Source organism: Molossus molossus, unplaced genomic scaffold (assembly GCF_014108415.1).
Source record: "Molossus molossus isolate mMolMol1 unplaced genomic scaffold, mMolMol1.p scaffold_m16_p_2, whole genome shotgun sequence".
NCBI lineage: Eukaryota > Metazoa > Chordata > Mammalia > Chiroptera > Molossidae > Molossus > Molossus molossus.
The window spans coordinates 39,022,719-39,588,988 of NW_023425355.1; the positions used below are offsets into that span (position 1 = coordinate 39,022,719).

At 38.3% G+C, this 566,270-nt stretch overlaps 2 protein-coding genes and 2 pseudogenes across 6 annotated transcripts; 2 read left to right on the top strand and 2 right to left on the bottom strand.

Annotated features, from left to right (window-relative positions):
- The first annotated feature begins 27,193 nt into the window (after positions 1 to 27,193).
- Positions 27,194 to 28,691, top strand: LOC118635272 (annotated as a pseudogene).
- A 24,825-nt stretch (positions 28,692 to 53,516) lies between these two features.
- Positions 53,517 to 473,533, top strand: PAK3 (p21 (RAC1) activated kinase 3). Of its 5 annotated transcripts, XM_036270651.1 has the most exons (16): positions 339,608 to 339,782; positions 357,995 to 358,095; positions 360,940 to 361,002; positions 362,593 to 362,637; positions 363,797 to 363,950; positions 366,564 to 366,601; positions 404,081 to 404,212; positions 405,037 to 405,202; positions 414,472 to 414,535; positions 434,344 to 434,392; positions 441,754 to 441,866; positions 443,161 to 443,278; positions 444,712 to 444,811; positions 446,344 to 446,540; positions 469,559 to 469,696; positions 473,206 to 473,295. In XM_036270651.1, exons 1-16 carry the CDS (start codon positions 339,608 to 339,610, stop codon positions 473,293 to 473,295), a joined length of 1,743 nt encoding a protein of 580 aa, XP_036126544.1. The 5 variants fall into 5 exon arrangements, with proteins under 5 accessions (XP_036126549.1, XP_036126548.1, XP_036126544.1 ...); XM_036270656.1 differs by lacking the exons at positions 360,940 to 361,002; positions 362,593 to 362,637 and adding an exon at positions 53,517 to 53,917 and having other exon boundaries at positions 339,581 to 339,782; positions 473,206 to 473,533; XM_036270655.1 differs by lacking the exons at positions 360,940 to 361,002; positions 362,593 to 362,637 and adding an exon at positions 315,506 to 315,571 and having other exon boundaries at positions 339,581 to 339,782; positions 473,206 to 473,394.
- A 41,629-nt stretch (positions 473,534 to 515,162) lies between these two features.
- On the bottom strand, positions 515,163 to 538,970 carry CAPN6 (calpain 6). The gene is made up of 13 exons (XM_036271298.1): positions 538,844 to 538,970; positions 533,182 to 533,361; positions 523,481 to 523,612; positions 522,085 to 522,293; positions 521,393 to 521,585; positions 520,618 to 520,811; positions 520,283 to 520,360; positions 519,990 to 520,176; positions 518,005 to 518,127; positions 517,624 to 517,826; positions 516,869 to 516,990; positions 516,375 to 516,511; positions 515,163 to 515,775 (listed from the first exon to the last, which is right to left on the bottom strand). The coding sequence occupies exons 2-13, from the start codon at positions 533,344 to 533,346 to the stop codon at positions 515,593 to 515,595; spliced, it is 1,926 nt and encodes a 641-aa protein (XP_036127191.1). The 5' UTR covers positions 533,347 to 533,361; positions 538,844 to 538,970; the 3' UTR covers positions 515,163 to 515,592.
- Positions 538,971 to 545,974: 7,004 nt separating this feature from the next.
- LOC118636875 lies at positions 545,975 to 546,165 on the bottom strand (annotated as a pseudogene).
- Positions 546,166 to 566,270: the final 20,105 nt, after the last annotated feature.

Below are 566,270 nucleotides of genomic sequence, written 5' to 3' on the forward strand. Positions count from 1 at the left end.
TTAGCCACAGCAATTAGACATGATTGAAAAAAAAAAGGGGGGGGGATCAAAATTGGAAAGGAGGAAGTGAAACTGTCATTATTTGCAGAGGTCACGATACTGGACATCCAAAACCCAAAAACTCCGTCAAGATTCTACTAGATTTAATAAATGTATTTGGCAAAGTAGCAGGATACAAAATTAACATCAGGAAATTGACGGCATTCTCATACACCAACAATGAACTCATAGAAAATAAACTTAAAAAGCAATCCCATTGCCTTAGCCAGTTTTTCTCAGTGGTTAGAGCATCGGCCTGAGGTCCAGAGAGACCTGAGTTTGATTCCTGCTAAGGGCATATACCTTGGTTGCAGTTTGTCCCCGGCCCTGGTTGGGTTGTATGAGTGGGAACCACTCAATGTGTCTCTTTCACGTAGACGTTTCTCTCTCTCGTTCTCTCTTCTTCTCTCTCCCTCCCACTCTATCTGAAGAAAAAAATGTCCTCGTGTGAGGATGAAAAAAACAATCCCATTTACCATTGTAAAAAAAAAAAAATAATAGATATCTAGGAATAAACTTGACCAAATAAGTAAAGGACCTATTCGCAGAAAACTACAGGTCATTGAAAAAAGAAATAGAAGAAAATATAAAAAAGTGGCAGCATATGCCCTGTTTATTGATTGTAAAAATTAACATCAGTAAAATGTTTGTACTACCAAAAGCAATTTATAAATTTCATGCAATCCCCATCAAAACACCAATGACATATTTCACAGAACAAATACTCCAAAACTTTATAAAGAACCAAAAAATACCCCCAAATAACCACAGCAATCTAGAAAAAGAAGAATAAAGTAGGACGAATCACAACACCAGATATCAGATTATACTACAAAGGCACTATAATCAAAAGAGACAGGATGGATTCCAAAATGGCGGTGGAGTGAATGGAAGCTACACAGACCATCTCCCAGGACTAAACTGAAATTAAAACTAAAATAAAGACAAATAATCAGAAAAAAAGCAACAGAAAAGCAGCTTGTGAGGACCATATAACCAAGGACACTGACTTTATCCTGGTAGAATTGTGGAGGTGCGAGAGGGTGGCTGGGAGCCCACAGGCAGCAGCAGCCTTAGCTGGGAGCAGTGCCCTCAGGGTTAAATTCCGTAGCCGGCTCCACAGTACGGAGAGCCAGGACAGAGCACTGAAATAGCCATATCCACTCTCCTTGTGCTCCAGCACAGGGAGGGCAGACTGGACTGGAACTGTGTGGTTACACTCAGGATTTGGAGGGTGCTCAGAGCTATGGCTGAGTTGCAGCCATGCAGAGCGGTGGTCATCTGACTCCTTTCCAGGACTCTGGGGAAAGATGGCAGCCCCGCCCTCGAATATTCAACCTGTCAGGCCATTGAAATGCAAATTGAGGCTCATTAACAACCAACATCTGCCCAATCCGCAGGAAATCCCCTTATGCTGAACACCTGACAGAGTTTTTTATTCAACTAAGAACCCAAGGCTCTTCAAGTAACCATTACTAATAGCCTCCAGGCAAAAAGTAAGAGAATGAGTGAACCACTCCTGGGCTTGAAACACTACCCAGGAAAGTAAGACTTGAATGCTGTTTAACGTGGGTCCTCCCATGCTCATTCAAACCCAGTAGAGGGAGCCACAAACAGCAGAACACAAACACCCACAGAGAAAATTTGACAGGCTTCAAAGCCCACTGAGATAGTTAAAACAAGGAAACAAAGAAACAAATGCTAAATGAAGAACCAAGAGACTTTTACTGAAGATGAGATAAATGAGGTGCAGTTAAGCAAGTTAACAGAGCTAGATTTCAGAGCCATGATATTGAGGAAGCTCAACAGCGTGAGTAAGGACATCAACACCATGAGTAAAAACATAAAAACATTGAGGATCCCAATTGAAAATTAAAAACCACCAAGAAGAAATAAAAAATGACATAGCAGAAATAAAGAACACATTGAAAGATCTAAACAGCACAGTAAAGGAAGCTGAGGATTGGATCAGTGAATTAGAAGACAGGGTAAAAAAATTCAACCAATCAGAAAACTAACAAAAGAAAAAAAAATTAAAAAAAAACAAAACAGGAAGACAGCTTAAGAGATTGTGAGACAACTGGAAATATAATCATATTCTCATTATAGGAGTCCCCAAAGAAGAAAAAAATGAGCAAGGATTAGAGAATATATTTGAAGAAATAGTGACAGAAAACTTTCCAACCTTGGTGAAGGAAGAAGGCATTCAAGTTCAAGAAGCACAGAGAGCCCTGGCCGGTTTGGCTCAGCGGTTGGAGTGTAGGCCTGCAGTACAGAGAGACCCGGGTTCGGTTCCCGCTAAGGGCATGTATCTCGGTTGCAGTTTGTACCCGGCCCTGGTTGGTCATGCAGGTGGCAGCCACTCGATGTGTCCCTTCACATCGATGTTTCTCTCTTGCTCTCTTCCTCTCTCTCTCTCCTGCTCTATCTGAACAAAAAATGGAAAAATGTCCTCAGGTGAGGATAAAAAAATAAATAAATAAATAAATAAACAAACAAATAAATAAATAAATAAAAAAGAAGCACAGAGAGCCCCAAGTAAAAAGAACCAAATCAGGCCCACACCAAGACACATAGTAATTAAATTGCCAAAAATTAAAGACAAAGAGAGAATCCTAAAGGCAGCAAGAGATAAGCAACAAGTTACCTACAAAAAAATAAATAAATAAAACCCATAAGGCTCTCAGCTGACTTCTCAACAGAAACACTACAGGCCAAAAGGTAGTGGCATGAAGTAATCAAGGTCATGAAAAACAAAAATCTGAATCCAAGACCGCTCTACCCAGCAAGGCTATCAATTAAAATAGAAGGTCAAATAAAGAGCTTCCCAGACAAAAAAAAAAAGGCTAAGGGAATACATTAGCACCAAACCAGCACTGCAGGAAATGTTAAAAGGCCTACTTCAAGAAGCAAGAAAAAATTTCTAATGGACTATGTAACCTCACAACTTAAAGAACTAGAGAGCAAACAAAAAGAAAACCTCAGAGCAAGTAAAAGGAAGGAAATGGTTAAGATCAGAGCAGAAATAAATGACATGGAGACCAAAAAAAAAAAACAATACAAAGGATGAATGAAACAAAGAGCTGGTTCTTTAAAAAGACAAACAAGATTGATGGATCCTTAGCTAGACTCACCAAGAAACAAAGAGAGAGGACCCAAATACACAAAATCAATAATGAAAGAGGAGAAATAATACCTGATACCACAGAAATGCAAAAGATTGTTATCAAATATTATGAACAATTACATGGCAACAAATTCGACAATCTAAGCAAAATGGACAAATTTCTATAAACACATAGTCTCCCAAAACTGAACATGGAAGAGATAGAAAACTTAAACAAACCAATAACAACAAAAGAAATTGAAGATGTATTCAAGACTCTCTTCACTTTCAACTTATGTGAGTTTTTTGTTGTGAGATGGGTCTCTTGTAAACAACATATATGAGTCATGCTTTCTTATCCAGTCAGCTACTCTGTGTCTTTTTATTGGAGCATTCAAACCATTGACATTTAAGGTGATAATTGGTATGTACTCATTTTATTGCCATTTTTGTTTAGTGTCGTTATATTTTTCCTACCATTTCTTCTACTAAGTACAGCAGTCATTTGAACATTTCTTGCAGGGCTGGTTTATGGCTAATGTATTGTCTTAGCCTTTTTTTTGTCTGGGAGTCTCTTTATTTGACCTTCTATTTTGAACGATAGCCTTGCTGCATAGAGGAGTTCGGGATTCAGATCATTGACCTTGATTACTTCATGCCACTCCCTTCTGGCCTGTAGTGTTTCTGTTGAGAAGTCAGCTGAGAGCCTTTTGGGGTTTTCTTTGTAGGTAACCTGTTGCTTATCACTTGTGGCCTCTAGGATTCTCTCTTTGTCTTTAATTTTTTGCATTTTATTACTATGTGTCTTGGTGTGGGCCTGTTTGGGTTCTTCTTACTTGGGCTCTCTGTGCTTCTTGAATTTGAATGCTTCTTTCTTCACCAAGTTAGAAAAGTTTTTTGTCACTATTTCTTCAAATATATTCTCTAACTCTTGCCCATTTTCTTCCTCTTCAGGGACTCCTATGATGCGAATGTGATTACATTTCTAGTTGGCCCACAGTTCTCTTAAGCTGTCTTCCTGTTTTTTTAATTTTTTTTTTCTTTTGGTTTTCTGATTGGTTGATTTTTTTCTACCCTGTCTTCTAATTCACTGATCCGGTCCTCAGCTTCCTCTACTCTGCTGGCTAGTCCTTCCAATATGTTCTTAATTTCTGCTATGTCATTTTTCATTTCCACTTGGTTGGTTTTCAATGGTTCTGTATGTTTACTCACGGTGTTGATGTCCTTACTCATGCTGTTGAGCTTCCTCAAGATCATGGCTCTGAGCTCTACCTCTGGTAATTTGCTTAGTTGCATTTCATTGATCTCATCTTCAATAGAGTTCTCTTGTTCTTTCATTTAGGATTTGGTTGTTTCACCATTTTGGTTATCTAAGTGGGTTTCAGAGCCTGCCAAATTTTTCCTGTGGGTGTTGGTGTTCTGCTGTTTGTGGCTCTTTCTACTGGGTTTGTATGAGCCTGGGTGGTCCCCCGTTAAATACCACTGTCGACTCTTACTTTCCTGGGTAGATTTGCAAGTCCAGGAAAGGTTCAGTTATTCTGTAGCTTCTTCCTGGTAACTAGTAGTCTCAGTTACTCAGTGCTTTGGTATGTAGCCCTGGTGTTCTGCATAAAAGGATTTCCAGAGCATGGGATAGATGATTGTTATTAATGAGCCTCAATTTGCATTTTTTTGCCTCACCTGGGAAAGGCTGAATCTCCAATGGAGAGGGGCTGCTGCTTTTCCTCACAGCTCTGGGAAGGGTCACACTTGCTACCATCCTTTATGGCCACAACTCAGCAAACACACTGAGAGCCCTTCAAATTCTGGGTATCCCCACAGAGTTTCAGCCCAGTCTGCTCTCCCTCTGCCTTAGCTCCCAGGTAAGTGTCTGTGGCTATTTTAGTGCTATTTCCTTTCTGCACTGTGGAGCGGGCTTAGTCTTTTTCCCAAAGGGCACTGCTCACAGCTAAGACTGCTGCTGTCTGTGGGCTGCCAGCTCACCACACTCTTGCCCCTTCACAGATTCTACCAGTATCCCTCGTTATATGGTCTTGTCCTGCTGCTTTTCTGTTGCTTTTTTCCAAGGATTTGTCTTTATGTTAGTTGTCATTCTCTTCTGGTCCTGGGAGATCATCTGTGTTGCTTCCATTCACTCTGCCTCCATTTTCACATTCTCCAATCTTATCTTGTACACAGCTGGATCGCACAGGCCTCTCTGGTGCTTCAGCACCCCACAGGTCCTGTGGGAAGAATGTATATTCTGCAGCTTTGGGGTGAAATGTTTGGTAAATATCAATTACTTTAATCTGATCCAGTGTGTCATTTAGGGTCTCTGTTTCCTTGTTAAGTTTTTTGTCTAAAATATCTACCCAGTGGTGTCAGTGCAGTTTTAAAGTCCCCTACTATGATTGTATTGCTGTTGATCTCTCCTTTGAACTCCTCCATATTTTTAAAATATATTTTGGTGCTCCTGTATTTGGTACATATATGTTTGGTACAAAGTTATATCCTCTTGTTGAATTGATCCTTTTAAAATTATGTCATAATCTTCTTTGTCTCTTGTCATGGCCTTCATTTTGAAGTATATCTTATCAGATATGATTATTAATACATGAGCTTTTATTTCATTTCCATTTGAATTAATTTTTTTATCCCTTCACTTTCATCTTGTGTGAGTTTTTTCTGAGGTGCATCTCTTGTAGGCTGCATATATATGTGTCATGTTTTCTTATCCAATCAGCTCCCCTATATCTTATTATTATTTTTTTTTTGGTCAGAATTAAATACCATCTCTCTCTCCTTTTTAAATGTTTATTTATATGTGTTATAGATGTCTTTTGATTGGAGCATTTAAGCCATTTACATTTAAGTTTATTATTGATAGGTACTTATTTGTTTCCATTTTTATTGTTTATGCCTGTGTTCTCTCTATTTATTATTTTTCTTATAAAAGTCACTTTAGCATTTCTTACAGGGCTGGTTTGGTAATAATAAATTCTTTTAGCCTTTTTTTTTTTTCCAAGTTCTTTATTTCACCTTTAACTTTGAATGATCGCCTTGCTGGATAGAGTAGTCTTGTATTCAGAGACTTGCTTTTTATTACTTTGTATACTTCATGTCACTCCTTTCTGGCTTGTAGTTTTTCTATTGAGAAAGCAGCTGACAGTCTAATAGGAGATCCCTTGTAGATATCTTTCTGACTGTGTTTTGCTGCCTTTAAGATTCATTATTTGTCTTTAACATTTGCAATTTTAATTATGATATGTCTGGTTGTGGGTCTTTTTAGATTCATTTTGATTGGAACGCTCTGTGTTTTCTGCACTTATGTGATTTGTTTTTTATTCAACAGGTTAGGGAAGTTTTCTGTCATTATTTCTTAAAACAGGTTCTCCATTCCTTTTCCCGATCATTCTCCTTCTGTTACTCCTATGCTGATAATGTTGATTCACTTCACATCATCCCAAAGCTCCTTTAAACACTCCTCCTGCTTTTACATATTATTTTATTTGAAACTTTAATGGGTATTTTTTTTCTTCCCATCTTTTCTTCTCACTCTCTGATTTAGTCTTCAGCTTCTTCTAATCTACTTTTGAATCCTTCCAAATATTTTTCATATCAGCTATGTATGTCATTCTTCATTTCCACTTGATATTTATTCCTAACTTCTATCTCCTATTTTATGCTGGTGAGTTCTCATTAAGTTGCTTGTAGTTCTCACTCAGTTGTTTGAGCACCCTTCCAATCATTGTTTTGATTTCTTTATCCATCAAACTGCTTGCCTCCATTTCATTTTCCTCTTCTGGTGATTTCCCTTTTTCTTTCATTTGGGGTTGTTTCTTTGTCACCATTTTAGCAGTCTGGTTGTTCAGAGCCAGGTGAGGCATGTTGGACTGTGTAGGAAAGCTGTTATGTATCAGGTAAGACTTCTATGTCTTCCAGTCTTGATGTGTTGGTCGTCTTGTGGTCTCTTTGATCTTCTGAGATGGGTACTCTAATGACCCCTGTTTGGGTTATGTGGGCTCTCCTGTTGAATTTGTGACTTGATTGATGTTGTCCGTTTATGGGTGGGCTCAATCCTTGGGGTTCTTAAATAGGAGTGTCAAACCTTAACCTGTTGACCCTGTCATGCCAACAGTTATACAGGCTTTGATAGAAAAAACTGAAGCAAAACCAAAAAGAACACTCCCCAAAATATCAGCTTCACCAATAATAAAAGCAACCATCTCAACAACAAAATTAAAAGACACAAAAACAGTCCACTAGCGTGGCTCAGTGGTTGAGCATTGACCCATGTATCAAGAGGTCACTGGTTTGATTCCTGGTCAAGACACATGCCCAGGTTGTGGCCCCAATCCCCAGTTGGTGGCATGCAGAAGGCAGCCAATCAATGTTCTCTCTCATTGATGTTTCTATCTCTCTCTCCCTTTCACTTTCTCTCTCTCTAAAATCAATAAAGGGAAAAAAAGACACACAGACAAGCAAAACACACACACTCAAACACACAAAAAATACTAGGAGGCATGATAACAAAAGAATTACAAGAGGGAGAAAAAAATTGAAAATAAAGAAGGCAAGGCACAAGCACACCAAATAAATAAGAACATAAAAAAATAATCAGTATCAACAATGATAAAATTCCCAGCCTTACCACAAAAATTAAAATACAAACTGAAAACACACACAGTCACACATATACACACACAAAAAAAAAGAGTGCTAGAAGGCATGAGACCAAAATGGTTAGGAGTCAGAGAAAAAAAAAAAAAAAGAATATGAAAGCAAAGAATGTAGAGACCAGAAATAGGGTAAGTATAAAAAATAAGAGGTAGAAAATAATGACTGTAATAATAATAATGATAATTTTAGGAAGTAATAATGCCAAATTGAATAAAATATAGAATAAGAAAGTAAAAAATGTGAAAAGAAAAGAAAAAAAATGAATTAAACACACCCACCAAAACAATCATGACAATAATATCAATAAACCTTGGATCTGCTATTTATGGAGCTCACTGAATTTTGCTTCATTGTTGTTGAGGCTGGCCCCTTGGGTGTGGATCCCTATCCTCTTGGGCAGTTCTCTGGTGTAGGCAAATGTGAATCACTGTTCCTGCCTGGCCCTTGGCCTCCTGGCTGAAGCTCTAGAAGATGGGGTCCTAGGTAGTCCTATTGGTGGTGTTTTCCTACACTAGAGTCTGAGTTGCCTTCAGGGCTCTCCAGTTATATGTATTTGTTTTAGACTGCTTCCCCTTCCTCCATGGCTCTGGGCTCTATGGGTTATCAGGTCCAGTCAGGGTGGTTTAAACAGATTTACGTTGGGGGTGGTGCTTATAGCTTATAAGAGGGGGGCATAGCCTCTCCTTGTCATTCCAATGCCTCAGTTCTGCTTGGGTTATTGGCATCTTGGTTGCTACCAGAAACAAGGCAGAATAGAATAAAAAAAAAAGAGGGGAAATAAACAAAAAAAACTGCAATACTTGACTCTTTAATCTTTTAATACGGCTGGCTCACGCTGGTGTGGCTTCTGCCCATGTTCCCTCTGGGCCATATGTGTGCTGTCAGGACTTGATGCTGGGGTGCCAATTTTCAGTCCAGTGTTGTTCCACAGGGCGGGGTTTCTGCCCAGCTTACCTCTTGGCCAGACATAGAATACCCAGTGCCATTAGGCCCAGTTGCTGGGATGCCGATTTCCAACCCTGCCCTGTTCCACAGCTGAAGGGAGGGCTGCCTCCTCTTTGCTCAAGGTGGGAGGAACATGCCTCTCTCCCTGGGCACTCTGGATAACCTCCATCAAAATTGTTTCAGTGAATACCCTGTCACTCAGTTTCACTGCTGTGAGATTCACCAAGACCCCATTCACAGGCTTGCTGTTCTGCTTTTTGTGTTCTCTGGCTCCCACAATCAGGGGAGCTTTACAGACTGGTGCCACAACCACACATGGGCTTTTAACTCTGGATAGTGCTGAATCTCTCTGGTGTGCCAAATCACCTCTGATTCCCATTCTCTGATGTTATGGGGGCTCCCCATCCCTTCTCTGTTGCTCTCATTTGGGGTCTCTGTGTGGTGTTGAGTTCCCCATTTTCCGGGGGCAGGGGCTGCACTGCCACACCTTCCCTTAATTTTCCCAGTCATGCTACACAGCTGTGTGAGTTTATTCACCTCCTTCATGTCTTCTCCTGTCTCTTCTCCATGCTCTTTGCTCACAATATCTCCAGTCAGCTATTCTCAGGTGGGTTTTCCAGCTGAATGCTTTGATATTTAGCCCTCAGGTCTGGTCCTGTGCTTGGAGCAAGTGGATGGAACTTTCTCAGGCTTCAGTAATCTTGCCTCTTCCTTTAAGCTATATATTTTAATAACAGTTTTACTGAGGTATAGTTCACATAAAATACAATTCACACAATTCAAATGTGCAATTCAATTATTTTTGGTGTATTCCACCACAATTTTCAAACATTATTATCATCTCAAAAAAAATCCTCTCTATGCACTAGCAGTCACTCCCCACATCCCTGCAACCATATTGTCATACCTAGCTCTAGATGAAGACTTTCTCAGTGGGTTTTGTTATTTTGGACATTTCATATAAATGGAATCATAAAATATGTGATTTTTTCACTTAGCATGTTTTGATGGTTCATCCATGTATCATTATGTCATTTTATTTTATTGGTGAATAATATCCCATTGTATGGATACACCACTTTTTGTTTATCCATTCATCAGTTGATAGGCATTTGGGTTGTTTTCACTTTTTAGTTATCATAAATAATGTCCCAAATAACAAAACCCATTGAGAAATTGAACATATACTAATAATTCTATATATGTATTATTGCATGCAAGTCTATAAATAGGGACTATTATTAACTGCACTTTGCAGATGAGGAAACTAGGCTTAGCAGGTGAGTTGCTCATTCAAGAATGCAGCTAATAAAGGAGAGACCAGTGAGTCAATAACTACTGTCTGGCTCCAAAGCTAATTCCCCTAATAACTATGTAACAAAGACAACTGTGATAGTCTTCTGATAAGGGTAACCACTATAGCCAAGATAGTATTATGATCATGAAACAACGAGTAGGTTCATAAAAAATGGGGAAATATTAAGTATTGTAAATATACTGTTTAAAATGACTGCTCAATTCAGCAGCTTAAAATAAACATGATTTTCTGCTAATGGAATTGGCATGTCAGGAATTGAGAAATATCACAATGGAGAGAGCTTTCTCTGCTCCATAGTGTCTGGCACCTCTGCTGGAAAAGTTGAACGCTAGAGTGGCTTGACAGCCAGGAGCTGGAATCATCTAAAGTCTTGTTCACTCGCACGCTTAATGCCTGGGATGGGAAAACTCAAAGACTAGAAGTGCCAACCAAAGTGCCTACATATGCACTATCCACACAAATGGCTTCCTCATGTCCAATGTCATCAGGGTGGTCAAAATTTTTACAAGGTGGTTTGGGGCCCCAAGAGTAAGTGTTTCAGTCAGCAAAATGGAAATGGAAATCACCTTTTCTGATACATCTTCAGAATTCACACAGCATCACTCTCACAACATGCTATTGGGTATAAGGTAGTTTTTAAGGTTCCACAAAAAATTCTAAAATTTGTATGAAACCACAAGAGACTTGGAAACATCACCTGTCCTAATTTCCCCAAACTATACTACAAAGCTATAATAATCAAAACAGTATAACATTGGCAAAAAAAAAAAAAAAAACCCAGACAAATAGACTAATGCAACAGAATAGACAAATGCAACAGAACAATAAACCCATGCATATAAAGTTGACTAATCTTTGACAAAAGCACCAAAAACACATAATAGAGATACAAAGTCTCTTCATTAAGTAATATTGGGAAAACTGGATATACACATCCAAAAGGATAAAACTGGAACCCTATCTTACACCACTCACAAAAAGTAACTCCAAATAAATTAAAGACTTAAGTGTAAGACCTGAAAACATAAAATTTTTGGAGGAAAACATAAGGAAAAAGCTCCTGAACAATGGTTTTGGGAATGCTTTTTATTGATATGACATTCAAAGCAGAGGCAACAAAAGCAAAAATAGACAAGTGGGATCATATCAAACTGAAAAGCTTTTACACAGCAAAGGAAATAATAGAGTGAAGAGGAAACCTATGGAATGAGAGAAAACATTTGCAAACAATATATCTGATAATTGTTAATATGCAAAATATAGAAGGAAGTCATACAACTCAAATGGCAAAAACAAACAAACAAAAACACAACCAAATAATCTGATTTAAAAATGGGAAAAGGACCTGAATACACATTTTCCAAAAGAAGACATAGCCAATGAGTGCAGGAAAAGATTTTAACAACACAAATCATAAGAGAAATGAAAATCAAAACCACATTAAAATATCACATGATACCTGTTAGAATGACTATTATTAAGAAACAACTACAGAGATTCCAAAATGGTGGTGGAGTGAATGGAAGCTACACAGACCATCTCCGAGGACCAAACTGGTATTACAACTAAAATGAAGACAAATAACCAGAAAACAACAACAGAAAAGCAACTGGAGAGGAACCATATAACCATGATCAGAAAAAGGACATAAAATCAAACCTGGTAGAAACTGCAGAGGCATGAGAGGGAGGGCTGAGAGAATACAGACATCAACTATTTTAACTGTGAGCAGCTCCCTTTGGGTTAAAATCCCAAGCCGGCTCCACAACGCAGAGGGCAAGGACAGAGCACTAAATTAGCTACAGCCACTGATCTTGTGGTCTGTCAGAGGCAGGGCAGACTGGACTGGAACTCAGAGGACAGATTTGGGAGCTTGGAGATCTGGGGCAACAGTGGGAGTTTTTGCTGAATCATTCCCTCACAGAATAGTAGCCATCTTGCTCAAAGAGTCCCTTTTCAGAGCCCCAGGGAGAAGCAAAAGACCCTCCCTCAGGATTTTAACATCACCAAGCAGGTGAGAGAAGTGAAAATTGAGGCTCCTTAACAGACAGCAAGCATCTGCCCCACTCACTGGAAATCTTCTTATCCCCAACACCTGAGGGATTTTTTTTTTTCGTTCAGTTGAGGGCTATGACCCAAGGATCATCAAGTAACTGAGACAAATAGCCTCCAGGCAAAAAGCTAGACGATAACTAAATCTTTCCAGGGCTTGCAAATCTACCTAGGAAAGTAAGACTAAACAGTGGTGTTTAACGTAAGTTCTCCCAAACCCAGTAGAGGGAGCCACAACCAGTGGAACACCAACACCCGCAAGGAAAATTAGGCAGGCTCCAAAACGCACTGAGATAGCCAAAATGGTGAAACAAAGAAACACATCCCAAATTAAAGAACAAGATTATTTGACAGAAGATGAAATAAATGAAAGGGAATCGAGCAAGATATCAGAAGAAGAGTTCAGAGTAATAATCTTGAGGAAGCTCAACAGCATGAGTAAAGATATGGAAGCATTGAAAACCAACCAAAAGGAAATTCAGAATGACATAGCAGAAATAAAGAACACATTGGAATAAATAACCAGTAGAGTAGAGGAGGCCTAGAATTAGATCAGTGAATCAGAAGACAAGGTAGAAAAAACTTGTCCAATTAGAGAACTGAAAAGAAAAAAACAATGAAAAAACAGGAGGATATCCTGAGAACTGTGGGACAAAATAAAATGTAACAATAGCACATCATAGAAATTCCCAAAGAAGAAGAAAATAAGCAAGGGTTAGAGAATATATTTGAAGAAATAATGACAGAAAACTTCCCTAACTTAGTGAAGAAAAAAGGCATACAAATTCAATAAGCACAGAGAGCCCCAAGTAGGAAGAACCCAAACAGGCCCACACCAAGATACAAAATAAATGAAATGCCAAAAATTAAAAACAAAAAGAGAATCCTAAAGGCAGCAAGAGATAAGCAACAGGTTACCTACAAAGAAAACCCCATAAGGCTCTCAGCTGACTTCTCAACAGAAACACTACAGGCCAGAAGGGAATGGCATGAAGTAATCAAGGTCATGAAAAACAAGAATCTGAATCCAAGACTACTTTATCCAGCAAGGCTATCATTCAAATAGAAGGTGAAATAAAGAGCTTCCCAGACCCCCCCCCCCTTCAAAAAAAAATGCTAAGGGAATATATTAACACCAAACCAGCACTGCAAGAAATGTTAAAAGGACTGCTGTAATTAGTAGAAAATATAAAAATAAAAATGTAACGATAATAAAGAAAATGGCAAGAGCCCTGGCTGGTTTGGCTCAGTGGTTAGAGCATTGATCAGTGGTCCAGAGGGGCCCGGGTTTGGTTCCTGCTAAGGGTACATACCTAGGTTGCAGCTTGTCCCTGGCCCTGGTAGGGTTGTGCGGGTGGCAACCACTCAATGTGTCCCTTTCACATTGATGTTTCTCCCTCTCTCTCTCCCTCCCAGTCTATCTGAACAAAATATCAAAAAATGTCCTCGGGTGAGGATAAAAGAAATGGCAAGAAATAAGTATATATTAATAATAACTTAAATGTAAATGGATTGAATGTTCTGATCAAAAGACACAGAGTAGCTGATTGGATAAAAAATATGACTCTATATATGCTGTTTACAAGAGACCCACCTCCCAACAAAAAAATAACATAGGTTGAAAGTGAAGGGATGAAAAAATATTCCAAGCAAATGGAAAGGAAAAAAGAGCTGGGGTAGCAATACTCATATCTGATAAAATAGACTTTGAAATGAAGACTGTAACTAAGACAAAGAAGGCTGCTACATAATATTGAAAGGATCTATCCAACAGGAAGGTATAACCTTGGAAAACATATATGCACCCAACATAGACGCACCAAAATATATTTAAGAACTTCTGGAGGACTTCAAAAGACAAATCAATAGCGAAACAATCATAGCAGGAGACTTCAACATTCCACTGACCTCACTGGTTAGATCATCTAGACAAAAAATTAACAATTATACAGAAATGCTAAATGATGTACTAGATCAAATAGATTTAATAGATATCTACAGAGAATTATACCCCAAAATTGCAGAATTCACATTTTTTTCAAGTGCACATAGAACATTCTCAAAGATAGACCACATGTTAGGACACAAAATAAGTCTCTACAAGTTCAAGAAGATTGAAATCATATCAAACTTCTCCTCAGATCACAATGGCATGAAACTAGAAATCAATTACAACAAAAACATGTAATCATTTCATGTTCTTAAACAATGAATGAGATACCAAGGTGATCAAAGAAAAAATAAAAACTCCCTGGAAACTAATGAAAATGAACACACAACAACACAAAATCTATGGCACACAGCAAAAGCAGTCCTGTGAAGGAAGTTCATAGCATTACAGGCCTACCTCAAAAAAGACAAAAAAATTTAATTGACGATCTAACAGCACAACTTAAAGAACTAGAAAGCAAACAAAAAGAAAATTCAAAAGCAAGTAGTAGGAAAGACATAGTAAATATCAGAGCAGAAATAAACAACATAGAGACAATTTTTTTTTTTTTCAAAGGACCAATGAAACAAAGAGCTGGTATTTCAAAAGGATAAACAAGATTGATGGACCCTTAGCTAGACTCACCAAGAAATAAAGAGAGAAGACCCAAATAAACAAAATCAGAAATGAAAGAGGAGAAGTAACAACTGACACTACAAAAATACAAAGGATCATTAACAAATACCATGAACAATTATATGCCAACAAATTGAAAAAATATAGGCAAAATGTTCAAATTTCCAGAAATGCATAGTCTCCCGAAACTGAACCTGGAGGGAGGAAACAGAAAACTTTAACAGACCACTAACAACTATGGAAATTGAAGATGTAACCAAGACTCTCCCAGCAAATAAAAGCCCTGGCCCAGACAGCTTCATGAGGGAGTTTTACTGAACATTCAAAGAACTAACACCCATTATCCTCAAATTATTTCAAGTAATTCAAGAAGGAAGACTTGCAAACTCATTTTATGAGGCCAGCATAATTTTAATTCCAAAATGAGATATACACATTGCAAAGAAAGAAAACCACAGGCGAATATAACAAATGAACATAGATGCCAAAATTCTTAACAAAATATTAGCAAATTGAATCCTGAAATACATTAAAAAAAGTATTCACCATGTCCAAGTGGGATTCATCTCAAGGATGCAAAGCTGGTACAATATTCACAAATCAACAAATGTAATACACCACATAAACAAAATGAAAGATAAAAACCGTATGATGATATCGATAAATGCTGTAAAAGATTCTGACAAAATCCAGCACTCATTTCTGATAAAAATGCTCAGCAATGTTGGAATAGAGGGATCATATCTCAACATAATAAAGGCCATATATGAAAAATCTGCAGCCAACATCATACTCAATGGGCAAAACTAAAAGCATTTTCCTTAAGATCAGCAACAGGACAGGCATGCTCACTCATTCCACTCTTATTTAACATAGTACTGGAAGTCTTAGCCACAGCAATTAGACAAGGAGAAAAAATAAAAGAATCCAAACTGGAAAGGAGGAAGGAAAACTGTCATTATTTGCAGATGACATGATACTGTACAGAGAAAACCCTAAAGACTCTATCAAAAATCTACTAGATTTAATAAACAAATTTGGCAAAGTAGCAGGATACAAAATTCACATCAAGAAATCGATGGCATTCTTGTACACCAATAATTAACTCACAGAAAGAAAAACTGAAAAAAAAATCCCATTTACCATTCTGGCAAAAAAAAAGTTAAGATACCTAGGAACAAACTTAACCAAAGAAGTAAAGGACATGTTCATAGAACACTTCAGAACATTGACTAAAGAAATAGAGGAAGATATAAAAAAGTGGAAGCATATACCTTGTTTGTGGATTGGAAGAATTAAAATCTTTAAAACGTTCATACTACTGAAAGTAATCTATATATTCAATGCAACCCCTTTAAAATACCAGACATATTTCGCAGAACCAGAACAAATACTGCAAAAGTTTATATGGAACCAAAAAAGACCCCGAATAGCCATAGCAATAATCTTGAAAAAGAAAAAAAAAAGTAGGAAGGCTCACAATATCGGATATCAGGTTATAATACAAAGCCATAGTAATCAAAACAGCCTGGTACTGGCACAAGAACAGGCATATAGATCAATAGAATAAAACAGAGAACCCATAAGTTGATCAAAGACATTATGCTTTATTAATATTTGACAAAAATGCCAAGAGCATACAATGGTGTAAAGACAGCTCCTTTATTAAATGGTGTTGGGAAAACTGGAGAGCTAAATGCAAAAAAAAAAAAAAAAAAATGAAACTAGATGACCAAGTTACACCATACACAAGAATAAACTCAAAATAGATAAAAGACGTAAACATGACTCATGAATTTATAAAACTCCTCGAAGAAAATGTAGGCAACAAAATTTAGCCATCACATGCAGCAGCATTTTTACTGATACAACACCAAAGGCAAGACAAACAAAGGAAAAAAATCATACATGAGACTACACCAATCTAAAAAGCTTATTCACAGCAAAAGAAAGACCCATGACAATGGAAAGGGAACTCACTGTATGGGAGAGCATATTTGCCAACAATACATAAGATAAGGGGTTAATTTCCACAATGTATAGAGTACTCATACAACTCAACAAAAGGAACAGAAAGAACCCAAATGAAAATTGGACAGAGGACCTAAATAGACACCTCTCCAAACAGGACATACAAATTACCAAAAGACATATGAAAAAATGATCAACATTACTAATCATCAAAGAGATGCAAATAAAAACAACACCTTCCAAAATGGCTGCCCTCATCAGAGGACAAATCAAACTACAAGTGCTGGCAAATGTGTGGGAAAATGATGCTCTAGTAGACTGCTGGTGGAAATGCAGACTGGTGCAGCCACTATGGAAAACAATATGGTGTTTCCTCAAAAAATTAAACTGCCATTGGACCCTGTGATCCCACTTCTAGGAATATGTTCTAAGAAGCCTGAAACACCAATCAGAAAGAGTATATGTACCCCGATGTTCATAGCAGCACTATTTACAATCGTCAAGATCTGAAAACAGTCCAAGTGTCCATCAATAGATGAGTGGATAAAAAAGCTGTGGTACATATGCACAATAGAATACTATGCAGCTGTAAGAAATAATGATGCTGTGTCCTTTGAGATGACATGGAGCGACCTGGAGGTTATTATGCTAAGTAAAATAAGCCAATCAGAGAAAAACAAATACCACATGATTTCACTTATTTGTGGAATATAATGAACAGTAAAAGCTGATGAACAAAACAGACCCAGAGACATAGAAAGGAGTATGGTTCATACTGACAAACCTCAGAGGAGCGGGGCACAGAGGAGGGATGAGATAAATCCAAGAACTTATATACATGTATGTGTAACCAATGGACATAGACAACAATGCTTAGTGGGGAGTGGGATAGAGAGGAGGGCATGTACAAGAAAAAAAGAGAAACAACTGTAACAAAAATAATAAAAAAATGAATTTTAAAAAAAGAAGCACTGAAATATATAAACAACTATGCACAGAACTAAAGGGAGAAACATGCAAAAACAGTCGCAGTTGGAGACTTCAATGCTGCATTGACAGCTGTAGACTGGTTGTCCAAAGAGAAAAACAGCCAAGAAATATCAGCCTTGCCCTGGCTGGTTTGGCTCAGTGGTTAGAGTGTCGGACTGTGGTCCAGAAAGACCTGGGTTCGGTTCCTGCTAAGGACACGTACCTCTGTTGCAGTTTGTCCCCGGCCCTTGTTGGGTCTCATGGGTCGCGACCACTCAATGTGTTCCTTTCATGTCGATGTTTCTCTCTCTCTTTCTCCCTTCCACTCTATCAGAACAAAATTTGGAAAAATGTCCTCGGGTGAGGATAAAAAAAAAAAAAATTAAAGAAATATCAAGTTTATATGGAACAAAAAAGACCTCGAATAGCCAAAACAATCTTGAAAAAGAAGAACAAAGTTGGAGGGATTACATTACCAGATTTCAGGATATACTACAAAGCCTCTGTAATCAAAACAGCCTGGTACTGGCACAAGAACAGGAATATAGACCAGTGGAACAGAACAGAGAACCCAGAAATTGACCCAAGGCAATATGCTCAATTAATATTTGACAAAGGTGGCAAGAGTATACAGTAGAGTGAAGATAACCTCTTTAATCAATGGTGTTGGAAAAATTGGACAGCTACATGCAAAAAAAAAATTAAACTAGACCATCAACTTACACCATACACAAGAATAAACTCAAAATGGATAAAAGACTTAAATGTGACTCATGAATCCATAAAAATTCTAGAAGAAAATGTAGGCAATAAAATTTCAGATATTATATACAGCTGAATTTTCACTGATATATCACCTAAGGAAACAGAAATAAAGGAGAAAATGAACACACGGGACTACATCAAACTCAAAAGCTTCTGCACAGCAAAACATACAATCATGAAAATGGAAAAGCTACCCACTGTATTGGAGACCATAACTGCCAATGATATATCAGATAACGGGTTAATTTCCAATATATAAAGAGTGCTCATACAACTCAACAAAAGGAAGACAAAGAACCCAATTAAAAAATGGGCAGAGGAACTAAATAGACACCTCTCCAAACAGGACATGCAAATGGCTAATAGACATATGAAGAAATGCTCAACATCACTAATCATCAGAGAGATGCAAATTAAAACAACAATGAGGCATCACCTCACACCTGTCAGAATGGCCGCCATCAACAACTCATCAAACAACAAGTGTTGGCGAGGGTGTGGAGAGAAGGGTACAGTAGTACACTTCTGGTGAAAATGCAGACTGGTGTAGCCACTATGGAAAACAATACGGTATTATCTCAAAAAATTAAAAATTGAACTGCCATTTGAATCAGTGATCCCACTTCTAGGAATATACTCTAAGAAGACTGAAACACCAGTCAGAAAGAATATATGTAGCACCATGTTTGTAGCAGCACTTTTTACAATAGCTAAGATCTGAAAACAGCCCAAATGTCCATCAGTAGATGAGTGGATAAAAAGCTGTGATACACAGTAGAAAGTCAGAAGGTCACCGAGCTAGCAAGAGCCGGGGACCAACCACAACTGAGGTGATTTAAGTGGTATAAGTAAAACACTGCATTTTAAAAACTGAATTTGGGACCGAAAAATGGCGGCGGAGTGAACGGAGCTACACAGACCGTCTCCCAGAACCAAACTGGAATTACAACTATAACACAGACAAATCAACCGGTAAAACCAACAGAAAAGCAGGTTGCGAGGAGCAGACAACGAGGGAAACTGACTCCATCCCTGTAGGCTTGCGAAGGCGCAAGACGGGGCTGGGAGCCCACGGTCGGCCTCAGCTGGGAGCAGCGCCCTCGGGTCACACTCCCAGGTGGCTCCACAGCGCAGCCGAGACAGAGGCTGAAACAGCCACAGCCACTCACCTTGGGCTCCGGCAGAGGGAGGGCAGACTGGACTGGAGCTGTGTGGGGACACTTGGGGTTTGGAGGGCGCTCAGAGCTTTGGCTGAGTGCAGCCACTCAGGACGGTGGCCATATTGCTCCTTCCCAGGGCTCTGAGGAGAGGCAGCAGCCCCTCCCTCAGAGATCCAACCCCACCCTGTGGGCCATTGAAGTGTTAATTGAGGCTCACTAACAACCAGCATCTGCCCCACCCTCGTGAAAGCCCCTTGGCTGAGCACCAGAGGGAATTTTTCAATCAACTGACAACCCAAAACTCATCAATTAACCTAGACTGCTAGCCTCCAGGCAAAAAGCTAGAGGATAACAGTACGTTTCCTGGGCTGGCAACTTTAACCAGGAAAGTAAGACTTGACAGTGGTGTTCAACGTGGGTCCTCCCTCGCTCATCTAAACACAGGAGAGGGAGCCACAAACAGCAGAACACCAACACCCACAGGGAGAACTTGACAGGCTCCAAAGCCCACAGTGATAGCCAAAATGGTGAAACACAGGAACAGAAGCCAAATGAAAGAGCAAGAAACCTCCACCGAAGATGAGATCAATGTGGAGCAATTAGGCATGTTAACAGAGCTAGAATTCAGAGCCATGATCTTGAGGAAGCTGAACAACATGAGTAAGGACATAGAGACACTGAAAATAAGCCAATTGGAAATTAAAAACCAACAAGAAGAGATAAAAAATGACATATCCGAAATGAAAAACACATTGGAAGGTTTAAAAAGCAGAGTAGGGGAAGCTGAGGACCGGATCAGTGAATTAGAAGACAGGGTAGAAAAAAATCAACCAATCAGAAAAACAAAAGGAAAAAACTATTAAAAAACAGGAAGACAGCTTAAGAGAACTATGGGAAAATTGGAAACGTAATAATATTCGCATCATAGGAGTCCCCGAAGAAGAAGAAAATGAGCAAGGGATAGAGAATATATTCAAAAAAATAGTGAGAGAAAACTTCCCTAATTTGGTGAAGGAAGAAGGCATTCAAGTTCAAGAAGCACAGAGAGTCCCAAGTAAGAAGAACCCAAACAGGCCCACACCAAGACACATAGTTATTAAAATGCCACAAATTAAAGACAAAGAGAGAATCCTAAAAGCAGCAAGAGATAAGCAACAGGTTACCTACAAAGGGAACCCCATAAGGCTCTCAGCTGACTTCTCACAAGAAACACTACAGGCCAGAAGAGAATGGCATGAAGTAATCAAAGTCATGAAAAAAATAATCTGAATCCAAGACTACTCTACCCAGCAAGGCTATCATTCAAAATAGAAGATCAAATAAAGAGCTTCCCAGACAAAAAAAAACTAAGGGAATACATTAGCACCAAACCAGCACTGAAAGAAATGTTAAAAGGACTGCTGTAATTAGCAGTAGAAATGGGAAGAAAAATAGAACCACACTAAACAAATATGGCAATAAATAAGTACCTATCAATAATCACCTTAAACATAAATGGATTGATTTCTCCCATAAAGAGACACAGAGTAGCTGATTGGATAAGAAAGCATGACTCATCTATATGTTGTTTACAAGAGACCCACCTCTCAACAAAACAGTCACATAGGTTGAAAGTGAAGGGATGGAAAAAAATTTTCCAAGCAAATGGAAAGCAAAAAAAAGCTGGGGTAGCAATTCTCATATCTGATAAAATAGATTTCAAAATGAAGACCATAACTAGAGACAAAGACGGCCACTACATAATATTGAAAGGATCTATCCAACAGGAAGATATAACCTTGATAAACATATATGCACCCAATATGGGAGTACCAAAATATATTAAAAATCTTCTGGAGGACTTCCAAGGAGAAATCGACAACAATACAATCATAGCAGGGGACTTCAACACCCCAATGACAGCACTGGATAGATCCTCTAGGCAAAAAATTAGCAAGGAAACTGAGACTCTAAATGAAGCACTAGACCAAATGGATTTAATAGATATCTACAGAGAATTACACCCCAAAACTACAGAATACACATTCTTCTCAAGTGCACATGGGACATTCTCAAAGATAGACCACATGATAGGACACAAACTAAATCTCTACAAATTCAAGAAGATTGAAATCATATCAAGCATCTTCTCAGATCACAATGGCATGAAACTAGAAATCAATTGCAACAAGAACATGCAAAGGCATTTCAACACATGGAGGCTAAATAGCATGTTATTAAACAATGAATGGGTCACCGAGGAGATCAAGGAAGAAATTAAAAACTTCCTGGAAACCAATGAAAATGAACACACAACAACACAAAATCTATGGGATGCAGCGAAAGCAGTTCTGAGAGGGAAGTTCATAGCACTACAGGCCTACCTCAAGAAACAAGAAAAATTTCTAATTGACTGTCTAACCTCACAACTTCAAGAATTAGAAAGCAAACAAAAAGAAAACCCCAGAGCAAGTAGAAGGAAGGAAATAGTAAAGATCAGAGAAGAAATAAATGACATAGAGACCAAAAAAACAATTCAAAGGATCAATGAAACAAAGAGCTGATTTTTCAAAAAGATAAACAAGATTGATGGACCCTTAGCTAGACTCACCAAGAAACAAAGAGAGAGAACCCAAATACACAAAATCAGAAATGAAAGAGGAGAAGTAACAACCAACACCACGGAAATACAAAAGATCGTTAACAACTACTATAAACAACTATATGGCAACAAATTCGACAATCTAAGCGAAATGGACAAATTTCTAGAAACACACAGTCTCCCAAAACTATTCCCGGAAGAGATAGAAAACTTGAAGAGACCAATAACAACTAAGGAAATTGAAGAGGTAATCAAGACTCTCCCAGCAAACAAAAGCCCAGGCCCAGATGGTTTCACGGGGGAGTTTTACCGAACATTCAAAAAAGAACTAACACCCATTCTCCTCAAACTATTTCAAAAAATTCAAGAAAAAGGAAGACTTTCAAACACGTTCTATGAGGCCAGCATAATTCTAATTCCAAAACCAGAAAAATACACTACGAAGAAAGAAAACTACAGGCCAATATCCCTGATGAACATAGACGCCAAAATCCTGAACAAAATATTAGCAAATTGGATCCAGAAATACATCAAAAAAATTATTCACCATGACCAAGTGGGATTCATTCCAGGGATGCAAGGCTGGTACAATATTCGCAAATCAATAAACGTGATACACCACATAAACAAAATGAAGAACATGATCATATCAATAGATGCTGAAAAAGCATTCGACAAAATCCAGCATCCATTTCCGATAAAAACGCTCAGCAATGTAGGAATAGAGGGATCATATCTCGACATAATAAAGGCCATATATGAAAGACCTACAGCCAACATCATACTCAATGGATAGAAACTAAAAACATTTCCATTAAGAACAGGAACAAGACAGGGATGTCCACTTTCGCCACTCTTATTTAACATTGTACTGGAAGTCTTAGCCACAGCAATCAGACATGAAGAAAAAATAAAAGGGATCCAAATTGGAAAGGAGGAAGTGAAACTGTCATTATTTGCAGATGACATGATATTGTACATAGAAAATCCTAAAGACTCCATCAAAAATCTATTAGACTTAATAAATGAATTTGGCAAAGTAGCAGGATACAAAATTAACGTCAAGAAATCGACGGCATTCTTGTACATCAATGATGAACTCACAGAAAGAGAAACTGAAAAAACAATCCCATTTACCATCGCTCCAAAACAATTACGATACCTAGGAATAAACTTAACCAAAGAAGTAAAGGACCTATTTGCAGAAAACTACAGGTCATTGAAAAAAGAAATAGAGGAAGATATAAAAAAGTGGAAGCACATACCCTGTTCATGGATTGGAAGAATTAACATAATTAAAATGTCCATACTACCCAAAGCAAACTATACTATAGATTCAATGCAATCCCCATCAAAATACCAACGACATATTTCATAGAACTAGAACAAATACTTCAAAGTTCATATGGAAACAAAAAAGACCCCGAATAGCCACAGCAATCTTGAAAAAGAAGAACAAAGTAGGTGGGATCACAATACCAGATATCAGGTTATACTACAAAGCGACTGTAACCAAAACAGCCTGGTACTGGCACAAGAACAGGCATATAGACCAGTGGAACAGAACTGAAAACCCAGGAGTGGACCCAAGGCAATACCCTCAATTAATATTTGACAAATGTGGCAAGAGCATACAGTGGAGTAAAGGCAGCCTCTTTAATAAATGGTGTTGGGAAAATCGGACAGCTACATGCAAAAAAATGAAACTAGACCATCAACTTACACCAAACACAAAAACAAACTCAAAATGGATAAAAGACTTAAATGTGACCCGTGAATCCATAAAAATTCTAGAAGAAAATGTAGGCAACAAAATTTCGGACATGATATGCAGCAGAATTTTCACTGATACATCACCTAAGGCAACAGAAACGAAGGAGAAAATGAACACATGGCACTACATCAAATTCAAAAGCTTCTGCACAGCAAAAGAAACAATCATCAAAATGGAAAGGCAACCCACTGTATGGGAGAACATCATTACCAATGATGTATCAGATAAGGGTTTAATTTCCAATATATATAGAGTGCTCATACAACTCCACAAAAGGAAGACAAAGAACCCAATTAAAAAATGGGCAGAGGAGCTGAATAGACACCTCTCCAAACAGGATATACAAAGGGCCAAGAGACATATGAAGAAATGCTCAACATCACTAATCATAAGAGAGATGCAAATTAAAACAACAATGAGGTATCACCTCACACCTGTCAGAATGGCTGCCATCAACAAATCATCAAACAACAAGTGTTCGCGAGGGTGTTTAGAAAAGGGGACTCTAATACACTGCTGGTGGGAATGCAGACTGGTGCAGCCGCTATGGAAAACAATATGGTGCTACCTCCAAAAATTAAAAATTGAACTTCCATTTGACCCAGTGATCCCACTGCTGGGAATATACCCTAAGAAGCCTGAAACACCAATCAGGAAGAATATATGTACCCCCATGTTCATAGCAGCACTATTTACAATAGCTAAGATCTGGAAACAGCCCAAGTGTCCACCAGTAGACGAATGGATAAAAAAGCTGTGGTACATATACACAATGGAGTACTATGCAGCGGTAAGGAAGATCTCTTATCCTTTGAGACGACATGGAGGGACCTGGAAAGTATTATCCTAAGTGAAATAAGCCAAGCAGAAAGAGACAAATACCACATGATCTCACTTATATACGGAATATAATGAACATAACAGTCTGAGGAATACAGTAGACCCAGACACATGGAAGTAGGGCACAGACTGACATCCCTCAGAAGAGGGGATGGGGGGTGGGGGGGTGGGAAGAGATAAACCACAGAACTTATATGCATGTATGCATGACCAACGGACATGGACAACTAAGTCGGGGACAGGGTGGAGGGGGTTGGGGTGGGGTGTGCCAATGGGGTAAAAAGGTAAAATATCTGTAACAAAAAAATAAATAAAAATTCATAAAAAAAATAAATAAAAAAAATAAAAAAAAGCTGTGATACATATACACAATGGAGTACTATGCAGCTGTATGAAAGAAAGATCTCTTATCCTTTGAGGTGACATGGAGGGACCTAGAATTTATTATCCTAAATGAAACAAGCCAAGCAGAAAGACAAATATCAGATGATCTCACTTATTTGTGGAATATAATGAACATTACAGTCTGAGGAACAGGGTAGTCCTAAAGATGTGGAAATGGGGTACAGACTGACAATCTCCTGTAGAGGGTGTTGGGGGGGAGAGATAAACAATAGAACTTATATGCATTTATGTATGAACAATGGACATGGACAACAAAGGTGGGGACAGAGTTGGGAGGGAGGGAGAGGGGGGAGTCAGTGGGTGAAAAAGGGAAAACATCTGTAACAAAAATAAATTAATTAATTTAAAAAAATATATCAGCCTTAAATGACAAATTAGACCAAATGGACATGTGATATTTGCAAAACATTTCAACCCAGAACATCAGATTATACATTCTTCTTTGATGCACATGGAACATTCTCAAAGATAGACTATTTTGGTCACAAAACTAACCTCAAAAAATTCAATAAGACTGAAAATATATCAAGCATATTCTCTGACCACAATGCTTTGAAATTAGAAATAAACTGCCAAAAAGAAGTAAATAAAAAACATATATATGTGGAGATTACATAACATACTACTTAAAAATGACTGTGTCAAAGGAGAAATAAAAGTTGAAATCAAGAGAAATATAGTGACAAATGAGAATAATAATGACATATCAAAACTTGTGTGATGCAGTAAAAGCAGTAATAAGAGGGAAGTTTATATCATTACAGGCCTATCTCAAGACACATGAGAAATCCCACGTAAACCATCTAACATTACATCTTAAAGAATTAGAAAAGTAAAAAGCAACCCAAAGTCAACAGAAGAAAGAAAATATTAAATTAGAGCAGAATTGAATGAAATAAAGGAAAAACAGAATATAAAGAATTGATACAACAAATAATCATTTTCTAAAAAGATTAATGCAGTTGACAAACTCCTGGCTAGACTCATTAAGAAAAAAAGAGAAAGAGCCATACAAACAAAATCAGAAATGAAAGAGGAGAAGTTACCACAGACATCACAAATATATAAAGGATCATACTACAATAATATGAAAGACTATACGCCACCAAATTCCATAATCTAGAAGAAATGGATAAGTTCCTAGAAATATATATCCTTTCTAAACTGAATCATGAATAATTGGAAAATCTAAATATACCAATTAACAGTGAGAAAATTGAAACAACTATCAAAAACCTCTCCAAATATAAAACACCAGGAACAGATGGCTTCATTAATGAATTCTATGAAACATTCTAAGAAGATTTGATAGTTAATTTCTCATAAACAAAAGAACTTATATGCATGTATGCGTAACCAATGGACATAGACAACAGTGCTGGGAGGAGGGTCGGGAGGAAGGTATCTGGGGGAAAATGGAGAAACACCTGTAACAAAAATAAATTAATTAATGTAAAAAATAATAAAGAAACAACAACAAACAGAAAACAAAACATAACAAATGTTGGTCACAATGTGGAGAAATAGAAGCCCTGTACACTGTTGGTAGGAATGTAAGTTGCGCGGCTGCTGTGGAAAACAGTATGAAATTTTCTCAAAAAATACAGGAGTCTCAGGCAGTTCCTCCTAAAGGGCCTGTACATGTACTTACTCAAACTCACTCTTTTCAGGCTCCATCATGGGGGAGCCTGAGACATATAGGGAAGAACTGAACTGTTTGGCATTGCGGTGAGAGCTGGAGATACAGCTTTGTCCTGGGCAGATTTGCTGATGGAGACCATTGTTCCATTGATGAGCTTTTTACCAACTGGGCTGGCAGAGAGGTACCATAGATGAAACTCCAGCAACTTGGCTCACTCTTTGCCCCACCCTGGTAATCCCCTAAGGCCCTGGCTCAGGCAACTTTCAGGCCCTCCCAAGCTGTTTCCAGTGGCTTTACCATAAGATTGGCTGTCTGGCTCATGCTTCAGACTTTTCTAAATTCTCTCAAATAAGCAGCATCTGGACTCAGAAAGCCCATACCTTTCACTAAGTGGCCCAGGCATGACACTAGAAGAAGCCAGCCACAGTTCACAGGTTGGCTTTGCCAGGGCACCTCCAAGCCCAGTAAAAGAAGCAGTGGCTGAACTTGCCCCAGAGCCAGCACACCCAGTGGACAGCTTCAGACCACTTTGAAGCACCACCACCCAACCACCACCACAAGCAACACATTCAAGGAGTGGATTCAGTGGGTACCAGAATCCTGCTGAGGAAAGTCTTGCTCTGTGTGTTGGGCCCCTGCCCAGCTGATCCTCCAAGGTAGTCAGAGGTCAGTGGTTGGTGGGCACAGCTAGTCTTTGCAGTTGATCAGCCAGAATAAATCCCTCCTATTGATGTGCCAACAGCAATCAAAACTCAATTACAACAGAAAGGTGTAGAGTCAACATGAGGGGTGCACCTTAAGGGCCCAGCTTGGGTGATCAAAGAGGCTGTGCCATTGGATCCTACAGGACACCTCCTAGAATAGGTCACCCTAGGAAGCCCCAGAGACATAGCAACTGGACCTAATGGAAATAAACACAGGGGTTGGTCCACCAGCCTGGGTCTGTAGATCGCAGCAGTCATCCGCCACCTCGTGCTCTGCAACGGCGCCAAGATGCCCATGGTGGGGCTGGGCACTTGGAAGTCCCCTCCGGGCAAAGCGATGGAGGCTGTGAAGCTGGTAATTGACCTTGGGTACCGCCACATTGACTGTGCCCACGTGTACCAGAATGAGAATGAGGTGGGGGTTGCCATCCAGGAGAAGATCAAGAAGCAGATGGTGAAGAGTGAGGACCTCTTCATCATCAACAAGCTGTGGTCCACGTACCATGAGAAGAACCTGGTGAAAGTCGCCTGCAAGAAGACGCTCGGCGACCTGAAGCTGGACGACGTGGACCTCTACCTTATCCACTGGTCAATCGGTTTTAAACCCGGGAACGAGTTCTTCCCATTGGACAAGAAGGGCAACGTGATCGCCTCCGACACAAGCTTTCTGGACACGTGGGAGGTCCTGGAAGAACTGGTGGATGAAGGGCTGGTGAAAGCTATTTGAATCTCCAACTTCATCTCCAAATTGAGAGGCTCCTAACAAACCTGGCTTAAACACAAGCCAGCGGTTAACCAGATCGAGGTCCACCCGTACCTCACGCAGAAGTTAACCCAGTATTGCCAATCTAAAGGCATTGTGGTGACAGCATGCAGCCCCTTTGGCTCTCCTAATAGGCCCTGGGCCAAGCCTGAGGACCCTTCCCTGCCGGAGGATCGAAGAATCAAAGCCATAGCTGACAAGTACAATAAAACCACAGCACAGGTTCTGATCCTGTTCCCCATACAGAGGTACTTGGTAGTGATCCCCAAGTCCGTGAACCCGGAACGCATTGCTGAGAACTTCCAGGTCTTTGACTTTGAGCTGAGCAGCGAGGATATGACCACCTTACTCAGCTACAACAGGAACTGGAGGGTCTGTGCCTTGGTGAGCTGTATCACCCACAGCGATTACCTGTTCAAGGAAGAGTTTTGAGGCGGTGGTGCCGGCTCTTCCCCAGGCCCTACCTCCACCTCCCTGCTTCGTTCCTCCTGTGCATAGTGTGTGTGGCTGTGTCCCTCAGGTGCAGGGAAGCACCCTGCGGAGACCCAGTGGGGCGGGGCCAGCCTGGCCTTGGGTCCGATGGGCAGTCTCCCTAGATTAGAAGTCTCTTCCAGTTTTCCTTGCTTTTCTTGTTCAGCTTCTGGGAAAATATAACCTCAATACCCTTTTCTAATTAAATTGACTCTACAAAGTGAAAATTAGTGCCACTAACGATCGGGTTTTGGCTGCTCGGAACTGTGATCCTTTCAGCCGGACTTCTCCTTTCCTCAAATAAAAAGTACTTCTGTGAGCTCGGAAAGAAAAAAAGGAAAAGAAAGAAACAAACACAGGAGGAGAATGAAATGAGCAGAACTAAACTCCAGGAAAAGAACTAAACGAAATGCAGATAAGCAATCTATCAGATGCAGAGTTCAAAACACTGATTATAAGGAAGCTAAAGAAATGTAGTGAAAATTTCAAGAAACTTAGAGAGATCTTCAAAACTTAGTGAGGACCTCAAGAGCATAAAAAATTTCCAGTCAGGAATGAAGCATAAACTAACTGAGATAAAGAATAATTTACAGGGAATCAATAGTAGAGTAAGGTAAGCCAAGAAGTAAACCATCGATTTGGAAATTAAGGAAGCAAAAACATGCAATCAGAACAGCAAAAATAAAAAAAAAATAATCCAAAAAAATTAGGATACATAAGGAGCAAGCATACCAACATTTGCATCACGGGGGTGCCAGGAGGAGAAGAGAGAGCAACAAATTGAAAACTTATTGGAAAAAATAATGTCAGAAAATTTCCTCAACTTGAAGAAAACAGTCATACATGTCCAGAAAGTACAGACAGTCCCAAACAAGATCAACCCAAAAAGGCTCACACAAAGACACATCATCATCAAAATGCAAAAGGTTAAAGACAAAGAGATAATCTTTATTATTATTATTGTTGTTGAAGGTATTACAGACGTTCTTTGTTCCCCACGGACTGCCTCTTTCCTGCTCCCACCACCCTCCTGCCTTTCCCAGACTAGTGTCCCTGTCAACTGGTTGAGCATATATGCATATAAGTTCTTTGACTTTTCTCTTCCCTCCTCTAGCACCCCCATCCCTCTGGGGTTTGTCAGTTTGTTACCAACTTCCATGATTCTGGAACTGTTTGGATTGACAGCTTATTTTGTTCATTATGATCTACAAATAAGTGAGATCATGTGGCACTTGTCTTTCTCTGACTGGCTTATTTCACTCAGCATAATACTCTCCAGGTCCCTCCATGTCATCTCAAAGGGAAAAAGGTCTCTTTTTCTCACAACTACCTAGTATTGCATTGTGTAAATGTACCACAGCTTTTTTATCCACTCATCTCACCTATTGATGGACATTTTAGCTGTTTCCAGATCTTAGCTATTGTAAATTGTATGGCTATGAACATAGGGGTACATGTATTCTTTCTGATTGGTGTTTCAGGCTTCTTAGGATATATTCCAAGAGGTGGGATCACTAGGTCAAATGGCAGTTAAATTTTAATTTTTAGATGAAACACCATATTGTTTTCCATAGTGGCTGCACCAGTCTGCATTTCCACCAGCAGTGTGCTCAAGTTTCCTTTTCTCCACACCCTCGCTTGCACTTGTTGTTTGAGGATTTGTTGATGGGCACCATTATGGCAGGTCTGAGGTGATATAGTCATAGTCATAGTCATTTTAATTTGCACATCTCTGATGATTAGTTATGTTGAGCATTTTTCCATATGTCTTCTGCCCATTTGTATGTCCTGTTTGGAGAAGTGTCTATTCAGGTCCTCTGCCCATTTTTATTTTTTTATAGTTTATATTATATTATATTATTTTTTATTAATTAATTTATTTTTGTTACAGAGGTTTCTTCCCCCCCCCACTGATTCTCACCTCTCCCTCCCCACCCTGTCCCCAGCTTTGTTGTCCATATCCATTGTTCATACATACATAAATATAAGTTCTGTGGTTTATCTCACCCCCACCACTCCCTCTTCTGAGGATTGTCAGTCTGTACCCCATTTCCACATCTCTGAAACTACCACATTCCTCAGACTGTTATGTTCATTATGTTTCACAAATAAGTGAGATCATATAATAATTGTCTTTCTATGTTTGGCTTGTTTCGCTTAGGATAATACTTTCCAGGTCCCTCCATGTTGTCTCCAAGGATAAGAGATCTTTCTTTCTTACAGCTGCATAGTATTCCATCATGTATATGTACCACAGTTTTTTTATGCATTTATCTACTTATAGACATTTGTGCTGTTTCCAGATCTTAGCTATTGTAAATAGTGCTACTACGAACATGGGGGTACATATATTCTTTCTGATTGGTGTTTCAGGCTTCTTAGGGTATATTCCTAGAAGTGGGATCACAAAGTCAAATTGAACTGCCCATTTATAATTGGATTGTCTTTCTTGTGTTGAGTTTTATGAGTACTCTATATTCTATACATATTTATACTAACACCTTATGTTATGTATCTATGGCAAATATTTTCTCCCAGAGAGTGGGTTCCCTTTTCATTTTGATGCCAGTTGCTTTTGCCATGCAGAAGATTTTAAGTTTGATGTAGTCCCATTTATTAATATTTCATTTTGTTTCTCTTGCCCTAGGTGATGTATCAGTGAAAATTCCAGTATAAATAATGTCTGAGATTTCTTGTCTACATTTTCTTCTCTAATTTTTATGGTTTCACGAGTTACATTTAAGTCTTTTATCCATTTTGAGTTTATTTTTATGTATGGTGTAAGTTGGTGGTCTAGTTTTACTTTTATGCATATAGCTGTCCAATTTCCCCAGCACTATCATTGAAGAAACTTTCTTTTCTACATTGTATGCTCTTGTTATCTTTGTTTGAATGTTTTTGAATTTTTTTATTGTTATTAATTTCTAGTTCCATGCCATTGTGATATAAGAAGTCACTTGATATTATTTCAATCTTCTTGAATGTGTGGAGCATTAGTGTCCTAACATGTGATCGATTTTTGAGAATGTTCCATGTGCATTTGAGAAGAATGTGAATTCTGCAATTTAGGAGTATTGTTCTCTGTAGATATCAATTAAATACACTTCACCTAGTGCATTATTTAGAGCCTCTGTTTTCTTGTTAATTTTTTGTTTAGAGGATCTATCCAGTGATGTTAGTGGGGTTTTGAAGTCTCCTGCTATGATTGTATTGTTGCTGAATTCTCCTTTGAAGTCCTCCTGAAGTTTTAAAATATATTTTGGTGCTCCTATATTGGCTGCATATATGTTCACCAAAGTTATATCCTCCTGTTGGATACATCTTTCAATATTATGTAGTCGCCTTCATTGTCTTTAGTCATGGTCTTCATTTTAAAACCTATTTTATCAAGGAAGATGGAGGCAGGCAGGACTGGAGGGAGGTTGAGTGTGTGAGTGAGTGAGCTAGTGTGTGAGAGAGTGTGAGTGGATGTGAAGGTGGATGACCAAACTCATGCAGTGCAGAGACATGGAGCAGAAGGTTCCTGTGATGTGAACAGGTGGAGCCAGCTACCACAGTAAGCAACCGTTCAGGGTGCTTCTCTCTGCACCGCAGGGAGGTCCCACAATTTTGGAAGATCCTGGGTCTAGGGCCCAGCAACCTGAGCCCGCCAGCGCACCTGGCATCTTCAGAACAGTGGACACCCTGTGTCAACACAGACGAGTGCACAGTAGTGGAGCTCCCATGGTGCCGGTTGTGAAGTCGTGGATAGCCAGATGCCCAGCATTATCCCCCACGGCAGCAGCCCAATCAGAGTTGAGATATACCCCCAGCAACAAATGTGTGGAGCAGACACGCATCACTAGGCAACAGAAGCACAGACCAACTGCTGAGACCCATCCCCAAAAACTACAGTAAAAGCTGAGCAGGAGTTGAGCCCCACAGGGCAGCAGCACACCCCAGCCACCAGTGGCGGGACTTGGGGCTCCACAGAGACCTTTGTGGTCCAGCAGCTCACAAGAGCAGTGGGAAGCTGGAGCCCAAGAGGGACTGGTGCAATCCAGGTGCCCATGAGTCCCGCAGGGTGCTGGGGCACTAGAGAAGCCTGTTCGACCCAGCAGCCCACAACAGTGGGGGAAAGCTGGAGCCAGAGAGGGACTGTTGCTAACTAGCTGCCTGCCCACAGCTCCTGCAGGGTGCGGGGCAAAAGAGAGGCCTGTGCGACCCAGCAGGGACTATGTCATCCAGTTACTTTGGGACATGTGGGGTGTGGAGGCACCACAGAGGCCTGTGTTATCCAGAATCCCATAATATAGGCATAGAGCCAGGTCCCCAAAGGGATTGTGCCATCTAGTTATCCATGGGACCTGCAGGGTGTTGGGGCACCAGAGAGGCCTGTGCAACCCAGCTGCACACAAGATAGGTGTATAAGATGTGAAAATAGAGGCAGAGTGAATGGAAGCTACACAGATGATTTCCCAGGATGAAACGGGAATTACAACAAAAACAAAGACAAATCCTCGGAAAAAAGCAACAGTAAAGCAGGAGGACAGGACATATAATGAAGGACACTGGTAGGGTCTTCGGAGGCATGGGCTTGGAGCCCAGAGACAGCACCCTTGGGGAATAAAGACCAAGCACATTCCACAGCACAGAGAGCCAGGACAGAGCGCTAAAATAGCCACAGCCAATCGCCTGGGGGAAGTGGCAGAAGAAGGGCAGATGGGGCTGGAACTCTGTGAAGACACCCGGGATTTGTAGGGCACTCAGAGATTTTTCTGTGTTGTGGCCACAAAGGACAGTGGCGAGTGTGCTCCTTCCCAGAGCTGTGGGGGAAAGCAGCAGCCCACCCTAAAAGAATTAGCCTTTCTCAGGTGAGGCAAAAAAAAAATGCAAATTGAGGCTCATTAACAACCAGCATCTATCCCATGTTCTGGAATTCCTCTTATGCAGAACACCAGGGCTACATTTGAAGGCACTGAGTAACTGAGACTACTAGACTCCAGGAAAAAATCTTGAGGATAACTGAACCTTTCATGGGATTGCAAATCTATCCAGGAAAATAAGACTTGAAAGTGGTGTTTAACGTGGGCCTACACAGGCTCATCCAAACCCAGTAGGGGGATCCACAAACAGCAGAACACCAACACCCACAGGGAAAAGTTGGCAGGCTACAAAACCTACTGAGATAGCTGAAATGGTGAAACAAAGAAACAAATCCCAAAGGAAAGAACAAGGGAATTCTATCGAAGATGAGATCAATGAAATACAGCTAAGCAAATTATCAGAGGTAGGGTTCAGAGCCATGATATTGAGGAAGCTCAATAGCATGAGTAAGGACATCAGCACCATGAGTAACGATATAGAATCATTGAAAACCAACAAAATAAAAATTAAGAATGACAGCAGAAATTAAGAATGCATTGGAAGGACTAACCAACACAGTACAGGAAGCTGAGGACAGGATCAGTGAATTAGAAGACAAGGTAGAAAAAATCAACCAATCATAAAACCAAAAGGAAAAAATAATTAAAAACAGGAAGACAGCTTAAGAGAACTATGGGACAACTGGAAACATAATAATATTTGCATCATAAGATTCCCTGAAGAGGAAGAAAAATGGTAAGGATTAAAGAATATATTTAAAGAAACAGTGAGAGAAAACTTTCCTACATGGTGGAGGAAGAAGGCATTCAAGTTTAAGAAACACAGAGAGCCCCAAGTAAGAAGAAACAAAACAGGCCCACACTAAAACACATAGTAATTAAAATGCCAAAAATTAAAGACAAAGATAGAACTTTAAAGGCATAAGCAAGACATAAGCAACAGATTACCTACAAATGAAACCCCATAAGGCTCTCAGATGACTTCTCAACAGAAATACTACAGGCCAGAAGGGATTGGTATGAAGTAATCAATATCATGAAAAACAAGAATCTGAACCCAAGACTACTCTATCCAGCAAGGTTATCATTCAATCTAGAAGGTCAAATAAAGAGCTTTCCAGCGCTGGCCGGTTTGGCTCAGCGGTTAGAGCATTGGCCTGTGGCCCGGAGAGACGCGGGTTCAGTTCCCTCTAAGGGCACGTACCTCAGTTGCAGTTTTTCCCCGGCCCTGGTTGGTTCTGTGGGTGGCGACCACTCGATGTGTCCCTTTCACATCGATGTTTCTCTCTCTCTCTTCCTCTCTCTCCCTCCCACTCTACCTAAACAAAAAATGGAAAAATGTCCTTGGGTGAGGATGATAAAAAATAAATAAATAAATAAATAAATAAATAAATAAAAAAGAGCTTTCCAGACGAAAAAAAAAAAAGTCTAAGGTAATATATTAACAGCAAACCAGCACTACAAAATACGCTAAAATGACTGCTTTAATTAGTAGAAGAAATAGGAAGAATAGTAGAACCACAATAAACAAAAATGGCAATAAATAAGTACATATCAATTATCACCTTAAATATGAATGGTTTGAATGTTCCAATAAAAAGACACAGAGTAGCTGACTGGATAAGAACACATGACTCATATATATGTTGCTTACAAGAGACCCACCACACAACAAAAGACTCACGTATGTTTAAATTATAGGGATGAAAAAAAAATATTTCAAGCTAATGAAAAGGAAAAAAAATTGCTGGGTAGCAATACTCATATCTTATTAAGTAGATTTCCAAATAAAGACAATAACTAGAGGCCAAAAAGTCCGCTACATAATATTAAAAGGATCTATCCAGCAGGAAGATATAACCTTGGTAAACATATATACACCCAATAAAAGTGCACCAACGTATAATAAAAGTCTTCTGGAGGACTGCAAAGGGAAAATCAACAGCAATACAATCATACCAGGAAACTTCAACAACCCACTGACATCACTAAATAGATCTTCTAGACAAAAAATTAACAAGAAAACACAAACTCTAAATGAAGCACTAGACCAAATGGATTTAATAGATATCTAGGGAGAATTACACCCCAGAACTGTAGAATTCACATTCTTCTCAAGTGCACATAGGACATTCTAAAAGAAGACCACATGTTAGGGCACAAACTAAGTCGCTGCAAGGTCAACATGATTGAAATCATATCAAGCATCTTCTCAGATCACAATGACATGCAACTAGAAATCAATTGCAACAAGAACATGCAAAGGCATTTGAAAACATGGATGCTAAATAGCATGTTTTTGAACAATGAATGGGTTACCATGGAGATCAAGGAAGAAATTAAGAACTTCCTGGAAAGAAGTGAAAATGAACACACAACACAAAATCTATGGGATTCAGTGAAAGCAATTCAGAGAGGGAAGTTCATAGCACTACAGGCCTACCTCAAGAAGCAAGAAAAATTTCTAATAGACTGTCTAACCTCACAACTTAAAGAACTAGAAAGCAAACAAAAAGAAATCCCCAGAGCAAGTAGACGAAAGAAAATAGTAAAGATCAGAGCAGAAATAAATGTTATGGAGACCAAAAAAAAACTATTTAAAGTATCAATAAAGCAAAGATCTGGTTCTTTGAAAAGGTAAACGAGATTGATGGACCCTTAGTTACACTCACCAAGAAACAAAGACAGAGAACCCAAATACACAAAATCAGAAATTAAAGAGGAGAAAAATAGCTGACATTACAGAAATACAAAGAATCATTAACCAATACTATTAACAATTATATGGCAACAAATTGGACAATCTAAGCAAAATGGACAAATTTCCAGAAACACAAAGTCTCCCAAAACTGGACTGTGAAGAGATAGAAAACATGAACAGACCAATCACACCAAAAGTAACTGAAGATGTAATCAAGACTCTCTCAGCAAACAAAAGTCCAGGCTCCAACAGCTTCATGGGGCAATTTTACCAAACATTTAAAGAAGAACTAATACCCATTCTCCTCAATCTATATCAAAAAATTCAAGAAGGAAGACCTAAAAACAAGTTTTATAAGGCCAGCATAATTCTAATTCCAAAACTAGAAAAAGACAGTACAAAGAAATAAAACTAAAGGTCAATATCCCTGATGAGCATAGATGCCAAAATCCTGAACAAAATACTAGCAAATCGAACCCAGCAATACATCAAAAAAATTATTCACCATGACCAATTGACATTCATCACAGGGATGCAAAGCTGGTACAATATTCACAAATAAATAAATGTGATACACCACATAAACAAAATGAATGATAAAAATCATATGATCATATCAATAGACGTTGATAAAGCATTTGACAAAATCCAGCACCCATTTCTAATAAAAACACGTCACAATGTAAGAATAGAGGGATCGAAGAAAATGGCAGTGGAGTGAATGGAAGCTACACAGACCATCTCCCAGGACCAAACTGGATTTACAACGAAAATAAAGACAAATCATCAGGAAGGGGCAAACGAAAGGCAGCTTGGAGGACCACATAACCAGGGAAACTGACTCAATCCTGGTAGGCTCGGGAGGATGCGAGAGGGGGCCAGGAGCCCAAGGTCCTCAGTGGCCTGGGCTGGGACCAGGGAACTCGGCAGGGACCAGGGGACTGGGCTGGAAGCTGCACCCTCAGCTGGGTCCTGTGACCTCAGCTGGGTGCTACGCCCTCGGCTGGGTCCAGCTGCCTGGGCTAGAAGCTTCTGCCTCCTCAGCTGCATCCAGCGACCGTGCCTGGGTCCTGTGGCCTCGGCTGGGTGCTAAGCCCTTTACTGGGTCCTGCGAACTCGGCTGGATGCTACACCCTCAGCTGGTGCCACAGCCTTGGCCGCCCTTGGATAGGAGCAGCGCCCTCAGGTTAAAAGTCCCAGGCAGCTCCACAGATGCAGAGTCCAAACAGAGGCTAAATTGGCAGCAGCTACTCAACTAGGACTCCAGCAGAGGGAAGGCAGACTGGACTGGAACTGTGTGGGGACACTCGGGATTTGGAGGGTACTCAGAGCTTTTGCTGAATGCAGCCACACAGGACTGTGGTCACCTTACTCCTTCCCAGGGCCCTGGGGAGAGATGGTGACCCCTCCCTCGGAGATTCAACCCCACCTGGTGGCCATTGAAATGCTAATTGAGACCCATTAACAACCAGCATCTGCCCCACCCTCAGGAAATCTTCTTACACTGAGCACCTGAGGGAGTTTTTCAGGCAACTCAGAAACCAAGGTTCTTCCAGTGACCTCTACTAATAGCTTCCAGGCAAAAAAAGCAAGAGGATAACTACCATTCCCGTGGCTAGCAACTCTAACCAGGAAAGTTAAGACTTGACAGTGGTGTTTAAAGTGGGTCCTCCCTGCCTCAGCCAAACCCAGGAGAGGGAGCCACAAACAGCAGAAAACCAACACCCACAGGGAAAATTTGGCAGACTCCAAAGCCCACTGTGATAGCCAAAATGGTGAAAAAACAGAAACAAAGCCAAATGAAAGAAAAGAGACCTCTACCGAAGATGAGATAAATGAGGTGCAGTTAAGCAAGTTAACAGAACTAGAATTCAGAGCCATGATCTTGAGGAAGTTCAATAGCATGTGTAAGGACATAGAGATGCTGACAATAAGCCAATTGGAAATTAAAAACCACCAAGAAGAGAAAAAAATGACATATCAGAAATGAAAAACACATTGGAAGGAGTAACAAGCAGAGTAGAGGAAGCTGAGGACCAGATCAGTGAGTCAGAAGACTGGGTAGAAAAAAATCAACCAATCAGAAAACGAAAAGGAAAAACAATTAAAAAACAGGAAGACAGCTTAAGAGAAATGTGGGAAAACTGGAAACATAATATTATTCGCATCATAGGAGTCCCCGAAGAAGAAGAAAATGATCAAGGGTTGGAGAATATATTCAAAGAAATAGTGACAGAAAACTTCCCAAATTTGGTGAAGGAAGAAGGCATTCAAGTTCAAGAAGCACAGAGAGCCCCAAGTAAGAAGAACCCAAACAAGTCCACACCAAGAAACATAGTAATCAAACTGTCAAAAATTAAAGACAAAGAGAGAATCCTAAAAGCACAAGAGATAAGCAACAGGTTAACTACAAAGGAAACCCCATAAGGCTCTCAGCTGACTTCTCACAAGAAACACTACAGGCCAGAAGGGAATGGCATGAAGTAATCAATGTCATGAAAAACAAGGATCTAAATCCAAGACTACTCTACCCAGCAAGGCTATCATTAAAAATAGAAGGTCAAATATAGAGCTTCCCAGACAAAAAAAAAAAAAAAAAAAAAAGGCTAAGGGAATACATTGGCACCAAACCAGCACTGCAAGAAATGTTAAAAGGACTGCTGTAATTAGCAGGAGAAATGGGAAGAAAAATAGAACCACACTAAACAAAAAAGGCCATAAATAAGTACATATGACTAGTCACCTTAAAGGTAAATGGATTGAATGCTCCCATTAAAAGACACAGAGTGGCTGATTGGATAAGAAAGCATGAATCATCTATATGTTGTTTACAAGAGACCCTCCTCACAACAAAAGACTCACAGAGATTGAAAGTGAAGCGATGGGAAAAAATCTTACAACCAAAGGGAAAGAAAAAAATAGCTGGGGTAGCGATACTCATCTCTGATAAAATAGATTTCAAAATGAAGGCCATAACTAGAAACAAAGATGGCCACTACATAATATTGAAAGGATCTATCCAACAGGAAGATGTAATCTTGATAAACAAATATGCAACCAATATAGGAGCATCAAAATATATTAAAAATCTTCTGGAGGACTTCAAAGGAGAAATGGATATCAGTACAATCATAGCAGGGGATTTCAACGCTGACATCACTGGATAGATACTCTAGTCAAAAAATTAGCAAGGAAATAGAGACTCTAAATGAAGCACTAGAGCAAATGGATTTAATAGGTATCTACACCCCAAAAGTACAAAATTCACATTTTTCTCAAGTCCACATGGGACATTCTCAAAGACAGACCACATGCTAGGGCACTACAAGTTCAAGAAGACAGAAATCATATCGAGCATCTTCTCAGATCACAATGGCATGAAACTGGAAATCAATTGCAAGAAGAACATACTAAGACATTGGAACAATTGGAAGCCAAATAGCATGTTATTAAATAATGAATGGGTCACTGAGGAGATCAGGGAAGACAAAAAAACTGCATGGAAACCCATGAAAATGAAGACACAACAACACAAAATCTATGGGATGCAGCAAAAGCAGTTTTGAGAGGGAAGTTCAAAGCACTACAGGCCTACCTCAAAAAACAAGAAAAATCTCTAATAGACTATCTAACCTCGCAACTTAAAGAACTAGACAGCAAACAAAAAGAAAACCCCAGAGCAAGTAGAAGGAAAGAAATAGTAAAGATCAGAGCAGAAATAAACAACATAGAGACCAAAACAACAATTCAAAGGATCAATGAAACAAAGAGCTGGTTCTTTGAAAAGATATACAAGACTGATGGACCCTTAGCTAGACTCACCAAGAAACAAAGAGAGAGAACCCAAATACACAAAATCAGAAATGAGAGGAGAAGTAACAACCGATAGCACAGAAATACAAAAGATCATTAACAACTACTATGAACAATTATATGGCAACAAATTCAACAGTCTGAGCAAAATGGACAAATTTCTAGAACCACATAGTCTCCCATAACTGGATCAGGAAGAGATAGAAAACTTGAAAAGACCAATAACAGAAGAAATTGAAGATGTAATCAAGACTCTCCCCGCAAAAAAAAAGCCCAGCCCTGGATGGCTTCATGGGTGAGTTTTACCAAACATTCAAAGTAGAACTATCATGCATTCTCCTCAAATTCTTTCAAAAATTTCAAGGAGAAGGAAGACTTCCAAACTTGTTTTATGAAGCCAGCATAATTCTAATTCCAAAACCAGAAAAAGATACTACAAAGAAAGAAAACTACAGGCTAATATCCCTGATGAACATAGATGCCAAAATTCTGAACAAAATACTAGCAAATTAAATCTAGCATTACTTCAATAAAAGTATCCAGCATGACCAAGTAACATTCATCCCAGGGATGCAAGGCTAGTACAATATTTTCAAATCAATAAACGTGATACACCACATAAATAAAATGAAGAATAAAAACCAAATGATCTTATCAATAGATGCCGAAAACACCTTCAACAAAATCCAGCATCCATTTCTGATAAAAACGCTCAGCAATGTGGGAATAGAGGGATCAAACTAGACAAAATAAAGGCCATATATGAAATACCTACAGCCAACATCATAGTCAATAGGCAAAAACTAAAAGCATTTCCCTTAAGAACAGGTACAAGGCAAAAATGCCCACTTTCGCCACTCTTATTTAACATAGTATTGGGAGCCTTAGCCACAGCAATCAGACAGGAAGAAAAAATAAAAGGGATCCAAATTGGAAAGGAGGAAGTGAAACTGTCATTATTTGCAGATGACATGATACTATATATAGAAAACCCCAAAGACACCATCAGAAATTTACTAGACTTAATAAATGAATTTGGCAAAGTAGCAGAATACAAAATTAACATCACAGAATCGATGACATTCTTATACACCAATGATGAACTCACAGAAAGAGAAACTAAGAAAACAATCCCATTTACCTTTGCAGCAAAAATATTAAGATACCCAGGACTAAACTTAACCAAAGAAATAAAGGACCTATTCACAGAAAACTACAGGTCATTGAAAAAAGAAATAGAGGAAGATATAAAAAAGTGGAAGCAAATACCCTCTTCATGGATTGGAAGAATTAACATTATTAAAATGTCCATATTACCCAAAGCAATCTATAGATTCAATGCAATCCCCATGAAAATACTAAGGGCACACTTCACAGAATTAGAACAAGTTCTTCAAAAGTTCATATGGATCCAAAAATTACCTCAAATAGCAACAGCAATCTTGAAAAGGAAGAACAAAGCTGGAGGGATCACATTACCAGATTTCAGGTTATACTACAAAGCCACTGTACTCAAAACAGCCTGGTACTGGCACAAGAACAGGAATATAGACGAGTGGAATAGAACAGAAAACCCAGAAATGGACCCAAGACAATATGCTCAATTAATATTTGACATAGTTGGCAAGAGCATACAGTGGACTAAGGACAGCCTCTTTAATAAATGGTGCTGGGAAAATTGGACAGCTACATGCAGAAAAATGAAGCTAGACCATTAACTTACACCCTACACAAGAATAAACTCAAAATGGATAAAAGACTTAAATGTGACTCATGAATTGATAAAAATCCTAAAAGAAACTATAGGCAACAAAATTTCAGACATCATACGCAGCAGAATTTTCACTGATACATCACCTAAGGCATTAGAAACAAAGGAGAAAATGAACACATGGGACTACATCAAACTCAAAAGCTTCTGCACAGCGAAAGATACAATCATCAAAACGAAACGGCTACCCACTGTATGGGAGATCATAATTGCCAATGATATATCAGATAAAGGGTTAATTTCCAGTATATAGACAGTGCTCATACAACTCCACAAAAGGAAGAAAAGGATCCAATTAAAAAATGGGCAGAGGAACTAAATAGACACCTCTTCAAACAGGACATACAAATCGCTAATAGGCATATGAAGAAATGCTCAACATCACTAATCATCAGAGAGATGCAAATTAAAATAACAATGAGGTATCACCTCACACCTGTCAGAATGGCCGCCATCAACAACTCATCAAACAACAAGTGTTGGTGAGGGTGTGGAGAAAAGGGGACTCTAGTATACTGTTCGTGGGAATGCAGACTGGTGCAGCCACTATGGAAAACAATGTGGTGTTACCTCAAAAAATTAAAAATTGAACTTCCATTTGACCCAGTGATCCCACTTCTAGGAATATACCCTAAGAAGCCTGAAACACTAATCAGAAAGAATATAGGTACCCCGATGTTTGTAGCAGCACTATTTACAATAGCTAATATCTGGAAACAGCTCAAGTGTCCATCAGTAGACGAATGGATCAAAAAGCTGTGGTACATATACACAATGGAGTACTATACAGCTGTAAGAAAGAAAGATCTCTTATCCTTTGAGACTACATGGAGGGGCTTGGAAAGTATCATCCTATGCAAAACAAGCCAAACAGGGAAAGATAAGTTTCATATGATCTCACTTATTTGTGGAATATAATGAACATAACAGTCTGAGGAAGAGGGTAGTCCCAGAGACGTTAGTGGGGTACAGACTGACAATCCCCAGAAGAGGGGGTGGTGGAGGAGAGATAAACCACAGAACTACTATGCATGTATGCATGTACAGTGGACATGGACAACAAACTGGGGACAGGGCAGGGAGGGAGCTGAGCGGGGTATGAGTGGGAGATAAAGACCAAACATCTGTAACAAAAATTAATTAATAAAAAAAAGAATAGAGTGATCATATCTCAACATAATAAAGGCCATATATGAAAATTCTACAGCCAACATCATTCTCAATGGGCAATTATTAAAAGCATTTTTCTTAAGAATCGGAACAAGACAGGTATGCCCAGTTTGGCCCCTTTATTTAGCATAGAACTCAAAGTCTTAGCCACAGCAATCTGACAGAAAGAAAAAAATAAAAGGGATCCAAATTGGAAAGGAGAAAATAAAACTGTTATTATTCACAGATGACCTGATGCTATATGTAGATATCCCCAAAGACTCCATCAAAATTTATTGGACTTAATAAATGAATTTGCAAAGTAGCAGAATACAAAATTAATGTCGAAAAATTGATGGCATTCTTATACACCAATGATGAACTCACAGAAAGATAAACTTAAAAAAAAAAAAAAAGTGTCATTTATCATCACAGCAAAAAAAATAAAATAAAATTAAGATACCTAGGAATAAACTTAACCAAAGAAAGAAAGGCCCTATTCACAGAACTACAGGACATTGAGAAAACAAATAGAGGAAGACATTAAAAAGTGGAAGCACATACCTTGTTTATGATTTGGAAGAGTTAACATCATTAAAATGTCCATACTACCCAAAGAAATTTATAGATTCAATGCAATCTTCATCAAAATACCAATGACGTACTTCATAGAACTAGAACAAATGCTTCAAATGTTTTTATGGAACCAAAAAAAGACCCCGAATTGCCACAGAAATCTTTTTTTTTAATCCTCACCTGAGGACATTTTTCTATTTTTTGTTCAGGTAGAGTGGGAGGGGGAGAGAGGAAGAGAGAGAGAAACATCGATGTGAAAGGGACACATCGAGTGGCTGCCACCCGCACGACCAACCAGGGCCGGGGACAAACTGCAACTGAGGTACATGCCCTTAGCGGGAACCGAACCCGGGTCTCTCGGGACCGAAGGCCGATGCTCTAACCGCTGAGCCAAACCGGCCAGGGCTGCCACAGAAATCTTGATAAAGAAGAACAAAGTTGGAGGAATCACATTATCAAATTTCAGCTTATACTGCAAAGCCACTGTAATCAAAACAGCCTGGGACTGCACAAAACAGGCAGATAGATAAATGGAACAGAGTAGAGAACTCAGATATGGACCCAAGACAATATGCTCAATTAATATTTGACAAATGTGGCAAGAGCATACATTGGATTATAGAGAGCCTCTTAAATGAATGGTGTTGAATAAATTGGATAGATACATGCAAAAAAATAAAATAAAATAAAATGAAGCTAGACTATCACCTTACACCACAACAAGAATAAATTCAATATGGATAAAATACTTAAATGTGATTCATGAATCCATAGAAATTCTAGAAGAAAATGTAGGCAACAAAATTTCAGACATTATGTGCAGCAGAATTTTCACTGATACATCACCAAGGAAACAGAAAGAAAGGAGAAAATGACCACATGAAACTACATCAAACTAAAAATCTTCTGCACTGCAAAAGATAAAATCATCTAAATGGAAAGGCAACCCACTGTGTGAAAGATTATAATTGCCAATGATATATCAGATCAAAGGTTAATTTCCAATATATATAGAGTGCTCATACAACTCAATAAAAGGAAGACAAAGAACCTAATTTAAAAATGGGCAGAGGAACTAAATAGACACCTCTCCAAACAGGACATACAAATGGCCAAGAGACATATGAAGAAGTTCTCAATATCACAAATCATTACAGAAATGCAAATTAAAACAACAAGCTATCACGTAACACCTGTCAGAATGGCCACCATCAACAAATCATCAAACAAAAAATGTTGGTGAGGGTGTGTAGAAAAGGGGACTTTAGTACCCTGCTTGTGGGAATGCAGACTGGTGCATCCACTATTGAAAACAATATGGTGTGGCCCTGGCCGGTTTGGCTCAGCGGTTAGAGCGTCGGCCTGCGGTCCGGAGAGACCCGGGTTCGGTTCCCGCTAAGGGCACGTACCTTGGTTGCAGTTTGTCCCCAGCCCTGGTTGGGTTGTTTGGGTGACAACCACTCGATGTGTCGCTTTCACGTCGATGTTTCTCTCTCTCTCTCTCCCTCTCACTCTATCTGAACAAAATATCAAAAAATGTCCTCGGGTGAGGATAAAAAAAAAAAAGAAAACAATATGGTGTTACCTCAAAAAAATAAAAATTGAACTGCCATTTGACCCAGTAATTCCACTTCTAAGAATATACCCTAAGAAGCCTGAAAGGCCAATCAGAAAGAATATATGTACCCCCATTTTTATAGCAGCACTATTTACAATAGCTAAGATCTGGAATCAGCCCAAATGTCTATCATTAGACGAAAGGACAAAAAAGCTGTAGTACATATACACAATGGAGTACTATGCAGCTGTAAGAAGGAAAGATCTCTTATACTTTAAGATGACCTTGAGGGACCTGGAAAGTATTATCCTAAGTGAAACAAGCCCAAAAGGGAAAGACAAGTATCATATCATATCACTTATTTGTGGAATATAATGAACTGGAACATAGTCTGAAGAATGGGTTAGTCCCAGAGACGTGGATGTGTGGTACAGACTGCCAATCCACAGAAGAGGGAGAGATAAACCACAGAACTTATATGTGTGTATGCATGAACAATGGGCATGGAGAACAAAGCTATGGACAGGGCCAGAAGAGAGGGGGAAGGTGAATCAGTGGGGAAATATGAGAAACGTCTGTAACAAAAATAAATAAATTAATTAAAAAAAGAATAGAAAGAAGAAAGAATTATGTAAACAGTACTCAGTGGCTTTTGTTTCAGTTATCTGGAAAAAGCAAAATAATTAGGGTAGAGTACATATACTAGATGTTTTTCTGCTTTTTAAAAATTGACTTTTATTCTCTCTTGGGGGAGGTAGTTGAAGGAAACTCTATTGTGCTATTTCCACTTTAGGTACCAAATAAATGTGTATATAAATGCAAAACAAACAAACAAAGAAATAAATAAATAAAACCTATTTTATTGGGTATAAGTATTGCTAACTGAGCTTATTTTCCATTCCATTTGCTTGGAAAATTTTTTTCCATCCCTTCACTTTCAACCTATGTGAGTCTTTTGTTGTGAGATGGGTCTCTTGTAAACAACATATATATGAGTCATGCTTTTTTATCTAATAATCTATTCTGCATCTTTTGAGCAGAACATTTAATTCATTTACATTTAATGTCATTATTGATATGTACTTATTTATTGCCATTTTAATTTATTACGGTTATTTTTCTATATATATTTCTTCTGCTTATTATAGCAGTTCTTTTAACATTTCTTGTAATGCCAGTTTGGTGCTAATATATTCCCTTAGACTTTTTTTTTTTTTTTTTTTTTTTTTGGTCTGGAAGCTCTTTATTTTACCTTCTATTTTGAATGATAGCCTTGCTGGATAGAATAGTGTTGAATTCAGATCCTTGTTGTTCATGACCTTGATTACTTCATGACATTCCCTTCTGGCCCGTAGTATTTCTGTTGAGAAGTCAGCTGATAGCCTTATGGGGTTTCCTTTGTAGGTAACCTGTTGCTTATCTCTTGCTGCCTTTAGGAGTCTCTCTTTGTCTGTTAGCATTTTAATTACTATGTGTCTTGGTGTGGACCTGTTTGGATTCTTCTTACTTGAGGCTCTGTGTGGTATGCCTTTTTTCTTTACCAAGTTAGGAAAGTTTTCTGTCACTATTTCTTCAAATATATTCTCTAACCCTTGCTCATTTTCTTTTTCTTTTTTAACTTATATGATGCAGATGTTACCTTTCATGTTGTCTCACAGTTTTCTTTAGCTGTCCTCTTGTATTTTTTTATTGATTTTCTTTTTGGTTTTCTGATTGGGTGATTTTTTTTTTTTTTTACCTTGTCTTCTAATTTACTGATGCTATCCTTGGCTTCCTCTACTCTGCTGGTTATTCCTTCCAGTGTGTTATTTATTTCTGCTATATCATTATTCACTTTTGCTTGGTGGTTTTTCATTTTCAGTTGGTTGATTTTCAATGTTTCTATATCTTTACTCATGCTGTTGAGTTCTTTACTCATGTTGTTGCACTTTCTCATAATTATTACTGTCAACTCTACCTCTGATATGTTGATTAATTCTATGTCATTTATCCCTTCTTCTGTAGAATTCTCTTGTGCTTTCATTTGGGATTTGTTTTTTTATTTCACTATTTTGTCTGCCTCAGTTGGTTTTGGAGCCTGCCAAATTGTCCCTGTTGGTGTTCCACTGCACTTGGCTTCCTCTATTGAGTTTGGATGAGTGTGGGAGGGCCCACATTAAACACCAATGTGAAGTGTTACTTTTCTGGGTAGATTTGCAGGTCAAGAAAGATTCAGTTATCCTACAGCTGTGCCTGCAGGCTATTTGTCTCAGTTACATGATAAACCTTGGATTTTAGCCCCCAGCCAAATGGGAAATCCCTCAGGTGGACAAGGTTAGAGGATTTTCAGTGAGTGAGGCAATTGCTTTCCCCTGGGTTAAAGTTGCTTTGATAAGAGAGTGATTTATGCATTCTGGATTATTGGCTCATTAGGGCTTCTTAGACTCTGACTTCGCAGCTCAGTCTCCAGGGTCACAGGGTGGTGGCAAATCCCTGATGGAGGGGCAGTTTATTCTCCCCCAGTCTAAAACACAGGGCTGTTTGATAGAGATGGCTACTGAAGCCATTGGGGGAAGAGCTCAGCATAGGAACTCAGCCCTCAGCCTTCACAGGTCAGTCCTCAGAGCCAGGTCAGCCAACACTGAGATCCTGGTCTAAATTTCAAGGGGCTTCCTTTTTTTCCCTGGTCCTTGCTTGTTGGTAGACTCTTGTTAATGAGCCTCAATTTGCATTCCTCCAGCTGGGTGGTGTTAAATTCCCAAGGTAGGGGCTTTTGCTTCTCCCCAGGGCTCTGGGAAGAGGGTGTTTGAGTAAAATGTCTACTGTCCTATGAAGTTGTAATTCATTATAAAACTCCCAGTGTCCTCCTTCCCAACTCTCTCCCTAGTACCATGAACCTCTGACTCTCTTCACACAATTCCAGTTCACCCTCCCACTGCCAGAGGCCAAGGTGAGTGGCTGTTGCTTATTTAGTGCTCTGGCCCTTTCTTCAGGGAATTTCCAGTATTCCCAGTGCCTCAGCTCTTGTGAATTCCACAATCAGGTGTTATGTGGGAGCCTTTCCTTGATCCACTTCTCTGTTCTGGGGACCTGCCACTTTGTGCTATGGAGCTGGCTTGGGGATATAGTCCATGACTTGTCACAGTGAACTGCTCACAGCTAAGACAGTCCTCAACTGCTGCCCGTGGGTACCCAGCCAGCCCTCTTGTGCCTCTGCAGCTCCTACCAGGCTTGATTTGGTGTCCTCTCTCCATCCCTGCTTTTAAGGGTCCTCTATAGTTGCTCTTCAGTTGTTTTTTTCTGTTGACTTGTCTTTATTTTAGTTGTAATTCCAGTTTTATCCTGAGAGATGGTCTGTGAAGCTTGCTTTCACTCCTCCACCATTTTTCCTCCCTCAAAACCAAATCCAAAGAGAATCTTAGAAGCAGCAAGAGAAAAGCAGGTAGTTACTTACAATGGTGCTCCCATAAGGCTGTCAGCTGATTTCTCAAAAGAAACTTTGCAGGCCAGAAGAGAGAGTCAAGAGATATTCAAAGTGACGAAAATCAAGGACCTACAACCAAGATTACTCTATCCTGCAAAGTTATCATTTAGAATTGATGGACATATAAAGAGTTTCCTAGACAAAAAAAAAAGCTAAAAAAGTTCATCACCACCAAACCAGTATTATATGAAATTTTGACAGGTCTTCTTGAGGAAGAAGATGAACAAAAATATGAACAATAAAATGGCAATAAATACATATCTATCAACAATTGAATCACAAACAAGGTGAACAAGCAGTACAGAAACAGACTCAGGGAGAGAACTTTTTTTTTGGTTGACTGATGGGAGGAGGTTAGGGGGATGGTCAAAAAAGGTGAAGGGATTAAGAAGTACAAATTGGTTGTTAAACTAAGTAACCTCAAAGGGAAGGGGAAGGGGAACAGGAAGAAATTAATGGAAGAATTTATATGCATATATGTGTAACCAATAGACACAGACAGTAGTGTGGGAAAGGCAGGGGGTGGTGGGGGTGGGTAGGAGGAGGTAAAAAGGGGGCAATGGAGGAACATCTGTAAAGAAAAAAGAGATATCTGCATTGCTGTTTTCATTGCAATATTATTCAAATTAGCAAACTGTGGGAAAATCACTGAATGTTTAGTGATGGATAAATGGAATCTACACACATTCAGCCTTTAAAAAAGGAGGTAATCCTGCTATATGCAACATGGATTAATCTTGAGGACATCATGCTAAGTGAAATAAGCCAGTCATATAAGGACAAATACTGAATGATCCCACTTACATAATTATCTAAAACAGTGAAATGCTTAGAATCAGATAGTAAAATGCTTGTTGCCAGGGATTAGGGAACTGTGAGAGGTGCTATTCAATGGGTATAAAGTTTAAGTTATACAAGATTACTAAATTCCAGAGATAGTCTGTAGAACATTTTGCCTATAGTTAACCATGCAGTATTGTACACTTAAAATTTTGTTAAGTGGTTAAGTATCTACGTTGAATGTTCTTACCACAATAATAAAAATAATTCAGGGAATGACCTGGACTCGGTCCAATCTAAGCAAGCCTCATACCTCTAATATTATTTCCAGTTTAGGTGTTTAGAACTATATTAAACATTCTATATGAGTCTTATTTGAAATACTACTAGGAAAAAAGGTGACTTGTGAGGAGAAAGCTAAGGGACACAAGAAAAATAACAACCTTCATTTCTTGTCTCTATTATTGTTTTCATGCCATCGCTACATACCCTGAAAAAAAATCTTAAATATCAGTTCTAAGTATACCCTTCTAGGTTCCTCTACTGACTGGTCTAGTAATTAAATTGACATGAGACAGATTAGGACAAAAATCAAATTTAACTACATATGTATGGAGATCTCAGATATGTGACCCCCAAATGAACAAAAGAGGTTGTTTATATACCATTTTTGGACAAAAAAAATTATTGGTGAAGCCCTGGCCGGTTTGGCTCAGCAGTTAGAGCGTCGGCCTGCGGTCCTGAGAGATCTGGGTTTGGTTCCCGCTAGGGGCGCGTACCTCGGTTGCAGTTTGTCCCCGGCCCTGGTTGGTGGTGCGGGTGGCAGCCACTCGATGTGTTCCTTTCGCATCGATGTTTCTCTCTCTCTCTCTTTTCCTCTCTCTCCCTCCCACTCTACCTGAACAAAAAAATGGAAAAATGTCCTCGGGTGAGGATAAAAAAAATAAATAAATACAAATAAATAAATAAAAAATAAAAAATAAAATTATTGGTGAATATTGGACAAAAAAAAAACAAGTTTGTGTTTGGGGTAGCAATCTAATGAAAAAGTAACAAAGTTTATTTATATAACTATTCCAGCCTTGAATTCCCTAACTTGGGTAATGTGGATGTCTGCTAGAATCCTAATATAGGGAAGGAGGATACTTTTACATGGGGTTTTTATTTTCTGCTTTCTTTGGGGAAGGAAGCCAGAGTCAATGTATTTTTATTTCTTTTATTTTTTATTTTATTTGGTACTGGCTATTTCTCAAGTCACTTTAATAAAAAATAATCAATATGCCACTTTCACATATTTTGGGACAGCCTGCCCTGTGCCCCCAAATAAACAGTTGCTCCTGGTTTTCTTGGCTCATGGAGTAGCACAGTATTGTAGAAAGAGCTTTGTACCTGGAATTAATGTTATGGCTTTCATTCTTGAGAGCTATATGGTCTTGGGGGATTCATTTAAACTTTTTGAGCCTTGGTTTAATCACACGTGAAACAAAGGGTTTTGACTGAAGATAATAACCAATGCCTCTTGTTGTTCTGGGTTTCTGTTATGATGGTAATTAAAATTTCCATGTTCCAATCTTATTCATGGGAGGTCTCATACCTACATGATTTGAGGGCACTCAAGGTATTTTTACCACTCAGAATGCCTGCATCTCTACCATTAGTGCCCCATTTCATTGGGTTTAGCATTGTCTCCTCCTGTTAGTCTTCCATTTGAGAAAAGAAATACCTAACAGCACTTCATTGTATATAAATTAATTAGGTAACTTTTTTTCTGGATGGCAAAGGAAGGAATTTTGATATTCAGCGATTGGAAGTGGAAAGGAAAGGGTGCAGTACAGGAAGACTTGAAGGGTATCAGAGACAGAATTCACTTCCCTCACAATTGTTTTGCAGCTTGGCTGTGAGCATTGCTATGACTCAACCTCTCTGTGCTTGGCAAGGCTGAAACAAGAATAGTTTGTGTTTGGTATCAAATCAGAACAGGGAGTACCTAGCTGAATGTCAGATTCAGGTATTTCTGATAGATTTTGAATGGAGTTATTTATTAAGCAAGAGCTTTATTAGAAATGCCAAAAACAGTCCTTTGAGTAAACCATGTACTTTGCTACAAAACTGTTTATAGTCATACACATCTATCACAATAACCATGAGTATCAAGAATTTGGGTCAAATTTCCTGCCCAGTCCTAAATGCCCTTTTCATCATCCTTTTCTGATCCTGTTCTCTTTGCAGTTCCATGCTGGTTTTCAGTAGTTGCAGAGAATACTTAATTTCTCTCTCTCTTTATTTATTTATTTTATCATGCCAATCTCCTATCAGCAGCACTTGATCTCTTCTATCTTGGGGAGAAATCAGTCTCTTCCTCTGCATTCCCTCAATGTTGAGGTATTACTAGTAATACATAATTTCTGCCTTTAATGGAGAAAGACCTATAAATGAAGTTGTCCCTTTTCTTTTCTGTAATAATAATACCTATCATTTATTGAATCTTGCTATGTCTCAGACACTTCTATCATTTCATTATATTCTCACACTTCTATACTTATTTCATGGGTGGATCACTGATATTGAGTCATTCCCCAAGATTTTCCAGCTGTGGTTGTCTGGCTCCAGAGTGAAGCTTTGGCCTCCTGCACTAGTCTGCCTCTTTTGCTTGATATCCATCTGCATACCCTTGGGATTATTCAAGCTGCTGTGTGGCAGACAGTTTTCCTCCCTTGGTGGCAAACAATGATTCATTCTCATGATTTAGAGAACAAAGATCTAGTTTATGGAGGAAACATTCACAAGATTATCAGCCCAGGAATTTCAATAGACCATCTTCCTATTTTCCTTTCTATACCTTCATTTCAAATTATTCTTACAATAGCTGCCACCAGAATCAAAGGAATAATTATGTCTCCAAATTGGGGACTGAAGCCTAAAAGTCTTTAACTCTTCAACCTGCTAACTTGTGAGCTGCACCTGAATACATCAACCTAACTGAAATTCATTTTAAAATCTTGTCTTAAGTTAACAATTTCAACTTAGTAAAGACACTAAACCATTTAACGTCAACATGGAGATCAATAGATACATTTGTAATTTCTTTTCAAGATGTAATTTAAAAAGAAGCTTTGGCCTGGAAATCTGAAGACCTGTGTCCCAAGTTTTGATCTGCCACTTATTAGCCTGTAAGGTTAGGCAAATCCACTAAATCTGTTTTTCTTATCTATAGAATACAAATAATTATATTTTCTTAACCTAACTCACAAAGGTGATATGGTAGGGATCCCATTATTAGGGAGTGCTTTGTAAATCCCAAAGTGCTCTACAAGTGTAAGCCATTAGGCAAGATAAAGTGAAATGCTCAATAGGTTATCAGGGAAAAGATGACTTTCAGCGGGAATCTAAGCAAGGGGATCACCAAAATTGACTCACAGGGAAAATTGTGCCTCTCAAAGTTGCTTTCCCTTATCTTAGTTTAAGGGGTGCAGATCTAAACTGGGTTTCCCCCTGGATCCATGATGATCTTCAACTCTCTGACTTTTAGGAAACCAGTCTTATTCTTATCTAAACTGAGTACCTCACTCCTAGAGAGAGAGTGGCATGTCCATTAAATGACCCCTTGACACCAGTAAAGCTGGGGATGTGGATAATGATGACTGTGTAAGCAGATTAAAAAGTAGAGCATTGGTTTTATGCCACTTTGGTTACAAGCACCAAGGTACTGCAGTGGGGTGAGAGACAGGAGAAAAGGCAGGATGTAATCCTGCATGAAGTTATGGGTACCTCAACTCGTGAAGGTCAATCCCAACTTAGAACAGAAATTTCCTTCTGGGTAGCTCAGGCAGCACTCAGCACAGTGTGAGCGCTTACACAATACTGTGTGATAGTGATAGTGCCTGTCCTTGGTCTCTTTCTATTATCCTTGGCTATGGGCTTTCTAGAGATATGTTCAGATGCAAGCTATCACAGCCCAGAAAGAAGACTGGAGGGAAGGGTGTGGACATTAATGGCAGGCCTAGAGCTTTGGTACTGAAGCCTTTCTCCCCGCCCTGGTTCCGTCACCCACAACCCCCATCCCCATGCAGGCAGTCAAGCTTGAGAGACTGAAAGGGTTTCACTTCCGCCTGGCTGCGGAACCACAAGTTACAGTCTAGGTAGGAACTGGGATAATCATAGTCAAAATATACCCAGATGCTCTCACACACCCAGACGCGCGCGCATCCCTGGACCTTGGGGCGCACGCCAGCCCACGCCCAGCCCACCCAGCCCTGCCTCACGCCAGAGCATCCTCAGCAGCTGCCACTGAAGCAGCCTCCTCCTCCTTCCTCTCCTCTTCCTCCTCCTCCTACTGCCGCTGCGCCGCCGCAGCAGCCGCCTCTGCTGCTGTGTCTCCTATCCCTTCTCGTCCTCCTTCTTCCCCCAGTTTCTGCTACACCTCCCAACCCCGGCGCCTTCTGCTTGGCGGCTTAGGGCAGAACCCTCAGCAGCAGCTTCCCCTCGCTCTCGCAGAGAAAAGGCTGGAACAGGTCTGTGTGGGGACGCTTTGTTGCGGGCTGTTGGAGCGCTAAGAGCCGCTGGGAGGGCAAGGGGCGACGGGAGGGTAGATTATTTTATCAGTTTTTGGTCTTTTTTCTATGAAAAGATGGAGTGCGATGGGGTGAAAAGGCGCTGGATCCCTTTTCCAGTTCGCTGTTCCTCTTGCTTCGAGGCGAGAGAACAGAGAACACCTAAGATGCCCAGACTCCTGCTCTCCGCCCACCCCTAAAGCTCTCTTTCTTTGCCTCCCCCGCCCCCCAGCTCCTTTCATCCACTGCTCAGAGCTGAGCTTTCTCTTGTTCTTGGAGCTTATGACCGGGGCGGGAGGGGTGGATGGAGTCATTCAGCGGGGCACCTGGGTGCATGGGGCTTTGTTACATATAACAAAAACCAGTCCTCACTAGCTTCCAGTTCCAGGCTAGGCTGCAGTCTGCGGGGGGTGTGGGGTGTGGGCTGGGCAGACTAGGGAGGTGAGAGAATGTGAGGGGGCACTCCCTGTTTGAGACAGGGCACACACGAATGCAGTGGTGTGTGCCACGGAGATAGTGCAGGTTTTGTGTGGGATTCAGTGAACGTAAGTGGTGTGTGTGTGTGTGTGTGTGTGTGTGTGTGTGTTCGCGCTCACCACGGGGCTGGGCTACTCTTGGCATTACATGTCCTTGGGTATCATCCCATGCCAAGACAGATTGCAGTAATATGCAGGTGGATCAAGTCCAACATATTCTGCCCACATCGGAAGGGTAATGATGGTTTCAAAGTGGTGGAAATCCCCCCAGCTGGGGCTCTTGTTTAGGATATTATGAATGTGGAAAATTTTAGCCAGGTTGACCAAATCTTAATGGACATAGTTATTGTTCCCTTAAAAATGCCCAACTTTCTTAGCGGGTTTCCCTCTCTCAACCAATGAGCATCCAAAGCTCTTACAGTGATCTCTGCAGTAACCACTCCACCTTTAATCAGTGGATCTGCATTTCTTTTTAAATATGTTTTTATTGATTTTAGAGAGAGAGGGGAAAGGGGAGGGAGAGAGAGAGACATCAATGAGAGCCATGCACCGGCTGCCTTCCACAACTCAGGCATGTGCCCTGACCAGGAATCGAACTTGAGACCTCTTGGGGCATAGGATGACATTCAACCAACCTAGCCACACGGGCCAGGGCCCTCATTTCTTCTTCACTGTAGCGATGTCAGTGGTGGGCTAGGATGTAGAGATGTATGTTTGGAGAAAAAGGAACACCCTAAATGAAGTTTTGTATTAGTTGTGAATTTGTATTAGAAGGTTTTTTTGGTTTGTTTGTTTGTTTGTTTTATTTTATTCTTGAACCATAAGGTATGACTTGGTATGGCCATTATTTTTTAACTCAAAGAAAGAAGAGATTGCCTGGCTGGTGTGGCTCAGTGGATTGAGCATCAGTTCCATGGACTCAGAGGACCTGGTTTTATTCCTGATCAGGGCACATGCCCCTGTTGTGGGCTTGATCCCCAGTAGGGGGCGTGCAGGAGGCAGCTGATGGATGTTTCTATCTCACATCAATGTTGATCTCCCTCTCCCTTCCTCTCTCTCTAAAACAAATAAATAAAAACATGTTTTAAAAAGAAGAGATCAATAAAAATGAACAAAATTGCTAAACCTTTTCTTTTACATTTTTTTGTGGTTTTAATAAAGGATTGCTTTTACAAGGTCCAAAAAATACAGTTAAGGATAGTGATCATTTAAACAACCAACATTTATTAAAGACCTGTTATGTGCCTGTAGTAAAGTTTTGGAAGTATGGAAATGAATAAAACATTTCAGCTCTTAGAGAGTGCACAGTCTGATAGGCAAGATAGAGTGTATAAACAGACAATTATAGTAGAGTTTGACAAGGGACAGGCAGGATACTATGAGAGAGCACAGAGGAGGGATGCCTGCCTGGGGGCAGAGGGTATGATCAAGAAAGCCTTCACTCTGGAAAAGACACTTGAGTGACTCTTGAATAATTAATTCACCAGGTGGCGAAGTTGAAGGAATGCGTCTAAAGGCAGAGGAGTCATCCTTAAATAAGACTGCAAGGGGTCTTCATAGCGTTACTGTCACATTCTCAACAAATTCAGAATGAACCTCCCTAGACTGGGATGGTGATTAATGGTGAATCCAAAAGGAGCTATTATTGGGTGGGGGGAGGTAGAAGAGGATATAGGTGGAAAATGGTAATGGAAGGAGACTTGACTTGGAGTGGTGAACACACAATGCAATATACAGATAATGTGTTCTAAAATTGTACACCTGAAACCTATATAATTTTATAAACCAATGTCACCACAATAAATTTAGTTTAAAATTTAGTTAAATTAAAAAAAAAAAAAAAGGAGCCAATATTGCAGATTGATAAGGACTGAAATACATCTCCATCTTAAGAAATGTCTAGGTCATTTATTAATACTGGAGTGTCTTGATTTAAGTAAATATGGTATATATAAATATGTATTTAAAAGGCAAATGAACTAGATGGATAGTATTCACATTGCAGTTTGTTGTTTTACAAAAGGATTCATAATCAGGTCATCTTAAATAACAGTGCCCATCATACCTTTGCAGTTAATTTTTTACCCAAAATATATTTACACAGAATTTTTTACATAGCCAATGGATGGTATACCAGAGAAAGGTATACCTGTATCGCATATTGCACAGATGTAACCAATTTCAACAGAGGCATTTTCCCTCATGGAGTCGATGTTTAATAAGTACTGTAATGAAACATGAACATAGCAGTAGTAAATATTAAATCCATTGTGTGTTCCTTTATCACTTGAATTGTATATAAAATACAAATGAACCAGCATAGGGTCTTTAGAGATATTTACATTTTAGGTACTTTTAGTGTCACTAGTAATTAATAATAGTACAATATTCTGTGTTGTATGTGAGTTTTGAAATGGATATATGATGAGTACTATAATACTCATGTGATTAAGCCAGAACAGGTACACATTCTGAGTCATCCTCTTTTGTGGGTTTGGTGCTGATTCCATGGGCTGATGAGAGGCACTGGAAATGAACTTAAGAGACAAATGTAAGAGCATAAGCTCTGAGGGCTTAGACCAATATCCTAAGCACTTCCTCCCATAAATGAAGACCAAAAATATCCCTGAGTTCTATTTGAAAGAAATTTCAGCAGAATTAGGTGAACTTGAATTGACTTCCTCCCTAGTCTGGCCAGTGCCCTATTGCAGATGAAATGATGGCTTGGGGTCCTTTGGGCACACCAAGGTCCTTTGTTTACTGGCTGTCAGTGCTACAAGGTATTAGGCAATATTTCTTTTTAAAAATATTATTTTTATTGATTTTAGAGAGAGAGGAAGGGAGAGAGAGAGAGAAACATCAATGAGAGAGAATATGGATTGGCTGCTTCCTACATGCCCCCTGCACTGGGAATTGGACCCACAACCTAGGCCTATGCCCTGACCGGGAAAGGAACCTGTGACCTCTTGGTACATGAGTCAATGCTCAACCACTGAGCCACATCAGCCGGGCTAAGCAATATTTCTAAGAAATCCCCATGGCTTGGGCTGGAATAGAATTGATCTGTCTGCTACAACAATACTCAGATTATTAGTTTAATGGACAGACTAGTGCTTTTCATTGTGGGTTCCAAAGAAGACTAGTTTCATGGGATAATAGTAGGTGTCACACACACACACACACACACACACACACACACACACACAGAGTTTTGTGGTCAAGTTTAATTTAGGAGATTTCTTACTTAAACAGAAACAGGTTTATTTAATGCAGGGCTTCTAAAAGCTTTTACTAGGCTAATATATATAGTGACTGTCCAGGCGAATAGGATATGCAATATTACCCAGATGCATTTGCCCACAGAACTTGGTGTTCCAACAAACATTTGGTTGGACTGATGTTGAGAAGAACATTCTTTGGGCAATGACTGTTAAGAAAATTTCCTGCTGAGTTCAGAGGTTGTTGGTATCTTACTAAGTAAACTTGATGACTCGCTTCACCCCTCTAGGCTTCCCTTCCCCCATGTGTTAAACAGGCTGATAATAATCATTGCTCTCACAGACTGTAATGGCATGATGACAATTAAGATAGTATCTCTGCAAGTATTTTGAGCTCTTTAGAAGAATGGCTCGATATAAATTCAAATTTATTATGAAAGTGAAGTGAAGAATTAAGGCCATTATCCTAACAATTCAGGCACAAATCTTGTTTTTCTGTTGAGTTCTTGGGCAGATTGCCTCAGTTCTCTGTTCTGCTTTGATGGGAAAGAACTACCCTCATTGAACTTTGGGTGACTCAGTTATCTGGGCTTATTTCCTTACATATCCTGAAAATTTTAGTGTGGCCTTTATTTTCCTGGTCCAGAGGTATCATCAGTACAGCCTCAAGAAAAATTCCATCAATCAGAACACCCCATGATAACCAAAGAACCCTAGAGATGGGAATTAAGTTTAGTTGGAAAGTTGCTTTTATCTTTCAGACTCATTTTTTTGCAGAAACATTTCTAAAATGCCATCTTGGAAGCTAGCTGCTGCAAGGTTCATCTCCAGTGACCCCAATGCCCTATTTGCATTGGAGCCTGGTTTGCAGAAAAGGTTTCTTAAGCACAGTTTTGGAGTTCATTTTGCCAGTAGGAAGGTGTGGCCATCTTTAAGGAAATTTAAAGACAAAAGAAAAAACACTCATGTAACTAATGACCCTTCCTGTTTCCCTTGATTCTTCATTAATTCCCTCAACCTTTATTCTTTACAAGGTGCCTTCACAAAAGAATGGAGTTCTTGAGAATAATCATTGCAAGCTGGGTTTGGGGTAGAGACTGATATACAGGCCTTAGAGTTACTAGTTCTACAGTGCTCTGTTCATGGGCCAGCCATTCTCTGCATGAAAGCAGCAAGCTTCATTTGCAGTAGGAAAGATTTAGGTTAGCCACAGAAAAAAAACTGTATGGCTTGAAGATTGTGACACTAAAAAATGAGAGTAAAGTCATTCTCTGTTATGGAAAGTTTAGTGGAAATTATTGTCCAGTAGAGGAGATTAACAGAATGGTAGAGCTAAAAGTGTCTTTTGAAGTTTATCTGGTGCAAACCCTTTGCTTGAATGAGGAAAATGAGGAAGTGAAGTGAGTTGCCTAAGGTCACACAAGCTACTTCATGACCAAACAGAAGTCAGTCTAAAGCTTAAAACTGATACCTGCTATTATCTGTTGTCTCCTAGTGCTCTTTATACTAGACTTAACTATTTTCTTGTGTAGTTCAGGAGAAGGTGGATTGGCTCGTTAGGTGGACTTGGAGGGCATGTCCAGGCCTGAGTCGTGTGGGGTCTATGTGGCAGCTTTATCAGATGGATAGGTTTCTAGTGAAGCCCTAAAAGGCCATGCTTTCTCTCCCCCCTTCTTCTTGAGTATATGGTTGTCTGAGTTACCAAGACAAGCAGCAGGCTGGGAACTTGAGGTCTGGATGTTCTGCCTAGATACTACGTGGGTAAATTAATCATCCCAGTCCCTGTACTTTAGTGGTTATTATGTTTTTTGTGTATGAAAGACGTCCTTGATAATTTGATGAAAGCTACTGATATACTTCCCAAAGAAGGGCTCACATCCACTAACATGTGCATGCAATTTCAGGGTCAACTAGGGCTCATACTCTGCTGACTCTTGGTGGTGTTAAACACCCTAAAGTCACTTATAGATGCTTTCTAAGATTCTCAGAGCTGGGGTTGTCAACCTTAACTTGGAGGGAAATGGAAATACAGGGATGAGCCTTTCACCAAATAGACTGGGGGAGTAAGAGTTAGGATGGGATTTTTTTTGTTTTAAACTTATCTTTATTGTTGAATGTATTACAAATATACCCCCCTTCTCCCCCATTGACTCCCACCCCCCTCCTGTCTTCCACACATTATGGTCTCTGTCCCTTGGTTATGCATATATGCATATAAATTCTTTGGTTTATCTCTTTCTTCTCTCCTCCTCCTTCCATTTGAGGTTCCTCAGTTTACCAACCAATTTGTATTTAGTTCCTTCACCTTTTTCACCCATCTCCCCCAACCCCCCTCCCATCTGACAAAAAAACAAAAATTCTGTATCTATGAGTCTGTTTCTGTTCTGCTCCCTCATTTTGTTTGTAGATTCAGTTGTTGATAGATATGTATTTATTGCTATTTTGTTGTTCAAATTTTTGTTCTTCAAGAAGACCCATCAACATTTCATATAATACTGGTTTGGTGGTGATGAACTCCTTTAGGTTTTTCTTGTCTAATAAACTCTTTATATGTCCATTGATTCTAAATGATAGCTTCTTGGTGTGGACCTTTTTGGATTCATCTTGTTTGGGACTCTCTGTGCTTCCTAGACTTGTATGTCTGTTTCCTTCACCAGGCTAAGGAAGTTTCCTGTCATTATGTTTTGAAATATGTTTCCAATTTCTTGCTGTGTCTTCTCCTTCTGGCATGCCCATGATGTGAATGTTGATATGCTTGAAGTTGTCCCAGAGGCTCCTTGCACTATACTCATTTTTTTTTTTTTTTTTGATTCTTTGTTCTGATTGGGTGTTTTTTGTTTCCTTATATTCCAAATTGATGGTTTGCTTCTTAGCTTCACCTGCTCTACTATTGATTCCCTGTAAATTATTCCTTATTACAGTTAGTGCATCCTTCATTTCTGACTGGTCCTTTTTTATGCTCTTGAGGTCCTCTCTAAATTCCTTGACATTTTCAGTAAGTTCCTTGAAATGTTCACTAAGTTCCTTAAGCATGCTTATAAACAGTATTTTGAACTTTACATCTGTTAAATTGCTTATCTCAATTTTGTTTAGTTCTTTTCTTGGAATTTTGTTCTGTTCTTTCATTTGGGACATGTTTCTTTGTCTCCTCATTTTGGCTGCCTCCCTGTGTTTGTTTCTATGTATTAGGTAGAGTTGCTATGTATTCTAGGCTTCCTAGGATGTCCTGTTGTAGTAGGTGTCATGTAGGGTCCAGTGGGACAGCCTCCCTGGTCACCCCAACTCAGCCCTCAAGGTGTACTCCTCATGTGGACTGTCCACCCTTCTATTGTAATTGAGTCTTGATTGCTGTTGGCACATCAATGGGAGGGATTTAATTAGTTGCAAGGGCTGGCTGTGCCTATTGACCACTGACCTCTGACTACCTTGGAGGATCAGCAGGGCAGGGCCCTACCACACAGAGCAAGACTTACTTCAGCAGATCTCTGGTATCCACTGAGTCCACTCCTTGAGTGTGTCATTTGTGGAGGTGGTTGGATGGTGGTGCTTCAAAGTGGTCTGAAGCTGTCCACTGGGTGTACTGGCTCTGGGGCAAGGTCAGCCACTGCCTGTGTTCTACCTGGGGCCACCAGGCATAAGCTACAAAGTGATCTACAGATGGCTGCTTTTTTTTGCTGGTCTTGGAGTTGCCCAGGCAAACCCAAGCTGTGAACCAAGGCTGGCTGCTCCTAGTGCCAGGTTTGGGACCATTTAGCGAGAGGTATGGGGCTTTCTGAGGCCAGATGCTGCTTGTTTGAAAGATTTTAGAAAAGTATGAAGCATGAGCCAGACAGGCCAATCCTATGGTAAAGCCACTGGGGCAGTTTGGGTGCGCTTGAAAGTTGGGTGGAGCAGGGCCTCAGGGAATCACCAGGGTGGGGCTAACTGTATGAGCCAGGTTACTGAAGTTACAGATATGGTGCTTGTCTGCTGCCCCTTTGGAGGAAGGGCTCTCCAAAGGAACAATGGTCTCTATCAGCAGGTCTATTCAGGAGAAAGATGCCTCTCCAGTTCTTGCCCCAGTGCCAAACAACTCAATTATTTCCTGTATGTATCTGGTGCCTTTCAAGCTGCCTCCCCTATGCTGGATCCTGGAGGGAGGGAGTTCGAGTAAGTCCAAGTGTGGGCCCTTTAAGAGGAACTGCCTGGGGCTCCAGAACCTCAGTCTCCCTCAGCCTCAGTTCCCACCAGTTTTTATAGCCAGAAGTTTGGGGACTTCTCTTCTTGGCACTGGAACCCTGAGCTGGGGAGCCTGGTGTGGGATGAGGACTCCTTGCTCCTCAGGGAGGACCTTCCCAGCCAAGGTATTCCTCCTGATTTTTATCCTCCACACATGGGTGTGGGACCAATCCATCTGCACCTCCGCCCATCCTACCAGTCTCCATGTGGCTTCTTTAATTTTGTAGTTGTAGGAATTCCCTTCAGCTCAATTTCAGACAGTTCTGAATGATGGTTGTTCTTTAGTTTAGTTTTAATTTTGATGTGGTTGTGGGAGGAGGTGAGTACTGCATTTACCTACACCACCATCTTGACTGGAAGTCCTGGAATTTCTTTAGGCTAAAAGGTGGGATTGAATCCTGGCCTATGGGTGAAAACAGAAAAGGAATTGAACTGAATAGCATTTCCCCTTCTCACAAATTTATGAAAAAGAAGAGGGTAAATGAGGTATGGCTGGAAGACTGATGGGATATTTGGATGGATGGGAAAGAAAGGTCATTCTAGAAAGGGTATTGATCACACCACAATTGCATGAAATGAAACTCTTCTAAAAGAAAGTGACAACCTTTTTATTTCTTTCCAGCATTTCTTCCCCTAGTTCAAATTCTAAATAGCAATAGCTCATGGCTTTGGGTATTAGAAATTTTCTTAGATGGTAGAACACCATGTCCTTTAAGAGGACATTTTCAGAGGCTGGGAGTGGGAGCTGGACATTGTAGGGGAATGGCACAGTTTGTCTCACTTCTTGATTAAAATAAGTATTTTTATCAAAATAATGTATGCTTATGCTTGTAGAAATAAAAATATGAAGTAGAATGTTCCTAGACTCTCTGCCACTGATCTCCCACTATGTTCACAGTTTTATATGTATCATTTTGTGCATTTTTATGAATACTCATATATTCATATTGATAAAATAATCAAAGGAGTGAACAATGCTCCACATACAGTTCTACAATATGCTTTTCATTTAATGATGTCAGGAGGGCTTTTCCTGCCAGTATAATGTTGTTGTTTCATTTGAAAAACATAGTACTCTTATCTGATTGTGACATAATTTCTTTAGTTCAACTTTTATTGATGAATTTTTAGATTATTTATAATTATTACAATTATTAAATATTGGTGCAACATACTTTCTTTTATATGTGTCTCTGCATATTATTGCAAGTGTTTGTGTAGTATAAATTCACAGTAGTAAAATTGGTAGTTTAGAATTTGGCTTGCCCATCTTTGATTTTTATAGAGCCCACCAAGAAGACTACAGCAACTTACATTCCCTCCAACAATGGCCATTTCTCCATGATCTTCCTCACCAATTTCAGATATTATTGATCTTTGTAATCTTTGACAATGTGATAGCTGAATAAAATCTTTTTATTTGCATTTTTGAATACTAGTGAGGATGAACATATTTTTATGTGTTTATTGGCCATCTGTATTTCTTCTGTGCTGCCACTTAATACTATTTGCTTGTTTTTCTATTGAGTTGTTCTTTCTTGTTTTGAGAACTGGTATTACTTTATATATTTCAGTAGTAACTACTTAACTGTTATCTATATTGCAAAAATATTAAGCAGTCTATTGTCTATCATTTAACTTTTGTTTCAGTGTCTTTCTTTTTTTAATTTATTTTTTATTTTTTTATTAATTAATTTATTTTTGTTACAGATGTTTCTCCTTTTCCCCCCACTGAATCCCCCTCCTCCTCCCTCCTCGCCCTGTCCCCAGCCCTGTTGTCCATGTCCATTGTTCATGCATACATGCATATAAGTTCTGTGGTTTATCTCTCCCCCTCACCCCCTCTTCTGGAGATAGTCAGTCTGTACCCCACTTCCATGTCTCTGGGACTACCCCATTCCTCAGACTGTTATGTTCATTATCCACAAACAAGTGAGATCATATGATACTTGTCTTTCTGTGTTTGGCTAGATTCGCTTAGGATGACACTTTCCAGGTCCTTCCATGTTGTCTCAAAGGATAAGAGATCTTTCTTTCCTACAGCTGCATAGTTCTCCATTGTGTATGTGTACCACAGCTTTTTTATCCATTAGTCTACTGATGGGCATTTGGTCTGTTTCCAGATCTTAGCTACTGTAAATAGTGTTGCTACAAACACGGGGGTACATATATTCTTTCTGATTGGTGTTTCAGGCTCCTTAGGGTATATTCCTAGAAGTGGGATCACTGGGTCAAATGGAAGTTCAATTTTTTTAATTTTTTGAGGTAACACCATATTGTTTTCCATAGTGGCTGCACCAGTCTGCATTCCCACCAGCAGTGTACTAGAGTCCCCTGTCTTTCAATATACAGAAATGTTTCAACATTGTAAAAATCATAGTTGTCACTCTGTGCCTTCATGAGCACTCAATGCCACAGTGGACATCCTTGGACTATATAATACACATTTGGCTAGTTATTTTATTAACCAATTCCTAGGATTGGATTTGCTCAGTTATATTTTTCTAGATTTTGCAAAATTGCTCTTTGACATGTTTTTACTAATTATACTCCAACCACAGTATATAAAAGTACATTCTGCTCCCCCTCTTGATATCTTCTGATAGTTCAGATTTTGCTTCTTTAATCAAGTGTTAGGCCTGAGTTCATATTTGGCACCACAAAAAGCTTGGAACAGAAATTCTTAACTGCATATAAAGCACATGTAATGCATGTTTCCCCTTCAATTATTTAAGCAAACATGCTTTTTAATTCATTTCCCACGAGAACTGTGTTGAATGCATTTTCCAACATCAAGTTCCTCTAAATTTTCTGTGAAATGAATGACCATTTAGGGTAATTTCTGCTGGCAGCAGCCACAGCAGCAGACAATGGCAAACTAACTTTAGAGATGTACCATGTAAGACGCTTGAGATAAAGCTGCTGCTGCATCTTCACTGACCTCTGAGATTGGCTAGATTTTTCCTGAATTTTCACAATCTGAGTGCTGAGTAGGAGCCAGGTTCTATCCAACTTGGCTTCCTGCAAAGAGGATGTGTTGGAGGCTCTCCCATGAGAAGTTATTGTAACACATATAAACAGTGATGTCACCCACTGCAAAGGGAATAGTACCAAACAGGTACAGGTGTAGCTTTCCCCCTCACTCTGCCTGGGCTTCTTTTATCTCTTTTCTGCCAACATCCAGATAAGTCAAAGGGAATTTGGTGTTTGCTTTAGGCCAAGGATAGGGTCTATAGTTTATGAGAAGATCAAAATCAGTGTGGTTGTTTGTGTGGCTTAAGAACTAATTTTGTCTGAAGAGAGTCAGTAGCAACCTTAAAATCCCCTGGGGTTTCAGAGCAGTGGAGGGAGCATGAAAGTGTGGTGATAGTTGTTATCCACTTTACAGGTGGAAAAGACTCCTCTGGAAAGGAGAAATGCTCTGAGTTGGACACTTCTAGAAAATACTCCTGACAAAGCCCCCAGCCCCAATACTTGCTAGATAAAAATTTGTCACCTTCTCTTCCCTATAGATGGATATAGCTGCTTTTAAGTGTAATGTCCTCATTTGATAGATTTTAGAATGTCCTTTGTACTTACCCATCCATCAATTTACCTAGTGTGGTACTTAACACAGCCCACCCCTGGGATGCCTATAAGCTATCAGAAAATGGGTGGGTAATTGTCCCCAAAGGAATAATTTGGATTATTTGAACTATTAACAATTATGATTTGTGGTTTTCCACTTACCTCAAAATCTTGGAATTTGGCAAATGGCTTTAGAGTCTACCTAATATTTATTTCTTTGTTTTCTTTTAAATGTTTGGACTAAAATGAGGGTATTTCACAGAGCAAGTGATGGCCAGATAATATAATTACTAATATTTGCTGCCTTAGGGGGAAAATAAGACATTGGTTGTTAAGCTAATAAATGTCCAATCTTAAAGTTAGGGCGTCTCTTCCTCAATGCTGAATAATTTAAAACTGAAACATTATAGCAGCAAATATGGTTGCTACACATAAATCATGTGATACATTTCTTCTTTTGCATGCTCAAAAAAGAAAGACCATATTTTGTTTTATTTTAAAAACTATGCTTGCTGCTTTCAGTACAACTGGGGGTTGTCATATTTGGTTTTCTAATGAATTATTCTATAAACATTGCATTGTTTTTATTTTATTTCATTTTATTTTTTCTTGAATCTGTTTTTATTAATTTATTTATTTTTGTTACAGATGTTTCTCATTTTTCCCCCACTGATTCCTCCCTCTCTTCTCCCCCAGCCCTGTCCCCAGCTTTGTTGTCCATGTCCATTGTTCATGCATACATGCATATAATTTCTGTGGTTTATCTCTCCCCCACCACCCCATCTTCAGAGGAATGTCAGTCTGTACCCCACTTCCATGTCTCTGGGACTACCCATTCCTCAGACTGTTATGTTCCTTATATTCTGCAAATAAGCGAGATCATGTGATATTTGTCTTTCTCTGCTTGGCTTGTTTCGCTTATTTCATTTAGCATAATACTCTCCAGGTCCCTCCATGTTGTCTCAAAGGATAAGATATCTTTCTTTCTTACAGTTGCATAGTACTCCATTGTGTATATATACCACAGCTTTTTTATCCATTTGTCTACTGATAGACATTTGGGCTGTTTCCAGATCTTAACTATTATATATAGTGCTGCTATGAACATGGGGGTACATATATATTCTTTCTGATGGGTGTTTCAGGCTTCTTAGGGTATATTCCTAGAAGTGGGATCACTGGGTCAAATGGCAATTCAATTTTTAATATTTTGAGGTAATACCATATTGTTTTCCATAGTGGCTGCACCAGTCTACATTCCCACCAGTAGTGTACTAGGGTCCCCTTTTCTCCACACCCTCGCCACCACTTGTTGTTTGATGATTTGTTGATGGTGGCCATTCTGACAGGTGTCAGGTGATACCTCATTCTTGTTTAAATTTGCATCTCTCTGATGATTAGTGATGTTGAGAATTTATTCATAAGTCTCTTAGCCATTTGTATGTCCTGTTTGGAGAGGTGTCTATTTAGTTCCTCTGCCCATTTTTTAATTGTTTTTTTTTTTTTTTTTTTTTTTGGTCTTCCCTTTGTGGAATTGTATGAGCCCTCTACATATATTGGAAATTAACCCCTTATCTGATATATCACTAGCAATTATGCTCTCCCATATAGTGGGTTGTCTTTCCATTTTGATGATTGTATCTTTTGCTGTGCAGAAGCTCTATTAATTACTTTTTCTTTTTCTTTTTTTTATGATATTTTTTTCAGATAGAGTGGGAGAGAGAGAGAGAGAAACATCGACGTGAAAGGGACACATTGAGTGGTTGCCACCCTCACAACCCAACCAGGGCCGGGGACAAACTGCAACCGAGGTACATGCCGTTAGCGGGAATTGACCCAGGTCTCTCTGGACCGCAGGCTAATGCTCGAACCACTGGCCAGGGCACTGTACAGATGCTCTTGAGTGTGATGTAGTCCCATGTGTTCCATTTCTCCTTTGTTTCTGTTGCCTTAGGTGATGTATCAGTGAAAATTCTGCTGTGTGTGATGTCTGAAATATTGTTGCCTACAGTTTCTTCTAGGTTTTTTATGGATTCATGAGTGACATTTATGTCTTTTACCCATTTTGATTTTATTCTTGTATATGGTGTAAGTTGATGGTCTAGTTTCATTTTTTTTTTTTTTTTTTTGCATGTAGCTGTCCAATTTTCCAACACTATATATTAAAGAGGCTATCTTTACTCCATTGTATTCTCTTGCCACCTTTGTCAAATATTAACTGAGCATAATGTCTTGGGTCCATTTCTGGGTTCTCTGTTCTGTTCCACTGGTCAATATGCCTGTTCTTGTGCCAGTAGCAGGCTGTTTTGATTACAGTGGCTTTGTAGTATAACCTGAAATCTAGTAATGCGATCCCTCCAACTTTGTTTCTTTTTCAAGATTGCTGTGGCTATTCGAAGTCTTTTTTGGTTCCATCTGAACTTTTGTAGTATTTGTTCTAGTTCTGTGAAGTATGTTGTTGGTATTTTGATGGGGATTGCATTGAATATATAATTTGCTTTGAGTTGTATGTACAGTTTAATGAGGTTAATTCTTCCAATCCATAAACAAGGTATGTACTTCCACTTTTTTATATCTTTCTCTATTTCTTTTTTTTCAAATAACCTGTAGTTTTCTGTGAATAGCTCCTTTATTTCTTTGGTTAATTTTATTCCTAGGTATCTTAATTATTTTGCGCCATGGTAAATGGGATTGTATGTTTAGTTTTTCTTTATGTGAGTTCATCATAGGTGTATAAGAATACCATTGATTTCTTGACATTAGTTTTGTATTCTGCTACTTTGCCAAATTCATTTATTAAGTCTAGTAATTTTTTCATGGAGTTTTGGGATTTTCTACGTATAGTATCATGTCATCTGTGAATAACGACAGTTTCACTTCCTCCTTTCCAATTTAGATCCCTTTTATTTTTTCTTCCTGTGTGATTGCTGTTGCTAATACTTCCAGGACTATTTGAAATAATAGTGCCGAAAGTGGGCATCCTTGTCTTGTTCCTGTTCTTAATGGAAATGCATTTTTTTTTTTGCCCATTGTGTATGATGTTGGCTGTAGATCTTTCATATATGTCTTTTATTATGTCGAGATATGATCCCTCTATTCCCATATTGCTGAGCGTTTTTTATCAGAAATGGCTGCTGAATTTTGTTGAATGCTGTTTCAGGATCTATTAATATGATCATATGATTTTTATCTTTCATTTTGTTTATGTGGTGTATCACGTTTATTGATTTGAGAATATTGTACCAGCCTTGCATCCCTGGGATGAATCCCACTTGGTCATGGTGGATAATTTTTTTGGTGTATTGCTGGATCTGATTTGCTAGTATTTTGGCATTTAAGTTCATCCTGGTCATTGGCCTTTAGTTTTCTTTCTTTGTAGTGTCTTTGTCTGGTTTTGGAATTAGAATTATGTGGCCTCATAAAATGAGTTTGTAAGTCTTTCTTGTTCTTGAATGTTTTGAAATAATTTGAGGAGAATGGGTATTAGTTCTTCTTCAAATGTTTGGTAAAATTCCCCCATGAAGCCGTCGGGGCCTGGGCTTTTGTTTGCTGGGAGAGTCTTGATTACATCTTCAATTTCTTTTGTTTTTATTGGTCTGTTCAAGTTTTCTATCTCTTCCCGGTTCAGTTTTTGGAGACTATGTGTTTCTAGAAATTGGTCCATTTCGCTTAGATTGTTGAATTTGTCGCCATATAATTGTTCATAGTATTTGTTAACGATTCTTTGTATTTCTGTGGTGTCAGTTATTGTATCTCCTCTTTCATTTCTGATTTTGTGTATTTGGGTTCTCTCTCTTTGTTTCTTGTTGAGTCAAGTTAAGGGTCCATCAGTCTTGTTTATCTTTTCAAAGAACCAGCTGTTCATTTAATTGATCCTTTGAATTTTTTTTTTTTTTTTTTTGGTCTCCATGTCATTTCTGCTCTGATGTTTACTAGTTCCTTCCTTCTACTTGCTCTGGGGATTTCTTTTGTTTGCTTTCTAGTTCTTTAAGTGTTGAGGTTAGATGGTTTATTAGAAATTTTTCTTGCTTCTTGAGGTAGTCGTGTAGTGCTATGAAATTCTCTCTCAGAACTGCTTTCGCTTCATCCCATAGCTTTTGTGTTGTTGTGTGTTCATTTTCATTGGTTTCCAGGAAGTTTTTAATTTCTTCCTTGATCTCCATGGTAACCCATTCATTATTCAATAACATGCTATTTAGCCTTCATGTTTTCAAATATCTTTGCTTGTTCTTGTTGCAATTGATTTCTAGGTGCATGCCATTGTGATTTGAAAAGATGCTTGATATGATTTCAATCTTCTTGAACTTGTAGAGACTTAGCTGGTGTCCTAAGGTGGTCTATCTTTGAGAATGTCCCATGTGCACTTGAGAAGAATGTGAATTCTGCAGTTTTGGGGTGTAATTCTCTGTAGATGTCTATGAAATCCATTTGTTCTAGCGCTTCATTTAGAGTCTGTGTTTCCTTGTTAATTTTTTTGTCTAGAAGATCTATCCAGTGATGTCAGGGGGGTGTTGAAGTCCCCTGCTATGATTATATTGCTGTCGATTTTTCTTTTGAGTTCTCCCAGAAGATGTTTAATATATCTTGGTGCTCCTATATTGGGTGCATATATGTTTGCCTTCCTGTTGGACAGATCCTTTCAATATTATTAAGTGGCCTTTTTTGTCTTTATTTATGGCCTTCATTTTGAAATGTACTTAATCAGATACGTGTTTTGCTACCCCAGCTTTTTTTTTTTTTTTCCTTTCCATTTGCTTCAAAATTTATTTTCCATCCCTTCACTTTCAACCTATGTGAGTCTTTTGTTGTGTGGTGGGTCTCTTGAAAACAACAGATATGTGAATCATGCTTTCTTATCAGGTAAGCTACTCTGTGTCTTTTTATGAGAGCATTCAATCCATTTACATTTAAGGTGATTATTGATATGTACTTATTTATTGCCATTTTTGTTTAGTTAGGATATTTTTCTTCCTACTTCTTCTACTAATTATAGCAGTCCTTTTAGCATATCTTGCAGTGCTGATTTGGTGTTAATATATTCTCTTATTTATTTATTTATTTATTTATTTTTTGTATGTGAAGCTCTTTATTTGACCTTTTATTTGAATGATAGCTTTGCTGGATAGAGTAGTTTTGGATTCTGATCCTTGTTTTGCATGACCTTGATTACTTCATACCTCTCCCTTTTGGCCTATAGTATTTTTGTTGAGAAGTCTGCTGAAAGCCTTATGGGGTTGCCTTTGTAGATAACCTACTGCTTTTCTCTTGCTGCCTTTAGAATTCTTTCTTTGTTTTTAATTTTTGGCATTTTAATTACTATGTGTCTTAATGTGGGCATTTTTGCGTTCTTCTTACTTGTGGCTCTCAGTGCTTTTTGAATTTGAATGCCTTCTTCCTTCACCAAGTTAGGAAAGGTCTGTCACTATTTCTTGAAATATATTCTCTAACCCTTGCCCTTATTCTTTCTGTTCATGGACTCCTATGATGCGAATGTTATTAGGTTTCCAGTTGTCCCACAGTTCTCTTAAGCTATCTTCCTGTTTTTTTAATAATTTTTTTCCTTTTGGTTTTCTGAGTGGTTGATTTTTATACCCTGTTTCTAATTCATTGATTCGGTCCTCAACTTCATCTACTCTGCTGTTTATTTCTTCCAATGTGTTCCTAATTTCTGCTATTTTATTCTTCATTCCCACTTGGTTGGTTTTCAGGGTTTCTATATCTTTACTCATGGTGCTTATGTCCTTACTCATGCTGTTCAGCTTCCTCAAGATCATGGCTCTGAACTCTACCTCTGATTATTTGCTTAGTTGAATTTCATTTATCTCATCTTTGATAGAGTTCTCTTGTTTTTTTTTTATTTGGGATTTGTTTCTTTGTTTCACCATTTTGGCTAACTCAATGGGTTTTGGAGCCTGCCAAGTATTTCCTGTGGCTGTTGGTGTTCTGCCATTTGTGGCTCCCCCTACCGGGTTTGGAAGAGCCTGGGTGGGCCCACGTTAAACACAACTGCCATGTATTACTTTCCTGGGTAGATTTGCAAGCCCTGGAAAGGTTCAGTTATCCTCTAGCTTTTTCCTGGTAGTTAGTAGTCTCATTTACTCAGTGCCTTGGAATGTAGCCCTGGTGTTTTGCATAAGAGGATTTCCAGAGTGTGAGATAGATGCTTGTTATTAATGAGCCTCAGTTTGCATATTTTTGTTTCACATGGGAATGGCTGAATCTCTGATGGAGGGGCGCTACTGCTTTTTCCCACAGCTTGGGAAGGAGCACACTGGCCCCCATCCTTTGTGGCCACAACTCAGCAAACACACTGAATACCCTCTAAATCCTGGGTATCCCCACAGAGTTTCAGCCAGTCTTCTCTCCCTCTGTTGTATAGCCCCCAGGTAAGTGACTGTGACTATTTTAGTGCTCTGTCCTGGCTCTGTGCTCTGTGGTGCTGTCTTGGTCTTTATTCACCAACGCCCTGCTCACAGCTAAGACTGCTGCTGTCCTTGGGCTCCCAGCCTGCCACCCTCTCGTGACTTCGCATATCCTACCAGTATCCCTGGTTATACGGTCTTGTCCTGCTGCTTTTCTGTTGATTTTTTCTGAGGATTTGTCTTTATTTTAGTTGTAATACTCATTTTGTCCTGGGAGATCGTCTGTGTAGCTTCCATTCACTCCACCTCCATTTCCATATCCTCCAAGCTTATCTTGTGTGCAGCTGGGTCATACAAGCCTCTCTGATGCCCCGGACCCTGCAAGTCCCACAGGTAACTGCATGGCACAGTCCCTTTGGAGACCTGGCTATGCCTATATGACTGGCTGCTGGGTCGCACAGGCCTCTCTGGTGGCTCAGCACCCCGCAGGTCCCCTAGGTAACTAGATCACACAGTCCCTGCTGGGTTGCACAGGCCTCTCTGGTGCCCCCATACCCTGCAGTTCCCATGGGTGGGCAGCTGGATTGCACCAGTCTCTCTGGGGCTCAAGTTTCCCACTGTTTTTGTGAGCTATTGGACCACACAGACTTTTGTGGAGCCCTAGGTCTTGCCACTGGTGGCTAGGGAATATTGCTGCCCCATGGGCTCAAGTCCTGCTCAGCTTTTGCTGTAGTTTTTGGGGATGGGTCTCAGCTGCTGGTCTGTGCTTCTGTTACCTGGTGATGGATATCTGCTCCCCAGCCTCTGTTGCTGGGAATATATCTCAACTCTGATCGGGCTGCTACTATGGCAGATGGTGCTTGGCTCCGGGCTGTCTGTGGCTTCCACAGCTGGCACCTTGGGAGCTCCACTACTGTGCACCTGTCTGTGTTCACTCAGAGTGTACAGTGGTCTGATGGTGTCAGGTGTGCTGGTGGGCTCAACTTGCTGGGCCCTGGCCACTCCCACTGCCTCTTCCCAGGAAACACCCAGCATCTTCCAAAATTGTGGGACCTCCCCATGGCACAGGGAGAAGCACCGTGAGGGGCTGCTTACTATGGTAGCTGGTTGCTCCCATCCACAGCACAGGAACTTTCTGCTGAGAGGCTCTGCACTGCTTGGGTTTGGTCATCCACTTTCACATCCACTCATACTCTCTCACACACTGGCTCATTCTCTCACACACTCACCCTCCCTCTTGTCCTGCCCACCACCATCCTCTCTGCAGGTTGCATTGTTTTTAAACTGGGATTAGAAGCAGTTGGGGATACCTACCTCCATACTTAACTAGACAGGAAAATCTTATTTGAGTCAAACAGCTTTTGCAAATGGAGTTTACAGTGAATTGAGAGGCAGACAACCTGGGTTACAGTTCTGGTTTTGTTACTAATTAGCTGTGTGATGTTGAACAAGTGCTTACATGTCTCTGAGCCCAAGACTCCTCATATATACAATGAGGACAGAGTTAGGAATAGATTATACTGTAGTGCTTTTCACTTCAACAAAGCGTACTTGTCTCCAAATTTAAAGCTTGCTTTGTGACAGAATCACTTGAGATCACTTTAAAAAATATGTTTAAGTACTCACCTCATCCAACTGAATCTGAGACTGCAAGAGTGGATCCAAGAAATCTATGTGTTGACCAGCTCACTAGATGATTCACAGAAGGTCATAACTCTCTCCTGTGGTAACTTATATGAGGCAAGATCCCCTGGGCTTTCAGGCCTGAGGGAATGAAACCATTTTTCAAAGTGGTAAAGTAGCTCTGGCTTAGAAACCTATGATATGAGACTATATTTGGGAGGCGGGATTTTGACCTAGTTCCCTGGGGCTGGTTTCTGCAGAGGTCATTGGAGAGCAGAATGTTTGTTTAGTAACAGCAGGTCTGTATGAACAAACTGACCAGTTATTTAATAATAAGCATATTTTAAGCCCTTTAGCATGTACTCTTCAGTAGAAGCATTTCTGAGAAAGGACAAAGTGGTGTCCAGAACTCTCACCCTTTCTGCCAAAGCTCTCCTTTGAATCCTTCTTGAAGTTTCTATGCCTCCTTTGACTTTGTAAACTTTACTCTGTTTCTCTTCTCTTTATTAAATACACCGTGTTCCATTGGCTTTACTTGTTTCATGGGATTTCAACACCCAACTTTTTATGCCCTAACCTCTCCCTACCACCACTATACTTTAAAGAGCTTCTCCCCACCTATCAGCCCCTCCCTTTGTCACATCACTGATTTGTTGTTATTCAGCTATAGGTACTTTCTAAATAGTATCCTGTCCCCTAAATGCCAAATGTAAAGGAGTCAGCATCACTGTTCACTTTGCCCTACTTATTTTCTTATGTCTCAGCCCTCAGTTAATCACTTTAATACAGGAGAAATTGAAGCTAGAGAAATGCTTTTCCAAAGCAAACTTTCAGAGACAGCAAGTCTTTCTTTTTATATATAGCTGCCATTTATTGAGTTGTATGCCAGGTGTTGCACCACTCTCTTGGCGTGCATTATTTAATTTAATCCCTTTCACAACTCTATTAGGTAGGTACAAGTAGTATTCTCATTTTACAGAAGAGGAATCTGAGACTAAGGATAGCTAGTGACTTGCACATGCTCATTCAGCAGGTGAGTAGCAAAGTGGGTTTGTCTGTCTGGTCCTGGATCCTGAATGGTTAAATACAGTATCCTGCTGTTATAGGTTGCCTATGGTGATAAGGCTGGGTTATACCAAAGGTGAATATATAAAACAACAGATTTTCTTTGGTGTGAAGTCTGAACCTTGAAGAGTAGGAGTAACTTCAAACACCAGGACTTTGTTTTAATGACAGAATATTGCCAGGGCTAGTATTTATCATTGTAGGGGTGAAGCTAAGAGACTGGTTTGGATTTCTGAAAATTGATAACTGAGTAAACCTGTAACATTGGCATTGAGAAGCAAATTCCTGATACCCCTGTAACTATTGCTAGCTTTGTAAATCATGGGGATATGAAGCATACATGCTATTTTTCTCCTTTCACTCCCATCAGGAAACTGGTACCAAAGTTTTAGATGACCAGAGGTTGGGAATGATCTCCTGAATGCTCTCAGCAAAAGGGGAATTGCATGGGGGGAGTAGCAAGGGGGAGATCCCAGAATAGGGTGAAAAACAGTCTTGTTTGCTTGGATTCACTGGTTTCCAGCTCACCCAAGTCCTTCTTGTCTGGGTCTCATTAACAAGCTTGCAGCATGTAGCAAGGGATATTTGGCATCCTTCAATATAGACTAATTGAACAAGGATTGATATGACTCAAACTTCTGAGCGCAACAAATTTACAGAGAGTTCCAAATTATACCCATGGGACCGAATCTATCATCAAGCCCTAACCTAATACCCCATTTGAAGGATCCCAACTTCTCACTTTGACTGTAGTACATGGATTGATCTAATATTGGTGCATAAAAACTTTTTTTTTCTTTTTCTTGGCTCTTTCCTGGAAAGAACTTATGTTGGAAATACTTTGTCTAAAAACCTCCTTTGAGTTGGAGTCCTCAGATGAAGACTTCCACCCATTTTCTGAAGTGTCTGTCTTCTTTAGTGTCAGTTCCAGTCATGAGAGTCTATCAGCAACAAGGTATTATAAGGCCTTTGTCACTTGCTCTATGTCTAATGTTATACAGATCACTTCATCTCTCTAAGCCTCAGCTCTCCCATCTGTAATGATCCTGATTCATTCTTTTCTATGGCAATATTAGAGCAACCAGATCATTGAAAACAAATGGTTCAGGATATATGATTGTGGCTGTCCTCAGGTTTTACCTGGCAAAAGAGCTGTGTTAGAGAGGAAAAAAAAAAAAAGTAGTGTAAGGGCAAAGGGCTAGGAGCTGGAATAATTTGCTTACATTCAAATCCCTGTTCTATCTCCTACTAAGTGATCATGGAAAGTTTCTTAACCACATAACAGCCTTAGCTCTGTAACATGGAAAGAGTAATAACTTTACCTATTTAATATAGTTATGGAACAGAATCAAAGAGAATACTTTTCAAAGTTCTGCTCCATAGTTGGTGATCAATAAATGGCAGTTATTTATGTATTTTTATTCTGAGCATATGAAACTCTGTGGAGAGGTGTGAGTGCCCAGGCATTTAGGACAAGTCACTTAGTTTATTTAAACTTCAGTGTCTTTACCTGTATAATGGTGATTAGTAATAGTAACTATCTCTTAAAATTTTTGATGAATAAATAAGATAATTTATGCAAAATTCTCAGCATACTACCTGGTACATCAAAAGTCTCAAAGAGGTATTGTTATTGTCAGTCAGTTTCCAACCACAGTAACACTGCAGACTCTTTGGTCCCCGGCTTCTTAGTGTCTGGGCCAACTTTGAGCCTAGCTCCCACCCTAGCAGAAGTTTCTGATGTCTGTGAGGTAAACATTTTTTAGGCATAAGAAGAGGAGATGGCCTTTTGCATGGGGACCTCCTGAAACTGAGAAGGCTTCCTTCAAAAGCTCTGCACAGTGTCACATGAGCTACTTCTAGACAACAGCTGATTCTTAGGCACAAAAATGGTTCATGGAGTAACAAGAATGGAGACAAAGTAGACCCTGCTTGGCAACTCCTATGGGAAGGAGCCTGGCCCCATTAAGCACAAAGTTATTTTAGTTGTCCCTCTCACATCTCGTCTGGCAGCCCTGCAAGCAATGTTTTCCCTTCTGTCATTCCTCCACGACAACAGGTTGGAGAAGCTTTCCTCTCCTCTCCAAGTAATATGAAAGATAAGGCAACTATATGTTACCATAGTGACAACTCCTACCAGATCAACAGAGCTAGGAATTGAATCCTGGTGACAGGGCCTGCCTTGAGGGGGCTACCTTCCAAGGCATCACCTACCTCAGCCTGGTGATCAAGCAACCTAGCCTGCCTACTACTGGCTCAGGGCCTTTCTATATACATTAATCTCTATCTCTGGGGTTCCAGAGTGACAATTTCAGGCATATGCTGCCCTCATTGCATTTTCCAATTTCTCTGCCTTAGTTCAACCCTCATTATTTCTTCCTTGAACTACTCAATATTATTGTTGCTGCTGCTGTTGATGCTATCAATAATAGTAATTGGCTAACATTTGAGTGCTAATTATGTGCTAAGTACTTTGCTAAGCATTTATGTGTATTATCTCATTTAGTAGTCACAACAGCCCTGGGAAGTAGGCACTATTAGTATTCCCATTTTACAGAGGAAGAGTAATAATTAACATTTATTGAGTGCTTGCCATGTGCTAGGCACTATGCTAAGTACCTTATATGTACTTTCTCATTTAATCCTCATAATAACCTTATGAGGTAGGCACTATTATTATTACTAGAGATATCTGCCTTAAGTAGTAAGGGTCAAATGGGGACCTGGACACCTATGGAATATTCAGAAGGGGTTGCAAGACTCAAGAGGATTTTGATGCATTTTGACAACTAGTCCTTCCTCACGCTTCCTCTAACTTTCCTACCAGCTGCTTGGGTATGGTAGACATTGCTTATTCTGAATCCTGCTGGTGCCCTGGACCTGGCTGGAGATATGAGGGCCATGCTAACTGTAACTGTTTGTAGTGGAAGAAGAGTGGTGCATCCTTCCTACTCTCGGTTGTTTTGGATTAGTTGGGTTCATGCTAGGGTAGCAGCATAGTGCAAGTTACCAAATAAAGATTACTCTTCTTAGCCTGGAATTTTAGGCTTTTTAGTAGATAACTATAAATAACTATAACATACATTTCTAATACTGTCTATTAAACACAGACCCAATCTTTCAGCCATACCTACCCCCATCCCAAGAATACAGTTTGCACACAAATATCCATTTTCATGCCTTGGCTTATGGTGTTCTCCTACTAGTTATTCTCCAATAATCCTTCTCATACCATATCACTTCTTTATCCCTTTATTATTTCATCCCAAGGACACATATTGAGCATCTATTATACACTAGGTGCTGTGATAGGCACTTAGAACATGATTACAAGCAAAGCAGATATAGGCCCTGCCCTGATGGAGGTCATGGTATAGTGCAGGATGCAGACATTAAACAAATAAATCCAAACATATATAAGTTGTAATAAATGATTTGAAGGAAAATTGCAGGGTGGTATAAGACACAATAACAAGGGAGACTTAATTTAGAAGGGAAGGGAATCAAGAAAGGCCTTTCTGGGGGAAGCAACATTTAAGCTGAGACCTGAAAGATGAATAAATATTAACAAAGAGCATTCCATGAAGAGGGAAAAACTTGTGCAGACACCCTGAAATAGATGCTTGGCATATTCAAGCAACTAAAAGATGCAGTGAACCAGGAGAAGGTGGTACTCAGTGAGGTTGGAGAAAATGCAGCGCCTTGCATGCCACAGTAATGAGTTCTTTCTTTATGCTGAGTGCAATGGGAAGTCACTGATGTATTTAACTGAAGGATGAAACTAATTTAATTCATATTTCAAAACTAGTACTTTCATTGATATAGAAAATTGGTCTCGAGAGTGGCAAGGAGAGAGAGAGAGACAAGATAGGGGGCCAAAACAGTAGTTCAGAAGAAAGATGTTGGTGGCCTCAGCTAGGGGTTGGCAGTGGCCATGGAGAGAAGCAAGCAGATCTAGAGAGATTTTAGAGCTATAGCCAAAAAGGATTTGCTAATGGACTGAATATGGGTCTGAGGAGTGGGAGCAATCAAAGAATACTTCCATGTTTCAGGCTTGAGCAAGGTAGATGGGCAGTACCACTGACAGGCATGGGGAATATATCCTAAAGCAGATTTGGAGTTTAGCTTTCCTGTGCCACATTTGATCTATAATGCTCATTTAGCATATATCCTATACTACTTTGTTTTGGTGAGAGTTAAAAGGATTGTATTTGTTTTCTACCTAGGTAGATTTTTATTTTATTATATTTTTGCATTTTAAATAAAAATTTATTTATTTTTGCAATAGTTATTTATTTATATTTGTTACAGATGTTTTTCCTTTTATCCCCATTGACACTCTCCTCCTGATCCCGCCCTCTCCCAAGCATTGTTGTCTATGTCCATTGGTTATGCATACATCCATGTAAGTTCTGTTTTATCTCTTCCCTCCCCCCACCCCCTTATTCTGAAGTTTGTCATTCTATACCCTACTTCTATGTCTCTGGGTCTATTTTGTTCATCAGCTTGTATTGTTCATTATATTCCACAAATGAGTGAGATCATGGAATATTTGTCTTTCTCTGATTGGCTTATTTCACTTAGCATAATACTCTCCAGGTCTCTCCATGTTGTCTCAAAGGATAAGAGATCTCTCTTTCTTATAGCTGCATAGTACTCCATTGTGTATATGTACCACGGCTTTTTTATCCACTCATCTATTGATGGACACTTAGTCAGAGGACCTAATAAACACCTCTCCAAACAGGACATACAAATGGCCAAGAGACATGTGAAAAAATGCTCAACATCACTAATCATCAAAGATGCCAATTAAAATGACTATGAGATACCTAGGTAGATTTTAAATTGGGGAAAAAGGGGGACATCTGTAATACTTTCAACAATAAAAAAAATAACTACAAAAATATTATTTGAAAACACTGACTACGTCTTACTCATGGCTGTATTCCCCAAAGCACCCAAGACATTATGTACTGAAGAATGACTGATCAAGTAAGGGAAGGAACTCCTTTCTCTTTCAACTCTACTCTTCTCACTAAGGCATCATACATGACTCTGGGTTAAGCATTTTTTTTTAAAAAATCACAGACTCTTGAAGACATATGTGCTTTGATACCAGCTTTGAACTGCATTCAAACATTAATCATCTTTGAACAATTGCTGCCATGTCAGCATCAATGATACACAGGGCACACCTAACCTTGATCCTTTAGCAATACAGTAAGGGCTATATGTTCACAGAACAGTGGCTTCATGGGAGTGTGTAAGTTAGCTCAGACTGGGCAGAGCAGACTAGAATTAGTCTAAGGGCCTCAGTTGTTCAGGCAGGTGTGGGACTTTATGGCCATGAGTTTTAGCATGTGACATCTCAAAGCACATACCATGAATAGTATACTGAATCTTAGATTTAGTTACAAAATATAGCCTGATTACCATGTCCAAACAAGACAAAACTAAAGGAGGTACCCCACTGCAGTTTTTAGAAAATCCTTACCTGAGGGTATGTTTAGGAAGAGGGAGGTAGGAAGGGAGAGGGAGAGAGAGGATACAGGGAGAGAGAGAGAGAGATAGAGAGAGAGAGAGAGAGAGAGAGAGAGAGAGAGAGAGAAAGAGAGAGAAACATCCATGTGATAGAGAACAATTGAACAGTTGCCTCCTGTGTGTGCCTTGATTGGAAATCGCACCCACAACCTATTTTTTTGGTGTATGGAATGACGGTCCACCCAACTGAGCCATGTTGCCAGGGCTCTGTTGCAGTTTCTATGCAATTCTTATAGAAGTTATACAGAGACTTGTCTGATCCTGCAGTTCTGAAGTAGGAGCCCACAAATCCATATTTGTACAAGCATTCCAAAAAATTATCATGCTGGTAACCCATGTGTAACACTTTGAGATGTCTTGGCTTCAAAGATCAACCCTGGAACTAAAAGCAGGTACAGTTAGCTGCTTGGGTACAACTCAGCCCTTCCCTGATCCCTCCTTAGGAGACAGTTCGGTTATTCTCATGAGCCCGAGGAACTTTACACACAGTTGTAGATATACATGGACATCCAGATGAATCACTAAAAAAAGAGATGTTACAATACTGACTACCGGAATGTGAAGGGTCAGGAGGCTAGAATCCATAGCATTTCAGCTGCACCTAGAACTGACTTGCACTACAGCTCTATTTTAGTGAAGGCCTCAAGGGTCAATGTTTTATGTGTTACTCAACAGAGACAGAACACCCCAGTTCCCAGAAACTTCTGAGGTTGCTTTTCAAAGAAGAGCTGAATTGGTCCTTGCCCTGTACTATAGCAATTAGTCAGGGATATTGGAGGGGTTGGGTATATATTTAACATCTCTGTGGGATTAAGTGTACCTGGAGTAGTTCCCTGTCTCCAGATTCACACTGTAGGGGACCTGATCCTGGTCTAGCCAGCCCAGTTCTCTACCTAACCAAAACTTGCTCTATATCTACCCCCAATAGTCTGGATAGCATGGAAATACCCTTCCTCCAAGTGTCCAGGGGTTTATCTCTAAGAGCTCCATCATAATTGCTCCCCATTTCTCTTCTTTTCCACTTCTCCTATTGGAGATCTGAGACTAATCTGGTCATCACTTGTAGAACACACAGCCTGTACAAATGAACATCAAGGGGCCCATTTTGCTTCCTGTTTTCCAAGGCCACCAAAAGAAACCCACAGGCAATAATCTCTTCCCCACCACCAACCCATTGACCGAGCTGTACCTTCTGAATCCCCCAAATCTGGAACTGGCCCTTGGTGGTAACCAGCACCTCCCCAGTTGGTTGCAACTCTGGAACAACTTCACCCCCCAATGATTGTTTCTAAAGTGAGTCTAGCCCTGGCCAGTTTGGCTCAGTGGTTAGAGCGTCCGCCTGCGGTCCAGAGAGACCCGGGTTCGGTTCCCGCTAAGGGCATGTACCTTGGTTGCAGTTTGTCCCCGGCTCTGGTTGGTCGTGCGGGTGGCAACCGCTCGATGTGTCCCTTTCACATCGATGTTTCCCTCTCTCTCTCTCTCTTCCTCTCTTTCCCTCCCACTCTATCTGTACAAAAAATGGAAAAATGTCCTCGGGTGAGGATAAAAAATAAATAAATAAAGTGAGTCTACTCAGAACTTTAAGACCTTTTAATTCCTCTTAATGCATTTCCATTCGTGCTATCCTCTACTACTACCCTAAATATAAGCTCCTTTCCTTTTCTGGGGGCATTTCATCCCAGTACATGTTTGTGCTTTTTTCTTATGCTCTGTTCTCTTTCGAAGGCTTCTTGTCTGTGCCTTTTGAGAAGCATGTTACACTTCAAAGAACTCCTCTGGCCCTTGCCCTCTTGCAGTGTCATCTGTCTACAGCTCTGGCTACACAATAGCATCACCTGGGAAACTTTCTTAGAAGGCCTGAAGCCTGGACCCCATCACCAGAGATTCTGATTCAACTGACCTGAAATGGAGCCTAGGATTCTGCACTTTTGAAGAGTCAGCCCAGGTGATGCTAATGTGCAGCTAGGTTTGCAAACCACTGATACCTACTTGCCTTAACTGACACATCAATTATCTCACAGTTTTATCAAGTGTAGACTTGCTTATTATCCTGGACTGCATGTGCATACCACAGAGCTGAGGGGTGATATCCACACAGTCCTATTTCCTGACACAATTTTCAGACCTTTTGTGTCCATCCTAAAAAAACAAAAAGTAAAGAATAAAAGAACAGATAAAAAATTAAATACAAATGAAATATATTTATTGTTTAAAAAATGAAATGAAATAAAATTAAGTAAGTGTTCCTTTGAGGCACATGCCATTTATACCATCCACTATGTTTTTATCAGCTCTTATTATCCTCATTCACTCATAATTTTTCTGGACTTATAATTCCTGATTTATCTTCTTGTCCAATCTGAGTCTTGTTCTTATCCTGGATGACTGTAGTGCCCTATATTTAATCCATCCAACACCCTATACTCATAATTCTATCATTCCTTTAACAAATATTTATGGAGTACAGTATCTGCTATGTACAAGGCGCTGTTATAATGGTGATTCAAGGGTCATACGAGTGAACAAATGAACAAAAATCCCCACCCTCAAGAAGCTTATAATCAGGAGTGCAAGAATGAGGGAGATAACCAATCAGCAAACAAACAAATATGAATAATACATAGAATTTCATGTGATAATAAACATACAAAAAATTAAATAGCAGACAAGACAGAGAATTCTGGGAGAAAAGAATAAACTTTATATGAGAGAAGGAATTTCAACAAGGGTAGCCGTCATTGAGCAGATGATATTTGAGCACAGACCTGGAGGAAATAAGGGAGATAACGTGTAACTATCTTGTGGGAAAGCATAGGCAGCTATTACAACAAGTGCAAATGTCCTGAGATTGGAGTATACCTGGATGGGAGGAGGCAAGTATGTGTGAAGCTGAATTAGTGACAGGAGAGTAGTAGATGCGATCCTTGTAGGAAATTGTAAGGATTCTGGCTCTTACTCTGAATGAAATGGTGAGCCATTGAAGGGGAGGGTTCTGGCTAGAGAATGAGATAGAATCTGACTTATATTCAAGGTTTCTTTGACCTTGTTTATCTCCACTTAACTTCATCTTTATTCCACTTTGATCACCTGTCTCCATTGTCAACTCATGTATTTTGTCGTTGTCCCAAAACACTGAAAACATAAACGCAAGTATTGTGATCATAAGAGATTACATATACAGTTTCTTCATTCTAATTATACTTTCTCTCTCACCTTATCTAAATCTTGTCTCTTGATTCTACTCCAGTTTTCATGGATATCAGTTCTCCTGAATTCTTTCTGTCTGCCTCCTAAACTCCACAGTGTATTTTTTTCAGCAATTCTCATGCATCAATTTTCATTTCTCATTATTCTTATACTACAGTGGTTCAGCAAAGTCTAAACCATAGTTTGTTCCATTGGATCTTGATCTTAGCTGCACATGAGAATCACCTGGTACACTATAAAATATATTGGTAACTGATTTTATTGATATAGGATGGGGCCCAGATGTAGGTATTTTTAAAGTTTATAATGAGCATAATGATCAACCAGAATGAGCCCTCCTGAATTAATCCAGTACAGTCCTTTCTCGCCACTTCGCACTTTGACTTTTGCGGCTTCACTCTATCGTGGTTTGTTCAAATACATATATTCATTAAAATGTTGATTAAGAGGATTCCAAAATGGTGGTGGAGTGAATGGAAGCTACACAGACCATCTCCAAGGACCAAACAGAAATTACAACTAAAATAAAGACAAATCATCAGGAAAAAGCAACAGAAAATCAGCTTGCGAGGACCATATAAACAAGGATACAGAATTAATCCTAGTGGGATTGCAGAGGTGCAAGAGTGGGGATGGGAGCCCATGGAGAGCAGCGGTCTTAGCTGTGAGCAACATCCATGGGTTAAATTCCCAAGCTCGCTCCACAGCTCAGAGAGCCGGGACAGAGAACTAAAATAGCCACAGCCACTCAATTTGGGCTCTGTCAGAGGGAGGGTGGACTGGACTGGAACTGTGTGGAGACACTTGTGATTTGGAGGGCGCTCAGAGCTTTTGCTGAGTTGTGGCCATGCAGGATGGTGGCCATCTTACTATTTTCCAGGGCTCTGGAGAGAGGCAGCCCCAACTTCAGAGATTCAACCACACCTAGGTGGGCCATTGAAATGCAAATTGAGGCTCTATAACAACCAGCATCTGCCCCACCCTTGGGAAATTCCCTTACTATGAAAATCTGAGGGAGGTTTTCATTCACCTGAAAACCCAAGGCTCTTTAAGTAATCACGACTAATAGCCTCCAGGCAAAAAGCTAGAGGATAACTGAACCATTCCTGGGCTTGCAACTCTACCCAGGAAAAACTTGACAGTGGTTTTTAATGTGAGTCTTGCCACACTCATCCAAACCCAGTAGAGGAAGCTACAAACAGCAGAACACCAACACCCACAGGGAAAATTTGGCAGGCTCCAAAACCAAACGAGATAGCCAAAATGGTGAAACAAAGAAACAAATCCTAAATGAAAGAACAAGAGAACTCTATCAAAGATGAGATGAATGAAATGCAGTTAAGCAAGTTAACAGAGCTAGAATTCAGAGCCATGATCTTGAAGAAGCTCAACAGGATGAGTAAGGACAGCAACACCATAAGAAAGACATACAAATATTGAAAATCAATCAATTGGAAATGAAAAATCACCAAGAAAAAATGAAGAATGAAATAGCAGAAATAATGAACACATTGGAAGGACTAACCAGCACACTACAGGAAGCTGAGGACGGGATCAGTAAATTAGAATACAAGGTAGAAAAAATTAACCAATCAGAAAACCGAAATGAAAAAAACAATTGAGAAGCAGAAAGAAAGCTTAAGAGAACTGTGGGACCACTGGAAATGTAATAATATTCACATCATAGAAGTCCCTGAAGAAGAAGAAAACGAGCAAGGGTTAGAGAATATCTTTGAAGAAATAGTGACAGAAATCTTCCCTAATTGGTTGAAGGAAGAAGGCATTCAAGTGCAAGAAGTATAGAGAGCCCCAAGTAAGAAGAACCCAAACAGGCACACACCAAGACACATAGTATTTAAAATGCCAGAAGCTAAAGATAAAGAATCCTAAAGGCAGCAAGAGATAAGCAACAGGCTAACTAGAAAGGAACCCCCATAACGCTATCAGCTGACTTCTCAACATAAACACTAGAGGCCAGAAGGGAATGTCATGAAGTAATCTAGCTCATGAAAAACAAAGATCTGAATCCAAAACTACTTTATCCAGCAAGGATAAAATGGATTGAATGCTCGGATAAAAAGACACAGAGTAGCTGATAGGATAAGAAAGCATGACTCATACATATGTTGTTTACAAGAGACCCACCTCACAAAAAAAGACTCACATAGGTAGAAAATGAAAGGATGAAAAAGAACCTTCCAAGCAAACGTGAAGGAACAAAAAAAAAAGCTGGGGTAGTAATACGCATATCTGATAAAATAGATTTCAAAATAAAGGCCATAATTAGAGACAAAGAAAGCCACTGACAATATTGACAGAATCTATCCAACAGGAAGTTATAACGTTGGTAAACATATATGTACCCAATATAGGAGCACCAAAATGTATTAAAAATCTTCTGGAGGACTTCAAAGGAGAAACTGACAGCAATACAATCATAGCAGAGCATTTTACACAGCACTGACATCACTGGATAGATCAACTAGAAAAAAAAGTAGCAAGGAAACAGACACTCTAAATGAAGCACGAGACCAAATGGATTTAATAGATACCTATAGGGAATTACACCTCAAAACTACAGAACTCGCATTCTTCTCAAGTGCACATGGGACATTCTCAAAGACAGACCACATGTTAGGACACAGACTAAGTCTTTACAAGTTCAAGAAGATTGAAATCATATCAAGCATCTTCTCAGATCACAATGGGATGAAAATAGAAATAAACTGCCACAACAACACGAAAAGATATTTGAACACACAGAGGTTAAATAGCATGATATTAAATAATGAATGGGTTACTGAGGAAATCAAGGAAGAAATTAAAAACATCCTGGAAACCAATGAAAATGAACACACAACAACACAATATCTATAGGATGCAGTGAAAGCAGTTTTGAGAAGGAAGTTCATAGCACTACAGGCCTGCCTTAAGAAACAAGAAAAATTTCTAAGAAACCATCTAACCTCAACACTTAAAGAACTAGAAAGCAAACAAAAACAAAACGCCAGAGCAAGTAGAAGAAAGGAAATAGTAAAGATCAGAGCAAAAATAAATGACATAGAGACCAAAAAACAATTCAAAGGCTAAAGGAAACAAAGAGCTGTTTTTTGAAAAGATAAACAAGATTAATGGACCCTTAGCTAGACTCACCAAGAAACAAAGAGAGTGAACCCAAATGCACAAAATCAGAAATGAAAGAGGAGAAGTAACAACTGACACCACAGAAATACAAAGGATTGTTTACAAATACTATGAACAATTATATCACAACAAATCCGACAATATAAGCAAAACAGACAGATTTCTAGAAACACATCATCTCCCAAAACTGGACTGGGAAGACATAGAAAGTTGGAACAGACCAATAACAATTAAGGAAACTGAGGTAATTAAGACTCTCCCAGCAAACAAACGCCCATGCCAGAATGGCTTTACAGGGGAATTTTACCGAACTTTCAAAGAGGAACCGGCACCCATTCTCCTCAAACTATTTTTAAAAATTCAAGAAGAAGGAAGACTTCCAAAATTGTTTTATGAGGCCAGCATAATTCTAATTTCAAAACTAGAAAAAGACACCACAAAGAAAGAAAACTAGAGGCCAAAATCCCTGATGAACATAGATGCCAAAATCCTGAACAAAATACTAGCAAATCGGATCCAGCAATACATCAAAAAAAATTATTCACCATGACCGAGTGTGATTCATCCCAGGGATGCAAGGCTGGTAAAATATTTGCAAATCAATAAATGTAATATACCACATAAATAAATTGAAAGATAAAAACCACACGATCATATAAATAGATGCTGAAAAAGCATTTGACAAAATCCAGCACCCATTTTTGATAAAAAGTCTGAGCAATGTGGAAATGGAAGGATCATATCTTGACATAATAAAGGCCATATGTGAAAGAACTACAGCCAACATTATACTCAAAGGATAGAAACTAAAAGCATTTCCTTTAAAAACAGGAACAAATGAGGGATGCCCACTTTTGTCACTCTTACTTAACATAGTACTGAAAGTATTAGCCACAGCAATTGACAGGAAGAAAAAATAAATGGGATCTAAATGGGAAAGTAAGGAGTGAAACTGTCATTATTCACAGATGACAGGATATTATACATAGGAAATCCTAAAGACTCCATGAAAAATCTACTAGACTTAATAAATGAATTTGGCAATGTAGCAGGATACAAAATTAACGTAAAGAAATTGACAGCATTCATATAAATCAATAATGAAGTCACCGAAACAGAAACTAAAAAAACAGTTCCATTCACCTTTAAGGCAAAAAAATTAAGGTACCTAGGAATAAACTTAACCAAAGAAGTAAAGGGCCTATTTGCAACAAACTACAGCACATTGAAAAAAGAAATGGAGGAAGATACAAAAAAGTGGAAGTATATACCTTCTTTATGAATGGGAAGAATTAACATCATTAAAAGTTTCATATTACCCAAAGCAATTTATAGATTCAATGCAATCCCCCATCAAAATACCAATGACATATTTTACAGAAGTAGAACAAATACTTCAAAATGTCATGTGGAACCAAAAAAGACCCCCCAATAGCCACAGCAATCTTGATAAAGAATGACAAACTATGTGGTATCACAATACCAGATATCAGGTTATACTACAAAGCTACTGTACTCAAAACAGCCTAGTAATGGCACAAGAACAGGCATATAGACCAGTGGAACAGAACAGAGACTCCAGAAATGGACCCAAGACATTATGCTCAATTAGTATTCAACAAAGGTAACAAGAGCATAAAATAGAGTAAAAACAGCTTCTTTAATCAATCGTGTTGGAACAATTGGACAGCTACATGTGAAAAAAAACCAAAAAACTAGACAATCAACTTACACCATACACAAGAATAAACTCAAAATGGATACAAGACTTATATGTGACTCATGAATCACAAAAATATTAGAAGAAAATGTAAGAAACAAAATTTCAGACATCATATGCAGCAGAATTTTCACTGATACATAACCTAAGGCAACAGAAACAAAAGATAAAATGAACACATGCGACTACATCAAACTAAAAGGCTTCTGCACAGCAAAACAAAAACAAAAACAAAAACAACCATCAAAATAAAAAGTCAACCTACTGTATGGGAAAGCATAATTGACAATGATACATCAGATAAGGGGTTAATTTACAAAATATATAGAGTTTACATACAACTCAACAAAGGGATGACAAAGAACCCAATTAAAAAATGGCAGAGAAACTAAATAGACACCTCTCCAAACAGGACATACAAATGGCCAAGAGACATATAAAGAAATGCTCAACATCACTAATCATCAGAGAGATGCAAATGAAAACAACAATGAGGTATCACCTCACACCTGTCAGAATGGCTTCCATCAACAAATCTTCGAACAAGTGTTAGCGAAGGTGTGGAGAAAAGGGGTTTCTAGTACACTGCCGGTGGGAAGAGAGACTGGTGCAGTGTATGGAAAACACTATAGTGTTACCTCAAAAAACTAGAAATTAAATTGCCATTTGACCCAGCAATCTCTCTTCTAGGAATACACCCTAAGAAGTCTGAAACACCCATCAGAAAGAATATATGTACCCCCATGTTCATAGTAGCACTATTTACCATAGCTAAGATCTAGAAACAGCCCAACTGTCCATCAGTAGACGCAAGGATAAAAAAGCTGTGGTACATATACACAATGTAATACTATGCAGTAAGAAAGAAAGATCTCTTATCCTTTGAGATGACATGGATGGACCTGGAGAATATTATCCTAAGTGAAACAAGGTAAGCAGAGAAAAACAGATATCACATGATCTCACTTATTTGTGGAATATAATGAATTTAACAGTCTGTGGAACGGTAGACCCAGAGATGTGGAAGTAGGATACAGAGTAACAATCCTCTGAAGAGGGGGTGGGGGATAGGGAAGAAATTAACCACAGAACTTATATGCATGTATGCATAACTGGTTAACAACAAAGCTGGGGATGGGGTAGGGGGAATGGGGAGGAGGGTGTCAATGGGGAAAAAAAGAAGCAATATATGTAACAAAAATAAATTAATAATAAAAAAACAAAGTGAGAGAATAAAAAAGTTGATCGAGACAGTGAAAATGATACAGCATGCACTCGGTTGTCTGAGTCAATTATAGACCCCTGTATTACAATTAAAATTAAAATTACTGTACGTATGGTCTGTAGGCCTATGTATTCGAGCACCCCAGAAATCCTTCAATGTCAGGTGCAACAGCTAGTGTCTGTAAAGGGTTAACCACTATAAAAGAGGGAGGACTGTATCTGCCTTTTCCCTTTCTATACCTTGAAACCTGGCAAGAAAACAATCTAATTTTTTCCCTTTAAACCACTTGAAAATTTTAAAAAGTGACCTTAATTTGCTACATTTCACATTCCTCTCAGTGCTTAATTCACACTTCACCACCCTCAACCAGCCTCCAATCCTACTTCTGTCCCTGTCTCCCTTAGAATATGGCTTTATTTTCCATTTCATAGAGAAAATAGAGGCTTTCCACAGCCTCAACTTCCTGCCCTACTGCCTCAAACCTAGATGAATCTGTGTTCATTTTTGTACTATTCTGTGCCTCTTCCAAAACTTCCCCATATTTTGTGGACCTTCAGCAACTTACTTACCACTGGCTCCATCTTAACTATCTGTTATTTTTGTTTCAATTTTTATTTATTTGTGTTACAGATATTTCTCCTCCCCCCCCCTAGTCTCCCCTTCCCCATCCTGCCTCCAACCCCCTAGCATTGTTTTCTATGCCCATTGGTTATGAATACATGCATATACGTTCTGTGGTTCATCTCATCCATCGCCCCGAGCCCCTTCTCTGAGGTTTGTCAGTCTGAACCAACTCCTTTTTAAGTCTCTCAGTTTATTTTGTTCATCAGCCCACCTTGTTCATTATATTACACAAATAAGTGAGATCATGTCATATTTGTCTTTCTCTGAGTGGCTTATTTCGCTTAGTGGAATACTCTCGAGGTACCTCCATGTTGTCTGAAAGAATAAGAGATCTTTCTTTCTTATAGCTGCATAGTATTCTATTGTATATATGTACTACTCCTTTTTTATCCACTCATTTATTGATGAACACTTGGTCTCTTTCCAGATCTTAGCGATTATTAATAGTGCTGCTATGAACATAGGGGTACAAATATTCTATCTGATAGGTGTTTCAGGCTTCTTTTGATATATTCCTAGAAGTGCGATCACTGGGTCAAATGGCAATTCAAATTTGAATTTTTGAGGAAACACCATAGTGTTTTCCATAGTGGCTGCAGGAGTCTGCATTCCCACCAGCAGTGTCCTAGAGGCCCCTTTTCTCCACACCCTCACCTGCACTTCTTGTTTGATTATTTGTTGATGGCAGGCATTTTGGCAGGTGTCAGGTGATACCTCATTGTTGTTTTAATTTGCATCTCTCTCTGATGATTAGTGACATTCAGCATTTCTTTATATGTGTCTTAGCCATTTGTATGTCCTGTTTGGGGAGGTGTCTATTTAGCTTCTCTGGCCATTTTTTAATTGGATTCTTTGTCTTCCTTTTGTTGAGCTGTATGAGCACTCTCTATATATTGGAAATTAACCCCTTATCTGATGTATCATTGGCAATTATGCTCTCCCATACAGTGGGTTCCCTTTTTATTTTGATGGTTGTATCTTTTGCTGTGCAGAAGCTTTTGAGTTTGATGTAGTCCCATGTGTTCATTTTATCTTTTGTTTCTGTTGCCTTAGGTGATATATCAGTGAAAATTCTGCTGCCTATGTATGATGTCTGAAATTTTGTTTCCTAGATTTTCTTCTGGATTTTTATGGGTTCATGTGTCGCATTTAAGTGTTGTATTTATTTTGAGTATGTTCTTGTGTATGGTGTAAGTTGATGGTCTAGTTTCATATTTTGGCATATAGCTGTCTAATTATTCCAACACCATTTATTAAAGAGGCTGTCTTTACTTCATTGTATGTTCTTGCCACCTTTGTCAAATATTAATTGAAAATCATGTTTTTGGTCAATTTCTTGGTTCTCTGTTCCATTCCGTTGCTCTATATGCCTGTTCTTGTGCTATTACCAGGCTCTTTTGTTTATAATACCTTTGTAGTATAACCTGATATCTCGTATTGTGACACCACATACTTTGTGGTTCTTTTTCAAGATTGCAGTGGCTATTCAAGTTGGTTTTTTTTTTTTTTTTTGTTCCATATGAACTTTCAAAGTATTTATTCTAGTTCTGTGAATTATGATGTTGGTATTTTGATGAGAATTGTATTGAATCTAAAAATTGCTTTGGGTAGTATGGATGTTTTAATGATGCTAATTCTTTCAATCCATGAGAAGGTATGTGCTTTCACTTTTTTGTATCTTCCTAATTTTTTTTCAATGTCCTGTCATTTTCCACAAAAAGGTCTTCTACATCTTCAGTTAAGCTTATTCCTAGGTATCTTAATTTTTTTTTGCCAAAATAGTAAATGGGATTATTTTAGTTTCTCATTCTGTGAGTTCATCATTGGTGTATAGGAATGCCATCAATTTCTTTACTTTTCTTTGTCTTCTTTTTTTTTTGGTACGTGACCCTGGTGGGAATTAAACCCAGGACTCTCTGGTCTACAGGCTGATGCTCCAACTGCTCAGCCAAACTGGCCAGGGCAATGTCATCAATTTCTTGAGGTAAATATTGTATCCTGCCACTTCGCTAAATTTGTATATTAAATCTAGTAGATTTTTGATGGAGTCTTTAGGGATTTTTATGTATGCTATCATGTCATCTGTAAATAATAGAAGTCTCACTTTCTCCTTTCCAATTTTGATCTTTTTTATTTTTTTTTCATGTCTGATTGCTGTAGCTAAGACTTCCAGTACTATGTTAAATAAGAGTGGTGAAAGTGGGCACCACTGTCTTGTTCCTTTTCTTAAGGGAATTGCTTTTAGTTTTTGCCCATTGAGTATTATGTTGGCTGTAGGTCTTTCACATATGGCCTTTATTATGTCAAGATGTGGATCCCTCAATTTCCACATTGCTTAGCGTTTTTATCAGAAATAGGTGCTGGATTTTGTCAAATGCTTTTTCAGCATCTATTGATATGATCATGTGGTTTTTATTTCTCATTTTGTTTATGTGGTGTATCACATGTATTGATTTGCGAATAATGTACCAGCCTTGCATCCCTGGGATGAGTCCTACTTGGTCATAGTGAATATTTTTTTAATATATTGCTGGATCCGATTTGCTAGTACTTTGTTCAGGATTTTGGCATCTATGTTCACCAGGGATATTGTCCTGCAGTTTTCTTTCTTTGTATTGTCTTTATCTGGTTTGGGAATTAGAATTATGGTGGCCTCATAAAACGAGTTTGGAAGTCTTCCTCTTGAATTTTTTGATATAGTTTGAGAAGAATGTGTGTTGGTTCTTCTTTGAATGTTCGGTAAAACTTTCCCATGAAGCCATCTAGGCCTGACCTTTTGTATGCTAGGAGAATCTTGATTACATCTTCCATTTTTTTAGTTGTTATTGGTCTGTTCAAGGTTTCTATTTCTTCCCGATCCAGTTTTGGGAGACTGTGTTTCTAGAAATTTGTCCATTACGTTTGTATTGTCTGATTTGTTGCTGTATAATTATTCATAGTATTTGTTAAAGATTCTTTGTATTTCTGTGGTGTCAGTTGTTACTTATCCTCTTTTATTATGATTTTGTATACTTGGGTTTCCTCTCTTTGTTTCTTAATGAGGCTAGCTAAGAGTCCATCAATCTTATTTTGCGAAATACCAGCTCCTTGTTTCATTGATCCTTTAAATAGTTTTTTTTTGGTCTCTATGTCATTTATTTCTGCTCTGATCAATATTATTTCCTTCCTTCTACTTGCTCTGGGGTTTTCTTTTTGTTTGCTTTCTAGTTCTTTAAGTGTTGAGGTTAGATAGTAAATTAGAAATTTTTCTTGTTTCTTGAGGCAGGCCTGTAGTGCTATGAACTTCCCTCTCAGAACTGCTTTTGCTACATCTTATAGATTTTATTGTTGTGTGTTCATTTTTTCTTGGTTTCCAGGAAGTTTCTAATTTCTATTTTGATTTTATTGGTGACCCATTCATTGTTTAATAACATGCTATTTAGCCTCCAGTTGTTCAAATGATTTTGTCGCAATTAATTTTTAGTTTCATGCCATTGTGATCTGAGAAAATGCTTGATATAATTTCAATCTTTTTGAACTTGTAGAGACTTAGTTTGTGCCCTAACATATGGTCTATTATTGAGAATGTTTTATGTGTATTTGAGAAGAATTTGAATTCTACAGTTAAGGGGTGTAATTTTCTGTAGATATCTATTAAATTTATTTGGTCTAGTGCTTCATTTAGAGTCTCTGTTTCCTTGTTAATTTTTTTTTTCTAGAGAATTTACTCAGTGATGTGAGTGTGGTGTTGACGTTTTCTGCTATGATTGTATTGCTGTTGATTTCTCCTTTGTAATCCTCCAGAAGATTTTCAGTACATTTTGATGTTCCTATATCGGGTACATATATGTTTACCAAGGTTGTATCTTCCTTTTGGATATATTCTTTCAATATTATGTAGTAGCCTTTCTTGTCTCTAGTTTGGGACTTCATTTTGAAATCTATTTTATCAGATATGAATATTGCTACCCCAGCATTTTATTCCTTTTTATTTGCTTGGAAGATTTTTTTTCATCCCTTCATTTTCAACCTTTATGTGTATTTTGTTGTGAGGTGGGTCTCTTGTAAGCAACATATATATGAATCATGCTTTCTTATCCAATCAGCTACTCTGTGTCTTTTTATGGGAGCATTTAATCCATTTACATTTAAGGTGATTATTGATATGTACTTATTTATTGCCATATTTGTTTATTGTGGTTATATTTTCCTTCTAATTACAGCAGTCTTTTTAACATTTCTTGCAGTTCTGGTTTGGTGTTAATATATTCCTTTAACCTTTTTTTTTTTTTTTTTCCTTTTGTCTGGGAAGCTTTTTTGTTTTTTATCCTCATCCAAGGACATTTTTCCATTTTTTACTCAGATAGAGCGGGAAGGAGAGAGAGGAAGAGAGAGAAACATCAATGTGAAAGGGACACATCGAGTGGCCGCCACCCACACGACCCAACCAGGGCCAGGGACAAACTGCAGCCAAGGTACATGCCCTTAGCAGGAACCGAACCCGGGTCTCTGTGGACCGCAGGCTGACGCTCTAACCGCTGAGCCAAACTGGCCAGGGCTGGGAAGCTTTTTATTTGACCTTCTCCTTCAAATGTTAGCCTTGCTGGGTAGAGTAGTTTTGGATTCAGATCCTTGTTTTTCATGACCTTGACTACTTCGTGCCATTTCCTTCTGACCTGAGTGTTTCTGTTGAGAAGTCAGCTGAGAGCCTTATGGGGTTCCTTTGTAGGTAACCTGTTGCTTATCTCTTGCTACCTTTAGGATTCTCTCTTTGTCTTTAATTTTTGGCATTGGAATTACTATGTGTCTTGGTGTGGGCCTGTTTGGGTTCTTCTTACTTGGGGCTCTCTATGCTTCTTGAACTTGCATACTTTCTTCCTTCACCATGTTAGGGAAGTTTTCTGTCACAATTTTTCAAATATATTCTCTAATCCTTGCTCATTTTTTTCTTTGGGGACTCCTATCATATTAATGTTGTTCCAGTGGTCCCACAGTTCTCTTAAGCTGTCTTTCTGTTTTTTAATTGTTTTTTCCTTTTCATTTTCTGATTGTTTGATTTTTTTCTACCCTGTCTTCTAATTCCCTGATCTGGTCCTCAGCTTCATCTACTCTGATGGTTATTTCTTCCAATGTCTTCTTTATTTCTGCTATGTCATTATTCACTTCCACTTGGTTGGTTTTCGCTGTTTCTATATATTTTGTTATGGTGTTGAGGTTCTTTCTCACGTTGTTGAGCTTCATCAAGATCATGACTCTGATCTCTACCTCAGGTGACTCTCATAACTGCATTTCTTGGATCTCATCTTCAGTAGAGTTCTCTTGTTCTTTCATTTGGGATTTGTTTCTTTGTTTTACCATTTTGGCTAAGTGGGTTTTGGAGCCTGACAATTTTTTCCTATGGGTGTTGGTGTTCTGCTGTTTGTGGTTCCTTCTACTGGGTTTGGATGAGTGTGGGAGGACACACTTTAAACACCACCGTCAAGTCTTACTTTCCTGATAGATTTGCAAGCTCAGGAAAGGTTCAGTATCCCTCTAGCTTTTTGACTGGAGGCTGTCTCATTTACTTGATGAGCCTTGTGTTGTAGCCCTCATCTGAATAAAAAACTCTCTCAGGTGTTCAGGGTAAGCAGTTTTCCAGATGGTGGGGCACATGCTGTTATTAATGAGTCTCAATTTGCATTTCTTTGACCCAGCTGGGTGGGGTTAAATCTTAAAGGGAGGGGCTGATGCTTTTCTCCAGAGCTCTGGGAAGGAGCAAGATGGCTACTGTTCTGTGTGGCCGCAACTCAGCAATAACTCTGAGTGCCCTCTAAATGCCAAGTGTCCCCACACAGTTTTAGTCCCGTCTTCCCTACCTCTGCTGGAGGCCAAAGTGAGTTGCTGTAGCTATTTTAGTGCTCTGTTCTGGCTCTCTGTGCCATGGAGTCTGCTAGGGATTTAAACCCTAAGGGAACTGCTCACAGCTAAAACTTCTGCTCTCTGTGGGTTCCCAGCCCACTGTCTTGTGCTTTTGCAGACTTACCAGGATTGATTCAGTGTCCTTGGTTATATGGTCCTCTCCAGCTACTATTCTGTTGCTTTTCCCAACAATTTGTCCTTATTTTAATTATAATTCCAGTTTTGTCCTGGGAGATTTATCTGAGTAGCTCCCATTCACTCTGCCACCATTTTGGAATTCTTGTCTGTTTAATATTTTAAAATCTTTTCTTCAACTCTATATCCTCCCTTTTTATCTACTGCCCTATGTCTCTCTTCTTCCTTTCACAGCCAAGCTTCTTGAAAAATGAATCTACTTGGTTTGTCTTTATTCCCTGCCCTTCTACTTTCTTCCACAGTCAACTGGAATCTGGTTTCTGCTTTCATTGCTCTCCTGAAACATATTTTGCTGTGGACACCAGTGATTTCCCAAGTGTCAAATTTAATGAACCCTTCTTGGTCTTTTACCTTATCTGGTGTTTCTGAGTCATGAATTTATACTGCTTGCCTTTCTCAAAATTTGCTCCTGGTGGATTTCATGATACTGTTCTTTCTTGATTCACCTCCTATTTCTCTGGCTGCTTCTTGAGCTTTACTTGTTTTTCCAAGACCTGAAATATAAGTATTCCCAGGAATCTCTCTCTCTCTCTCTCCTACTGTGGCTTTAGCTATCACCTACATGTTTATGACTTCCAGATATATACTTCACCACAGATCTATTTCCCGAGTCCTAGATCTGTTTATAAAATTTTCCATGGGCTGTCTCTGCCTAGAAATTCCACTCATGTCCAAAATCGAACTTGACCTTATGTATACTCTGATTCAACTAAACTAGAAACATAAGTAATCAAGATTCCTCCTTCATCTCTGTCACTTTCCACTTTTGCTAGTCCTTCCCATGGGTATCTCCAAAATGCCTATCTATTTGTTCCTTTGCATTTTGACTGCTACTTCTCTAGATTGTCTTCATCTCTCATCTGGACCATTACAATTTCTGCCTAACTGGAGTGCCTGGCTCTATATCAACCTCCTTTAACTGTCTTCTCGTTCTGAATAATATTTCTACCATGAAAAAAACTTATGTTATTTCCCTGCACATATGTAATTAGTGACCCCCAGGGAGTTACAGCAATAGTTTTAAAATTATACTTCATGGATCCCTGTGTGTATTCTGTAGTGAAGGTTAGAGACAGTGGGTTGAGTAGATTATACACCGGGACTAAATTCCTAATTTAACTAAGGCAACTGTGCTTTATGTCCGTTTATTATCCTGGGCATCTTAGAACATTTTTCCATTAGAGTAAAAATTCTATAGCATGAAGAAAAAATCGAATACCATTGACTTTGATTTTCACTGCAAACTCTGAGTTCATTGTTTATCGGGAATAGAAGAGGATTTCTTATACCAAAGTGTGAAAACTTCACAGAGATGTGTCCAGGAACAATGTTCCATCCAAATATGCATTGCCAAGGTCCAGACTGAAGGCCCTCGCAGCTTGATATGACTTCATGTGAGTGTTCTAAGATCCTCCCTTTTCCCTTCAGGGTTGCTAGTACCTCTCATAGACATGAAATATAAAGAACTCTATCCAAAGAACACCCATAGTCTTTATGCATGCATCATTCCTGGTCAACCTCACATAGAAAATTACAAACTCTTCCATAACAAGCATTTTTTTTCTATATGACGTGTCACTAATATCTTTCAAAGTGATTAATGATCATGGTTAGAGCTGCAGAACAGTTCAATGAATCAAATATTAGTATATATTTACTTTGTGAAATAAAATTTTGTTCTTTTTATCAGAACTGGGGGAATCTTATGATGCCCTGTTTAGCCCCTATGCCATGACCTTAGTGGGAACTGATTCCCAGGGAGCTTAGTTCTCAGAAAAGCTTATGGACAGTGGCCTTTATTCGATTTTTCAAACTGTGATTGAGTTCAGGTTGTAGGCTTTTCATCTGCATTCAGGAAAGGGAAAAATGTATGCCCTCTCTTATAAAATGGAATTTTGGCTTTGACAAATCTGGATGTTCCCAGTCCCATGCTATAAAAATTATCTTAATTTGTCCAGTTCAGAGAATGTTTGTGGGTAAGTCATCTGTAGCTATGCCCTGGCTTGACCTGAGCTTCTTGTGACATTTCTCCCCAAGCAAACATTTTTGTCAAAATTGTTATTAAGTAAAAGCACTGGGCTGGGAATCATGTTTTAATGCTATCTATATCACCCAGTTTACCATATGTCCTTGGGCAAGTCACTCAACAATCCTCATCTGAATAAGAAGGGTGTTGAACTGCATGATCTTTGGGCTCTCCTTCAGCACTGATACCCTGAGTCTTTCACACTAGGAGATAATCAATGTGGAAATGCTTAGAATATTCTAAGGTGCTACATCAATGTGAGATGTTATTTATGAAACCTACTGCTTTAAGTTCCCATAGCAGCAGAATGAGAAGTAAAGGGGCCTTCCTGATTAATAAATGACCAGAGAAGACAACATGCTAATCATCTGAAGTTGGCAGTATAGTGTTCTTTACTGGCAAGCAACTTAATGATAGGAGCTATTATTTATTGAGACATGACTTTATCCCAGCAGTATGCTAGTTAATTTCATATACAGTTTTGTTATTCATCTGCAAAGTAAACCTATCATTATCATTATTTTTGCCTTTTTCAAATAAGAAACTGAGTCTCCAGGAGATTGACTTGGCTGAGTTCTGACACCTAACAATTGATGGAACTAAGAATTAAACCATTTTTCTGATTCAAGTATGTGAAAATTTGAGTCAGGCCTTGTTTTCTAGCTCAGTACTTCTCAGACTTTACTGTGCACATGAGTCGCCATCTCTTTCAAAAATAAGATTGCTGATTTATAGTTCTAGGATAGGGCCTGAGCTTCTGAACTTAGAACAAGCTCTCAGAGGCTGTTGAGGTAGCAGGTTCATGGACCACATACTTTGAGAAGCAAGGCATTAGAAGCATTTCCATAGAAATTTCCTAGCCTACATTTGCTCCTGTAGCAGGGTCACACAGGCTGTGCCCTGCACAATTCCAGAGGGCACCATTTACATTCTAGTCTCTGTGTAGTGTGCTTCCTGGTGCTGTGTACTTGTGGGTACCACAACCCTGGAGTGAAAACATGGTAAATAGTAAGAATATCTACAGACTCTTCTCTACCTGGGCCAAATCTGAATAAAGAAAAGTACTTTTTCTCCCCAAAATAAAAAAATGATCAGTACAATTGAGAAAATACAAGCAAAGCCAGTCTGCTCACAATGAGGGTGGCCCGTTTGGTGTTCCAGGCAAGATGGGGAGGAGGGAGTAAAGGAAGCTTGCTGGCTGGCTCTATTCTTATGTTCACAAAGCCCTGATTTCAGACTACAGCTGCTGCCCTGGCAGGAGCTTGGCCCATTCATGGCAGCTTGCTTTAGAGTGCCAGACACCCAGAACAGGTGTGGCTCCACTTGTTATTTTGTGCAGGCCAGACTGTCCAGATAGGGATCTGATTATTACTGTGAATCAGGGATTACTACCGATTTATCAGCTTCTCATAAACAAAGGGCAAGCCTCAAGATGGGACAGAGGAAAATCAGACCCAGATAGTAGTTATTCTAGGACAGGTCAAAGTATTTGAGAGTCAGAGCCCTGGGAGCTTAAGCTCACAGTCCCCAGGCAGCAGATCAACACTTATTGAGTTATCTGTCAGAGCTCCTTCTCTGGTTAGGGGCTGTTGCCTGAAGCAGCCCCATCTTTGTATGAGGTTATCTGCAGTGGCAAGAATGCAGGATGGCCAACTGGCTATCACTGTCTCCTTCCTCCTCTGCTCAGCCTCAGCACTAGGATTCTGTAACAAGAAAATCAGCTTCTATTCACAGAAAGGCAGAAGAACTATAGCACCTGGTTAAGAAGACCAGCTCCAGAGTGAGGCAGCTTGGATCGATATCTTAACTTGATTACTTACTAGCTGCATGAGTTTAGGCAATCATTTGATTTCTTCAAGACTTAGTTTTGATACCTCCCATAGAAATATAATAATAGTACCTCTGTTATGGGTCTACTGTGAGGATTTGCTATTAATATTAATTAATTATTTTTTTTTATTTTTAAATTAATTAATTTATTTTTGTTATAGATGTTTCTCCTTTTTCCCCCACTGATGCCCCACTCCCCCTCCCTCTCCACCCTGTCCCCAGCTTTGTTGTCCATGACTTTTGTTCATGCATACATGCATATAAGTTCTGTGGTTTATCTCTCCCCCACCACCCCCTGTTCTGGGGATTGTCAGTCTGTACCACACTTCCACGTCTCTGGGACTACCCCATTCCCCTGACTGTTATGTTCATTATATTCCACAAATAAGTGAGATCATATGATACTTGTCTTTCTCTGTTTGGCTTGTTTCGCTTAGGATAATACTTTCCAGGTCCCTCCATGTCATCTCAAAGGATAAGAGATCTTTCTTTCTTATAGCTGCATAGTACCCCATTTTGTATATGTACCACAGCTTTTTTATCCATTTGTCAACTGATGGACATATTAATAATAATGATAGCTAACACCAAGAAGCACCTACTGTGAACTAGGCACTCTTCTAAGCATGTTACATGATGCAATTCACTAAATCTTCAATATAACCCTATGAAATAGGTATTCTTATTACTCCCATTTTATAGATGTGGAACTGAGGATGAAAAGGTTAAGTAACTTGCCCAAGGTAACAAGGCTACTAAGCAGCAGAACGGAGCATTAGGCCCACTCAGTTTGCTCCAGAGGCTACCTCTTAAGCACCATGCTTTACTATACTGTACAAAGTCATGTAAGTAAAGTGGTGAGCACAGTGCCCAGTATATGTAGAACCTGATGTAGACTCACTGTTTTAATGAATGGCTAAATATGTGTCACATAAAAATGGAATATGTCTTTTAATATAAAAAATGGGTTTCCACATCTGGAGTCTCCATAATGGAAAGAATGGTGGTCTTTGTTGGCCTCAGGGCTCCAGCTCCAATCACTCACACAGAAAGAAAGGAAGGACAATTCATTTTGCCACTTAGCTTAGTAGACCATATTTGATCCTCAGAGAGTTTTTCATCTCTACCCACCAAACTTCTTTCTCTTCATTCTACAGCTTCTTTAGGCTCACTGCTTCTCTCCAAACTTTCATCTGTATAAATTTGATTCACTTAGTATGTTAGCAATTGGGAGGAAGAGTAGCAAGGACGGAGGGAAGGAGGAATATAAAGAGAAAGAGAGGCAAGGGTGGAGAGAGAGAGAGAAAAGAGAAAGTCCCTCTTAAAAAATGAGAAAGAGAAATAATTAGGACCGATAGTCCCATTCAAATTTAATCTTAAATAATAGATTGTGACAATTGTTTTATAAGAATGTTTACTGACAAGGAAACATGTCCATAATATGTGATTTAGTGAGAAAAACAGGCTACGAAATATATTGTGTGACACCATTTGGGAGTATGTGTGTCAGTATACAAATATATAAAAAAGACTAGAAGGAAATATGCCAAAATGTTAAGAGTAATTATCTGTAGTTTGTGATGTTACAGATTATTTTTCTCCTTTAAACTTTTCTGTAATTTCACCAGAATTCTAAATGAATATAAATGACTTATATAATTAAATAAATTTCTAAGGCAAAGAAAAATGCCGGAACAAAATATGTCTGTACAGTCTATATCAGGGTTGGATCCTGACCCCAAGAATGCCCTGTCCTAGAGAGCAGTGTTTGTGTCCTATGCCAAATAGCCCTGCTTGTGTGCAAGGGAATGCTAGGCTACTCATCAGGTCCTCAGAGAGCTTCCAATGGCATGGTTCGCTCTTTGTCAGCTCTGAGAGTATCTAATCTTCCTGCCCAGACAGATAGATAGGAATGGAGAAACCTGACCTATGATGTGCCCACTCGGTACACTGTGTTCATGACTGGATCAGGAAATCGATGGTACAGTTAACATCGCAAAGGCTTGCCATATAGGGCAACAAAGGCTCACCAGCCAGAATAGGGCTATGGGGGCAAAAGCTAACAGATCAAGAACTAATGAGTGAGGAGGATCAAAACTGACAGCAGAAAGGTGAGGCCTAGAAGTGTCTTCCCTAAGCTGGAGGTTTGTAAAGTAGGGTTCCTATTTTGGGTATGGCTATGTTGAAAATGGGTAAAATATTTCAGGCAAGGTACAACCAGAGGCCAAAAAATCAAATGCCATTGGGGACCAAGCTGAAAGGATAAATGACTACAGGGACATGAGTGAGGACTATGATGGCTAGAGGGAGCATTTCCCATATAAAAGAGCAGTGGAAAGTCTGAGAATGTGAGCTCAGGGATTCCCTGTTTTAGGACTCTTCAGGAGAAGATAAAATTCCAGGTATTTACATGAAAAATTTCAAGACATTTTTTTTTGTCAAGATACTACATGCCAAGAAAATTAATATGTGGGCCACAATATTTTAAACTTTTTATTTTAAATATAAATTCATTGGAATTTATAAAGATATTACTAAAAGGTCTTGTGTACCTTTCACCTAATTTCCCACAATGATTACACCTTACATAATCACCGTAAAATATGAAACCAGGAAATAGACTTAGGTAACATGTCTTTGTATACTTCTATGTCAATTAATCACTTGTGGATTTACTTATTTTTTATTTTTTTATTTTTTTTCTTTCTTAATTTTTTTTTAAATTTTAAATCTTTATTGTTGAATGTAGAATGTATTACAGATGTTCCTCATTTCTCCCCCATTGACGCCCTCCTCCCCACTCCCTCCCCCCTCCCACCTTTTCCCACACTATTGTCTGTGTCCATTGGTTATGCATATAAGTTCTTTGGTTTATTTCTTCCCACCCCCCCAACCCCTTTCCCTTTGAGGTTTGTCAGTCTAGCAATGAATTTGTGCTTCTTAATCCCTTCACCTTTTTCACCCATTCCCCCAACCCCCTTCCCAACTGGCAACCAACAAAATGTTCTCTGTATCTATGAGAATGTTTCTGTTCTGTCTGTTCATTTTGTTTGTAGATTCCATTGTTGATAGATACGTATTCATTGCCATTTTGTTTGTTCATACATTTTATCTTTTTCTTCAAAAAGACCCTTCATCATTTCATATAATAATGGTTTGGTAGTGATGAACTCCTTTAACTTTTTCTTGTCTGGGAAAGTTTTTATATGTCCATCGATTCTAAATGACAGCTTTGCAGGATAGAGTAATCTTGGTTGTAGGTCCTTGGTTTTCATCACTCTGAATATTTCTTGCCAATCCCTTCTAGCCTGCAAAGATTCTTTTGAGAAATCAGCTGACAGCCTTATGGGAACTCCCTTGTAGGTAACTAGCTGCCTTTCTCTTGCTGCTTTTAAGATTCTCTCTTTGTCTTGAACGTTTTGCATTTTGATGATGATGTGTCTTGGTGTGGGCCTCTTGGGGTTCATCTTGTTTGGCACTCTCTGTGGTTTCTGGACTTATATGTCTGTTTCCTTCACCAAGATAGGAAAATTTTCTGCCATTATGGTTTCAAACAGGTTTTCCATTTCTTGTTCTCTCTCTTCTCCTTCTGGCAACCCTAAGACGCGAATGTTGGCACGCTTGAAGTTGTCCCAGAGGCACCTTATACTATCTTCATTTTTTTAGATTCTTTTTGCTGTTCTGATTGAGCTTCCTTATATTCCAAATCGATGGTTTGCTTCTTGGATTTACGTATGCTACTATTGAATCTGTGTAAAATTTCTTTATATCAGATAATGCCTCCTTCATTTCTGACTGTGCATCCATCATTACTCACTGGTCCTTTTTTATGCTCTTGAGGCCCTCACTAAGTTCACTGAGGTCCTCACTAAGTTCATTGAGCATCCTTAAAAGCAGTATTTTGAACTCAGCATCTGTTAGGTTGCTCATCTCCATTTCGCTTAGTTCTTTTCCTGGGGTTTTGTTCTGTTCTTTCATTCGGGACCTGTTTCTTTGTCTCCTCATTTTGGCTGCCTCCCTGTGTTTGTTTCTGTGTATTACTTAACGAGCAGTATGGGGCTAACTGAGACCAGATACTGCTTGTTTGAAAGAATTTAGGAAAAACCTGAAGCAGGATCCAATACAGGCCAATCCTAAGGTTAAGCAAGTGGCAACAGCTTGGGTGGGTCTGAAAGTTGGGTGGGGTGGGGCCTCAGGGAGTCACCAGGGCAGGACTACCAGTGTGAGCCAGGTTGCTGGAGTCCCAGATATGGTGGGTGTCTGCCACCCCAGGGAAGGGCTCAGCAAAGGAACAAAGGCCTCTGACAGCACATTTGTCCCAGAGAAAGCCCCCTCTCCAGCCCTAGCTCCAGTGCCAAACAGCTCAGTTCTTCCCTGTGTGTCTCTGCTGCCCCTCAAGATGCCTCCCCTGTAAGCCTAGAGGGAGAGAGTATGATAAGTCCATGCACGGGCCCTTTAAGGAGCTGCCTGGGGCTCCAGCCGCATCATCTTCCCTGAGCCTCAGTTCCTGCTCATTTTTTCAGCCAGAAGTTATGGGGACTTCTCTTCCTGGCACTGGGAGCCTGAGCGGGGCACCTGGTGTGGGACGGGGACCCCTCAGTCCTCAGGGAGGACCTTCCCAGCCGAGGTGTCCTCCTGATTTTTTTTTTTTTTTTTTTTTTTTTTTATCCTCACCTGAGGATATTTTTCCATTTATTGTACAGATAGAGTGGGAGGGAGAGAGAGGAAGGGAGAGAGAGAGAAACATCGATGCGAAGGGACACATCGAGTGGCTGCCACCCGCACGACCAACCAGGGCCGGGGACAAACTGCAACCGAGGTACGCGCCCTTAGCGGGAACCGAACCCGGGTCTCTCAGGACCGCAGGCCGACGCTCTAACCGCTGAGCCAAACCGGCCAGGGCTTTTTTTTTTTTTTTTTTCCTCCTGATTTTTATCTGCCACATGTGTGTGGGACCAGCCCCTTGCGCCTCTGCCCCTCCTACCAGTATGGATGTGGCTGCTGCTTTAATTCCATAGTTGTAAGACTTTCATTCAGCATGAATTCAGGTGGTTTTGAATGATGGTTGTTCTGTAGTTTAGTTGTAACTTTGATGTCGTCGTGGTAGGAAGCGATACCACGTTTACCTACGCCACCATCTTGACCAGAAGTTCTCTTTCTTAATTTTTAAAAATTTTTTAAATTAATTAATTTATTTTGGTAACAGAAGTTTCTCCTTTGTCCCCCACAGATTCCTCCCTCCCCCACCTTCCCCACCCTGTCCCAAGTTTGTTGTCCATGACCATTCTTGATACATACATGCATATAAGTTCCATGGTTTATCTCTCCCCTACACCCCCTCTATTGGGGATAGTCAGTCTGTACCCCATTTCCAAGTCTCTGGGACTACCCCGTTCCTCAGACTGTTATGTTAATTAATTTCCACAAATGAGTGAGTCATGTGATATTATCTTTCCCTGCTTGGCTTGTTTCACGTAGGATAATACTTTCCAGGTCCCTCCATGTCCTCTCAAAGGATAAGAGATCTTTCTTTCTTACAGCTGCATAATACTCCATTGTGTTTATATACAACAGCTTTTTTATCCATTTCTTTACTTATGGACATTTGGGCTGTTTTCAGATCTTACCTATTGTAAATAGTGCTGCTACAAACATGGGGGTACACATATTCTTTCTGATTGGTGTTTCAGGCTTCTTAGGTTATAATCCTAGAAGTGGGACCACTGGGTCAAATGGCAGTTCAATTTTTAATTTTTTGAGGTAACACCATATTGTTTTCCATAGTGGCTGCACCAGTCTGCATTCCCACCAGCAGTGTACTACAGTCCCCTTTTCTGAACACCCTCGCCAGCACTTATTGTGTGATGATTTGTTGATGGCAGCCATTTTGACAGGTGTGAGGTGATACCTCATTGTTTTTATAATTTGCAGCTCTCTGATGATTAGTGATGTTGACATTTCTTCATATGTTTCTTAGCGATTTGTATGTCCTGTTTGAGGAGATGTCTATTTAATTCCTCTGCCCATTTTTTGATTGGGTTCTTTGTCTTCATTTTGTTGAGTTGTATGAGCACTCTCTATATATTGGAAATTAACCCTTCAACTGATATGTCATTGGCAATTATGGTCTCTCATACAGTGGCTAGACTTTCCATTTTTATGATTGTATCTTTTGCTGTGCAGAAGCTTTTGAGTTTGATGTAGTCCCATGTGTTCATTTTCTTCTTTGTTTCTGTTGCTTTACATGATGTATCAGTGAAAAATCTGCTGTGTATGATGTCTGAAATTTTGTTGCCTACATTTTTTTCTAGAATTTTTATGGATTCTTGAGTCACATTTAAGTCTTTTATCCATTTTGAGTTTATTCTTGTGTATGGTGTAAGTTGATGGTCTAGTTTCATTTCTTTTTTTTTTTTTTTTTGTATGTAGCTGTCCAATTTTCCCAAACCATTTATTAAAGAGTCTGTCTTTACTCAGCTGTATGCTCTTTCCTTCTTTGTCAAATATTAAGTGAGTATATTGCCTTGGGTCCATATCCAGGTTCTATGTTCTGTTCCAGTGGTCTATATGCCAGTTTTTGTGCCAGTACCAGGCTGTTTTGATTACAGTGGCTTTGTAGTATAACCTGAAATCAGGTACTCTGATCCCTCCAACTTTGTTCTTCTTTTTCAAAATTTCTGTGTCCAATTCAGGTCTTTTATGGTTCCATATGAACTTTTGAAGTATTTGTTCTAGTTCTGTTGTAGTATGTTGTTGGTATTTTGATGGGGATTGCATTGAATCTATAGATTGCTTTGGGTAGTATGGACATTTTAATGATGTTGAATCTTCCGATCTATTAACAAGGTATGTGCTTTCACTTTTTTATATCTTTATTTCTTTTTTCAATGACCTGTAGTTTTATGCGAATAAGTCCTTTATTTCTTTGGTTAAGTTTATTCCTAGGTATCTTAATTTTTTTTTTACTGCGACGGTAAATGGAATTGTTTTTTAGTTTCTCTTTCTGTGAGTTTATCATTGGTGTATAACCCTGCCATAGATTTTTTTACGTTAATTTTCTATTCTGATACTTTGCCAAATTAATTTATTAAGTCTAGTAAATTTTTGATGGCGTCTTTGTGGTTTTCTATGTATAGTATCATGTCATCTATGAATAATGACAGTTTCACTTCCTCTTTTGCATTTGGATCCCATTTTTTTTCTTCCTGTCTGATTGCTGCGGCTAAGACTTCCAAAACTATGTTAAATAAGAGTGGCAAAGGTGAGCATTCTTGCCTTGTTCCTGTTCTTAAGGAAAATGCTTGTAATTTTTGTCCATTGAGGATGATGTTGGCTGCAGGTCTTTCATATATGGCCTTTATTATGTTGAAATATGATCCCTCTATTCCTAGATTGTTGAGCATTTTTATCACGAATGGGTGCTGTATTCTGTTGAATGCTATTTCAGCACCTATTGATATGATTATATAATTTTTATCTTTATTTTTGTTTATGTGATGTATAACATTAATTGATTTGCAAATATTGTACCAGCCTTGCAACACTGGGATGAATCCCACATGGTCATGGTGAATAATTTTTTGATGAATTCCTGGATTGAATTTGTTACTATTTTGTTTAGAATTTTGGCATCTATGTTCATCAGGGATATTGGTCTGTAGTTTTCTATATTTGTAGTGTCTTTTTCTGGTTTTGGAATTAGAATTATGTGGACTCATAAAACGAGTTTGAAAGTTTTCCTTCTTCTTGAATTTTTTGAAAGAGTTTGAGGAGAACGGGTATTAGTTTTGCTTTGGATGTTTGGTTAAATTCCCCCGTGAAGTTGTCCAGGCCTGGGCTTATGTTTGCTGGGATAGTCTTGATTACATCTTCAATTTCTTTTGTTGATATTGGGTTGTTCAAGTTTTCTATCTTTTTCTGGTTCAGTTTTGGGAGACTTTGTGTCCTAGAAATTTGTCCATTTCACTTAGATTTTTGAATTTGGTGCAGTATAATTGGTCATAATGTTTGTTAACAATCCGTTGTACTTCTGTGGTGTCAGTTATTATTTCTCCTCTTTCATTTCTGATTTTGTGTATTTGGGTTTTCTCTCTTTGTTTCTTGTTGAGTCTAGGTAAGGGTCCATCAATCTTTTTTTTTATCTTTTTAAAGAACCAGCTCTATGTTTCATTGATGCTTTCAAATTTTTTTTTTTTTTTGTCTCCATGTCATTTATTTCTGCTCTGATCTTTACTATTTTTTTCCTTCTACTTGCTTTGGGGTTTTCTTTTTGTTTGCTTTCTAGGACTTCAAGTTTTGAGGCTAGATATTTTGTTAGAAATTTTTCTTGCTTCTTGAGGTGGGCCTGTAGTGCTATGAACTTCCTCTCAGAACTGCTTTCGCTGCATCCCATAGATTTTGTGTTGTTGTGTGTTCATTTTCATTGGTTTCCAGGAAGTTCTTAATTTTTCCTTGATCTCCATGGTAACCCATTCATTGTTCAATAACATGCTATTTAGCCTCCATGTTGTCAAATGTATTTTGAATGTTCTTGTTGCAGTTGATTTCTAATTGCATACCATTGTGACATAAGAGGATGCTTGATATGATTTCAATCTTCTTGAACTTCCAGAGACTTAATTTGTGTCCTTACATGTGGTCTATCTTTGAGAATATCCCATGTGCACTTGAGAAGAATGTGAATCCTGCAGTTTTGGGGTGTAATTGTCTGTAGATATCTATTAAATCCATTTTACCTAGCGCTTCCTTTAGAGTCTGTGTTTCCTTGTTAATTTTTTTGTAGAAGATCTGTCCAGTGATGTCAGCGGGGTGTTGAAGTCTCTTGATATAAATATATTGCTGTCAATTTCTCCTTTGAAGTCCTTTAAAAGATTTTTAATATATTTCGATGCTGCTATATTGGGTGCATATATGTTTACCAAGATTATATCTTCCTGTTGCATAGATCCTTTCAATATTATGTAGTGGCTTTCTTTGTTTCTAGTTATGGCCTTCATTTTTAAATGTACTTTTTCAGATATGAGTATTGCTACCTCAGCTTTTTTGTTTTGCTTTTTGTTTGCTTCACTTTCAACCTATGTGTGTGAATCTCTTGTAAATAACATATATGTGAGTCATGCTTTCTTATCCAGTCACCTACTTTGTGTCTTTTTATTGCAGTATTCAAACCATTCACATTTAATGTTGGATTTGATAGGTACTTATTTATTGCCATTTCTGTTTAGTGTGGCTCCTTTTTTCATCCTATTTCTTCTACTAATTATAGCAGTCCTTTTAGCATATCTTGTGGTGCTGGTTTTGTATTAATATATCCCTTTAGCCCCCACCCCCCCCTTTTTTTTTGGTCTGGAAAGGTCTTTATGTGACCTTCTATTTTGAGTAAGAGCCTTGCTGGATTGAGTAATCTTGGATTCAGATCCGTGTTTTTCATGACCTTGATCACTTCATGCCTTTCCCTTCTGGCCTGTAGTGTTTCTGTTGAGAAGTCAGCTCAGAGCCTTATGGGGTTTTCTTTGTAGGTATCGTGTTGCTTTTCTCTTGCTGCCTTTAGAATTCTTTCTTTGTCTTTAATTTTTGGCATTTGAATTACTATGTGCTTGCTATGTGTCTTGGTGTGGGCCTGTTTGGGTTCTTCTTACTTGTGGCTCTCTGTGTTTCTTGAACTTGAATGCCTTCTTCCTTTACCAAGTTAGGAACGTTTTGTGTAATTATTTCTTCAAATATATTCTCTATCCCTTGCCGATTTTCTTCCACTTCAGGGATTCCTATGATTCAAATGTTATTACGTTTCAAGTTGTCCCAAAGTTCTCTTAAGCTGTCTTCCTGATTTTTAATCATTTTTTCCTTTTGGTTTTCTGATTGGTTGATTTTTTTCTACCATTTTCTAATTCACGTTTTCGGTCCTCAAATTCCTACACTCTGCTGTTTAGTCTTTCCAATGTGTTCTTAATTTCTGCTATATCATTCTTCATTTCAACTTGGTTGGTTTTCAGTGTTTCTATATCTTAACTCATGGTGCTGATGTCCTTGCTCATGCTGTTGAGCTTCCTCAAGATCATGGTTTTGAGCTCTACCTCTGATCATTTGTTTAGCTGCATTTCATTGATCTCATTTTTGATAGTGTTCTCTTGTTGTTTCTTTGTTTCACCATTTTGGTATCTCAGTGGGTTTTGTAGCCTGCCAAATTTTCCCTGTGGGTGTTGGTGTTCTGCTGTTTGTGGCTCCCTCTACTGGGTTTGGATGAGCCTGTTTGGGCCCATGTGAAACACCACTGTCAAGTCTTATTTTCATGGGTAGATTTGCAAGCCCAGGAAATGTTCAGTTATCCTCTAGCTTTTTCCTGGTAGCTAGTAGTCTCAGTTTCTTAGTGCTTTGGAATGTAGTCCTGGTGTTTTGCCTAAGAGGATTTCCAGATGGTGGGATAGATGCTGGTTGTTAATGAGCCTCAGTTTTTATTTCTTTGCCTCACCTGGAAAGGCTGAATCTTTGAGAGGGGGGGGCTGCTGCTTTTCTCCACAGCTAGGGGATGGAGCACACTGGCCACTGTCCTTTGTGGCTTCAACTCAGCAAAAACACTGAGTGCCCTCCAAATCCTGTGTGTCCCCACAGAGTTCATGCCTAATCTGCCCTCCCTCTGCCACAGCCCCCAGTTGAGTGGCTGTGGCTATTTTAGTGCTCTGTCCTGGCTCTCTGGGCTGTGGAGCAGGCTTGGTCTTTCTTCCCAAGGGTGCTGCTCACAGCTAAGCCTGCTACTGTCCGTGGCCTCTCAGCCTGCCACCTTCTTGCACCTCCGCAAATTCTACCAGTCTCCCTGGTTATATGGTCCTGTCGTGCTGCTTTTCTGTTGCTTTTTTTCTGAGGATTTGTCCCTATTTTAGTTTTAATTCCCGTTTCATTTTGGGAGATCCTCTGCATGGCTTCTATTTACTTTGCCTACTGTTTCACATCCTCTAAGCCTATCTTGTGTGTAGCTGGGTCGCACAGGCCTTTCTTGTACCCCTGCTCACTGCAGGTCCTCCTGGTAACTGGATGGCACAGTCCTTCTGGGGACCCAACTTTTTCCCTCAGTTATGGGCTGCTGGGTGGCACAGGCCTCTCTGGTGCTTTAGCATCCCTCAGGTCCCAAGGGAAACTGGATGACACAGTCCCTGCTGGGTCACGCAGGCCTCTCTGGTGCTTCAACATTCCACAGGTCCCGTGGGTTATTGGATGGCACAGTCCCTGCTGTGTCACATGTGTAATTGGATGGCATGGTCCCTTCTGGGTTGCAAGGGCCTCTCTGGTGCTTTAGCACTTAGCAGGACCCATGGGTAACTGGATTTCACAGTCCCTGCTAGGTGGCACAAGCCTCTCTGGTGCCCCTGCACCCTGCAGTTTCCACGGGTGGGCAGTTGGATAGCACCAGTCTCTCTGGGGCTCAGGCTTCTCATTTCACCTGTGAGCTCCTGGACAGCACAAGCCTCTGTGGAGCCCAAGGTCCTGTTGCTTGTGGCTGGGGAATGCTTCTGCCCCTTGGGGCTCAACTCCTGCTCAGCTTTTGCTGAAGAATTTGGGGATGGGTCCATCTGCTTGTCTGTGCTTCTGTTGCCTGGGGATGGATTTCCGCTCCCCAGCCTCTGTTGCTGGGGATATATGTGGACTCTGATCGGGCTGCTGCTATGGGGGATGATGCTGGACTCCCGACTGTTTGCAGCTTCCACAACTGGCACCTTGGGAGCTCCAGTACTGTGCACAGGTCTGTGTTGACACAGAGTGTTCCCTGCTCCGATGGTGCCAGGTGTGCTGGTGGGCTCAGGTTGCTGGGCCCTAACTGCTCCCACTGCCTCCTCCCAGGGAAGACCCTGGATCTTCCAAAATGGTGGGACCTCCCCATGGTGCAGGGAGAAGGGCCCTGAAGGGCTACTTACAGAGGTAGCTGGCTGCTCTGTCCACAGCACAGGAACCTTCTCCTGCAAGTCTCTGCACTGCAGGGGTTTGGTGATCCACTCACACTCTCTCACACACTCGCTTACTCTCTCACACACTCACCTCACTTGTGGATATATATATCCAATGCCAGTCAAAAGACAGAGCTAGTCATCCTTTTATATCTGTGGTTTCTGCACCTGCAGATTCAATGAACTGCGGATCAAAATTATTTTTCTTTAAAGTTACATTGTACCATGTAGTTAAGTTTACAATGGTTGTATCTGTACTTATTTTTTCAATATTAATTATGAAAGATTTCAAACAGCAAAATGGAAAGAATTTTATAGTGACTACTCATATCTTGATCACTTAAATTCTATCATTAACTTTTATCATATATTTATCCATTTAAGCCATTCCTCTATCCATGTTTCAATTTATCTTTTTTTAAACTACAGACTTAAATTTTTTTCCTTTATTTATTTAAAAAAATGTTAAATTTATTTTATGTTATAGATGTTTCTCCTTTTTCCCCCATTGACATCCTCCTCCCAATCCCAACTCTCCTTCACAGTATTGTTGTCTAAGTCCATTGCTTATCCATATATTCATAAAAGTTCTTTGGTTTATCTCTTCCTGCCCCCTCCCCCACTCTGAGGTTTTTCATTCTGTTATCCACTTCTATGTCTCTGGGTCTGTTTTGTTCATCAGTTCATTTTGTACATTATGTTCCACAAATAAGTGAGATCATTTGATATTTGTCTTCTCTGGCTTATTTCACTTACCATAATACTCTCTAGGTCCCTCCATGTTATCTCAAAGGGTAAGAGATCTTTCTTTCTTATAGCTACATATTATTCCATTGTGTATAAGTACCACAGCTTTTTTACCCACTCATCTACTGATGGACACTTGGACTGTTTCCAGATCTTAGCAATTATAAACAGTGCTGCTATGAACATAGGGGTACATAAATTCTTTCAGGTTGATGTTTCAGGCTTCTAAGGATATATTCTTAGAAGGGAGATCACTGGGTCAAATGCCAGTTCTATTTTTAATTTCTGAGGAAACACCATATTGTTCTCTATAGTGGCTGCACCAGTCTGCATTCTCACCAGCAGTGTATTAGAGTCCTCTTTTCTCCACACCCTCACCAGCACTTGTTTGATGATTTGTTAATGGCAGCCATTCTGGCAAGTGTGTAGTGACACCTCTTGGTCGTTTTAATTTGTAACTCTCTGATGATTAGTGACATTGAGCATTTTTTCATATGTCTCTTGGCCATTTGTATGTCCTGTTTAGAGAGGTGTTTATTTAGGTCCTCTGCCCGTTTTTTTAATATCCTCACCCGAGGACATTTATGCCATGTTTTGTCCAGATAGAGTGGGAAGGAGAGAGAGGAAAAGAGAGAGAAAAACAACGATGTGAAAGGGACACATCTTGTGGCTGCTACTCGCACAACCCAACCAGGGCTGGGGACAAACTGCAACCGAGGCACATGCTCTTAGCGGGAACCAAACCCGGGTCTCTTTGGACCAGAGGCCGATGCTCTAACCATTGAGCAAACCAGCCAGGGCCTCTGCCCATTTTTTAATTGGATTGTTTGTCTTCCTTTTCTTTAGTTGTATGAGTACTCTATATATTTTGGAAATTAACCCCTTATCTGATGTATCATTTGCAGTTATGTTCTCCCATACAGTGGGTTCACTTTCCATTCTGATGGTTGTTTCTTTTGCTGTGCATAAGCTTTTTAAATTGATGTAGTCCTGTTTATTAGTTTTTTACTTTGTTTCTCTTGCCTTAGGCATTGCAACAGTAAAAACTGCTGTGTGTGATGTCTTTCACCCTGTGTGATGCTTTTGTTGTGAGCTGGGTCTCTTGTAGACAGGATATATATGGGTTGTGTTTTTTTTATCCAATCAGCTACCCTATGTCTTTTGATTGGAGCATTTAAGCCATTTACATTTAAGGTTATTACTGATAAGTACTTATTAGTTACCATTTTTATTTTATGTCTGTGTTTCTCTCTATATATATGTCTTCTTACAACAGTTACTTTAGCATTTCTTGCAGTGCTGGTTTGGTGGTAGTAAATTCCTTCAGCTTTTTTCTTTGTTGTTGTTGTCTGTAAAGCTCTTTATTTTACCTTCAATTTTGAATGATAGCCTTGATGGATAGAGTAGTCTTGGATTCAGACCCTTGCCTTTCATTACTTTGTATATTTCATGCCACTCCCTTGTGGCCTACAGTGTTTCTCTTGAGAAAGCAGCTGACAATCTAATGGGGGCTCCCTTGTAGGTAACTTTCTGTCTCTCTCTTGCTTCCTTTAAGATCATTTCTTTGTCTTTAATGCTGCCATTTTAATTATGATGTGTCTAGCTGTGGGTCTTTTGGGGTTCATCTTGCCTTGGACTCTCTGTGTTTCATTACTTGTGTGACTTTGTCCTTCATCAGATTAGGGAAGTTTTGTGTCATTATTTCTTCAAACAGGTGCTCTATTCCTTTCTCTGATTCTTCTCCTTCTGGTACCCCTGTGATGTGAATGTTGCTTTCTTTCATAATGTCCTAAACTTTCCTTAAATTCTCCTGCTTTTTATTTTTCTTCCACTTGCTGCTCTATTTGTTTTTTTTTTTTTTTTTCGACCTTATCTTCTAACTCACTGTTTTGGTCTTCAGCTTCTTGTAATCTACTATTGACCCCTTCCAAGGTATTATTATTATTATTATTATTATTATTATTATTTTTAATCCTTACCCATGGACGTTTCTCTATTTTTTGTTCAGATAGTGTGGGAGGGACAAAGAGAAAGAGATATAGAGAGAGAAACATTGATGTGAAGGGGACACATCGAGTGGCTGCCACCCACATGACCTACCAGGGCAAGGGACAAACCACTACCAAGGTACACGCCCCTAGCGGGAACCAAATCCGGGTCTCCCTGAACTGCAGTCCGATGCTCTAATCACTGAGCAAAACTGGCCAGGGCCCAAGGTATTATTTATATCAACTATGTCATACTTTATTTCCACTTGATTTTTATTCATACTTATACCTCTTTTTTTACGCTGATGTAGTTCCCCTGAGCTCTTTATAATTCCCATTAAGTTCCTTGTAGTTCTCACTAAGTTTGTTTAGCACCCTTAAAACCATTGCTTTGAATTCTTTATCTGACAAATTGCTTATTTCCACTTTATGTAGTTCCTTTTCTCGTTATCCCCCCTATTATTTAATTTGGGGGTTGTTTCTTGTCTCACCATTTTAGCAGTCTGGTAGTTTCAGGCCAGGTCAGGCATGTTGGGATGTGTAGGTAGGTTTGTGTGTATCAGATGAGACTGCTATGCCTCCCAGAATGTTCTAGTGCATGGCACCTCTTCTCTGCTGTGGGTCCTGGAGAATTGACAGTTGGTGGTTAGTGTTGGTCTGTTGTGGTAAGTGCTACTGGGGTGTGTGTGTCCATCTGGTGCACTGTTGGGGTACACGGGTCCTCAGATATCACTGCTGCTTGGTGGAGCTCAGCTCCTGATCTGTTGCTGCTGATGCTTCTAGGGATGAGTCTCAGCTCCCAGTTTGCACTGCTACTGCTGCTGCTGTTGCCAGGGTGTGCTCTTAGCTCCCAATCCTCTGCTGCCATTGGGGGCTAAGGATGCTCAGCTCCCCAGACTTTGCTGCTGCTGGGGAAGGGTCTCCACTCCCAATCTACTGCTCCAGTTGTCATTGGAGGATCTTGGCTGCTGGAGCCTTGCTGCAGCTTGGGCTGGAACAGAGGTACTGATCAGCCATTGCTGATGCTGCTGGGGGAAGGTCTCGGCTGCTGATTTGGAGCCTCTGCTGTTGGGGGTGTGTCTAGGCTCTGGAGCCTCAGCTGCTTTTGGGGGTGGAGCTCCACTCAGAGCCAGTCACTGCTGCTCTAGGGCTTGTTGCTAGACTCCCAAGCTGGGGCTACTGCTGCTGTGAGTGATGCTAATCTCCTGATGGGGCTGCTACTGTGGGGGATGGTGCTGGGCTCCTGGCCAGCTGTTGCTTCTGAGAGCAGGTACCTTGACAGTGTTGGCTGCTGCTGTTCGCTAGTCCACGTTGGCACTGCAGGTTCCACTGGTCTGATGGTGTAAGGCACACTGGTGGCCTCAGGTCACTTGGCTCTAGCTGCTCCCTACTGCCCTCTCCCAGGGAAGACACAGTGGATCTTCCAAAATGGTGTGGACATCCATCCTCAATCAGGGAGAAGTGCCCTGACAAGCCATGCATAGCAGTAGCCAGATGCTCCCCAGTCCACAGCACCAGAAACCTCTGCCCTAAGTTTCCACATCACTGCGTGGTTGCTTGTCCACACTCACATCCACTCACACTTTCTCTTGAACTCACTCACACTCTCACACACTCACACTTTCTCCAGTACTTCCCGCCTTTATCTTCCTTGAGAAAAATGTTCTTTTCCAGACTTTTTAAAAATCACACAAAAGAAAACGGGAGAACACAAAGAGTCCAGAAATCTCACCTCTTCAGCCACTTTCTTTTATAAATTAAGGCACTGAAGGAAGCAGCTTGCCCATCAGAGCCATTAGTTCAGGGCAGATCCAGAGCCAGAACGTAACTCTCCACCTCCCAGCTCACTGCTTTCTTCATCTGCAGCTGTACTTAATATGTATAGATTTTTTTTTTCTTGTCATTATTCCCTAAATAACACAGTATAACAACAATTTACATTGTATTAGGTATTATAAGTAATCTAGAGGTGATTTAAAATGTATGGGAAGGTGTGTAGGTTATATGCAAATATTACACCATTTTATATAAGGGATTTGAGCATCTGTGGATTTTGGTAGTCTTGGAACCAATCCCCAGCATATACAGAGGGGCAACTCTATTTCATTACCACCAAGATCTCCCTACTACAACCACTAAATAGTCATAGCGACTTTCCTCTCCCCACCATTCCTAACTCCTGGCAGCTACTGATCTATTTTCCATCTGTATAATTTTATCATTTCAAATATGTTATATAAATAGAGTAATATAATATGTAACCTTTTGAGATTGACTTTTTTTTTTTTACTCAAAATAATGCCCTGGAGAACCATCTAAGTTTTAGCATACATTAATAATTCATTTGTTTTTAATGCTGAGTAATATTCATGGTATGGATAGACCAGAGTTTGTTTAACCATTGATTAATTAAAGGACAATTTTGTTGTTTCCAGTTTGAAGCTATTACAAATAAATCTGCTATAAAAATTGAGTGGGTAAACAAGTGGTATATATATTCATACTTTTTATAGACAGAAATTTTCATCTCTAGGATAACATTCCAGGAATGTGATTGCTGGGTCATAAGATAAGTACATGTTTGTTTTATAAGAAACTGCAAAACTGTTTTCTGTAGTGGCTGTACCAGTTTTCATTTTCACAAGCAGCATATGAGTGATTCAGTTTCTCTGAATCCTTGTGAATATTTGGCATTGTCACTATTTTTTTTTTTTTAACTTTAGCCAATCTCGCATGTTTGTAGTGATATCTTGTAGTTATAATTTGTATTTTCCTAATGACTGATGATATTGATCAAGATTTCATGTGCTTATTTTTTATCTAAATATCCTTTTCAACAAAATGTATATTCATGTCTTAGGCCCATTTTCTATTGAATTTTGAATTTTTTACTGTCAAATAGTGAAAATCCCTTATATATTGTAGATACTAGTTCTTCGTCAGATACATGGTTTGTAAATACTTTTTCTCAGTATTAACTTGTCTTTTCTTTCTTTCTTTCTTTCTTTCTTTCTTTCTTTCTTTCTTTCTTTCTTTCTTTCTTTCTTTCTTATCCTCACCCGAGGACATTTTTCCAATTTTTGTACAGATAGAGTGGGAGGGAGAGAGAGAGAGAGAAACATCGATGTGAAAGGGACACACTGAGTGGCTGCCACCCGCACGACCAACCAGGGCCGGGGACAAACTGCAACCGAAGTACGTGCCCTTAGCGGGAACCGAACCCGGGTCTCGCCAGACCACAGGCCGACGCTCTAACCGCTGAGCCAAACCGGCCAGGGCTCTTTTCTTTCTTTTAATAGCATCCTCACAAAGCAAAGTTTTTAATTTTTATGAAGTCCAATTATTGATTTTTCTCTCATTTTTTTTATGTCATACTTAATAATTCCTCTCTAAGCCCTGGGTTCCTAAAATTTTCTCTTACGTTTTCCCCAACATCTTCTATACCTCAACATAGTTTATTAAACTATATATGTATAGTTTTATATTGAAATTCATAATCTGTTTTGAGTTAATTTTTGTATAAGGTATGAGGTTTAGTTCAAAATAGTTTTGTCTTGCCTGTGGATGTCAAATTCTCCATTATAATTTCATGAACAAGCTATGTTTCTTTCATTTAATAGTTTTTGCTCCTTTGTCAAAAATTACTTGGACATATTTGTGTGGGTCTATTTCTGGGCTATCTATTCTGTTTCAATCCCTCTTCTAACATGATGCTGTCTGATTACTGTCAAAATGTCAATGATAACTTTCAAAGAACTAGAAAAAATAACCCCAACTTTATGTGGTACCACAAAATACCCCACGTGGCCATAGTAATCTTGCAAAATAAGAATGAAGTTGGAGGAATCATGCTACTTGATATGTAACTATATTAAAAGGCCATAATAATCAAAACAGCATAGTACTGGCAAACAAACACACAAACACATAGAGTAATGGAACAGAATAAAAAGCCCATATATAAACCCACATAATATATTGCCAATTAATATTTGACAAAATAAGCAAGAACATACAATGGGATAAAGGAAGGCTACTATGTATGGTGCCATTTGGGTACTGGAAATACCAGGGGGAACACTTTGTAAAGTATATCATTGTCTAATCACTATGCTGTGCACCTGAAACTAATACAAAATAATATTTTTTACTGAATTTATTGCAGTGACATTTGTTAAAATTATATATGTCTCAGGTGTACAATTCTATAATACATCATCTGTATACTGCATTGTGTGTTCACCACCCCAACTCAACTCTCCTTCCATCACCATTTATCCCCCTATCCTCTTCAACCTCCCTCCACCCAAGATAATATTAAATGCAAACTGTATTTGAAAAATAAAATTAAAAAAACACATTCTACTAAAAAATGGTGTTGAGAAAATTTGACAGATACATGTAAAAAATGAAAGTAGACCACCTTCTTACATCATATACAAGAATGAAACCAAAAATGGATTAAAGACTTAAATGAAGACTCAAAACCCTAAAAATTCTAGAAGAAAACAGAAGCAGTAAAATCTCTGACATATATCTTAGCAACATATTTTCTGATATATCTCCTTGGGCAAGGTAAAAAAAGTAAAAAAATAAACAAATGGGACTACATTAAAATAAAAAGTTTTTTCATAGCAAAGGAATCCATCAACATAATGAACTGAATGGGAGAACATATTTGCCAATGATACATCTGATAAGGGGTTAATATCCAAAATTTATAAAGAACTCATACAATTGAACAACAATAAAAAATCCTCACAATCCATGCCCTGGCCAGTTTGGTTCAGCGGTTAGAGCGTCGGCCTGTGGTCCTGAGAGACCCAGGTTCGGTTCCTGCTAAGGGCATGTACCTCGGTTGCAGTTTGTCCCCGGTCCTGGTCGGTCGTGCGGGTGGCAGCCACTCGATGTGTTCCTTTCACATCGATGTTTCTCTCTCTCTCTCTGTTCTTCTCTCTCCCTCCCACTCTACCTGAACAACAAAAAAAAAAAAATGGAAAAAGGTCCTCAGGTGAGGATAAAAAAAAAAAAAATCCTCACAATCCAGTTAATAAATGGGTAGAGTACCTGAATAGATACTTTTTCAAAAAAGACATTTCACTGGCTAATAGCCATATGAAAAATGCTCAACATCACAAATCATCACAAATGCAAATTAATACTACAATGATATATCACCTTATACCTATCAGAATGGCTGTCATTAATAAATCAACAAACAAGTGCTGGTGAGGATGTGGAGGAAAAAAAAATCCTTGTGCACTGTTAGTGGGAATGCAGATTTCTCAGTTACTATGAAAAACAGTAGGGAACTTCCTAAAAAAAATAAAAATGGAACTGCCTTATGATCCAATGATTCCACTTCTGGGTATATATCCAAAGAACCTGAAACACTAATTTGAAAGAATATATGCACCCCCATGTTCACTGTAGCATTATTTGCAATAGCCAAAATATGGAAGTAATCCAAGTGCCTATCAATGGACAAGTGGATAAACAAGTAGTACATATATTCAATGGAATAACAATCGACCATGAAAAAGAATGAAATCTTAACATTTGCGACAGCATGGATGGACCTAGAAAGTATTATGCTAAGTGACATAAGTCAGAAAGAAGAGTAAGACAAATACCATGTGATTTCACTTATATGTGGAATCTAAAGAAGAAAATAAATAAAAATAAAAACAGTTTCATAGAAGAAAAAGTGAAAATTGCCAGATGGAAGGGGGTTTTGGGACTGGGTTAGAAAGGTGAAGGAACTGAATACAAATTTGTAGTTACAAAAAGTCATTAGGATATAAGGTACAGCATAGGGAATATAGTCAATATTTTCATAACTATGTATGATGCCAGGTAGGTACCAGAAATATCAGGATGAACATTTTGTACAGTATGATTGTCCAACCACTATGCTGTACACCTAAAACCAATACAATACAAAACAATATTGAATGTAATTGCAATTAAAAAGTGAAAAACAAGCCCTGGTTGGTTAGGGCATCAGTTAGAGTGTCAGACTGTGACAGAAGAGTCTCCAGTGCAATTCCTGGTCAAGGGCATGTGCCTCTGTTACAAGTCTGATTGCAGACCTGGTCAGGGTCATGCAGTAGGCAACCAATCAATGTGTCTCTCTCACATTGATGTTTCTCTCTGCCACCCTTCCCTCCCTCCCTCCCACTCAATCTAAAAAAAATCAATAGAAAAATATTCTTGGGTGAGAATTAAAAACAAAAAGTGAAAAAGGAATCCTGGCCAAGTGGCTCAGTTGGTTGAAGCATTCTCCCATGCGCTGAAAAGGTTGTGGTTTCAATTCCAAGTCAGTTCACATACCTAGATTGTCACATTGATATTTTTCCCTCTCTCTCCCTTCCTCTCTCTCTATTTTTTATTATTTATTTATTTTTATTTTTAATTTAATTAATTTATTTATTTTTGTTACAGATGTTTCTCTTTTTCCCCCTATTGATTCCTCCTCACCCTTCCTCCTCGCCTTTTACCCTGCTTTGTTGTCCATGTCGATTGTTCATGAACACATGCATATAAGTTCTGTGGTTCATCCCTCCCCCACCACATCCTCTTCTGGGGATTGTCAGTCTTACCCTACTTCCATGTCTCTAGGACTACCCCATTCCTAAGACTGTTATGTACATTATATTCCACAAACAAGTGAGATCATATGATACTTGTCTTTCTCTGTTTGGCATGTTTCGCTTAGGATGATACTTTCCAAGTCCCTCCATGTCATCTCAAAGGATAAGACATCTTTCTTTCTTACAGCTGCATAGTACTCCATTGTGTATATATACCACAGCTTTTTTATCCATTTCTCTACTGATGGACATTTGGGCTGTTTCCAGATCTTACCTATTGTAAATAGTGCTGCTGCAAACATGGGGGTACACATATTCTTTCTGATTGGTTTTTCAGACTTCTAAGGTTATAATCCTACAAGTGGGATCACTGGGTCAAATGGCAGTTCAATTTTTAATTTTTTGAGGTAACACCATATTGTTTTCCATAGTGGCTGCACCAGTCTGCATTCCCACCAGCAGTGTACTAGAGCACCCTTTTCTCCACACCCTCGCCAACACTTATTGTTTGATGATTTGTTGATGGCGGCTATTCTGACAGGTGTGAGGTAATACCTCATTGTTGTTTTAATTTGCATTTCTCTGATGATTAGTGATGTTGAGCACTTCTTCATGTGTCTCTTAGCCATTTGTATGTCCTGTTTGGAGAGGTGTCTATTTAGTTCCTCTGCCCATTTTTTAATTGTGTTCTTTGTCTTCCTTTTGTTCAGTTGTATGAGCACTCTCTATATATTGGAAATTAACCCCTTATCTGATATTTCATAGGCAATTATGCCCTCACATATAGTGGGTACCTCTCCATTTTGATGAATGTATCTGAATGTATCTTTAGCTGTGCAGAAGCTTTTGAGTTGATGTAGTCCCATGTATTCATTTTCTCCTTTGTTTTTGTTGCCTTACGTGATATATCAGTGATAATTTTGCTGCATAAGATGTCTAAAATTTTGTTGCCTACGGTTTCTTCTAGGATTTTTATGGATTCATGAGTCACATGTAAGTCTTTTATCCTTTTTGAGTTTATTCTTGTGTAGGGTGTAAGTTAATGGTCTAGTTTCATTTTTTTGCCTATACCTGTTCAATTTTCCCAACACCATTTATTAAAGAGGCTGTCCTTACTCCATTGTATGCTCTTGCCCCCTTTGTCAAATATTAATTGAGCATATTGCCTTGGGTCCATTTCTGGGTTCTTTGTTCTGTTCCATTGGTCTATATGCCTGTTCTTGTGCCAGTGCCAGGCTATTTTGATTACAGTGGCTTTGTAGTGTAACCTGAAATCTGGTAATGTGATCCCTCCAACTTTGTTCTTTTTTTCTTAAGATTTCTGTGGCTATTCGAGGTCTTTTTTGGTTCCATATGAACTTTTGAAGTACTTGTTCTAATTTTGTGAAGTATGCCGTTGGTATTTTGATGGGGATTGCATTGAATCTATAGATTGCTTTGGGTAGTATGACATTTTAATGATGTTGATTCTTCCAATCCATGAACAAGGTATTTGCTTCCACTTTTTTATATCTTCTTCTATTTCTTTTTTCAATGACCTGTAGTTTTCTGCAAATAGGTTTTTTATATCTTAGGTTAAGTTTATTCCTAGGTATCTTAATTTTTTTTTTTGCTGCTTCCTTGGTAAATGGGATTGTTTCTTAGTTTCTTTTTCTGTGAGTTTATCATTGGTGTATAAGAATGCCATTGATTTCTTCACATTAATTTTCTATTCTTTCACTTTGCCAAATTCATTTAAGTGTAGTAATTTTTTTATTCAATTTTTTGTTACAGATGTATCTCCTTTTTTTTTATCCTCACCCGAGGACATTTTTCCACCCTTTGTTCAGGTAGAGTGGGAGGGAGAGAGAGGAACAGAGAGAGAGAGAGAGAGAGAGAAACATCGATGTGAAAGAAACACATCGAGTGGCTGCCACCCGCACAACTGATCAGAGCCGGGGACAAACTGCAACCGAGGTACATGCCCCTAGCGGGAACCGAACCCGGGTCTCTCAGGACCGCAGGCCGACGCTCTAACCGCTGAGCCAAACCGGCCCGGGCTGTTTCTCCATTTTATCCCCATTGACACTCTTGTCCCCATTCCCTCCCCACCCCGTCCCCGGCTTTGTTGTCCATGTCCATTGGTTATGCATACATGCATAAAAATCTGGAAACAGCCCAAGTGTCCATCAGTAGACGAATGGACAAAAAAGCTGTGGTACATATACACAATGGCATACGATGCAGCTGTAAGAAAGAAAGATCTCTTATCCTTTGAGATGACATGGAGGGACCTGGGAAGTGTTATTCTAAGTGAAATAAGCCAAGCAGAAAAAGACAAATACCACATGATCTCACTTACATATGGAATATAAGTCTGGTAAATTTTTTTATAGAGTCTATGGGGTTTTCTATGTATAATATCATGTAATTGTGAATAATGACAGTTTCAAATGCTCCTTTCCCATGTGGATCTGTTTTTTTTCCTCCTATCAGATTGCTGTGGCTAAGACTTCCAATACTATGTTAAATTAGAGTATCGAAAGTGGGCATCCTTGCCTTGTTTCTGTTCTTAAGGGAAATGCTTTTAATTTTTGCCCATTGAGTATGATGTTGGCTGTAAGTCTTTTGTATATGGTCTTTATTATGTCGTGATATGATCCCTCTATTCTTACATTGCAAAGTGCTTTTATTAGAAATGGGTGCTGGATTTTGCCAAATGCTTTATCAGTGACTATTGATATGATCATATGATTTTTATCTTTCATTTTGTTTATGTGGTGTATCTCGTTTATTGATTTGCAAATATTGTACCAGCCTTGCATCCCTGGGATGAATTCCACTTGGTCACGGTAAATAATTTTTTTGATGCATTGCTGGCTTTGATTTGCTGGTATTTTGTTCAGGATTTTGGCATCTATGTTCATCAGGGATATTGGTCTGTAGTTTTCTTTCTTTGAAGAGTTTTTTTCTGGTTTTGGAATTGAAATGATGCTGGCCTCATAAAAAGAGTTTGGAGGTCATCCTTCCTTTTGAATTTTTTGAAATAGTTTGAGGAGAATGGGTATTAGTTCTTCTTTGAATGTTCGGTAATATTCCCCCATAAAGCCATCCGGGCCTGAGCTTTTGTTTGCTGGGAGAGTTGATTACATCTTCAATTTCTTCTGTTGTTATTGGTCTGTTCAAGTTTTCTATCTCTTCCTGGTCCAGTTTTGGGAGACTATGTGTTTCTAGAAATTTGTCCATTTGGCTTAGATTGTCGAGTTTGTTGCCATATAATTGTTCATAGTAGTTGTTAATGATCTTTTGTATTCCTGCGGTGTCAGTTGTTACTTCTCCTCTTTCATTTCTGATTTTCTGTATTTGAGTTCTCTCTCTTTATTTTTTGGTGAGTCTAGCTAAGGGTCCATCAATCTTGTTTATCTTTACAAAGAACCACCTGTTCGTTTCATTGATCCTTTGAATTGCGTTTTTGGTCTCCATGTCATTTATTTCTGCTCTGATCTATATCCTTTCTTCTACTTGCTCTGAGGTTTTCTTTTTGTTTGCTTTCTAGTTCTTTAAGTTTTGAGGATAGGTGTTCTGTTAGAAATTGTTATTGTTTCTTGAGGTAAGCCTGTAGTGCTATAAACTTCCCTCTCAGAACTGCTTTCAGTGCATCCCATAGATTTTGTGTTGTTGTGTGTTTATTTTCATTGTTTTCCAGGAAGTTTTTAATTTCTTCCTTGATCTCCATGGTGACCCATTCATTGTTTAATAACATGCCATTTAGCCTTCATTTGTTCAAATGTCTTTATATCTTCTTGTTGCAATTGACTTCTAGTTTCATACCATTGTGATCTGAGAAAATGCATGATATGATTTCAGTCTTCTTGAACTTGTAGAGACTTAGTTTGTGTCCTAACATGTGGTCTATCTTTGAGAATGTCCCATATGCACTTGAGAAAAATGTGAATTCTGTAGTTTTGGGGTGTACTTCCCTGTAGATATCTATTAAATTCATTTGATCTAGTGCTTCATTTAGAGTTTCTATTTCCTTGTTCATTTTTTGTCTAGAAGATCTATCCCGTAATGTCAGCAGGGTGTTGAAGTCCCCTTGCTATGATTGTATGGCTGTCAATTTATTCTTTGAAGTTTTCCAGAAGACATTTAATACATGTTGGTGCTCTTATATTGGGTACATATATGTTGACCAAGGTTATATCTTCCTGTTGGATAGATTCTTTCAATATTATGTAGTGGCCTTCTTTGTCTCTACTTGTGGCCTTCATTTTGAAATCAATTTTATCAGGTATGAGTATTGCTACCTCAGCTTCTTCTTTTTTTTTTTTTTTTTTTTGCTTTCCATTTGCTTGAAAGGTTTTTTTTCCATCCCTTTGCTTTCAACCTATGTGTGTGTTTTGTTGTGAGGTGAGTCTCTTGTAAACAACATATATGTGAGTCTTGCTTTCTTATCTAGTCACCTACTCTGTGTCTTTTTATTGCAGCATTCAAACCATTCACATTTAAGGTGATCATTGATTTATACTTATTTTTTTCCATTTCTGTTTAGTGTGGTTCTTTTTTTTTTTTTCCTATTTCTGCTACTAATTACAGCAGCCTTTATAGCATATCTTGCAGTGCTGGTTTAGTGTCAATATATTCTCTTAGCTTTTTTTTTTTCTGGAGAGGTCTTTATTTGACCTTCAATTTTGAATGATAGCCTTGCTGGGAAGAGTATTCTTGGTTTCAGATCCTTGTTTTTCATGACCTTGATTACTTCATGCCACTCCCTTCTGGCCTGTAGTGTTTCTGTTGAGAAGTCAGCTGAGAGCCTTATAGGGTTTCGTTTGTAGGTAACCTGTTACTTCTCTCTTGCTGCCTTTAGGATTCTCTCTTTGTCTTTAATTTTTGGCATTTTAAATACTATGTGTCTTGATCTGTGCCTGTTTGGGTTCTTCTTCCTTGGGGCTCTCTGTGCTTCTTGAACTTGAATGCCTTCTTTCTTCACCAAGTTAAGAAAGTATTCTGTCACTATTTCTTCAATATATTTTCTAACTCTTGCCCATTTTCTTCCACTTCAGGGACTCCTATGATCTTAATGTTATTACATTTCCAGTTGTCCCAAAGTTCTCTTAAGGTGTCTTCCTGTTCTTTAATTATATTTTTAATTTTGGTTTTCTGATTGGTTGATTTTATTCTATCTTGTCTTCTAATTCACTGATTTGGTCCATAGCTTCCTTTACTCTGCTCCTTAGTCCTTCCAATGTATTATTAATTTCTGCTGTGTCATTCTTTATTTCCACTTGGTTGGTTTTCAGTGTTTCTATATCTTTACTCATGGTGCTGATGTCCTTACTCATGCTGTTGAACTTCCTCAAGATCATGGCTCTGAACTCTACCTCTGATCATTTGCTTAGCTGCATTTCATTGATCTCATCTTCGATACAGTTCTCTTGTTCTTTCATTTGGGATTTGTTTCTTTGTTTCATCATTTTGGCTATCTCAGTGGGTTTTGTAGCTTGCCAAAATTTTCCTGTGGGTGTTGGTGTTCTGCTGTTTGTGGCTCCCTCTACTTGGTTTGGATGAGCCTGTTTGGTCCCATATGAAACAACTACTTTCAAGTCGTACTTTACTGGGTAGATTTGCAGGCCCAGGAAAAGTTTAGTTTTCCTCTACCTGTTTCTTCATGGCTGGTAGTCTCAATTATTCAGTGCCTTGGAATGTAGCCCTGGTGTTCTGCATAAGAGGATTTCCAGAGGGTGGGATAGATGCTGGTTGTTAATGAGCCTCAATTTTTATTTCTTTGCCTCACCATAGAAAGGTTGAATCTCTGAGGGGGAGGTGGGCTGCTGCTTTTCCCCACTCCTTGGAAAGGGGCACACTGGCCACTTTCATTTGTGGCCACAACTCAGCAAAAACTCTGAGTGCCCTCCAAATCCCGGGTGTCCCCACAGAGTTCCAACCCAGTCTGCTCTTCCTCTGCCATTGCCCCCAGGTGAGTGGCTGTGGCTATTTTAGCACTCTGTCCTGGCTCTCTGGGCTGTGGAACAGGCTTGGTCTTTATTTCCCAAAGGTGCTGCTCACAGCTAAGACTGCTGCTGTCTTTGGGCTTTCATCTTGCTACCCTCTTGCACCTCTGCAGATCCTACCAGTGTCCCTGGTTATATGGTCCTGTCCTTTTGCTTTTCTGTTGCTTTTTTCCAAGGATTTGTCTCTATTTTAGTTGTAATTCCCATCTGGTCCTGACAGATACTCTGTGTAGCTTCTATTCACTCCTCCTCCTTTTACACATCCTCTAAGCCTATCTTGTGCTCAGCTGAGTTGCCCAGGCCTTTCTGGTGCCCCTACACCCTGCAGGTGCCACAGGTGATGGGATTGCAGAGTCATTTTGGGGGCCTGGCTTTATGCCCAAGTTATGGGCTGCTGGGTCGCACAGGCCTCTCTGGTGCTTCAGCACCCTCACAGGCCCTGTGGGTAACTAGATCGCACAGTCCCTAATGGGTCTCACAGTCCTTTCTGGTGCTTCAGTTCTCCACAGACCCCCTGGTTAACTAGATCCTGCAGTCCCTGCTGGGTGGCAGAGGCCTCTCTGGTGCTTCAGCACCTCCTAGATCCCATGGGTAAGTGGATGGCACAGTTCCTGCTGGGTCTCACAGTCCTCTCTGGTGCTTCAGCACCCCACAGGCCCCTTGGGTAACTAGATCGTTTGGTGCCAGCTGGGTTTCACAGGCCTGTCTGGTGCTTTTGAACTCCACAGGTCCCACGGGTAACTGGATTGCACAGTCCCTGCTGGGTCGCAGAGGCCTCTCTGGTGCCCCTGCACCCTGCAGTTCCCATGGGCGGGCAGCTGGATCACACCAGTCTCTCTAGGGCTTGGGTTTCCCACTGCACTTGTGAGGTACTAGATGTCACAGGCCTCTGTGGAGCCCCAGGTCCTGCTGCTGGCAGCTGGGAAGTGCTGTTGCCCCATGGGGCTCAACCCCTGCTCTACTTTTGCTGTAGATTTCGGGGATGGGTCTCATCTGCTGGTCTGTGCTTCTGTTTTCTGGGGATGGATGTCTGCTCCACAGCCTCTGTTGTTGGGGGTATATCTGGACTCTTATCGGTCTGCTACTATGGGTGTTGGTGCTGGGCTCCGGGCTGTCTGCAGCTTCCGCGACTGGCACCTGGGGAGCTCCACTACTGTTCAATGGTCTATGTTGACACAGTTTGTCCACGGTCCAATGATGCCAGGTGTGCTGGTGGGCTCAGGTTGCTGGGCCCTAGCCACTCCCATTGCCTCCTCACAGGGAAGACCCGGGATATTCCAAAATGGTGGGACCTCCTGGAGGTGCAGGGAGAAGTGCCCTGAAGGGCTGCTTAATGAGGTAGCCAGCTGCTCCTTTCCATGGCACAGGAACCTTCTGCTCCACGTTTCTGCACTGCTCAGGTTTGGTCGTCCACCTTCATGTCCACTCACATTCTCTCACACACTCGCTCACGGTGTCACACACTCCCCCTCCCTCCAGTCCTGCCCGCTGCCATCTTCTTATGCCTGACATTTTAGAAACATCTAAAAAACACATGTGTAGGAGGAATGGAGTGAACAAGGAAAAGGGTAATAAGATAGGAGGTCAGATAAGTCATAACGCAGTTAGTTTGGGATTTTTGTAGACCATTGTGATGACTTTCATTTATAGGGAGTGAGATTGAAATCCACTAGAGGATTTTACCCGCAGGGCACATCATATGACATAGCTATTTGGTCCTGCTATAATTAATGGGTTTCCCCCATAGACTTTGTACAATAATAAACAAGGGCCAAAGTGCTAGCTGTTCTTGCAGAGCTGTCCTTACAACTCTGTAGACTGCAGAGACAGGGATCTGTTCCAGAGGAAGCACCAAAGTGGAATTGATGGCACAAAGAATATAAAAAAAAGATGCAATATTTTAGAGCTGAAAAAAAACAACAAAACAAAAAAAAACAGTGAATGTAATTCTACCACTGGGTATCTATCTGTTCATCCACCCTTGACTTAAAACATCCACTGCCTCACCAGCCTGCTCAGGCTCTTGCAGGACCCTCTCAAGGTCAGAAAGCCTTTTGATAAGTTTACTGAAGATCTGCCTCCTTGCCACCACTGGGCAGCAGTAGCCCAAGTTCTGTCACCTGGGCAACCCAGAGTAAGTGTATACATTCCAAAGTAAAACACTTTTGAGATTGGAAAGCAGGTGGGTATCTTATATGTCCCCTGATGATTCTCTTTTTCAGGGCACATGTTTCTGGTGCCTTCCAGAGGCAGTCCTGTTATGGGATGTTTTGCATCCCTTTGTCAATCTTGTGGCCCTCCTCTGGAGGTGTTCCTTTCTCAGTGACTCTCTTAAAATGTGGTGAATAAGAAACTCCAGAAGGGAACAGCACATATTGAGGTTGGAATAATTTTATTCTGGAATCTAGAAACCATAGTTTGATTAATATAACAGAAAATTGTATTCTGTTTTCAGTAGCTGAATAATTCAGCTACATTAAACTTTTGACTCAAGTTATGCCTTTGGGTCATCTCAAACCCCTAGATAATTTTTGGTTTGTTTGTTTGTTACTATATGAGCTGCCACCAAGCCATGCTTACCTTATTCTGGCCTTATAATATAGACTTTTAAATTTTTAATTGAGGTTGTGTTTTCTATATCTTATAAATTTTACCTTATTTTTTAAAATTTTAGCCTGGTATTCCAGCCCATCTGAATTTCAATATATCTGATATCCCTTCCAGCTTTGAATTATCTTCAGACGTGGTAAGTACATTTTATGTGTCATCTAAGTTATTAATTAAAGTGGAAAGCCCTGTGACCTTTCTCTGGATAACTGTATGCTGGTTATCGCCTATGCTTTGAATAAATTCTTTAATCAAATCCATTTGACTTGTGCTATAATCTGGTTAGTATGTTGCTGTCTTAATTTAGTTTACTCATGAGAAAGTTATAGGAAACAATTTCAGATGCACTACTGAATCCAAGATATGTTACAGTTATAAATTACAGAATAGATAATGGATACTCTAAAATGGAGCCTTTGTTTTGCAAAATGGAAACTATTGCAGTTTTTTCAATTACAGAAGTATATTGGCTTGTTTTAAAGGTCAACAGCATGCAAAAGTATACAAATGAGGAAGCAAAAGTCCCTGTGTAGTTCTGTGCTAATACACTACCAGATAACTGTGGTTAACAATGTTGTGCATACATAAATAAGAGTCTGTAGTTTAAATGGAATCATACTATACAGATTGTTTTTACGACCTGCATTTATCACTTACAATCTTTTGGAAACATCTTTCCTTGTCAAAACATATAGTTTTACCTCATACTTTTAAACTACAACATAGTACTCTTTTCTGTGGTTGTTCTCTAAATTATCTCATTAATCCCATGTTGATGGACATTTAGATCACTGGCAAATTTGGATTGGTACAAGCAGTGTTTTATGATGACCTTTCTTTGTTGGCTTGATGAGATGTTGTGCTGGGTGCTGGCTTCTCTGGGGTCCTTTTTCTTTTCAAGTCTTGTCAATGTTCTAAATGTTCAAGGACTGCTTCCACTGAAGAAAGAACTAAAAAGGGGACTTCCTATTCCCTACTCGTCATGGTTTGAGTTAAAAAACAATCTGTACCTTGTTATCCCTTGGAGTGCAATTAAGGCTGTAGGAGCTTCTTGGGCCCTCAGTGACAGAAAATCTTGATGATAGGTTCGGCCCCTGGTTGGCACAGGTGAGGTGATCAGGAGCAATAAAGGAAAGGATAACTACCTTGTCGTTTACCTTCATACAGCCTCAGCTCTGACAAGTGAAGCCACTTGATAGGCCTTGAATAAGCCCCTCCTTCCTCATGTTTACTTCCCCCTTTACTGCTTTTTTGTGGCTTTGTCCCTGCACACATGCCCCTCCTAGATCAAGGTAGGACCTGAATTCCCAGAACACTTTAAGACCCTGGGCTTTAGAGTCAAACCTGAATATCAGAGCTCTACCTGCCCAGCTCTGTGATCTTAGATCAGTCACCTGTCCTTTCTGGGCCTAATTATTCTCATCTGTAGACTGAAGATTTACCTATATAAGATATTTTGAAACACATAACCCAATGCTTGGCTGATATGAAGCACTTAAATGTTAGCTACTATTATCACCATCATTGTCATGACCATCATGGGGGATCATATTACCTACTCAATAAAAGTTTGAAGATTAAATGAGAACATATGTCAAACACACAACACAATGCTCCACATAAATTGAGTGATAAATGATAGCAATTGTTGATTGTATTTATATCTCCTTTTGTATACTTACCTCATTCTCTATTATGTTATTTATATTTGTGTTCATGTCTTGGTCTCTTCCTCTAATTTATAAACTCCCTCTCTCTCTCTTTCTCACTCCCCCCTCTCTCCACTAGTAAACATAAAAGACCTAGTGCTGGGAATTAGTTAGGTTCTTTAAAATTTAGATGAATGAATATTGATCTCACTATTTGTAAGCCCTTCCATCATTGTCTTGTTTTCTAGTTAGTAATTTTAAAGTGTAGCCAAGGTTGACAGCCTCTGTTATCAGCTTTTTTATTTCCTTCTTACTATTTATCACAGCTTCATTTATTTTGCTTATTTCATTCATTTGTTCAATAAATAATTGTTGAACCTCTACCATGTGTCAGGCACTGCTTGAAACATAAACACAGGGATTAAAATAGTGCACATAATAAACACAAATACTAAACTTTATGAAACCTCCATTCTAGTGGGGAAGACAGACAATAAATATCAGTATCTATCTATCTATCTATCTATCTATCTATCTATCTATCTATCTATCGTATGAACTGAAGTTTGTGCCCCCTCCCCACTGAATTCCTATTTTAAAACCCTAACCTCTAAGACGATGATACTTAGAGATGGAGCCTTTGGGAGGTAATTAGGATTAGATGAGGGCATGAGGGTAGGGTTCTGGTCTGAGGGGATTAATGAGTGTCCTTATAAGAAGAGATACCAGAGAGCCTATCCCCCCCATTTTATTCTTTTCATTACCACACTCAAGAAAAGTTATATGAGCATACATAAGAAAGGTACCCACCTGTAAAGCAAGAGAAGAGGCCTTATAATGAAATCTACCTTGCTAGCACCTTGATCTTGGACTTCCTAAGATCTTAAGACATATGGAATGTTAGATTATGATAAGTGCTAAGGAGGAAAATAAAATGGAGATATGATTTTTTTGGTGGGGAGAGAAACCAGTTTTAGAGTTGTCTGGGAAGGTGAACCTTGAGTAAAGATATGAAGGAAATAAGAGATGTTGATCTGCAACCATCCAAATGTACAGTATTTAAGGCAGAGAAGAGTCAGTGCAAAGGTCCTGAAGCTGAATCATACCTGTTTTGTTTGAGGAACAGCAAGGGGACTAATGTGGGCAGGGGAGTTGAGAACAAAAGGAAATGTGGTAGGAGATAAATTCAGACAAGTAATGGGGTGCCAGGCAATGTGGATCTTTAAAGATTATTTTTAGAGCTTTGGCTTTTATTCTGAGTAAAAAGATATATCACTGAAGAATTTCTAGCAGAGAATAACATATTCTGACTTAGATTTTAATAGGCTCAATCTATATCCATCGTGTGGGAATAAACTGAAGGGGGGAATGGTGGAAACAGCAGAACCAGCTATGAGGCTATTTCAGTAATCCAGGTAAGAGATAATGGTGGCTTGGAGAAGAGTGGTAGAAATGGCATTGATATGAGAACCAGTGAGGAATGGTCAGAATCTGTATGTATTTTGAGAGATGGAGTATATATGATTTGTTGACAGACTATATGCTGGGCATGAGACAAATTGCAGTTAAGGTGATACCATGATTTTTTAGCATGAGCATCTAGAAAAATGGAGTTGCCGTTTAACTTAGATGGAAAGGACTATGGGAAGAGTAGATTTTAGGGAGAATTATCAAGAGCTTAGCTTTGAACTTGATAAATTTGAAATGCTATTAGACATTCAAATGGAAATGTCAAGTAGAGAGGTGGATATACAAACCTGAATTTTATAGGAGAGGTCTGGCCTGGAGGTAGAACTTTGGGAGCCATGAGACTGGCTGAAACACCTAGAGTGTAAATTCAAGTGAAAAAAAGTAGGGGTCCATGGACTGAGTCCTAAAGCACTCTAAAGTTAGAGATTGATTTGACAAGCAACAAGCAAAGCAGACTGAGAAACAGAAACCAGAGTAGAAGAAAGAAAACCAATGGAATGTGGGTTTTTGAAAGTCAAGAGAAGAAAGTGATTAAAGGAAGAGAGAGTGGTTACTTAGGTCAAATACTGTGGAGAACTCAGGTAAGATGAGGACAGAGAAAGGACCACTGGCTTTTTAAACATGTAGGTCACTGGTGATCTTGATCACCACAGTGATTAGAGTGAGTTCAAGAGTGAAAAGGAGATAATTTGAAGACAATGAGTATAAACAATTGTGTCAAGAATTTAGTACAAAGTGGAGAAGAGAGATGGGAGAGAAATAATATCTGGAGGGGTAATTAGGGTTGAGAGATAATTATATTAAATTTTTGGATGGGAGAAATAATATTCTAATGAGAGTGATTTGGTCTCCCACATTGAAACTTAAGCCCCTTGAGGGAAAGGATTGTCTCTCACACAGAGTAGGCACTCAATAAATATTGTTGAATAAGTGAATGATCAAATGAAAGAAGGAATAAATGAAAGTATATGTCAAAGTGTTGAGGAAGAAATAATAACAGATAAAGTGGCAAGTGAATTGGGTAGCATAACCCTGGCTTTAGTTCCAGTTATTCCTGCCACATACCTGGCACATAAAACTTAGACCAGGGCCAGACACCTAAGCATGAATTGGCATGGCACAATTCTCTTTGCCAAGAGGGCATGCTATATCTCTCTAGTCATCCATTCTAGGGAGCAGACAGATTTGGGGTCTGTAAGAACTGGATGCAGCCAGAAAAGACTGCAGAGCTTAGGAGTGTACCAGTAGAGAAACCTTTTTTGTGTTATCACCATCCTCTGGGTATGGTCTGTCTTCAGCACAGAGCATATGTGAGACATGTGCCATAGTGGCTTACCAGCCTACCCCTGCATATTGGAGGATAATTGATAAGCTTACATAGCTCAGACCAGGAAGCCCATGCCCAAGAAGTGACTTTGGCACTTGCCTCATCCCAATTGCTGTGTTGCACAATCCCCACAGTGTGAGGTGCTGGGTTTGCCCAGTGGGGTTCCCCCATTATGCCTATGACTCAGCAACTGCTGGAAAGATGGCATGGACCAGCACTGGGCTAGCACACAGGAGACACTCAGGACCTTTTGAATGAATAAACCCTTTGAGACTTAAGAAGTGACACAAAGGGTGAGGAAAGAAAATTCAATTTTAGATGCTTCTCCTGTCATCCTACTCTAAGTCCAGGCACAACTCTGTGCAGGGACACAGTCAGTGGCAAGAGCATGTCCTGGGCTTGGAAGAAGGGACAGGAAAACCCCCAAAGTTAGTTGGCAGCGACCTCAGACAGACCTTTTTCTTCTCCTTACCTTGCACCCAGAGACTCCCCCATTGTGTCAGGTCTTAGAAGTCCAAAAAGATTACCTCAACCAGCATTGAACTAATACCTGATCTAGACCATTACCTGTGTATTTTCTCAAAGGTGTGACTATAATACTAAATACTACAACTATTGCTACTATGATGACTACTACTACTAACAATAATAATTGCAGATTAAAAAGTACTGAGCACCTAATATGGGCCAGGCATTAGGCTAAACTCTTTACACATATTGTCTGTTGTACTCCTCACAGCAACCCTGTGAGGTGAATACTGTTATTGTCTTCACTGAACAGAAAACATTCAAGCTATAAAGGAAAGGAGTTGAGATTAAATCCCAGTTCTGTTTCACTACAGAATCATACTCTACATGGTTTCTTATTATAGCATCAATGTGTTCTTTTAAAAATGTAAATCAAATAATATTATTTCTTGGCTTAAAAGCCTCCAGTGTCTTCTCATCACACTTAGAATAAAATTCAACTTTTTCTATAGGGCGTCAAGGCTTGGCAGAATCCAGCCTTGCCTGCCCCCTCAGCCTTTGTCATACCCTGTAAAACCTGTGGACTAGTTTCTGTGGCTCTAACAGCTCCTTGCTCTGCTCTCAGTATATTTGGTAGGCTGACTTGGGTGCTTACCCCTGCTTACAGTGATGTTTCCCTTGAAAAATGACTTCTACTATCAACACAACTGTCCCAGAAGCCCTTTTTGTATAAGGTGTAAGCTGCCTGTGATTGTCAGCTATACCCACTGTTCCACGGGTACTTGTTTAGCTATCTTAGAATTCTCTTCTCACACATGAATTGTAACATTATAGGTTGATAGTATCCCAGATCCTATATAGCACCAAGAAGTACCTGATGCTAAAAGGTAAATCTAAACCCATATTCTTATTCTGTGACTATTGGTATGTGGCTAAGATAGTACTGATCTAGGAAACATATGACCTATATCTTAATTTGTCTCTCTCACTCATTAGCTAGGAGAGTTTTTCTAAGCCTAATAGTCTCTGCCCCTAAGGGATTACTTTGAATATCTAAGAAGATGATCTATCGAAGCTTGTTCTGAAAAGTACATACATTTGCATAATTATAGTGCCTACTCCAGTGCCACTGGATCATAACTATGTCAGTGGCAAAGAATTGAAAACAGACTAGAAAAGATAGTGGCAGGAAGGACTGGAGAGAGGGTGACTGTGTGAGAGAGTGAGCTAGTGTGTGAGAGTGTGAGTGGACATGAAAGTGAACGACCAAACTCATGCAGTGCAGAGACACGGAACAGAAGGTTCTTGTGCTGTGGACAGGAGTAGCTGGCTACTGTAGAAAGCAACTCTTCAGGGCACTTCTCCCTGCTCTGTGGAAAAGTGGCACCATTTTGGAAGATCCCGGGTCTTCCCTGGGAGGAGGCAGTGGGTGCGGCTAGGACCCAGCAACCTGAGCCCACCAGCACACCTGGCACTATTGGACCAGTGGACACTCTGTGTCAACATAGACAAGTGCACAGAAGTGGAGCTCCCAAAATGCTGGTAACGGAAGCTGTGGACAGCCAAAACTCCAGCACCATCCCCGACAGTAACAGCACAATCAGAGTCGAGATATACCCCCAGCAACAGAGGCTGGGGAGAAGACATCTATCCCCAGGCAACAGAAGCACAGGCCAGCAGGTGAGACCCATCCCCAAAAGCTACAGCAAAAGTGGAGCAGGAGATGAGCCCCACCTGGCAACAGTACTCCCCAGCCACCAGCAGCGGGACCTGGGGCTCCACAGAGGCCTGTGCAGTCCAGCTGTTCACAAGAGCAGTGGGAATCTGGAGCCCAAGAGGAACGGGTACCATCCAGCTGCTCGCCCTATGGAATAGCAGGGTATGGGGGCACCAGAGATGCAGGTGCAACCCAGCAGGGACTGTGCAATCCAACGACCTGTGGGACCTGCAGGGTGCAGGGGCACCCTGTGCGACCCAGCTAGGCATAGAGGATGTGAAAATGGAGGTGGAGTGAATAGAAGCTACACAGATGATCTCCCAGGAACAAATGGGAATTGAAACTAAAATAAAGACAAATCCTCGGAAGAAAGCAACAGAATAGCAGCAGGACAGGATCATATAACAGGGACAAAGGTAGTATCTGTGGAGGCACGAGAGGGTGGTGGGCTGCGAGCCCAAGGACAGCAACAGTTTTAGCTGTAAGCCACACCCTTGGGGAATAAAGACCAAGCCTGATCCACAGCACAGAGAGCTGGGACAGAGCACGAAAATAGCAACAGCCACTCACCTGGGGCATACAGCAGAGGTAGAGCAGACTGGGGTGAAACTCTGTGGGGACACCTGGGATTTGAAGGGCACTCAGAGTTTTTGCTGAGTTGCGGCCACAAAGGACAGTAGCCAGTGTGCTCCTTCTCAGAGCAGTGGGGAAAAGCAGCAGCCCTCCCACTCGGACATTCAGCCTTTCCCAGGTGAGTCAAAGAAATAAAAATTGAGGCTCATTAAAAACCAGCATCTATCCCACACTCGAGAAATCCTCTTAGGCAGAACACCATGGCTACATTCCAAGGCACTGAGTAACTGAGACTACTAGCCTCCAGGAAGAAAGTAGAGGATAACTGAACCTTTCCTGGGCCTACAAATCTACCCAAGAAAGTAAGACTTGAGAGTGGTGTTTAATGTGGGCCCACCGAGGCCCATCCAAACCCAGGAGAGGGAGCCACAAACAGCAGAACACCAACACCCAGAGGGAAAATTTGGCAGGCTCTAAAACCCACTGAGATAGCCAAAATGGTGAAACAAAGAAACAAATCCCAAATGAAAGAACAAGAGAACTCTATCGAAGATGAGATTGATAAAATGCAGTTAAGCAAATTATCAGAGGCAGAGTTCAGAGCCATGATCTTGAGGAAGTTCAACAGCATGAGTAATGACATCAGCACAATGAGTAAATAGAAACATTGAAAACCAACCAAGTGGAAATGAAGAATGACATAGCAGAAATTAAGTACACATTGGAAGGACTAACCAGCAGAGTAGACCAAGCTGAGGATTGGATCAGTGAATTAGAAGACAGGGTAGAAAAAAATCAACCAATCAGAAATTGGAAAGGAAAAATAAATTTAAAAACAAGAAGACAGCTTAAGAGATCTGTGGGACAACTGAAAATGTAATAATATTTGCATCATAGGAATCCCCGAATAGGAAGAAAATGGGCAAGGGTTAGAGAATATATTTGAAGAAATAGTGACAGAAGTATTTCCTAACTTGGTGAAGAAAGAAGGCATTCAAGTTCAAGAAGCACAGAGAGCCCCAAGTAAGAAGAACCCAAACAGGCCCACACTGAGACATATAGTAAATAAAATGCCAAAAATTAAAGATAGAAAAAGAGAATGCTAAAGGCAGCAAGAGATAAGGAACTGGTTACCTACAATGGAAACCCCATAAGGCTCTCAACTGACTTCATAACAGAAACACTAAAGGCCAGAAGGGAGTGGCATGAAGTAATCAAGATCATGAAAAGTAAGGATCTGAATCCAATACTACTTTATGCAGCAAGGCTATCATTCAAAATAGGTCAAATAAAGAGGTTCATAGACACACACACAGAAAAAAAAAAGGTTAAGGGAATATATTAACATGTAACAAGCACTGCAAGATAAATGCTAAAGGACTGCTGTAATTAGTAGAAGAAATGGGAAGAAAAATGGAACCACACTAACACTAATCAAAAATGGCAATAAATAAGTACATATCAATTATCAACTTAAATGTGAATGGTTTGAATGCTCCAATAAATAGACACGGAACAGCTGACTGGATAACAAAGCATGACTCACATATATGTTATTTTCAAGAGACCCACCTCACAACAAAGCACTCACATAGAAAGAAAGTGAAGGGATGGAAAAAAAAAAACACTTTTTAAGCAAATGCAATGGAATAAGAAGTGGGGGTAGCGATACTCATATCTGATTAAGTAGATTTTAAAATGAAGACCATAACTATAGACAAAGAACGCCAATACATAATATTGAAAGGATCTATCCAACAGAAAGATATAACATTGGTAAAAGTATATGCACCCAATTTAGGAGCAACAGCATATATTAAACGTCTTCTGGAGGACTTCAAAGAGAAATCAACAGCAATACAATCTTATTAGGGAAATTCAATACCCCGCTGACATCACTGGATAGATCATCTAGACAAAAAATTAACAAGGAAACACAGACTCTAAATGAAGTGCTAGATCAAATGGATTTAACAGATATCCACAGAGAGTTATACCCCAAAACTGCTGAATTCACATTCTTCTCAAGTGCTCATGGGACATTAGTAAAGATAGACCACATGTTAGGGCTCAAAGCAAGTCTCTACAATTTTAAGAAGATTGAAATCATATCAAGTATCTTCTCAGATCATAATGGCATGCAACTAGAAATCAATCGCAACAAGAACATACAAAGACATTTGAACAAATGGAGGCTAAATAGAATGTTATTGAACAATAAGTGTGTTACCATGAAGATTAAGGAAGAAATTAAAAACTTTCTGGAAACCAATGAAAATGAACACACAACAACACAAAACGTATGGGATGCAGCAAAAGCAGTTCTGAGAGGGAAGTTGATAGCACTAAAGGGCTACTTCAAGAATCAAGAAAAATTTCTAATACACTATCTAACCTCACAACTTAAAGTACCAGAAAGCAAACCAAAAATCCCCAGAGCAAGTAGAAGGAAGGAAATAGAAAAGATCAGAGCAGAAATGACATGGAGACCAAAATAACTCTTCAAAAGATCAATGAAACAAAGAGCTGGTTCTTTGAAAAGATAAATAAGCTTGATGGACCCTTAGCTAGACTCACCAAGAAACATAGAGACAGCAATCAAATACACAAACTCAGAAATGAAAGAAGAGAAATAATAACTGACACCACAGAAATACAACGGATTGTTAACAAATATTATGAACAATTATAGGGCAACAAATTCGACAATCTAAGCAAAATGGACAAATTTCTAAAAATGCGTAGTTTCTCCAAACTGAACTGGGAAGAGACAGAAAACTTGAACAGACCAATAACAACAAAATAAATTGAATATGTAATCAAGACTCTCCCAGCAAACAAAAGTCCAGGCCCAAAAGGCTTTATGGGGGAATTTTACCGAAGGTTCAAGGAAGAACTAATACCCATTCTCCTCAAACTATTTCAATAAAGTCAAGAAGAAAGACTTCCAACTCGTTTTATGAGGCCAGCATAATTTTAATTCCAAATCCAGAAAAAGCCACTACAAAGAAAGGAAACTACAGGCCAATATCCCTGATGAGCATAGATGCAAAAATCTTGAACAAAATATTGGCAAATCAAATCAAGCAATACATTAAAAAATTATTCACCATGACCAAGTGGGATTTATTCCAGGGATGCAGGGCTGGTACAATATTCACAAATCAATAAATGTGATACACCACTTAAACAAAATGAAAGCTAAAAATTATATGATTATATCAATAGTCACTGTAATAGCATTTGACCGAATCCATCACCCATTTGCGATGAAAATGCTCAGTAATCTGGGAATAGAGGGATCATATCTCAACATAATAAGGACCATATATGAAAGACCTACGGCCAACATCATACTCAATGGGCAAAAACTAAAAGCATTTCCCTTAAGAACAGGATCAAGGATGCCCACTTTCACCATTCTTATTTAACATAGTACTTTAAGTCTTAGCCACAGCAATCAGAGAGGAAGAAAAAATAAAACGGATCCAAATTGGAAAGGAGGAAGTGAAACTCTCATTATTCGCAGATGACATTATACTATATGTAGAAAACCCCAAAGACTTTATGAAAAATTTACTAGACTTAATAAATGAATTTGGCAAAGTAGCAGGATACAAAACTAACATAAAGATATTGATGACATTCTTATACACCAATGATTAACTCACAGAAAGAGAAACTAAAAAAACAATCCCATTTACAACTGCGGCAAAGAAATTAAGATTCCCAGGAATACACTTAACCAAAGAAATAAAGGACCTATTCGTAGAAAACTACAGGTCATTTAAAAAAGAAGGAGAGGAAGATATAAAGAAGTGGATGCACATATCTTGTTCATGGATTGGAAGAATTAACATTAAAATGTCCATATTACCCAAAGCAATCTATAGATTAAATGCAATCCCCATCAAAATATCAATGGCATACTTCACAGAATTAGAAGAAATACTTCAAAAGTTCATATGGAACAAACAAACTAACAAACAAACAAAAAAATCCTGAATAGCCACAGCAATCTTGAAAAAGAAGAACAAAGTTGGAGGGATGACATTACCAGATTTCAGGTTATACTACAAAGCCATTGTAATCAAAACAGCCTGCTACTGACAGAAGAACAGGTGGAAAGATCAATGGAACAGAATGGAGAACCCAGAAATGGACCCAAGGCAATATGCTCAATTAATATTTGACAAAGGGGGCAAGAGCATACAGTGGAGTAAAGACAGCCTCTTTAATAAATAGTGTTGGGAAAATTGGACAGCTACATGCAATAAAAAATGAAACTACACCATTGACTTACACCATACACAAGAATAAACTCAAAATGGATAAAAGACTTAAATGTCACTCACGAATCCATAAAAATCCTAGAAGAAACTGTAGGCAACAAAATTTCGGACATCATGCACAGCAGAATTTTCACTGATATATCAACTAAGGCAACAGAAACGAAGGAGAAAATGAACCCATGGGACTACATCAAACTCAAAAGCTTTTGCACAGCAAAAGAAACAACCACCAAAATGGAAAGGCAATCCACTCTAAGTTAGAGCATAATTGCCTATGATACATGAAATATGGGGTTACTTTCAAATATATATAGAGTGCGCATACTGCTCAACAAAAGGAAGACAAGGAACCCAATTAAAAGATGGGCAGAGGAACTAAATAAACACCTGTCAAAACAGGACATATAAATGTCTAAGAGACATATGAAGAAATGCTCAACATCATTAATTATCAGAGAGATGCAAATTAAAACCACAATGTGCTATCTCTTCACACCTGTCGGAATGGCCGCCATCAACAAATCATCAAACAACAAGTGTTGGCGAGGGTGTGGAGAAAAGGGGACTCTAGTACACTGCTGGTGGGAATGCAGACTGGTGCAGCCACTATGGAAAAGCCACTATGGTGTTACCTCAAAAAATTAAAAATTGAACTTCCATTTGACCCATTGATCCCAATTCTAGGAATATACCCTAAGAAGCCTGAAACACCCATCAGAAAGAATATATGTACCCCCATGTTCATAGTAGCACTATTTACAATAGCTAAAATCTGGAAACATCTCACATGTCCATATACAAATAGATAAAAAAGCTTTGGTACATATACACAATGGAGTAGTATGCAGCTGTAAGAAAGAAAGGTCTCTTATCCTTTGAGACAACATGGAGGGACCTGGAGAGTATTATCCTAAGTGAAACAAGCCAAGAAAAGAAAGACAAATATCACACGATCTCACTTATTTGCGGAATATAATGAACATAACAATTTGAGGAATGGGGTAGTCCCAGAGATGTGGAAGTGGGGTACAGACTGGCAATCCCAGAAGAGGGGGTGGTTTGGAGAGATAAACCACAGAACTTATATGCATGTGTGCATGAACAATGGACATGGACAACAAAACTGGGGATAGTGTAGGAGGGTGGGGGAAAGGGGAATCAGTGGGGAAGAAGGAGAAACATCTGTAACAAAAATAAATTAATTAATTAAATAAAAAATAAAGAAATATATAAAAAATAGTTATAATATTGTGATAACTATGTATGGTTCCAGGTGGGTACTGGAAATATCAGGGGGAACACTCTGTAAATAAATTGATTGTCTAACCACTATGCTGTACACCTGAAACTATAAAGAATATTAGTGAATGCATACTGTAATTGAAAAATAAAATTTTATATAAAAAATAAAAAGAACAGAAAGTGATGTAAGAAGAATTAGGGCCATAGCAGGAATACGTGAGGTAGTGTATGTCTGAACTCCATTAGTACATTTAAACCCAAGTTTAGATTAACAGTGTGTGTGTCCATGTGTGTATGCAATATTAAATATGTATATGTATTTTAAAAGTGTAAAATTTATGTATATATGTTATATTTAATGTATTAAATAATTAGTGAATTAAAATTAATGGTTGGAGTAAATATTAGCCAATATTTTATAGTTCTGATGTGAAAGACAGCCCCTTTATTAGCTTGAATTAAGTTATGGGACGTACTTTATTCTATGAAAACATTTTTCAAAGCTAGCCTTTTGTAAGAAAACTTGAGATATATACAATTCACAAGTACTTGATAAATTTAAGCATGCATTCTATCTTACTGACAGGGACCAAAATCCGTAATAAGACAAGGAGTCCTCTGATGAGACATGATTAGATGTGGCAATGGCAGTGCACACTGGCTCCTAATTAAGGAATTTTTAAATGTTCATCTAGGAATACAAGTGCCCTCTTTTGAACTTTGGTAATAACTAGAGTATTTAATCAGGATGAACAAAATTCAAAATGTTCTCGAGTCCTAGGCCAGAAGGAATGATCTCATTTGGTGCATTACTGAGTTCCTGTGAAGGCGCAAAACACTAACCGCTCACAAATATTTTGTCATTGTCTAACTGCAAACATGCTCTGTTAAAGCAATCTATCTCAGTGTGCTAGTTCTCTCAAAAAAAATTTTTTTAAATCCTCACTCGAGTATATTTTTCCATTTATTAGAAAACAGAGTAGGAGGGAGGGAGAGAGAGAGAGAGAGAGAGAGAGAGAGAGAGAGAGAGAGAGAGAGACATCAATGTGAGAGAGACACATCTACTGGTTGTCTCCTGCATGATCCCAGCCAGGGCCAGGGACCAAAACACAACCGAGGTACATGCCCTTGACCAGAATCAAATCCATGACTCTTTGGTCTGCGGGCTGATGCTCTAACCACTGATCAAATAGTATCTTAAGTATTAAGAAATATTAATACGTAATAAAAGCAAGTTGATTTGTCAGCATTTACAAAGTAGCTTTGAAGTCCAATGATCCCCTTTCTACTTTCACCTTTCTTCCAGAATATAGTCACAACACATACAAGCATACAATTCTAGACTCAGCCTCCTCTGTTAGAGCCTTTCAAATACAACTGACTTTTTTGGCTTCAGTGAAACAGATGTTTGGGTAGAAAAGGTTGAAAGGTTGTCAGGGGCGGGGGTAGGGGTGATGGCTGCTGTATTGCTGGGGAAACATTTCTGCACCCAATGGATTAAATATCAGAATCTCTTGGTTAGCTCCCTCTCAGACATACCAGGCTTCCCTTTCATCTGGTACTTGATGGAAACAGAGTTGATTCATTAAAGTGGTTAAACTGACCAGTTAGAGTGACCCAAATACTTTCAGGAAATGTAAAAGCCTGCTGGCTTGTGGAATTAGCTTTTTCAGTTGCTCCCCATCAGCACATTACCTTCTTGTCCACCACAGCCCAGATTGCTACATTTGCTTACCTTAGCAGCTTGCCTTCCAAGCCAAGAGAATTTGAGAAAAGTGTAGTTATGAGAATGCAATTGTTGAAATCTAGAAAAACTTTATGTCCAGCCCCCTCCCCAAAATTTAGCCCTCGCCTTAATTGATTTGCTGTATCCCTGGTGTTCTTGTTCCACTATCTGCCCTTTTATTCTGTAATTCAGGGAGATGTGGCAAATTTGTTAAATGTAGCATTGTGGAGAACACAGCATGGATCATATACAATTCAATGCTTTATTATTATTATTTTTAACAAAAGAAGGGTTACTGTGCTGACCAGCTATAGCAGGATGGAAAAATGAGTGTTTTGTTTCCATTCGAGAGGTGGCATCAGAAGGCAGTGAGGAAAGGCCTAGGGAACCTCATAAGCAATTCATGATGTCAGAACTTAGATTAAAGGAGACATGGGCCCTAGACAGATTATACTCAGGGCTTACCCTGCTGAAGAGAGTTTCTAAATCTATGATACCCAGTGTTCACAGAAAAACCCATAGCACAGAGATTGCTAGCTTTGGATGCACATTAGAATCTCCTGGAGAGCCTAAAAATGTATACGCATAGACCTCTCTCTCAGAGAGGCTGTCTCAATTGGTGTGGGGTTAGGGTCACAGCATTGTCACTTTTTAATAACTCTCCAGATGAAAAACAAAATTTCCATAAAGGACATCATTGAGACAATTGGCTGTATTTGAGTATGCACTATATATAAGATAATATTATTGTATCGATGTCAAATTCAGAGCTTGATACGTGTACTGTGATTATGTAGGAGAATGATCTTGTTCTTAGTAAAGACATGCTAAAATATTTAGTGGTGTAGGACATGATGCCTACAACTTACTCAAATGGACTATGAGAAAAACAAACAAACAGAAAGTTAGAGAGTCAGGAAGAAAGCAAATACGGCAAAATGCTAACATTTGGTGAATCTGGGCGAGGGCTTACCCTACTGACAAGAGTTCTTTGTGTTGTTTTTAGAACTTTTATATTAGTTTAAAATTATTTGCAAATACAAATATTCCTAAAAAAGAAGCAGAGCCCTGTTCTGAAAATGAAATAAAGTCCAATCAAATTTGGTAATCACTGGATTCAGAAAAACAGAAGGAATGGGGATCGACTATAAGTAGGTAACAATGAAAGCCTTTCTGAGCCACTGTCCTGCACCAGTGCTTCTCCAACTTTAATGCTCATACAAATCTCCTGGAATTCTGGTTAAAACCAGTTTCTGATTCAGGAAGTCTGCAGTGGGGCCTGAGAATTGCCATTTTTAATAGATTCCCCAGTGATGCCAAAGTCACTGGTCCACAGGCCACACTGGGAGTAGCAAAGTTCTAGGACTGACTTACCTCACCATAAATTTGTCAATTAATCAACAAATATTTTGGAATTACCTATTCTGGGCTTAGCAATGTAGTATAAAAGTTCTAAGTGAAGTAGGGTGGGCATGTGGAGCTCCATGGATTGACAACCCATCACCTTGACCCCTTGACTGGCAACACCCTGTGAGCCACATTATCTGGCCCTGTGAAAGTTACTCTTAACCACAGAACAGAACACTCAAAAAAGGAAAGAAAAAGAAAAGAAAAACAAGCATAAAGAAAGGCTTACAGCAAATGGAAGGGGGTATGAAGTGGCAGTTTTTTGTTTTCATTTTTTTAAAGCAAACCCATGATATAGGTCACAGGAAAAGTTCAGCTCTTCCTGGTGGGTGGCAATTGGCGCTGAACTGAGGCTTTTGCAGAGAACAACATAATTCTTCCTGATTTGGTCTGCCCTCCCTAGATTGGGGACATTTTTATTAAAAACAGATTTCCAAAGAAAATTCCCATTTTGTGCTGGTTGTGGCATGCTTTCACCTTGTTTCTGCTGTAAGAGGAGCCAGTATGTCTCTCTCCTGGTGGGAGCATATGGAGAACAGGTCATGCCTCCATCAGAATTTCCCAACCCTCTCCCACCCCCTCCTCCCCATGGTAGCTCTCTTTCCCTCTTCCTATATGCTGTGATCATGTTTTATATGCATTAAATCAGAGGATAGCCTGTTATTTTTATCTCTATTGTTTATAGTCCAAATCAAGGCCAACAGATTCACAGGAGGCAGCTGAGTTTTAATGAGCATGCAGCCCCAGAGAAGCTGGGAGTTGGCAAATCTGATCTCTCTCTCTAGAAGCAATAATAATAATAATCATAGTTTTGCTACTTAATAACTGTGTGAATTTGGGCAAATTACTTAGCATCTCTGAGAATTATGTTCCTCATCTGTAAAATGGGGCCAATAACAACACTAAATTCATAGGGTTCTGAGCCTTAGGAAATCGAGTGCATAGCAAGTCCTCAATAAGTGGAAGATAGTCATTCATTTGATGGGTATTTATTGCGATTCTTCTATGCATAGATAAATCATAGGTAAAATCCAGTCTACCTCTACTTGCTAATTGTACAACCTTGGACAAGTTATTTTGTTTTTATTTCTTTGAGCCTCTTAAATGAGGCTGGTACTAGTACATAAACTACAGGATTAATGTAAGGAATAAATAATTTCAGGCATGTTAAGCCTGCATTAGGCATATAGAACAGTGCTCAGCCAATGTGAATTATTATAATTGTTGTGATTACTATTACTATCAGTTCTTCTCGGAGCTCCTTCTTATGAATATATTTACTCAGCAGTCAAGCATTCTTTAAAATGGTCCTCCTCACTCTCCTCCAGTAGGACCTCCCTGATCTGCATTATTATTCCTTTGAGGACCCTATCCTTTATACCATTCTGACATCCCCATGGAACTTTGCAGAGAGTATGTGTTTGGTGCCTGAAGCAGAGATCACTATGCAGCAAGCACAGACATCAGCTGGTTTCACTTCCTAGGTTTGAGTTTTAACATGTCCACTTTACTTCCTGAGTGACTTTGTAGTAATTCCTGGAACTTGAGTCTCCATTCTCTCATCTGTAATATAGGTATGATAATTCTTACCTCTGGGGCTTGTTTTGAGAATTAAAACTGAGCACATAGTAGGAGATTAATAAGGAGTATTGTTGTTATTATTATTTGAGAAAATTCACATAGTCAAGGATCACAGGAGCAACTCTGAGAAAGCTCTCTCTCTCCTCTCTCTCTCTCTCTCTCTCTCTCTCTCTCTCTCTCTCTCTCTCGCACACACACACACACACACACACACATACAGAGATAACCATCACCAGCACACCACTGGGCATCAAGAGGATAGGTGACAGAAGAGACATAGCAGGCATTCATCGCCCATGAGGGACTCTTTGAACCCCAAGGCAGGGCAGTGTCAGCATAAAATTTTCTCTGGCTCTGTGGTGCTCTAACCCCTTGAGTTCTTTTTAATATTGAGGTTAACATACAATTAACCACTTTAAAGTAAACAATTCAATGGCGTTTAATCCGATCACAATGTTGTGCTATCACTATTCCCTGTATTCCTTACAATTGACTACTCCTATAAGCTGGCTATATCCAGAGGAAGCAGAATTCATTTGCTTCTGTCACTACTCTGGTCACTGTTCTGTATCTATTCCCATCCCTATTTTGTTCTTTCCTCTCCATTTTCCCATTGCACCATCTCTCTCCACCATCCTGCTCAATGGGTCAGTGGGATAAGTATGTCTGATTGACTTATATGTTTAGAAAGAGTGAGGATGTTGATCCACTGGAAAGATTGTGGACCCCAAGAGTGCCACTGGCAGAGTGTGGGTTGAGGCTGGCAAAGCAACTTCTCGCCACAGCTAAAAGCAGGCACAGCACAACTGCAGCAGACCATGTTGCTTTGCCTTCTGGTGGCCCCAGAGATTATTACCAGTTATAGCCTCACAGAGTTTTAGTCCCCTTTGTTATCATATTTTCCATCTTTGGGCTTCTCATGGTTATGAATAAATTTGCTCTTTATCAAAGCATCTATTACAAAATGACATTAGCAGTCTCCACAGCCTCATAAAATATCTACTTTCTATTTGTACTTGTGAAGCAAGAGCCACATCTTGAATATTTTAAAATATAAGAATAGTTTTTAGAGGTAGCAAATTCTTCCTGTGTGCCAAGCAATTCACAAAATGCTCTATATGAATTATCTCATAGGAGAGTTCTTGCAATGACTCTAGGAGGTAAGATTGTTATTATTTAATGTTATATATGAAGAAAGTGAGGCAAGGCCATATTGTGGCCTTGTCCAAGGCCACATAGTGAGTAAGTAACAAAACCCGTGTTTTATACTACTAAGGAATACTTTGTCTCTCATAATCCCATCACGAGTGTTAATTAATTAATTGAACAGGAAAAAAAACATGTGTAGTAACCATATACACTAGCTGGATTTATGGATTTTATGAACTTCCAAGTTTTATGACTTTGGACAAGTCATCTAAACCCTCTAAATATAGATGTTTTCCATATATATATATATTTTATGTATATACTTGGGATAATTTTTTAGTCTTATCTCCCTCAGATTTGTGAGTATAAGGTATAAAACCATACAAGGAAAGGTTTTGCAAAATGTGAAGTGCTATGCCAATATCAGGAGTCGATATAATGAAGAATGGCTTCCTGGCATTGTGTTTCATTTTGGGGAAATAGAGCTCTTTGGGTGCTCTGTAATAACCCAGGTAAGAGGCACTTTTCTCTGGCTAAGTCAAATCCTGAACAAGCCATTATCATTTCTACTCTTCATGGCTATGTGAACTTTTAAGCTCTAGCCACCTCTGTGAACTCCATATCTGTGTCTTTCACCAAGTGTAGTTGGAATAACACTGGGAAAGTCTTCAGTCTTTGGTGCATCAAGGGATTAAATAAACCCAGTGAAAGCCTTCTAAGATGTCTCTATCCTATTCCGTTTTTTGCAAAATCTAAAACTACCTATTACAGAGGTGTGGTGCAAATTAACTTGAGATGAAATGTCTGCCAATGCCTTGCACAGTGCCAGTGCCTGCCTCATAGTGGGCGCTTAAAAGATGGTGACCCTTTTTGTAATTTTGGTTGTTATTCTCGGCGAGAAGGCAGAATGCAAAAGCAGAGGGAGGCAGCAGCAAGTGGCAGGCAGTTTGGGCAGTTTGGACTCCTCCACCAGAGGGCTTGCCAATTTCTCATTTCCTTGAAATGAAGGTGTGATTTTGAAACACAGCTGACTCTTGTTCAGAAAGGAGCAGTTTGTACACACAGCTATGTCTGATTCTTATGTAGGTTCTTTATTTTTTCCAAAAATGCTGAGAAGTGGGGAGGAGATGAAGCATAGTTAAAGGCCTGCCTGTTCTACCACCCTTCACCCTTTACCCCCCTGGCATGCAAGCATTTTAGCAGCAAAGTAAGCAAGAGTCTCTGAGGAAGAACTAATTTTTATTATTCCTCAATGCAGACGTGAAGGACAGGGGAACAGAAAAGCCAGGGAAGCAGTGGAGAATAGCAGTCTTCTAAGTTCCAAGTAAAGCTATATTAGATAATTGGTAAACATTTTCAGAAATTATAAATATTGCACATGCTAAGCATCATCAGTGAAATAATGCATGGGTAATGCACTCCTCTATCCTTTCCTTCTCTGAAGTGTAAGCAAAAGTAATAGCCTGGGTTGGAATCCTCCCACAATCTTCCTGTGCACATGCAAATATGTGCAGGCATGGAGCTATAGGGTATTTTGCTGTCTGTACTAGAATGGAATCTTGATATATACATTTCCTTGAAGCTTGGCTTATGCACTTAAGAGTGCATCACAGCCCTGGCCAGTATGGCTTAGTTAGTTGGAGCATCATCCCATGCACCAGAAGTTCACAGGTTCAATTCCCCATCAGCTCATGCCTAGGTGTTTATGGGAGGCAACTGATCTCTCTCTCTCTCTCTCTCTCTCTCTCTCTCTCTCTCTCAATTCCTCCCTCTCTAAAAGCAATAATAATAATAATAATAATAATAATAGCACATCACAGACTTCTCAGCATATCAGTAGTTACAGATCTGGATAATTTTTCCAAATTACTGTGTAATATGAATATACCAGAATTTATTCAGTCATTTATCTATTGATGAGCACTCAGGTTTTGTACAACTTTGTGTTTATTACCCTGAAGTAAGGCAGCATCCTGATTCATCTGAGAATATTTACCAGTGTTTGTGGAAATGTGGCTGGGTTAAAGGTTTTAATTTACCTAAGGCAAGATTGCTTGGCTGGTATTCATAATTAGCATTATGAATTCCTCCCTTTATTATCAAAAAGTTTATTGTTCATCTGTTAAGCAGATTTCATGTGCCTTTTCAATAATTAATGTATTGCCCCATAGTAAAGGGTATACATTGAAACAGACTTTTGTAAAGAGTGGGCATACAAATATATGATCCCAGAAAGAAGTGAATTGTTATTTATCAAACTGGACCAAATTCTTTTGATATCTTCCTTCAGTGATTGAGTCCAATAATTCTCCTGCCTTTTCTAGCCATGATAACCATAGGCTCAACCTTGAGAAGCACAGAGAAAATAAATTTTGTTAGCAGCAAACATCTTCTGGTTTCTTCCTCAGATAAAGACTCCTTTGCAAGACAATAAAAGGGACTAGCGAAACTGGAATAAGAAGATAAGCACAAATTACAGAAAATGAGGAGTATCAATCAGCTTTACTAATATATTCTGCAAAAGTATTGCTAAATAGTGCCTTTGTATATCAAGGACATGGTGAGGACACGGATATTCACTGTAAAGTTCTTTCAAACTTGTATATGTTAAGATGAAAATATGTGCTTGATTTATAGAAATTTCTGTCACATACCATTTTCTAGGCATGTAAGATCTATATCAAGATACTTTGCCTTATATATTATATTTTATGCCTTTTAAAGCACATTCACAGTCTAATTCTACTCTTTAGCAGCCTTGTATAACAGGAATCACTCTCCCATTTGACAACACAGAAAATTAGGTCTCGAGAGGTAAACGACTTGTCCAAAGTCACATACATAATTGGCAACAGGGTTAAGCCTTGAACTTCGGATAACCTATTCTATGTTCATTTGACTAAAGGAAAAGGGGTATTATAAGAGATCTTAATTCCATTTCTCATTAGGCCTCTGCTTGAGTCTCATTTGGTCTAACCCAATTTGTCTTTTGCTTTAAGCATACAGATCTATGCTTCTTTCCATGGTTGATTTAACTCCGATTGAGCACCAGTAATGTTCTAGGTGCTCTAGAGACCATTGAATTAAATCTGGTTGTTTCCTTGTAGATCCCAATCTCAATTTGTTATAGCCCAATCTAAAATAGTTATTGCTCTGTGTAGACAGTACAGGTTTATATAAACATTTCTCCTCTCTAAGATTATTTCTTACCATTTTTTTTTTCTTAGGATCTGTAAGGAATATTCTTGTTGTCAGACTGGAATATCTATTAACTGGCCTCTGAGTAGTCCTGAGAAATAGCTCCTTATTTTGCCCAACTCAGGTGAAGATGAATGTGTCAATTTCATTTCCCTTTCACAAAGAGAGGCCACCTTTCCCTTCTGAGGAGTCAGAAGTGCTGCTCACCCAACATGGAATAGTTTGAGGCGCGTTGAAATGGGCTCTCTGATGCCAGATATTTTCCTTATCATATGAAAGGTCATTCTTAGAGATGTAAGCCCTTGAATCCTTCCTGACCCTCACATCCTGTCAGTTATCTTAGTGTATTGACTATGTTCTATGTACAACTTTGGGACTATTTTGACTGTCTATCCTTTTTCTAATACTTTCTGCTGCCACTGACCTGGTCACCTTAAACATTTACAAAAAGGTCCCAGCAGACCTCCCTACTTATTATCATCTCCTTTGCTTCACCCTACGTTCTACTGGCAGAATTACATTTCTGAAACACCATTACGGTTATATCATACCCCTGGTTAAAAACTATAGCTAGATTTCTATTTCCTAGTGTAGTAGTTATCAAAGTTGTTCATTTGTTTGTTTGTTCTTTGGTTTCCAATTAGAAGGGAAACACTTTTATAAAGCAAAATATTAGGTAGTTAAAACCTCCAAATGAAATGCAGATAATGGTAGACATGCTCTAAAAAATGTAGATATGCTTTAGTTGAAGTGAGGACAGAGGACCCAGAGCCTGTTTTCTTTCAAGGGCCTCAGGGAACAACATGCAAAGACCTCTGGCCTACTTATGAGGTTCCAATCTCTTAGCTTGTCATTCAAGACTACACTAACCTGGACATAACATGCTCTTTGTGTCACATAGTCAACTCCCCTTTGGGAAAGGGAACCCTTTGCTCCAGTAATTTGGTTTGCTTTCTGCCTTCTCCATACAACTGGGATGTTCTCCACAATTTACCTTTGCATATGTCATGTCCCTGAGACTGAAATGCCCACTGCTGTTTTTTCTTCCTGTCTGAGTTGCATTCATCCTTCCAGGGCCAGCTCTAGTCCTATTTACTTCAAGGAACCTTCACTGGGTATTCTGTTTGATAAGAGCTCTCTTCCTGAGGCTGTGAAAACTTTATCTTTAAAACAAAGAAATGGAGACAGAAGCTATTCAGTGAAGAAATTTTTGTAGAGTGTGATTTTATGTACTCCTTCTAGATAATGAAGACTATAGTGTGATCATTAAATGTGAGTCCAAAATTCCCTATGTTTTTTTTCTGTGACTTTACTTACCATGCCTCAAGTCCCTCATCTGTAAAATGGGAACAAAAATAGTATTCATCTCAAAGGATTATGTGAGGATTACATTGTGTCAGGCAGCACATGGTCTGTCAGGAAGAGGAGTATCTGTGGAAACAGACATAGCACAAAATCTCTACAAATGTTAACTAGTATTATTAAAACTGCACTAGTTGCTTGGGACAGGGAGAGGTAGTGCCAGGGAAACTAAATGGAGACATGGAAAAGCCAAAAGAGAAATGTTGATAGTTTGCCTATTAAAAGTGTGTGTGTGCAATGGAATGCTATGCAGCTGTAAGAAAGAAAGATCTTTTATCCTTTGAGATGGCATGGAAGTACCTGGAGAGTATTATCCTAAGTGAAACAAGCCAATCAGAGAAAGATAAATATCATTTATTTGTGGAATATTATGAACTAAACAAACTGCTGAACAAAATTAGTCCAGAGACACAGAAGTGGGGTAGAGACTGACAAGCCTCAGAAGAGGAGGGGTTGGGGAGGGAAGCGATAAACCACAGAACTTACATGCATGTATGCATGACCAATGAACGTAAACAACAAAGCTTGGAATGGGGCAGGGGGGGAAGGGCAGGAGGGTGTCAATGAAGGATAAATGAGAAACATCTGTAACAAAAACAAATTAATAAATAAAAAATTGTTAAATAAATTAAAATAAATAAATAAAAACTGATCAAATAATCAATACAAAAATAATCAATTAAAAGATTCTGTTTTATCATGTCTGCATTTCTCCAGAAAGGATTTATCATATGGCCAGAGAGCCAGATTCAGTCTGTGACCTATTTTCTGCAAAGTTTTATTGGAACACACACACACACACACACACAACAGTGTGTGTGTGTGTGTATGCATGCACGCGCGTGCTTGAGTACAAAGAGAGCAGTCACAAGATCCAAACCAGTTTTGTTACTGGGGAGATAATTAGCTGTTTGAATTATATTTAATTATTTATTTTTGTTACAGATGTTTCTCATTTTCCTCCCACTGATTCCCCCAACCCACTCCCTCCCTGTCCTGTCCCAAGCTTTGTTGTCCATGTCCATTGTTCTTGTATACATGCATATAAGTTCTGTGGTTTATCTCTCCCCCTTCTGGGGATTGCCAATCTGTACCCCACTTCCACATCTCGGTGACTACCCCATTCCTCAAACTGTTATGTTCATTATATTCTGCAAATAAATGAGATCATGTGATATTTGTCTTTCTCTGCTTGGCTTGTTTTGCTTAGGATAATACTCTCTAGGTCCCTCCAAGTTGTCTCAAAGGATAAGAGATCTTTCTTTCATACAGTTGCATAGTACTTCATTGTATATATGTACCACAGCTTTTTGTCCATTTGTCTACTGATGGACATTTGGGCTGTTTCCAGATCTTAGCTATTGTAAATAGTCTTGCTACAAACATGGGAGTAGATATATTCTTTCTGATGGGTGTTTCAGGCTTCTTAGGGTATATCCCTGGAAGTGGGATCAAATGGCAGTTCAAGTTTTAATTTTTTGAGGTAACACCATATTGTTATTCATAGTGGCTGCACCAGTCTGCATTCCCATCAACAGTGTACTAGAGTCCCCTTTTCTCCACACCTTTGCCAACACTTGTTGTTTGATGATTTGTTGATGGTGACCATTCTTACAGGTGTGAGGTGATGCCTCATTGTTATTTTAATTTGCATCTCTCTGATAATTAGTGATGATGAGCATTTCTTCATATGTCTCTTAGCCATTTGCATGTCCTGTTTGGAGAGGTGTCTATTTAGTTCCTCTGCCCATTTTTTAATTGGGTTCTTTGTCTTCTTTTCCTTGAGTTGTATGAGCACTCTCTCTAAATCTGAAATCAACCTCTTATCTGATATATCATTGGCAATTATGCTCTCCCAAATAGTGGGTTGCCTTTCCATTTTGATGATTATATCTTTTACTGTGCAGAAGCTTTATAGTTTGATGTAGTCCCATATGTTCATTTTCTCCTTTGTTTCTGTTGCCTTAGGTGATGTATCCGTGAAAATTCTGCTGCGTATGATGTCTGATATTTTGTTGCCTACATTTTCTTCTAGGTATTTTATGGATTCATGAGTCACATTTAAGTCATTTATCCATTTTGAGTTTATTCTTGTGTATGGTGTAAGTTGATGGTCTAGTTTCTTTTTTTTCTTTTTTTTTTTTTTGCATGTAGCTGTCCAATTTTCCCAACACCATTTATTAAAGAGACTGTCTTTACTCCATTGTATGCTGTTGCCTCCTTTGTCAAATATTAATTGAGCATAATGCCTTGGATCCATTTCTGGGTTTTCTGTTCTGTTCCACTGGTCTATATGCCTGTTCTTGTGCCAGTACCAGGCTTTTTTGATTACAGTGCCTTTGTAGTATAGCCTGATATCTGGTATTGTGATCCCAACTACTTTGTAATTCTTTTTCAAGAGTGCTGTGGTCATTCGGTGAATTTTTGGTTCCATATAAACTTTTAAATTATCTGTTCTAGTCATGTGAAGTATGTCATTGGTATTTTGATGGGGATTGCATTGAATATATAGATTTCTTTGGGTAGTATGGACATTTTAATGATGTTGGTTCTTCCAATCCATCAACAAGGAATGTGCTTCTACTTTTATATATCTCCTTCTCTATATTTTTAAAATGACCTGTAATTTTCTGTGAATAGGTCCCTTATTTCTTTTTAATCCTCACCCAAGGACATTTTGCCATTTTTTGTACAGATAGAGTGGAAGAGAGAGAGGGAGAGAGAGAGAGAGAGAAACATCGATGTGAAAGGGGCATATCAAGTGGCTGCCACCCGCACGACCAACCTGGGCCGGGGACAAACTGCAAACGAAGTACATGCCCTTAGCGGGAACCGAACCCGGGTCTCTCCAGACTGCAGGCCGACACTCTAACCACTGAGCCAAACCGGCCAGGGCAATAGGTCCCTTATTTCTTTGATTAAGTTTATTCCTAGGTATCTTAATTTTTTTCCATGATGGTATATGGGATTGTTTTTTTAGTTTCTCTGTCTGTAAGTTCATCATTGGTGTATAAGAATGCCATCGATTTCTTGACATTAATTATGTATCCTACTGCTTTGCCAAATTCATTTATGAAGTCTAGTAAATTTCTGATGGGGTGTTTGGGGTTTTCTACATATAGTATCATGTCACCTGCAAATAATGACAGTTTCACTACCTCCTTTCCAATTTGGATACCTTTTATTTTTTCGTCCTGTCTGATTGCTGTGGCTAAGACTTCCAGTACTATGTTAAGTAAGCGTGGTGAAGTGGGCATCATTGTCTTGTTCCTGTTCTTAATGGAAATGCTTTTACTGTAGTTTTTCCCATTGAGTATGATGTAGGCTGTAGGTATTTCATATATAGCCTTTATTATGTTGAGATATGATCCCTCTATTCCCAAATTGCTGTGCGTTTTTATCAGAAATGGGTGCTGGATTTTATCGAATGCTGTTTTGGCATCTATTGATATGGTCATATGATTTTTATATTTCATTTTATTTATCTGGTGTATCACCAGATTTATTGATTTGCGAATATTGTACCAGCCTTGCATCCCTGTGAGGAATCCCACTTGGTCATGGTGAATAATTTTTTTGATGTTTTGCTGGATTCAATTTCCTAGTATTTTGATCAAGATTTTGGCATCTATGTTCATCAGGGATATTGGCCTGTAGTTTTCTTTCCTTGTAATGTACTTTTCTGGTTTTGGAATTACAATTATGCTGGCCTCATAAAACAAGTTTGGAAGTCTTCCTTCTTCTTGAATTTTTTGAAATATTTTGAGAAGAATGAGTATTAGTTCTTCTTTGAATGTTTGGTAAAGTTCCCCAGTGAAGCTGTCCGGGCCTGGGCTTCCGTGTGCTGGGAGAGTCTTGATTACATATTCAATTTCTTTTGTTGTTATTGGTCTGTTCAAGTTTTCTATCCATTCCCAGTTCAGTTTCGGGACACTATGTGTTTGTAGAAATTGGTCCATTTCGCTTAGATTGTCAAACTTGTTGCCGTATTTTTGTTCATAGTATTTGAGAGCAATCCTTTGTATTTCTGTGGTGTCAGTTATTATTTCTCCTCTTTCATTTCTGAGTTTGTGTATTTGGGTTCTCTCTCTGTTTCTTGGTGAGTCTAGCTAAGGGTCCATCAATCTTGTTTATCTTTTTAAAGAACCAGCACTTTGTTTCATTGGTCCTTTGAATTGTTATTTTGGTCTCCATGTCATTTATTTCTGCTCTGATCTTTACTAATTCCTTCCTTCTGCTTGCTCTGGGTTTTTTGTTTGTTTGTTTCCTTGCTTGCTTTCTAGTTCCTTAAGTTGTGAGGTTAGATAGTCTATTAGAAAATTTTCTTGCTTCTTGAGGTAGGCTTGTAGTGCTATGAACTTCCCTCTCAGAACTGCTTTCGCTTCATCCCATAGATTTTGTTTTGTTGTGTGTTCATTTTCATTGGTTTCCAGGAAGTTCTTAATTTCTTCCTTGATCTCCATTGTTACCCATTCATTGTGCAATAACATGCTATTTAGCCTCCATATTTTCAAATGTCTTTGCATGTTCTTGTTGCAGTTGATTTCTAGTTGCATACCATTGTGATCTGAGAAGATGCTTGATATGATTTCAATCTTCTTGAACTTGTAGAGACTTGCTTTCTGCTCTAACATGTGGTATACCTTTGAGAATGTTTCACGTGCATTTTATAAGAATGTGAATTCTGCAGTTTTGGGGTGTAATTCTCTGTAGATATTTATTAAATCCATTTGATCTAGTGCTTTATTTAGAGTCTTTGTTTCCTTGTTAATTTTTTTGTCTAGAATATCGTTCCGGTGATATCAGTGGGGTGCTGAAGTCCCCTGCTATGATTATATTGCTGTTGATTTCTCCATTGAAGTCCTCCAAAATATTTTTAATATATGTTGGTGCTCCTATATTCGGTGCATATATGTTTACCAAGGTTTTCCTGTTGGATAGATCCTTTCAATATTATGCACTGGCCTTCTTTGTCTCTAGTTATGGTCTTCATTTTAAAATCTATTTTATCTGATATGAGTATTGCTACCCCAGCGTCTTTTTCCTTTATGTTTTCTTGAAAGATTTTTTCCCACATCTTTACTTTCAACCTATGTGAGTGTTTTGTTGTGGGGTGGGTCTCTTGTAAACAACATATATAAGAGTCATGCTTTCTTATCCAGTCAGCCACTCTGTGTGTTTTTATCTGAGCATTTAAACCATTCACATTTAAGGTTTTAATTGATATATACTTATTTTTTGCAATTTTTCTTTATTGTGGTTATATTTTTCTTCCTATTTTTTCTACTAATTACAGCAGTCCTTTTAGCATAACTTACAGTGCTGGTTTGGTGTTAATATATTCCCTTAGACTTTTTTTTTGCCTTGGAAGCTCTTCATTTGAACTTCTAGTTTGAATGATAGCCTTGCTCAATAGAGTAGTATTGGATTCAGATCCTTGTTTTTCATGACTTTAATTACTTTATGCCACTCCCTTCTGGCCTGTAGTGTTTCTGTTGAGAAGTCAGTTGAGAGTCTTATAGGGTTCCCTTTGTAGTTAACCTGTTGCTTATCTCTTGTTGCTTTTAGGTTTCTCTATTTGTCTTTAATTTTTGTCATTTTAATTACTGTGTCTTGGTTTGTGCCTGTTTGGGTTCTTCTTCCTTCGGACTCTCTGTGCTTCTTGAACTTGAATGCCTTCTTCCTTCATCAAGTTAGGAAACTTTTCTGTCATTATTTCTTCAAATATATTCTCTAACCCTTGGTCATTTTCTTCCTCTTCGGGGACTCCTATGATGCGAATGTTATTACGTTTTCAGTTGCCCCACAGTTCTCTTAAGCTGTCTTCCTGCTTTTTAATTCTTTTTCCTATTGGTTGTCTAAGTCGTTGATTTTTTTCTACCCTGTTTTCTAATTCACTGATCCAGTCCTCAGCTTCCTCTACTCTGCTTGTTTGTCCTTCCAATGTGTTCTTAATTTCTGCTATGTCATTCTTCATTTCCACTTGGTTGGTTTTCAATGTTTCTATATCTTTACTTATGGTGCTGATGTCCTTACTTATGCTGTTGAGCTTCCTCAAGATCATGGCTCTAAATACTACCTCTGATCATTTGCTTAGCTGCATTTTATTGATCTCATCTTCGATATAGTTCTCTTGTTCTTTCATTTGGGATTTGTTTCTTTGTTTCACCATTTTGGCTATTTCAGTGGGTTTTATAGCCTGCCAAATTTTCCCTGTGGGTGTTGGTGTTCTGCTGTTTTTGGCTCCCTCTACTTGGTTTGGATGAGCCTGTGTGGGCCCACGTTAAACACTACTGTCAAGTCTTACTTTCCTGAGTAGATTTGCAAGTCCAGGAAAGGTTCAGTTATCCTCTTGCTTATTCCTGGTGGCTAGCAGTCTCAGTTCCTCAGTGACTTGCATGTAGCTCTGGTGTTCTGCATAAGAGGATTTCCAGAGGGTGGGATAGAGGCTGGTCCTTGATGAGCCTCAATTTGCATTTATTTTTCTCACCTTGGAAATGCTGAATCTCCGAGCGTGGGGGTGCTGCTGCTTTTCTCCTCAGTTTTGGGAAGGAGCACACTGGCCACAGTTCTTTGTGGCCACAACTCAGGAAAAACTCTGAGAGCCCTCAGAATCAGGTTGTCCCCATAGAATTCCAGCCCAGTCTGCCCTCCCTCTGCTGTAGCCCCCAGGTGAGTTGGTGTGGCTCTTTTAGTGCTGTGTCCTGCCTCTCTGTGCTGTGGAGCAGATCGGTCTTTATTCCTCAAGGTCGCTTTTCACAGCTAAGCCTGTTGCTATCCTTGGGCTCCCAGCCTGCCACCCTCTGTCACCTCTACATATTCTACCAGTGTCCCTGGTTATATGATCCTGTCCTGCTGCTTTTCTGTTGCTTTTTTCCGAGGATTTGTCTTTATTTTAGCTGTAATTTCCATTTGGTCCTGGGAGATTGTCTGCATAGCTTCTATTCACTTTGCCTCCATTTTCACATCCTCTATGCCTAGCTTGTGTGCAGGTGGGTCACACAGGCCTTTCTGGTTCTTCTGCACCCTGCAGGTCCCGCAGCTTACTGGATCCAGCTGTTTGAATTTCTTTGAATAATAACCATTATTTCAGTTAGATTTGTGAATCACAGATATGAATACAATTTAGTGAATTATTTGGGGGCAAGTTCCATGTCTTACACATCTTGTGTGCACACTATCAGTTCTTGTTCAGTAGTGGTCATCAATATACAAGGAAGGAAAAAGAAAAGATGGAAGGAAAGAAGGAAGGAAGGAAGGAAGGAAGGAAGGAAGGAAGGAAGGAAGGAAGGAAGGGAGGGAGGAAGGAAAGAAAGAAGGAAGGAAAATGGATTATGAGAATGATTAAAGCATCGGCCTCAGAGATTTTTGGAGATACGTGGGGGATTCTGATCTATTCCTTTTATTCTAACATTGGTATTTCCTGTAGCACTCACAATGATAAATAGTAAGCATTTCACAAGGATAGTAGTCACTGCTTTTGGTTGGAAATTAATATGAGTTTGGCATGAGGAAGAGTATAAGCTGGACCTGGATTTACTTTTACACACCGAGAGTGAGATGAGAGCAAAGTATGGTTCCAATCCATTCATTTTATATACCATCTAATGAGATCCAAGTTTGCTGTTCATTCTGGGTAAAGGAAAAGCAAGGATAAGAGCTAAAAGCTAATTCAGTTATAAAAAGTCATCTATTTGTTTATTTATTTATTTTTCTTTATTGATTTTGAGATAGAGATGAAGGAAGAGGGAGAGAGAGAGAGAGAAACATCGATGAAAAAGAACATTGTTTGTCTGCCTTTTGCATGCCCCCCACTGAGAATTGGGTCCACAACCTGGGCATGTGCCCTGACCAGGATTGAACTAGCGACCTCTTGCTGCATGAGTCAATGCTCAACCACTGAACTACACCAGCTGGGCTAAAATAATTAATACTCATTAAACACCTGCTTTGAATAAAGTAAGCAAACATTGAGTACCTACTCTATGTAAACACAGCAGAAGTTTTAATGGCCTTCTACCCTAGGGAATTTACAATCTAGGTGAGGATTCAAGTTTAATATACCTGAATCAATAATAAATAACGCAAGTCAGATCAAAATTCAATTTAGCAAACATTTGTTAAGCACATGCTATGTGCTGTGCATTGTAGATTCAATGATTAATAATCAGAGCAAATGGAGGTTATCAGCAAGATGGTAGAATATGAAGCTCCAGGCCCTCGTGGAAACATCAAATCAACAACTAAAGACCGTTAAAATAACTTTTTAGAACTCTGGAAACCAGTCAGAAATCAATAGCAACCAAGCAAATGCCTAGTTAAGAAAAAGCTACATTCAATACTAGGAAATTTAATGGCATTTTACTCACCTTTGCCTCACCCCTCCCCTGTGTGCTGCCTTATGATTTGTAGGAATCAGCTCAATCCCCAGTTCCCTCCTTGTAAACAGAAGGAGCAGAGTGGAATTAGTTTGCAACATTCTGGCCTGTGTGTGGCTACCCAAGGAACTGGTTTTTGTCTGGCCTGACTCAGAGCTCAGCTAGGGAAAGTTAGCATAGTTTGGAACTCAGGCTGAAAGCCATGGAAATAATGGCAGGTGCTGCAACATATAAAAATTGTAAGAGAACTGCAGACCTCAGGATGCCTGCAAGGAAGAGATTATGGGCAAAGGAATACAATAGAACATCTAAGGACCCATGAAGAAGCAGGATTGAGACCCTGACAAACTAAGACATTTAAAAGCAGCTGGAGGAACAAGTGCCACAAAAAGAGCGCAATAAATTACAGAGTAAGTAATTAAAAAAACACACAAAGAAATTCAACTGAAGATGGACTTGAATATTTAAATGGAAAGTTCCCACCACATTGCTGAATAAGAATATTAAAAGTAAATACACATATAAATAATTTCTTGTCAAAATTCTATAAAGAGAAGAATCCTAGAAGAAACAAAATGGATACCTAAATAAGAAAGAGATTCAAGCTAACATCAGATTTTTTAACTGTAATTGTAAGTACTGAGAAAAACAATTTTGACAGAGTACTGGAGAAAAATGTGTCTACAAATATATAGACTTAATATATGCTTCTGTGCTCTCACATAATATTTTTAGTAAAATAACTCTCTTATATTTATGTAAAATGTTATCCAGTTGCCTCCTATCCTATAAACATATTAAAATGAGTTAAGAAAACTATTCTTAAAAATAAAAAAATAAAAGCAGCTGGAGGAAATAAAAAGAAAAAATATATACACAAGCCAAGACAGAACATATGCCCCCCAAAAGACCTGAAAATAATTTAAAAGTTTTTACCCTGGACTGATTCCAAGGCTTAGTGGCCTGCTAATTATTAAAGGTCTCCCACACTAGTCTGCAGAGACTGGAAGAAGTGACTGGTTTTTCAAAGGCCCACTTTTGGGGGAAAAAATCACAAGATATAAAAACAAAGAAAAATTGGCCCAATACAAGAAACAAAATACATCTCTAGAAACTGTCCATGAAGAAATGATACAGATCAGGCTTACTAGACAACTTTAAAACAGCTGTCTTACATATGCTTAAAGAGCTAAAGGAAAATATAACGAACTAACGAAAATACGTGCTATAGACTTAATTCCCACCCCCCCCCATTCATATATTGAATCCTAACCACCCCAATGTGATGATATTTGGAAATTCGTCCCTTGGGAGGTAATTGAGTCTAAATGAGGTCATATGAGTGGGGCTCTCTCAATGGGATAAGTGCCTTCATGAGAAGAGTTACAAGAGAGCTTGCTCATTCTTTCTTTCTATATATTATGTATGAACACAGCAAGAAGGTGGCCATCTGCAAGCCAAGAAGACAGTTCTCACTAGAACCAACCATGTGGGCACCATGATCTTGGATTTCCAACCTCCAGAAGTATGAGAAAATAAGGTTCTGTTTTTTAATCCACTGAGTCTATGGTATTTTATTATGGTAGCATGAGCATACTAAAACATCATAAAAACAATATATGAACAAAATGAGAATATCAACAAAGATACAGAAATTATTAAAAAGAACAAAACAGAAAATCTGAAGCTGAAAAATAAAATAAATGAATTGAAAACTTCAGTAAAGAATTTCAAGGGCAATTTCAAATAAACAGAAGAAAGAATCAGCAAAATTGAAGACAGGTTATTTGAAGTTATAGAGTATGAAAAGCAAAAAGAAAAGAATGAATAAAAGTGACCAAAGCCTAATGGACTTACGGGTTACCATCACACACAGCAGTATGCATATTCTAGGAATCCCAGAAGGAGAAGAGAGAAAGGGGCAAAGAGATTATTTAAAGAAATAATGGCTAAAATTTTTCCAAATTTGAGGAAAGTCATAGATATACAAATATAAGAGGCTAGATTGAGAGCTAGATTAACTATAGAGTTCATTTCTTTAAGATTCCAAAAAGATAAAATTTTCTGTTATGTTGCTGAATAGATGGGTGGGTGAATGGATGAAGGTATGTTGTATGTATAGATAGATGTGTGAACAGATGTATTGATGTTGGATATATATTTGAAGGGATGTTGGTTGGATGGAGGGATGGATGGATGGATGGATGGATGGATGGATGGAATGATGGTTGATTGGATGGAGAATTGGACTGAGACAAAGCAAAAACTTCAAGTTGATCTGCTTGGTTCCTGATTTTTTGTTGTTGTTGTTGTTCAAGACATCATAATACTTCCTGCTCATTTCCCACTACTTTCATTAGGTTTTAAATTTTCAATACCTTTGCATGACATTCTCACTCTGAAAATTTAAGCTACAAGTCAGTTTGTAGTCAGCTGAACTATCTCCACTGTTATTTTGGTAACTGGTAAATAACTAACTACAAGAAACCCACCCTCATCCTTGTCCCAACCAAATTACAAAGTGAACTGGTGATACAGTCAAAGCCAGTTGTTTGAAATTTTTCATAGATTGGAAGCAAGACATTTCAGTCATTGGCATATACATGCAAATTGATACCTACTGTGTACTGTGAGACAAATAAAGCATAGCATTTGTCTTTGGGGAGTTCACAGTCTAGTGGGAGAAATAGATATGTGAAACAGGAAACTAAGATACAGTAGTGAGTACTAGATTGGAATTAGATAGAAAGGGCTTGGGGAGTACAGAACAAGAGGTGATTAACTACTTGAGATGGCTTCTTATAGAAGGTCAGTACTAGTAATCCCTGGAGGCCAACCCAAGAAGATTTAGGGTTCTTCCCACAGAGAGAAGGGAAATCAATGAAGGGCTTCTTTGAACAAAGAACAGAGTAGCAAAATATATTTCAACCCTTTCTGGTTGACACTGGCCCATCATCATGCTCAGTTACTAGTGACTGTAAATGTCTATGGCTGAATCAGTTCTGATTTCTAAACATTTGGTGAACCAAATCAGGGGATGGAGCAGCTTTTACTTTGTTATGGCTTGTTTCATTGTGTATTTGTTATTGTTTCTTTTTGCCTGTAATATAATCAGTGTCTTCATCACTCTCATCCTTCTTTAACTTCTTAGCAGTGGTCAGAATATACTTTCATTTAGGGATTACTATCACAATCTAATTTTCAGCTTTGACTCGCTCTCTCTCCTTCCTTTCCCTCTCTCATTTAACCATTTAGACATCTGTAGATAGAATTCAGGGGGTCTATGAACTTGGATGGGAAAAAAAATGTACATTTCTGTTTTTACTAATCTGTAACTGAAATTTAACCTTTCCTTCCATTACAAATGTAGGGAATAAACCACAGTAGTATTAGCAGTACTTATGACTTTGTCACCAATAGAAATCACAGATTTTTTGTTATACCACTACAACTATAACATTAAAACTGTTACCAATATCTTGAAATACCATTTTTGCTGATCAATATTTTGAAATTACATTAGTTATGAGACCCGCTGCTAAAACTTGTTAGACATGTTAATAAAGAACTTCATACATGAATATATTACAAAATTTTAAATAATTGAGTTATTTCAATATAGTTGGTTTCCTTGCTAATTCTATATATTTAATTTTATACATTTATAAGCATTGTTCTGAAAGAGATTCATAGGTTTCATCATATTGTTATGAGGAGTGGGAGTTCATAGCTCAAAATGGTTAAGAGGCCCAATATTGCATTTCCTATAAGTGCTTGCTCTAGAAAGTAAGGAATAACACATTTCTTTTTGGCCACTATGTTGTTATTTTTCATCCAGAAACTTTTCCAAGATTGTAAACATTTGGATCAGGCTCTTGAAGACCATTAAAATGGGGTTGTATTTGTATAACTATAGGCAAAGAAGAAACATTATGTGAGAAACTCTGGTTTTCAGCTAAATTTGATTCTTTAGGGCCCCAGATCTGGGTGCAAGATAATCCATTTATAGAAACAGTCAGAAGTGAGATTCAGATATCTTACTGTACTGCATTTAACTATTTTTCTTCCCTGATATCTCTGTGAATGTACTTCTGTAGATCAAATAAAGATAATGAAAAGCAAAAGTAAGACTGCCCAATGCTGAACCCAGGCTAGGCAGGTACTGAAATATACTTTTTAGAAAAGAAAGAGTCATGGAGGACTTGTACATTTTATCTGGGAGCGGGAAATTTCGCTCCATTTTCCTGATTACTAAAGTAGAGGAAGAAGGAGATGGGTGTCTTGGCACAATTGTCAGGAAAATGAAGAAGTTTGTTTCCGCTCCCTGGCAAGTCAGGGCCTAATGATGTAGGTAGTTAATGAGCCATATCTTTTTCCAGTCCTTTTCTTAAAGGGCTCTTCATGGGCTCACTGTCAGTTCCTGTCTCTCATGCTCATGTACTTGTTTTCTTTTCCCTCCTTACTAAGAGGCAGGAAGGTAAACTTGTGAACATACACACATGTCAGAGAATGACACATTGAGAATTTGAGATGTACTATACATACATACATACATACATACATAATCCTATTGTGACTTGTTTTATGATCACCAAATTTAGGTATGATGACCCTGAAACATCCTAGTTTTGTATAGTGAGAGCTGGGTAGAGCTCTTATATTCACAACCCCCATCTGCACTCACAAAGACCACACACACACACACACTCTTCATGACCACAGCCCCCTAAACATGCATGTCACTTGTAGCTGTGAGAACTCAAATTTTATAACCATCACTTATGTCTATAAGAGATGATACTTGTTCAACCATACATATCTTTAAGGAGTACATATTCCCAAATGTGCCGTGCAACTCTTCTTTCTCCTCCCCTATCCCTGCAGACCCACACACACACACACACACACACACACACACACACACACACACACACACACACACAGAGGCATTCATGACACACAGTCTTAAGGGTTGGGAGCCAAAGACCCTAACCTCATAGGCCCCACACTGATCTGCAAAGGCCCCATATTGGCCTGTATTCACCTTACTGTTTCTGCTAACATGGTAAAAACAAACAAACAAAAATTCACCCTGGCTTTCTTCTAATTTTGGTAGACACCTGAGCTGGCAAAGAAAGCACTCAGGTGGACCCTTGATAAGACTTTTCTCAACATGCAGTAATGCAACTCCCTTGGCTAAGATATCTATCTAAAGAGTTACAGGATATGCTGGGATGTCTACCACTCACACCTTTTAAAAAAGATTCCCCGACACCAAATTAGCTGCTTGAAAATTGAGTGTAAGTGATTCCCATTTGGCTAATTGCTTTTAGGAAGTCTATCAAAACCCTTCACTTACTCCAGCCCACACTCATTTAGAAATTCCAAAAGAATATTGTGGTTGGGGCACCGGCTGGGAGCAGCTACAGTTGCTACAATGAAGACAGCATGGTATTGTGGCTTGGGCCCAGGGTGAACTCCTAAACGGGGATTAATAGTGTTTCTCAAACTGATAGTGAGGAGAAGCTGACCAGATGTTGCCAACCACTTGGTCTGAACACAAGCTGAGCACTGAAAAATGCTGGGCTCAGTGATCAGTAGAGTATGAGAAGCCCTAGATCTATCTACAAAATCTTAGACAAAGGCTATCGGAACATCAGGGCAAAGGAGACATTGAAGCAGACCAAGAGGTGATCCTGAGATTCTCACCCCTCCCCTAGAGTTACAGACTTGCCTAGATATATATTTTTTTCTCAACCTTCTCAAGATCAATGCCATGGATTTGTTTTGCTGTGAATAAGCAGATTAATGAAGCTACTGTCTGGAATCATATTGTGTTAGTTATCTATTGCTATGTAACAGATTATTCCAAAACATAGTGGCTTCACACAAATACATCAGTATCTTCATTTTTGTGGGTCAGAAGTCCAGGTACAACTTAGCAGGGTCTCTAACAAGGCTGCAGTAAATGTGTGGGCTAGGGCTGTAGTCATCTCACAGCTCAACTAGAGAAGAGTTCATTTTTTGTTGTTAATTTTCACCCAAGGATATATTTTCCCATTAATTTTTAGAGAGATTGGAAGGGAGGGAAGAGAGAGAGAGAGAGAGAGAGAGAGAGAGAGAGAGAGAGGCATCAATGTGAAAGAGACACATCAATGGGTTGCCTCCTGAATGCTCCCCAATCAGGACCAGCAGTGGAACCTGCAACCCAGGTACATGCCGTTGACCAGGAATCAAACCCATGACCCTTTGAATCCTGATCCACACCTGCTAGGGCAAGGATCCTTTTTCTTTTTTTTTTTTTTTTGGTCAATCCTCACTGGAGGATATTTTTTCTATTGATTTTAGAGAGAGTAGAAGGGAGGGAAGGAGGTGGAGAGAGAGAGAAAGAGAAATATTGATGTGAGAGAGACTCACAGATTGGTTGCCTCCTGTACATGCCCTGACCAACCGGGGCCTGGGATCGAACCCACAACCCAGGTACGTTCCCTTGACCAGGAATCAATTCCACAACTCTCCAGTTCCTAGGCTGATTCTCCAACCACTGAGCCACATCAGCCAGGGCACAGGGGTACATTTTTTATATTCTTTTTTTTTTATTCTCACCCGTGGATAGGTATTTTTTTATATTTATCTTCAGACAGAGTGGGAGGGAGAGAGAGAAAGAGAAACATCGATGTGAGAAAAACATGTTGATTGTTTGCCACCCACATGACCCCAACTGGGACTGGGGATGAACTACAACCAAGTAAGTGCCCTTGGCCGGAATCAAACCCGGGACTCCTTGGTCCTCAGGCCGACACTCTAACCGCTGAGGAAAACTGGCCAGGGCCATAGAGGTACATGTTTTGCTTACTCATGTGGTTGTTGGAAGGATTAAGTTCCATGTGGGTGGTTAGACTGAGGGCCTCAGCTCATTGCTGGCTTCTGGCCAGAGGTTGCCCTCAGTACCTTGCCACGTAGCCTTTCCATTTTGGTAGTTTACTTTATCAATGTGTCCAAGCTGAAAAGGCAATAGAGAAAATGTGCCAGCAAGACGTATTAACAGTCTTTGGTAACTTAATTGCTGTAGTGACATTCCATCACTTTTGCTCTATTCTGTTCCTTAGAAGCAAGACACTAGGTACTGCTCATGCTCCATGGCTGTGGATACCAGAGGAGGGAGCACTGGAATCCCTGTCAGAATCTGTTGGACTGGGAGTCAGGAATTTTGTCTTCTTTAAAAAATATATTTTCTGGTTTTATTCAGATATAATTGACATATAACATTGTCTAAAATATATAACATATAGACTTGATATATTTATATATTGCAATATGAGGAATACAGTCTTCTAATTTTACCTCTGTTGTTGGTTAGCTGGGGAACCTTGAACAATTTTCCTTACTTCTCTTTCCTAACTTTTCATTGCTATAGGATGGGGACATATAATACCTATCACAAGGATGAAAAAAATAAAAAAAATATATACAGATACTCTGAGGAGCTTTTAGTAAATTTTTTTTTCAGGGGCATTTTAGGGGTCTATCTACCTGCAGCCATTCAGGGAATGAAGTGTAATGCTTAAGTTGTAGTTGTTGAGCTAGTTGTTTGGTTTCCGTCTGAGCTGTGTCATTAATTCTGTGACTTTGGTCTAGTTACTTAATCACTCTAGGCATCCATTTATCCATCTGTAAAATGGGGATAATAATAATAACTATCTCACAGAGGTGTAAGGTATAAATAAAATAATGTGTATAAAGCATTTAGCAGGGTAATTGGCACATTGTAAGATCTCAGTAAATGTCACTTAACTTTGTTGTTATTGCTGCTGTTATTTTGAAATCATGTTAGATGGGAATAATCTCATATACTCTTGAGAATTCCATAATCTCATCCCTTAGGCCATTCTAGTGTCATCATTCCAGCAGAACTGGGTACTCCTTCTCTTAATATAAAATTTTCATTTCTCTTCCCCACACACTCACACGCAAACACCCATACAAGTGCATAAACATACTTCTATTCTAAATTTCCCCTTCTATACTTTATTTATGTCTATATTTTCTCCTGAAAAATGACAGCTAGAGAGCAGAATTGAAGAATACCCTATTTCCTGGGAGAGGGCCACAGTAACCTACTCAGGGGGCTAAAATATTCACAGAGAAGAATAGATAGGTGATAGATAGATGATAGATAGATGGATAGATGATAGATAGATGATGATAGATAGATAGATAGATAGATAGATAGATAGATAGATAGATAGATAGATGATAGATGATAGATAGATAGATAGATAGATAGATAGATATAGATAGATAGATGATAGATAGATTTAAAAGCACAGAGATTAAAAAAAAAATAATCCAGCCCTGGCCGGTTTGTCTCAGTGGTTAGAGCATCAGCCTGTGGAACAAAGAGTCATGGGTTTGATTCCAGTCAAGGCCATATACCTCCGTTGCAGTTCAGTCCCCAGCCCTGATTGGGGTCATGGAGGGGGCAATCAGTAGATGTGTCTCTTGCAATGATGTTTCTCTCTCTCTCTCTCTCTCTCTCTCTCTCTCTCTCTCTCTCTCCTTTTCACTCTATCTGAGGATACATGAAAAAATATCCTCAGGGGAGGATTAAAAAAAAAATGATCCTGAGAGCCAAAAACGGAGGTCATCTTCCATAAGCATGAGATTGTGGCCAAATACTTCAGTGATCACACGGTCATTACTTCTCCCCTCTCCCATTTCCAGCAATGTATGAAATGCAATTTTACATAAGCTTCTTTGTCTGATCTTATAGAAAACCTCTTTATTCCTCCATGGATGCTGCTATTTTAATCTTTTGGTAATTTTCCATGTCAGGTGAAGTACATTACAGTGAAGCCAAAAGGGTGTGCTTCCTATCACCAGTCATCTACTGTTTTTCCCAGGACATCCTCTGCATCCTGTCTGAGGTACTGCACTTCTTTTAAATTGACCTTAACAGCTCTGGCCAGTTTGCCAGTTTGGCTCAGTGGTAGAGCGTCGGCCTGCGGACAAGAGAGTTCTGGGTTCAGTTCCCGCTAGGGGCACGTACCACAAAAATAAATAAATGAATAAATAAATAAATAAATAAATAAATAAATAAATAAATTGACCTTGACAGATGTGCAAGACCTGTAGTATAGTGGAAAGAACTCTAGACTACCAGAGAAGAACTTAGGTTCTCCTTTCACCTCTGCTGTTAACTAATCATATGACCTTAGGTGAGGCTATCCTCCTCTCAGCTTTACTTCCTTATATTTTTAAAAAATTTTTTTTTTATCCTCACCCGAGGAAATTTTTGCATTTATCTTCACATAGAGTGGAGGGAGACAGGGAGGAAGAGAGAGAGAGAAACATCGATGTAAGAGAGATACATCAATTGGCTGCCACCCACAAAACCCCAACCAGGGATGGGGAAAAACTGCATCAGTGGTATGTTCCCTTAGCGGGGAACCAAGCCCAGGTCCCTCTGGTCCATGGGCCAACACTCTAACCACTGAGCCAAACTGGCCAGGGCTACTTTCTTATATTTTCAATGACAATGGAAATATATGCCCTGCTGACATCAGAGCCTTGTTGGGAGGCTCAACTGAGATGTCAGGAAAGCATCCTGAAACACTTGTTGTTCTTCACTGTGGATAACTGAGGCCATGCTGCGGACTGAATGACAACCGGCATTTGAGCAGGTTGGAAGTGATGTGGTATGCCAGCAGGCAGAGGTTGTGGTCATGGCTATGAGACATTATGAGCTAGATGTTTTCAGGCTTTCTTAGAGAGACAAAGAAAAAAAAATAGAATATAATTTTAAAAAAGAATTTTAAATGTTGTGCCACTATAAGATACTACGTTTTAGCCTCTCTCATTTGTTATTATTCTTACTCTGTGTTGAGCACAGTGCTAAATTCTTTATAAGCAGTATCTCATTCTATCTTCACTTCAACCCTATGAAGAAAGTATTAAATACATGCGCAAATTGAAGTTCTGAGAGAGGTTAAGTAGCTTTCTCAAGATCAAACAGCCTCTCTCCCAAGTTATCTTAAGAGATTAATGAAACCAGCCCCAAATTACAGGCCAGAGGTAAATAAATAAACAGAGAGGTAGATAAACTCCTCAAAGTCAAATGCCTAGTCAGTGGAAGAACCTGACCAAAGTCCATGCTTATTATCTGGATTATATATTTCTATTTCCATCAGCTCATTGATCTCTAAGCATCCATTCCTTGAAAGTGTACTCAGTCCAGGGGCCTTGCTGAAGGAGGTGTCACTGAACATAGACCAGAGTCCAGTTGAGAACCAAGAGACACAAGGCTAAGTAAGATTGCCTGTCCAAGGCAGTGTGCTGAGTGTCTATTGAGAAAGTAATTAGGCCTGTGGTCCAGACCATCACTGCTTCCTTGTACAAGCCCAAAGCAAACCATTACATGTCGAGTTGTCTAAACATACAGGTTTAATATACTTATTACCAAATTTATTTACAGAAAGCTCATCCAGTTTATACTAGCCAGGTACAAGAGTGCCAATAGTACATTATTTGCATTAATTCCTGTAATTTTTAAAAATATTATTTATTTAATGGGCAAAAATGTATCTGATTTGCATCATTTTTATATATTTCATTACGAGGTGAGGTTTAGTAGTTTTTATATATTTTTTAGCCATTTTTAGTTTCTCCTTTAAAAATGGTATCTTTTGCCCTTTTGACCATTAGAGCCTTAGTGAACTTTTTGTATATGAAAGCTATCAACCCTTTGTCATATTTGTGGTGATTACTTTAAGCCATTTAATTTCCTGCAGGTGTGTTAAAATTGAGAGGATTTCTAATAGGGGTTTGTGTTGGGGCGAATGGCTTTTTAAATCTTCCCACATCTCTTGTTAGTTCAAAAACTAGTCTTTCTTTTCTTGGTATTTTGGTTTTTACTTCTCAAGGAAAAGTATTTCAGTTTTGGTCAGAAATAGAGTAAATATTGTTTTTCTCTTAATCATATAGACTCAGCATAACCCTGTCAAGAAACAAATTGAGCCCATCAAGTAGCAGACAGGACAGGTCTACTGTATTCATAGTGCAGTGTACGATATATAATAAGCATTGAGAAAAATTGTTGTAAAATTAAAGCAGGCATGAATCTTCCCAAAGAAGTATGTATAGTCAGTTATAGTCTCATGTCTTATCACCTGAGTTGTGAGGCAAACTACCTTCTTTTTCTCTTTCTCTCAAATTCTTTTTTCTCAATTAAAAAAAAAAGGATTACATCAGAAACAAGATATCTATAGGGATTGATAGGATAGGTCTTTAATAGTAATAATCTCCCTTTCGACAAGAAATTCCCAAGGTGGCCCCTGTTTCTTATGAATATTATGGAGAGGCTTGCAACATAGTTATTAAAATCCCAGATTCTGGTGACAGAAAGATCTGAGATTAAATTCAACTTAACTAGCTATTGGCAAATTATTTGACTTCCCTATGCCTTCACTTCCATCTCTGTAAAATAAAGATAATAGTAGTCCCTTCTCACAGGGTAGAACTCATTATGACGATTAAGTGAGATATTGTATGCAGAGCATCACAGATAGAATAGGTAAACACTCACTGAAGGGTACCTACAATTATATCAACAATAATGATGTATGTGTTGGGGGCAGGTGGCAAGGATGGAAGTAGTATCAGGGACTGTATCATAAAGGACATAGATATTAATTCCATATACATAGATTAAAGTTTAAACTCTGTCATCAACTCACTCTCTGATATTGGAGGAGTTCCTTTCCTTCTGTGGGCCTGGTACTTTGACAGTAAAGTGCCTTGTTCTCTATCCTGGGCTGGCATACTAGCCCCATCATTGTTACAGCAATGGCACCAGGATCCTAATGTGCCTTGTGCTTAGAAAAAGGACTTTCTGAGTTTAAATTTAATGTGGCCTATGGGACTCCAGAAAGAGTAAGTATTAGGATGAATAGTGTGCAAATTACAAGAAGTGAAACAGGTTTCAGCCCATTAAAAAAGCTTTTCATAGTTCAGTGATTCAGCACATTAAGTAAAAAACACATTGCCTGGATCAGAATCCTGACTCTGACACTTACTAGCTGTCTGACTTTGAATATTTTAGCCTTCCTAACATTCAGCTTCCTCACCTATAGGGATAATGACAGTACCTACATAATAGAGTTGCTATAGAACTTAAATAGTTTAATATTTGTGTTTTGTTTAGTTCAGTATCTGATATATATGAAGCACAATATAAGTGCTTGTTAAATAGCAAAACAGATAAAATTGAGAGCTCGCTAAGTATTACAGAAAATTCTCGAGTAGCAAATTTCCTGTTGCTCCAAGGATGTCAGTAGAGGCTGGTGGTATTAAATGTATTTAAGCACCAAAAGAGGATTAAACAAGATGGACTTTTAAAAAATATATGTTTTTATTCATTTTTTTTTTTTTAAGAGAGAAAGGAAGGGAGAGAGAGATAGAAACATTGATGCGAGAGAGAAACATTGATCACCTGCCTCCTGCACACCCTCTACTGGAGATCCAGCCCACAACCTGGGCATTTGCCCTAACCAGGAATCAAACTGGGACCTCTCAGTCCATGGGATGATGCTCAGTCCACTGAGCCACACCAGCCAGGCCAAGATAGACTTCTTACCATTACTTCTTTGATTAAAATTTCTATGATTTGCCTCCCAAGGTCACTGACCTAGTCAGTAAGGAAGACCCATGATAAACCCAGGTTAAGCCAGAACTTAGAGTTTTCTTTCCTCTATGCTACTTTTGTTGTTGTTGTTGTTGTTAATTCTCACCTGAGGATATTTTTCCATTGATTTTTAGATAGAGTAGAAGGGAGAGAGGGGCAGAAAGAGAGAAAGAAAGAGAAACATTGATGTGAGAGAGACACATAGATTGGTTGCCTCATGCACGAACCTGACTGGGGCTGGGGGTTGAACCTGCAACCCAGGTACATGCCCTTGACTAGGAATCAAACCCATGACACTTTGATCCACAGGCCAATGCTCTAACCACTGAACCAAATCAGCCAAGGCCTCTATGTCATTTTCACTTAAGCTTCTGTTTCCTTGGATGACATTTCTAAAAATTGAATTTATTGGGGTGACACTGGTTAATAAAATTATATAAGTTTCAGGTATATAATTCTATAACACATCATCTGTATATTGTATTGCGTGTTCACTACCCAAAGTTAAGTCTCCTTACATCACCATTTACCTCCCCTTTACCTTCTACCTCCTCTCATCCCCCATTCTCTCTGGTAATCACCATACTGTGATCCATGAAATTCAGTGGTATGAAAGGCAGGCTCAACCAGCCACCCTTCCCATGCTCACAAAACAGCTATGACTCTGAAAGCCAGTTTTACTTTCTGCCCCCTTGTCAGATCCTGGACCACATTGATTGAGAAAAATGTTTCTGGTGAAATTGTTTTATTCATGTGCTGGGTGTTGCTCGCTGATTTATAATTTTTCCATTTGTAAGGTTCCTGTTGCCAATAAATGAAAGAAATTAGCATCTTATAAAGCTGATACCATCAACTTGTCTGTTTTATATCTGACCTAGCTGTACCTATATCTGCTATACCTACAGTTGTACCTATTTGACTTTAGTCTCTTATTTAGGCACAAAATAGCATCCATTTATCCACACTCCACCACCTGGCACTCACTAAAGACCAGAAGAATATGCCTCCAGTTAAGGTTGTTCAGTGATGAACTGAGACAGAAAGTGCTGGTGTTACTCTAAGCTCAGCAGAGTGGATTGATGCAGATGATGCAGACAAAGGGGCAGTAGAAGAACTGGGGCAGAGATAATTTATTACTTGGAGAACCAGGCTAGACTGCAGCCCACACAGATGTGGCTTCTAGAATGACTGGAGATGGAGTGTTAGTGTACCTAGCCCTGAACTAGGCTAAAACTGAAACTGAGAAGGCAAGGCAAGGTGTGAGCACATAAATAAATATATTTCCCTGAAGTAGTCAGGCCAATGGGGTTCCCTGTGGCTAAGAAGGAGTCCTGTGAGGCACATAATTCCTGAAGTCCTGTGAGGCACCATCTGATGCTGAGACTCCAGTGGACATTTTGCATATTAGAGAAGGGCTGGGCCCCTGGAAATTCTTAACCACTCCAGGAAAAGTGAGTATAGAAAAAAAAATGTCTCCAAGATGCCATTAGTGTAGTGGAGGTTGAAGGTTTGCATGCACTAGAAGACCCAGCCTCGGTCCATAGAGAATGCCATTTGGCAATTGCAAATGGCAGTATGGCCTGAGAATCAGAGAGACCTGGATTTGTGTCTCTGATTTCTGAAATTCCATTAGATTAGTTACTTAACCTCTCCAAGACTCAATTTTCTCTTCCCTAAAATAGAGATGATAATAAAAGTCCTTGATTTATTGGGCTGCTGTGGGTATTACATAAGGTAGAATGTAGGTAAAGCACTTAGCACTCTTCTTGGCAAAAACGAAGTACCTAGTAAATGTGAACTCTTATCTTCTTCATCATCATTATGGATCAGTTACTAGAAGTAGATAAATAGAGCTATTTAAGAAAATACATATACATTTCCATATACTTTTTTATTGATTTTTAGAGAGAGAGGTAGAGACATCAGTGTAAGAGATACATCAGGCAGCTGCCTCCTGCATGCCCCCTACTGGGGATCAAGCCCCCAACCTGGGCATGTGCCCTGACCAGGAATGGAACTGGGCCCTCACAGTCCATGGGATGATGCTCAATCCACTCAGCCACAATAGCCTAGCTCCGTATTACTTTTAATATATACTATATTTCACAATAAAACCATTATTAAAGAAAAGTGGTGTGATAGAGTTGTTAAAATGTACTACAGGCTTATGTCCTTTTGTTCGAATCATTCTTTTAGTATAATGTAGTGACCTTCTTTGTCACTAGTTATGGCCTTTGCTTTAACATCTATTTTGTCAGATATAAGTATTGTTACCCCTGCTTTTTTTTTTTTTTTTTTTTTCATGTTCATTTGCATGGAAAATTTTTTCTACCCCTTTCACTTTCATCCTGTGTGAGTCTTTTGTTCTGAGGTGGGTCTCTTGTAAACAGCATATATGTATGGGTCATGTTTTCTTATCCATTCAGCTACCCTATGTCTTTTTAAAAATTGTATTTTTATTGTTGAAAGTATTACAGATGTCCCTCCTTTTTCACCATTGACACCCTCTTCCCTGCTTGCACCTCCCCTGCCTTTACTGCACTGTTGTCTATGTCCATTGGTTGTGCACATATGCATATAAGTTCTTTGGTTCATCTCTTCCCATCCTTCATCCCTCTTCTTTCTGAGGCTTATCAGTCTGTTCCCTACTTCCATGTCTCTGGATCTATATTGTTCATTAGCTTATTTTGTTCATAATATTCCACAAATAAATGAGATCATGTGATACTTGTCTTTCTCCGACTGGCTTATTTCGCTTAGCATAATACTCTCCAGTTTCCTCCATGCCGTCTCAAAGGGTAAGAGATTGTTCTTTCTTACAGCTGCATAGTACTCCATTGTATACATGTACCACAGCTTTTTTATCCACTCATATACTGATGGGAATTTGGGCTGTTTCTAAATCTTAGCTATTGTAAATAGTGCCGCTATGAACAAATCATTAAACAAGTGCTTGAATATGTAGAAAAGGGTACTCTAGTATACTGCTGATGGGAATGCAGACTGGTGCAGCCACTATGGAAAACAATATTGTTTCCTCAAAAAATTAAAAATGGAACTGCCATTTGACCCAGTAATCCCACTTCTAGGAATATATCCTAAAAAGCCTGAAACACCAATCAGAGAGAATATACGTGTTCCTCTGTTCATATCCTATGTCTTTTGATTGGGGGATTTAATCCATTTTTATTTAAGGTTATTATTGATAGGTACTTATTTATTGCCTTTGTATTATTTATGCCTATGTTTCTCTCTATATATATTTCTTCTGCTTATTACAAAGCAGACCTTTTAACATTTATTGCAATTCTGGCTTGGTGGTAATAAACTCCTTTGGCCATTTTGTGTGTGTGTATGTATGTCTAGGAAACTCCTTACTTCACTTTCTATTTTGAATTATAGCTTTGCTGGATAGAGTGGTCTTGGTTTCAGATCCTTGCTTTTCATTACCTTGAATACTTCATGCCATTCCCTTTTGACCTATAGTGATTCTGATGAGAAACCAGATGACAGCCTTATGGGAGTTGCATTGTAGGTAACAAATCATGGTTAACATCCCCAGCTCTATGACCTATTCCTTGTGAGTGTCAGGGTAAATCATTTAGCCACTTGAGGCTCATAGAACCAACTTCTAAGATCATTGTGAGAATTAAATGAGGAGACCCCCATAAAGTGCTTAGTACAGTGCCTTGTGCAGAATAAAGTAATATTTATTTCTGGTTATTATCAATACAGATGTTTTCCCCTCTGCAACTCTCACCTCTGTTGTGTTTCATGTTATTCTACCAGCCTTCACCCATTAACCCAAACTGTAACATAGGAGAGTCCAGAGTTTCACTGGTGTTCTCCTGATGAAGATGAGTGGGATTGACACTACCAGGCCATAGGAAATAATCCAGTGACAGTAAAAAAAAAAAAAAAAAAAAGGAACCCAGCATATTAACTAAAGGCACTGTGGCTTTAAAAGTAATTGTTTTCGCCCTGGCCAGTTTGGCTCAGCGGTTAGAGTGTCAGCCTGTGGTTCAGAGAGACCCAGGTTCGGTTCCCGCTAAGGGCGTGTACCTCAGTTGCAGTTTGTCCCCCAGATTTGGTTGTGCGTGTGGCAGCCACTCGATGTGTCCTTTTCACGTCGATGTTTCTCTCTCTCTTTCTCTTCCTCTCTCTCCCTCCCACTCTATCTGAACAAAAAATGTCCTCAGGTGAGGATTAAAAAAAAAAGGTAATTGTTTTCCAGTGGCCCTTCAGCTGAGTGGGTTCTCCAGTGGACTCTGTACATGATATAGTCCCGTCCTTCCAGCCTCCTACCCCACCCAGCAGAGCTACATGAAATGCTGGCTGGTGCATTTGCTGCTTTTTTCAAATATTTGCAGAAAGCTTCCCAGAGGAGAAAGACTCACAGCTGCAGAACACTCCATGAGAAAGATGAAGCAGTGGTTTCTATGGCAACACTTTGGCACTTATTAGTGTTTGCATAGGCACTAAAGCAAGATCTGGGATTGAGACAGACACGTGCTGAAAAGGGATGAGGAGAAGAGCGAGTACAGGGGGTACAGAATTGCTCTTTTTGTCCTCTTGGGTGGTAACCTTTAGGGACAGACCTGGGGGAATGTTGAGGGCACCATTTGGCCAGATGGCCTTATAGAAAGTTTTAACTCTCTCCTGGAAGCTCCAGAACCACTCACCTCACCCAATACCCCTGTCTTTGCAACTAGGTTTAGCCTCCCCAAAATCCATTTATCCTGCCACTCCTCTCCTGCCCAAAATCAATGCTGCTTTCCCCCACTATCTGTTGATCAAGTCTAAATCATGGCATTTGAGGCCTTCCACATCTTCTTTCCAGAAGCTCTGGCCACTTCACTCACCCTACCCTATGCACCATCTATTTCAACAAGATTGTTCAAACTTAATCCTACCTCTATTCCAGTCACACTGAGAGGGTGTCTACTTCCCCTGTCACTCCCATACCAGTCTCCTTGCTCAGAATTCCTGAAATCCTCACTCTTGTGTCCAGGACTTACATTTACTTCAAGGCCCATCTTAAGTCTTAGTTTCTTCAAAAAATGTTCTCTGACCACACCAACTCAATGGACTTCCCTTCTCTGATCTCCAATTGCATTACTGCTGTGACCTGTCATGCATTTGATACTTAAACATGTGCTGCCCCTTCAGTTCTCTTACTACTGCTTATATGTCTCCATCAACTAGACAATAAGTTCCTCCATGAAAGGGAATTTAAAGAAGAATTTCTGGTTTTCCCACAGCAGCTGGTATAGCACACTGCTCAAAATTAGGAATTAATTTGACAATATGTGCAAAGGGCTTACCCAGTGCATTGTATATAGTGAGTGATAAATAGATGTGTGGGTTATAAAAATAGCCCTCAAATTATTGATGATAGATGACATGGTACCTCAGTCACCACTTCCATTGAACACATCTTGAGCTGCATTGTGGCACCACTTGACATCCATTTAGCCTTTGGCTTGCAGCCTTCATGAGCCATTAGGTTGGCAAAACTCAGTGAGTGGCCATTGGTCTTACCCTTACCTTCTGCTGCTGCCTACTTACAACTCTCTCTCGGAACTAGCTATACAATTCGCAGGGTCCAGTGAAAAATAGAAATGTGAGGTCTCTTGTTAAAAACTAAGAATTTAAAGACACTGTGAGCAGAGCCTTAAACTACACATGGCATTCTTCTGAGTGTGGGGCCCTAGTAACTACACAGTTTGCACACCCATGAAACAAGCCCTGCTAGCCATCTCCATCCCCATGTGCTGCTCCCCAAGTACTTTGAACAAGAGACAAGGGAAATCCACATGTAGCAAATACATATCAAATGGTTCCAGATTAATATACTAAAAGCCAGTGCTATAAAAATGAAGACAGTGGACATCAAATCACTGAATGACAAGTGTCTATACAACCCACTTGTCACATTTGTAGTAATTTTTATTTTGACCTGTGTTTGCCCATACTCAGGCTCTGCCAAGTCTCCTGACTGTGTCTGTATCCATACACTCATCTTCTTATCAAATTGGACTAAAAAGAAAAGACCGCAATTACATTATGTCCTTTTTGTCCCTATGTTCTAATTTTTTTAGAATCAACCATGGTTTCTTTTGGGGCTCAGGTGAACACCCACTCCATCACCCCATACCCACATTCACAAGAAAACCAGGCAGTAGAAATCAATGGACATTCAAGAATTAAAAGCTGAAAACAATAGGACACTTCTGTGCTTACTGCTATTAAGATTTTCCAATCACAAGAATCTCTTGCATTGTTAAACATTGTCCATTTTTCCCTACCCCTTCCAGCTACATTATCCAATATGATTATCTACCAACTTATGTTGTGCATCCTACTTTTGCTTCTTTTCTTTTTATTTCCTCCCTTGCCATTTTTTGGCATTGATTTTAATTTTCATCATTTTATATCTCCTCTTTACGAATTTGGAAGATGAGCACTATTAATGTTCATTGAGTTTTCAACTAACTTAGCAGAGCATGTGCAATTAACTTATTATATAGTTTCTAATCATAATTTTTAAAAATTTACCTTTATTGTTGAAAGTATTACAGATGTCCCTCCTATTTTCCCCCATTGACACTCTCCTCCCTGTTCCTGCCTCCCCCTGCCTTTAACACACTGTTGTCTGTGTCTATTGGTTATGCATATATGCATGTAAGTTCTTTGGTTATCGCTTCCTGATTCTCATCCCCTTTCCCTCCAAAGATTTCCTGTCTGCTCCCTATTTCCATTGTTCTGGATCTATTTTGTTTGTCAGCTTATTTTGTTCATTATATTCTACAAATAAGTAAGATCACGTGATATTTGTCTTTCTCTGACTGGCTTATTTCGCTTAGCATAATACTCTCCAGGTCTCTTCATGTTGTCTCAAAGGATAAGAGATCTCCCTTTCTTGCAGCTGAATACTATTCCATTGTGTATATGTACCACTACTTTTTTATCCACTTATCTATTGATGGACACATAGGTTGTTTCTAGATCTTAGCTATTATAATTAGGATGTATTCCTAGAAGTGGAATCACTGGGTCAAATGGCAGTTCCATTTTTAGTTTTTTGAGGAAGCACCATATTGTTTTCCACAGTGGCTGTACCAGTCTGCATTCCCACCAGCAGTGTACTAGACTCCCTTTTCTATACATCCTTGCCAGCACTTGTTGTTTGATAATTTGTTGATGTTTTCTATTCTGGCAGGTGTGAGGTGATACTTCATAGTTGTTTTAATTTGCTTCTCTGTGATGACTAGTGATGTTGAGGACCTGTTCATGTCTCTTGGCTGTTAGTATGTCCTCTTTGGAAAAGGGGCTATTCTGGTTTTCGGACCATTTATATATTTATTTTTATTATTGATTTTTTTTAATAGAGAGAGGAAAGTAGAGAGAAATAGAAACATTGATGTGAGAGAGAACTATCAATCAACTGCCTCCTGTATGCCCCCTACTGGGGATCCAGCCAGCAACTCAGGCATATGCCCTGACCAGGAATTGAACTGAGACCTCTCAGTACGTGGGATGATGCTGAATCCTCTGAGCTACACTGGCCAGCCATCTGCCCAGTTTTCAAATTGGATTTTTTGTTTTCTTTTGTTCAGTTGTATAATTAATTTATATATTTTGGAAATTAACTTATCCTGTGTATTATTGCCAAATATGTTCTCCTGTAGAGTAAGTCCCCCCCCCCTTTTTAAATTGATTTTAGAGAGAAAAGCAGGGAGAGGGGGAGAGTGATAGAAACATTGATTAGAGTGAACACCCATAGGCTGCCTACTGCATGCCCCCGCACTGGGCATTGAGACCACAACCAGGGCATGTGCCCTGACCAGGAATCAAACTGGCGACCTCTTGGTGCATGGGTCAACGCTCAATCACTGAGCCACACCAGCCAGGAGAGTGTGTTCCCTTTTTATTGTGATGTTGGTTTCTTTTGCTGTGCAGAGATTTTTAATTTGATGTAGTCCCATTTATTAATTTTTCCTTTGTTTCTCTTGCTCTCGGCAAGAGATTTTTCTGCCTATATTTTCTTCTAGAATTTTTATGATTTCATGACTTACATTTAAGTATTTTATTCATTTTGAGTTTATTCTTCTGTATGGTGTAAGTTGGTGGTACAGTTGCATTTCTTACATGTATCTGTCCAATTTTCCCAACATCATTTATTAAAGAGGCTTCTTTACTCCATTGTATGCTCTAGCCATCTTTGTCAAATATTAATTGAGCATAATATCTTGGGTTGAATTCTGGGTTATCTGCTTTGTTCCACTGGTTTATATGCCTGTTCTTGTGCCAGTACCAGACTGGTTTGATTACAATGGCTTTATAGTATAACCTGATATTGGGAATTGTGATTCCCTCCAACTTTATTCTTCTTTCTCTAGATCACTCTGGCTATTCAGGGTCTTTTTTGATTCCATATAAAATTTAGAGTATTTGTTCTAGATCTGTGAAATATGCCCATCATATTTTAATAGGGATTGCATTGAATCTATCGATTGCTTTGGGTACTATAGACGTTTAGATGATGTTGATTCTTCCAATCCATGAACATGGTATATGCTTTCACATAAAAAATGTTTTTATTGATTTTTTAGAGATAGTGGAAGGGAGAGAGAGAGATAGAAATATTGATGTGAGAGAGAAACATTAGTTGGCTGCCTCCTACATGCCTCCTACTGAGGATTGATCCCAGAACGCAGGCATGCACCCTGAATCAAACTGGGACTTATTCAGTCCATGGAGTGATGCTCAAGTCACTGAGCCACACCGGCTTGGTGCTTCCACATTTTTATATCTTAGTTTCTTTTTTTCAATGTCCTGTAGTTTTCTGTGAACAGGTCTGATACCTCCTCAGTTAAGTTTATTCCTAGGTGTCTTAATTTTTTTGTTGCAATGGTAAATGGGATTTTTTAAACTTAACCCAAGGACATTTTTGCATTTATCTTCAGATAGAGCTGGAGGGAGAGAGGGGGTAAGAGAGAGAGAGAGAGAGAGAGAGAGAGAGAGAGAGAGAGAGAGAGAGAGAGAAACATCCATGTAAGAGAGACAAATTGACTGGTTGCCACTCACATGACCCCAAATGGGGCTGGGGACAAACTGCAACTGAAGTACGTGCCCTTAGCGGGAACCGAACCCAGGACTCTCTGTTCCATGGGCCAACACTCTTAAGCACTGAGCCAAACTGGCCAGGGTTTTTTTTGTTTGTTTGTTTTTCTTTTTCTGAGTGTTCATTATTTGTGTAAAAAATACCATCAATTTCTGGTTGTTAATTTTGTATCCTGCTACAGGGTCTTTTCATTTATTAAATCTGGTAGTTTTTTGGTAGAGTCTTTAGGGTTTTTTCTGTACAATATCATATCATCTGTGAATAATGACAGTTTCATTTCCTCCTTTCAAATTTGGGCGCTTTTTATTTTTTTCTTCTTGTCTGTTCACTGTGGCTAAGACTTCCAGTACTATGTTAAATAAGAGTGGCGAAAGTGGACATCTCTGACTTGTTCCTGTTCTTAACAGAAATGCTTTTAGTTTTTGAACATTGAGTATGAGGTTGGCTGTGGTTTTTTCTTATATGGCCTTTATTATATTGAAGTATGATCCCTTTATTCTCACTTTGCTCAGAATTTTTATAAAAAAATGTGTGCTGGATTTTGTCAAGTGCTTTTGGGCATCTATTGATATGAGTACATGATTTTTATCTTTCAATTTGTTTGTGTGCTGTATCACATTTATTGATTTGCAAATATTGTACTAGCCTTACATTCCTAGAATGAATCCCACTTGGTCATGGTGCATAATTGTTTTTAATACATTGCTGGATCCAATTTGCTAATATTTTGTAGGGGATATTGGTGCCTATGTTCATCAGGGATATTGGCGTATAATTTTCTTTCATTGTAGTGTCCTTATTTGGTTTTTGGATTAGAATTATGCTGGCCTCATGAAAAGAGCTTGAAAATCTTCCTTCCTTTTGAATTTTTTTGAATAGTTGGAGGAGAATAGTTGTTAGTGCTTCTTTAATGTTTGGTAAAACTCCCCTGTGACACCGTCTAGACCAGGGCATTTGTTTGCTGGGAGTTTATTGATTACATCTTCAATTTCATTAATTGTTATTAGTATGTTCGGTTTTCCTGACTATTCTCCCTTGAGTTTTGGAAGAATATATGATTCTAGGAATTTATCCATTTGAACTAGAGTGTCCAGTGTGTTGGTACATAATTGTTAACAGTATTTTCTTAATATCCTTTGTATTTCTGTGGTGTCTGTTGTTACTTCACCTCTTTGTTTTCTGATTTTATTACTTTGGGTCCTCTCTCTTTGTTTCCTGGTGAGTGTGGCTACAGGTTGATCAATCTTGTTTATCTTTTCAAATAATCAGTTGTTTTTATTGACCTATTGTGATATTTATTTATTTATTTATTCATTTATTTATTTTTACTCTCTATGTCATTTGTTTCTGCTCTGATCTTTATTATTTCCTTCCTTCTACATGCTCTGGGGTTTTCTTTCTAATTCTATATGTTGTAGAAATATATATTTTATTATAAATTTTTCTTGTTTCTTGAGATACGCTTGTAATTCTATGATCTTCCCTATCAGGAATGCTTTCTCTGTATCCCATACATTTTGTGTTGTTGTGTGTTCATTTTTATTAGTTTCCAAGAAGTCTTTTATTTATTTCTTTATCTCATTGGTAACTCTTTCATTGTTTAATAACATGCTATTTTTTGTTTGTTTTTGGATGTTTTTATTGTAATTGATTTCTAGTTTCATGCCATTGTTATCCGAGAAGATGCTTGATATGATTTTTCTCTTCTTGAACTTGTAGAGACTTAGTTTGTGTCCTAGAATGTGGTCTGTCTTGAAAATGTCCAGTGTGCACTTGAGAAGAATGTATATTCTGCAGCTTTGGAGTGAACTATTCCATAAATATCAAGCCCATCTGATCTAGTGCATCGTTTTGGGTCTCTGTTTCTTTGTTATTTTTTTCTCTAGAAGATCACTCCATTGATTTCAATGGGATGTTAAATCCCCCCCCCCCCACCGATAATTGTATTGGTGTCTCTCTCTCCTTGAAGTCCTCATGATTTTAATATAGTTTGGTGATTCTGTATTCAGTGCATATATATTCACTCAGGTTATATCCTCTTGTTGGATCAATCCTTTTAATATTATATAGTGACTTTCTTTGTCTCTTATTATGGCCTTCAACTTAAAATCTATTTAATCATGTATGAGTATTGCTACCCAGATTTTTATTCATTTTAATGCAATTTTATTTTCATCCCTTAACCTTCATCCTATGTGAGTCTTTTGTTCTGAAGTGGGTCTTTTTAGATAGCATATATATGAGTCATGTTTCCTTATCCATTCAGCTATCCTATGCCTTTCTTTTTTTATATAAGTTTTTTATTTATATTTTATTTATTTTTTTGTTACAGATATTTCTCCTTTTTCACCCCATTAGCACCACCCTCCCCACCACACTCCTGCCCCATCCCCGGCTTAGTTGTCCATGTCCGTTGGTCATGCATACATGAATGTAAGTTCTGTGGTTTATCTCTTCCCATCCCCTCTTCTGAGGGATGTCAGTCTGTGCCCTACTTCCATGTTTCTGGGTCTACTGTATTCCTCAGACTGTTATGTTCATTATATTCCGTATATAAGTGAGATCATGTGGTATTTGTCTTTTTCTGCTTGGCTTATTTCACTTAGGATAATACTTTCCAGGCCCCTCCATGTCGTCTCAAAAGATAAGAGATCTTTCTTTCTTACCGCGGCATAGTACTCCGTTGTGTGCATGTACCACTGCTTTTTTATCCATTAATCTACTTATGGACACTTGGGCTGTTTCTAGATCTTAGCTATTGTAAATAGTGGTGCTATGAACATGAGGGCACATATATTCTTCCTGATTGGTGTTTCAGGCTTCTTAGGGTATATTCCTAGAAGCGGGATCACTGGGTCAAATGGAAGTTCAATTTTTAATTTTTTGAGGTAACACCATATCGTTTTCCATAGTGCTGCACCAGTCTGCATTCCCACCAGCAGTGTATTAGAGTTCCCTTTTCTCCACACCCTCGTCAACACTTGTTGTTTGATGATTTGTTGATGGCGGTCATTCTGACAAGCGTGAGGTGATACCTCATGGTTGTTTCAATTTGCATCTCTCTGATGATTAGTGATGTTGAGCATTTCTTCATATGTCTCTTGGCCATTTGTATGTCCTGTTTGGAAAGGTGTCTATTCAAGTCCTCTGCCCATTTTTTAATTGGGTTCTTTGTCTTCCTTTTGTTGAGTTGTATGAGCACTCTATATATATTGGAAATTAACCCCTTATCTGATACATCATTGGCAATGATGTTCTCCCATACAGTGGGTTGCCTTTCCATTTTGATGATTGTTTCTTTTGCTGTGCAGAAGCTTTTCAGTTTGATGTAGTCCCATGTGTTTATATTTTCCTTTGTTTATGTTGCCTTAGATGATGTATCAGTGAAAATTCTGCTCCGTATGATGTCCGAAATTTTATTGCCTACATTTTCTTCTAGAATTTTTATGGATTCACGGGTCACATTTAAGTCTTTTATCCATTTTGAGTTTATTTTTGTGTATGGTGTAAGTTATTGGTCTAGTTTCATTTTTTTGCATGTAGCTGTCCAATTTTTCCAACACCATTTATTAAAGAGGCTGTCTTTACTCCACTGTATGCTCTTGCCACCTTTGTCAAATATTAATTGAGCGTATTGCCTTGGGTCCATTTCTGGGTTTTCAGTTCTGTTCCACTGGTCTATCTGCCTGTTCTTGTGCCAGTACCAGGCTGTTTTGATTACAGTGGCTTTGTAGTATAACCTGAAATCTGGTATTGTGATCCCACCTACTTTGTCCTTCTTTTTCAAGATTGCTGTGGCTATTCGGGGTCTTTTTTGGTTTCATATGAACGTTTGAAGTATTTGTTCTAGTTCTGTGAAATATGTCGTTGGTATTTTGATGGGGATTGCATTGAATCTATAGATTGCTTTGGGTAGTATGAACATTTTAATGATGTTAATTCTTCCAATCCATGAACAGGGTATATGCTTCCACTTTTTTATATCTTCCTCTATTTCTTTTTTCAATGTCCTGTAGTTTTCTGCAAATAGGTCCTTTACTTCTCTGTTTAAGTTTATTCCTAGGTATCTTAATTTTTTTGGCATGATGGTAAATGGGATTTTTTCAGTTTCTCTTTCTGTGAGTTCATCATTGGTGTACAAGAATGCCGTAGATTTCCTGACGTTAATTTTGTATCCATCTACTTTGCCAAATTCATTTATTAAGTTTAGTAGATTTTTGATGGAGTCTGTAGGGTTTTCTATGTATAATTTCATGTCATATTCAAATAATGACAGTTTCACTTCCTCTTTTCCAATTTCGTTCCCTTTTATTTTTTCCTCCTGTCTGATTGCTGTGGCTAAGACTTCCATACTATGTTAAATAAGAGTGGCAAAAGTGGACATCCCTGTCTTGTTCCTGTTCTTAATGGAAATGTTTTTAGTTTCTGTCCATTGAGTATGATGTTAGCTGTAGGTCTTTCATATATGGCCTTTATTATGTCGAGATATGATCCCTCTATTCCCACATTGCTGAGCGTTTTTATCAGAAATGGATGCTGGCCCTGGCCGGTTTGGCTCAGCGGTTAGCGCGTCCGCCTGCGGTCCGGAGAGACCCGGGTTCGGTTCCCGCTAAGGGCATGTACCTTGGTTGCAGTTTGTCCCCGGCCCTGGTTGGTCGTGCGGGTGGCGGCCACTCGATGTGTCCCTTTCACATCGATGTTTCCCTCTCTCTCTCTTCCTCTCTCTCCCTCCCACTCTGTCTGTACAAAAATGGAAAAATGTCCTCGGGTGAGGATAAAAAAAAAAAAAGAAAGAAAGAAATGGATGCTGGATTTTGGCGAATGCTTTTTCAGCATCTATTGATATGATCATGTTGTTTTTATTTTTCATTTTGTTTATGTGGTGTATCACATTTATTGATTTGCAAATATTGTACCAGCCTTGCATCCCTGGAATGAATCCCACTTGGTCATGGTGAATAATTTTTTTGATGTATTGCTGGATCCGATTTCCTAATATTTTGTTCAGGATTTTGGCATTTATGTTCATCAGGGATATTGGCCTGTGGTTTTCTTTCTTTGTAGTGTCTTTTTCTGGTTTTGGAATTAGAATTATGCTGGCCTCTTAGAACGAGTTTGGAAGTCTTCCTTCTTCTTGAATTTTTTGAAATAGTTTGAGGAGAATGGGTGTTAGTTCTTGTTTGAATGTTCGTTAAAACTCCCCTGTGAAGACTCTTTAATTTCCTTATTCGTTATTGGTCTGTTCAAGTTTTCTATCTCTTCCTGGTCCAGTTTTGGGAGACTGTGCATTACTAGAAATTTGTCCATTTCGCTTAGATTGTCAAATTTGTTGCCATATAGTTGTTCATAGTAGCTGTTAACAATCTTTTATATTTCTGTGGTGTTCGTTGTAACTTCTCCTCTTTCATTTCTGATTTTGCATATTTGGGTTCTCCCTCTTTGTTTCTTGGTGAGTCTAGCTAAGGGTCCATCGTTCTTGTTTATCTTTTTGAAAAACCAGGTCTTTGTTTCATTGATCCTTTGAATTGTTGTTTTGGTCTCTATGTCATTTATTTCTGCTCTGATTTTTACTATTTCCTTCCTTCTACTTGCTCTGGGGTTTTCTTTTTGTTTGCTTTCTAATTCTTTAAGTTGTGAGGTTAGACACTCAATTAGAATTTTTTCTTGTTTCTTGAGGTAGTCCTATAGTGCTATGAACTTCCCTCTCATAACTGCTTTTGCTGCATCCCATAGATTTTGTGTTGTGTGTTTGTTTTCATTGGTTTCCCGGAAGTTTTTAATTTCTTCCTTGATCTCCTCGGTGACCCATTCATTGTTTAATAACATGCTATTTAGCCTCCATGTGTTGAAATGTCTTTCCATGTTCTTGTTGCAATTGATTTCTAGTTTCATGCCATTGTGATCTGACAAGATGCTTGATATGATTTCAATCTTCTTGAACTTGTAGAGATTTAGCTTGTGTCCTATCATGTGGTCTATCTTAGCGAATGTTCCATGTGCACTTGAGAAGAATGTGTTTTCTGTAGTTTTGTGGTGAAATTCTCTGTAGATATCTATTAAATCCATTTGGTCTAGTGCTTCATTTAGAGTCTCTGTTTTCTTGCTAATTTTTTGTCTAGAGGATCTATCTAGTGCTGTCAACAGGGTGTTGAAGTCCCCTGCTATGATTGTATTGCTGTCGATTTCTCCTTGGAAGTCCTCTAGAAGATTTTTCATATATTTTTGTGCTCCTATATTGGGTGCATATATGTTTATCAAGGTTATATCTTCCTGTTGGGTAGATCCTTTCAATGTTATGTAGTGGTCTCCTTTGTCTCTTGTTATGGCCTTCATTTTGAAATCTATTTTATCTGATATGAGTATTGCTACCCCAGCTTTTTTTTTTTGCTTTCTATTTGCTTGGAAAATTTTTTTCCATCCCTTCACTTTCAACCTATGTGAGTCTTTCGTTGTGAGGTGGGTCTCTTGTAAACAACATATAGATGGGTCATGCTTTCTTGTCCAATTAGCTACTCTGTGTCTTTTTATGGGAGCATTCAATCTATTTACATTTAAGGTGATTATTGATATGTACTTATTTATTGCCATTTTTGTTTAGTGTGGTTCTATTTTTCTTCCCATTTCTACTGCTAATTATAGTAGTCCTTTTAACATTTCTTGCATTGCTGGTTTGGTGCTAATGTATTCCCTTAGCCTTTTTTTTGTCTGGGAAGCTCTTTATTTGACCTTCCATTTTGAATGATAGCCTTGCTGGGTAGAGTAATCTTGGATTCAGATTCTTGTTTTTCATGACCTTGATTGCTTCATGCCATTCCCTTCTGGCCTGTAGTGTTTCTTGCGGGAAGTCAAGTGAGAGCCTCATGGGGTTTCCCTTGTAGGTAACCTGTTGCTTATCTCTTGTTGCTTTTAGGATTCTCTCTTCTTTAATTTGTGGTATTTTAATTACTATGTGTCTTGGTGTAGGCCTGTTTGGGTTCTTCTTACTTGGAACTCTCTGTGCTTCTTGAACTTGAATGCCTTCTTCCTTCACCAAATTAGGGAAGTTTTCTGTCACTATTTTTTGAATATATTCTCTATCCCTTGGTCATTTTCTTCTTCTTCGGAGACTCCAATGATGCGAATATTATTACGTTTCCAGTTGTCCCACAGTTCTCTTAAGCTGTCTTCCTGTTTTTTAATAGTTTTTTTTCCTTTTGTTTTTCTGATTGGTTCATTTTTTCTACCTGTTTTCTAATTCACTGATCCTGTCCTCAGCTTCCTCTACTCTGCTTTTTAAACCTTCCAATGTGTTGTTCATTTCTGATATGTCATTTTTTATCTCTTCTTGATGGTTTTTAATTTTCAATTGGCTTATTTTCAGTGTCTCTATGTCCTTACTCATGGTGTTCAGCTTCCTCAAGATCATGGCTCTGAATTCTAGCTCTGTTAACATGCCTAATTGCTCCACATTAATCTCAATTTCAGTGGAGGTCTCTTGCTCTTTCACTTGGCTTCTGTTTCTGTGTTTCACCGTTTTGGCTATCACTGTGGGCTTTGGAGCCTGTCAAGTTCTCCCTGTGGGTGTTGGTGTTTTGCTGTTTGTGGCTCCCTCTCCTGGGTTTAGATGAGCGTGGGAGGACCCACGTTAAACACCACTGTCATGTCTTATTTTCCTAGTTAAAGTTGGAGACCCAGGAAATGTACTCTTATCCTCTAGCTTTTTGCCTGGAGGCTAGCAGTGGAGGTTACTTGTTGAGTTTTGGGTTGTCAGTTGATTGAAAAACTCCCTCAGGTGCTCAGCACAAGGGGCTTTCACGAGGGTGGGGCAGATGCTGGTTGTTAATGAGCCTCAATTAGCACTTCAATGGCCCACAGGATGGGGTTGGATCTCCGAGGGAGTGGCTGCTGCCTCTCCCCAGTGCCCTGGGAAGGAGCAATGTGGCCACCGTCCTGCGTGGCTGGCACTCAGCAAACGCTCTGGGTGCCCTACAAATTCTGAGTGTCCCGACACAGTTCCAGTCCAGTCTGCCCTCCCTCTGCCAGAGCCCAAGGTGAGTGGCTGTGGCTTTTTTAGCCTCTGTCCGGCTCTGCGCTGTGGAGCCGCCTGGGAGTGTAATCCGAGGGCGCTGCTCCCAGCTAAGGCCACTGCCGAGCTGCAAACCTTGTGCTCCCAGCCCTCGTCTCGCGCCTTCGCAAGCCTACTGGGATGGAGTCAGCGTCCCTCATTATATGGTCCTCGCAAGCTGCTTTTCTGTTGCTTTTTCCCATCAATTTGTCTGTCTTATAGTTGTAATTCCAGTTTGGTTCTGGGAAACGGTCTGTGTAGCTTCCGTTCACTCGGCCGCCATTTTTCGATCCTCTATTCGGGGTCTTTTTTGATTCCATATAATCTTTTGGAGTACTTTTTCTAGATCTGTGAATTATGCCATTGTACTTTAATAGGGGTTGCATTTAATCTGTAGATTACTTTGGGTCATTTGGACATTTTAATAATGTTGATTTTTCCAATCCATACATGGTATACTCTTCCATTTTTTTATATTGTCCTCAATTTTTTTTTTTCAATGTTCTGTAGTTTTCTGAGAACAGGTGTTTTTACCTTCTTGGTTAAGTGTATTTCCAGGTACTTTATGTTTTTGTTGCAATAGTAAGTGAGATTGTTATTTTAGATTCCCTTTCTGAGTGTTCATTATTGATGTATAAGAATGCCATTGAGCCCTGGCCGGTTTGGCTCAGCGGTTAGAGCGTCCGCCTGCGGTCCGGAGAGACCCGGGTTCGGTTCCCGCTAAGGGCATGTACCTCGGTTGCAGTTTGTCCCTGGCCCTGGTTGGTCGTGCGGGTGGCAGCCACTCGATGTGTCCCTTTCACATCGATGTTTCCCTCTCTCTCTCTCTTCATCTCTCTCCCTCCCACTCTGTCTGTACAAAAAATGGAAAAATGTCCTCGGGTGAGGATAAAAAAATAAATAAATAAATAAATAAATAAATAAAAGAATGCCATTGATTTCTGGATGTTAATTTTATATCCTGCTACTTTACCAAATTCATTCATTAAACCTAGTAGTTCTTTGGTGGAGTCTTCAAGGTTTTCTATGTACAATATTGTCATCTGCAAATAATGACAGTTTCACTTCCTCCTTTCCACTTTGGATCCCTTTTATTTTTTCTTCTTGTCTGATTGCTGTGGCTAAGACTTCCACTACTATAGTAAATAAGAGTGGCGAAAGTGGATATCCTTGTCTTGTTCTTGTTCTTAAGGAAAATACTTTTAGTTTGTGCCCATTGTGTATGATGTTGCCTATAGGTTTTTCATATATTGCCTTTATTACATTGAGGTATGATCCCTCTATTCCCACAGTGCTGAGCATTTTTATCAGAAATATGTGCTAAATTTTTATCAAATGCTTATTCAGCCTCTACTGATATGATCATATGATTTTTATCTTTCATTTTTTTTATGTGGTGTATAACATTTATTGATTTGCAATATTGTACCAGCCTTGCATCCCTGGGGTGAATTCCATTTGGTTGTGGTGAATAATTTTTTTTAATATATTGCTGGATCTGATTTGCTCTGACCCTTCTTTCTAATTCATCAGCATGTTTTATTTTCTTCATACTATTTATCTCTATCTAATTATCTTATTATGTAAGTGTTTAGTAACATCCTCCTCAACTGGAATGTAAGCACCCTGAGAACAGCAACCTTTTCTGTCCCATTTTCCACTGTATCCCCAATGCCTGGAACAGTATCTGGCATATAGTAGATACAAGAAATATGCATTGAATGAATGTTAAATAAAGTAACTGGCAGCAGAGTGGTGACTGCAGTAATACTAGCAACAGGCATTGAGCCTTCAATTAGATTGGTGGCAGTAAGAAGCAAAATGGAGAGGAAAAAATATTAGACCAAACCCACCCATATTTTATCTAAGGGTATTTAATGCTGGAAACAGTGAAAGACTCTTCCTAGGTCACTGTTTCTATTATAGAATATCAAAACAGGGATCACAAATCAATTAAGCATTAAGTAATTATCCACCCATTACTCATAAAACGAAAGAGGAAATGAAAGAATGTATCAGTAGAATTATTATCTGAAAGTTACAGGATTGGAAGGAAGAGATAAATGGTGATTCTATAAGTTCTTACCATTAAAACAAAGCGGGAAGTTTGGGAGAACTGCTGATGGGTGGGAGGGAGGATGACAGGTTTGTTTTGTAACATTTTGATTTTTACCCATCCTCTGAGATTTCATGCAGATACTTTCAATGTGGGTCTATTTTTTCTCAGAAAGGATGGAGGAGAAGATAGAGACTGAGGCTCACATCAGCAAGAAGATTAGCATTTTAAGTAATTGGAGTGAGATCCTTGAGGAGTACAAAGCAATGGAAGGATGTAGAAAGTCCTCACTTTAAGAGATCTGTTTATTATATCCCATAGCTCCCAGGAATTACAACTAGAAATTATCGATTATAATAATCTCCAATTTCTCTAGCCTCTTCCCCAGAGTTCATCCCCTCTTTTGAATAATCCTGTGTATTCTTTCCTAGGAAGGGGCCCCAAGCATGGACTGTGAATAGGTATTTTTATCCTCCCTGATATCAGCTTCATCACATATGATCCTCACTACTCACAGGGACTCAAAATAAAAAGTGCAGAATGACTGAGATCTGTTGGGGGAAAGCCTGGCTGTAAACTAACTACCACTACTTTGCCTTCCCAATACAAGTGCATACTTTGATTTATTAAAATCCAGACACAATGCACTTAGCAGCAACAGTCTCACCCAGGCACATAAAGTATTATATTAATCTGGCTAATTATCGTCAGTTATTTTTTAAATTTTATTCAATGCCAATGTATGGCTTGGCAAAAGGAAAGAGCTCATCTGAGTATCAGAGTTAGTATGAGTTCATTAGACCACTATGCCTACCTCCTCAGCTCAGAATGAGCTGCTGGCAACAATCTCAAACTATTATTCTAACTTCTCCCTTTGCCAGTAAGCAAGGTTTCATCCTCCATGCTGGGCTTCATCCTGAACCTCAGATGGCAGCCAAGAGTCTATAAGAGACTGATTGTTCTGCTTCCCTTGGCATATTAGCACCAGCTAGTGTCAGAGTTTGTGCAAAGAGTACATAATAAGGTTCCTAATGAGGACATGACAATGAAGGTTTTGTTTCAACTGAAGAGCTTATTTGTCCTGTGTCTGTCTCAAGACCCAAAAAGGCAAACCTAGTGACAGGAGTATGGGAGGAAGAAAGCTATAAAATAGACTCAGAGGGCATGGCTCTCAGCTGCTGCAAAAAAACAAACTTTAGCCTTGGGCTTTGGACTTGAACACAAAGAGAGGGGTGGGTTTAAGTGGTTAGAGTGGGCTATTGTCTTCTGAATAATACAAGACAGTCTGAACTTAGATTATAGAAAGTATTCTAGTCCTATTGGGGAAAAAAAGAAGGAAGAGCCATTGAACATTAAAGCAGTAACTTTCTGTGTTTCTGTGTTATTCACCTTCGTATCCTGAGAGCCTAGAAGTGTACTTGGCACAGAGTAGATTCACAATAAATATTTACTGAATATATAAGTAAATAAAAATATTTTAATATGAATCCCAAATTTTAGAATTTTATTGATAAACTCAACTGTCCAGTAGAAACCTCTCCCTAGCTTTCACTAGAAGAATTAAAGTTGTTACTAACAAACCAAATCCAGCAATACATTAAAAATAATATACACGCTGAATAAGTGAGATTAATCTTGCAAAGCCAGGTTGGTACAAAATCTGTGAATCAATTAACATGATACACTAAATAAACAAAATGAAAGAAAAAAACATTTTATCATATCAATATACACAGAAAAAGCATTTGATAAATCTAGCATCCATTGATGATACAAACTCTCAGCAAAGTGGAAATAGGGGGTACATACCTCAATATAATAAAGGCTATATATGGCAAACCCACACCTAATATCATACTTCATGGGGAAAAACTAAAAAACGTTTCCCTTAAGAACAGGAACAAAACAGAAATGTCCACTTTCACCACTCTTATTCAACATAGTGCTGGAAGTACTAGCCACGGTAATCAGACAATGAAAAGAAGTAAAAGACATCCAAATTGGAAACGAAGAAATAAAACTGTCATTATTTACAGTTGGCATAATACTGTCATATCCCTAAAGATTCCACCAAAAAACTACTAAAATTGATAAATGGATTCAATAAAATAGCAGGATAAAAAAAAATAAATATCCAGAAATCAATTGCATTTTTTGTTAAGCCTCACCCAAGCATATTTTTCCATTGATTTTTAGAGAGTGTGGAAGAGAAGAGGGAGGGAGGGTGAAAGGGAAAGAGAGAGACAGAGAGAGAGAGAAACGTTGATGTGAGAGAGACACATCAATTGGTTGCCTCCTGCACCTGTACCAACTGGGGCTGGAGATTGAACCTGCAACCCAGGTACATACCCTTGACTGGGAATTGAACATGCATTGCTTCAGTCCACAGGCTGATGCACTAACCACAGAACAACACTGACCAGTACTCACTTGCATTTTTATATACCAATAATGAACTCAGAAAGGATAACTAAGAAAACAATCCCATTTATACTTGCATCAAAAAACAAATACCTTGGAATAAATTTAACCAAGAATGTAAAAGGCCTGTACTCAGAACATTATAAGATGCTGAAGAAAGAAATTGGAATAAGATACAAATAAGTGGAAGCATATACTGTGTTCATGGGTAGGAAGAATTAACATCATTGAAATGTCCATACTACTCAAAGCAATCTATAGATTCAATACAATTCCTATTAAAATGTCAATGCTATATTTTACAGAACTAGAACAAATAATCAAAACATTTATATGGAACCACAAAAGACCTCAAATAGCCACAACAATCTCAAGAAAGAAGAACAAAGTCAGAGGTATAACACAACTTGATATCAACTATACTATAAGACTATAGTAATCAAAACAGCATGAAAATGGCATGAAAACAGGCACAAAGATCAATGGAACATAATCACGAGCCCAGAAATAAATCCAGGTATGTATGGTCAATTAATAGGAGGAAAAAATATATAATATGGTAAAGACAGTCTATTCAATAAATATTGTTGAGAAAATTGGAAATATGTATAAGAAAAGTGAAAGTAGTCCAACTTCTTACACCACGTACTAGAAAAAAAGTCAACAGACTGACAAACCTCAAAGGGAAAGAGGGTGGGGGGATGGGAACAGATAAAGCAAAGAACTTATATGCATATATGCATAACCAATGAACACAGATAACAATGCAGTGAAGTCGGGGGTGGGGGAGCAAGAAGGGGAGGAAAGGAGGGACATCTGTAATACTTTCAACAATAAAGATAATAAATAAAATTATGCATAAAAATAATAAAAAGAAAAATATCAAAATGTATTGAAGAATTAAATATAAGACTCAAAACCATAAAATTCTTAGAAGAAAATATAAGCAGTAAAATGTCTGACCTTTTTTTAGCAATATTTGTTTTCTGATATATCCTCCCGGTCAACAGAAACAACAGAAAAAATAAACAAATGAGACTACATCAAACTAAAATGTTTTTGTGCAGAAAAGGAAACCATCAACAAAATGAAAAGACAATCCACTGCAAAGAAGATATTCACCAATGATAAATCTGATAAGGGATTGATTTCCAAAATATAAAAAGAACTAATACTACTCAACAACAGTACAGTCATCCCTGGTTTATCACAGCTAATCTGTTCCAGACTCTAGCGGTTGCACCTGGCATTGAAGGATTCCTGGGGTACTCGAATACATAGGCCTACAGTCCATAAGTACAGTAATTTTAATTGTACTTGTATAATTGACTCAGACAACCAAGTGCACATTGTATCATTTTCACTGTCTCAATCAACTCTTTAATGAATATATTTGAAAGAAAACACAATAGAGTGAAACTGCGAAAGTCGAAGCATGAAGTGGCGAGGAATGACTGTAAAGCAATCAATCAAATTAGAATATGGGCAAAGCCCTGGTAGGTGTGACTCAGTTGCTTGAGAAACATCCAATACATCAAAAGGTTACCCGTTTGATTCCCAGTAAGGGCACATACCCAAGTTGCAGGTTCCATCCCCAGTCAGGGTGTATACCGGAGGCAACCAATCGATGTTTCTTTCTCTCCCTCTCCCTTCCTTTCTCTCTAAAAAAAATCAATGAAAACATCTTTTTTTTAAAAAAATAGGCAGAGAACCTGAATAGACACTACTCTAAAGATAATATAGTTGGCCAATAGACATGTGAAATAATACTTAATATCACTAATCATCAGAGAAATGCAAATTAATACCACAATCAACTCACACCTGTCAGAATGATTATCATCAATAAATCCACAAAAGCAAGTGTTGATGAGGATGTAGAGTAGAGGGAGCCCTCATACACTGTTGATGGGAATGCAGATTGGTGCAGCCACTATGTAAGCAACGCTTACAAGTGCCGATCAATAAGACCAGTGGATAAAAAAGCAGTGGTATATATATAGAATGGATTATTACTCCAACATAAAAATGAATGAAATCTTATGTTTTGAAACATCATGGATAGTCCTAGAGGGTATTATGCTCAGTGAAATAAGTCAGAGACAGACAAGTACCATATAATTTCACTTGTACATGGAATCTAAAAACAAAATAAATAAACAAAAATTGAAACATACTCAAACACAGATAGGGGACTAGTGGTTGCCAAAGAGGAGGGGGCTTGGGGACTGGGTGAAAAAGGTGAAGGGATTAAGAAGTACAAATTGGTAGTCACAATGTGATCATGGTGATGTAAAGTACAGCATAAGGAATATACTCAATACTATTGTGATAACTATGTATGGTGCCAGGAGAGTACTGGAAATATCAAGGGGAATGTTTGTAAAGTATATGATTGTCTAACCACTATGCTGTACACCTGAAGCCAATACTAGATAATAATGAAAGTAAACTGTAATTGAAAATTAAAAATAAAAATGCAAAAAATAATTTAATTAGTGTAACATTCGATGCAATAAGCCAAAACCCCATAGAGATTGCTTTTTTTTTTTAAATGGTCTTGTGCCTACCTACTTTTTTTTTTTCTCTAGATCTAGTCTTTATTTTGTGATTATTTTGTGAATATTTTGTGATTTTTTTTTCCTCCTAAACTAATACTTTTTATAAGCTACCATTTTTCCTCCAGGTGCCACTGGGTTGGTGCCCCATTCTTAGCCTTAGATAACTTGGATTTCTGTTTTTATGCTGATCTCTGCTTAGTGTGACATTAGTAGGTGTAGTCCTTATGGAAAATGTGTGTGTTCATGGTGTGTGTGTGCAATTTTAACTACCTATAAAATGCAAAAAACCTAAAGAAGTAAATGGAGAGTGATAATTTTCACATGGAAGTGAAATAATTAGGCAAGTCTCAGCCTGTCACTAGAGCCATTATGAGTACTTAGGTAAGAGACCAGGTCTCACTGAGACTAAGCCCCAAATTGGCCCTAAGGAGGAGTCCTCGGTTCAAGACAGTGGCTGACCTTCTAAAAACATACAGATGGTGGAAGATTGCTGCAGGCAGGATTGGAGGGAGGGTGAGAGTGTGAAAGAGTGAGTGTGTGAGTGGACGCTAAGGTGGGCGACCAAACCCCAGCAGTGCAGAGACATGGAGCAGAAAGTTCCTGTGCTGTGGACTGGAGCAGCCAGCTACCTCAGCAAGCTGCCCTTCAGGATGCTTCTCCCTGTGCCACAGGGAGGTCCCACCATTTTGGAAGATGCTGGGTCTTCCCTGGGAGGAGGCACTTGGAGTGGATAGCCAGCAACCTGAGCCGAACAGCTCACCTAGCACCATCACACAAGAGGACACTCTGTGTCAACACAGACCTGTGCACAGTAGTGGAGTTCCCAAGGTGCTGGTCATGGAAGCTTCGGACAGCCAGGAACCCAGCACCATCCCACATAGTAGCAGCCCTATAAGAGTCCAGATTAACCCCCAGCAACAGAGGCTGGGAAGCAGAAATTCATCTGCAGGCAACAGAAGCACAGACCAGCAGCTGAGACCCACCTCCAAAATCTATATCAAAAGCTGAGCATGTGATGAGGCCCACTGGGCAGCAGCACTCCCCAGCCGACAGCAGCAGGACCTGGGGCTCCACAGAGGCCTGTGCAGTCCCGTAGCTCACAAGTGCAGTGGAAACTCAAGCCCCAGAGAGACTGGTGAAATCTAGCTGCACGGCCGCAGGAACTGCAGGGTGCAGGGGCACCAGAAAGGCCTGTGCCACCCAGCAGGGACTGTGCCATCCAGTTACTCACAAGACCTGTGGGGAGGTGAAGCACCAGAGAAGCCTGTGCGACCCATCAGAGACTGTGCAAATAGTTGCCCACGAGTCCTGCAGTGTGCCGAAGTACCAGAGAGGCCCCTGCAACCCACCAGGGAATGTGCCATCCAATAACCCACGGGACCTGCTGCAGGATGAAGCACCAAAGAGGCCCTTGTGACCCAGCAGGGACAGTGCCATTCAGTTACCCATGGGACCTGCAGGGTGCTGGAGCACCAGAAAGGACTGTGAGACCCAGCAGGGACTGCGCAATATAGATACCCACAGGACTGGGGGTTGCTGAAGCACGAGAGAGGCCTGTGCGAAACAGCAGGGACTATGCCATCCAGTATGCAGCAGGGCCTGTGGTGTGCTGAAACACCAGAGAGAACTGCACGACTCAGCAGGGACTGTGCCACCCAGTTTCCCATGGGACCTGCGGGGTGCTGAAGCACCAGAGAGGCCTGTGCAACCCGCAGCCCATAACATGGGCATAGATCCTGGTCCCAAGAGGGACAGTGTGATCTAGTTACCCACAAAACCTGCAGGATGCAGGGGCACAGAAAAACCTGTGCCACCAAGCTGCAAACAAGATAGGCTTAGAGGATGTGAAAAAAAAGGCGGAATGAATAGAAGCCATTCAGACAATCTCCCAGGACCAAATGGGAATTACAACTAAAGTAAAGACAAATCCTTAGAAAAAAGCAACAGAAAAGAAGCAGGACAGAACCATATTACCAGGGACACTGGTAGGATCTGTGAAGGTATAAGAGAGAGGCAGGCTGGGAGCCCATGGATAGCAGCAGTCTTAGCTGTGAGCAGCGCAATTGGGGAATAAAGACCAAGACCGATCCCAAACCTGAGAGCCAGGTCAGAGCACTAAAATAGCCACAGCCACTCACCTGGTGGCTACGGCAGAGGAAGGTAAGACTGGGCTGGAAATCTGTGTGGACACCCAAGATTTGGAGGGCACTCAGAGTTTTTGCTGAGTTGTGGCCACAGGGGACGGTGGCCAGTGTGCTCCTTCCCAGAGCTGTGGGGAAGAGTAACGGGCTACCCCCTCAGAGATTCAGCCTTTCCAGGTGAAACAAAGAAATAAAAATTGAGGCTCATTAACAACCAGCATCTATCCCACCCTCTGGAAATTCTCTTAGGCAGAACACCAGTGCTACATTCCAAGGCACTGAGTAACTGAGATTACTAGCTATCAGGAAAAAGCTAGAGGATAACTGAACCTTTCCTGGGCTTGCAAACTTACTCAGGAAAGTAAGACTTGACAGTGGTGTTTGACGTTGGCCCACCCAGGCTCATCCGAACACAGTACAGGGATCCACAAACAGCAGAACACCAATGCCCACAGGGAAAATTTGACAGGCTACAAAACCCACTGAAAGAGCCAAAATGGTAGAATAAAGGAACAAATACCAAATGAAAGAATAAGAAAACTCTATTGAAGATGAGATCAATGAAATGCAGTTAAGCAAAATAACAAAGATAGAGTTCAGAGCCATGATTTTGAGGAAGATCAACAGCATGAGTAAGGACATCAACACCATGAGTAAAGATATAGAAATATTGAAAACCAACCAAGTTGAAATGAAGAATGACATAGCAGAAATTAAGAACACATTGGAAGGACAAAACAGTAGATTACAGGAAGCTGAGGACTGGATCAATGAGTTAGAAGATGGTAGAAAAAAATCATTCAATCAGAAAAAAAAAAGGTAAAAATAATTAAAAAACAGGAAGACAGCTTAAGACAACTGTGGGACAACTGGAAACATAATAACATTCACATCATAGGAGTCCCCAATGACAAAGAAAATGGGCAAGGGTTAGATAATATATTTGAAAAAAATATGACAAAAATATTTCCTAACTTGGTGAAGGAAAGAGGCATTCAAGTTCAAGAAGCACAGAGAGCCCCAAAGAAGAAGAACCCAAACAGGACCACACCAAGACACATAGTAATTAAATTGCCAAAAATTAAAGACAAAGAGAGAATTTTAAAGACAGCAAGAGAGAAGCAACAGGTTACCTAGAAAGAAAACCCCATAAAGCTCTCAGCTGACTTCTCAACAGAAACACTACAAGCCAGAAGGGAGTGGCAATGAAGTAATCAAGTTCAAGAAAAACAAGGATCTGACTCCAAGACTGCTCTTTCCAGCAAGGCTATCACTCAAAACAGAAGGTCAAATAAAGAATTTTCCAGACCAAAAAAAAAAAAAAAAAAAAAGGCTAAAAGTATAAACACCAAACCAGCACTGCAAGAAATGCTTAAAGGACTGCTGTAATAAGTAGAAGAAATATGAAAAATACAACCACACTAAACAAAAATGGCAATAAATAAGTACATATCAGTGATCACCTTAAATGTGAATGGTTTCAATGCTCCGATAAAAAGACACAGAGTAGCTAACTGGATAAGAAAGCACGACTCACATATATGTTGTTTACAAGAAACCTACCTCACAACAAAAGACTCAAATAGGTGGAAAATGAAGGGATGGAAAATAATCTTTCAAGCAAAAGAAAAGCACAAAAATCTGGGGTAGCAATACTCATATCTGATAAAGTAAATTTCAAAATGAAAACCATAACCAGACACAAAAGAGGCCACTACATAATATTGAAAGGATTTTTTGAACAGGAAGATATATCCGTGGTAAACATGTATGCACCCAATATAGGAACACCTATATATTAAAAATCTTTTGGAGGACTTCAAAGGAGAAATTTACAGCAATACAATCATGGTAGGGGACTTCAACACCACACTGACATCAGTGGATAAATCTTCTAGACAAAAATTAACAAGGAAAGACAGACTCTAAGTGAGGCACTAGATCAAATGGATTTAAGAGATATCTACAGAGAATTGTACCCCAAAACTGCAGAATTCACATTCTTCTCAAGTGCCCATGGGACATTCTCAAAAATCTACCACATGTTAGGAAACAAATTAAGTCTCTGCAAGTTCACGAAGATTGAAATCATATCAAGCATCCTTTGAGATCACAATGGCACACAAGTAGAAATCAACTGCAACAAGAACATGCAAAGATATTTGAAAATATGGAGGCTAAATAGCATGTTATTGAACAATGAATGGGTTACCAAGGAGATCCAGGAAGAAATTAAAAACTTCCTGGAAACCAATGAAAATGTACACACGACAACACAAAAAATCTATGGAATGTAGGAAAAGCAGTTCTGAGAGGGAATTTCATAGCACTACAGGCCTACCTCAAGAAGCATGAAAAATTTCTAATAGGCTATCTAACCTCACAACTTAAAGAACTAGAAAACAAACAAAGAGAATACCCCAGAGCAAGTAGAAGGAAGGAAATAAATAGTAAAGGTCAGAGCAGAAATAAATGGCATGAAGACCAAAATAATAATTCAAAGGATCAATGAAACAAAGAGCTGGTTTTTTGAAAAGATAAACAAGATTGATGGACCCTTAGCTAGACTCACCAAGAAACAAAGAGAGAGAACCCAAATACACAAAATCTGAAATGAAAGAGGAGAAATAATAACTGACACCACAGAAATACAAGGGATTGTAAACAAATGTTATGAACAATTCTACAGCAACAAATTCGACATTCTAAGCAAAATGGACCAATTTCTAGAAAAACATAGTATCCCAAAAGTGAGCCGGGAAGAGATAGAAAACTTGAACAGACCAATAACAACAAAAGAAACTGAAGATGTAATCAAGACTCTCCCAGCAAACAAAAGCCCAGGCCTTGACAGCTTCACCGGGGAATTTTACCGAACATTCAAAGAAGAACTAATACCCATTCTACTCAAACTATTTCAAAAATTTCAAGAAGAAGGAAGACTTCCAAACTAGTTTTATGAGGCCAGCAGTATTGTAAATCCAAAACCAGAAAAAGACACTACAAAAAAAGAAAACTACAGACCAATATCCCTGATGAACATAGATGCCAAAATCCTGAACAAAATACTAGCTAATCGAATCTAGCAATACACCAAAAATTTATTCACCATGACCAAGTGGGATTCATCTCAGGGATGCAAGGCTGGTACAATATTTGCAAATCAATAAATGTGATACACCACATAAACAAAATGAAAGATAAAAATCATATAATCATATCAATAGATGCTGAAAAAGCATTTGACAAAATCCAACACCCATTTCTGATAAAAACACTCAGCAATCTGGAAATAGAGGAATCCTTTCTCAACATAATAAAGGCCATATATAAAAAACCTACAGCCAACATCATATTCAATGGGTACAAATTTAAAAGCATTTCCCATAATAACAGGAACAAGGCAAGGATGCTCACCTTCTTCACTTATATTTAACATACTACTGGAAGTCTAAGCCACAACAATCAGACAGGAGGAAAAAATAAAAGGGATTCAAATGGGAAAGGAGGAAGGGAAACTGTCATTATTTTCAGATGACATGATACTATACGTAGAAAACCCCAAGGACTCTATCAAAAATTTCCTAGACTTAATAAATGAATTAGGCAAAGTAACAGGATACAAAATTAACGTCAAGAAATTGATGCATTCTTATACACCAATGATGAACTCACAGAAAGAGAAACAAAGAACAATCCCATTTACCATCCCAACAAAAAAAATTAAGATACCTAGGAATAAATCTAACCAAAGAAATAAAGGACCTATTCGCAGATAAGTGCAAGCCATTGGAAAAAGAAATAAAGGCAGATATAAAAATGTGGAAGCATATTCCTTGTTCATGGATTAGAAGAATCAACATCATTAAAATGTTCATACTACCCAAAGCAATCTATAGATTCAATGCAATACCATCAAGATACCAACGACATACTTCTCAGAACTAGAACAAATACTTCAAAAATTTATATGGAACTAAAAACTACCTTGAATAGACACAACAATCTTGAAAAAGAAGAACAAAGTTGGAGGGATCACATTACCAGTTTTCAGATTATACTACAAACCCACTGTAATCAAAACAGCCTGGAACCAGCACAAGACCAGACATATAGACCAGAGGATCAGAACAGAGACCGGGAAATGGGGGATTCCAAAATGACGGTGGAGTGAATGGAAGCTACACAGACCATCTCCAAGGACAAAATTGGAATTACAATGAAAATAAAGAATAATCATCAGGAAAAAGCAACTGCCCTGGCCGGTTTGGCTCAGCAGTTAGAGTGTAGGCCTGCGGTCCAGAGAGACCCGGGTTCGGTCCCTGCTAAGGGCATGTACCTCGGTTGCAGTCTGTCCCTGGCCCTGGTTGGGTCATGTGGGTGGCAGCCACTCAATGTGTCCCTTTCACGTCGATGTTTCTCTCTCTCTCTCCCTCCCACTTGATCTGAACAAAATATCAAAAAATGTCCTCGGGTGAGGATTAAAAAAAAAAAGGAAAAAGCAACAAAAAAGCAGCTTGGAGAACCACATAACCAGGGACATTGACTCAATCCTGGTAGGACTGCTGAGGCACAATAGGGGGGCTGGGACCCCACAATCTGCAGCTACCTTAGATGTGAGCAGCTGCCTTACATGTTAGAAGTAGCCTTAGATGTGAGCAGGGCCTTTGGGTTAATCTGCTAAGCGGCTCCACAGCACAGAACTGAGACAGAGGCTAAAATAGCCAGAGCCACTCATCTTGGGCTCTGGCAGAGGGAGGGTGGACTGGACTAGAACTGTGTGGGGACAATCTGGATTTGGAGGGTGCTCAGAGCTTTTGCTGAGTTGTGGTCACTCAGGATGGTGGTCATCTTATTCCTCCCCAGGGCTCTGGGGAGAGGCAGTGTCACCTCCCTTGGAGTTTCAACCCCACCTGGTGTCCATTGAAATGCAAATTGATGCCATTAACAAGCAGCATCTGCCCCACCCTCTGGAATTCCCTTAGGTTGAACACCTGAGGGAGTTTTCATTCAACTGACAAACCAAGGCCCCTTAGGTAACCACTTCTCATAGCTTCCAGGCAAAAAGCTAGAGGATAACTGTACCATTCCTGGGCTAGAAACTCTAACCAGGAAAGTAAGACTTGACAGTGGTGTTTAACGTGGGTCCTCCCTGGCTCATCCAAACCTAGGAGAGGGAGCCACAAACAGCAGAACACCAACACCCACAGGGAAAATTTGGCAGGCTCCAAAGCGCACTGTGATAGCCAAAATGGTGAAACACAGAAAAGAAAGTCAAATAAAAGAACAAGAAACCGCTACCAAAAAGGAGATAAATGAGGTGCTGTTAAGCAAGTTAACAGAACTAGAATTCAGAGCCATGATCTTGAGGAAGCTCAACAACATGTGTAAGGACATGAGCACCTTGAGTAAAGAGATAGAAATGTTGAAAATCAACCAGTTGGAAATTAAAAACCACCAACAAGAAATGAAGAATGACATATCAGAAATAAAGAACACTTGGAAGGTCTAAACAGCAGAGTAGAGGAAGCCAAGGACCAGATCAGTGAATTAGAAGATAGGGTAGAAAAAAATCAACCAACCAGAAAAACAAAAGGAAAAAAAAAAAAAAACAATTAAAAAACATGAAGATAGCTTAAGAGAACTGTGGGACAACTGAAAACGTAATGACATTTGCATCATAAGAGTCCCCGAAGAAGACGAATAGGAGCAAGGCTTAGAGAATATATTTGAAGAAATAGTGAGAGAAAACATCCTTAATTTGGCCATGATAGAAGGTATTCAAATTCAAGAAGCACAGAGAACCCCAAGGAAGAAGAACCCACACCAAGACACATAGTAATCAAAATGCCAAAAATTAAAGAAAAAGAGACAATCCTAAAAGCAGAAAGAGAGAAGCAACAGGTTACCTACAAAGGAAACCCATAAGGGTCTCAGCTGACTTCTCAAAAGAAACACTACAGGCCAGAAGTGAGTGGCCATGAAGTAATCAAGGTCATGAAAAACAAGGACCTGAATCCAAGACGACTCTACCCAGCAAGGCTTTCATTCAAAATAGAAGGTCAAATAAAGAGCTTCCTAGACAAAGAAAAAAAGTCTAAGGGAATAGATTAGCACCAAACCAGCACTGCAAGAAATGTTAAAAGGACTGCTGTAATTAGCAGAAGAAATAGGAAGAAAAATATAACCACGTTAAACAAAAATGGCAATAAATAAATGCATATTAATAATCACCTTAAATGTAACTGGATTGAATGCTCTGATAAAAAGACACAGAGTAGCTGATTGAATACGAAAGCATGATTCATCTATATGTTGTTTACAAGAGACCCACCTCACAACAAAAGTTTCACATAGTGTGAAAATGAAGGGATGGAAAAAAATTTTCCAAGCAAACGGAAAGGAAAAAAAAAAAACCTGGGGTAGCAATATTTACATCTGATAAAATAGATTTCTAAATGAAGGCCATAACTAGAGACAAAGAAGGCTACTATATATTATTGAAAGGATCTATGCAACAGAAAATATAACCTTTATAAACGTACATGCACCCAATATAGGAGCACCAAAATATATGAAAAATCTTCTGGAAGACTTTAAAGGAGAAATCGATAGCAATACAATCATAGCAGGGGACTTCAACACCCTGCTGACATCACTGGATAGATCCTCTAGACAAAAAATCAGCAAGGAAACAGAGACTCTAAATGAAGCACTAGACCAAATGGATTTAATAGATATCTACAGAGAATTACACCCAAAAACTACAGAATTCACATTCTTCTCATGTGCTTATGGATCATTCTCAAAGATAGACCACATGTTAGGACACAAACTAAGTCTCTTCACGTTCAAGAAGATTGAAATCATATCAAGCATCTTCTTAGATCACAATGTCATGAAACTAGAAATCAACTGCAACAAGAACATGCAAAGGAATTTGAAAACATGGAAGCTACATAGCATGTTATTAAACAATGAATGGGTTACCAAGGAGATCAAGGAAGAAATAAAAAATTTCCAGGAAACCAATGAGAATGAACACACAACAGAAATTCTATGGGATGCAGCAAAGGCAGTTCTGACAGGGAAGTCCATAGCACTACCGGCCTACCTCAAGAAACAAGAAAAATCTCTAATAGACCATCTAACCTCACAACTTAAAGAACGAGAGAGCAAACAAAAAGAAAACCCAGAGCAAGTAGTAGGAAGGAAATAGAAAGAACAGAGCAGAAATAAATGACGTAGAGTCCAAAAGAAAAAACCCAACAATTCAAAGGATCAATGAAACAAAGAGCTGTTTTTTGGTAAAGATAAACAAGATTGATAGACCCTTACCTAGACTCACCAAGAAAAAAAGAGAGAGAACCCGAATACACAAAATCAGAAATGAAAGAGGAGAAGTAACAACTGACACCACAGAAATACAAAAGATTGTTAACAACTACTATGAAAAATTATATGGGCAAGAAGTTTGACAATCTAAGTGAAATGGACACATTTCTAGAAACACATAGTCTCCAAAACTGGACCCGGAAGAGATAGAAAACTTGAGCAGACAATACCAACTAAGGAAATTGAAGATGTAATCAAGCCTCTCCCAGCAAACAAAAGCCCAGGCCTGGATGGCTTCACGGGGGAGTTTTACTGAACATTCAAAAAAGAACACCCATTCTCCTCAAACTATTTCAAAAAATTTAAGAAGAAGGAAGACTTCCAAACTCGTTTTTCTGAAGCCAGAATAATTCTAATTCCAAATCCATAAAAAGACATTACAAAGATAGAAAACTACAGTGGAGCAAAGACAGCCTCTTTAATAAATGGTCTTGGGAAAATTGGACCATCAACTTACACCATACACAAGAATAAACTCAAAATGTACAAAAATCTTAAGTGTGACACATGAATCTATAAAAATCCTAGAAGAAAATGTAGGCAACAAAATTTCATACTTCACACGCAGCAGAATTTTCACTGATACATCACCCAAGGCAACAGAAAAAAAAGGAGAAAATGAACACAGGGGTCTACATGAAACCCTAAAGCTTCTGCACAGGAAAAGAAACAATCACCAAAATGGAAAGGCAACCCCTTCTATGGGAGAGCATAATTGCCAATGATACATCAGATAAGGGGTTAATTTCCAAAATATATAGAGTGCTCATACAGCTCAACAAAAGGATCACAAAGAACCCAGGACATACAAATGGCTAAGAGACATGTGAAGAAATGCTCAACATCACTAATCATCAGAGAGATGCAAATTAAAACAACGATGAGCCTGAAACAACATGGAGGGACCTGGAAAGTGCCATCCTTTGCGAAACAAGCCAGACAGAGAAACACAAGTATCTTATGATCTCACTTATTTGTGGAATATAATGAACATAACAGTCTGAGGAATGGGGTAGTCCCAGAGACGTGGAAGTGAGGTATACACTGACAATCCCCAGGAGAGAGGGTGGTGGGGGAGAGATAAACCACAGAACTTATATGCATATATGTATGAACAATGTACATGGACAGCAAAGCTGAGGACTGGACTGGAAGGGAGGAGAAGGGGGGAATCAGTGGCGGAAAAAGGAGAACCATCTGTAACAAAATTAATTCATTAATTAATTAAAGAAGTTAAAACATAAAAAAAAAAAAAAAGAGCGACAACCCAGAGATGGACTGAAGGCAATATGCTCAATTAATATTTGACAAAGGTGGCAAGAGCATACAGTGGAGTAAAGACAGCCTCTTTAATAAATGCTGTTGGGAAAATTGGACAGCTATATGCAATAAAAAATGAAACTAGACCATCAACTTACACCATACACAAGCATAAACTTCAAATGGATAAAAGACTTAAATGTCGCTCATGAATCCATGAAAATCCTAGAAGAAACTATAGGCAACAAAATTTCAGATATTATACGCAGCAGAATTTTCACTGATGCATCACCAAAGGCAACAGAAACAAAGGATAAAATGAACACATGGGACTACATTAAACTCAAAAGCTTCTGCACAGCAAAAGATACAATCATCAAAATGGAAAGGCAACCCACTGTATGGGAGAGCATAATTGCCAATGATATATCAGATAAGGGGTTAATTTCCAATATATATAGAGTGCTCATACAACTCAACAAAAGGAAGAACCCAATTAAAAAATGGGCAGAGGTACTAAATAGACACCTCTGTAAACAAGACATACACATGGCTAAGAAACATATAAAGAAATGCTGAATATCACTAATCATCAGAAAGATGCAAGTTAAAACAAAAATGAGCTATCACTTCACACCTGTCAGAATGGCTGCCATCAACAAATCATCAAACAATAAGTGTGGGCCAGTGTGTGGAGGAAAGAGGACTCTGGTACACTGCTGGTGGGAATGCAGACTGGTGCAGACATTATGGAAAACAATATGGTGTTACCTCAAAAAATTAAAAATTGAGCTGCCATTTGACCCAGTGATCCCACGTCTAAGAATATACCCTAATCAGCCTGAAACACCCATCAGAAAGAATATATTTACCCCCACGTTTGTAGCAGCACTATTTACAATAGCTAAGATCTGGAAGCAGCCCAAATGTCCAACAGTAGACGAATGGATAAAAAAGCAGTGGTACATATACATAATGGAGTACTATGCAGCTGTAAGAAAGAATGATGTCTTATCCTTTGAGACAACATGGAGAGACCTGGAAAGTATTATCCTAAGCGAAACAAGCCAAGCACAGAAAGACAAATGTCACATGATCTCACTTATTTGTGGAATATAATGAACATAACACTCTGAGGAATGGGGTAGTCTCAGAGACATGGAAGTGAGGTACAGACTGATAATCCCCTGAAGAGGGGGTCGGGGGAGATAAACCACAGAACTTATATGCATGCATGTATGAACAATGGACATGAACAGCAAAGGTGGGGTCAGGATGGGGAGGAAGGGTGAGGGGATCAGTGGATGAAAAAGAAGAAACATCTGTAATAAAAATAAATTAATTAATTTAAAAAATAAAAATAAAAACATGCAGATTGTGAACCCACTAAATCTCAGTAGCTCCAAGGTCATTATGAAATAAGAATCTGAAAGCCTGGAAGACAAGCATGTCCATGGCTGTGAGCAGTTCTTCCAGTTGCCTGAGTTGGACATTTAGGGTAGTAGTTACCACACCCATTTCCCTGGTCCAGGCTGAGCCTAGCTCTTTATGCTGCATAGGTCAGAACCTAGCGTCATGAACTCCCAGCCTTCCTCCCAGCTTATCCCACTATCTCCAGAAAATGGTGAGGAAAAGATATTAGCATTGAATTTCATCCCTTAATGGTCAATGGCAATAATTGATGGAGCAGGCAAATGTCAGAGATCATAAACAATTGATAGGTCTGCAACACAGGAGACGGAATTGTTTAAGACAACAAAACACTGGAATGTGAACTGGAGGTTCCCCCTTAAATGTTTTATGTTGCTGTGTAGCTTAAACAGATCTGTTTGTTTTATATTATAGGATAATATAGAGTAATACTGGTCAAGTTTCTTTTTTTTTTTTTTTAATCCTCACCTGAGGACATTTTTGCATTTTATCTTGAGATATAGAGTGGCAGGAAAAGAGGGAGGAAGAGAGAGAGAAACATCGATGTGAAAGGGACACATCGAGTGGTTGCCACCCACACGACCCCAACTGGGGCCGGGGACAAACTGCAACCAAGGTATGTGCCCCTGGCGGGAACTGAACCTGGGCCTCTCTGGTCCCCGGGCCAACGCTCTAACCACCAGGGCTTTTTTTTTGTCCCCTTACCCTGTGGTATTAATAATGGCAGCTAACATTTATTGTTTATTATGTGCCACACTTTTTTAATTCTCTTAAGCACAGTATTATCTCATAATTTAATTTAATTATCACAGTGATTCACATAGGACATCATGGAATAATGCTGAGGCTTAGAGTGGCGAATAATTTTTCCTGGGTATACAGCTGCTAAGACAGGATATGAAGCAGTCTCGCTAACTACAGAGCCCAAACTGTTAACCAATACACTATAATAGGTGTTTTCATTTCTTTAACTATTTTACATAAGTTAACAATTTTATGAAGTCTTAAATTGATGCAGTGGCAATGAAGTGGATGATTTTGTAAAAGTTTTGGCTACTTTCATTGAACGTGGGACTTAATAATAACTGTCACTCCCCTTTGTGTCAGAAGGGCTCAATATGTAAATATATTGTGGTATATTTTATACCTTTATTAAATAACAAACTATGTTATATATATTATTAAGCTATGAGTAGAGACTGGTGACTTTTACTGTGGTAATATTGATAGATGTACTATATAGGGAGCTCATACACACATATGTTCTTCTGAGTTATGTGACATAGTTAGGAATATAATCCCTGTGTATCTGAGGTGAAGCATATCTGAGGCGGGGCCTTCTTATATGTTTATTGCATGAGAGAACTGAGATTAGAATACAGAGAGGTGCAAGCTCCAGGTATACTTTGATGGAATGAGTTCTGCCTGGTTGATAAAAGAGTTTCTACTACTGTCTCAGGAGTGGGTGAAAGAGTTGGGGCCACAACAGGTTCTAAAGCTTGAGGTTCCCACTGCTCTTTGTCAGCTAACTACCAGTATCTGCTAGTACAGATGGGGGAATTGAAGCTCAATATTTTTCAGAATACAAGGCTATATATATGGTTCCTAGAGAAGATCCCAAACTGTCAGGCTGTTTCTATTTCTTTATCAGTATAGATATTAAATGATTGAAAGTTGTAGATCATTGATTAGTCACCAATTAGCAACTTTTCTAGAGTATAGTAAATCTTTACTTAACGTTTAAATAGGGTCTGTGACTTTAAGTGAAACAACATATAATGAAACCAGATTTACCATAGGCTAATTGATCTAAACGATAGTTAAGTTTTTAAGGCATCTTATCAATTTTAAAACAAAAGTACATTGAACAAAATGACATTATTTGAGGACTTTCTGTACCAGTTTCCTATGTACTATGATTGTCTGGCTGTAATTTGCTGAAAGGTCCATTCCAGATCCAGCCACTTTTGACACACTACATGCTATTAGGCAGGATGTTGCCAAGATGTAGACCCTCAGACCAAACTGCAGACAGTGGGTAAATCTTACCCCAGTTAAGATCCTCAAAATTGGGCCATACCTCACTGGGAAGATTTGAATCTACCCCTGAGGAACCCTCCTTTTTTACAGCTCTTTGGGCTTCTCACTCACTGACCAGGACAACCTCACATAGCACCTTTACAGAACAAGGTCTGCACCACCACAGTGCATACCCCAAGATAGTCCTCCTAGCACTCACTCACTTTCCAGACACTACCTGACATCCCTTGATCACATGAGAAGCCATACCCTAATTGTGCATGGACTCAAAGCTTTCTTTTTGAGGTCAGACCTTAGCTGTTGTACAAACTGAGACAAATCTGCTCTCCTCCAGAGTATACCCTACAATTATACAGACTTGACACTGACCTCTATGACCTACTTAACTACTCTTAACACTGTGAGGCAACTTTCACTCAGATTAGAGCTCTCACTGAACTTTTCAATGCAGTGAAGCCAGCTGTACATGGTATGTCAACGTGTTGCCATGCTACAACATCATGAGGTCAATCCTGACCACCCAGCCACTACTTCCCACAGGACAACAATTCCAGAGACTCTCCCATTGCTGGGTCCACTGTGAGGCAGAACTCACTAGCTTCACCTTCACCAGGGCTTATACTACCATTTTGCATAGAGTAAAGGCAGCCCTCTTCCAGACCAGGGTCCACATCTCAACATACTATATCCAGTGAAGCAACTTTCTAGTGCCCCTAATCAGTGTTGTGTTGTCCAGAAGGCCAGGTAAGATTTGCTTAGGGCATAGCACTGCAAAGTCATAAGTCAAATACTTTCTCAAAGAGTTGGAAATTTTATATTAAAAATTAGTCATAATAAGAAAAATCAAAACTTTTTTGGATTTTATTACACTTGTATGGTTTAAAATGGTCTCCATTGGAAGTATAGAGAGGAGAGTGGACATAAAAATCTACTGAGTGATTAAGGTTTCCAAAAGTCCTATTTTGGACTCTCTGATGAGGTAGCCATCTGCCACTATCCAAAATGCCCCACACCATTAGCCAACTCTTGCTTGGAATAGTTACTTTGCAACTAGGACTAGAATGATCATCTAGAATATGTGGGTATGGCCATACAGGTGTTAAAATATTGAACTATTTTCCCTGAATCATCATCCCTGTTCCCTGTGCATCCCACCATCACCCAAGATTTCCTACACTCTCCATAAGGATTCCTGGACCTCCTCATAATCTAACAACTGAGGACTAATGTCTGCTTCAGCATCCTGTTCAAATATTTGTACTGATTGGCTGGTGCCCATGCAGTCTGTTGTTAAATATTTTGAATACCATCCTTTCCTGTAACTACTACATCAAATATTCTATAGCTCTTTAGGGATCAACACCTAGATGCATATTCCATGAGGTAAATCTATTTTAAACCAGCGAGGACTCTGACATTTGATGTGCGGTGTGCACCAATCACTGGCCCAAACATCGCTCTCTATACTTAAATGTACCTTTTGCTATAAGGTAAACCCTGAGCAGACTACACTTCAACCAAGCTTCTCATGAAGCAACTCTGCAGATATCTGCCAATCTCCACATACCACATGGAAGGTTATAATCATGCCTTCTATTCATCTGTTGACTTGAGTAGCCACTCACTACTGCCCCTCTTCCCTGGATAACCCAAGATATTGACAATGCACACTGCTCCAACATAAAAAAAAAAAAAAAAAAAAAAAAAAATGACTGCAAGATCAGTTCTACATAGCTGGTGTGAGTTTTGGCAAACTGAAGCAACCTGTGACCAGACCAGAGACCACGTGAAAAATAGTTACAAGCTCTTACCATTGGTTCTACTCCACCTTTTTTGAACAGAACATTAGGCAAAATGTGATAATTTTGGATCATTCCATAAAATCCAAAATTTTATGGATCATTCATTTTTTTTGAAAGAGGAGAAATAATAACATACCACAGAAATACAAAGGATCATTAACAGATAGTATAAACAATTATACAGTAACAAATTTGACAATCTAAGAGAAATGGACAAATTCCTAGAAACACATAGTATCTCAAAACTGAACCGGGACTTATTTTTGGAGGTCCAGAAATCCTTATGGAGAGTGTAGGAAATCTTGGGTGATGGTGGGATGTACAGGGAACAGGGATGATATCACATTTATTGATTTGAGTATATTATACCAGCCTTGCATCCCTGGGTTGAATCCCACTTGGTCATGGTGAATAATTTTTTTGATATATTGCTGGATTCAATTTGCTAGTATTTTGTTCAGGATTTTGGCATCTATGTTCATCAGGGATATTGGTCTGTAGTTTTCTTTCTTTGTAGTGTCTTTTTCTGGTTTTGGAATTACAATACTGCTGGCCTCATAAAACTAATTTGGAAGTTTTCCTTCTTCTTGAAATTTTTGAAATAGTTTGAGTAGAATGGGTATTAGTTCTTCTTTGAATGTTTGGTAAAATTCCCCCATGAAGCTGCCTGGGCCTGGGCTCTTGTTTGCTGGGAGAGTTTTAATTACATCCTCAATTTTGTTTGTTGTTATTGGTCTGCTCAAGTTTTCTATCTTGTCCTGGTTCAGTTTTGAGATACTATGTGTTTCTAGGAATTTGTCCATTTCTCTTAGATTGTCAAATTTGTTACTGTATAATTGTTAATAATATCTGTTAACGATCCTTTGTATTTCTGTGGTGTCAGTTATTATTTCTCCTCTTTCATTTCTGATTTTGTGTATTCGGGTTCTTTCTCTTCGTTTCTTGGTGAGTCTAGCTAAGGGTCCATCAATCTTGTTTATCTTTTTAAAGAACCAGCTCTTTGTTTCACTAATACTTTGACTTATTTTTTTGGTCTCCATGTCATTTAATTCTGCTCTGATCTTTACTATTTCCTTCCTTCTACTTGCTCTGGGGTATTCTTTTGTTTGCTTTCTAGTTCTTTAAGTTGTGGGGTGAGATAGTCTATTAGAAATTTTTCTTGTTTCTTGAGGTAGGCCTATAGTGCTATGAACTTCCCTCTCAGAACTACTTCTGCTGCATCCCATAGATTTTGTGTTTTTGTGTGTTCACTTTCATTGGTTTCCAGGAAGTTTTTAATTTCTTCCTTGATCTTCATGGTAACCCATTCATTGTTCAGCAACATACTATTTAGCCTCCATGTTTTCAAATGTCTTTGCATGTTCTTGTTGCAGTTGATTTCTAGTTGCATGCTATTGTGATCTGAGAAGATGCTTGATATGATTTCAATCTTCTTGAACTTGTAGAGACCTAGTCTGTGCCCTAACATGTGGTCTATCTTTGAGAATGTCTCATGTGCACTTGAGAAGAATGTGAATTCTGCAGTTTTGGGGGTGTAATTCTCTTTAGACATCTATTAAATACATTTGATCTAGCACTTCATTTAGAGTCTGTGTTTCCTTGTTAATTTTTTGTCTCAGTGATCTATCCAGTGATGTCAGCAGGGTATTGAAGTCTCCTGCTATGATTATATTGCTGATAATTTCTCCTTTGAAGTCCTCCAAAAGATTTTTAATATATGTTGGTGCTCCTATATTGGGTGCATATATGTTTATCAAGGTTGTATCTTCCTGTTCGATAGATACTTTCAATATTATGTAGTGGCCTTCTTTGTCTCTAGTTTTGGTCTTCATTTTGAAATCTACTTTATCAGATATGAGTAATACTACCCCAGCTTTTTTTTTTTTTTTCTCTCCATTTGCTTGAAATATTTTTTTCCATCCCTTCACTTTTAACCTATGTGAATCTTTTGTTATGAGGTGGGTCTCTTCTAAACAACATATATGTGAGTCTGCTTTCTTATCCAGTCAGCTACTCTGTGTCTTTTTATCAGAGCATTCAAGCCATTCAACTTTAAGGTGATCATTGATATGTACTTATTTATTGTCATTTTTGTTTAGTGGGGTTCTATTTTTATTTCTATTTCTTCTACTAATTACAGCAGTCCTTTTAGCATATCTTGTAGTGCTGGTTTGGTGTTAATATATTCCCTTACCCTTTTTCTTTTGTCTGGGAAGCTCTTTATTTGAACTTCTAATTTGAATGATAGCCTTGCTGGATACAGTAGTCTTAGATTCAGATCCTTGTTTTTCATGATCTTGATTACTTCATGCCACTCCCTTTTGGCCTATAGTGTTTCTTGTGAGAAGTCAGCTGAGAGCCTTATGGGGTTTCCTTTGTAGGTAACTTGTTGCTTATCTCTTGCTACCTTTAGGATTCTCTCTTTGTCTTTAATTTTTGACATTCTGCTTACTATGTGTGGGCCTGTTTGGGTTCTTCTTACTTAGGGCTCTCTGTGCTTCTTGAACCTGAATGCCTTCTTCTTTCTCCAAGTTAGGAAAGTTTTCTGTCACTATTTCTTCAAATATATTCTCTAATCCTTGCCCATTTTCTTCCTCTTCGAGGACTCCTATGATGCGAGTGTTATTACATTCTCAGTTGTCCCACAGTTGTCTTAAACTGTCTTCCTGTATTTTAATTTTTTTTTCTTTTGTTTTTCTGATTGGCTAATTTTTTCTACACCGTCTTCTAATTCACTGATCCAGTCCTCAGCTTCCTCTACTCTGCTGGTTAGTCCTTCCAATGTGTTCATAATTTCTGTAATGTCATTCTTTATTTCAACTTGGTTCGTTTTCAATGTTTCTATATTTTAACTATGGTGCTGATGTCCTTACTCATGCTGTTGAGCTTCCTCAATATCATGCTTCTGAACTCTACCTTTGATAATTTGCTTAGCAGCATTTTAATTATCTCATCTTCAATAGAGTTCTCTTGTTCTTTTATTTGGGATTTGTTTCTTTGTTTCCCCATTTGGGCTTTCTCAGTGGGTTTTGAAGCCTGCCATAATTTCCCTGTGGGTGTTGGTGTGCTGTTGTTTGTGGCTCCCTCTACTGTGTTTGGATGGGCATGGGTGGGCCCACGTTAAACACCACTGTCAAGTCTTACTTTCCTGTGTAGAATTGCAAGCCCAGGAAAGGTTAATTTATCCTCTAACATTTTTCCTATTAGCTAGTAGTCTCAGTTACTCAGAACCTTGAAATGTAGCCCTGGTGTTCAATGTCCCTGGTTATATGGTTCTTTCCTGCTGCTTTTCTGTTGCTTTTTTCTGAGAATTTGTATTTATTTTAGTTGTAATTCCAGTTTGGTCCTGGCAGATCCTCTGCATAGCTTCTGTTCACTCCACCTTTGTTTTCACATCCTCTATGCCTATCTTGTGTGCAGCTGTGTTGCATGGGCCTTCCTGGTGCCTGTGCACCCTGCAGGTCCCTCTAGTAACTGGATTGCGCAGTCTCTTTGGGGACCTGGCTCTATGCCAACATTATGGGCTGCTGGGTTTCACAGGCCTCTCTGGTGCTTCAGCACTCCACAGGTCCTGCGGGTAACTGGATGGCACAGTCCCTGCTGGGTCGCACTGTCCTCTCTGGTGCTTCAGCACACCACAGGTCCAGTGGGTAACTAGATGTCACAGTCCATCCTGAGTCGCACAGGCCTGTCTGGTGTTTTAGCACCCCACGGGTCCCACGGGTAACTAGATGTCACAGTCTTTTCTGTGTCACACAGGCCTCTCCGGTGCTTCAGCACCACACAGGTCCTGTGGGTAACTGGATTACCCAGTTTCTGCTGGGTAGCACAGGCCTCTCTTGTGCCTTGCACACTGCAGTTCCAGTGGGCTGGAAGCTGCATCTCACCAGTCTCTCTAGGGCTCTGGCTTCCCACTGCTCTTGTGGGCTACTGAACTGCACAGGCCTCTGTGGAGCCGAGGTCCCACTGCTGGTTGCTGGGGAGTGCTGCTGCCCTGTGGGGCTCAACTCCTGCTCAGCTTTTGCTGTAGTTTTTGGGGATGGGTCTCAGCTGCTCATCTGTGCTTCTGTTGCCTGGGGATGGATATCTGCTCTTCAACCTCTATTGCTGGGGGTATATCTGGACTCTAACTGGGCTGCTACTCTGGGGGATGGTGCTGGGATCCTGGCTGTCTGTGACTTCTGTGACTGGTACCTCGGGAGCTCCCCTACTGTGCACAGGTGTGTGTTGACACAGTGTCCACTGGTCCGATGGTGCCAGTTGTGCTGGTGGGCTCAGGTTGCTTGGCCCTAGCCACTCCCACTGCCTCCTCCCAGGGAAGACCCAGGATCTTACAAAATGGAGGGACCTCCCTGTGGCACAAGGAGACATACCCTGAAGGACTTCTTACTGTGGTGGCCAGCTGCTCCCATCCACAGCACATGAACTTTCTGCTCTATGGCTCTGCACTGCTCAGGTTTGGTTTTCCACCTTCAAGTCCGGATCTGCCCTCTGCCATCTGGAATTTCATTTTTTTTTTAAACATATAGCCAGCGCTGGCCTGTTTGGCTCAACAGTTGTAGCATTGGCCTGCGGACCAGAGAGTCCCAGGTATGGCTCCCACTAGGGGCACATACCAAAAACAACAACAATAACAACAACAACAACAAAAAAAAACAGAGAGAGAAAAACACATATAGCCATCCTAGAGGGCGTGAGGTAGTAGTATTTAATTATAGGTTTGATATGAATTTACTAATTATATTGAGTGCCTTTGTGTAGTTTCTCATCATTTGTATATCTTCTTTCAAGAAATGTCTATTTAAATCCTTTACCATTTTAAACGGATGTTCTTTTTTATTATTGAGTTATAAGAATACCTATGTATTCAATTTATCTATAGCCCCCCTTTGGTTGCTCAAACATTTGGTGTCATATCTAAAAAATTATTGCTCAGTCCAAATGCATGAATATTAACTTCTTTATTTATTTATTTTTTGTTACAGATGTTTTTATTTGTTACCTCACTGACACCCTCCTTTCTGCTCCCACTCCCCACCCCTTCACAGTATTGTCTATGTCCATTAGTTAAGGACATATGCATATAAGTTCTTTGGTTTATCTCTTCTTGCCCTGCCCCCAAGGTGTGTCACTCTGAGCCCTACTTCTATGTCTCTGGGTCTATTTTGTTCATTATATTCCACAGATAAGTGAGATCATGTGGTATTTGTCTTTCTCTGATTGGTTTATTTCATTTAGTACAGTACTCTCCAGGTCCCTTCATGTCATCTCAAAGAATAAGAGACCTCTACTTCTTGCAGCTGCATAGTCTTCCATCGTGTATATGTACCACAGCTATTTTTATGCACTCATCTACTGATGGACATTTGGGTTGTTTCCAGATCTCAGCTATTGTAAATAGTGTTGCTATGAACATAGGGCACATGTATTCTTTCTGATTGGTGTTTCAGGCTTCATAGAGTATTTTCCTAGAAGTGGGATCACTGGGTCAAATGGCAGATCAATTTTTAATTTTTTGAGGAAACACCATACTGTTTTTCATAGTGGCTGCACCAGTCTGCATTCCCACTAGCAGTGTACTAGAGTCCCCTTGTCTCTACACCCTTGCCAGCACTTGTTGTTTGATAATTTGTTAATGGCAGCCATTCTGGCAGGTACAAAGTGATACCTCATAGTTGTTTTAATTTGCATCTCTCTGATTAGTGACACTGAGTGTTTTTTTCATATGTCTCTTGGCCATTTGTATATCCTGTTTGGAGAGGTTTCTCTTTAGCTCCTCTGCCCATTTTTTAATTGATTTCTTTGTCTTCCTTTTGTTGAATTGTGAGAGTATTTTCTATATTTTAGAATTAACTCCTTGTCTGATGTATTATTGGCAATTATGTTCTCCCATACATTAGGTTTGCTTTCCATTTTTATATTTGTTTTCTTTTGCTGTGTAGAAGCTTTTTAGTTTGACATAGTCCCACTTCCTAATTTTTTCCTTTGTTTCGCTTGCCCTAGGAGTTGCATCAGTGGAAATTCTGCTGCATGTGATGTCTGGCATTTTGTCGCCTACATTTTCTTCTAGGATTTTTATGGTTTCATGGCTTACATTTAAGTCTTTTATCCATTTTGAATTTATTCTTGTGTATGGTTTAAGTTGATGATCTCATTTCATATTTTTGAATGTAGGTGTCCAATTTTCCCATCATCATTTATTAAAGAGGCTGTCTTTACTCCATTGTGTGCTCTTGCCACCTTTGTCAAATATTAATTGAGCCTGATCTCTTGGATAAATTTCTGGGTTCTCTGTTCTTTTCCATTGATCTATCTACCTACCTGTTTTTGTGCCAGTATCAGGATGTTTTGATTACAATGGCTTGTAGTATAACCTGATATCTTGTATTGTGATCCCTCTTACTTGGTTCTTCTGTTTTAAGTGTACTGTGGCTATTCAGGGTCTTTTTTAGTTCCATATAAACTTTTGGAGTATCGGTTCTAGTTCTGTGAAATATGATGCTGGTATTTTAATAAGGATTACATTGAATCTATGGATTGCTTTGGGTAGTATGGAAATTTTAATGATGTTAAGTCTTCCAATCCATGAACAGGGTATGTGCTTCCACTTGTTTATATAGTCCTCTGTTTCTTTTTTCAATGTCCTGTAGTTTTTTGCAAACAGGTCCTTTACTTCTTTGGTTACATGTATTCCTAGGTATCTTAATTTTTTTTGTTGCTATGGTGAATGGAAGTGTATTTTTAGTTTCTCTTTCTGTGTGTTCATTATTGGGGTATAAAAAAGCCAATGGTTTCTGAATGGTGATTTTGTATCCTGCTACTTTGCCAAATTCATTTATTAAATTTAGTAATTTTTTTATGGAGTCTTTAGGATTTTCTGTATACAATATCATGTCATCTGTGAATAAGGTCAGTTTTACCTCTTTCTTTCCCATTTGGATCCATTTTATTTTTTCTTTTTGTTTGATTGCTGTGGGAAAACTTTCAGTACTATGTAAAATAAGAGTGGCAAAAGTGGACATTCCTGTTTTGTTCCTGTTCTTAAGGGTAATGCTTTTAGTTTTGCACATTGAGTATGATATTGGCTATAGGTTTGTCATATATGAACTTTATTATGTTAAGATATGATCCTTCTATTCCCACTTTGCTGAGAGTTTTGATCAAAAATGGGTGCTATATTTTGTCAAATGCTTTTTCAGCGTCTATTGATATGATGATATGATTTTTATCTTTCATTTTTTATGGAGTATATCACATTTATTGTTTTGCAAATATTTTACTAGTGTTGCATTGCTGGAAAAAATCCTACTTGGTCATGGTGTATAATATTTTAAATATATTGCTGGGTATGATTCGCTAAGATTTTGGTGAGTATTTTGACATATATGTTCATCAGGGATATTGGTATATATTTTTCTTTCCTTGTAGTTTGTTTTATCTAGTTTTGTGATTAGGATTATGCTGGTCTCATAAATAGAACTTAGAAATCTTTCTTCCTCTTGAATTTTTTTTGGAATATTTTGAGAATAAGTGATAGTTCTTCTTTGGATGTTGGGTAAAACTCCCGTGTGGAGCCATCCATAGGAGGGTTTTTGTTTGCTGGGAGTTTATTGATCACTGCTTCTATTTCCTTAATTGTTATTGATCTGTTTCGGTTTTCTGACTCTTCCCAGTTGAGTTTTAGAATACTGTCTAGTGCTAAGAATTTGTTCATTTCACCTAGGTTGTCAAATTTGTTGGTGTATAATTGTTTCTCTTATTTTATTACTATCCTTTGTATTTCTGTGGTGTCCATTATTACTTCACCTCTTTCGTTTCTGATTTTATTAATTTGGTTAATTTTCTTTGTTTATTGGTGAGTATAGCTAAAGGCTGATCAATCTTGTTTATTTCTTTAAAGAACCAGCTATTACTTTTATTTACTTTTTTAAAATTAATTAATTTATTTTTGATACAGATGTTTCTCCTTTTCCCCCCACTGATTCCCCTTCCCCCTCCCTCCCCGCCCTGTCCCCAGCTTTGTTGTCCATGTCCATTGTTCATGCATACATGCATATAAGTTCTGTGGTTTATCTCTTACCCACCATCCCCTCTTCTGGGGATTGTCAGTTTGTATCCCACTTTCACATCTCTGGGACCGTTCCTCAGACTGTTATGTTCATTATATTCCACAAATAAATGAGGTCATATGATACTTGTCTTTCTCTGTTTGGCTTGTTTCACTCAGGATAATACTTTCCATGTTCCTCCATGTTGTCTCAAAGAATAAGAGATCTTTCTTTCTTACAGCTGCATAATACTTCATTGTGTATATGTACCACAACTTTTTTATCCATTCGTCTACTGATGGACACTTGGGCTGTTTTCAGATCTTAGCTATTGTAAATAGTGCTGCTACAAACATGGGGGTATATATATTCTTTCTGATTGGTGTTTCAGGCTTCTTAGGATATATTCCTAGAAGTCGGATCACTGGGTCGAATGGAAGTTCAATTTTTAATTTTTTTGAGGTAATACCATATTGTTTTCCATAGTGGCTACACCAGTCTGCATTCCCACCAGCAGTGTACTAGAGTCCCCTTTTCTCCACACCCTCATCAACACTTGTTGTTTGATGATTTGTTGATGGTGGCCATTCTGACAGGTGTGAGGTGATACCTCATTGTTGTTTTAATTTGCATCTCTCTGATGATTAGTGATGTTGAGCATTTCTTCATATGTCTCTTAGCCATTTGTATGTCCTGTTTGGAGAGGTGTCTATTTAGTTCCTCTGTCCATTTTTTTTAATTGGGTTTTTTGTCTTCCTTTTGTTGAGTTGTATGAGCAGTCTATATATATTGAAAATTAACCCCTTATCTGATATATTATTGGCAATTATGCTCTCCCATACAGTGGGTTGCCTTTCCATTTTGATGATTGTATCTTTTGCTGTGCAGAAGCTTTTTAGTATTGATCTTTTGTCTTTTTTTAAATTGCTATATCATTTATTTCTGCTTTGATCTTTATTATTTTCTCCCTTCTACTAACTCTGAGTTTTTATTTTTGTTATCTTTCTAAATCGTTTAGTTGTGTGGTTAGATAGTTTATTAGAAAATTTTCTTCTTTCTGGATAGACCTGTACTGCTATGAATGTCCCTCTCAGGACTGTTTTCGCTGTAACCTAAAAATTTTCTGTTGTTCTGTGTTCATTTTCATTCATTTCCAGGAATTCTTTTCTTTCTTTCTTGATCTCACTGGTAACCCATCCACTGTTTAATACATGGTATTTAGCCTCCATGTGTTTAAATGTTTTCGAGTGTTTTTATTGTGATTGATTTATAGTTTCATTTCATTGTAATCTGAGAAGATGCTGGATATGATTTCAATCTTCTTGACATTGTAGAGACTTACTTTGTTACCTACCATGTGGTCTGTCTTTTTGAATGTCCCATGTACACTTGTGAAGAATGTATATTGTGCAGCTTTGCGGTGAAATTTTCTGTCAATATCAATTAAGTTCAACTAATCTAGCTCATCATTTAGGTATTCCATTTCCTTTTTAGTTTTTTTGTCTAGAAGATCTATCCAGTGTTTTCAATTGTGTGTTTAAGTCCTCCACTATGATTGTATTGCTATGGATCTCTCCCTTGAAGTCCTGCAGAAGTTTTAAAATATATTTTGGTGCTGTTATATTGGGTGTGTATGTTTACTTGAGTTATATCCTCTTGTTGGATTGATCACTTTAACATTATGTAATGACCTTCTCTGTCTCTTATTATGGCCCTCGTTTTGAAGTCTATCTTATCTGATATGTGTTTTACTACACCAACTTTGCTTTCATTTCCATTTGCCTCGAAATTTTTTCCATCCCTTCACTTTCATCCTGTATGAGTCTTTTGTGGGGAGGTGGGTCTCTTATAGAAAGCATATATAAGGGTCATTTTTTCTTATGCAGTCAGCTATCTATATGTCTTTAGATTGGAGCATTTCAGTTATTTGTATTTAAAGTTATTATTGATAGGTACTTATTAGTTGCCATTTTTATTTTATGCCTGTGTTCCTCTTTCTATATATATTTCTTAATTTCTTCTTCTTACAGCAGTCCCTTTAGCATTTCTTTCAGTGCTGGTTTGGTGGTAGTAAAATTTTTTAGTGTGTGTGTGTGTGTGTGTGTGTGTGTGTGTGTGTCTGTGAAGCTCTTTATTTCACCTTCAATTTTGAATGATAGTCTTGCTGGATAGAGTAGTCGTGGATTCAGATCCTTGTCTTTCATTACTTTGTATATGTCATGTTACTCCCTTCTGGCCTATAGTTTCTATTGAGTAATCAGCTGACAGTCTAATGAGAGCTCCCTTGTAGGTCTCTCTTTCTGTATCTCTCTTGCTTCCTTTAAGATTATTTCTTTGTATTTTGTTTTTTGTTTTTGGTTTGTTTGTTTGTTTGTTTTTTGGTACGTGCCCCCAGCAGGAACTGAACCCAGGACTCTGTGGTCCGCAGGCTGATACTCCAACTGCTGAGCCAAACCGGCCAGGGCTATTTCTTTGTTTTTAATGTTTGCCATTTTAATTATGATATGTCTAGCTGTGAGTCTTTTTGGGTTCATCTTGCTTGATACTCTCTGTGTTTCCTGGACTTGTCCAATTTTTTTCCTTCACCAGATTAGGGGAGTTTTCTGTCATTATTTCTTCAAACAGCTTCTCTAGTATTTTCTCTGATTTTTCTACTGGTACCCCTATGATGTGAATATTTTTAAATTTCATATTGTCCCAAAGATTCCTTAACTCTCCTCCTATTTTTTAAAATTTTTTCCCATTTGCTGCTTTATTTGGCTGTTTTTTCTACCTTGTCTTCTAACTCACTGATTTGGTCTTCAGCTTCTTCTAATTTATTATTGAAACTTTTCAAAGTATTTTTATATCAGCTAGGTCATTTTTTATTTCCACTTGATTTTTATTCATAGCTTCTACCTCCTTTTCTATGCTGATGTAGTTCCCACTGAGCTCTTTATAGTTCTCATTAAATTGCTTGTAGTGGTCACTAAGTTGTTTGAGGACCCATAAAGCCATTGCTTTTAATTACTTATCTGACCAATTGCTTGCTCCCATTTCATGTAGTTCCTTTTCTGGTGATCCCTCCTTTTCTTTCATTTGGGTGTTGTTTCTTTGTCTCACCATTTTAGCAGTCTGTTAGTTACAAGCCAGGTGATGTATGTTGGGATGTGTAGGAAGGTCGGTATGTATTATATAATACTACTATGCCTCTCAGACTGTTCTGGTGCATGGCACCTCTTGTCTGCAGTGGGACCTGAAGGATTGATGACTGGCGGCTGGTATTTGTCTGTCGTGGTAGGCGCTGCTGGGGTGCATCAGTCCTCAGGTACCACTGCTCACTGGTGGAGCTCAGCTTCAGATCAGTCACTACTGATGCTGCTGGAGGCGTGTCAGCTCCCAGTTTGTGCTGCTGCTGCTGCTGCTGCTGCTGCAAGGGGATGTTCTCAGTTCTGAATCTTCTGCTGCCATTGGGGGCCAAGGATGCTCAGCTCCTGGGACTTTGCTGTTGCTGGGGAAGGGGCTCCACTGCAGGGGAAGATCTCATCTGCCTAAGCCTTTCTGCTGCTTGGGCTGGGGCACCTCCTGATCAACCTCTGCTGATGGTGCTGGGGATGAGTCTCAGCTGCTGCTGCTGCTGCTGCTGCTGCTGCTGCTGCTGCTACTGCTGCTGCCGCCTGGGCATGCGTGTCTTCTCTGGAGCCTCTGCTGTTGGGGATGTCTTGGCTCCTGAGCCTCATTGCTGTTGGGGATGGGGTTCTGCTCCAGAGCCAGTCACTGTTGCTTTTGGGGAAGGTGCTGGGCTCCCAAGCTGGTGCTATTGCTGTTGGGGATGTTGCTAGCCTCTCAACCTGGCAACACTGCTGTGAGGGATGATGTTTGTCTCCCCGCTGTTGCTGCTTCCCTGAGTGGGTATTTTGATAGTGCCGCTACCCTGCACTGGATCTTGTTGACACAGCGGGGTCCACTGGTCTGATGGTGGGAGGTTCACTGGTGGCTTCATGATGTGGGGCCCTAGCCCCTCCCCACTGCCTCATCACCTCTTTCTTTCAAGAGTTTTATAGATTTAGCTTTATATTTAAGTTTTGAACCATTTTTAAGTTAAATTTTGTATATGATGTGATTACATCAAAATTCATTCTTTTGCATATGGATACCTGGGTGTCCTAGCACTATTTGTTGAAGAAACTGTTCTTTTCTCTTTCAATGATCCGGCATCTCTATTCTATGTCATTGATCTATGTCTATTCTTAATCTAGTACCATGCCGTCTTGATTACTTGATTTGTAGTAAGTTTTAAAACTGAGAAGTGTGAATTTTTCTACTTAGCACTTTTTTAAATTCTCAGGCAAGGTCATTTTCTGCATTTATCTTCAGATAGAGTGGGAGGGAGAGAGAGGGGAAGAGACAAAGAGAAACATCTATGTGAGAGACACATCAACCCATTGCCACCCACACCACCCAAACTGGGGCTGTGGACAAACTGCAATCAAGGTACGTGCCCTTAGTGGGAACCAAACTGGGGACTCTCTGGTCCATGGGCCCATGCTCTAACCACTTAGCAAAAACCGGCCAGGACTAGCTCTTCTTTTTCAAGTTGTTTTTGGCTATTCTGGGTCCCTTGTATTTCCCTGTAAATTTTAGGATCAGCTTGTCACTTTTTGCCAAAAAGGTTATTGGAGTTTTTTTTTTTTTTTTATGAATTTTTATTTATTTTTTTGTTACAGATATTTTACCTTTTTACCCCATTGGCACCCCCCACCCCACCCCCCCTCCACCCCGTCCCCGGCTTAGTTGTCCATGTCCATTGGTCATGCATACATGCATATAAGTTTTGTGGTTTATCTCTTCCCACCCCGCCACCCCCCATCCCCTCTTCTGAGGGATGTCAGTCTGTGCCCTACTTCCATGTATCTGGGTCTACTGTATTCCTCAGACAGTTATGTTCATTATATTCCGTATATAAGTGAGATCATGTGGTATTTGTCTTTTTCTGCTTGGCTTCTTTCACTTAGGATAATACTTTCCAGGTCCCTCCATGTTGTCTCAAAGGATAAGAGATCTTTCTTTCTTACCGCTGCATAGTACTCCATTGTGTATATGTACCACAGCTTTCTTATCCATTCGTCTACTGGTGGGCACTTGGGCTGTTTCCAGATCTTAGCTATTGTAAATAGTGCTGCTACAAACATGGGGGTACATACATTCTTCCTGATGGGTGTTTCAGGCTTCTTAGGGTATATTCCCAGCAGTGGGATCACTGGGTCAAATGGAAGTTCAATTTTTAATTTTTTGAGGTAACACCATATTGTTTTCCATAGCGGCTGCACCAGTCTGCATTCCCACCAGCAGTGTATTAGAGTCCCCTTTTCTCCACACCCTCGCCAACACTTGTTGTTTGATGATTTGTTGATGGTGGCCATTCTGACAGGTGTGAGGTGATACCTCATTGTTGTTTTAATTTGCATCTCTCTGATGATTAGTGATGTTGAGCATTTCTTCATATGTCTCTTTGCCATTTGTATGTCCTGTTTGGAGAGGTGTCTATTCAGCTCCTCTGCCCATTTTTTAATTGGGTTCTTTGTCTTCCTTTTGTGGAGTTGTATGAGCACTCTCTATATATTGGAAATTAACCCCTTATCTGATACATCATTGGCAATGATGTTCTCCCATACAGTGGGTTGCCTTTCCATTTTGATGATTGTTTCTTTTGCTGTGCAGAAGCTTTTGAGTTTGATGTAGTCCTATGTGTTCATTTTCTCCTTTATTTCTGTTGCCTTAGGTGATGTATCAGTGAAAATTCTGCTGCGTATGATGTCCGAAATTTTGTTGCCTACATTTTCTTCTAGAATTTTTATGGATTCACGGGTCACATTTAAGTCTTTTCTCCATTTTGAGTTTATTTTTGTGTATGGTGTAAGTTGATGGTCTAGTTTCATTTTTTTGCATGTAGCAGTCCAATTTTCCCAACACCATTTATTAAAGAGGCTGTCTTTACTCCACTGTATGCTCTTGCCACCTTTGTCAAATATTAATTGAGCGTATTGCCTTGGGTCCATTTCTGGGTTTTCAGTTCTGTTCCACTGGTCTATATGCCTGTTCTTGTGCCAGTACCAGGCTGTTTTGGTTACAGTCCCTTTGTAGTATAACCTGATATCTGGTATTGTGATCCCACCTACTTTGTTCTTCTTTTTCAAGATTGCTGTGGCTATTCGGGGTCTTTTTTGTTTCCATATGAACTTTTGAAGTATTTGTTCTAGTTCTATGAAATATATCGTTGGTATTTTGATGGGGATTGCATTGAATCTATAGATTGCTTTGGGTAGTATGGATATTTTAATGATGTTAATTCTTCCAATCCATGAACAGGGTATGTGCTTCCACTTTTTTATATCTTCCTCTATTTCTTTTTTCAATGACCTGTAGTTTTCTGCAAATAGGTCCTTTACTTCTTTGGTTAAGTTTATTCCTAGGTATCGTAATTTTTTTGGAGCGATGGTAAATGGGATTGTTTTTTCAGTTTCTCTTTCTGGGAGTTCATCATTGATGTACAAGAATGCCGTCGATTTCTTGACGTTAATTTTGTATCCTGCTACTTTGCCAAATTCATTTATTAAGTCTAATAGATTTTTGATGGAGTCTTTAGGGTTTTCTATGTACAATATCATGTCATCTGCAAATAATGACAGTTTCACTTCCTCCTTTCCAATTTGGATCCCTTTTATTTTTTCTTCATGTCTGATTGCTGTGGCTAAGACTTCCAGTACAATGTTAAATAAGAGTGGCGAAAGTGGACAACCCTGTCTTGTTCCTGTTCGTAATGGAAATGTTTTTAGTTTCTGTCCATTGAGTATGATGTTGGCTGTAGGTGTTTCATATATGGCCTTTATTATGTCGAGATATGATCCCTCTATTCCTACATTGCTGAGCGTTTTTATCAGAAATGGATGCTGGATTTTGTCGAATGCTTTTTCAGCATCTATTGATATGATCATGTGGTTTTTATTCTTCATTTTGTTTATGTGGTGTATCACGTTTATTGATTTGCGAATATTGTACCAGCCTTGCATCCCTGGAATGAATCCCACTTGGTCATGGTGAATAATTTTTTTGATGTATTTCTGGATCCGATTTGCTAATATTTTGTTCAGTATTTTGGCGTCTATATTCATCAGGGATATTGGCCTGTAGTTTTCTTTCTTCGTAGTATCTTTTTCCGGTTTTGGAATTAGAATTATGCTGGCCTCATAGAATGTGTTTGGAAGTCTTCCTTCTTCTTGAATTTTTTGAAATAGTTTGAGGAGAATGGGTGTTAGTTCTTTTTTGAATGTTTGGTAAAACTCCCCCGTGAAACCATCTGGGCCTGGGCTTTTGTTTGCTGGGAGAGTCTTGATTACCTGTTCAGTTTCCTTAGTTGTTATTGGTCTGTTCAAGTTTTCTATCTCTTCCGGGAATAGTTTTGGGAGACTGTGTGTTTCTAGAAATTTGTCCATTTCGCTTAGATTGTCAAATTTGTTGCCATATAGTTGTTCATAGTAGTTGTTAACGATCTTTTGTATTTCCGTGGTGTTGGTTGTTACTTCTCCTCTTTCATTTCTGATTTTGTGTATTTGGGTTCTCTCTCTTTGTTTCTTGGTGAGTCTAGCTAAGGGTCCATCAATCTTGTTTATCTTTTCAAAAAACCAGCTCTTTGTTTCATTGATCCTTTGAATTGTTTTTTTTTTTTTTTTTGGTCTCTATGTCATTTATTTCTGCTCTGATCTTTACTATTTCCATCCTTCTACTTGCTCTGGAGTTTTCTTTTTGTTTGCTTTCTAATTCTTTAAGTTGTGAGGTTAGACAGTCAATTGGAAATTTTTCTTTTTTTTAGGTAGGCCTGTAGTGCTATGAACTTCCCTCTCAGAACTGCTTTCGCTGCATCCCATAGATTTTGTGTTGTTGTGTGTTCATTTTCATTGGTTTCCAGGAAGTTTTTAATTTCTTCCTTGATCTCCTCGGTGACCCATTCATTGTTTAATAACATGCTATTTAGCCTCCATGTGTTGAAATATCTTTGCATGTTCTTGTTGCCATTGATTTCTAGTTTCATGCCATTGTGATCTGAGAAGATGCTTGATATGATTTCAATCTTCTTGAACTTGTAGAGATTTAGTTTGTGTCCTATCATGTGGTCTATCTTTGAGAATGTCCCATGTGCACTTGAGAAGAATGTGTATTCTGTAGTTTTGGGGTGTAATTCTCTGTAGATATCTATTAAATCCATTTGGTCTAGTGCTTCATTAAGAGTCTCTGTTTCCTTGCTAATATTTTGCCTAGAGGATCTATGCAGTGCTGTCAACGGGGTGTTGAAATCCCCTGCTATGATTGTATTGTTGTTGATTTCTCCTTGAAAGTCCTTCAGAAGATTTTTAATATATTTTGGTGCTCCTATATTGGGTGCATATATGTTTATCAAGGTTATATCTTCCTGTTGGATAGATCCTTTCAATATTATGTAGTGGCCGTCTTTGTCTCTAGTTATGGTCTTCATTTTGAAATCTATTTTTATCAGATATGAGAATTGCTATCCCAGCTTTTTCTGCTTTCCATTTGCTTGGAAAATTTTTTTCCATCCCTTCACTTTCAACCTATGTGAGTCTTTTGTTGAGAGGTGGGTCTCTTGTAAACAACATATAGATGAGTCATGCTTTCTTATCCAATCAGCTACTCTGTGTCTCTTTATGGGCGCATTCAACCCATTTATGTTTAAGGTGATTATTGATATGTACTTATTTATTGCCATTTTTGTTTAATGTGGTTCTATTTTTCTTCCCATTTCTACTGCTAATTACAGCAGTCCTTTTAACATTTCTTGCAGTGCTGGTTTGGTGCTAATGTATTCCCTTAGCCTTTTTTTGTCTGGGAAGCTCTTTATTTGATCTTCTATTTTGAATGATAGCCTTGCTGGGTAGAGTAGTCTTGGATTCAGATTCCTGTTTTTCATGACTTTGATTACTTCATGCCATTCCCTTCTGGCCTGTAGTGTTTCTTGTGAGAAGTCAGCTGAGAGCCTTATGGGGTTCCCTTTGTAAGTAACCTGTTGCTTATCTCTTGCTGCTTTTAGGATTCTCTCTTTGTCTTTAATTTGTGGCAGTTTAATTACTATGTGTCTTGGTGTGGGCCTGTTTGGGTTCTTCTTACTTGGGACTCTCTGTGCTTCTTGACCTTGAATGCCTTCATCCTTCACCAAATTAGGGAAGTTTTCTCTCACTATTGTTTTGAATATATTCTCTATCCCTTGCTCCTTTTCTTCTTCTTCGGGGACTCCTATGATGCGAATATTATTATGTTTCCAGTTGTCCCATAGTTCTCTTAAGCTGTCTTCCTGTTTTTTAATAGATTTTCCTTTTGTTTTTCTGATTGGTTGATTTTTTCTACCTTGTCTTCTAATTCACTGATGCGGTCCTCAGCTTCCCCTACTCTGCTTTTTAAACCTTCCAATGTGTTTTTCATTTCTGATATGTCATTTTTTATTTCTTCTTGTTGGTTTTTAATTTCCAATTGGCTTATTTTCAGTGTCTCTATGTCCTTACTCATGCTGTTCAGCTTCCTCAAGATCATGGCTCTGAATTCTAGCTCTGTTAACATGCCTAATTGCTCCACATTGATCTCATCTTCGGTGGAGGTGTTCTGCTCTTTCATTTGGCTTCTGTTTCTGTGTTTCACCATTTTGGCTATCACTGTGGGCTTTGGAGCCTGTCAAGTTCTCCCTGTGGATGTTGGTGTTCTGCTGTTTGTGGCTCCCTCTCCTGTGTTTAGATGAGCGAGGGAGGACCCACGTTGAACACCACTGTCAAGTCTTACTTTCCTGGTTAAAGTTGCCAGCCCAGGAAACGTACTGTTATCCTCTAGCTTTTTGCCTGGAGGCTAGCAGTCTAGGTTACTTGATGAGTTTTGGGTTGTCAGTTGATTGAAAAACTCCCTCTGTTGCTCAGCCAAGGGGCTTTCAGGAGGGTGGGGCAGATGTTGGCTGTTAGTGAGCCTCAATTAGCACTTCAATGGCCCACAGGGTGGGGTTGGATGTCTGAGGGAGGGGCTGCTGCCTCTCCTCAGAGCCCTGGGAAGGAGCAATGTGGCCACCGTCCTGAGTGGCTGCACTCAGCCAAAGCTCTGAGTGCCCTCCAAACCCCGAGTGTCCGGTCACAGCTCCCGTCCAGTCTGCCCTCCCTCTGCCAGAGCCCAAGGTGAGTGGCTGTGGCTGTTTCAGCCTCTGTCCCCGCTGCGCTGTGGAGCCGCCTGGGAGTGTAACCCGAGGGCGCTGCTCCCAGCTAAGGCCGCTGCCGAGCTGCAGACCGTGGGCTCCCAGCCCTGTCTCGCTCCTTCACAAGCCTACCGGGATGGAGTCAGTGCCCCTCGTTGTATGGTCCTCCAAGCTGCTTTTCTGTTGCTTTTTCCCGTCGATTTGTCTGTGTTATAGTTGTAATTCCAGTTTGGTTCTGGGAGATGGTCTGTGTAGCTTCCGTTCACTCCGCCGCCATTTTTCGGTCTCTCTTATTGGAGTTTTGATAAAGGTTATATTGAATCTATAGACCAGTATAGGGAGTGTTGACATCTTGATAATATTAAGTCTTCAACCCATGAATATGGGCTGTCTTTCCATTTATATAAGTCTTACTTTCTGTCAACAATGTTTTATTGTTTTTTTTGGGGGGGGGTATAACTTTTACAGTCCTTTGATTAATGTCATTCTTAAGTATTTTATTTTTTTTAATACTATTGTAAACTAAAATTATTTTTTGTATAATTTTATGTTGGTCTCATATCCTACAACTTCACTGAATTTTATTTGTTTGAATAGTTTTTTAGTGGATTTCTTAGGATTTTTATATGTAAAATGATGATCTATTTGAATATAAATATTTTTAAATTCTTCCTTTGCAAACTAGATACCATTTATTTCTTTTTCTGGCCTAATTGCTCTGGATGGAACCTTGAGTATAATGTTGAATAGGAATGGTGAGACTTGACATTCATGTCTTATGATCTTAGGGGAAACATTTAATCTTTCATTATTAAGTGTGATATTAACTGTATTTTCATACATGCCCTTTATCAGGTTGAGGGGGTTTTCTTTTATGTGTAGTTTGTTGAGTATTTTTATTCTGAAGGAATGTTGAGTTTTGTCAAATGCTTTTTCTGTAGCTATTGAGATGGTCATGTGAGGTTTTCCCCTTTATTCTATTAATATGGTATGGCACATTGATTTTTCTATTTTAAAATTAACATATATGTTAAATAAGTTAATCTTGAATTTTTGGAAATAATTTCACATGGTCAAAGTATATAACCTTTTTTATACAATACTGGCTTTGATTTGCTACTATTTTGTTGAGGACTTTTGCATTTATATTTGTAAAGAGTATTGGTCTGCAGTTTTCTTGTGATTTGTTTATCTGGTTTTTGTATCAGGGTTATAGAAAGAGTTAGGAAGTGTTCTTTCCTCATAAGTGGTTTGTGAAATATTACTATTAATTCTTCTCTAAACATTTTGTAGAATTACCAGTGGAATCTTCTTGTTCTGGATTTTTCTTTGTAGAAAACTTTGATTATTAACTCAATCTCTTTATATAGGTTTATTCTAATTTAAATATTTAAAATTTTATTTATTCATTTATTTTTATTGTTAAAAGTAGTACAGATGTCTCCCCTCCCCCCATTGGTCAATTTGGTCATTTGTACAATTCTTCACTTTTTGTTATATCTTTTTAGACTCTTTTATTCTACAAATGCACTCCCACCTTTTTTGTCATGACATTGACTTTTAAAGACATCAAGTGTACACTGTCTCATATTCTGTATTTATCTGATTGTTTCATTGTGATGTCATTTAATATGTTCTTCTTTATGTTGTATTTCCTGTAACCTAGAATTTGCATCTAATGTCTAGAGTAGTGTCAGGTTAAACATTTTACTTACTAGCATTCAATATTTTTAAAAATTTACACTTTTAGTATCTGATACAAATAGGATATCATTGTTAATTACTAGGAAGATTGGATATATTTTCAGATTTATTGGACATTGGGTTTACTGTTCTGTGAACTGCTGGTGTATATTTTTTGCCTACTTTGCTACTGTTTTGATCATCTTTGTCTTGTTGACTTGTAGGCATTTATTATGTATTCTAGATGAAGATTATATCCATATTTTTCATTTAGGTTCTTAATACACCTGAAATTTATTTTTCCAAATGATGTATTTTAGGTAAGTATGTTATTTATTTAAACTGATAACTAACTGTACAGATGCAATGCTTTAAATAATCAGAATTTTCATTGGTTTGAAGATGCCACTTTTATCAAATATTAAATTACCATATGTACATGAATTCATTTAGAGACTTTTCATCATGCTCAGTTGACTTACTTTTGTCTAGTCCTATGTTAATACATTTTAAATTACTCAAATTAATTATATTCTTTGCTATATATCAAGGCAAGTATGTTGTCTATTTCTTTTAAAAAATTATCTTGGCTACTTTGCATGTTTATTTAATTTTAAGTATGTTTTTATTGATTTTTAGAGAGAGAGGACGGTAGAGGACAGAGAGAAAAAACATCAACTGACTGCCTCCTCCACATCCCCTACTAGGGATTGAGCCTGAAATGTTGGCATGTGCCCCGAATGGGAATCAAACCTGCGAACTTTATGTGAATCGGGCCATGTTCAACCAACTGAACCACACTGGCCAGGACCATATTTACTTCATTTTTAAGTTTAAGAATCAACTTGTTAAACTTTAGAAAATATCTCTTAAGATTTAGATTGTCACCCAGCTGGTGTGGCTCAGTGTTTGAGTGTCGACTCATGCACCATGAAGTCACCAGTTCAATTCCTAGTCAGGACGCCTGCCCAGGTTGTTGGCCTGATTGCCAGTTGGGGGCATGCAGGAGGCAGCCAATCAATGTTCTCTCGCATTGATGTCTCTATCTCTCTCCCTCTCCCTTTCTTCTCTCTAAAATAAGTAAATAAATAAATAAGATTTATTGTCATTGTGTTGATCTTATAAGATTACTTTCATGAAAATGTATGTTCTAAACATGTCTTCTATACATAAGCAGGTCTTTTCATATGTTGTTCAGTAAACTTTTAGTTTTCAAAATAAAATTTTTCATCATTTTGGGGAGGTTGTTAGATTTATTTCTATGTGTTTTAGAGACTTTTTGCTATTATAAGTGTGATTATTTTTCTAATACTTTTCCAGTTGTTTATTGCTGTTATATAGAAAACTCTTAATTTTGGCCTGTGAATCATATACCCAAGACAAATTAAAAGGTGCTATGAGTTCTAGTTTGTCACTTCATTTTAAAACCTAATTTATTTTTTTCTCATATTATATTGGCTAGGTTATCTTCTAGTACCATCTGGAGTAGTGGTTGTTAATGATTATCCTTTTCTTACTTTTTATTTCATTGAAAATGCTTCTAAATTTTCACCATTAAAGCATGCTTTAGTAGATAAGTTTTAACAAGGTAAGAACTTTTTAATTTACTGAAAGGTATGTGAATTAGTGGATGTATGTTGTACTCAGTTTAGCTTAAAGCTTGAGACCAAGTACCATCTCCATTGGAAAGGAATACATAGACAGTATGGACTCCTGAGCTCCAGAGCATTAGCTTGGGTTGAACTAAACTGTTGGCAGTTGTACCCTGCAAATTGACCCAGCCAGGCATATGTGAAATTGCCTTGAAGTAAAAAAATCCCCAAAGGGAGGGCTCTGTACATACCATATAAACCCAGGCTCCTTAGGAAACAGAATCTTTGGAGAAGAGAGGCAGAAGAGGCTGGCCTGGAGAAGTCTGGCCCAGCAGGTAAGATTTCTACTGCCGACCATGTTGCCTGCCTTTTTTAGGTGATCAAGTCATGTGAGAAAAGAAGAGATTGGAGAACCAAGGTCTGTTATATCTCCATGAAACTATAGAGACCTTGTGTTGAAAATTGTTTTTTTTCTTTTTCATTTTCTTTTCACTGCCTCAGGAGAGAAAGGCCACATTCTTGAAGTCTGTCATGCTTTCATCATGGCAATGACAGTTGATGGCTGATTAGTTGTATGCTTTCCATACTGTACTGTTCAAAGTGCTATATGACAGCTTCACCTCCTGCTACCTGAAAATAATTCTTGCCTCTTACCTTAGCTTGGAAAAGCTGGTGGCTGAAGCCAAATGCTTAACAGGTGCTTTTCTAAAAAGAACCTCTCTCTCCTCACACTTTTGGGAAATACCTGGAAAGCAGAATTGAACAAACTATTTTTCAGTCTGGTCATGGTCATTTGGAAGAATCTAGATGTCCACAGACCTGGATTCTAATATTAGCTCCTTTCCTCACTTGTTATGTGAGAAAGAACAAATCACTTAATATCATGCCTCAGTTTTCTTCTACCAAGTAAAGATAAAAAATCTATCTACCTCAGAATTGGCTGTGAAATTAAAGGAGATATGTATAAAATGCTTAGCAAAGAATTTAGCAATATTTAGTGCTCACAAAATATCATCTGTTAGAATGAAGTACTGAATGAAATCATTTTGAAAATACAGTGAACAATAAGAGATACTATCTTATTCTATGATCATCTCTCTCCAGTGACTTGTAAGCAGACACTCACTACATTATTTTAACCTAACCAAAGTAAATCAAGATTGCCAAAAGAGGTCTTCAGTAGACCACTGGTTCTAAACCAGTCATATCTTCTTGTGGAGAAGGGTGGGCAAGTAAAAATGGACATTGATTTCAAAATCAGTGATTCCTAGACATTAGAAGCTCTAGACCCCTCAACACAACTCAAGATTAGTGGGACTCTGAAACTGACTTGATTTAACTCCTGATTAACTCCAAGGTTGTCCTGGCCTTGCAGAAATGTTGTTGGCAAGGGTAAGGGCACAATTCCAGGACAGCTTTACACTATATACCCCTCCCACACACCCTGAACTATACTAGTCTGTTTACTGCTTTAAGCATCAGAGTGCCTTGTTTATTTATGTGGAAAACCAGATGGTGTCTCTAATCTGGGCTTGAAGTGCTCCTACTTCAGCTAAACCATTCTCCTTCTCTGTAAGAATAATTTCTTATTTTCAGAAAGAGAGTGACACTGTGAGTTACACCTCTTTCACCAAGACTTTGTGAAGAAGACAATTTGACAATTTAAAAACAAATCAACAATAACAATAACAATAGTAGTAATAATGATACCATTTAACAATTACATAGTCTATATTAGGGAAAACACTGCTTGGTACTCTGCATACTTTGTCTCATTTAATTCTCATAAGAACCCAGTGAGTTTGGTACTATTAACTCATCTATTTGACATATGAGAAATTTGAGGCCCAGAGAGATTAAATAATTTTCTCAGGGTCTCATAACAAGTATGTTATAGTTTCTGTTAGTATTGGAAATGAGATTTTTTTTCTATCAGATATCCTAATAAGTTATTGCTGAAGTATAAGAAAGTCATCAATTTTCATAGGCTGACATTTTATCTAACCACCCTGATGGACTTTCATATTGGTTTTAATATGAAAGTTGACTGTCTTATATTTCTATATAACCATATTGTTTGTAAATAGCAGCAATTTTGTCTTTGGCTTTCTAATCCTTATTCTCTTATTTATTTATTTTTTTTACCATATTGCATTGGTTAAAACATCAGAGTGTTGAATGGTAAGTAGTAATAGTGGCCATTCGTGTCTTATTTCTTACCTTAATGTTTTGTCAAAAATGTACTACTAATAACAATTAATGTTTATTGAGTACTTAGTATTTCCTATAAACACATTTATGTATTTTATATCACTTAAATCTTATACCAATACTATAAAGAATATACTATTATTTTCCTCATTTTTATGGATGAGGAAAGTGAAGCTCAGAAAATTAAATAACTTTACCCAGATCACACAGCTTGTATATGATAGAACCAAGATCAAAACTTAAGCTGTCTGACACCAAAGCTTGTGCTCATAGCCAAAATTACCTTGTGGTAGTTTTCTTAAGCTTTGTTAAAGAACTTCTCTTCTATTCCTTCTGTACTGTGTTTTTTTAGCGTGGATGGGTATTAATTTTTTTAGATGTTTCTTTCTGTATCTGTTGAAATGATTGTATGATTTGACTTGTTAATCTGTCATTGTAATGAATTAACACTTGTAAATTCGCTAATGTTGAACCATCCTTACATTTCTAAGATATATTATTGGGAATAATGTATCAATTTAATAAGCTGCTAGATTTAATTTACTTTAGGTATTTTATATTTATATTTGTAAGCAATATTAGTCTATAATTTTCTTATTCTTTCTTGTCCTATGTGTTCAATTTGCAGAAGCAACTTGCCTTTTTTTATACTATGGAATGTATATTCCTGTCAATTTGTTCTATAATATCTGTCTATGATTTTTCTACTACTTATTGGGTAAAATTTAGTTATTTTCCTTTTCTTTGAGTTCAATGGAAAACATTGAAACATATTAATTTAAAATCTGGTATAGTAGTTATAATATCACCTTGGTATCTGTATTTATAACCGTATTTAACTTCCTGGTGGCATTTATTTGTATCTTTTTACTTTTTTTATTATTTCCTGAAGATTTGACTTTTAAGTTTTGCTTTTATGAATCAACTTTACTGTTTTCTATGTTACCACTTTCTGATTTTATCTTTATTAATCCTTTCCTTCTGCCTTCCATGGATTGATTTTACTGTGTTTTTAATAAATTCTGGAGTTGATAGCTTAATTCATTTATTTTTCATTTGTTTTATTTTCTAATAAGTGAATTTAAGGTCATATGTTATTCTCTGAACATTCCCTTGATTGTATCCAACAGAATTTGATATGTATTGCTCTTATCATCATTCAGTTCAAAAGCATTTGTGGTATCAATTTAAATTCCTTTTTTATTCAATAGTTATTTAAAAGTGTGTTTGTGTTTTTAATTTATAGACGTATATTGTGTTGGGTCTGTGTGATGGGAGTGGGGTACTTAGTTGGATTTTTATTGCTGATTTCTAATTATTTTGAGTCCTGTATGACTGGATCTTGTTTTTTATTTGTTTATTTTTTTTATTTATTTTTTAATCCTCAACCGAGAACATTTTTCCATTTTTTGTTCAGATAGAGCGGGAGGGAGAGAGAGGAAGAGAGAGAGAGAGAAACATCGATGTGAAGGGACACATCGAGTGGCTGCCACCCGCACGACCAACCAGGGCCGGGGACAAACTGCAACCGAGGTACGTGCCCTTAGCGGGAACCGAACCCAGGTCTCTCTGTACCACAGGCCGACGCTCCAACCGCTGAGCCAGACCGGCCAGGGCTGGATCTTGTTTTTTAAAGGAAGAAGTAGAATTGTGATTGGATTTTGAATCTGTGTTCTCAATCAATACTAACAGTAATTGTCTGCCTAGTGTGTATCTGTTTCCCAACCTATAGGCAGTGTGATTTTAGTTTTCTTATATTCAGCACTACCTGAGTAAATATTTGGAGATATGAGAAATGAGACTGAGTGTCAGCTCCAAAAAGTCAGTTGATCTACCAAGAGAAAGGTGGCTCCTTCCCTAAAGAGCTTCCTCCTCAGCATTTGAAAGTGTTTGCCTTATGAGCCCTTTTTGCCAGGCAGGACACACTTACTATGTTAATTCATCTAATTATAGTGGCTTGTGGCTATGCTGAAAAGTCCTGGTTATAGACACATCCCATAGGACATGTGGGATCGAGGAAGTAGAATCTTCAAAGTCGTGTACAGGAGGAAAAGTAATCCATTGGTCTATGGAGGTTAGGCTTTTGGGTTAATTTTGACTCTACTCAACTCCACTGCCTTCTTGCTCTTCAAACCCACAGTGTCCATATCAAAGGGGATAACTTGCATATCACCTTATAACCTATAATATTTATTTGCTTATGTTTATAACTCTTAAATAGTTGTCTTGTCACCCCACTTATATTTTAAGCTCCATGAGTTCAAAGACTGCATCTTACCTCACTCCACAGTAGTTTCTCAAGCAGTACAGAATGATGCAAAACAAATGCATCAATAAGTGCTTGTTGAAAGAATAAATGGAGGATGAAACAAAATACATCATTTTGTTGTTGTTGTTGTTGTTTTTGCTTAAGAATCTGAATGGGTATTTCATCTCCCTTTATACCTGACCTACAAGAATATAGTCTCATTGCCTTGCGACACAATCTGCATACCCTATCTCAGGGCAGGGGCCTTCTTCAGGCTGCTGTTGTGGTCTCTTTTTCTTTTTACCATTACTGCCAATCCCCCAGTGCCAGCTGATATGTATATCCTGAGAATAGTGGGTGTTAATTTGCTTTCCAAATAAATACAGCCATTTTCTTCCAACTGGACCCCAGCACAGTGTTTTGTTTTAATGCCCACACAACTTTGTTTTTAATTTCCTTACTTATTTGATGATCCTTACTTGAGCTCTTTCGCAGACTGAATATGACTGTTTTTTTTTCTTCCTTACTTCTGTATCATTAATGACAGTGCAGGATAAAGCAGGATCTGACAGTGCATTCTGCTAACCTCTCTGCCAGATACCCCTATGTAGTGTACTGGATTATCTATTAGCTCTTTTTTTAAGGCTACTTTTTTACTCATTTAAGCTGTTACAAAATAATTTTACATGATATGAACATAAGGTAACCCTGAAATGAAGGAACAGACTAGCTGGGATTCTAGGAGAGTTGCACCAACCCAGAGCTGTTGTGAAGCCCCTATCTTTCACTGATTAACGTGATCATCCATATGGACAAAGCAGGTTAGTTTTGCCCTGTGTGTGCTTCCAGTGAGTTTACCAGTATGCTGTGACTTCAAAATGGTTGCAGTCATGTGCCTGGGTCAGGATATGCTTCAGATGGAACCATCTTGCCTTTCTCAGGCTGAGTTGTTTCCTCCAGAAAAATCTTTACAATTCCTTACTGAAGGGAAATCTTTGCAACTTAGGTTGAACAGGGGGCAGGAATGAGGAGGGAAGGCTTTTTTTTTTTAAAAGCACAAGAATGTTTTAATCTAATGTTAAGGTTTTTGTGCAACTTGTAGTCATCACTATACCTCATTAATGACTCTTTCAAATGAGTCACAGATCTTAGATTTGGAAAGGACCTTAAAGCTATTAGGTGTAGCTCCCTTCCTTCAGCTAGGAATGCTATTGTGACCCCCCTTTTAAAGGGGAGGCAACTGAGGCCTACAGAAAATGTCAATCTGTAGTCCCAAGACCATCTGAAGACTTCATACTTGACTGTGCCATTATTTGTACTCTGCCTGTGTTGTGGTATTCTGTCTTGGTCACTGCCTTGAACTGAATATGCTCTCCAAAGAGTCTGGAAATGTTTCTATATACTGGACATCTAGTGGGGGAGAATTTCTATTTTCAACACCTATAATTGAGGATAGAACTGACTTACTTCTGTTTGCCTGTAGAGAATTTTTTATCCTTCAATGCAGTGAAACTTCCTCTCATCCTCTGGATCTGCATGTGGTTCTTTCATGTGCAACCTGCCACTTCCTAACCTTTTTTGTCTATATTGACATATTTTCCCAATTATATTTCATATGATTCATGTACTCCTTAGATGACTCATATTTAATAAGTGATTGAATATCAGATTCCAGAAATCATGTAAGTAGCCCAAACTAATGGGAAAACCTGTTGAATACTAATGCTATTAACTACATGATAAAAATGTTTTGAAGAATTCTTTCATACACCATTGAGGAAACCAGTTCACAGATGGCATATTGAATTCTGGAAACTGGTAGATCTGGATTCTGATCCTTGCTACACTATGAAATAGTAAATACTTGACTAATTGTGTGGCACTGAAAACATTACTACAAACTTCCTGTGCCTTCATTTCTTTATCTTTAATAGAATGATAACAGCACATGTCCCTCAGGTTTGTTGTGAGGATTGAAATAATCCACATAAAGAATTTAGCTCATAGCTATACCTCAACATAATAAAGGCCATATATGACCAATATACAGCCAACATCATACTCAATGGGCAAAAACTAAAAGGATTTACCTTAAGAACAGGAAAAGATGGAGATACCCATTGTCACAACTCTTATTCAACATGGTACTAGAAGTCTTAGCAACAGTGATCAGACAAGAAGAAAAAATAAAAGGTGTCCACATTGGAAAGGAGAACATAAAGTTGTCATTATTGGTAGCTGACATGATATAGTACATAGAAAACTCTAAAAACCACCATAAAACTATTAGATTTAATAAATGAATTAAGCAAAGTAGCAGGATACAAAATCAACATCCAGAAATTGACAGCATTTTTATACACTAATAATAAATCCTCAGAAAGCGAAACTAATGAAACAATCCCATCTACCACTGCAACAACAACAAAAAATAAGATACTTGGGAATAAACTTAACCAAGGAGGAAAAGGGCAAGTACTAGGAAAATGACCGATCATTGGAAAAAGACATAGAGGAAGATACAAACTAGTGGAAGCATATGCCATGTTCATTGATTGGAAGAATTAATATCATTAAAACATTGATACTACCAAAAACAATCTATAGAGCCAATGCTATCTCTATTAAAATACCAATGGCATATTGCACAGATCTAGAACAAATATTCTAAAAATTTATATGGTCCTAAAAAAATCTCCAATAGCTGCAGGAATCTTGAGAAAGAAGAACAAAGTTGGAGGAGTCAAAATGCCAGATATCAAACTACAGTACACAGCCACTGTTATCAAAACAGCCTGGTACTGGTACAAGAACAGGCATATAGATCAATGGAACAGAACAGAGACACCAGAAATCTACCTACATTATTATGATCTATAAGTATTTGACAGTGGAGGCAAGAACATTCAATGGAGTAAAGACAGTCTCTTCAAGAAATGGTGCTGGAAAAATTGGACAGGTACATGCAAAAGAAAATGAAACTATATCATCAACTTACACCACACACAAGAATAAATTCAAAATGGATAAAAAATTTAAATGTTAAGTCCCAAAACCATACAAATTCTAGAAGAAAATCTAGGCAGTAAAATCCCAGACATTTCATGTAGCAAAATTTTTAGTGATACATCACCTAGGACAAGAGAAACAAAGGGAAAAATAAATAAATGGGACTATACCAAATCAAAAAGCTTCTGAACAACAAAGGAAACCATCACCAAAATGAAAAGAAAATCCACTGTATGGGAGAACATATTTGCCAATGATACATTAGATTAAGAGGTTAATTTCCAAAATAGAAAAAGAAAATGGGCAACTCAACAAAAACAAGGCAAATAACCCAACTAAACAGTGGGAACAGGACCTGAATGGACATTTCTCCAAAGGCGACACACAGATCGACAGTAGACATATGAAAAATGTTCAATGCCACTAATCATAAGAGAGATGCATATTAAAACTACAATGAGATATCACTTCACACCTGCCAGAATGGCTACCATAAATAAATCATTAAACAACAAATGCTGGCAAGGATGTGGAGAAAAGAGAGTGCTAGTACACTGCTATTAGAAATGCAAACTGGTTCAGTCACTAGGGACGACAGTAAAGAATTTACTCAACAAATTTAAAATGGAACTACCATTTGATACAGTGATCAAACTTCTAGGAATATATCATAAGAAGCCCAATACACCAGTCAGAAAGAATATATGTACTCCTATGTTCATAGCAGAGCTATTTACAATAGCTAAGATCTGGAAACAACTCATATGCACATCAATAGATGAGTGGATACAAAAGTACATATATACTATGCTATACTGTGCAGCTGTAAAAAAGAAGGATATTTACCCTTTGTGACAGTATGGATGCACCTGGAGAATATTATGCTAAGTATAATAAGCCAGTCAGAGAAAGACAAATATCACATGATCTCTCTTATATGTGGAATCTAATGAATGTAATAAACTGATGAGCAAATTAAGTCCAAAAGGATGGATGCATGGAATAGATTGACATATCTCAGAGGGAACAGGAGTGTGGAAATGGGAAGAGATTTAAGAAAGAACTTACATAGATATATGCATAGTCAATGGACACAGACAATAGTGTGGTGAAGGCCTGGGGTGGGGCAGTGGCTGGGAAGAGGGGGGAGAAGTGGGGGAAATCCGTAATACAGTTAACAATAATTTTTTTGAAATTAGCACATATAATACCTACTAGGTTGTACAGATTTAATGGATTGCTATTGTTATTATCATCATCATCAACACCATCATCATCATCTCTAGCTTCATTTCAGGGCTCTTGTAGGATTATTACATGAAATGATATAAACTATATAGCAGTATTTCTTGTCCTTCACAGACTCTCCAAAATAGCAACTCTTATGGTTATGGTTATTAAAGAGTGGGGAGTATACCATGCAGGTATGACATTTCTGGAGCATTGTTTATTTTGTCAAATAGGTCATTATTAGAAGCAGGTAGTACTGTTCGAATTCTCTAATGCAAGTACAATTGTCGCCACCAGAGATTAAAGAGATAATTATGGAACCCTTAAAAAATGAATTTTTGATTTAGCTGAAGGCTACAACTAATCAACTAACTGAGACTAATAGCCTCTAGGTAAAAAGCTAGAGGATAACTGAACCTTTCCTGGGCTTGCAAATCTACCCAGGAAAGTAAGAATTGACAGTGGTGTTTAACGTGGGTCCTCAAACACCTATCCAAACTGAGTAGAGGGAGCCACAAACAGCAGAAAACAAACACCCACAGGGGAAATTTGGCAGGCTCCAAAACCCACTGAGATAGTCAAAGTGGTGAAACAAACAAACAAAAAAATATACAAACGAAAGAACAACAGAACTCTACTAAAGATGAGATAAATGAAATCCAGTTAAACAGGTTAGCAGCAGTAGAGTTCAGAGCCATGATCTTGAGGAAGCTCAACATAATGAGTAAGGACCTCAACACCATAAATAAAGATATAGAAATATTGAAAACAACCAAGTGGACATGAAGAATGACATAGCAGAAATAAAGAACACATTGGTAGGACTATACAGCAGAGTAGACAAAGCTGAGGAATGGATCAGTGAATTAGAAGACAGGGTAGAAAAAATCAACCAATCAGAATATCAAAAGGAAAAAACAATTAAAATACAGGAAGACAGCTGAAGAGAATGGTAGGCAACTGGAAATGTAACAATATTTGCATCATAGGAGTCCCCAAACAAGAAAAAGGTGAGCAGGGATAGAGAATATATTTGAATAAATAGTGACAGAAAACTTCCCTAATTTGATGAAGAAAAAAGGTAATCAATTTTAAGAATCACAGAGAGCCCCAAGTAAGAAGAACCCAAACAGGCCCACACCAAGAGATATAGTAATTAAAATGCCAAAAATTAAAGACAAAGAGAGAATCCTAAAGGCAGCAAGAGATAACTAACAGGTTACCTACAAAGGAAACTCCATAAGGCGCTCAATTGACTTCTCAACAAAAACACTACAGGCCAGAAGGGAGTGACATGAAGTAATCAAGGTCATGAAAAACAAGGATCTGATTCCAAGACTACTTTATTCCGCAAGGCTATCATTGAAAACAGAAGGTCAAATAGAGAGCTTCCTAGACAAAGAAAGGCTAAGGGAATATGTTAGCACCAAACCAGTACTGCAAGAAATGTTAAAAGGACTGCTGCAATTAGTAGAAAAAAATAGGAGGAAAAATACAACCACACTAAACAAAAATGGCAATAAATAAGTACATGTAAATAATCACCTTAAATGTAAATGGATTGAATACTCCAATAAAAAGACAGACTCATATATATGTTGTTTATAAGAGACCCACCTCACAGCAAAAGACTCACACGGGATGAAAGTGAAGGGATGGACAAAAATCTCCCAAGTGAATGGAAAAAAAAAAAAAAAGCTGGGGTAGCAATACTCATAGCTGATAAAATAGATTTCAAAATGAGGCCATAACTAGAGACAACGAAGGCCACTACCTAATATTGAAAGGATCTATCCAACAGGAAGATATAACCTTGGTAAACACATTTGCACCCAATATAGGAGCATCAAAATATATTTAAAAACTTCTGGAGGATGTCAAAGGAGAAATCGACAATACAGTAAAAACAGGGGACTTCAAACCCCTGCTGACATCACTGATTAGATACTCTAGAAAAAAAAATTAACAAGGAAACAGAGACTCTTAACAAAGCACTAGATCAAATGGATTTATTAGATATTTACAGAGAATTACACCCCCAAACTGAAGAATTTACATTTTTCTCAAGAGCATATGGGACATTCTCAAAGATAGACCACATGTTAGGGCACAACTAAGTCTCTGCAAGTTCAAGAAGATTGAAATCATATCAAGCATCTTCTCAGATCACAATGGCATGCAACTAGAAATCAATTGCAACATGAACATACAAAGACATTGGAACACATGGAGACTAAATAGCATGTTATTGAACAATGAATTGGTTACCGAGGAGATCAAGGAAGAAATTAAAAACCTGGAAACCAATGAAAATGAACACACAACAACTCAAAATCTATGGGATGCACCAAAGGCAGTTCTGAGAGTGAAGTTTATAGAACTACAGGCCTACCTCAAGAAACAAACAAACAAAAAATTCTAATTGACCATCTAAACTCTCAACTTGAAAAACAAGAAAGCAAACAAAAAGAAAACCCCAGAGTAATTAGAAGGAAACAAATAGTAAAGATCAGAGCAGAAATAAACCAGATAGGGACAAAATAAAAATAAAAATTCAAAGGATCAATGAAACAAAGAGCTGGTTTTTCAAAAGATAAACAAGATTGATGGATCCTTAGCTGTACTTACCAGGAAAGAAAGAGAGAAAACCTAAATATGCAAAATAACAAATGAAAGAGGAGAGGTAACAACTGACACCACAGAAATACAAAGACTTATTAATAAATACTAAGAACAATTATATGGAAACAAATTAAACTATCTAAGCAAAATGGATACATTTCTGGAAACACATAGTGTTCCAAAACTGAACCAGGAAATAATAGAAACTTTGAACACACCAATAACAACAAAGGAAATTGAAGATGTATTCAAGACTCTCCCAAAAAACAAAAGCCCAGGCCCGGATGGCTTCATGGGAAATTTTCCAAACATTCAAAGAAAAACTAACACCCATTCTCCTCAAACTATTCCAAAAAATCCAAGATGACAGAAGCCTCGCAAACTCATTTTATGAGGCCAGCATCATTCTAGTTCCCAAATCAGAAAAGACACTACAATGAAAGAAATCTACATTCTAATATCCCTGATAAACATACATGCCAAAATCCTTAAAAAATACTAGCAAATTGGATCCAGCAATAGATCAAAAAGTGTATTCACCATCACCAAGTGGGATTCATCCCAGGGATGCAAGGCTGGTAGAATATTTGCAAATCAATAAATGTGATACACCACATAAACAAAATGAGATAAAAACCACATGATCATATCAATCGACGCTAAAAAAGCATTTGACAAAATCCAGCACTCATTTCTAATAAAAACGCTCAGCAATGTGGGAATGGAGGAGCATATCTTGACATAATGGCCATATATAAAAGACCTACACCAACATCATTCTCAAAGGCAAATATTAAAACCATTTCTTTTAAGAATAGGAACAAGACAAAGATGCCCACTTTCACCACTCTTATTTAACGTAGTACTGGAAGGCTTAGCCACAGCAATCAGACATGAAGAAAAAATTAAAGGGATCCAAATTGGAAAGGCGGAATTTAAGCAAACATTATTTACAGACGACATGATATTATACATAAAAAATTCAAAAAACTCCATCAAAAATCTACTAGACTTAATAAATGCATTTGAAAAAGTAGCAGGATAAAAAATTAACGTCAAGAAATCAATGGCATTCTTATACATCAAAGATGAACTCACAGAAAGAGAAACTAAAAAAAAAAAAATCCCATTTACTATTGCAGCAAAAAGAATAAGATACCTAGAAATAAACTTAACCAAAGAAGTAAAGGAACTATTTACAGAAAACTACAGGGCATTGAAAAAAGAAATAGAGGAAGATATAAAAAAAAGTGGAAGCATATACCTTTTTCATGGATTGAAAAAATTAACATCATTAAAATGTCCATAGTACCCAAAGCAATCTATAGATTCAATGCAATCTCCATCAAAATACCAATGACATAATTCACAGAACTAGAACAATTACTTCAAAAGTTCATATGGAACCAAAAAGGACCCTGAATAGCCACAGCAATCTTGAAAAAGAAGAACAAAGAAGGTGGGATCACAATACCAGATATCAGGTTATCATACAAAGCGACTGTAATCAAAACAGCCTGGTACTGGCACAAGAACAGGCATATAGATCAGTGGAACAGAACAGAGAGCCTGGAAATTGACCTAAAACATTATGGTCAAGTAATATTTGACAATGGTGGCAAGAGCATACCATGGAGTAAAGACAACCTCTTTAATAAATGGTGTTGGGAAAATTGGACAGCTACATGCAAAAAAAATGAAACCAGACCATCAACTTACACCATTCACAGGAATATACTCAAAATCAATAAAAGACTTAAATGTGACTCGTGAATCCATAAAAATCTTGAAGAAAATGTAGTCAACAAAATTTCAGACATCATACGCAGCAGAATTGTCACTGATACATCACCTAAGGCAACAGAAACAAAGGAGAAAATGAACACTTGCGACTACATCAAACTCAAAAGCTTCTGCACAACAAAAGATACAATCATCAAAATGGAAAGGCAACCCACTGTATGGGAGAACATCATTGCCAATGATATATCAGATAAGGGGTTAATCTCCAATATATACAGAGTGCTCATAGAGCTCAACAAAATGAAGACAAAGAACCCAATTAAAAAATGGGTACAGGACCTAAATGGACACCTTTGCAAACAGGACATACGTATGGCCAAGAGACATATGAAGAAATGCTCAACATCACTAATCATTAGAGGGATGCAAATTAAAACAACAACGAGGTATCACTTCACACCTGCCAGAATGGCTGCCATCAACAAATCATCAAACAATAAGTGCTGGCGAGGTTATGGAGAAAAGGAGATTCTAGTAAATTGCTGGTGGGAATGCAGACTGGTGCAGTCACTATAGGAAACACTCTGATGTTTCCTCCAAAAATTGAAAATAGATCTCTCATTTGACCCAGTGATCCCACTTCTAGGAATATATCCTAAGAAACCTGAAACACCAATCAGAAAGAATATATGTACCCCTATGTTCATATCAGCACTATTTATAATTGATAAGATCTGGAATTAGTCCAAGTGTCCATAAATAGGTGAGTGGTGAAAAAAGATGTGGTACATACATGCAATGAAATACTAATCAGCTGTAAGAAAGAATGATCTCTTATCCTTTGGGACAACATGGAGGAACCTTGAAAGCAATATGCTAAGTGAAATAAGCCCATCAGATAAGGACAAATACCACATGATCTCTCTTATTTGTGGAATATAATGAACAAGGTGGGCTGATTAATAAAATAGACTAAGAGACACAGAAAGAAATATGGTTAGACTGACAAACCTCAGAGTAGTCGGGTGGGGATGATGGACAAGATCAACCAAGAAACTTATGTGCATGTATGTATAACCAATGGACATAGACAACAATGCTAGGCCGTTGGGGTCAGGATGGTGAGGAGGAGTCTAGTTGGTGAAAAGAATAAACATCTGTAAGAAAAATAAAAGAATAAAAATTGGAAAAAATAAAATAAATAAGTAGGAAAAAATTAGATACTGTATCATTGCTGGCGGAGTTATTTCTAAATAAAAGACTGAGGCATTAGTAGGCCACAGAATCTCAAGAACATTTTAATGTTTAGTATAACTTGAATATATATATATATATATTTGGATTTACAAAATAAATAATGTTATGTAAAAAAAAAAAAAAAATACAAAAGCCTGGATTTGCCGTTGTGGAATTTTCACCTACTATCTCCTTATAATTCTCTCACCAGAATGCTTAGGACACAAAATGTTTGAAAGACAACCTATTAAGGGTACACATGTTATTTTTGCTTATTAGTAAGGAGCCCAAGATGGCATTGATAATGTCCCCTAAAGTACGGAAAAATATAACTACTTTTAAGAGTAACCTAAGAAGTATTGTTTAGTGAAACTCAATACTAATCTTTGTATACAGTCTACTTTAATTTAGTACTTTTGTCCTTTCAGTTAAAAAATAAATAAAAATAATAAAATTAAAAGAAATAAATAAAAATGAATTATCTTGAGGAAAGAAGATGGTGGTGGAATAGGTGAATGCAACACAGACCTTCTGGCACTGAACTGGAGTTACAGCTAAAATTTAGAGCATTAGCCTGAATTAACAACCGAAGAACATCTGAACAAGAATATTATATCCAAGAATTAGAAAAAAAAAAAAAAAAAAAAAAGATGTTCACAGAGACTAGTAAGAAAGGCAAAGTCGAGGAAAAGGCAGGACCCTGCCCCCAGGGGCAGCAGTTATAAATCTGGAGAAATATTGTGGCTGCAAAAGCCCTCCTGAAGGAAAGTGGGATCTACATCATACACCAGGACCCCAAACCCTGAACACCAGGGCCTGGAAGAAGAGCCTGCATAACATTTTGTAGCAAAAATAAGTGGTGACTCTGTTTACTGGAAAGAGGAGGGAGTCTGCTTGGACCCTGGGTTACCTCCTTAAGGGCTAATGTGCAAGGACTGGATCTTGGGCACTCATCCAGGGCTCTAGTAGAGGGAAGGAGCCTCAGGGCATACGTAAGCCATAAGAAAAAGATCTGGGTGGCATAGTGTGAGAAGTCTGGAAGGTAGGCTTCTGAGGTCCCACTTTTTAGCTAATATCCCACACCACCTTCAGACATCATCTCCCAGAGTCCACCACTTTTATTCTTACAGGACCAGCTGAAGAAAGTACACTAACTCAGTCCCCCAAATACTGCTGACACTACACTGCTAAAATTGAGTCTGGCATAAAGTACTGTTTGTTGTGCACAAAAGGGACCTTAGGTGCCTTTTTTCTTTCCCCCTAGTGAACCTATATACCATCTCATATGAACATTGAACTGAGTGGCTGGGGAACAAGAGCCAATCATTCTCCTCTCCCATGGGTTAGGCAGGCACCATCCCCAGCAGAAGGTTCCCTGGTGAGGGCCTCAGGCAGCAGGCAGCTATGGAGCTAGAGGGTGGCATGTACTTGCAAGCCTCCTTCAGGATCTCTGGGAGGGACAATGCCAATCTAGAAAGTGAGTGACTAACTCCACAGCCTAGGGTCTTTGCTAACCCCAACAAAGGACTGCCTGTATTTTCATTTCCCAAATCTGCCAGCATCACGAGCCAAGCACAGTCTCCAGAGAGAAGGAAGTGCAAATCAGAACTGGAACATTTGGAATGACCCACTTGGAGACCTCCATCATGGCCTCTGGCACTGACCTTTAAAGATAGAAGGGAGCAACAAGCTCTCTCCCCTCCCAAGAGCCAGCACCATCCCAAGCAGAGGGGGAAGACTTGGTCTGTTTCTCCAAGCCCTGCCAGAATCTTCCTGCTGGTGCAGCTACACAAAATAAAAGGGGCATATTTCAGAACTGGGACATCAGGTGCAATCCCCTAAGAGCCTCCCTTCAGTCTCTGGCAGGGCACTGCTGAGCTAGAATGCAGGCAGCTAGCTCCCCTCTCAATGGCTGTGGGTCTGTGCCAACCCAATCAAAGGGCAGATTTAATTTTCATTCCCAAATCCTGCTGGCCCCATTGTGCTAAACTCATTTCCACATAGTGAAAGTCAATCTCACCCACAAATGTGCTAACAATAATCAGCTCCCAATTATAACAGGAGGGCCCACATAAGCCACACAAGAGACATTCCTAGAGAATACAGCTCAGGAGATATAGGAGACTACACCACTGAGTTCTACAGGACACTTACTACATAAAGCCACCCTATGAAGCATGAAAGTCATATTAGTTATATTTAACACATAGAAACAAATACAAAGAGACAGCAAAAATGGGGAGACAAGGAAACAACTCCCAAATGAAGAAAAAGGAAAAATCCCCAGAAAAAGAAAAAAAAAAAAATGAAATGGAAGCAAGTACTTCACCAAACACAGAGTTCAAAATATTGGTTATAAGGATACTCAAAAATCCTAGAGAGAACTGCAAGGAACTTGATGAGAACAACATCAACATGGAAAGGGGGATAAAACTCTGGATGAGAATCAAGCAGAAATGAATACCATATCTGACATTAAGGAAAAACTCAAAGCAATTCAAAGCAGGCTGAATGAAGCAAATAATAAAATAAATGATTTGGAAGAGATGGTAGAAAAAAACACCCAAACAGAGCAACTAAAATAAAAAAGAATTAAAACAGAACAAAGGGAATTCTGGGACAATATAAAACATAACAACATCCACATTATAGGGGAAACAGAAGGAGAAGAAAGACAGCAATGGATTGAAAACCTTTTTGAAAAAATAGAGAGGCTGCCTTCCCGTCCCAACCCTTCCCTCTCTTGCCCAACACACCTAGCTACCAGGGCCCATATTCAGGTTAATCAAGTGAGGTGCCCAGATCCCAGTCCAAGTTCAAAGAGAAGTTTAGTCTGAAGACCACGGGTTCTTGGGAAGACTCAGTGACCACCAGCATGACCTCAGGCCCCTCATTAAATCTGGGAGAGGTGGTGGTGTAATCTACTGTATAGAAACCACCACAGAGGAGATTCCAAAATGACAATACAGTGAATGGAAGCTACACAGACCATCTCCCAGGACCAAACTAAAATATAGACAAATTGTCAGAAAAAACAAACAAACAAACAGAAAAGCAGCTGGAGAGGACCCGTATAACCATGGTCAGAAGGAGGACACAAAATTCATTCTGTTATGAACCACAGAGACTTAAGAGGGCAGGCTGAGAGCCAATAGACAGCATATGTTTTAGCTGTGAGCAGCTCCCTTGGAGTTAAAATCCCAAGCTGGCGCCATAGCACAGAGTGCCAGAACAGAGCACTAAATTAGCTGCAGCCACTTACTCTGGGCACCAGCATGGGGACTGCAGACAGACTCGGGAGCTTGGAGAGCTGGGACAGCAGTGGGAGTTTTTTGCTGAATCATACCGTCACAGGACAGAGGTCATATTGCTCAAAGAGCCATTTCCTACAGCTCCAGGTGGAAGCAACAGCCCCTCCCTCTGAAATTTGATATCACATGGCAAGGTGAGAAAAATGTAAATTGAGGCTCATTAACAGGCAGCAAACATCTGCCCCACCCTCTGGAAATTCTTTTACCCTGAATACCTGAGGGATTTTTCCATTCAGTTGAGGGCTACAACCCAAGGCTCATCAAGTATCTGAGACTACTAACCTCCTGGCAAAAAGCTAGAAGATAATCGAACCTTTCCTGGGCTTCCTAATCTACCCAGGAATGTAAGAGTTGACAGTGGTGTTTAATGTGGGTACTATCACACTCATCCAAACCCAGTAGAGGGAGCCCAAACAAGCAGAACACCAATACCCACAGGGAAAATTGGGGAAGGCTCCAAAATCCACTAAGACAGCCAAAGTGGTGAAACAAAGAAAAAAATCCCAAATGAAAAAACAAAATAATTGGACAGACAATGAAATAAATGAAAAGGAATTGAACAAGATATTAAAGGGAGAGGTCAGAGTAATAATCATGAGGAAGCTCAATGGGATGAGAAAAAACATAAAAGCACTGAAAACCAACAAAATGGAAATGAAGAATGACATAGCAGAAATAAAGAATACATTGGAAGGAATAACCAGAAGCTTAGAGGAGGCTGAGGATGGGATCAATGAATTAGAAGACAGGGTAGAAAAAAATCTTCCAATCAGAGAACAAAAAAAGAAAAAGCAATGAAGAAAAGAGGACAGCCTAAGAGAACTGTAGGACAATGTAAAATGTAACAACATTCGCACCATAGGAATTCCAGAAAAAGAAGAAAATGAGCAAGGGTTAGAGAATATATTTGAAGAAATAATGAAAGAAAAATTCCCTAACATGGTAAAGAAAAAACGCAGACAAGTACAAGAAGCACAGAAAGCACCAAGTAAGAAGAACCCAAACCGGCCCACCCCAAGACACATAATAATTAAAATGCCAAAAATTAAAGACAAAGAGGGAATCCTAAAGACACCAAGAGATAAGCAACAGGTTACCGACAAAGGAACCCCCATAAGGCTATCAACTGACTTCTCAACAGAAACACTACAGGCCAGAAGGGAATGGCATGAAGTAATCAAGGTCATGAAAAACGAGGATCTGAATTCAAGATGACTCTATCCAGCAAGGCCGTCATTCAAAATAGAAGGTCAAATAAAGGGCTCCCCAGGCCAAACAAATAAAAAATAAAAAAGGACGAAGGGAGTTTATTAGCACCAAACCAGCACTGCAAGAAATGTTAAAAGGACTGCTTTGATTAGTAGAAGAAATAGGAAGAAAATATAACCACACCAAACCAAAATGGCAATAAATAAGTACATATTAATAATCACCTTAAATGTAAATTGATTGAATGCTCTGATAAAAAGACAAATAGCTGATTGGATAAGAAATGATGACTCATATATATGTTGTTTACAAGACACCCACTCACAACAAAAGACTTACATAGGTAAAAAGTGACGATTTTTTTAAAAAAAGCAAATAGAAAGAAAAAGGAGCTGGGGTAGCAATACTCATATCTGATAAAGTGCACTTTAAAATGAAGGCAATAACTAGAGGCAAAGAAGGTCAATACATAATATTGACAGGATTTATCCAACAGGAAGATATAACTTGGTAAACATATACGCACCCAACCTAGGAGCACCAAAATATATTTAAAAAAATTTGGAGGACTTTAAAAAAGAAATCAGCAGCAGTACAATCATAGCAGGGGACTTCTACACCCCACTGACATCACTGGATGTATCCTCTAGACTGAAAATTAACAAGGATACAAAGATGCTAAATGATAAACTAGATCAAATAATTTTAATAGATATCTACAAAGAATTACACCCAAAAGTTACAGAGTTCACTTTCTTCACAAGTACACATGGGACATTCTCAAAGACAGGCCATGTATTAGGACACAAACCATGTCACGACACATTTAAGAATATTAAAATCATATCAAGCATATTCTGAGATCACTATGGCATGAAACTAGAAATCAGTTACAACAAAAACATGTAAACGCATGGAGGGTAAATAGCATCTTATTAAACAATGAATGAGTTACAAGAAAATCAAGAAAAAAATTAAAAACTTCATGAAAACCAACGAAAATGAACACAACACAACATCTATGGGATGCAACAAATGTGGTCCTGAAAGAGAAGTTCATAGCACTACAGGCCGACCTCCGGAAATAAGAAAAATTTCTAATTGACTACCTAAATTCACAACTTAAAGAACTAGAAAGCATACAAAAAGAAAAACCCAGAAGAAGTAGAAGGAAAGAAATACTAAAGATAAGAGCAGAAATAAATAACATAGAGACTAAAAAACAATTCAAAGATTAATGAAACAAAGCTGGTTCTTTGAAAAGATAAATAAGATTGATGAACCCTCAGCTAGACTCACCAAGAAAAAGAGAAGACCCAAATAAACAAACTCAAACTCAAAAGAGAAGTAACAGCTGACACAACAGAAATACAAAGGATTGTTAAAAAATACTATGAACAATTATAAGGCAACAAATTGGACAATCTAGGCGAAATGGACAAATTTCTAGCAACGCATACTGTCCCAAAACTAAACTAGGAATACATCGAAATCTTGAACAGACCAATAACAACTAAGGAAATTGAAAATGTAATCAAGAATCTCCCAGCAAACAAAAGCCCATGCCCAGATGGCTTCATGGCAGGGTTCTACCAAAAATTCAAAGAATAAGTAACATCCATTCTCCTCAAACTATTCCAAAAATTAAAGAAGGAAGACTTCCAAACTTGATTTATGAGGCCAACATAATTCTAATTTCAAAACCAGATAAAGATGTACAAAGAAAGAAAACTACAGGCCAATATAACGAATGAACATAGAGGTCAAATTTATTTTATTTTATTTTTTATTTTTATTTTTTTTATCCTCACCCGAGGACATTTTTCCATTTTTTGTACAGACAGAGTGGGAGGGAGAGAGAGGAAGAGAGAGAGAGAGAGAAACATCGATGTGAAAGGGACACATCGAGTGGCTGCCACCCGCACGACCAACCAGGGCTGGGGACAAACTGCAACCAAGGTACATGCCCTTAGCGGGAACCGAACCCAGGTCTCTCCGGACCGCAGGTGGGCGCTCTAACCGCTGAGCCAAACCGGCCAGGGCGAGGTCAAATTTCTTAACAAAATATTAGCAAATTGAATCTAACATTACATTAAGAAAATTATTCACCATGACCAACTGGGATTCATCCCAGGGATGCAAGGCTGGTATAATATTCATAAATCAATAAATGTGATACACCATATAAACAAAATGAACAATAAAAACATATGATCATATCAATAGGTGCTGAAAACGCATTGCACAAAATACAGCATAATTTCTGATAAAAATGGTCAGCAATGTGGGCATACAAGGATCATATCTTGACATGATAAAGGTCATATATGAAAAACCAACAGCCAACATCATACTCAATGGACAAAAACTAAAAGCATTCCCCTTAAGAACAGGAATAACTAATAGATTCCCACCCTTGCAAATCTTATTTAACATAGTACTGGAAGTCTTAAGCACAGCAATTAAACAAGAAGAAAAAATAAAAGGGATCCAAATTGGAAAGAAGAAAGTGAAATGGTCATTATTGGCTGATGACATAATACTGTATATAGAAAACCCTAAAGACTTTATCAATAATATATTAGATTTAATATATAAATTTACAAAGTAACAGTACCACAAAACTAATATAAAAAAGTAATGAAATTCTTATACACCAATAATGAAGTCACAGAAAAAGAAACTAAAAAGATAATCCCATTTACTACTGCAGCAAAAAATTTAAGATACCTAGGAATAAACGTAACCAAAGAAGTAAAGGACCTATTTGCAGAAAACCACAGAATTTTGAAAAAAGAAATAGAGGAAGATATAAAACAATAGAAGCATATACCTTTTTCATGGATTGCAATAATCAACATCATTAAAATGTCCATATTACTCAAAGCAATCTATAGATTCAATGCAATCCCCATTAAAATACCAACATCGTATTTCACAGAAGTAGAACAAATGCTTCCAAAGGTCATGTGAAACCAAAAAACACCTGAATAGCAACAGCAATCTTGAAAAAGAAAAAAAAGAAGTAGGAGAGATCACAATATAGGATATCAGCTTATACTGCAAAGAGACTGCAATCAAAACAGCCTGGTACTGGCACAATAACAGGCATATAGATCAATGGAACAGAACAGAAACCGCAGAAATACACCCAATGCATGATCAGTGAATTTCTGACAAAGGTGGCAAGAGCATACAATACAATAAAGACGGCCTCTTTAATAAATGGTACTAGGAAAATTGGACAGCCACATGAGAAAAAATGAAAGTAGACCATCAACTTACACCATACACAAGGATAAACTCAAAATGGATAAAACACTTAAATGTGACTTGTGAATCCACTTAAATTCTACAAGAAAATGTAGGTAACAAAATTTCAGATATCACATGCAGCAGAATTTTCCCTGATACAATACCTAAGGCAAGAGAAATAAAGGCAAAATTAATGCATGGGACTATATCTAACTAAAAAGCTTCTTCACAGTGAAAGAAACAACCAACAAAATGAAAATGGGACCCAATGTATGGGAGAGCATAATTGCCAACAATACATAGATAAGGGGTTAATTACCAGAATATAGAGTACTCATGCAACTCAACTAAAGGAAGACAAAGAACCCAATTAATATATCAGCAGAGGAGCTAAATAGACACCTCTCCAAGCAGGACATACAAATGGCCAGGTGGGGGACAGGATGGGGAAGAGGGTGTCTGTGGGGAAAAAGGAGAATATCTGTAAACAAAAATGAATCAATAAAATAAATAGGCAATTTTAAAAAGAAGCAAAACGAATAATAGTAATTACAGAAAACGTTCCAAACCTGGTGAAAGAAAAAGTTACACAAGTTTAGGAAGCACAGAGAGCCCCAATGAAGATGACCTGAAAAGACACATGCCAAGACACATCATAATTATAATGGTCAATGCTGAATACAAAGAAAGAATCTTAAAGGCAGCAAGAGAAAGATAGTTAGTTACCTGAAAGGAGTCTCTATAAGGCTGTTAGTGAATTTCTCAATAGAACACTTTGGGTCAGGAGGGATTGGCATGAATTATTCAAATAATGTAAAGAAAGAACCTGCAACCAAGACTCGACTATTAATCAGGGCTAACATTTAAAATAAAGTCAAATTACATCATACGCAGCAAAATTTTCACTGATACATCACCTAAGGCAATAGAAACAAAGAAGAAAATGAACACGTGGGACTACATCAAACTCAAAAGCTTCTGCACAGCGAAAGATACAATCATCAAAACGGAAAGGCTACTCACTGTGTGGGAGAGCATAATTGCCAATGATATATCAGATAAGGGGTTAATTTTCAATATATATAGAGTGCTCATAGAACTCAACAAAAGGAAGACAAAGAACCCAATTAAAACGTGGGCACAGGAACTAAATAGACACCTCTCCAAACAGGGCATACAAATGGCTAAGAGACATATGAAGAAAGGGTCAACATCACTAATCATCAGAGAGATGCAAATTAAAACAACAATGAGGTATCACCTCACACCTGTCAGAATGGCCGCCATCAACAAATCATCAAACAAGTGTTGGCGAGGGTGTGGAGAAAGGGGGACTCTAGTACACTGCTGGTGGGGATGCAGACTTGTGCAGCTACTATGGAAAACAATATGGTGTTACCTCAAAAAATTAAAAGTTGAACTTCCATTTGACCCAGTGATCCCCCTTCTAGGAATATACCCAAAAAAGCCTGAAACACCAATCAGGAAGAGTATATGTACCCCCATGTTTGTAGCAGCACTATTTACAATAGCTAAGATCTGGAAACATCCCAAGTGTCCCTCAGTACACGAATGGATAAAAAAGCTGTGGTACATATACACCATGGATTACTATGCAGCTGTAAGAAACAAAGATCTCTTATCCTTTGAGATGACATGGAGAGACCTGGAAAGTATTATCCTAAGAGAAACAAGTCAAACAGAGAAAGACAAATATCATATGATCTCACTTATTTGTGAAATATAATGAACATAACTGTCTGAGGAATGGGGTAGTCCCAGAGACGTGAAAGTGAGGTACAGACTGACAATCCCAAGTAAAGGGGGTGGAGGGGGAGAGATAAACCACAGAATTTATATGCATGTATGCATAAACAATGGACATGGACAACAAAGCTGAAGAAAGGCCAGGGAGGGAGGGGGAGGGGGAATCAGTGGGGGGAAAAGGAGAAACATCTGTAACAAAAGTAAATTAATTAATAAAAAAAAATTAAAAAACTTTAAAAAAAATAAAATGAAGTCAAATTAAAGAACTTCCAAGTAAAAAGTAGTCTAAAGAACTTCAATACCATGAAGCCAGCATTTCAAGAAATGCTAAGGGGACAGCTTTAAGAAGAAGAAATATAGAGAGAAAGGTACATAAGTATAAAGAAAAACTGGAATTAATTAAGTACATATTAATAATAACCAAAACATAAATGGAGTAAATGCTCCAATCAAAAGAGATGGAGCAGCTGAATAGATAAGAAAACATGACCAATATATATGCTGTCTACAAGAGACCCACCTCAGAATAAAAGATTCACTCAAGATTAAAATAAAGGGATGGGAATATTTTTTTTTCATATAAATGAAAACAAAAAGGCTGGTGTAGCAATACTAATTTGTGACAAAATAGACTGCAAATAAAGACTATAACAAGGTACAAAGAAGGTCACCACATGATACTAAAGAAATCAATCCCAGGTGGTGGCTGGCAGGACCAGAGAGAGGATGAGTGTGTGCGAGAGTGTGAGTGGACATGAAGGTGAACGAACAAACCCAAGCAGTGCAGAGACAAGGAGCAGAAAGTTCCTGTACTGTGGACAGGAGCAGCCGGCTACCCTGATAAGCAGCCCTTCAGGGTGCTTCAATCTGCGCTGCAGGGAAATCCCACCATTTTGGAAGATCCTGGGTCTTCCCTAGGAAGAGGCAGTGGCAGCAGCTAGGGTCCATGTAACCTAAGCCCACCCCACACCTGGCACCACCGAACTGGTCACTCTGTGTCAACACAGACCCTTGCACAGTAGTAGAGATCCTAAGGTGCTGAATGCAGAAGTTGCAGACAACCCAGAGCCCAGCACCATCCCCCATAGTAGCAGCCCAATCAGAGTCAAGATATATCCCCAGCAACAGAGGCTGGGGAACAGACATCCATTCCTAGGCAACAGAAGCACAAACCAGCAGCTGAGACCTATCCCAAAAACTATAGCAAAAGCTGAGCAGGAGTTGAGCCCCACGGGGCAGCAGCACTACCCAGGCACCAGCAGCGAGACCGGGGGCTCCACAGAGGCCTGTGAGGTCCAGTAGCTCACAGGAGCAGTGGGAAACCAGAGCCCAAGAGAGAATGGGGCGATCCATCTTTCCACCCCCTGGAACTGCAGGATATGGGGGAACCAGAGAGGCCTGTGTGACTCAGCACGGATGGTGCGATCCAGTTACCCACAAGGCCTGTGTGGTGCTGAAGCATGAGAAAGGCCTTTGCAACCCAGCAGGGACTGTGCAATCCTGTTTCCCGTGGGACATGCCGTGTGCGGGAGTACCAAAAAGGCCTGTGCGACCCAGCTGCACACAAGATAGGCATAGAGGATATGAAAATGGGAGGCAGAGTGAATAGAAGCTATGTTGACAGTCTCCCAAAATCAAATGGAAATTACAACTAAAATAAAAATAAATCTTTCAAAAAAGCAACAGAAAAGCAGCAGAACAGGACCATATAACCAGGGACACGAGTGGGATCTGCGGAGGAACGAGAGGGTAACGGGCGGGGAACCTATGCACAGCAGCAGGCTTAGCTGTGAGCAGGACCCTTGGGTAATAAAGACCAAGCCCACTTCACAGTGTAAAAGCAGGGACAAAAAGGTAAAATAGCCACAGCCACTCACTGGGTGCTATGGCAGAGGGAGGCAGACTGGGCTGGAACTCAGGGAGGACATCTGGGATTTGGAGGGCACTCAGAGTTTTTCCTGAGTTGCAGCCACAAAGGACAGTGGCCAATGAGCTCCTTCTCAGACCTGTGGGGAAAAGCAGCAGCCCTCCCTTCTCAAAGATTCAGCCTTTCCCAAGTGAGGCAAAAAAAAAAAAAAAAAAAAATAATGCACATTGAGCCTCGTTAATAACCAGCATCTATGCCACGCTCTGGAAATACTCTTATGCAGAACACCAGGGATACATTTTAAGGCACTGAGTAACTGACACTACTAGCTACCAGGAAAAAGCTAGAGGATAACTGAAAGTATCCTGGATTTGCAAATCAACCCAGGAAAGTAAGAATTGACAGTGGTGTTTAACATGGGTCCACCCACGCTCATCCAAACCCAGTAGAGTTAGCCACAAACTGCAGAACACCAACACCCACAGGGAAAATTTGGCAGGCTCCAAAACCCACTGAGATTGCCAAAATGGTGAAACAAAGAAAGAATTTCCATATGAAAGAACAAGAGAACTCTACCAAAGATGAGATCAATGTATTGCAGCTAAATAAATGATCAGAGGTAGAGCTCAGAACCATGATCTTGAGGAAGCTCAACAGCATGAGTAAGGACATCAACACCATGAGTAAACATACAAAAACATTGAAAACCAACCAAGTGGAAATGAAAAATGACATAGCAGAAATTAAGAACACATTGGAAGGACTAAACAGCAGAGTAGAGGAAGCTGAGAAACGGATCAGTGAATTAGAAGTCAAAGTAAAAAAAAATCAACCAATCAGAAAACCAAAAGAAAAAAATAATTAACATACAGGAAGACAGCTTAAGAGAATTGTGGGACAACTGGAAACGTAATGAAATTTGCATCTAAGGAGTCCCTGAAGAGGAAGAAAATGGGCAATGGTTAGAGAATATATCTGAAGAAATAGTGACAGAAAACTTTCCTAACTTAGTGAAGGAAGAAGGCATTCAAGTTCAAGAAGCACAGAGAGCTCCAAGGAAGAACCCAAACAGGCCCACACCAAGACACATAGTAATTAAAATGCCAACAATTAATAACAAAGAGAGAATTCGAAAGGCGGCAAGAGATAAACAACAGGTTACCTAGAGAGAACACCCCATAAGGCTCTCAGCTGACTTCTCAACAGAAACACTACAGGCCAGAAGGAAGTGGCATGATGTAATCAAGATTATGAAAAACAAGGATCTGAATCCAAGACTACTCTTTCCAGCAAAGCTATCATTTAAAATAAAAAGTCAAATAAAGAGCTTTCCATATTTAAAAAAAAAAATACTAAGGGAATATATTAACACCAAACCAGCACTGCAAGATATGCTAAAAGGACTGCTGTAATGAGTAGAAGAAATAGGAAATAAATAGAACCACATTAAACAAAAATGGTAATAAATAAGTACATATCAATCATCACCTTAAATGTGAATTGTTTAAATGCTCCGATAAAAAGACACAGAGTAGCTGACTGGATAAGAAATCATGACTCACATACATGGTGTTTACAAGAGACCCAACTCACAAGAAAAGAATCACATAGGTTAAAAGTAAAGGGATGGAAAAAAATCTTTCAAGCAAATGGAAAGAAAAAAAAAGATAGGGTAGCAATACTCATATCTGATAAAGTAGATTTCAAAATGAAGGTCATAACTAGAGACAAAGGAGGCCACTATCTAATATTGAAAGGTTTATCCAACAGGAAGTTATAACCTTGGTAAACATATATGCACCCAAATTAGGAGCAACAACATATATTAAACATCTTCTGGAGGACTTCAAAGGAGATATCAAAAGCAATACAATCATAGCAGAGGACATCAATACCCTGCAGACATCTCTGGATAGATCTTGCAGACAAAAAATTAACAAGGAAACACCGACTCTAAATGAAGCACTAGAACAAATCATATCATAGATATCTACAGAGAATTATACCCCAAAACTGTAGAATTCACATTCTTCTCAAGTTCACATGGGACATGCTCAAAGATAGACTATATGTTATGGCAAAAACTCAGTCTCTTCAAGTTAAAGAAAATTGAAATTATACCAAGCATCTTCTCAGATCCTAATGGCATGAAACTAGAAATCAATTGCAACAAGAACATGCAAAGACGTTTGAAAACATGGAGGCTAAATAGCATGTTAATGAACAATGAATAGGTTACCATGGAGATCAAGGTAGAAATTAAAAACTACCTAGAAACCAATGAAAATGAGCACTTATCTGATATATCACTGGCAATTATGCTCTCCCATACAGTGGGTTGCCTTTCCATTTTGATGATTGTATCTTTTGCTGTGCACAAGTTTTTGTGTTTGATGTAGTCCCATGTGTTTACTTTCTCCTTTGTTTCTATTGCCTTAAGTGATGTATCAGTGAAAATTCACCTGCATATAATATCTGAAATTTTGTACTCTACATATTCTTCTAGGATTTTTATGGATTTATGAGTCACATTTAAGTCTTTTATCCATTTTTAGTTTATTCTTGTGCATTGTGTAAGTTGATGATCTAGTTTCATTTTTTGCATGTAACTGTCCAATTTTCTCAACACCATTTATTAAAGAGGCTGTCTTTACTCCACTGTATGCTCCTGCCACCTTTGTCAAATATTAATTGAGCATATTGCCTTGGGTCCATTTCTGGGTTCTCTGTTCTGTTCAGCTGGTCTATATGTCTGTTCTTGTGCCAGTACCAGTCTGTTTTGATTACAGTGGCTTTATAGTATAACCTGAAATTTGGAAATGTGATCCGTCCAACTTTGTTCTACTTTTTCAAGATTGCTGTGGCTATTCTAGGTCTTTTCTGGTTCCATATGACCTTTTGAAATATATTTTCTAGTTCTGTGAAGTAGGTCGTTGGTATTTTGATGGGGATTGCATTGAATCTATAGATTGCTTTGGAATAGTATGGACATTTTAATAATGTTAATTCTTCCAATCCATGATTAAGGTATGTGCTTTCACTTTTTTATATCTTCCTCTAATTATTTTTTCACTGACCTGTAGTTTTCTGCGAATACGTCCTTTATTTATTTGGTTAAGTTTATTCCTAGGTATCTAAATTTTTTTGCCACGATGGTCAATGGGATTGTTTTTCTTTAGTTGCTCTTTCTGTGAGTTCATTATTAGTGTATAAGAATGGCATTGATTTCTTGACGTTTATTTTGTATCCTGCTACTTTGCCAAATTCATTTATTAAGTCTGGTAAATTTTTCATGGAGTCTTTGGGGTTTTCTACCTATACTATCATGTCATCTGTGAATAATGACAATTTCACTCTCTCCTTTCCATTTGGATCCCTTTTAGGTTTTCCTCCTGTCTGATTGCTGTGGCTATAACTTCCAGTACTATGTTAAATAAGAGTGGTGAAAGTGGACATCTTGCCTTGTTCCTGTTCCAAAGGAAAATGCTTTTAATTTTTTCCCATTGAGTATGATGTTGGCTGTAGGTCTTTCATATATGGCCTTTATTATGTTGAGATATGATCCCTTTTTTCCCAGATTACAGAGCATTTTTATAAGAAATCGGTGATGGATTTTGTTGAATGTTTTTTCAGCGTCCATTGATATGATCAAATGATTTTTATCTTTCTGTGGTGTATCACATTTATTAAGTTGTGAATATTGTACCAGCCTTGCATCCCTGGGATGAATCTGACTTGGTCATGGTGAATAAATTTTTTGATATATTGCTGGATCCAATGTGCTAGTGTTTTGTTCAGGATTTTGCATCTATATTCAACAAAAGGAAGACAAAGAACCCAAATGAAAAATGGGCAGAGAAACTAAGTAGACACCTCTCCAAACAAGATGGACAAATTGCTAAGAGACATATGAAGAAATACTCAACATTACTAATTATCAGAGAGATGACAATTAAAATAATAATGAGGCATCACCTCACACTTGGCAGAATGGCCACCATCAACAAATCATCAAACAAGTGTTGGCGAGGGTGTGGAGAAAAGGGGACTCTAGTACACTGCTGGTGGGAATGCACACTGGTGCAGCCACTATGGAAAGCAATATGGTGTTACCTCAAAAAACTAAAAATTGAACTTCAAATTGACCCAGTGATCCCAATTCTAGGAATATACCCTAAAAAGCCTAAAACACCGATCAGAAAGAACATGTGTACCACCATGATTATAGCAGCACTATTTACAATAGCTAAGATCTGGGAACAGCTTAAGTGCCCATTAGTAGATGAAGGAATAAAAAAGCTGCAGTACATATACAAAATGAAGTACTATGCAGCTGTAAGAAAGAAAGATCTCTTATCCTTTGAGATGACATGGAAAATCCTGGAGAGTATTATCCTAAGAAAAACAAGTCAAGTAGAGACAGACAAATATCACATGATCTCACTTATTTGTGGAATGTAATGAACATAACAGTCTGAGGAACGGGGTAATCCCAGAGATGTGGAAGTGGGGTTCAGACTGACAGTCCCCTGAAGAGTGGGTGGGAAGGAGAGATACACCACAGAACTTATACGCATGTATGTATGAAAAAGGACAGGGTTGGAAGTGAAAGGAAGGCGGGAATCAGTCGGTGAAAAAGGAGAAACATCTGTAAGAAAAACAAATCAATTAATTAAATAATTTTAAAAAAGATTTTCAGTGCTAAAAGAAAATTTAAAAAATGAGCACACAACAAAACAAAATCTGTGGGGTGCAGCAAAAGCAGTTCTGTGAGGGAATTTCATAGCAGTACAGGCCTTCCTCAAGAAGCAAGGAAAATTTCTAATAGAGTATCCAACCACATAATTAAAGTAACTAGAAAGCAAACAAACAAACAAAAACTAGAGCAAGTAGAAGGAAGGAAATAGTAAAGATCAGAGAATAAATCAATGACATGGAGAGAAAAACAACAATTCAAAGGATCAATGAAACAAAGAGCTGGTTCTTTGAAAAGATAAACAAGACTGATGGACCCTTAGCTAGACTCACCAAGAAACAAAGAGAGAGATCACAAATACAGAAAATCAGAAATGAAAGAGGAAAAATAATAACTGACACCACAGAAATACAACAGATTGCTAACAAATATTATGAACAATAATACAGCAACAAATTCGACAATTTAAGCGAAATGGACAGATTTCTAGAAACACATTGTCCCCCAAAACTGTACCGGGAAGAGATAGAAAACTTGAACAGACCAATAACAACAGAAGAAATTGAAGATGTAATCAAGTCTGTCCCAGCAAACAAAAGCTAAGACCAGAACACCTTCATGAGGAAATTTTACTGAACATTCAAAGAAGAACTAATACCCATTCTCCTCAAACTATTTCAAAAAATTCAAGAAGGAAGATTTTGAAACTCACATTATGAAGCCAGCACAGTGCTAATTTCAAAAACCAAAAAAGACACTACAAATAAAGAAAACTACAGACAAATATCCCTTATGAACATAGATGCCAAAATCCTGAACAAAATACTAGCAAATCTAATCCAGCAATACATCAAAAAAATTATACACCATGACCCAGTGGGATTCATCCCAGGGATGCAAGGCTGGTACAATATTTGCAAGTCAATAAATGTGATACACCACACAAACAAGATGAAAGATAAAAATCATATGATCATATCAATAGATGCTGAAAAAGCGTTTGACAAAATCCACCACTCATTTCTGATAAAAATGCTCGGCAATGTGGGAATAGAGAGATCATATCTCAACATAATAAAGGCCATATATGAAAGACCTACAGCCAACATAATACTCAATGGGCAAAAACTAAAAGCTTTTCCTTTAAGAACAGGAACAAGACAGGGATGCCCACTTTCACCACTCTTATTTGACATAATACTGGAAGTCATAGCCACAGCAATCAGACATGAGAAAAAATAAAATAAAAGAAATCCAAAATGGAAAGTAGGAAGTTAAACTGTTATTATTTGCAGATGACATTATACTATACATAAAAACTCCAAAGACTCCATCAAAAATTTACTAGACTCAAAAATGAATTTGGCAAAGTAGCCGGATACAAAATTAATGTCAAGAATTCAATGCCATTCTTATACACCAATGATGACCTCACAGAAAGAGAAACTAAAAAACAATCCCATTTACTATTGCGGCAAAAAAATTAACATGCCTAGGAATAAACTTAACCAAAGTAGTTAGTAAAGGACCTATTCGCAGAAAACTACAGGTCGTTGAGAAAATAAATAGAGGAAGATACCAAAAAGTAGAAGTATATACCTTGTTCATGGATTGGAAGAATTAACATTATTAAAATGTCTATAGCCCAAAGCTTTTTTAAATTCAATGTAGTCCCCATTAAAATACCAATGATACACTTCACAGGACTAAAATAAATACTTGAAAAGTTTATATGGAACCAAAAAGAACTTGAATAGCCACGGCAATCTTTTTTTTTTTTTTTTAATTTTCTTTTTTGTCCTCACTAGATGACGTTTTTCCATTTTTTGTTCAGATAGAGTGTGTGGGGGAAACATTAACCTGAAAGGAACACATTGAGTGTTTGCCACCCGCATGACCCAACCAGGGCCTAGGACAAGCTGCAACTGAGGTAAGCGCCCTTAGCGGGAACCGAACCAGGTCTCTCTGGACCGCAGCCCGACACTCTAACCGCTGAGCCAAACCAGCCAGGGCACCACAGCAATCTTGAAAAAGGAAAACAGAGATGGAGGAATCACGTTATGAGATTTTAGGTTATACTACAAAGCCACTGTAATCAAAACAGACTGGTAGTGGCACAAGAACAGGCATATAGTTCAGTGGAACAGAAAAGAGAACCCAGAAATGGACCCAAGGCAATATGCTCAATTAATATTTGACAAAGGTGGCAAGAGCATACAGTGGAGTATAAACAGAATCTTTAATAAATGGTGTTGGGAAAATTGGGCAGCTGCATACAAAAAAAATAAATGTAACTAGACCATCAACTTACACTATGCACAAGCATAAACTCAAAATGGATAAAAAAAACTTCAATGTGACTCATTAATCCATAAAAATCCTAGAAGGAACTGTAGGCAACAAAATTTCAGACATTATACAAAGCAGAATTTTCACTGATACCTCACCTCAGGCAACAGAAACAAAGGAGAAAAGGTACACATGGGACTACATCAAACTCAAAAGCTTCTGCACAGCAAAAGATACAATCTTCAAAATGGAAAGCAACCCACTGTATGGAGACCATCACTGCCAGTGATATATCAGATAAGGGGTTAATTTCCAATATATATAGAGTGCTCATACAACTCAACAAAAGGAAGACAAAAATCCATTAAAACATGGGCAGTGGATCTAAATAGACACCTCTCTAAACAGAACATACAAATGGCTAAGAGATATATGAAGAAATTCTCAACATCACTAATTATCAGAGAGATGCAAATTAAAACAACAATGAGGTATCACTTCACACCTGTCAGAATGGCCACCATCAACAAATCATCAAACAACTAGTGTTGGCGAGGGTGTGGGGAAAAGGGGACTCTAGTACACTGCTGGTGGGAATGCAGACTGGTGCAGTCACTACGAAAAATAATGTGGTGTTACCTCAAAAATTAAAAATTGAAATGCCATTTGACCCAGTGATCCCACTTCTAGGAATATACCCTAAGAAGCCTGACCCACCAATCAGAAAGAATATATGTACCCCCATGTTTGTAGCAGCAATATTTATAATAGCTACGATCTGGAAACATCCCAAATGTCCATCAGTAGACGAATAGATATAAAAGCTGTAGTACATATACACAATGGAGTACTATGCAGCTGCAAGACAGAAAGATCTCATATCCTTTGAGGCAACATGGAGAGACCTGGAAAGTATTATCCTAAGCGAAACAAGTCAGAAGGTGGAATACAAGTGTCATATGATCTCACTTATTTGTGGAATATAATAATCATAACAATCTGAAGAATGGGGTATTCCCAGAGATGTGGAAGTGGGGTACAGACTGACAATCCCAATAAGAAGGGGTCTCGGGGAGAGAGAAACCACAGAACTTGTATGCATGTATACATGAACAGTGGACATGGACAACAAAGCTGGGTATTGATCGGGGAGGGATGGGGAGGGGGTAATCATTGGTGGAAAGACAAGAAACATCTGTAACAATAATTAATTAATTAATTAATAAAAAATTGTAAAGAAAAAATGTCAATGCAATTAGAGGATTTAACTTGCACAAACACACACACACACACATATATATATATATACATATGTATATATATGTATACACACACACACACACACACACTCCGTCACAGACACCCAGTATAGGGGCACCTAAATGGATTTTTAAAAATTCTTGGTGGACTTTAAGTGTGAGATCGACAGCAATGTAGTAATATTATGAGAATTCAAAACCTGTGTCATCATTGTATTGATCATCCAGACAAAAAAGTCTACGAGGAAACAGAGACATTAAATGACACACTGGATCTAATAGATTTAATTGCTATTTACAGAATATTTTATCCCAAAGCATCAGAATATACATTCTTCTCAATTGCACATGGGACATTCTCAAAGATAGATCACATGTTAGGACAGAAAACAAGTCTCTACAAGTTCAAAAAGATTGATATCATACCAAGCATCTTCTCAGATGACAATGGCATGAAACTAGAAATCAACTAATATATATATATATATATATATATTTTTTTTTTAAACCCTAAAAAATATTCAAATACAAGGAGGCTAAATAGCATATTATAAACCAATGAGATTGAGGAAGAAATAAAAACTTCCTGGAAACATATAAAAATGAACACACAACAACACAAAATTTATGGGACACATTGAATGCAGTCCTGAAAGGAAAGTTCATAGCATTACAGACCTACCTCTAAAAACAGGAAAAAGCTCTAATAAACTATTTAACACTACAACTAAAATAACTAGAAAGAGAACAGCAAGAAAGGTCCAGAAGCAGCAGGAAGGAAATAATAAAGATTAAAGCAGAGATAAATGAAATAGATATTTAAAATAATACAAAAGATCAATGAAAGAAAGAGATTTTTTTTAAATAAACAAGATTGAAGAACCTTTATCCAGACTAACCAAGAAACAAAGAAAGAGTTCACAAATACATAAAATCAGAAATGAAAGAGGCAATATAACAACTGGCATAACAGTAATACAAAGAATTGCGGGAAAATACTCTGAATAACTATATCCCAACAAACTAGAAAACCTGGGAGAATTGGGCAAATTCTTAGATATATACAATCTTCCAAAACTCAATTAGGAAGAATCAGAAAACATGAATAGGTTGATAACAACTAATGGAATTGAAGCAGTAATTAAAATCTCCTAGCAAACTAAAGTTTGAGACCAGATGGATTTACAGGCATGTTTTACCAAACATTCAAAGAATAATTAACACCAATTCTCCTTAAAATATTCCATAAAATTCAAAGTACAGGAGACTCCCAAGTTTTTTTAATGAGGACAGTATTATCCTAATCTCCAAACCAGATAAAGACACTACAAAGAACATAAATTACAGGCCAATATCCCTAATGAACATAAATGCTAAAATCCTCAACAAATCAGATCCAGCAATACATTAAAAATATCATACACCATGACCAAGTGGGATTAATTTGGGGGATGCAAGGTTGGAATAATAGTTGCAAATCTATAAATGTGATACATCACATATAAAAGAAGGATTAAATCACATGATCATATCAATAGATGCAGAAAAAGCAATTGACAAAATTAAGCACCGATTTTTGATAGAAACTCTCAGCAAAGTGGGAATTGAGGAAACATACCTAAACAAAATTAAGGTCGTATATGCACACCCACAGCCAAACCCATCATACTCAATGGGGAAAAAAAAGTGTTTCCCTTAAGAACAAAAAAATAAATAAAAATAAAAGTGTTTCCCTTAAGAACAAAAAAATAAATAAAAATAAAAGTGTTTCCCTTAAGAACAGGAACAAGACAGTGTTGTCTGCTTTCACTACTCTCATAGTATTGGAAGTCCTAACCACAGCATTCAGACATGAAGAAAAAATAAAAGGCATCCAAATTGGAAAGGAGAAAGTAAAACTGTCATTGTTCATAAATGACTTGATATTATACATAGAAAAAACCTAAAGACCCCACCAAAAATTTACTATATTTAATATATTAATTCAGCAAAGTAACAGTATATAAAATTACAATTAAAAAATTGATGGCATTTTTATACACCAATAATGAGGTCTCAGAAAGAAAATCTAAAAAAAAAAAAAAACCACACATTTACCATTGCACAAATAACAACAAAAAATAAGATACCTAGAAATAAACTTAATTAACCAAGGAGGTAAAAGACATGTACTTAGAAAACTACAGGAAACTGAAAAAAGAAATAGAGGAAAATACAAACAAGTGGAGGAATATATCATATTCATGGATTGAAAGAATTAACATCATTAAAATGTTCATACCACCCACAGCAATCTATAGGTTCAATGAAATTCCCATCAAAATACCAACGACATACTTCACAGAACTAGAACAAATATTCCAAAATTTCATATGGAACCAATAAAGACTTCAAAGACCTACAACAATCTTGAGAAAGAAGAACAAAGTTGGAGGGATCACGATACCAGATAAAACTGTACTATAAAGCCACTATAATCAAAACAGTCTGGTTCTAGCATAGGAAAAGGCATATAAATCAATAGAATAGAACAGAGACCCCAGAAATCAACCCACATCATTATGATCAATTAATATTTGACAAAGGAAGAAAGAGCATACAGTGGAGCAAAGACAGTCTCTTCAGTAAATGGTGTGGGGAAAACTGGAGAGGAACATTCAAAAGAAATGAAACTAGACTACCAATTTACACCATACACAAGAATAAACTCAAAATGGATAGAAGACTTAAATGCAAGTCACAAAACCATAAAAATCCTAGAAGAAAACATAGGCAGTAAAATCTCAAACATCTCATATAGCACAATTTTCTCTAATATGTCACCTAGGGCAAGAGAAACAAAGGAAAAAAGAATCAACTGGGACTGCATCTAACTAAAAAGCATCTGCACAGCAATAGAAACCATGCTCCCAATGCAAAGGGAACCCATGGTATGAAGAGCATGTTCATCAATGATACATCTGTTAAAGGCTTAATCTAAAAAATATTTGAAGAATGCATACAACTCAATGAGAGCACGACAAACAATCCAATTAAAAACTGGGTAAAGGACTTGAATATACACTTCTCCAAAGAGAACATACAGATGGCCAATAGACATATGAAAAAATGCTCAATGTCACTAATTATGAGAAAGATGTAGATTAAAACGACAATGAAGTATCACATCACACCTGCCAGAATAGCTACCATCAGCAAATTGATAGACAACAAGTAGTGCAAGGATATGGAGAAAAGGGAACCCTAGTCTGGCTGGTGGGGCTCAGTGGTTGAGCATTGACCCATGCACCAAGAGGTTGCCGGTTCGATTCCTGGTCAGGACACATGTCCAGGTTGTGGGCCCAAACCCCAGTGGAGGGCATGAAGGAGGCACCCAATCTATGTTCTCCCTCATCGATGTTCTATCTTTCTCTCCCTCTCACTTCCTCTCTCTCTGAAATCAATAAAGGAAAAAAAAGGGGGAACCCTAGTACACTGCTTGTGGTAATGCAGACCCGGATAGCCACTATGGAAAACTATGGACTTTCCTCAAAAAATTAAAAATGAAACTTGCATTTGACCTAATGATCCCATTTCTAGTAATATATCCTGAGGATCCTGAAACACCAATCAGAAAGGATATATATACCCCTATATTCAGAGCAGCACTATTTACAATAGCTAAGGTCTATAAACAAGCCATGTCCATCAGTAGATGAGTGGATAAAAAAGCTATGGTACATTTACGCAATGGATCACTATGCAGCTGTGAAAAAGAAGGATCCTTTATCATTTGAGACAGCATAGATGGACCTGAAGATGATTATGCTAAGCCAAATAAGTCAGTCAAAGACAAAAATCACATGATCTCACTTATATGTGAAATATGAACAAAGTAAACTGATGAAAATAATAGGACCATAGAAATGAAAGCATGGGACAGACTGACAGATCTCAGAGGGAAGGTGGGAGGGAGGGCAGGAGGAGATTAATCAAAGAACTTATATGCATATATTCGTAACCTCTGGACACAGACAATAGATAGGTAAAAACCTGGGGTGGTGTGAAAGATGGGTGTAGGAGGGCAAAGGGGGTAAATGGAGGATATCTGTCACTTCTCAACAATAACATAAATTAAAAAAAAAACAAAAAACAATGTGATATCACCTCAGACCTGTGAGCATGGCTGTAACCAGTTAATCAACATAACAACAAATGCTGGCGAGAATGTGGAGAAAAGGGAACCCTCTTGCATTGTTGGTGGGAATGCAATTTGGTGCAGCCATTGTGGAAAGCACTACAGAGTTACTTCAAATAATTAAAAATGAAACTGCTTTATGACCCAGCAATTCAACTTCTGAGGATATATTCAAAGAAACCCAAAATACTAATTCAAAAAAATATATGCATCCTTATTTTTATTTCAGCGCTATTTATAATAGTCATATCATGGAAGCAATCCAAGTGTCCATCAATAGATAAGCGGATAAAATAACTGTGGCACATATTTACAATGGAATATTACTTGGCCATACAAAGAATACAGTCTCACCATTTGCAACAGCATGGATGGACCTAGAAGGTATTATGCTAAATGAAATAAGTCAGTTAAAGAAAAATACACTATGATTTTACTTATATATGAAATCTAAAGAACGATGGAAATTAACAGCAGAAACATATGCGTAGATATGAAGAACAGATTGATGGTTGCCCCAGGGAGGGGTATTAGGGGACTGGGTGAAAAAGGTGAAGGGATTGATAAGTATAGATTACTAGTTACAAAATAGTTATGGGGATGTGAAGCACAGCATAAGAAATATAGTCAATAATATTGTAATAACTATGTACTATTTCATTTGGGTACTAGAAAAATCACGGGAAACACATTGTGAAGTATGTGACTGTCTAACCACTATGCTGAATACTGAAAGTAATAAAAAGTAATATTGAATGTTAAAAAATACACTTACAAATGAATCACCTTTTTTACTTTTCCACTAATCCTTTGTCAGTTTTCTAAAAGTAGTACCAAAATATAATGCTCTGATTACTTGATCTCAACCCTTCTTTGATTTCAGCATCCACCTTCACAACTTACCTTTTATATAAACACCCAGCCAAACTTGTGTACAAGAAATCACAAGGGGTTAGGATTCAGAAAGACCTTGATTCTACTTCATGATCGAGCACTTGCTAGCTCTGTGACCTTGGCCACGTCTCTGAGTGTGTCTGAATGTCAGTTTTCTTATCTATAAAACTGATGTAGAAATAGTTTCCCAACCCCTATCTGAAAGCCTCGGTGCCAAATAAGTTTCATAATTCATTTGTTGTTGTTGTTGTTGTTTAATACTGCATGGTATACAACACCTTCAGTGGGATTTGAAATATAATTCAGTAATCCATCACATAAATATTTACAGTGAAGGAGCCTCACAGGTTTTGTCACTGCAAACATTTTGGCAGGAAACAGAAAATTGGTTTTCAGAGCTTTCTGGAACTTGGAATTTTTGATAATAGAATGAAGAATTCTACCTGACCTCATTATATTTTTCTAATGATTATATGAAATACATTATGTGTAGCAGGGGTCCTGTTCACCCTAAATTAAAATTCAAACACATCTGGGTGCATGAAGTCCCCTGGATGGCTATTTGCTTAAAATGATCTGTAGAAGGGAAGAGGTTCTATGGGGAGGACTGTTTCTGAAACCTAGGGCTGTGGTCATGAGGGAGCAGTCTGGTAGAACTTGATGGTGTTTGTTCTCTAGGCACAGGAACCATGTCAGAAAGTCTGAGCTGGGGTGGTGGGGGCTCTATGGGGCGCAGGGGCGTCTATAGTTCTGCTGCAGGAAGAAACTAGAAATGCTCTTCTGACATGGGTCTCACTGAGAGAGGGTAGAAGCAATATTGTTTTACTGTCCAGGTAACAAAGTGTTGCACAGAACAAAAGTAGGCATTTCCATCCTTCCATATAGACCCATTGGTGGCTTCAGCTAAAAGTTTCAGAAGGGAGGTCATCACCATTTAGGCCCCTTGTGGATTTAGAGAATCCATGCCTCACCCTAGCAGGGACCTCAGTGTTTCCACAGCCAGAAATACCCACCAGCAGCTGGGGCAAGGCTAAGGGACTGTCATGGAGTATCTTTTTTTTTGTTTTTTGGTACGTGCCCCTTCTGGTCCGCAGGCTGACGCTCCAACCACTGAACCAAACCGGCCAGGGCTGTATCTTTTATTAGAAATGTAAGCTCCCTAAAAACAGAAATTCTCTTGTCTGTTGTGGTTCCTGCTCTATCCCCAGCACCTGGGAATGTGCCTGGTACATGGTATGTACCTATATAGCATTTGTTCAATTAATTTGCTGGCAGTTTACATTCATGAAGAGAGAGGAAGTAGAAGAACAATATAAAAGGGCTGTTCTTGAGGACTGTCAGAAATAATGGGGGAAACATTAAGGGGGACTGCAGCCCTCTGTTGAGCTGGTGGGGACCCAAGTCAGTCACATGTGAGTTATTAAAGCACAAATGATCTCACTTGCAATCAATGCCAGATATGCCCTGGGGAAACTTGAGACTTTAACATTTTATGTAGGTTTAAATGTCTTCCTGAGCATTTTGGATATTGGATAGCTAAGCTTCATTCATATAGACACTAAGTGGCTCTTGGAAAGATTCTAATTATAAAGAAGACTTTCACATCTGTAACCAAAAGATGAATTAATAAAAGACCTTTAGGGTGGGATGAGGATTGAAGAACAGGAGCTGGTTGTGTCAGATTCTTCTTGGGATTTAACTGCTCCATTTAGTCCGTATGATGTTAATTTAGAGAAAGGGAGAGGTAATAATTGGTAGGTGATAAAAGGAAAAAATATTTTCTGTTGTTCTCCACTTTGCCAAGAAGAAAGGAGTTTTACATTAATTATTACTATTAAGGTGAATTCATTTGTGCTGTTAAGCATGAGTAAATGCAAATTTTATATGTCAAACATATATTCAATAATGATTTTTAAATGGATAATATTTTCTTCTAATCCCCCTCCTCCATCTCTGATCCTTGAATATGAGTTTCTTGAGGTCAGGGAACACAACTTGTTCTATGATGCCTAGCATGCTTCCTGACACACATTAGGTGTTAATAAAATAATTCATTGAATGAATGAGACATATTGATAATTAGAATATGGATATACATATTAATGCCATGGAAATAATGAAAGGAAATTATCTTCCCTCAAATTGGTTGAGTACTGTCTGACATGAACATTAACAATTTCCTTAGCACAGAATTCTTTGATATGAAATGCAAAATATAACTTTATTCTACCGTAGGTCTGGGATTATCAGAAAACTGGATTGGGTGGATCCAAATGAATAAGGTTTTCCTGTTTGTTTTTCTTGTCATGGCTTTTAAAATTCCTTCTCACAAATCAAAATACAGCACAGAAAGTATAACCAGTCCTTTCCTTTATTAGATTTGATATATCTTAGAAGCTGGTTTCAGTTGGCTCACATTTCTTATGTAGTCCCTTACCTCATTTTGGTGAATGGCTATTTTTATGAGGCCTTCCTGAGTTGTTGTTCACCTAAATTAGTCTATTCATTTTTTCTTCAAACTGACTTTTAAAAAGGCTCCACTCTTGTAGGCTTGAATCATTGCTCATTCTATATCCTCTTTCACTTATTACAAGGCTAATTTTGGTCTCGTTCTCATTTCCCTGATTTATTCAATGAGCCTTTTCTGTTCTCCTTAATCCCTTCTTTTTAAAAAACAAAATTTTCCTTATTGATTTTAGATAGAGAGGAAGGGAGAGGGAGAGAGAGATGGAAACATCGATGAGAGAGAGTATCAATTGGCCGCCTCCTGCATAACCCCCACTGGGGATCTGGCCCTGTTCCCTACTTCCATGATTCTGCATCTCTTTTGGTTGACAGCTTATTTTGTTAATTATGATCCTCAAATAAGTGAGATCATGTGGTACTTGTCTTTCTCTGACTGGTTTATTTCGTTAAGGATAATACTTTCCAGGTCCGTCCATATTGTCTCAATGGGTAACAGATCTTTCTTTCTTATAGCTCCATAGTACTCCATTGTGTATATGTACCACAGGTTTTTTACCTATTCATCTACTGATGGACACTGTTTCCAGATCTTAGCTACTGTAAATAGTGTTGCTAAATCATAGGGGTGCATATATTTTTCCTGATTGGTATTGCAGGCTTCCTAGGACATATTCCAAGAAGTGGGATCACTGGTCAAATGCTAGTTCAATTTTTAATTTTTGGAGGAAACACCATATTGGTTTCCATACTGACTGCACCAGAATGCATTCCCACCAGCAGTGTACTAGAGTACCCTTTTCTCCACACCCTTGCCAGCACTTGTTTGATGATTTGTTAATGGCAGCCATTCTGGCAGGTATGAGGTGATATCTCAAAGGCATTTTAATTTGCATCTCTTGGATGAATACAGATGTTGAGCACTTTTTTCATATGTCTCTTGGACATCTGTATGTCCTGATTGGAAAAGTGTCTATTCAGGTACTCTGCCCATTATTTAATTGAATTCTTTGTCTTCCTTTTGTTGAGTTGTGTGAGTACTCTATATATTTTGCAATAACCCCTTATGTAATATATCATTGGCAAATATGTTCTCCCCGAGAGTGGCTTCCCTTTTCATTTTGATGCTGGTTTCTTTTGCTGTGCAGAAGCTTTTAAGTTTGATGTAGTCCCATTTATTATTTTTTTCTCTTGCCCTAGGCAAAGTATCAGTGAAAATTCCACTATACATGATGACTGAGATTTTTCTGCCTACATTTTCTTCTAGGATTTTTATGGTTTCATGGCTTACATTTAAGTCTTTTATCTATTTTGAATTTATTCTTGTGGATGGCATAAGTGGGTGGTCTAGTTTCATATTTTTGCATATAGCTGTTCAATTTTCCCAGAACCATTTATTGAAGAGACTGTCTTTTCACCATTGTATGCTCTTGCCTCTTTTGTTGAATATTAATTGTGCATACTGTCTTGAGTCTATATCCGGTTTCTCCATTCTTTTCCATTGATCTATATATCTGTTCTTGTGCCAGTATCAGGCTATTTTGATTACGATAGCCTTGTAGCATAATTTAATATCTGGTATTGTGATCCCTCCCACTTTGTTCTTCTTTTTTCAATATTGCTGTGGCTATTCAAGGTATTTATGGTTCCATATAAACTTTAGGAGTATTGTTCTAGATTTGTGAAATATGCCATGGTACTTTCATAGGGATTTCATTGAATCTGTATATTGCTTTGAGTAGTATGGATATTTTAATGATGTTGATTTTTCTGATCCATGAACATGGTATGTGTTTCCACTTTTTTTTTTTTTATGTATATCTCCCTCTATTTCATTTTTCAATGTCCTGTCATTTTCTGAGAACAGGTGTTTACCTCCTTCATTAAGTTTATTCCCAGGTATTTTTTGTTGTTGTTGTTGTTGTTGTTGTTGCAATGGTAAATGGTTCTGTTTTTGTTTGTTTCCCTTTCTGGGTGTTCATTATTGGTGTATAATAATGCCATCAATTTATGGATATTAATTTTGTATCCTGCTACTTTGCCAAATTCATTTATTAAATATAGTAGTTTTTTTTTTTTTTTTTATGGAGTCTTTAGGATTTTCTATGTACAGTATTGTGTCATTGGCAAATAATGACATTTTCACTTACTTCTTTCCAATTTAGATCTCTTTTATTTTTTCTTCTTCTCTAATTGCTGTGGCTAAGATTTCCAGTACTATGTTAAATAAGAGTGACAAAGGGAGGCATCCCTGTCTTGTTCTTGTTCTTAAGGGAAATACTTTTCGTTTTTGCCCATTGAGTGTGATGTTAGCTGTAGGTTTTTTTAAATATATGGCCTTTACAATGTCAAGAGATAATCCCTGTATTCCCACATTGCTGACCATTTTTTATCAGAAATGGATGCTGAATTTTGTCAAATGATGTTTCAGTGTTTATTGATATGATCATATGGTTTTTATCTTTCATTTTGTTTATGTGGTGTATCACATTTTTTGATTTTCGAATATTGTACCAGCCTTGCATCATTAGGATGAATCCCACTTGGTCATGGTGAATAATTTTTTTAAATGTATTGCTGGATCCGATTTGCTAATATTTGGTTAAGGATTTTGACACCTATATTCATCAGGGATGTTGGCCTGTAGTTTTCTTTCTTTTTAGTGTGTTTATCTGATTTTGGAATTAAGACTATGCTAGCCTCATAAAAGAGGTTGGAAGGATTCCTTCTTCTTTAATTTTTTGGAATAGTTTGAGGAAAATGGATGTTAGTTCTTCTTTTAATATTCAGTAAAACACCCTCATGAAGCTGTCTGGGCCTGGGCTTTTGTTTGCTGAACTTTCTTGATTACATCTTCACTTTCCTTAGTTGTTACTGTTCTGTTCAAGTTTTCTGTCTCTTTCCGGTTTAGTTTTGAGAGATTGTGTGATTCTAGTAATTTGTTCATTTCGCCTAGATTGTCCAATTTGTTGGCATATAATTGTTCATAGTATTTTTCAACAATCCTTTATTTCTGTGGTGTCAGTTGTTATTTCTCCTCTTTTGTTTCTGATTTTGTTTATTTGGGTCCTCTCTCTTTGTTTTTTGTCAGTCTGGCTAAGGGCCCTTCAATCTTGTTAATCTTTTCAAAGAAACAGCTCTTTGTTTCATTGATCTTTTGATTTTTTTTTTTTCTTTTAGTGCACATCATTTATTTCTGCTCTGACCTTTACTATTGCTTTTCTTCTACTTGCTCTGGGATTTTCTTTTTGTTTACTTTCTAGTTCTTTAAGTTGTAGGGTTCAATAGTCAATTATAAATGTTTCTTGTTTCTTGAGAAAGACCTGTAATGCTATAAATTTCCCTCTCAGGATTGATTTTGCTATTTCCCATAGATTTTGTGTTGTTATGTGTTCATTTTCATTGGTTTTCAAGAAGTTTTTAATTTCTTCCTTAATCTCTTTGGTAACCCATTCATTGTTTAATAACATGCTATTTAGCCTCCACCTGTTCACATGTTTTTGTTGTAATTTAATTTTAGTTTCATGCCATTGTGATCTCAGAAGATTCTTGATATGATTTCAATCTTCTTGAAAGTGTAGAGACTTTGTAGAGACTTAGTTTGTGTTCTAACATGTGGTCTATCTTTTAGAATGTCCCATGTGCACTTGACAGGAATGTGAATTCTGTAGTTTTGAGGTGTAATTCTCTGTAGATACTTATTAAATCCATTTGTTCTAGTGCATCATTTAGAGTCTCTGTTTCATTGTTAATTTTTTGTCTAGAGGATCTATCCAGTGATGTCAGCGGGGTGTTGAAGTCCCCTGCTATGATTGTATTGCTGTTGATTTCTCCTTTGAAGTCATCCAGAAGTTTTTGAATATATTTCGATGCTCCCATATCGAGTGCATATATGTTTACCAAGGTTATATCCTCCTGTTGGATAAATACTTTCAATATTATGTAGTGGCCTTTTTGTCTCTAATTACAGCCTGCATTTTGAGCCTGTTTTATCAGATATAAATATTGCTACCACAGGTTGGTTTTTTTTCCCCCCCTTTTTGTTTGCTTGGAATGTTTTGTTCCATCTCTTCACTTTCAAGCTATGTGAGTGTTGTGAGGTGGGTCTCTTGTAAACAACCTATACATGAATCTTGCTTTCCTATCCATTCAGCTACTCTATGTCTTTAGATTGGAGCATTTAATCAATTTACATTTAAGGTTTTTATTGATATGTACTTATTTATTGCCATTTTTATTTATTGTGGTTATGTTTTTCTCCCGATGTCTTCTGCTTAATACAGTAGTCCTTTTTAACATTTTTTTTTTGCAGTGTTGTTTGGTGCTAATATAGTCCTTCAGTATTTTTTTGGGGGGTGGGGGGTGGGGGAGGCGGGAAGGTCTTTATTTCACCTTCTATTTTGAATGGTAATCTTGCAAGATAGAGTAGTCTGGGTTACGTAATGATCCCCAGGTTGTAGCCCTCAACTGAATTAAAAATTTCTTAGGTGGACAGGTAAGAGGATTTCCTGTGGGTAGGGCAATTGTTTTCCCCTGGGTTAAAGTTGCTTTGACATGAAAGTAGTTTTCACAGAACTTTTACACAAGTATGTGTAAACAAGGACATAACAATAATGCTGGGGGGGGGAGTGGGAGGAGGGTGTCAATGGGGGAAAAAAAGGGAAACATCTGTAACAAAAATAAATACATTTTAAAAAATGAATTGCTCTTCAAAGGCCTTTCTGTAGTCCTTGGAGGCAGTTACATCTCTGGGGAAAAAAACACACAAAACAAAACCAAAAGAAACTGGTTTCTACAGCATGGTTTATTGGCTCAGTGCAGGGGTCCTGGCCTCTACCTTCACAGCTCAGTCCCCAGAGCCACAGGGTGGTGTTAATTTCCCAAGAAAGGGGAAGTTTCTTCTCCCCCTGGCTAAAACTGATCTGATGGGGCTACTTGACAGTGATGGCTACTGAAGCCATGGGTGTTGCTTAGCATAGGAACTCAGGCCTCAGACTTCACAGCTCAGTCCTCAGAGCCAGGACCTCTAATAATGAGAGCCTGGTCCAAATTTCAAATTTCTCAGAGGCTCCCCCCCCCCACCTCTTTGCTTGCTGGTGGTCTCTAGTTATTAATGAGACTCAGTTTCCACTTCTCCACTGGGCAGTGTCAAATTCTTGAGGGAGGAGCTGTTGCTTCTCCCCAGGGTTCTGGGAAGTGGCTCCTTGAGTAAGATAGTTACTGTCCTATGAGGGAGTGATTCAGCATAAAACTCCTGATGGCCTCCTTCCCAGCTCTCTCCCCAGTGTCATGAACCCCTGGCTCTCTTCACACAGTTCCAGTCCAGTCCACCCTACCTCTGCTGGAGCCCATGGTGAGTGGCTGTAGCTCATTTAGTGCACTAGCTCTTCAAGGAAGTGCCGGTGTTCTCTGCACCTCTCCCTGCAAGACAAAACCTCTGCACTGGTGTTTTTCTCAGCCAGGTGATTTGTGGATACCTTTCCTTGTTCCACTAATCTGTGCAGGGGAACCAGCTTGGGGTTTTATCCCCCGACTTCTCTGAGGGAACTACTCACAACTAAAACAGCCTTCAGCTGCTGCCCATTGACACCCAGCCAGCCCTCCAGGGACTCCACAGCTCATACCAGGCTCGATTTGGGGTCCACTTTTCATCCTTGGTTATAACAGTTCTCTCCAGAGGCTCTTCAGTTGTTTTTTCCAGATGATTTGTCTTCATTTTAGTTGTAGTTCCAGTTTGGTCCTTGGATACAGTCTATGTAGCTTCCGTTCAGTCTGCGACCATTTTCACTTCCTCATGTCAAAAATTAATTTGCATTTCTTAAGATAAAACATTCAATAAACCCATAGTGTGCTGGAGAACTGACTGGCTGGTTCATTCAAATGTGTCCAGATCTTAGTTATTGTAAATAGTGCTGCTATGAACATAGGGGTACATAAATTCTTTCTGATTGGAGTTTCAGGTCACTTAAGGTATATTCTTAGAAGTGGGATCACTAGGTCACATGACAGTTCTATTTTTAACTTTTTGAGATAACATCATAATGTTTCCCACTGTGGCTGCACCAGTCTGCATTCCCACCAGCAGTGTACTAGAGTCCCCTTTTCTCCACAGCCTAACCAACACTTGTTGTTTGATGATTTCTTGATGGAGCGAATTCTGACGGGTGTAAGATAATACATCATTGTTGTTTTAATTTGCATCTCTCTGATGATTAGTGACATTGAGTATTGGTTCATATATCTCTTGGACATTTGTATGTTCTGTTTGGAGAGGTGTCTATTTAGGTCCTCTGCCCATTTTTTAAATGGGTTCTTTGTCTTCCTTGTGTTGAGTTGTATGAGCACTCTATATATTTTGGAAATTAACCCCTTATCTGATGCATCATTGGTCTCCTATATAGTGGGATCCCTTTCCATTTTGATGGTTATTTCTTTTGCCATTCAGAAGCTTTTTAGTTTGATATAGTCCTATGTGTTCATTTTTTTCTTTGTTTCTCTTGACTTAGGTGTTGTATCAGTAAAAATTCTGCTGCATGTGATGTCTGAAATTTTGTTGCCTGCATTTCTTCTAGAATTCTTATGGATTCACAAGTTACATTTAAGTCTTTTATCCATTTTGAGTTTATTCTTGTATATGGTGTAAGTTGGTGGTCCAGCTTCGTTTTTTTGCAAGTAGCTGTCTAATTTTCCCAATACCATTTATTGAAAAGACTGTCTTGACTCCACTGTATGCTCTTGCCACCTTTGTCAAATATTAATTGAGCATATTGTCTTGGGTCAATATCTGGGTTCTCTATTCTGTTCCATTGATCTATCTGCCTGTTCTTGTGCCAGTACCAGTCTGTTTTGATTACAGTGGCTTTGTAGTGTAACCTGAAATCTGGTAATGGGATCCCTCCTACTTTGTTGTTCATTTTCAAGTTTGCTGTGGCCATTCAAGGTCTTTTTTGGTTCCATATAAATTTTTGGAGTGTTTGTTCTTGTTCTGTGAAATATATCATTGATATTTTGATGGGGATTGCATTGGGTAGTATGGGTATTTTAATGATACTAAGTCTTCCAATCCATGAACAAAGTATATCCTTCCACATTTTTATATCTTCCTCTATTTCTTTTTTCAATGACCCGTAGTTTTCTGTGAAAAGGACCTTTACTTCCTTGGTGAAGTTTCTTCCTAAGTATTTTAATTTTTTTTTGCTGTGATGGTAATTGAAATTTATTTTTTAGTTTCTCTTTCTGTGAGTTCATAATTGGTGCATAAGAATGCCATAAATTTCTTGACATTAATTTTGTGTCTTGCCACTTTGCCAAATTCATTTATTAAGTTTAGTACATTTTTGATGAAATCTTTGGAGTTTCCTATGTACAATATTTTGTCATCGGCAAATAATGACAGTTTCACTTCCTTTTTTCCAGTTTGGATCCCTTTTATTTTTTCTTCATGTCTAATTGCTGTGGCTAAGACTGCCAGTACTATGTTGAATAAGAGTGGCAAAAGTGGGCATCCCTGTCCTATCCTTGTTCTTAAGGTAAATGCTTTCAGTTTTTGCTTATTGAGTATGATGTTGGCTGTAGGTTTTTCATATATGGCTTTTACTATGTTGAGATATGATCCCTCTATTCCCAGATTGCTGAGCCTTTTTACCAGAAATGGGTGCTGGATTTTGTCGAATGCTTTTTCAGCATCTATTGATATGATCATATGTTTTTTTTTTATTTATTTATTTTATGTTGTGTATCACATTTATTGATTTGCAAATATTGTACCATCATTGCATGCCTGGGTGAAACCCACTTGGTCATGATGAGTAATTTTTTTGATGTATTGCTGGATCCAATTTGCTAGTATTTTGTTCAGGATTTTGGCATCTGTGCTCATCAGAGATACTGGCCTGTAGTTTTCTTTCTTTGTAGTGTCTTTATCAGGTTTTAGAATTAGGATTATGCTGGCCTCATAAAATGAGTTTGGATGTGTTCTGTCTCCTTGGATTTTCTGGGATAGTTTGAGGAGAATTGGTATTAGATCTTCTTTGAATGTTTGATAAAACACCTGTGAAGCCATCCAGGCCTGGGCTTTTGTTTGCTGGGAGTTTCTTAATTACATCTTTAATTTCCTTTGTTGTTATTGGTCTATTCAAGTTTTCTATTTTCTCCTGGTTTAGTTTTGGGAAACTGTGTGTTTCTAGAAATTTTTCCATTTCTCCTACATTGTCCAACTTGTTGGCATATCAGTGTTCATAGTATGTTTCGATGATCTTTTGTATTTCTGTGGTGTCAGTTGTTACTTCTCCTCTTTTATTTCTAAAGTGGCTTATCTGATTTCTTTCTTTTTGTTTCTTGGTTAGTCTTGCTGAAGGCCCATCCATCTTTTTTATTGCTTCAAAAAACCAGCTTTTTGTTTCATTGATGTTTTGATTTTTGTTTGTTTGTTTGTTTTTGGTCTCTATGTCATTTATTTCTGCTCTGACCTTTACTATTTCCTTTCTCCTACTAGCTCTGGGTTTTACTTTGTGTTTACTTTTTTAGTTCTTTAAGTTGTATTGTTAGAAAGTCAATTAGAAATTTTTCTTATTTCTTGAGGTAGGCTTGTAGTGCTATGAACTTCCCTCTCAGGAATGCTTTCACTGTGTCCCATAGATTTTGTGTTGTTGTATGTTCATTTTCATTGTTTTCCAGGAAGTTTTTAATTTTTTCCTTGATTTCTTTAGTAACCCATTCATTGTTTAATAACATGCTATTTAGCCTCCAAATGTTTGAATGTTTTTGTGTGTTTTTATTGTAATTGATTTCTAGTTTCATGCCACTGTGATCTGTGTAGATGCTTGATATGACTTCAATCTTTTTGAATTTTTAGAGACTTGCTATGTGTCCTAACATTTGGTCTATCTTTGAGAATGTCCCATGTCCACTTGAGAAGAATGTATATTTTGCAGCTTTGGGGTAAAATGTTTGGTAAATATCAATGAAGTCCAACCGATCTACTTTGTCTTGTAAGGACTCTATGCCCTTGTTAAGTTTTTGTCTAGAAGATATCTCCAGTGGTGTCAGTGTCAAGTTAAAGTCACCCACTATGATCGTATAGCTATTGATTTTTCCCTTGAAGTCCTCCAGAAGTGTTTTTATATATTTTGGTCCTCCCATATTTGGTGTGTGTATGTTTACCAGGTTATATCTTCTTGTTGGATTGATCCTTTTAATATGATGTAGTGAAGGCAGTTCTCTGTCTTCTATTATGGCCCTTCTTTTGAAGTCTGTTTTGTCAGATATGAGTATTGCTACACCAGATTTTTTATTTTTTCATTTCCATTTGCTTGGAAAAATTTTTTCCATCACTTTATTTTCATCCTGTGTGAGTCTTTTGTTTTGAGGTTGGTTTCTTGTAGACAGCATATATATGGATCATGTTTTCTTATTCAATCAGTTACCCTGTCTTTTGATTGGAGCAGTTAAGACATTTACATTTAAGGTCATTGTTGATAGATAGTTATTAGTTGCCATTTTATTTTATGCCTTTGTTCTCCTCTCTCTCTCTCTCTCTCTCTCTCTCTCTCTCTCTCTCTCTCATTCTTCTTCTTACACAGTCTATTCTGCATTTCTTGCAGTGCTGATTTGATGGTGGTAAATTTCTTTAGCTTTTTTTTTATTCATGAAGCTCTTTATTTGTCCTTCAATTTTGAATGATAGCCTTGCTGGATAGAGTAGTGTTGGATTCAGACCCTTGCCTTGTATAACTTCATGCCACTCCCTTCTGGCCTGCAGTGTTTCTATTGAGAAATCAGCTGACAGTCTAATGGGAGCACCTTTGTAGGTAACTTTCTGTCTTTCTCTTGCTTCCTTTAATATTCTTTCTTTGTCTTTAATGTTTGCCATTTTTATTATGATGTGTCTAGCTGTGGGTCTTCTGGGGTTCATCTTGCTTGGGACTCTCTGTGTTTCCTGGACATGTATGATATTTACCAGTTTAGGAATGTTTTCTGTCATTTCTTCAAACAGGTTCTCTATTTCTTTGTCTGATGCTTCTCCTTCCGGTACTCCTATAATGCAAATGTTGTTACATTTCATATTGTCCCACAGCTCCCTAAAACTCTCCTCCTGCTTTGTAAACTTTTTTTCCATTTGCTGCTCTATTTGGATGTTTTTCTCTACCTTGTCTTCTAAGTCGCTGATTTGGTTTTCAGCTTCTTCTAATCTACTATTGAACCTTTCTAAGGTATGTTTCATAACAGCTATGTCATTCTTTATTTCCTCTTGATTTTCTATGCATAGCTTCTACCTCTTTTTTTAAGCTGAAGTAGTTCCCAGTGAGCTCTTCATTATTCTAATTAAGTGTCTTGTAGTTCTCATCAAATTGTTTGAGCACCCTTAAAATCATTGCTTTGAATTCTTTATCTGACAATTTGTTTTCTTCCATTTCTTACAGTTCCTTCTTCAGTGATTCCTCTTTTTCTTTCCTTTGGGTGTTGTTTCTATGTCTCCCCATTTTAGCAGTGTGGTAGCTCTATACCCAGCGAGGGATGTTTGGATGTGTAGGCAGCTCACTGTATATCAAATAAGGCTACTGTGACTCCCAGACTGTTCTGTTTTGTGTTGCCTCTCGCCTGCTGTAGATTCTGGAGGATTGACTACTGGGTGCTGGTATTGGTGTGTCCTGGTAGGTGCTGCTGCTGGATTGCATGAGCTTCTCTGAAGCTGTGTTCCATGGTGGTCGCTGGTGCCACCTACAGCTGTATTGCGCAGGCCCTGCTGGAGCCGCACGCCCTGCCTGCAACTTGGGTAGCTGGGTCACACAGGTCCCTCTGCATCCCTGGATCCACACCGCTCTTGTGGGCTGCTGGATCACACAGATCCATCTGGCACCTCAGCTCCACACGGCACTTGTGGCCCACTGGGTCCCACAGGTCCCTCTAGATCCCCGGCTTCCTACCACTCTTGTGGGCCACTGTGTCACACAGGCCCCTATGGATCCCTGGTTTCCCACCACTCTTGTGAACAGCAGTGTTGCCCAGGTCCTGCTGCTGGTGGCTGGAGTGTTCTGCTGCCCAGTGGGGCTCAGCTTTTGCTCAGCTTTTGCTCAGCCTTTGCTGTAGTGTTTCGGGATGGTTCTCTGCTGCTGGTCTGTGCTTCTGTTGCCTGGGGATGGATGTCTGCTCCCCAGCCTCTGTTGCTGGGGGTGTATCTGGACTCTGATTGGGCTGCTCCTGTGGGGGATGGTGCTGGACTCACAGCCATTTGCGGTTTCCACAGCAGGCACCTTGACAGCTCCGCTACTGTGCACTGGTCTGCATTGACACAGGTTGTCCACTGGTCAAATGGTGCCAGGTGCACTGGTGAGCTCGTGTTGCTGGGCCCTAGCCACTCCCACTGCCTCCTCCCAGGGAAGACCTGGGATCTTCCAAAATGGCAAGATCTCCCCACAGAGCGAGGAGAAGCTCCCTGAAGGGCTGCTTACCGCATTAGCCAGCTGTTCCTTGTGCATAGCACAGGAACATTCTGCCTCACGTGTCTATACTGCTAGGATTTGGTCGTCCACCTTCACGTCCACTCACACTCTCTCACACACTAGGTCACTCTCTCACGCTCTCTCTGGACCTGCCTGCCCCCATCTTTTTCTTCGAAGTCAGAATGGAACACAATTTAAAATGTATGTATTACTGCCTTGGCCGGTTTGGCCCAACAGTTAGAGCCTCAGCCCATGGACCAAAGAGGCCCGGGTTCAATTCTGTTCAAGGGCGCATACCTCATATGTGGTTTGTCCCTGGCCCTGGTTGTAGTTGTGAGGGAGGCAACCAACCTGTGTGTCTCTCTCACATTGGTGTTTCTCTCTCCCCACCCATTCCACTCTATCTGAAAATAAATGGAAATATATCCTCAGGCCATTTGTATGTCCTGTTTGGAGAGGTGTCTATTCAGCTCCTCTGCCCATTTTTTAATTGGGTTCTTTGTCTTCCTTTTGTTGAGTTGTATGAGCACTGTATATATATTGGAAATTAACCCCTTATCTGATACATCATTGGAATGATGTTCTTCCATACAGTGGGTTGCCTTTCCAGTTTGATGATTGTTTCTTTTGCTGTGCAGAAGCTTTTTAGTTTGACATACAAATGGCCAAGAGACATATGAAGAAATGCTCAACTTCACTAATCATCAGAGAGATGCAAATTAAAACAACAATGAGGTATCACCTCACACCTGTCAGAATGGTCGCCATCAACAAATCATCAAACAAGTGTTGGCGAGGGTGTGGAGAAAAGGGGACTCTAATACACTGCTGGTGGGAATGCAGACTGGTGCAGCCACTATGGAAAACAATATGGTGTTACCTCAAAAAATTAAAAATTGAACTTTCATTTGACCCAGTGATCCCGCTTCTAGGAATATATCCTAAGAAGCCTGAAACACCAACCAGGAAGAATATATGCACCCCCATGTTCATAGCAGCACTATTTACAATAGTTAAGATCTGGAAACAGCCCAAGTGTCCATCAGTAGATGAATGGATAAAAAAGCTTTGGTACATATACACAATGGAGTATATGCAGCGGTAAGAAAGAAAGATCTCTTATCCTTTGAGACGACATGGAGGGACCTGGAAAGTATTATCCTAAGTGAAATAAGCCAAGCAGAAAAAGACAAATACCACATAATCTCACTTATATACGGAATATAATGAACATAACAGTCTGAGGAATACGGTAGACCCAGAAACATGGAAGTAGGGCACAGACTGACATCCCTCAGAAGAGGGGGTGTGGGGGGTGGGAAGAGATAAACCACAGAACTTATATGCATGTATGCATGACCAATGGACATGGACAACTAGGCCGGGGACGCGGCGGGGGTGGGGTGGGGAGGGGGGTGCCAATGGGGTAAAAAAGGAGACATATCTGTAACAAAAAAATAAATAAATAATTAAAGAAAAAAAAGAAATATATCCTCAGGTAAAAATTTAAAAATAAAATAAAACATATGAATTATTTATTTCTGAAATTTTCTATGAATTATATTTGGACCTTGATTGACCACAGGTAACTGAAATTGAAGTAAGTAAAACCATGGATGGATGGGGACTATTCCAATATTATTATTTTAGTATAAACCAGATTTCCAGAAATTTCAGAAATCATCCAACTTATCTTCAAGTGCTGAATTATTATTTTTCCTTAATCCTCATCCAAGGATGTTTATTGATTTTAGAGAGAGAGCAAGAGAGAACAATGTGAGAGAGAAACAACATCAATTGGTTGCCTTTCATATGCATGCTCACTGAGGACGAGACCCATGATGAAGGTATTTGCCCTGACTAGGAGTAGAACCCACAAACTTTTTCACTCAGCTGAGGCAAGTAATGAAATATTTTTAAATATCACTTTTAGGAGTTTAAAATTAAATTGATTTGAGTAACATTGTTAATAACAATATATAAATTTTAGGTGTACAACTTTATAATACAGCATCTGTGCTCACCACCTAAAGTCTAGTTTCCTTCCATCACCATGTTTGACCACTTTTATTGTCTTTGTCCTCCCCCCACTTTCCTTCCTCTTTGGTAACTACCATACTGTTGTCTGTATCCATCAGTTTGTTTGTTTGTTTGTTGCTTTTTGTTTTATATCCCACATATGAGTGAAATCATACTGTTCTTGTCTTTTTCCATTTGACTTATTTCACTTAGCATAATCCTCTCAAGAGCTGTCACAAATGACAATAATCTCATCTTTTTTATGGCTGTGTAGTAGTCCATTGAATGTATGCATCATATCTTCTTTATGCAATCATTCATCCAAGAACATCCACTGAAGAACATTGTTTCCATGTCTTGAGTACCATGGATAATGGCACAATAAATATAGGGGTATACATATGTTTACAAATATCCATTTCCATATTTTTGGGGTAAATACCCAGAAGAGGAACTGGTGGGTCAATATGGTAGACCTATTCCAAAATTTTAGAGGCAACTTAATGTTTAAAACAAGAGAATTTAAGTGTTTAAAAATGACAGTGTTATTTTAAAATAAAACAGTGTATCGAAGCCAATCAAAATACCCAGACCAGAAAATGTTTTTTTGTAATTTAGTCAGACAGTTCTAATCCATGTTATCCCAAGGCTTAACTAAAGTAGCCATGAGATTGCTTCCCAACCCCACTGTCACCCACAGCAATCTAAATCAGCATACATAAAAATGTATGGCGGCAAAGAAAGATGCTCTGAGACAGGGACTGGCCTTGACTCTTGATATGGTCAGATTGCAGTTAACCAGAAAGCTGCCAGTCATCAGCACTGCAAGGTGTTTTAAATTTCTACTTAATCTAAAGCCCTATCTTTGTCTTTAGCTTCTTGTAGTTGATGAAAAGTCTTGCTTTCATATGTGAATGCAGAAGTCTGTCTTTGAAATCATGGTGATGGAGAACCCTGGCAGTGGTCCACATCAGGACCAAAGGGGTATGTAGAAGAGCTCTTTAGCAGTGTGACTGGAAATATTTCTCCACCAAAAATATCCCCCTCTTCTCCTCTCTCCCAAAGCCTATAGTGCCTTCTACATTTCCACTTCTGTAATTCGTTCTTTTGAGTCAAATATTCCCCATGACAGAAGGGTCTTCCTAAAATACAGAAACCTAAAAGAAGCAATAAATGACTGTTGAGACTGTACTGAGAAGTCAGATTTCTTCCTTTCCAGACTCAAGAAGGAAATGAGGGGCAACTTTGGCTCATTGAGCCTCTAGGTGGGCTAGAAGTGTCTGAAAGGAAGAATAGATTGCAGAAAAGGAAAGAACAATTAAGACTAGTGCAAGCCTATCTTGTCCACTGGTCTTTGTCTTAAACTACAGAGAGAAGACTCCATATCAGTGTGTGCATGCACGTGTGTGTGTGTGTTAGGTGGAGGGTTAAAAGTAGTACAATAAAAAGAATAAACTTATTACTTGAAGCTGCTGCTTTGGGGATTCTAGATCATTTAGATTTTACTTAAAATCAAAGGAATGTGAAGGCTGTTTGGTGTAACTAGAAGAGAATAAATTTACCATAATGCCCCTCTACCAGTTGAATTCAAATAGAGCCACCACCCTCCAATATAGCTCTGATAAAGGTCTGATAATTTCAAATGAAGTATAGGGATAATAATGTTTTCTCTACCTCTCTGTTAAGAACAGACTTAGGGGGCATTTGCTTTAAATTACAAAAAGCCAGGTTAAAAGTTTTTATGGCTTTACTTGGGTGGCAAAAACTAAAAAGGGTCAAAGACATTCCAAGATGAATGGAAAAAATAGATCCCCCTCCTTGTTACAAAGATGCCCTATGTCTTTCAGGAGAGAATCAGCAAATTACCATGGAAATCTGCTCAAAAGTCTGTGCTCTAGTGGGAGTCAGAGGTTTTGTTATCAGGGCTTTGTGGGGGCTGGCACCATAGTGAACATGGTTAAGCCTCACTATTTCACTGAATGGGGCAAGGCCAATCTTGATTTGTAAGAAACTTGAATTTGAAAATATGTTTATAGAAATGCCATGTTATTATTTCCAAAAACCTGCAGTGAAATTGCTGGTTGACGTCTATGCTCTGAGCTGTCCTGACTCTTAAGGCCTTGAACAAATGGATAAGGGCTATAATTAGCACATTGGTCACTTGAATGCAAAGTGCAATTAAAAACGTAATGTTAGCATATTCCCTTAGCAGGCTGTCAATTTCCTATGTTTATAGTATTAATTTGCCTAGCAACCTGTTGCCTTTTCTTTTTGGCAATATAATTTAGCCTACAATGTCAGAATTCATAACATTTTCCATATTAGCAGCTGGAATGAATAGAAGCGTGTGTGGGTGGGGAGGGAGGTGAAGAACAACTTTTAAAAATCAAACATGAACATATTTTAAACTTATATTTAGCTGACCTTTAGAACTCATTATTTGATTCATTATCATTTGCTGAGTAGGGAATGTATTCTTTTGGAAGATTCAAAAGGCGGAAGGGGCAAGCTGTTTCGAATGCCTCTCCCAATCAAGCGACCTGATCAAATAAACACCAGAGAATATTAAATATAATGAGTTCCTGGATTATAACAAAATAAGGATTGATTATGAGGCTCAACAGGTACTTAATTATCTGGAACAACAACACACTGAAATCTGCATCTATTAAACACGTCTGTGATGGTCAGCCAATCCTGCATGCACATATTAACTTTGTTTTTAAATTCACACTTGAGACTACTTAATTTGAAGTGTGACTGAGTTATGTTTGGGAAGAGGAAAAGGGGAAAGAAAAGGACTACAGTTACAGTTTTACACAAATAGTCAATTTCTTCATCATTTTGCTATTAAAATAAAAGAAAAGTGCTATGTTTTTTTTTTTTTTCCAACTGGAATATATCATAAGAAAAAAGGAGTAAGGAGTGCAAGGAAAAACTTGGTGAAGCCTCAGAGAGGAGCACATTTTAAAGCATGCCCCTTGGGAAAATTCCCCAATTTTCCTTTCTGCCCCTGTAAAATTCAGACATTCTGAGAAAGATGACCAGAATTTATGCAAAAACCTAATGAGGAAAGATAATACTCAAGCATTATCCCATACTTGGCTGCACATTAGAATCTGAGATTAGAACCTGAGGCGACTTTATAAAACCCCAATACCCAGATTCTTACCATACAATTAAATTAGATTGTCTAGGATCAACCAAAGACCACCAGAGATAAGACTGTAGTCTCACAAAGTCAAATTTATTGTGGAAGTACATTGAAAAGAGGGAGGAGAGAACATCCTTTGTAACATTCGGGTTCTCTTGTAACTGAATGATTCTGAGGAAGGCCTAAGGAAGCAATGATAAATTCTGGATTGATTATAGTTTCTGAGGCAGGATCAGGAGAAGGGGTATTGAGTAGGAATTGAGTACTATGATGAGGAGAGGGTGACTGAACAATTGGGAATCCCCAGTAATAAGTGAAAATAGCAAAGCAGGTCTGGGGCATCACTGATAAGAAAGCAGTAGTCAAAGAATGTGGAGGTCCTTGTGACATTTTACAACTGCTGCGTGACCTTGGGAAAAACAGTGTTTTCTCATAACTTTGCAGCTGGCTTTACCTGTCTGTTCTTCCAGGCTGACTAATGGCAGGGCTACTTTTCTATTTTTTATTTTTTGGACTACATAATTGGATATTTATTAATTTTGTTAAGTGTGATAATGGTTCTGTGGCTAAAGATACATTTTAGGGATGCCTGGTGATAAACTTACAGGTAAAATAATATGATATTTGGGACTTACTTTAAAATAGTTCACTGATAAAGTGTGGGAAGGTAGATGAAATAAAAAATAATGTATTTTAAAATAATTTTGTAAGCTGGTAATGGGGTCATGGGATATTACTATGCTCCTATTCTCTTGTCTTTTCCTTCCTTCCTTCCTTCCTTCCTTCCTTCCTTCCTTCCTTCCTTCCTTCCTTCCTTCCTTTTTTCTTTTTTTTATTAATTAATTTTTTTTACAGATATTTCTCCCCCCCCACTGATTCCCCCTCCCCCTCCCTCCCCGCCCTGTCCCCCGTTTGTTGTCCATGTCCATTGTTCATGCATACATGCATATAAGTTCTGCGGTTTATCTCCCCCCCACCACCTCCTCTTCTGGGGATTCTCAGTCTGTACCCCACCTCCATGTCTCTGGGACTACCCCGTTCCTCAGACTGTTATGTTTATTATATTCCAGAAATAAGTGAGATCATATGATACTTGTCCTTCTCTGTTTGGCTTGCCTCACTCAGGATGATACTCTCCAGGTCCCTCCATGTAGTCTCAAAGGACAAGAGATCTTTCTTTCATTTTTTTATTTTTTTTTATTTTTTTTAAATATTTTTATTGATTTTTGTTATAGATGATTCTCCTTTTTCCCCCCACTGATTCCCCCCTCCCCCTGCCCTCCCTGCCCCTTCCCCAGATTGTTGTCCATGTCCACTGTTCATGCATACATGCGTATAAGTTCTGTGGTTCATCCCTGCCCCACCTCCCCACTCCTTAGGGGATTGTCAGTCTGTAGCCCGCTTCCACGTCTCTGGGACTACCCCATTCCTCAAACTGTTATGTTCATTATATTCCACAAATCAGTGAGATCATATGAAATTTGTCTTTCTCTGTTTGGCTTGTTTCACTTAGGATGATACTTTCCAGGTCCCTCCATGTAGTCTCAAAGGATAAGAGATCTTTCTTTCTTACCGCTGCGTAGTACTCTATTGTGCAGATGTACCACAGCTTTTTGATCCATTCATCTACTGATGGGCACTTGGGCTGTTTCCAGATCTTGGCGATTGGAAATAGTGCTGCTACAAAGATGGGGGTACATATATTCTTTCTGATTGGTGTTTTATGCTTCGTAGGGTATATTCCTAGAAGGGGGATCACTGGGTTAAATGGAAGTTCAATTTTTAATTTTTTGAGGTGACACCATATTGTTTTCCATAGTGGCTGCACCAGTCTGCATTCCCACCAGCAGTGTACTAGAGTCCCCTTTTCCCCACACCCTCGCCAACACTAGTTGTTTGATGATTTGTTGATGGTGGCCATTCTGACAGGTGTGAGGTGATACCTCATTGTTGTTTTACTTTGCATCTCTCTGATGATTAGTGATGATGAGCATTTCTTTATATGTCTCTTAGCCATTTGTATGTCCTGTTTGGAGAGGTGCCTATTTAGTTCCTCTGCCCATTTTTTAATTGGATTCTTTGTCTTCCTTTTGTGGAGTTGTATGAGCACTCTATATGTATTGGAAATTAACCCCTTATCTGATATATCATTGACAATTATGCTCTCCCATACAGTGGGTAGCCTTTCCGTTTTGATGATTGTATCTTTCGCTGTGCAGAAGCTTTTGAGTTTGATGTAGTCCCATGTGTTCATTTTCTCCTTTGTTTCTATTGCCTTAGGTGATGTCAGTAAAAATTCTGCTGCGTATGATGTCTGAGATTTTGTTGCCCACAGTCTCCTCTAGGATTTTTATGGATTCATGAGTTACATTTAAGTCTTTTATCCATTTTGAGTTTATTTTGGTGCAGGGTGTAAGTTGATGGTCTAGTTTCATTTTTCGGCAAGTAGCTGTCCAATTTTCCCAGCACCATTTATTAAAGAGGCTGTCCTTACTCCACTGTATGCTCTTGCCACCTTTGTCAAATATTAATTGAGCAAATTGCCTTGGGTCCATTTCTGGGTTCTCTATTCTGTTCCACTGGTCTATATACCTGTTCTTGTGCCAGTACCAGGCTGTTTTGATTATGGTGGCTTTGTAGTATAACCTGAAATCTAGTATTGTGATCCCTCCAACTTTGTTCTTCCTTTTCAAGATTGCTGTGGCTATTCGAGGCCTTTTTTGGTTCCATATGAACTTTTGAAGTAATTGTTCTAATTCTGTGAAGTATGCCATTGGTATTTTGATGGGGATTGCATTGAATCTATATATTGCTTTGGGTAATATGGTCATTTTAATGATGTTAATTCTCCCAATCCATAAACAGGGTATGTGCTTCCACTTTTTTATATCTTGCTCTATTTCTTTTTTCAAAGACCTGTAGTTTTCTGCGAATAGGTCCTTTATTTCTTTGGTTAAGTTTATTCCTAGGTATCTTAATTTTTATGCTGCAATGGTAAATGGGATTGTTTGCTTAGTTTCTCTTTCTGTGAGTTCATCATTGGTGTATAAGAATGCCACCTATTTCTTGACGTTAATTTTGTATCCTGCTACTTTGCCAAATTCATTTATTAAGTCTAGTAAGCTTTTGGTGGAGTCTTCGGGGTTTTCTATGTACAGTATCATGTCATCTGCAAATAATGACAATTTCACTTCCTCCTTTCCAATTTGGATCCCTTTTATATTTTCTTTCTATCTGATTGCTGTGGCTAAGACTTCCAGTACTATGTTAAATAGGAGTGGCGAAAGTGGGCATCCTTGCCTTGTTCCTGTTCTTAAGGGAAATACTTTTAGTTTTTGCCCATTGAGTATGATGTTGGCTGTAGGTCTTTCATAGATGGCTTTTATTATGTCTAGATATGATCCCTCTATTCCCACACTGCTGAGCGTTTTTATCAGAAATGGATGCTGGATTTTGTCGAAGGCTTTTTCAGCATCTATTGATATGATCATGTGGTTTTCATTCTTCAATTTATTTATGTGGTGTATCACATTTATTGATTTGCGAATATTGTACCAGCCTTGCATCCCTGGGATGAATCCCACTTGGTCATGGTGGATAATTTTTCTGGCGTATTGCTGGATTCGATTTGCTAGTATTTTGTTCAGGATTTTGGCATCTATGTTCATCAGGGATATTGGCCTGTAGTTTTCTTTCTTTGTGGTGTCTTTTTCTGGTTTTGGAATTAGAATTATGCTGGCCTCATAAAACGAGTTTGGAAGTCTTCCTTCTTCGTGAATTTTTTGAAATAGTTTGAGGAGAATGGGTATTAGTTCTTCTTTGAATGTTCGGTAAAACTGCCCCGTGAAGCCATCCGGGCCTGGGCTTTTGTTTGCTGGAAGAGTCTTGATTACATCTTCAATTTCTTCTGCTGTTATTGTTCTGTTCAAGTTTTCAATCTCTTCCTGATCCAGTTTTGGGAGACTATGTGTTTCTAGAAACTTGTCCATTTCGCTTAGATTTTCTAATTTGTTGCCGTATAATTGTTCATAGTAGTTGTTAACGATCTTTTGTATTTCTGTGGTGTCAGTTGTTATCTCTCCTCTTTCATTCCTGATTTTATGTATTTGGGTTCTCTCTGTTTCTTGGTGAGTCTAGCTAAGGGTCCATCAATCTTGTTTATCTTTTCAAAAAACCAGCTCTTTGTTTTATTGATCCTCTGAATTGTTTTTTTTTTTTTTTTTTTTTGGTCTCTATGTCGTTTATTTCTGCTCTGAACCTTACTATTTCCTTTCTTCTACTTGCTCTGGGGTTTTCTTTTTGTTTACTCTCTAGTTCTTTAAGTTGTGAGGTTAGGTAGTCTATTAGAGATTTTTCTTCTTTTTTGAGGTAGGCCTGTAGTGCTATGAACTTCCCTCTCAGAACTGCTTTTGCTGTATCCCATAGATTTTGTATTGTTGTGTCCTCATTTTCATTGGTTTCCAGGAAATTTTTGATTTCTTCGTTGATCTCCTCGGTGACCCATTCATTGTTTAATAACATTCTATTTAGCTTCCATGTGTTAAAATGTCTTTGTATGTTCTTCTTGCAATTGATTTCTAGTTTCAAACCATTGTGGTCTGAGAAGATGCTTGTTATAATTTCAGTCTTCTTGAACTTGTAGAGACTTAGTTTTTGCCCTAACATGTGGTCTATCTTTGAGAATGTTCCATGTGCACTTGAGAAGAATGTGAATTCTGTAGTTTTGGGGTGTAGTTCTCTGTAGATATCTATTAAATCCATTTGGTCTAGTGCTTCATTTAGAGTCTCTGTTTCCTTGCTAATTTTTTTGTCTAGAGGATCTATCCAGTGATGTGAGCGGGGTGTTGAAATCCCCTGCTATGATTGTATTGCTATCGATTTCTCCTTTGAAGTCCTCCAATAGTTTTTTAATATATTTTGGTGCTCCTATATTGGAGCACCAAAATATGTTTATCAAGGTTATATCTTCCTGTTGGATAGATCCTTTCAATATTATGTAGTGGCCTTCTTTGTCTCTAGTTATGGCCTTCAATCTGAAGTCTATTTTATCAGATATAAGTATTGCTACCCCAGCTTTTTTTTCTTTTCTATTTGCTTGGAAGATTTTTTTCCATCCATTTACTTTCAATCTATGTGAGTCTTTTGTTGTGAGGTGGGTCTCTTGTAAACAGCATATAGATGAGTCATGCTTTCTTATCCAATCAGCTACTCTGTGTCTTTTTATGGGAGCATTCAATCCATTTACGTTTAAGGTGATTATTGATATGTACTTATTTATTGCCATTTTTGTTTAGTGTGGTTCTATTTTCCTTCCCATTTCTCCTGGTAATTACAGCAGTCCTTTTAACATTTCTTGCATTGCTGGTTTGGTGCTAATGTATTCCCTTAGCCTTTTTTTGTCTGGGAACCTCTTTATTTGACCTTCTATTTTGAATGATAGCCTTGCTGGGTAGAGTAGTCTTGGATTCAGATCCTTGTTTTTCATGACCTTGATTACTTCATGCCATTCCCTTCTAGCCTGTAGTGTTTCTTGTGAAAAGTCAGCTGAGAGCCTTATGGTGTTTCTTTTGTAGGTAACCTGTTGCTTATGTCTTGCTGCTTTTAGGATTCTCTCTTTGTCTTTAATTTTTGGCATTTTAATTACTATGTGTCTTGGTGTGGGCCTGTTTGGGTTCTTCTTACTTGGGGCTTTCTGAGCTTCTTGAACTTGAATGCCTTCTTCCTTCACCAAATTAGGGAAGTTTTCTGTCACTATTTCTTTGAATATATTCTCTAGCCCTCGCTTACTTTCTTCTTCTTCAGGGACTCTTATGAGACGAATATTATTACGTTTCCAGTTGTCCCACAATTCTCTTAAGCTCTCTTCCTGTTTTTTAATCGTTTTTTCCTTTTGGTTTTCTGATTGGTTGATTTCTTCTAGCCTGTCTTCTAATTCACTGATCCAGTTCTCAGCTTCCCCTACTCTGCTTTTTAGACCTTCCAGTGTGTTTTTTATTTCTGATATGTCATTCTTCATTTCTTCCTGTTGGTTTTTCATTTCCAGCTGGTTTATTTTCAACATTTCTATGTCTTTACTCATGTTGCTCATGTCCTTACACATGCTGTTGAGCTTCCACAACATCATGGCTCTAAATTCTAGTTCTGTTAACTTGCTTAACTGTACCTCATTTATTTCATCTTCTGTAGAGTTCTCTTGATCTTTCATTTGGCTTTTGTTTCTGTTTCTCACCATTTTGGTTATCACAGTGGGCTTTGGAGTCTGCCAAGTTTTCCCAGTGGGTGTTGATGTTCTGCTGTTTGTGGCTCCCTCTCCTGGGTTTGGATGCACCAGGGAGGACCCGCTTTAATCCAGCCAAGTCCCCTGTTCTCCGGGAGTCTGTGTGGCTCCAGCCGAGTGCTTAGCAGGCTACAGCGTTCCCAGGGCCCGTGCAGGGTGGCAAGGGAGGCGGTGGGAGTTATTTCCAGCTGAGTTCCCTGGTACGGCCGAGTCCCCTGGTACCCGGGAGTCTGTGCAGCTCCAGCGGAGAGTTTAGCCGGCTACAGAGTTCCCAGGGCCCGTGCAGGGTGGCAAGGGAGATGGTAGGTTTAACTTCCCGCTCAGTTCCCTGGTCCCGCCGAGTTCCCTGGGGCCTGTGAGTCAGTGTGGCTCCAGTGGAGAGTTTAGCCGGCTACAGAGTTTCCAGGGCCCGTGCAGGGTGGCAATGGAGACGGTAGGATTAACTTCCCGCTCAGTTCCCTGGTCTCGCTGAGTTCCCTGGGGCCCGCGAGTCTGTGCGGCTCCAGCGGAGAGTTTAGCCGGCTACAGAGTTCCCAGGGCCTGTGCAGGGTGGGAAGGGAGACGGTAGGATTAACTTCCCGCCGAGTTCCCTGGCCCCTGCCCAGGCCGCTGCGGACCCTGGGCTCTTGGTCCCCTCTCCCGTCCTCGCAAGCCTACCAGGATTGAGTGGGTGTTTCTGGTTAAGTGGTCCTCCAAGATGTCTTTTGGCTGCCCTTTCCTTACAGTTTGCCTTTATTTTCGTTGTAAATCCAGTTTAGTTTTGGGAGATGGTCTGTGTCGCTCCATTCACTTCGCCGCCATTTTTCTCAGAGATCTTTCTTTCTTACAGCTGCCTAGTACTCCATTGTGTATATGTACCACAACTTTTTTATCCATTCGTCTACTGATGGACACTTGGGATGTTTCCAGATCTTAGCTATTGTAAATAGTGCTGCTATAAACATGGGGGTTAACTTCCATTTGACCCAGTGATCCCACTTCTAGGAATATACCCCAAGAAGCCTGAAACACCAAACAGGGCTACTTTTCTTTAGTCCAAGCTGATTTTCTTTCTTTTAGTCCAAAGCAAGTTTTGAGTCTTTCAAGTTTTGGTCTTCTTTCAGAGGGATGGGCCTGAGAAAAAAAGTAGACAGTAAAATAAACTATTAATAGTTTTGCTACTTTTCAGCTGAGTTGGCAAAATACTTAATGAAAGAGTGCATGTAAAACTGGTGAATTCTGAACAAGGCCTGCATTTGAGTTAGTGGTATTATACCAATATCAATTTCCAGGGTTTTGACAATATACTGTGGCTGTGCAAAATAAAATTTATACAATAGTAGATTAAAATATTGGGGAAACTCGAGGAAGAATACCTGGGAACTCTCTGTATTATTTCTGCAAATTCTTGTGAGCCTTAATCTATCTCAAAATAAAAATAAATATATAGATCTTAAGTGGAAAAACAAGTTTGTTGATTTTCTAAATAAGACTTTTTTTTTTTTATTCTCACCCGAGGACATTTTTCTATTTTTTGTACAGATAGAGTGGGAGGGAAAGAGAGGAAGAGAGAGAGAGGGAAACATCGATGTGAAAGGGACACATCGAGTGGCTGCCACCCGCACGACCAACCAGGGCCGGGGACAAACTGCAACCCAGGTACGTGCCCTTAGCGGGAACCGAACCCGGGTCTCTCCGGACCGCAGGCCGACGCTCTAACCGCTGAGCCAAACTGGCCAGGGCTAAATAAGACTTTTTAAAAGTAATCTGACTTTACCTATGCTCTTCCCTGAAAAATCCAAAATTGCTTGTACAAATGTTCTCTTATGTGTAACTGGACTTGGATGTGCTATATTTGAATGCAGTACACAATAGTGACGTCAGTGGACATCCATGTCTACTAGGTGTATATCCTTGTGGGGGCGTAAATATGGGACAAGATGCCATTGAGTCAAGTAGAGAAATATTCATTAAATATCCACAGGTAGGGAAAAGAGGGAGAGAGTTATGCTAGGCAAAGGGAAGGGCAGGAGGAAAGAAAGGCACAGAGGTATGTAAACCAATGCATATCAAGGAAACAGAAAATAGTTTGATGGGGCTGACTCTTTGGGATATAAAGGAAGACTGATAAAAGAAGAACCTGGAAAGATGGGTTGGAATGGGAGTGGGGCAGTCTACATGATTCACCTCTCTCTGAAATTAAGGACTTTGGACTTTCCTTGTAGTACTTACTACATCTGTTTTATATTAAAGTTACTTGGGTATACATTTTGTCCCCCAACTAGATTCAAAGTTCCTTAAGGAGATAGTCCCAAGTCTGTTTAATGATGTAGCATCTGTTGCCTCTAGCTCTGTGCTTTGCACTTAGTAGGTGCTAATAAAATTGTCCTAGCAATGAATAATGTATTACAAACATGCATCCGATTTTCCCTCTCCAGAACATAATGTTAAGTAATGTGTTTACCATGACAGAAATGAAGGTAGCTGGCAGAAAATCAAACAATTTATCCCCCTCAAGCTCTCTTTGTGTCTAACTTTGGTGATTGGGTATGGCCATGCCCTGCCATCTTTGAGAGTTGTCCCCTTTTCCCTATGCCTGGATCATTTCATAGTGGCATCCTATGAAGAAAGATGATGTGCATTTTTTCTAATCGATTTAGCATTCCACTCATACTTCCCTCTATTTAGCTTTGCTGGAAGGTTGCAGAGTTGCCTCCCCCTATAATGCTTGTTTCACAGGTCTCTGAATTATAGTGCATACAATGCTTCAGGGATGACCTGCAAATAGTAGGTAAGTAATTTCTCAAGAAGGAGATCTACCCCCCCCCCCAATTTGGCTAACATACAGTATCTAAGGTGATCTCAACCATGCCTGTTGGTGATCTTTTTCCTTCACCTTTTGAGAGAAATGTTCCACTGCCCACCACTTCAGATGGTTGGGTGTGAGGATGGGAGGCACTTCTGTTTCTGACAATCTCATTATGTGGTTATCAGAAGCAGATACTGCCCAGGTTGTCAGGACAACCAGCAATGATTCAAAGCTTCCCTGAAAGTTCCGTATCTCTGGCAAATAATCAGCCTTTAGCTCTCAGCAGATGCTGAACTAAGCAGCCAATCACAGGTGAGCTGGGAAAGCATGACATCATAGTCCAGCCAGTCCAAGAGAAAAATTAAGATTTGTTGGTCTATTTCTTTCCTTGGTTCTTTGTTCCTTAAATTTTTTCCTCCACATTCCCCTCACTCCTTTTTTTTTCCCTAGTAAGATGGAGAGAGCAATGAAAACAACTTTCCAAATTCAATTTAGTCTGCAGTTTCACTTAGGTTTGAACAGTGCAGTGATGGAAATGTGTGGGGAAGGAATGTATAATGTGCTCCACTGAGGAGCAAAATCAAACAGAGCATCAGTTCAATTAACTAATGTGGTTTGATATGTAGGACCATGGTAGAAGTGGGGCTAATTAAAACCAAGTCAGAGGAAAGAAACTTCCTCATTCTCATACTAACTCATCCAGATCCACCTGCACTTTTCTTCTGCTTTCCCTTTGCTAACTCCCTGGTGAAAGGAGGAGGACAGAGGCTGTGGGCTTCTGAAAGCTCATAGGTTCCACAGGGCATGTTGCTAAAGGGTGCTAATTATAGTGAAGGAAGGTAAGGAAAGATCCCTTTCCCAAGGTCCCACCATACAGAGAACATATGTAAATTAAGACTCATTAAGTCTATTAAGGAGGTGTGCAGCTCTGAAATCTGTTAAATCCACTTTTGTTCCATTAGCCATTTGCATCCATACAAGAATCTAGGAAGATAGGCAGGACAAGTTTCACAGAGGAGAAAACTAAAGCCCAGGGAAATTTGCATCTTCCTCAAGGTTTCCTAGCCAGAAGCTAGACTAGAATGTGTGTCTCTTGATTCTCTGGCCATAACTCTGAAGGCCCAAGAGGATGGTGATTTCTCATCCATGGGCTTCCTTCTTTCCCCAGCCTATAGTTTTTAAGGCATCTAAGATTAAACCTTTGGCATTTCTGAGGCTCCTTGCTCTTTGGCTAGCAGGCTACCTACCATGCTACCTCCTACAGAACAGCTGTAACCCCTAATGATGAAGGTGGGGGACAGGAAGGGCCTGATTTCAGTGATGGCAATAGGTTGTTGTGAGCATGCCCTAATAAAGGAGTGGGTACTGTGCTCCCAGCCAATACCTTGCACACTAGCTGTACCAAGCCAGGTTCTTTCATATACAGAACTAGACGGGAGATTTTTTTTAAGTGTAGCTGCTGTAAGTAAAAGCTGTGAAGACTGAAAACCACAGAGGTCCAGAGTCTACCACTGGGAATAATTTCTGGCTTTGGGACTTGAGGCAGGGGTGGGAAGGGAGTCAGGATATCCAGGCGGCTTTTGCTTAGTGGATGGTACATTTCTTCCCTGCATCCAGTGCTTTCCCAGGTATGGCTCAGTTCAGCTTGGCGCACCATAAACTTAATTGAAACATTGACCTGGAATTTAGATCCCTTTTATGATAAAAGGGGTGTTTTTGTTTGTTTAGTTTTGTCTTCATCCAAAGAAGGCTATAGTTTCCCTTTTTAATGTTTCTTACATGGAAAATACTGTGTATGCTTATTGTACAAATATATAAATAATGAAGAAGTATATAAAGAAAATGTTAATGCCCCTGACCACACACACATATTCACATATCTTCCTTCTGCCTTTTTTAATTTCTAGAGTTACCCTATTAGCAGTTTGGTATATATATATATATATATATATATATATATATATATATATGGTTACAACTTAAACACAAACACTTTTCTTCTTCTTTATTGATTTGAAAGAGAGAGGAAGGGAGAGAGAGAGATAGAAACATAGATGAGAGAACATAGATTGGCCACCTCCTGCATGCCTCTCCCTGGGGATTGGACCCACAACCTGAACATGTGCCCTGACTGGGAATTGAACTGGCGACCTCTTGGTGCATGGGTCGATGCTAAACCACTGAGCCACACCAGCTGGGCCAAACAATTTTTTAAACAAAAATAGAATAATAGTATACATGCTGTTTAGTCACTTTTTTTCACTCAAGAATGTGTCAAGGTGTGTTTTTATTTCAATACATAGGAATCTATTTGATTCTTTTTACTCAATGAATAATATTCCAAAATCTACATATACCATAATTGATTTAACAATTATTTTATTGATGGACATTTAGATTGTCTTTTATGTAATTTTTTTTCATTCTTACATAACATTTAGGAATAAACATACTTGAACGTATCTTGGCATGGTTTTTATGAGTATTTCCATAGTCATATTCCTTGAGTTGAAATTTCTTGGTCAAGTGACATATGCATTTAAAAATTTCCCAAGTATTGCCAACTTACCCTCCAAAAAGGCTATGTCATTTTATACTCCCATCAGTATGAGAGTGAACAATATTGTATTTTCCTGGAATTGGACTGGAACAGTTTGAAGATACTTGTTTTAGTTTACTTCTTTTGCTACAAGCCCCATCCCAGAGTCTCTCACTTCTCATGTGACTCAAGGGGCTGATTGGGTTAGTGGAACCCAAATAAGAAATACAACTGAAGATGCTGTGCAGGGTGGTAGAATAAAGGACACAAATGAGACTAGGAGACTTGGTTTCTACAATTATCTCTCTGAGGCATTTGACAGGCTACTTTAAATCCCTGGGCATCCATTCCCTCATCTGTGAAATGCAGATCATAATAATTGCCATAGTACACTGTTGTGTTTGTTGTGAGGATCAAATGGAGAAATACAAAAGGGGTTTCTAACTTGTGAAACAGGATACACATGCCAAGTGGCTATTGTGGAGGTGTTGTGATTTTATCTTTAAATTAATGAGCTTGGGGGAGAGAACAGGGGACAATGAGAGTTTAGCGGGAAAGTATACACATGAAATCTTTAAGACATTTCAGCTTCACTGAAACTTCCCATGCAATTGTCCTATATTTTTGCAGAGCAAACCACATTGACAGTCAAGGCTGCTTTATGATACCAGGAATAAAATAGATTATTCCCCTTTCACAGGAAGACTAAAGTCTTTTTGTGCTGGGCCTTATTCCTAAATCCAATCCTCTTTCAATGATACCACTATACTTTAATTTGTCAAGCACCTGCTAGGATTTTGGCCCCATGCTACTTTCTATAATCACCAGGGAGAGAAGAAATATACACGTGAAATGTCCAAATGATGTGTGCAGTGACTGCATAAATAGCTCGGAGTTATAGGAGAGGTATACAAGAGGATTAGAGTGAAATCAAATTCAAATATCTTTTAATTACTATTTAAATCAGCCTAGAATACCAAAGTTAAATCATTAGCCAGCAAATCCATTTATATATTTCTATTTCTTAAACAAAGCATTTTTATTGTTTAAAAAATAACTCAAACAAGTATATTTTACAAATCAGAAATGTAACATTTAAGTGAGTGACATTTATTTTTAGATCAGAGCTTTTTTAGATTACATTTACCATAATAACGTACAAATAAAATTAATGTGATGGGTTAGTTTCTTAACCTCAAAGTTAATGTAAAATTTATCTGTAAAATCTTTGGAAACAAGACCATCCTGATTTCAAATTATTAATCAGGGATTTGAGAAGGAGGGTGATGGATGTTTTGCATTACAATACAAGTAACCACTATGCCCCCCCCCCAAAAAAAGCTATTTAAAAATGCCTGATCTTTAAAAATCACCAATCTGGTATACTCTCTCTCTTTTTATTTCAAATAAAATATGTATTTTAACTGAATCACTAAAACTACATATAGTACTAGAAAAAGCATATCATAGGCTTTGGAATCAGATCTAGATACAGTCTCAGCTCTGCCACTTTCAGCACTGTTCATGCAATACTCATGTATGCATAAGTATATTTTAATTAAGGAAAATTAAAAGTAAAATGCAAAGTGATCCTTCTAAAAGTCTAGAGTATATAGTTCACTTAGTCTTTGTCTTCCTCTTTCCTATTTTAAGGGTCATTCTCGTTCTCTTTTCATTTCCCAGTATCATCATATTTTAAAATAAATTAGTTCATTCTCTAATTTCCCCAGATGTTGCCTCTAGTAAATTTAGAGTCCTGTTGTGTGACATTTCCTGAAAGTGACAGATATATTAGATCACTCTAAGTCTTGAAACTTATTTTGTTGGCATTGTGGAGAAATGATTGCTAGATATTGTGAGTTGATAAAATTGAATAAAAGCACACTGGGAGTGTCATGATCCATTTTTACCATTTAAATATGTGAGGACATATTTATCTTTATAAAAATAAGTTTGAAAGTGGAGAGGAAAAATCACCCATAATCCTATTACTTTGACCCAACTGTTATAATAGTGTGTCTTTTCTGATCATTATTTGCAGACATATTTTTATATCATTATAATTCAAATGAAATTATTATTTTGCATTCATTGTCATGTTTTGTTGACAGTTTAAAGTCTCCTCACTGGGATTTACCATAATTTACATAAGCTAGCCAAATACTGGCCTGGGAGTAAGGATTTTGGAATGGCAAAAGATAATTTTTGGAGTTAGATTTTAGGCATTGGATACCGCCAAAAATTTGAATTCCTTTTTAAAGACAAGAGAAGCCATGGAAGGTTTTAAGGGAGACCACATTTTAATGAAATTAAATGCATCTTTATCTATTTATCTATCTATCTACTATCTATCTATCTATCATCTATCTATCTATCTATCTATCTATCTATCTATCTATCTATCTATCTACAGGGTGTCCCAAAAACGTATACACAAAAACCTATAATTATAAAGCCAATGTTTTTAAAATGCATTTCTCTTTCAAAATATAATAGAATCTACAGAAACCCTGTATACATTTTTTTGGGAAACCCTGTATATGTAAACTTGAAGTAGATTGATTATTCTTCTTTTATCTTTTGGTATAATGCTCTGTTTCAAAATGTATGTTTCATGTGCAGAGAGGTAGTTTCTCTATCTAGATTGTTATCTCTTTGAACCCCAGTGTCATATCTGTCTCTCTGAGTTCACTGTGTATTCCAGAGACTCCATCAGTATTACTTGCTTACCTGACAGGTGGTGTCACAAATCCAAACCATTTTCCTTCCAAAAGGGTGCCCATGTAGCTAGACAGATTCACTCCCGTGAAAACTTCCCTGAAATCCATGTCTTCCTGAAAGGGTAAGTTAAGGAAGAGAAATGAAATACCCCCTCTCCTTCCTACTGTCAGGCGAGTCTCTTTCTTGGTGGACAGACTTCTGCTTAGACAACCCTGACAATGTAGAAGTTTCCATCTCATTTTTCTTCCCCTCTCTCTGTTCCCTCACCTCTAGTCTCCCCGCCCGCCCCCCCCTTCCTAGGCGCTTTCTGCTTGGAAACAAAAGATTGGTCGCCAGTAGCCCACTCAGGGAGATTTTAGTTTGATACTCATCCTCTGATTGGCCTATGGACTGCGCAGAGCCCCGGTGACGTCATAGCCAAGCAGGGCTCTACCGAGGTGGGCAGCTGTGAGAGGCCGGCAGTCTGGGGTTTCCCGTAGTGGGCTGCAGCTTTTCCCTGCCTGGAATAACCGTGCGGGGTCTGGCTGATATCAGGGGGAGGGGAGTGCGGGGGGAGTAGGCTGGGCCTGAGGCTGCTGCGGCTACAGCCGCAAGGCTTCGGCTCTGCAGCCCCGCTAGCCCAAGCGCTCAGTGGTAGAGGAAAGTCTTGACAGGGTGGCTGAACCGGTGGCAGGTAAATCCCTCGATTTATGGCACCTGGCTAGCTCAGGGGAGGGGGTGGCGGCTGGGCATTGCTTTTAGGCGGCTGGGCAGATTTTCTGCCTTCTCGGATTACCCTCAGGCTCTTGAGGCTTTCCAGTGTTGAGTTCTTGAAGTGGCTTCCCGGAGTCCTGAGACCTAGAGCGCTGTTTTCAGGATCCAGGGTCGAGAACACGGACAAGTGGGTGTGTCAGGGCCCTCCCCTAAGGGCTTGGACCCCCCCTTCGCTGGTTCAAACCCTAGAAAACCATACTGGGCTGGAGGAAAAATCCGCCCCCCAAAGCCATGTCAGCTTGTAAATCCTGTGCCATCCACCCACCGCCTCTAACAGCCACAGTTGTAGGGACACCCCCCTCCTCCACAAGGAGAAAGGGGTGTGGGGGAGGCCCTGGCAAGTCCGTAGTAGGGGGAAGAGCCTGACCTGAATAAACAGAAAAAGTGATGGATTTTAGAAGGGGGGCCTTTCCCCCTTCTCATTATTTTTCTTTATCCCCTTGTCCTTTTATGGTGGGGGAAGGGTAATGGTAGGAGGAAGCTTTTCTTCTTCTATGGGGTTTGTAATTGTGCAATAATGTTCCTGAAAAGCCTAGGGTCCCTCCCTTGGCCTTTGTTTTTGCATGGGGAGGGGGTCATTCTACCTTCCCTGTCCCCTTCAGCTCCTGGGGGCATTGCCCTTAGTTTTTAAACTAGATTTGGCAAAATTACTGCCACAACTTTGGGCAAATTGAACATTTTAGATTCTTGTTCTTAGGAGGTTTTCCTTCCTTAGGTGGTAGTTGAGGTGTGGGGTGGGGTAGCTGCAGGAGGGCCCACTTGTGTTTTTTTGTTTGTTTGTTTGTTTTGTTTTGTTTTTGGTCCCATCTTCCAGAATCCAGTGCCAGACTCTGGACTATGGTCTGTAGAAGCAAAAGAGAGAAGGGTGAGTGGCTTGGTGTTGGGAAGTGTAAAGGGGGTGGTTGCAGCAATATTTTTTAAAAATGGCTTTCAGCAGGTAAGCTTTAGCCATGTTAGTCTTGCTCCCCTCATGGTTTTGCAGACTCACATCCAGGCCAACTGTCTGGCTGTCTGAGGTATTGGAACAGAAGGCGGTCCATTCCTGTTGGTGATAACACTGTGGCCCTGTTCTGGGATGACCGAGGTATAAAGGTCAGTGTGGTTTTCACTGAACTATTTGCAAAATTATAATTGGGTAGGTCTGCGATTTGGTACTTAAGACCCCTAATCAGGGCACCTTTGGACAAAGGAACCTAATATGGTAATGGATGATTAATAGGCCAAGGCTTGGAGAGACAGATGTGTAAGCCTGGATAAAAATGTCATATCCCATTCTCCCATGAAAGAGGCAAAATGAGAAGGGATGTATGCTGGGTAAAAGTTGACAGCTGAGAATCTTGAGGACATAGGATCTTCAGATGTCAAAGATCAGATCCTTCAAGCTGGCAAGTGGGCCTTGTAGAAGAGACCTAACAGAAAAAGGAGGTTCAGCTGTGATAGAAGTGCAGGCAAGGGACCACAACACCCTAGAGGATGTTCTAACTAGTTGACCATTCCCACAGGTTGCAGATTTTCTGGTTGGAGGTAGAAATAGTATATAGAGTAAACAAGCTTGCTGAGGTCTTTGCGGGGAGAGCAGTGGATATGACAGGTGAGGGAAATGAGGAATAACTGCAGGGATGGGGAGGTGCTGTCCCCAGTAGAGACTCTGCTGTTAGGAGGTCAGAGACTAAGCTACTATGAGGTCGAAGTGAGTAGCCATGGCAAGCTCACTTGGTTGGAGCTTCGACCCAATATGCCAAGGTTGTGGGTTTGATCCCCAGTCAGAGCACATACAAGAGTCAACCAATGAATGCATAAATAAGTGGAACAACAAATCTGTTTCTCTTTCTCTCTCTCTCTAAAATCAATAAATAAAAAAATAAGATCTAGAAACCAGGGTAGGTAGGTAAGATTGGATGGAGTAGCCAGGAACAAAGTGATAGAAGAAGAAAACATTGTCTTACCAGGAACCCAAAAGCTCTGAATTTGTTTGGTAAGATGGGGAATTTGGTGGTTGACACACCTATGACTCAGCCCAGACTTAAAGGGATGATTTCTCGATATTTAGGGAATAAGTAGCTTTCCCACCCATGCACTCCATCTTCAGGAACCAGTTGATCCTGGTCAAGGGAAGAAGAAACTCCCTGAGCACCAGCTTCAACAGCCAGCCTTTTCCTCCTGGGAGAGGAAGTGGAGGGACAGGGACCCAAAGGGGACTGGAGTATCTTTGAATCTGCCTGAGATAGGTAGGTTGACTACTTTTACATAGAATGTGCCAAATCCTTGCTCCAAGCATAGAAGTATCTGCCTGTGTTCAAAAAAAAACAAAAACAAAAACAAAAAAACAAAACAAAAATTAAAGCCCTCATTACCAGGTCAGGGCCCATGAGACACTGTGCAGGCTGAGAGATGGTGAAAACAACTATCCCAGAAGGTAAGTGCATCTGGGGTGCAGCTGAAGCTTCAGCTGTACTGTTTTTCCCCAATCTCTCCATCTGCCAAAAACTTGGCAGTTCCCTCTGTGGGGCCTGGGGTAGACTCTCTTGCCAACTCAGCACTACTAGGCTTCTCCAGCAGGGGCGGGAAAGGGCATGCAGTGATGCACAGTACATCAGTTCTCCATTTCAGGTGCAAAGCCCTAGTCTGGAAACCAGTAACAGCTAGATATGTAATATCTGATATATGGGTAACAAAGAACCAAGTAAACCCCCAGGTCTATAAGTCTATTTCTATTTCCCCCCAGAAATGTGTCGCTTCCTAACTCAATCTATGACTTTGGAAGGCATTTGCATTTACATATGTGGTGATGACTGGATGACTGGAGTCACTAATACATATGCAAAGTCTAACCTGGAGTTTAATTGGAAATGTTAATCAGTGCAATGGATCCGTGCCTGATTTAGTCAATTATCTGCAGGTTGGGGCAACCTGTGTGGCAACCAAGGGATGTTATGAGGGGCAAAATGGCAAAACTATCACTAAGTTTGAAGGCAGGAAGCAAAATAGGACAGGTGAACCTTGAAGACTGGAAAGAGATAAACAATGTACTGGTGGAGAATGAAAATCATTCCAAAGGCCTGGCCACAGAGAGGCCTGGGAGACTGATCCCTGAGATGGAATAGGACTATATTGGAGGTCACACAGTAGAGGTGGACGCCAGGGTTTTGCTATGAGGCAGGAGGAGACTGGATTTGGAGAAGGAACTCTTTTAGGGACTAAAGGATCAGGATCTGGTCTGAGTGTTTCTGTCCTCAGGGCCTCGGTTTCCTTGTCTTTCAAATGATGGGGTTTGTAGGAGGTGGTCTCTAAAATAATTGTGACATTTTAGAAAGTGGATCCATTTGTTTTTAGTAATAAAGACAGGCCCACTAAAGGACAGCTCTCTCCCCCAATATTACCCCTTCTAAATCACACTCTTTTCTACATGTTCCCTATTTAGGGGGTGAGGGGAGAACAGTACAAAAAAAATCTGCAATACACACACATTCTATCTCTTCACCAGTATGACTATACTTTTATTTCATTTGAATGATGAACAATAGAGAAAAAAGAAGCCCAAGTGGGTAATCTGCTAGGGACCCTATAACCAAGCCCACAAAAAGCTCTGTGAGAATCTTATATGGGGGTTGGGGGTGCAGAGATTCACTACTGGCTGTGACTTTCTGAGTCTCAAAACAGAAGGACTTGGAGTGAGGGTGAATGAAGGGCCTGGCTTGGGGTATGGATCCTTTCCCTTCTGTCTCTCTCTCCCCATCCCTCTTTGATCCAGGTGGACTTTTGGGAATTCAGCAGCTCTCAAAAGACCTGCCCCTAAGAATCAGCACAATTACACCCTCTAGTGAACTCAACAGAGACACCTTTGGCAGAGTTCCCTATACGTCCATCCCATAGCCTTGCTCTGGTGCCAATGCTAAAACCTTGTGCAGCACTTACTCTCTCTGGAGAAGGGGTATTTCCAACTGTGCAGCACTTACTCTCTCTGGAGAAGGGGTATTTCCAGTATTTCCAACTGGCCTGAAGGAGAGACTCAAGTAGCTTTTGCTTCTTATAGGCCCTTCTCATATATGGATGGGGCTGGGAGTTGAGAGAAGCAGCCATATTCCCTCCCCAGTGCCCAGTTTCCTTCTTAGAGCCTGATAAAGGCTCCAGAATTCCTTTCCCAGCTGTCTTCTGTGCTGGTCCAGGCACTTACCATGGGAGAGCTCTGTGGTTGAAAGAGAGCTTCCCTCATCCCACCCTGAACAAGGTGGCAGCCCTAGTCCCCATACAGAGATGCTGGCAGGAAGCTGGAATGCAGCAAGCTAGGGTTCTAGTGGGCACAAGATATGTGCACTGACCCCTACCTCAGGCTCCAGTAGGAGGCTTAGCCACAGGGGAAAACATAAGGTAGTATAGACACATAACATGATACAGACACACAATGTGCCATAGGCATGTGACACACGATGTGGGTTAGACACATGGTACACACACAGCATGGAATAGATACAATATACATACAACACAATACAGACCCACAGCATGTACACAATACAGTACTGACATGATACACATACACAACATGATATAAACATGACTGCACAGGTACCCACCATAATAGAAACTTACATACACATACAACATAGTATAGATATGATTTGGCACATACTCAACATGGTCTAGGCACACAAGGCACCCAACGTGGTACAGCGAGCAGCACAGATATAATCCACCCCTACTCCCATATTCTCAAACAGGACATACCCCTAGGCCAACAGAAGGATTGTGGCCACCAGGTGGAGCACTGTGTCCTGCCAGTTGCATCTGCACTGGCTCCAGCTATGCAACTGGTGGGTTTGAGGTAGGCTGCATGGAGTTAATAAGTGAATAAGGGGAGGTGGAGGCAGGCCTAAAGAAAGCTCTGGATCTTGTGCAGAAACCTGGAGGTTCTTGGTTAGTGCAGGCTGGTGCATTTTCCCCTCATCCAGGCCTTCTAGCACTGTTCCTCACCCCCATGGACGCATGCTACCTCCCTGGGACTAGCCCTCAACCTTGAGGTTAAGCAAGAGGTTTTTCGTGGCCATCCTTCTTGAGCCCTCTTTGAGCCCCAGCCCTCTCAGGAGCTTTGACAGCCCTTACTCTTTGACCCCCTTCCAACTCCCTTGCAAGATAAGCTCATACAATGGGGGAGGCTGCAGGCACACTACTCAGCCGCACAGTGGATGGGATTTGGAAGGGCTCTTTGGAGTGTGCATGTGGGCAGTGCACAGGAAATACCAGGGCTGCTCGGGGACAGATGTGCTTTAGAGTCTTGCCAGGAACAAGTGGAAGACCTGGGGTATGGCTTGGCCTTCTTATTCAGGAAGGTGGTATTGGGGATCATGGGACTTTTCTTGGCTGCCTGAGGCTCTAATTTTGCTATCTCCACCTTTAGATAGCCAGCCAATCATCCATCCATCCATCCATCCATCCATCCATCCATCCATCCATCCATTCCTGACTTTGGCATAGGATCCTGTGTATTCTGATGTCCTTTAATAGCATGTGTGCTAGCCTGGATTCAGATTTATTGGGAGTTACATATAGGTGCTGCTTTTCTTTGAGGACAAACACCATGGAGGGAAAGGGGGACAGGGGAGGAAGGATTACAAAACATGGAGTCCTGTCACAGGAAGTTTGGTCTCCTTGAGTATGCTAAACCCTTGAGAGGCTCAAGTGAATGTGTGGAAAGGCAGAAAATAGAGGGTTTAAAGAGACTCCATCTCCATGGCTGGACATGGAAAGTTCTATGGGGAAGATAGTGTAAATTGCCACACACACACACACACACACACACACACAATAAAAATAAAAACCCCAGTATATATTACCCTACAAAAATCTTGTGAAGATTTTAAAAGAGATCTCTGTGGTGTAAATAGGGGAAGGCAGAGAGACTTTCCAATTAGGTTCAGAGGCTGAGGACCTCAGCAGCTGTGAGATGATATAGGGGACTTCAGAGTGTTTCCCACCTAGTGAAGGAGGTTGTTGAAAAGAAAAATGGAAATGGAGATGGACACTTGGAGTTGAGGGATGAACAGCAGTGCCAGGTTTTCAGGAAGCTCAGGTATCCTCAGAGCCCAACTGAATTTGCAATCATCTCTCAGTTTTACATAATATACTGGACTATACCACCTCCAGTAAATATTCAGACATTTCACATGTGTCATATTTGATTTAATCCTCCCAATGCTTGGCCAAGGTGACTAGGGCAGGTCTTTTCCACTTGATAGCAAATGGATCCAGAGTGGTGAAGTGACAGCGCTTCTCAACTTGAAACTCCCAGTTCAGTACCTTTGTTGATTCTTATGTAATAATGCTTTTTTATACTTCTCTGATCCTCTGCCTTTTGAAGTGATGTCCTGAAATTCACTGTAGTACATGTGTGATGTTTAGGGGGTTGGATGGGGGAATAGTAGTAGGTGGGGAAAGAGATTCCCGCTCCCCTACAATGCTTCTCTTGGCAGGTTTTCCTAAATAAAGAGCAGCTGAGTCTTTGCATCTTGTGGTAGCTGGTGTACCCAGCACTGAGTTCGTCGGAGCTAAAGGCAGCCTGGCCCCTTCTCATGGGCAGCGCCCACTCATGCTAAGGTCTTGCAGCAGTGGTGGTGTGAGGTGAGTAATGGATTCCAGTGCAGAGAGTTAAGGACCTCTAAGTCCAGGTAAATGCCACCTTTGCACCAGAGCTCCCAATTTTAGAGGCCCTGATTAGGCCTTACCATCGAGGCCCCAAGGCATGGTCCCTTCTTTCTGGGGGATTGTGCACAGTACAGCTGCCCTTGTTCTCCTGGTTCCTCTATCTCTAATATGAGAATGACAGTCTTGACCTACATCCTAGGGGGAGTGGAAGAAACAACCTCACAGTCACTGCCAAGTCCTTCGCTAATGTCAAGCTCTGTTTAAGAGCTCTAGTATAATATAGACCTACTTCCTATCCAGCTGTCATTTCTTTTCCTCCTGCTTTTCTGATGCTGAAGTGGCATTTCAGCCACATACCACAAATTCACCAATTGGTTTCGATAAATTCTGCTACCTTAATACCTTAATTTTACCTGCCTATTTAAAATGTAACCCCCAACCCAATCCATCCTAGCTTTTTTAACTTAAACCTTTCAAAACCTTCTCTCTGCCTTCCCATCCAACCAGGGAATACTTCCTTCCCCAGGTCTCCAACAACACTTGAGTCTAGCATGTAGTATAGCTCTCGCTTCTCTATTGCCTGAAATAATTCTTGCATGGTTTCTGTAATATTCATCTTGGAACCTAAACTGGACTTTAAGCTCTTCAGGGGTAGGGACTAGATCTTACAGGTCTCTAGTGTCTCTCACAAGTGCCTGACAGCTACCCAGCAGCTTTTCGATTTGGCATTTCTCTCTCTCTTCCTCTCTACCTCTTTCAGGATTCTTGGCCTGCCTCTCTGATCATCTTCATTTCTTTGCCTCTCAGGCAGCTTTTATAGTTTCCTCTGTTGGCTTCTCCATTTATCCTTCTTTAGCTATAAGTCAGTCCAGGCATCTGCCTGGATCTTACTGTCTCTCTGTCTGTCTGGTCTTCTGTCTGTCTCTTTGTCAGTTACTTAAGCATCTTTTATATTGCACATGTCAAAAACAAACAACAGAAAAACAAAAAAAGTACACCCAAGAGAAAAATAAACTAAACAAAAAAACAACAAAGACTATGCAATCCAATTTTCTTTTACACTGAGCCTCTCCTGGGCCTACAGAACAAAGGAAAACTGCAGCTCAGCGACAGGTGTTTATGTGATGCCTTCTCATGATGGGGAAGCTCCAGAGTTTCACCTGTGAAATTAAAGGTATGAAATTACAGCCTTGCCGATACTGATGCATTCAACTTTCTAGAGATGCCTTGGTAGAGGATCCTCTATAGAATTTGAACAACAGAAGGTAACTAGAACTGGCTAACATAAGAAGCAAGCTCATGGGTCTCTCCTGGGTGTTCTATGATAGCTGCAATAATAACTTGTATTTATTGAGTAACTACTGTTGCCAGCACTATATTAGGCATTTTACTTGTGGGAGACTATTTGATTTTACAGTAACTCTGCAAGGTAGTATGTTTTTCTAATAGTTACTATATTTGTTTCTGATTATAAAGTTGATACTATCTCAAGGTACCTATTATTATCATCATTATTTTACCCATGAGGTGATAGAGGTCAAGAGGTGGTATATAACTTGCCTATAACTGGATACATGTGACTTTGGGAGGAGATACTTCCTAGAGAATGCCTCAGAATCTCAAATTATTTTGCTCATACACACTCCCACAAGCAAACTCACATACTTGTACATTCACACAATTATATTTACAAACCCAGTACATATAGGCACTTTCTTACTACTACGCACTGACACATACATATATACATTCATATTTTCATACTGGCACACACTCACACTTGCCATACACCTCACTCTCACATTCTCACTTACTCATACCTTTATTTTTCTTATATTCTGACACATAGTCATACTATCACACTCATATCCACACAGATGATATAATCACCCTTAAGCCTACAGTTCCTACACAATTACACATATTCTATGCACAAATACATATTGCCTTTCCTCTTCTTGTTTCTCATAGATATACACAAATTTAATTCCTGTCACTCTAACACATTTGCGCTATTACTATTTCCTCCTCACATCCACACATATAAAACACTTATAAATCATCACAGGGATACACACATGTGCATGTGTACTCATATGTTCACAGTTATACATGCTCACACCATAAAGATGATCTCACCCATTTAAACTTTTATGCTTTTTAGAATTCTACTCAGAATTATATGCTCTTATGTACTCAGCACTGACACAATCTCCCTATTCAGTCACATTAACACATAATCACACCTTTGCATGAAAACACACTTATTTTGATACATAGTCACATTCATATACTCACCTTCTCACTGAGGCATAATTACACTCTTTACAAAAATCATCAAATATAATCACATACACACCCACTTTCATAAATTCAGCTATTTTCACTGACATATGTCACCATACTGTCACAATTATACACAATCACACACAGGTACAGTCACCTTGACACACACTAACACATACATATGCTCACTCACATTCAGTGCTCAAAAAATTCACATTAATACACAGTCACACTACAAACCCAGGCTTACATACTTGCATCCTCACATTTCATATATTCTCACATTCACAAGTACACCCTCAAAATCATACTCTTACACACATCTCCTAGGACACACAGTCATACTCCCTGACACCCATGTCCATTCACATGTACACTCTCATGCACCAACTTCAATTTGTACATCACATATATTCACACTGGCAATCAAACTTCCCACACACTCATATTCTTACACATTCCCACTCTCACACTGACCCTCCCTTACTCACATTGCTATAACACATTCACACCAGTACACATGTAGTAATGTGAATAGTCATCGACTGCATTTACCTTGGCATACACCACACTAACCATACAATTCACACCTTTGCATGGAAACACTGTCACAGTCAATTTACAAGAATACATATATGCACTCACACAGAGGTAGTGACCAGTTCCACATAGACTGACCTTCACTCAGATTCACGGTCACCTTGTCACATCTTTCCTTACACTGATACACTTACTCATATCAACCCACATGCTCACGCAGTCATTGATACATAAACCACTGATTCTGACTTGACACAGTTTCCTGAACTTTCATGAAGTCTTACCTGGTCTTTCAGATGGGAACATCAACACTGATGCATACTCACACTAACAGTAACCTGCACTGCCTCACTGAGATGATCCCATTGACCCACGTCTACTCACATTGATTCACAAATGCTTATAGCAACGCATACTCTCATGGACACACCCATATATATTTTGCCAACCTCTTATATTGCTATATATTTGCCAACCACACTGATATTGCTCCATTCGCACACTTTTTCACTGACACACACACTGTAACACACCCAATTGCAGGTAATAGTTTATAATCATAGCTGTCCCTCTTTTTTCCTACTTGCCACTAGTACTCTTCTCACCTCTGCTAAAAGATTTTTCAGCAACCTGTGGCCAAAGAAAGAGTGTTGATCTCAATCAGCATACTAATGAGACCAGATCAATCCAGAGCAGAAAGGAGTGGAATTTATGACTAGGATTAAAAAGAAAAAAATTCAAATGCAAAAATCAAGTTTTATATCTTTTTGCCAGTTTTCTTTTACAGAAATAATCTCTAATAGACAGAACCTTACCTAGTCCTACCCAAGAGAGGTTGGGATTTTGATGGATTATTTTTTTCTTTCTTTTTTTTTTTTTTAAAGGAGTTTATAGCTAAACTTACTACCTCATCTCTCTTCCAATGGGAAGGGAAGGTGAAGAATGTGTTTCTTTATACACTCAATGTTTTCTTATGCTAAAAGGTGTGTCTCCAATTTTATGTTTATGGTCTGGAATTGCCTGTGGATTAGACACATGGAAAGGACAATTCTACTCCAAGTAGGCACTTCTAATCTAACCAAGTCTACTTTTAACCCATTAACCCAGGAACATGGTATTCAAGAAAAAGAAAGAAAAGAATAATGAGTTAGTGTGATGATAAAATAAATTATATTGTGCATGTGTATCCACAGACCCCACTAGAATTTCAACATCTGTTATTAATAGGTTAACAGAGAACATTTCTCAGTAGGAGTGGATAAAGACAAGCTAAAGAAACCTTCTTGGATTCTAGACAGACTGTAGAATTTTCTGTAAGAGGATAAAAAGAAGCACAAAACCTGGGAGTGAACCAGTAGTCCAGAAGACTGGTGCCAGAGCCATGTGCCACCCCAGTTCCCTACCAGAGATTTGGAAACATGAAAGCACCTTGTAGCAACTTCCCCAGACCATGACTTCTGCTGGAGTCTGTTGTAAAAATGAATGCAAAATATGACTAAGCTGCAATTTGATGTGGGTTCTGGTACACCATGTAGAAGAGCCTATACTCTGGAATACCAGCCATCACCCCAAACACCCACCATAAATTGAAAATTTCTTTGATAGCAGAGACCAATCACATCATCTTACTTATTTTATATTCCCAATGCCTACTACAATGTCAGGCACAGAGCAGCTACTTGTAAAGCTCCATTAAAAAATTGAAAGTGGCTCTGGCCAGTTTGGCTCAGTGATTAGAGTGTCGGCCTGAGGTCCAGAGAGACCAGGGTTCGGTTCCCACTAAGGGCATGTACTTTGGTTGCAGTTTGTCCCTGGCCCTGGTTGGGTTGTGCAGGTGGCAGCCACTCGATGTGTCCCTTTCACGTCAATGTTTCTCTCTCTTCCTCTCTCTCCCTCCCGCTCTGTCTGAATGGAAAAATGTCCTCGGGTGAGGATAAAAAAAAAAAAAATTGAAAGTGGTGTGTACACAGCAACATATTGTAAGGACAGGTCCAACGCCTCTCTTCCTCAATCCTAGAATTCCAGTGGCATTACCAGCATAGATGGAGGCTCTTCAATAGGCCTCACATAGTTCTAGGCCCAGAGGGAGATTCAAATGGGTGAAAGAAATATACCCTGCCTTTGAGTTATTTTCATTTGAGTGGGAAAGATGGTTACTATGAAACAGTAGAACAAGACAGTAGTCTTGAAATTTGGCGTTACAAGAATCATTATCATGTAATTTATTGGTCTTCAGGCTCCAAAGGCCTTGAGGGCCTGTGAGTGATTGAGAACAGCAGTTGGGATATAAGGAAATCACTTCCCAATGCAAACCTCCTTGTAGGCAATTGCTAAGCAAAAGTCCTGATATAGAGGAAGAAAAATGAGCTATAGACCTATAGACCTTGATGGGAATTTTGTACCACCTCCACCTGGCCAATTTAAATTTGATAATTTTTGTTGATAGACCAAGATTCACCAAAAGTAATTAATATAATTTACAGGCCTCACTGAATTTTAGGAGGGAGAAAATGCACCTATCTGAATTGACTTGCAGTGAAAAACACTAAGTGAAGGGACTGAACCCTTTGCATTTTTATTTTATACTTTTTAAAACATTTAATAACCCATTCATCCATTATAGAGATATTAAGAGCACCACCTCTGGAGTCAGGAGACCAGCATTAAAATTCCAGTTTGAGCCCTGGCCGGTTTGGCTCAGCAGTTAGAGCATTGGCCCGTGGACCAGAGTCCTGAGTTTGGTTACCGCTAAGGGCATGTACCTTAGCTGCATTTTGTCCCCTGCCCCAGTTGGGGACATGTGGGTGGCAACCACTTGATGTGTCTATCTCACACATCAGTGTTTTTCTTTCCCTCTCCCTCCCTCTCTCCCTCCCACTCTATCTGAAGATAAATGTAAAAATGTCCTCGGGTGATGATTAAAAAATAATCCCAGTTTAAGCCCAGCTGGTGTGGCTCAGTAGTTGAGTATCGACCCATGCACCCAGAGGTTGCCAGTTCGATTCCCGGGAAGGGCACATGCCCAGGTTGTGGGCCAAATACCCAGTGTGGGACATGCAGGAGGTGGCCAACCGATGCTTTCTCATCAATGTTTCTATCTCTCTCTCCCTCTCCCTTCCTCTCTCTCTCAAATCAATAAAGAAAAAAAATTATAAAATCCCAGTTTGACCATTTCTTAGCTGTGTAACCTTTTTTTGAGTCAATTACTTATCCCCTTTAATTCTGTTTCCTCATATGTAAAGTGGGAGTGACACTAATAACATCTACCTCATGAGTTGTAATGAGGATGAAAAGAGATTATCTATGAGAACATTTAGCACAATGTCTGGCCTATAGTAAGTGTTCTTCAAATTATCTTAGTGTTATTCCTTCCACAACCCTTTGAAGTAAGTGTCTTCAAAGGGACGGAACCCTAAAGTGACAGAGAAACAGAATGGTTCTTTGCAGCCAAAGACCCCATTTTCATAGCACTTGTTGCCTGCTTTCCTTTAAGTCTTTATTTCTGCTTACCCAAAAACTAAGTCAGTACTAATCCTCACTTAAGAAGATGAGTGAAAAGCAGAATTAACCCATGGAGTTTCCTCAATTCATTTCATTTTAGGACATATTTATCTGGCCATTGCAGCAATGTTTCTTGTTAATTTAAATGTCTTCTCTAGTTTTCCAACTTTCCTCTTTAAATAGTAAAGCCCTTACCCTTTTCACCTTCATTTGCTGGCACAGAAACTTGGGAGAGGAGGAATAGAAGAAATCCCTGTTGTTACTTGGAACAGAGTTACCATTCACCATCAGAAGTCGAGGCATGCTATGTTCATGCTGCTAGAGTAATACCAAATGTTCAGAGTCTGGGATATGCATTATTAAATGGCTCAATGTTAGAGCTGGACACACAGGCTGAAATATTAAATATCTAGTTGCACCTTACACCCATACTGATGGTCTCCAAATTAATGTCATAAGGCTAAATAAACATGTTAGAACTGCTGCTACTATATTTGTATTTGTTGTCTTAATATTGCTATGTCTGTTGAGAGGAATAGATTTAGAGATGTTTTTCTACCACATGTGAATTGATGTTTCCTTCAGCTTTTCATTACTTGCTGTGTAGTTTATACCTCTCAAAGACAAGATGCTTAGATACATATTTGTTTTGCTCCCCACTAGATATTCCTAGTTTATTTTTTACTGAGATCAAATGTGTCATTGTGTTTATTCTCTCTTCTTTGTATATTAACTTATACAAACTTTACACATTTTCAGTTTAGTCTTTCTAGAATTTTTATGCATTTGTTGAGTCTATGAATTTTCTATAAAACTCCTAAGTGCAGTCCTGTTCGCTAAAGCCAGAATAATGTGCTGTTATTATACTCCTGGGGATATGATTATATTACTTGTGATCCAATGACTGCTAATACAAGAGACCTCCAACATAATCATATTTGTTAATTTGTTATCACACCAGCTTCATTGTTTTTTGTTGTTTTCCTTACCCGAGGGAATTTTTAATTGATTTTTTTAGATGGAGTAGAAGGGACGGAGGTTGGTAGGAACATACACAAAGAGAAACATCAATGTAAGATAGACACATCGATTGGTTGCCTCCCGCATGACCCTGACCAGGGCTGGGGATTGAACCTGCAACCCAGGCACATGTCCTTGACTGGAATTGAACCTGTAACCCTTCAGTTAAAGGGCTGATGCTCTAACTGCTGAGCCAAACCATCCAGGGCCATTAGTTGTTTTATTATTTTTATTTTTATTTATCTATTTATCTATGTTTTGTTAATCCTCACCTGAGGATATTTTTCCATTGATTTTTAGATAGAGGGAGAAAGAGAGAGAGATACATCAGTGTGAGAGAGACACATCAATTGGTTGTCTCCTGCAGGACCCTGCACCAGGGCTGGGGATTGAACCTGCAACCCAACTATGTGCCCTTGACCAGAATCAAATACTCAACCTTTGGATATCAGGCCTGTGCTCTAACTGCTGAGCAAAACCAACTAGGGCCATTTGTTGTGCTTTTGTTTGTTTTTTTTAAGATTTCTAAATCTTTACTGTTGAATGTATTACAGATGTTCCTCATTTTTCCCCCACTGACACCCTCCTCCCCACTCCTGCCCTCCTCCCGCCTTTTCCCACACTGTTGTCTGTGTGCATTGGCTATGCATAAAAGTTCTTTGGTTTATTTCTTCCCACCCCCACAACCCCTTTCCCTTTGAGGTTTCTCAGTCTAGCAATGAATTTGTACTTCTTAATCCCTTCACCTCTTTCACCCATTCACCAAACCCCCCTCCCATCTGGCAACCAACAAAATGTTCTCTGTATCTATGAGAATGTTTTCATTCTGCCTGTTCATTTTGTTTATAGATTCCATTGTCGATAGATATGTATTCATTGCCATTTTGTTTGTTCATATATTTTATCTTTTTCTTTGAAAAGACCCTTCAACATTTCCTATAATAATGGTTTGGTGATGATGGTGATGAACTCCTTTAACTTTTTCTTGTCTGGGAAACTCTTTATATGGCCATTAATTCTAAGTGACAGGTTTGCAGGATAGAGTTATGTTGGTTGTAGGTTCTTGCTTTTCATCACTGAATATTTCTTACCACTCCCTTCTGGCCTGCAAAGTTTCTTTTGAGAAATCAGCTGACAGCCTTATGGGAACTCCCTTGTAGGTAACTAACTGCTTTTCTCTTGTTGCTTTTAAGATTCTCTCTTTGTCTTGAACCTTTTGCATTTTGATGATGATGTGTCTTGGTGTGGGCCTCTTGGGGTTCATCTTGTTTGGGACTCTCTGTGCTTCCTAGACTTGTATGTCTGTTTCCTTCACCACGTTAGGGAATTTTTCTGCCATTATTGCTTCAAAAAGTTTTCAATTTCTTATTGTCTCTCTTCTCCTTCTGGCACCCCCCAAGATGTGAATGTTGGCACACTTGAAGTTGTTCCAGAGGCTCCTTACACCATCCTCATTTTTTTTTTTTTGGATTCTTTTTTTTTTGCTGTTCTGATTGAGCGTTTTTTGCTTCCTTATATTCCAAATCAATGGTTTGCTTCTTGGATTAATGTACTCTACTATTGAATCTGTATAAATTATTCTTTATTTCAGTTAATGCCTCCTTCTTTTCTGACTGTGCATCCATCATTTTTCACTGGTCCTTTTTTATGCTCTTGAGGCCCTCACTAAGTTCACAGAGGTTCTCACTAAGTTCATTGAGCATCCTTATAAACAGTATTTTGAACTCAGTATCTGTTAGGTTGCTGATTTCCATTTCGCTTAGTTCTTTGCTTGGGGTTTTGTTCTGTTCTTTCATTTGGAACCTGTTTCTTTGTCTCTTCATTTTGGCTGCCTCCCTGTGTTTGTTTCTGTGCATTACTGAATGAGAGGTATAGGGCTAGCTGAGACCGGATGCTGCTTGTTTGACAGAATTTAGTAAAACCTGAAGCAGGATCCAAGACAGGCCAATCCTATGGTTAAGCAACTGGCAACAGATTGGGTGGGCCTAAAAGTTGGGTGGGGTGGGGCCTCAGGGAATCACCAGGATGGGGCAACCAGGTTGCTGGAGTCCCAGATATGGTGACTGTCTGCCGCCCCAGGAAAGGGGCTCACCAAAGAAATAAAGGCCTCTGACAGCACGTTTGTCCCAGAGAAAGCGCCCTCTCCAGCCCTCGCTCCAGTGCCAAACAGCTCAGTTCTTCCCTGTATTTCTCTGGTGCCCCTCAAGCTGCCTTTCTTCCGAGCTTAGAGGGAGTGAGTCCGTTAAGTTCATGCACAGGGCCTTTAAGGAGCTGCCTGGGGCTCCAGCCCCATCAGCTTCCCTGAGCCTCAGTTCCCGCTAGATTATCCAGCCAGAAGTTATGAGGACTTCTCTTCCTGGCACTGTAACTCTGCGTGGGGCACCTGGTTTGGGACGGGGAACCCTCAGTCCTTTGGGAGGACCTTTTCAGCTGAGGTATTCTCCTGATTTTTATCTGCCACATGTGGTTGTGGGACCAGCCCGTTGCGCCTCCTCCCCTTCCACCAGTCTCGATGAGGCTGCTGCTTTAATTCCGTAGTTGTAGGACTTCCATTCAGCTTGATTTCAGGTGGCTTTGAATAAGGGTTGTTCTGTAGTTTAGTTGTAACTTTGATGTGGTTGTGGGAGGACGTGATACTGCGTTTACCGATGCCGCCATCTTGACTTGAAGTCCTCCATTTGTTGTGTTTTTTAATCACCATTCTAAGATAGTTGTCTGTGCTCATTAAAAACAACAACAACAACAAAACAAATAGAAAACAGAAAATGAAGCACTGTTCTGTTTGGAACAGAAAAAAATTAAAGGTTATACTGGGGAGATAATGTGCAATGTGGTGACTATAGTTGATAATATTGTATTGTATAATTGAAATTTGCTAATAAAATAGATCTTAAGTGTTCTTACTATACCAAAAAAAGGTAACTATGTGAGGTGATGGATGTGTGAATTAACTTGACTGTGGAAATCATTTCACAATGTATATTAATATCAAGCCATCACATTGTACATCTTAAATATATATAATTTTAATTTTTCAATTATACCTCAGTAAAGCTGCAAAATTCCTACAGACTAAAAAATAAATAAATAAATAAACAAAAACAAAAAATCACATTTAGGCCTACCAAACTCCTCTGGGGTTTGTAGGATAGAAATATATTTCTAACCAGATTTCCATTTAGAGTCCTGAGATCAGTTCATCCCACTAGGTCTTTCCATCTTTGGCCAATGTCCAAAATAGAGCCTCTTCTTAAAATTTATTTTTTCCTGTCTTTCTATTCCCATACTGCCTGTACTTCTCTCCTGGTTCATTTTCTCAGTGTTGTCTCTTTTGAAAATAATTTTCATGTTGCTACTTGGAACATCCCATTCCATAGGGGAAAATTCCCAAAGTCTTCAACCTTAAACATATTTTACATTGTCACCTGAGTAATAGTTTTGAAATTTGAAGCTGATCTTGCCATTCCACTACTTGAAATCTCTTCATCTAGACAAAAGTCCAAACCTCAAAGAAAGGCATACAAAGACCTTCTTCATTTGTTCTTTGCCAGTCTTATACTTTTTTTCCATCACACCAAGTTTTCTGCAGTTCTATAATACAATGCATAATCTGTAATATCCTCTGGGCCTTAACAACTGCTGTTCCTTGTGCCTGAAAAATGCCCTCCCCATGGTTTGGTCACTTGTTCTTCCTAATTCTGATTAAGTATACTTCCTCTGTAACGTCTCCTTCCTCAGGCTCTTAGGAGTTCCTTTCTTTCTCCATTAGTAACAAACTGTTGTCATCTTTGCACTGAGCTGTCATGGCCAAATTCATTACATTTTAAATCTCTTCAAGGACAGGGACTATACCTTGTTCATCTCCTACCCTAGAACCTAGTAAATGCCTAGTCATCTTACAATACCCTGCTCAAGTACTATATCCTCTGACTCCTCTGGGCAGCATTAAGTACCCTTCCTCTGCCCTTCCAAAGCATTCTCTGTCTTTCTGGGAACATTAGACAGTGTGTAAATACTGAATAAAAGAATTTATAAAGGTTTAATGATTTCCTCAGGATCACAGAATAAGCCAGAAGTGGAGCTGGAATTAGCCATTCCTCTTTTGTTTGAGACAATTCTTTTAGTTTTATTGAAGACCTAATAACTAAAAATCAACACCCAACCACAACCCCCCCTTTAAAATTGAATAATAAGATGCAACTTAGTTCTTCTAAGAAAAGAGATTTCTTTCAAGTGAAAGGAAGGAGTTTTTTTCTAAGTTTTCTGTTGTTAGTACAGTTCCCCAAAAGAACTCTGTCTAGTTCATATATAGCTATAGTTATACAAAATGCTTTGTGTCAAGCCATATTGACCTTTCTTTTGTAGTTCATCAGGAGCAAGTGTTTTGACTTGTTAAAGTTTTGTACATGTTACTTCCAGAGTTTAGAGGGATCTGTTCTCTTCCTTACAGGACATCAGCATCACTTAGTTCAACAGAAATGGGAACATGGCTAAAAAATCAACAAGAAATATACCATGCTTCGGGTATTAGTTGGTTAGAATATACTGTTGAACAATGGCTTACACCAAGCTGGTGCTTTCTACTTTTCAAATCCTGGTGAACTCCTACTCATCCTTCAATAACCTGTTCAAGTGCTATATTCTGTGATCCCTCTGGGAACATTATTCTGTTTTGAGAACTAGGAAATGTTTCATTCCCATGTTTTACTTCCCTTTCCTTTTCCCCACACATTTATTTGAGGCATCATTTTTTTAAAAATATGGTTTTATTGATTTTTTAGAGAGAGAGGAAGGGGAGAGAGATAGAATCATTGATGAGAGAGAACATCAGTCAGATGCCTTCTGCATGCCTCGCACAGGAAATCAAGCCCACAACCCGGGCATGTGCCCTGACTGGGAATCGAATGGGGACCTCTCAGTCCAGGGGATGACATTCAGTCCACTGATCCACACCAGCTGGGCTGGGACATCTATTAAGTTATTCACTTTTTTTTTTTTTTTTTTTTTATTGATTAATTTTTGTTACAAATGATTCTCCTTTTTTCCCCCAGTGGTTCCCCCCTCCCCCTTCCCTCCCCGCCCCTTCCCCCGATTGTTGTCCATGTCCACTGTTCATGCCTATATGCATATAAATTCTGTTGTTCATCCCTCTCTCAGCTCCCCACTCCTTAGGGGATTGTCCTCAAACTGTTATGTTCTTATGAATAAAATTTTTCTACCTCTGTTCTTGATGCATTTTCTTTTCTTTGAAGCATCAGTGTTGAAAATAGAAAGCTGAAACCTATAATAATGCATCATTTTGCCAACATAAATACACATCAGATGTTCATTAGCATTTTCTTGGCATTATCTCATGTAACCTACACAATAAATAATAAAGTATTGTGCTGCATACATTTATAAGCTTAAGAAGTCATTCGAAAGAGAACTATTTGTCTCACATAATATATGCAGTATATGAGGTCTGGATGCTGGGGTATACCTATCGATTTCCTTATTTGCAACCTGTCATTGAAATTTGCAACTATAATATGCTGGTTTATTGGATTCAATTAATGTCAAGTTCCAATTACTCATAAAGATGTTAGCAGAGAACAGGACTACAACAGAACCTACCTCATTTGCTTGTGTATACGAGAGAGAACATGAATGTATTCTATGTGAGTGTGCTTGAATGTGTGTTAGTTATCTTTTGTAGGATCTAAGATTGAAACTAGGCAGCTGTAAAAAGAGCTAGTTACCTCCCTTGCTTCTCTGGCTGCTTTTGTAAATCTGCCTAACACATAGCACGTAGCCCAGCTCCTCCTGATCAAATTATCTTAGAAATGGCTTCCCTCCATTGCACATTGTAATGGTATCTCCCAGGTGAGGCTCTCTGAAACAGCACACCCTTGTCTCTGATAGCAGAGTTCCCTTGGTGAGTCCTCCAGAACAGACACGCTCCAAAACAAGACCATCTAAGAATTGGTATTTCAAGCTAATGAAACCTGTTGGAATTCTCTCAGTAAATCACCTAGCCTTTGGATGAGAAAAGCAGTTGAAATTAGTAAGTACCATCCTGACGTGGGTTGAAGTGAAAAGGCGAGAAGTGTCATGTGAATATTTTGGGAGGGTAAAGCATATATTTGAAGAGTGTGTATGTATTTGTAGGTTTACTTGGATACACATTGTTTTGGTGTAGTGGAAAGGGAATTGAGAAAAGTTGGAGATTTTGGTCTCAGTTTTTTCACTTATTTTGTGACCCTGGGTAAGTCACTTAAACTTTATACTCTGTTAATTCCTCATGTGAAATATGGGGATGGTACTTCCTTCTTCACATGCTGGTGTCTAGCTCAAATAAGAGCAAGACATAGAAGCTCTTTGGACATTACAAAGTTGTATAGTAAAAAAGAGATGTTGATAATCAGATGGTAGCTAGTTTCTATATCAGGCCTTCTTGGCTCAGACCTGGTTTGAGTAGGCATATGGAGTGATACAACATTATGAAAAACTCAGAGCTGCATCAAATACATAGAATGTATAGAGTTCAGTTTCAGTGTTTCACTTGTGTATTTAATGCCTACTAGGAATAAAGCACTGTATTAGGCAGTATGAAAGTATACAGTTATGACTTACCCTCAAGGAGCTAATGAACCAGTGAGGGGAATGACATGTATAATGACTACGTGAAATTTGAAACAAGATGATAAAAGTTCTCAGTTGGGCCCATCTGGCTGGTAAGGTTAGTGGTCGGCCTGTCTCTTGTCCACCTAGTCTGGGAATGAGAGTATGGGTTTGTAGCTACTAGGAGACCCAGACTAGGCTTGTTCTCTTTCCTGTAAAATGAGATGAATGCTCTTTCTCTCCACTTAGGCATCCTAGCATATTATGGAAATTAATGTCTAAAAAATCACTAGAGCCCTGGCCGGTTTGGCTCAGCGGTTAGAGCGTCGGCCTGCGGTCCTGAGAGACCCGGGTTCGGTTCCCGCTAAGGGCACATACCTCGGTTGCAGTTTGTCCCCGGCCCTGGTTGGTCGTGCGGGTGGCAGCCACTCGATGTGTCCCTTCACGTCGATGTTTCTCTCTCTCTCTCTCGGTTCCTCTCTCTCCTTCCCACTCAACCTGAACAAAAAATGGAAAAATGTCCTCGGGTGAGGATAAAAAAATAAATAAATAAAAAATCACTAGAAATCTTCAGATGCAAGTTACTATAGAAATGCAACATGATATATAATCTTTCTTTTAAATTATAGTACATTGTCCCCTCTGTGGAAGGCTGGATGATTTTTTAAACAATTAAAAATCAGCCCACTACATCTTCTTACATTGTCAGTTATAAGTGTCTGAGTCAGTTGGTTCAACTAATAATAATGTGTCTAAGATAAAGTTAGTTTAGCAGAGTTTGTTTCCCAGGCCCAGGCATTATCTGGAAGCTTAGGTAGCCATATTGAAAACATGTGCTTTTATTTACAGGGAGTCCAGGAAAGAGCCAGCAGGTAACTCTTAGATTCTTTTTTCCACCACCAAAGTACAATTCATTCTGATAGTAAAAGCAGTAACCTAATCTTCAAATATAAAAACATCCCAGTGTTGATATCATTGTCAAAGGAGACATTGGGTGACTTTAACTTACATGCATGTATGCATGACAAATGAACATAGACAACAAAGCTGGGAATGGGGTTGGGGGGAAGGGGATTAGAGTGTTGATGGGGGAAAAATGAGAAACATCTGTAACAAAAACAAATTAATAAATAATTTTTTAAAAAATCTATGTTTATTTAATACCTCAAAGTCTGGAAGCTGTCATTAAAAGTTAAATTGGTCTTGATGTATACAGCTAAATCTTGTTATAAAGATATCTCAAATTCTAGAAACTTGAAATACTCTCGTGTTTTATTACTCTTTTTAACTTAGTGAGAGTTCTTTGACTTGTTTACTTCAATTTTGAGATCCCAAAATCCATCTTCTTTCCAATGTGCTCCTGTCAGTTTGGCAGTCATCTCATCAGCTCAAAATGTCTTGCAATCCCATTCTTCATGTAGGTATCTCAGAATCATTAAGACACTCGGTCTGGAAATTTCTCATAGTCTGCATCTCACTCCTATGTTGGATCCTCTAGTTTGATATGAAAATGATATTAAGAAATATTGGTGTGCTTATCAATTTGTAGTATTAATTTTATGTGGCTGTTTTGGGGCTTTACCTCTGGGTTTATCAGATCATGGCTGAGCATCTGCTAGATTTGGTTTTTGATTTTGAGGCCAGTATTAGTTTGTTTTTCATTGGAAAGATATACAAATAAACAGTTATTTAGATTTTGAAATCAGACAGCATATTATAGACATGTCGGTTGTCTCTGATGGCACCAGATATCATGAAAATATTTTTTTCAGTTGTTTCTGGCTTAGTAGATGGCCTTGCAGGTATAGGGCCAGTATTTCTGGATTTTTACCCTTCATATACCTGTATAGAACACCTGTGGCAAATGGGTATGATTGGCATTTTTGGTTACATCAAATTTAACATGTATGCTAGTGTATGACTTTTGGCCATTTTAGAGAGAGTATAATTGATTACTTGTCTTTCCCTTTGGCTCCTGAAATATGCAAGTTGGTGGCTTTTTTAAACATACTGACCATTCTCTGCCTGGTTTGGTTTTTCACTGATTAAGAGAATACATTTGGATGAATAAGAGAACAATGATAATTATTTATAATGCCTAATAATTTCATTTAAAGTCCCATGCATCTTGATAAAATTATTTTTCTAAAATGCTTTGGAGTGTATCTCTGCATCAAAATCCAAGTCACTCATCTATTGATGGACACTTGGGCTGTTTCCAGATCTTAGCAACTGTAAATAGTGCTGCTATGAACATAGGGGTACATATATTCTTTTTTATTGGTGTTTCAGGCTTCTTAAGATGTATTCCTAGAAGTGGGATCACTGGGTCAAATGGAAGATCAATTTTTAATTTTTTGAGGTAACACCATATTGTTTTCCATAGTGGCTGCACAGTCTGCATTCCCACCAGCAGTGTACTAGAGTCTCCTTTTCTTCACACCCTCACCAACACTGGTTGTTTTATGATTTGTTGATGGCGGCCAATCTGACAGGTGTGAGGTGATACCTCATAATCATTTAAATTTTCATCTCTCTGATGGTTAGTGATGATGAGCATTTTTTCATATGTCTCTTGGCCATTTGTATGTCCTCTTTGGAGAGGTGTTTATTTAGGTCCTCTGCCCATTGTTTAATTGGGCACATATACACAATAGAACATTATGCAGCTGTAAGAAAGAAAGATCTCGTATCCTTTGAGACAACATGGAGGGACCTGGAGAATATCATGCTAAGCGAAATAAGCCAATCAGAGAAAGACAAATACTACATGATCTCAATTATTTGTGGGATATAATGAACATAAAAAGCTGATGAACAAAACAGACCCAGAGACATAGAAGCGAGTATGGTTCAGTCTGACCAACCTCAGAGGAGGGGGGCTAGAGGGAGGGATGAGATAAACCAAAGAATTTATATGCATGTTTGCATAACCAATGGACATAGACAACAGTGCTTGATGGGGGACAGGATAGGGGGGAGGGTGTCTCCAGGGGGAAAAGGAGAAACATCTGTAACAAAAATAAATAATAAAAAACAAAGCCAAGTCAGTGAAGGGCTATGTGTATGTGTTTGTATAATGGCCTGTGTATACATGCCCTCATGCTTTTTGAGGGGAAGGGGAAGAAAAAGAGAAAAAGGGAAAATGAGGGAGGAGGAGATAAAAGGAATAATCTTTCCTAATACTCTGAAAAAGGATGTTCAGGCTCCTTGGTTATCATGATACAAGAGCCTTACTTCTTTTTACTAATGAGTTTCTATTGTAATTGCTGAGCATTGGTGAAACACATGAAGTCCCAGGGGCTAGATTATAAATATATACAGTTCACAGAAGCCATTTGAATTCTCTCTGAAAAACATAGTATTCAAGTCTGAAGTCAATCTATGAACAGATATAACAGTTTTGTTGCTGGTTGTCTATTAAAGTTAGCTGTTTCTCCACAATGCTAAGAGCCAAGTTCTAAAAGTTAAATGAATGGTCTGTGGCTAGATCCAATGTGCCACTCACTTATAAGTTCCTGTTATGTTGTGGAAGGGAATGATAACAATTAAACTTTAAAAATAAACATTTTTTATTTGGTTCCTAGAGAATAATGGTACTTTTGACAAATTATTGAAATAGAGCCTACGGCCTCCTCAACCAAAATAGTCTCTTTCAAGATCTTGGAAATAATGACATCATAGGCAGATTGAACCAGCAATCCACTAAATAGTATTCTTTGTAGAAAGCTGTCTCAAGGGAGGGACCTGGCTTGGTAAAAAAAAATGGCATTGTTTACAAACATAGCATAATGGAATCTCCCTTTTTTCTACATTTGTGGAATAGCCGAGATACCTCCCACCTGGGAAACAAATACATTAACAGCAAAGCTTCTTTACAGGTTCCTACCATTTCTCCATCGGTCATCTAAAAATGTACTTTGAAGCATTTGCTTTGAGGGTGAGTTAATGATAACAAGAGCCTCTTTCATTGTTCTTTTGTCAACAAATCAGAATTATTTGAAACGATTAGAAGAAGATGAAGATAGGTTGTGCCTTGTAAAGGGCAATAAGGAATTGAAGTAATATCAAGATAATTCAAGCAAAAGCAAATCTGAAATGTCTAGGTTAAAGGAGTGGTTGTTTGGTTCATGCACCATGTTCTTGGTGTGGTACTGGACAAAGATTCTTCAACTTAATTTTCATGTCTGATATTGGTTTATTCCAACTCCTTGTATAATATCCTGATCAAAACAAATTCAGATTGCTGGGCAGTACAAAGTAAGCTTCATAAGCTGGGCCCTTTGGAGAATGCCTATGATATGGACCTCAGCAAGTGTGTGGATTTGGCATTTTGGTCAGGGATTTATAGTGTAATATAGAAGAGTATAGTATGAGTTTTTATTTCATTTTATTACAAGTATCCTCCCCCCCTTTTTTTTCCAACCTAAAATATACCAGATAAAATAAGGTCAGAATAATCAGTCATCCTGAAAAGAAACAGGGTACTTACTTACCTTTTGAGTCTGGCCAGAGCCCTTAATTAGGAGCAAAAAAGGCCACTTTGTTAGCCACACTTATTTATTAAGAACAAAGGAGCCTAGTATTTTAAATTACATAGTTGCCCTAGAATCCTGATCGGCGCAGACTGTTCCTTGCTTTATTATGGAAGACAACCTCTCTATACCATTTAAAGAGGCCATGCACGTTTATCTGACTTCTGTCATCTCAAGTCATCAATCATCAGAAAATATGTATCATCTGAATATGATGGCTTTTCTTTCCCTGTGAGACATATTTTTCAGAAACCTCTCTTCTAGGTATTTCTATTTAATTCCTCAGTTCTTTTGCAATAACTTTAAAATTACATTTTTTAACCAAATTTCATTATTATACAAGCTACGTTTTGTTAGACCAAGCTTTATTTAACAATCACCTCATATTCAGGCATTATTCTTGAACCCAGAAAAGTAAAACAAACAAACAAAACAAACAAAGAAACAAAGAAAAATAGTGCTTGGTTTCCTGGTGGCAAATTTTTTTCAGTGACTAAGTTAAAACCCTGAACCTATCCAAAACAGAAAAATGCCACCGATAAAGTCAGTATTAAACTCACTTTTATTTTGGAGAAACAGTGAATTTAGAGCAACCAAAATCAAATGCAAAAGGAAATGAAAATCCATTAACACAAGTTTCATATTCTAGTTAAAATATGTATTAGTACCAGTAGTATCCATGAGTAGGCTTTATCCTTGAAATCACTTTTTATTTTGTCCTATACTGTAGTTTCACCTACATAGGAAAATGTGAAACTTGTCAAGTTGTTGCTGTTTGTGACAAAACATTTAATATTGAGTATTTTCACTATTATGATTGCTGAAAAACACAATTGTTCTTAATTCTTTAAGATAATGCAAGGCATGATACTTAGGAAAGGAAAAGATATCTCTTGTCCAAATCAAGATCAAGTCAATCATTGTTAGTTGGCAGTCACCTGTGCAGATGGAGAAGCTATTAATTGATAATCACTTATTCTTGAATATCCACAGGCTGTATATATTTTAGAAAACTAAGGGTGTAGTAAAATTTTAAAAAATTCTACATAGCACGATGTAACTTAGAGTTCAAAAATGAAAATAATAAATATCATAACAACTAAAGGGCTAAAAATAATTGATAGATTATTTCTCATTATAACAGGTAATGAGGATATCTTGGTTTTGTTGTTGCTGTACTTAGGTTTGTTTATAGTAAATGTTGCTGGAATAAAGTGATGTGTTAAATTGTGTTTGGAGAGTTTTATACTCCTAAATTGGTGCCAGTTAATAGTTCATGAATTTACAGATATTTTGTTGCAATGGAATTTGATTTTCCTTGTATTCAAACTGGAGATTTACTTGGAAGGTATTCTTAACATCTGACTTGCCATGGCAAGTCTCAGGTCCCTAATGAAGAACTTGAATTAGAATAGGGAAACATCTGGAAACAGAAATATTCCTGGGAAAGTGTGTGCTTTTTCAGTACACTTTACTCTCCCTGTGGAATGAAACCCAAATATACCCAGCCCTAAGCACAAGATGCAAAAAAAATTTTAAAAAAATAGTGAAATTAAGAGCAAATAAATTGTTGCCTGGCTGGTGTGGCTCAGCGGTTGAGCATCGACCCACACACCAAGAGGTAGCTGGTTCGATTCCCAGTCAGGGCACATGCCCAGGTTGTGAGCCTGAACCCCAGTGGGGGGCATGCAGGAGGTGGCCAATTGATGTTCCCTCTCATTGATGTTTCTATCTCTCCCTTCCTCTCTCTAAAAATCAATAAAAAGAAAAAAAAATTTAACTCATCTTTATTGTTGAATGTATTACAGATGTTTCTCCCTTTTTTCCTGTTGACTCTCTCCTCCCCAATCCCGCCCCCTCCTGCCTTCCCCATGCTATTGTCAGTGTCCATTGGTTATGCATCTATACATAGAAGTTCTTTGGTTTATCTCATCCCACCCTCCCTCCTCCATTCCCTTTGAGGTTCATCAGTATAGCAACCAATTTGTACTTCTTAACTCCTTCATATTTTTCACGCATCTCCCTAGCACCCACCCATCTGGCAACCAACAAAAAGTTATCTGTATCTATGAGTCTGTTTCTGTTCTGCTTGCTCATTTTGTTTGTAGATTCAATTGTTGATAGCTATGTATTAATTGCCATTTTATTGTTCATATTTTTGTTCTTCACCTTCAAGAAGACCCTTCAACATTTCATATAATATTGGTTTGGTGGTGATAAATTCCTTTAGCTTTTTCTTGTCTGGAAAATTCTTGATACAGTAGTCCCTCACCACTTTGTGCTTTGACTTCTGCGGCTTCACTCTATCACGGTAGTATGGTATTTGAAAAAACCATGATAGAGTGAAGCTGCAAAAGTCAAAGCGCGAAGTGGCTAGGGACAACTGTATAAATAAAGAATCCTACTTCGCAAAAACTCATTTATCACGGTAGAGTCTGGAACTGGTTAACCGTGATAAACGAGGGCTGACTGTATGTCCATCAATTCTAAATGATAGCTTTGCAGGATAGAGTAATCTTGGTTGTAAGTCATTGCTTTTCATCACGTTGAATATCTCTTGCCACTTCTTTCTGGCCTGCAAAGTTTCTTTTGAGAAATCAGCTGACAGTCTTATGGGAGCTCCTTTGTAGGTAATGAACTACTTTTCTCTCACTGCTTTTAAGATTCTCTCTTTGAATTTAACCTTTGGCATTTTGATGATGATGTGTCTTGGTGTGGACCTCTTTGGGTTCAACTTGTTTGGGACTCTCTGTGCTTCTTGGACTTGTATGTCTGTTTCCTTCACCAAGCTAGGGAAGTTTTATGTCATTATTGTTTCAAATAGTTTTTCAATTTCTTGTTCTCTCTCTTCTTCAGGCACCCCTCTAATGCAAATGTTGGCATGCTCGAAGTTGTCCCAGAGGCTCCTTAAACTATCCTCATTTTTCTGAAAATTTTTTGTTGTTGTTGCTCTTCTGGTTGGGTGATTTCTGCTTCCTTATATTCGAAATCGATGATTTGCTTCTTGGCTTTACCTAGTCTATTATTGTTTCCCTGTAAATTATTCTTTATTTCAGTTAGTACATCCTTAATTTCTGACTAGCCCTTTTTTATGTTGTTGATGTTCTCACTAAGTTCATTGAAGGTCTCCGTAAGTTCATTGAAGGTCTCAGTAAGTCCCTTGAATGTCTCACCAAGTTCCGTGAGCAATCTTATAACCTGTGTTTTGAACTCTACATCTGTTAGATTGCTTATCTTCATTTTGTTTAATTATTTTCTTTCATTTGGGACATGTTTCTTTGTCTCCTAATTTTGGCTGCTTCCCTGTGATTGTTTCTATGTATTAGCTAGAGTTGCTATGTCTCCTAGGCTTCCTAGGGTGGCCTACTGTTGTAGGTGTTCTGTAGGATCCAGTGGCTTGGTCTCCCTGATCACCCCAGCTGGGCCCTCAAGGTGCACCACTCGTATTGACTGTACACATTTTGTTGTAATTGAGTCTTGATTGCTGTTGGCACATCAATGGGAGGGATTTATTCAGGCTGATCAGCTGCTAGAACTCACTATGCCCACTAACCACTGGCCTCTGACTACCTTGGAGGATCAGCTGTGCAGGGACCCATCACACAGAGCAAGACTTACTTCATCAGGGCTCTGGTACCCACTGAGTCCACTCATTGAGTGTGTCACTTGTGGAGGTGTTTGGGTGGTGGTGTTTTAATATGGTCTGAAGCTGTCCATCGTGTTTGCTGACTCTGGGGCAACGTCAGCCACTGCCTGTGCTGCATCCAGGTCCACCCTGCATAAGCTACAGAATGATCCGCAGCTGGCTGCTGCATGTGCTGTGCTTAGAGGTGTCCAGGAAAAGCCAAGCTGTGAACCACAGCTGGCTGCTTTTAGTGCCAGGCCTGGGGCCACTTAAGAAGTATGGGGCTCGCTGAGACCAGATGCTGCTTGTTTGAGAGATTGTAGGAAACTCTGAAGTAGGAGCCAAGACAGGCCAATTCTATGGTAAAGCCTTTGGAAACAGCTTGGGTGGGCCAGAAAGTTGGGGGTGGGCCCCAGGGAATCACCAGGGTGGAGCCAACAGTTTGAGCCAGGGTGCTGGAGTCCCAGATATGGCAGTGGCCATCTGTCACTCTAGTGAAGGGCTCACCAAAGGAACATCAACCTCCACCAGCACATCTGTCCAGGAGAAAGCTGCCCCTCCAACCTTCGTCCAGAGGCCAAACTGCTCACTTCTTCCCTGTTCTCTGGTGCCCCTCAAGCTGCCTCCCCTCCGAGCTCAGAGGGAGCAAGTCAGAATAAGTCTGTGCTCGGGCCCTTTAAGAGGAACTGCCTGGGGCTCACGCAGCTGCAGCCTCCCTCAGCCTCAGTTCCCACTGGTTTTTACAGGCAGAAGTTATGGGGACTTCTCTTCTTGGCACTGGAACCCTGAGCTGGGCGCCTGGTGTGGGAGGGGGACCCCTTCGTCCTCCTGGAGACCTTCCCTGCCAAGGTGTCTCTCCTGATTTTTATCCACCACACTTGAGTGTGGGACCAGCCTGTCTGTGCCTCTGCCCCTCCTACTGGTCTCAATGTTGTGGCTGCTTTAATTTCATAGTTGTAGGACTTCCATTAAGCTCGATTTCAGGCAGTTCTTAATGATGGTTGTGTTGTAGTATAGTTGAATTTTGATGTGATTGTGGGAGGAGGTAATACTGCATTTACCCATGCCACCATCCAGACTGGAAGTTCCAGCCTGGTTCTTACAACAACTATACCCCTGTCAACTTCTTTGTTCCCTGTTCCAGGACATAAATTTGATATGGAGTAAACTTTTAATGTCTCCTCAGGAAGTGGTCCTCTCTTGGAGCTCCTCTTTGCTCATGGTGCCATTTGGCTCAGCTTTATCTTCTACCTGAAGATGAGGAATTGTTTCCTCTACCTGTATACCCCAACTCTGCTGAAACTGCCAGTTCTACTAAATTACTTCTCAGTTCTTATAAAACAGTAGGTTGTATTTTGTAAATCAGGTACATACAAGTAAGAATCAGACACCAAAGGCATCCCAATGTAAAAGTACCCCAAAAATCATTCTTGTGGGCCATTAAAAATCAACAGCCAAACCTGTGTCAATTCTGGATTCTGAAGAGGTTGTGCTACCCTGCCATGACTATCATCAATTAACAGGATGTAATTTTTAAAGGAAAAAGATTGTAAATTGTTCATTGAAAGACTGAGTGGACAGCAGAAAATAGAATTTTACTGTGAGAAAAAGAAAGGACCTTAGTATTTGTGCGTGCATATAGAAAAGCGATAAACTATTACCTTCACTTTTCTCTTTAGGAGATTATATTGCTGGTCTTCAGGGAGGCAGTACCTTTTCCTCTAGAAAAGAAACCTCTCAAAATGGTCAATGAAAAACCTGAGACAACATGAGACCAATAATTTTGTTTCTAAGATATTAGAATTCCTATATTTACTAGATTATTTTTTACATCTCTCCTTTCTGATCTCCTGTTTTCTCCTCCTCCTTCTTTAGGAGCTGTGCAATTACTTGTAACTGAAAATGTCTGACAGTCTGGATAATGAAGAGAAACCTCCAGCTCCCCCACTGAGGATGAATAGTAACAACCGGGATTCTTCAGCACTCAACCACAGCTCCAAACCACTTCCCATGGCCCCTGAAGAGAAGAATAAGAAAGCCAGGCTTCGCTCTATCTTCCCAGGAGGAGGGGATAAAAGTAAAGTATCAGTGGCCGGGCATTGTAAGGGGGCTGATTTATTCGTTCATTGTCAACTTTCTTTTTGGGTAGTAATTTCTTGAGCATTAGCTGTTCAGGGCTTGCCTGACCTTTATGTCTACTTCTTCAGAGGTTACATTTTATCAGAAATTAATGTTTCATGTACTGTGGTTTACAGAAATATGCTTATGTTGAGTTTACCTTTCACATAAAATTGAATTCATAGTGTTAAGCCAAGGGGAATCATAGTAATAGTACTATCTTGAATATATAAACAGCAACTCTCTTTTTGATAACTTATAGAAGAATTTACAGTAATCCTTTCTAAACTGCAAGTTATCCTTATTGGAAATTGGACTATAAGTGAATTTACTTCTGCGTACCTTTTTGACAGGTGTGAAAATTTTGAACTGAGTATGTGGGAGTCAGTCCAAGTCATTTATTTTCTCTCTCATCTTCTGTCAGTTGTCCTCTACGCAGTCAGCCCTATTTGCACTGGATATCACAACAATGTATTCTCATTTATCCTTGTGTTATTCATAATACCATTTGGTGCTTAACTGTCATATGCTGACACTTTGTAACTCTGGGGGATATAAAATCTTTATTAAGTAATTGCCAGGTTGCATTAATTATGTAAAGTTTAAACATGGCTTCTATAAATATGACTATTGAGGTGGAAGAGAATGGATGAAGTACAGGGACACTATTACCACAGAACATTTCCAAAAGAGTAAGAAGGGTGATGTCTTTAGAAGAGAAAAGGAATATTCCTGATCTTCTTCAAGGTAAACCAAATGGCTGTGTAGTTTGCGTTTATAGTGTTAATGAATCCACAATTTGTACCATAGGGAAAACTGAATCTCTTATTAAGGTCATTATTGTCTCTTCTACACCTACATTACTCAAGAGATACTTTATTTCTTGTGGCATTTGGATGGAAAACATGGAAGTGATATTAAACATATGGACTAAAGATAAGCAAAAGAATAAGGAAACACTTTCCATGTAAGGAATCTGTGTTCATGCAAGAATAATTTTTAAGACATGTTTTTAGACACAGAAGTGGACCCAGAAAAAAAAGTGCTAGGAACAAAGGATAGTTTTGAGAAACTTATGGGGTGCCATGACCTGGAGACTTAAGTTTTGCATTACAGTGGTGCCAAAGAAAGAACTATCAGAGCCTGCAGTTTGTATGTTTTATCTGCTACTACTGCAGAAAGTGATTGAAAACTGAGATTATGAGCCTGTACAAGTCTTCAGCGCTCTTGAAACTGCCATGATTTGCAAGCCCTTGAACAATCCTAACTGTCCCTTTGAAGAGTAGGAGTCAGCTGATACTGGCATGCGATCAACAAAAATAGGGAGGCTTACATTTGTGTTTTGTGCCACTACTTCAGGTGACCTCATAGTAAAATCATTACTACTCTACAGAAAACTAAGCCCATATCTACCCAGAGGGAAAAACCTAGCCAAGTGTACTTACATACAAACAGAAAAGCCAGGATGACTCCTTCTCTCCATAAGGAATTTTTTGAAAAGTACTTTCTTGTGAAAATTCAAGACTGTTTTAAAAAAATCTTGAATTCAAAGTCCTGCTTATTTGTCTCAGTCCTTTTAGCACCTCGGATGTACTTGCCAATGAGCATACTAGTGTTAAGTTTGTCTTTATAACTGGTCTCATGTCTCAGATCCTCAAGCCCATAGGTCAGTGTTTGATACAGTCATTCAAGAAGACTTAATGCCAAATAAATAATATAACTTTGTTGTTAAAAATTTCACAAAGGTTTCTCTGTTGAAGACTCTAGTATATGTGATTCCTACACCATCACTAATGCTATATTTTTAATGAAAGAAGCATTAGATAGTTTAACAGGGCCTTTCATTAATGCAACCTGAGAGAAAATTTGAGATAGGTTGAAATATCTTTCAGCAGTTCCTCCTGAAAACAACAACAACAGTCCTTGGATCAAGAGGAACCTATGGGTGCAGATGAACATTTGGCACAGGAGTAGTCATTAGCTAAAGTTGATTCTGGACTTGTTGACACCAATCTAATTGATGGGATGTGCTACAAGATGACTTTCAGGACATTTCCAGTACCCCAGAGATGATTGTCACAAGTGATGATAAAGATACTTGGAGTCGATGAAACTGGAGCAATAGAAACAAATGTTTTAGAACAAGATTAAAACCTCCCCAAGAAAATATAGAACATTGATCTTTTGCATATGAATCCTTACCTCTTCAAAGCTTGAGTAATTTAGCCGAATTCTATAAAGAGGTGCTATGATGCCTTAAAAATATCACATCGAACAGAAACCATCTTCAGCAGAACTTAAATTATCAAATACTATTACTGGACAGCTGACAAGCTGCCTTTAGATGAAACTTGAATTATTTAATTGAACTCCATAAGGAGGTTCTAGGAATCTTTTGACAACACCATATCAGAAAGAAAGCAAACTCAGAAAAACTTAAATCATCAAGTAGTGCCATTTAAATATCAATGCTGTATAGCTGATAATCTGCCTTCAGAAAAGCTTGAATGATTTAATTTGAACTCTATACCAAAGTGCTAAGGTGTGTTCAAAAAGACTAGAGAAGACAGAAAACATCTTCAGAAGAGCCAGTAATCAAGTTGTACCACTTAAATTCACCTGCTTGATAGGGCTAAATCACAAGAAAATTTTACAATTTCAGGATTGAACGTAGATGACTGAAAGTATGGAGAATCACGGATTGAAATAACAGTCTACCTCTGTTCATTGCTTCACTATGGCCCCCATTTTCCACTGCCATAATGAATGGTACATCTTTATTTCCTCTGGGAGTCTTCTCAGGATTTAAATGGAAACTGCGTAGAGCCTGTCATTTTTACTAATTAAAGCTATATAAATTCTCATTATTCTTTTTACATAATGTACTATTGTTATTATTGTGTAAAAAAGGTATGTATGAGACTTTCAAAGTTCACATGTAACCTCACTTCCCTTACTCATTTTTTTTTTTTTTTACTTTCTAAAATCATAAGCTCATCAGCTGAACTCTCCTACCTTGGGGGTCATTCAGGAATAGGATCCTCATAGGTAGGAAGTGGTTATGTTTCTATGTTTCTGTCTCTCAATAACTGGTTGGGTCACACCACAGTCAGTCTTGAATGAATGGAAAGAGCACTGTACTTAGGTTCTGGGGGCCTGGGTTCAAGTCCACCTCTGTCACTGATTATTGTGACATTGGGCTAGTCACCTGTTAAATGAGGAAAATAATGTCTAGCCTATCTCATAAGATATTGTTGATAATCAAATATAATTCTAAATATCAGGATGCTTTTAAAAATAAATTTAATAATTTTAAATTTAAATAAAAATAAATTTATTTATTAAATTTAAAAATAAAATGTATAATTATTAAGTGCTTAATAATTGTGAGGTGTTATTAGATTTGCATCATTCTGGACCTTACAAATAACTGAAAAACTAGATTTTAAAATTGTTTTTTTTTTCTTCAATTAACTTTGTTCCTGGCTAGAATTTATATGTCAATTATAGAAAATTGAAATTACCCATACTTCCACAGGCCAATGATAATTGACTGGGTTGGTATTTTTCTACCTAATCCTTCTTCTCATCATAGAGAAAATTTTCATCAATATCAAATCTTTGAAAAATAAAGACAAGCATATAGAAAAAAGTAAAATCACTTAGATTCACAAATCTCAGAAACAATGTTAACATTTCAGTGGATTTCTTTTCAGACTTTTTATGGCTATACATAGGATATTTTTGCATAGTTGAGATCATAATACGTACAGTTTTATATCTTGATTATTCATGAATATTATTATTTTATCATGAATATTTTTCTACATTTAAAAAAGTTTTCATAAATATTATTTTGAAGTATATGATATTTCATCATATAGTGGCAATAGTGGCATCATGGTTTATTTAACCATTTACTTTTATTGGATATTTGGGGTCCTTCCCAAATTTTTTATATAAATAATGTCACAATGTTTACTTCTTTAATTAAATTAAAATACTTGCTTTGGTGACAGCTAAATTTTTTGTTTATTTGTTTTAAGAAGTCTCTTTTATAGCTAGATTTCATTGAACAAATGGAATTTCAAGAGACAGATAGAAAAAAAAAAAAGAAATAGTAGATGTAATTTTAAGATTGTCTATCTTTGTTGGAGACTGTTCCAGAAGCTGAATCTTGGTGTTAGAGCAAATTAGGAGAGATGATTCGCCACCATTTTATAATACTTCAGTATAAGAAAGTCTTCAGAATTGATATCAGAAAAAGGTCATCCTGAACAAGTGGTTTGTTTTTATTTTATGTACCCTGTGAAGTGTAAGACTGATCAGGTTTTTCTTTTGTTGGCTACTAGAAAGCTTGGAGCCAAATATGTGGCCCATGCATGGCACTTGTCCTGGGAATCTATGGTATGTATGCACTTTGTATTAGCTTCCTTCCAGGCTCTATTTTATCTTCCTATCTTTTTTGGTTCCTTTTACTTTCTTATCTGCTTTGAATGTATGCTATCATACTGTATTTTGTGTATTCTTGTAAGACATCCCATAGCCATTTTGGAACAATGTGGGGAATAAAATACATAAATGAATAAATAAATACAAGAAATAATTTAAAAGACAGTGAGGCAAATGAATATGCCAGGACTTGAAAATGGCATAATACCTCTAAAAATAACCAATGTTAAGGACTTGAGGCTTGGAAGAACATGTGGGAAAGAAGCAGATGAGGTTGCATTTAGATGTGACATGTTCTGTGTGGCGTCTGTCTTTTCTGAAGTGTGCTTATGTGTCTTATGTTTTGTGCTGCACTTTAGCATCAGGTGTGTTTCAGAGGACATGCAATGCTATGCAAGGCTATGTCTTTAGAGAGCACAGTTCTTCTGCATTTTGTTTGTGTGGAATCCAGAGAGATTTGGAAGCTGATGAGTCTGGGAATGAAGTAAAGGTCCCTCTTCCTAGAGGAATATTAGGAGATAGTTGGATATAAATCAAATCAAGACAAATAAGAAGTGATCTACCATTTACTGACTGATCTACCATGTGTTTCTGTGTGCTAATCTGTGTTCCAGAGACTGTACATGTATTAAGTCTTTTAATCCATACAACCACTCTGTATTGTCCACTTTCTGCAGATGAGGTAATTAAATTCAAAGTGTTTACTAGACAGCCTAGCATCACATACCAAATGATGGAAGCCAGAAGTCTCCCAGGTCTCTCGGATTCCAAACCCTATGATTGTTCTATTCTGTAACACTGCCTTGCAACAGAACAAAGGAAATATGTGGGAAACTACAGTTTTAGCATCCAAAAGCCAGCAGTGGCTTTCATTTTTCCTTAAGAATATATGGCAGTGTACTTTAAAACTTTTCTCACTTTCAAAAAAAAGGGACTTTTTAATTATCACCACTCAATAGGAAAGAAAAAAAAACTTAATTTATTTTTTTTTTAATGATGGCAAGAAAATATTCTTTATAATAGAGATGTGCTAACATTTGATTTGGGTGTTTTGTGGGTTAGAGTCTCATTTAGTGTGTGTACTTTACAGGCTTTCATACTGCTTACAGTTGAGCCTCTAAATGAGTGTGCTCATATATGTGAAAAAATTCTTAAAGTGCCATGCAGTTTGTTATTGTATTGCATATATATTGTTGTTCTAATTCCTAGAGTATGCAATTTTCTATATATGCTACACAACAGAAAGCATTACTGTGCAACAATTATGTTAAAGAAGACTCTCAGCTATCCTTTATGGTCTTATTAATCAAATGTTTTGGTCAATGCACATTACTTTCACCTAATTAATGCACAATAAAAATACTGTGTGATAACTAGACTAAAAAGTATGCAGTCTTTCTTTGGTGATGCTGAAGACCCTTTGGGATCTTGCAGTCGCTCAAAGTTCTTATCATTACTCCAACAATGAATGGGAATCTCAATTAATTGTGAGTTTCATTATCAGAATGCCAGATGTCAGAGACTGCTACATCCTGAATGGTGTTTACATTCCTCTTGGTTCTCCAAAGTAGCCCATACAGCTCAGCAAAGAGTGCTCTTTGGAGATCATTGCACTACCCTTCGGAAAGCCTGAAGGACGTGACATCTTGCTTATCCTCCAGGGTCAGTGCTGTGCCCCAGGAGAAGAACCTCCTTTACTCTTATAAACCCCTTGTGGTTGAAATGAGAATAAGAAGGGATAATGATGCACTCTTATCTACTAGCGCCTGTGCTTCCATTGCCTTTGTTTAAAAAAGGCTCATGAAGAGGGAAATTAGGCACACATATGATAGCCCACTAAAACCAGCAGTCAAATTCAAGATAAGTATGGAATGCAGGATTGGGAGATGTATACACTAAAGGAAAGAAGTAATAAGGATAAATAATTGAGAGAAGTAATGTTTGAAAGGGAGATTAACAGGTGGAGAAGATGCAGGGAATGAATGAGAAGGAGAAGACAGAAAAGAGTCGTATCAAACATTAAAGTGAAGTATTGAAAGAAGAGGATGCTAGCTAAAGGATTTAAAGTTACTTTCCTTCTTAAAGCAAATGAGGCCACTATTTATTTATTTATTTATTTATTTATTTATTTATTTATTGCCTCTTAAACTTGTGCCCTGTATAATTATTCACATAATCAGATTTATCTGGTTCAGGACATTTCCTCAAATTTGCTTTTTGTTTTCAAACAAGTTCCATTAAAACTGTTGCATGTGTGAAATGGGTATAAATGAGAGTGAAACCAGTATGTGTTGTCTGGAAGGAGATGGGCCTAAGAGTCAACTCCCTAATTATTTGTGAGAATGATCACTATTGCTGGATGTCTTTGAAGATGATACCACTAAAGGGGATGACTGTCAGCATGTGGGACTGAAGGTCACTAGAAGGGCTCACATAGGGCCATTTCCTTTCTTTCATCATCCTCATTGAACACCCAACCTATGAATTGGGCTTGTAGCTGCTCTTGCAGAATCATGTACCATTTTGACTATATTCCTATACGTTAAAGGCTGCTACTTTATGGAGGATATATATTGTTTCCTATAGTCACTGAAGACCTGGCAGGAGGAAATGGGCTTACTATTTCACCAGAGAGAATGGAACTAGACATAGAGAAATTCCAGATGTTCTGATTGGATACTATAATTACCAAGGATGAAACTTTCTAGGTTCTCTGTTGTGTCTCTCATGCCTTTAGCAGGTCTTGCCTGAAGGTAGGAGAATGAAACTTCCACCATGGACCTTCCCAACTATATACTTCTGAGATTTCCTAATATAATAAAATGTACTATAATAAGAGCAGTGAATGTTTAAAACAGCCAAGTTTAATCCTCTTTCTTCGTAGTTATATTTTTAAGGACTTCAGTCACAGGATAGAAGTGCTGCGTGTTAAAAGTGGCAGATTTCTTAGTTCTCCAGCAAACACAGACACCCTGTTAGTAAGTATATTATTAATGGGATGATGCATTGTAGATGGCAGTTACAGGGATATTACAATGTTCAAAGAGTTTTAATATCACCTCCTTCAAACCTCCTATGATGGAAGCAAGGGTTATCCAATTTTACAGAAGGCAGGAGGTTAGAGAGGTTAATGACTTCCACAAACTTGTCCCACTACTAATTACAAAGCAAGGCAGACCTAGAATATAGATCCCCAAATCCTAGTCCAGTAGTGGTTAAATACTATTCAGCTTGCCATTAAATAGGAGTTACCTAACTTGTTTTGAAAATAGGTTTCAGCCAATGGAATATATAAAAATGGAATCTTTACAGAAGTAGGTGAAACCTAGGTGAATTGAACCCATTTTCTCAATCAGCAATTACAACAGTATTCAGACCTTTGTCTTTCCAAGATATTCCTCCTGAGGGCCTAACTTGCTAGCAGAAAGTAACAGCCTTTGTTAAAAAAAGAAAGAAAGAAAGAAAGGAAATTGTTATTTCCTCTGATTCCTGTGTAATTTAGGGGGCTTTAAAATATTTTTTCTTACAAATATTCTGATGCTCTTACAATTAAAATATTTTAAAACTTTTAAAATAGGATTTAAAGATCTCCAACCAACCTTATTCACTGCCCCTGCCAGAAATGGCTGCTATACATGAACAAGTGGTTTGGCTTCAGGAACACGTAACAGTACAGACTGCACATGGGCAGGGGCAGTGGGAAAAAGTAGTGAGGAAAAAGGGAAGGAATTTTAGTGTCAAGGTAGAGGTTGTGGGAAAAGAGCACCTCCCAGGATAGCTCCAATGTCAGCAACTTCAATAAAAACCTTCTAACAAAATATTTTAATTGATCTCCTTTACCTCAAAGGTCTTCATAGAAGATCACAGGTCAGAGACAGGTGTGCAACAAGAAACTTCATAAATCTGAGATGCATGCTGAATTTGAGCACAGATCTAGTTTATTAGCTATCTCAGTTTAAAAATTAGATATAATAAAATTGGATGTTAATATAGGCTAACCTGGAGCATGTTTTATAATTCACTCAGTAAAGATTTGTGCCTGCTTTCTATGTGCCTAGCTTTGTGCTGAGTATTGTTGGGGATACTACACATAAGACAAGGTTCCTTGTCCTAAGGTAGTTTTCGATCTAGTTGCAGGAATCAGACGCACACAGAAAATGCCAATAGGTGGTAGAGGCAACAGATTTAATGGCAGATAGGTCATCTCTACTCCATTCCCACCATTCATTTTCCTCCTCTGACAGCATGATAGCAACCATTTTGAAGCCTGCCCACACCATGCCATGCATACCTAGCTATATGGCTTTGTTTCTGAAAACACCTTTTCTATCATATCATCCATCTGCTCAAAAAACTTTCCCAGTAAATTCTTCATTACTATCTTCAATTGCATCTTCCTTCCTGATTTCTAAGTTTATACCCTATGTATTCACCCTTCTGTCTTCTCATTTCCTCATCAATATGCTATATACATTTCTACTTTCAAGCTTTTCTACTCCTGTTTTTCCTGCTTTAGATGCCTTACCTTTTCCTGCCCATCTCTGTTCTCTTACCTCTGCCAGAAAGGGAACTGTCCGCCACAGGTTTTCATGATCTTCTTTTCTTTTGACATGCTACAACATTTATACTCTATTCTTCCCATATTAATACCTAATTTTCTTTGATCTGGTATTATCAATTTCTATTTTTTATTTGCTCAGCTTTTTTCTCCAACTAGATCACAGGTTTAGAATATTAAGTTCCTAATGAGTTACTCAGCATAATCTGTCACTACTGATCTTCAATTATTTGTATACTTGTTAACTGACCCAAAGACTGATTCATATGAAAGGAAGCTAGAACAGCAGGGGGGAGTTGCTTGTTAGAGCCAGGGTTATGAAATGCTTGCTGCTTAGAACTAGCCAGCCTATGTGCTTTTTCCTTTTGGAAAAAAAATGTATGCATTTTAAAAATGTTTTATATACTATTTTGCTTTTAGCTTTGTGAATAAATATTGCTTTTTAAATTATTCCATATACTATAACTTTGCATTTCTTTTTCAAACATGATTATTGTTCTGTGTTTTTGAGCTAAATTTATATGGGAAAGAATTTTTCTGTGTCTGTCTCTTTTCTTTTCCTGCATGCTCTGTTTTCAAGGAGCTAGAAAGTGTTCTAAAAATAATTCTGGATGTGACCATATGACATCCAGTGTGAAAGCCCAACAAAACTTTTAGGAATTTTAGGGGAAGATGACAAGTGGAACCCCTACAAGGAAGATGCAGGTGACAGTTTTCTAAAATGCTTTCAGAAAACAAGCATAGCACCATTCATGGATTTTGTCTTGGGGAGAATTGGTTGTTTCACTGTACCTTGAACCCTACCCATCTGTGTTGCCAATATATGGGTTTGGCCCTGGAGTGACACCTGGGAAGTGATGTGCCTGATAAGCACAGAGTCATCTCCACTGTTGGGGAAAAACAGCAACAATGCTACCAACTATAACTTTAACTATTACAACTACTCTAAAACATATCCTCCCATACCCCCAACCTTCTTTGGGAACCTGGATCATTACCTCCTCATCCATCAACACATAATGGCAAATATGCATAAGCTGTCACCATACATTGGGTCTCATTTCATATACTGAAGGTCATTTATCCCTTCATTTGCTTATTTTCTTATTCATTAAATATTTATTGAATCAAGTACTGTTCTAAATAGATATTGGGGTACAGAGGAAAATAAGACCCAGTTCCAGCCTTTAAGAAACTGATGGCCTAGTGAGGGACACAGACAAGTCAGTCAATGATTGGAGTTTATTGTGGTAAGTATAATATAGAAGTGAGCAATGAAGAGGGGTATTTATTGAAGCCTGAGCTTGAGAAGAGGGTCAGTTAGGGAAGACTTCCTGGAGGAGGTGACCACTGAACTGAGATGAGTGATAAAGAGGAATAGAGCTATCCATGTAAGAATTTGGTGGCATTTCAGGTCAAAGGAGCAACATTATAAAGGCAGTAAGCATGAAACACTATTAGCTGAGGTTCTATGAATACAACTACAAACAAAATATCTCAGAATAGCTAGTGCATAGAGAGAGAATGGGAAAAGGTTGGGAGATGGAACTGTGCAAGTAATTGGGGACTGGATCCTGGAGGACTCATTATGCCTTGCTAAGGACTTCAAATTTGTTACTAAAGGCAAAGGGGAAACATTGAAACAAGAAATGATACCATATGTGTGTGTCAAAATATCACTTTAGCCACAGGAAAAGAATGGATTTGAGAGGAGAGGGATATAAGGAGACAAGCCAGGTTGTTAAACTCACACGCGTGAGAAATGACAGTGGCCTGGACTACGGGCCATTATCAATATGAATAGGAGAGAGAAATACAGTGGGAATTTTAAGACAAAGAATTAATATAAGTAGGCAACTAATCAGATGGTAGGAGGAGAAGCTGGAGGTGAGTGAGGTAGGGAACATAGGAGGAGTTGTATTTCTTGTTGGGGGGAAAGGCAGTGTATAATAGTTTACTTCTGAAAATATTTAGAGTGAGGGGTCTGTGAGGTATCCAAAAAGAGGTATTCGGCATTTAACTCCAGGGGGTCAGGATACAGCAGAAAGGTCAGTGCTGGAGGTACATATGTGGAGTCTATATATTAGTGTGGATGGTAATTGAAACCATTCAAGTACATGAGGTGACCAAAGGGAGAGGTGTGATGATAAGAAGAGATGAGAACCTAGGACAGTTCCTGGGAATACTATTTAAATAGTTGATAGAAGACCCAGAAATATAGGAAAAAACTTTAGAAAATTGTTGTGTGAAAAAAGATAGGGAGGAGTTAGTTTCATGAAGTTTATGGTCAGAAATGTCAGTTTTGACTGAGAGGTCAATGTTGGTAAGGACTGAAAAGAGCCCTTTTCAAGGAAGAAGTTAGTTTGTGACCTCAGGGGCTCAGTACAGTGGGCCAAGGAATGAGATCTAAGGAAGTCTAGAGTGCCTTTTCAAGACATTTAAAGAAACAAAGTCTGAGAGATTATAGCAGTTAGAGAAAGCTGTGAGGTTTTTAATTTTTAAGGAGATCTTAGTATGTCTTTTAAGCCAAATGGGAAGTGTAAGTAGAGGTGGAGAGACAGGGAATATGGGAGAAATAGGAGAAGTGAGGACTGGGATCTAGACACCAGTGGAAGGATAAAGCTTAGGCAGAAAGATGGGACACTGTTTCCAGTGAGGTGTGAGATAAATATATAGGACCGGGAGAGGGAGTGAAGTCAAAAGAGCTCCAAACTGATTGTCTCTAGTTTTCTTATTGAAGTAGAAGAATTTCATATGCTGAAAGTAAGACAGAAGAGGGTGAAACAGAAGTTTGAGTGAAATGGTAAAATTCTGGAATATTCAGAAAGAGGAGTGGGAAAGGAAGTTGGCAAGGGGAAAAAAGAATATTGCCAAGCACCATTTATGATCCAAGTATTGTCTGTGAACACCAATATGCATGGTTGTATGATATTTCCCAAACAATTTTCAATAGCCTTAGTATGGAAGTGGAGGTTTTGTGGTTGGATTCTATCGGGATAGGATTTTGCAAGACAATTGCAGGAAAAGGTCAAAGAGCAAGATTTTCCAGGGCAGTTGCTTAAGAGCAATTTAAATGATAGGCTATAGAGTCTGGGCCAGGAGGAAGCTTAGAAATTGGCTAAAAATGTACGGATTCAGAAACTGGAGGTTTTGTTGAGATTAAAGAACAGGTAAAACAGGAGTAAGGGCATGAGAGAGTAAGAAGGCTAGCAGGATGGGAAGCCGGGCTCAGAGAATGAGATAATGGCGTTGAATATTTCAGAGAAAGGGTCATTCTAGATAATGAAAAGGCCTGGAGTAGCTGTGGTTCTCCACTCGGTCTGCAAATCATCTATGGAGCTTAAAAAATATTTTCCCAGGTCCTACACCCAGGAATCCTGATATAGTGAGTTCTGGGTGGGCCCCAGACACTGGTATTTTATGGGACTCTATAAGACACTCTGACATACAGCCCTGGTTGAGAATTGCTGGTTTAAAAGGTATCCACGAGAATGGATTGCAGATGCGGAAGGGAGGTCAAATTCATTAAAGTTGATGGAAGTTAAGGAGTTAAAAGGAAAGAGTGTGAATGAGACATCCATTTATATATGTCATTTCACACAGTGATGGCAGCATTGAGTGCAGGAGTGAAGACTGGAAATCAAAGTCCTCAATGACTAAGGGGATTGGCAAAGAGAACTAAATGGCAATAACCTCACGGGGGGTTGGGCAAGTCCAGTAGCACTGACTTCAAATACACACTTTGAAATAAAAAAGGGGAATTTCTGTCCTTTCCTATTCCCCCAGGCCTAAGGTCTTGGGATGGGGAAGAATAAGCACCACCCATCAGAAATATCTGTGGAAGTGGTACCCTCATTAGATAGTAAGGCTTACAGTTGTTGTTGTTTTTGTTTTTATTTTTCAATCCCAGCTGCTTAATGCAAATACCTGATGAGCTTTAAAAATGAAATGTACTTGGGTCTAGCCTAGACTAACTGAATCTGAATCTTTAGGGGTGGGGCTCTAACGTCTCTCTCTTTTTTTAAGTTTCCCAGATAAGAGTGATGCACAGGGAAGTTTGAGAATCTAAAGCAGTAAGTGAAGAGGTCACTTAAAGAAGAGGTTGGAGGTATAAGGGAATTGGTCATGGAAAAAGTTCTAACCACTAGAGGAAGTATGGAAGACTGGGGTGTGTTGTATAGGAGATGACTAATGTCTAGAGGGAATTTTCTTTCTTTCAAAGGTGGTAGGATGATGAAAAGTGTCAGAATAAGAGACAGAAAAAATTTGCTGGCCCTTGGAGTTAAAACCAGAACTCATGTACACCCAACACTCTTTGTAGTTTGTGGTCTAGTCAGCAATCCGTGGCCTTTGTTCTAGGTTCCAATAGAACATTCATGGTATGCTTAAAAAGTAGTACTCATTTGGTCTTCTCTCCACAAATATTAACCCAGAACTGATCAGGTTGAATCTTATCATCCTAAGATTTGAGTTAGGCTGAATTTTAATATAAATGACCAATGCTCACATAATTTTCTGAAGGAGATGCAGATAACTTAATAGTTCTAAAAAAATAAAATAAAATAAAATAAAAAATTATCATCTAGGCTCCATTCAATCACTAAACATTTACTGAAAACTAGGGCTCAAATGTGTCAAGGTTTTTTTTTAAATGTTACTGAATAATAAATAGTATAGCTATTCAGAGCTTTGGTTCTGTAGCCACAGTTGGGACCTCTTTTCAAATCCTGATTCTGATACCTGCCAGCTATATAACCTCTGTATGTGTTTTAACCTCACTGAGTCCTGTTTCCTCATCTATAAAATAATAATAATATAATAATATTAAAGTCTACCTTATAAGATTTTGGTGATTAAATTAGATAACCTTAGAAGCATTTTACAGATGGTGAATGTTTCAGAAATTATAGTTATTAAGTGTGCAGGAGCTAGGGAATGTGAGACCACATAAGATACAGTTGTCGCTGTCAAATACCTCAAATTTTAACCAACCAGAGAAATAAGTGTGTAAAGAAGAAGAAACAGTCCAGTGTTGATAAATGTTAAGCTCAGAGTATACACTGAATAGTCCATGGGAGCATGAAGAGAAGGGCATTTAACTTTGCATAGTGAAGACAGGAAAAGACTGGCTAAAGGAGAGGAAGCCCAAGAGTGGGTCTTCTAGAATAAAGACTAGTGAAAGTTATGCACACAAAGCTGATGGGATACAGTAAAAACTTAGACTTTCCAGGCCTTGGCCTAGCATGTGTAAAAGCTTGGCAGTAAGAAAAAAGCCAGCAGTACATGGATGAAAATGGTGAAAGGGATTAAGAAGTACAAATTTCCAGTTAGTCATCCCTCGCCACTTCGCGCTTCGACTTTCGCAGCTTCACTCTATCACTGATTTTAATGAATATATTTGAAAAAACCATGATAGAGTAACACGGTGAGAGTCCAAGCATGAAGTGGCGAGGGACGACTGTATAAAAATAGTCATGGGGGTATATATTACAGCATAGGAAATATAGTCAATAGTATTGTAATAACTGTATGGTGCCAGGTAGAATCTAGACTTACCTCACTTTCATAAGGCATATAAATGTCTAATCACTATGTTATACACCTGAAAGTAATACAATGTTCTGTGACAACTGTAATTGAAAAATAAATTTTAAAAAAGCGAACACCAGCAGTTTATGGAGCATAAAATGGGTATGGGACACTGGGGACCATGACAAGAATAGACAATGGAGGGGGATGGGAGCAGATCATGCAGGCCCTTGGATAGCATGCTAAGAAGAATGGATAATGGGGAGCTATTTAAGGGTCTTAAAGAAAGGCAGGAATGCAGTAAAATTATATTTCAAATGATCACTCTGGCCCAGCATAATAAATTGCAGCCAGCAAAAGACCAGGTGAGAAATATGCTGGTACCTTGGACTAAGAAAATGGTTTGTAGGGATAAAAGGAAGAAGATGGATTTAAGATGAGTTTGAGATATAAAATATAACTTGGTGGAAAACTAAGGTAGAATTAATGTAGGGGTCAAAGAAGCTCCCAAATTTATGGTTTTGACAGTTGGGTCAGTACTGGGATACCCAATAGCCAGAGTAAGCATGTGCTTAAGGCCCTACAAATTAGGGGTACCTAAAATGTAAAAACATTGATTTGGAATATATTGTTTTTAAAAATACTTCATCAGAACTTTTTAAACTTCCTTACCTTTTTATGTTTTAGTGCTGCTTTTATTTGAATTACATGTCTGAGAAGAGTTGATAATCTTTTCATTACTTAAAGCCTCCCAAAGGAGGAGAAGTCTAAGACCTTTATCCTTCTCTTATCTGCATTGTTATTGGTATCATTTCACTGAGAACCTGGATATAAGAGAAGGAGTAAATTTTGGCTCCCTGTGTCTGTTATGCTTAGCCCTGAGCAAAGGGAATGGCATAATTAGGCCAGCAAGGGATTGGCAATCAAGCGGCATTCAAGGGAGACACCATTAAGGCAATTCACATAACTCAGATCAAATGGAGTGTTTATGTCTAAATCAATATACTTCAAATGTACAACCAATACTAATGGAGAAATAGGGAGAGTTTATTTGCTGGCAAGAAAGATCATGAATGCAGGTTGATATAATAATTGGGGACATAGATTAAGCTGTGGGTTTTTAACCTGGAGTTCAGGGAAATTTTGAACTTCTAAAATTATATCCAAAATTGCATATGTATGTATGTATGTATAGTGCATTTTATGGGCAGAAGTTCTACAGCTTCATATTTTTTTCAGAGTTGCTTTGACCCCCAAAATATCACCAACCACCAGGAATAGATTTACTATGAAGTAAATAAAGCTTATTCTTCGAAGTTTCTCACTTGCCTGGGACTCTTCCAAGGCCCTAGAGGGAGCCCTAGAGATTTTGTATTGTTTTTCCGTAAAGGGATCATTCTTTTCAAATTATATAAAGTGTCTCGTCCCGCATCAATATGGATATACCTCCTGCCACCATAAATTAAAGAATTATTCTACATTACTTAATATCTGGGAGTGTATGCTATCCAAGATGAACGAGTATAGAGGATTGTAAAAGGCCAAAGAGTGCACTAAGAAAGGCAGAAGGAGAAGCAATTCCAGTCAAGAGAATGGTCACTGAGGAAAGAGGAAAGTCAAACCACATTGTCAAGGAAGTAGAAAGAAAGATGGTTAACCATGTCCAGCATGAATGGGAGATCAGGGAAAAGAAAAAAAATAAGGAAATGATTACATGTGTGGCTAGGACACCTTCAAGGAAGTGGCAAGAATAGAAAGCTGATTGTTCTGTTTTGCTTTTCTGAACAAGTAAAAATCGTAGTTGAATAAGTGTAAATGGTAGCTACAGTCCACAAACATACAGAGAGATAAAAGTACCAACAGAAATATTTAAACTTCACTGTTCAGTTAAGATAATATTCATTGATAAGGTAGGCTCACTGCCCTGTCCTATGTGGCTCAGCTGGTTGAGCATTGTCCCAGGCACTAAAACGTCACCTGTTTGATTCCAGGTCAAAGCACATGACAGGGTTATGGGCTTCATCCCTAGTAGGAGCATGCAGGAGGCAGCTGACCACTGTTTCTCTCCCATTGATGTTTCTCTTTCCCTCTCTCCCTTCCTCTCTTTCTAAAATCAATTTTAAAATATTTAAAAATAAAGTAGGCTTACTGTAAAATTGAGACATATACTGAAGTTAAGTTAGATGGCATATATGTACTTTTCTAAATGGCCAGGCAAAGGCTTTGGGTGACCCTTGTCCACCCACCTCCTAATTCTGTATCTCAATCCTCTCAGTGCTTGAATTTCCATATTTCTGCCTCATATCTTTTTTCTAGCTGATGGTTTGTAGCAGTCAAAGAGGGTAGAAAGAGAAAAGAAGCCATAAGAATGACATTTGAAAATAAAAGATTTTGAATATTAAAGTTATACTGGATAACCCACAAAACTAGTAATTCATGTATGGTTAATTCAGTGTTGTCTGAAATTCGGGCCAAGGAAACATTGATTTGAACCAGAATGTTCAAAATTGGCCACTCAGGAAATTCTGAAGTTGATTGGTTTTAATTGGGCATACAGATTCATACTGACTTGCACAGTGTTAGGAGTGTGAGTACTATGTTTTTGAGCGAAATGCAGCCATACCAGAGATTCATGCTCAAATCTGCTGATATATCTATTATGGAAGCTACTAGATGCTGTCTTACAATATTTTCACAGTAACCTCCTCTGGGATCGATTTTGAGATGGACTAATTTTTATTACAGTACCCAACTTAATTTCTTCAGTGATTATATTTTATAAGGCTTTTGACTTAATTATTGATGTGCTTATTCATAACTGTATCACTATGAAAAAAATCTGCTACTTGGGGACAATGATTTTCCATACATATATGACAGAATATGATAGGGACATGGAAAATGGTACAAACTAGAATGACTAAACCAAGGAATTGGCTTGAGGATTCTGAGAACTAAATAAGATTGATTCACGGAAAAGCAGTAATTTGTACTTTTTACTAGCAAAGTACTAGATAGAAAATGATTTAAAATATTTTTAATGTTGAAGAAAGATCTGTAACATTATTGATTTGCAATATTATTCTTATTGAAAGAAGACTAAGAGTCTATTAAGACATGCTTCATAATGTAAACATGTAAATAAAAGGTGTTCCAGCTACTTAATAATTAGCTATGGTTAATGTGGAAGCAATGCATAACACATTTATAGATAGCATAGTCAATTTTCTTTTTTATTATTTTTATTCTAATAGTAAACCTTAGCTTGACTTGAGCATAATGAGTTTCTTCTTTAGTAAGCAGTATTTAATTCAACAAATCATTTGAACACAATAACCTAGATACCTAGTGGTTATATCATTAGACTGGTAGAGGACATATATCAATTTGTCTGCAGGTTTTATTTGGATTGCATTTTGGAAATTTATAATTTTTTTGAACATAACATTTTTTGTCCAACTGTCAGCCACTTCTGCAAATAAAATTATAATTTCTGCAGTTAAGTATTATTAAAATTGTATTGGAATCAACTGTATTTCAAATGTGTAACTGGTTTTGATTAATCTAATTGTACAACTTTTGGATGCCAACACTATAACCCAAATAAATACATGTTAACATTTTGCCTTTAGCCAATAAGAAGAAAGAGAAAGAACGCCCAGAGATCTCTCTTCCTTCAGACTTTGAACATACAATTCATGTGGGGTTTGATGCAGTCACCGGGGAATTCACTGTAAGTAAGCTTATTTTGTTTTGTAAGCCATAAAAAAATCCTATATTATAGTAGATTTCAAGCAACAATTGCCATGTGCCAAAATGTCAGACTTGAAATTTTTGATGGCAAGAATATTGGCCAAATAGTTTTGTCCATCTTAACAAAAATTTCGGATGGCTGTATAGTCTTCAACTTGATTGAAAATGCTAATTTATTGTTGCATAGAAGATGTAGTCCTAGTAGTTAGACCCTGCTTGATTGAGCCTATTCTTTATCATTTGAAGTATATCTGAGAATCATCAAATCAACTTGGACAATAAAGACAATCTGTCTGAATAATTCAGGCTTTTCATTGGAATCCGGATTACCCAGATCAGCTAACCATACACACTAACCAAAAACTCTGTAAAATTGACCTATCATCTTTCACTTTGATTTTAAGAACATAGATTATATTTAGGCTAAACAGGTATATTTTGTAGACATTAAAAAAAAACTGATTTCAGGAGGAAATACTGATGGATATACATATTTTGTAAGCTTTATATACATGTGATATATATGTATATATGTACACATATATATGTCTCTGTGTGTGTGTGTGTGTGTGTGTATATATATATATATATATATATATATATATAATAAATACCAATAAGAAATTTTTAGAAAAGCCCACATATCTATAGATCCAGCCTTTATTTGGTTATCTGTAGTGTTCAAATAGCACAGAATCTCAGATCTATGACACTTTATACTTAAGATCTGACATCTTTTTTTTTTTTAGATGGAAGAAGGAAAAAATGTGGCTAGAAATATCAACTATCTTTCCCACACTAGTAAGAAACTCAGTCACAATGTGCAATCTGAGATAATGAGTAATTTTGACTGCATTCAAACAAAAACATCTAAGATAGGATCATCACAATATATTCATAGGTTTTTAAACCAGAGATAAATTTAGATATTAAATAATTCAATTTCCTGTTATATAACATGATGGTTAGTGAGTAGACTGTCATATGATTAAGTGAAAGAAAAAAAGAGGTGACAAATTGATTTGATTTGGAGAAGCAAACCATGTCTCTGATTAACAGCCAATTATACGATTTTTTTTTTTCAATTCTGGAAGTAAGCAATATGAGAATGAAATGGAAATCGGTTAAACATCTTGGACTTATAAAGTGATATGAGCTAATTATTTCTATATTCTCAGTAGCAAGAAGAAAACATTGAGAAGTATTAATATTGTCAAATTTGAGATACTGGTAGGATTTAACCAGTTTCACCACTGGAGTCAGAGATATTACTCAAATTGCCTTGAGTATGAGCCCAGCTTCTGTTCTTTACTATTTGTGAAAATATTCTTAGTTACACTTAAGAAATTTAACCTCACTGGCACCACTATGACTACCATCATTACTACCAAATAATGTATTTTTAAGTTAAGATTTTTTTTAAAGTCATAGATTGACTATTTTTGACATTTGTAACAATAAAACATTTAAACCTTATAAGTTTTGTCTGATATACCTTCCCTTTTTTATTTGATGAACTTTATTTTTCCAGTTTTTGACCTTTTTATGTTCTACATGCTTTTTCCTTCTGCTTAAATTTCTCTTATGTTTTATTGTTATCATTTTATATTTTTCTTTTCTTGTTTTTTCCTTTTCACATTGTGATGTAAAAGTTTTCTCCTCCTCTATTCTCATGTGACATTCTGTTTTCTTTCCAATTGTTTGTTTTTTTCTTTACTTTTTCCAACTTCCTTGACATCTTATACAATCTCTCTTTAACTCTTTCATGTTTCTTTATGGATTCTCATTGGAAATGAAGGACAGTGAATTGTCATCATCTTGCTGAATGCAGTCAGCCATTTTCCCTTTTCTATCAATTAGAACCCAAAGACTGAACCAGAGAGGGATGAGGTGGAATATGTGGTGAGCAATCTTTCCAATTGCAAAAGACAGTTTGATGCAACTGAAACAAACCAAATAAAAATCTATCCCTTTCTCCCAGAAACCTAATTTGAAATAAATCAGTTGTTTGGATTCAGTCATGTGCTAGAAATCCATTTGAATATATTGATAAGACACAGGCCAAATTTGAAATCTGATACACTTTATTCTCATGTTGATGCTTTTTTACAACTACTTGTCCATACATTATTTTTGAGGATGCCAAATTCTGCGTGTTTTTTGTTGTTGTTGTTCTTTGTTTTGTTTTTTTTTACTATCATAACCTATTATTTACATTTACAAACTTTAAAAGTACAAAATGATACTAAGCTTTTAAATATCATTTGATTGGGCACTGGATGGGTAGCTCAGTTGGTTAGATTGTCATCCTTTTATGCCAAGGTTGCTGGTTCGATCCTGGGTCAGGGCACATATAAGAATCAACCAATTAATGCATAAATAAGTAGAACAACAAACCATATTCCTTTCTCTCTCTCTCCCTTTCTCTTTCATCCTTTTTTTCTCATTCTAAAATCAATAAATAAAAATTTAAATAAATTAATTTTATCAGTAGGAATTAAAGTTGGGTCCTAATTCCACAGTACCACTAATTCATTGCGTGCATAGCTAATTTGATTTGCAGTTGTTTAGGTTGAATTTTGAGCAATTTGTTGAACTGTGTGGTCCAGCTGTCTTACAAGGGCTAGTTATCTTAAATATTTGGACGCTGGTTTGGTGTGTTGCTTGGTGATTACCCTATGGCTAATTTGCCCCTAAAACCTTGTACACCTGTTCATACACTTGGACCCTAAGATTAAAATTAAGTTGGGGGGTGAGATTTGGGGTATTAAACTACTATAAGTCCTTACCCTTTATATTGCCATTTTTGTCCCAAATACTTCAGAACTTCCCCTTCCAGACTTCTAGACCTGTGACGGTCGCTTCAAGTCAATCAGAGGGAAAAATGGTATGAGTGATATAAATGATCATTTCTTATGATAAGATAGATGCTTGACCTGTTGTATCATGCTGCCATTCTCCTGGGCCACAGTGGACAATCCTCAGCTTGATGTACATCTAGTCATTATTGTATACATGGCCAGGCATTTATATGTGCTCCTGCTGCTGATGCTCTCACTTCCAGGTCTCCATTAGCTGTCTAACTTTTGGGATTTGTACCTCAATTTGGAGTAATGAGATGGCTTTCTTATTATATGATATATCTTTGTGATATACATTCAAATTTGAAGGTCAGGTTTCATTGATTAACTGGTTTATTTAAACTGAAAAAATAAAATAATATGTCAGGAATGTATTATTGTGGTAAGTAGAGTTATTTGGAGGATCTTCTGCAATTGACAGCATTTCTTTCTTATGGGTTAGTGACCACAAGACTATTTATTTATCACAAAAGTATAGAAGTGCTATGAGAATGTATAATAACTGCAAATATTCTAATAATTATGGTAATGATCATGCTAGTGATGTCTGCTCTAGTGGTTATGTGCAATGTATACCAGATTTTGTAACATTTAATAACTCCTTTGGCCATTACAGTATTAACCAAATGCTATTAATTGCACTTAGACTCAGAACTGGGATCATGCATGGGCTCCTGAGTTCAAATATTTGGCTTAAGGCTTTAGCATCAAATTGCGTGATTAATGCATGTAAAAGTATTGTTTCACTGTGCTTGGAGTAACTTCAAATGCTAGGAATCAAAGACCCATATTCCAAATTAAGTCAGTTGGGTCAAAGCATGTTTCTGTAGCATTGGGATATATTTACTTAGATAAAGTTGTTACTGTGTATCTTACCTTATTTTGTAGGGAGAAAGACTTTAGAACTGTAGAATTAAAATGGAATTGTTTCTATATGGTTTGAAAAGAAATGGTTTCTCTTTCCCTGATCTAAATGTCTAAAAAATGCAAACACAGAGTCTGGCTGTGTAGGGAATCCTCCATTTAGCTTTCTCGAAGCCAGCCATGACTTCAGCTACAAAATACAAAAGAATCAATCAATGAAAGCAAATATTAAATTCAGCATCACCATATAGCCATCCTTTGAATTGTAGCCACATAGACATTTCTAGTATGAAACTGAAACTGGTTAACTCAATTGGGAACTGAAATTTATATGTTCATTTCATGGCCATTGGCTACCTGTGATCGATCACCAGTTACAAAAGCAATTTACAAATTATTCTTGAAGCTCTTCATAATGCCATCCTTCTTCCCTCCAAATTTATGTTTCTGCCTTTTAGCAATATCTTCTGTCCTTTAATGATAATTCTTATTATTCCATATTTATGAAGGAAGCATCTAGCCAAAAGTGGGATTACGCATCCAAACTTTGAAACATTGTTTTCTTAAATCTGCTGTCCGATAGCCTGGCCTGCCCCTGATTTAGTTAATACCTCCCTATTTTTATGACCCCCCCACTTTAGATGGGATTACCTCCCCCATTCAGACCCATTGGTTTCATCTCCTCCCACCTTCTAAGTTGTCCCACATTCTGTTTTAACTTTCTTTTCTTTCTTTATTTACGTCCATTACAGCCAGATCTCTATGGTTCACAGATGTGCCCAGGGAAGCTCCCAGAGGTGCGTCACAGGCCCAAAAGAAGCTTGCATCAAAGTGCTTCTTTGAGATGTCATAGCACTGCAGCAGCAGGTTCATGTGTGTGCAGTAGAGTTGTTGCTTGGCTTATCTCACTTTTTTGTTGTCATTCCCAAACTCTGGAGGCCCACGTCACACATTGTTTTGCCGAGACTTCATAGGACAAAACCACCTAAATTGTACCTAGATGCACTTCAGGAATAGTGTATCTGTTTCTCACTCCAAGTTGCTCTTGGAAGTTGAGTAATTATGAAATGGGGACATCTCTAGACTGAACAACTAGGAAATAATACTGAATGCCTAATGTAAAACTAACTCCTCTATGTAATTTTTGCAATTCTCCTTGGTTAGATTTCCAAATACTCCTTCCTCTCTGCTCTAAATGTTTCAGATTATTGCAAATTCTCACAAGGCTTTGGCATAGTTGCAACAGTCCCCAGTTCATTCTATGTGGCCCATGAATGAAGTGAGGAGGACGGGATGGAGGGAGGAGACAACAAAGCTGCAGGGAAAATGCCCAGAGCAGCATTTATGCTACTATATAACATCTCAGTGGTTATTGCTCCTCCACAATTATGTCTTTGTCTCCTCTCAATCACCCTTTCTATTAAGACTCTAGACCCTAAAAATTATATTTTATAATCACAAAATATTAATTCACCAAGGATGAGGCTTTCTTTTTGTTCCAAAAGATATTTTAATTATAACATGTCCAGAAATAGCTTATGGTATTTCAGTCAAATAAAATCTATTGATATGCACTATACTATGCTGTGCACAAATTTAGAGAAGTCTTGCTATGTCTGCCCTGAGTCACCAGAATAAATAAGCTAAGCTGTAAACATCATTTCATGGATGAGCAGAGTTAATATGGAGGTGATTTTCATGTGCTTTTTTTTCTATCACAGTCATACTCCCACCCACCCTTTTTAAGTTGGATTCTAGTTTTACCTATATGTTTTATTTAGAGAAGAGAATGATTGCATTATTAAGTTACTAACTTTAAATCTAGAGTGTAACTTCAGTTTCCCAAGTGAAATCCTACAGGTAGCATGGGCTTCTTGGTGAAGAACTTTACTGGACCAGAAAAATGTAGCTGCTGAATGTTCTGATCTGCCATTCTTTGCCTTTGGTTGTCCACAGGGAATTCCTGAGCAATGGGCACGATTACTCCAAACCTCCAACATAACAAAACTGGAACAGAAGAAGAACCCACAAGCAGTTCTAGATGTTCTCAAATTCTATGACTCCAAAGAAACAGTCAACAACCAGAAATACATGAGTTTTACATCAGGAGGTAAGAGTAAATCTAGGCTATCAAAAAGTGATAAAATAATTCCAGTCTCAGAGACTCAGAATTAGAACAGAATACCTGTAGGGTCTTTGATGTCAGTTATAGTTCTTTCTCCTAATGACTTCAATAAAAGTAAACCAAATGATGAGTTGGAAGTTGCAGTTGATGTTAATGGATTTCCAGTGGTTGAGCAATTTTAGAACTGAAATAAGGAAATTTTTCAGTGAAGCAGTAATTGTCAGTTTGAATGAGCAATCAAAATTTTTGTTTTCTCTCTTCACTGGCATGGACTCAGTTACTTAGGATCAGGCCTTATAACGTGTTCATGAAGTAAGAAATGTATGGATCAAACAATGGTTTCTTGAACTTTATTTTATTCTTTAGAACCATTTAATTGACCCATGATAACACAGCACAAGTTTTATGGCTGCTAGGTTATTTTTATCAGACCTCAAAATCAGACTTTAAAAAAGATATTGTGGCTTGCTTTTTCTAAGAGTGAAAGGCCATGTGTCTGCCAAATTTTGGCTTCATTTGCTAGATTGAAGACCTGGCCTTTGTTTTAAGCTTTGATGTTCAAATTTTCACTGTAAGCAACTAAACTACATATATCAAATTATACTTTTGCATTTTGAGAAATATTATCTGGGTTGCCTCTCAAGAACAATTTCTTTTTTAACATCTAACAAAAGAAGAGAATACTATCATTAGTGCCCCAGCTATAAAGAGCCCATACCTTTTGGCATTAGTTTTAATACAGGGTAAGATTGATCTATTCAGGAATGGGGCAAGAATATACTTGGAAGGGGAAGTTTCCGATTTGGCCATATCAAAAATCTAAGGCTAAACTTAAAGGTATATGGCAATTTACATGCTATCAAATAGGACTCTTTTTAATGAGAAGATTAACTTCTATTATCCAATGACAAAAACCTAAAAGAAGAAAAATGCTATCAAGGAGAACTTTTTTATGATATTTAGTCTATCACATGGAATAGAATATTTAAGAGATCCTGGTGACACATCACGAAACACTTAATGTGAGGAAATTTAGAGCTATGCTCCAAGTAAACCATGGAACCATAGGTGATGAGAACCAAAATGCATTCAAGAAATAATTTCAGTGTACCCATTAAAAATGTTTAGATTCTCAGAATTTGTCTTTATTCAAAGTTTTCACTGCTTTTTAATCCTTTTATTTTTGTATTGAATTCTCTCAATGTACAAAGAATAAATCCTAAAAACTATGTTGCAACTGAACAGTATCTGAGTTGTTGCATTATTCTGAGTTGAGTGAAACACCACCATATGTTTTCTCAATGCTCTAATGTCAGAACTAACTAATAGGATGGGAAGGAGGAGTCAGGGAGAGGAGGAATAAGGGGGAAGAGGAGTAGGGGAGGGTAAGAGCAGGTAGAAGGGAGGAAGGAAAAGGAGGGAGAGAGGGGAGAAGAAGGAAGAAGTAGTAGACATATTCTAGTTATATATGTATATATGTATAGTAGTACCCCCCTTATTCGTATTTTTGTAGTTTTAGTTATCCATGGTCAACCATGGTCCAAAAATATTAAATGGAAAACTTCAGAAGTAAATACTTATAAATTTTAAGTTTTGTGCTGTTCTGAGTAATGAAATGAAATCTCATGTGGTCCTGTTCCATCCCACTTGGAACATTAATCATTCTTTGTTCAGCTTGCCTATGCTGCACATGCTCCCTACCTGTTAGGCACTTAGTAGCCATCTGAATTATCAGATCACCTATCATGGTATGGCAGTGCTTATGTTCAAGTAGCCCTTATTTTACTTAATAAAAAACACAAGAGTAGTGATGCTAGCAATTAGGATATGCCAAAGAGAATATTTAAAATGCTTTATTTAAGTGAAAAGGTGAAAGTTGTCAACTTAATAAGGAAAGAAAAAACTCATATGCTGAAGTTGCTAAGATCTATAGTAAAAACAATTCTTCTATTCATAATTGTGAAGAAGAAATTCATGGTAGTTTTGCTGTCACAACTCAAACTGCAAAAGTTACAACCATAGTGTGATAGGTGCTTAGTTAAAATGGAAAAAGCATTAAATTTGTGGGTTGAAGACATGAACAGAAAACCTAGATTTTGTAAGTCCTCACTTAATGTTCTCCATAGGTTCTTGGAACTGAGGACAAACAACATATAATGAAACCAATTTTACCATAGGCTACTTGTTATAAACAAGAGTAAAATTTCTACCGCATCTCACCAATGTTATAAGGAAGCAATGTTTAATGAAACAATGTTATTTGAGAACCTGGTGTGTGTGTGTGTGTGTGTGTAGGGTTTGGTATTATCTCAGGTTTCAGGCCTGAATGTATCCAATCCAGGAGTAGGAAATCTTAACTGTTCTCCATAGAGCTGAGTCACTGGAGACCCTCATTAAAGGTCTACAAAATGATGTGATAATATGTTGAAGATCTAAGGGTGTGAATTATATTAAGAAAACATCTAATTTATTCTAGTATCTATTTATAATGAATCGGAGAATTTCCTTCTGAACTAATGCATGCAGTTTTTTAAGTATAACATTTAAATAAAATAGTCTATATAAAACAAAGGTGACAGCTTTATCTTCACTTTTCAGATAAAAGTGCACATGGATACATAGCAGCCCATCCTTCGGTAAGTGAAAAATTTAAAAACAGTTTTGTGTAATCAGTGTTTCTGGTAGTCCAACAGAATAAAATTGTGCAGATCTAGATTTTTTAGATATAGAATCTTTAAAAAATAGTTTTAAAAGTATAATTTAGATACATAGTGTATAATTCTACTTATATGAGTTACCTATAGTAGTCAAAATCATAAAGACAAAGTGGTAGCACAAATGGGGAGTTATCGTTTAAAGGGTACAGAGTTTTAGTGTTGCAAGATGAAGTGTTCTGGAAATGGATGGTGGTGATGGATGCAAAACAATGTGAACACATTTAATGCTACTGAACTGTACACTTAAAAATGGTTAAGATGCTAAATTTTATGTAATGTATGTTTAAGCACAATTAAAAACAAAATTCACAAAATGAATTAAGGCCCTAGATGTAGGTGTTTAGTCTTATTCCTCCTCTTACAAGCTGGGAAACTTTGGGAAAATGGCTTAGCTCCTCTGAGCCTCTCTTTATTCAGCTTTGACTGGGAATAACAGTACCTACCTCCTAAAATTTGTATAAATATTAAATGTGATAATGTATATAGTTTACATAGTACATTACCTAGCACATGCTATGTGTTCATTAATTGTAAACTACTATTACTATTAGTTTTTAGATTGCAACAAGAAGAAAAATGTACTGTTTCCATACATATTGTGTGAGGCGATGGTACTTGCGCCTTGCTCTGATTCCCCAAAAAGCATCAGAATATAGCCCTCATATTCTCTCTAGTCATTTCCCCTTGTTCTTCTTAACCATGACAGCTTATTGGGCCACACTGGAAACAGCTTGAGAATGGAGGTAATAGCAAAGTAGGAAAGACAAAAATGCCAACCTTCCATGATCAACATATACCTTATGTCCCTTGATTTAATTAATATCATTATTGTGTAATACTGACTAGGTATCCTGGCAAATAAATAGTTGTTATTTTTTAGATAGGTCAGTTGTTTTAAACATCAATCTGCTAGGATGGTTTCTGTATTGATTTTTATTTTGTAAACAGCTTATATTTCCTAAGAGATTGGCCTTTTTGAGCTTGATTCTATTGATTTTGCTGATAGAATTAAAACTAAATCTGTATAATGATTAAAATATTCTATCAAATAAGAAGAATATGATGATCTCACTGTTTGGAGATGAAATGACAGGGTATTCACTTATTAAACATATTTATCAAGTGCGTCCTTAAAACCACTAGGAAATTTGGAGCTCAGTCTAGTAAGGGGAAAAAAAGTATGAACTTAATCAAGCTCAATACAATATAGATTATGTTACATACTATAAATTATGTTCATTTGCTATGATAATTCAGAGAAAAGGGATTACTTTTAGCTTGGGAAATGAAAGGAAGCAGGCCCTTGTCCCAAGGGTTTATACTCAGTGCCTGGTACAAAATGGTGCTTGGTATATATTCATTGAAGGTTGAGTTAGAAAATGGTTTATATAAAAGGTGACATTTGAGCTAGATCTTGAGAACCATATGGGATTTGGATTTGTGAAGATGGAAAAGGGTATTCTAAGCAAAAGGAAAAACATTAAAAAGGACATGGTAGTGAGGAAAGCAAGGAGAGAAAGGGATGTAGGTTTGAATGAAGACGGATGCAAGAAATGGAATCATAGGAATTGAACCTTGAAAGTTAACTTGGAGCCAAATCATAGAGGCCCTTAAATGCTATTCTAAGGAATCTGGCTCTTTTAGTGTATAGTGGAAATTTCTTGAAATTTTTTAGAACAGGAGTGTTAGATGATTAAAGCTTATGCTTTGAGAAGAGTAGTATTCTCCTGATAGCAAATGTGCAGAATGAATTAAGGACAGAAAGTGAGACTGGATGATACGAGACCAGTTGTGGGGGGTACTGCAAGCCTCTAGGCCAGAGGCAATAGGGCCTTAGTGAGATAGTGGCAGTAGAAATGGAGATTAAATTCAAATTCCTAAGATAGTTAGGTTAATGTATGGATGTTGGATAAAAATTTGAGGTCAGAGATGATTGCAGGCTTAAAATGATCTGTCCAGATATCAGGTTATACTACAAAGCGACTGTAACCAAAACAGCCTGGTACTGGCACAAGAACAGGCATATAGACCAGTGGAACAGAACTGAAAACCCAGAAAGGGACCCAAGGCAATACGCTCAATTAATATTTGACAAAGGTGGCAAGAGCATACAGTGGAGTAAAGACAGCCTCTTTAATAAATGGTGCTGGGAAAATTGGACAGCTACATGCAAAAAAATGAAACTAGACCATCAACTTACACCATACACAAAAATAAACTCAAAATGGATAAAAGACTTAAATGTGACCCGTGAATCCATAAAAATTCTAGAAGAAAATGTAGGCAACAAAATTTCGGACATCATACGCAGCAGAATTTTCACTGATACATCACCTAAGGCAACAGAAATAAAGGAGAAAATGAACACATGGGACTACATCAAACTAAAACGCTTCTGCACAGCAAAAGAAACAATCATCAAAATGGAAAGGCAACCCACTGTATGGGAGAACATCATTGCCAATGATGTATCAGATAAGGGGTTAATTTCCAATATATATAGAGTGCTCATAGAACTCCACAAAAGGAAGACAAAGAACCCAATTAAAAAATGGGCAGAGGAGCTGAATAGACACCTCTCCAAACAGGACATACAAATGGCCAAGAGACATATGAAGAAATGCTCAACATCACTAATCATCAGAGAGATGCAAATTAAAACAACAATGAGGTATCACCTCACACCTGTCAGAATGGCCGCCATCAACAAATCATCAAACAACAAGTGTTGGCGAGGGTGTGGAGAAAAGGGGACTCTAATACACTGCTGGTGGGAATGCAGACTGGTGCAGCCGCTATGGAAAACAATATGGTGCTACCTCAAAAAATTAAAAATTGAACTTCCATTTGACCCAGTGATCCCACTGCTGGGAATATACCCTAAGAAGCCTGAAACACCAATCAGGAAGAATATATGTACCCCCATGTTCATAGCAGCACTATTTACAATAGCTAAGATCTGGAAACAGCCCAAGTGTCCACCAGTAGACGAATGGATAAAAAAGCTGTGGTACATATACACCATGGAGTACTATGCAGCGGTAAGAAAGAAAGATCTCTTGTCCTTTGAGACGACATGGAGGGTCCTGGAAAGTATTATCCTAAGTGAAAGAAGCCAAGCAGAAAAAGACAAATACCACATGATCTCACTTATATACGGAATATAATGAACATAACAGTCTAAGGAATACAGTAGACCCAGACACATGGAAGTAGGGCACAGACTGACATTCCTCAGAAGAGGGGATGGGGGGTGGGGGGGTGGGAAGAGATAAACCACAGAACTTATATGCATGTATGCATGACCAATGGACATGGACAACTAAGCCGGGGACAGGATGGAGGGGGGGTGGGGTGGGGGGTGCCAATGGGGTAAAAAGGTAAAATATCTGTAACAAAAAAATAAATAAAAATTCATAAAAAAAATAAATAAATAAATAAAAAATTAAAATGATCTGTGATTGGCCAGAAAGATGGGGATGTCATCTCTCAGCAGTTGCAAATTTCTGTGAGAAGATGCTAAGTTTCCTCTTGAATAGTTTGAGTTTCAAGGGCTGGCAGGGCTTCCAGGTGGAGATAATTGATTAAACTACTTGACTAAAGTTGGATTTCTATTGATTGGATAAACCAAGTGTGACCCTTAATTTCAGATTGGATCACTTCAGTGTGACTGTTACTTAGGAATGGAGAATTTCACCTTGTGTTCTCCTTATGGTTCTAAGGAGAGACTGCACTTTGCTTTGCTTTATTATTATTATTATTATTATTATTATTATTATTATCATTATCATTTCACATTAGAAAGACTGCCAGTAGACCTAGCTATCCTACAGGATCTGATTTAATGTGATTGACAACCCCATAGCCTAGAGTGATCACAGGTTTTGGCATCGTCTATTTGCCAGGGTGGGAATGAAAATAGAAACAATGTTGTATTCACTAAATGTTTTAAAATACTGACTATATAACTAATATTGAATTCAGCAATACCTCCCATATCATATGATGTCTGCTTTACTGTTCACTCTGATAGCTTCTTTGATATTATTGTATTGAATATTGTTCATAGACCTTCTCTTCAATTTGAGGATGCTTTTTACATTTTACATTTTTATTGTACCATTGAGGATGAATTAATGTATTTAGAATCCTGGGCTAGTATTCCAAGTAGAAAGTAATAGCAAAAATATGATTATGCCATGATTTATATCTAGAGAACCTGGGTATACAGTTAAGAGATTGTGATTTATTTTTCACATTTTTTTTCTTTATTGATTTTAGAGAGAGAGAGGAAGGGAGAGGGAAAGAGAGATAGAAACATTGATGAGAGAACATCTATTGGCTGCCTCCTACATGCCCTCCACTAGAGATTGGGCCCACAACCTGGGCATGTGCCCTGATGGGGAATCAAACAAGTGACCTCTTGGTGCATGGGTCGATGCTCAATCACTGAGCCACATTGGCCAGGTGAGAGATTATGCTTTTGATTTGCAGTACTGGTTTACTTTGTCCATCTAGATTAGTGGTTCTTTTACTTCATTGTGCAGTAGAATTGTCTGGGGAGTCTTAAACTGCAGATTTCAAAACACTACTACCAGAATAGATCTGAAATAGAACCTGGATATATGCATTTTAAACAAGCACCAAAAGTGGCCCAGACCCACTTTGCATTATATAGTTTCTAAATTCCTTATGTCTAATTCCTTTCACCTTTAAAAATTAAAATGAAAAAATAAACATAAATAAATTTTTTAATAAATTTGTTACAAAGAATGGAGAGTTTTCTGAGGTAGTTTCTCAAGTTGGTGAACTTTCTAGAGCAGGGTTTATAACTTGGACTCCATAAATGGGTTTCAGAAGATCTATGAACCCTTAAAATTATATGTAAGATCATGTATAAAGTTGTATTTTTTGCAGGGAGGCATAGGCAAAACTCTTCAGAATTCTAAAAGACTCTAGGACTTAATTCAGTTTAAAAATCACCACCCCTGACTGGCCGGTGTGGCTCAGTGGTTGAGCATTGACCCATGCACCGAGAGATCACCGATTAGATTCCTGGTCAGGACACATGCCCAGGTTGTGGGTCCAATTTCCAGTGGGGAGCATGCAGGAGGTGGCCAGTTGATGTTCTCTCTCATCAATGTTTCTATGTCTCTCTCCCTCTCCCCTCCTCTCTCTCTAAAATAAATAAAGAAAAAGAAATTACCTCCCCTGTCCCAGTATATGGCATACTACGTGTTAAAAATACTTAATTTCAAAAAGATAAAATATTCCTTACTTGCTATCTATCCATCTATCTTTATTTTTATAAGTTTAGACATTTTAGACATAATAATTCTCAGCCTGGAAGGAAAACTGTACCAACATCATACCTTTACTCTCAAAAAGGCCACCAAAAAAACCTGTTAATCAAGCAAAACATAGTTGATTAAACTTATAGCAGTAAGGAACAGTCATAACTCAAAAAAGGCATGTTAATAGACAACAATGCTCAGGACGGGGCAGGGGGTGGATTGGGAGGAGAGTGTCAAGGGGGGGGTGGAGAAACATCTGTAACAAAAATAAATTAATAAAAATAAATGCATAAGACAAAATTTTTAAAAAGAAGATGTCAAGTAAGAATATTTATAGGGTAGCAGTGCACGGTGGTATGATTTTGAAGCAGGTCTTGCAACGTAAGGAACATGTTGGAATTTTGCAGTGTTATGTTAAACTAGCATTAAAATAGCTCTGGACTGGTAAATACAGTGAAATGAGAGGCTTAAAGAGAGTCTGGGTGAACAGGCTTTTTTAAAAATTGAATTTATTAGGATACTGATTAACAAAATTATATAGGGTTTAGGTGTACAATTTCACAACACAGAATCAGTACACTGTATTTATTTTCCTAGTCAATATTCTTTATTTTTTAAATTATTTTTTATTAATTAATTTTTGTTACAGATGTTTCTCCTCCCCGCCCCACTGAATCCCCCCTCCCCCACCCTCCCTGCCCTGTCCCCAGCTTTGTTGTCTATGTCCATTGGTTATGCATACATCTATATAAGATCTGTGGCTTATCTCTTCCACCCCAACTCCTACTCTTCTGGGGTTTCTCAGACTGTACCCTACCTCTATGTCGCTGGGTCAAATTTGTTCATAAGTTTGTTTAGTTCAGCATTTTCCACAAATAAGTGAGATCATGTGATACTTGTCTTTCTCTGACTGGCTTGTTTCACTTAGCACAACACTCTCCAGGACCCTTCATGTCATTTCAAAAGATCAAAGGATCTTTCTTTCTTACAGCTGCATAGTATTCCATTGTATGCATGTACTACTGCTCTTTTTTTCTTTCATCTACTGGTGGATACTTGGGTGGCTTCCAGATTTTAGCTATTGTAACAGTGCTGCTATGAACATAGGGGTACATATATTCTTTCTGATTGGTGTTTCAGGCTTCTTAGGGTATATTCCCAGAAGTGGGATCACTGGGTCGTATGGCAGTTCAATTTTTAACTTTTTGAGGTAACACCATATTGTTTTCCACAGTGGCTGTACCATTCTGCATTCCCACCAGCAGTGTACTAGAGTCTCCTTTTCTCCACACCCTCACCAGCACTTGTTCATTGATGATTTGTTGATGGCAGCCATTCTGACAGGTGTGAAGTGATACCTCATAGTTGTTTTAATTTGCATCTAAATGATGATTAGTGATGTTGAGCATTTTTTCATATGTCTCTTGGCCATTTGTATGTCCTGTTTGGAGAGGTGTCTATTTAGGTCTTCTGCCCACTTTTTAATTGGGTTCTTTATCTTCCTTTTGTTGAGTTGTATGAGTACACTATATACTTAGGAAATTAACCCCTTTTCTGATGCACCATTGGCAATTATGGTCTCCCGTATAGAGGGTTCCCTTTCCATTTTCATGGCTGTTACTTTGCCGTGCAGAAGCTTTTTAGTTTGATATAGTGGCATGTGTTTATTTTTTCCTTTCTTTCTTCTGCCTTATGGGTGGTATCAGTGAAAATTCTGTTGCATATGATGTCTGAAATTTGGTTTCCTACATTTTCTTCTAGGATTTTTATGGATTCACTGGTCACATTTAAGTATTTTATGTATTTTGAGTTTATTCTTGTGTATGGTGTAAGTTGGTGGTCTAACTTCATTTTTTTTTGCAAGTAGCTGTCCAATTTTTCCAAGACTATTTATTTTTTTTTTTTTTTTTTTTTTTTTTTTTTTTTTATTATGAAGTTTTATTTATTTTTTTGTTACAGATATTTTACCTTTTTACCCCATTGGCACCCCCCACCCCCCTCCCCCTCCACCCTGTCCCCGGCTTAGTTGTCCATGTCCATTGGTCATGCATACATGCATATAAGTTCTGTGGTTTATCTCTTCCCACCCCCCCACCCCCCCATCCCCTCTTCTGAGGGATGTCAGTCTGTACCCTACTTCCATGTGTCTGGGTCTACTGTATTCCTCAGACTGTTATGTTCATTATATTCCGTATATAAGTGAGATCATGTGGTATTTGTCTTTTTCTGCTTGGCTTCTTTCACTTAGGATAATACTTTCCAGGTCCCTCCATGTCGTCTCAAAGGATAAGAGATCTTTCTTTCTTACCGCTGCATAGTACTCCATTGTGTATATGTACCACAGCTTTTTGATCCATTCGTCTACTGGTGGACACTTGGGCTGTTTCCAGATCTTAGCTATTGTAAATAGTGCTGCTATGAACATGGGGGTACATATATTCTTCCTGATTGGTGTTTCAGGCTTCTTAGGGTATATTCCCAGCAGTGGGATCACTGGGTCAAATGGAAGTTCAATTTTTAATTTTTTGAGGTAGCACCATATTGTTTTCCATAGCGGCTGCACCAGTCTGCATTCCCACCAGCAGTGTATTAGAGTTCCCTTTTCTCCACACCCTCGCCAACACTTGTTGTTTGATGATTTGTTGATGGCGGCCATTCTGACAGGTGTGAGGTGATACCTCATTGTTGTTTTAATTTGCATCTCTCGGATGATTAGTGATGTTGAGCATTTCTTCATATGTCTCTTGGCCATTTGTATGTCCTGTTTGGAGAGGTGTCTATTCAGCTCCTCTGCCCATTTTTTAATTGGGTTCTTTGTCTTCCTTTTCTGGAGTTGTATGAGCTCTCTGTATATATTGGAAATTAATCCCTTATCTGATACATCATTGGCAATGATGTTCTCCCATACAGTGGGTTGTCTTTCCATTTTGATGATCTTTTCTTTTGCTGTGCAGAAGCTTTTTAGTTTGATGTAGTCCCATGTGTTCATTTTCTCCTTTATTTCTGTTGCCTTAGGTGATGTATCAGTGAAAATTCTGCTCCGTATGATGTCCGAAATTTGTTGCCTACATTTTCTTCTAGAATTTTTATGGATTCACGGGTCACATTTAAGTCTTTTATCCATTTTGAGTTTATTTTTGTGTATGGTGTAAGTTGATGGTCGAGTTTCATTTTTTTGCATGTAGCTGTCCAATTTTCCCAACACCATTTATTAAAGAGGCTGTCTTTACTCCACTGTATGCTCTTGCCACCTTTGTCAAATATTAATTGAGCGTATTGCCTTGGGTCCATTTCTGGGTTTTCAGTTCTGTTCCACTGGTCTATATGCCTGTTCTTGTGCCAGTACCAGGCTGTTTTGGTTACAGTCGCTTTGTAGTATAACCTGATATCTGGTAATGTGATCCCTCCAACTTTGTTCTTCTTTTTCAAGATTGCTGTGGCTATTCGGGGTCTTTTTTGGTTCCATATGAACTTTTGAAGTATTTGTTCTAGTTCTATGAAATATGTCGTTGGTATTTGATGGGGATTGCATTGAATCTATAGATTGCTTTGGGTAGTATGGACATTTTAATGATGTTAATTCTTCCAATCCATGAACAGGGTATGTTCTTCCACTTTTTTATATCTTCCTCTATTTCTTTTTTCAATGACCTGTAGTTTTCTGCAAATAGGTCCTTTACTTCTTTGGTTAAGTTTATTCCTAGGTATCGTAATTTTTTTGGAGCGATGGTAAATGGGATTGTTTTTTCAGTTTCTCTTTCTGTGAGTTCATCATTAATGTACAAGAATGCCGTCGATTTCTTGACGTTAATTTTGTATCCTGCTACATCAAAAATCTATTAGACTTAATAAATGAATTTGGCAAAGTACCAAGACTATTTATTGAAGAGACTGTCTTGACTCCACTGTATGCTCTTGCCACCATTGTCAAATATTAATGGAATATATTGTCTTGGGTCAATTCATGGGTTCTCTGTTCTGTTTCATTGATCTATCTGCCTGTTCTTGTACCAGTACCAGGCTGTTTTGATTACAGTGGCTTTGTAGTATAACCTGATACCTGCTAATGTGATCCCTCCTACTTTGTTCTTTTTTTTCAAGATTGCTTTGGTTATTCGGTGTCTTTTTTGGTTCCAAATAAACTTTGGAAGTGTTTTTCTAGTTCTGTGAAATATGTCATCAGTATTTTATGGGGATTGCATTGAATAGGATACTTTTGGCAGTATGGACATTTTAATGATGTCAATTCTTCCAATCCATGAACATGGTATATGCTTCCACTTATTTTATATCTTCCTCTAGTTCTTGTTTCAATGACCTGTACTTTTCTGTGTAGAGGTCCTTTACTTCTTTGCTGAAGTTTATTTGTGGGTATCTCAATTTTTTGCTGTGAAGGTAGATGGGATTATTTTTTAGTTTCTTTTTCTGTGAGTTCATCTTTGGTGTATAAGAATATCATTGATTTCTTGACATTAATTTTATATCCTGGGACTTGGCCAAATTCATTTATTAAGTCTAGTAGATTTTTGATGGAGTCTTTAGGGTTTTCTATGTACAATATCATGTCATCTGTAAATAATGACAGTTTCACTTCCTTATTTCCAATTTGAATCCCTTTTATTTTTTTCTTCATGTCTAATTGCTGTGGCTAAAACTTCCAGTACTATGTTGAATAAGAGTGGTGAAAGTGGACATACCTGTCTTGTTCCCGTTCTTAAGGGGAATGCTTTTAGTTTTTGCCCATTGAGTATGATGTTGTCTGTAGGTTTTTCATATATGTCCTGTATTATGTTGAGATATGATCCCTCTATTCCCACATTACTGAGCATTTTTATCAGAAATGGGTGTTGGATTTTGTCAAGTGCTTTTTCAGTGTCTATTGGTATGATCATATGTTTTTTGTTTTTTATCTTCACCCAAGGACATTTTTTTCCATTTTTTGTTCAGATAGAGTGGGAGGAAGAGAGAGAGAGAAACATCGATGTGAAAGGGACACATTGAGTGGCTGCCACCCACACGACCCAACCAGAGCTGGGGACAAACTGCACCTGAGGTACGTGCCCTTAGTGGGAACCGAACCCGGGTCTCTCTGGACCACAGGCTGACCCTCTAACCGCTGAGCCAAATTGGCCAGGGCTGATCATATGTTTTTAATCGTTAATTTTGTTTATGTGGTGTATCACATTTGTTGATTTGTGAATATTGTACCATCCTTGAATCCCTGGGATGAATCCCACTTGGTTAAGATAAATAATTTTTTTGATGTATTGCTGTATCTGATTTGGTAATATTTTGTTAAGGATTTTGGCATCTGTGTTCATCAGGGATATTGGTCTGTAGTTTTCTTTCCTTGTAGAGTCTTTAACCTGTTTTGAATTACGACTATGCTGGCATCATAAACTGAGTTTGGAAGTATTCCATCTTCTTGGATTTTTTGGAATAGTTTGAGGAGAATGGGTATTAGATCTTATTTGAATGTTCACTTAAACTCCCCCGTGAAACCATCCGGGCCTGGGCTTTTGTATGCTGGAGTATCTTAATTATGTCTTCAATTTCCTTTGTTGTTATTGGTCTGTTCAAACTTTTAATCTCTTCTTGGTTCAGTTTTGGGTGACCATGTTTCTAGAAATTTGTCCATATCACCTAGATTGTCCAATTTGCTGGCGTATAATTATTCATAGTGTGTTTCGATGATCTTTTGTATTTCTGTAGTGTCACTTGTTACTTCTTCTCTTTCGTTTCTGATTTTGTTTACTTGGTTCCTCTCTTTTGTTTCTTGGTGAGTCTGGCTAAAGGTCCATTGATCAAGTTTATCTTTGAAAAGAACCAGCTTTTTGTTTCATTGATCTTTTGAATTGTTTTTTAATCTCCATGTCATTTATTTCTGGTCTGATCTTTACTATTTCCTTCTTCCTACTTGCTCTGGGTTATTTTTTTTTTTCTTCTTCTTTCTAGTTCATTAAGTTGTAGAGTTAAAAAGTCAATTAGGAATTTTTTGTTTCTTGAGGTAGGTCTGTAGTGCTATGAACTTCCCTCTCAGGACTGCTTTTGCTGTGTCCCATAGATTTTGTGTTCTTCTATGTTCGTTTTCATTGGTTTCCAGAAAGTTTTTAATTTTTTCCTTGATCTTATTAGTAACTGATTTATTGTTTAATAACATGCTATTTAGCCTCCAAGTATTTGCATGTTTTTGTGTGTTTTTATTGTAATTTAGTTCTAGTTTCATGCCACTGTGATCTGAGAAGATGCTTCATATGATTTCAATCTTCTTAGATTTGTAGAGACTTACTTTGTGTCCTAACATGTGGTCTATCTTTGAGAATGACCCATGTGCACTCGATAAGTATGTATATTCTGCAACTTTGGGGTGAAATGTTTTGTAAATATCAATGAAGTCCAACTGATCTAGTTTGTCTTGTAAGGACTCTATGTCCTTGTTAATTTTTTGTCTAGAAGATCTATCCAGTGGTGTCAGTGACATGTTCAAGTCACCCACTATGCTCATATTGCTATTAATCTCTCCCTTAAAGTCCTCCATAAGTTTTTAATATATTTTGCTGCTCCCGTATTTGGTGCGTATATATTTACCAGGGTTATATGCTCTTATTGGATTGATCCTTTTAATATTATGTAGTGACCTTCTCTGTCTTCTATTATGGCCCTTGTTTTGAAATCTATCTTGTCAGATATAAGTATTGCTACACCAGCTTTTTTATTTTTATTTTTTCGTCTTTATTTGCTTTGAAATTTTTTCCATCCATTCACTTTCATCCTGTGTGAGTCTTTTGTTGTGAGGTGGGTTTCTTGTAGACAGCATATATATGGATTGTGTTTTCTTATCTAATCAGCTACCCTATGTCTTTTGATTGGATCATTTTAGACATTTACATTTAAGGTAATTATTGATATATAATTATTAGTTGCCATTTTAATTTTATGCCTGTGTTCCACTTTCTCTCTCTTTGTGTCTTCTTCTTCTTACAACAGTTTCTTCAGCATTTCTTTCAGTGCTGGTTTGGTGGTGGTACACTCCTTTATTATTATTATTATTATTATTATTATTATTTTAGCCATGAAGCTCTTTATTTCTCTTTCAATTATGAATGATAACCTTGCTGAATAGAGTAGTCTTGGATTCAGACCCTTGCCTTGCATTACTTTGTACACTTCATGCCACTCCCTTCTGACCTGCAGTGCTTGTATTGAGAAATCAGCTGACAGCCTAATGGAAGCTCTCTTGTAGGTAACTGTCTCTCTTGCTTCCTTTAAGATTCTTTCTTTGTCTTTAATGTTTTCCTTTTTTTATTATGATGTGTCTAGCTGTGGGTCTTCTGGAGTTTATCTTTCTTGGGACTCTCTGTGTTTCCTGGACATGTGTGACTTTTTCCTTCACCAGTTTAGGAACATTTTCTGTCATTATTTCTTCAAACAGGTTCTCCATTCCTTTCTCTGATTCCTCTATTTCCAGTACCCCTATATTGCAAAATTTTTTATGTTTTGTGTTGCCCCACAGCTCCCTTAAATTCTCCTCCTGCATTTTGAACTTTTTTTCCATTTGCTGCTCTATTTGGGTATTTTTCTCTACCTTGTCTTCTAAGTCATTGATTCGGTCTTCAGCTTCTTCTAATCTGCTGTTGAACCCTTCTAAGTTATTTTTCATAACAGCCATGTCATTCTTTATTTCCTCTTGATTTTTATGCATAGCTTCTACCTCTTTATGCAAACCTTCTACCTCTTTTTTCTAAGCTGAAGTAGTTCCCAGTGAGCTCTTCATAATTCTTATTAAGTTGTTTGTAGTTCTCACCAAATTATTTGAGCACCCTTAACATCATTGTTTTGATTTTTTTTTTATCTGATAAGTTGCTTTCTTTCATTTCCTGTAGTTCCTCTTCTGGTGATTCCTTTTTTTTTCTTCTGTATTTTGGGTGTTGTTTCTTTGTCTCCCCATTTTAGCCATCTGGTACTCTAAACCCGGTGAAGGCTGTTTGAATGTGTAGGCAGCTCACTGTATATCAAATAAGACTGCTGTGACTTTCAGACTGTTCTGTTGTGTGTCCCCTCTTGCCTGCTATGGATCCTGGAGGACTGACTACTGGGGGCTGGTATTGGTATGTCCTGGTAGGTTCTGCTACTGGATAGCATTAGCCCCTCTGAAGCTGTGTTCCCCACTCTTCCCTGGTGCCACCTGTATCTGTATTGCTCAGGCCCTGCTTTGGCTGCACTACCTGCCTGCACTGTGGGCAGCTGGGTCACACAGGCACCACTAAAGCCCTGGCTCCCCACCAATCTTGTGGGAAGCTGGGTTTTACAGTCCCCATTAGAGCCCCTGCTTCCCACTGATCCTGTGGAGAGCTGAATCAAAAAGTCTCCTCTGGAGACCCAGCTCCACAGCTATTTTGTGGGCAGCTAGGTTGCACAGGTCTCACTGGAGCGCTGCTCCCCACCGCTCTTGTGGGCAGCTGGATTATACAGCTCCCAATGGGGCCCTGGCTCCCCACTGCTCTTGTGGGCCCCTGGGTCACACAGCCCTCTATGGAGCCCCAGTTCCTGCTGCTGGTGGCTGGGAAGTGCTGGTATCCAGTGGAGCTCAGCTCCTGCTCAGCCTTTGCTGTAGTTTCTGGGGATGGGTCTCAGCTGCTGAGCTGTGTTTCTGTTGCCTGGGGATGTATGTCTGCTCCTGAGCCTTTGTTGCTGGGGGTATATCTTTATTTTGATTGGGCTGCTACTGTGGGAGATGGTGCTGGGCTCCCAGCCATTTGCGGTTTCTGCAGCAGGCACCTTGACAACTCCACTACTCTGTACTGGTCTGTGTAGACACAGGGGGTCCACTGGTCCGATGGTGCCTGGTGCACTGGTGGGCTCATCACCATTTATTTCCCTTTTACCTTCCCCCACCCACCCTCACCCCTGGCAGTCATCACACTGTTGTTCACATCCATGAGTTTTTTTCCCCTTTGCTCAACACTCCCCACCCCAATGGTTTCAGTCTGCTCTCTATCGATGAATGTCTCTATTGTGCTTTTAGTTCATTTTATTCATTATATTCAACATATAAATTAAATCATATGGTACTTGTCTTTCTGTGACTGGCTTATTTCACTTAGTATAATTTTCCAGATCCATCATGCTGTCACAAATGGTACGATTTCCTTCTTTTTACACCCAAGTGTTATGCTATTTTGAGAATATACCACAACTATTTTATCCATTCATCTATGAATGGACACTAGGGCTGCTTCCAAATCTTGGCCATTATAAATAATGTTGCACTGGGCATAGAGGTTTATAGATTCTTTCGAATTACTATTTTGGGTCTCTTTGGATATATTCCAGAAGTAGATTTGCTGAGTCATAAGGCAGTTCCATTTTTAGTTTTTAGTTTTTGTTTTTTAATAAACCTTTGTTTTATTATTATTTTTAATTACTTTATTTGTGTTACAGATGTTTCTCCTTTTCCCCCCACTGATTCCCCACCCCCCCTCCATCCCCACCCTGTCCCCAGCTTTGTTGTCCATATCCATTTTTCATACATACATGCATATATGTTCTGTGGTTTATCTCTCCCCCCCTACTCCCTCTTCTGGGATTGTCATTCTGTACCCTACATCCACGTTTCTGGGACTAACCCATTTCTCAGACTCTTATGTTCATTATATTCCACAAATAAGTGAGATCATATGATACTTGACTTTCTCTGGCTTGTTTCACTTAGGATAATACTTTCCAGGTCCCTCCATGTCATCTCAAAGGATAAAAGATCTCTCTCAATTTCTTTCTTTCTTTCTTTCTTTCTTTCTTTCTTTCTTTCTTTCTTTCTTTCTTTCTTTCTTTCTTTCTTCTTTCTTCTTTCTTTCTTTCTTTCTTTCTTTCTTTCTTTCTTTCTTTCTTTCTTTCTTTCTTTTTTTTTAGGACATTTTTGCATTTATCTTCAGATAGAGTGGGAGGGTGAAAGAGAGAGAGAAACATGGATGAGAGAAAGACACATTGAGTGGCTGACACCCACACAACCCCTTCTGGGTCGAAGACAAACTGCAACCTAGGTATGTGCCTTTAGTGGGAACTAAGCCCGGGACTCTTTGGTCCACAGGCTGCCACTCTAACCTCTGAGCCAAACCAGCCAGGGCGAGATCTTTCTTTCTTTCAGCTGCATAGAACTCCATTGTGTAAATGTACCACAGCTTTTTATCCATTCGTCTACTGATGGACATTTGGGCTGTTTCCAGATCTTAGCTATTGTAAATAGTGCTGCTACGAATATGGGGGTACACATATTCTTTCTGATTGGTGTATCAGGTTTCTTAGGGTATATTCCTAAAAGTGAGATCACTGGGTCAAATGGCAGTTCAATTTTTTTTTTTCTATCCTCACCCGAGGACATTTTTCCATTTCTTGTTCAGATAGAGTGGGAGGGAGGGAGAGGAAGAGAGAGAGAGAGAAACATCGATGTGAAGGGACACATCGAGTGGCTGCCACCCGCACGACCAACCAGGGCCAGGGACAAACTGCAACCGAGGTACATGCCCTTAGCGGGAACCGAACCCGGGTCTCTCTGTACTGCAGACCAACGCTCTAACCGCTGAGCCAAACCGGCCAGGGCTTTAATTTTTTTTTCCAAATTTTTATTGTTGGATGTAAAATGTATGACAGATGTTCCACATTTTTCCTCCATTAACCCCCTCCTGCCTACTCCCGCCCCCCTCCCACCTTTTCCCACACTATTGTCTGTGTCCATTGGTTATGCATATAAGTTCTTTGGTTTATTTCTTCCCACCCCCCAACACCTTTCCCTTTGAGGTTTGTCAGTCTAGCAATGAATTTGTGCTTCTTAATCCCTTCACCTTTTTCACCCATTCCCCCAACTCCCCTCCCAGATGGCAACCAACAAAATGTTCTCTGTACCTATGAGAATGTTTCTGTTCTACCTGTTCATTTTGTTTGTAGATTCCGTTGTCGATAGATATGTATCCATTGCCATTTTGTTTGTTCATACATTTTATCTTTTTCTTCAAAAAGACCCTTCATCATTTCATATAATAATGGTTTGGTAGTGATGAACTCCTTTAACTTTTTCTTGTCTGGGAAAGTTTTTTTTTTTTTTTTTAATCCTCATCCGAGGACATTTTTCCATTTTTTGTACAGACAGAGTGGGAGGGAGAGAGAGGAAGAGAGAGAGAGGGAAACATCGATGTGAAAGGGACACATCGAGTGGCTGCCATCCACACGACCAACCAGGGCCGGGGACAAACTGCAACCGAGGTACATGCCCCTAGCGGGAACTGAACCCGGGTCTCTCCGGACCGCAGGTGGACGCTCTAACTGCTGAGCCAAACCGGCCAGGGCTGGGAAAGTTTTTATATGTCCATCGATTCTAAATGACAGCTTTGCAGGATAGAGTAATTTTGGTTGTAGGTTTTTGGTTTTCATCACTCTGAATATTTCTTGCCACTCCCTTCTGGCCTGCAAAGTTTCTTTTGAGAAATCAGCTGACAGCCTAATGGGAACTCCCTTGTAGGTAACTAGCTGCCTTTCTCTTGCTGAATTTAAGATTCTCTCTTTGTCTTGAACCTTTTGCATTTTGATGATGATGTGTCCTGGTGTGGGCCTCTTGGGGTTCATCTTGTTTGGGACTCTCTGTGCTTCCTGGACTTGTATGTCTGTTTCCTTCACCAAGTTAGGAAAGTTTTCTGCCATTATTGTTTCAAACAGGTTTTCGATTTCTTGTTCTCTCTCTTCTCCTTCGGGCACCCCCAAGATGCGAATGTTGTCACGCTTGAAGTTGTCCCAGAGGCTCCTTACACTATCATCATTTTTTTGGATTCTTTTTTGTTTTTGCTGTTCTGATTGGGGATATTTTGCTTCCTTATATTCCAAATCGATGGTTTGCTCCTTGGATTTACATACTCTATTATTGAAGCTGTGTAAATTATTCTTTATTTCAGTTAATGCCTCCTTCAATTCTAACTGTGTATCCATGATTTCTAACTGGTCCTTTTTTATGCTCTTGAGGCCCTCACTAAGTTCACTGAGGTTCTCACTAAGTTTATTGAGCATCCTTATAAGTAGTATTTTGAACTCATCATCTCTTAGGTTGCTTATCTCCATTTCGCTTAGTTCTTTTATTGGGGTTTTGTTCTGTCCTTTCATTTGGGACCTGTTTCTTTGTCTCCTCATTTTGGCTGCCTCCCTGTGTTTTTTTCTGTGTATTACTTAATGAGAGGTATGGGGCTATCTGAGACCAGATACAGCTTGTTTGAAATAATTTAGGAAACCCTGAAGCAGAATCCAAGACAGGACAATCCTATGGTGATGCAACTGGCAACAGCGTGGGTGGGCCTGAAAGTTGGGTGGGGTGGAGCCTCAGGGAGTCACCAGGGTGGGGCTACCTGTGTGAGCCAGGTTGCTGGAGACCCAGATACGGTGACTGTCTGCCGCTACAGGGAAGGGTTCACCAATGGAACAAAGGCCTCTGATAGCACGTTTGTCCTGGAGAAAGCCCTCTCTCCAGCCCTCACTCCAGTGCCAAACAGCTCAGTTCTTCCCTGTATGCCTCTGGTGCCCCTTAAGCAGCCTTCCCTCCTAGCTTAGAGGGAGTGAGTCTGATAAGTTCATGCATGGACCGTTTAAGGAGCTGCCTGGGACTCCAGCCAGGTCAGCTTTCCTGAGCCTCAGTTCCCACTGGTTTTTCCCGCCAGAAGTTATGGGGACTTCTCTTCCTGGCACTGGAACCCTGAGCAGGCATCTGGTATGGGACAGGGACCCCTCAGTCCTCAGGGAGGACCTTCCCTGCTGAGTATCCTCCTGATTTTTATCCGCCACAGGTGGGTGTGGGACCAGTCCGTTGCGCCTTCACCCCTCCTACCAGTCTGGATCAGGCTGCAGCTTTAATTCCTTAGTTGTAGGACTTCCACTCAGCTTGATTTCAGGTGGTTTTGAATGGTGGTTGTTCTGTAGTTTAGTTTTAACTTTATTGTGGTTGTGGGCAGACGGATACCGCGTTTACATACACAGCCATCTTGACTGGAAGTCCCCTCCTCTGCCCATTTTTCAATGGGTTCTTTGTCTTCCTTATGTTGAGTTGTTTGAGCACTCTATATATTTTAAAAATTAACTCCTTATCTGATGTATCATTGGCAATTATAGATTGCCTTTCCATTTTGATGATTGTTTCTTTTGCTGTGCAGAAGCTTTTGAGTTTGATGTAGTCCCATGTGTTCATTTTCTCCTTTGTTTCTGTTGCCTTAGCTGATGTATCAGTGAAAATTCTGCTGCCTATGATGTCTGAAATTTTGTTGCATAGAGTTTCTTCTGGGATTTTTATGGATTCATGAGTCACATTTAAGTCTTTTATCCATTTTGAGTTTATTCTTGTGTATGTTGTAAGTAGATGGTCTAGTTTTATTTTTTTGCATGTAGCTGTCCAATTTACCCAACACAATTTATTAAAGAGGTTTTCTTTATTCCACTGTATGTTCTTGCCACCTTTGTCAAATATTAATTGAGCATATTGTCTTGGGTCTATTTCTTGGTTCTCTATTCTGTTCCATTGATCTATCTGCCTGTTCTTGTGCCAGTACCAGGCTGTTTTGATTACAGTGGCTTTGTAGTATAACCTGAAATCTCGTAATGTGATCCCTCTTACTTTGTTCTTCTTTTTTGAGTTGGATGTGGCGATTTGGTGTCTTTTTTTGGTTACATATGAACTTTTGAAGTATTTGTTCTAGTTCTGTGAAGTATGTCATTGGTATTTTGATGGGGATTGCATTGAATCTATAGATTGCTTTAGGTAGTATGGACATTTTAATGATGTTAATTCTTCTAATCCATGAACATGGTATGTGCTTCCACTTTTTTGTATCTTCCTCTATTTCTTTTCTCAATAACCTGTAGTTTTCTGCAAACAGGTCCTTTATTTCTTTGGTTGAGTTTATTCCTAGGTATCTTAATTTTTTTGCTGCAATGGTAAATGGGATTTTTTTAGGTTCTCTTTTTGTGAGTTTATCATTGGTTTATCAGAATGCCATCAATTTCTTGATGTTAATTGTGTATCCTGCTACTTTGCCAAGTTCATTTATTAAGTCTAGTAGATTTTTTGACAGATTCTTTGGGTTTTCGATGTATAATATCATGTCATCTGCAAATAATGACAGTTTCACTTCTTCCTTTTCAATTTGGATCCCTTTTATTTTTTCTTTCTATCTGATTGCTGTGGCTAAGACTTCCAGTACTACGTTAAATAAGAGTGGTGAAAGTGGGCATCTTTGACTTGGTCCTGTTCTTAAGGGAAATGCTTTCAGTTTCTGCCCATTGAGTATGATGTTGGCTATAATTCTTTCATATATGGCCTTTATAATGTCGAGATATGATCTCTCTATTCCTAAATTGCTGAGCGTTTTTATCAGAAATGGTTGCTGGATTTTGTCAAATGCTTTCTCAGTGTCTATTGATATGATCATATGATTTTTATCTTTCATTTTGTTTATATGGTGTATCACATTTATTGATTTGTAAATATTCTACCATCATTGCATCCATGGGATGAATCCCACTTTGTCAGGGTGAATAATTTTTTTGATGTGTTGCTGGATTCGATTTTTGGTATTTTGTTCAGGATTTTGTCATCTATGTTCATCCGTGATATTGGCCTGTAGTTTCCTTTGTAGTGTATTTTTCTGGTTTTTGAATAAGAATTATGCTTGCCTCTTAAAACAAATTTGAAAGTCTTACTTCTTCTTGAATTTTTTGAAATTCTTTGAGGAGAATGGATATTAGTTCTTTTTTGAATGTACGGTAAAATCCCTTGTGAAGCCGTTCAGGCATGGGCTTTTGTTTGCTGGGAGAGTCTTTCTTACATCTTCAATTTCTTTTGGTGTTATTGGTCTGTTCAGTTTTTCTATCTCTTCCCAGTTCAGTTTTGGGAGACTATGTGTTTCCAGAAATTTGTCCATATTGCTTAGATTGTCTAATTTATTCACATATAATTTTTCATAATATTTGTTAACAGTACTTTGTTATTTCTGTGGTGTCAGTTATCATTTCTCCTCTTTTATATCTGATTTTGTGTATTTGGGTTCTCTTTCTTTGTTTCTTGGTGAGTCTAGCTAAGCGTCCATCAATCTTGTTCATCTTTTTAAAGAACCAGCTCTTTATTTCACTGATCCTTTGAATTGTTTTTTTTTTTTTGTTTTGTTTTGTTTTGTTTTGTTTTTTGTCTCCATGTCATTTCTTTCTGCTCTGATCTTTACTATTTCCTTCCTTCTACTTGCTCTGGGGTTTTCTTTTTGTTTGCTTTCTAGTTCTTTAAGTTGTGAGGTTCGATAGTTTATTAGAAATTTTTCTGGTTTCCTTAGGTAGACCTATATTGCTATGAACTTCCCTCTCAGAAATGCTTTTAGTGCATCCCATAGATTTTGTATTGTTGTGTGTTCATTTTCATTGGTTTCCAGGAAGTTTTTTATTTCTTTCTTGATCTCTATGGTAACCCATTCATCGTTCAATAACATGCTATTCACCCTCCATGCTTTCAACTGTCTTTGTATGTTCTTGTTGCAATTGATTTCTAGTTTCATGCCATGGTGATCTGAGAAGATGCTTGATATGATTTCAATCTTCTTGAACTTGTAGAGACTTAGTTTGTGTCCTAACATGTGGTCTATCTTTGAGAATGGCCCATGTGCACTTTAGAAGAATGTGAATTCTGCAATTTTGGGGTTAATTCTTTGTAGATATCTATTAAATACATTTCATCTAGTGCTTCATTCAGAGTCTGTGTTTCCTTGTTTATTTTTTGTCTACATGATTTATCCAGTGATGTGGGCAGAGTGTTGAAGTCCCCTGCTATGATTGTATTGCTGTTGATTTCTCTTTTGAAGTCCTCCAGAAAAAATTTTAGTATATGTTGGTGCTCCCATATTGGGTGCAAATATGTTTACCAAGGTTATATCTTCTTGTTGAATAGATTCTTTCAATATTATTTAGTGGCCTTCTTTGTCTCTAGTTAAGGTCTTTATTTTGAAATCTACTTCATCAGATATGAGTATTGCTACCCCAGCTTTTTTTTTCCTTTTCATTTGCTTGAAAGATTTTTTTTCTACTCCTTCACTTTCAACCTATGTGAGACTTTTGTTGTGAAGTGGGTCTCTTGTAAGCAACATATATGAGTCATGCTCTCTTACCCAGTCAGCTACTCTGTGTCTTTATCAGAGTATTCAAGCCATTCACATTTAAAGTGATAATTGATATGTACTTATTTTTGTTTAGTGTGGTTCTCTTTTTATTTCCATTTCTTCTACTAATTACAGCAGTCCTTTTAGCATATTTTGCAGTGCTGGTTTAGTGTTAATATATTCCCTTAGTCTTTTTTTGTCTGGAAAACTGTTTATTTAACCATCTATTTTGATTGATTACCTTGCTGGATAGAGTATGTTAGATTAAGATTTTTGTTTTTCATGACTGTGATTACTTCATGCCACTCCCTTCTGGCCTGTAGTGTTCTTGTTGAGAAGTTAGCTGAGAGCCTTATGGGGTTTCCTTTGTAGGTAACCTGTTGCTTATTTCTTGCTGCCATTATGATTCTCTCTTTGTCTTTAATTTTTGGCATTTTATTATTATTATTAGTAGTAGTAGTGGTAGTAGTAGTAGTATTTAGTTCTTGCCCCTAGCAGGAACCAAACCTGGGACTATCCGGTCTGCAGGCCAGTGCTCCAACCGTTGAGCCAAAATGGCCAGGGCAAGTTTTTGGCATTTTAATTACTATGTGTCTTGGTGTGGGCCTGTTTGGGTTCTTCTTACTTGGCGCTCTCTGTGCTTCTTGAACTTGAATGCCTTCTTCCTTCACCAAGTTAGGAAAGTGTTCTGTCACTACTTCTTCAAATATATTCTCTAACCCTTGCCCATTTTATTCCACTTCGGGAACTCCTATGATGCGAATGTTATTATGTTTCCAGTTGTCCCACAGCTCTCTTAAGCTATCTTCTCGTTTTTTAATTGCTTTTTCCTTTTGGTTTTCTGATTGGTTGATTTTTTTCTACCCTGTCTTCTAATTCACTGATCCAGTTTCCTCAGGTTCCTCTACTCTGCTGGTTAGTCCTTCCAATGTGTTCTTAATTTCTGCTATGTCATTCTTCATTTCCACTTGGTTGGTTTTCAGTGTTTCTATATCTTTACTCATGGTGCTGATATCCTCACTCATGCTGTTGAGGTTCCTCAAGATCATGGCTCTGAACTCTACCTCTCATAATTAGCTTAACTGTGTTTGATTCATCTCATCTTTGGAGTTTGTTTATTTGTTTCACCATTTTGGCTATCTCAGTGGGTTTTTGAGCCTGCCGAATTTTTCCTGTGAGTGTTGGTGTTCTGCAGTTTGTGGCTTCCTCTACTGGGTTTGGATGGGGCTGGGCAGGCCCATGTTAAACACCACTGTCATGTCTTATTTTCCTGGGTAGATTTTGAAGCCTAGGAAAGGTTCAGTTATCCTCTCAATTTTTCCTGGTGGTTTGTAGTCTCATTTACTCAGTGCCTTGGATTGAAGCCCTGGTGTTCTGCATAAGAGGATTTCTGGGGGGTGGGATAGATGCTGGTTGTTAATGAGCCTCAGTTTGCATTTCTTTGCTTCACCTGGGAAAGGCTGAATCTCTGAGGCATGAGGCTGCTGCTTTTCCCCACAGCTCTGGGAAAGAGCACACTGGCCACTGTCCTTTGTGCCCGCAACTCAGTGAAAACTCTGAGTGCCCTCCAAATTCCAGGTGTCCCCACAGAATTTTAGCCCAGTCTGTCCTCCCTCTGCCACTGCCCCCAGGTGAGTGGCTGTGGCTATTTTAGGGCTCTGTCCAGTCTCTTTGTGCTGTGGAGCGGGCTGGGTCATTATTTCCCAGGGGCACTGCTCACAGCTAAGATTGCTGCTATCCCTGGGCTCCCAGCCTGCCACCCTCTCACTCCTCTGCAGATTCTACCAGTGTCTCTGGTTATATGGTCCTGTCCTGCTGCCTTTCTGTTGCTTTTTTTTGGAGGATTTGTCTTTATTTTAGTTGCAATTCCCTTTTGGTCTGTGTAGCTTCCATTTACTCCACCTCCATTTTTACATCTTCTCCATTTTTAGTTTTTTTGAGGAAACTCATACTGCTTTACACAGTGGCTGCACCAATATGTATTCCTACAGTACTTGGGTTGGTTCATCTATCTTCCCAGAACATGTATTTCTTAAAATAAGAAGCTAAGTCATTTTTGCTTGTTCTCAATATTGTTTAACCTAAGAACTGGAAAAATATTCTCTGTTTTAATATTATTTAATGTAGGGAAAAAATATGCCCTGTCCCAGTATTATTTATGTAGCAATAGAAAAGTATGCCATGACCCAGTATTAATTAAATGGGGCAGAAAATCATATTAATTTCAATTCTCAGTGCCATGGACTGGTGTTCTAGGTGTACAGTTAGCCCTCGTTTATCTACCTCGATAAATTAATTTCCTCAAAGTAGGATTCTTTTTTTTTTTTATCCTCACCCGAGGACATTTTTCCACTTTTTGCACAGATAGAGTGGGAGGGAGAGAGAGGAAGGGAGAGATAGAGAAAAAAACATCGACGTGAAAGGGACACATCGAGTGGCTGCCACCCGCACGTCCAACCAGGGCCAGGGACAAACTGCAACTGAGGTACATGCCCTTAGCAGGAACCGAACCTGGGTCTCTCCGGACCGCAGGCCAATGCTCTAACTGCTGAGCCAAACCAGCCAGGGCTCAAAGTAGATTCTTAATTTATTATACAATCTCCTTCACTAAGAGTGAAGTTGCAACATCAAAGCACAAATTGGTGAGGGACTACTGTATTGCTGGTTAGTTAATGCTCCTGGCCAAACTATAATCCAAAACATGATGCCCACTGAAGACCACACATTCTTTCTAACCAAACTACCAACATGGTACCATAGTGTTTGATCCCAGATGCACAATAATATACCTTCCTTCACCCCCATAACCTTCAGAGGATAAAAACTTTAGGTTTTCTAATTAATTATTTAGTTTATCCTTGAAGATAGGAACTGTCCCCAATATGAAATGGGAATAGTGGAAATAGAAATAGACAGTGTCATACTACAGAAGGATTTTCTCTAGTAAAACAATTAGAATCCAGATTTGCAAGGTTGCCTCTTGGCCAGTAGGCACTGATTGGTCCTTGGACCATTTTAAGGTATGGGCCAAGATACCTAGACCTTGGTCCATTATATTTGCCACCAGGGCCATTATTAGATCCTCAAAGGCTATATTATATGTACACTCTCTTATGGAAGCCGCATGATGATTGTATCAAATATATTAAAGGGCCCTTTTACCCTACTTTATATTTTGTTGAAAACCTTTTTTAAAACATGTTTTTACTGATTTTTTAGAGAGTGAGAAAGGGAGAGAGAGATAGAAACATCAATGTGAGAGAGAAAGATCCACCAGCTGCCTCCTGCATGCCCTCTACTGGGGATTTGCCCACAACCCAGGCATGTGCCCTGACCGGAATTGAACTGGGACCTCTCAGTCAGTGAGATGATGTTCAATCCACTGAGCCACACCAGCCAGGCTATTGTAAACTTTTAAAAGTGATTTTTATTTATTATTTTAAAATTATCAAGATTTTAATTTTTATTTATTTATTTTTGTTACCGATGTTTCTCCTTTTTCCCCCATTGGCATCCTCCTCCCAATCCTGATATCCCCTCCCCTCAGCATTATTGTCTATGTCCTTGTTTATGCATGCATCCATATATAAGTTCGGTGGTTTATCTCCTCCCTTCCTCCATCCACCTCTTCTGAGGTTTGTCAGTCTGCATCCCGCTTCCGTGTCTCTAGGTCTACTTTGTTCCTCAGCTTGTTTTGTTCATTATAGTCCACAAATAAGTGAGATCACATGATACTTGTCTTTCTCTGATTGGCTTGTTTTGCCTAGGATAATACTCTCCAGGTCCCTCCATGTCGTCTCAAAGGATAAGAGCTCTTTCTTTCTTACAGCTGCATAGTATTCCATCGTGTGTATGTACCATAGCTTTTTTATGCACTCATCTAAAGTGATTTTAAAAAATAATGATTTTGAAATTATTTGAGTACAGGTAACATTTGATTTATGGTTAGGTATACTTTATTGGAATTCATTGTGAATACTCAAGAATTGTTGCTAGATAAGACAATCGAACCTACAATTTATTTATTAATGTAATAACATCCCTATAAATACTAAATTTAAATGACTAATTAATATTTAATTATAATTCATATAAATTTAACTAGACACAAATTAATTTAGATGCTATAATTTATTTGTAATATTTTGGAGATAATAATTTATTTCTCACTTAAAACATTTTTTCCAGATCCACATATAGCTTATTATTCTTATGCATGGTTCATGTTGCCTAATAGATAAAACATCATTGTTTGCCATATAAAGTGTATTTAGTTTATGTGTAGTTTCTGTCCTTCTACCAAAGAACAGTGATTAGGTGCAGTCTTGATCCCATCTGGTATAAGATACAAAAGAAATTTATGTAACAAAACAGTATCTAAGCATATACCAATACCCTAAAGCGATTTTTCCTTGTGCCCCCTGAAGTGCCCTGAAGTGTTACCTTTTCACAAGAAGAAGTACAGAATGGTAGTTACAAAACAGTCACGGGGATTTAAAGTACAGCACAGGAAATATAGTGAATAATATTGTGATAGCTATGTTTGTGCCAGGTGGGTTTTGGAAATATTGGGAGTAATACTTTGTAATGTATCTGATTGTCTGAGCACTAAATTTTACTCCTGAAACTAATACAATATAGTAGATGCATACTATAAAAAAAATTAAAAAGTTACCTGACTTGCTAAATAAAAAGAATAAATATAGGTGTATATATAAGAAAGCCCCTATCAAATAAGCATATACACTTCAATCTATAAACAACTCAGTATATATATATATATCAGGCAATCAGATATTCTTTCAAATACTTATTTATAAACTGTAAGTTCTCTTCCTTCTCACAAGAGATAAACCTTGCTAGCTCCAATCAGATATATGATTTTACCTTATTATTCCACCACAAGTTTCTCCATGATTGTAGAAAATTCACAGTGAATATATAATCATAGGTGAAGGTCATTTATGTAAATCTAATAGTAGACTGCCTGTATATGACTTAGGAGATTTGTCCTAAATAAATGAAATTCCTTTTAAGATTAGCCTGAACCAGTATACCTGAAGACATAAATAATGAACAAATAAATAAATATTTGTACATATACAGACATAATAAAAGATTAAAAAACATCTATAACAGTGTTTTCCAACAGAAATTTAATAAAAGTCATATATGTAAGTTTAAAATGTCCAGTAGACATGTTTAAAAACAGAAAAATATCCCTGGCCAGTTTGGCTCGGCAGTAAGAGAATTGGTCCACAGACAGAAGGGTCATCAGTATGATTCCTATTCAAGGGCACATACCTGGTTTGCAGGTTTGATCCTGGGCCCCAGTCACGGTCCTGTGGGAGGCAGATCAATTTTTAATTTTTTAAGGAAACACCATACTGTTTTTCATAGTGGCTGCACCAGTCTGCATTCCCACCAGCAGTGTACTAGAGTCCCCTTTTCTCCACACTCTCGCCAGCACTTGTTTGATGATTCGTTGATGGCGGCCATTGTGACAGGTGTAAGGTGATACCTCACAGTTGTTTTAATTTGCATCTTTCTGAAGATTAGTGATATTGAACATATGTCTCTTGGCTATCTGTATGTCCTGTTTGGAGGGGTGTCTATTTAGCTCCTCTACCCATTTTTAAATTGGATTCTTTATCTTTCTTTTGTTGAGTTGTATAAGTACACTATATATTTTGGAAATTAACCCCATATCTGATGTATCATTGGCAAATGCGTTCTCCCACAGAGTGGGCTCCCTTTCCATTTTGATGTTGGTTTATTTTGCTGTGCCAAAGCTTTTTAATTTGGTGTAGTCCCATTTATCATTTTTTTTCCTTTGTTTCTATTGCCCTAGGCAATGTATCGGTGAAATTTCTGCTATGTGTGATGTCTGAGATTTTGCTGCCTACATTTTCTTCTAGGATTTATATGGTTTCACAAGAGACTTGAGTCTTTTATCCATTTTGAGTTTATTCTTATGTTTGGTGTAAGTTGGTGGTCTAGTTTAGTTTTTTGCATGTAGCTGTCCAATTTTCCCAGCACCATTTATGAAGAGGCTGTCTTCACTCCAGTTATGCTCTTGGCTCCTTTGTCCAATATTATTTGAGCATAATGTCTTGGGTTGATTTCTGGGTTCTCTGTTTTGTTCCATTGATCTATATGCCTGTTCTCGTGCCACTACCATGTTGTTTTATTTATAATAGTTTTGTAGTATAACCTGATACCTGAAATTGTGATTCCCTCCAACATTGTTCTTCTTTTTCAAGATTGCTGTGACTATTTGCAGTCTTTTTTGGTTCCATATAAACTTTAGGAGTATTTGTTCAAGATATGTGAAATGTGTCATTGGTATTTTAATGTTGGTTGCATTGAATCTATAGATTGTTTTGGATAACATAGACATTTTAATGATGTTAATTCTTCAAATTCATGAACGTGGTATATGCGTCCACATTTTTCTGTATTTCTCTATTTGGTCAATGTCTTGTAATTTTTTGAGAAAAGATCTTTTACCTCCTTGATTAGTTTTATTCTGGGTATCTTAATTTTTTTGGTTATATATATATATTTAGTTTCTCTTTCTGTGTGTTCCTTATTGGTGTATAAAAATGCCAATGATTTCTGGATATTGATTTTGTATCCTAGTACTATGCCAAATTCATTTATTAAATCTAGTAGTTTTTTGGTGGAGGCTTTAGGGTTTTCTATGTATAATATCATGTCATCTGCAAATAATGACAGTTTCACTTCCTCCTTTCCAATTTGGATGCCTATATTTTTTCCTCTTGTCTGTTTGCTGTGGCTAAGTTTTTCAGCACTATGTTGAATAAGAATGGCAAAAGCGGACATCCTTATCTTGTTCCTGTTCTTAAGATAAATGATTTTAGTCTTTGGCCATTGAGTATGATGTTGGCTGTAGATTTGTCATATATAGACTTTATTATGTTGAGGTATGCTCCTTCTATCCCCACTCTGCTGAGAGTGTTTATAAAGAATGAGTGCTGGTGCCTGGCTAGTGTGGCTCAGTGGTTGAGCATCTTCCCATGCACCAAGAGGTCACCAGTTTGATTCCCAGTCAGGGCATATGCCCAGGTTATAGGCCAAATCCCCAGTGGGGGGCATGCAGGAGGCAGCCAATAGATGTTCTCTCCCATCAATATTTCTATCTCTTTCTCCCTTTCCTTTCCTCTCTCTCTAAAATCAATAAAGAAACAAATGTTAAAATGAGTGCTGGATTTTGTCAAATACTTTTTCAGTATCTATTGATGTGATCATATGATTTTTATCTTTCATTTTGTTTATGTGGTATATCAAATTTATTGATTTGGAATGATTGTTTCAGCCTTGCATCTCTGCATTTATTCCACTTGGTACAGGTGTGTAATTTTTAAATATATTGCTGGATCTGATTTGCTAAAATTTTGTTGAGGATTTTGGTATGTATGTGCACCAGGAAAATTGGTCTGTCATTTTCTTTCCTTGTAGTGTCTTTATATGGTTTTTGGTTTAGGATTATACTGGCCTCATAAAAAGAGCTTAGAGCCCTGGCCAGTTTTTCTCAGTGGTTAGAGCATTGGCCCACAAAGCAGAAAGTCCTGGGTTCAGTTCCTGCTAAATGCACGTACCTCGGTTGAAATTTGTTTACAGCCTGGTTGGGGTTGTATGGGTGGCAACCACTCAATGTATCTCTCTCACTTTGATGTTTTTCTGTCTTCCTCCTTCTCTCCCTCCTGCTCTATCTGAAGATAAATGCAAAAATGTCATTAGGTGAAGATAAAAAATTAAAATTAAAAAAGAGCTTGAAAGTCTTCTTTCCTCTTGATTTTTTTGGAATAGTTTGAGGAAAATAGGTGTTAAATGTTTGGTAAAACTCTTTAAATGTTTGGTAAAACTCTCCTGTAAAGCCATCCAGAGTAGGGCTTTTGTTTGCTGGGAGTTTATTCATTACTGCTTCTATTTCTTTAGTTGTTATTGGTCTGCTCTGGTTTTCTGACTCTTCCCAGTTGAGCTTTAGAAGACTGTATTATTCTAGGATTTTGTCCATTTCACCAACGTTGTCAAATTTGTTGGCATATACTTGTTCATAGTATTATTTGTATTAGTAACCTTTGTATTATTGTGGTTTCAGGTGTTATTTCATTTGTTTCTGAATTTATTGATTTGGGTCCTCTTTCTTTGTTTCTTGGTGTCTGGCTAAAGGTTTATCAATTTTGTTTATCTTTTCAAAGAACCAACCCTTGGTTTTATTGATCTTTTGTTTTTTGTTTATTTAATTATTTATTGATTTTAGTCTCAATGTTTTTGTTTTTGTTTTACACTCCAGTCTTTATTATTTCCTTCCTTGTACTAACTCTGGGCTGGCTTGCTTTCTTTCTTTCTTTCTTTCTTTCTTTCTTTCTTTCTTTCTTTCTTTCTTTCTTTCTTTCATCTTTCTTCAGTGATTTTTATATAGAGAAGAAGGTAGAGGGAGAGATAGAAACATTGATGAGAGAGAACATGGATTGGCCACCTCCTGCTTACCCCCTGCCACTGGGGATTTGTCCCACAACCAGGGCATGTACCCTGACTGGGAATTGAACTGATGACCTCTTGGTCCATGGGTCAACAATAAACCACTGAGCTACACTGGCTAGGCTACTCTGTATTTTTCTTGTTTTCTAAATCTTTAAATGGTAGGTTTAGATAGCTTCTTAGAAATTGTTCTTGTTTCTTGAGTTAGGCCTGTATTGCTATGAACTTCTCTCTGAAGTCTGCTTTTTCTGAGTCTCATAGATTTTGTGTTGTTGTATGTTCATTTTCATTAGTTTCCAGGAAAGTTTTATTTCTTTTTTCATCTCATTGGTAACCTATTAATTGTTTAATAACATGTTATTTAGCCTGCTTGTGTTTGAGTGTTTTTTATTGTTTTTTTGTAATGAATTTATAGTTTTATTCCATTGTGATTTGAGATGCTTGATATGATTTCAATCTTCTTGAAGTTGTAGAGACTTAGTTTTTGTCCTAACATGTGGTCTCTCTTTGAGAATGTCCCATATTCATTTGAGAACAATGTGTATTTTGTAGCTTTGGGGTGAAATGTTCTGTAAATAGCAATTAAATCCAGCTGATCTAGTGCATCATTTAGGATCTCTGTTTCCTTGTTATTATTATTATTATTTTTTTGTCTAGAAGATTTATCCATTGATATCAGTGGAGAGATTTATCCATTGATATCCAGTGGAGTGTTAAAATTCCTTACTATGTTTGTATTGCTGTCAGTCTCTCACTTGAAGTCTTCCAGAAGTCTTTTAAATATAGTTTGGTGTTCCTATATTGGGTGCATATATGTTTTCCAGCATTATATCTTCTTATTGGCTCAATTCTTTTAATATTATATAGTAACCTTCTTTGTACCTTATTATGACCTTTATTTTGAAGTTTATCTTATCAGATATGAGTACTGCTACACCAGCTTTTTTTTTTATCATTTCCATAGAATTTTTTTTTACATCCATTCACTTTCATCCTATATGAGTCATTTTATCTGAAGTGGGTCTATGGTAGACTATATATATATATATATATATATATATATATATATATAATATTTTCTTATCCAATCAGCTCCCCTGTGTCTTTTGATTGGAGCTTTTAAGCCATTTATATTTAGGTTATTTAAAAAAAAATTTTATTGATTTTAGAGAGAGAAGAAGGGAGAGAGAGAGATGGAAACATTAATGAGAGAGAACATCTATAGGCTGCCTCGCACTGGGCATTTGGCCCACAACCTGGGCATGTGCTCTGACTGAGAATCAAATTAGCGACCTCTCAGTACAAATTCAACCATTGAGCTACTCCAGCCAGGATAAGGTTATTATTGATAGGTACCTATTTGTTGTCATTTTTATTCTTTGTGCCTGTGTTCCCCCCTCTTTCTCTCTATTTCTTCTTTTTATAATAGTTCCTTTAGCATTTCTTGCAGTGCTGGTTTGGTGGTAGTAAATTCCTTTAGCCCTGTGTGTGTGTGTGTGTGTGTCTGTAAAGCTCTTTATTTCACCTTCATTTTTTAATGATAACCTTGCTGGATAGAGTAGTCTTAGATTCAGATCCTTGCTTTTTATTATTTTGTATAATTCATGCCATTCCCTTCTGGCCTACAGTGTTTCTATTGAGCAATCAGCTGACAGTGTAATGGAAATTCCCTTGTAGGTAACTTTCTGACTCTCTTGCTGCCTTTAAGATTCTTCTTTTGTCTTTAACATTTGCCATTTTAATTTTATGTGCCTAGGTGTGGGTCTTTTGGGTTCATCTTGGTTGGGACTTTCTGGGTTTCTTGGACTTGTGTGACTTTTTCCTTCATCAAATTAGGGAAGTCTTCTGTCATTGTTTCTTCAAACAGGTTCTCTATTTCTTTCTCTGATTCTTCTCCTTCTGGTACCCATAAGATGTGAATGTTGTTATGTCCTGTGTTGTCCCCAAGTTCCTTTAAACTCTCCTCCTACTTTATTTTAATCCTCATTCAAGGACATCTTTCCATTTTTTGTTCAGATAGAGTGGGAGGGAGAGAGAGGGAGGGAGAGAGAGAGAGAGAGAGAGAGAGAGAGAGAGAGAGAGAGAGAGAAATGGACATGAAAGGGACACATCAAGTGGCTGCTTCCCGCAAGACCCAACCAGGGCCAGAGACAAACTGCAACCAAGGTATGTGCCCTAAGTGGGAACCGAACATGGGTCTCTCTGGACCACAGGCCAATGCTCCACTGAGCCAAACCAGCCAGGGCTATCCTCCTACTTTTATATTATTTTCTACTTGCTGCTCTATTTGGGTGCTTTTTTTCTACTTTGTCTTCTCTCTTATTTGGTCTTTAGCTTCTTCTAACCTACTATTAAATACTTCCAGTGAATTTTTTATTTCAGCTATGTCATTCTTCATTTCCACTTTATTTTTATTCATAACTTCTACCTCTTTTTTTATGTTGGTGTATTTCTCATTAAGTCGCTTGTAGTTCTCACTAAGTTTTTTGAGCTTTCCTGAAACCATTGCTTTGAATTCTTTACCTGACAGACTGCTTGCTCCATTTCATGTAGTTCTTTTTCTGGTTATTCCTCTTTTTCTTTTATTTGTATGTTTTGTTTTGTTTTTTTGTCTCACTGTTTTAGTAGTCTGATAGTTTGGGGCCAGGGGAGGCATGATGGGATACTTAGGCAGGTCAGTGTGTATCAGAGAAGATTGTTATGCCTCCTTGTCTTGGTGTGGTATCTTTCCTGTGGAAACCAGTAGAGTAGCCACCTTTGTCTTCTGAGTTGGGTACTCTAGGAGAGACCTTTTTGTGGGTTATGTTGGCTCTCCTATTAAATTTGGGTCTTGATTGTTGTTGTCCATTTGTAGGTGGACTCTGTCCTCTGGGTTGTAAACTATGACTCTCAACCCCACCCTTTAATCCCTGTCGTACCAACCATTATATAGGTGTTGACAGATCCAAACAAAGCAAAACCAGATCAAACCAATTAGAATCCCCCAACAAATATCAGCATCAATAATTATAAAAGCATCCACTTCAAAAAAGAGATGAAAAGACACACAAACAAAAAACACACTCACACACACACACAGTACTAGGAGGTGCAAAATCAAAAAAATAAGAAGAAGGAAAGGAAAAAATGAAAGTAAAGAAGGCAAGGTACAACCAGACTAAATAAAAAAGAACCTGAAAGAAATTATCAGCATCAACATTGATAAAAGCCCCAGCCTCAACCACTCAACCAAAAGATAAAAAGACTAACTGAAATCAAAAGACAAACTAACTCAAATCACACACACACACACACACACACACACACACACACACAGAAGAATACTAGAAGATGTGAGACCAAACCAATTAGAAGAGGGAGAGGGTAAATATATATATATATATATATAAAGAAGGCAAGGCAATTCCAGACCAAACCAAAAAGCACCTTTAAAAAATATCATCATCAATAGTGGTAAAAGCATAACTTCAACAAAAAAACTTAAAAGACAAACAGTAAACACATACACACACACACACACACACATACACACATGTATACTCACAAAAAGAATACTAGAAGGTAAGTGACCAAAAGGTTTAGGAGAGGGGAAAAGAACATAATAGAGAATATGAAAGCAAGGAAGGCAGAGACCAGAAATAGGGTAAATATAAAAATTAAAAGGTAGGAAATAACGACTGAAATAATAATGCTAAATTTAGAAAATAATAATGCTAAATTTAATAAAATATATATATGGGTCATATTTTCTTATCCAATCAGCTCCCCTATGTCTTTTGATTGGAGCATTTAAGCCATTTATATTTAAGGTTATTTAATTTTTTTCTTTATTGATTTTAGCGAGAGAGGAAAGGAGAGGGAGAGAGAAATAAAATACAGAATAGAAAAGTAAAAAAATGGAATAAGAAAAGCAGAAAAAATTGCATTAAAAATAAAAATTTACAAAAGCACACACACCAAAACAACCATCACCACAACAACAAAAAACACCTAGGAATTGCTACTTTTTTTCTAATCCTCACCTGAGGAAATTTTTTTCCCTGCATTTATCTTCAGATAGAGCAGGAGGAAGAGAGAGAGAGAAACATCAACGTGAAAGGGACAATCGAGTGGCTGCCACCCACATGACCCTAACCAGGGCCCGGGACAAACTGCAACCGAGGTACAGAGGTATGTGCCCTTAGTGGAAACTGAACCCGGGACTCTCTGGTCTGCTGGCCATCACTCTAACCACTGAGCCAAACAGGCCAGGGCAGATCTGCTATTTATGGAGCTCACGGGATTTTACTCTGATGTTGTTGGATCTGGCTCCTTGGGTGTGGGTCCATGTCCTCTTGGACAGTTCTCTGGTGCAGGCCAATGTGAATTGTTATCTCTGCCTTGCCTCCTGCATCCTGGCTGAAGCCCTGCAAGGCGGTATCCCAGGTAGTACCTAGCCCAGAGGCAGGGTTGCCTTCAGGGCTCACCACTTATATGTATTTGTTCTGAGCTGCTTTCCCTCCCCCCATGGCACTGGGCTTGCTCTGCAGGGTATCAGGTCCAGTCAGGGTGATTTAAACAGATTTGTGTTGGGGGTGGTGCCTGTCGCTTATGTGTCAGGCAGGCAGTCTCTTTCTCTCCTTCAAATGCCTCAACTCTGCCTGTGTTGCTGGCATCCCCTGGTTGCCACCTGAAGTAGGAGAGAATAGAAAAAAAAAAAGAAAAAAAGGAAAAAGAATGAAAAAAGGACCCTACTTGACTCTAAATCTTTCTGCCTGGCCTGCTCTCTCTGGGTGGGGCTTCTATGCAGGCTCCTTCCTGGACAGATGTCTAGATTTCCAGTGCTACCAGGCCCTTTCAGTGGGGTGCTGATTTCCAGCTCAAAGCTGTTCCACAGGTGGGGGGAGGGGCACCTCCTCTCTGCTGGAGATGGGGAGAAATATGCCTCTTTCCGGGGGAATTCTGGCTAGCCTTCATCAAAATTCTTTCAGTTAATACCTAGCCCCTCAGATTCACTGCTGTGTGATCTTCTCAGACCCATCCTCAGGTGTGCCCTTTTGCTTTGTGGGGTCTTCAGCTTCCACACTCAGGGGAGCTTTCCAGGCTGGCGTCACAACCATGCACTGGCTTTTAACCCGTGATAGTGGTGATACACCTGGTGTGCCAAATCACCTCTGATTATCACTGTCAGATGTTACAGATCCTCCCCTTCTCTTCTCTGTTGCTCTTGATTGGGGATCTCTGTGTGGGACTTGGGAATCCCCTGCTCCCAAGTGGCAGGAGCTGTGCCACTGCGCCTTCCCTCCATCTTCCCAGCTGGCAGCACAACTGTGAGAGTACACTCACCCACTTGTCATCTTCTCTTGTCTCCTCTCCATTCTCCACACTTTCAGTATTTCCTACCAGCTATTTTCAGGTGGTTTTTTCAGCTGAGGATTGTGGTTATAAAGTCTGAGAAGTCACATCATCTTTTGTCTGCAAGTTGGAGGACCAGAAAAGCTAGTTTTGTGATTTAGTCAGTGTCTGAAGGTCTGAGAATAGGGGGCCGATGATGTAAGTTCCAGTCTGAGTCCTAAGGCCTGGGCTTACAATGTCCTAAGGCAAGTTCTCCAAAGCCACCCAGGCTGTCAATCAATGGAGAATAGAATACCAATAGTCAGGTAAAATTATTTTTAATAAAATATTTCACTCAACCCAATATAATAAAAATGTTATCATGTCAACATATATACTCTACAAAAAGTATAAGAAAATATCCATTTTTTATATTGCATATTTAATATCTGGTATGTACTTTACAGTTACAGCTCATCTCAATTCAGACTAGTCAATTATAAGTGTTCAATAGCCATGTATGTCTAGTGGCTGCCATATTGGACAGCACTATATTATAGTTCTCTGGTTTATAAACTTGAGCCAGTATCAAGATCATCTAGAAAGCTTATTATAACAAAGATCACAAGTCCCCACTTTCAGAGTTTTGGATTCATTTATCAGAATGGAGCCTGAGAATTTGCATTTACAAGTTCCTTGATAATGCTGATGGTGCTGATCTGGGGACCACAGTTTGAGAACCATGACCATATTTTTTTCAAAATCCAGCTTTGGTACCATTTTACCCCTGTATTAACATGAATGATCAAGATCTGACCCTAGATGCTATGGTAGTTGTTATTTTTAGTGCAGGTGTTATTACATTTTTTAACATTGCAAGTCACCATTTACTTGTTGGTTAAAATTGAATAATTATTGCCCTGGCCAGTTTGGCTCAGCTGTCAGAGCATTGGCCTGCGGTCCAGAGAGACCCAGATTCAGTTTCCACTAAGGGCATGTACCTCTGTTGCAGTTTGTCCCTGGCCCTGGTTAGTCGTGCGGGTGGCAGCCACTCGATGTATCCCTTTCATGTCGATGTTTCTCTCTCTCTCTTCCTCTCTCTCCCTCCCACTCTACCTGAAAAAAAAAATAGAAGATAATAAAAAAATTGAATAATTATTTATGATGAGCACTCCTCAGATCTTCATGTCTATTAATTTATGAGTGCTTCATTTCAGGAGGATGAACAGGGAAGAAACATTCATGGGCTTCCTTGTGTTTACTGAGTATTTGCAGAGCCGTCTTAATGCCATATCCATACACATGCTCTGATCGGTAAGAACAAAATAGCCCTTTTCTTGTTAACAACCTGTCAATAAACAAATTGACAATCTGCCCAGTACAAATTCAAAGCTTTAATAGTAATTAATTTCATTTAAAAAAATATATTCATTGCCCTGACCGGTTTGACTCAGCGGTTAGAGCATCTGCCTGCGGTCCTGAGAGACCCGGGTTCGGTTCCCGCTAAGGGCACGTACCTCGGTTGCAGTTTGTCCCCGGCCCTGGTCGGTTGTGCGGGTGGCAGCCACTCGATGTGTCCCTTTCACATCGATGTTTCTCTCTCTCCCTCCCACTCTACCTGAACAAAAAATGGAAAAATGTCCTCGGGTGAGGATAAAAAAAAAATATATATATATATATATATATATATATATATATATATATATATTCATTGATTTCAAAAACATTGATCTTTAAAATAATAAATAAATACCTCACTGTTTCTTTGTAGCTTAGTGAAAAATAAAAATAAGTTTTTAAATTTCATGCTATTGCCCTGGCCGGTTTGGCTCAGCAGTTGGAGTATCGGCCTGCCGACCAGAGAGTCCCGGTTTCGGTTCCCAGTATGGGCACGTACCAAAAAAAAGAAAAAAAAAATCATGCTATTTAAACCATGACCTGAATTTATCTCTGAATGTAGTCAGGTTCTGGACACCAAATTTTAGATGGTGCTGCTCCTTTGTAAATATCTGTTCCTTCCTAACCCTACATAATTAAACATTTTATTTCCCTTGTTTCATGTTAGAAGGAAAGCAATGAGGAGTTAATACCTGATCTTTTAATTTTGTTTTTGTTATAAGAGTACAAAAACAGCATCAGAGCCTCCTTTGGCTCCTCCTGTGTCTGAAGAAGAAGATGAAGAAGAGGAAGAAGAAGAAGATGACAATGAGCCCCCACCAGTTATTGCACCAAGACCTGAGCATACAAAATCAGTAAGTTACAAGTGACTATTTCCAAATTATTTAAAAGATGTCCTTTGGAATATTCATATAGTCAGAATCTAGTAATCAATTTGTACCTATTGAACATCATGCAATATTCCAAAATTTTGGGATACAAGATTAGAACATGACAATTAGGGAATGATACCAAACAAGATGCAAATAAGTGCTAAGTTATAAAACTGCTGTAGAGGTTAAGATAGAGAAAAAAATTCATGTGAATCAGGTAGGAAGATTCACATAAGCAGCGGCACTACTACCAGAACTAGCACAGCATATATGGGGGTCACAAACGACTAGCTCCTCAGAGCTTTCAAGGACTATATACTGGAAGCAACTTAAAGTTGTTTTTTTGTTTGTTTGTTTGTTTTAATAGAAATCACTTGTCTTTAAAAAACATATTGAGGGTTGCAGGGTAGGAGGAGGGATGAGTAGGCAGAGCACAGATAGTTTTTAGGGCACTTAAAATACTCTACATGATACCTTAATGATAGATAAATGTCATTATTAATTTATCTAAACCCATAGAATGTACTATACTTTGGGTGATTAGGATGTCAATGTAGGCTCATCCATTGTAACAAATGCACCAATCAGTTGGGGGATGTTGATAAGGGGGAAGTTATGCATGTGTAGGGGCAAGGGGTATATGGGAAATCTCTGTACCTTCCCCTAAATTTTTCTATCAACCTAAAACTCTTTAAAAATTTAGCTTGATTAGAAAAACACTCACTGATAAGACAGTGTCTTGACTTCATACTCTTCTGTTAGCCTGCTGTTTTAATTGTATAACTTTTTTTTTTCTTGTCTTAAAGATCTATACCCGTTCTGTGGTTGAATCCATTGCTTCACCAGCGGCACCAAATAAAGAGGTCACAGCACCTTCTGCTGAGAATTCCAATTCTAGTACTTTGTATAGAAACACAGATCGACAAAGGAAAAAATCCAAGATGACGGATGAGGAGATTCTAGAGAAGCTAAGTGAGTCTTCTGCTATCATTACTTTCTTTATGGAAAGGTTTCTCATAAAATAGAATGGGAATTTATCCTTTAGAAGTTTGAAACTGCTTGTATGGATTCCAGGCTCCCTGAAGTCACAAGATGTAAAGTTTGGGATTCACTGTTTATTCTAGATCACTCCCTCTCTGGTGTTCCTAATTTGACAGAACTAAATATTTTCACTTGAAAAAAATCAATTCAACTGAAAACTTGAGATAATGAAGTAAGTAGTAAGTTTTATTTTAAGATTATACTCCCAAAAGGAATAAAATAGTCTGATGACATATCCTATTATCATACCCCAAGGGCTCCCAACTGATCAAGCATGATAGATAAGTCAATCAAAACCCAACACAGTCCATCAAAACTGGAAGCCACAATAATATACCTTTTCCCTTAATTTAGGAGCATTTCTATATGGAGAGGGGCCATGGCCAGCAAATACTAACAGCTTCCATTCCACGGTGTCATTAGTGTGTACATGCCTGTGTATATACATTCACTCTAGTTTTTCAAAACAATCTTCCAGTTAGCTTTTTTAAAAATTTACCTGCTACAAAGAGTCAAAAGTTTGTGAAATATATTCACTAAAATCTTATTACAAAAGCATTTACAAATTACTAGTTATCCGAAATCAGTGCCCTTAGTCTAACTCCTACTCATCCTTTAAAACTCAGCCCAAAAGTTGCCTCCTGCCCTGGCCAGTTTGGCTCAGTGGTTGAGCATCGACCTGCGGACCAGGGAGTCCCGGGTTTGGTTCCCACTAAGGGCACATACCACCAAAAAAAAAAAAAAGTTGCCTCCTCAGGAAAGATTTCTTTGTCTCTCCCAGTGTGAATTAAGTGCCCCTCTTCTTTGCTGTCTTTATGGTAAAAAATATCACATCATACTGAGCTGTCTCATTTTTTCACTTAGATTGTGATTTCCCCAAAGGCAGGGACTGTGTCTTCTTTTTCTGTATTTCCAGCTCTAATAGTGTCTGGTAATATAAAGACACTTAATAAATACTTCTTGAGTGAATGAATGAAAAACTGAGCAAACAACCATATCTTTACTGAGCTCTACTTTGTCTGTTGTATGCCAGAATCTTTGGAGGAAACAATAGAGAAACAATTTCCTGCCATCAACAAACGTACAATTTTATTTGGAAGACAAGATTTAATAGTGGGACATAAATAGAGAATAGAGTGCCATTTTATTTCAAGCAACTGTCTATCTAAAAGGCCAGAGAATAGAAAGAGAACCATTCAGGGGAGCTATAGGTCATATGAAGACTCTGCAGGGTGGTCATTAGGCCATTTTGCTTTCTCGTGGACATTTGGAAATGTCTAGAGACATGTTTATTGTCATGACACAGGGAGTGCTGCAGGCATCTGGTGGGATAAGCTAGGGATGATTTTACATACTCTATAATGCAAATGATAACACCTCTCCTTTCCCCTCTGCAACAAAGAATTATTCAGCCCCAAATATCAATAGTGCTGAGATTGAGACATTCTGAACTAGAGGTATTTTGGAAAGGCAAAAGTTCAGGTTGCAGCTGCCTGTTAGTACTCAGAACTGGAATTGCTGAACTTTAGCCAACTGACTTTACTATACATGACTAAATATACCTCTAGTGCTAATACCAACTACTGTATTTGCTATAATAACATTAGTAATTATTCCCATTTATTGAGCACTTTCTTTGTTGGCCACTTTTTATGCATTATCATATTTAATTTTCACAATAATCCCTTGTAGTCTATTTTAATAGCCTCATTTTATAGATCAGTTAAAATATGCCCCAAAGCCTGGCAGGTGTGGCTCAGTGGTTGAGCGTCGACCCATGCACCAATAGTCTACTGGTTCAAGTTTAGGTCAGGGCTCATGCCCAGGTTGTGGGCCCAATCCCCAGTGAGTGGCATGTAGGAGGTGGCCAATTGATGTTCTCTCTCTTCGATGTTTCTATCTCTTTCTCTCTCCTTTCCTCTATCTCTAAAATCAATAACAAAAAAAATATTTTTAAAAATATGCCTCAAAAAGCCACACTAATGACTGTCAGAGCTATAGTTTAAACTCAAATCTGTTTGCCTTTGAAGTTTACACTATTTCCATTACCCACTTTGCATCTGCATGTACCAACTGTCTATATGTGAAAAAGGAAAGGAAAAATGAAAGAATTGCCTAGATAACTTCAGTTCAGTTACTCAAACAATTGTCTCAATTTTTTCCTTTATTTTGTACATGTAGTCTGAACTGTGAGATTTATTAGATGTTAAAAATCTAACAGCCTTGCTTTAGTAAAAATTACTGTTATGTGGTATCTGTTATATTATAATTAAAATGCATTTATAGCTTTATTTCTTTAAATGTGTTTTTATAGATTTTTTTTTATAGAGAGATAGAAACATCAGTGTCAGAGAGAAACACTGATTGGCTGCCTCCTGCATACCCCCTAGTGGGGATCGAGCCCGCAACCTGGGCATGTGCCCTGACCGGGAATCGAATCAGCACCTCTAAGTCCATAGGATAATGCTCAATCCACTGAACCACACCAGCTGTGCCACTTATAACTTTCTTAAGTTTAGAGACAGAGAAATACGCATTATTTTCATGGTCCAAAATCTTGCTTTGCTTGCAAATTGTAATAGTACTGAAGCTGTGGACTTTATAATTTGTTGTTTACTCTGTTCTGTACTGAGCAACATGATGAAGAGGAGAAAACTACCTTTGATTATTTTTTTAAATTAAAAATTAAGTGTTTTATTCTCTGTTGGAGAGTTCTTGGGCCTAGAGAGAATTATTTTCCCTTTAGCCAGCGGGCCACCTATAACCAACTTTACTTTGTATTTACAAGACCTTTGCAGAGAGAACCTGCAAAGAAATGGGACATTATTTCTCATGAATCAGATTCAGGCTGAGTTACATTGCATAGTCTACAAAGTCAGTCTTTCCTGCTCCTGCTCCACCAGCACCCTCTCTATGCCCTCTCTTTGCCACCTTCTCACTCTATAACCTTTAACAAGTTATTTAACCCTTCTCAGCCTCAGTCTCTTATCTGTCAAATTGGGATACAAATCATAACTACATATTAGTACTCTGTCTATAGGATGGATTTTATGTAGCTCTACCGATGCCTAAACAGACAGGTACTGTAGTCAGAAAGGCCCAGATTTAAATTACAAGCCAATTGCCAACAGCTGCCTCACTTTGGGAAAGTTATTTAACTTTTCTGGACCTCTTTTTCTTCACATAAATACAAGGATAATAATAATACCAAATTAATAGTATTATGATAATTAAATGAGAATGATACATGTAAAAACCTGGTACAAAATAGGTGTTCAATAAGTGGTAGTAACTATTTTATTACATAAATATAAAGCCTTATTAAGATAATACAGGTAGACAGGTTTTGAAATGAATCATAATTGAGCTTGACTCATAAACCTGCACTAGCTGTGTGTCCTTGGGCAAGTCACTCAACTCTGAACTTGTTTCTTCATCTGAAAATTGGAGATAATAATACTGATATAATAGGGATTATGAGAGGACTAAATGAAATATAAAATAGGAAAGACACTTAGCACAATAAATAGTAGTATATTATTATACTACTTTTGAAAAATGAGAGCAAACATATTATTTGATATTTTAAAAATGGGGCATGACAAGAGACATATGAAAAAATGCTCAACATCACTAATCATCAGAGAGATGCAAATTAAAACAACAATGAGGTATCACCTCACACCTGCCACAATGACCACCATCAACAAATCATCAAACATCAAGTGTTGGTGAGGGTGTGAAGAAAAGGGGACTCTAGTACACTGCTGGTAGGAATGTAGACTGGTGCAGCCACTATGGAAAACAATATGGTGTTACCTCAAAAAATTAAAAATTGAACAGCCATTTGACCCGGTGATCCTACTTCTAGGAATATACCCTAAGAAGCCTGAAACACCAATCTGAAAGAATATATGTACCCCTTTTGTTCACTCTTAATTACACTATCATTGTTCATTGTAATCTATCTGTATCCATTGGAAAATAAAGAAACCACCATGGATGGGTGTCTCAGGTGCATGGTGCATGGTCCCATGTACCAAAGGGTTGAGAGTTTGATTCCCAGTCAGGGCACATACCTAGGGTGTGGGTTCGGTCCCTGGTTGGGGCATGTATGGGAGGCAACTGGTCAATGTTTCTCTCACATCAAGGTTTCTCTCCCTTCCTTCCTTCCTTCCTCTCTCTCTAAAATCAGTACAACATATCCTCATGTGAAGATTAAATTTTTTAAAAAAGAAAATAAAGAAATCCCTACATTTCAGTGAAAATTGTCATAAGGCGCTGTCAGCACAATTGTTTAATGCAAGAAATTTGTCTTCAGCCTCTCTCCTCTGGGCCCCACAATCACCCCTTCCTTTTGTTCTCCTTCCCCAGCATTCCTCACTCAAAACACTTTCTTCTAATTTATTCTCAGATAGAACTGAAATTAATTTAGATAATTATTTTCCTTTTTCTCAGGAATCAAAATTTTTATTATACTAAAACAATAATGTTTGAGTAGTTAGAGTTCAACTTAGTTTAATATGTAGGAGAGTACATTGATTTGCTTTTCTGCTATTGAAACCACATCATGAACCCTATTTCCAAATACTAGTATTTAGTGATTTCTTAAATCCTTGTAGTTTAAAATGTTTTGTTTTGTTTTTCTTATTTAGGAAATTGCTCTGGTAGGAAATTGTTCTGGCATTACTATCATTTTTTTTTTCCTTTGATTTTAAGTTGCTCATTTTTGTCACCTTTTCCCCTATTGTGTCACTATGTTTTTTTTTTCCTTTTCTTTATTAAAACTTATAAAAGCAAATTATAATGGCTCTCAATGAAAGAGGTCACTTTGAGAGCTTGTTTGTGATTTAGAATACTAAACAAGGCCTCCTGTTTACTTGACTAACATCAGTAGATGGCAGCAAACATTGTCCTGTGATGGGTTACTAGTGTGGGGGATGCTGTTTTATTTGAACAGCAGTTAAATTCAGAAGCAGGATCTCATCAAAATCATTGTCTTTTGGTAATCCTTGTGAAAGGATTAATTTCCAGTTTATTTTACCATGCATACCATGGAAATAAAGGCTGAATAATTTACTACTATAAAACCTTATTAAATTATCCCTGCCAACTGGAATTGGTTATAATTTAAAAAGTAGCTTGAGCTGAAGCTTATTTGCTTTTGTTCAGTCTATGGAAAAGAGTTTGCTCAGCAACTAATAGTATAACTTTCTTAGAAGACTAGAAATTGCTTTAAAGAACTATGGTTTCAAGTGACTTTAAAATCAGTATTTAATTTTTTTAATTCTCACCTGAGTACATTTTTCCATTTATCATCAGATAGAGTGGGAGGGAGAAAGGGAGAGGGAGAGAAAAAAAAAAATTGACTGGTTGCCTCCTGTACAACCCAACCAGGGCCGGGGACAAACCACAACTGAGGTACTTGCCCTTGACCAGAATCGAACCATGGCTCATTGGTCCATGGGCCAACACTCTAACCACGGAGCAAAACTGGCCAGGGCTAAAATCAGTATTTAATTTAAAAAGCAGAAGGAGGAGAGGGATGGGGACGGAGAGTCATTCAGGCCCTTACCCATTAATAGCTGACTTGGATAAGGATAGTTCTCAGTGATGTAGAAATTTGTGAGACAATTTGTAAAATGAAATAGCAATTCAGAAATTGTTAAATTGGGGGCATTTTATAGATATAACTCAAGTAAAATATATTTTTCAATCTGTCTTAAAATATAGAACATTTACAAAATGGAATACAAAAGGAAATGCATAATTTTATTTGAGTTTAATTCAACAGACATTTATTGAATACCCAATATATTCCATATACAGCACTGTGTGAGGAAGCACTGAAGATACAGAGGTGGTTAAGACTTGGCTTCTGTCCTTAAGATGCAGAATATAAGGGGGTGTCAAATAAGTAGATATAGATATATGGTACATTAAGTACAGAGAAAGAGAGCAAAAGTGAAAGTAAGAGAGGGAGGGAGGAAGGGAGAGAGAAGTGTTAGTTCAGAGAAGGGAGATTATTTAAAAGAATCGGTGAAGGCTTCCTGGAACTGGCAACACTGAAGCTGAGATGAAGCATGAATAGAAACTTGCCAGGACGAAAACATAAGAAGGACATTACAGTCAGAGAACAGTGTATAAAGAAGGTATGAAGACACATACCTGAGAATTCTAACGTATTCAATGATACTTGAATATAAAATTTCTGATGGATGGTGGGACTGGAAGCTAAACTGTTAAGCAGGAGCTGATCATGAATGACAATTAATTTGTTATGATCAAAGCATAAGTATCTGATGGGGAAGTGGTAAGATGGAATGGAGAATGAAGCAAGAACCAGATCATGAAGCACCTTACATTCCACGCAAAGGAGTTTGAGCTTTACCCTATAGGTGTTGGGGAAGCATCAGTGAGTCCTCAACCAGAGAATCATGATCAGGTCTACACTTTGAACATCCTGACAGAAGTGTGAAGCCTAGACTGAGTTGGGCAGAGGCTGGAAATAAGGAGTCCAGTTAGGAGGCTTTTGAAATAGCCCAGACAAAAAATAATGAGAGCCCAACTAGAACAGTAGTAGTAAAGAAGGGACAGATTAAAATAGTATCTAGGAGATAAACAGATACAGTTCCAGGACTCAGTGGACAACTGCATGTGGGGAGTGAAGGTAAGGGATGAGTCAGAAACAACTCCCAGATTTCTGATTCAGACTACTGAGTAGAGGGATGGTAGTATCATTGACTGAGATTGAAAATACAAGAGAAAAATAATTATAATACAACTCACGTATTGTGCAAGTCTTAATTTAACCTAACTGAAACATGGACTCCTATTATAAAAAACAAACAACAAGAAAAAAAAATGATCAACGATCCATGAGTGAAAATTTTAATTAATTATTTTTTTAAGATATACTGTCTACTGGTAACTCTAAATTAAGTTGTTCACTAGCCCAGAAAATGGATTATTGTCTATGAACATGAGGCATTGCTGTAGCACACAATTTAGTACTTAAACACATATCTTCTTGTTCCTATTCATTTAGTCAATAAATATTTATTCAGTGGCAGCCACTGTTCTAAGCACTGAAGTTACAGAAATGAAAAGACAAAGTTCTTACCCCCAAGAAGAAGCATGAATCACATTAGAAGGTTGAGAAAAGACTTCACAAAGAAAAATAACTTGATATTATATTCAAGTGGTAAATAGTAATAATTTTACTATGAAGAGTAGGAGATGAATAAGAGTTACAATTAGAACACAGAATATACAGACCTTCTCTTTATTGGTTTATGTCTGTAAATATTGTTTTACTAACTGACTCTACTCTTCTTTGGGACAGGGGCCATATTAATAATGATACTGATATGTTTGATTCCAAAAAGAAAGAAGGGAGGGTAAGAGGCATCCAAATAAGTGGTTCCCTTCAAAGTCCCTTTGAGAAGCTGCACTCTTCTCTGATAATGCTATGGCCCAGAATATTTCTCACCTATTTGAGTACTACATTGAAGAATAAAATGTCACTTCCTCTGGATTTATTCTAAATGGTGGAAAATACTCATCCTCTGAGTGGTTGATTTGATCATTTGAAATAATAAAACCAATATTTTTTTTCCCAAATTCAAACATGAGAAATTAATAGTTTTCTTACATGGCTTATAAACTTACTCCATGGAGCAATCTATAGAAACAGAAAGTATATTAATGGTTGCCTAGGAATCGGTTGAAAAGCTGAAGGAGCATGAGAAGTGACTGATAATAGGGACAAATTTTTTTTTGTATGATTATATGATGAAAATGTTCTATTAGATCATGATCAAAGTACATTTGTACAACTCTAAAAATTTACTAAAAGCTATTGAATTGTACACTTTAAATGGATGAACTTTGTGTTATGCAAATCATACCTTAGTAAAACCGTTAAAGGTGTTTGGAGTGTTAGTAGGGTCCTAAATTCAGGGATGTATTTTTTTTAATCTTTATTGTTGAGAGTATTACAGATACCCCCCATTCCCCCCATTGTGCCCCTCCTCCCAGTTTCTGCCCCACCCCAGGCCTTCACCACCCTATTGTCTGTGTCCATGGGTAATACATATATGCATATAAGTTCTTTGGTTAATTGCTTCCTGCCCCCTCCCTCCTTCCCTCTGAGATTTTTCAGTTTGTTCCATGTTTCCATGCCTCTGATTCTATTTTATTCATCAGGTTATTTTGTTCATTAGATTCCACATATAAGTAAAATCATGATACAGTCAGCCCTCATTTATTGCAATTAATCAGTTACAGACTCTACAACGATAAATTAATTTCTGAGAAGTGGGATTCTTTATTTATATAGTCGCCCCTCGCCACTTCATGCTTCGACTTTCGAGGCTTCACTCTATCACAGTTTTTTCCAACATAGTATAGTATTGAAAAAACCATGCTAGAGCAAAGCCGCGAAAGTCAAGCGCAAAGTGGCGAGGGACAGCTGTACTTGTCTTACTCTGACTGGCTTATTTCACTTAGCATAACACTCTCTAGGTCCCTCTATGCTGTCTCAAAGGGTAATAGATTCTTCTTTTTTTATAGCTGCATAGTATTGCAAAGTATACACAGCTTTTTTTTTTTTTAAATCTTCTGATGGGCACTTGGGCTATTTCCAGATCAGGAATGTATTTTTTTAAAGCATGAGTCTCACCACTTTATGATTAAACTTTTTTCCCATTCCCATCCCCATTGCCCCTAGTCCAGTACTGGGTTCATAGTAATTGCTTCATAGTTATTTGTCCATCACAACTGAATGTAGTGTAGTGGTCAATTTCATTTCATTTCAGGGAAGATGGCAATTTTATTAAATAGTGTGTACACGTTCTTAGATGTTTTCATCTCCTAATCTACAGTATCATTTTATGAGTACTTTTAATAAATGTTGAGTTTTGACCATTCCTTTATGTTTCCCACATCATCAATTTTTAATACAAACAGCATGGGTTATTACTAGTACTTTAATTAATAAATTACGATTTGTGACCTTAATAAAATGTATCATTATTCATATAAATTATAGAAATCACACAGAAATGTTCTAATGTTTTGTCATTGACTTTGGCATCTTAATTTTTAGTATCCCATAAAAAGAAATAAATCAGTTTTAATCTCTCTCCCTCTCTCTCTTTTTCTCTCTCTCTCTCTCCCTGCCACACACTCCTACTCAGGAAGCATTGTAAGTGTTGGTGATCCAAAGAAAAAATACACAAGATTTGAAAAAATTGGTCAAGGGTAAGTAATTGTTATTTGAAATATCAAAACATACGTACCAAAGATATACATTAAAATTCCATAACAATTTGGATTTCTAGTAAATTATGCATCACATTTTCTGGGTTATATTCACGTTTTCATCCTCAGTATTGGCCTTTCTGGTTAGCTGTTAATTAACCATGGAACATGTCCTGCTAGAATCTTCACTATTGTGGGGCTGACAATGACTTTTTTAGGGACATTTTAATTCCATAGTGTTAGAAGATTCAAACTTATTTCTCTAGAAAAGCAGTAGAGTTATTAGAAACCTCTTGTTTGTATGAAAACCCCTTTTATCCCTCTGTCCCCCCACACCTGTATGAATGTTATACTTAAGATCCTATTTGTTTTTCAAACTGGAAAGTGAGGGTAAGGAAAGTCCTCATTGAATGATCCAGAGTTGGGCAGAGTAGACTATCTGAGTAAGGAGGAAACTGATCAATAATCTCTAAAAGAGTCCTGGCTGGTTTTTGTTCAGTGGTTAGATTGTTGGCCCACAGACCAGTGATTCCAGTCAAAGACACATACCTCTGTTGCAGTTCATCCCTGGCCCTGGTTGGTTCATGCGGGAGGCAAACAGTCGATGTGTCCCTCTCACATCGATGTTTCTTTCCCTCCCTTTCCCTCTCTAGCTCCCTCCCTCCCACTCTGTCTGATGATAAATGGAAAAATATCATTAGGTGAGGATTAAAATCATCATCATCATCATCTCTAAAGGAAATAGAAGGCATCATTTTCACCTATTATGCTAGTTAAGGTTAAAGATTCCCAGTCCACATGTGTTAGAGACTTGATTCAGAAGTATGGAGTGGGACTAGGACACTGAACTTTGGAAAAATTATTCATATGATTCTGACCATTAGTTAGACATGTGAACCATGGGGCTAGATCATTCACCAGTGCTAAAGGTAGGAGTTACCATTTCTACAATTTAGCTGTAATTATGTTTCTCAGGCTTCAATGTGAAGCTAAGTAAGAGGGCTTGAGTGGGCAATAGCATTTTAAACAGGGGCAAGTTTTGTTTCAGGAGAAATGAAGTGATCTTAAGAGCTGTCCTTAAATGGAGAATGGGACAAGATATTTAGGTACACCAATTACTGTATGCCAGGAATGAATATAGTACCTCAGAGGTCTCTGGGACAAGACAATGGACTGAGAAGGAAGGGATACATCAAATGTGCCTGCAAAATTGTGCTAGCCTCTCAGAATCGTGTTTGTTTTTGGATAAGGGAATGTAGGAATTTCTTCATTGCTTTTTCTGTGATTCTTAGGTTCAGAAAATCATGTATTGTATATAAGTTTGACTATTTCTCATTATTTTAATATTTTACTTATTTCTTCCCACTAACCTAGATTTTGTTCTCAAGTTTATTTTGAACTTGCCAAGGTATCTTGGGAAATAAGGGATGCATTTATTACATTTTGGCTAGAGGATAAAAGGAGTATATCTTATCCCCTTACTTGTAGGGATTATGATTTATGGCAACCGAGGTGAGAAGACCCTGAGAGGGAGGCAGAAACTCAGGAAGAAATATTTAGCCAATCTTTTCCGAGTAGAAACCATAATGGTGCTGCATTTCTGGGAGGCTAAATTATATACATATTTGTGCTTTTCCTTCTTTCTTTATCATTTGATATCACTGGTATTCTCACTTGTTCATGTTTTAAAAGCATTTTATGGTCTCTAGGGCCTCCCTAGCAATTAATCAATCAAATGGTATGTCTGCCCATTTCTCAGTACTGTCCAATATAACTTTCTGTGATGATGGAGTTATACTATATTGGTACCATTCTATATGGAAGCCACTAGCAGGTGTGGCTATATGTCTAATGCAAATGGAAAACTATTTGAATTAATTTGTTTTTTTTAGCACACACAGAGAGAGATGGGTGTTGATGGTGTGAGCCCTCAAGAACTTAAAGGTCTACAATGATAAATGTTTGACAGAGGGCTACATAGGGTGCAAGGAGAATATCAAGGCAAGCCTATACAATTCACCAGCAGGGCTGGCATTTATAGCCATTATTTTTCACCTAGAGTTTTCCTTCTTAACCTCTGGTGGAATGGTAAAACAAATTAAGTAAGAAAGCCATACCTTCTCATGTTCATATATGAGCTTCAAGTTGCTTTTTTTATGCCCAAAAGGTAAACTCCACAAGGCAGATTGTGAAAACACAATATTATGCATTAAGAGGATTTGGAAAGTAAAAGTTGGCTTTTAGATTTTATTTTAATCAGGTTAGGTCTCTGGTGAAACTAACTATAGGAAATTATGCATCATCCACAGAAAAGTAGCATTCCAGATCTTTGCTGTCAAATACAGTGACCATATGGCTATTGATCCCTTGAAATGTGGCTAGTCCAAATTGAGATATGCTATTAGCATAGGATATGTACTTGATTTTAAAAAGTTAGAATGAAAAAGTACACAAAATATTAATAAATTTTATATTGGTTTTATGTTGAAATTATATTTTACACAAATTGTTTAATTTCACCTTTTAAGCTTTTAAAATATAGCTCTTAAGAAATTTGAAAATGGGGACTCGGAATAATGGCGGCAGAGTGAATAGAAGCTACACAGACCATCTCCCAGGACCAAACTGGATTTACAACGAAAATAAAGACAAATCGTCAGGAAGGGGCAACCGAAAGGCAACTTGGAGGACCACATAACCAGGGACACTGACTCAATCCTGGTAGGCTTGTGAGGACGCAAGAGGGAGCCGGGAGCCCACGGTCTGCAGCGGCCTGGGCTGGGACCAGCGGACTTGGCTGGAAGCTGCACTCTCAGCTGGGTCCTGAGACCTCTGCTGGGTGCCACATCCTCCGCTGGATCCAGCTGCCTACGCTGAAAGCTGCTGCCACCATGACTGGGTCCTGTGGCCTCGGCTGGGTGCTATGCCCTTGGCTGGGTCCTGTGAACTTGGCTGGGTGCTATGCCCTCAGCTGGTCGGCTGCCCTTGGCTGGGAGCGGTACGCTCGGGTTAAGAGTCCAGACAGAGGCTAAATTGGCAGCAGCAACTCACCTTGGGCTCCTGCAGGGGGAAGGCAGACTGGACAGGAACTGTGTGGGGACACTTGGGATTTGGAGGGTGCTCAGAGCTTTTGCTGAATGCAGCCACACAGGACTGTGGTCATCTTACTCCATCCCAGTGCCCTGGGGAGGGGCAGCGGCCCCTCCCTCGGAGATTCAACCCCACCTGGTGGCCATTGAAATGCTAATTGAGGCCCAAAAACAACCAGCATCTGCCCACCCTCTGGAAATCCTCTTATACTGAGCACCTGAGGGAGTTTTTCAGGCAACTCAGAAACCAAGGGTCTTCAGGTGACCTCTACTAATAGCCTCCAGGCAAAAAAAGCTAGAGGATAACTACCATTCCCTGGGCTAGCAACTCTAAACAGGAGAGTTAAGATTTGACAGTGGTGTTTAAAGTGGGTCCTCTTTGCCTCATTAAAACCCAGGAGAGGGAGCCACAAACAGCAAAACACCAACACCCACAGGGAAAATATGGCAAACTCCAAAGCCCACTCTGATAGCCAAAATGGTGAAAAACAGAAACAAAAGCCAAAAGAACAAGAGACATCTACCAAAGATGACATAAATGAGGTGCAATTAAGCAAGTTAACTGAACTAGAATTTAGAGCCATGATCTTGAGGAAGCTCAACAGCATGTGTAAGGACATAGAGATGCTGAAAATAAGCCAATTGGAAATTAAAAACCACCAAGAAGAGATTTAAAAAATGACATATCAGAAATGAAAAACACATTGGAAGGTCTAAAAAAAAGAGTAGAGGAAGCTGAAGACTGGATCAGTGAAATAGAAGACAGGGAAGAAAAAATCAACCAATCACAAAACCGAAAGGAAAAAACAATGAAAAAACAGGAAGACAGCTTAAGAGAACTGTGGGACAATTGAAAACGTAATAATAATCGCATCATAGGACTCCCCGAAGAAGAAAATGAGCAAGGGTTAGAGAATATATTTAAAGAAATCGTGACAGAAAACTTTCCTAATTTGGTGAAGGAAGAAGGCATTCAAGTTCGAGAAGCACAGAGAGCCCCAAGTAAGAAGAACCCAAACAAACCCACACCAAGACACATAGTAATCAAACTGCCAAAAATTAAAGACAAAGAGAGAATGCTAAAAGTAGCAAGAGAGAAGCAACAGGCTACCTACAAAGGAACCCCATAAGGCTCTCAGCTGACTTCTCACAAGAAACACTACAGGCCAGAAGGGAATGGCATGAAGTAATCAAGGTCATGAAAAACAAGGATCTGAATCCAAGACTATTCTACCCAGCAAGGCTATCATTCAAAATAGAAAGTCAAATAAAGAGCTTCCCAGACAAAAAAAAAAAAAAAAGGCTAAGGGAATACATTAGCACCAAACCAGCACTGCAAGAAATGTTAAAAGAACTGCTGTAATTAGCAGGAAAAATGGGAAGAAAAATAGAACCACACTAAACAAAAATAGCAATAAATAAGTACATATCAATAATCACCTTAAATGTAAATGGATTGAATGCTCCCATAAAAAGACACAGAGTAGCTGATTGGATAAGAAAGCATGACTCATCTATATGTTATTTACAAGAGACCCACCTCACAACAAAAGACTCACATAGATTAAAAGTGAAGGGATGAAAAAAAAAAAAAAAAAAAACTTCCAAGCAAACGGAAAGGAAAAAAAAAAACTGCAGTAGCAATACTCATATCTGAGAAAATAGATTTCTAAATGAAAGCCATAACTAGAGACAAAGAAGGCCACTACATAATATTGAAAGGATCTATCCAACAGGAAGATAAAACCTTGATAAACATATATGCACCCAATATAGGAGCACCAACATATATTAAAAATCTTCTGGAGGACTTCAAAGGAGAAATCGATAGCAAGACAATCATAGCAGGGGACTTCAACATCCCACTGACATCACTGGATAGATCCTCTAGACAAAAAACTATCAAGGAAACAGAGACTCTAAATGAAGCACTAGACCAAATGGATTTAATACATATTTACAGAAAATTGCACCCCAAAACTACAGAATTCACATTCTTCTCAAGTGCACATGGGACATTCTAAAAGATAGACCACATGTTGGGGCAAAAACTAAGTCTCTACAAGTTCAAGAAGACTGAAATCGTATCAAGCAGCTTCTCAGATCACAATGGCATGAAACTAGAAATCAATTGCAAGAAGAACATACAAAGACATTTGAACACATGGAAGCTAAATAGCAAGTTATTGAACAATGAATGGGTCACCAAGGAGATCAAGGAAGAAAACAAAAACTTCCTGGAAACCAATGAAAATGAAGACACAACAACACAAAATCTATGGGATGCAGCAAAAGAAGTTCTGAGAGGGAAGTTCATAGCACTACAGGCCTACCTCAAAAAAACAAGGAAAATCTCTAATAGACTATCTAACCTCACAACTTAAAGAAGTACAGAGCAAACAAAAAGAAAACCCCAGAGCAAGTAGAAGGAAGGAAATAGTAAAGATCAGAGCAGAAATAAACAACATAGAGACCAAAAAAACAATTCAAAGGATCAATGAAACAAAGAGCTGGTTTTTCAAAAAGATAAACAAGATTGATAAACCCTTATCTAGACTCACCAAGAAACAAAGAGAAAGAACCCAAATACACAAAATCAGAAATGAAAGAGGAGAAGTAACAACTGACACTACAGAAATACAAAAGATCGTTAACAACTACTTTGAACAATTATATGGCAAAAATTCGACAAACTAAGCGAAATGGTCAAGATTCTAGAAACACATAGTCTCCCAAAACTAGACCAGGAGGAGATAGAAAACGTGAACAGACCAATAACAACAGAAGAAATTGAAGATGTAATCAAGATTCTCCCAGCAAACAAAAGCCCAGGCTCAGATGGCTTCACAGAGTAGTTTTACCAAACATTCAAAGAAGAACTAACACCCATTCTCCTCAAACTATTTCAAAAAATTCAAGAAGAAGGAATGCTTCCAAACTCGTTATATGAAGCCAGCATAATTCTAATTCCAAAAACAGAAAAAAAAGTCTATAAGGAAAGAAAACTACAGGCCAATATCCCTGATGAACATAGATGCGAAAATCCTGAACAAAATACTAGCAAGTCGGATTAAATAATACACCAAAAAATTATTCACCATGACCAAGTGGGATTCATCCCAGCGACACAAGGCTGCTACAATATTTGCCAATCAATAAACGTGATATACCACATAAATAAAATGAAGACTAAAAACCACATGATCATATCAATGGATGCCGAAAAAGCCTTCGACAAAATTCAGCATCCATTTCTGATAAAAACGCTCAGCAATATGGGAATAGAGGGATCATATCTAGACATAATAAAGGCCATATATGAAAGACCTACAGCCAACATCATACTCAGTGGGCAAAAACTAGAAGCATTTCCCTTAAAAACAGGAACAAGGCAAGGTTGCCCACTTTCGCCACTCTTATTCAACATAGTACTGGAAGCCTTAGCCACAGCCATTAGACATGAAGAAAAAATAAAAGGGATCCAAATTGGTAAGGAGGAAGTGAAACTGTCATTATTTGCAGATGACATGATACAATACATAAAAAACCCCAAATACGCCATCAAAAATTTACTAGACTAATTAAATTAATTTGGTAAAGTAGCAGGATACAAAATTAATGTCAAGAAATCGATGGCATTCTTATACACCAATGATGAACTCACGGAAAGAGAAACTAAGAAAACAATCCCATTTACCATTGCAGCAAAAAATTTAAGATACCTAGGAATAAACTTAACCAAAGAAATAAAGGACCTATTCAGAGAAAGCTACAGGTCATTGAAAAAAGAAATAGAGGAATATATAAAAGAGTGGAAACACATACCCTGTTCATGGATTGGAAGAATTAACATCATTAAAATGTCCATATTACCCAAAGCAATCTATAGATTCAATGCAATCCCCATCAAAATACCAATGGCATACTTCACAGAATTAGAACAAGTACTTCAAAAGTTCATATGGAACCAAAAAAGACCTCGAATCACCACCGCAATCTTGAAAAGAAACAATAAAGTTGGAAGGATCACATTACCAGATTTCAGGTTATACTACAAAGCCACTGTAATCAAAACATCCTGGTACTGGCACAAGAACAGGCATATAGACAAGTGGAACAGAACAGAGAACCCACAAATGGACCCAAGGCAATATGCTCAGTTAATATTTGACAAAGGTGGCAAGAACATACAGTGGAGTAAGGACAGCCTCTTTAATAAATGCTGCTGGGAAAATTGGACAGCTACATGCAGAAAAATGAAACTAGACCATCAACTTACACCCTACTCAAGAATAAACTCAAAATGGATAAAAGACTTAAATGTGACTCATGAATCCATAAAAATCCTAGAAAAAATTGTAGGCAACAAAATTTCAGACATCATACGCAGCAGAATTTTTACTGACACATCACCTAAGGCAACAGAAACAAAGGAGAAAAGGAACACATGGGACTACATCAAACTCAAAAGCTTCTGCACAGCAAAAGATACAATCATCAAAACAGAAAGGCTACCCACTGTATGGGAGAGCATAATTGCCAATGATATATCAGACAAGGGGTTAATTTTCAATACATATAGAGTGCTCATACAACTCCACAAAAGGAAGACAAAGACTCCAATTAAAAAATGGGCAGAGGAACTAAATAGACACCTCTCTAAACAGGACATACAAATGGCTGAGAAACATATGAAGAAATGCTCATCATCACTAATCATCAGAGAGATGCAAATTAAAACAACAATGAGGTATCACCTCACACCTGTCAGAATGGCCGCCATCAATAAATCAACAAAGAACAAGTGTTGGCGAGGGTGTGGAGAAAAGGGGACGCTAGTACACTGCTGGTGGGAATGCAGACTGGTGCAGCCACTATGGAAAACAATATGGTGTTACCTCAAACAATTAAAAATTGAACTTCCATTTGACCCAGTGATCCCACTTCTAGGAATATATCCTAAGAAGCCTGAAACACCAACCAGAAAGAATACATGTACCCCCATGTTTGTAGCAGCACTATTTACAATAGCTAAGATCTGGAAACAGCCCAAGTGTCCATCAGTAGACGAATGGATAAAAAAACAGTGGTACATATACACAATGGAGTACTACGCAGCTGTAAGAAAGAAAGACCTCTTATCCTTTGAGACTACATAGAGGGACCTGGAAAGTATCATCCTAAGTGAAACAAGCCAAACAGAGAAAGACAAGTTTCATATGATCTCACTTATTTGTGGAATATAATGAACATAATAGTCTGGGGAAGGGGGTAGTCCCAGAGATGCGAAAGTGGGATACAGACTGACAATCCCCTAAATAGGGGAGTGGTGGGGAAGAGATAAACCACAGAATTTATGTGCATGTGTGCATGAACAGTGGACATGGACAACTAACTGGGGAAAGAGCAGGGAGGGAGGGGGAGGGGGGAATCAGTGGGGGGAAAAGGAGAAACATCTGTAAGAAAAATGAATTACTAACAAATAAATAAATTAGGAAAAAAAATTGAAAATAGGACTCACATTATGTTTCTATGGACAGCACTGCTCTATTTGTAGGTTTAAATATGAGAGCTATTTATTTATTTATTCATGAAGTGGATTTTTTAGAGTTGTCTTTGGGGGAGTGGGGGGTAGAAGATATTATAATTTTGTTTCTATTAATCATTTTCACTAAGACCCAATTGAGCCAAAAATAGAAATGAATTTTAAAAAGGAAATAAGTAAGTGATGGTTTCAAATATCTCCCAGATGCCAGTTAATGAAGCAAGACTGATTCCTCCAAGAACAAAGATAAGGCCACAAGGCTACTTTGTATACCAAAGGGATTTCCCCACCTGATTGTTATTTATGCTTCTGACCTCTGAAGATGCAAAAGCAAAGTTCTCTTTTTCTGCATACCTTAGTAAAGCCTTTATAATCTAAAATGAAACATTTAAGTAGAAATCCCGCTTGCCAGTACAGAAAGGTCTGCTGTAAACTTCCATGGAGTTCATTATTATTTATTTTAGAGCAAGGAAGGGGGAGAGAAAGAGAGAGAGAGAGAATCATTGATTTCTTGTTCCACTTATTTATGCATTCTTTGGTATGTGCCATGACCAGGGATGGAACCTACAGCCTTGGCATTTTAGAACGATACTCTAACCAACTGAGCTACCTGGCTAGGGTTCAGGTTCATCATTTTAAAGAATAATGAAGCCAGCAGATAGTTAAATTATAGGCCCAATTGAACTTTTAAATAAGTCATTGGAAGGTAAGAAATCTATTTTCTTTCTCATTTTGTCGCCTTTAGTGGTTAGCACAGTGCTTTTACACTTAGTAGGCCTACCAAAACAGTTTTGGTCTACAGCAATAGTTTGTGTGGCCAAGGTAAAAAACCTACAGTACTTCCCCTGTTTGCCTCCCCAACTCTCTGGATCTGTTTTTACCTCAATAAATATTTGTTGAACTAATGAGAATGTTTGTCTTTCTAGCTTTCCCTTTCCTCTGTGTCTGTGTTTTCATGTTTGTATATATGTATGTACCTTGCTCCTTCTGTATCTCTGTTTGTCTCTTTTTTTTTTCTCAATTTTTCTTCGTAAGTGTTTCTCATATTGACTTGATCAGCCTTATCACATCTAAATCCTTTTCCTTTGGGTATATCTATGTGTGCTACACATCTGTGTTTTTTATTCATCTTTACCTTCTACTGTCCATTTTCTAACACACACAACCAAAATGGCATAACATAAATCAAGGTGCCTTTTAAATTGCTTTTAAGATAAAGTCTATTAACTTAAATCTATTTATTTACCATAATTTTAATCATTTATTTAATTTACTAAGTTTTTGTTTTTTAGATTTTTGTTCTCTCTTCTTAATTTTTAAAACGAATTATTAAAATGTTGATTTATTTCTCTGTAGACAAAAAAAACACTTAAATTAATTTTATTTTAATTAAATTGTTCTCAATGGCTTTTTAAAAATGAATTATTGGCCTAAGTTAGGCAAACTAGCCTCTACTCTCAATATATAGAATTTTTATTTCATTTTCATTAAGTCTGTGTTTTTTATTAATTTGCTTTACCGATTATAATGGTGACATTCAAACCTGTGTCAGTAGTCATTTAGTATGAGAAATAATCAGCTCCAGTATTCAATTTTCAGTCAGGAAACACAACAGTTTATTCTTGGGAGCCAGATTTGAGAAGAACCTCTCCATTAATCACACTCATCTACTTGGAAAACTGAATTTTTTTCCAGCATGGATTTCTGCCATCCCAGCATTCAGGCCTGAGGCCGGAGAATTAGGCTCCATTCACCATAAATCAGGTTCAGAATTGCATGTCTAACCATTTGAGTCCATAGCTGTGAGTTGAAGGTTTAAAATAACATTATTTCACCAGGTTTGCTGTGAAAAGTGTCCTATAATTGGTCAACAAATGTAGATATTTTAAACAGATGTATGCAAAGTTTTAAAAACAGGAAAGAAAAGAAAAAAAGGCCTGGTACCTCCCAAATTATTAACTCAACAACATTTGTTTATCAGAAATATATCTGGTAGAGACTTAAGAATCTTCACTTTCTAGGATAGTTATATAAAATAACTTGTTTAATAAATGGAATAGGGTGAGACAACAAAGTCAAATATTTATTTTCAGTCAACAGGTATCATTGGCAAGCCTGTGTAACTCTTAAATAAGCAGCAGCTATGTAACAGAGGGCTGAATTTACTAATGTTGGCCGCTATCCTCACAGATTTCTTATTAATATATTTTCATTCATTTTAAGGACTTTAGAATACTCTGAAAAACAAACCTTTTTTTCTCTTTCAGGTTCATATTTATTTTCTCTTCAACATTATAATGGAAAAATATTTTTGAGGAAGCAACTCAGAGGAAATGGTTTGGATCCAGTTTAACAAATAACTTGAAAATATTTCAGCTAATTTTTGTTGAGTGACTACTATGTAGAATGCATATAACATGGCATAATCGTTAAGAACCAGATTGTAGGAGTCACATTGACCGCTATACACACACACACACTCTCTCTCAACATCTGACAGGAAGAAAAGGAGAGTTGTATAAAGAAATAGCCTGGTTGGTGTAGCTCAGTGGATTAAACACTGCTCCATGGACTGAGAGGCCCTGGTTCAATTCCTGGTCAGGATACGTGCCCGGGTTGTGGGCTCAATCCCCCGTGTGGGGGCATGCAGGAGGTAGCTGATTGATGTTTCTCTCTCACATTAATGTTTCTATCTCTCTCTCCCTTTCTCTCTCTCTAAAAATTCAATAAAAAACAAATAAGCAGTACCCCCATCCCTAACACATGTAACTTTCTCCCATATTTTATTTATACATTTTTTTTCTCTACCACAGAATTCTCCCTGCTCTCCTACCGCTAACTGATCTTTTTAATCTTCTGTCCTTTGGAATCCTACAGCTTATATTGACACTGGCCTTTATATCTTAGCTTGTCTAGACATTTAAAATTGCTTAAAACTTTGAAAACTATGGAAGAATAAAGGGAGAATTTTTGAAAAATTTGAAGGAAAAGAAGACCACATTCTGAACTCAGAAGGCTATGAGCAAATTAATTTTTTTCAATTTTTATTAATTTATTTTTGTTACAGATGTTTCTCCTTTTTCCCCCCTAGACACCCTCCTCCCCATGCCCCCCACCTCCCTGCATTGTTGTCTATGTACATTGGTTATGTATACATGCATATAAGATTTTTGGTTCATCTCCTCCATCCTCCCTGCACCCCTACCCTGAGGTTTGTCAGTCTGAACCATACTCCTTTCTATGTATCTGGGTCTATTTCATTCATCAGCCCACCTTGTTCATTATATTCCACAAATAAGTGAGATCATGTGGTATTTCTCTTTCTCTGATTGGCTTATTTCACTTAGCATAATACTCTCGAGGTCCCTCCATGTTGTCTCAAAGGATACAAGATCTTTCTTTCTTAAAGCTGCATAGTATTTCGCTGTGTACATGTACCATGGCTTTTTTATCCACTCATCTACTGATGGATACTTGGGCTGTTTCCAGATCTTAGCTATTGTAAATAGTGCTGCTATGAACATAGGGGAGCATATATTCTTTCTGATTGGTGTTTCAGGCTTCTAAGCATTAGTTTTCTTATTCATAGTAGACAGAATACACATGCCTCATAGGTTGTGAGAAATGAATAAGAGAAGGTATTTAAAGTACTTAGCACAGTATGTGGCACACACTGAACTGCTCGGTAAATGCTAGTTATTATTGGGAGTGAAATATACACTCACAGCCACTATTATATAGAACAGAATACAGTAAGAATTTAATGTAATTTCAAAAATCTATGGGGACAAAGAGGAGGGGTAAATCATTTATAGCCAGGGTGGTAGTCTGATAAAAAATGCTTAGAGGAGGGTGTATTTAAATAGTGACTTGAGAAGATGTAGGATTTAACAAGTAGGGATTATGGGAAGATTCATTTGAAAGAAAGCAAATTAACTCTTGCTTCAAACTATAGGTTTCATTCACTTTCGTATCCCTAGGGCCTGCAACAGTGTCTTGCATAAAGTAAAATACTCAGCAAGTATTTGATGAATGCATGTTGAAAAGATCAGAGAAATTAAGTCTGTAAATGATTTGTCCACATCAGTATCCAAAGAAATACACACATTGCATTAGCTTGTGTCACTTCCATCTCTGTACTCTATAACAGTCTCCCTTCTTTATCCACTACCATTGACTTGTTGAAGAAACTAGTCATTGTCTTGTAGAATGTACCACATTCTGGATTTGTATATTAGTTTCATTTGATGTCACTTAACTTGCTCCTCTAGTCCCTGTATTTCCTATAAATTGAAGTTATGTCTAGAAGCTTAATAAGGTTCCGGTTCAACTTTTAGCAAGACTTCTTCATAGGTGGTGCTATGTGTTCCATATTATATTGTATCAGGAGGTACACAGCATCTGATTGTCCAGTATTTTAGGGGTAAATAGATTGATCAGAAAATTCAGTGGGTAATTGTCCCCTCCAATGCAAAGTTCCTGTTAAGCCTTTCATTAATGGTTTTATCTATTGGTGTTTATTGCCCTCGTCAAATATTTCATTAGGGATTACAAAATAGTTATTTTTTAAAAATATTGTGCTTTCCATAGCAACTAGCTAAGATACTTTTGTTGAAAAGAACTTTACCTTATCAGCTAGAGGTCTTCGGTTACTCCGAAATGTAGTTCATACAGGGATATCAAGATAAATGCTTAATTTTTAATTTTCAGTGTAAAGATTTAGTACTCAAATTACTTCCAAAAGTGTCCAATGAGAGGCATTTTGATTTTTTTATTAGGAAGAGGCATTCTTTTTTATTTTTAGAAAGTTTCTTGATAGCCCTGGCCAGTTTGGCTCAGCGGTTAGAGTGTTGGCCTGCGGTCCAGAGAGACCTGGGTTCAGTTCCTGCTAAGGGCACGTACCTCGGTTGCACTTTGTCCACAGCCTGGTTGGGTCGTGCAGGTGGCAACCACTCGATGTGTCCCTTTCGCGTCGATGTTTCTCTCTCTCTCTCTCTCTCTCTCTCTCTCTCTCTCTCTCCCTCCCTCCCACTCTATCTGAACAAAAAAAAATGGAAAAATGCTCTCGGGTGAGGGAAGGAAGGAAGGAAGGAAGGAAGGAAGGAAGGAAGGAAGGAAGGAAGGAAGGAAGGAAGGAAGGAAGGAAGGAAGGATTTTGATAAACTCATAGGTTTTTATATTTTTAATTTGTTTCATTCTATTGCATTTATTATTGTTTTTGATGGTCCAACTTGTCCTATCTTTGGGTAATGCGATCCCTTTTCATAGCATTAATTTGAAAGTGACTTGTAAAAACCTGTCTATGACATCTAACACTTGCAGGTATGAGGTCATATCTTCAGAAAAAGTTTTTTTTTTTTAATTTTTTTTTTTTATCCTCACCCAAGGACATTGTTTTTTTGCATTTATCTTCAGATAGAGCTGGAGGAAGAGAGGGAGAAAAACATCTACGTGAGAGAGAAACATTAATGTGAGAGAGACACATTGAGTGGTTACCACCCACACGACCCCAATCAGGGCTGGGGACAAACTACAACTGAGGTATGTGCCCTTAGTGGGAAACAAACCCGGGACTTTCTGATCCATGGGCCGACACTATAATTGCTGAGCCAAACCGACCAGGGCCAGAAAGAATTTATTTACATCCCTTTATTCCAATGACAGGTACTCTCTATGAGCATTCAAAACCAGCATTGATTACGAATATTTCTAACTAATGTGTCTTTCCCAAATAGTACTTTATGGATAAAAATAAATAAATATGGAGAATTACCACATTACATTTTTATCAGGTTTGAACATAAGGAAGTTGTTTTTTCCTAAGGCAAAAAAAAAAAAAAAAAAAAAAAAAAAAAAAAACACAACTTTGTATTTGGGCACATATGGTACATTTCTGTGTGTGTGGTGGGCATATTTTTAATACAAGTGGTAATTAACTATTTACCTCCTTTTCTGTTATGTGTCTCTGTCTTAAAGGTTCCATGTCAGTACCTTACTTTTAACAGATACAGTGTTTTGTCATTTGGAAGTACCATAATTTATTTAATCATGTCCCCATTGACAGACATTTAGTTCATTTCAATTATTTTGCTATCATAAACAGGGATTTATTGAAGATCCTTACAAATCAGTTGTTTCACACATATGCAAATTTATCACTAGAGTAAATTCCTGAAAGTGGAATTATTACATGAAAGGATATGTGCATTTAAAATACACACACACATATATAGTCCAGCTTGTGTAGCTCAGTGTTTGAGCATCGACCCATGCACCAAGAGGTTGCCTGTTCAATTCCTGATCAGGACACATACCCGGGTTGTGGGTCAGATCCCCAGTGGGGAGCATGAAAGAGGTAGCCTGAACACATGCACTGATTGGCTGCCTTCTGCACACCCCCTACTGGGAATCGGGCCCACAAGCTGGGCATGTGCCCTGGCCGGGAATCAAACTGGTGACTTCTTGGTGCGTGGGTCAATGCTCAACTACTGAGCCACACTGGCCAGGCAGGATATATACATTTTTAATTGCCAAGTTCCTTTCATTTAGATTATTCTTTTTAACACTCCCATAAACACAGCTGTATTCATTTATTTTGGATTATAGGACTATAATAAAAACATACCCACTGAATGATTTTCAAAACAAACAAACAAAAACGTTTGAAAAAGAAACTCTAACAATAAATCATATGGCCAACCAAAGGCTATCCTAAAGAATAATTGGTCAATATAGTCCATTCTGTATTATGCCAAAGTATCTTTGTTTCATATCTCATCTCTATTGATTAGACAAGGTATGCAACTAAATTTGTCAGAAAATGTCAGTGGAAGCATCTCTTGAAATTATTGTTCTCCTATGTGTAAAGGTATATGTTTAGCCTAGGGAATTTTGTCAAACATCTGGATCTTTGCCAGCTTTATAATTATGTAGAATGATACGATGATTGCAAACAAACTTATTTTGCAAGCCCTCAATCCCTGTCCCCCTAAATTAGTTTTAGCTTTAAGACTTGAGAAAGTAAATATGTTGTGTTAGGTATTTTTTACACTTTGCTACTCAATGAGAAGCCCTCTTTTTGCTCTAACGTGAAGTTTCCATATTGAAGTTGAATAGTTTTAAAATTTGTTTCTTCAACGACTTGATGAATAACTGCTTGTTTAAAGAACCTGACAAAGCGGTGCACAGCATAGAACTCGGGGATAAGTGCTAAGAATACCACCTCTGACTTGTTTTTCTTTGTTTAAGAAATTATGAGCAGGAGCAGAAGTGGTGTCCAGTATGCTTACAAAAGTGATTCTTTGCCTAGGACCACCCATCCAAAAAGTACTAACTTCTTCATTGGATCTATTTTGGGCCATGCATTGTAGAATACTACTATGAAGCACTAACTAAATGTAGTCTGAGCTTTATAATAGGCTTTCCGATTAAGGAGATTGGAGGTAGATTAGCATTTGTGAAGAACATTATAATTGATGATGAGGCCCAGTTGTTGAACAATTGGTTGGTTTAATATTCTTGAACCATATTATATATTAGAAAAAATATTTTTCTCAAAATTAGGAGACTTTTGTTATTTACTAGCTATGTCATCTTAGAATATCTCTATTTTTCGTTGAATCCTGATAATTCTTGATTTCTGTATACCATTTGAATGACTGAGTCTTGTAATAAATAAACAAAAGCCCCATCATAAACAAATATTCTCCCTACAGCAATGTAACTTCAATATAATTAGAAAGGAGGGACAATAAGAATTAATGTAATTAAATGGCATACAAATTAAATTGTAGTCTGTGGATGATGATGAAGGTAGATGATGATGATGTTTGTTAATGTTTATTGTCAATTACTATATTCTAGGACTTGTTATTATATACATTTAATTGTCTAATCCTGAGCCACAGAGTGGTTAAATTACTTAACCAGGGTCAAACAACTAGGAACTGGTAGGAGTTGACCCTTGGGAGATTTTAGTAGGTGGGGGTAAAGATTGTTGTTCTTAACCCATCAGTGAGCAAAGAGAGTACTTTAGTAGATGAATAAGAGAAGGAGAGAGACTCACATTTATACTAGTTGGAATATGGAAAAGCATCAGAACTGGAGTAGAGAGAGGCTGTTATAGGTGCTAAAATGGAGCTGGAGACGGGAAACTAAGTTTTACTCTGCAGGTTAGTACCTGAGTATGTGCATTTGAGTTGAGGATTCTACAGAGGCTAGAAGTTGGGCCAACCAAATACTTATTCATCAGAGTAGTGAATTCCAAATGCTTATCAACAGGTTTGGTGCGGGAGTTGGGTGTGGGAAATGGAGTGGAGGACGATATCACCATTTTAAAATTGGGGACAAAAATTGGAAGAAAGGGAAAATGGCTCTGACTAGACAATTGCATGTATGCAGTAATGTGGGGGAAGGACAAGTGAGGAGTAAAGCTCATTTTTTAATTAGTAACTAATTCCTAGAATTTCAGGGTCTTTAAACCACTGTGAATTAGGAAATGTTAGCAATTCAATACTACAGAATGCCATAAAACCCACAATACTGGGATTCCAAGGTTAGAACTCTAGGAATTTTAAAACAATGAAGTGCTGAGGGAGGTGGGGGGCAGGGGCAAAAATCTCCAAGACTTTGACAAGTAAAGCTCTGAAAAATGTTAAATGCTAATCACCCTTGCACTTCAAGTCAATCACATTTTAGCCCCTAGGACAGTGGAAATGGGTTTATGGAATGAAGGATGGGGTGGCTCAGAAGGGGAAGGCCACCTGAGCAGCACTTTGAAGCCTCCCTCCCTACACTTTAACTGGAAGAGCTTCCATTTTATATTGAGGGTTTCTGCATATGACAAAGATTTCTTCACTTGATAAAGGCATTCCAAACTTAAAGAAAAAGACAAAACCACTTTAGTATGAAAAAAAAGGACATGGAACCTCTAAAAGTATTCTAGTAGGCCTTGTCCCTTTTAAAGTAGTGATAGACGCTAACAATGTTTTGGCTGGGCCAATGGAAAGAGCTAACAACTCAGTAGTTATCCTTTACTGTGAAACCAATAACAGCAGCAGCATCAACAATGACAATAATAGCAGTTACCATATTAAGCATCAACTCTGATCTGGGCAAAAGGCTAAATGCTTACGAAGATTGTGCCATTTAATTATCTATAGCTTTATGAGATACATACTTTTATTACCTAATTTTGCAGATATCATTACTTTTTTGAATCTGAAGGAATTGAGCAAGTGGTCTACATAAATAGGAATAAACAAGTAAAGGCATTTTTGAATTTTATTCTCATATAGATTTATGCAGCTGAAGTACACACTAGGTTGAGGAGGTGATCTATTCCTTTCAATTCAGGCAGTTCTGAGTTTGGAAGGACAAATCACAAACTGGCCCCTAAAATCAGAAAGATCTGATAGTTTTTTTCAAGAGGGAAGAATTTTATATGGATTTAAGTAAAAGAATAAATGTTTTCTTCACAGAAATGCAAGGTTTTATTGCACTTACATGTTTGCTTGAAAATACTTTTATTAATTGTTTATTCAACAAATACTGATTGAACACCAACTGTGTGTTCTGAGCCCATAATTTTTGACATAAAAATTGAGAGACCAACTTGTTTAATATAATCGTCAAACCTAAGAAATTTCTGAAATGACCAAATCCTAGTTTAGGGGGTACATATTGATTAAGTGTGATTTCTCAGTCTAATTTCAATATATATTTAAATACCCATACCGAGTGATAAGAACAGATTTTGTAGATTCTAGATCATAGAATTAAAGAACTTTAAAAATTAAATAACCCATTTTCTATATTATGCCAATCAGAGAGTCAGACGGGCTGATTATAAACTCTGTAATCTTGGACAGGTTTCTTAACTTCTCTGAGCCTTAGTTTCTTTATCTATAAAATGAAGATAAAAGCATTTGCCTTATAGAAATATTGTAAGGATTACAAAAGATAATTTATATGAAGTTCTTACTGCAGCATCTGAGACACACAACATGCTCAATATATGTTTGCTGTTATTGTGATCAATATTTTCCAAGTGAGGGGACTGAAATAGAGAGAGGGAAAGGGACTAATTCAAAGTCACGTAACTTATTAATGTTAGGGCAAATATTAAAACTGAAATCTCTATTAATACTAAAATATTCCTTATACTACACCACCCATTTTATTTCATAGGCGCAGGCAATGTAAACTTCCTAGGCCTGTGATAAATATTTTTGCTCATCTAGAAAGAAGAATGACAGGGAAATGACTGATATAAAACAATTACCAGAAAGTTTAGACAGCAGCGTTAAAACATTAGAATCACAAAACTGATCTCTATCCTAATTCCTTTATTCATCACAAACATTTTCAAAAAAATGACTAGGTTTTTCTTTTTTCCTAGAGATAAAAGTGGGGAGATGGTTCAGAATGTATAAGTGTTTCACAAAATTCAGCTTTACTAGACAATTTATATTTGCAAAGCAAAGAAACCCTGTAATTGAAGTTAGAATGGAAGCATAAGTACTATCAAAAGTTAAAAAAAAAGATAGATTTTAAATGGATAGTGGAATGGAGTGTAACTTTATAGTAGAAGCTGTTGGGGAATTTAGCAAAAAGAAAAAAAGGCTCAACAGTAGAGCCATATTGTTATTGGTTTATGTAGCTGCAATATAGGCAAGTACAGCATTGAGAGGAATTGATTTGTTAGATGAAGCTAGTCTTAATAGAAATGTATTTAAACAGCCATTCTGTATATGAGCTAAAAAATTATTAATTTATAGTTGGCTAAGCAAAACAAATGATACATTCTTTCCTAAACTGTACTTCAGTTCAATTAGAGAAATGTAGTGTTGGTTGTTGCAACATCCAAGGAGTATTTAAAATATTATAGAGATTCCTAAAAGGGGCAAAGCCATTTTGCTCAGTTAATTTACAGTGTAGTGCCATGGTATGCAGATTGCTGCCAGAATGTCTGACTGGAGTTCCTGGACCACCGAAAGGGATATGTCATGATTATTTCAGATGTAATTACTAAACTAAACAGTTGTTATTTTTTATTTCATCTTTTAACTTTGAGTTTACTAATATCCCTCTCCTAAAAATAATTACATTTATTTGAAATAAAATATATTAATAGCATTGATTACTTATTCAGTTGGTAATTTTCACCTTCACAGGGCATCAGGTACTGTTTATACAGCACTAGACATTGCAACAGGACAAGAGGTAAGTGCTAACATTCAATCCTAATTTTTATTTTCCTTTATTCATATTGATCAGATTTCACATTATTTTTAATTTATATTTTTGTTACAGATGTTTCTCCTTTTTCCCCCACTGATTCCTCCCTCCACCCCTCCACACCCTGTCCCCAGCTATTTTGTTCATGTCTATTGTTCATGCACACATGCATATAAGTTCTGTGGTTTCTCTCTCCCCCACCACACCCTCTCCTGGGGATTGTCAGTCTATACCCCACTTCCACGTCTCTGGGACTACCTTATTCCTCAGACTGTTATGTTCATTATATCCCACAAATAAGTGAGATTATATGATACATGTCTTTCTCTTTTTGGCTTGTTTCACTTATGATGACACTTTCTAGGTCCCTCCACGTCGTCTCAAAGGATAAGAGATCTTTCTTTCTTACAGCTGCATAGTACTCCATTGTGTATATGTACCACAGCTTTTTTACCCATTCGTTTACTCAGGGACATTTGGGCTGTTTCCAGATCTTAGCTATTGTAAATAGTCCTACTACAAACATTGGGGTACATATATTCTTTCTGATTGGTGTTTCAGGCTTCTTAGGGTATATTCCTAGAAGTGGGAACACTGGTTAAAATAGAAATTCAATTTTTAATTTTTTGAGGTAACACCGTATTGTTTTCCATAGTGGCTGCACCAGTCTGCATTCCCACCAGCAGTGTACTAGAGTCCCCTTTTCTCCACACCCTCACCAACACTTGTTGTTTGATGATCTGTTGATGGCGGCTATTCTGGCAGGTGTGAGGTGATACCTCATTGTTGTTTTAATTTGGATCTCTCTGATGATTAGTGATGTTGAGCATTTCTTCATATGTCTCTTAGCCATTTGTATGTCCTGTTTGGAGAGGTGTCTATTTAGTTCCTCTGCCCATCTTTTAATTGGATTCTTTGGCTTTCTTTTGTGGAGTTTTATGAGCACTCTATATATATTGGAAATTAACCCCTTACCTGATGTATCATTGGCAATTATGCTCTCCCTTACAGTGGGTTGCCTTTCCATTCTGATGATTGTATCTTTTGCTGTGCAGAAGCTTTTGAGTTTGATGTAGTGCCATGTGTTCATTTTCTCCATTGTTTCTGTTGCCTTAGGTGATGTATCAGTGAAAATTCTGCTGCATATGATGTCTGAAATTTTGTTGCCTATATTTTCTTCTAGGGTTTTTATGGATTCATGAGTCACATTTAAGTTTTTTATCCATTTTGAGTTTATTCTTGTGTATGGTGCAAGTTGGTAGTCTAGCTTGGCTTTTTTGCATGTAGCTGCCCAATTTTTCCAACACCATTTATTAAAGAGGCTGTCTTTATTCCACTGTATGCTCTTGCAACTTTTGTCAAATATTAATTGAGCATATTGCCTTGGGTCCATTTCTGGGTTCTCTGTTCTGTTCCACTGGTCTATCTGCCTGTTCTTGTGCCAGTACCAGGCTTTTTTTATTACAGTGACTTTGTACTACGACCTGAAATCTCTTATTTTGTTCTTCTTTTTCGAGATTGCTGAGGCTATTTAAGGTCGTTTTTGGTTCCATATCAACTTTTGAAGTATTTGTTCTAGTTCTGTGAAGTATGTCATTGGTATTTTGATGGGGATTGCATTGAATCTATAAATTGCTTTGGGTAGTATGGACATTTTAATGATGTTAATTCTTCCAATCCATAAACAAGGTATGTGCTTCCACCTTTTTATATTTTTGTTTATTTCTTTTTTCAATAACCTGTAGTTTTCTGCGAATAGGTACTTTATTTCTTTGGCTAAGTTTATTCCTAAGTAACTTAATTTTTTTTTTGCAATAGTAAATGGGATTGCTTTTTAGTTTCTCTTTCTGTGAGTTCATCATTAGTGTATAAGAATGCCGTCAATTTCTTGACATTAATTTTGTATTCCGCTACTTTGCCAAATTCATTTATTAAGTCTAGTAAAATTTTTATGGAGTCTTTGGGGTTTTCTATGTATAGTATCAAGTCATCTGCGAATCATGACAGTTTCACTTCTTCCTTTTTAATTGGGATCCCTTTTATTTTTTCATCCTGTCTGATTGCTGTGGCTAAGATGTCCAGTACTATGTTAAATAAGAGTGGTGAAGTGGGCATCCTTGTCTTGTTTCTGCTGTTAAGGGAAATGCTTTTATTTTTGCACATTGAATATGATGTTGGCTATAGGTCTCTTATATATGGCCTTTATTATGTCTAGTTATGATCCCCCTATTCCCAAATTGCTGAGCATTTTTATCAGAAATGGGTGCTGGATTTTGTTCAATGCATTTTCAGCATCTATTGCTATGATCATATGACTTGTAACTTTCATTTTGTTTAAGTTGTGTATCACATTTATGGATTTGTGAATATTGTACCAGCCTTGGATCCCTGGAATGAATCCCACTTGGTCATGGTGAATAATATTTTTGATGTATTGCTGGATTTGATTTGCTAGTATTTTGTTCAGAATTTTGGCATCTATGTTCATCAGGGATATTGTCCTCTAGTTTTCTTTCTTTGTAGTGCCTTTCTCTGGTTTTGGAATTAGAATTATGCTGGCCTCATAAAAGGAGTTTGGAAGTATTCCTTCTTCTTGAATTTTTTGAAATAGTTTGAGGAGAATGGGTATTATAGTTCTTCTTTGAATGTTCAGTAAACTTCCCCCATGAAGCCGTCCGGGACTTGGCTTTTGTTTGCTGCGTGAGTCTTGATTACATCCTCAATTTCTTTTGCTGTAATTGGTTTGTTCAAGTTTTCTATCTCTTCCCGGACCAGTTTTGGGGGACTATGTGTTTCTACAAATGTGTCTATTTTGCTTAGATTGTCGAATTTGTTGCCATATAATTGTTCATAATATTTGTTAACAATCCTTTGTATTTCTGTGGTGTCAGTTACGATTTTTTTTTCCATTTCTAATTTTGTGTATTGGGGTTCTCTCTCTTTGTTTCTTGGTGAGTCTAGCTAAGGGTCCATCAACCTTGTTTATCTTTTCAAAGAACCAGCTTTTTGTTTCATTGATCCTTTAAATTGATTTTTTGGTCTTTGTGTCATTTATTTCTTCTCTGATCTTTGTTATGTTTTTCCTTCTACTTGCTCTAGTGTTTTCTTTTTGTTTGCTTTCTAGTTCTTTAAGTTTTGAGGTTAGACTATTATAAAATTTTCTTGTTTCTTGAGGTAGGCCTGTAGTGCTATGAACTTCCCTCTCAGAACTGCTTTCACTGCATTCCATAGATTTTTGTGTTGTTGTGTATTCATTTTCATTGGTTTCCAGGAAGTTTTTAATTTGTTCCTTGTTCTTCACTCCATGGTAACCCATCCTTTGTTCAATAACATGCTATTTAGCCTCCATGTTTTCAAATGTCTTTGCATGTTCTTGTTGCAATTGATTTCTAGTTGCATGCCATTGTAATCTAAGAAGATGCTTGCTATAATTTCAATCTTCTTGAACTTGTAGAGACTTAGTTTGTGTCCTAAATGTGGTCTATCTTTGAGAATGTCCCATGTGTACTTGAGAAGAATGTGAATTGTGCAGTTTTGGAGTGTAATTCTCTGTAGATATCTATGATATCCATTTGATCTAGCATTCCAATTAGAGTCTGTGTTTTCTTGTTAATTTTTTTTTTCTAGAATATCCAGTGATGTCAGTGGGGTATTGAAGTCCCCTGCTATGATTGTATTGCTGTTGATTTCTCCATTGAAGTCCTCCAAAAGATTTTTATTATATGTTGGTGCTCCTATATTGGAGCACCAACATATGTTTCCCAAGGTTATATCTTCCTGTTGGGCAGATCCTTTCAATGTTATGTAGTCGCCTTCTTTGTCTCTACTTACAACCTTCATTTTGAAATCTACTTTATCAGATATGAGTATTGCTACCCCAGCTATTTTTTTGCTTTCTGTTTACTTGAAAGTTTTTTTCCATCCTTTCACTTTTAACCTATGTGAGGTGGGTCTCTTGCAAACAACATATATGTGAGTCATGCTTTCTTATCCAGTCAGCTACTCTGTGTCTTTTTATCAGAGCATTCACCATTCACATTTAAGGTGATAATGGATATGTACTTATGTGTTGCCATTTTTGTTAAGTGTGGTTCTATTTTTCTTCCTATTTCTTCTAATTACAGCAGTCTTTTTAGCATATTGTCCAGTACTCGTTTGGTGTTAATATATTCCCTTAGCCTTTTTTCTTGTCTGGAAAGCTCTTTATTTTACCTTCTATTTTGAATGATAACCTTTCTTGATAGAGTAGTTTTAGATTCATATACTTGTTTTTCATGACCTTGATTACTTCACGCCACTCTCTTATATCCTGTAGTGTTTCTGTTGAGAAGTCAGCTGAGAGCATTATGGGGTTTCCTTTGTAGGTAACCTGTTGCTTATCTCTTGCTGCCTTTAGGATTCTCTTTTTGTCTTTAATTTTTGGCATTTTAATTACTATGTGTCTTGGTGTGGGCCTGTTTGGGTTATTCTTATTTGGGGCTCTCTGTGCTACTTGAACTTGAATGCCTTCTTCCTTCACCAAGTTAGGAAAGTTTTCTGTCACTATTTCTTCAAATATATTCTGTAACCCTTGCCCATTTTCTTCCTCATCAGGGATTCCTATGATGTTAATGTTATTCCATTTCAATTTGTCCCACAGTTCTCTTACGTTTTCTTCCTGTTTTTGTTTTTTTGTTTTTCTTTTTAATCTCACCCGAGGACATTTTCCATTTTTTGTTCAGATAAAGTGGGTGGGAGAGAGAGGAAGAGATAGAGAGAAACATCAACATGAAAGGGACACATCAAGTGACTACCACCCGCACATCTTAATCAGGGCCAGGGTCAAACTGCAACAGACGTACTCACCCCTAGTGGGAACCGAACCCGTGTCTCTCTGGACCACAGGCCAATTCTCTTACCACTGAGCAAAACTGGCCAGGGCTCTTCTTGTTTTTTAATTGCTTATTCCTTTTGGATTTCTGATTGATTGATTGATTTTTTTCTACCCTGTCTTTTAATTTACTAATCTGATCATCAGCTTCCTCTACTCTGCTGGTTAGTCCTTCCAACGTGTTCTTAATTTCTGCTATGTCTTTTTTCATTTCCACTTCATTGGTTTTCAATGTTTGTATATCTTTGCTCATGGTGTTGATGTCCTTACTCATGCTGTTGAGCTTCCTCAATAGCATGGCTCTGAACACTACCTCTGATAATTTGCTTAGCTGCATATCATTGATCTCATCTTTGATAGAGTTCTCTTGTTCTTTTATTCAGGAATTCTTTCTTTGTTTCACCATTTTGGTGATCTCAATGGGTTTTGGAGTCTGTCAAATTTTACCTGTGGGTGTTGGTGTTCTGCTGTTTGTGGCTCCCTCTACTGAGTTTGAATGAGCCTGTGTGAGCCCACGTTAAACACAACTGTCAAGTCTTACTTTCCTAAGTCGATTTGCAAGCTCAGGAAAGGTGTATTTATCCTGTAGCTTTTACCTGGTGGCTAGTAGTCTCAGTTACTCAGTGCCTTGGAATGTAGCACTGGTGTTCTGTATAAGAGGATTTCCAGAGGTTTGGATAAATGCTGGTCATTATTCAGCCTCAATTTGCATTTCTTTGCCTCATCTGGGAAAGGCTGAATCTCTGGGGGTGGCGGGCTGCTGCTTTTCCCCACAGCTCTGGGAAATAGCACACTGGCCACAGTCCTTTGTTGCAGCAACTCAGCAAAAACTCTGAGTGCCCTCCAAATCCGGGGTTTCCCCACAGATTTCCAGCCCAGTCTGCCCTCCCTCTGCCATAGCCCCCAGGTGAGTGGCTGTGGATATTTTAGCACTCTTTCCCTGCTCTCTGCACTGTGGAGCAGGCTTGGTCTTTATTCCCCAAGGGCAGTGCTCACAGCTAAGACTGCTGCTGTCCATAGGCTCCTAGAAGCCACCTTCTCGGGCCTCTGCAGATCCTACCAGTGTCCCTGGTTATATGGTCCTGTCCTGTTTTTTTTGTTTTTGTTTTTTTTTCTGTTGCTTTTTTCAGAGTATTTGTCTTTATTTTAATTGTAATTCCATTTGGTCCTGGGGAGATCCTCTGCATAGCTTCTATTCACTCCGCCTCCATTTTCACATCCTCTAATCCTATCTTGTATGCAGCTGGGTCGCACAGGCCTCTCTGCTGCCCCCGTACCCTGCAGGTCTTGTGGGTAACTGGATTGCACAGTACCTTTGGGGACCTGGATCTATGGCTATGTTATGGGCTGCTGGGTCACACAGGCCTCTCTGGTGCCCCCACACCCTCCAGTTCCCTCAGGTGGGCAGCTGTATTGCACCGGTCTCTGGGGCTCAGGCTTCCCACTGCTCTTGTGAGCTACTGGACTGCACAGGCCTCTGTGGAGCCCCAGGTCTAGCAGCTAGTGAATGGGGAGTGCTGCTGCCCTGTGGAGCTCAACTCCTTCTCAGCTTTTACTGTAGTTTTAGGGGATGGGTCTCAGCTGCTGTTCTGTGCTTCTGTTGCCTGGGGATGGATGTCGGCTCCCCAGCCTCTGTTCCTGGGGGTATATTTGGACTCTTATCTGGCTGCTACTTTGGGGGATGGTGCTGGGCTTTGGGCTGTCTGAGGCTTCCATGACAGGTACCTTGGGAGCTGCACTACTGTTCACTGGTCTGTGTTGACACAGAGTGTCCACTAGTCCGATGGTGCCAGGTGTGCTGGTGGGCTCAGGTTGCTGGGCCCTAGCCACTCCCACTGCCTCCTCCCAGGGAAGACCCGGCTGGGATCTTCCAAAATTGTGGGACCTCCCCATGCACAGGGAGAAGTGCCCTGAAGAGCTGCTTAGTGAGGTAGCTGGCTGCTCCCGTCCATAGCACAGGAACCTTCTGCTCTGTGGCTCTGCACTGCTCTGGTTTGGTAGTCCACCTTCATGTCCACTCACACTCTCTCAGATACTAGCACACTCTCTTACACACTCACCCTCCCTCCGGTCCTGCTCATCTGTTTTTAGTTGTTGTTATTAATTCATTTATTTATTTTTGTTACAGATGTTTCTTCTTTTTTCTCCACTGATCCCCTCCTCCCACACCCTCCCCCCTACCCCCAGCTTTGTTGTCCATGTCCATTGTTCATGCATGCATGCATAAAAGTTCCGTAGTTTGACATCTACACCTGAAAATAATGGGTAGTGCTGGGTTGATATTGAAGTTCTCTTTATTGATGTTCGAAGTATCTGAACTGGGTAGTTTACTCATGATTAGCCACAGAAAAAGGGAATGTGTTTGTGGCACTGAGAGAATGCTTAGTAAGATAAAGAATTTGTGTACCCCAAAATATGGACGTTTGATTTTAGTCTAATAATTATAATTGATTCTTGTATTTTAATCACCATTCAGGTGGCCATAAAGCAGATGAATCTTCAACAGCAGCCCAAAAAAGAATTAATTATTAATGAAATTCTGGTCATGAGGGAAAATAAGAACCCCAATATTGTTAATTATTTAGACAGGTAAGTGTTTTCTCTAATTCTGTACTTGTTTTCTTTATGGGATGTCATTTTCTTCACAATTTATTTTATTTTGAGTCTATTATTTTAGCATTCATTCTATAAATATTTCTCAAATGTTACAAATAGTAGAGTATCAAAATCTACTGCTAAATTTGCATCCACTTATCTTTGTCCACCCATCAAACCGTTGAAGACACATTTTATGGTCTTGCTTTTAAACATGTGCAGTTTGTGTAATTTCCTTTTGAAGATCATTACTTCGTGTTGGCAAGAAATAGCCTATTGCATATAGGAGAGGGCTGTGGTGCATTGAACATTTCATCAAGTGTTGTTTGAAGCCAGTGCAGTCTCTGGGTACCTAAGTGAGAAAGGCTGTCTACAATGGCCCTGTTTTAATGGGTGTTTTGTGATTAACTGACAGTGAGGCCTAGGGAATTGAGATTTTAAACTCAAACCTTTTTCCTGGACCAAGTAATTAATGTTTCTTTCATCAGTGTTATTAGCAGTGGGTTATAAATAGGCATTTAAAGACAGCACCAGTTCTTCACTTGTGTCTAACATCTGTCTCATTCAATTTCAATAAGTGACTGTTTAGCACCACTGTACTGTGTACTCTGGGAACTACAAAGGAAATAAGGCTAGGTCTACAGCCTTAATGAGCTTAAGATCTTGCTTTCTGTGTTTTGCACCAGGTAGACCAGTGGTATAGGAGAGGAAAGGGAGACAAAAGGAGAGTCAGATTTTACAGTAGAAATCAGTGTTTCATAAAGTGTCACAACTTACTTCTATCAGAACTGAGACCTCAGCACAATAAATCCATTGCAAACATGAATCTCTTTGATTTAACAACTACTGGAAAACATTTTAGTAGTCAATTTAGTTAAATGAAAAATAGTGCCAAGATCTAAATAAATATCCTATAAATCTGTATACCATGGGCCAGTTCAGTACTAGAAGTCAACATTGTGGCTTGAGTTATCTAAAAAGGTTATTCATTGATCCTGTTCATTGAAACTAACTTTTACAGAATGTAGTAGTCAGATGCCAGAGGCCTGATTGCTCTTTTCCTTCCTCCATGGTCCACAGTCACATCTGATGATCCTCTGATTTCTATGCATATTCTCTTCTAATGTTAAGGAAGTATCTCAATATCACCATCACTGATATTCTCTTCTTATTATGTAATATGACCAAATTCAGAGAGACCAACTGCAAATTGCCTTCTTCATGGGAATATGGAAGAGTCACCACTTTTTTAGGTGTAAGTCAAAGTCTTTTTCTTCTCTTGTTATAGCTACTTAGTGGGTGATGAACTATGGGTAGTCATGGAATACTTGGCTGGTGGCTCTTTGACTGATGTGGTGACAGAGACCTGTATGGATGAAGGACAGATAGCAGCTGTCTGCAGAGAGGTAAGAAAATAGAACATTGCAATGGACAAGAATACTAAAATTGATATTTCTTTCTTTATCTCTGACTATTCAGAATGTGTATAACATCAAAGTAACAATAGCGTATTTTTTCTACTGAAAAAAGTTGGAGAGCCTAAATTCAGCTTAAATCCTAAGGTAATAGCACTCCTCTTCCCCTCCCTCCCCAGCCCCTTATTTATATTAGTTGCTTTGCTATGGATCTTTGAGTTCCATTAAGGCATCCACAGGGTTCAAATTTAAACCTGCATGGTTTTAAGTCTCAGTGAACATGGAAAACAGTAATATTGGCTTGGAACTTCTTTCTGATTTGGAGGAATTTTTACACAGTAGTTATTTTGTCTTGGATCTTCAATGTGAGCCATGTAAAAATACAGACCATGTTATAATCCCATCATTTTCTAGAAGGTAATTTAACCAAGGTCCTCCCCAGCTCTGAAATTAGTTATTTTCACAGAACAATTTGGACATCCTTTATAGCCTTCTAGTATATGTAAGTGTCTGCCTCTTTTCCAATAAGTATCATAATACCTATTTTCAAATTAACCAAGGATATTTAATTATATATTTTTTTCAATATTAAAAAAAAAATTCTTCAGTGGAATTTATCTTAGACATTACCATCATCACATAAATTGTAGTGAGGTTTTCTATAGATACAATAAGGAACTCTGACCCACTAAAACTTAAAAACCAATAATAGGAAAACAAAACCAAATAATTTCAGCTAGTTTTTACTTTATTTTATTTTCAATTGTTTATTTAAATTTCCTCCTTCCTTGTTCTTCTCTCATTCTTATTTCTTCCTCCTTAAACATGCAAACATATCCACTAAACACATATATTTTCTATTCGTGCGCTCAAACTTTTAATATTTAGAGTATATTCAACTCTGGGTCTATTGTTTCCAAGTTCTGGTATTACAGCAGAGCCTTTTCCAAATAAGTACCTATTTTTACTTCATAATGGTCCCCAAAACTAGCTGACTATCAGAAATAGCTCAGGGTACTTGTTTTTAATGCAGAATCCTGGGTTTTACTCCAGAATTACTGAATCAAATCGTACAATGGAAGCAGAACCTTACTACATCTGTTTAAGACCAAGGTGAATTCATATTCCCTAGATACTAGGTACGATTATATTAGTTGGTTACTTTGGCTGTATTAATGATTTAGTGCTACTTACCACACCATCACTCTTCATGTCCTAGTCTGACTCAGGAGCTATAATATGTATAATGCTAAATTCTATCACTGATGTAAATGGTAAAGTGATTTTAAAATGGTGTCAAAGCACTTAGTAATCTATTTCACTTGACAACATAAAATTATATTCCTCCCCAAATGTATCTAGATTAAACTTAATTAAAAATTATTTGTGATATAATTAGAACTTTCTCTTTCCTGATTCAATAGTGCCTCCAAGCTTTGGATTTCTTACACTCAAACCAAGTGATCCATAGAGACATAAAGAGTGACAATATTCTCCTTGGGATGGATGGTTCTGTTAAACTGAGTAGGTATTTTGGGTTTGATGGTGTTTCAGAGAGTATCAGGGGGCTTTTGCTCTTTTACTATATATTTTCAGAAGAAAATAACGATTGAAAGTCATTGGTTTGAAAGCTTTTAGAGCCCAGTTTGAAGTAAATCATTTTTTATTTAATTAATTAATTTATTTTTGTTACAGATGTTTCTCCTTTTTCCCCCACTGATACCCCATCCTCTCCCTCCCCATCCTGTTCCCAGTTTTGTGGTCCATGTGCATTGTTCATGCATACATGCATATAAGTTCTGTGGTTTATCTTCCCCCCGACCCCCTCTTCTGGGGATTGTCAATCTGTACCCCACTTCCATATCTCTGGGACTACCTCGTTCCTCAGACTGATAAATTCATTATATTCCACAAATAAGTGAGATCATATGTTACTTGTCTTTCTCTGTTTGGCTTGTTTCGCTTAGGATAATACTTTCCAGGTGTCTCCATGTCGTCTCAAAGGATAAGAGATCTTTCTTTCTTACAGCTGCATAGTACTCCATTGTGTATATGTACCACAGCTTTTTTACCCATTCGTCCACTGATGGGCATTTGGGCTGTTTCCAGATCTTAGCTATTGTAAATAGTGCTGCTACAAACATGGGGGTACATGTATTCTTTCTTATTGGTGTTTCAGGCTTCTTAGGGTATATTCCTAGAAGTGGGATCACTGGGTCAAATGGAAGTTCAATTTTTAATTTTTTGAGGTAACACCATATTGTTTTCCATAGTGGCTGCACCAGTCTGCATTCCCACCAGCAGTGTACTAGAGTCCCCTTTTCTCCACACCCTCGCCAACACTTGTTGTTTGATGATTTGTTGATGGCGGTCATTCTGACAGGTGTGAGGTGATACCTCATTGTTGTTTTAATTTGCATCTCTCTGATGATTAGTGATGTTGAGCATTTCTTCATATGTCTGTTAGCCATTTGTATGTCCTGTTAGGAGAGGTGTCTATTTAGTTCCTCTGCCCACATTTTAATTGGGTTCTTTGTCTTCCTTTTGTGGAGTTGTATGAGCACTCTATATGTATTGTAAATTAACCCCTTACCTGATGTATCATTGGCAATTATGCCCTCCCATACAGTGGGTTGCCTTTCCATTTTGTTGGTTGTTTCTTTTGCTGTGCCGAAGCTTTTGAGTTTTATGTAGTAAATAATTTTTTAACACTGTGTTCCTGTAGATTTTGACCAGATTTTTTTGGTGGGTGGTGGGTAATATTTCAGAATTTCTCATGACTTTCATCTTCTGAAGGACACATAATTAATTAGAAGACACAAAAATTTGTAAGTTGGAGGTAACTGGACTGAGGTCTAGTAAAAATGACATCACGTCAGTTATTTCAGACCTTTTTAAATTCAGGACCAGCTGAGAGATCAGTTAACAGAAGGATATGAGCTAGGCAGTTGTGGAAGCTCAGTGTCTAACAAAAGAAAGTACAACCGTATCTGAAAATGACCTATTATAAAAGAAAAATAATTTGAAATGGTTTAACTGACTTTTCTTCTCTGCAGCTGATTTTGGGTTCTGTGCCCAGATCACCCCTGAGCAAAGTAAACGAAGCACTATGGTGGGAACTCCCTATTGGATGGCACCTGAGGTGGTGACTCGAAAAGCTTATGGTCCGAAAGTTGATATCTGGTCTCTGGGGATTATGGCAATTGAAATGGTAGAAGGTGAACCCCCTTATCTTAATGAAAATCCACTCAGGGTAAGTCTAAAGAAAACTCAGGTAAAGGAGAAGGCGAAATGTCATTTCTTGTTTTCACCAAAAGTGGCCAGAATGGGCTCTTTATTTGAACAAGTGACATAGAATCTCCAAGTTACGATTTTCATAATTGCTATGAGTTATTTTTAGTTTATGTTAAAATATCTCAACAGTTTTTTTTTTTTTCCTAGTGATTTGATATTAGTATTTCTTTTTTTAAAGAAAGGCAACTTTTATTTATTTATTTATTTTTCTTTATTGATTTTAGAGAGAGAGGAAAGAGAGAGAGAGAGAGAAACACTGATGAGAGAGAACATCAATTGGCTGCCTCCTGCATGCCCCACCACTGAGGATCAGGCCCACAACCTGAGCATGTGCCCTGACTGGGAATTGAATCAGCAACCTCTTGGTGCATGGGTCGATGCTCAACCACTGAGCCTCATCGGCTGGGCAATATCATTATTTCTAATTGCAGGAATCCTTAAAATGTTTCAGGAAAGCTTTCTTCTGTTAAGCAAGCTTTTTTTTTTTTTTTTTTTAAAGCAAGCTGTGGGAATAAAAGAGTAGTTTTATCACATGCTATGGTTAAATGATCTGTCTAGAAAACACTTGCTTTATAATTATTTTAACAAAGTAAATAAATTCATTTCCAGTTCAGCTATAAGTTTTAAAATTAGATTTTGTTTTATTATCAGTAATGGTTTATTGAGCAACAATAGCTTGGTGGGTATTGAATGGAACATAGGGTAGATATAGAGACAGCCTGGTGAAAGTACAAACTTTATTAGAGTCAAGCAGAAAATGAATGGAAAGAGTTTGTGTTGCATAATTCCATTTGCTACTGTAGAATTAGAAGTTTGATCCTTACATGGTCTGGTTATGAGGCAAAGAGTAAGGCTACATCTTTATTCAGATATGCCATTGATTATGAGGGAAAATGGCAATGGGATATGAAAGAAATACTTGCTCAGTACAAAAGTCAGCCAGTACCTGTTTTGTTGTATATAGCCTAAGGTTAAGCCAGAAGCTATATTGTATATATAAAGGTCATCACACTATTGAAAAAAAGAAAATATGCACAGATTCAAATTCTACTTTCAAAATGCATGCAGAGTACATTTACTAGACCTCCAATGCCAAAGGCATCTTGAAAATCGTTTGCATCATTACCACTAAGAGTCTAAATTTTATTGTACCCTTAGTATACAAAAACCATTGTCCTTAGTAAAAGATTAAGTGTTTACACATTAAGCTTATAAAACCCATATTCAAGCCAACTATATGTGGCTTTCTATATACATGTAAAGAAATCTACAAACTAATTGCTTTTGCAGTTGAACATTTTGAAATTGGGGACTATATTCCCTATGTATGTAGAGGAGAATCAGCATCCTCCTCTTCCCCTCCTAATTCCTCTCTGCTACATGTCTTCTTGTCATAGTCCTGCCACTAACTAATTAGAAAACAACAGATAGGAGTGGATACCCTAATGAATGCTGTGGGCTATTGCTCTGGTCTCATAAAACAATCTGGAAGTGAGATATGCACACTGATTAGCTGCCTACAGGGCTGAGTGAACAAGAAATGGCATTTTCCCACCATTTGTGGGTCAGCCCTCCATGAATTTAATCAAGCTCACCCCTGACCTGTGGACCAACACATCAGGATAATTACTTGGACTTGTCCTTATTGTTTAACCTCCTTTGCCTGTTAAGAAATAGCAGTGGGAAAAAAAAAATATCAGGTTTCTTGTTTCCATGAATTTCCTTCTCTAAATCTTTGGAGTTTGGAGGCACTTACAGGATTATGACTATTTTGCTTTCTACATTCTAATGATTAATTTACAACCTGCAAAATTTAAGGATTAAATAAATGGCTGTAAAGCAATTGGCCTCAGTAATGCATTTACTACCTTCTTCAGTTCCCCAATTACAATTGATCGTTCTTTTGCTAGGCCATTAACTGTTAAAAAAAAAAAAAAAAAAAAGGAATCAAGTTTTAATATTTATAGGCATCTTTTACTGGGATTAGAACTCATAATTAACCGTTTATCTCTTAGAATCCACAACCTTGTATCTAAACAAGTACTTGCAGATTAATAAAACACCAGGTTCAAGAAGCCTACATTAAGGCTATATAACAAAAAGACCTGTCAGAAAGACTACCCTGTTGAAATCTACTGATAAGGATGTACTCTAACTTGGCTCATTACTCTCAATGTGTGATCAACCTCCAATGAAATAATCAGCAACCATATTGAGCCAGCCCTCTATCTCTCTGCTAGGCACCAAAAGTACTTTTTCAGTTTTGATTTTAAATATGTTGTCCTTGTGTTCTCTAATGGAAATCACAATGTCTCAGGCAATATGCTCTTATTTGGGATTTAAACAATGCACTCACAGAAACCATGGAGAGATTGGAAAGGAAAACATAACATGAGCCTGTAGGAAGCCAATGTTTTCTTGGATATTGGTTACTAGGCCATGTATGGAGAAATAGAAAATCACACAGCTTCAAGAGAGGTATAAAGGAGAACTAGGTCAGTCCTTATTTCTTTAAAATATTTCCAATACTACCACGCATCCACCACTTTAGGCTTTGAAGAGGAAAAAGGAAATAAGTTCAAGGAAGACAGAGTAATAGAATGTAGCGCATTGATGTAAAAAAACAAAAAATGGCGCATACAGTCAGGCAGATCTGGCTGTGTCCTGGATCTCTGTAACCTTAAGTAAGTCACGTAAAACTTTATATGGCAGCTTTTTCTGTGTAAAATGGGTACAATATCTATCTTGCAGAATTAGTGTGAAAGCTTAATGAAATAACGCATGTAAACCATCTAACACAGTGTCTAGCTCATTGTAGAAAATATATTAGAAGGAGACATTTATATATGGATAAAAATGTGAGAAAGGAAAATGAGAAGAAGATCCTTAGAGTGCTTTTTAATTCATCCATGAGGGGAGACTGGATTCCTCACTTTCCCAAAATTTTCCCCTCTACACTGGCTGTATTCCAATCTCCTCAAGTAATGGAGAGTTCTGTGTGGTTCAGTTATATTATCATGAACAGGTAACACTGAATAGGAAAGGTTAAAGGTGAAGTCTGGGGCTATACATTTGAAGGTTGTTTGCATTTCTCTGGGTTGTGTGTGTGTGTGTGTCTTTGTCATGTCTGTTACAACTGAGTACACTATGAGTATTGCATGTTAACACATCACTGATGCAAGGAATTAGCTACTATCCCCCAGTTATAAAGTGGTTGGGATTCCTTAAAATTTAATTACTCTGTGCTAATTGACCTAATTTGTTTATAAAATGCCTTTTAAAGGTTACAGAATTATTAACTATACTAATGCTATGAGGTTGGTACCCTTCCAGAGACAGAGGGGACAAGCTTCTTCTTCCCTCATATCCTGAAGTCTTTGTACTCAACATAATTGACCTTAGATGTGTTGTTTTTTTTTTGTAAATTTTTTTCTTTATTGATTTTTAGAGAGAGAGGAAGATAGAGAGAGATGGAAACATCGATGAGAAAGAACATTGATTGGCTGCCTCCTGCATGCCCCCCACTGGGGATTGGGCCCACAATCTGGACATGTGCCCTGACTGGGAATCAAACAGGCAACCTCTTGGTGCATGGGTCGATGCTCAACTACTAAGCCACACTGGCCAGGCTACCTTGGACATGTTGTTATGTGACCCATGGACATTTTTAATGCAGTCTCCAATGATGATGTGTCTTGTTCCTTCTGCTTACCAATGTGACTGATATTAAAATCAAACTTTCCCTAAATATGCTAATCAAATGTTGGTGTTCTGCTCATCAACCTGATTTGTTTTTGTTAATTGAAAATATAATTTTTAAAACCCGTGATTATAATGACCTGATTCTAAATAAGGAGACACAGCCCTGGCCGGTTTGGCTCAGCGGTTAGAGCGTTGGCCTGCGGTCCCGAGAGACCCGGGTTCGGTTCCCGCTAAGGGCACGTACCTCGGTTGCAGTTTGTCCCCGGCCCTGGTTTGTCGTGCGGGTGGCAGCCGCTCGATGTGTCCCTTTCACATCGATGTTTCTCTCTCTCTTCCTCTCTCCCCCTCCCACTCTACCTGAACAAAAAATGGAAAAATGTCCTCAGGTGAGGATAAAAAATAAAAAAATAAAAAAAAAATAAATAAATAAGGAGACACAGTCACTTTTCCAGTATAGGATAATACAAATCTTTGGTTTGTTTTTTTCTCAGCACCAAAAGAGTGCCTTTATTAACTTGGCATTCACACATAAAGGGGAAGTTTTTGTCATTGAGTTCTGATGGAATTTGGTATTTGTGAAATGTCTAAGTGACATTGAATTGAGGGCCTTACTAAACCCTGTGGGTGGAGCTCTTTTTACATATACTTTTCCAAACCTTTTTTCTAATTGAGATGAAATTTAAGTGTTCTCATTCTATTTTTGCTGTAAGCATCTATGAAACTGAATCAAACATTGGATCTTTAGAAGAGAGTTATTGGTATCAATTAGAGACATCTGAATGCTAAGAACAGCATGTAGTATAGTATGCAAACCACTGATCCTATAATAGTGGTTCTCCAACTTGGTTGTACATTGCAATTACATGTGGAGTTTCAAGAACCAATGATGTCAAGTTTCCACACCAAGGACTAGACCAAATAAATGCAAAGCCCTGTTGAAAGCCCTTTATAGAAGCCTGTCTAGATTGAAAAACAAATCATCATCAGCCCTCTTGAGCATGGTTATTCAATCAGAAAGGAGTACATTATTATTCTGCCCACATTTCCTCATGTCATCTAAAAATTTGTCATGAGTAACGCTTTCAAAGCCTTGTTGAAATCCTGATGCACTCTCTGACATTCTCTGATTTACCAGTTCAGTAACATGATCAAAACTGAAATGACATTAGTTCAGCATATACTTCCACGATATACCATTTCTTTTTCAATTTTGCCTCTCTTGAAAATGGAGTTCACCATTAAAATGTGCTAGCTACTGAGTACATAGCACGTATTGGTGATAATAAAACTATCAGTCTGACTATGCATGATTAGGAGTGCATTATGTCTATGGCCAGGGAAAAGGGAGAGCAGAAATCTAAATTCAGACCTATTGTCTACCCTAGGAGATTCGTTACTTTCCCTTTTACCACATTTAAAGCATTACACAAATGTTATTCTTATTTTTTATTATAGAACCAGGGAAGTTCTGGTTATGTTGTATTTCTGGAGAAGAAAGTAAAAGCAAAAGAAGAGAATCTCTAGCAACTAAAAAACAGCAACTAAGGACAAAAGTGCTTCTAGCTTCCTCCAGCCACTGGAAATTGTGCTGTGGATTGGAATGTCTGGGTTTGAAGGCGCGTGCTCATTTGGAATTAAAGTCAGACATAAACTTCCTGATCACTAGAGAAGCAAGCATACTTTGCTAGCACTCAGTCAATATTGTTTTGAATGTATTTCAGAAAGAGCTGGGAGCATTCACTTCTTTTTCCATAAGCCGCTATAGAACAGCAAGGTTTATTGATGGCTTGTTGACACGCCTCCTACTTTGAGGGCAAACCTATGCCTAAAAGTAGGGACTAGTTGGGATAACTGCAGATAAAATAATTATATAACTGTAACAGGGTCTCTTTTTAATCAGAACAAAAATATATATCCTGTCAAAAGATAGATAGCTCTTGAGAGTCATTGGTTGTCAGGAATTTAGCATAGTGAAATGGGACCTAACCATAGGGAAGCTACAAGTATCATTTAATTGTAATTCAGAAGTTGATGGTTGAAAGTGGTGAGTTATGACCCTGAAGACAGCCAAAGGAGAAATTGATTCTAAAGAAAACTAAAATCTAAGAGACTCTGACCAGGTGAAGGTGGGGGTAAGGGTGGGGGTAGAAAGATTAAATATTGACTGGGGATTTACTGTTGGCCTAGATTGATATTCTCCTATTCTACTCTTTAAATAAATTCCTCAAAATTTTATTGTGGAAAATTTTGATTACACGGAATAAAAACTAAATATAGGATAATAAACATTTATATACCCACCAGCTAGACTAAACAGTTGTTTTGCCATATTTCTTTTATGTATCTATCTAGCTGTAATTTGCATGTATGCTTTTTTAACTATATTTTTATTGTTGACACTATTATACATGTCCCCATTACACCCCCCTCCCACTCTTCCAACCTCCACCCAGCCTCTGGCCATCACCACACTGTTGTCTGTGTCTATGGGTTATGCATATATGTTCTTTGGCTGATCCCTTCACCTTTTTTCATTTAGTCTTATTATTCCCCAGTGTCCTTAAAGCATGGCTTAGGAATAAGCCAAGGGTATATAATGCTTATTGTCCTAATAGGTTGTCTTTACATGCTGTGCTCAGACTCCAGATGACCCTATAAATAACTTAACAGTCTCAACATAGAGTTTTCAAAGTAAGAAAGTTAAGAAATGTAAAGATTAAGAAAAAAACATGCAATGATTTACCATTGCCTTCTGCTGCATAGGGTGTGTGTCCAACCCACATGTGCCTGGATCCATGGTGTCACAAATCACCAAACACCTATGAAATATAAGTGCCTCTGTGGGGCGCCGATAAAGGTACTAGATTTATAACTAAGGAGTTAAGTCCCTCAAAATCAAAGTTAATTTTAAATATGCAAATCATGGAGTGTGATGATAGATATTTGCCTACTGAAATGCTCACTCATATGTTTTATTCTATGGTTTTTTAAATCTGTGTTTTTTCCAATAAAAAAAAAATGACTTCACCAAGAAAGTCAAGGTTTTCTTAATAACTAAGAACATTTCTAACCTTTATTATCATTTTGAAATACATGTATACCTTTTCCAAACTCATTGCATGATCATATTATAAGCCCTTTGTATTATGGTCAAAGAATACTCTGAGATGTCTTACACAAAAGTTTTTCAGCAGAGAAATTTAACCTGATTAAGGCAGTGTTAGTTCTGTAGCTAGGAGAGCCAGTGTTCTAACATTGGTTTCAAAACCAGAATTACCTGTTTCTTTCCTTCATTTTTGTTTCCCCATCCTTACTTCCCTCCTTCTCTCCTTTCCTCCTTTACCCCTCCCTCCCCCTCCCTCTCCCCTTCCTTCCTTCCTTCCTTCCTTCCTTCCTTCCTTCCTTCCTTCCTTCCTTCCTTCCTTCCTTCCTTCCTTTCCTTCTTTTCTTCTTCTCCTCCTTCTTCCTCTTTTTCCTCTTCCTTTTATCAATTTTTTTTTCAGTGAAGAATTGTTCCAGTGCTTAGATAGCAAAAATCATCAGCACTTTTCATCTAGACATGGCCAATGAATGTGAGGAGACCAGAGAGGGAACTGTCTAATGTCACTACCAACTCCATGCATTATGAGTTAGTTGGATAGTGTATTACCTTCCCAGGTCTGCCAGTCAAGAGCTCCATAACCTTGTGTAGATTACTTCTTGCTGGTTCTCCATGTCCATATGCCTTCAAACCTGTGGAATTTGATGAGATTATTGGTTACCAGTAAATTCCAATATTCCATGGAGTTCCTTGGGCTTAAAGGACCCAAGGGGGGGGGGGGGGGTCATGTGACACTTAATTCCACCAGAACTGTTCCTTTTAGTTTCCTATGTTGGACTTCCACATGACATTCACTTAAATAAAAGGGGAAGCTCATGAGTCTCCTGGCTCTGATTCTGTGTTCTTAGGTTGTGAATAGGCTACAGCCTTCCCTGACTTCTGGAAGTGTCATGGTTTGAGTATGTATTGTCTCTAGGAGTACTTCCAGAGGAGTGATCTTCAGAAAGCATCTCAGAGACTTCTCACCTACTGACTAAATCTGCATCTCATAGAGTGGAAAGATTTCCCTTTTCCTACCAAGCAAAGACACTTTGTCATTATTTGAAACATGTTGCATGTGAAACTGGGTAATCCCACTCTGACAGGAATCTTGGAGAGAAGCTAAGGAATAACACTGCAGTATTAAAGCTGCTGCAGGGACCCATGGTCTATATTCTGTGGAGTGATGAGAAGAATCGTATGTTATTGTGTACAGAGATATTCACTTTATGAACTGCATATAAAATAGGAATTGAAACTAGTTTATGTAATAAAAATTGCATGTTTCACAGATCACATCACAGTCTGACTGTTTTGATACCAATAGTTATTTGGAAAAACCCAAAAGAATCTGGGAGTTAGTCCCTTTCTGCTCTAATATTCGTAAATGAGATATAAACAAATATATAATGTTAAACAGTACCTTAGAAATAGAAATTAGTTGAGCTAAAGAGAAAATGGGAGGTGAGGAAGTCAATATACCAAATACAGAGAATGTTTTGAGATGTTTTGTGTGAAAAGGACCAGAGATATGGGTCAGTAGGAGAATGGGACCTAGGATTATATCCCCTTGACCATACTGATTTTCTAGTCTTTATTTTCATTTTCTTCCTCATTTCACCAGCCACCTTCTCTCTAAAATGCCCTTTGACCCCTGTCTTTGTCCTATGTTCTCTTGCTCCCTATGCTTCTCACAGTTTTTCTCCTCTACCTCATGCTCCATTTTGCTTTCCTTTCTTTTCTATCTTTATACCTACCCCCATGCCCACTTCCAAATCCCCTGTGATTCAAAAGCTTGAGTTATGCTTGGGCTGCCTGAGTATACATAGCCTGTTCCACGTTCCTGACAAACACTATTAATCCAGAGAGATTAGAATGAGCACATGCATTGAGAAAGTCACCTGGAATTTATTTTCTGGTGGTGACTAGTCTTTTATGCTTGAAAGAAATACTTTAAAGCTAGGCCAACACCTATCAGTCAGTGGTAAATAATTATTATTTATTTATTTTTTTTATCCTCACCCGAGGACATTTTTCCATTTTTTGTTCATATAGAGCGGGAGGGAGAGAGATGAAGAGAGAGAGAGAGAGAGAGAGAGAGAGAGAGAGAGAGAGAGAGAAACATCGATGTGAAGGGACACATTGAGTGGCTGCCACCTGCAGGACCAACCAGGCCGGGGACAAACTGCAACCGAGGTACATGCCCTCAGCGGGAACCGAACCTGGGTCTCTCTGTACCGCAGGTCGACACTCCAACCGCTGAGCCAAACCGGCCAGGGCCCTAATTATCTTTTACCATCAACCTATAAGAGGGTAGGATCTATAGTAGGTTATTTTAAATGACATTTTAGGATTAAAAAACAATATAAAGCCCCCCTATCCACCATAATTTGGTGACAGATGAGAACTACTATGTAAGACAAGTAGGAAGCTAAATTAGACAGCATTGCTTATTCAGTTATCATACTGGACTATTGACTTGAATAAGTCAAAATATGGAATACAATATTAGTTATATATAACAATTATTTGGAGATTTGGCCCCATTTACTCTCTTCTTAGAAAGAAAGAAATGTCAAAGCCTTTCATGAAATCCATAAACATTTCAGAGACAGCAATATCTTCTAGCCTTTAACCTCCGACATCCCAGGTCATGAGTAAACTAAGGTATCAAGTCACTTTCTCATAAAAAAACTCAAAGGCAGTTGAAAATTCTAAAATGAGAAAGGAACCAGGACAGAGTAGGTTACAGGCAACAACCAGAGTAAAAGCTGCTTGTAAATTCTCAACATATTTGTAGACACTGGTGAAAACAGTGTACAACCCCTCTAACTGGGTACCTGTCTTTTGTTTCCCATGTCTAAGCACATGGAAGACCACCTCAAAAGGGCCCATTTCCTCTGTAGAAGCAGTGGTGGAGTTGCTCATGCTCAGCATGCCTCATTTCTTGAAGAGCCCTTGTCCATCTCTGGTAGGAGAATTCCTACCTCAGAGACTGGGAACAGTGGTAGGTGGTACTGTGCCATGGTCAGAACCATGGACTCTGGACTTATACTCCCTGGATTCAAATATTGAATCCATCATTGTTAGTTGTATAATATTAGGCAAGTTATTATATTAGCCCCTCAGGCCTCAGGTTCTTTATCTGTCAATTGAGAATCATTATTAAGTCTACCACAGAAGGCTGCATGGATTAAATGAGCTAATACTAATCATTTAATAAATCTTAGATATTAATAATTCCCATGGACATAGTATTTATATAGATATTGAGATGTAGATGAATAGCCTCTCCTCTTGGTCTTATAGTTAAACTGCACTGTATGTTAAATAGATTTGTATGAACTAGGTTGGGAGCCGGTTCACCATTTATAACAGAGTATCCATTGAAAAAATATATTTTGAGTCTCAAGTATTCAACTTGGAAGGAAATGTTTGTACCATAGTCTATCCTCTTTGTAAAGTGAATCTTTGTATCAGTTCAGGGGCCCCTCGTGGTTACTAACACATTTCCATGGCAGTCCCCTGGTTTGTTTTCTAAAGTTCTAACCTAAATTTTATAAACTGCTTTAATAAACTGAAGTCACAAATTGAATCTGTCTAATTAAATTGTTAGTCCTGTTGCAAAACTGGCTTAATGAAAATGTATTGGGTATATATGGATTGTTTTGAAGAAATGTGGTAACTTCTAAGATGAGATCACTGATTTTTTTTAACTGAAAAATTGCCAATAAGGTAAAATGAATTATTCCTTCAACTAGGTAAGGTAGTTTTCTTTGAGCACTTAGGTAAATTTAGTTGTACATTGGGGTCAGTGAAAACTGTAATGTTTGTGTATTATTGCAAAGATATTTCAATTATTAAGAAGTCCAGGAAAAAAAAAGATGGCAGTGGGCAGAACCGGAGGATGGTGAGTGTGAGAGAGAGTGAACTAGTGTGTGAGAGAGTGTGAGTGGATGTGAAGATAAACAACCAAACTCATGCAGTGCAGAGATGCAGAGCAGAAGGTTCCTGTGCTGTGGACGGGAGCAACCAGCTATGGCAGTAAGCAGCTCTTTAGGGCACTTCTCCCTGCTCTGCAGGGAGGTCCCACCATTTTGGAAGATCCCAGGTCTTCCCAGGGAGGAGGCAGTGGGAGAAGGGAGGGCCCAGCAACCTGAACCCACCAGTGCACCTGGAACCATCAGACCAGTGGACATTCTGTGTCAACACAGACCAGTGCACAGTAGTGGAGTTCCCAAGGTGCTGGCTGCAGAAGCCACAAACAGCCGGGAGCCTAGCACCATCCACCAGAGTAGCAGCCCAATAAGAGTCTAGATATACCCCCAGCAACAGAGGCTGGGGAGCAGACATCCATCCCCAGGCAAAAGAAGTACAGATCAGCAGTTGAGAACTATCCTCAAAAACTATAGCAAAGGCTGAGCAGGAGCTGAGCCCTACGGAGCAGCAGCATTCCCCAGCCACCAACTGTGGGACCTGGGGCTCCACAGAAGCCTGTGCTACCCAGCAGCACACAAGAGCGATGGGAAGCCACAGCCATAGAGGGACAGGTGCAATCCAGCTACCTGTGGGACCTGTGGAGTGTGGGAGCACCAGAGAGGCCTGTGCAACCCAGTGGCCTACAAGATAGGTGTGGAGTCAGGTCTCCAAAGGGACTGTGCGATACAGCTGCCTGCAGAACCTGCAGGATTCTGGGGCACCAGAGAGGACTGTGCAAACCAGCTGCCCAGGTGATAGGTATGGAGTTGGGTCTCCAAAGGGATTGTGTGATCCAGCTGCCCACAGTATGGTCAGGGAGCTTGGATCCAACAGAGTCTGAGCTATACAGTTACAGGTAGCACCAACGGCCAGCTGATAACACAGTTCCAGAGGGGCCCACGTGATCTAGCTGCAGCACCTACCAAGACACACCAATACCAGCCCCCAGTAGACAATCCTCCAGGATCCACATCAGGCAAGAGGGGACATGAAACAGAGCAGTCTGTGAGGCACGGTAGCCTTATTTGATATGCAGTGAGCTGCATACACATCCAAACATCCCTCAATGGGTCTAGAGCTACCACACGGCTAAAATGGGGAGACAAAGAAACAACACCCAAAGGAAAGAAAAAGAGGAATCACTAGAAAAGGAACTACAGGAAATGGAAGACAGCAATATATCAGATAAAGAATTCAAAGCAATGATTTTAAGGGTGCTCAAACAATTTGGTCAGAACTGCAAGCAACTTAATAAGAATTATGAAGAGCTCACTGGGAACTACTTCAGCTTACAAAAAAAAAGAGGTAGAGCTATGCATACAAATCAAGAGGAAATAAAGAATGACATAGCGGTTATGAAAAATACCTTGGAAGATTAGAAGAAGCTGAAGACCGAATCAGTGACTTAGAAGAGAAGGTAGGGAAAAACACTCAAATAGAGCAGCAAATGGAAAAAAGGTTTAAAAAGCAGGAGGAAAGTTTAAGGGAGCTGTGGGACAATAAAAAATGTAACAACATTTGCCTTATAGGGATACTGGAAGGAGAAGAATCAGAGAAAGGAATAGAGAACCTATTTGAAGAAATGATAGAAAATTTTCCTAAACTGGTGAAAGAAAAAGTCACACAAGTCCAGGAAACACAGAGAGTCCCAAGTAAGATGAACTCCAGAAGACCCACAGCTAGACACATCATAATAAAAAAGGTAAACATTAAAGACAAAGAAAGAATCTTAAAGGAAGCAAGTGAGAGAGAAAGAAAGTTACCTACAAGGGAGCTGCCATTAGATTTTCAGCTAATTTCTCAATAGAAACAATGCAGGCCAGAAGAGAGTGGCATGAATTGTACAAAGTCATGCAAGGCAAGGGTATGAATCAAAGACCACTCTATCCAGCAAGGCTATCATTCAAAATTGAAGGAGAAATAAAGAACATCACAGATAAAAAATAAAATAAAAGCTAAAGGAATTTACCACCACCAAACAAGTACTGCAAGAAATGCTGAAGGGACTGTTGTAAGAAGAAGAAGAAACAGGGGGGCGGGGTGGGGGAGAGAGAGAGAGAGAGAAACACAGGCAAAAAATTAAAATGGCAACTAATAACTATCTATTAAATGCTCCAATCAAAAGACATAGGGTAGCTGATTGGATAAGAAAACATGACCCATATATATACTGTCTACAAGATACCCACCTCACAACAAAAGACTCACACAGGATGATAGTGAAGGGATTGAAAAAAATTTTCAAAGCAAATGGAAATGAAAAAACACCTGGTGTAGCAATACTTATATCTGACAAGATAGACTTTAAAAAAAGGGCCATAATAAGAGACAGAGAATGTCACTACATAATATTAAAAGGAGCAATCCAACAAGAGGATATAACCCTGGTAAACATATATGCAACAAATACAGGAGCACCAAACTATATTAAAAAAAAAAAAACTTCTGGAGGACTTCAAGGGAGAGATCAATAGCAATGCGATCATAGTGGATAACTTTAACATGCCACTGACACCACTGGATAGATCTTCTAGAAAAAAAACTAAAAAGGACATAGAGTCCTTATAAGGCAAACTGGACCAATTGAACTTAGTTGGTATTTGCAGAACATTTCACCCCAAAGCTACATAATATACATTCTTCTCAAGTGCACATAGGTCATTCTCAAAGATAGACCATATGTTAGGACACAAAGCAAGTCTCTACAAATTCAAAAAAAATTAAATCATATGAAGCATCTTCTGAGATCAAAGCAGCATGAAACTAAAACTCAATTACAATAAAAACACTCAAAAACATTCAAACATTAGAGCCTAAATAGCACGTTATTAAACAACAAAAGGGTTGCTAATGAGATCAAGGAAGAAATTAAAAACTTCCTGAAAACCAGTGACATCAAACATACAACAACACAAAATCTATGAGACACAGCGAAAGCATTGCTGAGAGGGAAGTTCATAGCACTACAGGCCTACCTCAAGGAACAAGAAAAATTCCTAACAGAGTTTCTAACTCTACAACTTAAAGAACTAGAAAGTAAACAAAAAGAAAAACCCAGAACTAGTAGCAGGAAGGAAATAGTAAAGGTCAGAGCAGAAATAAGTGACATGGAGACTAAAAAAAAAATTTCAAAAGATCAAGGAAACAAAAAGCTGGTTCTTTGAAAAGATAAAAAGATTGATGGACCTTTATCCTGACTCACCAAGAAACGAAAAGAAAGAAACCAAATAAACAAAATCAGAAATGAAAGAGGAGAAGTAACAACTGACACCACAGAAATACAAAGGATCATCGAAACATACTATGACCAATTATATGCCAACAAATTGGACAATCTAGAAGAAATGAACAAATTTCTAGAAACACACAGCCTCCCAAAACTGAACGATGAAGAGAAAGAAAACTTGAACAGACCAATAACAACAAAGAAAATTGAAGATGAAATCAAGAAACTCCCAGCAAACAAAAGCCCAGGCCCAGATGGCTTCACGGGGGAGTTTTACCGAACATTCAAAGAAGAACTAATATCCATTCTCCTTAAACTATTCCAAATATCCAAGAAGACAGAACACTTCCAAACTCATCTTATGAGTCCAGCATAATCCTCACACGAAAACCAAAGAAAGACACTACAAAGAAACAAAACTACAGGCCAATATCCCTGATGAACACAGATGCCAAAATTCTTAATAAAATATTAGCAAATCAGATTGAGCAATACATCAAAAAAATTATTCATCAAGACCAAATGGGTTTTATCCCAGGCATGCAAGAATGGTACAATATTCGCAAATCAATAAATGTGATACACCACATAAACAAAAGGAAAGATAAAAATCATATGATCATATCAATAGATGCTGAAAAAGCTTTGGACAAAATCCACCACCGATTTTTGATAAAAATGCTCAGCAATGTGGGAATAGAGGGATCATATTTCAACATAATAAAGGTCATATATGTAAAACTTACAGCCAACATCATACTCAATGGGAGAAAACTAAAAGCATTTTTCTTAAGAACAAGAACAAGACAGGGATGCCCACTTTTGCCACCCTTATTAAACATAGTACTGGAAGTCTTAGCCACAGCAATTAGACATGAAGAAAAAATAAAGAGGATCCAAATTGGAAAGAAGAAAGTAAAACTGTTATTATTGGCAGATGACATGATATTGTACATAGAAAACCCTAAAGACTCCATGAAAAATCTCCTAGACTTAATGAATGAATTTGGCAAAGTAGCAGGATACAAAATTATCATCAAGAAATCAGCGGAATTCTTATACAACAATGATGAAATCACAGAAAGAGAAACTAAAAAGACAATGCCTTTTACCATTGCAGCAAAAAAAAAATTAAGATACCTAGGAATAAATTTAACCAAAGAAGTAAAGAACCTCTTCACATAAAACTACAGGTCCTTACAAAAAGAAATAAAGGAAGATATATAAAAGTGGAAACATATACCTTGTTCATGGATTGGAAAAATTAACATCATTAAAATGTCCATACTACCCAAAGCAATCTATAGGTTCAATGCAATCCCCATCAAAATATCAATGACATACTTCCCAAAACTATAACAAACACTCCAAAAGTTTATATGGAACCAAAAAGGACCCTGAATAGCCACAGCAATCTTGAAAAAGAAGAACGAAGTAGAAAGGATCACATTACTAGATTTCAGGTTATACTACAAAGCCACTGTAATCAAAACAGCCTGGTACTAGCACAAGAACAGGCAGATAGATCAATGAAACAGAACATAGAACCCAGAAACTGACCCAAGACAATATGCTCAATTAATATTTAAAAAATGTAGCAAGAGCATACAGTGAAGTGATGATAGTCTCTTCAATAAATGGTGTTGGGGAAATTGGACAGCAATTTGCAAAAAAATGAAGCTAGAACACCAACTTACACCATACATGAGAATAAACTCAAAATGGTTAAAAGATTTAAATGTAACTCATGAATCCATAAAAACTCTAGAAGAAAATGTAGGCAACAAAATCTCAGACATCATACGCAGCAGAATTTTCACTGATACAACACCGAAGGCAAGAGAAACAAAGGGAAAAATGAACACATAGGACTACATCAAACTCAAAAGCTTCTGCACAGCAAAAGAAACAACCAACAAAATGGAAAGAGATCCCACTCTATGGAAGACCCTACTTGCTAATGATGCATCAGATAAGAGGTTAATTTCCAAAATATATAGAGTGCTCATACAACTCCACAAAAGGAAGACAAAGAACCCATTTCAAACATGGGCAGAGGACCTAAATAGACACCTTTCCAAAAAGGACATACAAATGCCCAAGAGACAAATGAAGAAATGCTCAACATCACTAATCATCAGAGAGATGCAAATTAAAACAACAATGAAGTATCACCTCACACCTGTCAGAATGGCTGCTATCAACAAATCATCAAACAACAAGTGTTGGTGAGGGTGTGGAGAAAAGGGTACTCTAGTACACTGCTGGTGGGAATGCAGACTGGTGCAGCCACTATGGAAAACAATATGGTGTTACCTCAAAAAATTAAAAATTTAACTTCCATTTGACCCAGTGATCCCACTCTAGGAATATACCCTAAGAAGCCTGAAACACCAATCAGAAAGAATATATGTACCCTCATGTTTGTAGCAGCACTATTTACAATAGCTAAAATCTGGAAACAGCCCAAGTGTCCATCAGTATATGAGTGGATTAAAAAGCTGTACTACATGCACACAGTGGAATACTATGCAGCTGTAAGAAAGAAAGATCTCTTATTCTTTGAGATGGCATGGAGGGACCTGGAGAGTATTATGCTAAGCGAAACAAGCCAAGCAGAGAAAGACAAATATCACATGATCTCACTTATTTGTGGAATACAATGAACTAAACAAACTGATGAACAAAATTAACCCAGAGACATAGAAGGAAGGGGGGAAGGGGAGGAGGGTGTCAATGGGGGGAAAATGAGAAATATCTATAACAAAAACAAATTAATAAATAAAAATAAATTAATTAATTAAAAAAATCCAGAACATCACAAACTTTTATGTATATCTTAATGAAGAAGACCAACATTTTGAGGCAAAATGTTGTCCTTCTAATATTGTAAATGAGGTCAATTGATCATAGGGCCTATATTATCTCACCATAGGAATTAAACAGACCTTGTTCAATGATGTAGCAGAAAATTAATCAAGAGCACCTTCTCTGTTGAAGATCAGTCTGAGAAGACTAAGTTTCTCAACTATGTTCCAAGTTTTAGAGAGTACTTGTTCTTCCCCTTCCTCTCTGGGTTTGCCCAAAGCAGATTATTGTTTTCTAATTTTCCATCCCTTTTATGGCATCTGCTTACATATACTGCTCATGGAGTTCTCTTCCTTCTCCCACACTAAGGAGTGACTAGTCAGAAGTTATTACGTGCCAGGCCTGTTAAACACCTAAAAAGTTGCTTTTGTCATTCTCGGTGTATCTTTTTACAAGTTTAATAGTTTACTTTAGGTTCTGAACTTTTATTTTTATTCCTTACCTGAGGATATTTTTATATTTATCTTCAGATAGAGTGAGAGAGAGAGAGGAAAACATCGATGTGAGAGAGACATATCGATTGGCTGCCTCATGAATGACCCTGAGCAGGGCTGAGGACCAAACCGCAACCGAGGTATGTGCCCTTTACCATAATCAAACCCACAACTCTTTGGTCATCGGGCCGATGCTCTAACCACTGAGAAAAACTGGCCAGGGCAGGTTCTGAGCTTTAATACCTTGTATATCATGTTATATTCCCAGCTCAATTAAATCTATTTATATATTTTGACTCTCATTTCATTCAGCAACAAAAACATTTATTGACACATATTTTGAGTTCATTGCCATGAAATCAAGAGTTGATCAAGTCACAATTCCCACCTTCATAGTGCAGAACAGCAGACCTATAAAGACATAACAGATATATACAATAAAGTGTGAAAATGGGCATATGGCCAAAGGACTGTGATAACTCAAAGAAGGGAATTGCTAATTATATTCTCAGGGTGATCATCTATCCCACTTTGCTTAGTATTGAGGGACACAGGACCTTCAGTGCTAAAACCTAGGACAGTCCACAGAAAACTGAGGTCATTTATCACAATATCTATCCAGGAAAGTTTAAAAGGAAGCACAATTTTAAATAGAGCTTAAAAGACAAGTAGAAATTCACCAGGCAACCTAAGGGAAATGGGGATAGCATTTTAGGCAGATATGAAAGAACATTTTCTGTTATGGGAATTTTTAACAAATTGCTGTGTAAACTTTTGGTCAACATGTGCACGTGTGTGGGAATGGGGTCTAAGAAGGGTTCCAGGGTGAGGAGAAAACAAATAAGGGCAGGAAAGTTGGGCAGGTGCCAAAGCGAAGGTGTTATATGCCTTGGTAAGGAATCTTTACTATGTCCTGTGAACCAGTGGTTTTCAAATGACTATAGTGATTCCTCAGTTCAAATGAAACTTTGTTTGGAAGCAAAAATAAGTAGAGAAAAAAATATTTCTCGGATTGGAACAGATATGTTTGGGTACATGGTCCTAGAATCTCTACACCTATCTCCCTCTTCTACCTCTTTTTCCTCTTAGCTGCCCTTAAGGGGAATTTTGGGGAACACAATTGAAAACCATATCTATGGACCATGGCGAGCCACCAAATATTTTCAAAGCAGAAAGATGAATGACATGATGAGATCTCTGATGGGCTAGATTGGTAAGGAGAATGGACTGAAGAATAAAAAGGCTTAATTAAAGAAAACCAACTATAAGGCTATGGTACAGTCTGAGGAAAGCTCAATCTTAAGCAGAGACAATGAGTATAGAGAGAGGTTGAAGGGTATAAAAGATTTCTATAGGTTGCATTGATAGAAGCTAGTAGACTGATTATAGTAAGGGTTGGGGAGGGAAAGTTGCTGGATGAAGAAGGAGAACTTAAGGATGACTCTTTGGTTTCATAAGAAGCAACCAACTAAAAAGGAAATCTCTAGTCTAATTTCTAATAACCAGTTAACTTTCTTTGAGATTTCACTAACTCAGATAAAACCAAAATATGATTACTCATACCTAGATATATTTTCCCAGTCTTTCTTCATCTAATCTAAGACTAAACTTTGCTAGTAAAAATCTTTTTTGCTGGGATTGTTGGATTGCATACAATTGTATTTGTCTCTCATTAGCAAAGCCCTGGGCAGCAATTTTCTTTTTATGGCTGATATACAGGATGTGTTCCAAAAGTTCATTTTTAAGTTAATTATTTGAAAATCAGATTGCGTGTTCCCATAGAAGTGGCATTATGCATAGTGAGTAGGTTCCCAGGCCAGTCCACAAAGGCAAGTGTAGCCCATAATATAACTGAAAGTGTTGAGTTTTGTAATGGAAATTAGTTGAAAATAATACTGTTGCAATTAAAAGGAAAACAACAGTTGAAAAAGAAGTCATCTGTGTTTTTGTTTTTTGTTTTTTTTTTTCTTCAAGAGATAATACTTGATGAAAAGCAGGTTTAATCCTAGAACAACAAAAAGAAATAGATAAGGATTTTTTTTTTTGTTAATTGGACAGCACAACCTTTTAAATTTACTTCTAAATAATCTTTTAGAGTGTTTGTAATAATAAAAGCAGCTGTGTTCATTGTTAAAAATTTGGAAAATAGAAAAATATGTTTTACAAATTAAGTCACCAATAATCCTACCACCCAGAGAGAACCACTATTAACATATTGGTGTTTCCTCTCAACCTTTTTCTTAGTACATGCATTTTTAATCAGTCCAACAATATTAACTATGCTACATCACCATGCTGAACTATTATGCAGTATTTAAAGTAATATTTCTGAAGAATTTTTAAAAACATTAAACAATATTTATGATATAATGTTGAGAAAAAGGCAGCCTTACCTTTGATACCTAGATTAGGGATGAGCATGTGTAAGCAGATCAGGACCATTCAACCTTCAAGAGTCATCTGTTAGGCTCCAAACCAAGATCTCCTCCCAACCACCATCAGTCCCACCCCCCAAAGAAAACCACAGCTGTTGTTGTTATAGAAATTCAAAAGAGGGCATATACATTCTTTGAAGTGCTGCAGAGGTTCATAGCACTGGTTCTTTATTCTGATTCTGCTTCAAATTACAGGACTTTCTTCTCCCTGGCTGAACTGAATCACTAGCACCATTCAGGCTTCACAACTATTATCAAGGTTATTTTTTTAAATAAATGGAACAGAAAGAGGGGCATGCATTTCCTGAGGTAATTAGGTATGGATTGAAGGGAAGTGAGAAAGGCTTGGGTAGAGATGTATGTGTATTTGTGAGGACCAAGATTATGGAGTAGAATGTATTGAGCTAAGAGTACTGAACAAAAATGAGAAAACGAAACAGTGTGATATGCAAACAGATCTACACAGAGAGGAAAGAAGAAAAAGATATGTGTTTGTTTAGGACTGGGGTTGGCTACAGAGTAGAAAGAAAGCAAACAAAGGTTAGAGAGTGTGGCAGAACTGTGGCCAGCTGAAATTAAAGAGTTTTGAAAGAAGGCGGCAAATGTAATTTTTAGTAACCAATTTTCCTTTAATAAAGGAACTAAGATTGTTTGTGAGGATATGTTCATCAAGCACTAATTATCCAATAACTAAGGACACTCTGTTTGAACTTAATTTATCTGCTGTGAATGTGCATCATTTGATTTTTGCCCAATCGATAATTTCCTAAAAGCAGTTTATGGGTTATTTTTGTATATTACCAACCTCCTTTTAATCAGGACTAGATTTGCCACTGAATTGTATTTTTGCATGAAAGTTCTAATAGCTGCCACCTGCATTTGCTGTTCATCAATGAAGGAATTTAAAAGGAGATGGAAGAGTCTGGCAGGTGTGGCTCACTGGTTCAGCGTTGACTCATGCACCAAGAGGTCCCCGGTTCAATTCCCAGTCAGGACACCTGCCCAGGTTGTGGGCCCAATCCCCAGTGAGGGGCATACAGGAGGTGGTCAATTGATGTCCTCTCTCATCGATGTTTCTATCTCTCTCTCCCTCTCCTTTCCTCTCTCTCTAAAACAAATAAAGAAAAAATATTTTAAATATAAATAAAATTAGGTAGAAAAGGTGAGGGAAAGGAAGTTGTTTGTTTGGAAGCGGGTGTATTTACATGTGGGTTGTTGTTTGTTTGTTTTTTTAATGTCCTGGGTGGGGGGAAATGTTTCCTCTCACTTTATAGAAACATGTGGCATTGTAATTCTTACTCATCACTAGGCAAGATAATCCACTTCTATGGGATTTTGCTTCTCTCGTTTTTGTGGCTCTCATAGTTGGTATACATATGATGCAGAGATTCTGAGTTAAGTGGGCTGCAAATCCTTGACCAGTAGTTGTCAATGCTGGCTGTACATTGGAATCTCCTGGAGAGCTTTAAAAATACTGGTTCCTGGGTTTCACCCCTAGAGATTTTTACTTAATTGGTCTGGGTTGAGAACTGGGCATGGGGAATTTTTTAAATCTCCCCAGGTGATTGTGAGAACCTATACTTTAGGCCATTGCTTAATTAGCTGGGTGGAATAGAACAATTCTCAGAAAGTGGTCCTGGAACCAGCAGCTTTAGCATCAGCAGGGAATTTGTTAGAATGAAAAATTTGGGGCCCTTTTACAGATTAACTGAATCTTATTTACAGTGTGGTGACCCCTGAATATGTGTTTTAACAAGCCCTATAGGTGATTCTAGTGCATGCTTTAGGTTCACAGTCACTGGATTAAACAGCCCTTAATCCTTTCTAAAGTACATCTCTGGAGGTTTTTGGAAAGGATGAGAGATGTTCTCACCAGCTATTGAAAAGTGGCCTGGGAAATTACTTTGATAAAAATACTTTTAATAAAAACAATTAGGAGCCATGGAGGGGAACAGAGGAGTGGGTTGTTAATTTGCTGCAAATCCCAAGCATATCTTCATACTAGTTAGGGCATTTGTTGCATAGTTACAATAACCTTGGTGGCAATACCTGCAGGAAAACTCCTACTTAACCTTCAAGATGCTGTTCAAATGCCAACCTCCTATGTGAAGCTTTCTCTGAGCTCTGGTGTAAATTGCTTCATTCTTGTGTTTACTTACCACTTGGTACATTTCTTGATTAGATCTGGTATCACTGTATTGAAACTCTCTATGTCTCTCTCTCTCCCTCACTAAATTGTGTGATCCTTGAAAGTAGGACATTCTCTACTAATCTTGGGATCTCCAGTGTCTAATGTACCTGATGTATACTTAATGCTCTAGAATTATTTGCTTAGAGGAGTCATGAGGAATGTCTGTCTAGCTTTTTGGCTATCAATAACCTTTGCAAGATGAACTTTGTGAATTAATCCTGGTCTTGGGACTGACTCTCTGCTTTGAAGTCTAGAGCCCTTGGTTTTCTCAGCACACCATGAGCAGATAGATATCCCTCACTGATAGCCTTACACAACACTAATTTCAGGATATATTAGCAATTTATTATTTTACGGTAAGATACATAATGGTCTGGTTACAGGACTACTAATGTCAGTTTTTCTCACAGGTAGACCTTCATGGGAAATCTAAATAAAATCTATAGGGATACGTTTGCCACAGTACAAAAGTACTTGAGTTTTTAGGCCCAACAGGTTACCTCTAATCCAGGTTCTGCTATATTCTGTTTTCTTGGTTGTTTGTTTGTTTTTTGTACTTCTCTAATTCTGTAATAGACTCTGTTCATCCCTGGACTGCTCACAAATATGTTTAAAACAAAATAAACACCTAATAAATTATAATAATCTTTACAATCATGCCTTTTAGAAGTTATACATACTCAGGTCAACATGATTGAATGTATATGTGTTTCACAACTCTTTAGAGTCACAGATTCACAAGTATTCTTGGTTTAATTTCCTAGGTTGTTAATCACACATTCATTATAATATATGGATTTTTACTGGTTTAACTCTCAGAGAACAACCTTATAACCTTATTTACAAGTTTTGGGGGATGGGTCATCTCACTTTCACCTCAGTTATTGACAAGAGTTATAGTTTCTAAATATTATAGAAAGTTTGAAATATATGTCATCATTCTGTATACTGGAATTTTTAAGACCCACTGTATAAATCGGAAGAAACTGGATTTGTACCTTCTATGCCAACTCATAATCCTAATATGTATGTGCTGAATAGATTTCTACAATTTTTTTCTATAGGCATTATATCTGATAGCTACTAATGGAACTCCAGAGCTCCAGAATCCTGAAAGATTGTCAGCTGTATTCCGTGACTTTTTAAATCGTTGTCTTGAAATGGATGTGGATAGGCGAGGATCAGCCAAGGAGCTTTTGCAGGTGAAAACAAAATAGTACAATTACAAAGAGTCATTATATTCAGTTTTTTCTAACTTCAATGTTTGACAGAAAGAGTTCAGTCAAGAGATGTCTAGTGAGAGTTAAGCTATAACCATGTGATTTTAGACCACAGGCACGTTAAGTATAGACATACATCTGATACATGATTGGTTGACATGTTGCCTTTCTTCTGAGAAGTTGGTAGTTTAATCTATAAATCTCTTTTGCTCTTTCTGGAGTTTTATTTTTCAAGGAAAAAAATATTGTGAACGTCTCGTGTTATTGTTTTGTTCTAAACTTTACTTGTGTCCCTGGATGCTATATGCAGGTGCTCTTGGCTGGAGGTAACTCTCTACATAACTATGCAATTATTTCCATAACATTTACTACTCTAAAGCTTTACTGGTCAAAGCCCCTTGGCTTGTGATCCCAAATGGCAGGCACCTGCTTGCCTGCGTGAGTAACATCCAGTGGTGAGTGCCTCTGTAACCATTTGGCCTTTTCATGGCTCTCAGGGTTTACTATCTACAATGATAATTAGTACCTATGATGTACCAAATTATTTATACACATTATCTCATTTAATTCTTACAACTCTATAGGGCAGGTGTTATTATCTCATGTTAAAGAGGTAAAAATTGAAGCTCATATAACTATTGAGTGGTAGAACTTGGGATTTGAGCCCTGGATTGCCTGACTTTCCACCACATAAACACACAAACAACTTTAGAGCAAAAGATGAACAGGAATAGCTTAGATAGATTGCCAGTTTGGTGGTTTGGTTCCAGACCACCGCAAAATAGCAATAAAATGAGCCATAATATTTTTATTGGTGAGGGGTCTTGCCTTCAATTTGTAAAAAAAAAAAAAAAAAAAAAAGCAACATTTGTGAAGCATCATAAAGTAAAGTGCAATAAAACAAGGTATGCCTATATTTATATTAATAAAGCAACACATTCCCAGGATTACACATGTAGCTTCACTTCTGGGGATTGTTCCTCAGGGAAATGTATCAAGCTATGTAACATTCAAAAACAGTGACTTGCTTATTCTCTCTGAAACTTTGAACACATAATCAATTTAAACAAAAGGCATATCCATGGATTCAGGTGATTGAGGAAAAAACCAAGAAAAATATTTTTCCATTGCTTCTGAACTCCCTCCTGAGACAGGCAAAAATATATCTCACCCCAACCCAAATCACACCAGGGATAAACCAAGTTGGAGGAATTAAGGAAGCTCTGTCTGCTCTTTTCTGTTATCTGTGAGCATTTCACAGGCTCTCATAGAACCCTAAAATGTCAAATCTGGAATAGTTTAGTTCTTTATTAATCCTCTAGTTAATCCTGTGTCAAATTATAGATGAAAAACCTGAACTTTTGAGTACTTCACTTCCACATCTTTTCACTCCTCCCACCACTCTACATATACTTCCAAGGATAAAAAAAATATGATTTTTTTAATGTAGCTATGTAGTTACATTGATAATTGAATAAATTATCTAGTTAGTTCATTCCCCAATAGTATTTTCATCTGAACCAGTCAGATAGCTGACACAGAACTATATTGAGTTTAAATTAAATGCTTTTTTTGTTTCATCTTTTCATTTTATATATATTAGTAATAACCCTATATTGCCTTACATCTGTATAATTTCATTCTCTGACTTTAGCCTATCAATGCCCACTTTAGAGGTTAGAAAGGAAAGAGTTGCATGACATTCACAGCAATGGAAGGTTTGAGAAAAGACATGGGTATTAAGTATTTGTGTGACTTTCTGTATGGCCTAAGCCAGTTCCAGGCCCATTAATTGATATTTATTGAGGAACTCCTATTTGCAAGGCTTAAGTGCAGTGGGTGATACAAACCTCCTAAAGGTATGATTCCTCCTCTCCAGAAGTTCACAATCTCCTTGGGTAGATAAAAAATAAAAATAATGCAAGATTGTCTAGTTACTCATTCAAACCAAGTGACTGTTCAAACAGTAAATGTCATTATTTTATAGGAGATCAGAAAATGTCTGCAAACAGGAAGGAGTTCTGGTGGGCTTTGAAGGACAGATCAGTTTTAGGTAGGTTGAAGAAAAAGGGGACAGGAAGTACAGATGGCAGAACTACTGTGTGACCAAAGGTATTTAGCCCAGGTTTAAGGGAACATAAAATATAAAATATAGCTGAAAATTTCAAGTAGGAAGTTGCAGGAGATGGGCCATAGAGGGTCTTAAACACTAGGCTAAAGAATTGGAGCTATAGGCAGTACGAAAATACTGAATATATCTGAGGGAATTACATGATGAAAACTTTGTTTAGGAAGATTAATGGTAGTATGCAATAAGAATTAGGACTAGGGAAAAAAGGAGGCAGGAAGATCAAGGGGAAATTATTGTTACAGTTCAGGACTAGATTAGGCCTAAACTAAGGAAGGCAAGAGATCATTGTCAAGAAACACTGAGAAGAAAATGTGTGGTAGCTGATTTCATGTAGAACATAATACAGAGGAAGGTAAAAGTGACTTCAGAACATAAAACCACTGGTAGTATTCAATAAAATCGAAAGTGATAGAAGATAATACAATGGCAACACATGTTTGCTTCTATATAGTGTATAAGGAACTGTCATTTACCTTACCCAATTTAACATTGTAATAAGCAGAGGAGAGGATTGAACTTAGTTGCTCTGACTCCAAAGCCCCTGTGGTTTACATCACACAAGAGGACCCTGCATGGGAGTCTTTGACATATACTTTTAAACGTTGAATTTAAGGTGATAGAAGGACATTTAAAAGGAAATATCCAGCAGGCAACTGGAGAAATAAGACCAAAATTAAGGAAAGCGATCTGGTCACACAACATAGATTTGGGAGATATCCCCATAAAGCTGGTGAGAGGTTGAAAACATGAAAGGAATGAGCTCTCAAAGGAATTAAATTAGAAAAAGAAGATAATGAGAGCTAAGTTCTAGTATGTGGTAGGTGGGAGGAGGTAAAACCAGGGAAGAAAATGGGGAGGGAGTAGTCAGTGAGCATGCCTGTGGAAGAGAACCGGGATAGTAGAATGTCACAGGCCCCCAGAGAGAAAACCATTTCAAAGAAGGAAGAGATATTCATTTGTATGAAGTGAAATGATGGAGGCACAGCTATAGGGTTTAGCAGTTAGGAAGCCATTGGTTTCTGGTTCAAGGTCAAAGGCATTTTTTCAAACATGAGAGCTGCTCCAGATAAAATCATCAGTTTAAGAAATTCAGAAAGCCAGACTGTTGTAAACACTGAGATTTTACAAAACCCCAACTCTGAGTTTCTAGCTCTACCAGTCAGCTACCAGAGGATTTCATAACACTGAAGGACAAAAACGTCTGAAGGACAAAAGGTGGCACTACTTTAAGAAAGCAATATTTAATTGGGTGCTCAAAATACATTTTAATGAAAAAGATAGCTGCTTGAAAATATAAAGTAATATATTTGTTGGAGGAAAGAATTCTAGTAATTCTTTATTTTTTTTTTTTATTTTGCAGCATCCATTTTTAAAATTAGCCAAGCCTCTATCCAGCCTGACTCCTCTGATTATCGCTGCAAAGGAAGCAATTAAGAACAGCAGCCGCTAGGACTGCAAGCCTTACCCCACACCAACTCCCTCATGAGAAAGACTGAAATAAAACTCTACTGCAGAAAAGATAGAAGAAAGACAGTAAAATGGGGTGGGGATTCTTTAACTTTCCAATGAATATAAACTTCTTATAAGCCTTTTTCCTAGTCCCTCAGATTATGTAATTTATTTGTAAGCCTGAATCGCAGCCCAAACAGGGCAGCAATGTCGAAGTGGCCATAAAGTGGTCACTTCCACCGTGAAGCGAAAGAGCCAGTAGTGAATCCCCTCATTTTGTGCATTCACTTTGAAGAAAAAGGTTTCTCAAAGTTGCACACTCCCTCTTCATAGTGTTGTGTTTGTTTTTAAGTTAGAGAGTAGTCCCTCTTGCATTCGAGCCTCCTTCAAAACTCCTACCCAATGTAATGTTTGTAACTTGCATTGTCATTAGATGTCCAGAAAAAAGATGTCAAAACATTTTTTGTAAAGAAAGCAAAAAAAACACAAAAAAAGAAACAACAACAACAAGAAAACAAACAAACAAACAAACAAAAAAACAGAGCAAGTACTGTGTGAACATGTGGAAATCCATGCCCTAATAGTTGCAATTTTTTATTCTTCTTTTATAGTGGTGGCTTAGTTTGTGTACCTGTTTTTCTGTACTTGCATTGGAAAAGGTTTCTTTTAAGATACTTTCCAAAAGCAAGGAGGAATATGTGTGTTCAGGAAAGGATTTAAAAACTCTATATCTAAATAAAGCTCTAATTGTGAAATCCTGTCACATTTTCATGATGATGCTTAAGAGGTAGTTGATTTATCATTTATATAAATCAGCTTGTTCAACTTCATGATACCTGAAAAAGGACATACCAAAACTGTGGCACTCCTGTTGAGTGAGTCCGGGTCCACTAGGAAATCCTCATAGGAGAAATCATACTTAAACCAAGAGTGAGAGTGAAAAGGAAAATAAGATGAATGTGAAGTACTGAAATCCTTGTTGGACAGTAAGTAAACAAAGATTTAAAAATACCTAATTTAACCCTCTCTTGTGCTTGTGAAACATATGCACTGTAAAATAGAAACATCAGGAGGAGACAAACCTATTAACCAACATTTGCTTATGGTAAAAATTATTTATTTTGACAATTTATAGCATCTTAATTTTTTTTAAAAAATCTGGAGAACAAGGATATTTTTTGGTAAGCATTCAACTCTGTAAGAAATGGGAGGTCAGTGAAAACTATATCCCAATCAACATTTGGCTGTAAGTACTTGCTCCCATTTTCTTTATATACCACTAATTTTTGTTTCAGGATATAGTGTGTTCTTACTTAGTCTTTTGGATTTCATAAATATGCTTATAAAGATCTGGAAGTTCTCTAGTGAAAATAATTAGAGTGTGCAATCACATATCCCAACACATATAAGTCCAATGGACCTCTTTTTGTGGCTTGTAGAAAATATGAAAAAAAAAGAAAATATGAAAATTTGACTATTATTTCACCATGTCTCTATTTTTAAAAAGTCAACAGTTGGCATTTTCTGAATCTTCTGAGACTAGAAGAATATCTGAAAAATGTCTGCATAGAAAAGGATATGCTTCTCTTTGAATTGTCAAATTTTATAAATTCTTTAAAGTTGTTTTTCTAAGCCTTTGAAAAGCTAACGATTTGTATTTTAGAAGGCTTTTTGATTAGTAGTATATCAACTCTGAATGGAACCTATCCACATTAAGCAAGAGCCAGAAAGAGATCAATGCCTTGGGCCTCTCTCTTTCTCTGCCAAGGTACATCCATCCACTTAACCATCCATTTATTCCTTAAAATGAAAGCACTTTCATTAGAGAGTTTCTGCTAACTATATAGTGCATGTTTAAGTTTAGGAGATGACACCATTGGTGGATTTCCTACTGTTTTCTTTGACTATAAAATTTGGGAGGGGCTTGAAAACCTACCCCAGAAATGTCCACAGTGGGATAAAACAATAAATGTGAAAAGAAAATCAAATGGAAATATTAATTTGAAGCATGCCACATTATACTTTGTAAAAATCGTGGCTGAGACTGAATATTTTAATGCCACACTGTCCTAATGAGAGAAAGGGGGGATTAATTTTAATTTCATTTAAACTTAAGTATTTTAAAAAATGTCTTTTCATTCATAGTACCAGAGAATTCAAGGACATAATACCTGGGATGCAACTATGTACATTGCAAACTATGCCCTGCTAATGAAGAGATCCTCAGACCTGGTTGGGAAATCCCAGTTGTCAATTAGCATCCCTTTTATGTCATAAAGGCCTTTTTATTTTATTTGGTGTCAGGAAACCTGAAGCAGCAATCATTCAAATCACTGTAGGTAGAGAAATGGCTGCTCTTATTTTTTCAATTCAGCATTATTAACCACAAGGAGGCAGGTACGTCTTTATCACATCCCAATGTCCCAAGATTTTATAATATATACCAATAGGCTTTACTCTTCAAATTTATATCTATGTAAATTTTAAAATAAAAAGTTTCTAAAGTCTCTTCCCTGTGTTGGAGAGTTATGTATATTTCTAATAAGTATTAGAGAGAAGCTATTTCTCCTGCCAAAATGATGCTGAAGAATTCACATTTGGTACACTTGAACAAATTGGATTCCAGATGGTTGATTGTTTATTCCCTTTCCCTGGATTTTCATAAAGCTTATCTTGACACAAATGAGTCTATCCAGATCTTTAAAGTTGCTAGTGTGCCCTGAGATGAGGGCACATCATCGAATGTTGATTCTAAAATGTCCTGAGATTGTGATAGGGCGGGGGGAAAGTCAGGGAAGGGTGAGAAGCACAGTAGAGATTATTTATTTAAGAAAGAAAGAAAACATTAATGTTATAACAAGGATCCGGTGCGTTGTCGTAATCCCATGAAGATTTTTGGATGATACAATCTCCTCAAATCAGTCACTATGTTGGGTAATGACTTCGTTCTTGCTGATCTTGTCTATGTGTCATTGTAAATATTTGTGCATCCATGTTGCATTTTGGCTACTGGATGGCCACGTCATATAAAAAGATGTAACTCAAGTATTTATTCTTTAATTGTGTTATCCAGATTTCTTTCAGGCTTGTGACTTTCACCCCATCACTTGAGTTAAACCACCTGATCTCCACATCTATCCCTCCCCTGTGAAGCACATTCCATTGCTAAAAGAAAAAAAGAAATATGAAATTACTTCCTACTGTCTGTATAAACGTTTTGATAGTTTGAGAAGTTTGTCTATAAAGGATATTTCTCACCTCAAAAATCATGTAAATAATTACATTCCATTGCTCAAAGGGTTGTTTATTTCTAATGAGGCTGCCAGTTCTCAGAGAGAATCTATAAATCACATTTATATAACATAAACAGGGATTACAACTATGTAAAAGTATGTGTGCATATGGACAAAGACTGGAAACACAGATAATTGAAATCAGTTGTGTTAGGGTGGTGGGATTATGCAAAATTACTTTTTTCTTTAACTTTTTTTCTTTTATATTGTTATGACATTGCTTTATAATAAATAAACATCAGGAAGGGCACAATAGAGAAATAGAAAAGATTACAGAAACAAATGCCTTCTGGCCAGAGCCCAGAGCATGCAGGGCACAGATATCTGCTAGCTACAATTATTCCATAGGCTTCATATTTGCTTACGTGCTGAGGTTGGCACATGTTCAAGTATGGCACGTGCTTTCTTAGGGGCTTATTATCTATAAGTTAAAACTAGGGAGATGTAGCCATTAGAACTCCAAACGCATCCTTTTGCTTTAAAACAGGCTGCTCCCTACTTTGATATGGCATCAAGCTTTCTGTTTTGGTTACTTAGAATTAGTTACCAAATTAGAAAGGTGTCTTTGATTACCGACCCCACCCCCCTGTCCTTGATAATATGTGTTTTAGGTATCACCCTTATGGATCATTTAAGCAGAGTTTCAGGTTGAATTTTGAAAGAATGGAAGGATAAAAATTTCAAATTCCACCATTTCCTTGTCTGACAGTATATTATATCATTCAGGTAAGATTCTTATTTTAATGATTACTATGCAATTCTCATTCATTTCAATAGACGTTATTATAACTAGCAATTAAAAGCTGACTGTGAAAACATTAAGACAAATATTTATAACTGCCTTTGCCTGTTGGCATTCAGTCACATTCCTGTTAGCTTTGGCTTGAGATGGCCTCCATGTACTTCCTGTACTGCCTAATTATAGGTTGTATGCAGTAGTTGTCATTGTTGCAGATAAAGGTAGACTATCTACCAAAAGCAAAGAATTTCCTTGTAACTCACCAAAGAAATTTCAGGTGAGGACTTTTATAATGAGGTGGTAGCCTCAAATGTTACTCAGTTTCACCAAGTACAGACCCTGTACCTAGAATACCCACAGACTTTGATTGACCGTTTTCAACATAAAAATTCTTATGGAAGTCTTAACCCTGCCATCCCCATTTGAATCTCTTGGTCCTTTTCTGAGCTACTTGCCATTAATATTCAATTAAATAAAGGCAAGGCAGTGATTCAAGCTTTTCCTAGAACCGCATTTCAGCATTTGTAAATTGACAGTTTAATAGGCCGTGGATTTTGAGGGAACTTAACACACAATTCTGAACATATATTTGCCTGTGGATTGGGAAGGAAATAAATGAGGCCATGGAAATAATGGAAATACTTTTCCTAAGAAAGACTTTTTTTCATAGGAGATTTGTTTATGATATAATAATTTAGTTGGTTAGCTTTAATTTTTTCTCTCCTTTTCTGATCCCACATTTTTTTAGTAAGTAAATGAATATAACCCAACTCCTCATGCATTGGGAATGTCTGTTTAATATTAAACAATATCTAACTGAATCTGTAAATGCAGGAACTGAAGTATCATGTCCATGGGCACACTTCTCTGTACAAGTATACTATAATATAAGTAATATTTACTGCCACGTAATATAGTCGAACTTACAAGATAAACTTATAGAAGCTGGTTAGGGCCATCAGAATCTCCTTCGGAAGCTGCCATCAGGTGACTGCTATCCCATAATACCAACAGTAAGGCAGATACCATGTTCACCTGATTTAGTACCTAAGACGAAATCAACAACAGTTATAGAGAATGTCAGATGTAAAGGAAGGAGTGTTAGTCTAGGAGTAAGGAGACCTGGATTTTAATATAGGCTCTATTACTAACTTACTGTGTGACCTTGGGCAAGTCCCTTAGCATTTTTATGGCTGTTTCCTTATCTGTAAAATAAAGTATTGGACTAGATGATCTGCAAGGTCTTTCCAAAAGTTTTAACATCCTGTGATATTATAGGTTGACTTGCAAATTCAACCTGCTTAAAGCAATGGCAAATATCACATGCATAATCCTGGGTCTCTTATGTGGCAGTTAAACAATAATGGTATTATGAAAGATGATTAAAAAACTCAGATAAATAAAGTTAATATTACTAGGGAATATTGATAAAACTTGTGGCAGCCTTCCAATTCCTTTAGTTGTTTTGTTTTGGTTTGGTTTTAATGTCCTTTTTCCTGTCTAGTGTTCCCAGTTTTCATTTTACATACACTCTAGATGTGAAGTCTGGTTTTTATTAAGCTTTAGCCAGTATTTGCTACTAGAACAAAAATATACTGTCACACTTTCTAGAATAGAACTATACTTGAGCCTCTTCTTTCCTACTAAGCAGTGCTGGACTTTATAGAATTTACTTAGTAAATGGCACAAGATGGCAGAACCCATGTATTCTAATGGTTGGGACTACTACTAAAAGTGGACCTACACACTTGCAGGTTGCAAAGAGAGAAATAAAAAGTAATTACATGCTATTAGCATTAAGGAACATTGATAAATCCACTTGTTGGGAACCAAAGATAGTATTTCTGATTACAACTCCCACAATGATTGGCTAGTTATAGGAGCATGCTGCTAGAAAGAGGGTAAACTGGAAGTTAGTGAATGGTCCCAATTTCCTGCCTACAGTAGAGTGCCAACCAGCCCTGAGTGGGATATTCAAGTTCAATGTGTGTGCTCGTGTGTGGTGTGCCTTATGGACCACATATACTATATTTATTAGTGATGATAAAATCTTTCACAGAATCCCATAACCATTAGCGGGTTGAGTTTTAAATCTCAGTACATCAGCAAGGAGGAGCGAGATCACAGGGTACTGATGTCTACTGGGAATATTCTCATAATATCCAGACAAAGCAAGTTGAGGAGGATCTACATTTTAATTGTCTATCAGTGTATCTCATTTGGCTGTGCATTGCTTTTGTTAAAATGTTATCTGTAAACCCATGTGTAGTAAAATTCTTCTGTACCTTTGGATTAAAGGTATTTATGGTCTTTTTGTTTGTTTGGTTTTTAATAAGTTATTTCTTTTGTAGACCTGCTGATGTAACGGTTCCATCCTTCTGACCTCAGCATTCTTTTTGAGAACTTTTGTTTCCAATATTGTTATTTTAAATTGTGGTTGAAGCAATAGAAAATTGAAATATGGATTGTGCATGACTGTGTATTGAGTGTAAAAATATTGCAGTTTGAAACTTGGACCTAAAGTATTGCAAATAAAAATGACAAACATTAATGAGCTGGTACTTCTCTCTTCTGTCACTTTTCCTCCCACCTTCTTGGCATTGACCATTTTAATTACTTCACAGGGATGAAAATGCTCAGCCTTGTGGGCAATATAGGAAATGCCCTCAGAGTCTGCCCCTATATAACTCAGACACAGAGTCCATCCGGTTTTTACATAGAATAACTCAGATAGGCAAATGTGTATACTCAATTCAGGGAAAAAGCCTGGCAGATCCTAGAGGTAGGTGAAGGAAAACTGCCAAAGGAAACAATACATAATAAATATATTTTTATTCATTTTTTTCTACTTGAAAAATTCTGAACATGTAAATCCATCTGCATAATGTTTAGTTTTATCTTATATCTGGTGTCAAGTTTCACAAGGTAGTAGATACATTCCAAACCCACATTACTGAAAACATCCATTAATTCATTCATTCACTATTTAATTCAAAAAACATTTCTTGAGATACTACTATATATCCGGCACTGTGGATATTTCTTATTCAGATGAATTTTCTTTTAAAAACCACATTCAGTCCAGCCAATGTGGCTTAGTGGTTGAGCATCAATCCATGCACCAAGAGGTCGCTGGTTCGATTCTTGGTCAGGGCACATGCCTAGGTTGTGGGCCAAATCTCCTGTGTGAGGCATGCAGGAGGCAGCCAATCAATGTTCTCTCTCATCGATGTTTCTATGTCTCTCTCTCTCCTTCTCCCTTCCTCTCTGTCTTTAATATCAATAAAGAAAATAAATAAATAAAAATAAAAACCACATTTGAATGTGACGAAATGACAATAAATCTCATTAAAAGTTACTAGATGCACTTATTGGAATCAGTTTTGTCAGAAACTCTAAGTCCTCAATACTCCAGACAAAAGCATCAGAGATTTAGCAAACTGGGGGTTGGTTCCCACCAATATTACTTGTACAGTGGATATAGTGCTGCTCTGAAGCATGTGTATATAATTTGATACCTTTTTTGTAAGTGGATACACAGTGATACTATAATCTCTATAAATGGATTAAATAGTTTAGCAATTTCTATTTGCTTGTTTCTTAGTTCACTGTGCTTACATGCAAGCTTTATTTCTCTCACTGAATCGCTCCACACAAAAGAGGCATTTTCTGTAAATATGAAGAAGCAAAGGAATGATAATCTAGCACTGAGTCTTTAGCCAAGTTCTCTATGGCCCATTTGCACAAATTACTGAGTTGCCACTGTCACTATTAACATCACATCTTTCTATACTTGATTGGAAGATTTCCTCCAGGTATTTTTTTTTTTTTTTTTACCTATTAAATGAGGTAAGAATACTTTTTATATGTTAGCAAATCACCAATATATTCCATCAAAAAAATAAAATTTAAAAGGTATTTCCCTTTGCCACAACAACTTAAAGAAACAAAGTCCCAGAAAAATGATAAATGAATTACTGTACACCTCAGCCCTACCAGCTCAATTTCTGGAACTAACCTCATCTAAGTCCCTCACATGCTGAAATTGGGAGTGGGTAATGCCTGAAGTGCTCCACAAAGTATGATTGTTCTCCACATTCCATAGGGCCCTTATGTGGCATCTGGCTTTTCCACATTCCTGTGTCAAGCAGCACTGCTGCCGTTGCCTTCTGCTAATCCTTTACCCAAAACAATGTCGTGTTGCTACGATGCTTGCCATTCTACTTATTTGTGTCTGCAATATTCACACCAGTCTCTGGTTCTGGTAGCTTCTGAGTAGTGCACTGGTGTGACTCATCCACTTGCAATTTCATAGCCAATTACATTTTACTCATTTTCTTTTCCATACCTGACAGCAGAAACCCTTCCCAAGAAATCAACCCATTCTGCTAAATCTGTTTAGATCTGTTTTGGTGGTGCTTTTTCTGTTCATAGCATCTCACTGACTCAGGGATCAAGTTTGATCTTCATTTCGCTCTCTCCCTTCCTGGGGCTTGTCTGGTCCACCTGTACACATCCCATCCCCTTTCAGAGCTACCAATTCCCATGGATATTAATCTGTGGCTTGTGCCATAGCCATTCCTTTAGAATTCTTCATGTTCACCCAAGCAATGCTGCTTGGAAGCAAGAGAAAATTGGCAGTTTGGCTCCATTCTACATGTACTTTAATGTTTTAATGAGATTGCCCTGATCCTGTTTCTAGGGACATGCATTTACACAAAGTAAGAAGCAACAGACTATGGTGCCTTTGGAGGAAAATGGGTAAAAGGTACACAGGATTTCTCTGTATTAGTTCTGACAGCTGCATATGGATCCACAATTATCTCAATAAAATGTGTAATAAGAAGAGAAACAGACTGCAACGTACCCCCTCCATGACATTTTAGAAGTTGTGGCAAGGATATAGGATGCAGGCTGGATATCATGCCCCAGCTTACTTCCACCAGCAACTACTATTACTTTGGTACCAAGAAGTTCTTCCCTAACTTAATTCTACCTGTCACTAGTCCTATCTACCTTACATAGTAGGACTTTCCACTTTCTCTTCAGACACTTCTTTTCTTTTAATTAATTAATTAATTTTTGTTACAGATGTTTCTCTTTATACCGCATTTGACACCCTACACCCCACTTCTGCTGCACCCCCCAACCCTGCCTTCACCGTATTGTTGTCTGTGTCCATTGGTTATGCTTGTATGCATATACATTTTTTGGTTTACCTCTTGCAGCCCTCCCACTTTGTTTCTCTCTCTCTGAGGTTTGTCAGTCTGCACCCCGCTTCCATGTCTCTCTATCAATTTTGTTCATCAGCTTATTGTGTTCATTATATTCCACAAATAAGTGAAATCATATGATATTTGTCTTGCTCTGATTGGCATATTTCGTTTAGCATAATATTCTTCACGTCCCTTCATGTTGTCTCAAAGTATTAGAGATCTTTCTTTCTTACAGCTGCATAATATTCCATTGTGAATATGTACCACAGCTTTTTTTATCCACTCATCTACTGATGGACACATGTGAGGCCTCCCTGGGGAAGCAGGGAACTCGAATACAATTGCTTTTTATTTTTCGCTGTGGACATGAATTGACTGGCTCCTCAGACTATGGTGTCATATAAGAATTAAATTCATAATGATCAATAACTTTTAATTATATAATAGCTAAACTGAATTACTGTGCTTTAAAATACAGGAGAGAAATATTATGTTCCAACAATGTTATACTACAGATAAGTCTCTTGATATTGTGTCCTGAAACACTGCAGTAGACAAATGAAAAGACCCACCACGTTGCCCACATTTTCCTTCTAAATTCTTTTGAACAGACATTAGCAAATAGTAGCTAAAATTCTCTTCATATTTAAATAAATGTGTGACATGCTTTTCAAAATGAATCACGTAAATGAGATACACTTACTCATTCAAATAGAGAGCAGGATAACCAAACTACTCCCCTCCAGGAAAACCCTAATCTCCAGTTTTATTGCTCAATTACCACCTTCAGCAAAGATTTTTTTCCCTGATTTTGAACGTATTATCTTTGGTAAACTGTTTTTCTCCTGATGCAGAAATACATTTGTTATCTGCTTTCAGGATATTTCTATCATGAGACTTGACTGTGGAAAAGACAGTATTGCCCAGTTTGCAACTTAGAACCTTTTACCTTCTTTGGATAAAATATTTGGATTCCATATGTTATCATCAATAACAAATAATTTCCAATCATGGTGTCCCACATCACTGTCGTGGTGCCTGGCTACAGCTGAGGTGGCATCTGAAGCTGCAGGAGCCAAGCCAAGTACCAGTTTGGCTCTTTAGCCTATAAGTGTGTAAGAAGTAAGGAAATGAACCTTGCCCACAGCGGCACTTACTTTTCCAGCAAATATAGACTGTGGCCCAGTGTACCTTCCCTTCATTACCCATTGGCTGTAGTATACACTGTGGCCCATTGTGATAGGTTCACCCCAATTTTCTCCCTGTTCATAGATAGATCAACTATTTGGGTTCACTGGGGAGGCCCTCAATGCCTCAATATAACTCAATACCCCTTCATGCAGCTCCTATAATCATACACTCACATTGCACTGGTGCTTATTACATTCAAGGTTGATGCAAAATGCTTTGCAGGGCCAGCCTGTATGTTTGTAGTGTTTTCTACATTAGTCTAGCTTTATATTATATCAGCTTCCTAAATCTCCATATGGCCCACTTCCTCTCCACCATCATAAAAGAAGTCACTATGAAGTGGAGTTTCTCACCAAAAATAAGATGAGAGTAAAATCATCATTCCTAGTAGGTAGTAATTTTACTGTACTAAAAATACTACATCCTGGCTCCTACCACTTCTTTTGCTCTTGCACCAGCTAGATTCTATTGTGTGCTCTCAATTCACTTGAATGTCTTTTTTTTTTTTTTATCCTCAACTGAGAATTTTTTCCATTGAGTTGTTTAGATAAGAGTGGAAGGGAGGGAGTTAAAGAGAGAGAGAGAGAGAGACATTGATATGAGACGACACATAGATTGGTTGCCTCCTGCACAACCCCAACCGGGGCCAGGGATTGAACCTGCAACCCAAGTACATGCCCTTTACCAGAATCAAACACTTCACCTTCCATTCCTTGGGCCAACATTCTAACTGCTGAGCCAAACTGGCCACGGTGCACTAGAATGTCTTAAATTATGGATCCTCCTTAGGCTGATATAGAATTAAGGGTTTAGCTTTCAGACTAGAACTATATTTCAATTCTCGCTTTTATAATTGCATTTTATAAATTAATTTCTTTCTATTATAAAAATAGGATAAAAATACATCACAGGCTAGTGAAGAATAAAAATGTTAACATAGCAAAATGTTTATTTGGTCACATAGTAGGTCCTCAATAAATCATAACCAGTATTATTAACCTTTTAAAAATATCTTGGCCAACTAGAACACCTTCAACTGTAGACAATGCTCTGGGTGATTTTGGTTGGAAATCCAAACACATAGAAGTGTTTCTTCCATAATAATGTATTAATTTTTTATAAATTAATTTATTTATTTTTGTTACAGATGTATCTCCTTTTTCCCCACTGATCGCCCCCTCCATCCCCGCCCTTTCCCCAGCTTTGATGTCCATGTCCATTGTCCATAGATGTATGCATGTAAGTTCTGTGGTTTATCTCTCCCCCACCACACCCTCTTCTGGGTATTGTCAGTCTGTACCCCTCTTCAACATCTCTGGGACTACCCCATTTTCCAGACTATTATGTTCATTATATTTCACAAATAAGTGAGATCATATGATACTTGCCATTACCTGTTTTGCTTATATCACTTAGGATAATACGTTCCAGGTCCCTCCATGTAGCCTTAAAGGATAAGAGATCTTTCTTTCTTACAGCTGCATAGTACTCCATTGTGTATATTTACCACTGCTTTTTATCCATTCGTCTACTGATGGACATTTGATCTGTTTCCAAACTTAGCTATTGTAAATAGTGCTGCTACAAACATGAGGGTACATATATCCTTTCTGACTGGTGTTTCAGACTATTAAGGATATATTTCTAGAAGTGGAATGATTGAGTCAAATGGAAGTTCAATTTTTAAATTTTTGAGGTAACACCATATTGTTTTTCATAGTGGCTTCACCAGTCTGCATTCCCACCAGCAGTGTACTAGAGTTCCCTTTTCTCCACACCCTCACTAACACTTGTTTTATGATTTGTTGATGGCGGCCATTCTGACAGGTGCGAGGTGATACCTCATTGTTGTTTTAATTTGCATTTATCTGATGATTAGTGATGTTGAGCATTTCTTCATATGTCTCTTAGCCATTCGTATGTCCTGTTAGGAGCGGTGTCTATTTCGTTCCTCTGCCCATTTTTTAATAGGGTTCTCTGTCTTCCTTTTGTTGAGTTATATGAGCACTCTCTATATATTGGAAATTAACCCCTTATCTGATATGTCATTGTCAATTATGCTCTCCCAGACAGGGGGTTGCCTTTCCATTTTGATGATTGTGTCTTTTGTTGTGCAGACGTTTTTGAGTTTGATGTAGTACAATATGTTTGTTTATTCCTTTGTTTCTGTTGCCTTAGGTGATGTATCAGTGAAAATTCTGCTGCATATGATTCTGAAATTTAGTTGCCTACATATTCTTCTAGGGTTTTTATGGATTCATGAGTCACATTTAAGTCTTTTATCCATTTTGAGTTTATTCTTGTGTATGGTGTAAGTTGATGGTCTAGTTTCATTTTTTTTTTTTTTTTTTGCATGTAGCTGTCCACTATTCACAACACCATTTATTAAAGAGGTTGTCTTTACTCCACTATATATTCTTGCCACCTTGGTGAAATATTAATAGAGGATTTTGCCTTGGGTCCATTTCTGGATTCTCTGTTCTGTTCCACTGGTCTATCTGCCTGTTCTTGTGCCAGCACCAGGCTCTTTTCAGTACAGAGGCTTTGTAGTATAACCTGAGATCTGGTAATATGATCCCTCCAACTTTCTTTGTCTTTTTTAAAATTGCTGAGGCTATTTGAGGTATTTTTTGTTTCCATATGAACTTTTGACGTACTTGTTCTAGGTCTGTGAAACATCTTGCTGGTATTTTGATGGGTATTGCATTGAATCTATAAATTGCTTTGGGTAGTATGGACATTTTAATGATGTTACTTCTTCCAATCCATGAACAAGGTATGTGCTTCCACTTTTTTATATCTTCCTCTAATTCTTTTTTTAATGACCTGTACTTTTCTGAGAATAGGTCCTTTATTACTTTGGTTAAGTTAATTCCTAGGTGTCTTAATTTTTATGCTGCGATTGTAAATGGGATTGTTTTTTTAGTTTCTCTTCCTGTGAGTTCATCATTGGTGTATAAGAATGCCGTTGATTTATTGATGTTAATTTTGTATCCTGCTACTTTGCCAAATTCCTTTATTAAGTCTAGTAAATTTTTGATGGAGTCTTTGGGGTTTTACGTATAGTATCATGTCATCTGCGAATAATGACAGTTTTACTTTCTGCCTTCACATTCGGATCACTTTTATGTTTTCTTCCTGTCTGATTTCTGTGGCTAAGACTTCCAGTACTATGTTAAATAAGAGTGGCGAAAGTGGGCATCCTTGCCTTGTTCCTGTCTTTAAGGAAAATACTTTTAGTTTTTGCACATTTAGTATGATGTTGGCTGTAGGTCTTTCATATATGGCCTTTATTATGTCTAGATATGATCCCTTTTTTCCCATATTGCTGAGCGATTTTATCAGAAATGGGTTGTGGATTTGGTTGGATGCTTTTTCAGCATCTGTTGATATGATCATATGATTTTTATTTTTCATTTTGTTTATGTTGTGTATCACACTTATTGATTTGCTAAAATTGCACCAGCCTTGCATCCCTGGGATGAATCCTTCTTGGTCATGGTGAATAATTTTTTTGATGTATTGCTGGATTTGATTTGATTTGCTAGTATTTTGTTCAGGATTTTAGTATCTATGTTCTTCAGGGATATTGTCCTCTAGTTTTCTTTCTTCGTAGTGCCTTTCTCAGGTTTTGGAATTAGAACTATGCTGGCCTCATGAAAGGAGTTTGGAAGTCTTTTTTCTTCTTGAATTTTTTGAGCTTGAAGAGAATGGGTGTGAGTTCTTCTTTGAATGTTCAGTACAATCCCTCGTGAAGTCATCCGGGCTTGGGCTTTTGTTTGCTGGGAGAGTCTTGATTACATCTTCAATTTCTTTTGTTGTTATTTGTCTGTTCAAGTGTTCTATTTCTTCCTGGTTTAGTTTTGGGAGACTATGTGTTTCTAGAAATTTGTCCATTTTGCTTAGATTGTCGAATTTGTTGCCGTATAAATGTTCATAATATTTGTTAACTATCCTTTGTATTTCTGTGATGTCAGTTATTATTTCTCCTCTTTCATTTCTGATTTTGTGTATTTGAGTTCTCTCTCTTTGTTTCTTGGTGAGTCTAACTATGGCTCCATCAATCTTGTTTATCTTTTCAAAGAATCAGCTCTTTGTTTCATTGATCCTTTGAATTGTTTTTCTGGTCTCCATGTTATTTTTTTCTGCTCTGATCTTTACTATTTCCTTCCTTCTACTTGCTGTGGGGTATTCTTTTTTCTTTTTGCTTTCTAGTTCTTTAAGTTGTGAGGTTAGATATTCTATTATAAATTTTTCTTGTTTCTTGAGGTAGGCCTGTAGTGCTATAAACTTCCCTCTCAGAACTGCTTTCACTGCATTCCATACATTTTGTGTTGTTGTGTGTTCATTTTTGTTGGTTTCCAGGAAGTTTTTAATTTCTTCCTTGCTCTCCATGGTAACTCATTCATTGTTCCATAACATGCTATTTAGCCTCCATGTTTTCAAATGTCTTTGCATGTTCTTGTTGCAATTGTTTTCTAGTTTTATGCTATTGTGATCTGAGAAGATGCTTGATAGGATTTCAATCTTCTTGAACTGTAGAGACCTAGTTTGTGCCCTAACATGTGGTCTATCTTTGAGAATGTCCCATGTGCAGTTGAGAAGAATGCGAACTCTGCAGTTTTGGGATGTAATTCTCTGTAGATATCTATTAAGTCCATTTGATCTAGCACTTCATTTAGAGTCTGTTTTTCTTTGTTAATATTTTGTCTAGAAAATCTATACAGTGATGTCAGCGAGGTGTTGAAGTCCCTTTCTATGATTGTATTGCTGTTGATTTCTCCTGTGAAGTCCTCCAAAAGACATTTAATATATGTTGGTGCTCCTAAATTGGTTGTATATATGTTTACCAAGGTTATAATTTTCTGTTGGGTAGATCCTTTAAATATTATATGTTGTGGCCTTCTTTGTCTGTAGTTATGGCCTTCATTTTGAAATCTACTTTATCAGATATAAGTATTGCTACCTTAGCTTTTTTTTGCTTTCAGTTTGCTTGAAAGATTTTTTTCCATCCCTTCATTTTCACCCTATGTGAGACTTTTGTTGTGAGGTGGGTTTTTTGTAAACAACACATATGTGAGTCATGCTTTCTTATCCAATCAGCTCCTCTGTGTCTTTTTATCGGAGCATTCAAACCATTCACATTTAAGGTGATAATTGATATGTAATTAAATATTGCCATTTTTGTTTAGTGTGGTTCTATTTTTCTTCCTATTTCTTCTACTAATTAATAGCAGTCCTTTTAGCACATCTTGCAGTGCTGGTTTGGTGTTAATATATTCTCTTAGCCTTTTTATTATTATTATTATTATTATTTTACTGGAAAGCTCTTCTTTTGAGCTTCTAGTTTGAATCATAGCCTTGCTGGATAGAGTAGTCTTGGATTCAGATCCTTGGTATTCATGACCTTGATTACTTCATGCCACTCCCTCTGGCTTGTAGTGTTTCTTTTGAAAAGTCAGTTGAAAGCCTTATGGGGTTTCCTTTGTAGGTAACCTGTTGCTTATCTCTTGCTGCCTTTAGGATTCTCTCTTTGTCTTTAAGTTTTGGCATTTTAATTACTATGTGTCTTGGTGTGGGCCTGTTTGGGTTCTTTTTACTTGTGTGGCTCTTTGTGCTTCTTGAACCTGAATGCCTTCTTCCTTCACCAAGTTAGGAAAGTTTTCTGTCACTATTTCTTCAAATATATTCTGTAACTATTGCCCATTTTCTTCCTCTTTGCGGACTCCTGTGATGTGAATATTATTACCTTTCCAGTTGTTCCACAGTTCTCTTAAGTTATCTTTCTGTTTTTTTAATTGTTTTTTCCTTTTGGTTTTCTGATTGGTTTATTTTTTTCTACCCTTTCTTCTAATTCATTGATCTGGTCCTCAGCTTCCTCTACTCTGCTGGTTAGTCCTTCCAATGTGTTCTTTATTTCTGCTATGTCATTCTTCATTTCCACTTGGTTGGTTTTCAATGTTTCTATACTTTACTCATGGTGCTGATGTCCTTACTCATGCTGTTGAGCTTCCTCAAGATCATGGCTCTGAACTCTACCTCTGATAATTTGCTTAGCTGCATTCCATTGATCTGATCTTCGATGGAGTTCTCTTGTTCTTTCATTTGGAAATTCTTTCTTTGTTTCACCATTTTGGCTGTCTCGGTGGGTTTTGGAGCCTTCCAAATTTTCCCTGTGTGTCTTGGTGTTTTGCTGTCTGTGGCTCCCTCTACTGAGTTTGGATGAGCCTGGGTGGGTCCATGTTAAACACAACTGTCAAGTCTTACTTACCTGGGTCGATTTGCAAGCCCAGGAAAGGTTCAGTTATCCTCTAGCTTTTTCCTGGTGTCTAGTAGTCTCAGTTATTCAGTGCCTTGGAATGTAGCCCTGGTGTTCTGCATAAGCAGATTTCCAGAGGGTGGGATAGATACTGTTTATTAATGTGCCTCAATTAGCATTTGTTTGCTGCACCTGGGAAAGGCTGAATCCCAGAGGAGGGTGGGCTGCTGCTTTTTCCCACAGCTCTGGGAAGGAGCACACTGGCCACCATCCTTTGTGGCCACAACTCAGCAAAAATTCTTAGTGCCCTCCAAATCCTAGGTGTCCCCACAGAGTTCCAGCCCAGTCTGCCCTCCATCTGCCATAGCCCCCAGGTGAGTGGCTGTGGCTATTTTAGTGTCCTCTCCTGGCTCTCTGGGCCTTGGGGTGGGCTTGGTCTTTATTCCCCAAGGGTGCTGCTTACAGCTAACACTGATGCTGTCTGTGGGCTCCCAGCCCGCCACCCTCTTGTGCCTCTGCAGATCCTACCATTGTCCCTTGTTATCTTGTGCACAGCTGGGTCGTACAGGCCTTCCTGGTGCCCTGCACCCTGCAGATCCCGCAGGTAACTGGATGGCACAGTCCTCTTTGGGGACCTGGCTCTAAGCCTGTGTTATGGGCTGCTGGGTAGCACAGGCCTCTCTGGTGCTTCAGCACCCCACAGGTCCTGTGGGTAACTGCATGGCACAGTTCCTGCTGGGTTGAACAGGCCTGTCTGGTGCTTCAGCACCCCACAGGTCCCCATAAAATGTATTAATTTTTTGTCATTGGTAATGTGTAGGACAAGTCTGGTTGGGCCTTTGTTGGTGAAATATGCAGACAGTACGAATATGTACCCCCAATTTTTTCTTATCTACATCCAAAAGTAAGAAGACTTTGCTCACTACCATTAGTGGCTTTTATCTAGGGATAGCATTCAGTTATGCTCTTTGTATTGGTGAGGGGTTGTGCTGTACAAAGCAAGCCCTTGCTTCACATTTCTATTTCAAGACTTCATCTATCTTTGGCTGAAATAACCATTTCTTTGATATTTACCAAATATTTTCCCTCCTTTCACTGCCAAATTCATAGTATAATACTTTTCAATCCTTAAGATAATATTCTTAGGGAAAACCAGCTATACTGATTCATTTTAGCAGGAAGCATTATAGCATCCATACAAGACACAGTTGACCCATAATTTAATCATAGGATTTAAATCAGGCAATCTTATTATATTTAAATTATACTTTAATGAAACTGATTAAAAAGAAAATGTATGATTGTGAGTGTGTGTGTATGCTTGTGAATGTATATATAACCTAACCACTTTTTACCACCTTCACTACAAACTGATCTGATCTGAAACAACTTAATCTCTTGCTTGGGTTGTTGCAATATCCTCTTAACAGGTCTCCTTTCTCCTACCATTGCATGCCTACCTATAGTCTTAATTGGACATTAAACAAAAATCAAAACTCTGCAATAGTTTAATAGTGTTCTCAAAGTAAAGGCAAAGTCCTTATAATGATTTTAAAAACCCTCCACCGTGTGTACCACCCCCTTGCCTTTTCATCTTTTTTATTCTCTACTTCTCTTATTCTGCTCCGGGAACAATGGTTTCTTGTTAGTCCACAAACATTTCAGATGTGTTTACCTCAGAGCCTCCATGGTGGATGTTCCTTTTGGTTGGAAAATTCTTCCCTCAGATATCCACACATCTCACGTATCACTTCCTTCAAGTCTTTGTTAAATATTTCTTTTTCTATGATTACCCCATTTTATTTTATTTTTTTATCTTCACCTGAGGACATTTTGTTTTTTGTTTTTTGTTTTTTGCATTTATTTTCAGATAGAGCAGGAGGAAGAAAGGGAGAATGAGAGAAAAACATCAATGTGAGAGAGACACAGCAATTGGTTGCCTCCCGCTCCACCCCAAACATAGTCAGGGACAGAACTGCAACCAAGGTATGTGCCCTTGACCTGAATCGATCCTGTGACTTTTTATTTCACAAGCTGGTCAATGCTCCAAGTGCTGAGCAAAATAGGCCAGGGCAATATATTTCATTTTTAAATCCCTAGGGCATCCCCAGGCACACAGTAGTCACTCAACAAACTTTAGTTGACTGAGTGAATGTTGGCTGCTTCTTTCTTCTTGAAACTCTGTTCTCTTAGTTCTGTGATGACTCTCTCCTGATCATTCTCTTACCTCTCTGTTTGTCATTTCCCTACTTCCCTTTTCAGAGTTCTGCTTCTAGTCATCCTTTATATGTGAGTGTCCCCCCAAGATTCTGTCATGGTCTATTTTATTCACACTATGTTTCTAGCTCCCACCTATACCATAGCTTGCAAATTAATATATCCAGCCCATGTCTCCTCTAAGATTCAGACCCTAAATATAAATACATCTACCTACTTGAAATCTCCGCTAATGTGTCTCAAAGTCACTTAATATTCAAGTTGTCCAAAACTAAATGTAGTATTTCATATTCACCATACTGGATCCTCACCTTGTACTCTATCTCTAATCACCACCCGTATAGTCAGCAATCTAAGCATCATCCTTGAATTTCCCCTCATTGTATTACCCCTACTATTTCCTTAGTCACCAATTTCTCTTGATTTCTCCTATTAAATATCTATCAAACTATAGCTTACTCTTTACCTCTACTACTACTGGGGGATATTGCAGCAATGCATGAAAATAAACAATAAAGGCCTGAAGGGACTCTTTTCTCAGCTTTCACTATTAGCATTCATCTAATTCACATTGATGCTACAGTGTTTTTCCTAAAAATTAAATCTGACTAAATTATAACACTTCTTAAATTCTTTCTATGGACTCTCTGGCACCATCAGGATAACCCTTGTGTTCTCTACTGCATCCCCTTCATGAGGATTCTCACATCAAGCTCAAGAGCTTGTCTAATAGTTTCTGTACAGAAACCATCACCTCTGTTTATGGATTCATGGAGAGAGATGAGAACTACATATGAAAGTCACATCAGAAATCAAAATTAATGATCCCTAAGCCAGTAGAGAATAAAAAAGGGTGGTAAAGAATGTTGACAGTAGTTTGTAACTGTGAACTTTTTCTGTATGATGTTCCCATAGAAAAGGTATATAAGCCTAATTAGTTCTAAGGCTGAGAACTCACAGACTGATAAAGAGGAAGCATTTTTTCACTGGGCATCATTAAGAAGAATCATACAATGTACTCCATTCCATTGTGTTTGGATTTGTCTTTCTAGTTGCTGTAGGTCAGCCTCTATCCTGGAAGGTAAAATAACTCTTCTATTTTGATGTTCAAGAAGATATGGTCCTTGACCAATAACCTAGATGGGTTTGATATATTCAGAATCCTTATAAATGGCCCTATAGTAATATGAAGTTAGACACACAGAAATGCTCCACTATAGAGTAAAATGGGTTCTCACACAATTGTCATTGAGAACTTCATTTCAAATGATTTACCAGGAAGAATGTCTATACTGAAATCCAAAAGTATGTGTTGTTGGTTTGGCGATATGTCCAGTCATGCAACTAAAGAAAATGTCTATCTCTAGGCAGAGCTTCTCTTGAAAGGGGTATTTATCTAGAGCCTACTTCCCCTTAAATAGGAAGTCCAGCACAGACTATGAACATTTCTTGTGATCTTCAATATCTGTAAGGAGCATCTGGGAGCAACTCAGCAGGCTACAAGAGTCCAGAGAAAATATATGAGAACCCTCTGCAAAGTCTTAGCAGAAAGGATAGAAAGGATTTGGCCAGATGTTTTCATACTCTCAGTGGTTTCAGAGCATGGAAGCAAAGAATGTAACAGAGACACTGAAGTTAGAACAACATTCATTCAAATCCACCTGTACCACCTAATAGCTCTTATAGTTTTATCCAATTATTTAAACTTCTCAGGCTTTCACTTCCTTATTAGTACAACTAGAATAGTTATACTCATGTAAACATTGTTGTAAAGATTGAGTGAGACCACGTTGTCGGGAAATGCAGGACACGGGGTTTAGAAAACAGTATGCTCTTGATAAATGATAGTTTTGCTCTACCCTTGCCCAGTCTAGGACTGTATGAAGAGTGAGTCTACAAAACCAAGAATCCCAAGGGTCAGAGCTGCCCCTTTCTGATGTGTCCCAGTTCTAATAGCAAAGTCTTTGTTTCTGTCTCTAAAAGACCAACTAGAACCAACACAAGAGGAAAGTTGGGCTATTAAATATTTTTAAGATGGCAATATTTCCAAAACTGATTTACAAATTCAATACAATCTCTTTCAAAAATCCCAGAAGATTTCCTTTCAGAAATTGCAAGCTTATCCTAAAATTTACACCCAACACAACTTTGAAAAGAAAAAGAAAATTAAAGATCTCAAACTTTCTCATTTTAAAACTTACTAAAAAGCTGCAGTAGTCAAGACAGTGTGGTATTTCTTCATATGTCTCTTAGCCATTTGTATGTCCTGTTTGGAGAGGTGTCTATTTAGTTCCTATGCCCATTTTTTAATTGGGTTCATTGTCTTCCTTTTGTTGAGTTGCACTCTTTATATATAGGAAATTAACCCCTTACCCGATATATCATTGGCAATTATGCTCTCCCATACAGCGGGTAGTGTTTCCATTTTAATGATTGTATCTTTCGCTGTGCAGAAGCTTTTGAGTTTGATATAGTCCCATGTGTTCATTTTCTCTTTTGTTTCTGTTGCCTTAAGTGATGTATCAGTGAAAATTCTTCTGTGTATGATGTCTGAAATTTTGTTGCCTACAGTTTCTTCTAGAATTTTTATGGGTTCATGAGTAACATTTAAGTCTTTTATCCATTTTGAGTGTATTCTTGTGTATGGTGTAAGTTGATGGTCTAGTTTCTTTCTTTCTTTCTTTCTTTCTTTCTTTCTTTCTTTCTTTCTTTCTTTCTTTCTTTCTTTCTTTCTTTCTTCTTTTTTTTTTTTATGCATGTAGCTGTCCAATTGTCCCAACACCATTTATTAAAGAGGCTGTCTTTACTACATTGTATGCTCTTGCCGCCTTTGTCCAATATTAATTAGGCATATTTCCTTTGGTCCATTTCTGGGTTCTCTGTTCTGTTCTACTGGTCTATATGCCTCTTCTTGTGCCAGTACCAGGCTGTATTGATTACAGTGGCTTTGTAGTATAACCTGAAATCTGGTAATGTGATCCCTTCTACATTGTTCTTCTTTTTCCAGGTTGCTGTGGCTATTCAAGGTCTTTTTTGGTTTCATATGAACTTTTGAAGTATTTGTTCTAATTCTGTGAAGTATGTTGTTAATATTTTGATGGGGATTGCATTGAATCTATAGATTGCTTTGGGTAGTATGGACATTTTAATGATGTTAATTCTTCCAATCCATGAACAAGGTATGTGCTTCCACTTTTTTATATTTTCCTCTATTTCTTTTTTTAATGATCTGTAGTTGTCTATGAATAGGTCCTTTATTTCTTTGGTTAAGTTTATTTCTAAGTATCTTAATTTTTTTGCCACAACGGTCAACATCACTAATCATCAGAGAGATGCAAATTAAAACAATAATGAGGTATCACCTCACACCTGTCAGAATGGCTGCCATCAACAAATCATCAAATAACAAGTGTTAGTGAGGGTGTGGAAAAAAGGGGACTCTAGTACGCTGCTGGTGGGAATGCAGACGGGTGCAGCAACTATGGAAAACAATATGGTGTTACCTCAAAAAACTAAGAATTGAACTGCCATTAGACCCAGTAATCCCACTTCTAGGAATATAACCTAAAAAACCTGAAACACCCATCTGAAAGAATATATATACCCCCATGTTTGTAGCAGCACTATTTACAATATCTAAGATCTGAAAACAGCCCAAATGTCCTTCAGTAAACAAATGGATAAAAAAGCTGTGGTACATATACACAATGGAGTACTATGCAGCTGTAAGAAAGATCTCTTTTGAGATGATATGGAGGGACCTCTAAAGTATTATCCTAAGCGAAACAAGCCAAACAGAGAAAGACAAGTATATGATCTAACTTATTTGTGGGATATAATGAACATAACAGTCTGAGGATTGGGGTAGTCCAAGAGACATGGAAGTGGGGAACAGACTGACAATCCCCAGAAGAAGGCGTGTTGGGGGGAGATAAACCACAGAACTTATATGCATGTATGCACGAACAATGGAAATGGACAACAAAGCTGGAGACAGAGTGGGGAGGGAGGGTTAGGGGGAATCAGTGGGGGTAAGAGGAGAAACATCTGTAGCAACAATTAATTAATTAATTAAAAAAAAAAAAGACAGTGTGGTATTGGCATAAAGGTAGTCTTAAAGATCAATGGAACAGAATTAGAGCCCAGAAATAAACTTATACGTTTTTGGTCAGTTGGTTTTCAACAAGAGTTTCAAGCTTATTCAATGGAAAAGAACAATATATTTAACAAATGGTGCTGGGACAACTGAATATCCATATGCTAAATGATAAAATCAGACCTTTGCCTTACACCATATGCAAAATTAACTCAAAATGGTTCAAAGATCTAAATGTAAAAGCTAATGCTACAAAATTGTTAGAAAAACACATAAGCATAAATCTTGTGATATTTGATTAGAGAATGGTTTCTTTGATATGACACCAAAACCATAAGCAACACAAAAAGATACATTTGACAAAATCAAAATTAAAAATTTTGTGTTTCTGCCCTGGCTGGTTTGGCTAAGCAGTTACGGCATCCACCCATGGCCCAATGAGTTGTGGGTTTGATTCTAGTCAACGGCACGTACCTCGGTTGCAGTTCATCCCAGGCCTTGGTCAGGGTCAGTGGGAGGCAACCAGTTGCTATGTCCCTCTCACATTGCTGTTTCTCTCTCTTTCCCTCTCTCTCCCTTCCTCCCACTCTGTCTGAAGATAAATATATACCCTTAAGTGAGTATTAAAAAAAATTGTGCTTCAAAGAACAGCATCAAAAAATAGAAAAGATAATCTACATTTCAAGATGGTGGAGTAGACGAAGGTACGCTCACCTCTTCCCAGGACCAAACTGAAATTACAACTAAAGTATAGAACAATAATCCTGAATAACCAACTGAAGAATAGTTGAAGACAGTCTTATAACCAAAAATTTACAGAAGAAGCCACATAAACACTGGTAGGAAGGGCAGACATACAAAAAGTGTTAAAGGGCTTGCTCCGCTCCTGTAGATGGTGGCTGAGAAGCATAAAGTCTCAACTCCAAGCCAGACTCCCCAGCACAGAACCACAAGAGCCAGAAAGAGCTGCCCACATAACATCTGGCTGTGAAAATCAACAGGGATTCTGCTGCCAGGGAGAAGCAGGAGTCTGCTAGAGACACAGGCACTCTCTTAAAGAGCCAACACAAAAAAAATCTCCTTTGCGGCCACTCACCCTCAGCTCTGGCAGAGGGAGGGGAAAGAAGACCAGAGTTTCATGAGAGTAGACTAGAGTTTGTGGCTCTTTAGAGAGAGCTGAAGTGTCAGACACCAGTTTCCATGAAGTGAATTATTCTCCCACATTGCAGATGCCATCTTTCTCAGGTGGAGCCTTCCTGTCAGCCTGGGGGAATGCAATAGCTCCCCCACCTCTAGGCTCTCTGCTGTACCATACAACAGACCTTGTGTCCTGCTGAGGAGTCAGCTGCCTAAGCCAGATTATAGAGGTCTGGGCAGACTCAGGCAGTGTCAGTGGCTAAATTGTGTGGCTTTGGGGTAGGGACCATTCCCCCCACTACCCTAAGAAGCTGACTGGTGCCTCCACCTCAAGGGAGATCTTCTAGTCTCACTCTTCATGCTCCCATTGGCCTCCTGGTGCTTCTTCCCTGCTCATGTTTGGACAGAATTTGGTACAGACTGAGTTGTATGACTCTTGGGTGATGGTCACTCTCTCTACATTTCCCTAAGCCTGACCAGCACTTCCCCTATATAGGAGACCAACAAGCCCCACTTTTCTGACTCCTCATGGCACCACCCTGTTGAGATCCAGCTCTGGGAAGAATCTGGGTCATTCTGAGTTGTGCGGCTCTAGGATGGGGGACATTTATCCCTGTCATGCCTAACCAGTGCAGAGCCCTCCTTTCACATGGCCATATCTTGGTCTGTTTGAACCTTCTAAGCACTGCTTGCCTCACCCTGACAATTACCTGAGACCCCACCACACCACCAAAGTGTGCAAGTACCCAGCAGGTAGCAGGTACATTTGCTGAGGGGGCTCAGACCCATAACTGGCATGGAGATTGAACCTGTATTGACCTGGTCAACACCACTTGTTCCTACCTGGTGACTCACTGAGAACCTACCTCATGCAACTCGAGTACCACCAGAGGCACTTTCAGTGACTGAGCCTAAAAGGCAGCCAGCTGGAGGTGGCAAGTGGAAGCTGATCTCAGGGTGTCTCGATCCCAGTGTTGTTAAAGCCTGTCTTGGTGTACAGCTTGGTCATTCCCACACACACCCAGGCCCAGCAAAGGCAGCCATAGAATCTGGATTACTTTGTAATTTCAAACAGGTTGCCCAGGGTCAGTCAGAGACAACAGCTGACATTGACCGGCACTAGAGTCCCTCCCAAGAAGCCCCCAAAACAACACATCCAGAGCCCACCTTCAGACAAGTAGAATCTAATTAGTTTCACAAGCAGTATATACAAAGGATCTCAGCAAGCACCACACCCTGCTGAGGTGAATTGTACTTCCTGTGATTAACAACTGCACAGCAGTTTGTACACTGTGGTTGAGATTGAGACTCACATAAGCCACCCTAGGGTCAACCCCACACACAAATAGGCCAATAGAAATCAAGTCTCAATTACAACAGAAGGGTCCACATAAACCAGCTCAGATGATCAAGAAAACTGTGCTGCTGAGTCCAACAGGACACCTACTACATAAGGCAACCCTACCAAGACTGGGAGTCATAGCAGATCTACCTAACAGCTAGAAACAAACACAAAAAGGCAGTCTAAGTGAGGAGACAAAGAAACATGCCCCAAATTAAAGAACAGGAGAAAACTCCAGAAGAAAGGAGCTAAATAAAGTGGAGGCAAGCACTTTATTAGATATATAGTTTTAAAAAAATGGTTATTAGGATGTTCAAAGAACTTAGTAAGAACCACAAGAAACTTAGAGGGACTACAACAGCATGAAAAAAGACATAAAACTATAAAAATAAACTACTCAGAAATGAAGAGTACAATATCTGAAATAAAGAATACCCTGGAAGGAATAAACATTAAGTTAGATGAAGCAGGAAATTTAATCAGTGATTTGGAAGACAAGATAGAAAAAACAACAACACTCAATCAGAGCACTAAAAAATAAAAGTAATAATAATAATAATTTTTAAAAATGAGGATAGTTTAAGGGATCTTTGGAACAACATGAAACATCCACCTTATAGGGGTATCAGAAGGAGAAGAGAGGGAGCAAGGTATTTAGAACCTATTTGAAGAAATAATGACAGAAAACTTTCCTAATCTAATATTAGTCTAGACAAGAGTCTAGGAAGTGCAGAAATTCCCAAACAAGATGAACCCAAAGCAGCCCATACCAAGACACATCAGAATTAAAATGGCAAGGGTTAAAGACAAAGAGAGACTCTTAAAAGCAGCAAGAGAAATAGTTACTTACATGCGTGGGAGCTCCCATAAGACTGACATTGCATATCTCAGCAAAAACATTTCAGACCAGAAGGGATTGACATGAAAAATTCAAAGCGATGAGAAGCAAGTACCTACAACCAAGACTACTTTATCCAACAAGGCTATTATCTAAAATTGAAGGAGAAATAGATTCCCATACAAGGAAACGCTAAAAATATTTGTTACCACCAAACCAGTATTATAAGAAATGTTAAAGAGCCTTCTTGAAGAACAGAAAGAGAAGAAGAAGGAGGAAGATGAGCAGGAGGAGGAGGAGGAGGAGGACGATGAGGAGGAAGAGGAGGAAAAGAAGAAGAAGGACAAGGAGACGGAACAAAAGAATATAGTTAAAAGAATGAAATAGCAATAAATGAATACCTATCAATAATCACTTTAAATGTAACTGGCTTAAATGCTACAATTGAAAGACATAGGGCAGGCCCAGCCAGTGTTGCTCAGTGGATTGAGCATCCTCCCATGGACCGAGGTCCCAATTCAATTTCCAGTCAGGGCACATGCCTGGGTTGTGGGCTCAGTTCCCAATAGAGTATGCAGGAAGCAGCCAATTGATGTTTCTCTCTCTCACATCAATGTTTCTATCTCTTTTTCTAAAAAACAACAAAAACATATTAAAAAATTAAAAAAAGACATAGTGAAGTTGAATGGATAAGAAAACAAGACTCATAGATAAGCTGTCTACAAGAGACCTACCTCAGAACAAAAGATATACACAGACTAAAAGTAAATAAATGTAAAAAGATAATTCATGCAAATGGAATGGGGGTAAAAAGTTGTGGTAACAATACTTATATTTGACAAAATATAATTTAAAACAAAACCTTTAATAAGAGACAAAGAAAGACACTACATAATGATAAATGGAGCAATAAAACAATAGAATATAACCCCTGTAAACATTTAGGCACTCAACATAGGAGGACCTAAATATGTAAAGCAAATAAAAATGGACATAAAGAGAGTGTTTGACAGTAATGCAGTCTTAGTAGGGGACTTTAACATTCCATTGTGACATCAATGTATAGATTTTCCAAACAGAAAACAGCAGCCTTAAATGACTAGATCAGATGGATATAGTTAATATCTTTAGAGAATTACACCCCAAAGCAGCAGAATATACAAACTTTACAAGTACACATGCAACATTTTCTAGGCCACAAAACAAATCTCAATAAATTTAAGAAAATTGAAATCATATCAAGCATGTTCTATGATTATAATAGTATGAAACTAGAAATCATTCACAAGAAAAAATTAAAACACACACAAAGACATGGAGGCTAAATAACATGTTTCTAAACAATAAATGGGTTAACAATGAGATCAAGAAAGAAATCAAAAGATACTTTGCAACAAATAAAAATGAGAACAAAACAATCGAAAATCTATAGAACATAGTGAAAACAGTTCTAAGAGGACAATGCATAGTACTACAGACCTATCTTAAAACACAAGAAAAATATAAAATAATCTAACTTTACACTTAAAGGATCCGGGAAAAGAACAACAAACTCCAAAGTTAAGAGAGAAAAGGAAATAATACAGAGCAGAAATAAAAGAAATAGAGTCTAAAAAAACAATACAAAAGATCAATGAAACCAAGAACTGGTTCTTCAAAAAGATAAAAAAAGTTTGATAAACTTTTATCAAATAAGGCTTGTCAAGAAAAAGAGAGAGAGGACTCAAATAAAAGCAGAAATGAAAGAGTAGATGTAACAACTGACAACAAAGAGATACCAAGAATTGTAAGAAAACATTGCAAACAACTATATGTCCAAAATTTGGACAATCCAGATAGAATGTATAAATTCCAAGAAACATATAGTCTTCCAAAACTGAATAAGAAAGAATCAGAGAATTTGACTACACAGATTCAAACTAATGAAATTAAAGTAGTATATATATAAAAAAAAAACAAAAAACAAAAAAAACAGAAAAACAGAAAAACTCCTAAGAAATAAAAGTCCTGGACCAGATTACTTCACAGGTAAATTTTACCAAAGAATATCTAACATCTGTCCTTCTCATCTATCCTATTTCAAAATATTCAAGAGGAGGGAAGACTACTGAACTCATTTTATGGAGGCAGTATTATCCTAATTTTAAAACCAGATAAAGATATTACAAAGAAAACAATTATAGGTCAATACCCCTTATAAACATAGATGCTAATATTCTCACCAAAGTATAAGCCAACCAGATACATAATAATCAAGTGGGATTTATTCTGGGGATACGAGGAGGTACAATATCCACAAATCAATAAATGTGATACACCATAGAAACAACATGAAGGATAAAAGCCACATAATCATATCAATAGATGCAGAAAAAGCATTTGATAAAACCCAACACCCATTATGATAGAAACTCTCAGCAAAATGAGAATAGAGATAACGTACCTCACTGTAATAAAGGCTATATATCACAAACCCAAAGCCAACATTTTATTCAATGGGCAAAAACCAAAACTGTTTTCCATACAATCAAGAACAAGACAGGGATGTCTGCTTTCACCACTTTTATTCAACATAGTACTGGAAGTCTTAGCCACAGCAATCAGTTAAGTAGAAGAAATAAAAGGCATCCAAATTTGAAAGAAAAAATAAAGTAACCGGTAATTATTTGCAGGTGACATGATATTTTATATAGACAACACCAAAGACTGCACCAACAACATTAGAACTCATAAATGGATTCAGTAAAGTAGCAGGATACAAAATGAATATCCAGAAATAAGTTGCATTTTTATACACCAATAATAAACTATCAGAAAGGGAAACTAAGAAAACAATCTTGTTTATAATTGCATCGAAAAAATACCTAGGAATATATTTAACCAATGATGTAAAAGACCTGTACTCTGAAAATTATAAGACACCGAAGAAAGATATTGGAGAAAATAAAAATAATTGGAATCATATACCATGTTTCATGGGTAGGAAGAATTAACATCATTAAAATGTACATACTACCCAAAGCAATCTACAGAGTCAACATAATTCCTATCAATATACTAATGGCGTGTTTTGTGGAATTAGAACAAGTATTCCAAAAATTTATATAAAACCACAAAAGACCCTGAATAGCCACAACAATCTCAAGAAAGAACAAAATTAGAGAAATTATGCTACTTGATATCAAACTATACTACAAGGCAACAGTAACCAAAACAGCATGATACTGGCATGAATACAGGCAAATTAATCAATGGAACAATAGAGAGCACAGAAAGACACCCATGCATTTCTGGTCAAATTATATTTGACAAAGGTGGAAAAATACAATGGGGTAAAGATATTCTATTCAATAAATGGTGTTGGGAATATGGGACAGATACATGCAAACAAAGCAAAACTAGATCACCTTTCTACACCATACACAAGAGTAAATTAAAAATAGACTAAAGGCTTAAATGTTAGTCTTGAAACCATAAAAATTCTAAAAGAAAACAGTAAAATCTAGGACATTTCTTGTAGCAATATTTTTTTTGTGATATTATCTCTTCGGACAAGGGAAACAAAAAATAAATAAATAAACAATTGGGACAACATAAAACTAAATGTTTTTGCACAACACAGGAAATCATGTACAAAACGAAAAGCAACCTACCGAATGGGAAAACATATCCGTCAATAATACATCTGATAAAGGATTAATATCCAAAATTTATAAAGAACTTATAAAAACTCAACACCAAAAAACAAACAATCCAATTAAAAATGGAGAAAAGACCTTAATAGGTCCTTCTCTAAAGAAGACATACAGATGGCTATTAGACATATTAAAAGATGCTTAACATGACTAATTATTAGAGAAATGCAAATTAAAAGTACAATGAGATACCACCTCACACTTTTCTGAATGGCTATCATCACTAAATCAACAAAAAACATTTTGATGTGGATGTGGAGAAAGGAGAACTCTTGTGCACTCTTAGTGGGAATGCATATTGGTTCAGACACTGTGGAAAACAGTATGGAGTTACCTCAAAAAATTTAAAATAAAACTGCCTTATGACTCAGCAATTCCACTTCCAGTAATATATCTGAAAAAACCCAGAACACTAATTTGAAACAATATATGCTTCCATATGTTCATTGCAGCATTACTTACAATAATAAAATTTGGAAACCATCCAGGTATCCATCAGTAGATTAGTGGATGAAAGAAAGAAGTGGTGGGCACACAGTGGTCCGAGGAGGTGGATGTGGGATAGCTTAACTTCTGACCCAGGTGCAGGGGACAATGTCCACCCTGAAGCTTTTGGCTTTCTGTGGCTCCACTTGGTGCAGAAGAATGGAGGTCTTTGTGAGGAGGTTAAAAAAATGGTGGCAGAGTGAATGGATGCTACACAGATTTTCTTCCAGGACCAAACTGGAATAACAACTAAAATAAAGACAAACCATTGGGAAAAACCAACAGAAAAGCAGCTGGAGAGAACCCAGATGACTAGGGAAAGAAAGTGGACACCAAATGAAGCCTAGTAGGAACTGTGGAGGTGTGAGAGGGCTCTCTGGGAACCCATGGACAACAGCTGAGTGCTGTTTTAGTGGTGAGCAGTTCCCTTGGGGTTAAAATCTCAAGACAACTCCACAGCAAGCAGAGTGCCAGGACAGAGCACTAAATTAGCTACAGCCTCTCACCTTGAGTTCCAGCACAGGATGGACAGACTGGACTAGAACTGTGTGGAGAAACTCAGGAGATTGGAGAGCTGGGAGGGCACCAGGACTTTTGTGCTGAATCCCTCTCTCATAGGACAGTAGCCATGTTACTCCAAGAGCCCCAAGGAGAAGCAACAGCTCCTCCCTCAGGAATTCAACACCACCTGCCAGGCCAGAGAAATGAAAATTGAGGCTCATTAACAGCTAGAGACTACCAGCAAGCAACTCCCCCACCTGCTGAAAATCTTCCTACCCTATACATGTGAGAATTTTTTTTTAATTCAGTGGAGGGCTACAACCCAAGGCTCATCAAGTAACTAAGACTAATAGACAGCAGGTAAAAGCTAGAGGAAAACTGAACCTATGATTGGTCTGCAAACCTACCCAGGAAAGTAAGGCTTGACAGTGGTATTTAACGTGAGTTCTCCCACACTCATCCAAACTCAGTAGAGGGAGCCAAAATCAGTGGAACATCAACAGCCACAGGAAATATTTGGCATGCTCCAAAAACCACTGAGACAGCCAAAATGATGCAACAAAGAAACAAATTCCAAATGAAAGAGCAAGAGAATTCTACAGCGAAGAGATAAATGAAATGCAATTAAGCAAGTTATCAGAGGTAAAGGTCATATTAATGATAATGAGGAAGCTCAACAGCATGAGTAAAGATATAGAAACATTGAAAATCAACCAATTGGAAATGAAAAATCACCAAGCTGAAACAAAGAATAACAGAGCAGAAATAAAGAACCCATTGAAAGAAATAGCCAGCAGAGTAGAGGAAGCCATAAGTATTGCATAAGTGAATTAGAATTCAGGGTACAAAAAATCATCCAATCAGAGAACCAAAAAGAAAAAAAAAGATTAAAAAACAGGAAGATAGCCTGGCTAGTGTGGCTCAGTGGTTGAGCATTGATTCATGTATCAAGAGAGCGCTGGTTTGATTACCATTCAGAGCACATGCCCAGGTTGTGGGCCAAATCCTGAGTGGGGGGCATGCAGGAGTTGGACAACCAATGTTCTCTTTCACTGATATTTCTATCTCTCTCTCTGTCTCCCTTTCTCCCTCTCTAAAATCAATAAAGAAAAAAATTAAATAATAGTAATAATAAAAAAAAGGAAGACAGCTTAAGAGAACTGTGGAACAACACGAACAGTAAAAACATCCACATCATAGGACTTCAAGAAGAAGAAGAAAATAAGAAAGGATTACAGAATATATTTCAAGAAATAGTGACAGAAAACTTTCCTAACTTGGTGACAAGAAAAAGGCATACAAGTTCAAGAAGCACAGAGAACCTCAAGTAAGAAGAGCACAAAGAGGACCATACCAAGACACATAGTAATTAAAATGCCAAAAATTAAAGACCAAGAGAGAATCCTAAAGGCAGCAAGAAAAAAAGTAACAGGTTACCTAAAAAGGAACCCTCGTAAGGCTATCAGCTGACTTCTTGACAGAAGTACTATAGGCCAGAAGGGAAGGGCATGAAGTAAACAAGATAATAAAAAACAAGGATCTGAATCCTAGACTACTCTATCCAGCAAGGCTATCATTCAAAATAAAAAGTGAAATAAAGACCTTCCCAGATTAAAAAAAAAAAAAAAAAAAAAGCTAAGGGAATACATTAGCAACAACCCAGTACTGCAAGAAATGTTAAAAAGACGGCTGTAATTAGCAGACAAAATAGGAATAAAAATACAACCACAATAAACAAGATGGCAATAAATAAGTACATATCAATAGTAACCTTAAATGTAAATGGATTAAGCTCTCTGATCAACAAACCTCAGAGGAGGAGGGCAGGGGGAAAGGATGAGATAAACTAAAAAACTTATATGCATGTATGTGTAACCAATGGACATAGATAACAATGCTGGGGGTGGGGGTGAGATCAGAAGGAGGTGTCCAGGGGAGAAAGGAGAGATATATTTAACAAAAATAAATTAATAAAAATTTCAAAAAAATAAAAATAAATTGAAAAAAAAACCAACAACAACAGAGTAGCTGAATAGATAAGAAATCACGACTCATATATGTGTTGTTTACCAGAGACTCACCTCACGATAAAAGACTCACATAGGTTGAAAGTGAAGGGAAGGAAAAAAATTTCCAAACATATGGAAAGGACACAAGAGCTGTGGTAGCAATACTCATATCTAATTAAATAAACTTCAAAATGAATGCCATAACTAGAGACAAAGAAGGCCACTAATAATATTGAAAGTATCTATCCAATAGGAATATATAACCTTGGTAAACATATATGTACACAACACAGGAGCAACAAAATATATTTTAAAACTTCTGGAGGACTTTAAAGGAGAAATCAACAGCAATACAATCATAGCAGGGGACTTCAACACCCCACTGACATCACTGGATAAATCCTCTGGACAGAAAAATTAACAAGGAAACAGAGGCTCTAAATGATATACTAGATCAAATGGATTTAGTACATATCTACAAAGAATTACACTCCAAAATTGCACAATTTACATTCTTCTCAAGTGCACATGGCACATTCTCAAAGATAGACACATATTAGGAAATAAACAGAGTCTCCACAAGTTCAAAAAGATTGAAATTATATCAAGAATCTTCTCAGATCACAATAGCATGAAACTAGAAATCAATTACAATAAAAACATGCAAAAACATTTAAACACATGGAGACTAAAGAGCATGTTATTATATAATGAATGGGTTGCCAAGGAGATCAAGAAAGAAATTAAAATCTTCCTGGAAACCAATGAAAATAAACACACAACAACACAAACTCTATGGGACACAGCAAAAACAGTTCTGAGAGGGAAGTTCATAGCACTATAGGCCTACCTCAGGGAAGAAGAAAAATGTCTAATTGACTATCCAACCTTACAACTTAAAGAACTAGAACGAAACAGAAAGAAAACCCAGAGCAAGTAGAAGGAAAGAAATAATAAATTTCAGAGCAGAAATAAATGATAACAGAGACTAAAAAAACAATTCAAAAGATCAATGAAACAAAGAGCTGGTTTTTTGAAAAGAAACACAAGGTTGAGTTGATGGACCTTTAGCTAGACTCGCAAATAAACAAAGAAAGAGAACTGATATAAAAATCAGAAACAGAAGGGAGGAGTAACAACTGACACCACAGAAATACAAAGGATCGTTAACAAATATTATGAACAATTAGATAGCAACAAATTGGACAATCTAGATGAAATGAACAAATTTCTACAAATATACAGTCTCCCAAAACTAAACTGGGAACAGATAAAAAACTTGAACAGACTAATAACAACTAAAGATATTGAGGATATAATCAAGAATTTTCCAGCAAACAAAAGCCCAGGCCCGGATGGCTTCACAGGGGAGTTTTACTGAATATTTAAAGATCTAACATTCTCCTCAAAAAATTCCCAAAATTTCAAGAACAAGGTAGACTTCCAAACTCATTTTATGATGCCAGCATAATACTAATTCCAAAACCAGATAAAGACACTACAAAGAAAGAAAACTACAGGCCAATATCTCTGATGAACATAGATGCCAAATTCTTTTAAAAATATTAGCAAATTGGCCCTGGCCGGTTTGGCTCAGCGGTTAGAGCGTCGGCCTGCAGTCCAGAGAGACCCGGGTTTGGTTCCTGCTAAGGGCACGTACCTCGGTTGTAGTTTGTCCCCGGCCCTGGTCGGTTGTGCAGGTGGAAGCCACTCGATGTGTCCCTTTCACGTCAAAGTTTCCCTCTCTCTCTCTCTGTTCCTCTCTCTCCCTCCCACTCTACCTGAACAAAAAATGGAAAAATGTCCTCGGGTGAGGATAAAAAAATAAAAAAATAAAAAAAAATATTAGCAAATTGTATCCAGCAATACATTAAAAAGTATTCACTGTGACCAACTGGGATTGATCCCAGGGATGCAAGGCTGGTGTTATATTAACAAATCAATAAATATGATACAGCACATAAAGAAAATGAAAGATAAAAACAATATGATAGTATCAATAGACTCAGCATTTTGTCAGAATTTGACAAAATCCAATACCCATTTCTAAAAAAAGTTCATCATTGTGGGATTAGAGGGATCATATCACTACATAATACAGGCCATATATAAAAAATCTTTAGCCAACATCATACTCAATGAGCAAAAACTAAAAGAATTTTCATTAAAGACTGGAACAACAAAGTGATGCCCACTTTTGACACTCTTATTTAACATTGTACTGGAAGTCTTAGTCACAGCAACTAGACATGAAGAAAAAATAAAATAGATCCAAATTGGGAAGGAGGAAGTGAAACTGTCATTATTTGTTGATAACATGATATTGTACATGGAAAACCCTAAAGACTCCATCAAAAATCTACTAAATTTAATAAACAAATTTGGCAAAGTAGCAGGTACAAAATTAACATCAAGAAATCGACAGCATTCTTATACACCAATAATGAACTCACAGAAAGAGAAACTGAAAAAGAATCCCATTTACCATAGCAGCCAAAAATTAAGATAACTAGGAATAAACTCAGCCAAAGAAGTAAAGAACCTATTTGCAGAAAACTACAGGACATTGAAAAAAAAAATAATTAGAGTAAGATATAAAAAAGTGGAAGCACATACCTTGTTCATGCATTGTAAGAATTAACATCATTAAAATGTCCATACCACCCAAAGCAATCTATAGATTCAGTGCCATCCCCATCAAAATACTTACTTCTGTGAAGACATACTTCACAGAACTAGAAAAAATACTTCAAAACTTCATATGGAACCCAAAACGACCCCGAATAGGCACAGCAATCTTGAAAAAGAACAAAGTAGAAGGGATCACATTACCAGATTTCAGATTATACTACAAAGCCACTGTAATCAAAACAGCCTGGTACTGGCACAAGAACAGGCCCGTAGACCAGTGGAACAGTACAGATAACCCAGAAATGGACCAAAGGCAATATGCTCAATTAATATTTGACAAAGGTGGCAAGAGCAAACAGTGGAGTAAGAACAGCCTCTTTAATAAACGGTGTTGAGAAAATTGGACAGCTACATGCAAAAAAATGAAACTAGACCATCAACTTACCCCCTACACAAGAATAAACTCAAAATGGATAAAAGACTTAAATGGGACTCATGAATCCATAAAAATCCTAGAAGCAACTGTAGGCAACAAAATTTCAGACATCATACGCAGAAGAATTTTCACTGATACATCACCTAAGGCAACAGAAACAATGGAGAAAATGAACACATGGGACTATATCAAACTCAACAGCTTCCAGCTTCTGCACAGCAAAAGATACAATCATCAAAATGGAAAGGCAACCCATTGTATGAGAGAGCATAACTGCCAATGATATATCAGATAAGGGGTTAAATTCCAATAAATATAGAGTGCTCATACAACTCAACAAAAGGAAGACAAAGAACCCTATTAAAAAATGGGCAGAGGAACTAAATAGACACCTCTCCAAACAGGACATACAAATGGCTAAGAGACATATAAAGAAATGCTCAACATCACTAATCATCAAAGAGATACAAATTAAAACAACAATGAGGTATCACCTCACATCTGTCAGAATGCCTGCCATCAACAAATCATCAAACAACAAGTGTTGGCGAGGGTGTGGAGAAAAGGGGACTCTAGTACACTGCTGGTAGGAATGCAGACTGGTGCAACCACTATGGAAAACAATATGGTGTTACCTCAAAAAATTAAAAATTGAACTTCCATTTGACTCAGTGATCCCACTTCTAGGAATATACCCTAAGAACCCTGAAACACCAATCAGGAAGAATATTTGTACCCCCATGTTCATAGCAGCACTATTTACAATAGCTAAGATCTGGAAAGAGTCCAAATGTCTATCAGTAGACGAATGGATAAAAGAGCAGTGGTACATATACACAATGGAGTACTATGCAGCTGTAGGAAAGAAAGATTTCTTATCCTCTGAGACGACATGGAGGGACCTGGAAAGTATTATCCTAAATGAAACAAGCCAAACAGAGAAAGGCACGTATTATATGATCTCACTTATTTGTGGAATATAATGAACTTAACAGTCTGAGGAATGGGGTAGTCCCAGAGATGTGGAAGTGGGATACAGACTGACTATCCCCAGAAGAGGGAGTGGTGGGGGAAAGACAAACCACAGAACTTATATGCATGTGTGCATGAACAAAGGACTTGTGAAAGAAAGCTGGCGACAGGGTGGGGAGGGAGGGAGAGAGGAGAATCAGTGGGGGAAAAGAAAGAAACATCTGTAACAAAAATAAATTAATTAAATAAATAAAAAAAATCTGTGGTACATATATACATGGAACACTATGTAGCTGTAAGAAGATCTCTTATCCTATAAGGAGACATGGAGGGACCTGAACAGTATTATGCTAAGCGAAATAAGCCAATCACAGAAAGACAAATACCACATGATTTCACTATTTTATGAAATATAATGAACAAAATATGCTGATGAACCAAACAGACCCAGATACAAAGAAAGGAGTATGGTTCAGACTGACCAAACTCAGAGGAGGGGGGCAGGCGGCAGGGAAGAGATAATCTAAATAACTTATGTGCATATATGCATAGTCAATGGACATAGACAACAATGCTGTTTGAGGGGGCGGGATTGGGAGGAGGGTGTCTGAGGGGAAAGGTGAAACATCTTTAACCAAAATAAATTATTTAATAAAAAATAAAGTGGAAACAAAATTAGCATATTAAATTATTGCAGTTTTATATATCACAAATAATTACTTAGAAAGTAACAAATTGTAATGCTAAAAAAAAGCAGTGGTACATTTACACTGTGAAATACTTCTTAGCCATAAAAAAGTAGGAAATCTTATCATTTGAGACAGCATGGATAGACCTGGGCATATTATGCTAACTTAAATAGTCAGTTAGAGAAAGACAAATACCATATGATTTCACTTATATGTGGAATCTAATGAATGAAATAAACTAACAACCCAAATAGAAACAGACTCACAGAAACAGAGAACAGACTGACAGCTGTCAAGGGCAAGAGGATAGGGGGGCTGGGTGAAAAAGGTGAAAAGATTAAGGGAAGTTTAAAACCTTATATACAAACAATAGTATGGTGATTACCAGAGGGAAAGGTTGACGTGGGTAAAGTGGAGACAAATGGTGATGGAAGGAGACTTAGAGTAGTGAACACACAATACCTTATACAGGTTATGTATTATAGAATGTACCTATGAAACCTATACAATTGTATTAACCGATGTCACCCCAATAAATTCATTAAATAAATAAAAATTAAATTAAAATAAAATAAAGAAAAGACAATCCTCAGTATGAGAGAAATACATTAGGCCCAGACTATATAAAGAACACCTACAGCTCACTAATAAAAATACAAATACTCCAATTTAAATATGAGCAAAGGATCTAAATACACATTTTTCTAAAGAAGATATACAAATGGCCAATAATCACATACAAAGCTGCTCACATATTTAGTCATCTGAGAAATGCAAATTAAAACCACAATGAGGTATCACTTCACACCCACTAGGATAGAACTAATCAAGGACACAGATAATAACAAGTACTGAAAAGGATATGCAGAAATTGGAGCCCTTATATACTGCTGGTGGGAATGCAAAATGTTACAGTTGGTTTGGGAAACATTCTGTCAACAGTTCAGAATAAAGTTTTATGTGATCCTGCAATTCCCCTTCTACTTATATACCCAAGAGAATTGAAAACATGTCCACACAAAAACTGATACACAAATGTTCATAAGAGCATTATTCATAATAGTAAAAAAGGATAAATAACCCAAGTTTCCATCAACTGGTAAATGAATAAATAAAATGTAGTATATCCATACAATGGAATATTATCTGGCAATAAAAAGGAATAAAGTACTGATTCATGCTACATATAGATAAACCTTAAAATATTGGGCTAAATAGAAGAAGCCAGACACAGAAAGCCACAGTTTTGTATTACTTCATTTATATGAAATGTTCAGAATAGGCGAATCCATAGAAACAGAAAGTATGTTGGTTTCTAGGGTGGAAGGGAAGGGAGTTGGGAGAAAGCAGGAGTGACTACTAAAGGGTACAGGGTTTCATTTTGGAAATGATGAAGTTGTTCTAAAATTGATTGTGATGATGCTTGCTTAACTGTAAATATACTAAAAACAATCAAATTAAACATTTTACGGTGGTAAATTGAATAGTATGTGAATTAAATTTTATTAAAGCTGTTATAATAAAAAGTGATTGATGTCCATTAGAAAGCCATGAGAAAATTTAGAAAAGCAGAAAGAGGAAAAAGAAACACCATTCACATTATTAAAAAAAATTTGTGTTTCCTAATTGTCCTCAGGATTAAGTAAAAAACCTTTGTCTTGATATATACGACCTCTCATAATTTGTTTTGTTTGCTTCTCCAATGTCATCTCCCATCATTCCCACATTGGCACCATATGTTTCAAACAAAACAAACTTTTTCTCCAAACAGTTCATGCTCTCTTGCAAGTTTGTGTACTTGAAGACATCAATCTCATTGCCTGTAACTGTTGATCCCTTCATTTTTCATTTGGTTAACTGTATTCATCAATCATGCCCAAGCCTACTGACATATTATATGCATGTGTGCATAAGTATATGCATGTATACATAAGTTAGAGTGGTAAAGATTCTGAAAGAAACAGTTTGTATGTCTGCACAATTTTTTTTGTAGTATTACATATACACAGCTAGTAATACAGATGTAGGGAAGATGTTACTACTTTCTGGGGACAGCATATTTTCATGGAAAAGGTTAAAGTTCAGGAGTCAAATAGACACACTTATTTGACTAAAAATCATGATATAATTAGTGCCTAACCATCCTTATTTAATCTCCTTGTTCCTTACCTTATCCTTGAAAAACAGGGAGATAATGACAATTCATATGCTTGTTATGGGCATTAAATGAGATCACATATATAAAGTATTGAGCATAGAGTTTGACACATACCATATAATCAAAAAGTGATAGTTCCCTTTCTTTTCTACCTTTTATTTGGAAAAAAAATTCTCATTCTTAAAATAGTGGTAGCTTCTTTGAGCTTAACTGTAATATCATAGTGCCATCTGGTGACCATGTAGAATTATTACAGCTACCTGTATTGGATATTTAATTTCCTACAAAGCTGTACAGCTAAATACCTGTATTAAAGATGTCATCTCTAATGTGTTCTGGGCTAGTTTTGAAGGAACAGTGAAAGAGAGCTGTGCTTGAAGACTCTACTACTGAGTGTAGAGACCCCTCTCCTGTCTGGACATTCTTTTCTGTCAGGAAGCAGGGCTCAAGAAAGAAGAGAGGAGCTTCTCCCATAGCCTATTCTAAGATGGGCAAATGGCAGATTGAGTGTAGAAGCATGTGAGTGAAGTCTTCACATTCATTCAGCTCTAAGGGAGATGTTGAAAGGGAGGACTTGGTATTTTTTTCCTGTTAAGAGGTCTGCCCTTGAAAAATTGGCCACAGTAACTTTGACATTAAATCCAATCCCAGAGAAGTTTCAAAATAATATAACCCCAAATACCACCCAAATATTCCTAAAAATGGAATAGAAGAGGGTTCTTCTCTATTCTCCCAACTCCCCCCACCCCAATCTGGATGGAAGACTGTACCATCAGAATGCAGTCAATGCCTCTGCATCCATCAGATTTGTACCTGGGCTCAGGTTTTGAGAAGTACCCCCACCAACCACCCCACCTCTAGTAGTGGCTCCAAAGCAAGTCTCAATAGATGGCTATTCTTGCCATCTCTCCTTTGCCATCAAATCAAGTCAAAAACTAGTCAGTTTATTGAATGTGAATTTTATTGTGGTTTGGATTATGTAAGGCAGTGTAGTGAAGGCACTGCAGAAGTAACACAGGCTGACAAACATGATAGAAAATGAGCAAGCTAAAAAAAGCCTACAACATATTTTTTAATGAATGCATGCTGGACTAGACTAGGTACTACAACTATGTTTGTTTGTTTTTTTATCATTGCAGAAGCATTGAAATATTGTTGGGGTGGGGATTTGGGGCTTAGGAAAGGCTTCATGGAGGAGGTGGCATTTGTGCTGGGCCTTAAAGAAGAAATAGAATGTTGATAGATGAGATGGAGGGAAGGACATTTAGGAAGGATTGACTCTAGAGAAAACGCTGTAGAAGTACTGAAAAAACAAGAAGGCAAACAAATACCCCTAGGAAGTGAAGCTACCCAACTGAGAAAAATGCCTGAGGGTTCTGGGCTGGAACCAAAGTCTAAAGGCCTCAGATGGGGTCTTCGGTACCAATGATATTAGGAGGCACAGGACAACCGGTTTGCTTTTAAACCTAGCAGCAGCAGAAGGTTTCACATTGCAGTCAGGGGCCCAAAACTGGATGTACTATGTCTGGATGGATTTTCTTGCCCTTTCAGAGTGTGTGGTACTTATTCATTCTTCCTCTTGCCCACTGACTGCCTGAACCGTAGTTTGTGCACGCCCACATGTGCGTGTGTGAGTGTAGGTGTGTGTGGATGGGTGGGAGACCGAAGCTTTGTCTCCCACTGCAGCTTCAACTTTTCCCTCTTGTGGCACACAGCTGGCTTCCATTAAACTAGAGCTCAGGCCCTTCCCACTATCTAGGCCTTACTGAACTCCAGCTCTTGATTAAGCACCAAGGAAGCTTCCTCAACATGAAGGTAAAACCTACTGTGGGGGGGTGACTTAGGTTAGGGCAGGACTACACTCTCCGGAGGTGGTGATGGTGATGGTGGTGGTGGTGATAGTAATGGCTGGGGACTTACAAGCAGGCTCTGGCTGCTGAATAAAATGCTACAGGGTCATTTGTAGTGTTCAATAAGGAGCTGGGATGTCAGGCTAGACCAGCTTGGCCTTGGTCACCCCTCCTCCTTCCTCAACATGCTCTACAGAGGAGATATATTGGGCATCTGAAAGCAGCAAAGACATCTATAGGGTATCCAGGCTGTTGTTGTCCTAATTGAATCTCACCCCCGGAAGTTCCAGAGATCTTTTCTTAGCAAACATCTATATGATCTATGAATAAGACTGTCACCTCCCCCTGTCCAGCTGCTGGAGGTATATAGGTTATGTAGCTACTGATGCTACTTGGATTGGGAGGTATGGGAAAGTTATCAGAAGAAAGGAAAAGTTAATTACTATTTCTTTTTTTCAAAAGATTATGTATATGTGATAAGACCTTATATCTGACAGAAAATAAAATGATGGAAAACTGTCAGGATTTTCTGGAGCTGGAGATTTAGAGCTCAGTAAGATCATCGCTGGAAATAACCTTAAGGCTTATGTGGCCTTGCTTGACTTTGGCAGTTGGACCACCCTTCTTACGCAGGTACAGAGACTTCAGATCACGGCAGTCACTTGGGTCAGCATCCAGAGTAACCTGCCCCAAAAACTGATCACAGAATTTTCGGCTGTTCCAGACCTGGAGAGACAAATATAGAGAGTGAAGGTAAGCAACCCTCTGTGAGATTGGACTTTGTCCAGTGGCATCTAGAACCTCACGCTAAACTTGGAAAGGTTTGTTTAAAAACCAAAAAGATTATTTTTTCCTGCTACCTCATTGGTTAAGGGAAAGATACTCATAACAGTGATGAAAAGCCAGCAAGTAGAGCTCAAGATCAACCTTGAATTATGAATTATGTACAAATACAATTGGTAAGAAGCATTGAGTCAAAAGAACAACCATTTGTAGTGGTCCATCCTGACATAGCAGGATCAGGGTCATCTGAACTGACATATGCTTCCCCTTATGGGATTTTACAGTACCTATGAGCATGAGGGCTTCTGCCCACAATGAAATAAATGGAAAAGAGGCTATTTAGGATGGAGATTAATAAGGAAGCCAGTATCTATGCCTGGTGAGAATTTTTTTTAAGTATGAAACAAATAAAAAACTGGTTTAACCCTTTCTCTGTATCCTAGACGTATATGAGGCATATGGGATAATCTAACACCTGATACTGAACGTGATACTGAATAGGGACTGAATAGGGACCTGGGGGTCCCTATTCATATTCTTACCTGCACTATAATAGGAATGCCAGTGGTCCTTCTATAGAAAATGGCTTGTGTGTCAAAAATGGCATGAACAGTATTCTTTTGGACAGGAGAACGGACTTCTTCTTTTCCACACTTGATGACCAAATATGGGTTCACAGCTGGAACAAAGTAACATTTGATTTTAAGACAATGATTAAAGTTCTCTTTCTAGAAAGTCCAGAAACTGTCTCACTAGGTCCATTCCGGGACATTGAGCATAACACTGGGGTACCAGAATGATCCAGCACTTTTGTTCCTGGTTCCCTTTTTTCCTACACTTTATAAATGAATACAAAAATGCATATTATGTACTCTTTGCCCAAAGTTTACATTCCATTTTGCCATGTTTGAGAGTCATCCTGACTTGTCTAGACTGAAAATACCATTGGAAAGAATCATTTGTTACCATCTTTCCTAACCATGCATGCAAAAATAAAAATAAATGTTCTTTTCCCAGACACCCTTGCAGTTCTTACTTTCATTGGCATACTTCTTCTCCAGACCCTCAGCACTGTGAACAGTGATCTGGGTAACTACCTTCGGGTAGCCACGAGCAAGGTTCCAGCAGGACATCTTGGGCATGTCCAGAGTCAATTCCCTAGAACATCAAAAAGAAGCCACATTATTGATGATGAACACCTTTTGATGAGGAGATAGTCTTGCCATATAATACAATGTTGCTAAAAAGCATGAAACATTGAGTGACCTAGCCTTACATTTTATGACTATGTTTTTCTTTACCCTTACTTAAGGACTAGCAGATAAAGATCAAAGAAGTCTGGACATGGACAACAAAGCTGGGGACAGGGCAGGGAGGGAGGGGGAGGGAGGAATCAGTGGGGGAAAAAGGAGAAACATCTGTAACAAACATTAATTAATTTAAAAAAAAAAGAAGGGTTCGTATGAAAAAGTAGCTTTGGTGACCCAGCACTCAGAACATAATAAACAGTGAGGAGGTCCAGCTGTCTAAGAGAATAGAGTCAACCAGAGAACAGAAGATAAAATGTAGGTGAATGATCTTAGGCTATAGGCCTGTTCTCCTTAAATGACCGGTCAGAGATTTCAAGCTCAGGTCTGCCACTGGGGAATTTCTCATAACTCCATTTTGAAATACATTTCTACCACCTCATTATCCCTGTTAAATATAATTTGAACAAGTTGTCCCTTTGGAGACAATGCAGAGAATTGGAGTTTGAATTGGAGTTTGCAGGGTTGGCCGAGGAAACTGAACCTGAGCTTGACAGGCACTTCAGAGAAGATTCTCAGGAGAAACTCGCTGGTGCGGCCATGCTGAAACATGGTTGGGACAAGCACATAGTTGCCTTTCTTCAGGTACTTGCTCAGAAACACGGTGCGGGTGTCAATATAGGTGGAAGTTCCAGCGCGCTCCTGGATGTAGAGGTGGTGAAGGCGGAATTTGCGGTTCATCTCCACCTGGAAATGAAATTGAATAAAATGCTTTATTCCACTCAAGTCATAGTTTTTGTGTTGGAAGATCCTAGGTCCTCTGCTTTCTGTATCCCTGAACCTTTCTTAATTCCACTAACTCCAAGCCATCCTAATTTTTACTCTATTTGTTATCATTCCTTCCCCTACAAATGTCCATTCTTACCTTGAAGAGCTCAAAGCCAATGATGTAATTGTCAGGTCTTCCCATGCGGCGATATGTACGCAGGTCCTTCTGTTGCAGGGACATGATGACCTTGTGCCCATCCTCAGGCACAGTGAAGATGTACTAAGGGAAAGAGGCCACCAAAGAGCTTAATTAGCACTTTTATTCAGATAAGCCAGCTAAAAGTTCAAGGAAGAAAACTCTACTTTGGAAAGCAGATACTTGGGTTATTTTCTGGGCTTTGCCACTAACCAAACAGAGAAGACTTGGATAATTCATTGACTTGGTAAGTGTAGATCATAATACTTGATTTTCCCTGTGGCATTTAACATGTATTGAGAGAGATAACTCCATAAGTAGGTCTTTGAGGCCAAAAAGAGTATGCTTTGTTTTAATAAATTCTTGGTAGGATCTTGGGAGTTTTTGTTTTTAATAGTGTCCTCTTGCTTTTGAAAGCTGTACACAGACAAATTACAGAATATATGAAGATATAAAGTATTATTGTTTAACTTAACCTGACACGGCAGCATCCCCCTAGGCTAACCTCTTATTGCCAGGCAGATGTGTGGCTTGTGGATAGGCTGGATCCACTTCCGTGAGAATTGATGTTTTGCTACTGTTTTAGGGAAGCTTCAGGCCTGTGATAGAGACTTTTTAAACATCATATGGGGAATTGTGGTGCCACTGGGAAGTAAAACTAAAGTCTCTCTCTCTCATTCTATTTCTCTCCCTCTCCCTCCATCCTTTCTCATTCCCTTTAGCAAGAAACAGAAAGCATGTGCAGAACCACAAGGCCCCCCAAAAGTCAGTCTTGTGTAGACACCTAACAGTGAGACCAAAAAGGCCATTTCTTCAGCTTGGATTATGTGCTTGATACTTAAAACGTTTCCAGGGTTGCAAATAGAGGTGTAGGCAAGGAGTAATAGGAGCTTTCTTTTCTTTAGGTACAATAAAAATAGAAGGGAGTACTGGCCACTTTGGCTCAGTGGTTAGAGTGTCAGTCAGCAGACCAATGAGTCACAGGTTCGGAGATTCCGGTCAAGGACACATACCACGGTTGTGGTTTGTCCCCAACCTTGGTCAGATCGTGTGGAAGGCAACAAGTCAAAGTGTCCCTCTCACATTGATGTTTCTCTTTCTCCCTCCCTCCCACTCTATCTGATGATAAGTAGAAAAATATCCTTGGGCGAAGATTAAAAAAAATAGAAGGGATGAAGAAAAGTGTGAGTTAAGTGAATAGGCCACCAGTCTTAGTATTCTTCAAAATGCCTGCCAATGAGGTCCATGTAAAGAAAATACACACCCATGTAAGGATGCAATATAGTCAGAATTCTTGTCTCCTGTGGGTTAGCTCATCAGCACATTTGGGGATAAAACCATCAAGGTTATTATAGATTCAGGCTTCGGATGTTTGGATTTTTTGCTTTGGTGTGTGCCCAGGCTTGAGCCATAATGTATCACCTGGAATAGTGTTGTAATAAAACGTAGATGACAGGGTAGCCATTCAAATCCTGGGAGAAATGACCTGGTTCTAGATTAGAAAAGGAAGCATAACTATGGAGTTAAAAAGAATAACTTGCATGAGAAAGAGAACAGATGTAGTAAATGTGCACCCAAGAGAACAAATGAGCAGAAAAGAAATAAAAATTAATTGAGACAGTGTCTGGAAGAATATCCTTTATCTCTAATATTGAACCATAAAAAGGAAGTGGAGGGTGTTAAAGAGCCATACCAATCAATATGGCCAAGAGATAGGTAGCTAGAGGAGAGGGCTCAGACTTGATAATGGTGCTAAGGTACATCTCTCCAGAGACACAGTCTGCCATGCTTTATCAGCATCTGGGTTAATCCCTAGGCATTTTGGTTGATGAATATTATGCAATAACCTCAAATGTAAGTAGTGATGTCAAAGAAATACTCCAAGATGAGCCTGGATTCCTATTGCCTTGATAACTTGGAGGCAAAGAGAAAGAATTGATTCCAACCTGAGGATTCTGCAGGAACGTATCACGGTTGTTATAGCAACCTCCTGAACGGTTCATCAGGGGATCATTATCCACAGTCCAGCATCCCACCACTGATTCTAGCTCTTTGCGGCCAAAAATGGGGTTGTTCACTTTGCGGCAGACATTCAGTTCATGAAAGTTGCGGCAAAAGTCCTCCAGGCTCATCCTGAATGAAAGGAGTACAGGAAAGAAATGAAGATGGTACTTAATACCTACCCATTTAGTTCCATGTAGAAACCATAATTCCCTTAGCACAGAAAATCTCTCCTCACCAAAACTCTCCATCATCAGACATAACAAGATCCAGGTTCTTGCGATCTGCTGCAGTCAGTTGCTGCCACTCTTCAGAACTAAAAACAAATTATCCAAAGAGGGATAAGCCATTATGTTTGCCATTGTCTATCTACAGTAAAAAGTATGCCAAAGAAATAGAATGAATGAAGATTGGGCCTGCTTTATCTCACCTCTGGCTGGGTCAAAGATCCCATGCTTAAGAAGAGCTGATAGATATCACCGAGCATCGACAGCCTACTATCAGTTGGGAGAAATGGTTTGGGAGAACTATAGGGATTTGGAGATGTAGCAGTCAAAGTGGAATGGCACTCACATTTCACTCCAGGGACCACTCCATTCCTGTCTTCCCAAGGGGTTCCTCAGGCGAATCATATACAGCTTCTCAGTACTGAAGACTTCCACAAGTCTCTCTCCAAGACGGATCTTCCGTATATCAGTCATGGTATAGGTATGGCCCTTCAGTAGACCCCAATCAGTTTCAACTTCTTGTTCCTCCTGATTGGGAGACTGAGAGAAAATAAAGATATATAAGAGCACAATAATTGGGAGATCCGAGGCCTAGATCCTCTTTTTCCTTGATTGGTTTACCCCAGTATGGTTGAAGCTAGTTCTCCCTATGAAGATATAAATTTGATACAGACACCTAACTTGACACTAAGCAAGTGAAGGAAAGGAAATAAATAATTTAATATAAAATCACTTAAACAATTCAGATTCAAACTACCCACAGTACCACATTGATATGAACAGCATTAAATTTTGGTACAGCTGGTTTACTTCTTGAGCCTAAAAGCTCAAGGAACAGAGACAGAAGGGATTATTTAACAGAGGCTATTTACATCAGATTGAATGCTGCATTGGCCCCCAGCAGGATAACGGGGACAAAAAGGATAAAAAGTTAAAGCTCCTCAGCCTGTGCCAAGGATCAATGTGTATCGTTACCTTTCTGAGTCTCATAATGGCTTTTCATGAATCTGTACAATAAGGGTGATATTTCCTAGTAAATTTTGTAGTATCCTCTCCTCTGTCAGAAGTGGCCCAAGAGTGTTTTTTTTTTTTTTCTTTTTTTTTTTTTGGTGAATACAAACCTCAATGGAGCAACAGATCAGACCTCCTTTGGTAAACGTTTTGTATAGTTCTGTGAACAGCTTGTACTTCTCCTCAACAAGCTCAGTGTATCTTCCTTTCTGCATGTCAACAGTTTCAGCCAATGTGCCAGTGAAGTCCACTATGATATCAGTGGTGGTCAAACCATCAAGGGCTTCATAACAGCCAAGCAGCCTGAGAGCAAATATGCAAGGTTATCTTTGTAAAATTATTTTTCCAGGTTAAGGACATCTTGTCCCAAGAATTAGAACACTCCCTTCCCATCTAGTCTTTACCATCTGGCTTTTCTCTAGCTATGACATGAGAGTTATTTTGAGATTATAGTCAGAGATTTCTAGACTTAAACTATGTTTGCCAAGGACAGTTTATGCAGAAACTTCTTTCTACATGTAAATACTACACAAGGAAAAAATCAGAGCCCATGCTATGTAATTTGCAGATTAGCAGAAATAAAAGACACCTAGAAGAAGGTAAGGGGTTGACAGAAACCAGAACATCTGGTTTCTCTCTAATCTAGGATTATTTAAATCCAATCTGAGGCCCAAAGCATGTCTTGGATCTAACTCAGATTTTATCCAATTTAGACTAAGGGGGTTGGGCTGGAAGAGAATGAACTCCCAAGGAAATATGTGGCCTTCCTTTCCTCATGCGCTAGTAAACCCCCACTCCTTACTTTGCATAAGCTTTTTCCAGTAGAGCATTCCAAAACTCATTCATGGAGGTGGAGAAGGAGAAAACCAGATCTCCATTGATGGTGGGAAGCAAGTCATCAATCACCACCTCGGTCCATTCTCCGAAATGCCAGAAACGGAAGCGAAATATCCCAGCATATTTATCTAGTTTTCGAGGGTCCCATTCCTGTTCCTTATGGTTGGGAATTGTCTGGAAATATAGGAACATTCAATAAACTCTTATTCACAAGACTATATCCAAATACTGAGATTAAAGTTGACTTCCAGCAAATCCAAGCACACTAATATATTTGGTCTGGATCTAGACTGAAATATCCTAGGTAGGGAATTCCCCCCCACATACACACACACACACAACCGTTGTTTTCCCAGTTCAGTTTTTCTGAGGATAGCATTAATATGTCTGCCATGAATACATAGAGGGTGATTGGGGGCAGCCAGTTAGGGGTTAAATTATTTCCCACAGATAATCTATAAATTTGATCATAAAAAGTGTCTATCCTGGCTGGTGTGGCTCAGTGGATTGAGTGTCATCCCATGGACTAAGAAGTCCTGGTTCAATTTCCAGTCAGAGCACATGGCCAAGTTGCCGGCTTGATCCCCAGTAGGGGAGGTGCAGGGGGCAGCCTATCAATGTTTCTCTCTCTTTCTCTAAAAAAAAATCAATAAAAACACATTTTTAAAAAACATCTATACAAACATATCTATGGTTGTATGTTTAACCACAAAAACAAGCATTTTAAAAATTAAATGCAATCGAAATACAAGGCCTCCAGTGGCTTCAATTTTTTAAAGTCCATCCTAGAGATTTCATGTAGATTCTATAGAATATAAATTTTATTTACAATTTGAGTAAAGTTATATTTAGATCTCCATTTCTATACAATTACATATTAATCTACTAATTTTTTTCTGAAGAAAATGCTCTTTGTCCCAAATCATATCAATACTTCATTGCCCTTAACTGTAACTAAATGCCAAAGAAATTTTGTACTCTTAATAACTTATTTGTTCTTCTTCAAAGATCCATTTTCATCATAATACATTTTCATTATCCCCAGTCCCTAATAGCTTTATACCCCTGTAGGTACAGAGTTAAGAAGTATACAGAGATAGTGGGTCAAAACACTGAAAGTGAAAAAATATAGAGTAAAATCTTAATGGTAGAATCTGGGTTAGTATATGGGTGTTTACTATAAAATTCTTTCAATTTCCTGTATTTGTGCAAAATCTCATAATAAAATGAATGGAAGTTACCTAGTTAATACTCTGATTTCAAGAATTAGAAACCTAGAAAGTTATGAGCTGGCTTTTACTGAAATCATTATAGAAGACAAGAAGGTGCAAACTGGTTAAGTCCCATAGGAGGGGCAATACCTTTGTCCAGTGAGACTCCTGAACAGCCAAACAGGAAAATGCAGAGACCATTGGCTTGTGCCCCAGTCTACCTTGGATCAGCTGGTGGTTGCTGATGTTGCCCACAATCAGATGGGGGTCATCACAGATGTCCTATGGAATACAACAATTGGTTCTAAGAGTCTGGGAATTGTTTCCAAAGAGCCAATGTGAGCTGAGCTAGGAAGGATAGAGAGATGGGATCGAACAATGACTAGAACTTACACAGATGAAATAAAGGAAGGTTTGGGGATTGTGAGTAAAAGTACAAATCATTAGATCATCTAGGCACAGGAAAAGAATAATGTGGGGAAAGTGGCAGGAGAAATGGAAGGAGAATATGCAATGAAACAGGATAAGATGTGTTGATTGGAGTTCTCAGACATAGCTATCACTGGGGTTTGGAAGAATTTTCAGCACAGCACTGAGCTTTAAAAGAAGAGAACTAAGTTTTAGCTCATTATATTCTGATCTTATCTGTCAGGATGAGATTTTCTGAAGTACTTGTGTTTAGAAAGATGATTAAATTTAAGGGAAAAGCCCTGATGGAGGTAAACATAAATGATTCTCCCTCTCTAGGAAAATTATTTAAGATACCTTTTACATGAAGACCTTTCCTAACATAAAGCAAAGGCAGCAGTGGTCTCCATGGCAACTAGGTTTTTTTCCACATCTTTGGATAAATATAGATGGCAGCAGCACTAATAGCAGGTGGTAGTAGATCATTCACAGGAGCATTTCAACAGGCACTCTTTCCCCACAATCCATGTTCTGAGGGAACCTGGATAGAGTGGGGACAGCATTTGTTTGGAGTGTATGTGTGTGTCTTCCCCAACATATCATTAGCAGGACCATTCCCAACTTTGAGTAGGAAAATGAGACTCAAATAACACAATTACAACAAAATGTAATGAAGACATAGTTGAGGCATTTTCAAAGTATAATCAGTGCCTAGAGGAAGGATCCCTATTACCCTGGTGAGTAGATTGAATAGGAGTGGCAATGTTCAAGTTGAAGCCTTAGGAACAACTAGGGTTAGGCAGTTGGACAAGGGGAGGATATAAAGACCCCATGGGTAGAAAGACAAGCATGAACAAAGGTATAGCTGCATACATGACACGATATAATTGAAGACATGATTGTGTGACTCAGAGGATCAGCATTTGCAGAGTTAAAAGGCAGGGAATACCAATGAAATTTTGAAAAGATGAAGGAAGCTTACTGGAGGAGGCCATTGGCCAATACCTTGACATTTTGCTTACCCAGCAGAAACAAATCCTAGTCTCAAATGGAAAGAAAATCTAGACATATATTCATTTTTAAATTATTAAAGAGAGACAGTTATACTTTTATGATTTTCAAACCTCTTTTTTTTTTTTTTTTAATGGACATAATTCTTCTTGTTGAAGAATCTGGTCTACAGAATGAAACATTCCATCTATTCTTTAAAAGCCAAAATAACTCTGGAAAGGAATATGCATTCTGGGCAGGGACAAGCCCAAACTGAAAGATTAATTGGGCATCCCTCTGCCAAAAGGAGAGGGTTAGGTGGGTTGTCAGCTTTGGATTTTTTTTTGTGTGTGTTTCTTTTTTATTGCACGTCTGGTGTCTCATCATTATTTTTTTTTGTCTCAGGAGAGATTCTACCCTACTAAGATTTTGTGGGTTGGGAGCTGCCTATTTTTTCACTTATTGAATATAAAACAGGTGTGTTAGATGGATTATATCCTGATATTCTTCCTTTTATTTTCTTCCCATTTCTAAGATGAAACTAAACACAGTTTTCTTCCTTTCTGGGTCAGGTACTACCATTTTATTTTGCACAATATGTAAAGTTACATAATGATTTATTGATCTTAGATGATGCATACAATAGTTTCCAAGCATAGAAAAACAGTACAATGAACATTGATGTGTGAAAAAAGTATTTTTTATATCATTAAGACAAATTATTGTCTAGTTTTATGTGGAGTTATTAGTAATGGGGCTTACAGTGCAGTGTCTTCAATTTATAAAAGGCTTTCATTTCACAGCAGAGATCTAGGCTCCACCAACATTTTTGGCATGTCAACTTTTATTCAAGACATAAAAGATCATATAAATGAGCAAAAAGACATATAAGCAGAAGCCAAATTGAGGACTCAGGTAATTATTCTCTTGTCAACCTAAGGTATAGTGTGTGTGTGTGTGTGTGTGTGTGTGTGTGTGTGTGTGTGTGTAAAGCTAAATATAATCATGGTAGAATATGTATTTTGGCAAAAGCCCACCTTACTTTCTTGTAAACTGGCCCATGCCCCAGTTTTACTTCACCATTTTTCATATATGACGGATAGCTATTTAACAGTGGGTTTTAAAACAGGATAAGTTAACACTCTATAGACCTTCAAAGCTGGAAACATTTAGAGACTATTTAGTCAACCTGTCCATTATACAAATGAGGCAACAGGGTCAGAGAGGTCAGTAACTTGCCCCTTCGATCATCCAGCTAGTTAGTAGATTTAGGATTGACATTTTAGGTTCTTTAAAACCTATACAGCTAAATAAAGAACCCAAGACATCAACTGGTCTATCCTGTTGCCTTTGGTTTTATCAACAGACATCACAAAAAGGATAATTTTGTGCAGATTTTTAGGGACAGAGATACAACTACCTCTCTCAATCATTCATCTCTTTCTTTTATGTGTCTTTGCTTAACACAAATAAAAGCTCTTCATTGTTCTGAAATATTTGCTTAAATTATGTCTTAACTTTTGATTCCAGGCTAAACCTCATTAACAAGATTTAATCTCCTCAATTGAATACACTAAATATGAATCAATCCATTCTGTATGTAAGCATAATGATGTGAAATATGGGAACAAATCTTTACTAAGCCATATTTTCTACCTCTTGAAGGAAGTAAAAAACTAGAAAGCAGCTTAGGAGGTAGAAAGGGTAAAGGGTAATGAGCCAATGCAAGTCTAAAAGTGGTAGGGAGTGGAGTTGTGGGAGAGGTCACAGCTCACATAGTCATATTTGGGTGGCTTGGAAGGGAGAGAAGATTGCTGAGCCCCTAATGACTCCCAGCTGTGTTGGCACAGTTAACATGATCCTTGAACTGGGCTGTTTGTCAAGGCAAAATAATTTCTTAGGGGGAAAACACACACAAGTAGGAAGTCAAGCACTAAGAGTAAAGCCAGAAATGGTCTCTGCAAATACCCGTCCCTGAGCCAAAACTTTCCAAAAAACAACAACAAAAAAAAATGCAGCTTCTCTAGGAAATAGGTTTTCTTAGCTGAGCACTGAGAGACCTTCTCATTGTCCTCTCACATCTCCTTTGTCAGATACCTCTGGGACGTGTAAGGGGGCATAAAATTACAGTTCTTGGAGCCCTGCACTTGTAACTCTATGTGGCTCCATTTATATCTACCACATCCATATCTCTAGAATTTTTTTAACAGAGGTAAAATTTGATGACAGTAAACATTGAGGTCCATGGCAAACTGCAAGAACCAGTTGAATAAAAGGCTGAATAGTAAACCAGCAACCAGAAGAGTGGAGACACTTTTAAAAGTGCTATGTGCAGTCTAGCAGTACTGGGGGCATGGTGGCATGGATAACTACAAGTGAGGCCAACCCTGCAATAGGTATATTATGACTAAGTCCAGGGCTCTAAGTAGTCTCAGAAGGTTCAGGGCTGCATTCAAGACCTATGGGCTTTCTGTGCTAGCCCAAGGTGCCATGATCTTATCCTTAGAATATTGAACCATCTACAGATAAGACATTGATAAACAAACCTAGGTGCAGGAACCAATGCTGAACCAGCCTCTCAAGGAGTCCATTTTACCTGCTGAGGAGTTTTGCTTCTGCATGAAGATATTGTCATCAATGCAACATTCTCTTCCTTTCAAACCTTCCCAAGGAAAATTAAATATGGAACCTGGGAACAAGGTTTTAAGTCCAACTTCCACTTCTAACTTAGACAATCAAGTCACAACCTAATGTTTGTTTTTTTTGTTTGTTTTTTTTTTTTTTTATTTGAATAATCAAACTTCTGGTAGGAAACTTTAGATGTAAATCCAAAACTGATTTTTTGGGAAGTTTGTATATCCATGCAACGAAATACTGTTCAACAATGGAAAGGAACAAACTGACACATGCTACTATATGAATGACCCTTGAAAACATTATTCTAAGCAAAATAAGTTAGCTACTTTTGTGATGCCATTTTTAAGCAAAATGTCCAGAATAGGCAAATCTAGATAGAAACTAAAAGTAAAGTAGGAGAAGGAGGGATTTACCCACTGCAAATGTGCACAAGTTATCTTATTGGAATGATACAATTGTTCTAAAACTATATTGTAGTGATGTTCACACAACTCTGAATATTCGCTAAAAATATTAGTGCATTGTATACCTAAACAGGTGAATTATATAGTATATAAATTGCCTTTTTATAAAGCTGTTAAAATTTTAAAACAGAAATTAAAATAAATAGAATAGTTGGAAAAAGTATGAGCCTATTCAACTATCTTCAAATGTGTCAACAGTGAAAAATACCTAGGACTACTCAGGTCAGAGGGAGGCAGGATCTATGGGAAGAAAAACTTATGAACAGTTGAGGCCAAATTTACTGTGCAGGGATTTTATATTCAGATGAGGGTTGGCAATTTCCATTAGCACAAAGAGAGAGGTGTTTCCTCCTTTACCATTCCTTCACATGCAATCTATCACCATTTCTAATGTCTCCCTCATCAACCTTCCTTCCCATTCCTATCATCTTCACTTTATTCCAGAACCTCATCATCCTCCTCCCATCCAGTGTAGTGAAATGGCCCCTGAGGGAAGGTATTAACTAGTAGAACATACAGTCAGGAGCAATGTGAGTGAAAGTTGAACTCAAAATTTGACTAGGAGAACTGACAGAAGATCTTGTACAGGTGCCTTTACTTCTCCCACAGCTGGCTATACAAATCACCATGAGGCCTTGCTCCATTTTAGTTTAGATTAGATGTTTCTTCCTCTAAGACACTATTATGACTGAGTATGAGTCATCCAGGAAAAAAAAATCAGACAGGGGTAGTAAGGGTGAGTAGCTAGAGGGAGTTGGAGAAGAGGTTTTCAGTGGGAATACGGTGGCCAGATTTCATCATAAAAATCTTACCTTCAGTCTCATGATCACACTGTAACTCAGTAAAACTCAGCTTTTAGAATTTACTAAGACTTTATATGTTGAGGACCCAGAAGAAAAAGAAAGTCCAGGAGTAAATGTCTCAGGCAATGTACCTGTGTACCCAGTAAGCTAAGACAGTAGCAAGGGCCATGTGGCCACTGGAGGAACTAAGGCAAAGTATTTTCCTCTGGAGGGTATGGACATTAAACAATTGTAAAACACTCTATTTAAAATGGCTCCTTAAGCCCTGGCCGGTTTGGCTCAGCGGTTAGAGCGTCAGCCTGAGGTCCGGAGAGACCCAGGTTCAGTTCCCCCTAAGGGCACGTACTTCGGTTGCAGTTTGTCCCCGGCCGTGGTTGGTTGTGCGGGTGGCAGCCACTCGATGTGTCCCTTTCACATTGATGTTTCTCTCTCTCTCTCTCTCTCTCTCTCTCTCTCTCTCTCTCTCTCTCTCTCTCTCTCTTCCTCTCTCTCCCTCCCACTCTATCTGTACAAAAAATGGAAAAATGTCCTTGGGTGAGGATTAAAAAAAATAAAAATAAAATAAAATAAAATGACTCCTTAATACATAGCAAGGAAGCTGCAAGTTGGAATATGGGGAAGTCAATCCTGTCCAAAGATGGCAGGGCTTGATTTGTGTTAATTGGTTCAGTTAGCAGTGGTGATTACAGGCATAGGGGCTTATAAAGGCAGAAGCTTTTCAATGCAGGAGAGGAAAGAAACAAGGTTAATCATGCTTCTTCCATTTTAGAGACTTCCAAATAGGTCAGATTGAGTATGAGGCTATGTGGCATGCCAAGGGACAAGAAGTCTGTAAGTTTCTCTGCAAACCAGGATTTCAACCTTGCCAATGAGGTGGGTGAGGCCAATGACCCATCTGGTCTTCCTGAGCCAATTCAGAGAGGCCCACCGCTGTCTGTCAACTTTCCTGATGGGAGGCCAGAGAGCTTTGACGTGGTTCTTGACCACAGGCTTGGCCTCCACACTGACTGAAAAGGAATCCAAAGCTTTTTGAAGAGACTCAGATGGTGGTCCAGAATCTTGTTTTTCTCCTACTTTCCACAATAGGCCCCCTCCCCAACCACTTCAATCCACAATGATCTCTCCTTCAGAAGCTTATATGATTTATTGTTTATATGCTAGAAAATAGAATTTCTTATATCCAGCATTAATTTATTAACTCTTTAATAGGTCAATATCCATCTCTTCAATTAGAATGAAAGTATTTATCCCCAGACCATGTCTGAATCTTGCACAAAAGCTGGCATAGAATGTTTTTCAAATGCTTCTCCCTTTGGGCTTAATTAAGACTGAGCTCACTGTATGCTCTAAAAAGCGAAAATATGGATCATTTAATGATGTACAGCATCAGGACAGTGAGGAGAACTAATTGGAGAACTATGTATTTTAGTAAAAGAGACACATACAACTCTATGTCCCTAAAATGTCAGCATGGTGAAAACTAATGTGGGCTTTGCAGTCAAAACTGGATTCAAATCCTAGCATATTAACAGTCTGATCCTGGACAGATTCTTATCTTATCTCTGAGAACTACTTTCCTCAAGCATGAAATAAACATGGTATCAACTTTTATCTTTTAAAACAGGAAAAATGAGCCCTGGCCAGTTTGGCTCAGCGGTTAGAGCGTCGGCCTGGGGTCCTGAGAGACCCGGGTTCTGTTCCCGCTAAGGGCATGTACCTTGGTGCAGTTTGTCCCCGGCCCTGGTCGGTTGTGCGGGTGGCAGCCACTCGATGTGTTCCTTTCACATCGATGTTTCTCTCTCTCTCTCTGTTCCTCTCTCTCCCTCCCACTCTACCTGACAAAAAAATGGAAAAATGTCCTCGGGTGAGGATAAAAAAAAAGAAAAAATGATATCAAAATGATTTTTAAGATACCTACCTTGCTAAACAATGACAAATAAGGATGAAATGAAAATGTATAGGAAACTCCAAACACAGTATCTGGGCCCCTAGTAGGCATGCCATATATGCTGATACCTTTTCTGCCCATTTCCATTCACCTTCTCTTTCTGACATCCCCTCACCCTGGATGAGGTATTGCTTGCCTCAGAGGCAAAATGGGCTATTGCCACAGTTATTAAGTTTTTTACCTTCTCTGATAATCCACCTAGGATTCAACCCACAGAATGTGAAATATGAAGGCAAAGGACAAAGGACTGAGCTATGACAGAAGAAGGATGTGTCAAAAGACTGGCCAGTACAGGAAGCACTTTTGGCTTGGTTCACAACTGAGGAATGGCTTAATGTCGGCTTGTAATTTTGCTGCCCATTGGATCTCCTTCCATCTCCTCCAGGATTCATGCATTTCTTCAATAATCAATAATCAATTCATCAATCATTCCTTTTTTCTGCTGTCTTCAACCTCTTCTACTTTACAGTTTATTGCTTAGACTATGAATATGTTCAAGTCTGTTCAATTTATTAACACCCCCAAAGAAACATTCCTCAATTTCCTGTTTTCTTTTCAGCTATTTCTGCCTAACTGATCTCCTTTCTTTTATATACACGCATCAGAAAAAAAACAAAACAATGCCCCTCGTTATCACCATCCACTCATAATAGTAGTTCCAGACAATATAGCTCTATTTTCTTCATGCATTTCTGGGAAAAATAACAAAAACCTTACCTCTCTGCATACCTAATTAATGACTAGTGAATTCTACTCACGTTTCTCAGAATTTATTGTAGGTCAATGATCTGCAGGGAGGTTAACACCTGGAAGCCCATAAAGTCAGGAGGAGTATAATCTTCCTTCTGATGGAGAGATTTATCTAGGTCTCATACTTTCAATGGCTATCATACTTTATGGGAAAAATCTGAGACATGAACCTGGAGGGTATTATGCTCAGTGAAATAAGTCAGTCAGAGAAAGACAAATACCATATAATTTCACTTATATGTGGAATTCAAGAACAAAATAAATGAACATAATACAGATTCATAGACACAGAGAGCAGACTGGTGATTGTCAGAGGGGAGGGATGTTGGGGGACTAAGAGAAAAAGTTGAAGGGATTAAGGAGTACATATTGGTAGCTACAAAATTGTTGTAAGGGAATCATGGAAGTAAGGGAACAGACTGACAAACCTCACAGGGATGGGGGATTGGAGGGGAGGAAAGAGATAAACCAAAGAACTTATATGTATATATGCACAGCCAATTGGCATGGACACTAGGTTGGGAAAGGCAGGAGAGGTTTGGAGCAGAAAGGAGGGGGTCAATGGGGAAAAAGGGAGGACATCTGTAATACTTTCAACAATAAGAAATATAAAATAAAAAATAACAATAAAAAAAATGTTGTGAGGATGTAAATTAAACCAAAGGAAATAGAGTCAATGACATTGTGATAACTATGCATGGTGCCAGTTAGATACTAGAAATACTGAGGAGAACACTATGTAAAGTATATAATTGTATAACTACTAAGGTGTATGTCTGAAACCAATATAAAATAATATTTAAGGTAAACTGTAATTGAAAACAACAACAAAATGTATTTTGAATTGCATAGAAAACAAGTCTTAAAGTGACCAATGTATTTTGGCACCACCTGGTGGCAACCTACATAAACTGAAGTAACTCTTGTAAGAACTTCATTCAGGAGTTGAAGCTGTGGAAATTGCAACTAAAAAGTGATAGCTTGTTCATTGAAGAAGACAAACCTTAAATTGCTAACTGAGGTGGTTCCATAATAGTGCCCAAAAGGTATGTCATTAAATAGAATCAGAAAGTCTTCAGAATACTGTGAAGATCCAATAATTTGCATTTCATAACAGTCCTCTGTTGCCTATATTCCTGGTCATACACTTTGGGAAGAAATCCAGGTAGTATATCCTTCTATTCAGTTGATATCTTTTAGATATAGAATGATTGTCATTTATTCTCCAGACTCCATCATCCCATCATTTTATGCACTGAGCTCCTGCTCCTGTAGGGCTTGTGAAGGCATGAAAATACTTGCTTTTAAGATAACCTACAGATGTTCCACAAAGAACCATGATAACTATTAATAAGTGGTGAAAGAGCTGCAGTCCTACTTGAATACCACTTTGCTAATTGTAGGAGGATATAGTTGATGGTATCCAAATAGCAGCAAAGAAGCCTCCCTTCCCTAAATCAAACTCCATCTTCTACCTACAGAGTTCATTTCATTTATGCTCTGCATAAGAGGAGCTTTTCTTCTCACTGGTTTGAGATTATCATAAAGGCGCTGTGATAAGCAACTCAGTAAAGTGTATAGTTGTTTTTTTAGTCACCATGCTTACTTAAAGGAACTTCCAAAGAAAATAAAGATGGTATCTATATATATTTTTTAAATTACTAAGCCTGAGAAAATTTTACTGAAGTTCAAGATTCCTCAAGGTATAGCCAGAAACAAATTCTTAAAACTTCCCATTTTAAAGTTGTCTCCTAAATTGTTCTACATGCAGTAGACTGTGTGAGTGAAATAGTGGACCAAGTAGTTATACTGAAATAAAGAGGGAGACAGGAATTGCAAAAAGAAACTTACCTGGGGACGTTTCCACACCACCTTCCCGGGAAGCAGTCGGTTGTAAAAAAGTGAATCATTCTCGGGCAAAAAGGTTGGATCACAGAAAAGTATACCATCTTTGATGCATTCCTGTTTTAGTTCCTGGTACTTCTGGCTTTTGAAGAGCTTCAGAGGAGGACCCATAGTGTTAAACTATGTCTAGAATGAGAAAAAAATGTGTGTTATTAGAGGAAGAAGTTTTTGAGTCTTTTAAAGATTAACTGATTAGACAAATGGTAGTCATCCCAATGACTTATTCCTGAAGCTAGACACTTCAAGTTTGGCTTTAATGGAAAAGTCACCATTGTCAGGGGGAAAATAAAAGGTCCAGGTTCTGCAACTAACTAATTTGAAGCTTTGCATAAGGTATCTAAGCCATTCTGGGGCATCAGTTTTTTATCGGCAAATAAGAAAATATGGACCTTAATAGTATCACTGGAAAAATAGGTAATAAATGTTATGTTTGCTTGTTAAATGTGAGTCACTATAATTTAAAGGGCAGTCTTACATTTCACACTGGCAGGAAGGAGTTCAAGACAGAGAACAATTTTAAATTTGTGATGAAGATAAAAATGGGTTTACTATATTCAGAATAAGTTGGTGGCCTGAAGGGCCACACAGTTTGTGCTTGAGGGAAGAAGCAACCTTTTTCACTTCTAACAAGCCCTTTTACATAGTTCCTTCCCCTTTATTATCAAAGAGCTTTGCATTTTTATTACTGACCAGAAAGGCTAATGCAAGAAACAGAGCTCAGCAGTTGGCCTCCAAAGACAAGGCAAGAGAGAAAAATTTTATGTGTCTTTTTTCTTCAAAGTCTAATGTGAAATCATTTGCCCTTGATAAAAGGCAGACTTCGAAATTCAATTACACTGATTTGGTGGACTATAGATTTTTATCCCATGGCCATACACTGTTGCTTTCCTTTCTTTAAAAAAATGATCTCACATGACAAAATAGAGAATAGTTTCCCAGAACCTCCTAGTCACTAATCATTTTGGATAAATGAGTATTTCCTGTTCTTGGAAAGGCCCTCTGTCCCATCACTCTCCCTTGCTACTCAGTCAAATGAGTATGCAAACAGGAGCCAGCAAGGGGATCCCTCTTATAAAAAGAGGACCTGTCTACAGACTGAAGCAACATCAAATGCAAAGAAAATCAGGTTTCATTTTAAAAAACAAACAAACAAGCAAACAGTATGATCCCAGCAGGCTCTTTTGGAGGGAGAATGTACAGCTGGTGTAAATAGGTCAAGTCTTTTGACCTGCATCTGGGGGCTTACAATAAATAAGTAATGACAGCTATCATCTTATTTGACAGATTTCCATTAGAGTGCAACTGTAGTCTCATGTCCCATTCAATTTGCAGGGTAGAATTGACCCCTATTCTGACTAAGTATTAGAACAACTATGTTCCATTTTTTGTGACCTTGGTATCTTTGTGCCTCAATTTTCATGTTGAGAGAGTGAGGGTATCTATCCTGCCCTCCTTACACTATGGCTGTACCTAATGAGATACTTAGTGTAAAAGTATTTTATATAAGTAGGAAGGGCTCCATAAACGCAAGATATACACTGTAAGCCATCTCATTGCCTGGCATAAAGCTGGGCACAAAACCATTGTTCAGGAAATAGTTGTGCAATGGATGAATGTCTTATGTAGAAAATGCATGTTTATATGGCAAGTCATTGTTTGAAATATAAGTTAAGTTCACAATCTTTTCATGGCACTCAGGTATAGTAGATATTATTTGCACCCTTCATTTTTTTATCTTCAGAAATGGCAGCGCAGAGAAAGGACAGCTAGAAACTTGCAAAGCCAACTCAGATCTTGGTTTGTGTAATGCCAGATTTAGTGTGCAGCTTTCCATCATGCCACACTGCTTCTTTTGGTCACTGCCTTTTTTGTGTTCTATTTTTTTTTTTTTTTTGGTATGTGCCCCTATCAGGAACTGAACCCAGGACTCTCTGGTCCGCAGGCTAACGCTCCAACCACTGAGCCAAACCGGCTGGGGCAGTCACTGCCTTTTTTGAAGAAGGGATTTTTTTTTTTTTTAGCTCAAATAAGGAAAACCTTCCAAAGCAAACATAATACCTAGCTTTGAGGCATTTTGCCTAGAATATATTGTCATGGTGGATATTAAAAAGTTTCTTTATTTCCATAGTTTAATGATCATGGGAGAACCCAAACCCTTGACATTTGAAGGTTCATCAGTTAACTGTCAGAAAATTTATGAAAACCCAGAAATTCAAGTCATAACTTATTTGTCATAAATAATTCGGCCTATCAGAGAGTAAGAGAATGAAAAAAGAAATGTTCCTTTTTTGCTATCTTACTGCACCCAACTGTGAATAAGAGAGAGCCTTTAGGTTAATAACCACATATTAAGAAATTCAGTAAATAGAAGCAAATCTAGGGATTTAAGTATCAACTAAAAGAGCTCTAGCTAACAAATAGTTAACAAAGGGAATATGCACATCTAAGAGGAGGAACAACTGTGTCCTGAAACAAGTATCATGAGTGGCTGAGTGAAGCCCAGTGTGGGGCTTTGCACTAAGATAATGGCCTTAAGCAATATTATTTGAATTGGGACCCACTGCCTAGAGATAGAGCATGAAGAAGGCTGAAGAAGGCCGTGTGGTTCAAGGCAAGTGGGAGGGGTGGATGTAGAGTATGGATAGTTGAGAATTGCCATGGGAAGCTGAGGGAGCCTGCCACGTACTGTGCAAAGCTATAGTTAGGAGAAGTTTTTGCTACTCACTGGACTGGAAAGCTTGGGGAGCTGGGCAAACTCTTAAGAGAAATATTATTTGTTCTTTACTTATGAATTAGTCTTAGAATAGAAACCAGATTTTGCTCTAAAAAGTTAAATCTAATTCAGTTTATTAAAAAGAATTATTAACTGATAGAGGAAACCCAGTCTGAGGTTTACAAACTTCTGCTGATTGGGGTGAGTGGGAGGGTAAGGGAAGATATTTTAGGGAGAGAGAGGGAGAGAGCATGGCTTCTGGGGTACTGTTCCTGGCTAGTTTCTCCTTTCCCCCAGTTATGCTCTTGTGCTGTACTTGGGATAAAATCGGAGGTAAAAACTATTAGGTGTTGTTGCAGAGCAAACTGAATAAAGAAGACCTAACTCTCTCCTCGAACGAAGTAGGGGTCACTTTAACCACAATCAACAGTTCCTCTTCTCACACTTGGGGGTGGTACACTGAGAGAAATGGGGGTTGGAGAAGGAGAAGTAATAACAATTCAGTATCCACATGTTATACAAAGAATAGAGCTTTCCATGTCTACCCAGCCAAAGTCCTAGCCCACAACTATGGGCAGGCATCTATTAGGAGACAAATGGCTGTTAAGATTCAAATTGTTAGCCAGATATTCTGGGGTTTGAAAGGGACCATAAAAGTCCTCTGATTCAGTCTTATCTAAGAGGACACATCAACTCTGCCCAGAGAGAAGACTGTTCAAAGACATTTGAAGAAAAAAACAGCACACAACTTCCTTTAAATCCATTATTGAAGAACTCTATAAAAAAATATAAAGCAATTCAGAATCATAAAAAGAACACAGGTAGTCAGGAGATCCAGAATCAAGTCCCAGATACCACCGTTTAGTGTAGATAACATCTCTGTCCCTCAGTTTCCCCATAAGCACAATGGAAAAATATATGATGGCTGCCCCATAAACCTCACAGTGTTATTGAGGAAATCTAATGAAGTTAAGTGCATGAAAATACTTATTAACTGTTAAGGATAACCGGTGTAAGACAGTAATATTAGGAAACATTATTTTTTTAGCAAATTAAGTATCTTTTCTGTCCTTAGTGGAAAATAGGAGATTTGATCACATGCTTTATATAAGATACTCAAGGACATTTAAAAGACCAATGTAAAATGGCTCCTCTACTATTCAATACCTCTTCTTCTTTTCACCTTTGCTTTTGGGCTGACTTGCCCCACTAACCGTTTTTCCCTCTTAAATGAATAAACTCATCACTCTGATTTTATAGCCTTCTGAGAGTCTAATCCCAACTTTTTGTAGAATTATACTAGAAGAACTCTGAGAAATCACTTAACCCAAATCCTTTCTTTTATAGGAAGGTGAAGGGACTTGCCCAAGGTTACATAGTTAATGACAGAGCTAGCACTAAAACAAGGATCTCCTGACAATTTTCTCCATAATTTTAAAAAGGGATGAGGGGTAAGTGTGCAATCACAAAACCTCAAGACATTACTTTGGAAAATTCTCATTGTCCTCCTCTTACAAGAATACACTGAGAAGTTTTGTTTTTAAATTGTAAGCTGTCAGAAGGTGAGATGATTTCAAATCAAGGCTAATCAAAGAAACACTGTTTTGGGGGCACAAAGGGGCTTTTTCTGCTTTTAATTTAGGAAACGAAAACACCCAAAGATGCAGAGAGCCTGCTTTTTAACTTATTCCTACACAAGTGTTTTTAGAGTTTCCCTAGCCTACTAGGGACTTAAGGATAAATAAAGAATGCTATTCAAATCCCAAGTATTCACATACACACACACACACACACACACACACACACATGTTCATACACACGTACATGCACACAAACTGCTGGAGAAATGAAAGAGTTAATTAACAATGCTCAAGGAATCCTTTAAGAATTCCTTTAGGCTATAAAAGGTTCTTAATGTCACAACAAATATTTTTATGTGAAAAATTATTCAAATTTTAATAAAATGTTAGTAAAAACCAGGATGTTTTATCATGCAGCTGGAAGTGACTATCAGGATGGCAAAATTTGTTTTTTCCTATGTACTTTTCATCTAACCTGAAACTCAAAATCCTCAGAACCAATTATCAATTGTAATACTCTAATCTTTTTTCTGCCCTACTCACCCCCCACTCTGGTCAAGTAGCCCAGTTAAGCCAGAGAACACCAGTGACAGTGTTGTGGTGGGTTGGTGGGGTGGGGGAATAGAACTACAACTTCAAATCAAAATTTAAATAAAGCAAGAATTAGAGGAGAGCAAAACCAGGCCATTCAGTGTCTGAAAATAAAATAGCCAAAATCAACCTGTCACCAGTGCAGAAGGACTCCTGGCTGTGCAAACAGGACAGCCTCTGCTGCCACTCCCTCCTATGTAACAGTGCACAGCCCGTGCACCCCACTTCCAGGACTTAAAGAGCTTTTGTATACATTGTGGTTCCAAGATTTTGCCTACATTTCAATAGTGTGTCCACAGCTGTGGTTTAGACAAAGCTAAAATGAAGCCTTGACACTCAGCCTTGGTTCTCCCTCTCACTTACCTAAGTAAGATTTGTCCTTTCTTACCAGAAATTTCAGTAAAAAGAAGACACACACACACACACACACACACACACAAGAAAGAAAGAAAAAGAAAAGTTCATATATAACCAGAAAATTTTTATTGCCAAACAACCACAATCACCCCACACACACCCAAAAATAACCAATCAAAAAATTCCATTAGTTTGGAAGTTTCCAAACTGCTAATTATACATGCATGTTCAATCCAGATAAACCATAAAATTATAGCTGTGGATTTTGATTAACTGTAAAGTTAAAGTTTCTTCACCTCTTTTATACAACAAGTTATCCAGCAAAAAAAAAATTTAGAAGAAGTTAGTGAATGCCCTCTCTACTCACCTAAGTTATCCCAGTTGCTGCTGCTCCTGTTGCTGCTGCTGCCGCCGCTGCTGCCGCTGCTCTTGGCCAGGTAACCCCTACAAAGTCTGTTCAGTCAGTGCAGCTGAACAAAGATTCTGGCTTTCTTAACCTGAAAACTATTTGGGCTGTACCAAGCTCTGCTCACAGGGGGAGGTGACTTGCAGAAACTTCAGGAGACTTTGCCCCGCCTAGCAGTCAGAAACTGATCCTGAGTCATGAGGAAAATCTGGAAAGCACGCCTGCCAGATGTGCAGACTGGATGCCCACTCCAGATCAACCCACCAACAAATTGGAAAACCCAGGAAGCCACATTTGAAAGCTTTTTCACTGCCAAAGAGAAATATAACTTTCAGGAGGGGTCTGATAGATTTCTGACTTTGCTGTCCCAGAGTTAATAGTGCAGACATAGACATTACTTGAAAGACAACATGCTAAGAAAAATCTTGACGTGTTGGCAAAGTTTCTGTGGGTTAGTCTGCAGACAAGGTCCTTATATATGGATCTATGATAGTGACAAGGACTTCAGCAAGCGAGTGGGAGTGAAAGAGGAGGTAATGGGGCACAGGGAAGAAAAGGTTTCTCTGTGAAGTAACAGGTTTCATTCTGCCCAGGGCAGAGAGAAAGGAGTATTAAGAGGGAGGTAAATGGAGTTTGATGCCATGGCCATTGTAAAAAGTTTAATTTCCAGCAAAGGTGCTGTGTAGATTCTGCCTGGCATTGTTGAGAGCAAGAAAAGCAAATGACTGTTAGCTCTGAAAGGCCAACTAAAAGGCTTGTGCAGGATACTCAGACCCCTGTAAAATACGGTGCTGTACCCCAGTCAAGGTCCTGTTTCCTGAGACATTCCCTGAGACACAATTCCAGGAACACAATTTGCAATTTGTTTTAATTATTTTAGTTTTCACATCTCATTTAATTTTTATCTCATTCCCCAGCTCTCCAAACCAATGTGGTGTTAACCACTACTACTGTGCACCAATTTTTCTTTTAGAGAGAGAGAGAGAGAGAGAGAGAGAACACAGCAAGCAAGGCAAAGCCTAAGAAGAAAGGAAATATGCTCTCCCTAGTCACTGGCCCCATACGAATATTTCCATGAAGCATCTTAGCAATTCTATAACTGTGGTCTCTGAGAACTCCCTCTTGACATTTCCCGATAGCTCTCTATGTGGCTTCTCTCACTCTATGCAAAGATGGAAATTGAGCTAGTGGTAGGTGACAATATAAAATGCCAGAGCCCAGGAGAATTAAGGCTTTAAATACTGGCACCAAATTTGGTTCCTGAGTGACATATTTCTCATGCCAGTATCCCCCATGTTGTGGCATTTTGGCTTTGAAATCAATGGTGGATGTTTTGTCTGGGTTCATCTTTTTCAACCATCTTTTCCATCTTTAAAAATTTGAAATGAGTAAGGAGTCATAGAATCTGAAAATTAAAAGGAACTTTAGAGGCCATTATCTACCCTACTACTCAGGGCAGAAATATCTTCCTGATAGTCTGCATAACTCTGTAAAACAGCTTGTTCCACATTTAGGCATCCCCTAATGGTTAAAAAATGTATTCCTTAAGTTTAGTAAAAATGAACATTACACTATTTCTAATTCTTTGTTCACATGACAGAGCTCTAAACTATCTGTCATGTCACCCTCAGTCTTCTGTCCTCCAGGCTAAATATCTTCAGTTCTGGTTGTCTTTTGAGAGTAGATCTGCTCACTGCAACCTGTACCTTCTTTAAAACCCTCTTTTGTTTCTTGAATGAATTACTATTATTTGCCTTATTCTATGATTATTTAATTGACTTTGTTTTAACTCAGATGCTGGGTATTACTTGCATCCTCAATAACCATAGCCTTGTTGTGTTTTTTATTTTTTTTATTTCAACCCTTATATTTTTTCTAGATTGTGAGTCTCAAATCTAGAATATGATATTCTCTATTCCAGAGTTTCTTAACCTTTTTAAAAATAATCACATTTTTAATGATCCTTTTTAAACATTTTCCCCAATCTCTTCCTGTGAAACTTTAATAACATAGATATGCTGTACACATATTTATGTACTTTGTGTATATCTGTACTCTATATAAAAATATTTTTTTCACTCCTCAAGAACCAAATCTTGCTCTTTTAGGGGTGATATAACTCCCATTAAGAGTGTTTGGTTTATATTACTAAGTTTCTTTTATATGCATATTTGATGAACCAGACTAATAAACGTATTGGATGATTTAGTGTACAGAACAGAATATTGAAGCATAACTTTAGAGCCCTCCGCTTATTAACAATCACTTTTAGTAAGGTCATTCAAACTTGAGGCAATTTGTATTACTTCTGATACTACCTAGCTCCTATTTTTGCATTTTCCCCATGAGGTTACTGTAAGACTTTTTCAAATGTCTTGCTAAAATTCAGATACATTGCACTATAATATTCCTTTCATCTACCCTTTTAGATACTCATTCAAAAAAAAGGAAATGGACTTAGTTAAGCATGACTTGCTTTTAGTGAGTTTGTGCTTCCCCTTAGCGATTTCTGCTCCCTTTCTAAAGCCTCAAAAAATGATCTGCTTAATAGTGCGTGCTACACTTTTGCCGAAGACCAAGGCCATGTTCACTGGTCTAAAGTTTCCAGGATCTATATTTTGTACCCTGCAAAACCACCACCCCTTTTCAGTAAAAATTGGAGCAATGTTTGTCTGCCTCTTTGCATTTCTTACCTCTTCCCCTTGCCATAATTTCTCAAAGGTTACTAAGATTGGCTCTGTGATCAGATCTGTACATTCTTTCAGTAGCCTCGAATATAATTTGTCTGGGCCTGGAAACTTGAACTCATTGAAGGAAGCTAAGTGCTCCCTTATTATCTCCTCATATATCTTGGGCTTTAATTTTCTTTCCAGTTCAAAGATCATGCTCCTGGTGGAGAGGTTAAGTAACTTGCTCACAGTTACACACCTAGTAAATTGGTAGAGCTGGAATTTAAATCCCTCCCTGTCTGACTCTAAATTCTGGCTCTTAACCAGTGTGCTATGTAGCTTTCAAGTGTCAAATAGTGATATGGCCCATGGGTGCTATATGAATTCTAAAGAGGGAGAGAGAGCTCTTTTAGCAAGTGTAGTCAGTGCAGACTTACTAAGGAGATACACTTTGAATTGGATCTTTAATAATGAGTAGAATTCTAATATGAAGAAAGAAGTGATGTGTGCATGTATGATAGGATATAGAGGAGATTGAGGATAGCATAATAAGCAGGGGGAATAATAAAGAATCACCACCTTGAATCTGCCTCATTGGGTCTGCCTTGGTTGATCATTATCAATACTAAGATACCACAAATGGTCAAGATATTGCCAAGGTGTTCCTGCCTTACCTTAGCAAGTAACAGTCATTCAAACCATTGCTTACTACTTGTATACCCTTGGGCAAGGCACAATCCTCCTGAGCCTTGCTTTCCTGCTGTATAAAATAGAAGTATTAATAGGCCTACTTCAGAACGTTGTTGTGAGGATTCAATCAGTTAGTTACCCCATGTATTTAGAGCACTGCCTGGTGTACAAATGGGGCTCAACAAATATTTATTTATGTAATTATTATTATTACTGTGATTCATTTAATCCTTCAACAAGCATTTTTGAAAATAATTTTTTATTGATTTTTTAGAGAGAGAGGAAGGGAGAGAAAGAAAGAAATACGATGTGAGAGAGGAACATCGATCACCTGCCTCTTGCACAACCCCCACTGGGGATCGAGGCCCCAACCCAGGCATGTGCCCTGACAGGGATCTCTTAGTCCGTGGGATGATGCTGAATCTACTGAACCACATTTTCCAGGCATTCAAAAAGCATTTAGTGAGCTCCTAATGTGTGCCAGATCTTATATTAAGTCCTAGGAATAATTGTGAGCAATAAGACACATGATCTCAGCCCTCGATGAGTTAAAGATCAACCTTCTGTTTATTTTGTGGAACTTTTCAGTCTGTACTGATTTTTGTTTGTTTCATATTCTGGGCAGTGTTTCACTTTAGTTATGTCTTCAAAAGTTTGTAGGGAGCCTTTTGATCCAGTAGCCCAAGATTTGTGGAGCAAGTTGGTGGCTACTCTCTCTAAGATGCTACAGATTCTGATTAATTCCATCTCAGCCTTCACCCAAGTATTGGGTGCTGCTCTTTTGCATCCACTAGCCTTTTCCCTAGCCAAATCATTTCCCCCATTTGGGGAATTTTCCAACCCTAGCCTAAATTGTAAAATTAAGTCCCCCTATGAACAAAAACCAGTTGTACCCAGTGTGTGTGTGTGTGTGTGTGTGTGTTGGAGTTGCTGTACATCAGTGTAGTGTGGCTGTGGGGCAATGCCATCTGGTTTTGACCAGCTAACTGCAGTCCCTTCCTCTTTTGACTTTACAATCCCCCAAGGCCAGTAAGTGTATGAACAGAAGCCACAGAAGAGGACAAACTGTCAGATTCCAAAGCAAATAGCCTTGGGCTAGTGTGGGGTATAGTTCAACCAAGATTTTGGAAGGGGGTAAATTGAACATCTTCCCTGTTGGCCTGGTTAAAACAAAAATATGCTTCACTGGGCTGTCAGCAGAACTTCCTTTAATTAAGGGAAGAAAATCATTTGCCTTCTCAAATAAAGGGTTCTACTTTCTTGATATTAGTTAAAGGAAACCTCTGTTGCTAGTAACTGAAATAAATGGTTACAGTCATTCTTAATCTCTTACTATCAAATCTCTACTCCTCTGCTTAGTCACCAAGGCCCTTCCTCCACCAAGGCATGTCATTTAGCCATTTCCCATGATAGACTTCATCACTATTCCTTGCTGCTGGTTTAGCTGGTCTTTGTGTCTTATTTTTCATGACTGGACAACATTTTCATGAACATAACCACCTCTGGCTGGTGCTAGAATAGGAAATTTCAAACTGGGAAATATTGGCTGGAGATTATACTTTGGATACAGATGTCATCCAAGCCTTAAGCATACATTGTAGCTGACAGTCAGCCCCAGAGAACTGAGCACTGGGAAATAGGTGAAAGTAGGCAAGGCCATAAACAGAAGGTAAGGTGAACAGTCATGGATTTAGGTAACGCAAAACTCACAGGCCAGGAAGCGTAGTGAAAGGTGGGATGGAGCTAAATAGTGCAAGGTAAAGGCTAAGAACAGTCAAAGATCAGGTACTCATTCGAGCTGGATGCATGGCATGATTCAACCCTACCCGCATGTTTTTATTCAAGATATTTCCCTGTTGACTGTCCTTTCTTGCCACTTCATCTATCCAAGTCTTGAGTATCCTTTGATTCTTCAACCTTACTTTCCATGATGTTTTTTCCTCCCTCACTGATCTGAAACCTTTAAATAATCATCTCCCTTTGATTCAGTATCATATTACACAGAATTCTAGTTAATCATTTTCTAACTGTTTCATGTGTGTACTTGGGTTTCCTCAATCTGTAAACTCCTTAAAGATCACAACTCTGGGTTTTGCACTCCCCATAGTGTGAAGCATAAGGAAAAAGCACCAAGGAGATGTGCAGTGAATATTTGGCAATGGATAGCAGAGACATTCAGAATGGAAATCAGTAACAACTTATCAAGAGACCATGAGATGTGCCCATCACACACTCACAAAAAGTGCTTAGAAAATCAGGTAGAACTGTCTTCTGGGATTTCAAAACTTGAGAAACAGGGAAGGTCTGAGGGGAAATGATAGTATCTCTTTGTCAGAGCTGCACATCTATAAACAACCCTTTGAGTTCTGGGAAAGCTTATAGAATTAGAGCAAAAAGGGTGGAGGCAGCCTGAGCTGTCACTGAGCCTGAGAGTGAAGTAAAGTTTGGGAGAAGTTGGAAACAAACAAAATTACAAAGAATTTTAAACATGGGGGAAATAAATCTCTTTTAATCCCAGTAAAATGTCATTCTCTTGGTCTTCACTAATTTAGGATTCTAGAAAAATTGGACTAAGGGAGGCTGTAGCTTGTTATAGCCGGATCTGAAAAGAAACAAGTTCTAAACTAATTAAGCCTCCTTGGTGTTGGGATAGGTGGTGGGGGATAACAATGCCTTGTTTGACTTAGTTAAAATAAGTTTCCCAGTTCCCTCCTAGATCTCTTTAGAAGTCTTATTAAGCTAATTATTAAGTCCTGGTTTTATAGTCATTCTTGTCCTATGTTTCCCCTTATTGTAAATACTTAGGAATATTAAAACTACATTTTAAAATATATAATTTTGACTTTTTACTGTTTTAGAACAATTCTCTGTCCTCAGCTGGTGCAAAAAAAAAATGGAATGATAGAAAGCTCCAAAGTACTGGGAAATTTCATGTGCTATCTAATTTAATCCTCACAGAAACAACTCTGTACAGAGGTATTACTTTTTTCTGGTTAAGAGAAACAGAGAGATGTTAGGTGGAGGGTGGGGTGAGGTGTTAAGCAACCAGCCTCAGGCCACACAAGAAAGAAATAATATCCTGTTTTTTAAAAAACAGTTCTTCCAACTCTGAAGTCCTTCAGCTTTCTCCTGGACTAAGTTGCTTCTAAATTGAAAATAACCATTGACTGATTGGGAATTTAAAGTCTTTTCTTGACAAATGTTGCATTGTTAACTTTTTTCCCTCAGACCTTCCCTGTTTCTCAAGTTTTGAAATCCCAGAAGACAGTTCCACTTGATTTTCTAAGCACTTTTTGTGAGTGTGTGATGGGTGCATCTCATGGTCTCTTGCCATGAATTTGTGAGAAAAACACATGGTCACAAACAGAGGTGATATTTGTAATAGCCAAAACTTGTAACCAGCCTAGATGTGCTAATTTTAGAAATGGGGAACATATTAGTGTCCGCTCTGGGTGGGAAAGGAGGTAGCAGAAGGAAAGTGGGTGCAGTTATGATAGGGTAACACTCTGAAGGATCCTTGAGGTAATGGCACCGTTTAGTATCTTGACTGTGGTGGTGAATGCATAAACCTGTGTGTGATAAAAGTTATATAGAATGAGATGCACACACAGATGATTATATGTAAAACAATCTGAAGAATATTGGTAAATTGAATCAATATCAATATCCCAGTTGTGATATATTAGAGTTTCTGGAAAATGTTAGAGTTGGGGAAAACTCAGAAAAAGGTAAACAGGTTCTCTCTGTACTATTTCTTTCTTTCTTTCTTTCTTTTTTTTTGTTCCCCACTACCACAATTAATGCAGTAAAGTTTCCCACATTTGGGGAAATCATAGGGGTCAGCACATCCGGAGTGCAATGGATAAGCCTCGCCCTGGGGAAACCACCTTTGTGATCATGGTATCTCCCCTGCCAGGTAAGCATGCAATATTTCTCATAATTGCATGAGAATATACAATTATCTCAAATATTTCAATAAAAATAAGATTGTATGTAGTAGGAAGGTTTATACATATATCAAATATATTCAGTTTACTCAGGCAGAAATCATTTTTGAAAGGTAAAGTTGCAGTCGTCTGGTACATTTATTTGAGCAGTGTAACCAAGACTTGGAGGTGGTGGAACTCTGAGTTCAAGGAGAAAGTTCATATAGGTTGCTAAGCCTGACTGAGTGCAAAATAATGGGAGTGTGGTGTGAAATTCTAAGGAACAAATTTCACGCTTGGAGGCCTTTTATTCAAGGCCATAACTTTGCAGGTACTTCTTTTCTGGGAGACTAAACCCTGCTCCCAGAGACCTGAGTATAATGGGCCTCAGCTAGACAGCTATATAATATGCAAGGCCCAGTGCAAAATGAAAATGTGGGACCTCTTGTTTAAAATGTATAAGGAATTTCAAGATGATGACCACAGAGCATTAAACCAGTGACAGGGCCTCTCTCAGCACACAGCCCTGTGTGATTGCACAAGTCCTGATCCCAGTTAATGTTTCTGCCAACTCCCCATAGCTGCACACAGCTAGAGAATACAGACCAGCATCCCCTTTCCAGACCCTCCTTGCTGGTCTTGACTAACTGAAATGACTGAGGCCCAAGTGGCCCTTTGAGACCTATTCACTGTGAAGTCACAATTCTGAACACTTGGAAAATCACCACTGATTTGACTGTGCTGCTGCAGCATAGACCAGATATAGAGCAAGACAGAGAGGAGTGTGGAGTGCAGAGTCAGAAGGCAGGCTGGGAAATCCCGGGTCCCCACTGGTAAAGAGAAGCTAGTAAGAAGTAAATCAGGTTGGTGGCCATTCCTAACATGTACTTCTTTAAGCAGGTAGAAAAAGAAAAGTGTTAATAAGAGTGACGGGGGTTCTGGACTACTGGACGGCACTGGGAATTCAGGCTCTCAGTGAACACAAGCACATTGCCCTCCAAATTACCTGATATTCCAAGCACAGGAAGCAAATTCATCCTTAACATTTCTGATTCAGCTAACTTTGATTGCGCATCTATCACATGTGATGTGTTTCCTATATATTGGCACACTTCATTTTCACAAAAGTAAGATGAATCTCTCAGTGGCAGAGCTGAAATTCAAACCCAAGCTTTTTGATTGGAAGGCCTGGCCACTTCCACTGTGCCACACTGTCATAGTTAGCTGGGCCCTTGTTTGGGATCCAGAGACATTTTTAGTGAACTTCTTTCTTTTTGCCCTTCCTCCCTCTATAGGCTTTTAGTCTGGAGACACCCCATTCAGAAGAGCACAAATACCCTCAAGAATAGGGCATCCACAAACACTTCCAAGATTGGTGAGGCAGTTTAAACAAAACCCCTCTGGAGGTTTGCAGGGAATTGCTGCAACAGGCTGTTGCCTTACCCCTTTGGAGCCCCCTTCCCCAAGTGAAGCTCAGTTGTGAGATGTCAGGCAACGTTCTACACTGGCAACTTTTCTTGATGCCACTTAGTGGCTGTGCCCAAGAACAGGAACCTTGGGAGAGGTCACATTGTAGGTTTCAAGGGTGGGTGATGTCACTGATTCCTCTGACTAAAAGATTCTCAGCATAGTTGTTCTTATTTAACTAGAACCCTACTTGGAGAGTTAAATTTTCTAAAGCTATAGAACAATGGGAAGAAGGTCAGTAGTCAAAGAGTAAGAATACTTAACAAACCATATACTTATAGTAAGGATATTTGTTTGTTTGTTTGTTTGTTTACTGTGTGTAAAAATAGGTAAAAGAATGTTTACCTATTCTTTTCTAGGTCCAACTTGTCTAACATATTAAAAATAACATATATGTTAGAACTTATACACAAGAATCTCCTAAGAGTAGTTTCCACTCAGGGCAAGCTGGAGCAGAGTAAGGATGAGGAGGAAGATTTTTAACTACATACTCTTTTCTACCTTAAATGTTTTAACCATGTAAGGTATTTCCTAATCAGTGAGGATCGGTTTTCGAAGGCATCTAAGATACTTGCTCCAAGCCCTAGTAAAGACTTTTGTGGTTCTGGACTTAGAATGGTTCTTCTGAATGCTGACTTTTCATATGACGAAAGACATCTGCTCCGGGGAGGAGGTTGCAAGGACAATGATAGTGAAAGGGAAAAATGAGGGCTTCATACTGGAAAAGTCCAGGATAAAATGTAATCTGGGGACTGTCTTCTCATGAGAGCCCACAACAATTAGCTTCTTGCTTTCCCTGACATGAGTAATAGTGCCTTCCTTAGTAAGGAATACTCTAAAAATCTTTATAGTTAGTGTGTTACAGAATGTGTGTAGAGAAGGTGGATTATATGTTTCCTTCTTCCTCTCTCCCCTTTCCAAAAACTGAGGAGTTATTGCTGTCTGTTAAGTGGTGCTTTGTCCAAATTGGCCTATAACCAATATAGTCATCACACTGTTCATTTCCAAATAACTCCTGCAGTCTCCCCTCTACCAGGAAGTTAAGCCACTCCCTTTCCTAAATACCCCTATAGAGGATCACTCTTTTCCAACCGAGAGGCACTCTGCATGAGCTGTGTACTTTTGCTTCCTTGTCAAAGCTTTTTCCTACAGAATCTTGACTAAAGAAACTTGGACAAACTATCCATCAATCCTTACTGACTATTGGATCATGGCTAAGGCCCTGGAGCAGAAGGGAGCAGAATTGACAGGAATTTTACATGCATTATTTCATTGTATCTCTCCACTAGCCCAGTGAGATAAATACTGTTAATTTCTTGATTTTGCAGATGAAGAAACTGAAGTTCAAAGATTTATCTATATTTATGCAACTAGTAAATAGTAGGATCAGGATTTGAACCTAGGTGCTCCATTCATTATTCTTTTATTATAATCATCTATTTTCTTTTCTACATGCCACATTTGACTGTACATTTTCAGTTTTTGTTTCCATTTTTATAAAATTAGAATCGTCAGGTACTTCTTCCTGCAATCTATGAGACTTGAGCTAATCCTACAAGGAAATTAGTGCTTTAATAGAAAGTAGGCATTTAGAGCACAGGGCAGAGAGACCTGTAGAGTTTAAGGCCTGACTCAGTCAGGTAAAAATGTGCTGTGCATTGGAAATGGGCTTCAGGGAAGAACAGTGAGGGAGACTGCTGGGGCTAGGTTTCAAAGTTCATATTGGCAAATAATGGGAAATCAGATCCAGTAGATTCTAAATCTAGAGGAATTTATATAAGTTCTGCAAGCTGGTATATGTAGCCAAAGGAGCCTGCCTAGCCCAATATAGCAGTAGAGACCATCATGGATTAGTCGACTGGGGCTACTGGGAAGGCTGCCAGTGGGAATGGGTAATATAATTGAAACTTCTTTTATATTAAGCCCATCTGAAATGGAGATGATGAGCAAGGGCCCACATATGGCAAAATCGTGTGCCTTGGGTCTCCTCTCCTGTATTCATTGCCCTCTTTGTTCCTTGGATTTCAGTAGATTTATCCTATCTTCTGCATGTAGAGTTATCACTTTATACCACTGGAAAGTCTCACCCAGGACCATCTTCCCTAGGAAACATACTTTTCTGTCACTACCAATCCCTTTTCATTTTTCTATTCAAATCATATTACTTCTTCTCAGGGCTGTATCATGTTACTAGCATAAATCTTATAGATAAATTCACAGTAAATGTTAATGGCTGATAATGTCTTCCTAACATTTAAATTTGAATTGTAGCCTAAAATGCCTTTGCTAGAAGCAGGGGTTGTCAGGGGACTTTTAGGCTTAAAGAAAATGGGGGTGCGGATGGGGTGAGAATGCAGGTAGAGGTGAGAATTTGAGTACGAGGAGTTTTGGTAACCTTTCCATAAGGGTAATCCTGGTTATTTCTTAAATATTTGAAAAAGAGATTTATCCCATTACCCTTACTCCCCCCCTGCACATTCTGTCCACCTTGTTCTTGCATTCCAGTATCCTGCCAGGAATAACTGTGTTAATTAAACATCCTTAGATGCAGAAAAAATGCCCAATATTGCTTGGGAATAGAAACTTTCTGAGTTGTCAAGGACCCCACAGAATTGAAGCTGCTGTTATCAGAGCTCATGTTCACAACTCCCTTGGACACTAAATTTAACAGATGGGACACTTCAATCCAGGACACAGTTGTCAAAAACCACAGTTTAAATCAGTCACAGACAACTGTTTCATTCCCCACACTTGCCTGGGTGTAACAACTGCATAAATGCCTCTGCTTAAATTACACCCAGTGACACCACAGGGAGAGACATGTCTAGGCTGCATTCATTCTCCGTCCTTTCTGAGATTCTTTTATAGCAGGGGTCAGTGCCCTTTCCAAAATGGGGTTCCAGGGCTCTGAACCATGTATTTTTATTGGAGTAGTGCATGTAGGTTTTTATATTCAATCAATGACAAGGTGGGAGGGTGATGAAGTAGGAGAGAGAAGGGAAAGGAGGGAACTATACTGAATCTCGCAGAAGAGAATGTGGTAACCGATAACTAGCCAGAGATGTGGCAGCACTGGTTAATGAGTTGCAAAAATAAATGATGAGGAGCGTGTCTTACTTGTGGTCCCTGGTCTGTGTACCTGTAAAACTGGTCTTTGGGTCGTTACTGGATTTCTAGCCTCAGGGTTCCAGGTCTTGCATTATGGAATCCACTGATTCATCAATTCACTCAGACATTTGTTGGATGACCACACTGTGCCATTCACTGTGTCAGGTTCTGGGAACACAGACATGAATGAGGCACAGGGTCTGACCTTAAGGAGCTCACAGTCTAGCCTCAATTCCCAGGAGCGCAACTACTCATGCAACTTAGCCCTTACTGTCATTCATTCTGCTAGCACTTTGCTGAGAGTCAGGCATTGCACTGAACTGGTTTGTGGAGATATAGAGATATAGAGAAAAATAGGACAAGGTCCTTGACCTCAAGAAGAGTCCAGTATAGTAGTATAGATAGACTTGTAGACATGTCCACTTGTATTCACTGTGGTAAGGGACAGTTGGTTTAGATGAGGCTCTAAGACACCCTCTGACCAAAGGTCCTTGATCTAGAGGGCATGCCTTAGAACTTGGTGAACAGGGCCTGGGGGGAGTCAGACTTTTGTATCTAAGACTTTTCCAGTCACAGTACCAGAAAGCTAGGTAGAGCCTTGGTAAACAGTTGCTATCTTTGTTTTGGAAAAAAAAAAACAAAAAAAAAACAAAAAAACAACTTTTCTTTTTATATGGGGAAAAAAACACTTAAGCTAATGAAATATGAGGGAAATAATGCAGGGAGGCTTCTTGATGGACAAATTCTTTTCTACTTATGATTCATGGAGTTAAGAACATCTTAAGCTGATAGTCATCTTGTTCATGTTCCCCCAGTAACTTTTCCTGGCAGTTCTCAATCTCTAAATGTAGTAACTGGTGCCTTCAAGCTACTCTTTAACTTAAAAAAAAAGTTTAAATAAAAATTGTACATTTAACCAAGACAAAGCCACAGACAGGTAAGTAGAATATCATGTTTCTTTGTTTTTGACTAAAATGTATATTAGCTTGGTGTGGTTATCTCATGCAGATTAGAAGCTCTAAGTAAAAAAAATGGGAAAATAAATTATTCCTTAATAAATATAACTCTGCTAGATAAAAATATTTCCAAATGTGGGGCCTACTGGGGAAAAAGTAATAAAAGGGATCCTTGGTGGTGAAATGGTTGGAAATCACTGGTCTCCATTTCTGGTTGCCAACATTTGGCTGCAGATTCAAAGCCTATGACCACAGAATCCTGGGATTATTGGCATCTGACACCCCTGATGTGGTTCTTGTTAGAAAAGCAAACATGCTCCCTGCCCAGCTTTCTAAAGTGTTATACATTAACTGGCTTACAAAGTGCCATTCATGGGTGAACAGGTTTTTTTTGGATCATGGTTTACTGTGTTTTTGTACCTGCAGTGAAAGAACGTTTCAGAGGAAACATAGGCTTGCCTGAAATCTGCAAAGCTATGCTATTGCTGGACAAGAGCAGAGCTCCTTATAACTTATGCAGCTAGAACAAGCTGTCTACACCTTTCTCCCTTTCATCAACAACCTTTATCCAGTACCTCTGAGAACACACATTCCATGAACATAGTGGAAACTGGCTGAGAAAATCCATTGGCTGTAAGAAAAAGAGGAAGGGATCTTCAGGCTGGGAAGGGAGAAAAGTGGTTTGGAAGTAGCCTGGTCAGAGAATCATTCCTACTCTTCCCATTGTCTAAAGAAGTTTTTTGGAAAAGGCATAGGAGAAGAGCTCAGAAAAACTTAGGGAATAGGGGAACTGAAGTTTCTAGAGAGAAAAGGAACTCCCAGAAATATTGAAACTAGCTCACATTTAAATTTTTAATTGCAATTGTGATAAATCAGACATAAAATAACATAATATTTACCATCTTAACCAATTTCAAGTATATGGTTCAGTAGAATTAAGTATGTTCACATTGTCATGAAACACACCTCCAGAACTTTTTATCTTGTATGACTCAAACTCTATACCCGCTAAATAACTCTATATTTTCCCTATCCCCAACCACTGGTAACCACCATGCTACTTTCTGTTTCTATTAATTTGACTACTTTACATATCTCATATAAGTGGAATCACACAGTATTTGCCTTTTTATAACTAGCTTCTTTCACTTAGTATAATGTCTTTCAGGTTTATCCATGTACAGCATGTGTCAGAATTTTTTCCCCTTTTATGGCTAAGTAATATACCATTCTATTTATATACCACATTTTGTTTATCCTTTTGTCTACTTGCACATTTTGGCTATTGTGAGTAATGCTGCTATGAACATAGGTGAGCAAATAATCTCAATAAGATTCTGCTTTCAATTATTCTAGATATATATCCATAAGTGTTATTGATAAATTGTATGGTAAGTCTATTTTTAATTTTTTGAAGAACAAGCATACTGTTTTCCTTAGCAGCTGCACTATTTTACATTCCCATTAATAATGCCCAAGTCTTCTAATTTCTTCACATTCTTGTCAACATTTGTTTTTGTTTTTCTTTTTATAGTAGCCATCTATATGTGAAGTGGTATCTAATTTTGGTTTTGATTTGCATTTCCCTGATGATTAGTGATGTTGAGCATCTCTTTATGTGTGGTTGTCCATTTATTCATCTTCTTTGCAGAAGTGCCTATTCAAGTCCTTTACACAATTTTATTTATTTTTATTTTTAAAAATTCTCACCTGAAGATATTTTTCAATTTATTTGCAGACAGAATGGAGGGGGGGCAGAGAGAGAGAGAAACATCTGTGTGAGAGAGACACAACGACTGGTTGCCTCCCACACAACCCTGACCAGAGCTGGGGATGAACCACAACTGAAGTACGTGACCTTGACCAGAATTGAACCTGGGACTCTTTGGTCTGCTGGTCAATGCTCTAATTAATTACTGAGTCAAAGTGGCCAGGGTTCAAGTCCTTTACACATTTTTAATTGGATTGTGTTATTGCTGTTGAATTGCAGGAGTTCTTTATACATTCTGGATATTAACCCTTAATCAGTTATGTGATTTGCAAATATTTTCTCCCATGCCATAGATTGCCTTTTCACTCTGTTGATTGTGATCTTTGATGTTCCTCCCATATTATTATTTTTTATATTTATTTTTTTTATTTTATTTGTTGAATATATTGGAGTGACATTGATTAATGAAATTGTATAGGTTTCAGGTGTACAAGTCTATAATACATCATCTGTATATTGTATTGTGTGTTCACCACCTAAAGTCAAGTCTCCTTCCATCACCATTTATCACCCTTTTACATTCTTCTACTTCCCACCATCCCCTTTTCCTCCAGTAATCACTATACTGCTGTTACTGCTGTGTGTGTATATGAGGTTTTTGTTTTTGTTTTTGCTTAATCCCTTCACCATTTTCACCCAGTGCTTATTCGCCCTTCCCTCTGGCCATCAACCCACTATGTCTATGGGTTATGGATATATGTTCTTTGGTTAATCTCTTTACCCTCTTTCATCCAGTCCCCCCTTCCCCTCCCTTCTGACTGTTCTCATTCGGTTCCATGTATTCTCACCTCTGTTTCTATTTTGTCAGTTTATTCTGATCATTAAATTTCACATAGAAGTGAGATCATGTGGTACTTGTCTTTCTTTGACTGGCTTATTTCACTTAGCATAATATTCTCCAGGTCCATCCCTGTTGTCACAGAGGTAAAAATTTCTTCTCTTTAAGAACGCATAGTATTCCACTGTGTAAGTGTACCACAGCTTTTTTATTTACTCATCTATTAATAATCACATAGGCCGTTTCCTGATCTTGGTTATTGCAAATAACACTGCAATGAACATAAAGTTGTATATATTCTTCTGAATCAGTGTTTCGGATTTATATGGATATATTCCCAAAAGTGGAATTGCTGGGTCATAAGGTAGTTCCATTTTTAATGTTTTGAGGTAACTTCATACTGCTTTCAACTGTGGCTGTACCAATATGCATTCCACCTACAGTGCATGAGAGTACTCTTTATTTCACATCCTCACCAACACTTATTGTTTGTTGATCTATTGATGATGGCCTTATTGACAGGTGTGGGGTGATAGCTCATTGTGGTTTTAATTTGCATTTCTTTGATGATTTCTGACACTGAGCATCATTTCATATCTCTATTGAGAATCTGTATGTCTTTTTTGGAGAAATGACTACTAAGGTTCTTTGTACAATTTAATTGAATTATTTGCATTTTTTGGTTTTGAGATTTTTTTTTCCCTTAGCTTTTTATTTTTTATTTTTTCTTTAATTAATTTATTTTTTTGTTACAAATGTTTCTTCTTTTTCCCCCACTGATGCCCCCCTACCCCACCATCCCGGCCTTGTCCCAAGGTTTGTTGTCCATGTCCATTGTTCATGCATACATGCATATAAATTTTGTGGTTTATCTCTCCCCCACTACCCCCTCCTCTGGGGATTGTCAGTCTGTACCCCACTTCCACATCTCTGGGACTACCACATTCCTCAGACTGTTATGTTCATTATATTGCACAAATAAGTGAGATCATATGATACTTGTCTTTTTCTGTTTGGCTTGTTTCACTTAGGATAATACTTTCCAGGTCCCTTCAGGTCGTCTCAAAGGATAAAAGATCCTTCTTTATTACAGCTGCATAGTACTCTATTGTGTATATGTACCACAGCTTTGTAATCCATTTGTCTCCTGATGGATATTTGGGCTGTTTCCAGATCTTAGCTATGGTAAATGGTGCTGCTACAAACATGGGGGTACATATATTCTTTCTCATTGGTGTTTCAGGCTTCTTAAGGTATATTCCTAGAAGAGGGATCACTGGGTCAATGGCAGTTCAATTTTAAAATTTTTGAGGTAACAACATATTGTTTTCCATAGTGGCTGCACCAGTCTGCATTCCCACCAGCAGTGTACTAGAGTTTTCTTTTCTCCACACCCTCGCCAACACTTGTTGTTTGATGATTTGTTGATGGCGGCCATTCTGACAGGTGTGAGGTGATACCTCATTGTTGTTATAATTTGCATCTCTCTGATGATTAGTGATGTCCAGCATTTCTTCATATGTCTCTTAGCCATTTGTGTGTCCTGTTTGGAGAGGTGTCTATTTAGTTCCTCTGCCAGTTTTTTAATTGGGTTCTTTATCTTCCTTTTGTTGAGTTGTATAAGCACTCTCTATATATGGGAAATTAACCCCTTATCTGATATATCCTTGGCAATTATGCTCTCCCATACAGTGAGTTGCCTTTCCATTTTGATGGTTTTTTATTTTGCTGTGCAGAAGCTTTTGAGTTTGATGCAGTCCCGTGTACTCATTTTCTCCTTTGTTTCTGTTGCCTTGGGTGTTGTATCAGTGAAAATTCTGCTGGGTATGATGTCTGAAATTTTGTTGCCTACAGTTTCTTCTAGGATTTTTATGGATTCATGAGACACATTTAAGTCTTTTATCTATTTTGAGTTGATTTTTGTGTATGGTGTAAGTTGATGGTCTAGTTTCATTTTTTTTTTTTTTTTTTGCATGTAGCTGTCCAATTTTCCCAACACCATTTATTAAAGATGCTGTCTTTACTCCACTGTATACTCTTGCCACCTTTGTCAAATATTAATTGAGCATATTGCCTGAGGTCCATTTCTGGGTTCTCTGTTCTGTTCCACTGGTCTATATGCCTGTTTTTGTGTCAGTACCTGGCTGTTTTGATTACAGTGGCTTTGTAATAAAACCTGAAATCTGGTATTGTGATCCCTTCAACTTTTTCTTGTTTTTCAAGATTACTGTGGCTATTCGAGGTCTTTTTTGGTACCATATGAAGTTTTGATTTATTTGTTCTAATTCTGTGAAATATGTCATTGGTATTTTGATGTGGATTGCATTGAATCTATAGATTGCTTTGGATAGTATGGACATTTTAATGATGTTAATTCTCCCAATCCATGAACAAGGTATGTGCTTCCACTTTTTTATATCTTCCTCTATTTCTTTTTTTAATGGTCTGTAGGTTTCTGCAAATAGGTCCTTTATCTCTTTGGTTAAATTTATTCCTACGTATCTTAATTTTTTTGTCGCAATGGTAAATGGGATTGTTTTTTTAGTTTCTCTTTCTGTGAATTCATCATTCATGTATAAAAATGCCATGGATTTCTTGACGTTAATTTTGTATCATGCTACTTTGCCCAATTTATTTATTAAGTCTTGTAAATTTTTGATGGAGTCTTTGGGGTTTTCTACATATAGTATCAGGTCCTTTGCGAATAATGGCAGTTTCACTTCCTCCTTTCCCATTATTTTTTTTTCTTCCTGTCTGATTGCTGTGGCTAATACATCCATTACTATGTTAAAAAAAAAAAGACTGGTGAAAGTGGGTATCCTTTTCTTGTTCCTGTTCTTAAAGGAAATGCTTTTAATTTTTACACTTTGAGTATGATTTTGGCTGTAGGTATTTCATATATGGCCTTTATTATGTCGAGATATGATCCCTATATTCCCAGATTGCTGAGCGTTTTCATTAGAAATGTGTGCTGGATTTTGTCAAAGGCTGTTTCAGCATCTATTGAAATGATCATATGATTTTTGTCTTTCATTATGTTTATGTGGTGTATCACATTTATTGATTTGCGAATATTGTACCAGCCTTGCATCCCTGGGATTAATCCCACTTGATCATGGTGAATAAATTTTTTAATATATTGCTGGATTTCATTTTGGCATCTATGTTCATCAGTGATATTGGTCTGTAGTTTTCTTTCTTTGTAGTGCCTTTTCCTGGTTTTGGAATTAGTATTATGCTGGCCTCATAAAATGACTTTGGAAGTCTTCCTTTTTCTTGAATTTTTTGAAATAGTTTTAGGAGAGTAGGTATTATTTCTTCTTTGAATGTTCGGTAAAATTCCCCCATGCAGGCGAACGGGCCTGGGCTTATGTTTACTTGGAGAATCTTGATTACATCTTCAATTTCTTTCGTTGTTATTGGTCTATACATGTTTTTAGCTCTTCATGGTTCAGTTTTGGGGGGCTATGTGTTTTGAGAAATTTGTCCATTTCGCTTAAATTGTTGAATTTGTTGCCGTATAATTGTTCATAATATTTATCAACAATCCTTTGTATTTCTGTGGTGTCAGTTGTTACTTCTCCTCTTTCATTTCTGATTTTCTGTATTTGGTTTCTCTCTCTTTGTTTCTTGATGAGTCTAGCTAAGGGTCCATCAATCTTGTTTATTTTTTCAAAAACAAGCTTTTGTTTCATTGAACCTTTGAATTGTATTTTTTGGTCTCCATGTCATTTATTTCTGCTCTGATCTTTATGATTTCCTTCCTTCTACTAACTCTAGGGTTTTCTTTTTGTTTGTTTACTAGTCCTTTAAGTTTTGAGGTTAGATAGTGTATTAGAAATTTTTCTTGCTTCTTGAGGTAGGCCTGTTGTTCTATGAACATCCCTCTCAGAACTGCCTTTACTGCATCCCATACGTTTTGTGCTGTTCTGTGTTCATTTTTATTGGTTTCCAGGAAGTTTTTTATTTCTTCCTTGATTTCCATGATAACCCATTCATTGTTCAATAATGTGCTATTTAGTCTCCATTTTTTCAAAAGCCTTTGCATGTTCTTGTTGCAATTGATTTCTAGTTTTATACCATTGTGATCTGAGAAGATGCTTGATATGGTTTCAATCATCTTGAACTTGTAGAGACTTAGTTTGTGCCTTAACATGTGGTCTATCTTTGAGAATGTCCCATGTGCACTTGAGAAGAATGTGAATTCTGCAGTTTTAGGGTGTAATTCTCTGTAGATATCTATTAAGTCCATTTGATCTAGTACATCATTTACAGTCTCTGTTTCCTTGTTGATTTTTGTCTAAAAGATCTATTCAGTGATGTCAGCGGGTATTGAAGCCCCCTGCTATGACTGTATTGCTGTTGATTTCTTCTTTGAAGTCCTTCAGAATTTTATTAGTATATGTTGGTGCTCCTATATTGGGTGCTAATATGTTTATCAAGGTTATACACTCCTGTCGGATAGATTCTTACAATATTATGTAGTGACCTTCTTTGTCTCTAGCTAGGGCCTTATTTTGACATTTATTTTATAAGATATAAGTATTGCTCCCCCAAGTTTTGTTTTTTTTTTGTATTGCTTTTTGTTTGCTTGAAAGATTTTTCTTCAACCCTTCACTTTCACCCTATGTGAGCCTTTTGTTGTGAGGTGGGTCTCTTGTAAGTAACATATATGTGAGTCATGCTTTCTTATCCAGTCAGCTATTCAGTGTCTTTTTGTTGGGGTATTCAAACCATTCACATTGAAGGTGATAATTGATATGTACTTATTTATTGCCATTTTTGTTAGTGTGGTTATACTTTTTTCCCCTATTTTTTCTACTAATTACAGCAGTCCTTTTAAGATATCTTGCGGTGCTGGTTTGGTGCTAATATATTCCCTTAGCAGTTTTTGTCTGGGAAGCTCTTCATTTGACTTTTTATTTTGAATGATAGCCTTGCTGGATAGAGTAGTGTTGGATTCAGATCCTTGTTTTTCATGACCTTGATTACTTCATGTCACTCCTTTCTGGCCTGTATTGTTTCTGTTGAGAAGTCAGCTGAGAGCCTTATGGGGTTTTCTTTGTAGGTAACCTGTTGCTTATGTCATGCTGCCTTTAGGATTTGTCTTTAATTTTTGGCATTTTAATTACTATGTGTCTTGGTGTGGGCCTGTGTGGGTTCCTCTTACTTGGGGCTCTCTGTGCTTCTTGAACTAGAATTCCTTCTTCCTTCAGCAAGTTAGGACAGTTTTCTGTCACTATTTCTTCAAATATATTCTCTAACCCTTGCCCGTTTTCTTCTTTTTTGAGTTCTCCTATGATGCGAATGTTATTATGTTTCCAGTTGTTCCACAGTTCTCTTAAACTGTCTTCCTGTTTTTAAATTGCTTATTCCTTTTAGTTTTCTGAATGGTTGATGTTTTCCACCCTGTCTTCTAATTCACGGAACCTGGCCTCAGCTTCCTCTACTCTTCTGGTTAGTCCTTCCAATGTGTTCTTAATTTCTGCGATGTCATTCTTTATTTCCACTTAGTTGGTTATGAAAGTTTCTATGTCTTTACTCATGGTGCTAATATACTTACTCATGCTGTTGAGGTTCTTCAAGATTATGGTTCTGAACTCTGCCTCTGATAACTTGCTTAGCTGTATTTCATTGATTTTGTCTTCGATAGAATTCTCTTATTCTTTCATTTGGGATTTGATTTTTTGTTTCACCACTTTGGCTATCTCAGTGAGTTTTGTAGCCTGCCAAATTTTACCTGTGTGTATTGGTGTTCTGCTGTTTGTGGCTCCCTCTATTGGGTTTGGTTGAGCCTGGTTGGGCCCACGTTAAACACCACTGTCAAGTCTTACTTTCCTGGGTAGAGTTGCAAGCCCAGGAAAGGTTCAGTTATCCTCTTGTTTTTTCCTGGTAGCTAGTAGTCTCAGTTACTCAGTACCTTGCATGTAGCCCTGGTGTTCTGCATACAAGGATTTCAAGGGTGGGATAGATGCTGGTTGTTAATGAGCCTCAATTTGTATTACTTTATATCACCTGGGAAAGGCTGCTGCTTTTTCCCACAGCTAGGGGAAGGATCACACTGGCTACCGTCCTTTGTGGCTGCAACTCAGCAAAAACACTGAGTGCCCTCCAAATCCCGGGTGTCCCCACAGAGTTCCAGCCCAGTCTGCCCTCCCTCTGCCATAGCCACCAGGTGAGTGGCTGTGGCTATTTTAGTGCTGTGTCCCTGCTCTCTGTGCTTTGGAGTGGCCTTGGTCTTTGTCCCCCAAGGGAGCTAGTCACAGCTAAGACTGCTGCTGTTCATGTGCTCCCAGACTGCCACCCTCTCGGGCCTCCGCAGATCCTACCAGTGTCCCTGGTTATATGGTCCTGTCCTGCTGCTTTTCTGTTGCTCTTTTCCAAGGATTTGTTTTTATTTTAGTTGTAATTTCCATTTGGCCTTGGGATATAGTGTGAGTAGCTTCTATTCACTCTGCCTCCATTTTCACATTCTCTAAGTCTATCTTGTGTGCAGCTGCGTCACACAGGCCTTTCTGATGCCCCAGCACCCCACAGGCCCTGTGGGTAACTACATCGTGCAGTCCCTGCTGGGTCACACAGTCCTCTTTGGTGCTTCAGCACCCCACAGGTCCCACAGGTAATTGGATGGCACAGTCCCTGCTGGGTATCACAGGCCTCTCTGGTGCTTCAACACCCCACAGGTATAGTGGGTAACTGGATTACCCATTCCCTGCTTGGTTTCACAGACCTCTCTGGTAGCACTGCACCCTGCCATTCCTTAGGGTGGGCAGCTGGATTGCCCCAGTCTTTCTGGGGCTCTGGCTTCCCAGTGCTCTTGTGGGCTACTGGACTGCACAGACCACTGTGGAGCCCCAGGTCTCACTGCTGGTGGCTGGGGAGTGCTGTAGCCCCATGGGGCTCAACTCCTGCTCAGCTTTTGTTGTAGTTTTTGGGGATTCGTGTCAGCTGCTGGTCTGTGCTTCTGTTGCCTAGGGATGGATGTCTGCTCCCTAAGTTTTGTTGCTGGGGGTATATCTTCACTCTGATTGTGCTGCTACAATCGGGGATTGTGCTGGGCTGTGGGCTCTCTGCGGGTTCCGTGACCAGCACCTTGAGAACTCCACTACTGTGTACTGGTCTGTGTTGACACAGCAGTGTCCCATTGTGCCAGGTGCACCGGTGGGCTCAGGTTGCTGGGCCCTAGCCGCTCCCACTGCCTCCTCCCAGGGAAGACCTGAGATCTTTCAAAATGGTGAGATCTCCTCGTGGCACAGGGAGAAGTGCCTCAATGAGCTGCTTACAGCCATAGCTGGCTGCTCCTCTCCACATCACAGGAACATTCTGGTCCTTGGCTCTGCACTACTTGGGTTTTGTCATCCACCTTCACGTCCACTCACACTCTCTCACACACTAGCTTACTCTCTCACACACTCCCCTCCCTCTGGTCCTGCCCACTGCCATCTTCTCTAGTTTTGAGTTTTATAAGTTCTTTTGTTTTTGTTACAGATGTTTCTCCTTTTCCCCCCATTGACAACCTCCTCCTCTCCTCCCCCCACCCTTTCCCCAGCTTTGTTGTCTATGTCCATTGGTTATGCATACATGTATATAAGTTCTGTGGTTTATCTCTTCCTCCCAACATCCCTTCTTCTGAGGTTTGTCAGTCTGTACCCTACCTCTATGTCTCTGGGTCAATTTTGTTTATTAGTTTGTTTAGTTCATTATATTCCTCAAATAAGTGAGATCAAGTGATATTTGTCTTTCTCTGCTTGGCTTTTTTTGCTTAGCATAATACTCTCCAGGTCCTTCCAAGTCATCTTAAATGATAAGAGATCTTTCTTTCTTACAGCTGCATAGTATGTCCTTGTCTACATCTACCGCAGCGTTTTTATCCGCTCATCTACTGATGGACACTTGGGTTGTTTCCAGATCTTAGCTATTGTAAATAGTGCTGCTACGAATGTGGGGGTACATATATTCTTTCTGATTGGTGTTTCAGGCTTCTTAGGGTATATTCCTAGAAGTGGGATCACTGGGTCAAATGGAAGTTCAATTTTAAAATTTTTGAGGTAACACCATAGTGTTTTTCATAGTGGCTGCACCAGTCTGCATTCCCACCAGCAGTGTACTAGAGTTCCCTTTCTCCACATACTCGCCAACACTTGCTGTTTGATGATTTGTTGATGGCGGCCATTCTGTACAGGTATGAAGTGATACCTCAAAGTTGTTTTAATTTGCATCTCTCTGATAATTAGTGACATTGAGCATTTTTTCATATGTCTCTTGGCCATTTGTATGTCCTGTTTTGAGAGGTGTCTCTTTAGCTCCTGTGCCCATTTTTTAAATTGCATTCTTTGTCTTCCTTTTGTTGAATTGTATGAGTTCTCTCTATATTTTATAAATGAACTCCTTATCTGATGCATCATTGGCAATTATGGTCTCCCATATGGTGGGCTCCTTTTCAATTTTGATGATTGTATCTTTTGCTGTGCAGAAGCTTTTTAGTTTGATGTAGTCCCTTGCGTTCATTTTTTCCTTTGTTTCTCAAGTTTTATAAATTCTTTAGGAATTTTGAATTTTAACCCCTTATCATGTATATCATTGGTAAATATGTTCTCCCTGTCAGTGGGTTCCCTTTTCATTTTGTTGATGCTTTTCTTTGCTATGCAGAGGCTTTTTAGTTTCATGTAGTCCCATTCATCCATTTTTATCTTTTGTTTACCTTGCCCAAGGACATGTATCAGAAAAAATATTCCTACAAGAGAAGTCCAAATTTCTACTGCTTTTGTTTTCTTCTATATTTTTTTTAGTTTTGAATCTTACATTTAAGTTTTTAATCTATTTTGAGTTTATTCTTGTGTATGGTGTAATAATATAGTCTTGTTTCATTTTATGCATATATTCACCCAATTTTTGGAATATCATTTATTGAACAGACTATCTATTCCCCATTGTATGTTCTTGTCTTCTTTGTCAAATATTAACTGACCAGAAAGATAGGCTCTCTGTTCTATTCCATTAATCTATATGTCTGTTTTTATGCCAGTGCCATGCTATTTTTGTTACCATGGCCTTATAGTATAATTTTATATCAGGTAGCTTGATTCCTTCAACTTTGTTCTTGTTCATCAAGAATGCTGTGGCTATTCTGGGTCCTTTGTGTTTTCATATACATTTTTTGAATACCTGTTCTAAGTTTGGGAAATATGCCATCGATGTCTTGATAGGAATTGCATTGGACCTATAGATTGCTTTGTGTTGTATGGACATTTTAATTATGTTAATTCTTCCTATCAATGAACATGGTATATGCTTCCACTTTTTTGTATCTTCTCCAATTACTTTCTTCAGTGTCTTATAATTTTCTGAGTACAGGTATTTTATATCCTTGGCTAAATTTATTCCTAGGTATTTTATTCTTTTTTATGTAATTTTAAATTGAATTATTTTTGCAGTTTTCTTTATGATAGTTCATTATTGATGTTTAAAAATGTAACTGATTCCTGGATATTTATTTTGTATTCTGCTACTTTTTAAAATCTATTTATCAGTTCTAATGATTTTTGGTAGAACCTTTAGGGTTCTCTATATGCAATATCATGTCATCTGCAAAAAACAACAGTTTTACTTCTTCCTTTACAATTTGGATGACTTTTATTTCTGCTTTTTGTCTGATGGCTGTGGCCAAGACTTTCGGTACTATATTGAATAAGAGTGGTGGAAGTGGCCATCCCTGTCTTGTTCTAGATCTTAAGAGAAATGCTTGCCATTTTTGCCCATTGAGTAAGATGTTGGCTGTGGGTTTGTCATATATGGCATTTATTATGTTGAGATATGTTCGCTATATCCCCACTTTGCTGAAAGTTGTTATCATAATTGGGTGCTGGATTAATATTTTTTTCTTTATTGATATTTCAGAGAGGAAGGGAGATGGGGAGAGAGATAGAAACATCAATGAGAGAGAACATTGATTGACCACCTCCTGCATGCCCCCTACTGGGGATTTGGCTCACTTCCTGGGCATGTGCCCTAACAGGGAATTAAACTGGTGACCCCTTGGTGCATGAGTCAATGCTCAACCACTGAATCACACTAACCAGGCTGGGTGCTAGATTTAATAAATGTTTTTTTTCTGTATCTATTAATATGATTAGGTGGTTTTATCTTTCATTTTGTTTATGCAATGTATTTTATTTATTGATTTGTGGACATTGTACCCGCCTTGCATCCCCAGAGTAAATACCACTTTATAATGGTGTATGATCTTTTTAAAGCATTGATGGATCCAGTACTAACATTTTCTTGAGGATTTTAGCATCTATGCTCATCAAGAATATGTATTTATTGCCATTTTATTATTTTAACTATGTTCTTATGTATTTTCTTCTTCCTCTTCCTCTTCTTGTTCTTCTTCTCCTCCTTCACCTTATCCATCTCTTTCTTTGAGCATGCCCTTTAACATTTCTTGAAATACTGGTTTGGTGATAACAAAGTCCTTTATTTTTTTCTTGTCTGGGAAGCTATTTGTTTGTCCTTCAATTTTAAATGATATCTTTGCTGGGTAAAATAGTTGTTGTATGTCCTTCCTTCATCACTTTGCATATTCATGCCAATCCCTTCTGGCCTAAAATGTTTTTGTTGAGAAATCTGCTGTCAGTGTTTTGGGAACTTCCTTATAGGCAACTAACTGTATTTATCTTGCTACTTTTAAGATTATCTTTTTGTCTTTAATCTTTGGCATTTTAATTATGATATGCTTTGGTATGGGCCTCTTTGGGTTTATCTCGTTTGGGATTCTTGGTAGTTTCTGGACTTGTGTATCTTATTCTTTCACCAGCTTAGGGAAGTTGTCTGTTATTATTTCTTTAAAAAGGAAATGAAGCACTGTCGGTGTCCTAAGTGGTTAGAGCATCAGCCCACAGACCAGAGTTGCAGGTTTGATTCTGGTCAAGGACATGTACCTCAGTTGTGATTCAATCCCCAATCCTGGTGGCGACCAATCGATGTGTTTCTCTTGCATCAGTGTTTCTCTCTCTGTCTCCTTCCCACTATATTTGAAAATTAATGAAAATATATCCTCAGGTTAGGATTTAAAAAATAATAATAATAAAATGAAATAAAAAGGTTTTCAAATCCTTTCTCTCTCTCTTCTTCATCTGGTACCCCTATAATGTGAATATTGTTAGGTATGATGTTGTCCCAAAAGTACATTCAGCTATCTTCATTCTTTTATTTATTTATTTTTTTCTTTTTGCTGCTCTGTTTGGGTGTTTTCTTCAATCTTGTCTTCCAAATTACTGATCCAAATCTTGTTTTACCCATTCTACTGTTTATTCCTTCCAGTGTACTCTTCTTTTCAGATATTGTATTTTTCATTTCTAACTGGTTATATGTCCTTTTTTAAGCTGTTGTAGTTCTCACTTATTTTCTTGTAGTTCTCAATAAATTCCTTGAGCATACCTATAACTATTTTCTGAACTCTATATCTGATAACTTGCTTATCTTCACTTCATTTTTCTGGAGATTTCTCTTGTTCTTTTATTTGGGGCATGTTTCTTGTCTCCACATTTTGTCTTTCTCTTTGTGTTTGTCTTTATGTATTAGGTAGATCTGCTATAGTTGCCATCATGAGGCTTGCAGAGTTTACTAGGCCCAAACAGATCAAGAATTGGCTATGTGAAAAGAGGAAAAGAGGGCTATGCAACTGTTGGACATGTAAGGGAAAAAAGGCCCCCATCTCAGAGCCATACAACTCAGGCTGCCTTAAATTCTTTTCAGAGTTGATCTTACTCAGCAAGGCAGTCACTGGGAGTTAGAAGGGTGGGGCTAGTGGATCTTCCTTGAGGGAGAGTAAAAATCAGGCTTGGGGGAAGTTGTGGGGTGTGGCCTTTGCCCCAGGGCCACAAAACTCAATCTGCCCCAGGTTCTGCCCAGCTCTTGGGAGGGTGGAGTCACCAGGAGTTGGGAGGGTGCAATCACTGGGAACTCTGAGAGTGTGGCTAAACAATCTTCTGTGAGGGGTGAGGCACCAGTCAGGTTCACAG

Bases quoted from the DNA above. Each gene is read 5' to 3' on its own strand.
- PAK3 (XM_036270651.1), top strand. From the start codon at position 339,608: ATGTCTGACAGTCTGGATAATGAAGAGAAACCTCCAGCTCCCCCACTG. The intron at 434,393-441,753 runs GTAAGTGCTAAC...ATCACCATTCAG, and splicing joins ACATTGCAACAGGACAAGAG to GTGGCCATAAAGCAGATGAA. The intron at 443,279-444,711 runs GTAAGAAAATAG...CTGATTCAATAG, and splicing joins TAGCAGCTGTCTGCAGAGAG to TGCCTCCAAGCTTTGGATTT.
- CAPN6 (XM_036271298.1), bottom strand. From the start codon at position 533,346: ATGGGTCCTCCTCTGAAGCTCTTCAAAAGCCAGAAGTACCAGGAACTA. The intron at 520,361-520,617 runs GTGAGTGCCATT...ATTTGTTTTTAG, and splicing joins AGTGGTCCCTGGAGTGAAAT to TTCTGAAGAGTGGCAGCAAC. The intron at 520,177-520,282 runs GTGAGGAGAGAT...CCTTTCATTCAG, and splicing joins TCTGATGATGGAGAGTTTTG to GATGAGCCTGGAGGACTTTT.